General features: G+C 29.2%; 31 protein-coding genes, 4 long non-coding RNA genes, 2 other non-coding genes and 1 pseudogene across 73 annotated transcripts; 19 read left to right on the top strand and 19 right to left on the bottom strand.

Annotated features, from left to right (window-relative positions):
- Positions 1-48,288: 48,288 nt before the first annotated feature.
- On the bottom strand, positions 48,289-60,123 carry LOC107161984 (Lysine demethylase 4A). Its single transcript, XM_015508655.2, has 17 exons — positions 59,481-60,123; positions 58,787-58,917; positions 58,399-58,488; positions 58,122-58,340; positions 57,858-58,042; positions 57,612-57,765; positions 57,214-57,527; positions 56,919-57,151; positions 56,178-56,858; positions 55,950-56,080; positions 55,528-55,773; positions 50,464-50,610; positions 50,177-50,347; positions 49,956-50,114; positions 49,208-49,309; positions 49,016-49,140; positions 48,289-48,871 (listed from the first exon to the last, which is right to left on the bottom strand). The coding sequence occupies exons 2-17, from the start codon at positions 58,910-58,912 to the stop codon at positions 48,805-48,807; spliced, it is 3,150 nt and encodes a 1,049-aa protein (XP_015364141.2). The 5' UTR covers positions 58,913-58,917; positions 59,481-60,123; the 3' UTR covers positions 48,289-48,804.
- A 541-nt stretch (positions 60,124-60,664) lies between these two features.
- Svil (Supervillin) lies at positions 60,665-93,108 on the top strand. Of its 3 annotated transcripts, XM_089225244.1 has the most exons (26): positions 60,752-60,805; positions 61,750-61,837; positions 72,860-72,915; positions 74,857-75,738; positions 75,851-76,083; positions 76,637-76,783; positions 77,335-77,394; positions 77,540-77,924; positions 77,985-78,207; positions 78,263-78,521; positions 78,582-78,864; positions 78,959-79,110; positions 79,192-79,427; positions 79,819-80,032; positions 80,124-80,275; positions 80,352-80,523; positions 80,593-80,783; positions 80,892-81,017; positions 81,097-81,247; positions 81,824-82,072; positions 82,457-82,629; positions 84,827-84,953; positions 85,090-85,284; positions 85,506-85,846; positions 89,264-89,419; positions 91,587-93,108. In XM_089225244.1, the coding sequence occupies exons 3-26, from the start codon at positions 72,911-72,913 to the stop codon at positions 91,671-91,673; spliced, it is 5,199 nt and encodes a 1,732-aa protein (XP_089081370.1). In that variant the 5' UTR covers positions 60,752-60,805; positions 61,750-61,837; positions 72,860-72,910; the 3' UTR covers positions 91,674-93,108. The 3 variants fall into 3 exon arrangements, with proteins under 3 accessions (XP_089081371.1, XP_089081370.1, XP_089081372.1); XM_089225245.1 differs by lacking the exon at positions 61,750-61,837 and having other exon boundaries at positions 60,665-60,805; XM_089225246.1 differs by lacking the exons at positions 60,752-60,805; positions 61,750-61,837 and adding an exon at positions 71,265-71,350.
- LOC107161974 (uncharacterized) lies at positions 60,669-71,725 on the top strand. 5 transcript variants are annotated; one of them, XM_089225248.1, is made up of 4 exons: positions 60,762-60,805; positions 61,750-61,837; positions 65,634-65,685; positions 68,908-71,725. In XM_089225248.1, the coding sequence occupies exon 4, from the start codon at positions 68,921-68,923 to the stop codon at positions 71,462-71,464; it is 2,544 nt and encodes an 847-aa protein (XP_089081374.1). In that variant the 5' UTR covers positions 60,762-60,805; positions 61,750-61,837; positions 65,634-65,685; positions 68,908-68,920; the 3' UTR covers positions 71,465-71,725. The 5 variants fall into 5 exon arrangements, with proteins under 5 accessions (XP_089081376.1, XP_089081375.1, XP_089081374.1 ...); XM_089225249.1 differs by lacking the exon at positions 65,634-65,685 and having other exon boundaries at positions 60,760-60,805; XM_089225250.1 differs by lacking the exons at positions 61,750-61,837; positions 65,634-65,685 and having other exon boundaries at positions 60,669-60,805.
- A 1,608-nt stretch (positions 93,109-94,716) lies between the features above and the next one.
- Positions 94,717-97,063, bottom strand: LOC107161968 (ubiquitin domain-containing protein UBFD1-like). The gene is made up of 5 exons (XM_015508609.2): positions 96,693-97,063; positions 96,189-96,622; positions 96,009-96,131; positions 95,310-95,498; positions 94,717-95,089 (listed from the first exon to the last, which is right to left on the bottom strand). Exons 1-5 carry the CDS (start codon positions 96,703-96,705, stop codon positions 94,991-94,993), a joined length of 858 nt encoding a protein of 285 aa, XP_015364095.2. The 5' UTR covers positions 96,706-97,063; the 3' UTR covers positions 94,717-94,990.
- Positions 97,064-101,045: 3,982 nt separating this feature from the next.
- B9d2 (B9 domain-containing protein 2) lies at positions 101,046-102,780 on the top strand. The gene is made up of 4 exons (XM_015508666.2): positions 101,046-101,178; positions 101,564-101,689; positions 101,833-101,967; positions 102,602-102,780. The coding sequence occupies exons 1-4, from the start codon at positions 101,091-101,093 to the stop codon at positions 102,778-102,780; spliced, it is 528 nt and encodes a 175-aa protein (XP_015364152.1). The 5' UTR covers positions 101,046-101,090.
- On the bottom strand, positions 101,051-108,390 carry LOC149055505 (uncharacterized). The gene is made up of 5 exons (XR_016191319.1): positions 108,309-108,390; positions 108,212-108,237; positions 107,444-108,112; positions 101,550-101,674; positions 101,051-101,185 (listed from the first exon to the last, which is right to left on the bottom strand). It is a non-coding gene; the product is annotated as an uncharacterized LOC149055505 (long non-coding RNA).
- Positions 102,784-108,195, top strand: tctn (tectonic). Its single transcript, XM_015508583.2, has 6 exons — positions 102,784-103,347; positions 103,512-103,700; positions 103,789-104,005; positions 104,091-104,299; positions 105,493-106,128; positions 107,462-108,195. Exons 1-6 carry the CDS (start codon positions 102,784-102,786, stop codon positions 107,975-107,977), a joined length of 2,331 nt encoding a protein of 776 aa, XP_015364069.1. The 3' UTR covers positions 107,978-108,195.
- A 2,106-nt stretch (positions 108,391-110,496) lies between the features above and the next one.
- Positions 110,497-117,869, bottom strand: E(z) (histone-lysine N-methyltransferase E(z)). Of its 6 annotated transcripts, none has more exons than XM_015508578.2 (14): positions 115,198-115,384; positions 114,911-115,020; positions 114,643-114,825; positions 114,363-114,577; positions 114,110-114,292; positions 113,902-114,050; positions 113,663-113,826; positions 113,489-113,592; positions 113,185-113,425; positions 112,649-113,101; positions 112,411-112,581; positions 112,157-112,339; positions 111,906-112,071; positions 110,497-111,823 (listed from the first exon to the last, which is right to left on the bottom strand). In XM_015508578.2, the coding sequence occupies exons 3-14, from the start codon at positions 114,782-114,784 to the stop codon at positions 111,760-111,762; spliced, it is 2,235 nt and encodes a 744-aa protein (XP_015364064.1). In that variant the 5' UTR covers positions 114,785-114,825; positions 114,911-115,020; positions 115,198-115,384; the 3' UTR covers positions 110,497-111,759. The 6 variants fall into 6 exon arrangements, with proteins under 6 accessions (XP_015364064.1, XP_089081368.1, XP_015364068.1 ...); XM_089225242.1 differs by having other exon boundaries at positions 114,643-114,802; XM_015508582.2 differs by lacking the exons at positions 114,911-115,020; positions 115,198-115,384 and adding an exon at positions 117,854-117,869 and having other exon boundaries at positions 114,643-114,802.
- Positions 117,870-124,030: 6,161 nt separating this feature from the next.
- Positions 124,031-128,397, bottom strand: LOC107161952 (uncharacterized). The gene is made up of 2 exons (XM_015508591.2): positions 128,083-128,397; positions 124,031-126,100 (listed from the first exon to the last, which is right to left on the bottom strand). Exon 2 carries the CDS (start codon positions 126,079-126,081, stop codon positions 125,410-125,412), a length of 672 nt encoding a protein of 223 aa, XP_015364077.2. The 5' UTR covers positions 126,082-126,100; positions 128,083-128,397; the 3' UTR covers positions 124,031-125,409.
- Positions 128,398-129,119: 722 nt separating this feature from the next.
- On the bottom strand, positions 129,120-130,977 carry LOC107161965 (nischarin). The gene has a single exon (XM_015508606.2). The coding sequence runs from the start codon at positions 130,733-130,735 to the stop codon at positions 129,374-129,376; it is 1,362 nt and encodes a 453-aa protein (XP_015364092.2). The 5' UTR covers positions 130,736-130,977; the 3' UTR covers positions 129,120-129,373.
- A 175-nt stretch (positions 130,978-131,152) lies between these two features.
- LOC107161949 (acetyl-coenzyme A transporter 1) lies at positions 131,153-136,872 on the top strand. Of its 2 annotated transcripts, none has more exons than XM_015508589.2 (10): positions 131,153-131,406; positions 131,568-131,810; positions 131,870-131,996; positions 132,944-133,103; positions 133,165-133,319; positions 134,226-134,416; positions 135,335-135,519; positions 135,597-135,717; positions 135,794-136,009; positions 136,250-136,872. In XM_015508589.2, the coding sequence occupies exons 2-10, from the start codon at positions 131,577-131,579 to the stop codon at positions 136,427-136,429; spliced, it is 1,569 nt and encodes a 522-aa protein (XP_015364075.1). In that variant the 5' UTR covers positions 131,153-131,406; positions 131,568-131,576; the 3' UTR covers positions 136,430-136,872. The 2 variants fall into 2 exon arrangements, with proteins under 2 accessions (XP_015364075.1, XP_015364074.1); XM_015508588.2 differs by having other exon boundaries at positions 131,542-131,810.
- Positions 136,873-141,725: 4,853 nt separating this feature from the next.
- Positions 141,726-153,524, top strand: LOC107161940 (acetyl-coenzyme A transporter 1-like). 5 transcript variants are annotated; one of them, XM_089225721.1, is made up of 10 exons: positions 141,726-141,938; positions 150,326-150,564; positions 150,639-150,765; positions 150,871-151,030; positions 151,146-151,300; positions 151,448-151,638; positions 151,715-151,899; positions 151,992-152,112; positions 152,445-152,666; positions 152,735-153,524. In XM_089225721.1, exons 2-10 carry the CDS (start codon positions 150,373-150,375, stop codon positions 152,921-152,923), a joined length of 1,542 nt encoding a protein of 513 aa, XP_089081847.1. In that variant the 5' UTR covers positions 141,726-141,938; positions 150,326-150,372; the 3' UTR covers positions 152,924-153,524. The 5 variants fall into 5 exon arrangements, with proteins under 5 accessions (XP_089081847.1, XP_089081849.1, XP_089081846.1 ...); XM_089225723.1 differs by lacking the exon at positions 141,726-141,938 and adding an exon at positions 145,793-146,090 and having other exon boundaries at positions 150,991-151,030; XM_089225720.1 differs by lacking the exon at positions 141,726-141,938 and adding an exon at positions 145,799-146,090.
- A 3,479-nt stretch (positions 153,525-157,003) lies between these two features.
- LOC149055504 (uncharacterized) lies at positions 157,004-158,765 on the top strand. Its single transcript, XM_089225724.1, has 2 exons — positions 157,004-157,955; positions 158,034-158,765. The coding sequence occupies exon 1, from the start codon at positions 157,004-157,006 to the stop codon at positions 157,589-157,591; it is 588 nt and encodes a 195-aa protein (XP_089081850.1). The 3' UTR covers positions 157,592-157,955; positions 158,034-158,765.
- Positions 158,766-160,628: 1,863 nt separating this feature from the next.
- On the top strand, positions 160,629-163,930 carry Spx (Spliceosomal protein on the X). The gene is made up of 5 exons (XM_015508600.2): positions 160,629-160,823; positions 161,217-161,300; positions 161,364-161,509; positions 161,619-161,747; positions 163,063-163,930. The coding sequence occupies exons 1-5, from the start codon at positions 160,790-160,792 to the stop codon at positions 163,780-163,782; spliced, it is 1,113 nt and encodes a 370-aa protein (XP_015364086.1). The 5' UTR covers positions 160,629-160,789; the 3' UTR covers positions 163,783-163,930.
- On the bottom strand, positions 163,888-166,622 carry LOC107161950 (uncharacterized). The gene is made up of 11 exons (XM_015508590.2): positions 166,340-166,622; positions 166,074-166,255; positions 165,831-166,002; positions 165,583-165,764; positions 165,334-165,521; positions 165,113-165,267; positions 164,905-165,044; positions 164,668-164,844; positions 164,420-164,604; positions 164,253-164,353; positions 163,888-164,193 (listed from the first exon to the last, which is right to left on the bottom strand). The coding sequence occupies exons 1-11, from the start codon at positions 166,464-166,466 to the stop codon at positions 164,024-164,026; spliced, it is 1,779 nt and encodes a 592-aa protein (XP_015364076.1). The 5' UTR covers positions 166,467-166,622; the 3' UTR covers positions 163,888-164,023.
- Positions 166,623-167,922: 1,300 nt separating this feature from the next.
- On the top strand, positions 167,923-168,085 carry LOC149055503 (U1 spliceosomal RNA). Its single transcript, XR_016191839.1, has one exon. It is a non-coding gene; the product is annotated as a U1 spliceosomal RNA (small nuclear RNA).
- Positions 168,086-169,293: 1,208 nt separating this feature from the next.
- On the bottom strand, positions 169,294-172,153 carry LOC149055502 (uncharacterized). Its single transcript, XR_016191410.1, has 4 exons — positions 171,475-172,153; positions 169,820-169,999; positions 169,543-169,734; positions 169,294-169,484 (listed from the first exon to the last, which is right to left on the bottom strand). It is a non-coding gene; the product is annotated as an uncharacterized LOC149055502 (long non-coding RNA).
- A 984-nt stretch (positions 172,154-173,137) lies between these two features.
- On the top strand, positions 173,138-183,721 carry LOC107161962 (zinc metalloproteinase nas-13-like). The gene is made up of 6 exons (XM_015508601.2): positions 173,138-173,575; positions 174,663-174,826; positions 174,943-175,084; positions 175,168-175,301; positions 175,638-175,719; positions 183,368-183,721. The coding sequence occupies exons 1-6, from the start codon at positions 173,227-173,229 to the stop codon at positions 183,436-183,438; spliced, it is 942 nt and encodes a 313-aa protein (XP_015364087.1). The 5' UTR covers positions 173,138-173,226; the 3' UTR covers positions 183,439-183,721.
- Positions 183,722-188,326: 4,605 nt separating this feature from the next.
- Positions 188,327-208,902, top strand: LOC107161978 (Brahma associated protein 170kD). 3 transcript variants are annotated; one of them, XM_015508644.2, is made up of 18 exons: positions 188,327-189,226; positions 191,341-191,434; positions 197,891-197,988; positions 198,126-198,277; positions 198,478-198,696; positions 198,769-199,397; positions 199,461-199,625; positions 199,710-200,067; positions 200,129-200,384; positions 200,443-200,725; positions 201,144-201,290; positions 202,160-202,285; positions 202,350-202,476; positions 202,551-203,866; positions 203,934-204,098; positions 204,320-204,373; positions 208,019-208,110; positions 208,186-208,902. In XM_015508644.2, the coding sequence occupies exons 1-18, from the start codon at positions 189,135-189,137 to the stop codon at positions 208,289-208,291; spliced, it is 4,479 nt and encodes a 1,492-aa protein (XP_015364130.2). In that variant the 5' UTR covers positions 188,327-189,134; the 3' UTR covers positions 208,292-208,902. The 3 variants fall into 3 exon arrangements, with proteins under 3 accessions (XP_015364130.2, XP_015364128.2, XP_015364129.1); XM_015508642.2 differs by having other exon boundaries at positions 188,328-189,226; positions 201,144-201,401; XM_015508643.2 differs by lacking the exon at positions 204,320-204,373 and having other exon boundaries at positions 188,329-189,226; positions 201,144-201,401.
- On the bottom strand, positions 208,655-211,397 carry LOC107161957 (beta-1,4-glucuronyltransferase 1-like). Its single transcript, XM_015508598.2, has 5 exons — positions 211,203-211,397; positions 210,765-211,125; positions 210,199-210,703; positions 209,671-209,824; positions 208,655-209,600 (listed from the first exon to the last, which is right to left on the bottom strand). Exons 1-5 carry the CDS (start codon positions 211,221-211,223, stop codon positions 209,412-209,414), a joined length of 1,230 nt encoding a protein of 409 aa, XP_015364084.1. The 5' UTR covers positions 211,224-211,397; the 3' UTR covers positions 208,655-209,411.
- Positions 211,229-211,866, bottom strand: LOC107161958 (Cytochrome c oxidase assembly factor 8). Its single transcript, XM_015508599.2, has 2 exons — positions 211,707-211,866; positions 211,229-211,632 (listed from the first exon to the last, which is right to left on the bottom strand). Exon 2 carries the CDS (start codon positions 211,626-211,628, stop codon positions 211,236-211,238), a length of 393 nt encoding a protein of 130 aa, XP_015364085.1. The 5' UTR covers positions 211,629-211,632; positions 211,707-211,866; the 3' UTR covers positions 211,229-211,235.
- Positions 211,867-215,441: 3,575 nt separating this feature from the next.
- Positions 215,442-227,653, top strand: LOC107161980 (THO complex subunit 2-like protein). Its single transcript, XM_089226286.1, is given in 31 exon segments — positions 215,442-215,647; positions 215,741-215,820; positions 216,003-216,091; positions 216,303-216,431; positions 216,503-216,615; positions 216,694-217,066; positions 217,138-217,278; positions 217,338-217,510; positions 217,588-217,786; positions 217,884-218,047; positions 218,173-218,359; positions 218,444-218,715; positions 218,790-218,883; positions 218,885-218,908; positions 218,970-219,149; positions 221,043-221,207; positions 221,279-221,560; positions 222,984-223,097; positions 223,159-223,350; positions 223,423-223,683; positions 223,760-224,017; positions 224,078-224,225; positions 224,289-224,376; positions 224,456-224,582; positions 224,666-224,822; positions 225,381-225,421; positions 225,926-226,075; positions 226,144-226,201; positions 226,667-226,731; positions 226,808-226,863; positions 227,466-227,653. Coding segments are annotated over 31 exon segments (4,452 nt in total). The 5' UTR covers positions 215,442-215,603; the 3' UTR covers positions 227,494-227,653.
- A 3,288-nt stretch (positions 227,654-230,941) lies between these two features.
- Positions 230,942-238,220, bottom strand: LOC107161964 (uncharacterized). Its single transcript, XM_015508605.2, has 4 exons — positions 237,658-238,220; positions 233,613-233,857; positions 233,272-233,548; positions 230,942-233,159 (listed from the first exon to the last, which is right to left on the bottom strand). The coding sequence occupies exons 1-4, from the start codon at positions 237,722-237,724 to the stop codon at positions 232,705-232,707; spliced, it is 1,044 nt and encodes a 347-aa protein (XP_015364091.1). The 5' UTR covers positions 237,725-238,220; the 3' UTR covers positions 230,942-232,704.
- Positions 238,221-241,015: 2,795 nt separating this feature from the next.
- On the bottom strand, positions 241,016-256,613 carry LOC149055501 (ATP-binding cassette sub-family C member Sur-like). 2 transcript variants are annotated; one of them, XM_089226910.1, is made up of 26 exons: positions 256,388-256,613; positions 254,732-255,116; positions 253,143-253,358; positions 251,797-251,991; positions 249,459-249,614; positions 249,243-249,395; positions 248,161-248,298; positions 247,928-248,090; positions 247,676-247,854; positions 247,495-247,599; positions 247,244-247,436; positions 246,749-247,116; positions 246,544-246,681; positions 246,147-246,353; positions 244,707-245,011; positions 244,517-244,579; positions 244,376-244,461; positions 244,095-244,300; positions 243,783-244,004; positions 243,546-243,703; positions 243,214-243,409; positions 242,265-242,502; positions 242,051-242,175; positions 241,696-241,987; positions 241,267-241,463; positions 241,016-241,182 (listed from the first exon to the last, which is right to left on the bottom strand). In XM_089226910.1, the coding sequence occupies exons 1-26, from the start codon at positions 256,555-256,557 to the stop codon at positions 241,072-241,074; spliced, it is 4,965 nt and encodes a 1,654-aa protein (XP_089083036.1). In that variant the 5' UTR covers positions 256,558-256,613; the 3' UTR covers positions 241,016-241,071. The 2 variants fall into 2 exon arrangements, with proteins under 2 accessions (XP_089083036.1, XP_089083037.1); XM_089226911.1 differs by lacking the exons at positions 254,732-255,116; positions 256,388-256,613 and having other exon boundaries at positions 244,517-244,582; positions 253,143-253,477.
- A 9,300-nt stretch (positions 256,614-265,913) lies between these two features.
- LOC149055500 (protein outspread-like) lies at positions 265,914-358,955 on the top strand. Of its 2 annotated transcripts, XM_089225289.1 has the most exons (23): positions 265,914-266,380; positions 286,932-287,012; positions 303,621-303,686; positions 314,399-314,596; positions 319,837-319,945; positions 348,469-348,630; positions 348,712-348,849; positions 348,916-349,085; positions 349,182-349,322; positions 349,400-349,561; positions 349,622-349,737; positions 349,803-350,121; positions 350,193-350,446; positions 350,519-350,833; positions 350,910-351,144; positions 351,211-352,938; positions 353,076-353,223; positions 353,318-353,441; positions 353,517-353,669; positions 354,330-354,441; positions 355,867-356,002; positions 357,230-357,319; positions 357,757-358,955. In XM_089225289.1, exons 1-23 carry the CDS (start codon positions 266,249-266,251, stop codon positions 357,864-357,866), a joined length of 5,199 nt encoding a protein of 1,732 aa, XP_089081415.1. In that variant the 5' UTR covers positions 265,914-266,248; the 3' UTR covers positions 357,867-358,955. The 2 variants fall into 2 exon arrangements, with proteins under 2 accessions (XP_089081415.1, XP_089081416.1); XM_089225290.1 differs by lacking the exon at positions 355,867-356,002.
- A 1,455-nt stretch (positions 358,956-360,410) lies between these two features.
- Positions 360,411-363,530, bottom strand: LOC107161963 (lymphokine-activated killer T-cell-originated protein kinase-like). 2 transcript variants are annotated; one of them, XM_089225293.1, is made up of 7 exons: positions 363,375-363,504; positions 363,121-363,153; positions 362,961-363,060; positions 362,711-362,901; positions 362,455-362,644; positions 360,751-361,047; positions 360,411-360,659 (listed from the first exon to the last, which is right to left on the bottom strand). In XM_089225293.1, exons 3-7 carry the CDS (start codon positions 363,046-363,048, stop codon positions 360,517-360,519), a joined length of 909 nt encoding a protein of 302 aa, XP_089081419.1. In that variant the 5' UTR covers positions 363,049-363,060; positions 363,121-363,153; positions 363,375-363,504; the 3' UTR covers positions 360,411-360,516. The 2 variants fall into 2 exon arrangements, with proteins under 2 accessions (XP_089081419.1, XP_015364088.1); XM_015508602.2 differs by lacking the exon at positions 363,121-363,153 and having other exon boundaries at positions 363,375-363,530.
- Positions 363,531-363,691: 161 nt separating this feature from the next.
- Positions 363,692-365,603, top strand: LOC107161959 (uncharacterized). Of its 2 annotated transcripts, none has more exons than XR_001505965.2 (4): positions 363,692-364,732; positions 364,937-365,013; positions 365,074-365,166; positions 365,254-365,603. It is a non-coding gene; the product is annotated as an uncharacterized LOC107161959 (long non-coding RNA). The 2 variants fall into 2 exon arrangements; XR_001505966.2 differs by having other exon boundaries at positions 363,693-364,023.
- Positions 365,604-369,928: 4,325 nt separating this feature from the next.
- Positions 369,929-381,419, bottom strand: LOC107161955 (Ammonium transporter). 2 transcript variants are annotated; one of them, XM_015508596.2, is made up of 10 exons: positions 381,143-381,419; positions 376,747-376,836; positions 375,640-375,870; positions 374,643-374,845; positions 373,738-373,971; positions 373,460-373,571; positions 372,986-373,098; positions 372,405-372,531; positions 372,098-372,169; positions 369,929-370,500 (listed from the first exon to the last, which is right to left on the bottom strand). In XM_015508596.2, exons 1-10 carry the CDS (start codon positions 381,264-381,266, stop codon positions 370,433-370,435), a joined length of 1,374 nt encoding a protein of 457 aa, XP_015364082.1. In that variant the 5' UTR covers positions 381,267-381,419; the 3' UTR covers positions 369,929-370,432. The 2 variants fall into 2 exon arrangements, with proteins under 2 accessions (XP_015364082.1, XP_089081417.1); XM_089225291.1 differs by lacking the exon at positions 369,929-370,500 and adding an exon at positions 371,775-372,029.
- Positions 377,113-378,009, bottom strand: LOC149055499 (uncharacterized). Its single transcript, XM_089225300.1, has 3 exons — positions 377,841-378,009; positions 377,392-377,563; positions 377,113-377,330 (listed from the first exon to the last, which is right to left on the bottom strand). The coding sequence occupies exons 2-3, from the start codon at positions 377,554-377,556 to the stop codon at positions 377,181-377,183; spliced, it is 315 nt and encodes a 104-aa protein (XP_089081426.1). The 5' UTR covers positions 377,557-377,563; positions 377,841-378,009; the 3' UTR covers positions 377,113-377,180.
- A 51-nt stretch (positions 381,420-381,470) lies between the features above and the next one.
- Positions 381,471-391,375, top strand: LOC149055496 (vitamin K epoxide reductase complex subunit 1-like protein 1). 6 transcript variants are annotated; one of them, XM_089225296.1, is made up of 6 exons: positions 381,471-381,670; positions 381,788-382,009; positions 383,753-383,855; positions 383,954-384,215; positions 390,691-390,800; positions 391,023-391,375. In XM_089225296.1, exons 4-6 carry the CDS (start codon positions 384,046-384,048, stop codon positions 391,244-391,246), a joined length of 504 nt encoding a protein of 167 aa, XP_089081422.1. In that variant the 5' UTR covers positions 381,471-381,670; positions 381,788-382,009; positions 383,753-383,855; positions 383,954-384,045; the 3' UTR covers positions 391,247-391,375. The 6 variants fall into 6 exon arrangements, with proteins under 6 accessions (XP_089081422.1, XP_089081425.1, XP_089081424.1 ...); XM_089225299.1 differs by having other exon boundaries at positions 381,531-381,670; positions 381,788-381,858; positions 383,981-384,215; XM_089225298.1 differs by having other exon boundaries at positions 381,531-381,670; positions 381,788-381,858.
- On the bottom strand, positions 383,101-391,063 carry LOC149055497 (uncharacterized). Of its 2 annotated transcripts, none has more exons than XR_016191321.1 (3): positions 390,944-391,063; positions 389,119-389,277; positions 383,101-383,559 (listed from the first exon to the last, which is right to left on the bottom strand). It is a non-coding gene; the product is annotated as an uncharacterized LOC149055497 (long non-coding RNA). The 2 variants fall into 2 exon arrangements; XR_016191320.1 differs by lacking the exon at positions 390,944-391,063 and adding an exon at positions 389,371-389,525.
- TRNAI-AAU (transfer RNA isoleucine (anticodon AAU)) lies at positions 390,126-390,199 on the top strand. Its single transcript has one exon. It is a non-coding gene; the product is annotated as a tRNA-Ile (tRNA).
- A 22,535-nt stretch (positions 391,376-413,910) lies between the features above and the next one.
- On the top strand, positions 413,911-473,408 carry LOC107167977 (uncharacterized). 3 transcript variants are annotated; one of them, XM_089225282.1, is made up of 11 exons: positions 413,911-414,189; positions 437,700-437,810; positions 442,014-442,050; positions 447,907-448,076; positions 449,541-449,726; positions 461,620-461,838; positions 462,284-462,625; positions 462,718-463,125; positions 466,473-467,353; positions 470,636-470,786; positions 471,582-473,408. In XM_089225282.1, exons 2-11 carry the CDS (start codon positions 437,700-437,702, stop codon positions 472,440-472,442), a joined length of 3,366 nt encoding a protein of 1,121 aa, XP_089081408.1. In that variant the 5' UTR covers positions 413,911-414,189; the 3' UTR covers positions 472,443-473,408. The 3 variants fall into 3 exon arrangements, with proteins under 3 accessions (XP_089081408.1, XP_089081407.1, XP_089081409.1); XM_089225281.1 differs by lacking the exons at positions 413,911-414,189; positions 437,700-437,810 and having other exon boundaries at positions 441,490-442,050; XM_089225283.1 differs by lacking the exons at positions 413,911-414,189; positions 437,700-437,810; positions 442,014-442,050; positions 447,907-448,076; positions 449,541-449,726 and adding an exon at positions 456,118-456,521.
- A 1,503-nt stretch (positions 473,409-474,911) lies between these two features.
- Positions 474,912-478,180, bottom strand: LOC149055495 (putative cardiolipin synthase (CMP-forming)). 2 transcript variants are annotated; one of them, XM_089225286.1, is made up of 2 exons: positions 477,914-478,180; positions 474,912-477,126 (listed from the first exon to the last, which is right to left on the bottom strand). In XM_089225286.1, the coding sequence occupies exon 2, from the start codon at positions 477,089-477,091 to the stop codon at positions 476,165-476,167; it is 927 nt and encodes a 308-aa protein (XP_089081412.1). In that variant the 5' UTR covers positions 477,092-477,126; positions 477,914-478,180; the 3' UTR covers positions 474,912-476,164. The 2 variants fall into 2 exon arrangements, with proteins under 2 accessions (XP_089081412.1, XP_089081411.1); XM_089225285.1 differs by having other exon boundaries at positions 477,812-478,179.
- A 211-nt stretch (positions 478,181-478,391) lies between these two features.
- On the top strand, positions 478,392-480,687 carry LOC149055494 (DNA replication complex GINS protein PSF2-like). Its single transcript, XM_089225288.1, has 4 exons — positions 478,392-478,755; positions 478,817-478,925; positions 480,115-480,276; positions 480,447-480,687. Exons 1-4 carry the CDS (start codon positions 478,505-478,507, stop codon positions 480,531-480,533), a joined length of 609 nt encoding a protein of 202 aa, XP_089081414.1. The 5' UTR covers positions 478,392-478,504; the 3' UTR covers positions 480,534-480,687.
- Positions 480,688-482,555: 1,868 nt separating this feature from the next.
- Positions 482,556-525,486, bottom strand: LOC107167983 (uncharacterized). 5 transcript variants are annotated; one of them, XM_015517220.2, is made up of 3 exons: positions 524,976-525,486; positions 504,947-505,325; positions 482,556-483,401 (listed from the first exon to the last, which is right to left on the bottom strand). In XM_015517220.2, the coding sequence occupies exons 2-3, from the start codon at positions 505,166-505,168 to the stop codon at positions 482,928-482,930; spliced, it is 696 nt and encodes a 231-aa protein (XP_015372706.1). In that variant the 5' UTR covers positions 505,169-505,325; positions 524,976-525,486; the 3' UTR covers positions 482,556-482,927. The 5 variants fall into 5 exon arrangements, with proteins under 5 accessions (XP_015372706.1, XP_015372707.1, XP_015372709.1 ...); XM_015517221.2 differs by having other exon boundaries at positions 504,947-505,322; XM_015517223.2 differs by lacking the exon at positions 524,976-525,486 and adding an exon at positions 507,293-507,566.
- Positions 500,799-502,044, bottom strand: LOC149055493 (uncharacterized; annotated as a pseudogene).
- Positions 525,487-534,270: 8,784 nt separating the features above from the next.
- LOC107167992 (glucose dehydrogenase [FAD, quinone]-like) lies at positions 534,271-541,740 on the top strand. The gene is made up of 2 exons (XM_015517240.2): positions 534,271-535,950; positions 540,846-541,740. Exons 1-2 carry the CDS (start codon positions 534,436-534,438, stop codon positions 541,191-541,193), a joined length of 1,863 nt encoding a protein of 620 aa, XP_015372726.1. The 5' UTR covers positions 534,271-534,435; the 3' UTR covers positions 541,194-541,740.
- The last annotated feature ends 9,970 nt before the right edge of the window (positions 541,741-551,710 follow it).

Raw genomic sequence — 551,710 nt, 5'->3', positions numbered from 1 at the left:
ATAACCCCTTAGATTAAGTATATAATTATTTTATAACTTGTTTTTTTTAAAATTATTATGATATGAACACATTATTTAACTAATTATTGTCTTATCTGCCATTTTTGTATGTGTTTATAGGAATAATGGCATAGCATATCATAAAAAAATACCTCAAACGTTGCCCTTAGCAAATATGGTAAAATAATGTATAAAAACACACTCGTAAGATTACATTTTGATTTTAATAAAAACTTTATACATGCATTTTTTACTCAACATTTTGCATTTTTTAATGTTCAAAACTTATAAGACAAATAATTATTTGGTTTTCAGTTATATATTAGTTGATATTAACTATTAAGGAAGTTTGTTTCGTTAAAATGTTTGTAGTTTAGTGATTTAAACATATTTTTGAACTTGCAGAAATAATTATTAATAATTATTTTAATTTATTACCCACAAATTCGAAATAATATTTGGTTCAAAACCTTGCAACAGACAGATTTAGGTCAGGGATAGCATTAAGTTTATTTAACTAATTATCGGCTTCTAACCTTATGATAATAATAATTATTAGGAATCACTGAAATAGAAGCAGGAACTTGAAATAAAGATGGTATGTGGTTGAAAAGGACGATTTGTCTAATTAAATATAAAAACTATCATAATTTGCTAAATACAAATTAAATTCTTATGGATATTTTATAAAACAAAACATAATACAATATTATACCTTTTGATATTAGTAAAAAATTTTTACATTATAATATGATAATTTAGTATTCTTGTTTCCTACAGTTATAACTTATAATTCGTGAAATATTTCACGTAAAAATTATATTTATACGTGGGAAAGTATTTAAAATAATCTAAATCTTGATATAATATATTATTTGTGTGAATCATTAAGGAAATTATTGTTAACTTTTACGATGCAAAATGTAAATATACTATTATTACAGGTAACTACATTTATTTTCAAGTAAGTAGGTATACACACTTAAATTCGATAATCTTTTACATAATAACTTTTTATGTATACCCGAAGGTTAAATATATTGTTTAAATGAAAATATTATAGCTTATAATTAATATTTTTAGTGAATTTTTTTAGCTAGGTTCTTAATTATGGGTTATTTGCATTATATATAGATATAATTAAATTATTATATACAAGTTTTAAATAATAATCACTAATCAGTAACGGGATATTAGAAAAATAATGTACTTATTCAAACCTGAAGTTGTTAAAGTAAAATTATATTTTTGTCGTTGTTTAAAATAATTGTACTATATGTTCATAATATATTATAATTATTATGGATGTAATATAATAATATGGAAGTTTAATTTAAATTATTAAAAATATGTATTATTTTGCATTTTGCCAGTTTCAAACTGTTTGGCCACATAAATTGTCAACATTTATGTTCTGTTTATTTTAAATCAAACTTTTATCCTCAATATTATAGAGACATTTCCACATTGGGTAGACACGCCGAAGTAGTATACTGACCAAATATTATACTTATATTAGTTATTGATAAGTGGGCGTGTGAAAAGTAGTAGGTACCTACCGTAAGAACAAATACCTACCTCATTAAACGTTAGGTGCACTATTTTGGAACATCATATTCAAAATGTTTTTACCACCGTTCGATAAATTAAGAACTCAAAAAAAATGGTTAATATATTTATCATTTTTTTTTTTTTGCAGTGAATTTAAGGTATCGCTATCGATGTATTAATGAGTAAAAAATAATCAATCATTATATACATACAATATACGTCTTTGATACAAAACGATAATAATAAATTATAGTGGAGCATATGTATGAAAGTTAATATTATAGGCTCATATGAATAATTTTTCAATAGTTAAGATTGGCCATCTAAATCGCGTGTTGTGAGATAAAGCTAGTACCGTGTTTGCGGGAGGTAGATACATTATACACTGCCGCAGGTCTGCGACCAATATTATATTATATCGGAGCACGATTTATCGAACAATCACGAATTTTGATAACACAGACTTTTTATAACAAGTATAAAAATCAAATTTTTTTCATTAACTCTAGCTATAATGTAAGTGGCAGGGGACGCCTACACATATATATTATCTATACATAATAATATAATATATTTTATGCGTACATATTATCAAACATTCGATCTCGCACACCCGGATGCGTAGATAAAAAAAAATGTTTTACTAAATTTATGGTAAATTTCAGTAACATTTTAGTAAATTTTATTCATGTTGTTTATTTGATGATAAAATATTATGCGGACACCGACCGTATTTACACGCTCTATAGTCTAGCTATATAGAGTAGGCAGGTTATTCTTTCATTTTATGACGGAATCAAATTATAATTAACATGTCGGTAAAAGTGTGAACGACGTGTACTAGAACAATATGCATACTATTGTATAAGTATCTTTGATTTTTCTGTCAAAACTATTTATACTACTCATGCAATCAGTGAGTAAATTATAAACAACAAAGTAAAATATGAGATTCTCATCCCGAGTGTCGAATCCGTCGGTTACAGATTGTCACTCAACTAATTCGGATTCAATCACCAGCTATAAATAATAATATTAGGTAGTCAGCAATTCAAACAGTGCTCTCCACCGAGTCATAGAGCTCTGTAGACGTATTTGAATTAAAGTAGAAACATATTTGGTTTAAAATGTTTATTTTATTACTAACAACCTGCATATTTTGTTTTATTGTCGAAAACGATATTAAATGTGAATTGATCGAAGGCTTTTACCGTTTATGATTATAAAATAAAGAAACAAATAAATAGCATACCATTAATGCATTATTTTTCGCACAGTATGCATATCTGATGAGCATTTCTAACTTTCTTAGAAACATAAGGACCTCACGAAAAAAAATGAGAACCACATAAACGATCGTTTATATAAAAATTCTTTCAGTGTGATGACTCTGTACTTTATAAAAATAATATGTAATGGTTTCCATTTTAATTTATTTTTGTACTTAGGTGCATACACACTTCATTCAAATTTTATTTTTATTCATTTTTTTTAAGTAAACACCAAGTCAAATAACATACGAGTATACCTATACAAAAATATATGCTATATATTATACAGAGAAATCGTATTTTTAACTTAGTTCAATCTGAAGAATATGACAAAGTTAACATATAAAATGTATTCAACATTTTTTGTATCAATAAGCAGCATTTAAATTATATATGAACGAAATGTCACAGAGACATTAACATTTCTACTTTCTCATACTTTTTCTTTTCGTTGTAATGTATAAAAAATTCTGCAATAACACTATGAATCACCTCAATACACCTATAAAGAAGAATGACTTCTATTACTTTCTCGGATAACTTACCTTGAAAATTATTTTAGTCACGTGACTTGCTAAACAATTAAAAACAAAATATATTATGCATACCTATTAGTTAATAAATCTAACATAACAAGCAAAATAGTGCACCATTTTGTCACTGCAGTGGCGTGGTGAAATTCATCAAGTTATATGAAGCACAGTTATATTGTCAGACCAACCACCCACTCCACCGATCACAAAAAACATTAAAAAAATTTTTTAAGATAAAATATATTTATTCATTTAAATAATAATGCTTTTTTAACACATCAGATGATCTTTGAGGACACCCACCACCCCTCAAACTGAGGCACGTGCCTCAAATATAATCCTTCGTCACGCCACTGTGTCACTGTATGCTCAACCCCTTCGATTATGTAATTCAATTTTTCCAAAAACCACACCAATTAACCTACTTATTGTTTTTGACTACACAGATTACAAATGATCATATTTATTAATTTTAATTAAAAAAGAAGAAATACGTATGAGCAAATTAAAATGGAATGATATAAGTAGGTATTCCACGTAAATCGTATTATCAATTTACAGTATTCAAAATTTAAAATGTGTATAGGTACATAAAACTATTATACTACATATATTAACTAATAACTATAATAATAAAATATGATATTTACATGAATAAAGTGGCATGGATGTTGTGTTGAGGAAGAAACCTATTAACTATTTATTCCTCAACTCTATACCTATTATACAATATTGGTACACGAAAACTGTCAAAAACACAATTTCAATATAAGAATCAACATAGGCACTTTTCGAAATAAATTAATGAACTTTCACTGTTAATAATAAAATGTTAAGGCATTTACATAATAATAATATTATATGAGAAATGACGACAGTTAACCACTTGATTTTATTGACATTAGAAGGAAATAATTAACAATCATCGTCCAATATAAGTCCTTACGGCTTACATTATATTGTAGGCATCGTTATTCATAATATTATCGTCTGGCGCCCGAGGGCTAAAACTGGATAGCCAAAAATAGTTAAACTGTGAGCTATAGCGTGTGTACGAATAATAATAATAATATAGGTACAATATAACTATATTATAAGTACATCGTTGCTAGTAGGTTGTTCACCGTGGATTACGCGATCCCGAAGACCGCCGGGGAAACATAATAGTCAATAGACGGTGCAGTCGTACGCACACACACGTTTTATATAATTAAAATATATACTTAATATGAGTATGAGTTGAAAATATTATGATGTGCAGAATATATTTATCATTCGGTGAGAAAATGGCTTATACAGTTATACATAATTTTGACTTGGGAAGAGAACTATTAGTGGGCTACAAAAAAATGTATCCATTATATGTCCAACCATATATAATAATATTAAAGTCGCTTTCAAAATAAGTAGATACCTACTCTCAGACTTACAAACTGCAAAGAAAGTTGCACTGCTGCATAGGAGGTGATGAGTGTTAAAATCCAACGATAAATATTTTTAAATTTAAAAAAGCATTCTGAGCAGAGTCCGTTACGAATCAGCTTATATTTCTAAGGAAATTTTTTGATTATACTTAACTATATTATATTTCCATTATAGTAATTTATTTTTCTATTAATAATACGGTATAGGCTGAACCATAGTTATTAATATTAACTTGTATAATTAACAATAAAAATGCGAACAATGTTAAAAATAACCAATCAATTTTGATAACAAACCTGTCCAATATTAGGTATAGAGAGCACCTATGCTAATCTTGCATCCCAAAAATGTCACCCCCCGATGTTGGGTTATGATCACATCAACAGTGGAGTTTGGCCAATCATGAAGTGTCCGATGGCGGATAAAATTGTATATCTATTTATATACCAATATTTTATATTTTTGGAGGCTATAGTGGCAATTTCAATTTTCGAGATTGAGCATCGACTCTGAATATAACACTATCGTGTATTTTATACCGTCAGTGCAGGCATATATTATTATGTGTAAAAAAATCGAGACTTCTACACTATTAGAATATTTAGGATCAATAAGCAAGCCAAGGGTCATTGTGGCCTGTAGCGTTTACGAGTAGCATGATCAATAAGCTAGGTATCAATACATTTAACTGTATAATTGTACATTTTTTTGTAAAATTAAGTACATCGCTACATAACTAAAGTACTTATACTATTGAGTGCTAGCTGATACGGTTGATTTTCCATTTATCTAATATGACGCAACATCGCATTACAGAAATTTATGTACTGAATTTTCGCACCTATTTCTGAAGTATATACAATATACCTTATAGCGCGTGTACGTCTATTATTATTTATTAATAACTAGTAAATTAGTCCGCTATAACTGTTACAAGCAGACAGCCTCCTACCAGATTTGCACATAAATTTTCTCGGTTGCGAAGATCGCCCGAGGCCGATCCGGTCATTTGTATAAAATATAAATATAGTATCGTGTTAAATTAATCGATCGGAAATCGAGCATAAAAATTATGCTAATAATGTTACATAATATTCATTGTATGAGGAACTAGACTAATGCACACATAGAATGTCGAGTGGACCTTTTATTATGTAGGCTTAAATTTGATAATATTTTGATGATTTCAGGGGGAAATTATGTCGTAAAATATTAAGATATATTATCAGCAATCTTGAAATCGTATTCTGCCACCGATTATTTCATTTTTTTATAAAACTATTATGATTATTTTAACGGCTGTTATTTTATATTAGTAGGTATTATAAATTTATAAATATAATATAGGTAGGTACTCTTTGTTATTCAGCCTATTCACGAAGTATTTTTATAGTATTTAAAAAACATTTGGAACATGTTAATGTATTTATTTTTTTAAATAGATACTTTTGAAATATATAAACTAATTTTGTGATTTTATATTGAAAAATACAAAGTGTTTAAAAGCTCCAGTACTTTCGCAATGTTCTATACATCCATTGTGAATTTTTGGTAAACTTTAAACTTTGTCTCTACTAATTTTTCAAAAAATATTTAAACATAACATACAAATAAACATTTAATAATATTGATTACCTATTGAAAAATATATTTAAGCACCTATATTTGAAAAATATTTCAAAAGTATTTTTAACAAGACTATATAGATGAACGAGATGCCAGGCTAGCGGGTGCAGCGTGCGATACCGGACCGAGAAAATGAAGTATAGACCAATTAGACTAGTTGTATGTTATTTTGCTATGTATTGTGATTATCTAAATTTTTCATCAATAAACGATGGCAGCAGAGGAGTAGTATTGTGCAAACAGATCCTCCTCGGTTCTAACAGGAAATTAAAAAAAGGTATATGGATTGATGCCAGCCATGACTATTTTCCTCAAAAAAACATTTCAATAATTATTGTGACATTGATACTTGGTACACTTAAAAATTTTGATTTTTTCTACATGGAATTATTGTATACTGTAAATGTAATGTTATTAGGTATTTCAGATCAGCATAGACACTTATAATAGGTATATTGTATAATAATTTATTATATTTTAAAAAGCAGAATTAAACATTGAATAATTGAATTTGTGCTTTTAAATTTCCGGTTGAGAAAGGTTAAGTCCCTCATTTTAACCACTATCGTTCCTCATATTACGCTTCGCAATATCTGCACCTGCATGCGTTACTTAAATAATATGTATATCGTTCCGCGTAATATTCAATTCATTTAATAAATAATGATATATTTATAGGCTGTCAGCTGAGAGTGACAACTACGGTAACGATTTATGATTCAAAAAAAAAAATAAATAAACGTGGACAGTCATCTTAATTAACAACTAGTCAGATTTTAGGTACCTACCTATTATAATACCTGTCTGAATACAAAAGTCGCCCCTCTGCGGCGGCGTCTTTGGTTTAAAAAGAAGAAAAAAAAAAGTACCAGCCTATTTGTATAATTATTTCCTAGTTAGCGTCATATCACACAGACGGGCTTGGTGAATATCGAGTGGGTGAGGCAGAGAGGAGAAGGCGAGACCGAGTGAGAGGATGGATGCGAGACTGCAGAGTGTAAGAGGGAAACACGAATGAGAAATACAATTATTATTATGAATACGAATTTGCGCCCGTGTGAACGACCTTTGATGGTGTCGGGGAAACGGGTGGCGACGGCGACGGCGTTTGTAACGTCCAGAAACTGCTCCGGTGGCGGAACCAGGCGTGTCAAGGCCGCCGCCGCGGAATCGTGTTGCATGTGACATTGGACCGTTCACGGACGCCGCCACTGTGGCTACGTATACCGGCAATGCAAGCGCGACCGGGCTGCAACACACCGGCGGCGGCGGACCTAACCGAACGATTGAACTTGGCCCCGTTTCACGTGCGGCACAACGCGGTCTACCACTGTACGCCGCCATTACTCATACGCTGCAGTGTCCGAGCTTTGCAAATGAGACGACGCACGCGCACATCACCCTGCAGGGCTATGCGGGTTTTCGTCCAACAATATTGTTGTAGTCTATATACGAACATAATAATAAACATGGCTACATAACAATATATTACACGCCTTGTTGGATAATATTTTTTTTTTTTTTTTTTTTGTTTTTTTATTTAAATAAGGCTTCAACTCCTGAGGTTATTAGCCTGCAGTAAATACAAAATACAAAATAGTAGTCAAAGAGTATTGATCTTAAAGCTAGGGGACACATTATGTTTGACAATAGAGGGATTTTGTAGAGTATATGTACATTCAATTATTTTTCTAAATTAATTTTTCTAAGCCTATGTTTTTGAAAAAATCGTATATGTTTTTGGAGTTATCTTGGCCAAGTGCTTGTTAATAGTTAATGGGTTCCCGAGGATTTGTCTGGAGTTGGTGAACTTTGGGCATTGGATAATATTATAGTTACCGATTTTCACGGATCATATTATTGTTGTTATTATTATTATTATCGTTAGGCATCGCGTAGCGAAAAGGAAGAGATTTCAAACGAAATTGGTGAATCCAATTTTACTATAGGCATATAATCAACAATATTATCAACTTAAGGAAACGAGTAACGACTTGATGCCAAGGATCTTCACTCATAACTTTAAACCGCGATGGTACCATACTTAATATTTAATATGATGCAGTCCTGCCAGTGCTTCATCGTCACCGTTAACTATCCTGCACAGGAGTTATGTGACCACTTTCTTCATTCAAAACAACTAAAACATTCTTCAGTTGACTTTGAGTATAGTTTTCTACATAGGCGTGTGCAGGACATTTTTGCTGAGGGTGCACAGTAATAAACATTTTAGTGTACCACTAACCACATAACAAGTCAAGCCAATAGTCCGCAAGACTAATATAAATAATTATTAATTTATTATTATTTTATTTATCTTCAAAGTTATAATGTTATAAATTTATAATATTAGTTATGATAATAATAGCACTACTACCTACTACTACTTATTACCTACAGCAGCCTACTTACTATACTATCTATAGCACTACGATAACAGAAAACAATTTTAATCGTGTAACGTTCGTACATACCTCTCATCGTGTGACCGTAGCTTTAAAAAAACTTATAAACTCAAAAAATATTATTTATCTATCTATCTATTTCTAAATTGAACCCGCTGAGGATGCAGTTCCACTGGATGTCGAATCTTTACTCGATTTTTTTGTGACGCAATGAACTTTTTTTCTTAGACCTACCTTTAAATACGGTATTTTGGTATATGCCTTCGTAATAGAACATACTGCCCCGTTCCGTTGTGCCGCAATATAATATTTAAATATAAACTACGCGTTTATCACAAAAATATATAAGAGAAAAATCGAACTAAGTCGTAAAAATGATTGAAATAACGAATAGGGATTTAACGGAAAAATATTTAATGGGTTTTGATTGTGATAAATTATTTAATTATCCATGTTTACATCGTGAAGGAAAAAAATTATTTCAGACGCGACTAAGCGATGCCCAACGTTGCGTATGGAAAAAAGCTGTTACCCCGCTGTGTCTCGTGTCCCTATTTTACCCTGCGGGTTCCCTGCTTAGTGCTTACACCATATAAAAATATAGTGTAAAGAAGCTCACTACAGACGTTACATCGAATATGTGTAATTTTGAGCCATAAATCCAATAGGGAAGTTATAAAGGTCATATTGATCGTATCTGCAGAGATCGTTTCTCATGTCTGAATTTTCGAAAAAAATAAATGTATTCCATTCAGTGAATATTATATTCTCACTGATACGAGTTAGAATAATCTGTACTATTCAATTATCCCTTCCATCACACACTTTGTGTGTCTATATAAGATAAAATAGTATATTAATATTTGGGCCTATGTCTATATATAGAATATTTACACAAATCCATTATATATACGCGAATCTCTGAAGTCTGAACACATCACATTTACTCGTGTCAATGTGTTGGTGTACCTAATGTTCATGCACAAAGCACACAATATATTCCGACGTGCGGCGTTAAAGTCCCCGTATACCACGCGTATAGGACAATGTCCCTGGGTTCTTCCCTGTTGGGGGGCGCTAGAAGGCTGTGGACTTGGACGACGGGGGGCGTCGTAGGTTTATTATTGTTGTTATTATACACTTTTATAATAATAGTATATGTAGTTCCTAGTACCACGCGGTCGAAAAATGTTCAAGGTCGGTAGACCGGAATAGACTGGTATACGGTCTAATGACATTTTGAGCAGTCGACTATAATAGCTGTACCTACGTGCAACACGCCGTGAAAAAACTTCCCGAAAGTCGTCATTAACATATAGGTATTATTACTATTATGTTACATAGCAATCGGTCTGATCCAGCTAGATCTGAGGCAGTCTTTTATTTACTATATACTCTGCTTTTGGGGGCTACGCTGCACGCCACGGCCGTACGCAGCTATGATATGTCCGTCGTTGGAAAAGGGAAGGGGATATCTTAATAATAACAATGATAATTATTACGAAATGCGTGCTGTGGTAATTGCCTGTATCACACGATCGAAAAAAAAATAATACGTTTTCGAGCCGTTACGGAAGGCGTAGAAAGGCATACTACAATACGCTCGCGTAGTGATGTGATAAAATTACAATGTGAAGTACCTATATGGCAATATGGGTGATAGTATGAACCCGGAAAACCCCCCCTGAATACGGCCATGGCGATTAATAATATGTCCGCCAAATGCCAATCTGTCAGTGATGTACGAGAACATTATGATAGAAAATCATCATCATTATCTTGAAAAATGTGTTACCGGGAATATATTATAGATATACTTATAATGTACTTTAGAAAAACAATAAAATATACACTGCAAGTTGTGTATACAAGACAAATCGGAACGGACGAACGGCTATACGACACCGGTTGGGTAGAGTGTTGAATGAAGACAATTTTTCTGGGGAGACTCACATTTTTTTCAATATAGTTTTATACACTGTAGTATTATGAATTACATTATAATATATTACAAATAAGAAAATTTAAATTTAGAAATGAGTACAAAACAAATTTTTTTGAACACGATCAGATAAGTTTTACCCCCTCTAAAACTAGGTAATCAAATAAGTATTGTACATTTAACAATTAATACACTTGACACATACATTTTGTTGACGGTTGTATTTATCGAGGGGAGAATTAAATTTCAGGGAAAACATTTCCCCCCCCCCCTGAGGTATATATGGATTTCATATTTCGATAGGTATGCACTGATTGGGTATTGCAGCTTATTAGTAAAATTTGATGACTATGACATTTTTCTATAATTAATAACTGGCATTATTTTACACAGTGCCCGGTAGTAGTTCAGTTCCCACACCGTATATTTATATTATTATATTATTAGTATCATTGGTTAAATAATCAATAATAATAAACTTTATATAAATATATATCACAATTTATTGAAAGTAATTATTTGATATTATATATAGACATATAGTCGTTAAGTATGATTTATTTTTATTTAGACACAATAAGATATATTTCATGTAATTTTAAATATCAATTCTTTTATTTATATTTTAAAATAAAAGGTATTTCATCTATAGGTAAACATTTTTTTCTAAGCCTCGAAGAAAAGGATTTATTTTATTTTATTAAAAATAAAAATATTAAAATGTATTGATTAGATAAAGTTTAATTTGTTTTTGATATAAATCGCAGTGCCTTTGAGAAATATTGGATGTCAAAATTATTTAACTATGTAATAGGCAAATAAAATATAATATTCCCAATGACCGATGTCGCCGAGGGTTTATTCTCAATAAAAAAAAAAAAAAAAAAAAAAAATATAATATTAATTTGATTATTAAATTCTAAAAACTAAATTAGGTATTAGCGCTTTACAGATCAATAACAGAACACAATATTATAGAACAAATACTTGTATAAATTGGCACTTGATGTCTTGATGGTAACTGCATAATGAAACGTAAATTACAAACTTCTCAAAAAAAAAAAAAATAATAATAATAATCGTAGACTATATTTATTTCAAGGCATTGTGTTACAATACGATTTGAATAAATAAAAAACAAATGTTAGTAATAGATTCATTATAATCGCATAATATTATGATAATATATTTACATATTTATTAATAGAATATTAAATAATTATAACTACCTACCAATAAACAACTTTCATTGTATTTTTTTATTTATTACTAAATTTTGATTTAATATTTTCCTGGCATATCCTATATATTTGCAATAATATCTGACCTAATTAAGTATTAGTAAACCGACTGCTTAAGATATTAAACACTGTTCATTATTTCAGAATATAAACCAGTCAAGATATATTAACAAATAATATGATCTCAAACAAAAAAAAATGATTTACATTAAATTCTAATTTTTCTTCAGTGTGGTTAACCTATGTACTTGTACTGGTGGTTTTTAAATAAAACTAAATGATGACAAATGCTAACAATTAAATACTTATCTATAACTCCATTTGTTGACGCAACGAGCTTTTCAGCAAACAACTTTTTTCTTTAAATATTTGCATACGACAATATAATAATAAAACACCCATCCTATCTAATTTTACCATCACCAATTTGTATGTAGTTCAAACATTTAAAATTTTTCGATTAAAATATAAATTATACTATTTTTACTTGTTAATATATCATCCATATATGCATTTATACATAAATTACAATATTTCAGACCTATATCGAATATTTACTTTACCTAAATTTTAATTATTTAAATGTGTTCAACAATACGCATACGAAAACGTAGATCAGTTTTCACATTAACGTTCTTTAGGTCTATTGGTCTATATAGGTAACCTATACATACCTATATTATATAATAAACATTGTAATATGACGCAGGAAATCACTTTACACTCATAACTCATAAGTTATAACTTATAATATACCTACAACTAATATGTTTTATAAAATAAAAGCAAGAAAGTTTTATTTTGTTAACAGAGTTAGTTAATATTTTAATATCACTATTATTATGATATAAGTACATATACTACATTTTCTATTCAATAGTTTTTGTCGTTAATATTTCTATTATATAATTTATTCATTTTCTTTTGATTTAAATTAGGTTTGTTAAAGATTATAATTTTCTAGGATATTAGTTATTCTGATTATTGTTTTAGATTCTAAGACAAATAAGGAATTAAGGAATAAAGTATTTGATTTGTATATATTAGATAAGTAGTAGATATTGGTAATCATACGAATTATAATAAAAATATCTATAATTTATCGTAACCCGAACCCTATATGACTATAATAATTATATAATTATTGTTAACCTGTTTTTTCTGTTTTATTTAAATACTAGATAGCAGATAATTATTAATTAGTACATTATCGTTGACAGTATTAATATTAATGAATTTAACCAAGATATGTACCTACTTGGCAGAGAGCCCAGGTGGCTCGGTCTTTTACTTTAAAGAGGACTTATTCGAGTTATGCTAGCGTCCCTGTAGGCCGTACCCTGTACGTAGCTGTTCCTACTTAGCTTTAAGATTTTTGGCATTTTTTTGCTGTTATGTTTTTAATTACTAATTTTATTATTGAAGGGCAACTTCAACAGCAGACAAGTTCATATTTTTAAATTGTTCAGGGTGGCCATTTCAAAATTCGTTGTCTCATTTATTTTCCAACGGAAAAAAGTTAGGTACAGAATTTATGAAAGGTACCTTGGGAAATAATTATCGAGTTTGTGAGGTTCGTATACCAATATAAAGTTATTTTTTCCATGGAAAAATTATTTTCGGAAATTTTGTGATTTGCCTAATTGTTACAGGAAGTCCTCTAAATTTCCAATAAGTAATTATTATTTTAAGGAAAAAGAAATAAGAAGCGCTCTAAACGTTTCATAACAAAAAAATATAAGTATATGTGTTGATAATTATTGATTAATATTTTATAGACTTACTGCTATAATGCTTTTCCACATAAATTCAAATTTTCATATTATATTGTTAGTAAGAAATCATTTTACTATTTTGTACAAATTATGAACGGTCTATAAGTGCTTAAAAGTTTAAAATATCTAACGAATAACACTTTATATTAAATTATACATTCTCATTGTGATATTAGTAGATAGAAAATTCACTTTAATGTAAATAACCATATTATATTACTATTATTACTATAATTTTATATAATACAATTCTATCTATTATGATATTTTAATATATCCAACTATACTTTTAGTATCGTAGAAACTATAGAAATTGATTTTAAACGATTATAATTTATTATATACAATGTCGTCAGTCGTCACTATAAATGTGAAATAAATTATCCGACTGATCAGAATATAATATTAGATAGGTATAATGGTATTCACTATATACCTACATTAATACATAATACCTAAAAATGTATAGTATATTAATAAATAATAAGTAATAATTTATTTATTTTTATAAAATTTCATAGTCAAATTAATGACTATTTAAATATTATGAAAATTATTAACCATTTAACGTGATTATGATTTATGTTTATAACATCAAAAAGTAATAACAGCTATTCAAATTCAAATTTGTAGGATAATTAAAAAAAATGTCATTGTTTATAAGTTTTATTAAGTAATTATACTTATTTTATTAACGTAACGCAAGCGTGCTTAAATACTATACTCAATAAGCTTAAATATTGTTTAAATATAATTTATTTTAATCAAAATAATGATCACACCAAAAATAGTATAGTATGTAATATGTATAGTACCTATCTATCTTCCATTATAATATAAAATAATATAATAACTAATAAGTACCTACTGGATACTATAATTGACCAAACAAATCATTTAGAATTTATTACTTATTTATTAATTAGGTGCCTATTTTATGATAACTAAGAATGCTGTAGAGTAGTAATACAAATTGAATAAGTACCAAGTAAATAATTACAAATTACAATATTATTCGTTTATTTTTAACTAAGGAAAGGTATACCTATATAAATTAATAATTATTGATCATTTTTAACCATGGCTAAATTTTAAGATATACCAACAATTTACAATTTTAAAATACTCATAACTCGTTCTATAATTAAAATATAATAAAAAGCCCTTGAGATGCCCAAGATAAAAATGTTACCTTTAATTTTCATACATTTTAAACTAACGGAGCTTAAACGTGATCTGCTGATCGTAATATTTGCTTTAAGCACAGTGTAAGACGGAGACAACACAATATGTGGATGAGGCGTCTTCTTAAGTATGGGTACCTATTACCATTAATTTTACATTTATTCAGTGACGTAGATTGGTCTCAATTACTGGTGGAGCAGAGAAATATTTTAATTTAAAACTCATAAATAATTCAATTTAGGGAATTCCCGACGGAAAATTGTTAACCTATTTTCCTAGTTATAATTAATTATTAGTATAGAAAAAGATGGCCGTTCGACAGCTATAACTTTATAGATACTTGTTTTATAAAAAAATATGGATTTTCAAAAATAGAAATTGTAGGTATAAATATTTTTATGATTTTCTGGTGAGAAAAAAATTTAAATTTGCATCACTACATTTGAAATGTGGTGGTGCGAGCGCTACATTTACACCGACTAATTTACAGAACTGCATATACTTAAACGACTATACACAATACCTATTGTATAATCAATGGTGTTACCTAACTATTGATAATCGACCATCCTCCAACGAAGTGTCATAGAATTGTTTTATTTAAATTATTATCGTTTTGTTTTGTATAGTTATATAATATAATATGCAATTAAATGTGAAAATTAAATATAATATTATCTATGACACAACAAATATATTATACCTAATGTAAAATTTAGTATTTTTTTTTTTTTACACAACATCTTGTAATATAACAAATACAATACCCATATGGTCACTGGTCAGCCATATATCAGCCCCTATTATGTGTGCTGCAAACACGTCATAATACAACAATAGGGTGTTCTGTGGTGTTCAACATTGACAACACGAGGACAGAGGATATACCCTTCATATAAAATGTTTGCAATATTTTTATTTATTTTTAGACATAAATATTACATACAATATCATATATATAATATATGTATAAAAAAAAATAATATGATTTAAAATGAGCCTTCTCCTAACACGTATCGTGACAAAAATTTAGGTACCATCATTAATTATGCTGTACAAAATTACTAATAACTATTGTAAATGGATACGGCCAAAAATATAGAAAAAAATTTTTAAAAGCTTTATATTATTTAATTAATGTCATATAGCGCATTTATTTCAAAAAAAAAAAGTAAATCTTATGTACCTATTACTTTGTTTGGTGAAATAGACATTAAAAAAAAAAAGAAAACTAAAACTAAAACAGAATATAAAAAACTACAAAAATATATTAAAGTAAGAAAAATAAATCTTAGGTATTACTTAATATTTGGTTAAAAAAATTATAAACATACAAACATTAAAGAAAATAAACTAAAACTAAAAAAGAATGTAGGTAAAAATATACCTTTCGTATTCTTTTCGATTAATCGATTTTTTTTTCTACATATTTAATCATCCAATGATATTATATTATAATATGCTTAAATTTAACTCTCTTCCTTTCTTTTTAATAATTAAACAAACTATAAAACACGTATTTACAATATAGATACGTCATACGTATACCGTATACCTACATAACGGATGTGTATTTTGTATTATTAGCTGCATATTAAAGTGTCTAATATTTTAGTAATTATTTTTCGATATAATATCCATATAGAAAATCAATGAACTACATTACGATGTTACTATCATATGGCATACGATATTTTATTATGAAAATATATTGTTTGGAATATAATATTTTAAAAACAATTTTGCTTAGAATGGATAATGCAACTTATTTAGTGAAACAATCTATTCAGTTAATTGAGAAGCTTGTAGGTTAGATCAAAAACAAGTGATTTTATTTTATTGTTTTGAATTATTAGACAATAAAGTCCAATTTTTTTAAAATTCTACATTCCCACCCGCTATATTCAACCTATGACAAACGAGTGTAAGACCGTCATCTTTCACTCATCCGAAGTTAAATAATATTTTGGCCTTGATACCTAGTCTGCTTATTCGGGTCGTCTCGTCTCACAATCTTGGATAAGGACTAGATTCTCTTACACTTACAGGGATTTTTCTAGACGAGAACGATGTTGAAGCCGTAGGGGTATGGCCACAACATTATAATAATTTAAAATCAGCAGACGTGAGATTTCTTTTCATCTCTGTTTTTACTATAGATATTATTATTTATTTATTTATTTATTAAATTACTTTTTAGTAAATATATTATATTGTATACATTGTAGTTAAAATAAAAAAGCGGGTAAGTCGTGGATGTCGCTCTGTTGTTCAGTAGATTACAAGTGGGTTACTTTAATGGATGGAATTGAATTTGAATCCAATGATATTATACCATTGTATACGAAAAACGATTCTAAGAGGATACGGTTTATATGTCTAGGATATATTATAGATTATTAAAAAATTTCAAATCTTAGATTTAAAAAGAAATTTTTTTATGAAATTCTAGCTTAAAATAATTTACGAATTTTCGTGATTTTTACGTATGTTGTCAAAATTAAAATTTTAATGCTTGTTAAAAAAAAATTGTGAATATGCATTTCTTTTATTTTTCAATTGCTATAATAAAAATATGTTAGGAGCCTTGTGTTAAATTTTCAAATCTTAATTAAAGTAGTGTCACTGGGCACCCTCTTTACTCACGTATTTAAGCCTTGTAAAAAAAAAAAAAAACATCAAAATTACTTATTGTATAATATATATTTACAGATTGTATATTTTCTTTTCTAATAAAAAAAAAAGATATATTATAGATTATTAAAAATTTCAAATCTTAGATTTAAAAAGAAAAAGTCGCTCAAATATTTTGAAAATTTTACCCTGTCTAGGTAAAGCTAATGCCTAATATAAGTAAACAACCCAAATTTCAAGTTTTTACGAATGTTTTTAACCAAATTATAACAAAAAACTCCCAAAATTAAAATGTCTATAAATAGCTCAAAAATGACCCGAACTTTAAACAAAATACAACAAAAAAGATCTCTTGTCATTTTTCGTTTGAAGCAATATTTCTGGTAGAAAACGTCATCCGTAATTATTTAATATAATCGTGAAATCGTACGTTTTGCTTCTTTAACCGCTTTTAGTTCGAGTACCGTTTCGAAAGTCGAAAAATGACGTCTCTAAAGTACCAGATCAAGAACATTAACTTTCAGAAAAGATGTTAAACTTGATACTTTTGAGCAAGTTTAGAGGGAGAAAAATTGTTTACTGAATAAGAAAGAAAAATAAATAAATAATATATAAAATAATACATCATTGTAAAACCAATACATTCATCGCTCCGCTCAGAATCTAAAAGTTCTTGTGTAAATAAGTATAATGTAAATTATACATATTATATATAATAGTAAGTACCTACTTTTTTTCAATAACCATATGCATTTGTATCGAATAGGTAATTAATTTTTTTTTCCAGTACATAAATCTACTTTTACAAACATTAATTTAAATTTGATGGATCAAGATATTATATTATATTGTATCATAAAAAAAGGAATAATACCTACATAATATACATTTTACATTTGCGATGCAGTCAACGTCCAGACCCCAAACTCGTGAACACGGAAAATATTTTAGACGGTTGTCATGGGATAATATTTTTGAGGAACGACATTCATTTGGCGTGGGTTTTCACTATAAGTAGGTAGGTAGGTAATAGCTGGTCATTGTATAATGTATTATAAAACTTTTTTTTTCCGTAGAGTAATACTTTGTCGTAATTTGAATGATTTTATGTGGAAACGATTTTAACACGTATAAATATAAATCTGGACTATTTATTGTGCAATAATTCGATTAAAAATATTTATTATTCGACTTATTTGTTACCCAGTAAATAACTGCATAATATTTTTGCTGTTTCCTTAGATTTCCTGAAAATATATTTTTTAGGGATAAATAACCTAAAACTTTTCAACACTTAATGTACCTATTTAATAATTGTGCACAGCTATTTTTAAAACTATAAGTATTTAATTATATAGTTATTTTTTTTTTTTTAATCCTCTTTTAAATTAACCAACAGCTAATTTTAATTTTTAGTTGTGATTACCTCATTATTTTTAATTTATTTTCATTACTTAAATAACCATCTATTTGCTTTTGTGCACCTAAAAATCGGTATATTAAATATTAATTAATCATTATATTTTGTACTACTTAGTAAATACAACAATATTATTACTTAATTTAGTAATTACCTTAAACATTATAAACTATACCTCAGCTATTATGAAACAAGTAGGTATTTAAATAAATATTTATTTTTGTTTTGATTAAAACGAAAATTAAGAAATGATTATGTTTTTTTCCTATCTTCAGAAATATAAATGTCATTAGCTTTGTGTTAAAAATTTTTTTTATTATTGAATAATATGTTTATGTATTAGCTTATTATGTAAACTAAATGTTGGAGTGTGAGTATATGTATTTATAAAATTAATTAATAATTAAATGTTAGACAGAAATGATTCATGATATATTTTTACGTTGTTTATTTTCTTAATATTTATTTAACTTTGGATATTTTCTACTGATTTGACAATTTTTTGTACTTGAAATTATTTTGAAAATGATACACAAACCTGAAAAGTACATATTATTAATGCAATTAGGCTGTTAATATAATTAATTAGGTTGAATTAAAATTATAATTTTAGCTATATAGCTTGGCTGAATTAGTTAATTAATTATATAATTTTTGAACTTGATTTAAATTATATTATACATTTCTCCAACCATCTAATTCAGAATTATACATTTTTTCTATGAACATAATTAAAAAATTTTTCTACTCAACTTATACTTTATGCATAGCTTCTATTTTACTTTAATAAACTCGTAAATATTACGTTGTAGACTTGTAGTACATACCTAATTAAGGTTGTTTCATTAAAAAGTAACAGTTTTATCATTGAACAATAGTGGAACGGGTTTTTATAGTAATTACATCAAATAAATGTCTTTTGTACTTTTATAATATGCATATGCGTATTCACGATTAATTGTTGAAGGACTTAACAATATAATAAATAGAGTCGGAACTTTACACGCACTTAATTGGAATCATTTTAATGTGGTAAAAACATTTTTTTTTTTTTATAAATTATAATTTTAATTCTATTATTATTCTATTATTTATATTCTATATGCTTAATGATTGAAATACTGAACTATTTAGACAAATATGATAATTTAGGCTTTTCCACTAAATATTCAACACGTTAATTCCATTTGCCTAACAGGAATCAATGGTAATTTTTAAATTTAAAAGAAAGTCCAACAGACGAGGTTATAAATTAATATAAATTAAATATTATAATGTAGGAATTCGTTTCCTATATTAATATATATATTTAGGTATATATTAAAACCTTACGGTTCAAATTTTAACTATTTTATATAATTTGAATTAATTACAAACAAAATTTTGAAAACATCATATTTCTTATTGCTATCATATATTTATAACTTTACAATGGTGACATAATTTTTATTTCATATTCTGGCATAAATACGCTTTCTAAGAATACATTTATAAAAATCAAATTTCGGACATGTGGTCAATCAGTTACATACTTACATAACATAATAATAATAACTTTATAGAAATAGCAACTATCAAAAAAACTTTAGAATAAAATGTATGTTTATTATAGTTTATACCTAATTATTAATTTATTTATACCTTTTAGGTACCTATATTTACGTGTTCAAACATTTTAAATTTTGGTTAAAATAAATCAAATTATTAACTACTATAAAATAATTATTTTTAAATTTATATCTATATCAAAACTAAGCATTCAAATCAAAATAACACTGTTTCAAAAGTACCAAATAAGTTTTCATAGGTTAGTGTATTATCTATCGAATTAATTTATTAATTTTTCAATACTATAATAATTGACATAACAACATTGTCAGCCTTGTACATGCCGGTATTAAAATCAAAGTTTGATCGATATTTTAAAATCCAATGTCACATGTATCCAAACATAATATAAAGTCGGTTAATAGATGTTTATTGTATGGATAAATATGGCATTGAAAAGGAATAGCAAGTCGCTTGTCGATAGTTAGAAGAAACAAGTATAATCTAAGAGCAATACAAAAGTATCCTTATGATGTAAAAGTACTTATATTTGAAACATTTTTAAAATCTGGTCTAATATCTTAAAATAATTTGTATTGTGTGTATGCATTATACTAGACAAGTCCGTTCGCTCTTCGCTCTGAACTAATAGGAGATTAAAATTTTTTTTTAATCGTCTATAGTTTTTTTCAGTATGTTAATTTCCCGTTGAGTCCATTACCCCCTCCTACAAACTACCAACATATGATTCTTATTCCCGTCCAATGAAACAAATTACTATAGGTAATTTTTTAACAATGAGCACATCAGCCAACCATTGCCATCATTATATTAACAGTAAATACTCGTCATCTCGAAAAGTTTGAAATTTTTTTCAAAATAGTTTTTATATAATTTTAAAAATAAAATTTTAAACCTTAATTAATTAATTTTAATTTTTTTAAAAGTTTAGACGAGGGCAGAGTAGAATAAATCTAGCGGGAGTAATTGCACACAATTAAGATAGGTACTCCGCAAAGATGGTTCATGAAAAGTATAAGTAATCGCTAGATTAGTATCCACTCATAATAACTAATTAACCAGGAACTCGTTCGAAATCCAACTTTTATATTCTAATATGGTCGGTATTAAAATTATTGGAAACATATTCTGATTCGGTATTCAAAACAGAGAAAATTTTTAAAAATGATAAGGATAAAAACCATTCTATAAATATATTTTTTGGAGATAATGAATGATTAAAAGAAACATCCTGTATACAATAATAATAATATACTGCATTAGCTCATAAAATACACGTATTCAAAAGTTATGCCTCTACAACACAGTGGCGTAACGATAGGGTGGCATGACGGGCAATGGGCCACGGGCCCAGGACTCTAGAGAGCCCTTCAAAAAAAAAAAAAAAGTACATTCAAAAACAAATCACCATTAGTGAAATTTATAAATACGATTCCGTTTAAAAATATATGTATATTCTTGTAAAATAAAATAAATTTAATAACTGATCACGATTATATTTATAGATTATTTTATTTACCAGTCCGTTGACATTGTCGATATTAATATTATTATACATTTAATGATATTGTTATTTGTAGAATGGAAATAAGAATGAATGTCATCGCAATCGCTTGTCTTTGAAACCGAACGTAACATTTTAGCTGTAAGATCAACTCTTAAAAATCAAATAAGTCAACTTAATTCAACTAGAGATCTTGCTCAACTTTTAATCGTGAAAAATCATTCTTTAACAGCCAGTTTCCCAAAAGTATGTACTGCTCTTTTATTATTTTTGACAATTCCTGTTACATCTGCAAGCGCGTTCCGGTAATTTTCGAAACTAAAAATTATTAAAGGATATTTAAGGAGTACAATGATGCAAGATCGTTTAAGTGGCCTGACGTTAATTTCAATCAAACAAGAAACAGCCCGAGAAGTTGAACCTTTGAAAATTTAATCGATATGTTTGCCGAAGCAAAAGCAAGAAAGAAGAAATTTTGTATTGCTTTGTATATATTTTTTAAACCAAAAAAATGTTTAGTAAAATTTTACTATAAAAATAATATTACACTAAACATGTTTTTTATTGTTTGTAACCTTTTATAGAAGGGTAGAATTTTATAGGTGGTTAATTTTTGTAGGCTATTCTTCATATCTCTTTCTTCCAAATTTATAAAACTAAGGGCCCGATTGGATTATTTTGCCACGGGCATTAAAAGTTCTAGTTACGCCACTGCTACAACATATTATAAAAACATATAATAATATAATTTACGCGTATACCTACCACAGCCAAATGAGAATACTTTCATAGTTTTAAACGCATGTTCAGCTATATGTTTACAGGTCATTTACTTTCCAATATTGGCCTAGTCTTACATCATATAATATGTTGTCATTGTTATGTACCTAGATAATTATTATAAATAATGTATATCGTACATAAAATATATATATATTTATAGGTATAAACTAGTGATTCTTTAATAGAAAATATTTTTATACATAATTTTAATTTTTAATGTATTACATAACAAGATTTTCAATAAAAAAAAACATATTTTTTTAAGTATTTTACTTTTTGAGTGACAACATACATTTTTTATTTCAGAATATTTTTCCACACTACTAACATTTAAACATCGAATTTCCAACATTAAATCAGTGTTTCTTTCAGGTACTTCTCCGGGGGGGGGGGGGGGGGGGGGGCAAATTTTGAAGAATAGTAAAAAAAAATCTGACTTTATGTGAAATGTTGTGTATGACGTATCTATTTAATTATAATGTTCACAGTCATAACAGACTACCTATTATAGTATAATAATGTGATATTGTGTAAATAAAATAATACGTATTATAATTGCCGCTCCGATTTTTTCAAATGCCCCTCCAAAGAAAATTGTCTGAAAGAAACCCTGCATGAAATCTAGTTAATCAGTTTGAACTTCAAATTGTACAAACTTATGATTAAGTAGACAATTTGGTTTAGTAGAAAAACGTTTTGCTGGGACCACACTCCATTCCACTTATCTAAGCTAATAAACTTTAAATATATATTGTATAAAGGTTATATTTACGTTAAGACTTAATTCGTTTGAAATTTGATTTTTATTTGTCAAGTCTCATGAAAATACTAATAATATCATAAATAATTTAAATGTTAGCTAGAAGTTGGCTTAGAGCGGTAGGGAAGTGTAATATTATATTATGAATAGCGAGGTAATAAAAACTGGCATTAGGGTGGGCTCATTAAAAATAAATAAAATTAGTAAATATACATAATATACTATATATATATTATGTATAATGCAAAACTATGAACACAAAAATTCAATTTCTATAAAAAATAAATATAAAACAAATGCAAAACGGACAGATTGATTATCTTTTTACGACACGGACAGGACTATTTCATCGTAATATGTGGAAACAATACTTTTCGTGGTAATTTAAAAGATATCTAGTAAAAATAATTCTTTGCTAAATTTTTCAATGACATATTTATTAGGTACCTATATGATAAGAACAAAATATCGAAGTATTAAACATACACTAAAAAGTAGATAATACCTATTTTATATCAAATTTTTAAGTCTTCAAAAATAAAACTACCAATCGTACTTATATACGTACTGTTCAACTAAATGAATAAAAAAAAAAAAATTAAAAATTAACATTCAATGAAAATTGCATCCTCCTGAATCGTATACTAATTATATGTATAAGTACCTAATAACTCTAGAAATATAATTCTCTAAATTATAATGACTAAAATGGGTTTTTTTCTTAAATAGTTTATATAAAATATTCACTGTTCAATTCATTTATTTATAAGAATATATAAAATATTTTTATAAATTTTGTTTATGTTAAAACTTAAAATATCATATTTATACAAAAAGTGCGTACGTGACTATAACATGTGGACACATTATTCTGAACATAATATGTGGTATAATAGATTATAGAAGTAATCGAGGTTATGTTTTCATAACAATTTGCCTATAAAATGTTTGTTAATGAAATTGTATAATACTTTTCGGGGTCAGCTGAAGTCATAAAATGGTATAATTATATGAGTTTAACAAGTATATTATACTTGGTACAACAATGTTGTTTTTCTTTTGAAGGATAAATAATAATTTTTAAAAAGTAATTCGATTAATATTAAATTTGAATAAATATAGCTGTTAATTGTTGTATAATTTTATTGAAATAGGTAAAATTATAATTAAAGCCTTAAGGCATCACCTACATAATAAATATTATTATTATTATTTAACATATTATACATTTAACTAACTTATATTTACTTATCAATTTATAGCCAAAAGGTTATTTATAAACAAATATACAACTATAAAACTATTTCTATAGTAATTTAGTCAACGTTTGGTTACATATATTAAAAACACCATAAAAAGGCGCATATTAAAATTCACTATTAAATAAGTGTTTTATTGTGTCTATAATAATAAATAATAACAGTATTTATAGTATAAACTAAATAGTATACTTATAATTTTAAAACAAAAATCTTAATCGAATTCAAATATACTAATGAATTAGTATCGTACGAAATGGCAACATTAAACATATTAAGAATGAGTAGTATACCTAAATACCTAATCGTTTATAATATGTTAATATCCAAAATTTTTTTAATATACTCATGATTTGGTTCTGATAACATAACTTATGGAAGGCTTTTACCTTTTTTATTCCTGCCCACGTGTTGTAATTAATTTAAAAATACCCATCGTAAAAATAATTACAACTTTTAACAGCAAATCATGGCAAACAAAATATTACAACAATATAACAAAATATTAGCTTGTCATTATAATAAAAATATTATAATATATCGACGATGTTTGTAGTTGTATTTTACATTAATTGTTTCATAATAATATTATGGTCTTAAACAATCAATAAAACAAATAAACAATAAATAGTTCAATTTAACTAATCATCACTTTATAGTTCATACTCGTTTACGAAATGTCAAATGCGTCTAGTATTCTTGGTTTAAAAAAATCGCTACAAGACATCACAATAAAAATGTATAATACTGTATAATAATTAGAAGAATTAAAACTTTTAAAAATAAATAAATTAAGACGAAACCATTGATCGTGATTTCGATGCAATATAGAATACTAAATAAAAATAAAAATAAGATTATAAGCACCTGCCAGAGTTTTTTCTCTGTCTTACACATGTACAATATATTATATAATCATAGTTAAAAGTTTAAAACCTCTGTCATTGCAGTGATTGCATTGTTGAAATTGACATAAAAAGCTAATATATATGTAAGTATATAATATAAACATTGGTTTATGTATATAACCTATATATATATTATAAATGCCTTGCCAGAATATTTTTTTTTTAACAAATACGCCTCAACTACCGGGGTTATTGGCGTTTCAAAATACATATTATCGTTAACTTAATTTTTACAGAATATTAAATTGTAAATAGGTGAACAATTGATACAATAAGTTTTAAGAAAAATATGTTTACGTTATATGTGTTATTCTAAGTTTTTCTAATGTCATTATATTTTATGCAGAAGGTTGGTCTCTTTGAGGAATTCTAAAAGTGATGATGTTCTCTCTTCGTTTGGTGCAAAAGTATTCGCATAGATTGTTGAGGAGCATCAGTTTGTGTCTGGTGTCTTTTGCGAGGAGAATATTTTTTATTGATATTATTTTGTTTTTAAATTTATTTATATTTGTGTTTAAATAATATTATTAAAAAAAAATTTTTTCAATACCTTTTCATTAAAACATTTACATAGTTATTTAAAATAAAGTTTTTTTTTTGTTACAATATTACAATACAATGTATAAATGTGTTTTACTTTTTTCACAACAAGTACAAATTATGTGGGTGTTGGGTTGGAGACTTTATGGAAGAATCTATCCATTGATGGAACTTTTTGACAGTTAAAATGTAATCGTTTAGTTGTTTATTGTCCCGGTACCATTTGCATTTCAAACGCCTAATGGCCAGGCCAATGGGATCACTAGGGATATCGTTATTAAAAAATATTTTTACAAGTACTAATATATAGCTACATTTTTTCCTGTTTGAAACCGACGATGCCGCGGGAACTGCTTTCGCATTGCTTCCGCGAGAATATATACAGCTATATATAGCTACCTACAGTTTGTATATGTATACACCTCAAAGAAAAAGAATATAGCTGAGGGTTTTTTTTTAAATATTTACTAAGACTTCCCTATAACTGTTAACTTTCTATTGACTCAAGTTTAATACAACTTTAATACCTTAAACCTATTAGATCTAATGACAATTTTTACAATTTTTAGCTTAAGTTTATTTTGCGAAAAAATGTAGATGAATATGTTATAGATGAAAATTGTTCGAGTTTCAATATTATGAGGTTTCTGTCAACATGAAATGCAGATAATATAATTAATTATTATATAACTGATGTAGTGCATTTCAAATTGGTAGTAAGCATCATCTCAACGACTATTGTGACATTTTATAATTCCGTGGTATTTATTGTCACTGACCTTGATTGGTAGTATAAGTCTTTGCCTAACTATTTAAAACGTACATAGTAATAAAAAAATGTATGTAAGTTTGACGACATATTTTGATTTTACTGACAAATTAATTATTATCCAATAACCTAAAATATAGTTTATAGATAGTTGTGCAAGCTGTAGCGGATTATGATAAATACGATAAGTGGTACTTGTCAATTGGTACTAATCATAAATTATCATCACAAATCACAATAAACACATTATTAACACTATTGTCGCAATGCTATTGACTTGTAGCTATTAAATGTCTTTTGGCTGAAATTCGTCAGGAAATATTTTTTTTTTTTGTAATAATTAATGATATTTTTTGATGACATTTGTTTTTGTTATTGTTATATACTTATATCACTCATCAGTCATCATCATGGTGAATGTGCAAATATAAATTATGATCATAATTATTTCCTTGAAATTAAAAAAATGATGTTTATATGACCAAATATGTCTTTCCCTGGAATTATGTGGGGTAATTAAAAAGTAAAGGTAATATAAAGGTATGTGGTTTTAAGATTTACATTGATTTTTTTTTTAGTTCAGAATATTCGATTAGATTTGAAAAAGCACGTTTGTTGATTGATTGTTAATAAAAAAATACATTAATTTCGTTTAACTAAATTTGATTTCTTATAAAGATTTGAACTTATCGAATGCCATCACATATTCAGTTTTGTATGTACTTATTAGTTATTAGTTATTACTTATTTAATCTTAAACTTTTCACGTGTCAACTATTGAGGTATTATATTATATTATATTTATATCATATAATATAGATGCTTTAATCAAGGAAGAATTTTTTTTCTTTTCACAAAATCAACTAAATCCCTACGGTGTCTACAGTATTTATATATGATTTATAATTTTATAGAATCATACAAGTTTATCCGAATAAAACTAAATAGGGATCATTATAGTCAAAAATGTACTGCAGGTTAGGTTACTATTTAAGTACTATTCGTGTCATTTACAGCTACTAAAATAAATTTCTGACGTTTTCAAAAGTACATACAGATAAAATAGAGCTATCAGAGATTATTAGATTTAATCTAATTGATTTATATTTACCATCTAACTATCCATAATTATAATATTTAGTATGCTATGGATAGGGAACGGATTTATATGCCCTAAAAACGATGAAATATGCTCTTAAAAATATTGAAGTATTTATTAAAAATGTCATAGATATACACGAAAATATGTACTTTAAAATGATGATGCAAAGAAAAAATTGAATTGTTATTTTTTCAATAACATGACCTAAAAATTCAATGATATGAGTAAAATGACCTATAAAATATCAAAATATTAAAATATGCATTTATTAATAAAAATGCCTAAATATGCAAAATAAAAGTAAGTGCATTTTTGATCTCCAGTATGTGAAATGGATTTCTATCTCATATAGCAATCTTTTGAACTTACCTAAAACTTTGCAAAATGCATATAAATCCATTCCCTACTTATGAATATTAAATAAATGCAATGTGTTATTATAGTGGTTGACGAAAAATAAATATAATTATACATACAATGCACTTATACATAATATATCGCTATTTAATTGTGTATATCTATTTGTATTTGGTTGTGAAAAAACTTTAGAAAATAATGAACTTGTCATAGATATTTAGGTATAATATCGTATTACACTTCATTATGAGGTGTAAAGTGTTGATAGCCTGCAGTAGGTACAATAGGTATAGGTACATAATAGTTAATTATTAGTTATTACAGTTATCATGTCGCCTAATGATATCCTTCGACCTTTTACTTTATTTTAAGTTTTAATTTGTTCATTGTCCAAAACAAAATTTAGTTCAAAGCCATGTTATATAATATCATACGTTTAACTTGAATTCACAATATTATACTGGCAGTTGACATTTAAAACAGCAAAACGTTAATGTATTAATATCATATACTATCGACGTAACTTCTGTGAACAAATGTAAATTTATTAATACCTATATTGTTATAATAGGAAACAAGAGCAAAAATTACTTAATTATCCAACGACTAGATAAAATTAGCCAATATAGGTACTAACCTTCCTTGAATGTGTACCTATTTAGCTGTATAAGGTGTAACAGGACTATTTAACAAATTTCCATTATAAATACTACTATATTTGTCAAATAGTACTGTTACACCCTGTATATTATCTACACCCACCTACTTATTATACATATAGGTATTATGTTTATTATTTGTCTAACTTATACATTGCATATTACTATATAAATGTATAGGTAATAAGTGATTCCAATAGAAAAATTAACACGAATATATACATTATTTTTACATTTATTACATAATGTACCTACGTGTAACACTAAGTCAGTCAAATACGCATATTATACAATGCAGTCAATACATATTATTCAGTATATTTTTAGAACATGACATTATGCAATATAAATAATTATAATCTATCTAAATTTTTGCGCAAACAAACATAAAAGACAAAAATTATTTGCATAATAATATACAAACGAGTGAATTGTACGAGTATATAGTTAATTCATATAAATATTAATAAACAATAATACACAAAGTAGAGGTTAATTTAAATGTGAGTATAATTAGTTAGATACTTTACACATTTTAAATGTTTAACTTAACTAGTATTAATTCATTTTCTTATGATATTATAAATTGACTTTTTTTTAAATTGATTAAATATTTTTCTTGTCTAATCTAGCAATAAAACGATTTTAAATAAACATTTCGGGGAATGGTAAAATCTTACAAATGTAATGTAATCTGTAATCTCCTACAAAAGATAGTGTTAACTACTATACAAAATAGTGTTAACTCCTGCAACATTAATACATAATATTATACAAAAGTACAAACTTAAAACAAAAACAATAGTCATAGGTAATCATTTACGTGTATTTTTGTGGCATACTTTGGAGGTAAATTCTAAACGTAAAATTTCTCCTCGCATATATTTATTTTTTTGTGTATGTATAAATTCATATTTTATTAGAGTTTGTATTTTATATATTTATTATTTTCAAGTTATGATCGATTTGAACTTTTTGAGCTTTTCAACTCCAAAAATGTCCATGTAGGAGATTACAGTATCTTTGATTTTTAGGTAAAAATGTAAAAATGTTTCTTGATGTAGGAGCTTACATTTAATGATGATTCAGGTAAAAAGGTTATTTGTGTAGAAGTTTACATTTGGCCAATATTTCTTCATTGATTGTTTAGAAGACACACGCATACAATTGCTCATACTCTATAGTGTGTTGTAAAAAAGAATATAATTTGATTCATTTTTGATGAATTAATAAATTATAACATGAAATACAATTGTAAGTTGCTCTATGTATAGCCTAAGTATGGAAGTTAAAAATAATTAATTTTATTAAAAAATAAACAGGAAGCATTCTAAAGCCTAAAGAGAATATAGCTTTTTGTTAGAACTCTTAAAACCAAACAGCTCGATAAATAAAAAAGACATGTTTTCGAGGAAGTATCCGCAACGGCTCCCGTTCGTCCGTTTCGGCTCCCTCCTTTAATTTGAAGGTGACCGTATCGGCTCCGACCCGATGTCAGTGGTATGGATGTATCGGCTCCTAATCAATAACATTTTCCTTCCCATTTACAAGCTGAGGACTGGCTACGGCGAGAAGAAATTCTCTGTAGGCATGGTTAAAAATGTTGTTGGCGTTTAAAATAAAAATTGTGATCTTTTAAAAAAGAGTTTAATAGACTTAGAAAAATTGTGTTGTCTTAATTTTTTTTTGTAGTTTCAAAAATAATGTTAACTTAGGTAAGGTTAGGTTAGGTGTACAGATTGTAAATTGTCTTTCTTAATAAAAAAAAAAAAAACTTAGGTAAGGTAAAAAATTAAAAAAATTGTGGTTTGAACTTAGACGCACTACACTTCGCAATAAAACGAGAACTAACATTAAACAATATTTTGTAATTTCATATAACTGTATATATGTGATTAACTAGCTATCAAAAAAATTGTTATCGAAACCGGACGCAATACGGCCATTCAACGGACGGCAAGGAATAATGACCCGGAGCCGATACGGACTCATTAACGTCCGGCGGGAGCCTATACGGTATCATCCGTTTTCGACCCACCAATTTAATCTAAAATTTTGAGAACGTATATTGTGATATTACATGGCACCAACGATAAGGCAATTGGCTGATAGGCTGAAGGATTGGAACTAGATTAAGGAATAGGTATGAATGGTATGATCATTTTCCTTGCATTGACGTCAGGAATCTCTAATTTATAGAAAATAGATTGTAAAAAATAGTCAGTAATTCGATGATAGCGTTTTCTAATGTATTAATTATATGATATAGATTCTAAATGAAAAGAGGACTAATTGAATTTATTAATCCAAGCCTGCATCTCTGCTGGATCCTAAGCCTATGTGTAGAGACGTAGAGTAGAATTAACTTGACTTAACATTAAAACATACAAAATATATCACTTTGGAAAGAAATTCCTTGAATCTGTCGTTATTTCTAGCTGAAATAGTAGAAGAGATTCTTCGTCTAAAATTCGAAGCTTTGGTTGTAGACCACACTCTTGCAATACGAATACTAATACTAGGATGAAGAGTGGTGGTGTATTTTCATTATCTTTAGGAAAAAAAACTTAGCTTGGTTCAAAGCTCTCTAAAGTAGTAAAATTTATTTTTATATAATACAAATAGTCATATATCAATAAATCAAAAAGGCAATTCAGATTTTCTTTGGTATAGTATAGTACAATGCTCCTTTCGTCGAACTGTAAAGGGAACAGAGTTCGGACAGATCTCAAATGCATTTATTACCTACCTTAATTTTTCATGTATATCTTATACATGATTATCTCATAATACCTTAAAATATTGTTAAATAATGTGTAATTCTGTAAAATTTGTGAATATATATATATACAAGATACAAGTACATAATATGCATATAAAAACATATATGTATGAATAGTGCCTGTAGGTTATAGGTTATTGGCAGTATATACATAAAAGTTAAAAAACTTAATAAATGTCATGTATTATTGATGACCTAGCTGTTTATTTAAAACACGCTTAATCGAATAAGAATTGTATATGAACAGGGTTAACCGACAGATGGAGTAATAACAATAACCTAGTATAATGTATTATGAGGTAACGGGTGTCAAATTCTAGTTTACTTTGTTTCTTCTCCTACACCCCCATCCCCTTCTATTGAAAAATTCTGGGCACGCCACTGAGCAGCTGATGGATAATCGAATAAAAAATTATAGATTTGTATTTAATATACCTACTATTATAACTATTCATATTTCGCTCTATCCCGTTTATTTAACATCCGCTAAATTATGGTCATTACACTTGGCATCAACGAACTTGGCCACGTATAAAATGTGATCTTTACACAGTACCTATATATCTATTACAGCTGATAGGTAAGTAATAATTACCTGCATAGTCACATTATTTATATAGATGCATGTCTTAAACGAAAATATTTATTTTGAAACACGACAAAATAGTGATTCGATGATAAATTCTGAACGAAACAGAATTGATTTTACAGTTGTATAAAATAAATTTGTTTGCTGTATTATTATTATTTTTTTTTTTAATCAGTATTTTAAGCTTTAAGCGTTTTTAAGAAGTATTTGAACTGGGCAATTTTATCTATTAAAAAATCACGAGCATTATCTGCAAATTAGGTACTTACTTGCCCATAATTCTCATTTTATATAAATTTTTTTCTCGTTATTATTATTATTAAATTATCTCCGAGATCAATATTTTCGCATTTCACAACACAATACCTAAAGCTATATAGATTATTCTGAAGAAAAAAAAATCACGTTTTTAATTGCATTACTTACGTGATATGATGGTCGTAGAAATAATAGTTTCAAACTATTATCTATATATAGATGATAGTATAGCAATATACACCAATACTTGCTATAGGTACGTTATATCTAACCTAACCTTTAGCTACTATTTTAATAGGTAGGGTACTATGTTTAATAATCGTGATGAAGATTATAATATACTTGCTTAATATACTGAACTCATGAGAAGGTCGGAGTCTTAAGTAAATATCTGTACATATCATTAATATTATTATTATTATACAATTTGAATTTATTAATATAACAGAAAAATGTTTGAAATCTAAATGTATTATAAATAAATCGTGTTAATATTGTATGATAATTTGATACGTATACCTAACTATGATATATATATAGATTATACTGATTATAGGTACCAACTATATATTTTTATACCTACGAAAAAAATTATGTAAATATTTATCATACACTTGATCATTTCATATAAATACATATGTGTTTTAATTATAATTTACTACATGCAGACGATTCGTCCTACTAAAATAGATGGTGAGAAAAAAATAAGATTGCTTTTCAAAATTGTCACATTATTTTTCGTTAGCTGAGTAGTCGAAGACTATACAACCAACAATTATTATAATCGCCAACGCTCTAGCATTGGACTTACACATGAGTGGCCAACATGTTAAACACAGTTTAAATCCAACTTATGCATATAAGTTATATCTTGTATCAAAATGTAACATTAAAATTGATAGATTTACTCCATCCTACGTTATTGCAACGCATAAACAAAATATTCAATATATTTCTGTTGTAGTCTATAGACTAATTATTACAAGATAGTAATATTATCCATTTTTTTATATTCTGTACGATTGTTCATTACGTGTACTGTGTTATAATATTTATTCTGTGGTAGTGTGTTCAGTATAGTTCTAAAGGTTTACAATATGATAATAGCTCTTTGATATATGTGTGCGTAGGTTAGATTATAGTATACCTAATAATAACTAAAACCAACCAGTTAATATATATGATATATCTTGTCTTATATTGGTCGTGTGGCTAATTTAACACGTCTAAGATCACACCTTATTTATCATAGTGTAATATCATATAATACATTTTATTAAAAAAATGTTTCAGTCAAAAAAATATCGTTTATTACCATTATTTTCAAACGCAGTTATTGACAATGTTTGACTTTTTTTGGTATTTTTCATGTAATATGTTGATACGTTTTTTTTTCGTAGATCAAAGAGCTTAAAGGTTGAACACAGCTAGGTTCCTCATGTACAAAATGTTTTTCACAAAAATATTAAAACCTTCAAAAATACATTGCAGGTATGGTCGTATTTTTTCATAGACTTTCAAAGCCCACATATTGAGAAAATTAGATATCGAAAATCAAAGATTTTAAAATTACCTATTTAATTCTAATTCAACATTAGGTATATTGTGTGAAAAGTGCACTTGTCACCAAACTAATATATTTCAATCGAGGACGAGTGCTGCATTTTGCCTAAGATAGAATTATTAATGTCTTCTGACACGGGCAAGTACAAATTGTTTGCGCTTTTGCTACCTCATCAAAAACCCCCTTTATCTATACAGCTATATGGACGTTATGGTAATCCGTAATGATCCATTTTTGTCTTTATCTTGGTATCTATATAATATTCACTAATATAAACTGTTTCGTAGAAGAGTATTGGAGTTGAGATGTAACCCATCTGGTTAACATACATCAACATTTTCGAAAAATCAAACGCTAAATAATTTTCAGGAAAAAAAAGGGTTCTCGTTTGAAAAATAGAAGTTAGTATCGCCACAGGATACAAGATAGGTCAAATAATAACCGCCAGCATTTTTACAATGATTAAAATAAATATCTGAAAATGTGGGATTTGTCTAGAATTTGTTTATACGTCATAATATACGTATAAGTGACGTTCAGTCCATAATTTATTATTAAGAGGACGCCAAACTCGCATGTGTTGTCTCCGTAGTACAAGTACGTAGCATAGCAAATTTTACGCTCAGCAGATCACGTTTATCTCCGTTATTTTAAAATTTAGAGTGAATTGACCTATTATAAAAATTAAAGGCAAGATTATTACCGAGTGCATCTCATAGGCTTTTTATTATATTTTAATTTTAAGCCGAGTTATGAGTATTTATAGATATAAAAATTATTTACAATTTCAAAATACTCATTAGGTACTCGCATTAAAATTAAAATATAATAAAAAGCCTATGAGATGCACTCGGTAATAATCTTGCCTTTAATTTTTTTAATAGATCAATTCACTCTACATTTTAAAATAACGGAGATAAACGTGATCTGCTGAGCGTAAAATTTGCTATGCTACGTACTAGTACGACGAAGACAACACATGCGGGTGTGGCGTCCTCTTAAATAGTAAGCTTAAAAAAAAAATGGGGGTAAAATGTCCGCATCGATGTCCTACTACGCCAAATACAGTCCGAGGGGGGGGGGGATTGTCCACCATTCCAATCAATTACGTATTTAATAATAATATGTGTATGATAAACATTCCGATTGGAAAATTTTGCATAACCCATTCAGTGATTTTTTTTTTATAAGAAATAAGAAATCAAAAATAAATCATCTACGGGATCAATCCTTTGGTATTTAAATGCTATATAAAAAAAAAAAAATATTTATTTTGAATTAACCTAACCTACCAAAAATGTCGCGTACTTACGTGCACGTCACTTTGGGCGATTTTCGGAAATTTAATGTTCGAACATATTAATTACTTTTAATTTTTTTACTCAAATATAATACGTCCTTCTTATAGTTCATCGTGAGTACTCGTGCGAATAACTGCAGTAAAAATAGTCAAATTGAACGAAAAAAATTCAAATTAATATTTACAGGTATGCTGCAGTGAATTGAAAAATTTATTGGAAAATTCCAAACAAATAGGGCTTGCGTGTGACATTAATCGTTCCGCGATGACAGGCGTAAAATAACATACATACGCTGCACATTATTCGCATAATATAATAATACAACGTCATCCATCCGACGTCAATGTAATAATAATATTATCTCATTGTAACGAACGCGTCTTCCACTATATTTTTGAACCGTCTGTGAATTACCGACCTTCGATAATTCTGAGAATTCGTTGTACTACTCATATGTGCGTATGTATAATATTAGATTGAAAATGAATACAATATATTGTGTCGTCGTTACCAATAAAATATGATAATGCACATCTACCAGCTGATTCGTCCGGAGATAAATCGAGTTAATATAATAATACGAAAAAATTATGAAATGTATCATTCTATCACAGCTACTTAGCGGGAGACTCGAGTGTATTAATATTTTCTTGAGTTTATCCAACTGTAAAAAAAAATCATATACCTACTTACGTTTTGCCTTTTGCGTATTTTTTTATTTCGAATTTGGAATTAAAGTAAAATAATACAAAAAGTTTATAAAGATATTTTCCCAAATTCAAAAAATTGCATTATTAATTTCATTCTGGATTTGAAACACTGCAGTTAATATCGAGAATATAATTTAATAATCCTTAAAAATATGGAATAAAAATGATCTTACGGACCGTAAAGTTACTAAAGTTGCAATATTATTTAATGTATATAAATAAATATTTTAATAATTTGTTTCTTTAACTCAAGAAATACTCCTTCTTAAATAAGGAATAATATTTCAACGTAATTAAACGTAATTTTTATTATAGGTATATGAACCAAACGAAAAAAACATTCAGTTAATTTAAAGAGTAAAGAAATCTTTATGTACCTATCTAGTATCTAAGGAAATTTTTCTCATGTAGATCTTGATGTCATCGGTAAGTAAATATAAGGATTTTGGAATTTGCAAACATTTTCCAATCGAGTGTATTAGGTAAGTAAAGAAAATTAAGAGGATAGTGGGCTTAAGTGGCTCCCTTGAGGAATACCTGCAAAAAAAAATAGGGTGATAAGTACTTATAGCATATAGCAACACAATCATAAAACCTTACAAACTGCTTTCATAAAATGAAATATTTCATACGTCTTCGATGAATAGTTTTCTCTCGGATAAAGAGTGCCTCTAATTCTACAAACATAAGGCCACAATCAACTTTGTTGAAAGCTTTCCAAAGTTCGGTAAATATGACAACTATAATAAGTAATAACTATATAACTTCCAATTTTAAATGTTTTAATACGAATATGGCCCTCAACAATTTCAAAGGGAGTCTACTGGTCTAGACCAGGTGAGGATCCAGTGGGGGGGGGGGGGGTAGTAGGGGCGACCCCATCCCCCCGTTGGTAGTATCTCAAAATTTACTATTTAATCTTTACTACAATATTTTGTGTTATCCTATTCAAATGTATTGTTATATTATTCAGACATAAATCGTCGTATTTTATTTTAATAACACACATTTATAAATTCTTGATAACAATATTATGACCGACTGATCTGTATTAATTACTAGCTGAATCCATGCACTTCGTAGCCGGTTAAAAACCCTACCTCTTATATGTATTAAACTGTGTGTTAATTGTTGACCCGACAGACGTTGTACTGTCTTAATTATGAATAATATTGAATTCGAATTGGTATAATTAATGAAAAAAAAATTTTAAAAAAAAGTGTTTATTAATCTAATACATTATGATATAATATACAACATTCTTTGTTTTTTTTCTTGCGCGTATATAAGCGTTTATCAGTACTATAAGTTTATCAGTTTTATCGTTATTTACCTATCTTACAATTATTATTCTAATTAAAATTTTTTAGTATTATATGTCTATAATTTAATATTTTGGAGCCTCGGCCTATATTGTTATAAAAATATATATAATTTTATAAATATTATTATTAATTTAACAAACTTCATAATACATAATATATACAATATATTATATAAGTATACATATTACAATTTTTCGATCCTGTATCTAATCGATTTATCGGAATCCCACGACTCGATTGACATGATCATAGCATAATATATAACTATAGTATAATGTCTGCATAGACTTATAGTCACAATTATAATAACAATTTATTGCAATATTTTAATATTAACGTTTTCAAATATTTGGCACTATGTAGGTACCTGTCAAGGCCAAACAACAAATTTATTTTCAACACATATTTTACTAAAATTTCCCGCTTCGTATTAAAAAAAAGAAGGTCATCTAAGCGCATATGTTTATACGAAAAAGACACGAAAATTGCCCTCGGCTTCGAAAAATTAGATGTGGAAGTTGAACTCGAACCAGTCAAACCCATAAGTTTTGGTGTCAGTAGAAAAAAGCCAGATATAAATTTAAGTTAAGTACCAACCATATAGTTCCACGAATTTCCCTTCCAAATTACATAATTTAGTGTACTAGTGTTTGGAGTTAATAGAGTGATTTAAGTTTTAAAATAAAATGGGTGAGATAAAAAATAAGGGTTTAGTTGCTGTTGATATAATGTCATTCAGTCAAAACATTTTAGAGCTTATAAAACAATACTCCAAGGCGACCCCTGGACCCCCCATTCTACGCCTATGATTACTGACATTGAAATCGTGAAAATTTAATGTGTTGCACATACCAAATTTCTTTATAATGGTGTTGTTTTTCCTAGCTACAACACGAATGCGCAATTTTTCTTTTTTTGACCCGATTAATTATACCACGATTGCGCAAAAAATTTGTAACACGATTGCGCCCTGATCCTTTTTTACCTGTTAAAATCACAACACCATTGAGCACCAAATGATATGTGTATATATTAAATAATATATATAGTATATAATCAATTATAAATTAAAAATAAATAATTAATTCACAATTTTCTTTTTATATAATAAATTATATTTAGGTCAATACCCAATATTATTTGTTTTTCGATTATTATATTACCTATACATTATATCAAATTAAACGAGTTACTCTGCATTGGTTTTTATTTTTAATCTTTTCATATGCACTATAATTCGCAGTTGTATACCTCGCATCCATCTACAACTTTCCAATAGTAATAAACATATTATTAGGTATTCAAACTGAAACCTATTTAAAAATAAATAGTATTAAACGTAATAAACAAAATAAATTACGAAAGAGCAAGAAAACAATATTAAATTTATAATGGATATTTGGGAAAAATTTAAAAACAACAAAATATCAATGAATGACTATTTGCAATCAATGGGACCACGTTTTTATGCTAGTCACCAAATGTAATTTTTTAAATCTTATTATTAAATTTGTAACGAATTATTTTTATATGAACAAAAAAATCGACTATTGACTATGTCTGTATATACATTTAGCACACGTCATGTAATTTAGGAAAAAACAATTTTTAACCAAGCCAACGATGATAATTTGTTGACAGTCCTAAGTCTGCAATAATTGGGAAGAAAAATTGTGAATTAATTATGTATTTTTAACTTAATTGATTAATTATTTTATGTTGTATATAAATTATTATACATAGCATATACTATGGTATATAGTATACATATGGTACTATATTATTTAATATATACACATATCATTTGGTGTGCAACGGTGTTGTGATTTTAACAGGTAAAAAAGGATCGGGGCGCATTTGGGCGGAATCGTGTTACAAATTTTTTGAGCAATCGTGGTGCAATTAGTCGGGTCAAAAAAAGAATAATTGCGCAATCGTGTTACACCATTTTTCCTGGGTCTTCTGGTGTATTTTTTTCTGAGGTTATTTGTTTATTAAAGGAATCGTATTTATGTGTTACGAGACGTCTAAACGCATGACGCATGAGGTATAGGTAACGTAACAATATTATTGCATACTTACAACTTCATACATATAACCTATAGATAATAGATAGAATGTAATTTTTATGTTTGAAATTAGTATTATATATTATATGTATTAAAATATATCTAATCATAAATTTTATTATATTAGGGAAGTTTGTGGACATTCCGTCGTATCATCATTCATCAAAATAAAAACCCAGATAAAAAATCTGAAATTGGTGATCATCGACCGCAATTCATCACAATATTGCGACCGGTTTTTATGATGTATCATCTTAATCATCAATACCTACTGAAATTAGCGTTGTTTGGACTTACCCAGTGGCGCCGAACTCAAAATTTTTCGGTAAAGCGAAATCTAGAATTTTTTGCCTACCCAAATTGTTCAGTCATCTAATATCATTATGATATAAAAATACACTCAATAATGTATATAACACTTGATTTAACTTTTTAACTCGTTACTCCCTTTTAACCGCTACTCCCTAGAACTCACCTATACGGCTATACATATAAATATACCCTCACCCACCCATTTTTAAGAAGTAAAGCGATCGCGTATATGAGTTCGGCGCCACTGGACTGACCTATAATTTAATTACAAAATTAAACTAGTTTATAACATTTGTTTTATATTGATGTTTTATTATTCGATCAAACAAAGTCCGAAATCGAAATAGGAAAAAAGATGTGTTCGCAAAAGCTTGTGCAAACATTTAATGGTAAATAGATCTCTAGCTGAAGACAAAATAATTACAGTTTTGAAATTAAAAAAATTATGTAAATCAATTTGGTAGGTAGGTACCTATAAATTGAACAGAAGACGATAAACTAATATTAAATACCTAATTAATATAATATTACGCAGGGGACCAAACTGATTATGATTAGAATTTTTAGGATCCAAGTATATCAAGTTAATCAAGTAGATCAAGTTAATCAAAATAAATCACATTTTTTTCTTATCGAGAATATATGCTTTATTTTACATGCATGGAATATTATTTCTCTAGAAACTACAAAATTATGGTAATATAAACGTTTAATGGACAATTAATGGAAAATGAAATATTCACAATTTTATTATTATTGATATCAAATAATGAAGAAAGTAATATTTAATGTGAATAATGATCCATTCCAATTTTTTTCATGAAGCGAGATTTTCTTAGCGTACCACATATTGAGAAACGCTGTTGTAATACATTGCTTTTTCTAAGGTGGTAGAGAGAATAAAAATATCCGTTTAAACTAAGCAGTAAAATGGACAGTTGGCAGTTCGAAATTGTACAAAAATACAATATAGGGCATGGATGATATACGTTCCTTATTATATCGATTTCGGGTACTTACTATACTTTCCCGATGTCATGTAATTTTCCGATTTCGTGTGCCTACACAAACGCGGTATTTACCAGGCATGCCGAATACCATTATGGTGTACGTGCGATTTACGGATTCCCGAACCACAATTATTGGGCCAACCGTTGTCGTCACGTGGCAGTCTGTGCTGCAAGAAAAACCGGTCGCAGACCACCTTCGTTTCTACAACGGGTTTACAAATATAATGTATGATATTATTATTATTATTGTAGGTCTGGTATAATTTTTATATTTTTATTTATAGTCGTTAAGTATTACAGGTAGCTGTGACGTCAACGAATAAAAAAACTGGAAAAAAAACCAAGTTTACCACTTGATGATGGGTACGTCGTACATAGGTGTGTGGTAGGAGGTACCGCAGATTATGATACACCTGTCACCTATATATTATATACAGGCTGTAACAAGAAGACTTAACAAAAAAAAAAGAAGATGCTATAGGTACTTAAATTTATGGCAAAAATTGTGAAAATTATATCGTTAAAAATATACTCACGTCAGGAAAATCCCAAAAATAATATTTTGGAAGAAGTTATTACGTTATAAATTAATTTACTCAAAAAATTCTAAAAATTAACTATTTGAATTAGGTAAATGTTTTTACAACCATACATAATAATAACTTTTACGATTAGAGTTGTTCTTATAAGCAAATTTAAAAATTGGCGTTTTTGAATTTTTCCAAAAAATTTAATTCAAAATTCATTTTTTTATTTTCAGTATTAAAAAGTAAAAATACTTTTTTTTATCATACGTGTGGCACAAGTCACTAGTGTGTACAAAGAAAAAATATTAAAAATATTAATTAGAACAAAAGTTATTTCAACTATCAGGTCTATTCCTGTTACATCCTGTATTGCAATATAATGTCGTTCTGCGACACCATTCAAAATTGTATGTATTATTTTCGTCACGGTTGATCAGGTAATATCCCACATATTTTAACTCCATAGATCCTCTATCCAATGATTATTTTTAATAATCCCGCAAACAACTGTGGTTTTATTTTTATAATCGAGTGTTTTTAAATTTTTCATGCATACCTATTAGAAGATACCAATACTGTGTTAAATCTCAAATAATACAATTAATATGTATTTTTTTGTAATTAATAAATACTCGTACCTTTGATTCATGTTTTTTCCATAACATTTTACTATTGTTACTTAACATCCAAGACATTTAGCCATCTAGGTTAGGTGTGGCTAATATGCATTGGTGCAAATATTATTTGAGATTTTGAGGATGGAGGCTAAAACAACCTTCATTGAAAGAGCTCGGATTTCAATGCATTTGCATCTTTTTTTTTTGGATGTCTTACTCGATGCTTTCCAAGCTACGAATATGTTTCAAGTACTCTGTGTACTAACCACAAAAAATTTTTGGGACATTTTAAATGGGACAAATATAAAAATTCAACGAAGAACAATTGATAAAGGCAATAAATAACTATTAAAAACGAAACTGTACACAGAAAACGATAAGTTAAAAAATAATTGTATTAAATATTTAAATATAATCTTTTTTTCGGATTATTCCCTTCTAAAACTAATAATATATTGAAATGTTGCAAAACTGTACTTTTTTCAATGGTGACAACCTAGAAAAACTTCAAAGTTGAACAAAAGTCTATTAAAGTTGGTCATGCCTCGCCTAGGTATACTTATAATTGATTGCTGAACTTTAATAAAACGGAGATTCGTAAAAAAGGTGGTTAAAAACAATTTAAAAAAAGGTCTTGATGACAAGTCTGAAAAATCAAAAAAAAAAAAAATATGCAGGTATATTTACACCATTGATTATAGAATATTCTATAATCAATGATTTACACTAAACAAAGATGGAATACGACAAACAACTAATAATTGTATTCGGGCACTCCCGCATAATATTTTTGGCCCTGGACAGAACTAAATCCGAGCCACTCTTAAACAACAATTAATTTTTAAACATTTTTCTACTATTTATTAAAGTAATTATTTGCATGAGCACCGGGCCACTCGAAAATCTGGGTCTCAGTACCACGGCCGGGTCCTTCTGACTCTCTCATCCCTTGCGAGGGCCCTGACTGTATTTATTATAGTTACTTGAATAGAATTAGAAGTAATGCCTATTGGTTATTATTTTTTAAATATTTCAGCACGTAGGAGCAACTGATGGCACTCTCCCACAAAGATACTTAAATTGAAAATGAAAGTATCATTTCGACTAACTATCATGCACACAAACGCGCAAAAAAGCAACACATCCATCGCTCCTTTCAGAATCTAAAAATAGTCGCGGGTATACCTGCTTGAAGCTTTTTAAGAAGGACTTCTTAACGGACTTAAGTTGTTTCCCTTTTATTTGTATTAAAGTAGTAAACGTAAGTATGTATGTATAATAAAATATATGCACATGGTGACGTATATAGATGGGTATCAGATGGGACTTGGGCCCCAGGCGGTAAATTTTGGAGAGCATTTTGGATATTTTTGGAGTTGGGAAAGTGGTGTCTCCATCACCCAGTGCCCTTAATTGGGTAATGCAATAACCCCAATATGGTCTTAGGTGATCGGAGTGGTCTGGCCCTCCAGGTTGGGGGTTGATCGGTGGGCCAACAACTCACTACCGTAAAAACCCATTCTTCAAAATTTTGCATCGGGACAGAGTAATGGAATCAAGACTAGAAAACTGGAAATCGGCTCTACGTTTTGGAACCTGGAATATACGAACTTTATATCAGCCAGGAGCAGCTTTAACATAAGTTAAGGAATTTAATAAATATAGGTTAGAGATTTTAGGTATACAAGAAATAAGGAGGAGCGGACAAGGCTCTACAGAAATAGGGAACGCGATAATATTTTTCGGTCAATGCGACAATCGCAGACAAGGAGGCACCGGCTTTATCGTTAAAAAGAATGCAGTACCCGTAATTAAGGATTTCAAAGTAGTGAACTCCAGGATAACTATTCTCATAGTGGTGGGAAAATTCTTCAAAATTGCATTTGTCAATGAACATACACCATCTGAAAATAAAAGAAAAGAGGAAAAGGAAAAATTTTATTCACTGTTGGAATCCACGTTTGGAGAAAAACAGGGTCATTGATAAAAATAGTACAAAAGAATGAACTAGAAGGAAAGCGACCACTTGGAAGGCCGAGATTATGCTGGGAAGATAGGATCAAAGAAGACGTAGAGAAAGTGAGGAATAATCCATTCCTAGTAGGAGTTAGCTTTAGATATGGAAACATATAGAGGCAAATTTGTTGGACGACATGGTTTTGAAGGCTGAAGTCACGGAAGAAGAAGAAGAATTTTGGATATAATACGATACCTAAGTCATTTGTGTGATAAAAAAAGTAATACCAATAAACTATTATATTTTAGATTCTGAGCGGAGTGAGGAATGTATTGATTTTACCATGATGTTTTTTTTTTTGTGTTTGTCATCAAGTTTTAGGGCAGAAAAAGTGCTTCGATTTTCGCTCCAGTACCTCGTTCGATCAGAAAGTGAACCTAGTTGGTTCTTTGGGGGATCAAAAGTTGAATCTAAATAATCGGGATAAACAAACTAAAAATTAAGGGGAAAACGGGAAATTTTACGCCCAATCAGTTTTCGACAAAATCGATTTTGATTTTTGATGTAACATTAACAAATGACCATAGATACATGAATTTTTCACCGATTGTTTATTTAAGTATATTCTATCCACCATGCAATGTTCAAAAAATTTCGACTTAGGTTGAACTATTAATAGACATATGCAATTTTCAATAATTATTAGTTTTTTTAAAATTATTATTGATAAAAATTTATTTGTTGTATAGAAAACTAGAAAAGCTTGAAAATTTAATACAAGGCACCTAACATATTGTTACAATAGCAGTTGCAACATTGGATTTTCACTAGATTTCTCATTTAACCTAAACCTTAGCGATTTTCTTATTTTGGTGTAACTCTGAAATAAATGAACGTAGATACTTGAAATTTTCACTGAATGTTTATATAAGCATTTTCTATATTTGATAAAGTTTTCAAAATATTTAATATTATTATTTATATATAATTTATTTGTTGTGAGTTGTTTACTGATATTTTAATTTTTCAACTTTTTTAGTTTTCTTTTCTATAAATATCGATAAAAATGTATTTATTAGGTAGAAAAACTTGAAAATTTAATTCAAGACACCAAACACATTGTTCAATAGCAGTTGAAAAATAATAAAAATACATAGGCATGTTTTTTTTATAAGCATTTAAAGTTTGAATTTTGACAACATACGTAAAAATCACGAAAATTCACAAATTATTTTATGCTAGAAATTCATTAAAAATGTTCCTTTTATGCCTAAAATTTGAAAATTTTTGATAATGTATAATAATATATCCTTGACAAATAAACCGTCTCCGCTCAGAATCGTTTTTCGTATACAATGATATAATATTTTATTTTTAAGAGAGTTATGAGCATTTTTAATTAAAAATTAAATTAATTTACGCTCTATCATATACGTATAACTTGCTAAAAAATTAACTATTGTTGATTATTATCATAATAAATTATTTTTAATTTTTGCGTAATCTAGCTGTGTGATCAAGATAATATTATAATAGTTATATCATTCAAATTTTATATTTTTTTAAATTATTTTATATTATTATAAATTATTATTTTAGAACAGTAAGGTATATCTTTGGGGATTTTTTATCCGGGGGTTTTTATTCCGGAGATTTTTTTTCCGGGGATTTTTTTTCCAAGATTCACAGTAGAACGGTACTTATTTGCCACTTTTGTTAGTGACTTAGAATGATGCAAAAAAAAAATTATCAGTTCAAAAATAATTATTGATCAAGATACTGAATGTTTACTGTTGAAATAATCTCCTTGTAATTCTTAATGAACGATTATAAATAAAAACCAAAATTACCACTCAAAAGTAGAATTTACATAACAATTTACTGGATACCTAACCTTAAATACATAGGAAGCAAAATCCCAAACTGCACGAATAATCTTAGTGAATGGGAAAAATCTTCTGGCTTTTCCTTTTCTCCAGAGAAATCAAAATATATCATATTTTCTAATAGGTAGTAAAAAATTAAAAAAACCTAATAAATAGATAGTCTACACTAAAGCAGTGAAGATATTAGGATTAACCTTTGATGAAAAGCTCACATGGAAAAAACATATAAATAACATAAAAATAAGCACGAAAAATAGACTAAACATAATAAAAATATTAGAAAATATAAACTGGGGAGCGGACACAGAAACACTACTTCTAATCCACAATTCGCTTATCAGATCAGTGATAGATTATGGCTCATTTTTTTACAGTACAGCAAAAAAATCAATACTTAAAATACTAGACATAATACACAATGCAGGCCTAAGATTAAGTTTAGGAGCGTTCAAAAGTAGCCCAATAGAAAGCATATTATATATAATTGCCGGTGAACTGCCTTTAAAATATAGGCGAAACAAATTACTACTCAAATTTGCCGCTTTAAATGCAATGTATAATCAAAAACCTACCTTTCACACAATATTCAACCTCCGTCTCAACAATACCTTTAATAACAACGTTAAACTAACACATCCGATGTACAGAAGAATAAATAAACTCTCAAAAGTCTTCCAGATAAATCTCTAATACATTATTAACTATGAGATACCAAATATTCCGCCATGGTCAAATAAAAAATTATCCCTAAATACATCCTTAGCTAGTTATTAAAAAAAAAACACAACACCATTAACATACAAACAACTATTTTATGAAATTATTGAAGAACTCCCCAGTTATAAACATACCTATACCGACGCATCGAAAACTGAAAAAGGTACCGGAATAGCTATCATCGCTCCCAACTTTCAGCAAAAAAATAAATAAATAAATAATCACTGCAGCATGTTCTCCGCCGAATTGCTAGCGATATACACTGCTATAAAATATATAAAAAAACTCTCAACTACTCTATAATTACGTCATATTTACAGACTCACTAAGCTCCGTAAAATGTTTAAGTAACCATAGAAACAATAATAGTCTAAAATCAAAAATAATAGAAGCGATAAATGACCACCCAAACGAAATAACTATTGTCTGGATAACAGGTCATAGTAACATAGAAGGTAATGAAAAAGTAGATTGTCTAGCACAGGAAGCAGCCAATAATCATAACTTAGAAATAAGCGATAAATACTGTACTTATGAAGACACACTAAGTTGTATCAATGCTGCGATTGAAAAAAAATGGTCAAACAAATGGTGAAAAAAAGAAACCAAACTTAACGAAATAAAACAAACTACAGAACGTTGGAAAAACATAACAAACTTAACAGAAAAGAAGTATTATTAACACGTCTAAGAATAGGACATACTCGCTTCACACACGGTTACCTAATGAGCAAAGAAGAACAACCCAGGTGCACAACATGCGGAGTTCACTTGATTATAAAACATATACTCGTCGAATGCAGACAAACAGAAGATGCAAGAACCAAACACAACATCCCAGAATTTTTATACCAATCATTAGGTCCAAATGTATCAGCCATCAAACAGACACTAAACTTCATAAAAGAAACTGAAATTGAAAATTTATTGTAAATAAATATTATAAAATAATATGTAAAAACCAAAATCACCTATGTAAAAAATTATATAAAATCAATGTAAACAATGTCAGCCAATGGCCACCGCTGCCGAAGCTTATTCTAATAAAAAAAAAAAATTTGGAGCTGAATTTTTATGAGTTTAAAGTTAACTCCATGATATGATAAACATGAAATAGATGCTTTTATAGATGGTAATATTGTAAGAAAAGCACCTAAATCAAAATAAACATTTTTAATAATACTCTAGAGTAAAAAAAAGTTTTGTTTTTTGTTTTTGTTTTTGTTTTTATTTCAAGCGTTGTCTCTGTATTTTTACAATAGTTGAACACAAAAAAAAATTTCAAAATAAAATATACATGAGAAAAACACAACTACACAAGTAGGTGCTTATTAATACAATAAAAATTAAATTAAACAAATTTAAAAATAAAAATCAATAATACATTATTATATCTTATGTCTATGAATAGAATAATTAATGAAATTGATTTTTCAACCATTGTTTTACAGTTCTCGAATAAAGCTTAAGTATTGGTTGATATAAATATATAGAGATAGCTAACAAATTGTAAATATATAATTTACCATCTGAGATAGTGAGATCATATTGAAACTCATCATATTATCAAACAAAAATAAAATTGTTTTACGTTAAAATATACAGAAACATTATTATGCAACATTACACATAGACAGTTAAGAATAATTATTTAAAATTAATACAACTATAACACAAACTTTGATTAAATAATAAAAATATTTTACATAAATAATGATCATATTAAACTATCAAATTTCGTCAAAACTATTAAGTTGATGAAAAAATACATTTTATTGTAATTTTGAACAAAGTATTATTTATACAAATATTGAAATTTAATATGAATGTAAAATAATTACAATTTATGGGACGAAAAAACTGCAGGAACATTACTATCATTATATAATTTAATATATATATATAATATATACATTTAAAGAACTTAACCAGAAAAATTAATGTCAATGATAAAAATATTAATTATAAATTGCTTACAATTTCTAAAATGCTGGATAATTTATTAAATTTCTGTAACCATGTTAGTTTTCTAAAACAAAAAGGAAAATAAATTTATAATTCAGGCAATTATGATAATTTTTTGCCATATCATATGGCAAAGTCCTCATAATGAAATACTTAATAAACTATAATATAAAACAGTTAAAACATTTTAAAAATGTCAATTATTTACTTTTCTTTTAGATATTTAGTTAACCCACGCTTGGCATGCACTTTCAAACGGGCCATTCCTTGATGATCTTCACTGTATATATCCTCAGGATGCAGATAACCAGATGTGCCATCATTATATATAACCTGGTATGTACAATAACATTAATTTTAAGATATAAAAAATTATGTAAAATAGATAAATCATACTTACTGAATAAATAGTCTTATAAATTAACCCCAGGAACAAACCTTTTTCACCAGATTCTAAAAGTACTTCTTCCTTAATAGCCGGAAGATCATCGACTGTATAGTTCTAAAAAAAAATGATTTACGGATATTAGAGGAAATAAACATGTTACTAGAAATATTTCATTTACTTCATGTTTTGTAATTTTTTTGACAGGATTTAATGAAAAAAGGGCTTAGATATTAAAAATAAAAAATATGAAGTCATAAAATGCATGTGTGATAGAATAAAATTCCTTAAGCGCTAGGTTAATATTAGTGGCATTTGATTTTTTTATTTAATTCAATCTTTACTAACAACATAAATCAATAAAGTATATTATCAACTAAATATTTATCGATTACAAATATAAGTATATAAATATATATATAAATATAACAATGGTACAACCAACAATTTTTGTTATAATACTAAATAATCGACTAACATAACAAAAATATAATATTACTATATATAATATTAAATGACTAAAAAACCTTAAAAATTGTATCTGAAAAAAATACTGTCATTCAGTCAATTTAAGATTTAAGTTGATAGGTTAAATGATTTAAATATCCAACCTAGATGTATGTAAAATAAAATGGTGTGCTAATGACAGACAAAAGATAAAATTTTATACTTTAGGCATCTTAATATAAATTTGTGATTTAACATAAGAGGCGTTACCTAAAAATTTAAATAATAATGCAAAAAGTGTAACAGATAAAATTACCTTAATTTCATTTATTGCAATATTGTCTGATATTGAACCATCACTGAATTTTATAACGCAGATAGGACCTTTACTAATGTTTACAATTTTACATTCAATGATTCTTCTATGTTCCAAGTGCCTGACCCATACTTTTTGGTTTATACGAACAACCGGTTGCTAAAGATAGAAACATTCACCATAAAATAATTACCATAACCAACCAGTATGAAATAACTTACTTTATCCATAACATGACAATGATTTATGCAAAAGATTAAAATATGCTTGTTCATTCGGTTAATTTGAAAATCGAATCCAGCAAATATTCCACAAGAAATATGGAACCAAGCATCACAATTGCCTTCAGAGCAACGAAAACAATTACCACAAGTTAAATTGCATATAACACACTGTAAAATATCAAATGCATTTTAAATATTGAATAGCCGAGGCTTATTTCTGATAAAAAAAATATATATATAGGTAAAAATTAAACATAACTCAAGAATGAATATAAATATTATACCTTCTTGTTGGTTGAAAAGTCTGTTGAAAATGTGTTGTAAGTCAATGGACTACTGCCATGCACAAGAAGATTACATTCAGCATGAGACCATACATTGAATTTAAATTCTTTTAAAGCTCCTCCTTTTAATGGACAGTACACACAAGTCTAAAAATAAATTTCAATACTTAATAAGACTATAAGACTTTATTGTAGCTAGTTTTTATGAATTCAATATTTTTCCTCTATATAGAACGATATATAACATATCAATACAGGAAAAAAACTTAAATTGAATAATAATAAAATGTGTAATTTAATAACGTCGTTATTTTTTATTTTATTTTTTTTTGGTCAAATTAATAAATTGGTTTGTTGCACAAATATTCTCTTTTTGAAATAAGTTGAGACAACTGAGACAAGTATTAATCTTACTAGGATAAATGTTTTGTAAACGGTTCACCCCCTCCCCCTCTTCCCATATGACAACACCAAAAGAAAAAAAAAAGCATTAATCTTTCAAGTATTTCAAATTGCCAAAGTACTCAAATTGATAAATTATTTTAGAATTTCCTAAATACTCAAAGATTGCATAGTTTTAACTTTGTGTTGATTGTTTTTTTTTTTTTAATAAAAATAATTAGGATTTCAAGAAATTAACAGTTTTAGATTTTAAAAACATATATTCAGAACACCTCATATAGTTAACCTAATAAACTCCATTAGTTACCACAATATAGTTCCAATTGTTGATACCAACATTTAATAATTTATTCAATATTGTTCGTAACTTCAAATAATTACGATTTTTTGTACTATGTTTTTAATTCCTTATTGTATAGGTATTTAGACCTCAAGGGACAATCAGTGTTACGGGTTTGGTGAACTCAGGGCCCCGAGCTGAGGCGTAGAGATAGTGGCGCTCCCATCGCCCAATACATTGCGAGGCGTATTACAATAGCCCTAAGCTGACCTTAAATGGATGGTGTGGAATGACACCTTCAGGTTAGGGGTTTAGCGTTTGTTCAGGACTCAAACATAAAGCTTCGGGATAGATTATTTGGAAAAAAAACTGGAAACAGGATATCGGATTTATTTTGTAGTACTTAGAATTTACGGACTTTTTATAAATAAGGAGCAACATTGAATTTAGTAAGAGTAGCAGAGAAGTATAAAATCAGATGTATAGCTCTGCAAGAAGATGGAAATATGCAGGATCTAGTATATCATCTCAAACAAACATCATTAACGGAAGTACTTAGCAAACAAGAACATAGATTAGGAACTGGTTTCGCGAATCGCGATACATAAATCAATAATTCACAAGTTGAAGGACTTCAGGGATATTAGCCCAAGAATCTCCACATTAACACTCAGGACCAGAGATTTTCGAATAGTTGTAATTAACGCTCATGCACCAACCGAAGAAAAAGACGATAAAGAGAAGGAAGAATTATACTCTACATTAGAAGACATAATGGCTACAGCAGTTAGTGATGTTAAAATAGTTCTAGGCGATCTTAACACTAAAATCGGCAAGGAAGCGCTGTATAGAGTGGTGATTGGGACACATAGGCTAGACGAAGCTTCGGATGACACCAGTATGAAGTTGATTAATTTTGAAATAGGAAAAGGACACTGGACGTGGTCAGGACGTTAGTGTTTTTTGTAGCACGCTAATGCTACTGCTACTCCTCTCAAAAATGTAGTTCACTATCGCTAAAGCCACTATTTTTGAAAATGTAGTGCGCTATTTCTTACGCTATTGTTTAAATAAAGACCTAAACTTTTTAGCTACATTTTCTAAAAAATTTCTTGATTTATTTAGATATTTATTTGGTCATCATTTGTTAATGCCTACCACTATTTTTTAGATTTTCGAAAGGCGGTTTAATTCTATGTTTCTTAAATATTTTTTTGACAGAAATCAAAACAATAAAGCTAAAAAAAGCACAATAAATGTAATGCAACATCCATGATAAGGTTGACGTGGATAAATTGGAAGACAAGAAGATTCTCAGGGATTATAACAGCACAACCAAGAAGATTTTTGAAGATAAGCAGATAAAACATACCAGTGATGTGAATGAAATATGGAATAAAGTCAAAAATGCTATAGAAGCAGTAGCGACGAGAGTAATAGGAACAAAAAGAAATGTATCGAAAGTTTGGCTCAATAATATACGTGAAAAGCTCTACAGAGAATAAAAGCTGATCGTGAAGAATGGTTTAAGGATACGAACAATGGGATAAACAGAATCGTTCTATCATATGACGAAAAGAAACAAATACAATTTTAAGATGTGAGAAAAGAAAATTTGTACGTAACTTGCTAGAAAGGACAGAACAAGATTTTAAAACAAATAAAACACGTGATGGTTTTAGATCGGGGAAGTCAACGACGGACCAAATATTTATTATTGGACAGTTATATCTAAAAAAAAACAAGGAAATTCGATAAAGAGATAAATACGTTATTCATTCACTTCAAAAAGCATGCGACAGTATTCATAGGGAAAGACTCATAAATATATTAGAAGAGTTCGATTTTCCTCAGAAATTGATCAATTTAGTCTCAATCAGCATCATGGAAAATTTCAAAATAAAAGTCAGATCCAGTTACAGTAAAATCCAGCTTTAGATAGGGTGATTCCATCACCTATTCTCTTCAATCTGACTTTGAAAAAAGTTTTAAAAGAGATGAAAATTGAACCCCACGAAGAAATAAAACTCCGGAATTCGGCTATTCTCTGATTGACATATGTCTATAATACAGTGTTTATGGACAAATCTGAAGATGGAGTAAAACGGCTCTGTGAAAGACTCAATGACGCAGCACAGAAATAGGACTACAAATTAATGAACAAATAATGGAATATATGATTATAAGTAGACAAAATTAGATGGATCACATGTTGAAGATAATTAATTTAAAAGGGTTAATTATTTTAAATATCTTGGCTCAAATTTGAGTGAAAAAAAAAATGATATCACCAAAGAAGTAGCCGCGAGAACCCAAGCGAGAAATAGGGTATATTATGGTTTGGTGAAACTATTAAGTTCTAGATCATTATAAAGAAAGTCGCTCTAGCGAGGCTCATGCCCAACATCAGCGGAGCAGGGCAGTGAAAAAGAAGGTGGAGAGCCAACTCCTCTACGCAGTTCCAGTCTGGACATCCGCCATTAGCGCCACCAATTCGGACGGAATCTCGGGAGGCAACAAAGAATAGCCGCCTTGAGGACCATCAGGGCGTACAGAACTGTTTCCGACGAAGCAGTATTTCTACTAGCTGGCATGCCACCCGCAGATCTCATTGCTGAGGAGAAGACCAGGACTAAAACTAGGCTATCCGAGGACACCTCCATTTCTCGGCTGAAAATTAAAAAACTTGAGAGTAAAGAAACCATTGCGGTGTAGTATAGGAGATGGACTCGCGCGGACAAGACCACCTGGGACCCACCGTCTGATACCAGTGATACCTGATATAATCAGATTGGAAAACAGAACAACCTTATTATAGTGCCTAAGTCATACCGCTTGACACAGGTACTTACCGGTCATGGATTCTTCCAGTTCTACTTACACCGCTTCGCCAGGGCCACCAGCCCATGCTGTATGCGTTGTATACAATGCGGAGCATACAATCTTCTACTGAGAGAACTGGAATTGCCTCCGCACAGAGCTCTGCGAATGCTTGGACCCCCCCCCCCCCCCGGAAGTCAAAGACGAGCAGGAGATACATTGGGGACCGGTTTTCGAGAACCTCGCGGTTGAGTAACAAGAGAAGGCGACCACACTTTATGAAGCTGAAGAGACACTCGGGATCTTCTAGAAAATAGTGGAGAAGATCTTGACCCTCGAAGAGGAAGAGGAGAGAGCTCGACGAACGACGGACGCCTCAGAGGATTAACTGCCAAGAACTGGCTTCAAGAGTAGCGGACTCGGTCCGGATAGAGAAAAGGGGTTACAAGGACAAGAAGTCTAAGAGTGCGGGCTCCACCGGTCTGTGAAGAGGACTCAGGGAACGAGACGTCTAGTGCAGCTGACTTAGGTCAATTCGCAAAAATCCTGACGAGACATAATAAATCAACCTATAATGGATACATTTCATGTTAGGGAGAAAAACGTGTCTCATTTATTCCCTTTCAAATTGCAATTATTGTATGATCCCAGATGGTATGGGATATGCGCATAAATCAGCATCCGCTAAGGAGACTATTCCTGCCATCAGGGATCCGATCAAAGTTGTAAATATTTTTAACAAATAAACGATGCTGCTTGGAAGCTAAGTCATATGAAAAAAATACGGTCTCTATGTGGTGATGAACAAAAAAAAAGGAAAAGATCATTATCAAGAGAGATAAAGAGACGTTTGTATACCAACCTAATACGACCAGTAAGTTCTTAATACTAAAAAGGAAAATATACGATAGATCTTCAATCCAAGAAAAGATGACAGCACAAGAGAGTGGAGAATGAAAAATAGAGAACTACAAGACATTTTTAATGAAAATAACTTAGCAGAGACGATCAAGAAAAGAAGGTTGCGATGGGCGGGACAATATTCTCTACTAAGAATGGGGCTGGAACAGAATTCAGTAGGGAAAGAACCTTGGTTAGACCAAAATTAAGATGGGAAGATATGGTTAATGAGGGATGTAGAAGACTTAAGAGGCGGAAAACTAGAAGGATTTGGCGATGAATAGAGATGTCTGGAGAATTGGTTATGAGACGGGATGGTCCTAGCGGCCGATTAACCCAAATGAAGAATTGTTTAGGTATTTAATATAGATTCAAACTATCCAAAATTTTAGGGTTATAAAATTCTAATTCAATTGTATTTGGAATTAAAGTTTATGGCTTTTTAATAAAATATGTTTAAAAACTGGAAATTTAGCGCACTCGCAGAGTTTCCAAACTATCTTATATTTTTCCAATTAGACAGCTGAGTAATCTACTGAAATCGAATATTTTTATTGACGAGTATAAAAATATAGCAGACGAGTATTTGACTTGGAGAATTATTATTTTTAGTCGAGTACTTGCACAACTTTACATAGTTTATTAATTTATAATATACTTACAGCAAGCATCTTATTTTTCATGCAACGATCACACAACCAATGTCTACTTGTGTCTACATTGATGCCATAACACACTTTGTGAACTGTCAAATAGCATTTTTCACATCTTATAAGATCTGCCTTAAAACCTCTGTCACCCCCAGAAAGTGCATTTTTAAATAACACTTTGCTAGGTTTCTGTAAGTCGGGTAACTTTGGATGCATGAAAGAAGTTGCTCTTGCTTTCCAATCCAAGTTGAAAGTTAACTATTCATTCAAACATAAAATATTTATTACAATTTCAAAATCTAGTTAATTCAAAATAATTTATAATCCTAAAATGTATATTGGCATCAGAAAAATTATTTTTTAATCATAATTAATGATAAATTTAAATCTTTATAATGACAATTGATAAACTTAAGAAATGTATCTTCTATTACCTTATGATGGCGATTGAACATCATACACAATGAACAATATGGATCATCTATACTTCTAAATACATTATATAGTTGCTCAGTCTCAAATGAGCAACAATTTTTAACCATATCACATATATTATTTGGTATACCTATGAATAAAAATTGTACGGTAAAAACATTTTTGAAAATAGTAAATTTAATATTTGCTGATTGTTTTTATGTAAGTAGAAATTAACTGAAACATACCGTCAATTACATATTCTTCTGCATGAGTTTTTTGTATTGATTCAAGAGTTGAATTATTCAAGGAAGCTCTAATATTTATTAGAGTTTGAGTCATATCATCTGGCGTATATTTTTTATTGACATGGGTACTTGAACTGGTAAGAGATGAATTAGGAGGCTTCTCCAAGTTAGTTGGTGGTAATGGTTTTATTATAACTACATTTGAATGAGCCTTTTTATTAACACTGTCACATTTTTTAGATAATAAACAATCATTGTTTGAAGTATTGTTGAAAACTGTTGAATCATTAATACTTTTATTGAGATTTTTATTCACTTGGGTCTCTTCAGTAATACTATTAATATTCATAGAACCAATATTCCCAGCTTTTAACGGTAATATGGTTATTATTTTTTTAACACTATTATCACTTTCGTTGAAGCTAATGACTTTTGAACTCGTCTGGTTTATAGTTTCATCAGTAGGAATAATTTTTTTCTCAGTAGATTTAGAATTTTTCTTTTTCTTAGATTTTGGATTCTTTTTTGATTCTCGTTTCTTAGACTTTCTTTTCTTGACATTTCTTTTTTCTGAACTATCGCAATAATCACTATCACTTGTAAATTCTATATCTTCCAAGATTGACTGATTTTTATTCAAAAGCCTTGATCTTCCATTATTATATGATACTTCAGTGACATCTAAAAAAACCATTTAATTAAAAATAATCAATGAGGCAGCAAGATCAGTATAAATTTTACCCATTTCATCAGCTTTTAGCCATATATCTTCCATTACTTCTCTCTGTTCATCATTGAGTTGTTCTTCTTCATATTCCTTTTCATCTAATTCTTGTAGACTTGTTGATGAAGGTACATCTAAACTTTTATTGTCAAGTGTTGTGTTATTAGACGATTCAGAATCTGAAAGTTTATGTGTTACAGGATGTCGTTTTCTACCAGCTTCAATATAAAGTTTTGGAATACCTGTATTGCTGTAACATTAAAAATCAAATTTAATCATTCTTTAATTTTTGGACAGTTAAAATTGACTTACTTCTTGTTACATAATATGTCACATTTACTAGGTAACGGTGCAGCTAATGTACGAGATGGATCTTCTGGATGGGTACCAATATCATTTCCTTGAAGCCATAACTCATACTTTTCAGGTTGTATACGTTTGACAAATGTATCCATACTGATCTTCACTGAATCCTGACGGCAATGACACTGTGAAGCTCTTTTCCCATACTCCACCCAACGTGGCGATGCAAAATTTGTTGATTCAGCCATATTAAAGCCATGGTTAAAACCAGCATGATAACCAAAGGGAAAAGTTATCATAAATTCACCTCGCTCTTGTGTTATCTGAAACAAATTATAATATTGGTCATAAAAAAAACATAAGTATTGTTAATCTAAATTTAAAATTAATAATTCTTTAGTATTTACTTTATTAAACGGTATGGAATATTGTTTTAACATATGAGGAGATATAACAGTCATTTTATGTCTAAGAAAAGCAGGGCAAGTTGAAGCATCTGTTGGAAAAAAGCCATTAGCTAATCTTTCTAGGCGTCGACCATGTTCTGGAGGTATGGCATACCTTAAGTAAAACAAAATATATACAATTTAAAAATATTGTATAATTACAAATTATTACAAATGTATTGTAATAAATTTTAAAAATAATCTTACCATGTCTTCGGATACCCTTCGTGTATATAGTTTATACTATATAAATCCATGTCTTCAGTATGCCATGCAAATGAGGTTTTCCACATACCAAAATACAGATACGCTGTATTGACACCTTCAATGCTAATACCATAATCTTCATTTACATAATCTAATATAGTGCCCAGTTTGTTAATATTCCAAACCTTAATTAAATAAAAAGAATTATTTACTTAATTTAAATATATATTTGAGATAAAATTAATGTATAAATGTAACACATACAGTAACATCTTTATCAGTAATAGATCCAGATACATCTGCACCATACATTGGGGATTTGTAAATTATATTTTTCCAATATTTTCTTTCTAGATCCCCATAATCAAAATGGTTAGGTGTTTTATACTCATCAGACTCTGCTATTGATTTGTAATCTCCTACTGTCATAGGTTTCTTTTGTATATTAAGTTGTTGATAAAGCCCTTGTTTGCCTTGAACAACCTAAATCAATAAAATAGTTATTAGACATAATTTATTAAAAGCTATAAGTACATTTTACTTGACATATTGGAGCTGGAATTTTCAAATTCATAATATCGTCTTCATAATAACTCTTTTTTCTTGGTATCCATTCAGGTGGTGGAATAACCTACACAATTAATATTACCATTGATTTAATAATATACAGATAGCCATCTTATTGTTAATATTGAAAGCTACTAATAGCTGTCAGCCACTAAATTTTCTGACTCGGTTTACATTGGGCCTTATGCTAACGGATACAGCAAACCTAGAGGCTGACACAATTAGAAGCTTCCAATATTAACAATTAGATGGATTATCTATATATTATAAACAAATTATATAACATATTTATATAAAAATTGGATTATAAAAATAAAATAAAAATTTGTTTAAAAAAACCCTAAATTTTTATTTTAACATACTTTTGCTACACCAGCCTTATGAGCGCCTTGTGACTCCATTAACTCAATATAGCTACTAAAATTTTGAAATTCTTTCCATGTGGGTCTGAATACCATAATTCTAGGTGTATTTTTATTAGAAGACATCTTATCTAAAATTACAAAAACATCATTATTAAAACCAATATTTTAGTACAAATAAATTTGAGTTTATCAACCATATTATAAAAAATACATTTTCACTCCAGAATGGCAAAAAATATATATTGTTGTTTTGGATATCTATAGATTGAGATATATTAACAAAAAATAATTTCAATACTAAAAATAAAGATAACAAACTTTAGAGTGGCAACTTTTTAAATCAATAGAAGATTGAAAAGATATAGTATATAATATTGTTTTAATCAGAGCCGATCTCAGATAACTATGAGCCCTCTGCAATAAAAGTTAATGCACCATCTAGTTCAGGTTAAGTATTTAAATTACAAACACTATTGTTGAAAAACTAATATCTGAACTCTGGAGGCGCCCATGATATAACGGGGCCCTGGGCAATCGCCCAGCTTGCCCATCCCTGGTAATGATAGCTTTAATGAATAATATATTTCATAGTTTATTAAATTTTGAATGGCAAACTTATTTAGAATAAGAATAAACTAATCCAAAATTGTATTTTTTTAAGCTATCCACTATACATTTTTAAAAAACTTACTATTTGAAAGAGTTATAGTATCAATGTAGAAATTAGTACGTTAAGTGTTGTTCCTTAACTTAAGCGTCGTACAGCATTTTTAATCAATTGTTTTTCAATCCGTCCGACGGTATCACCGACGGACTCATCGGTCAAACTCAATACTTGCTGGTGATATCGATCGTTTGGTAACTTGGTAGTAAACGAACGTATCAATCAACAATAGATGGCCATAATACTTCAGACTTGACACGATGGAAATTTTAGTGGATCTATCGAAGTTACAACAATAACTTTTAGCATCGGCAAACGGTAAACAGACTATAGTGACAATGACAACGGAGTCTTCGATGTTTGCATGATAAAGACCGTTGACCGTTGTAGTAATTACATGCTATGATTCCGAATTTAACACCGAACTTCCAAATTTCTAACAGATTACGACAAAACGATAACAGGACACATAATATGTATTAAGTGTTAATACTAGATAGATTAAAGTTTAATACTTAAACAGAATTATGCATAACAAATTCACTAACGAGCAACGTTAATATTATTGTTGTCGCCGAACGCCATTACCAAAACACTGGAAATCTCGTAGACCACAGCCGACGTATTCGTGCCGGTGCGAAACGTTCGCTGTCCGGGTCTCCTCGAGGTAAGCCGCATGCGCTAGTGCAGTAAAGTTGTACAGGCCGTGTCAACCATAGAAAATAGATAAAGATGGTCTGTCCGGCCCACAGATTTATACAATAATTATTGTATGTATCTGTAGTCCGGCCTATAATGTTGTTAGTTGTTACTTGTTACGTTACGCACCGTCTCTTGATCAACCACGGTTCGCACAGGCGCGCTGCGGCAATGGCTTCAGTACGGCAATTCGCAAACGTCACGGACGGGAATCCAAGTCAGCCGTAAATAGCTGGCTACACTGTTTTACCTCGATCACGTAAAGTGTTAAGGACGGGACAACTGATATTGCAAGCTGTAGTAAGTTAATGCCCAAAAAATAAACAATGTTGTTGTTTTTTTTATTTGGTTAATATTTATTATTTTTTATCACAGTATTTACACAGATCAAGGGTCGTAGACCTAGTATGTAGTTTTAGATGTTTTAGTGTAACAAATTCTTAGATGAATCTTTTTATTGCTTTTTATCGTTGTTTTTACCAGATTTAAAAAAAAAAATATCCAAATCCGTACATAGTTTTATTTATTTTTATTATTTTTTCATGCATTTAGTTATTCCTTTAGTGCTGACATATCTACCTATCATTATTATAATCTGTTAAATACTATTATGTAATGGTTCAGTGCAATAACAAATTGATCTGGATACCAAAGTAAGAAAATTATGATCTTTACATTTTAGGTATAATGCTCAATTTGCTTTTTAAAACATTATAAATTAAGTTAAACATTTAATAGAAAACTCATCACTTATAAACTTTTTTTTCATATTAGTTCTAAGACTATTATAAATAATAATAAATAGTCAACATATTATATTTCATTACATTCACATTATAGTTATAGGTATATTCTAACCTTTGATATTTAAACATAAAACTAGATACCTAGGTAGTATTTAAATGTGATCAAAGGTTTATGTTAATTTTAATTTTAATTTCAAATTCATAATGACTTATAAATTAGTTTACTAATTCTCGACTAATAAATTTACCAGCATATTTATTATACCTATATTTTTTAAGAACAGGTAATGCTAAACAATTGTGTAAACACTAAATTGTTCATTTTAATATTGAATAGTTCAATTTATAAATACCTAACATTAATTTACGCCTAGTTGGTGACAGGAAATAGGTGCAGTTAGTATTGCTAAATTAGTTTTGTGTATTTATAATCTTTGTTACAACACTTTATAAATGTGATGTGATAAAATAAATTAACCCGAAATTAACATAAACTATAAAATATCAAATTCCCGTTTGAAATGTATTAAATGACCAAAAAATATCCAAACTAAATAATTTTTTTTTTTTTTTAATTTTATTTTAAAATTTGAAGATAACTTCAGTGTTAAAATTAAGGCAGATGAATGAATGATATTGTCAATTGATGACGCTGATATTAGTATGCTTACACGTCTTTACAGTATTATAGTAAATACATTTAATTACTTTCATAATTTAAACAAAAAACAGTTTTCATTTAAAATGATATTTAATTTGATGAATATAGTTACTCTTAAGCAGTGTGGTGAGTTTAGACAAATGTTATAGAGGTATTTGAAAATACTTATTCAACTCCTCAACTTTTCTAGTAGAAAAATGCTCTGATCATCAACTTTGATGGAGTTTTTTTGAAGAATATCAATGCAAATTACTCTTTTGAAGAAAATGCTCAAAAATGTAAGTAATACTAGGTTCATCATAAGTTTTAATTAAAAATATTTTAAGTTTAAATTTTGACAAATTAAATTATTATTATTAATTTGTAATAAAAAATGTATAAAATTTTCAATTTGTATAGCCAAAGTTTGAATATTTAATACAAAGTATTTCATTCGAGTAGTTCATACTTAAACTAAAAAAATTCTGAGCATTTTATAATTATGTAAATACTCTGTTTTTGAAAAAATAAATTCATTCTACCCATGGCTAAATATGTTATTATTATTATTATTACTAGTTATTAAAAGCAACATTAATTTAGAATAAGTTATAAAATATCCTATGTTGACACACTGTTAAATTCAAAGTTAAAAATTAAACTGTCACCCATTTGGCATCTACAACTGTACAGCAAAACGATACCTACTGTCACGTCTTTTATTTATATGGGCTATAGTTGATCCAGTAAGACGTGAACAAATTTACACCTTGGCTTACTAGTTTACATTAATTGAAACGAAATGCAATATATTTTTTTTAAGTCATAGGTAATAATATGGCATTGGGGGGGCTTCAGTTTATTACCCACCCTTCCCTGCACATAGAACTTTTTTTAATTTTATTTATGTTTCATGATTAATATGTAAACCCATAATTGGTAAATACTTATCTCGGCATATAGCAGCAGTACAACACTGCATTTTCTGAGAACATTATATTTATTGATAACACAATAAAATCTGTTGTACTACTTGTATTCAATCTGAGGTATTTTAAAGATAAACAACCACATCATGGTTTTTAAATAATTTTTTTAACGTTAAAATGTTAAACTTGTTTGTATTGTAATATAAAGGTAATTAATATTAATTTGCTAACTTGGATAGCTAACTAAATTATTTGCAGAATTTTTTCTATTTATTTGAACTTATATTATAGTATATCTAAGTATATTGAAGTAATAAATATTGAGCGTGTATACAAAAATATCTAAATCAGAGCAGTGCCGTTTAAATTGGGAGGGATAAGTCCCTCATTACTTTTTTGATAACCATGAATTATATTTTTAATAATTAAATGATGTATGTTAAAAATAAATATTATCCCCTCTCCCATCATTTGACCACCACTGATTCAGGGGTGTTCTAATCGTTAAAAAAAAAATAGGTAGCCTACGATTTAGAAAGCAGCAGAAACATTGTAGTTGAAAGCCTCCGCTCTAAATTATACGAATTTATCTATAAACCATAAACGAAATACAATTTGTCATATTATCGAGAATGGGAGTTTACCAATTGCGCTTAAAATTACCTTTTTATGTACCAATTGCGCTCAAAATATTTTAGGGTCAATATAACAATTGTGCTCTAAAAATTTTACATTACCTAAGGAAAACTTATTAGTTAGTTACCAACCTATTTTTTGGGAGTAATAGTTTGGTAATCATAATGTTTGTGTTTTGCACGTCTTAGGAATAATAATAATTTTTTAAATATTAATTTGAGTATGGCATTATAATTTATAATAATATAATTTGGTTATTTTACAGAATAATATACTTGTTTGCAACGAGAAAAGGAGAATATAATCATAAGTATAACATGGCAATTACAATAAAATAATTAATTTGATCACTACGAGGAATAATAATAACATGCTGATTCAAAAAAATAAAATTAATATGTATACTAACCGCGATCATAAGTTTGATCGTCAATTAATCAAAAATAAATCATAATTATAAATACAATAAAAATATATATAAACACATAAATGATTCTTTGGAAGTATTAATAGGTACATAATAATATTATAATTCATATTTAAACATTTTTGCAATAATAATAACACACAATCTTAAAAAACTCTTTTCTGCTAATTTTGCCAGATTTGTATTTTTCAATATAAGAATTGATTGTTACTTTTTTTGTTAAATATGCTCTATTTGAAATATATCAAGTAAAATATAAAGAGCGCAATTGGTACACTGACCCTAAAATATATGCAGCGCAATTGGTATATTGATCCTAAAATACAAATTTTGTTTTAGGCGCAATTGGTCCATGTGCCCTCGAGAATAACTAATTTTCTACAAAAAATAATTTTACCATCTCAAAAACTACTCATAAATACTGTTATCCCACTGTTTTCCTACAATATCTTATTAGTAATTACCATAAATCCTTTAAGCTAAAATCTTTAAGTAATTACTCGTTATAACAGATAAGATACATTTCAAAAATAACAAATATTGTAGAAATTTCTAGGGTTTTAAACAATAAATTTGCAACCCTTATATGTTGTGGCAATACTTGTTTGACGCCTTACAACCCACACTTTAGTCTACTTTCACCACCTATGGACCTATGTTAACAATTAGGTAAAATTTTAATATACTTAAATCTTAGTTGCTTTAGCTTTATTTTTAACCAATTATATAAAATTGATTAAATCATATATACATTATCTTAACTTGATATAAATTCATTATTATTCACCAAGTATTTTACTTAAATATTCCAAAAAACTTTCATATTTATACAAATATAAACAATAATAATAAAAAATAGTTAATACCAATGAAATTTGTAGCTATTAGCTATAGTACCCACGAATTAAGTGGTTTTTAGGATAATAATATGATAATTTTACCATCTGTTATAACACATTTCATTTTGTTTGAATGTTTGAAATATGATATTTTAACCCATCAGGCTTATACTGTTTTGAAGTATGTATACCTATTATATAATTCATAATAATAATATGGTGTATAGTGTAACTTACAAGTTAATATTATTGTTGAATTATAAAATATATCTGGTTTTTAAATACTGTTAATTAGATACCTAAATTAAGAATTTTACATTAGATTATCAACACATAAGTATATTATGCATTGTTAGTTATATAACAAGCAATTAGTCACCGACACTAAATATATACTACCTATAAATATGCTTATATACTATTATTGTGCCTAAATAAAAAAAAGAACTAATTAAATCTTAATTACTTCTAATTACTTCTTAATGATGTCTGTCTCAATTTATATACATTGCATATTTTGTAATTTACCAAGTAAATACTGTAAGTACCTAACTTAGCTGTTACTTATATTTGATAGTAATCTTATTTTCACTATGTTAGAAGTAATGTAATAAGTTTTTGAGATTAAAAAAAAATCTATACAGTTTTTTTGTTTATTTTTAAGATAATATGTAGAAACGTCTCTTCTATAGCTCTCCTCAACCATCAAAATTTCCTACTTAATAAGCAAAAAAATGTCGATAAAAAAATTTTGCATTTTTTCCTTCCTAGTTTCTTAGTACAATAATATATTCTATTAGGATATGGGCTGGATTAATTTCATACTGCCTCTAAATTGTGCGTACAGTGGCTATAGTAGCCGATATTATAACTAAAATTAAACTCACCATTATAATCATACCTATTTCAATTTTATTTGAAAAGTATTTACTTAGAGCGATTCCATTACTTATTCAAAAGTCATAACTTATGAGAGTTAAACTTAAACATAAAATTATATTTAAAACTACTTATACTTATAATAAATTATAAACATTTAACATAGTATATTGTGTAGACGTGTAGTCCAATATAAGAAATATTATTTAATTTTTGATAGCATGTCCTATTTGTTTATGAAAATTATTACATTTATTTTTTATTTTTATATTACACTAGTATTAAATACAATATAACTATTATTCAAGTACATTTTTTCAGAATTTGTGCTGTTGTTTTGTTAAATAAATTGTGATATTATATTTTGAAAATATTTAATTAATAGTTTGATTTGGAGTTGAAGATTAACATTTACACTTTACATAAGAATGTATGAGGTAAGTGGTATAAATATTTGCTAACTAATTTATTTTTATTAGTTTTATAAATTTAACTATCTTAATATTTTAGGTATAGGTAAAGACTCAAGTTAAACAATTTAATTTCAATTAATAAATTTTAAAACGGAAGTTATTGAATAATGTATATCAGTATTAAATTATAGTTGATTCTTATATTTCTATTTTTTTCTATTTTAGCTACATTTTGTTTTGATTATAATGCCGTTTTTAAATTTGTATTAATTATACATATATTAGGATATAGTTATATTGTTTCAAAATTTTCATCAAATTTATCTTTTTTAAAAGCAATTGAGTGCTCATTAAACTTTAAAAAAAAAAATTAATTCTCTATTGTAATAGATAGATGGTTCAAAAATTGTTTTAAATGTAAACAATTTAAAATCAGACATGGTTTTTTCATTCATATCCTGAAGTTTTGATTAAGTACTTGTTTTTACCCATATATCTAGGATTTAATAAATTATCTAATTGTTGAAATGTAATCATATTAAATATTTGTGAACTTCCGAAACAAATTTTGGTTTAATTTGTTGCTGTCTTCAAATATTACAAATTCTTATAATTGTTTGATATAAATGTATAACCATAGTAGGTACATAATTTCTGTCATTTTTAGTCGTGTATTTGTTTCTATATCCTAATACGTGTACATATGAGCTCAATGTCAAATATTACTGCCATATAAGTGATGTGATTGTAGAAGGGGTTTGTAACGATATTAGTATGGACAAGACAGAACCATGAATGCCGCAGTGTTGTTTTAGCGGTCGACCTCATTGGGCCGGTATTTTACTACCTTTATTTTATACGTGTGTAGACGTGTAGTAAAGCCTATTAAAATGTATTTCTCCAGAGAAAGTTAAATTAATATACATATTAGCGAGAGTGTTATTTTAGTAAATTACAAGAGTTTTGGTAAGATTTTACATATCTATTGACTAATTTTACTATTTAAATGTGTTATCATATTTCGATACAGGTAACAAACGAATTATGTCATATCTATGATAGCCGATAGGTACCTTATATGCATTATAATATCGGACTTTAGAATTTAACAATTGAGGTCATAATTCGTTTTGTTTTAAGTGTGATATTATAAATTTGTAATTGAACATCGTATTTTGTATGTTTCAATCTAATAACTCAATAATTTTACCCTAGTAGTGGAACCGTGAAGGTAATAGCAGATGCCAATAGTTTACTCAGCTGGTTATATAACTATCCTAAAAACATACGATATGAATTAAAATTATTTTTTCATCGTCCAAATATCAGTGAAGCTTTATAGTAGGTACATAGATCTTACTCACATTGGCTGTTATATAAAGTATAGAATTCTTTGTGTAAAAATAGTTATTACCTATACTTAAATAATGCATTTTTATGTTGAGTAAGTAAAAATAAATTATACATACGATTTGAATAACAAATTAAAATATTTTTTAAAAGTAAATAAAATTAAAGTGAGAAAATAAAATGTATTTTAACATTATTAGTTTTTGTTAGCTCAATATTATTATAAATATTTATACTAGTCTTATGTTATGGGTATCTAAATAATTTAAATTTTTACAATAGATTTGTTTATGATGAAATCATGTATATTAACATTAATAATTTGAAAAATTAATTTTACAATATGCGTATTATAATATTATTTTAATAATTTTATATAAATCTGTATCCTATAAACTAAATTTACTTGTAAATCATAATAGGTTTTCGTGTGTATCGTAAATGACCTTAATGAAAAAAATTCTGCAGCATACGTTGATTAGGGGCACTTCAACGGGTTAAAATTTTATTTTCATTGAACGTGCTTCGCCATTTCTAAATAAACGCCAGTTCATTACTGAGTTTCAATCATATTTAATTATCATCACACTTATGAACATAAAGTTATTGAATTTACTGCAGTTTCATCCGTTTAAAATGACAAATTAATTAATAGTTTCTTCAATCTGACGGTACAATTTGTATACTTTTAAATTATCATAATACTATTCGTATGGGTAATAGGCACCTATATTATACGTAATTTGATAATTTATATTACCTATATATACTACGTTATGTCAAACGTTAGCTTTCGTCGTTTTAAAGCATAATTGGTAATATTTTTTATGAAATAATAAAATGTAAAAAATCTGTATTCAATATTATATGAAAAATTAAAATTGCTCTTGTACTTGCTAAGTATAAACTAAAATTTGAATGTGCCAAAGATCAAACCGTATCGAAAGTAATTTCTTTGTTTTTACTGCAATATCTGTAAGTAAATTACAGCGATAAAATGTATGTTGCGATAATAGGAAAAAGTGATTTGTATGAAGTAAATGGTTGAGTAGATTAATAATCATATGCGATTCATATTAAATAATACTTAATGACTTACGAATTATTATTTACTATTAATTTTGATAACGATTCGCATATAAATTATTGATATTAAAATAAAATGTTATACTTAATTATATTATATATTATAGCTAAAATTATAATCCAATAAATTCTCAACATTTCCTTCAAATTACTTGATTTATAAAATTTTAACATTTTATTGAGTGTAAGCTGTAATTTTTAATTTTATCATTCGATTTTGTTTAATCATTTAACTTAATTAATTAAATAAATAACAAAATACTCCTCATGAATAACTAAAAATACTAGTTTTTTTATCAGATAAAAATTAAAGCCAATAAACTGTTAACCATCTCTCTATGTATTATGTATTCATATAAAAAAATATGAAATATCATTAAGTTTATTATATATTTATTTATATTAAATTTATGACTATAAAGGTAATATATTATTAAAATATGTAAATATTCAACATCCTAAAATAAATTGTAATTCTATTTTAAAATGAATAATTATTTTATTTTAGTTATTTAACCTACATTTTTCTTCTTCAAATATTACTTTGGACATTTTAATTTCTCCTTGAATTTCCTGTTTGTTTTGATTTTCAAGGTGAAAATAGTTAACTTCACCGCTTAATATAGTAATAAGTTATGTCTAGTTACGTATGTGCAAATTAAAAAAAAAAAGGGAGAGATAATAAAATAGGTCTGTGTGATATGTATTCATGTTATATGTAAATTACGTCACTCTCATAATTTAAGTTAATTAAATTCTCATTAACTATATAGAATTTGATGAAATAACAAAATATATTATATTTTTCAGACCATTATAAATTATGCCAGTGCCAAATGAAAAAAACGAAACAATTAGTCATAAAAAACGAAGAAGATGGTCACTAATTGGAATTTTATCAAAAAAAAAGAAATTAAAAAAAAGTCAAGAGAGTGTGGACTTCTGTCCATATGATGGAAAAATAAATCAAAAAGTGGCACAAAACAACCACCTAAAACGTTCTACTGACTGTCTTATCGAGCAATACACTTGTAGTCCCAGGCAAATAAGAAGATGTAATTCATTACAGTATACAAATCACATGTCCACGTATCCAAATATTAACAGCCAATCTACATCAAACGAATGGAAAACATCACAACAATCCGTATATAGCTCTAGTTCAAGTGCTTGCTACAGCGATATCGGTGTGTATAGAAGTTGTGGAAATAGTAGCCAATCGTCACGTTATATTAAAGAAGAGAACGAACAAACGCCTTCAGTTTTAAAAAATGTACCGTTAAGAAGTTCGTCTGATATTGGATATTACCAATATAAAACTAACCATACTAACTATAGTAAAAAACACCCTAAATTATACGTAAATCAGGCCAGATTAATTGGTAAGAAGATTCCACCTCCCCCTCCTCCGAGAGACCCTAATATTACAACGGTTTATTATTTTAGAAATAATAGACTCATGTCTCGAGAATCAAATTCGACATATTTTACACAGGGGTTTAATGATAATATTCCAGATAAAGACGAGACTCATGTAGATAATACTGGATGTCGAAAAGAAAACCATATAAAAGAACCGCCTAGAAGTAGACGACCCATTCAAATCTGTGACGTTGAGACTCTGTCGTCTGAATCTGAAAATTCCGTACCAAAAATGCAAACCGTTGAAGAAGCACTTCAAGAACTGGAAGACATGTATAACAGTTTAGGACTAAGTGACGAGGATTTACTGGACAGAGCTGAACGACGTGACCTTCCTACAGTACATCAAAACATGCGATACCAAAGTTTCGACGAGCTGGACTGTATAACTGTGAAAAGAGCATTGCCCAAGACCCGGCGGTCAGGCGTACCTAATATTATATCTGATGACATGGCTTACAGAAGGCTGAATAAAAAAGAATCTAAACAGCAAAGCTTTATTCCGGGAAGTTTCCTCTTAGTTTTACCGACAGTTTATAATCTCGATAAAATACCTAAACCGTCGTCCGGAGAGCCTGACATTACACTGGATGACGTTGTTTTCAGAAGCCAGCGACAACACCTCAACTTTCTAAAGATTTCTGATCCGCAACCGCCGTTTGGAATACCTTTAGGTCCGATCGTAAGTGCCGCTCCCACTGATTATTTACACGCGGTGCCTGAAGGCCGTTATAAACCTTCGTTCCACCCTAGAAAAATACCGGACACTGTTGAAGATGATTTAGCATTTAGGTCTCTCAGAAAAGACCATAAGTTTAAAACTTGTATTGATTTTTCTTTCGTTCATAGAAATCGATTTAAAATTGATGACCTAATTCCTAAACTGGATAATAATAGAATAAAAAACGATACTCATTGGATTATAAATAAAAGACCATCTGATTACAGTTACAATAAAAAAAATGAAACGAAACTTTTATATGATTCTATCATAGCTGACAACCAACAAAACTTGATGGTAGTCAAAATAGATCATCATAAACCAATTATGCTGACAGGATTCACTTTTAGCGAACCCAATCAATTGAGTAAGTCGCTTTTTTGCACGAACTTATTACAGCATGATCATCATAAATTATGTTTAACGAATGACACTTGTATTGCAAAAGATGCACCACCGTTAAAATTAAAATTTATTCGTCCGTTATCGAACGAACGGAACGTAAATAAAGCATCGCCCGTTGCTCTAAAGTGCTCTAAAAGTTATCACGCTACAAATTATGCAACCGACAATGTAAAATACGCGGCTAGGAAAACACCTAGCGCGTCCACGCAATCCACAAATTTAGGTTTGACGTACAAGAGCGTTAACAATAAAAACCAACCGAATTTCAGAGAGCTCATCAAACGTGAGTACGCCCATAGGTATCTACGATCGGCTGATAACAGATCTAACGATGGTTTCATGGTGGTAGGAAATAAACGCGTACAAGACGAAAATATAAAATACAAAGTTACTAAATATAACGAAGAAAATAAAACCCGTGTCTGTGCCATAGTCAAGCAACCAGACAATACTCTCTCATCCGCCGTCGCCAATCCAAAGACCGATCGCCTACACATTGGCAACGGACCTACACGTGTGGTGTTCAATTCAGCCGTTACTTCTCCTGCAAATGCAGCATCCGAAAACCGAACCGAATTTTCTAATGATAAACAACTTAGTAAAGACTTTTTATCATTATCATCATCATCTTCATCGTCATCATCCCTATCTATCGCTAGTGTGCCGTCGACGGAGTATCCAAACCGTATGCCCGGATATCTGGAGGTGTGCTTGTACATCACAATATATATGTATCAATTATTTAGTGTAAACGCGTTCGGCACTTTTATAGCGTTGATCTTTCTCATAACTTTACATCTGTGTAGACGCTTTTCGTGAAGTTATAATACGCTCTTGTACAATTTTGTTGAATTAATATTTAAGCTTTTTGTCGCTTTTTTTATTTATTTACTACCATAATTATAACTATTATTATTATTACTATTTATTTTTACTCCTGTATATATTATATATACATATGTAGGTGTTAGGATTAAACCAAATATATTTGTGTACGTATGGTACGTTTAGTCAGTTTCGTAATATAATAATGCAATGTACACGCTGGGAGAAAATAAAAACTGCACAACACATATTAAATATTATTATTATTATTATTATTACACAGTTGATTATTTTCCTTATCCCTCCCCCTCCTTAGATATCATATCTCAATCACTCTCCGCCTGAGCAATTTAGTCAGTGCAGGCTGTCGCTGTTGTCATTGTATCGTCTATTATGTATATAAGTATAATACTACCTGTATTGTAATAATATATGTAGTCAGTAGAAAAAAAAAATAAAAACATATTGAGTTTCAAAAATATAATGACAGAAGATTAACACACAAAAGTATGGTTTATGTATAGATGTAGATGTATACTATGGTATGATAATTAAATTTAATCTTGACCCGCCAAATAAAGTAACACGAACAGTTTACAATGAAGACACGCTTCAAAGGTGTGTCATTTTGTCAAATAATAATAATGATTTTGTTTAAAACATAACAATTGTTTTAACTAATTTTTTTCATATACATACAATATTTTATTCATAAATATTAAATTATATCGAATCAATCTACGATATCTATATACCATATTATTAAAGATGTCTCTGTTCACTGAATTAAATTAAATTGTGCTCCTAACATAAATAGTTAACGGTCGAGTTTTAAAAATTAAATCATTATTCTCGTGTTTTTTGCAACTCGTATACATAAAACATTAAATCGTCGGACGAGGAGGTTAACTTTCTTATTTTGTTCACTTTGACAATTATTGATTAGTGACAACTTTCTCTGTATATCGAATTCTCGAATTATTTACTGTGTATATATTTTAGCCCCGAAGATATCTGCGCAACTTGCTTTTCCTCTCTATTATGCCTACCTGCTTATGTACACCGTTTATATGTGTATAGTAGATATTATGCATAAACTAATTTTCGAGATTTGTGGGCCTCAAGGTATAGAGATATGTAGTGGAAAGCCTAAATATTGTTTTTAACAACGCAGTGCACATACCATTATAATACCTACTTACTTATATTAGTCTAAACACAAATCACACATTTTATGTACTGTTAAGCACATGCCTATAAAAAAACTATTCCTGAATTATAAAATAACAACTAGTATTTTGTTACTAATATTTCTAACTATTGTAACCTACTTATATGTACCAATATAATACATTATTAATTTTAAATGAGTACGTGATTGTTTTTCAGGACGACTGGAATGTATCTTAACGTTTAAAACCGGAAAAACTCCAACGTATTATGATGTAAGTAAATTTAAATACATTACCACACAAAATGTACCTATATTTTTAACATCTTGCACACTTAGTATACATGACAATAATAGCTATAGGTATTGTATAGTGTGATTGTTATTCTAAAATTATCATAACACGTAACTACATAAGTAATTCTGCAATCAAATTAAAATATATACAATGTAAGAATTTAATTTGAAAGTTTTAATAAATTGTAATATATTATTTTTAATTAATTTCATAAATATTAAATAGGTGAATAATATTAAACTTGTGGTTTGAAAAGAACGAATAAATTTATTTTGTTGTTTAAAAATTGTCGGTTTAGATAAAAGTTAAAAATCTATGGCGTAGTTATAAAAAATTAGGTAGGTACCTAACAACTTGTCCTACAAAAAAAGTATATTTTTAATAGTGAAAAATTACTCGATAAATACCTTAATGATAACACCATGTAGTAACATGTTATGTTACTGAAATTATAGAATTTATCTTTTTTATTTATACAATATATCTATGGTTGTTATTCAATATTACTATTATCAGTATTAATTACACTACCTATCTACCATTTTTTTTTTTTTTTTAATTGTATATTGGATTTGACTAGATAGGTAGGTACTACCTATAATAATCATGGTAACAGCAACACCAACAATACCGACAAAACCTTTTATTTATTTTCCCGTATGAATCCATGAAAACTTTTACTTAAAACTTAAATAAGTCTCTAAAAGAAAAAAAATAATATTCAAATTTACAATTTACAAAACGCTTACTCATGTTGTAATTTTATTCTGTTTTCCACTAGTAATATTTTAAAACTGATTTTTTCAATTCATAATAAAATTAAAGTAATATTTGTTAATTGCTTAACAAAATACATATTATAATTACTATTAATCATTTAATATTATAAAATTTAGACTTGTAACTTGTAAGTCATTAGTTACTGATCGCGGTTGTCAAATATTATTTTGTATATTAAAACCAAAGACAATACAAACTATATTTACACTAATTAGTCATTCGTTAATATTAATTCTGAACATTTTTCATTTTTTTGCTGATTATATTTAATTATGTTTCAATCGTGAAATATTAATCAGTAAAACTATTTTCTATGAAACATTTTTTTTTTTTTTTAATAATAACCATACAGTTTTTATAGTTTTGTAAAAACGGTAAAAATAATTTGATATATTTTTCAAACCTATACTTTGTAGTTAAATAGTTGATTGTATAGAATAACAACCAACTTAAAAAAAAAGTTTTACTACTCTTTTTTAGAATAATATTTCAAGGATTACCTATATAAATAAATAATTTAAAAATCATGACTGCAGTGAGAAGATTAAATTCATATGTTTTTTAGAATTACAGTATATTATAATACCACAGATTATTCGATTAACCATGTTTATGTGTATTATGTAAATTCAACTTTATCGTGTATAATAGGTGTATATACATGCTGATGATGTCATATATGTCGACAAAATAGTTTATCTTAGAAATATTTTACCGTAATAAGTAATGATAGCAATAATATTTAATATGTTTTGATAAACCATCGTTGTGACGAAATATTGTAGAACCGTGCTAGACTTAACGATATTTTCTTTGTTTTCCATGAACCTAGTCTATATATTGTCAGATTTCACTAAAATCATTGAGCGTGTAATAGACCAAAGCTGGAAAACGCTAAGGTACCTTTCATTAATGTTAAAATGACGGTAAATCATTCGATTGTGAAGGTCTATTAAATACTGGAGGGGATCTGTTACTCTCAAACCATGTAAGGTTGCATTATTGCTGTTAGGAAAGATGTTATTCATTAATTCACGCACTTCGATCCAACTCGGCTAGTTGTTATTACGCGATGTAACAAAAATCATAGTACGTAAATAGTGAATATACTATATTGTAACTATTTTTTTTTTTCAGCTCAAAATGCCCTAATTATTTATCAGAGTCGTATATAAGTAATTGTTATTCGTTCGAACACAATATTATTCCATTGAACTTGCCGAATCAAATTTCACATATCAATAATTTTAATAATCGTCACTGCAGCAGTAGTATGGACCACCACCACCAACCCCACTATCTGCGCCATCAACCAAATAGTTCCAAATCAATTTTGAAACGGAAATCTCTTGAAATAATGCCCGCAGACGAAGACGGTCCGAGTCCGACGTCCGTCACAAAGGCGGATGTCAACGCCGACCCTCGGCTACAGCAATGTTCCTTAAAAACGTCCAACCACAAGTCGTTCTGTAGGCAGGGCATATTAAAAAAGCAGTCGGCCAGTTTTGACGATGAGTCGACACAGAAACCTATTTTGAAAAATCGCTGTCAGTCTTGCGACGATGAGACGTTGCTGGGCAACCACTTCAGCGAACTCCATTCGATTTTGAAACGGAAAACGAGTGAACCTTCACCGGAACCGCCATCACATGGCATACTGAAGAGGCGTGGCGAGCGGGATGTCCATCCGCTTCGGGATCGCTGTCAGACGACAATGGTGGAAGAGTCAAACCGAGATTGTCCCAAGCCAATTTTGAAGAAGATTTTGTCAGCGGCGGCGGACGACAAAAGGCCTATCCTGAAGTCTACGGCAACAGCTGACGGTCTGACCAATAATTGTAGTTCGTCGTCCAAACGACCATCGGTCGCCCAGCGGATATCCGACCTGGAGTCCGGAGTCGTCCGAGATGCTCCCAGCATCATCCGTGACTGCAGACTGCAACACGCGCGTGGCGTCCGCGACCGGACGAGGTTTCGCACGCAGCCTGTGACTCCCAGCGAAATCAATGCCGTTAAAAAGTATGTTTTTCAAGGTGACAATCGCGTAAATATGATAATATTATTATGATGACGCGCGTATTGTGTTGTCATGAGAGTTTATTATATTATTATATTATATTTATCGTTCTAGAAATACTGCTGTTACTACGCACTCGGAAAACAACACTCAGCAGATCATAAGAAACATTTCGACACCCGGCTGCAGCGGTCGCAGTTGGGCTGATAACGAGAATGTTGTCGCAGCGACCTTGAAGCGCGCCAACAGCGTTTCAATGAAAACTCGCGAATTCCAAAGTATTTACGATAAGACCGCTGCAGATACCTGCATCACATCGTCAGATGTCAACAGTAATATCTGCACAGGTATTTAAATTATATTAAGTACGTGTCTTGTTGGCTTATCTTTGAAAACCATTTGTTTTATGATAAATCTATTAAGCTTTATAAATATAAATATGTATATATAATTAATATAACAATAATAGGCAATAACGATAAAAATAATAACCTGTGTAACTTATACCTAGATAAAAAAAATAATAATCTTACTAAAGAATATTTACCGTATTTTTTATGTATTTTATATGATATACGTATATTTTATTGAATTAACGGGTTTTTCTATGGGCGTTTGAACTTTTAATTCTAAAACGCTATAACATAATATAATACCGTCGCATATAGAGATTTTGTTTATATTGTTAACCATTTTATTTGTAAACATGTAACGAACAATCATCAGATAACCTACTAGGTAATTAAAATACTAAAAAACACTGTTGTCAAATTGCTCCCGATTTGACTCGACTATCTATACTTAATTGGTTCCATTACATAAAATTATATTATACACACATGTTAATTGCTGATATAATATTTAATAGTTTTAATGAAAATATGTATTATGTATAAATAGCCAAAAGTAGACCGTCGAAATATAAACAGTGCCAAGAAAAAAAGCTGAATGCTGCCAATCGTTACTCGACGCAGCCAGTGACTAACCACGAATTACAAGAAGCTAAAAATCTGAACAGTGCTAAATGCAAAAACGATGATGATAATGGTATGTCACGTACTTATAGCAAAGTATTATGTAAATATAACAATGATTACAATTAGCTTCAGTAGTATACTAGACTATTAGTACTGTTTCTAAATAATAAACAAATATAATATGTATCTAGAATATTTAATTTACTTCTTATACTATCAGAAATTAACATGCTATATTTATTAAAACTAATTTAGTTTTTTATTATTATTTTATTATAACGTAGTATTTTATTTGCAATTTTAATTTATGCACATTTGGCTTGATTTAAAAATCTATGTAGGTATAGTATTTAACTTCGAATCTAATTTCACAGTTAATACCTGTACAATGTACATAACAATAAATTATTATATTTAGATTTGAAGTCTAGTTGTTGTTCTTTAGTCTCACATATTAATTATGATTGACAGTGATTGTATTTATGAATACTATTGTATGTATTATAATGTATACATTGTATAGAATATTATTTGTAGTAATAAATATTTAACTAGAATTAATTATTTTGCTTTTGCATGCTTTTTGGTGATTGTTTTTGTATTCTGCTTAAAATGTAAAAGGAAGATTACCAAGAAGAAAATTAGGAAGCTTTATATTGGATCGGCTTCGTATATTCAATGGTAACGTTTAGTTGTTTTATTCATTTTTAAATACACTTCTTCTTCACTTCTTTCAGTTATTAATTGTATATGCAAAAACTTACGTATTTCATTGATTAATTTAAATTTTAAATGATAATAAACTTACTATGATTATGAAATGTAGGTAACACTTGTACTATTGACATTGACAAAGTAGAGGAAAAAATATATTTAAGGAACGGGATGGCAGAATCAACAAAAAATCCAATTGAATGTCTTAATAAAGAACAACCAAAAGACAAGATGAACAAAATGACAGATATTATCGTACAACCAAAAGACGAGACAAAAACTGTCCTAAAAAATAAAGTCCCGTCAAAAATCAATCCGAAAAACACTGAAATTAAAGTACAATCTAAAGATAAGACTAAAAAAAATCCAGAAATTAAAGTTCAATCTGTGAAAATAGTAAAAGAATCCGCTGATGGTGAATATATTAAAAATCGTATTTCCCGAAATGTCGCTATAAATCGATCATTCAACAGCAATTCGAAATTGGAATTACTCAGGTATAAAATCAAAATCACAAATAAAATTGTGGGTTTTTCAAATAAGTTTTTAAATTTTAGACAAGAAAAATTTGGAACCATGACCAAAGAAAATGGAGAGTTACCAAAACCTAAAAAGTTAGTAGAACCGTCTAGTGATAATACTGATGGCACTTCAACTGTTAACGGAGGATCTATAAAGGATAGGTTAGTAGCGTTGAAGAAGAGTGGTCAGATGGATTGGCAAAAAAGATTATTAAAAATAAAACCAGAGGATCACGAGGTTTCAAATAATTCAATAAATGTAAGGTTACTATAACTAATATTTATCAGAACAAAACCTAACTGTAATATTTTAGGTAGCTCAAGATTTACTTCGTAAGCAACTTACTAGACAAGTTAAGTCTACCGAAGAACCAGTTGAATGTATGGATAACATTTTAGTTGATCGACTTAATCGACTTGAAACTTCTTCCAAGGATTGGAAAAAACGAGTTGAACAAAAGGACACTACTAACTTTACAGTAGCTGGAAAAATGCAAAATAAACCTTTACCCCCTCTTACGCCTGTTCTTCTGTCAGCTACTCAGCGCTCTTCATTAGAAAAATCGCCTTCAAGTAATTCATCTAGACTTAACAATGTTTATCAACTTTAATTAATTGTGTTTATTTATATAGGTGTAATAAAAAAGAAAATAGGTGATGAGTCTACCAAAAAAATTAATGTCCGTAGAAGTCTTTCAATGTCTGATAGTAAGACAAAATCTTACCTCAATAACAAGTCTGAAAAAATACCTTTAGAAAATGGATTAAATAAGAAAGGAAAAGAAAAAACCGTTAACGTACCAATTATGATTGATGATGATTTTGATAAATTTTTCGGTAGTTCGATTCAGACATCTAATGACACCCAAATAGAGAATGTAGATTTTGATCACTTAAAATCTACAAGATCTAATTTGTAAGTATATTGTAGATATTTTCGTTTTTGATAATTGGATATCATGGAAATAATAGACTTGCATGTAAAGTAAAATTGTATTTTTCATTTTCAGACTTGTGCAGCGGAAAAGTGTTAAATTTCATCAAAGGAAACACGAGGGGTCGAAAAACCCATTAAAAGCATTAGCGACAAATCGTGATCTGGCCCAGCAAAAATATACAGAAAATAAATCTAATTTATTATTACAACGTAGTTTGGAAACATGTAAATATACATTTAACATATAACTTATATTATATTATGTATTCATTCTTGTAACTCTATATTTTTATGGTTTGTATTTAGCAACTATAAACACTCCATTAGCTCGAGAAGCCCTTGCAGCATTGGCCAGTAAAGAAGATTTTGCATCTGTGAGTCTTCGGAAGTCTGGGGATTCAACTCCCACTCTATTACCGCCGTACAAAGATTTAATGTTGTTACACATAAAAGGCCGACGGCGGGTTCAAACTCGTCTTGTATCTCCATCTGCAGATTCTATAAATCAAGGCGATTCCTATGTTTTAGTCACACCTTCACAAGTACGATTTACTTAATATATATGTTATTACTATTACTATTATTATTATTATTAAACGCCTCACAAAGCGAAAAGTAGAGAATTCATTTAATGCAAATAACTACTTAAGTACTAAAATACAATCTAAAAAATAAAAATTATACATGTTATTTAATTATTTATTATACATGATAATATTAACAACAATAATTCTTCCGAAATATTTATAAAATTGATGTTTATCGAAAAGTTGTTTATATTTATGTTGGTATATGTTTTAAGTTAATTTTACAAAAGATTGGATCATACTTTTACAAATCAAGTATATTCTGAATACCTAGTTAATTAAGCTTTATAGCAGTTTCATCGGAGTTCCATTAGTTTTTATACCAAATCGGTTATAATTTGTTTAGATTTTCGTTTGGATCGGAGAATATTCAAACGTTATTGAACGATCACATGCTGCCAAAGTAGCTCAAAGCATATTTGACAAGAAAGATTTAGGCTGCAAATTTGCTAACCAGTTGTACACAATCAATTGTGATTCTTCGTCGCCCAATAGTCAACATGAAAAGAAGTTTTGGACTCTTCTGGGCGTCACATCCAGTGAAACATCTTCCATCAAAGGTAAATAGACTTTATATTTGCAATATATTAGGAAAAATGATATTTGTTGGAAATGGTTTTTAACATTAATCGTAAACGGATATACGCTCAGGCCAAGGAGCCGGACACCCAGACGAAGATGAATTGTATGAAGCAGCCATCGTTTCCACAAACGTAGTGTACGAGGTTATTAACGATGAACTCGTATTGTTGCCAGAAATTTCGGAAACCATGGCCAAAATTGAAATATTAGATGCCTCGAAAGTGTGTAATTATTTATTATCATTATTAGCCGATTTTCGCCCTCTCTCACTGCAACCGTTCTTGTTTTATTTTTTAGACGCTGGTTTTCGACTTTGGTAGTGAAATATATGTGTGGTACGGCAAAAACGTGCACGTCGCAAAACGAAGACCGGCTATCCAATTGGCTCGTCAGCTTTTCGACGACGGTTACGATTATTCGCAATTCGACGTCAGTCCGATCGATGTAGCCACATGTTTAGGTGACAGAAGTGAGTATAACAATAATATTTTCCAATTATCGTTTGTTAAGAGTTTTTACTAATGTTTGTCTTGCATAGATAAAGACACGGTCTACGTCAAGTCGGGAGCAAAGAGGCCTGAATGGACACTATTCGCTAAGATAACGCAACATATGGAGACGGTGTTGTTTCGAGAGAAGTTTGCAGATTGGCCGGATTATAGTCGGGTCATAAGATCGTCAAAGAAGAGCGATGACAAAGAAACTGGAGAACATAATGACACCACATGCGTTAGTCTGATCGTTATAATTTATATCATATAAATATAATAAATACATTTAATATATTAATATAATGTATTATACAATTTCATTAAATATTGAAACTTTTGACTGTAGATTGATTGGTCTACCGAAATAAACGCGTTTGACGCAGGTGAGATGCTAAAAATGTCCGTCAATGAGCCCGATTTGGTACTGGAAGGCAGTCATATCGGTCGTGGGTCTTCGTACTACGATAAAGATGTGAGTGGACTTATATAATGAATAATATTTTGTGTGCTATATATAGTGTTAATTAAATTCTGTATTCTCAACATTGAAGACTTTACGAGAGTTTGTCATAAACACCATGAATGTGACCGTATGGCATGTCCGAGAATTCGATAGCACCGAATTAGAAGCCAAATCTGCTGGTCAGTTTCACAGCGGAGACTCATACATTATACGATGGATGTACAACATTTCTATTCAAGGTGCGTATGTGCAATGCTCGCTCTTTATAATAATTTAAAATACTATAACACTTTGAACTGGACCGATATAAAAATATTCCCACAGTTATATAATAATATTAATTTGTTAAATATTTTGCTATAACATATTTTAACACTCCACAGCTACACTGTTTAATAATATGTTTGTGGTTTAATGTGGTATACAAGTGGTGAAACATGTTTCAAATACTATTTGCACATACTCTTATTATATTCATAGATAACATTTATAAATCTACTATCTGGTATATTTTTATTTATATTAAAACTGTACCTACTCAGTGTTATAAAAAAAATTAATATTTTAATTTAGTGTTAATACCGTCGATTGTCTTGCGTTATAATTGAAAGATTAGAAATATTGCTTATAATTTTTGAAAAGAATATGATTTACACATAATGTTCAAAGTCTGGCCTCCTTAAATGGTGCCTTGATTTAAATTTTAGACTCTTTATCATCGTTATGCTTATGACAATAAGTATTATTGTATAGTTTACTTATTAGATATCTGTATATACTTAACTGTATTTTAACTTCATGTCGATTATCCACAGGTAGAGAACTCAGTGGGTTGCCGTCGCGTCGCATGGTCACTTCTGGCAGAAATCGCTGTGCATACTGGTATTGGCATGGTCGTGACGCTACCCAAAACGATCAGGGTGCAGCCGCTCTGTTAACCGTGCAACTAGACACAGAACAGGGCCCGCAGTTGAGGATTGACCAGGGTCACGAACCGCCGGCATTTTGGAATCTGTTCAAGGGAACAGCGATCGTTTACCGTGGCAAAAGAAATGAGACGCCAGGTAATTATTACTAATTCATTGTAATATATTAAATTGAAAAGGGTTGATTTAATTTTGTTTTATTATAAGTTATAATCGTGGTCATTTTAATTAACAAATTTTACAAAAGAGCAAAACAAATTATGTTTAAAATTATACTTGTTTCTTATCTAGAGCATGGCAAATTGTTTGTTTTTTAGTATTGTTTTTTTTTTGTTGGACGTAATGAGCTGGTACCAATAATAATTATATCACTCTATATTATACTTATATAAGTACCTATAATATTTTTGAAGATAATGCTCTTACAAATTTCGATTTAAAATTTAATTTTAATAGAATGCTCACGAAGTCACGACTTTAATGATATATGAGACAATCGTAATCAAAATTTACCAATTTCAGGCACTTGGCGTCTATTCATGGTCCACGGGGCTAATGAAAGCGAAGCCCATTTAACCGAGGTATTATGTTCTACAACGCAATTACGTAGCCAAACGTCGTTCATTCTTCTCAACTCTGAAAACGGCACAGTTTTCATTTGGCACGGAAGCGGATCTTCAGATGCAATCAGAGAGGTATGTTCGCTCTATAATATTAGGTTTAACATCATTGGTAATTTTCCATCAATTATTTAAATTTCTTTTTTTCTCGTTCACTATTTAGATATTAACGGACAAGTTAATAGTAATAATTTTTATTCTATATAAATATAGAAACTTTTACTGATTGATATAGTCCCAAGTAAAATCTTGATTCTCAAGAACCCAGTTTTTTTTATATTCTTTTCTAAATGAGTTTGGCTTATGTTAAATCTTAAATTATTTGTTTGTTTAATGTATTATAACATTATATTAACAGACAACGGTTTTTTATGCGCGAATAACGGTTTGTAGTCAGTTTTTCAAAACTTGTCATCAACTAGTAAGCTTATCAACAAAGTGTATAATATGAACACTTGTCTGGTTCTAATTTAAATATCAAAAATAAAATTTATAACATTAATTTATTGCTATACACAATACACTTATTTAGGGTTGGAAAAATATAACTTTAAAGGTACAAAAAAAAATATTAGTTGAAAACATCTATATTATACAGCTAATGACAAGATAAAAAAAAATATATATATACAAATTAAGTATTAAGACTTGATTATATATGAATGTGTAATATATTACAATTTAAAAATTCTCGTAATCAGTTTAAATATTTGAATTTTATAAACCGGCGAGGAACCATAAATTCTATCTTATTAAAGTTAAAAGCATTAATCATGGTTAATACCTTCATCTTTAAGTTTTATTATAATAGATCAATTTATTCTAATTTTAAAGCTATAGTTATAACTACTCAAGATTTATTGAGAAAATTTGATAAATATCAATCAAAAGTGTAAAACAAATTGAACATTTTATTTGCATTAGAAATGTACCTAATGGGTGTAATCGCACACATATTATACTCACTACTCTTAACATTATGAGTAGATATCGAAATTTATTAATTCATTAAATTACGTTCTTGCTATAAATCTCATTACAAAGTGAACTCAGCATAATTACAGTAAATTATAGTGAGACAAAATAACGAAACAACTGTGTAGTGCGAGTTGTGGTATTAAATCATCACGTAATCATATAATAATTTCATTATCGTCACGAACGATAATTAATTTTATCACACTCAAATAATAACAAATTAAGTGAATGTTAAATCGACTATTTAATGAGCTTCTTTTGCTGTTTTCGCCGATACATTTAAATATCAAATAATAATTAGTCGACATGAATTTATCTGAAACTTCATGGAAATATAAAATATGCACACTGGATAGGTAGGGAGTGATCTAGCGTCATGAAAGCTATGCAATCCGTGCCAGTTTTGAAATGCAAAATGTACGTGTGTTAAGCTGTAACCGTAATATACTAGGTATATGATATAGTGGTATTTATAGGTTTAGTGGTTGCTTATTGTCTATAGTCTAATAGTCTATAGAAATTATAATAATAAAATGTGATTTGCAATTTGTAGTGTTGTCTTTATATGGTCTATGTATCTATACGAGTATTTAAATATATAACATATACCCGGTATACCTGCTTATTTCTATTTCGTACCTACATATAAATGAAATAAGATTATAATCTATAGGGATAAGAAGTTATAGATAATTCTTCTAAATCAATATTAGCAATGCGCATATGTATATATAATATACTAACTCCCCATGCATTCATTGCCTAATGCCTATAAAAAATACCCACTTTAATAACTTAATAGTCTTTAATAATAGAAATAGTCACACCTTATATATGGTCCAAAATTTGTGTTTAATTCATCGTTTAATACCCGGCTAGTCATGCTGTTCAAAACTTCCCGTGACAAATTTCTGTGGATTTACAAATTTGTAAATTTACAAAAACTCAAGAACGCGGTATGAATAATACGAAAAATAATCCACCTTAGATTTGAAACCAATAGCAACCTACAAATATTTAATATTTAATATTTAGAATATTTTTTGTGGAAATATGGCGACACTCTTGTATTTTTTAGTATGGTCATTCTCTTACCTACGCAATATTATTAGACTAAATTTATGCCAAAAATCTGCTCCAAAGTGTAGTGTTTCGTTTAAAAAAAAAAATCAAGAAGATCTGATAAGTAGTTTCAGCGTTAGCGATGAGGATACAATTTTTAAATTTTTGGGATACCATAAAAATATTTCTTTAAACTTTGTACTTACACTAATATGTACTCGTATTATTTCAGCTATCATTAAAAGTGACTGGAAATCTGTCAAAATTGGATGGAGTGGAATTAGGACTAGCCGATGGCGTCGTTCTGCAAGAACCGATAACTGTTAGTGAAACGAACGAGTCTTTAGATTTCTTCAAAGGTCCGTAAAATTAAAAACAATTGAAGCTTTCTCGGCGTAAAATTCTTGAAAATTTTTTTAAATTATTAAAATTACGACGACAGACAATTGTGCGCATAACATATTTAATTGTGTGTTTGTGTATTCATATACATAGCTCTTGGCTGCAAGAACTCACGGAGACTCTGCAACCAACAATTATCACAGCCAGTTGGACATGGTGCTGGCGACCTAAAATTGTTTCAATTCTCGTCAGTTCTTGGACAATTCAAAGCATCGCTGGTGGCTAGTGCATACGTTCCTTCGCCGTATCCATACTTACAAGATCACCTGTATAATGTCAGTCAACCAGGTAAGTGATTTTTTATAATCTTTTACAAAATTGTATTAATATTTCAAATGTATACATTTTTTTTAAAATATAGAGTTATGTAATGTAATTACAAATATGTTATTGATAAATATTATACTTAATTATAAGGTATTGCATAGTGACTCATGAATGGTTTTAATTTTTTTTTTTAATTGTATTATAAACGATGTCTTACACCGCTGTTTGATTTTCACGTTTAGCGACGTTCATGCTTGACACGGGCGAGGAGTTATGGCTGTGGCAAGGATGGTGGCCTGAGACGGCTGTGATGACGACGGGAGAGGAAGATAACGCTGACGCGGAGTCCGCTACCTTCACAGCAACAGCGTTAAATCATCGCGGATCATCTTCGACCCGACTCCAAGCCGAAAGGCGGGCAGCCATGCAAACAGCATTAGATTACTGGAAACGAAAATACGGCGACGACGATGAAAATGACCCGAAAGCGTTTCTTGTATGGGCCGGACTCGAGCCACTCCGTTTTACGAGCTGTTTCCCGGAATGGCGTGATCGTGACGATATCGCTGAAATTAATATGAAGGTAAAAAATCCCCTACTCTTATCAATTAAGATGGAATGGGGTAAGGTAAATATTGATCTTAAGTCCGTCAGCTATGACTTCATTAACCGTCTGTAGGAGGGAACGATTGGTTTGAAACACGTAATGTAATATGGCAAGGATTTGTTGCTAAAAACCCGTTTTTTTTGGGGGGTGGTTTCCGATGTAAAAGTGAATATCCTTGATGCATTATAGAGGTCAAAAGTAAACATTTTCCAACAGTTTTCAAAAAAATCGAGAAAAACAAAAAAAAAATGACAGAAAAACGGGAATTTTTACACAAAACCAGTTTTCGACCAAATCGATTTTTTTATACGGTTGTAATTCAAAAACTGATCACTGTAAATACTTGAAATTTTCACCAAATGTTTATATTAGTGATATCTATATACAGATTAATTTTCAAAAATTTTGACTTTTTTTGAGTTATTTATAGACCACTGAAATTTTCAATTTTTTTGAGAATTTTTTTTTGAAGTGCCGGTAAAAAAACGTTGGACGACCAAAAAAACTTGAAAATTTAATACACGGTTCCTTATGAGTTGTTCTTATTGTAGCTAAAAAAAATTAAAAATCGTAAGTCACAATTTTTTTTATAAGCGTTTATATTTCAAATTTGTACGAAATCTGTTGAAAACGCAAAAATTTGCAAGTAATTTTGAAGTTGAAAAATCATAAAATTGTTTGTGTTTATAACTAAGAATTAAAAATACAACACTAAGTTTTCCATAAGTTTTCCTTCAAGTAGCTATAGAGAAAACTCGAAGCATCATTATAGAAAAAATTTTAAGTACGTTTGAATTTTAAATTTTTTCGAAATAGCGTAACGATAACGATTTATCCTCAAACGATTTTAAATATTTGTTATTCTTCAAAAAGTATCAGTCGTAGATACTTGAAAATTTTACCAGTTATTTAGATTGGCATTTTCTTTACATCATTTAATTTTCAAAACATTTTGACTTTTTTTGTGATATTTATAGACGACTGAAATTTTCAATTTGTCTGAATATTTTTTTTTGAAGTATCGATAAAATTTTTTTGGCCCTATCATAATACTTGAAAATTTAATACAAAGTTCCTCATAAGTTATTCGTATAGTGAATAAAAAATTATAAGAATACATAGGCACAATTTTTTTTTATTAGCATTTGAAGTTCAAATATTGACAAAAATTCGTCAAAACCATGAATACTTTTTTTTTGTGATTGTCATTACGTTTTGGGGCAGTAAAAATGCTTCGACTTTTAACTTCAGTACCTTGTTAAACCAGAAAGTGGATCTAGTTGATACTTTGGGCGATCAAAAGTAAAAAATTCTTAATATTTTTCTAAATAATCGGGATGAACAAACTAAAAATTAATGGAAAAACAGGAAATTTTACGTACAATCAGTTTTCGACAAAATCGATTTTGATTTTTGATGTAACTTTAAAACAAATGACCATTGATACATGAAATTTTCACCGAATGTTTATATAAGTATATTCTATCCACCATGAAATTTTTAAAAAATGTTGACTTAAGTTGAACTATTCATAGGTAGATGCAATTTTCAATCATTATTAGTTTTTTTTTAAATTAAAATCGATAAAAATTTATTTTTAGATAGAAAATCTTGAAAATTTAATACACGGCTCTTAACATTTTATTACAATAGCAGTTGAAAAATAAAAGAAATTTATAGTTACAATTTTTTTATAAGTATTCAAAATTTGAATTTTGACAAAATACGTAAAAATCACAAAAATTCACAAATTATTTTAAGCTAGAAATTCATAAAAAAATTTCTTTTTTAAACTAAGATTTAAAAATTTAATATAAATTAAAATTTAATTCCTTACAAATTTTCCAATCTTTATCACAAAAAAATTGTCCACCGAAAATTCAAATTAAATTTTTATTAGCATTTGAATTTCAAATATTGACAAAAATTCGTCAAAACCATGAATATTTGCAAATTATTTTGTAGTTCAAAATTCATAATATTGTTTGTATTTATATCTAAGGTTATAAAAACACTAAGTTTTCCATAAGTTTTGCTTCAAATAGCTATAGAGAAAATTTGAAGCGTCATTATAGGAAAAATGTTTTGAGCGTTTGAGTTTTAAATTTTTATGAAATCGCGTAATGATAACAATTTATCCTCAAACCAGGTATATGTATATCTATGATAATATAAGGTATTATGAATTATGATAACTACATGCAATATTTTTGGAAAAATTGATTAACCATGCCTTATGCAAAATGCGTCCTAATTGAAAAATAAAATATTTGTTTCAAAATAGAATATATGACAATATTTAAATGTAATATATCCTAGTCTGACAAATCATCTCCGTTCAAAATCGTTTTTCGTATACAATGATGCCTATTATTGCATTCAAATCTAACCTATCCTAGTCAGAGGTCCACCCCACCACCTAATGTACAGCAGAGCGATACCCACTTTCCCGCTTTTTATTTTTTAATACTGAAAATAAAAAAATTAAAAATTGATAAAAAAATTTTTCGAAATATTCAATATAGCCAATTTGTAAATCTGATTTTTAGAAAAATGTATATGGTAAAAACACTTAATTTAAGTCTAATGACTGATTTTTTACAATTTTTTTAAATATCAATATTTTCGTTAAGTAAATTACGATCTAGTTTATGTTAGAAAACTTGTAATTTCAAATAATAATAAAGTTTTTTAAAAATATTTTATTAGAATATTTTTAAATAAGTGCATGTTAAAATCTAATTATTTTTTTTATTGTATTTATTTTAATTATATGTGATGTATAAATTATAAATTACTATAATTTATCTAACGAAAATATTGATATTTAAAAAAATTGTAAAAAATCAGCCTTTTGATTTAAATAAGTGTTTTTACCATATAAATTTTTCTGAAAATCAAATTTACAAATTGGCTATATTGAATATTTCGAGAAAAAAAATTTATCAATTTTTAAGTTTTTTATTTTCATTATTAAAAAATAAAAATAAAAAATGTATTCTAAAAATGTAGCACAAGTGTCTATGGATTATATTTAAAAGAAATTTTTAAAAAATTTGATTAGAACAAAAGTTATTTCATTTGTCAGAATGTCAGATCTCTGTGGGACACCTGTATTGTACAAAATATGACTATTATAAGTATAACTAAAAGGACATAATACTAACATCTGAATAAATATGTAATTAGATATATTAAAAAAATATACAGATAAATAAATATGTAGATAAGCTTCCTAATGGCTAATCGTTTTAATCTCACTATCTGAGTGGCTCGTCAAGAAAAAACTAATTAAAAAAAAATATTTATCTCGCAAGACGTTATGAAACAAACTATTATTATATTATAATAATTTAGGTGAAGATAAAAAACTCTTTGTATTATGGGTTTCAGCATAACCACAAGCCTGGTGAGACACAGCTTGTCGAAATAGAATTGGCGCGTATCACACAAGAATCCTATCCGGCCTCTCAGTTGCTCCAGAGACCTCTACCCGACGGTGTTGATCCCACCAGACTGGAGCTTTACTTATCACCGGCCTCGTTCAAAGTATACTTTATATAATAATTAGTAATTTATAGATAATAGTTGGTGAATAGTGTATAAGAAGTAACTACAATGATAACCATTCCGTTTCCATTGTTTTAGACTGAAAAGGTTGTATCACTCGTGTAATGCGTAATAAAATACTTGCTACGTTTTCTCAGCATATATTTCATAAGTAGCTATCTTCCTAATAAGTAAATAAGATTTCAAGTTTTACGTACAACATTTTTAAATTTAAGTTTTTATTTTAATTAACATTAACAGAACGACTATCAACAAATTATCAATCTTTTACGTAGATATTAAATTCAGAATTAAAAAATAGTTGTAAAAAGTATTGTTATTGAGACGTTTTAGTAAATATAATATAAATATTTAGAAAAGCAAACAATTTTTTTTAGTCTGAAAGTCTAGTCTTAGCTTACATTCAATGCTAAGATTAAATCTATACGATAATATTGTAGTTTCGTTTCTATTCATATTATTTACACTAATTTATTGAAAGAAAAAAACATGGATATCATTAAATTATCAGTCTATCCAGAATCTATCTGAATCAGATAATCATTTGATAATTTATTTTTCTACGTTTTCACTTCACACAATTATATATTTAACCTACCTAGCCTAACCTGTTAAAATTATATTGTTGAATTTTAGATTCTGAGCAGAGCATTGAATGTATCAGTTGTACAATGATATTCGTTTTTTGTCAAATGTCAAATTTGTACAAATGTAAATTAAATTCGTCAAAATCAAGTCAATTTTTAAATTATTTTAGAATAAAAATTATTGAATATTTTCACTTTGTAGGTATAGCTAAGGACATATAAAAGGTTATTCGACATCGACATATTTGATAAATTATAAGTTGTTTTTACCACTATTAGAATATCTGAAAATACTCTATTTTATTTAATAGACATTATAAGTTCAAAGTTGATGAAATCAAAATACATTTTACATAAAGTATTATTAATTATGATATTTCCCGAGTGATTTTAATTAGACCCATTCTGGACACCAGTATAGCTGTCACACATGACGCATCTTAGTGCTTTATTGTAACGCGAGTACATTACAATCCTAAAAAATCGATACGTCATAATAATATAATTTTTAAATATAATTTTGTGAAGTGGAAAATTTTGATATGACATCAATGTTACCGATCGAGCATTTTCCAATCTAATGACGTCACTATAGGCTGTTTTTAAATTCTTGTAAATATCTCTTAAAATTATTTTTTTTTTTCATTTGATAAATTTTATAAATCTATACAAAATACAATTTAACTTTATATATTAATTTTGAGAAAAAAATTATGTTGAGCGCTTCTTTAAAATATTTTTTTGAAATTGGTCTACTAAAGTTGATTCAATGTGAAGATTCGACGAAGACCCACAATCTACATTATACATAGTACATGGTATTATATTTCAGAACTACAATATTTTAATCCAATTGTAGCCCCTGAACATTTTGCATTTTTTCATTCTCTTGATATATAACACGGCCCATAAGTACATACTTGAATGGACTTGAGAAATTGCAAATTAGATCAATCGTAAAAAAATGAAGTTTTTATTATTATTATATTATCAGGTATATCTCAACAACCTGAAAGTATATCAAACGTATTATTATTACGTACAATTAATTATAAAAGCTCCTAAATGTTTTATTGTTTTATTTTTTTCTCGGACATTCTTACAAAATTTGCGTATATGGCTCTAGAAGAGGCTAATAAATTAAAATCAAAATGTAAAATTGCCGTTTGTCTTATATCATAGGTATAGGCTGAATTGTGAGATTATCCGCTGTACCTAACTTATGCAACTATGTTTGATTTTATCATCGCAATCAATTTATTCTTTATTGCTTGTGACCTAACTGTATTTTAAATGGAGAACACACAACGTAATTATAAAAAAATTGTATTATTCTGTTAGTTACCATAATTAGTATTATACAGTGATGACTAATGCTTTATTATTGTAAAATAATATCCACCGGGGTATTTGAGTATTTTGCTACCAATTTTATATTAACTTCTAACCGCAGCTCAACTGAACATGTCAGGAAAAAAAAATACTCTTGAGAAATTATTTCCAACTTGTGATATATATTTAAAAATCTGATGTACTTATTTGACATTGTTTTTTCGCAGGGTTTATTAGACATGAACAAAAATGAATTCCTACAACTGCCGAAATGGAAGCGTACGAAAATCAAACAGTCTGTTGGTCTGTTTTAATACGATCCAAATTCACCCACTCAAAATATATTGTCGTTGAATTTTTTTTAATTGTATTCGCGTGTGTGTGTGTGTGTGTGTGGATTAAAAAAAATGTATTGTGTATGCAATCTTGTATTTTTCTACTGTGAATTTTTATTTATTACATTTTAGAGATACAATATATTTTTTTTACTTACTATACGATGAGATGTAACAAGTTACTAAAACAAAACATTATTTATATAATATTATATTTATGAATAATATTTTACCTTAATGTTTTGGTTTGCTGACGTTTAATAACTTGTAACACTTTATGTATAACACGTTTTCCAAGACACGAGTTGTGTGCTATTTATTTTTTTACCATAATCTGAATACTCAACATTTTTTTATTTATATAATTACCATATTCGATGTTTATTTGTTTTGTTTTATTTTTAGGCTGTGATTCTTTATAATAACAATATTTTTCAATTAAAGGTCTCAATATTTTCATACTTTTCTATTAATATTTATGTATATTTATTTATATCAAGAACAATTGAAGCTCAACTTAATTATTTTCAAATGTACATGTATTTAATATTACCTTTATATTTTTAGTTGTAATTTAATTGCATGCCCCTCCTGAAATCCGATTTAGTATTTATTTCATAACTTATTTGAAAATTATCATAAATGCCAAATTTGTAATTCAATTAACTGTGTAACGGCTGCACACAACTTTCGTGTTTGAAGTAATGTCTTGCTGCAATAATGTTTTGTTTTTGATTTGGTTACATATACCAAAAATGGTTCCTCTATAATTACATGCGGGGAATTAAATATCTCAATATTGTTAAATTACCAATATCTACTATAATAAGTGATTACTGCAGTTGGACAATACTATATCTACAATTATTGCACTAATGATGTCACAGCCACCTTTAAATTAGTGATAAACATTTGACATTTAAAATAATTCTTTTTTACCATATTTTTCATTGTACACCAATTGATTTATATTATGATGTCTTCAAGTTCCTTGATATTTAACCAACAACAGTGTTCCGCGAATAGACTTATTATAATTTATAAGTAAGTCTATGTTTCAATGTTCCTTTGATATTCTTTCAGTTGTAAAAAAAGTTTCTTTTGTAAATATATATTTTATGTTCTCTCCGATCCATTGATACAGATCCACTTGGTGAATTACTAATATTATTAATACACGTGGGTGTGACTTTAGTTTTAAATATAATTATATTGTTTTTCTTTTTTTTTTTTTTTTTTTTTTTTTTACTACAATATTTTGTTCTAATGTGTTGTTTAACCTACCACAAGCAACTATTTTTATATTATCTTAACTTTTGTGATTCAATAATGTTGTCAATTTCATTTGTCAAATTATTTACATCCATAACTAATAAATTTTTAACATAAATAAATAATATTTTTAATAAACAAACACATTGGTCATTTATGTTTTCATTTTCTATGTTACCAGACATCTACGTTCAATTGATTTGAATATTAATCAAATATGTAGTGTATAAATTTATAAAATTATAAATCATATAATCCTGATACTAAAATAATAGATAAAAAATGCATAGCAATTAATACAAATATAATACGGTCATAGTGTTTGGAAAGACCGTTGCTCGTGACCGAACGTTCACATTCATCTACTTAATGAACATAAGAATGTCACTCGTTTTATTTCAAATAGAATGTGAACAACGTTTTCTAATGAATATCAAAAATATTAAGACGCTCAATTTATTTACTATTTAATAAATATATGTTTATAATGTAGATATTTTGTGTTTTTATTTTTGGGTTGAGTCTTATATGTTTATAGGTTTTTATATTTAGCTATTGGTAAACTATTCATAAAAAAAAATTAAATTAATTACTTATTCAATGCGTTCATTTGAAAAAAATACGAATGTGAACATGTTTCTTTTTTAAGGACTAAACACGAACGAATTAATTTTTTTAGTGAACGTTCTGAACACTGGTTATACACTTACATCCAAGAGCTAAGGTAGATATCAAACTTGATTATGGGCTTATAAATTATATTTTACCCACAGTAAACATTTTCAGAGTTACAACCATGCTGGTAAAGAAACATAAAATAATTTTAAGGGGTTAATTTGAATACATAGATCTGATAATATATATTAATATTATTTTTGAATACTTGAAAGTTTAAAATTGAGCAATGAGCAAGTTGTATATGCAATAAAAACCAGCAACACAAATCGACTCATATCCAATATACCTCAACACGAATTCAAAGGTTTACTACAGTATTGCATTGCCCAAAATAATAGGTACCTATTGATTGTTCTATAAATATTAGTGTGGTTAATTTTTCTTCTATAAATTATCTTATTGTAGGTTGATGAATAATATTGCCTAACACCTGTGTTCATGTTGTTATGCCATTTTAAACAAAACACTAAAAATATTTTATTCTTATACCTATTTAATTAACTAAAAACAACCAATATTCACACAACATAAATACAAAATTAAAATTATTTTAACAGAATCAAATATTCAATTTGAGTTTTGATATCATAGTTTTATAAAAATATAAAGTATCACATATTATTACAAGTAAATCTTCCATAATAATTATTGGTGATAAATTCAGTATCATTTATCATATTTTCAATATCGATGATTATAAATGTTATGTTTAATGTTATTTTTTCTTCATGCAGTTGAGTTCATCTGATCCACGAGCACAGTTGATTGTTAACAATGTTACAAGTAGTGTGTTACTTATTAATCGTTATATTTATGTTAATCTTTTTTATTTGCGATTAATTTGTGCAGTTTTAGTATCATTTCAAGTATATATCAATATCTAACATGATTAAATAATTAATGCACCTCTAAATATTTGATCAAGAAACAAAATTTATCAGAAAATGTATAGTTTATAATATTATACAACTTGTACAAAATACACCATACTTAAAAATTGAGTAAAATAAATGCTCAAATTTTTAAATAATACGCTTGAATGGTTTTAAATTATGTAAATGTAAATACACAATTTATTATTTCAAGGAACTTGATTTTTATTTTATACATATCGAAATATTTATCATTCATTCTGGAAATGTGTATTTGTAGTTAGTATTGGAAAACAAAATATTTTTTATAAATACAATCTGGTATGAAAGTTTTTCAAGAATAATAATAAAAAGTAAAATTTTGAGCTGTTAAAATTAAATTTAACATTCATATATATAATTTGTTTTTAATGAATGTATATAATAATAAGTGTTGAATGGAAAAAAATCGACTAGAATCATAACAACACATGATCAACCACCGAATATAGCTTCTTTTATGGAATCTACATACTGTGCTGGTACCCAATATACCCAGTAACGAGATGCTTCTGTTGTTCCCAACTGGAAACCCTGAAATACAAGAAGACAAAAAAACAATTATATATATAAATAAACTGGTATTTCATTACTACGTATTAATATAATCAATTATTTCTTTAATTTTTGTAAATGTACTACAGTAAATTTGTGTCATCTTATAGAGATTTATTCTGTATACAATTATAAAATTATTACTTATTAAAATTTATTATTTATACATACTCACAGTATAAAATAAACAAAGACTTACCACTATATGATATTCTTCATGTCCTTCGATTGGTTCACTAATCACATGTCTGATTGTATTCATAGCAACCTTTTGAGTTCGTTCTTTAGTACCAATCCAAAGTTGATCCACTTCCAATTTAAATGTCAGTCTTACTTTTCCCCCGTGCTTATTAAGCATTCCACTTAAAGGGTGCGGTGGTAATGGATCCTAAAATCAAAAATATTATGATTTATAATAATCATTATTACAAGTGAAGGCTGGGGCATTAAAAGAAGCATACATTTGATTTCACCACATAGTGGTTAACAATTTAACAACAAATCACAACACTAACATTTATTTAATTTTGTTCAGAATAGAAAAATTTAACTAAAATCTGTCTCAAAAGAGAACAATCACTTTTGCGCATCATGAACAATGCAACTGACGTGTCTATTGTGAACACACTAACACCACACCAGGTCGTTGTTGGAGAAAGCGCAGAACTGATAAAAATCCATCGGTCCTATGATTATTCTCTTTTTAGACAGAGTATGGATAATCTAAATAATTTCACCAGAATATCATTTTTTATTTCTTAAAGTAAATTTTTGAAAATTAAATTATCACCAAAAAAATGTTGAATATAATATTTGAATAAATTGTAAAAATTGTTTAGATATCATAAAATAATACATATTATATCAATTAACTTATAATAAATACAGACAAACAAACCCTGATATTTAAAATCCCAACTAAAGCATCATCGGGTATACCTCGCTCCAACACTTTTAGATGCAATTTTTTCTTGCATAATGGTTCTTTAATTGCTGAACTCGATTTAGAAGAACTGGATTCCTAAAAAAAATATTAGTTTTATAAATCTGAAATAATTTAAAAACGATTCTCACAAACCTCCTCAACATTAGCTACAGATACAGCTACAATATCTTGTAACTTAGCACCGACTACCATTATTTTGGAAGAGGAACTGACATTCAAAGACTCTAAAGTTTGATCATCTTTAGCCAAACCTTTGATCATGATTTTTTGCATCTTGCTTGGTACACCTATCATGTCAACCAGTTTGTCTTTAAGCTGCGCAATTGTCGACAATATCGGCATGGAGACTGTGTATTTGTCTTTGTTGTGTATTATAGTAAATTCAACAGAAGGGGAATCAAGAATCAGATCAGCGGCTTCATCTTTTACAACAGATTCTGTCGTTTGCTCCTCCACAGTACTTTCAGTTGTATTCTTCTTCGGGGTACATTCAGAAATCTCTTCCTTTACAGTATTTTCTGTTACTTTTGTTTCTTCATTGGCTTCACTGTGACCGTTTATTTCTTCTAAAATCAGAACCAATAAATAAATTTAACATGAGTTCAATGTTACTAACCATTAACTACGATTACCCACCAGGCGACTCCATTTAGCTGTCCAACAGCAAATATCTAACAGTGATTAAAATATAATTTATTCTAAATTTCAATCCACCAGTCCAGTAACTACATTGATTAACTCCTGTCAATCGGTTAATAACGAACCTGAGCCTTAATCTGTTGAAGGAAAACAATATTTACGTATTATCGACAAGTTGTGGATGAAATACAATCAAATTTCAACGGATACAATACACCACCGACATCTATTTGACTAGTCAATACGGGTACTTAAATACTTTGTCACGATGATCTAAATTATTAAACAATATTTGAGTAGCTAATACACGAAATATGTCGAATGATACGAAATTTTTTGATTTCCGTGTTATCGTTGCGGCTTAGTGGTAGTAGCTTATCAATGTCGCAAACAGTGCAGCAGCTTTGAGAAAAATTCTCGAAATTTCCATACTTGAGAGTTATTATTATATTTCTGTAGTCTTATAAACCATAGACCATAGAAAAAGGATGTAAATGTATTCATTCGAATAGCATATTTTTAAATTTCTCTCAAGAGGACGTTATATCTGCATATGTGGTCTCCGTCTTACAAGTACGTGACGTAGCAAATTTTATACTTGGCTGATCATGTTTAGCTCCTTTAGTTTAAAATTGGAGTGAATTGACCTCTTATACAATATTTTAAGGTAAGATTATTATTTAAACAGCCTCCTGGGCTTTAATTACCTACATTTAATTTAGAAGTGAATTATAAGATATTTAACATGTACAAACAGCTTACAATTTTAAAATACTTATAACTAAATTCAAAATTAAAATATAATAAAAAGCCCAAGAGGTCGTCTATATAATTAATCTAATCTTACCTTTGAATTGAATAAGAGGTCAACTTTAGTTTTTAAACGAACGGAACTAAACGAGATTTGATGAGCGTAAAAATTGTTACATTACGTACCTACTTGTAAAACGGGGACAACACATGTGGTCTTGTTCTTAATATGAAAAAAAAATATTCTTAAAAATCACAATTATAACATAATCAACATACAATAAATCCAAATAGCAAAACAAATTGATAGAGGTCATATATTTTAATACTTATACAGTAACAGTCACTAGCAGATTATAATAAGTATATACAGGGCCGGCGAAAGCTATGGGCAACCTGGGCGCCAGCATGGAGGGGTGCCAAACTGAAAATTATTTTTATTTATTTATCTTTTAAAACGCATTAACAATCTATACAATTTGAAATATTCATTATCTAATGTCGTTTTAATTGAAGATGCATCTTCAATTGTCTCATATTAGTCATATTTGTAGAATATAAGAATAATATAACAGTGCATCGATACCGCTGGTTTTGATGTAAAAATAATACATGGAATTATGGAAGCATACCGCCGCATTTGTGTGTGTCAATAAATAATAAAAGATATAGATGGTCGTAATAATTATTTTCATATTATAATATTTACCTATTTATAAATAAAATCGTATAACTAGAGACTAGACGATTAAGGCTATATTCGTTAGAAAAACCGTGGCGGTAAAACCCATTCGGACCTTACTGTGAAAATACTGCAGAGTATAGCACAAATCAAAAAGACACAATTGTCTGGCACACATAATTATTTATTCAATTTATTGTTTTCGACGAGCTCTCGCTCCGTACGGTCTGCTGTGTAATGTCAAATACTCAAATGTATAAGGCAAAAAGTAACTGCCAACCATAGGCGCCCGCGGGGGGGGGGGGGGGGGGGGTGTAAGATGGGGCATTTGCCCCCCCTGGCTTTTTCAAAATATTTTTTTTAATTGAATGTTTTAAGATAAATGACTATATACTATACAACAAATTTAAAGTATAAAATAAGTTGTAATATAATAAAATATAATACATTGTATACGAGTATAATAAAAAATGTTATTATTTTAAAACGCCTAGTAAAATTATAATATTTATCCTCAAATCCTAACATTGCCCCCCCCCCCTAGAAAAATATCTGTGGGCGCCAACCACAATCAATATTCATATGATCATATATTTTGTTTAGTAAATTTGTACATAGTATTTTGGTTTCTTTTTTAAAATAAATTCCGTTTTAATTAATAAGTAGTTAGTGAAACCAGAAACACAATATTCACAATATTCGCAACGGTCGATATAACGTGGTGAATCGCACATTCGCATATTTATTATTACGAAAATTAGTATTATTAACTTAACACGTTTTTCGGAGTATCTATAAATATGATATTATAAATTTAATATTATTTTCGTTGTACAATTTTATAAGTTAATAAAATAATATGTCTAACCTTATTACAATATTGTTTTGATACAAAATACATGCTAATTTTATTTAACTTACTAAAAAACTTAATTTTAATACTACTCAAACTAGTCTTGGCGGGGGGGAAGGGGGTGTTAAGGGCGCCAAAACATGGTTTCGCCCAGGGCGCAAAAATTTCTTGCGCCGGCCCTGAGTATATAGGTGCTTAAGTAGGTACCTACATGTTTCAAAGTTCGAAAAAAAATCATTTTATAAAGATACTTGTATTTACATTATTTTATATTTTTGTAGTCAACAAGTCTACCACAATTTTTTTCCTTTTAATTATATATGTTAATTTGTATCTAGTTATAGTGTATTGTATTATTATTTTATTAGGCATGTAGATACATACTCGTATAGCCTATAGGCAGTATAGGTTTTTATATTATAACTATTTTTGTTATAACTGTTTATGGTATAAGAAAAATAGTCATAGAAATCATAATACAAAATTAAAAAATTGGTCACGTCTAATATTCCCTTTGTGATTTTCAAAAATTTTCTTCGATTACCAAGTACCTACGATGTGACCTGTGTGAGAGACTAAGGTAAATTAAGTACAAATAACACAAAGTATATTATGATGTATGAGATGGCCTAAGATTCAGTGTTTGAAAGTGTAAGATAATAGGTAAGAGATGGAAGGTTACAATACGTTAGTGGTTTGGCTAAGAAGTAATTTGTAGGCAACCACCAATAACTTATTGGCCTGGCAATAAGTAAAGCACCAGCACCATCTGAGTTTTTTAAGGGGTGGTGGGTAAATGGGTAATGACAAAATTGGCTAATAATATTTGGAGCAAGTCAGAAAAAAAATTTTGAATCCACTCGAAAACATTTAAGCATTAATATAAAATTTAAATATAATATTTAAAATTATTTAACATTACAATCGCTATGGCAACCAATTGTCAATTGCCGATATTTAAGTAAATCGTTTTTATGTAATCGGAAAGCATTGATTATTTTCTTAACCATTTTGCGTAGGTAGTCTATTTTGCATAACATGTAAGTTCAAAATGTAAATTGCAAATTTGCAACCAAAAATTATTGTTAATAAACAAAAAATAGTTTCAATAACTGATTTTGAATTATGTGACAAACATGTTAGACATTTTAAAACTACCAACATTATAAGTTATTATAGGAATTACTTATTAGTTATTATATTAGAACATAGTGCCCACCAAAAATATATTATTTTATGTTTTTTTGTGTAGCGAAGAATCAGCTATAGTTTTGAAGTTAATTAAAATTGATTTACCTCCGAATATCCCTAACATCCCTTTTTTATTTTTATTTGATGTCTACCGTATATATACAAATTCATTGGTAATTTTGATACCTACTTTTTATTATGTTAATTAATTTTTTTTTTAAATACATTTGACAGCGGGCACCCATGTTCGCATCTCATTTTTTTTATACATATAGGTACTCTTTTAAATTCTTACCATCTATCCCACATGGTGACCTGCATTGAATTATTAAATAATGAACTTAAAACACTTGATATATATTTTTTTTTTTTTTTGCTTAAAAATCAGATTAGACTTCATTCTCCAGCTTATGGGTATTGCTATGTACATTTTATCTCTATAGTTGTGTTAATAATGCATTTCGTATCATGAATATACGAATAAGGGTCGTGACTCGTGGTTAAGTCGTCGCTTGGCAACGAGTATTCGTTCAACAACAACAGTATAAGTCACGAGATATATTATTATTTATAAAAAACTGGTCACCGTGACAAGCGATTTTTACTGGTATGTTTACGAAAAAATATTATACGTAACACAGTACATATATTATAATATATAGTGTTTGAGTGATATAAACGCGGTAGCGCGGAACTGGCAGTGGTATAGTGGGTTAAATAATGGATGTACAACAATTTTCTACTATAGATGGATACACCTATATGTTTTTAAAGTTTATTTAATAAAAACAAGATTACTGTTAGATTTCGATTTTTCTGCAACGGCTTTGCCGAAAACCAGTTAGAGGAAAACACCATGTGCGCATCGTAATGAACTCAGTGGAGTTGGCATCAGGTCGCGGATCGCGTACGCGTCGTTATGGCTGAGCTTTTCATCATTGGACAACTTTGTAACGCCGAGGAATTTCCATCCAAGAGTTTATTTTGCAAGTGGAGCGTCCACGCTGGTGAGATCTTTAATTTTTTATATACATAATAATAATGTATTGAAACTGTTATATTATATAATAATATAACTGTTTTGTCATAATTATTATTTGTAATTGGGTCTCTATTAAATATATTCCAATTGTGGATTTTTTTTTTAAGATCTTAGCTGAAGTAGCGAGGATGATTATTTTGATTATGATATATTTATTAATTCATTATCTGTTTATTAAATTTAAAAAATAATACAATTTTAGAAACTTTTGCAAAGATAAGCGTAGTGTATAACTATAACGTTCAATTTCTATCTTTTAATATTAATTTATCTTACGTTAATATTGTCAATTTAATGTATAATGTCGTTTTCTATATCTAAACATAATATACTCACTCGATACTCTGCAGGTAATAACTGGAAAATTATATCTGGTCACAAAGAAGGACAAACCCAAGTGGACTCGCCTTATTACGATAACCGAACCTGGTGGTGTCACCCGATTGACATTCACTTCGCATCTAAAGGCATACAAGGTAAGTACATAAATTATAATATGCAAGCATATTTTACATTTTTCCTGTAATTGTTATTTTTATTGTAATGAGTTAAAAACAATAGTTATACGATAAGGTTAGTTAATACCTATACGAATTTTAAGGTTATATTCTGTTCCTAGGTTGGCCTAAATTTCACGTTCAAGTATATCACTACGACAGTTACGGACGTAGCGAGATTTACGGGTACGGATTTTGTTACGTACCGACCACACCGGGAACGCATACAGTAGATTGCCACACTTGGCGGCCAATCGGTCAGTTTATGAAAAAGTTATATATTATAATGTACACAGAAACATAGTATTATGAGTTTCAGATAATAATTACATCTTATAACATGAATGGGTTACTACATTCCGGTATTAAGACCTTAAAACAATAACCAACCCTTATGGTCTATGGAAACTTTATACAAGCAATTAGTACTAATTAATTGCTAGCAGACTAATTTTGTGATTTTTACCTGGATCAATTAGATATCTGACTCCGGAATATGTTTTTCCAGATTCTTGAATCTAATAAGTTAATTCTATAGTTTAGGATTCAATCATAATTTAAATTAGGTTTTACTTCGGTATCATATCCATTTTTGAAACTGTATAATGTTTATATGATTTAGAACTTTATTTAAACAAACATTTTAAGAAATATAGTAATATACTTAATATTACTATTTATATTTTAAATTAAAAAAAAGAACTGTTAAGATATTACTGGCTCTTATTTATACCTAAATTAAATCAGCCTATATTATATTATCATTTTTATGTTTTTAAACCTGGTTTATGATTTCCCTGATACACTTCACAGAATAAATTTTTATATATAAATGTTGAGATCAATATTATTCATGGATATTAAATAATAATTCGAAGAACCATTTTTAAGGTAATTTCAGAGACGAGTTTCGCCGGTTCTTTCTCGGCGGTGGCGCCCAACTGAAATCGCCGGATTTTGTATATTGTGGGACGGACCGGTACCGGTTGCACACCGAGTCTCTGGGAAAGGTGCGCTTCCGGTTGAACGTGATCGCCCGGAACTTTCGACGTTACGGAGTGGAACTATAAACAATGATCAGAAGTAAACTTACGGTTTTTATCACGGCCGTGACTTTGTTGTCAGTCAACTGCACGTACGCCGAGACGCCAGCCATCAAAGACTGCGTAGCCAACGAAACGTGCTCGGTGCAGCCAACGGTGGTTACAGCTACGGCAATGACAACGATGACGACGCCAAAAAAGGTGCTCAAAACGACCACTGTCGAAGGTAGTAGCCCACAAACAGTTCGTTACGACGTCTCCGGAAACGATTCCAAAGGATCGACGCTCAAAGACGTGGTAGTACAGGTTAATAACAAAATCATCACTCCACTTGGCGGTGACAAGACAAACGGTTCCAGAAACGCTACTTCTGGAAGTTCGAACGTTACCGTCGTCATTAAACCTCCCTTAGGAAAAGCTAACTTCACGATAATTGAAACGAATTTGCCGGTGACAAACGCCACCAATACCACAACCACCACCATCACCACCACCACGGAATTTACTAGTGCCTCGCCGCCGAAATACTTGCCTGAAAACGAAGTCGAAGTCGTTCGTTTCGTTCCATTTAAATACTGCCACTGTGATCTAATCGTAAGAGCTTAATCGTTTTTTTTATTTATATATCACTGTAAAAAACTAAATAATAGGCGCTTTATCTGTCAAACTATCCGATATATCATCTTCTTGGTGTAATTTTTTTTTAGAATCCATTAAATTTGTGGAAATTATATTATATATATACTTTTTGTTAATAGTACGGCAGTTGTGACATAAACTGTTGTTGCGACACAGATTGCACTAATCACGATTTGAAGACTTTCACATTGTGTCCTGATCAAGCCAAATCTACTTTGATAAAGCAAGAATCAATATTGTTCGATTCGTCATTGTTTTATGTGGTGATCGAAAACGTACCATCGGATTATTTCTATCCGGAACGAGACGTAATTACATATACTTATATTACTTATATAATATAAGTATCTAATAAATATGTCATAAAGCTGTTTGGTTTGGTAACTTGTTTTACAGACAATCGAATCCGAAACGCAAATAGCAACTTCTCTTCGGAAACGGGACATATTTACTTGGCGCAATGAAAAGGCCATCAGCAGACATCATTATCCTCTCACTTCTACGCTTTCAGTGGAATCCTTCACATACAACAACTATGACCTTACTTACAAGTCTTTGCGATGGATGTTTAGTGTCGTTTCTGACGTAAATTCTTCTGAAATCAAAACATTTGGTCAGTTCTTAGCGTATGCGACGAAACTTCCAACTTCACGTCGTATGGTGAACTTATAACGTTAATACGATTTTTCTTTCATCAGGTTTAAAAAACAGTGCTCTTGATTCGCTGTGTAGCATCGAACAACCCGTCGAATACTTGAAGTCGAAGGAAACAAACTGCAAGACGTTTGTGCCTAATCTGACAGACGTTTGCAACAATCACTCATCATTGAGCTTTAAATTCTATTACGGAGAGAGAGGGCTATTCAAAGTAGTGCAACCCATTTACAACAGCGCCCACAAGACTGAGGTGAATATTATACATATTATGTTAATTGCAAGTTAATTTCATAGGAAGTACTCACTATCTAATCGGTTTGTAGAGTATTTAAAAGAATGATCTCAAAGTTTAGGTATTAAAAATTAGTGATGGGCAACAATATCGATAATACGATACGATATCAATATCGTGACCAATTTTTTATATCAATATACGAAATTTTATCATCGTTGCCTATCATTATTAAAAACGTACAAATTATTTTATCGTAGTAGGTATACCATTGCAAATTTTTAATAACTCTGTCAGTTTTATTACTGAGATTAATGCTAAATGCAATGACGTATTTAAAGTGGCCAAGGGGGACTTGGGTCCCAGACAGTAAATTTTTAAGAGCATTTTGATATAATATATGGTATTAAATGTTACATTTTGTTTTAATTGTGTACAGCTGTACAGTGTTTATATGTATACATAAAACATTTTAAATTATATGTTTATTTGCCATATTATAGACTATAGTTATGAGTATTATGCCTTATTAATTAAATTATTAATAAATTATACCCAAATTTGAGAACTATTTTTACAAACTATGCAAATATAAATAATAAACTAGATTTAATACTAACATAGTAAAATGCATTGTTTAATTAAAATTATAATTATTTCTCAATCAGATTACAAAAACATGAAACTTCAACAAAATGGCTCTATATGATTATTTTATTGAATTAACCCCCCCCCCCACCCGGCCCCCCACAATATGTATAATATTTTAGTTTATATTAACTTGATTCTATGATATAAGCATATTTCATATGATATAAGATCATGAAATTTGAAAAATTTTCAAGTCTATATTCAATAATATTTAATGCACACTTAACCTATTATTACACCGTGTTTTTTTTTTCGTATAAATAATAATAAATATAAGTACCTATTATAATTATGTAATATGTGATTCAATAAATGTATGTTTTAAGTATACCTATTACCTAGTATAGTATTGTGACTGTGTAAATCTTTCAGATTATGAGTGTTGCAAAAAATGTATTGTTTTCACTATCATGTTTTTTTTTTTTTTACAGGTTAGGTTACAATACAATTATTGGTAAAGAAATTCAGGTGGGAAGGGCGCGTTTTTTTTCTTACCTGGGGCACAAAATTCCTAAATACGTCTCTGAATAAATGATAAATGTAAGACTTGACATTTTCAGAAAATTGGTTTGGCCACCATCCAATCGACGGCGCACCACCATTGCGTGTCGGTGAACGGATCGTCGTACGATTGTCAGATTGGGAAAGTCGGTGTCGGTACCAGTGGCTACGAAAATCATTCGCATTACGATCCCGTTTACTTGGGTGGTGTTTGTCGTAGAGCCGTCGACAGAATCGAATACTTGGTGACGCACAACGGGTCTAGGGGTGTCCGCCGGGTGGATGTACATTTCTATCACCGTGACGTGCCGGAAGTCGGTCGTCCCTTTTACCTTAGTCAGAGATTCAGTGTTCGGTTTGCCTGGGCCACCGTCAAATCAGCAGTAGAGTCATACGAGCGCAGTGGTAAGCCCGGCTACGTTACCGGGAGTCCGTTGCTGGTAACAATGACCGAAAAAGACGTAAAGAAACTCAGACACCCGATAACAATGCTCCTACCGGAACCAGACGGGTCTGGTGCATGCGTTTACTCTATCAAATCTCGGCAGACCGTTAACTTCCTAGAAAGCGTCGACATCCAGTGTCGCGTCCGGGTTCCACGCCGAAATATGCAGTTGTCCAAGAGAGCTGAAGATCATTTCCCACCCAGTGGTGGCGTCTCATTCGCAGACATTTGTAATGACATTCAAAACGAAGTATGATATAAAATTTTATTTTATTTATTGTTTACTTTATAAATTATCTTGTTATCATTAATATAACTTGTAAACTCGTAGTCTGGTGTATCCCGAGGCCTACTGCAGCAACATCAGCAACTTTATTGGGTGTGTCGGATATGTACTATAGGCTATAGGTAGTGAATTTACAGATTTTCGTGATCGTTATATAGTTTAATATGAACTTTAATAAGATCGAAAACTATAAAATATATAGAATCAAAAAATAATCTTCATCTTTAAAACAAAAATCAAAAATTAGGAACCTAAAGTGTGCAAATGTGCCAGTGTAGTTAGATTACGTCGAAGAAAGTTTAATAAATTCGTCGTTTATCTAAAAATATAGATACACAATGATGTATACCTATGTGCCTATATTATAAATTTATAATTTTAGTAATGCAAGAAGGCCAGATATCTAAAAGTTCGAACTCCTGGTATAGTTGTTTTGTCGTTCACACATGATTTTTGGTAGCTAATTCAACTTAAATTAGGTATCAAGCACCACCATGCATGTATGGTTGATTGAAAGTAAACCAAAACTTACAAATTACAAGTTGCAACGTAGAACAATAATAATTCCTAATTTAATATATAATTTTGGAGAGTACAATATTAATTTAAAATAGCCTCAAAATGAATAGTATAGTATATCTATAGTATATTATATTTTATATATATATATATATACATAGAGAGAGAGAGAGAGAGAATAACATAGTTTTGAAATAGGTAGACCAATTTTCGAATATTTTTAACCGTAGTATTGAAGCATAAAATCCATCTTATTATGAATAGGTATCACATTAAATTGTTAGCGCGTTATTTATTTGTTTTTTCTCTTTGATCCACTTGTCACATTAAAAATTTGCATTCAGCAAAACTAATATGTTGTGTTGTTTAGTACCTATTAGCCATTAGGGTGAATTTATCTATTAAAAGACTTTTATTTAAGAACGTTAACTGTGTTCATACATATGTTGGATTCTTTACAATATGTAGATTTTAAAGCAGAATATGAACATTTTTAAATATTATTATTTTGCATACTCCTTTAAGTGCTCTCATTACTCCTATACACATTGATTTAAGTCCTATGTTAAGATCACATAATATAATATCTTTAAAGTTTGTTAATAGGCTAATTAATTCTAATACTAAAGCTATAACGACGTACAGACGATATTGGCTCTGCTAAACGCAAATTTGCCATGTTGTGATTGAGTTTTTAAACAACAAATGGTGCGCTGGCATCTTCTTATCACACACAAACATATTATTATTTTGTACTCACCGCGATATCATGTTACAGACGATGGCATTGCTCGGAGATTACGAAGGCGCCTTGGTTTCCAGTCTCGGCGACCCGGACGTTACCAGGTGGATACCGTTTGTGGTAGCCAAACCGCCCCCCGCACAGCAGTCACCGCTGCCTGAAGACTCGTGTCCGGCCGTGATTGACAGCCTGCACATACAGGTGTATTACTCGCACGTGGGCCCGTTTGACGATCCGCGGGCCACATTGCTAGGGGTGCTGACCAATTACACAGCCTCGGCCGTCACCGTTAGCGGTAGAGATCGTTCAGTGGCCGTTGAAGTGCCGGTGAGAGTCACCGTGGTGTTCGTGGACCTGACCCGGCCACCCGTCAGGACGTTCGCCGAACCACCCACGTACGAGTTCAGGCTGCCCGAAGATTTTTACTATCCGTTCTGGTCGTCGGGCGCCAACCGAGTCTCGCGTTCCGTCCACAAAGTCCATTTCGTCGTCGGTCTGCACCTGTTATTGTCGTACGTACATTGCTACGGTTCGTCAAGCGTACCAATGTAACGCAGTGTATATGTGGCACGCGTATACGCTTCCTCTGCGGACAGGCTGTCTTGAACATAATAAGTCATGATGAGCGGCTACATTTATTATTATTTGCCGATTGACTTTTTTTACTTCTCTAATTGGTATTAGTACCTATACAAGTTTTAACAAATGAAAATTAACAAACTGATAGAAGTTAAACATAACAAAAATAAATATGAAAATTATATGGATGATTTGATATTTACTTACTTTTATATCTTATAATATTTCCAATACTAACATTTTGAAAAAAGTTAATAAAATTCAAATTAATTAAAAATATGTATGTTAAAAAAAAACTACCTACTTGTCTTAAATAAACGTTTTTAAAATTAAATTTTTTTTAATTTTATTCACAAGTTTTCTATTTTTAATTTAAAAAAAAAAATGGATGAATTGATAATTTTTATTTTCAGAATTCAACTTTAAATTAAAAAAATGTATACCATATATTTTATAAAGCGGATAGCGGATAGACGACCTATCACCTATAAACTCTATACAAAAATCATTATAAATATAGATTAGAACAAAAGTTACTATTTACTCTATTTATCATCGTTTATCAGGTTTCTGTTACACCTTGAATACATATAGATAACCAAGTATTATATGAGTTACAGTATTGAGTATTTATAATCTGTATGTATATGTTCACAGTAAATATTGACTTGAAGAAAAAACATATACTTTACTTTATACCTATATATATATTATATATACCTATTCCTATACCTATTAATATTTAATAATAATTTCAGGCCCTATTTTTATGTGCACTGCGACACGCAATGTGCACCAAGATTGTACAAGCGTGCACTTTCAAGTAAATAATCGAACGACTACCGGAACGTATATTATCTATTATCTAAATACTAACCATAGATTACATATTTCGTTATTTTGTTTTTTTACTAAGTCGTAATGGGGTGGCAAAAAAAAATTTGTCTAGGGGCGGCAATTGTGTAAATCCGTCTCTGATATAGGTACCATATTGTAATAAGTATAATTTATATTGTATAATTAATAATACTAGCCATCGTTGACTGTGCCTATAATTATTTTGGCATTTAATCATTTTTTTAAATACATTTGTAAAAAAATTAAATTCTTATTAAATAAAAATACTGACTAGGTAGCTCACTTCGTTGTCGGGTAAAATATACCCAACTCTGAGATGAATCAAACATTATCAAACTTTATAACATTAACATATACTCAGTGGTGGATTTACGGTGGGGGAGGGGGTCCAGGGGGTCTGGCCCGGAAATTATAATACACTATACATAGGGTTTGGTTAACCTAGGGTAACCTAACCTAACCTAACCCAGTAGGTGTATTTTAATTATACATTTCAAGTATGAGTTGATTGATTATATATATTAAATATTATTATGGTTTAGCATTTGGGACAATTTTTTTAGTTGTTTTCATAAAAATAAAAATAATACCTTTTAAATACTAGTCAATTAGTAAATCTGAATATCAGTACAAATTGAAAATAATATGATAATAAGTAATAATTAACATACCTGCGTATGAGCTGATTCGGTTGAACGCATCAATAATAGATCGTTTTAAAGCCACTGATTTTTTGGTTAGGTAACTTGTACTGTACAAGTTGCTATTTCATATGGTACCATTAAAAAAAACACTACTGTAGCAGTAGTGTCACAAATGCTATAGCAGCACTTTTTTTCGTGGCTGTCAATGTGATATCCTATGAATTAATCAATTGATCGACGTATATAGTATTTTATATTTTAACATTCCTATTCCTATCTCTAACACTTAAATTATCAGCTTAGTTCTAATATTATCAGATAGTAAACAGATAATGTGTATACTAAGTCAGATGGATTTTTCTCATCACCACTATAGGATAGGTTATCATTTAAAAAATGTATATAAAAATCCAATATAAAATATGACACATTTTTTTTAAATTGTTGCATTAACAATATTTTATCATCACCAAGAATAATAAAAGTGCATAAAATTAAATAATATTACAAAAATTAATCTTACGAATAAGATTTATTATTATAATAATTGAAATACAGTATGATATTTCTATTGCAGATAATACTATAACTTATCAAATCACTAGTTTGTAGTTTCTTCCTTACATCAGCATATAAGGTATAATTATCTATACTCGTAACAAACCACAAAAAACAAGCTATAATACATATAATTTTTTATTGATAAATGTAAAAATGTGTTATTAGTAGAGTATTTCAATTAGGTACTATAAAGTTATGACATCTGCGCATAAAAATATAAACCTGCTTTATCTAAACAGTGGACATTTAATTTTCTAGTTTTTTTTTTTTTAATTTGCATGAAAAGAAAAAACTTGCATTTAAAATGTACAATGTTTATAAGTAATATTAACCAAATATAAAGTATCAAATATGTGAAGGTTATTGGAAAGGAAGTGAAATAATATTATATCCTGTGTTATTGTAATGCACAAAAACGACTCCTTGAACTTTAAATGTTAATAAAGTTTTAACTAAGCTTTTATTTAATACTTGTTAAATAACATTTTCAATAATAATTTGTAACCACATTTGATTGTAAAAAGTAAAATTAGTTCCACATTGTCTATAGAAGAAATAAAAATATGAAAAAAAATGTATAATAGCAAATAATTAAAATGTTTTTTTTTTCTCAACTTAATACAATTAATAGATCAGGTTTTGCTACACATTGCAAAAACATAATTAATGAACATATATTTATAACAATAACACTAAATTATTACTACTACTACAACTACTATTACCATTACTTAATCAGTTAAATATATTAAGTGCCAAGTTTTAATTTTTAACAAAAGTAATTGTTAAAGGGACTAGATTGTCAATAGTTTCTAATGTTTCTTTCAGAGACATATTAAAGATTTATAAAGCATTTGCAGATTTATGTTAAGATATAATTAAAGTTAAAATATTTATCTTATTATTATGATAGATTAATACTTTAAGATATAAATATAAATGTATCAATTTAAAAATGTATCTTACTCGCAACCAATAAATATGCCACTGTTTTCTTACTATATTCAAAATTTAAATATAGTATACAGATTATAGGATTTTTTTAACAAACATAAATATAAATGAATCAAATATGTTACACAGATAAAACTTCTTGTTTAAAAGGATATTAAGAAAAATTGCATAGACTTATGTTTGATTATTTCATATTATAATTGACGATGATAGATGATTATAACTTTTTGAAAAATTATACCAAGAACAACTTTTTTAAAACTTATTGAAAAATTAAAACCAACATTAGAACAGTTATATAACTTAAAATTATCATATTATTACAGTGTTATCTAAAAATATTTAACAGCAAGAGAACTTGAAGAATCTACAGTTGAATTAATTTTCACTGATGCAAATATTGCATTTTTTATCTAATTAACTAATACATACATAAATAAAATTAATTTTTAAAACTGATGTTTCAAACAAGCTATTTAAATTTAGCTTACATATGTGTCTGAATAAAGTATTTTAATCTATCTGAATTTATTTTAGTAATTTTTATTTTACCTAAATTGATAAGTAAAGTTTAATCAAATTATAGTAGTATACTTTTAATCATATGCAAGTATTATAAGTAATCCTAAGGTTATCATTTAGGATAGTACTAAAAACTGTAAATAGTTTGTACATTTTTTAACATACATGCCAAGAGATTGTTACAGGTAAATTTAATGAAAATCTTGTCATAGAACACTAAGGTAAAAATTCCATTTCTCTTTCAATTCCAACAAACTTAAGTTGCTCAGTTGGTCCATATCTAAAAACATGATAATAATAATGAGAACATTAATAACTCAATGTATTAGAGATTAATGATAAGTAAAAATAAAAAAAGTAACCTGTAGTCAAAAAATAATTCTTCACCCGGTTGTATAGGACGTTTAGCAAATATACCAATTCGATGGTCACCATTTACCATCATAACCTTAGCATAACAATTTGGATTAATAGAATGATTGGCAAATCTTATTTTATTGCCTTTTCGTGTAGCATCAACAACAAAATCTATCATAAACAATAACAATACTCAATTTATATGATATTAAATTAAATTTAAAAAAAAATTAATGACTTAATGATCAATACAAACCATGGTTTAAATTGAATAAAAAGCTACACATGTATTTATCATAAACTTTCCCACGTCGATCAGCTTCATCTTGAGTAATAATTTCTCCACAATATTCAGATATAAATTCATTTTTTTGTGCAGAATCTTTCAAAAATATACCCCAACCAGCAACATCCGAAGGTGCCATTAATAAGTGTTTACCTAAAATATAACACAAATGATTATTATAAGTTCTAACACTTTCAACACATTTTATTTTTTCCTAAACTTACGAAGGCCTCTTTGAACGCTGACATTTTTACATGTTATATTATCTAAATTAAACTGATCAGCACCACAAGTCAGACATAAATCTGGATCACATTCGCGAACAGCTAAATAACAAGGACATTGTTTTGTGTTGCACTGAGCACGACACCGACAACCAGGAAATCGATTTTGACCTAACATACAAGAAGTACTTACATAAAAAACACAACCTAATAATATAAGAAATCTTAGAACACTCACAATCTGAACTGCACTTGCAGAATTTTTCACAGAAATTCTGTGCCATAACACAAGGACACGTTGCATCACAACCTTGATTTGGTGGATGAGAACATGGTGTATAGTTATATAAATGATTTGACGCAGAATCTCTCTTTAGTTGTACTTTTCGACAATGTGTTTGCCATAAACGTAACTTTTTCTTTTTCTTTCTAGGTGGAGTAAGTTCACTAATAGCTTCTTCAACAGTAACATCATCATTTTCATTTTGTGCAAACTCATAAACCTGCTGACAACTTTTTGTTAACATCATCTGAGCAATGACACAATAGTTATTTAGGAATGTGCGACGAAGTGCACGGAAAATTGATTGGTCTGATCCAGTCCACACTTGCTTATCTTCTGTACTCATACGTGGAAGTAAAGAGAAGGATGTTTTTGTTGTCAATGGATCTTCCATGTCTAGTTCACCATCTGTTTAAAAATAAATGAATTTTCATCAATTATAGCATTTATAATTTAAGATTAATTATTCATTAATAAACTAAACACACTACCTTTGCTACTATCTCTGCTATCCTCAGAACTAGCATCATTGCCCCAGTCCGAGCTATCTTTTTTTGATAACTTAGTAGAACCTACTGGTTTTTCAATATTTTCAATCTGAGGTGACAACTCTTTCGTATTACTAGAAATCGTAGTAGATCCTGATCTATTAGTTTCTTCATCTATATCCGCTTGCTTCTGTTTTTCAGCTTTGATTTCAGCAATAGCGGCTAATTTTTCTTTCATTCCATCCTGAAAAAAAAATGATCTAAAATCCTATTTAAAGTAAACTTAATGTTTAATTAAATATCTTACAAGTAACATATAACAATCTTGACTACAGTGAGACGAAAATGGTTTTAATAAAGGTCCTTTTAAGCCAATTGGCAAATTAGTACCTGAATCATGCTCTTTAAGTTCTATAACATAACAAATAAGATTTTAATGATTAAATATGAGTTATTTATAACAAAAATAATATATGCATACTGTGTAAAAAACAATCATATTTGTAACACCTTCTACAAAACAAATTTAAAAATGAATGTATAGTTTGCTCTTTAGGTACAGACTCAGCCTTTGGTCCATCAATGTTAGGAGTGCATTGAGATGGTTGTGCATTAGGATCAACACAAGATGTTAATTCAATATACCTAAAAACAAAATTAATTATACAGACATAAATATTACATGAAATAATAACGCAAATATTAAAATATGATATTTACTTTTCTTTGAATTCTTCAGGAGATCCTTTATCAGGAAATGCAGCTGACATAGCTTCAAATATAGCCATACTTGGAAATGGCCTATCATCTTTATTGCTTTTTACCATTTTTGGTGTCAATAAAGTTTGTTGTTCCTTATCTTCTTCTTGCTAAACAAGTTCACAAACATTGAATCTCAATAATACAACAGATTTTATTTTTATTTTACCTGAAATGGTATAAGTGCATGGACTAGGTCAACAAACACCTGATCGTCTAAAAAGTTGGCAGCATCATCGTCATGAACTTTATTATCATAATTTTTTAATAATTCCTCGATAAAAGAACCATCTTGATCAAGTACTTCATCTCCCATGTATGGAATATTATGAAGTACAGTTTCATCGTCCACCTATAAAACATTTATATATAAAATTATAATCTGAATATATTTTACTATATATTGTCTATTAAATTGTTACCATAAAATTTTGCTGAATTGGTGCCCAGATGTACATAGTAGGTATAGGTGCTACAGCATTAATAATTTTTATCGGGACGCTCATAGTTTCTTCCCCAATACCATCCACCTTAGATACTTCTGACCGTTTAGATCTTGATACTGTTTCTACAAATGGACGACATTCCCAAATCGCTTTTCTCGACAACAATCGTTTGAGTTCTTCAGCTTTTTTTTCTTTAATAAAAAAATTAAACATGAAGGCATAAATCATAAAACAATAACATTCTATTTAAAAGTACCATAGAGCTTCTTCTGATTATTCATGCACGCTAATACATTGTCATCGTCTTTCTTTGTTTTTTTGGCCTGCAATAATCGGAAATACTCTGCTTTTACACGTTTCTTCCAATCAGCATTATTTTTGGCTTTTTTCTCGGACATGGTGGCGGGTTCAGTTGACTAAATCAAAAGAATACGATAGACTAAAATCGAACGTTAAAACCATTAAAGCCATCGCTATAAGACACATGTCGAATAAATTATGATAATATGCACACACGCAATTACCTCATTCACATAGAATAATTAATATGTTCATCGAACAACCTTGTTCGATCGTCATATCATAAGAAAATTCGAAGAAAAAACGTACGGCCTACGTACTATCGGTTTCAAATCTACAATTGAGTCAATAATTATACATACAAAAAATGAGATCCGAAATTTATATAATTTCATAAAAATAAAAAGTAATGAATAATATACGTCAAACAGTGTAAACAAACTTTTATTTTTCAAAAGTCGTTTTCTTCCGTTTTAATGTTTTATAATGTTTATCAGCTTACAATGCTTACATTTTAAGAGCCGAATACGTTTACAACATCATTAATGTCGCTCGTACATAACCTTCAATCTGAATCCATTGAGGATTAATTAATAGTTTTGGAGAAAATAAATGTACCGAACGTTAATAATGCATAAATCAATTTTAATTTAAAAAATAGAATAGAATTACAGAATGTAAAATTACTAAAAACCAATTATGAATTAATATCTGGAATCTGGATGTTAACGTTTTGAAAACAATGAACACAAAATAGAAAATTTTAATCCTAGGAAATTGAAAGCCTGAAATTATAATCACAGAACGTTGTTTTACAGAAGGTGATAACTTGCTGATAACGTGGACCGTTATTTTTCATAAAATATAATATTATATAGAATATCAGATAAAATGTTAGATATGATAATATTGATAATAATAAACAGTCAAACCTCCTTCAACGGACATCTCTCAATAGCGGACATCTTCTTATAGTCCTAATAACGGACGGAATTTAAATGACCGAGATTGTCCGGTATTTATAAGTTTCACTGTATATATATATATATATATATGTAATGATATTTATCGAACTCGTTAGAAAAGCACAAGGATTTTGATCCTTTCAAAAAAACAAGAAATCTCACTGTTCATCACAATAATTGCTACCCGATCAAGCACGTCGCCAAGAGGGGGGAAATTTTAAAAAGGGGCCCTCACATGAAAAAAGATTTAATAATATATGATATGAAAGGGCCCGATTACTGAAATACGAAGGGGGCCCACCGGGAAATGTCCGGTTGCCCCTTGCCCGGTGGCCTATCCGCCTATGATTATATGGACATATGGTACTCCATAATATACTATATATGTAGTAAAGTTAACGATCGTATAAAAAAAATTAAATTCTGAGATTTTATAAATATTCATCAATAATACAAGATAGACAGTTATACGTCTATTAATAAACTGAAAACTAGGAATTCCAAATACGGGTATCGAACGCACATTTATAAACACAACTATATATATATATATATATATATATATATATATATATATATATATATATATATTATATATACCATTATATATAGTCTATATATAATGGTGAACCAATACGGTAATCGTATAATATAAAAAACATGCCTAACAAAATTATATGTCCCAATATAATATTATTATCTATCGAGTTAGTCTTAGAGACTTAGCACTAAGCAGCGAACCATAGAAATAGACTTGTCCTAGTTGTCCTAATATAGTTTTTAGATGTATATTGTATACCTATATTAATAAATAATAAAAATATAATGCTTAACTCATAATCATATCGTAATATTGGTACGTAAAATAAAATTATAGGTGTTTATTTATAAAAAATAATTTGTAAGTGATACCTAATTATCTTACAGAAAATAGATTGCATATTTTCGTTTAATTATTTTAATAATACAAGTGATTACGTATGATTGTAAGAAATATTAAGTTTATAATTATTAGGTAACATTTATATTTTAGTACCCACTACCCTTCTATATTGACCGGCACTTATTGTTATTTTATATATTAAAAACTGTGCATGTTAGTTATGGCCTTGTGAGTACCAATGTGCTGTACATTTGCTGTCTACTATCTACAACAGCCACTGTAATTGGTGTGCTAAATTTGCAAATTCAGTGGTATAAAATCATTGGATACGAAAAACTATTCTGAGCGAATCCGGCCTATCAGCCAATAATATTATAGTACATTTTTATGGCATTACTGTTAAAACTTTAAAAGTAATTATACATTAGATTTCTACAATTTCAAGGTTTTAATACATTTTATCAAAATTTTAACTTTAAATGCTTGTAAAAAATATCACACCTATGACCTATGTATTTTTAATAATATTAAATTGCTATTGTACAACGTATGAGGAACTTTGTAATACATTTCCAAGTCTTTTGACCTAAAGGAAACAAATTTCTCAACATTTATAGAACAAAAATTATCTACGGGACATCGTATTTAAATTTTACAAGAAAATAAAAAAATTGTTCGATTAGAATTCGATGTTGAAAAAATTTGAACATTAAAACGATCATAAAATATCAATTTGACGTTTTGATGGACAATTTTTTTTTGTTAATGATATAGGGTAGCTTATGATCTGTGAGCATGCAAAATTCTTGGCTTCCAAAAGTATCTTAATACAATACAATAAACTATAATTACAAATACAATTTAAATTGAACTTAATGTCTTTATAACTTTGATAGTAATATATATTTATTGTATATTTTGGCTAGTACCAATTTATTAATTTAGGTATAATTTAATGATTGTATATTAATAAGCAATTATCCTAATATTAACGATTATAACTATATAATAGCATATCATGTACCTATACTGGTAACTAACGGACAGACACAGTTGAGATATAAAATTTCTTAGCTTATTCTTAGAAACTTAAAATTAAGCATGCGTAATGACTATTGAGTATACGTTGAATACTTCATGAAAACAATTAGTGTTACCCGGCGTATAATATAGGCAAAATATGTACATTACTGTAGTATTCAATATTGTCAATTGTATCACATTTTAGCAGCTAAAATTTAACTTTTTGCCACTCAGTTCACCGAGAGAATATGGCTGCGCAAAAATGTAGATTCAAAAATATATGGAAACAAACTTACCTAAGCATCGATTCTCCTGATAAAACATCTAGAGCGCAGACGTACAGTACACCGCTACCGAAGAAACAACAGCTTTCAAATAAATTGTTTAATCTTTCTCAATTTTTCTATATGTTATAAAAACGTCATTATAACAATTGCTGGTACAATAAATTATAATAAATAATAAGTTTAAAATAAAATATGTCTATTCTAATATTATTAATAATTTTATGATAACCAGGTCGGTTGGCACTGTAGCTAAATACTTGCCCATAAATAATTTTATAATTCATAAATAAATACTGTCACTAATCATTATTGACTATTAAATTTACTTACTGTACTAATAACTGTATTGTATAGATTGCAAATTATTTTTATCAAAATAAAAAAATATAGTTTCCAATAAAATATGCAAATAATTTTTACGGCATAATTGCAGTTTAGCTCCTCCTCGCCATTTTGAATTTTTTTTATCGAAACTTATGTAACTCATCGAGTTAAGAACGGTGGTGCAATCAGAATTGATCGCTCTCACTTAGTTTCGAAGTTATGGCCTTCCAAAGTTTTCAATTTTACGTTTATACGTATGTGTGCAACACTACTATAATGCCACGTGGAGGACCACCATTTTTGTTATTTTTTTGTACTACTAGAACTAAACTAACTAGAATAAATGTAATATTTGTTTTAAAATTGTAAAAGGTACAAACACAACAAATATGAAAAAACATTTGATGTTGAAACATCCATCAAAATTAGCAGTGTAAGCACAAGAACAACAGCCTATGGTAACGGTAAGTACTTTTCAGTATATCATAAAGTAAACATTGCACTTAATATTAATTAGTTTCATGTCAGTTCAATAGTCTTATAATTTATTTTATTAAAACCAAAATATTTATTGTAATTTGTAATTAATTGATAATTCTATTGTTATAATATATAACCATGACAATTAAATAAAATTACTCGATGATGCACATACAGCTGTAAACTTAAGTGTACATCTTGAAGAAGTAATTCAACGTTGGGGAATAACAAAGGATAAAATTGTTGCAGTTGTTTCTGATGGTGCAAGTAATATTGTTAAATGCATTAATGATACATTTGGCCATGATAAAGCTTTAGTTTGCTATGCACACAAATTAAATCTCTTAGTACAGTGTGCATTGTCAAGTTCAGAAGAATTTACTAAAATTGTACAGAAAGTTAAATCAATAGTCACATTTTTTAAACATAGTGTTAAAGCTTCTGACATACCAAGACTCATACAATTAAATGGAGGTAAAAGTGAAGGTACATGTTTGAAGCTTAAACAAGAATGTCCAACTCGATGGAATTCCCTATTCTATATGTTACAAAGATTTTTAGAATTGATAGAAGTTGTTAGTACTACTCTGTTAAGAGTTTCAGGTGCACCATTAATGCTATCCGAATATGAAATTAGAGTTCTTACAGAAGGAGTAAAACTTCTTTGTCCATTTGAACTTGCAACTAAAGAATTTTCAACAGAAAAGCATTTATCTGCAAGTAAAGTGATTCCATTAAAAGCTATGTTGAATAAAAAATTATATAATATAACATGCACAACTAAAGAAGCAAAATATTTATTAGATCAACTCCAAATAGAATTTTATAAACGTTTTCATGATGTAGAAAAAATTAGATTACTAGCAGTATCTACAATTTTAGATCCTCGATTCAAACGTATTCATTTTGAAGGACCATTAAATGCAGCTAATGCAGTTGGTTTTATATGTGACGAAATTAAAAGTACAAATAATCATCCTAATAATTCAAATCAACCTGAAGCTGAACTAACTTCCAACATCAGGCCACAAGTTACCCAAGAAAGTTTATGGGATGACCATGATTTGCAAGTTTCCCAGCATGTCTTTCTACTACAGATGACTCAACATATTTATCTTCCATTAAATTATATCTTCAATCTAATATTGAAGATCGTACAAGTTCACCAGTTACATTTTGGGAAAATACCCATTGCAAATGTCTTTCAAATTTGGGACTGAAGTATTCATGTATTCTGGCTTCATCTGTACCATCAGAAAGGTTATTTTCTTCGGCTGGTAATATATTAACTGACTGTCGTTCTCGTTTACTTTCTAAACGATTTGAACAATTAACATTTTTATCATCAATGGATGAAAAATATTGGAACATTTAAATAAATAAATTTTATAATACAGTATAATATTATGTTGTTGTTATAAAAAAGAAAATTGTTTACCTATATATTATGATTTGTTAATATTAATTTTGTTTTTATAAAATGAGACTGTATCAATAAAACATCTTAATTATTACGAGTGGTTATTTAATTAATACTTATTAAGTTTAAATTATGTTTTTGTTACAAATACTAAAAAAAAATTTATAAAAATACGATTTTTTTTTTATCAATTATCAAATATCAAAATATTGATATTAATGTTTAAAAATATCGATATCGTTAAATTGAAATATGATATATCGATATTATTTTTGTACAGAACATGCCTACTGACCGGTGCCGGTAGGCTGAAGGAGGTCCCTTGAGTTTGGTGACCGGAGCCGATAGACGATAGAAGCTATATTATACTTGTGTTACTATATCTAACAAGGTTAAGTTTACTTATTAGGTCATCCGTCTGCCCGCAGGGCAGGTATGCTCTTCCCCCTGCGACCCCGGAGGGGTCGACCACCCCATCCCCTCCCCCCAGTTTTGCTATTTCGGCCCCGGGGGGTTTGGGGGCCGAGCCCTCATCCAACTTGAGGTCCTACGGAGTTTGGCCGGTAGGCGAAGGGAGCTACTATATACACTTATTTATGTAATTGCAAAATAACTTAATATAGCTTATTCTATAATCATAGAGATAATTTAATATGCTATATGCATATTAGTAATAATACCTATACATTGGCTTAATTTGTTTTTAATTAACGTACCCAATACTACGATAAAATAAATATCTCTTATTTTTGTTTCTAAATTAATCGTTAAATGCTTCATTATTTTGGTCTAGTCGTCACTTCGTTTGCACATAGATTTTCGTATAATTTTATTTTAAAATGACTGATATAAATATTATTTCTTTATATGATATGTTCGACCACAAAACGAGTGGCCACGTTTCTTTGAGTGCCATCAACCGTTTACAATTATGGTATTTGATACCCCGAGATGGTTTTTTAATGTGTTCCAATGGGCATGACTTAAAACTATGCGTTGATGCACGTACTATGGATGGTTATACTTGGAGATTAAGTAATTTGAAAAAGAGAGTAATTTGTATGACCCATCAGCAATGCTTGAAACTCAACATAATGACGAAACAACAAAGTCCGATTCAGACACTGATGGCGAAGACAATGTTGAATTGTTGTAATTTTTGAATGTATTACATATTATGTGTTAAATAAATATATTATTATTTAATTGATATTAACTTTATTCTGTAATTATTCTTGATTATTTTTAATTAATTATTATTGCGCCATCGTTTTTAATAGGTTAGAATACGTAAGTACAAAAAAATAACAAAAATGGTCCCCCACACGGCATTATGGTAGTGTTGCGCGCATGCGTATAAACGTAAAATTGAAAACTTTGGAAGGCCATAACTTCGAAACTAAGTGAGAGCGACCAATTCTGATTGCACCATCGTTCTTAACTCGATGAGTTACATAAGTTTCGATAAAAAAAATTCAAAATGGTGAGGGGGAGCTAAACTGCAATTGTTCCTTTTATAGTAAAGCACTAGTTATAAACATTTATAATACTTAACATTGTTACCTTCTTAGTTGTGACTTATAAACTTTACGAATACATTTTACTGTTATGAGTACAAAATCAAATTTTAGAAATCTTGAAACTCTTTACTGTCATTTATTTTATATACATATCATAAAATATTAGTCATAAATGCAGAAATTAAGAAGAAAAAGAGACTAAAATTATAATTTATGTATGGTACAACCAACAAAATTTCAATTTCAAATAAAATATTGTAATTGATTATTATTCCTTATACTTATACAATGATATATTTATAATTATGAAATTCAAAAATACAATGAAAATTGACTAGCTAGAAATAATGTTTTTGATACCTAGAATAATGAGTTGGATATGGCATTGAATTGGATATGGTAGTAATCCAATATTTTGTTAGCTGATAGTAAGATTTTGCAGGATGATAAGGTAGATAAAGCAAAGAAGCAACAACATATCAAAATAAATATTAAATTATAACATTTATTTACAAAAATTAGGTAGCAATAACTGAATAACGAGTTGAGAATATTGTTTTAATAACATTATTAGTTAACTTAAAAAAATTTAAATTCTTGTTTTTGAATTTTCATTTATTCTTATAATATGTTGACTCGTTTTGTCTAAATTATAGACATTTTCAATTTGTTTAGTTTTCTATTCTTTAAATGACGATTAAATTTTATTTGTTGGATCAAAAAGTTTAAAAATTTATACAGGTTTACTTATATGTTATTATAATATCAGTTGATAAGTACCTATTAAATATCCAGAAACATAATGATCCAACAATTTTAAAATCATTTTGTTAAAAAATTAAGTGTTTATTGTTAAGAATTGAAAATTTAAAACAATGTTTCTCATTAATACAAAATCTAAAAACTTATTTTTTTAACAGACATTTTAAGTTTAAATTTGTACAAAATTACATATTAATACCAAGATTAACTATTTTAGTTATTTTGATTTTATTTAAAAATATTATAAATGGGTAAAAACACTAAAAACCAACTTGAGACTTTAAGAGTACCTAGGTATTCAGTATGACAATTGACAGCTAGTATACATACAATAACATTTTCAAATAATAAATAAATAAAATATCACTCAATAATATTAAAAAATTTACTAAGTAATTATATAGACTGATGGACCTTCTTTCCTCAGAATCATTTTTTATGTACAATGATTATTCAATTAAAATTCAATCCATCCATTACAATAACTCTTTAGACACCCCATGTGCAGCAGAGTGTTACCTAGTTACTTGTTTTTTTTTTTTTATAATTTCTTCGATGCATATAATTTTTTTTTGTCAACCAATTTAAATTTAATAAATATTGTACATACCATTATAAAAATAGTATATTATTACAATGCTATCATAGACATACTTGGGATATCAAAAAAGTTCAACCACACTTAACGTACAAAATAATAATACAAAATTAGGTATTTATGTCGTATGTGGTCTATGGAACAATGGTGGCGTCTAAAAAACAAGAATGACAACACATTTGATTGTTTTTTTAGAGAGGTGAAATTATATTGTACTTATACCTAATTTAAATATTGATTAAAACATATTTCTATATGATTTTACATTTTTTATCAGTTAGTTTTTAATACATATTAAATTTACCTACATATTTTTATATATTTTTTTGTATTATTAAATAGGTATTATATTGAAAATTCTACATTAATAAATATATAGTAATTAGTAATTCTACATTTATGTATTCCATCATTCATATTTTTAACCATATGGTAGACGACAAATGCTGTGCGGTAGACCGCATATGACGTGTAGAAACGGGCGGTAGACCACATACGACATGAATACCCAAAATTAAATTAAAACTTGGTAGGTATTATTTTTAAAATGAAATAAAATTTATAAAATTTTATCAATATAACAAAAAGAAAATAATTTTGTATGTGATTTAAGACCTTAAACAAATTACAACTTTTGTATAAACTATAATATAATAATAAAAATCAGTCTAAATCTTCAATCTTTATATACTTCTCCTAGTTCTGGAACTTAATACTTTTTAAGAGGTTTAGTCAGCAACATAGTCGCAAATCCATAGACATTTCTGGGTGGGCTAAATTAACTGAAAAAATAACTATATTCAAATAAAATCACATTTCACATGAAACATGACAACATTTTAGGGGGATAAGCCCCCCCCCCCCATTTCCGTATATGCTCACCAAACTTTTATAAAAATGTGAAATACATCTGGCGCTGCATTCTTTTCATATAGTCAAAGTAGATCCTTTTTCTTTTCAAGTCTTACTGGCAATGGTTTTAAATATAAACAGTTCAGCTTTAAACTACTTATATTGGTTCCAAAACAACCTTTTTTGGTATCATTCTGCTCCTAACATACCTTTTTCTAAAATGTACTACATTTAAATGATAACATTAACAACAGTTTGAAATTAAATAGGTTATAAATTCTTAAACTATATGTATAGTGCGAACGTTTTTACGCCATCTTATAAAAATAGTAATTATTCACAAATATTCACAAAAACAATCACATTTTATCCAATAATGGTGTAAACCAAGAGGGTACAATCTTTTATCTATAGTGCAAACCAAAACCAAACTGAATACTGATATAATTTAAAAACAGAATTGTTATACTAATAATAACAATAATATTCATGTTCTTATTAGTTAATCATAATTAAATTGGGGCTTATAAGTTTTTTACATTATTATTTTTACCTACTGTGAATTTTTTCTCTCTATATTTCATTTATCATTTTTATGCAAAAATTCACAATTAATGACTTTTAACTCTTTATGTATGCTCACATTCTTTTCAATAGCAAAAATAAGAAACTGTAAGTTTATGGTAGGTTAGAATAAGAAATTCACTAAAGAAGTCTCTTGAAAATCTTTAAGAAATAATGTTTAACACACGATAGCGCCATTATATCAAAATAGTGAAATAAATACAATAAAATAAACTAATATCAAAATATATTTACTTTTAAAATATAATATTTTAAAATAATAATTAATATAAAATTAAAAAAAAACAATTTCAAACAATATAATTTATAAGTCAAATAATTTTCTACAAAAATTGCATTGAGTTTATAAATTTTAAGTTTTAAATTTTGTGGTGCGACAATCAAAATTAACTTTTTTTCCTTTTTTAATTTTAGTTACGGAAATTGAATGTTTAATTGTTAGTTAATAGTTTCAGTTATAAACATCAGAATTAACTTTATGTTAATTTTTAAAATAGTTTTTACTTCCTCCTGAAAAATCGTAGAAATTAGAAATGTCTGATTGTGGCACCCAAGACTTCAATTCTTAACATCAATATATTACAATATAGACAACATAGTAGATTCAGTAAATGTTTTCAGTAATTTGTGGCACTTCACAGATTTTAAATTAAACCAATAATAATAAAAAAGACATGGTTATTTTAATGAAGGAGATACTAAACAAAACTAATTGAATAAATGAAACAGAAAACGAAGTAAATAATCGCATACATAGTCTTAATTTATAGATTATCCAAAAAAATTGATTGTAAATTATTATTATTAACATAATATAATGTTTTATGCGGAACACTTTTTTCTAAACATTTATACTAAAACCAATATTATAACTTTCTTAAATTATTTATTAGGTTTAAGATTAACTTTAATCAATAAGAAGCAACTAATTAATGTTTATTGTAAAAAAATGTGCCATTAAGTTCCTCTTCAAAACATTTATTAATTTTTATAATATCTGTGACAATTATTTAGTAAATTTATACTATTCCACTGCTAAACTAAATGATTCTATATCTCCAAAATGTTCATTCATTGATTGGACAAATGCTTCTTCTTGTGGATCATCTTTTTTCTTTGGTTTATGTTTTCTACATTTTTTTTTAATTTGTAAGTCTATTTCTTCTTCTTCTTTCTCTTCAAACAAACTTATATTGTTTCTTTTTCTTCCGGGATATGATCTTCTTGGTGGTTTTTTAAATCTAACTTCTACATCAGCTTCAATTTCAGCTAATAAATCTATAACATTATTACAACTTTTATCTTCTGAAATATCGGAAAATGTGGTCCATTTATCATCAGAATCATTTGTAGTAGTGACAGTTAAATTTTCAGTTTCAGTAGGTTCATCTTCTGGATCACTGTAAAAAAGTTCTGCGACTCGACCATGCTTAACATTTTCTTCTACAACAGGTAGTGTATATTTGTAATTTTGGCAATAATTTTCTTCATTTATTGTTTTGTTTTGGCAATGTTTATTAATGACACTTATGTTTAATGAATTATTATCCTTGAGAATTCTTTTTGAATTTCTTTTAGGTATTTTAGATGGAGTTGACGACTGTATAGGAGGTTCAAAATTTTCTTCATCTCCAATGGATAATTTGCAGCGACGGTTTGATTTTTTCTTTTCCAGAGCCATTGATAGGTTAGCCATGATAATTAAATTAAATAATCTGTTATATAAAAAAATATTTCTTTAATGACTTTGAAGTAGGTACATGTTATTCTTTAATCAAAGACACTCTAACAACTAATGTTTAAAAAAATATTTTTTATTCTTTTTACTTTTTGTTTTCAAATAAAGTACCAACATTCTAGATTCCTTATTCCTAATCAGTATATTAATTGAATATTTCAATACATGAACATTTAATTTTGAGCAAGGGTAGGGTTAAGGTTTTCACAATTTTTATTTTTTTGAATTATCATAATTCTTCACATTAGTACAGATTATTACATATTAAACATAATTATAATGTCAAAGAGAACTTTGACCTAATTAATGACAAAGAAATAAAAATTCATTTCTTTAAATGAGGTAATTGAACATTAATTTTTAGTATTATACACTCGGTTCTCCCTTGTACTTTCACCTAAGTAGGACTCAGTTGATTTTTTTGGTAATTTAACACATTGACTGCCATGCAGCCGCTGGCAGCCTCAATAATATTTATCATTAGTATGCCAAGGACATTTTTCAGTGTTATTACAGATTTGAATTTATATATATATATTATTGAATTTGAAAAAAAAATAAAAATACAAAAAAAAATGTTAAAATTATTTTCATTACATCAAGAGAATTGAAATTATTCCCACTATGCTACAGCTTATTTTCAAGATCAATATTGTAGCGCCACGGAAAAGTTAATAGTATAAATCCAAATTAATTTACGACAGCCCGCGACCGTATGGCCTCCTACAAATGATATGGTACGTCAGTCGGCGCTCTAAAAATAGGGAGTGTATTGAGCACTCATTTACCAAAAATTGTCAGGTAAAAGCAATGTAATAGAACATACTATTATAAGGTATAATTTAGGTATATTATAAGGTATACCTATATTTATACAATATATCAGTGACAGATAAACATCAATAGGTGGAGTATAAATTGATTTCAATGTTAAGACACTTAATTGTAGACTAAAATATACTTAAAGAAAGACACCAATAATACACTTTTCCAAGTCATAAAATATTCTATCAAAAAGAAACAAAAGAGGACTTATACATAAATCCAAGAGGTAAAATATAAAACTGTGGTTTTGGCTCCCTAGATAAGGATGACTTGATAGAAATCAATAAAAATTAATATACTAACAAAAATACAAACTTGAATGTATATAAATATATAAAATTGTGTAATAGAATCTAAACAAGCTCTGGTTAACTCAGCCATAAATCAATTTAAGAAAACACAAAAACTTAATACCTAAAATTTATTATGCGCAGACACTGAGCAAACATATTATATTATACTTTAATGTTAATAAACAATATTGGCCATAGAAACATGAGAACTAATAAGTGTAATATTTTGACGAAACCTAGTATGATTAAAATTAAAACATAAAATGAAATTTCAGAAATATTAATAAAAAGGCAATGTAACTAGTTTAAATAATCTACCCACAGATTCATCGGTTAATTCAGAAATCTTCCAACTAATCAATATTATCAATGTTATAATATTATTGTTCACTTTAAATATTCCTATATGTTAAAATGATTTTTTATTTTAAAATTTAGACATATAAAAATGAACAATTTATTAATCGGACTATAGTATTCTTATAGTGTTAGATAAAACATACATTTCACAATAAGTCTACTAAAATAAAAACATTTTTTCAGAAAACTACAGTAAAAAAATACAAGGTTTATCTAACCTGGAGAGAACACACATGTCTTGAAATAGTTGAAATATATACCTACAATACACATTATTTGTATTGACTATTGTGTTTGTTATAAAACAATATAACTACTGTTAATGTTGGTGCTTAGTGAGATTCTCGCAATATCATTTGATAACATGATTATTTTCTTCGAGAAATAAGTCAAAGATTCACAATTTAAGGATATTAATCGTCAAATATGTCTCCAAAATTATTTATTTTAACAACATCATTATAATTAATAATATACTTACTTTCAAACAATAGGTGTTTAAAATTGAGGGTTAACGGGAAAGTAAAACCCGACAAAAATGTAGTAATAACTAAACTATTAACTGATGGCACTATTAACGTAATCGCGTATGTTAATTGTAAATCGTATTTTGTCAACTTTAGTGAACCGTACTTCCGAGTTCCGACTGCTATAAACGTAAACCATAAGTCTGTATCTCTGAAGGGAAAATACGAAATGACTCACTGCTGAAAGCAAATTGGAAATATGCAATCCCGAATTCCCGAAATCGAGCGAACAACAAAACCGTTATCCGAAATTCATAAAAACAATAACAAAGTCAATGCCATGCCGAACTTGACAACATTAATTCTGTTGCCAACCTGTAAACGGTTAGGTTATACCACTGACTCTATACATGTATAGAGTTCAGTGGGTTATACATATAAATATTATTTTGTTCGTTTAGTGGTCGCACTGTTTAACGCTATCAAATAATAATCTCTGATAACTGATAGTGACGTAATCTCGATTCTTGAAAAATGTTAGCTCTAATAATATAAATTATATTCATAATGTATTTTTATTATTGGAACTATATTAAATATTTACTCTTTGAAATTTAGATAATTACTAATTAGATCACAATGATCTATGATCATTAATCAAAGATCACATTTCCATTGACGATAGACCTATAAAGAAATATTTATTTTATTGATATGTCTATGCACAATTTAACTAACACTTTAGTCTTCAACCTGGTTAAGATCATTTTTAATTATCTTATAAAATTAAATTTTATTATATACCTAATGAAAGTGCCGACCCAAGGGCGTGTTTTATTCCAGGCATCAAGTTTTGTAAATCAGTGTCAATACTCGAAAGCTGAAGTCGTAGTTTGTAATGGCGTTTTATATTTTATATAAAAACAGCACCTATCTTTTTTTCAAAAGAAATAAAGTGGGGAATGGAATTAAAATTTTCAAAACTACTTAATAACACCGCGGATGCACAGTTATGAGTAAAAATAAAATAAAATAAAATAATGCATATTAATTTGTTTTTGTTTTAAATAGTACAAAATCTCATAACAAAGATATTTTATATTTTTTACCTTTACAAAATTTTAACATAATACACAATAAAAAACATAAAAATGATTAACAAAATAAAAATATAATTCAATAGGTATATTATTATTATCACAAAACACAAATCTAATCTTCATTCGTGATTATTATTGATTATATGGATTAACAAATAAAAATAAATAAATATAGGTAGTTATAATAATTTTTGTGTAATCTAAATCATCTATCCAACAATGTTTTTCCTTCTTTGGCAACTTTTATGGCATGCATTATTGCCACAGTATCTAGCTCTTTTTGAGTGGGTCTCTCATTGTCTAAACAAAAATCTGAAGTATTTTTTTTAAGTATACCTAGTACCTTAATTCTATAATCAACTACAGTAGACACAGGGTTTCCAGACAACACTAAATAATTCATATTTTGTAATCCACTCAGATGTTGTAACTGATCTATATCTTCAACCAAGTTTGAGCCCAAATCCAACATTTCCAGTGAAAATAATTTTGAAAATGCTTCCAAATTAGATATTTTATTTGAAGACAAATTTAAACATATAACATTTCCTAGTTTTGTATTAAGATCAGATACTTCAGTAATATTATTACTTGATAGTGATAAGTGACTAAGATAACTTAGAGGAGATAAATCTTCAATAGTATTCAACAAATTTCCATTTAAATTTACTGTTTTAACATTTGGAGTTAAAACTGTGAGACTTTTTAAAGTTAATATTTCATTCCAACTGAAATCAACTACTTTTACTTTATTCCAAATCATACTAGAATCCATGTCAGGGGACCATTCTTTATGAACATTATCACATAGTAAAATATCTTCAGGAGTTCTAAGCTTTGAATTGTATACTGTAATTATACGTACTGTATTCCGTAATGTCATTAAATTGTATATCATATTATATGCAATATTATAACATTCAAATTTATTCACATTCTTAAAAGATGATAACTCAAAACTTAATTTATTGTAAATTATGTTACTTGTACCAACATGATGATTTCCTCCTTTGATTGCTAAGTATTTAAACTTTGAACAAAAATCTAACACATGGCTGAAATTATACTCATTATTTTCACTATCTGGACAAGGTAATTTTAATCTTTCACTAATTGCATATAATAGTAAAACATTAAAATTAAAACCATTATCATTCAAAAGGTAATCATCCCCATTTTTAAAAAATTCTACTGCTAGTTTCTTAACAATTAATATTACATCGTACTTGTGGAATTCTAAAAACTCTAATAGTTCATCAGGCATTGACTTTTGTAAAAATGACAAAACTGTTTGTAAATATAATTCCAAGCCAACTCGACGTCTTTCAATGAAATTCGGATCCTTGTTCCCAATTATTTTTTTTCCAGGTAGTATGTCTTTGGTCACAGTATGTTCATTCACTAATTTTTTGTGCAGTTCCAAAAATTCTTTGTATCGTTTTTGTACACTCCATGTAACGTCACCAATATTCACTTTGATGTGATAATATGTTATCCCATCAGTATTTGTATCAGCCTTACAAATAGCAATGTTACATTCGTTGTAATGTTGGATATAACAAGACATTTTTATACTCTGTTTGATCTTCAATATTATTTATAAAAACAAGTAAATAGGTGTAAAACAGAAAATTATTAAAACTGAATCATTATATTATTAACAGCTAATCACAATGACAGAATAATTAGTATGAACATGAAGAATTACAAACTACGATAAAAATAAGCAACATCGAACATCCACAGAAAACAGTGTATCAAAACGAAAAAAAAACTGAAAAAATAAAAATTTAAGAATTAATGCAAAATTGTTTATCGTTTATCTTCATTCTTCGGTGTAAATGATAACATTGATATCATGTTTCGATTTTTAACAGTGTTGTCTGTGATGTTACCACGAATAGGTACTATCTTTGTTTTTATTTACATTAAGCGCATGCGCTAACCGGTATATTATATATTTTCATGTACGTGGATTTAATTTTTTCCCACTATGTATTTACTATTTAGTATTTACTATTTAGGTAGGTATAAAAGTATTTTTTAATTTACAAGCTGCGGTGAGTGGTGACTATATTGATGAGCGGCGAGTGCTAATTATCAATTTGACAATTTGTAACTGTGTAAATGTAAAATAAAAACAATGTGCAAAATAAAATTTAGATTAATGTCATTTTTAATAAGACTTATTTAGATGACATTATCTATGTACCTATACGGCTAGACCTATCTACTTGAGTTAGTATTAATTTTATAAAAAAAAATCATTTGTTGTGATACTCATCAGTAATGAATTTATTATTGATTTCATTAGTATTCAAAAATGTATTGTAATTCTGTTTTAGTGTAGTTAATTATAGATTTTTCTTATAGTTTTACATTGTTCATCAATTATATAGACGTAAACAATGACTAAAGTCAAACCAAGAAAAGCCATGGTCTTTGAAGATAAACTAGAAAATTCTAGTCCAAAACGAAAGAAACATGGCTTGCATGTATCTAAAGCTGTGCCTTGTACAACTGGTGATATGCTAAACATAGCAATTTTATTATTTTTATACACATTACAAGGTGTACCCCTCGGACTTTCAGCAGCTATACCAATAACAATGCAGAAAAAACATATAACATACAAAGAACAGGTTGAATCATTTATAATGTAATATTTTAATTGTGTTAATTAATTTTATTACAATTTTAGGCTCAGTTTAGCTTTTCTACATGGCCATTTAGTTTAAAATTATTATGGGCACCTATTGTTGATTCTATATTTTGGCCAAAGTTTGGTAGAAGAAAAACCTGGCTTGTTCCTGTACAGTACTTAATTGGTTAGTAAAAAAATTGATTATTTTGTTAACTATAACTTCTTCAACTAAGGTTTTTCAAATAAAGATATATTATACATGTATTCAATGTAAATCAGGAGATAAACCTTTTCATAGGCAAGAGTCATTTTTCAAAAACTTTAAAACAGTTCTGTTTTTTTAATCTTTATCATTCTATTAAGGTTATCTTATAAATATTTTCTTATTTATCGAAAAATAAATGTTTATTTGTCATTCATAATATAATAAATAATTTAAATCCTGAACAAAAGTGATGATTTTGTATTGAAATTAAAAAAAAAAAGTTTTATTAGTGTGTTTGGGTATTAAGGTAGATATTAGGTTAGTGAATACTAGGTGTTAACTTTCTTATCCTTTGTAAATATATAGCAATGTCAATTATTTATTAGTTACTACAATTTTATAACTGAAACATCATAAACAATACAATTAACAATATTCAACTAGAAAAAATGTGTAATTATTTCCTTTTCTTTTTTAATATTTAATTAGGCTTGATTATTATAATATAATATATGTATAGCTTAAAATTGTTTGGTTTTTTAATGCACATCTGCACCTAATATAAAACTAAATAAATCTCATCTAATTATTATTTTTAAACTGTCTAATATATTATTTATATATATATATACAATAAATGAATGTTTCTAAAATATAAATTTATTATTTTAATATCTGTAACTCACTTTAAGTACACTCTATATCAGGAATGGCAAACATAAATACGTTCACGAGCCACATATATAAATACAATGATACCTATCAAGAGTCTAAATGTTTTTGATTAAATTTTATAATTTTTATAATTTTATCATTAATAAACAAATATTGTTTTTTTTTTTTTTAATAAAGTGCTAGGGGCAATTTGGTCACCCCTGCTCTATATAGTATTATAATCTAGGAATTTAATTGGTTTTACATTTCAGGTTTTTTTCTGTTATTTTTGGCAATGAACATCAATGATTGGCTAGTGTTTACCGAAGATCCAAACACTACATTTTTGACATTAATGTTTTTTTGTTTGAACTTCTTAGCAGCAACTCAAGATATTGCTGTTGATGGTTGGGCATTGACAATGTTAAGAAAGTTCGTACTTACATGTTATTTTTTTTTCTAATTTATTATTAATTTTAATCAATATTTACAGAGAAAATGTAGGATATGCTTCAACATGTAATAGTGTTGGTCAGACAATTGGTGCTTTTCTTGGCTATGTTGTATTTATTACATTAGAATCACCTACTTTTTGTAATAAATGGCTAAGATTTACTGAAAGTACAGAGGGTTTAATCACATTACAAGGTAATCTTAATATATATTACATAGGTAGTTTAGTTCATATTAATAATGTTTACTTATTGACAGATGAAATCCAGTTTTTTTTTATATTTAACATAATTAGTATAACAAGTCATTATTTTCCTAATTTTTTTACAATAAAATCTACTCATTAAACCAACTCAAATATAAAACAAATGTATGTAAAAAATTATAAGTGGAAGGTAAAATAATTTAGGGCATTTGATTCCGACTATTTTTAAGGAGTTCTATGCAAATTGTTAAGCAATTTTTTATGTATTCAGATATATTTTCTGAAATTTGATGTAATGGCTACAAAATATGATTAATTTATAAACTATGATAAAAGTTTCCTCATAAAATAAGCGAGGTAGATTTCATCAGCTATCTTTATATTTATTTATTAAACGTTTAAGAGGACATCGCATTTACATATATTTTAAAATGATCAACTTACTTAAAAATTAAAATATCGTAAAAAACAAATTGAAATAACACAGATCATGATAACTTTTTGATAGGTTAGAGTATGTTATATTCAATTTTGAAAGTATATGCACAATTTATTTCCTTAGCTGTTTTACTATGAAACATATTATTTCGATTAGAATTTTGTTAATAACATAAATAAATCATTTTCTGTGTTTAACATCTTCAGGTGGTAGTTTCAAGTTACTAAATAAAAGTTAAAACAATAATGGATAGACATTAAAGACGCCTTTTTCTTTTCTTTTGAAATGGATATTTAAAATATAGTTGGCGCCCTATAAATATATATCCCCAAGCCTCTTAAAAGTAGCCAGTACAGACCTGTAGAGACAACACATGAGGGAGCGGCGTCCTCTTAAAATGCAATTAATTAATAACAACTATATTTTATTTACTAAATTATGAATTTCTATTTTTTAGGTTTTTTATATTTTTGGGGTTATACATTTATGATTGCTACAACACTGGTAGCTATATTTAAACACGAAAAAAATGAATCATTGCAACATGATAGTCATGATTTAAATTTATACCAAACTTATAAGCTTCTTGGAGATATAATGCGATTACCAACTGTTAAAAGCTTATCAATAATATTACTTACTGCTAAGGTAAATTTCAAAATTTAGAAAATTAATTGTATTATATATATATATATATCGTTTATTTTGATTTTGATTTTTAATTGAAAATCTAATATATTTGTTTATGTCATGTACATAATTATAAAAATTTTAATCTAATATATGGTTTTATAATATTTACATATTAATCTATAATTATATTATCAAGCATTACTTGAAATATTACCTAGGGCTATAATCTATGGGTTTTAGAATTAAATTAGAATAAAACAATTTATTATTACATAAAATAAAATACTTCACTCTATAGTAAAAAGTAATATACTAATTCAATATTAAAGTAATATAATTAATATTGTATTATATTATTATTACTCAGTTGTTTTTGCGTCTATTATTCTGCTATAAAATAAAAATATCAAAAAATATGTATGTTCATTGCAATTTTGAAATAAGATATTTTATACAACTTTTTTTTTTAAACCCCGCTGTAATAAAAATAAAAATCTTTATTTTTACATTGCTGATTAAAAATTCATAATTAATAAAATATGTTTATATACCTAGTATCATATTAAGTTAAATATCTAAGTTATTAGTTTTTAGTAGAGCCTGGAACTTAATGCATTTGCATATTTCTTAGAAAGCTCCATACTCAACATTTGTTTTGACACAAATTTGTTTATAATACATACCTAAAACTTAAATCCAAGTATTTGTATTTCATAATTTACCTAATAAAAATATGATAGTAAATTAACAAAAAATAAATGAATAAAAGGTCTTTATTCATTTCCATGATCATATTTTGAATCATAGCTGTTTTATTTTTTTATATTTGGGTATTTAGTTTTGTTATTTAAAGTTAAATTAAAATTACAATTTGATAATAATCAAAAAATATAGTATACATATAGAAATATTTTTTAATAACATATGTTTTAGATAGGATTTAGTGCAATTGATGTTGTTTCTAGTTTAAAAATCATTGATAAAGGCATTCCTAAAGACGATATTGCTTTAATTGGACTATTATCGATACCACTCCAAATTATTATACCGGTATTGATAACCAAGTATACAGCTGGACCTAAACCAATGAATATATATTTAAAATCCATACCTTACAGGTATGTATAATATATATATATATAAACATATGTATGATGAAATATTTTAATAATTTGTTAAAATGTATAAAATTTAGATTATTAATTGGTATTATGATTGCTACTATTGTTTACTTTACACCATATTTTATTGATCAAGATGGTAAAGTTTCGATGTTTTATTACATATTAATATTGAGTTCATTTTTACTACATCAGGTATAAAATAATATTACTGGTAGTGTTTATTGTTGTTATACCTTGCTATTAATATTTTTCTTGTTTTTTTACATAGTTGACTATGTATTCAATGTTTGTGGCTGTAATGGCATTTTTTGCCCGTATAAGTGATCCATTATTTGGCGGCACTAATATGACTTTGTTAAATACATTAACAAATTTAGGAGGCGCTTGGGCTAATACTGCTGCATTATGGATGACTGATTTTTTAACTTACAAACAATGTTCAACCAGTGAAAATAACACATGTTCCACTGAAACAGAAATTAATGTCAGTAAAAAAATTTTTACAGTATTCTATAATATATTTTTAATTATTTAGTTCATATTTTTTCATAAACATAAGTTACCTTAACATAAAAGTATTAAATAATAAAAAAAATATATCAAATAAATATTAAATTTATATTTTATATTCCAAATTTCTTTTTTGTATTGTATTAATGTTAAATTCATTAAAGGTAAATAATTTTTCAACATTAAAAATATTTAATGTATGTTGGTGTTCTAGGATTGTCAAACATCAGATGGAAAGTGTGAAATTACAATTGATGGATTTTATTTGGAAGCTTTCCTTTGTACAATTTTTGGAATAATGTGGTATCAATACTTTTCAAAAATTATACGTAAACTACAATCTAAAGACGTGAAACATTGGCATGTTGATGCTAAAAAGCATTCAAAATTATAATTAAAAAATAAATTGTTGATTGTTATTATTATTATTATTATTATTATTTTTTTTTTTTTTTTGTTACAAAAGAAAACCAAAATAAATATTTTATTAAGTGATCATAATTGGTTTCATAAATCTAAATATTGTGTTAATGTGTCATCTGTTAGGGAGATAATATTATTCATTCATTCTATTATTAGATAATTATAAATATGTTTTTTTTATAACATTGTATTAAATTGATCTGAAACATTTACATATAAAGTTTTATATCTTCCTGATATACTTTGTGTATGTAATTACTGTATATAGTATGATTCAGTATCCTACTCTTTGGAGGGGAAGGGCCTCTGTGCCCCTCCACTAAATGTTATTTTTTATTAGCTGTACTGTTGTAATGTATCTCAGAAATTTCTTATAAGTTATATCATCAATACAATTAATTTGCTTCATTATAATCCACTTTGTTAATAGCTAATTACTCAAGGTCCTGTCAATAATAATAATTAAATAATAAATTAATTGTTATATTTACTTTACTACACAGATTCATTAATTTATACATTGATCTGTGGTTTACAATAATACTAACACGTTTTTATACCATAGTTGCTATCATAAATGTATAGTTATAAGGAAAAATACATAAGTACATGTGTAGTAAACACTTAATGAACAATAATGAAATAAATTACAAAGTAAAAAATGAGAAATAATATGTCTTCTAGCATTGTAAAAACTAGAGAGAGAAATGAATGCTTTAGGTTTTCAAATAATGTTTTCTGACTATGACACTTGGGGTATTCATTCAGCTTGTATTCGTTGTAAATATGCCTATCCACTATTTTATTGGATTTTATACCTTTTCGTAATTTGTCTAGTTGATCGAGTATCGATTACAGAACTCAGTGTCGTAAATTATAAAAATAACTCAAAACCTGAAGTCAAACACGGTGAGTACTAACATGGCAACATTGTACTCGGTTAGTACTCAAAGCGTGTAAAATGAACGATTACGCCTATAGGATTCAAAGTATGTGAGGTCCAAATATGGCTGATACTCCTAACTCCTGAGCCATGGCAGTCAACTAGATGGCTAAGGCCTGAAGAAGATAAGTATATAATAGTATACATAATTCCATGGGCAGAATTTGGAAGTGGGGTCATAGCCTCGCAATAACAGGAAGCTTTTTAGTTGGGGGTGATCGAATCCTCTCCACTCCCATTAATGTTAACAATTTTAACGGATTTCCGACTAAACCTTAAACAGTGAAATATTGACCGGAATATATATATACATTAATTTCTACTAAAGTATGAAGGATGATCCGCTTAATTTTTTGTAACTCTAGAAAATTTTAATTCATGGATGGGTATTTTTAGTTGATGACTTTTTATTGGCGATTATCAAATAACAATGATACCTAATAACTAATAAAAAATGAATTAATACTTAAATGTCAAATTTCGATTTTGATTTTTGAGAAAACAAAAATGGAGTATTAATTTCATCAAACAAACAAAATACTAAATAGGTATTATAATATTTTATAACCGTCATTTTATGGGCAGACGATACACATGTTTCTAGGTGGCTTCTGATTCTGAATACAATTGTCAATTATATCATCATAAATTATTCTAATATTACGTCATATTTGATAAAAAAATAATCATCAAAATAACCAAATTGACGTCCGTAACAATTAAATCATTATCGATGACTGCAGTGCAGTTTGCAATACTACATGGAAAAATGATTAATGGATGACTATTGACTGTATCAGATTCTAATCGGCGAACGTCCCCCCCCTCCACCCATCACCAGTAGAATCAAACCTGTTTACCTGTCTAGTCGATTATATTGAAATTATTATTGAAACAATGCATACATTCACCTTTTGCAACTATATATACTATATATATAAATAAATACATTCTTAAATAATATATATCATGTTATTTCTTATTTACCTGTTTTGTTGAATTATGTACTAGACTCATTCCAGTTCACAGATCTCAACATATTTGGCCGGCCACTGGTCAGTTTATCAAAAACCACGTGTAGGGTGGTGTGCAGTAACTTTAATAAGTTAACCTTTATGCATTTTACGTAGGTATGCTCGATTATGATAAAATAAATTAATTTACCTATAGTGTTCTAGGAAGATTTACATAGGTAGATACCTATTTTTTTTTTTATTATTTACATTCGTTTTGCATTTCTACAAAGTATAGGTAAGTACCTATGTGGCTAAAATATTTGTATATTAAATTTAATATTAAAATCGATTATACATAAATACTTGATCGATGAAATAAGATTTTCTGGATAGATATTATTTAGATACTTAGGTATTTGAAATGTAAAATTATGTTATTTGTTGTTCTGATTAACACTAAGATAAAATAACATTAGATACAAAATGTATATGATGTACACCTAGTACCAATACAATTGTTCGGAAACACATTTACGTTCATATTTTGTGAATGATAGATACAAACGAACATGCCAAAATGGTGACCATTTACTTTAAGAGGCTCAAAAACTATTTGTAAAATTATCACATTCAACTTGTTTATAATTCATTTAAAGGAAATTCATATGGAACCTTGTATTAAATTTTAAAATCTTTAGTGTTTTGAATATTAAAAAATATATGCATTTTTCAATGCAAAATAATTTGCACATTTCCTCGATTTTAACTGAAAAAAAGTTAAAGTAAGTTAGTAGAAAATATCTACCGACTGCACTACTGCAGACTACAATTATTAATTTTTGAATTATAACAATATCACATATTAATTATGTCAAAAACTGTATGCATGATTTTGCGTACCTACATTCAAATTACTGCTTCTATTTATTTCCCTCAATTATTATGAATAACTTATTTAGCATAATTATTGTCGTCACATATAGCGTGACGACTTCAATTTAATTACCTATTATTATTATTATTGTTATTTTTTTAAATTAGAATTAAGCTTCGGCAACTATGGCCATTGGCAACAATGGGTTTAACTCTAAATTATTTACAAGTTATTACCTATTATTTATCACACCTCAAAACTGTATAGTATTTAGGTACTCCATTAATTTTAGCTCACGATTCTAAAGTGTATTTCTAACTTGACCCACTGTAAAAAAAAGATGGACTGGACTGCAGATATCTGCTATAATCAATAAAGCGTTTGGGTTAATATAATAATAATTTGAATTTAGTCTTTAAACAAATATTTACTTAAATTGTTATTACTAATTGCTATTATTACGATTATTGATAACAGTTAGTTAATATACTAACATCATTACATTAATACTATAGTCACTTGACACTTATAATTTATAAATATGTATTACGATTTTCTGTGATAAAAGCGATACCATAGACTTAAGTGACAAATAAAACTTATGTCGACACAAACATTCTGATCAAATATAATTGTAAATATTTGGGATGTCGTCGGTTAAGAAGTATAATTAGTATTTAGTAACTACGAATTCATAAATACGTCTGTTCTTAAGAATAAAAAAGACTGTTCTGAAATAAAATTTTAACCACTAGGTATTGAAATCCTGTTAAACAAAATAATTGAATGTATACGTAAATATTAATTAAAATTAATTTATTATTACATAAATTATTTAAGTTTAGAATACCTTATTATATTATGTGGTTAGCCTAAATAATTTAATTTAGGCTCCCAGGCATATAACCAAAAAAATAAAAATAATTACATATAGGCTAATATAAGCAGCAATTGTACGTTTTTTAATAAATTATTTACCCATTAGAACTCAGTTTTATTAAATACATCGAATGTGGTGGTAACTGATATTATTTTATACTTATACACAGTTACACTTGTTTTGATTGACTTTAAAATTTTGAGTAGAGCTGCAGTGAGTTAACTTTTGACTTTTCACAAAGATATTTTTAATGTGCTGGAAGTTGATAATATATTTGAAAGTCAATATTTATTATCTTGATTTATGAGCAAAGAACGGATCCAGAGCTGATCATTATATTTATATGCGATGCGATTGTATAATACCTATAATGTAAGGTCTGTAAAAATTTGAACATAAATCGTATGTATTAACTATTAATTAACTTAAAGTAACCATTTTTATGAAATAATATCACGGCAACTGCACTTTAAGAACTGATCACTGATTTATAATAAAAATAATGTTAGTACTTAATTCATTCATCATTATGCTAAAAAAGATATCACTGACCGCTCTATTATATTATATATGATCTGTAGCGACTGTAGCTGTAGTTCTGCTAACATTACTTTCAAATTTTTTTGGTTTCCTGGAATATTCTGCATAGTAGGTTTCTCAGAACTGTAGAATCTAGGAATCAAGGGGTCTGGTGTGGGCAATAACAATATCAATAACTATGAACAGGATTTCGTTATTATAATATTAAAAAAAAATTTTTTTTTAATTTAATTATATTAATTATTCCTATTTAGTTACTATGTAGATAAACAATATGTAATATGCATAGGACTATACATATAAGGATTAAATATCGTTTGTAATTTGTAAGTTGTTGTGTGTGGAGAGGAAGGGGGATGAAGCTCTACTGTAATAATATTGAATAAGCTTAAAAAAATGTTCAGAAATGTTCGATATTAGTCCCTAAAGTTCCTCTATTTGTGTCTAATACCCCTATAGCCTATGGTTATATCCATAGGCGTGTCCACGGGGGGTGCAGAGTATGCACCTGCACCCTATGCAATTTCAAGTTGCACCATGAATAGGTGGTTACGCACCAGGTTGCATACTCTGCGTCAAAGGTCTAGACACGCCTATGGACTATGGTTATATCATGTTAATATTTATATAATATTATATAATATACGAATCGGACAGCAATACAGAACAAGACGTATACTGAAAACTACTAAATGACTCAAGGATAATTATTTAGATTTAACTCTATGTACCTACTAGTTGTCTGTTTATTTTCAATAATAAATATAAATATTGCAATAATCAATAATTATTTATGTGACAAGTCAAATTATTTTCTAAGTATTCATGTGTGATATCATCTATTTAAACTGGTCAATTAACCAATGATTTGGGTCTTTTTATGGAGCAACATAATCTCAGTTATAATAACTTATACATAATAGATTATAGTGTACAAGGATAGCAGAGATTATAATTTATATCTATTAATTTTTACTAGAAAATATATAATAAATATTTAATGTGCGTATCAGTTTTTTAATTGGTACATCGTTCATAGTTTATTCGTCGACTTACAGTCGCCATTCTTTCCGTATCGTATTAAAGTGAAATGACTATTGACAAAGTAGATTTCCTATTATTTATATTTTAGCATTTAAAATTGTTGTACTGCGTAAGTTATGTTTGGCAAGAGTGGAATATAAATAATTAAACTGAGTAGTGTTGAATTTCGCTAATGAAATATATAGTTAAGACTATAAAAATATACAAAAAATCGTGCCTATACTGCATATCAAACATCTAAAAGTAAGTAGATACCTACCTATTGTTTTTTTCAAAATAAGAACTGTTATAAATATTTATATGTAATTTAACATTTTTAATAATACCTAATAATCATTTATTTTAATATAACATCATATCAGAAGTTCACTAATTTTGTTACACGTTAAAAACATTTTACGTATAAAAGATATAATTAATTAATTAATAACCTGAGTAAGGTCTATTGTCATATAGGTAATTTACCCCTTTTAGGTGTAATTTTAATATTATAAGAAAATTTAATTTTAGTAGATACATTATACTTATACTATATTCTGTTCCAAATAAGATGAATTTTGCGTAAACCACCAAATTGCGTCCGGTTTATAGTTCAATCTTTAGTAGATTGTCTCCCACCAATTATACATTATATATATAATGTATATACGTATAAGCATATATATAGGTAATAATATTGTAAAATGTAATCGAATAATCATACATGGTCATATTTAAAATATGCAAAACAAAAAGTACAAAATGATTTTTTTTCATGAATATTAGATACCTATGAATATTAGGTACCTATGAATATTAACTATACATACATATATATTCAATTTATAAAAATTCCTTAAAAAAAGTTAGCAAAAAACTGAATTAAAAAAAAAAAAATTAACTGCTTGCCTTAGCAGTTTTACAGTAGTTTGCAACTTTGCATTTACCATACTTATTTAAAAGCCTAGTCACTAAATGCTAAACTGCTAGGTAATTATTATTAAAAAAATGCATTATCAAACAAATGATAGAAGTAAATAATTTAGAAGCTTGTTAAAGTTTGAATACTTAGAATAATGCTAAAAATTTAAATTTGTAATATATTATCTAGCTACAAATTTAAAAAAAAAAATAGTTAAATCTACTCCATGTTTTTTCTCACCTAATTTATACTAAAAGGGTTAATCCTATAAATATACACATTAACAATTTTTTTGATTATTAAGACATTTAAAAATATTAATTTGGTTAGGACTCATCTATATAGTATGTTTTCTCCTGGCACAGAGTATATGTATAGGTATCTTATACATTGTTCATTACTATTGTTGTTTTTGCTACATTGTAATGTACTGCATTTGTACAAACCAACATACTGTTAAATTCATAAAATCATGACTAAGTATGCATACTAGTATGCATTATAATTATTTAATATTACTGCATTATCTGCATTTAGAATAAAATATAATAAATGTATATTTTATTTTATATGCTATTGGTAAAATGGAAATGACTAACTTATATTCCAACGAAGCAGTAAAGATTAGTGAAGTTGGGGAATTTTTTTCTTTGCATTATTGTACGAATATTGTATTTAATAAATTCTATTAATTTATGTTGATGAAATTATTAGAAGTTTTCAATCTTTCGTGATATTTAAACGATTCGTTACGTAAATATTAAGAAATCATTATTGTATAGATTTTCTCAAATAAATTGGATTACATTTATCTAGAATTATGTTATAATATCGTAATTTGAATAAATGTATTATGTAGTATAGTCATAGAATAGATTATGCTATATTATAAAGATAGGTAGGCGAATTGGTAGGTTGGTACTTATTTATGTTCCATAATTAATGCGATACAACCTGCATGGCCACTGGAAATGTAAAATAGGCTGACATCAGCTATACTGGCGCCGCCGTGTTTAAAATTTACTATAATATTGTTTGTCAAGGGGACCCCCATAACCCTCTCTTAAAAAAAAAATCAAACAATAAGTAAATCAAAGCACTTTTATTATAATGCAATATTTAATCATTTAAAATAAGGAAATACATATTAACATATTAAACATATTATTTTTATACATAGCCATTTTAGGTTCAAATTTGGACTACATTAGATGATTTTAAACAAATAATAACAATTTTAAATATTAATTGTTGTCAATTATTTAAGAATACTTTTTATACTGTAACCAACAAATCTAAAAATCTCTTATTCTATACTGCAGTGTTAAATAGCAGTTGCTATTAATCATTCATATACCTAATCATATTTATTTATCTTTGTAGTTAAAATTCTTTGTACGTAAAAATATGGATCCACAGCCGCATCCTTGCAGACTGCTGTATATCCTCACCTACAGTATCCCCTTCCCCCATCTTAAAAATCGACAATGTCATTTTTCATGTATAAATTAGGGGATTGGCGCCGCTGTAGTGACATCTTGTATTTTAAAGGTCTTCATAACATTTTTGAAGTTACCCAACTATGGTTATAGAATAGGTAAACTATAGTGTCGAAATGCTGCAGAGAGGGCCCGTTGAAGGGCTATGGTATAATAATAAGCATGAGTATTGCATGTGAACTCATTGCCCTCCCAAATCAACAATTCAACATGTTCAGTGGAGCTCATTATCTTCTTGAAGAATAAATAAAAAATAAAATAAATATGCTTAACAAGTCTTTAAAACTGTAAATAATTTGAGAGGGTAGTGCATCATGGTCTAATGCATATATAATCATCATAGTGCTATAACAAATGGACAGTATAATTGGACAATTGTTAGCACTTTAGCAGATTAGCAGAAGTTAGGGTGCATTATTAAAAACCAACGCACGTGTGACGTGTGTATGTGTAAGTTGTAATTGATAAGCATAATCTATATTAATAGTAGAATGTATATTGAGGCAACTATACGTCTATACTATATATTATCTTTTATTTACGTCTTACGAGACAAGGGTCGATTTTTTCCCGGGGGGGGGGGGGGGGGGGGGTGTTGCTAGAATTGTATAAGTTACACAGACCCACTAATAGAAAAAATCTGCTTGTCATGGCTTAGTTTTTAATTTATATTTGTACCTATATAACTATTATGTGGAAGCTGGATGAATATTTGGGGGAAGGCTAAACCCCCCCTCTAGTCCCCACCAAATTGCGCCTATGGTGACAACACTCTTATATTTTACAATTCACCCATTATACCGGATTGTCTGGATTACAGTTAACAATGCGTGACTGTGTGAGAACAATGTCGATCAAATGAGTTTGTCATGACGTTATGGGAGGCATTGATGACTGATTATTTAACATGTAATATTTGATCATTAAAACTATAATTTATATTATAACTAGTTGATTCCGTTTACTTCGTTTCCCGTTAAAATAAATGCCAATTTTGTTAAATTCGTTGTTTAATATTCGGTGTAATGGTGTTCAAAACTTAAACATTGTTATCGATTATTTTGAATCTCAATATAAAAAGGCCCCAAAATAAATTAATTAAGCAGTACCTCTTGTAAGCATATTTTTTTTTTTAAATTGATCCATTTGAGTTATGGAATATTTTTAGCGGGAATATCAACTGTTTTCCCCGCGCTTATCAGTAAGTTAAATATCTCTTGGAAGAAACTGAACTTTATAGCTGCTTTTATCATTAAATGCCTTTTTCCCCATAGACCCATAGACCTTATACCATTGATTATAGAATATCTATTCTATAATCAATGCTTATACTCAATAAGTATAATAGTATAATATTATAGTATAAGGTCTATGTTTTTCCCTAACCTTTACCAGATTAGAACATGCTTTTATGTCTATTATACTTTAAATCACGGACATAATATTATAACATCTAACCCGTGTTTGTTTTTGCATGACCGCGTGTTATCATATTATATTATCTACGTAAATGATAAGGATAAATCATAAATAAATGGACAGACCACGAATATGTTAAATATATTTGAAGCCGCGTTCACGGTTCACAGAGGGAATGCAATTGAGGTCTTTTTATCAATACTTTTATATTTATATAGATATACGTCTTATTTGGCATAAATCGTACTCCATAATTTCCGCTGATAAGACCGTTAAGTCTTATCCATATCTTTATTATCTATGGATAAACCGGCATGCGTTACATTATCATTCATTCATTCATCAGTTCATCACGACTCACGAGTACTTAATTTTCATTTTATCACCACGAAAAATGGATTTTCTACTTACTACCTTTACAGGCTGATCAAAAATAATTAATATTTGTCTATTATTATGGAACTAGTTGTGAAATGTAAATATCGCTTTCAAATCGATATAGATAGTATCGTTTCACTTTCGACTTGCGATCATCATGACGTCCAATCAAAAATCTTCATTCATTTTTGAAATTGAGTGAGTTTGTTCTACAATATTTATTATTTATAGCATAATAACGCGGTTTTCATTGGGTAATGGTTTAAACATGTGGACAAATAGTAATATAATTGTATTCAAAAAGCGAAAGACCCGTCTTGATAGCCTATATTATTAAATTTATTTTATGATATACTGCTATTAAAGTAAAAATTTTAAATTCAAACATTACATCTTAATATTAGTTTCCGATAGCTTTTAAAGGTAGAAAAACTTGTTGAGAATTTTCTTTTAGAATTTCATAGGTAACTAAAAATTGTGTTAAAATTTTTAACTTCAGACAATCATTATTACAATTATTCTGGGTTTACACTTAATCTTCTTTTTGATTACATTACTAACAACTTATATGGAACATTTTATTATAATTTCAAGTTCTTTGACTGAGAGAAAAATTATTTATTGATATTGTCAAATATTGATATTGAAAAAAAAACTTAAAAAATCAAAAATTCTCATGGTCATAAATAGTTCAAAAAGTGTCACAATATTTTGAAATGTCAAAATACAGGGTGATTGATTTATCAAACAACACTAATTTTTTCAAAAAGTATCGACTTTTTTCAATTTTTTTTTTCAAAATTGTATATTTTTGCTTTTCTTGAATTGTTTATTTTTTTTAATATTTTTCACCCTTATATTTATTAGATAAACCACTATCAACTTTTGATTTTCAAATGGTAACCTATACTTAAAATTTCATAAATTAATAAAGCTATTTTTTTTATTAATTATTACGTTAAAATTTCGAATTTAGCGCTAGTAGTTTATGAGTTATAGGTATTTAAAGTTTAGATTGGCGGAGTGGAGTGGCACGGGGTTACCCTACAAAATGTTTGTCCACTACTCCGCTTGTCTAAACTTTAAATACTTATAACTCATAAACTACTCGTCATAAATTCGATTTTTATGTATCAAAATTTTTAGAAAAATATTCTGCTTTGGAATATGAAATTAAAAAACTATGTTGCCATTCACAAAAGTAAAAAACTTAAAAAATTATGATGAAAAATATTTAAAAATATAATTTTTTAATAAAAGCGTTGGTTTTTTAACAACTTGAAACTATGTAAAAAAATATTTTGAAAAAAGTCAATACTTTTTTAAATAAAGAGTGTTGTTTGATAAAAGAATCACCCTGTATATGAAAATATTAATATTTAAGGAAAATTAAAAATATTTACAGTAATTTGTTTTTGAATGACACCAAATTCGATGTCGTCAAAATTTTTTCGAATTGTTCTTGTTTTTCGCTTTCAAAAGCTATACTGTAAATTTTAAATTTTAACCGAAACCACCATATCCGCCGAGTGACGAGATTATCAAATGAGAACCGCTCTCTTGCCTTTATACCTTCTATATACGTATAATATGTAATACCATATTATATATATATATATATGTAAACATTGTTTCTTTTCAAAAAACTGACCTTGGGTAGCAACAAGTAATGCATGTAAAAAAAAGTAAAGTAAAATAAAATAAAATATTTTGTGTTCTGTGTAACCCACTGATTACGTATCATCAACGATACTACATACCTTTACGAATATATGTGGCATACAAGGTGATATAAAAGTAAGATCAGACAAATTAAAAATAAAAATTATCACTTAATATCAAGTGTATAAAAAAAATAATGAAAATCGTATGGATAATGAATTTTTAAAATTTACTTATGTCTGAAAGTTCTAAAAAAATATATAATAAGCTACTTGACCTACTTCATAAAAGTTTTTTTTTTTTTTTTAATTGAGCCTCAACAACAAAGGTTATTGGCCTTAAACATTAATATTTTTTTTCACAAGAATGAATCATTAACAAAAATATATACAAAACAATGTTAATAGTATGAACAAAAAAGGATTGTCGTAAACGTTTGTTATTTTGAATTTTTCAAAAACATTTAATGAAATTAAAATAAAATCAATACCTACCTATACTTGTTAAAAATAAAAACAATTATTGACGTCGTACTTATAGCGCAGAGGTCTAAATATATATAACAAATAAAAAAATATTGATTAGAACAAAATATTTTTAATTTGTCAGGTCGTTGTAATATGTTACACCTTGTATGTACATTATACTTATATATAAATTATAATAACAAATGCATGACATTGTTATGATAAGATTAATAGCGAGTTATATATAAGGGAATTTATTTACAAAATATTTTCATAACATTAGTCAAGGCTCATGAGTATTTAGTGTGTGTTGTGCTCGTAATTGTAATAGTTTTGAAGCGTCTCAAAAAAAAAACTTTCCAACTATAAATTATAATAGTATATTTTATTTTTTTAATTTAAATTTATTTTATGAAGAAGCTAAAATTTAAACTGTATAGTTATTTAAAATAATCAATTCGTATAGCTTTTAAAATTAATGTTATTTGGACCTCATGAACGTCTCGCAGCTGTGGCAAGGTGGGGCAATTGTCTCTCGCATAGGTTTTTAATCCTGTTTGTTCAAATATTTATTTTATATTATATTAACATAACAATTTTATCCTATAAAAATGGCCGTACACAATATGATGGACTTATTTTAAAAATTAGAGGAATACATTTAAAAATTATGTGTTATTTACAATATTAAAAACTATCTACAGGTAATTTTTACTATTATAAAAGGTTATACTTAAAATTTAGAAAATTAGGATTTCACTTTATATTAATACAAATTATGTATTTTTTATTTTGCATATTTTTGTAGCTACATAAAGAATAATTTTTTTGTATATTTTAAGTACTACTATAAGTCTATAAACACGAAAAATTCATGTTTTGTGGTATATTAAATGAAAGTAATAATTAGATACTGCGCTATACAGTGGTGAATTTAAGGAGGGGGCGTCTTGGCGATTACCCCCTAGCGTTTTTTTTTACCTGAATATAGCTCCGTATGGTATAATGATTATGAAATTCATATAAGTCATAATTATAACTTCAAACTTAATAAATGATACAAAAAAGCATTTTTCTAATATGAAAATCGGAAATGTTTATTCTGTTACACCACTCCCTTAAATGATCTTCAGATCCGCTTCTGGTGCCATATATAGTATTATAATAATAATTTAAATTTCTTATAGTTAGTGATTTTTTTAATGAAATTAATTTTAAAAAATAATATATTATTTGAGAAGTTGGAAGATGCTTCATTTCCACCATGGTTGAAATACACAACCATACATATAATATTATAAATATACAATAATACATTAAAACCATGATTCCACTACATCAGGGGTCGGGAACCTTTTCGTAGGAAAGAGCCATTTTTTCAAAAAAATACAAAACTATGATATCCAGGAACCACACTGCAGGTTTGAACAACCTTTTTTTAGTAGGCAATAAAAACATAATAATACGTCTTAAATTTAGAAAATATGGAAAACTTTATTTCATTAATTCTTTATTATTTATATTTATATTATTATTATTATTGTTTATACAAATATAATATTATTTAGTATAATATAATTTATATTTTACGGATATCAATATATTGATAATTATCCAAAGAGCTGCAGGTTGCTAGTTAAAGAGCCACATGTGGCTCCGGAGCCGCAGGTTCCCGACCCCTGCACTACATGGTACTTTAGAAATTATTGGTAATTACTAATTATCATTATCTTATTTTTAAACATTCATATGATGAATATCAAAAATGATATATGTATAGATGAGTTCTGTCATTTCTGACATTTCTTAAGTTGATAATTATAAATGACCCGAATATCTATAAATGTTGTGCGGTCGTTTCTAATTTTTTCGTTATGAAAACACAGATTAATCTTATTTTTATATCGTATGTAGCTTAAAAACGAAACTTCAGTGTTTCTGATCATATGCAACATTTCTCTGTTCAATAATTACATATGTATAATACATACATATAATTACACACTCCTCTCTATTCAGCAAGTTACATAATTATTGCTACTGTTTTTAAGTTAAAACTATAAGTACTCACAAAATATTACGTGTGTGGCTAATACTATAAACTAAGTTAAAATATAATATAATGAATAACCTACACTAAAGTTTCAAGTGTTTGACAAATATTTGATTTATTATATATATATTTCATACAGTATTTACTATATATTATTATAACATACATACAAAATATAAAAGTATTAGGTTATTGATAAAAATTACTATTTGACATTTATTCATTAGTTTTTAATTTATTTACTGTTTCAGATATTTATACATACCTAGCAGATGACAATTGTGAAGCTTAGCTGAAGATGATTGAAATTACTCAAATTGAATCTTTAATCGAAAAACATGACACTCCCGTTCGAGCAAATTCGAAAGGAGATAAGCGCAATATTTTTGTATTATTGGTGTTGTATACCTTACAGGGAGTACCGTTAGGTTTGTCCTTAGCAATACCCATTATTATACAAAACATGCATCGATCATCATTTAAAGAACAAGTAAAATAATAAACGAAATATTTAAAAAAATCTTAAAACTTTAAAAATATTTTTTTTTTATATTGTGTATATAGGCTAAATTTAGTTTGGCAGTATGGCCATTCAGTTTGAAGCTTTTGTGGGCACCGTTAGTTGATTCTTTATTTATACGAAAATTGGGCCGACGAAAGTCATGGTTGATTCCAGTCCAATATTTCTTAGGTATAAATAAATGATTTACATTACACATAATTAAAAAAAAGAAACAAAATACAATTGAAAAGGTGCATTAACATTTTTAACTAATCGTTTTTGATTATTTTATAGGTATATTTTTCTTCATTACTGGTTTTTATATAGGCGAATGGCTAGATAATGGTAGTAAAATAAATATTAATGCTTTAACATCTGTATTTTTTATTTTAAATTTCCTTGCTGCCACTCAAGACATTGTTGTAGACGGTTGGGCATTAACCATGTTAAAAAGGTTTGTGTATCATTGTGGAAAGAAATTAATGCATACCATATATACCTATATGATATTAGTAGATAACTGTAACACGTGCCTATTAAATACTAATAGGTAATGTATTTTGTTGCAGACAAAATATTAGTTATGCTTCAATGTGTAATGGTGCCGGACAAGCTTTCGGAATATTTTTGGGGTACATTTTGCCAATTTTATTGTTATCGGAATCGTTTTGGAATAAATGGTGGCGCACTACACCTCTACCAGGCGGTGTTATTACTTTAGAAGGTAATACTTATTTATTTAAGTATATATCTATAATATATAATTAATAATTATATCATATTATATGTAGGTATATTAAATCATTTAATTTGTATTTATTACCTTTATAAAATACAAATATAATTATTTTAATTATGACATTTTGTTTAGGATATTTTTATTTTTGGGGAATTATTTATATAGTCATTACAACATTGGTAGCCATATTTAAGTATGAAAAAGATTGTTTGACAGAACTCAATGCTGTTGATCTTAGCATTGTCAAAACGTATATCTTACTTTTCAGTATAATGAAATTACCCAGTATCAAGATGTTCGCTATAATTTTATTGACTATAAAAGTAAGGGTATTTTTTATTTAAATAATAAACAATATAATATATAAGTAATACATACAATATATTTAAATTAATTTAGATGAGTTTTTGTTCAGTTGATGCTGCGTTAAGATTGAAACTTATAGACAGTGGAATTACCAAAGACGAAGTTGCTGCTATAGATTTGTTGTTTATACCATTAAATATAAGCTTACCGTTTTTGATTACAAAATTTACATCGAAAGAAAAACCGTTGAAAAATTATTTCAATACAATACCCTACCGGTAAGGTAACATCCATAATTTTATCATTCAGTTATTGTTTTTTGATTTATTATTTCTTCCTAAATCAGTATACATTTTAAATTATTCTATAGGTTACTGTTCGGTGTAATTTTAGCAACTGTCGTATACTTTATACCTTATTTTTTGGTTCAGCCCGGGCCATTACGTATCACGTACAAAGTATTTTTAGTTCTGATGTACACTTTACAACAGGTAAATATATTCACTTACCAATTGTTTTGTTGATATACTTAGCGTTGTATCTTCATAGTTTTTTTAAAAGTTTTTACAGATTTCAGTTTTATTAAATTGCTTTAAATTAAAACACGATTAAATAATGAAAAAATGTATTTTTATTAAAACTAATAATACGTCCTGTATGGTTTATAATATTTTTGAGAATTTCTATTTGCAATCTCTGAGTTTGATTTTTTTACAAATTTATATTTTTGTTTCCTTAGAGCTCTTATACCCACCTTAATCGTTTATAAATACAAAAATATTATTTTTGTAAATTAATAAATATGTTTATTTCCATTTACCAGTTAGCTGTGAGTATAATGACACTGACGTCAATGACATTTTATGCAAGTGTAAGTGATCCAAAAATCGGAGGTACAAATATGACTCTGTTGACTACTATATCCAATTTAGGAAACGTGTGGAGCAAAACTGGAGCTTTGTGGCTTATCGAATTCCTGACTTTTAAACGATGTTCTAGCGATCCCAGAATATTTTGTTCAACATCAAATAATCAGAAAGAGAAGGTAAGAAAGAATAATAAATAGTTACACCAAGTAAATCCTTATATTTTTAACTATCCGTCCTACTATAGGAAACGTGCAGTTTGTCTGGTGGAACCTGTGAAGTTTATATCGACGGTTTTTACATAGAAACTATCATATGTACAATTTACGGAATATTATGGTTTTTTATTTTTAGAAAAATCATAAATAATCTTCAATCCAAACATGTAAAAGAATGGCATGTGGAAATTAAAAATAAAAGAAATATTATGATATGATGTACCAACTAAAATAATAATATAATTTAATGAAACTTTTGAAAAAGGTTTTAAATATTCTTTTGTATTTTTTATTTTCAATCTTAAATTTTAGGTACGTATATTCAATTTTTTATATTTCAAAGCAATCAAAATGATTGTTCAATTTTCATAACAAATATTGAAATGTAATATAACCTATTTTGAATATATTATTAATTTATGTTAGAATATGATTGTTGATGGATATTTTTGTTTTTATTATATTATTATTCCTAATTCATATTAGGTTAGGTATATTATTATTATTTTTCACGTCTAAAACTACATGTCTTCCCAGTGGCGAAACGAACCTAAACTAACACATAAGCAAACTTACAATTTACACATCCACCCACCGACTTACGGGCTATAGGTACCTCTTATATATTTAAAATATTTTTTTTTTAATAAACATTTACCTCCAAACCTTAAAAAAAATTGAGAAGCAATCGCTTCTCAAAGACCACGGTCGTTTCGCCACTGTGTCTTCCTTGAAAATATATCAAAGCGCATTAGGGAAACTGTTTTATTATATGTTTTTTTATTTAGTTAAAAATATAGGTACAAAGCTTTATTTTAACTATAAACACTATTAATAGATTATTCTTTCCGAAAACCGAAATAATCTGAAAATAAACAACTAAAATAACTGTAATATTTAGGATTAAGTTACGCCGACATGATTTTCAATAAACAAATTCAACTATGAACTAATTATCATGCAGGATACAACATAAGGAAATAATGTCCCCTTTCAGTAACAGTACCTAATAATTAAGTGAAAAAATTGAATTACTTATTCAAGTTTAATAATTGAGTAATTTTTTTGGTCTCGCACATTTCAATTAATAAATTATACAATTTGGTAATGTCGATAACCATATTGTTTAATCAACTACAGTTACTCATTAGAAAAATCGCTTTTTAATATAATATCACATCATCCTCTATAATGTTATACTCCTATAAAAACGTGATTTTTAGTTGAATTCAGGAATGATGCACATTAAATTTATATTTTTGCTTCATTTCATTTAATGCGAAATATGCAATACTTTATTAATATTTAAAATTCAAATATTTCTACATTTTACCTATCTTGTAAATAATTTAAAATTTTTAAATCATTTTTCTGAAAAATACGTTTCTTTATCAAGTATATTTTAAACTAAATAGGTACAGTTTATTATTTTATATTTACCTTATCAACAAAAAATATTTTTAAAAAAAACAGTAATCTTATATAAAAGTTGTAAAATAGTGCTAACATTATTTATAAATCTTTCGTTCACTTCAGAACATAATACTCATAGTAGAAAGTCGACAATTCAGCATGATGAACAGCGTAAACAGCACTGAAAATCCCAAAAGTACATCGTATCACCCTCGTGGAAATTCTAATTGAATGGCATACGATTAAAATATTATATTTTCAAAATTCAATGATTTGTTCAACTACAGAAAATTATGCAATTAAGGTGCTTTATAAATGTTCAAGATAACTATTTCCTTGATAATAGATTTTATAAGATTAAAATAAAAACACTGAAATTAAGTTGTTGATTTCGTAATAATAATAATTACATATTAGCGGAACACTAATCAAAAGGTATAATCAATCTCGTGAATTTTTTTTTTATGATCTGTCTTATATCTAAATTTTTTTTTACGTTTAAAAATTTTTCTATACTATAGGTACATAAATGTGTAGATGATAATCTGTACATGATGATTACATCGATATGGCAGAATGTTCATCGAATTATTTTACCCGAAATAATGAAAATTATAAGCAAGCTGCAATATGATGTTGAGTGAGACTGGCCAGATCGTCAAAAACTATCATACAATTTTACAGTTACTTCCCAATTTATTGTACTATTTGTAAAAAAAAACATTAAAGTATAAGTTTAAGTAATATAGTAGTCATGACAGTATTTGGTAAAACATTTTTAACTCTTAAAGATCATGTTCTGGTTCTTAAATTAAATTTAAGTTTTGCATACTTAATTAATATATATTTTTTAATAATTATATGATAATTCAGTCAGTCAGTGGTGTATTTTAAATTTTGGGTGATTTTTCGGGGGGTGTCCAACTCCAACATTTAATGAATATACATATAACATAATATACTAAAATAATAATAGTATAAATCATAAAATAAATACCAATATTTAGGGCTTTTTTTTTTAAAGTCGGGGGTGTCCAGGTATTGAAGAAATCCCCCCCCCCCAAAAAAAAAAAAATTCACTACAGTCAGTACAGTATATTTTTATTACTTAGGACAGCAATTTTCCCAAGCCTACAAAAACATGTTAATCCATTATAGATTACTTTATGCATAAATATTTTAAATATTAAATTCTGAACGATGTGATGAATGTATTGATTTTACAATGATGTGTGTTTTTTTTTTGTGTCTGTGTACAGCATAACTAGTCGAAATAATGCTTCGATTTCAAACTTTGTGGTTGGTTTCCGATGTAAAATTGAAGACCCTTGGTGCATTATAGAGGTCAAAAGTAAAAATTTTCCAACAGTTTAGTACAACGGCTATTACATTTTAAGCTTGATTTAAAGCAAGCGCATTTTTTTGTTTCGCATTTTCCCCTATAATTACAACTATGAAAACCTTGTCCTCCTGTTGTTAGAGCCACTATTTATATAAATTACTTTATAACTAAAAATTATAAAATTTTTAACACCAGAATCTTAAAAATGTTATAGGTACCTACACGATTTATTTTTTAAAAAAATGACATTATCTTATATGTATTTTTTTATTGATAATTTACATTATACATTATCTAAAGTTTACTAAAATGACATAGTTATTACCACAGGTTGTTACGAAAGTTGTTTCTATTTATAAAAATCATTCACGTATTAGTTTCGTCATTTGTATGTACAGATTACGGAACAAGTTCTGTATAACTAAAAATCCGTGTTCCTTTTCGTGAAAAGTTATCCACATTGTGTAATTACGCGATCCGTAAAAAAATAAGTTCCGTTTCGCGAACTGGACAAATTTTCTATCCATTTCACGAAACGGGTCAAAACGCGAAATGGATGCGACATATACACTTGCAATCATCCAACCTACAACAATGATTTGACATTTTTATTGAGCTTTGTCGATGTAGAAATATTTAAGATAATTGTTCAAAATATTAAAGAAAAATTAAATATAAAATAAATTATTTGATTCATACCTATGTGCATTGTATATTATACCCACACATGATTAATACTTAAAGTTCAATATTTTAATATTAGAGTATATTTTGACGTACATTTTACGTGAATTATTATATTATGACGTATAGTAAACATTTTAGATTCTGAACGAAGTGATGAATGTTTATGTTAATGTTATCTATTTACGGTTTAATTTTGAAAAATTGTTGACTTTTTGAGTTATTTATAGACCACTGAAATTTTCGATTTTTATGAGAATTTTTTCTAAGTGTCGATAAAAAAATGTTGGATGACCAAAAAAACTTGAAAATTTAGGTCATTCATAAGGTTCATTATGAGTTGTTCTTATTGTAGCTAAAAAAAATTAAAAATCGTAACGTGCAATGCACTACAAAACTACTGAATTGATTTTGATAAGACTAATAAATGTTGTCATTGGGTTCGACCTTCGACATTAAAAATATAAAATACTTGACATTTTGATAAGTAAAAAGATTAATTTTTGATTTTGATTTATTGAACATTTAAGAAATTTTTTTGAAATTTATGATAGAAATGAAAAATATTTGCATTTATAGTTAGGTACTGCTCATAGATTATTGTAATATGATAGTATGAGGTATTTGAATCGGTAATATTTCAGAAAGTTTAGGAAAATAAACGCGCTCGAAATTCTAATGTTGCTGGCCGATAAGAACGATTACCTATCGTACTCGCTGGCTAGTAACAAACGTTTTCGTTTAGGAGATTTTTAAATTTAAAAGTCTCTGTGTTGAAAGAAACGTTTTTAGTTCATTTGCAATTCTCAATTCGACCAGCGACTACATACACTCGTATACACACACGCACAATTAAAAAATGGCTGCTTACCATCGCAAAATACAAGACGTTCAAGTCCAATTACTCCTGATATTGCATGAAATAGTTGCAGGTATCACGGATGGTTATTATGAGAAAAACGACGATATGCACAACTGGATCATAGCTCTTCTGCTTGCTATCGCTCAAGATACCATGTCAAGAAATGTCGATCTGTCTCCAGAATCGGAACCCATGGATGTGGATGAGGTCTCCGAAGACAGAATGTTTGACACAGAAGGTGCAAAAGATACGGACGACCAGTTGTCGTTTTCTGTAGGCAGTAGTGCATGGTCGAGTGGCGACGCGCCGTTCTTCGAGTCGGGGCCCGTCGAAACCACTCCGATTCCGAATGACGGCCCACTCGACGATGCAGAGAAGACGTGTGAAGCTGAAAACGGAATTGAGCCGGCTCAGGGCATTGAAGAGCCAGACAACGGTGAGGTCGTAGGTAGGCTGGACCCGCCAGCAACAACCGGAAAATCCGACCAGCCACGAAGGTACAAGACCTCGTGCTGGAAAGGCGTCAGGCGGATTTTCCGACGTCTGTGTTGCTGGCGAAGAGAAACCGTCCGCGACCCACGTTAGTCTGGCGGTCCCCTAAGGGCCGATGATGTCGTCAGGAAGACGGCGACGAATAGGAGGGGAGGATAGGGGAAAGAGCTCGGAAGGTGCACGGCGGTAAGTCACCCGAACGCGTTTCCCGACCACCCACGTAGCGACGGGTTCACGAGCGCAGCGCACTCGGTCGTCGTTGACGCGCGAGACCCTCTGGCGGCTCGGCGAGCGCCCGGCAGTTACAGTCGCGTGGATCGATGGACGACGATGTCGACGGCACGGTGGTTAGTTGAGGTAACGGCGTGGGCAACGATTCCGCCCCGACCGTACCTACGATGATGACGGCGGCGATGGCGACTCGTTACGATGGCAGTGGCGGACACTTTGGCTCGAGGTAAGTGGTTTAGAGATTTATGTGTTAGGAACACGGATGTCAGCGGCAACGAACCCGAGGAAACTATGAATGTTTCAGGGTCCAGTGGCGTGCGACTTCGTGGTGACGGTCATTGCAGGGCAAAAACGCGGCTGAAGGGTCAACGCCAGGGCGAAAATTACCGATTGTCGGCACGTCGTTCGTGCGGCGGTCCGATGGCTCTCGCCTTTTCGTCCCGCGGTAAACCCACATCGGCCGGGTCGCTTGTCCGTATAGCGATCACCGTCCATTCCGCGGCATGCACCAAATCTCGATTCTCTCGCTTCGTATCCAACGGTATCCGCTGCAAGTCTGTCGCTAGAGTCGTCTCACCGTCAACCATCAAAGCGCTAACATCGCGCACTAGCCGCCGTTGCTTGTCGCCGTCGACCGCATCGATCCCGCGGCCGTCTCGGTCTGGCCTCGCCGGCTGGGCAATAGGTCGTCACGCGTCCGAGCAAACTCGCCCGTGACACTCGTCTACCCGTGGGACCAGTCGTGGAACGTTGTGGAGGTGACCAGTGGCCAAAACTGTTACAAATCCGCACCCAATCGCCATCTCGTATCCTCCCCTCCTTGTTTTTGTGTCTCCTGATTGACGTATTTTTTTTTTTTTTAATTTTATAACTTTTTTTTGTGTATATATTGTTGTTGTTTATCTCCTTTTTCAATGTTGTTTGTCTCCCCCCCCCCTTTATGGCTAAATCTTGTACTGGCAACATTTAAATTATAGTAATTTTGTGCTATTTTTTTAAAAAATGTTTCCTCTTTTTTTATTTAAACCATGTGTTTCCCCCAACCCCTTTTTTGTTTTTGAAAATCTTTTACTTGTAAAAATGTAATAATTTAGCCATTTTGTGCTAATTCATAAAAAATTATACATATTATATCTTCAAAAATGTTTTCCTTATGATAATAGCAACTTTGCTCAATTTTTTGCCAGTTATAAAATATTTTTTCAAAACTGTATGTTCATTTTTTTTTATTTGAAACATGTACCTATATAAATGTATACATTTGTAACTGTTCGTTCAATTGTTATAATATGTGAATTTTCAATTTTGTAATTGATTATAAATTTGTTAAATTAATAAAAGATAATTTTTGTATACACAAGCAATTTTAGTTTCTTCTTTTTTCGTATTGTTAAGTGTGTAAATCAAATGTTATAATGACTAAGAAATCATTAAAAGGTATATTTTCAACAGAAACCTTGTTTGTTATTTATACAGAGTTTAGAGTTTATAAATCCGTCGACATTCAGTACAACTAAGGTTACCATTAGTACTCTTTTAAGAGTACATATACTATCAGTGCCGCAACTTGGTACATATTGGTGGGTGTGCGACCACATATATAGGTTTTATATACAATTTTCGATCATTATTAGTTTTTTTTTAAATTAATATCGATAAAAATTTATTTTTTGGGTAGAAAATATTGAAGATTTAATACAAGGCTCTTAACATATTGTTACAATAGCAGTTGAAAAATAAAATAAATTCATAGTCACCTTTTTTTTTTTATAAGCATTCAAATTTTGAATTTTGACATAATACGTAATAATCACAAAAAATCGCAAATTATTTTAAGCTAGAAATTCATAAAACATTTTCTTTTTAAATCTATGATTTGAAAATTTAATACAAGATTCCTTAAAAATTTGTCAATCTTTATCACAAAAAAAATGTCCACCGGAAATTCAAATTAAATTTTTATTAGCATTTAAATTTCAAATATTGACAAAAATTCGTCAAAACCATGAATATTTGCAAATTATTTTGTAGTTCAAAACTCATAATATTGTTTATATTTATATCTAAGGTTATAAAATTTAACACTAAGTTTTGCTTCAAATAGCTATAGAGAAAATTTGAAGCGTCATCATAGGAAAAATGTTTTGAGCGTTTGAGTTTTAAATTTTTATGAAATCGCGTAATGATAATGATTTATCCTCAAACCAGGTATATGTATATCTATGAATTATGATAACTACATGCAATGTTTTTGGAAAAATTGATTAACTATGCCTTATTCAAAATGCGTCCTAATTGAAAAATAATCAATTTGTTTCAAAATAGAATATATGACAATATTTAAATATAATATATCCTAGACTGACAAATCATCTCCGTTCAGAATCGTTTTTCGTATACAATGATACCTATCATTGCATTCAAATTTAATCCCATCCATTACAGTAACCTATTGTACAGCAGAGCGACATCCACGACTTAACTGCTTTTTTTTTATATAAATCTACCTTGAACTTAAATCAGGATCTAAGTTATAGCCGAGTATCTTAGTCTAATTTAGTCTGCACCTTAAGTATATAGTATATAATAACTGAAATCATAATAAATTCTTAAATCGTGGGTTCAATCATACTAATCATAGTTGAAATATTTTTACCATGTGTTTAATACTTTCATCGTTTAATGTTGTTATGTAATATGTATTGTTTATTATTTACGGAAGGACAGATTCTTCTGAAGTCAGAACACAGCAGGCTGATCCTATGATCAATTATGACAAATTATTCATTAGCCGGGAGGTTATGTTGGCCATGCTGTTCAGTATCACACAAGTGTTATCAATTTATTAGGTGATTAAGACACAAACAATACAGCACGTCGTACTCTGGTGTCTGGTACTACTGTTACTGTACAGTGTACACTCTACAGTCTGCAATCTGCATTATAAAATAAAAATATAAATGCTTGTTTTATCTGTTTTCAGTTTTGTATGTTCGATAACGTTTGAGTTTCATTTTTGTTAATTTTGCCGGTTGTTGAATGCAATTTTGAAGTTTTACGATGGCCGCGGGACCAATAGCTGAAAGAAATCAAGGTAATTTTAACGTCCACGTACTTAGTATTACAAGAACTCGAACAATTTGTAGAAATAGTAGTATAAGCATATTATTATACGGTGTCTCTGAAAATGACTAAATCTTAAATATCTTTCATGTTTTACTACTATTTGATCTGTTCCGAAATACCTTAAAAATTATTATTATTAATTATTAAGTGATTATACTAATCATTAAATATAGATGTAATGATAGATATTTAAACACAGATTATAATATAATAATGCATATTCTATAAATATTTACCTACGTATGTAACCAATCTAATATGTATAGGCCCTTAGTAAAGTATCGTTTTTGTTTGCATGTAATTTAAGCACTAGACATGTTTCATTCAATTAATTTTACTTCATAACTGTTTTATATTACAGATGCAACAATTTATGTTGGTGGTCTTGATGAAAAAGTCTCGGATACTCTCATGTGGGAGTTATTTGTTCAAGCCGGTCCAGTGGGTAAGTAAAGATATTTAAACACATACTCAAAATTTGTAGACATTAATCAATAATTTATTTCAGTTAATGTTCATATGCCAAAAGATCGAGTAACACAGTCACATCAAGGTTATGGTTTTGTTGAATTTCTTGCTGAAGATGATGCTGATTATGCTATTAAAATAATGAATATGATAAAATTGTATGGAAAACCGATACGTGTTAATAAGGTAAAATTAATGCATAAATGTACATACATACTACATTTGTGAATAAAATTAATATTTTTTGTTGTTTATATTTAGTATCTAATAGATATGTATAATTTTTTAATATCAGGCTTCTGCTCATCAAAAGAATCTTGATGTTGGTGCCAATGTATTCATTGGTAATTTGGATTCAGAAGTTGATGAGAAATTGCTGTATGACACTTTCTCTGCTTTTGGTGTAATTCTTCAAACCCCTAAGGTAAAAATAATTGTCATTATAGTTATTCAATTATTAATATACAAATTAATAGTTATTTGTTAACAAAATTTCCACAGTTTATTAATGATATAATTTTTACCTAGTCAATTGTGTCAATTGTACCAAGTAAATGATATATTCAAAAATCTATGTATTAATAATTAATATCAGTTTTCAAATTTTACTTTCTGATAAATTACAACGCTTTGATTCATTTAAAATATATTTATCTTATAGTTGTTATTTGTATTTATTAATATATATATATACTTTACAGAATTTGATTTATTTATTGCTAGGCTACTAGGCTTGTGATTTTTCATACAATTAGCATATTATATTTAGGAGACATTATTTCTTAACATATTAAGAAAAGCGCCACACCCCATGTGTTGTCTCCGTCTAACAAGTGCTTAACATACCAATAATTGTTTCACGCGGAAAAGAACCAATAAAGCTACAGTTATAAGTTTAGCATAGCTAAGAAACAAAATTTTTTCCATATAAAAAAAAGAATTTATTGCAATATCGTTTTTATTTTTTCGATATCAGAACTACAAAAAAAGTTATTCATGCTTAAAAAATACAAAAATAATATATTAAGTAACAAAAAGAACTTTTTTGTATAAATTATATCGAACAAATAAAAACGATATTGCACAGACTAAATTCTTTTTTTCATATGGTAAAAAATGTTGTTGCTTAGTTAGAACTGTAGCTTTCTCGGTTCTTTCCTGCGCGAAATAGTTTTTGCAATGTTATGTACTTGTACGACAGAGACAACATATGCGGATGTGGTGTACTCTTAACATGAAATTGCCCATAAATTAAGTATCTTTTTACTGTGTATATTTAGTATGATATTTTTTGTGTTGTTTACACAATTGGGTAAACATAAACATGGTCTATTGGTTTTATATACTTTAGGAACATGTATAGCAACACTTGTTGTATATTGCTCTATAAAATTAATTAGTTAATCATATTATATTAATAATTTTAACTTGTAGCACCTATTCATTGAATGGCTTTATTCTAAAAAAATATCTCTAAGAGTTACTTAAAAAATAGAATACACCATAATATGAAAAGTAGGTCACAAACTAAATGTATATTCAATTAAAAAGTAGATGATAATTACCTTAAACATTATGAAGAAAAAAAAGTTTGGATATTATTATTGTTATCTACTCAATGAAAAGGCCAATTCATTAAATGGATGAAACTTATTTATTATTTAATAAATATGAATTATGGAGAATAACATTTTATTATAAATTGATTCTTACTTAATATTTAATCTTTTTTAATTTAGATAATGAGAGATCCTGATACAGGCAATTCAAAAGGATTTGCATTCATAAATTATGCCAGTTTTGAAGCATCTGACGCTGCAATAGAAGCTATGAATGGTCAACATTTATGCAACAGAGCTGTATCTATTTCATATGCATTTAAAAAAGATGTTAAAGGTGAACGACATGGTTCAGCAGCTGAGAGACTGTTGGCAGCCCAAAATCCACTTAGCCAAGCTGATCGCCCCCATCAATTGTTTGCTGATGCACCACCAACTCAAATGCCAATGATGCATCAAATGCCAGTACCACCTCCACCTATTATGCAACCTCCTATGCAAGTACCTATGTCCATGATGGCTCAACATCAAATGGCACCTCCACCTCGAATCATGCCTTGGCAAAATCAACAAGCACCACCTCAACCTCCTTCATACCAACCACCACCTCCGCCACCACCAAGTTTCAGCAATTTCGCACCACCAGGATTCCATGGTGGGTTTGTGCCACCACCTCCTCCACCTCCTACACAACCAGGACAAATGCCGCCACCATTACCACCTTCACATCCTGGTTTACCGTCACATATGCAAGGGCACATGATGCCACCGCCGCCACCTCCTATGACCATGGGCGGTGGACCACCAATGCCCCCACCACCACCAATGCAACCGAATAATATGATGCCAATGAACTGGAAACCAAGTATTCCACCCCCACCACCTCCCGCTCCAGCTTAAAATATTTAAGCCCAACCATTTATGTTTAATTATAATCATTGTATGAATAATGTAACTAGCATTTTTAAATGTGTATACAACAAATGAATATATTAATGCAGATAATTTTTATACTTCAAAAAATTAAAGCTATATTTTGTTTCATTGATATTATATAGATCTTATTATAATATAACAAATATTTGAGCCTAAGCTAAAAAAAAACTTAACAAAAACATATGATTGGGAAATTTTCGCACATTTAATTTGAAGCACGTTTTTTGTTTGCTGGTGATGTCAAAAGAAGTGATGCTGGTGTTTGCAATAAACCTTGTAGAGTTTCTAGGAAATCTGATGCAGCAGATTCACTTATAGCACGTGAGTCGTAAGATAATGTGGCCGTCATAATTGTCTGTGGTTTACCATTTAGCGCTACACCAAAATTTTATAATTAATATTAAATAATTTATAATAATTAAATAATTAATTACCAATGACAGGACGTCCACTTCCAATAGCCAATATACCACATTGTGGAGGATTTATAATAGCACTAAATTCAGATATATCAAACATTCCAAGGTTGGATATTCTGTTAAAAAAATTAATTTATCAATTATTAATATGTGTTTAAAGCATTTTTTAATCATTAACTTACGTAAAGCTGCCTCCTTGGAATTCATGAAGTTGCAGTTTACCAATACGTGCACGTCCTGCCAATTCTTTGATTTCGGCTGAAATCTCATCTAATGCTTTGCCATCAGCATTAGTCACAATAGGAGTTATCAAACCTGATTCAGTAGCAACTGCTATAGAAATATCAGATGTTTCTTGTAAGACTACCTGAAAATAATAGTAAAATAACCATTGTAAAATGTAAAGAAAACAAATTTTTTGATTAATTACTTGATCTTTAATATAGTGACAATTGACTAGAGGACACTTTTTAAGAGCAATAGCAACTGCTTTAATGATGAAATCATTCACAGAAACATTAATTCCAGCTGATTTTAATTGCTTGCGAAGTCCTAATAGTGAATCAATATTGCTCTCTGCTGTAGCATAAGCATGAGGAATCGTTGTCTAAAAATATCAAACATTCAATTACCCAATTTAATATGCTTTGTTAAACCATATGTTTACTTTGGATTCAGTTAATCGTTTAGCAATTGTTAATCTCATGCCAGTTAATGGAATGTCAACATAACCAGATCCTTTGGTAGGTCTTGATACAGTTGTCGATGCGACAGATTTAGGTGAGAGTGTTTCTCCCGGTAAAGGTACTAATAAAAAATGTGATATTTGATACATATGGTATATTTAAATATTATATGTTAATTAAATTACTAACCTGTTCTGGGAGGCTTGATAGACAAATGGTTATCAGTGACATACTTTAAAACATCACCCTTTAAGACTTTCCCTTGTTTTCCAGTCCCTACAATTTTTGAACCATCAATAGCATATAATTCTAGAAGTGACCTAACGGCTGGACTATAACCATCACTACAATATAAAATAAAAAGTTAATAGCAAATTTGTGTTAAATTGGTAATAATATTCAATATTTACTATGAATATCTAGTAGTAGGTTCCGATGATGTCTGAGATTCAACCTTAGGTTTCTGAACATCTTCTTTTGCTACTGATGATTTAGTTTTTTTCGTTCCAGGCACTTGAACATCATTCCAGTCCTCCCCTTCAGCAACCATTAAGGCAATCAGATCACCAACCTTCACATCTTTACTGTCGTCACCTTTCTAAAACAAGATATACATTTAACAACAGATTTTCAATGAAATGTTTTTTTATAAAATGTACCAAAATTTTTGCTAATGTTCCTTCTTCTTCGGTTTCAAATGACATAACTGCTTTGTCTGTTTGAATGTCACAAAGGACATCTCCAGCTGAAACTTTATCTCCAGGTTTCTTATGCCATTTAATGATCGTACCTTCAGACATAGTTGGCGATAATGATGGCATATTTAATTCAATTCCTGGAGCTAAACAAAAATAAAGTATTAAGATTTATGTTTAATATATATATTTATATATATATATAACAGTACTATTTCCTCCGGTAGTTTGTTCTGATTCATGAGGTTCATCTTGTTGAGAATTTAAAGTGGCGGGTGCAGCACCTTGGGCATCAGGTGTTTCAACACTTTTCCAATCTTCTCCTTCAGCTACCATGAGTGCTATTAAAGCACCAACTTTAATTTCCTTAGCATCTTCTGGAACCTACAATAAAATAACTATGCTACTTATAAATGCTATATTGTTGTATTAATAATATTTAAATAATGACTTACCAATATTTTAGCTAATATTCCTTCTTCTTCTGTTTCAAAAGCCATAATAGCCTTATCAGTTTGAATTTCACACAGTACGTCACCAGCAGATATTTTGTCTCCTTCCTTCTTTAACCATTTGACTATGTTGCCTTCAGTCATGGTCGGGGACAGGGATGGCATGTTAATTTCTTGACCTTTTACTAAATTAATAACATAATGATGAGTCGTACCAATATTTTACATTATTGGAGGTTGATTAAAAGGTTAAATTTAAGTCTTATTACCATTCAAAAACGACGATGTATGTATACATAATATCCTTTCTAGATTGAATGAAGCACATAATGTTTTTCTAAGATAATTTTTATGTAACCCGCCTTTAAGGGCGGAACGGAACAACGAACTCGCCATTCCAGCTTATATGTAACGTCAGTGATTATGCAGAAATTTAACAAGGAAATAAGAGATAATCTAAATCACACACACGTAACGTATAAAAGAAATTAAAAGTTGTGCTAAGCGTTAACCAAACATTGATTTCGTAAAAGATTTGACATTGAAGAATGAAGAGTTCAAACTCAAAGATATAGTGATAAGAACTGTTTCCAACTACAGATAAGGAATTTTAAATTATACATTGGCCATAGATTATAGTAAACATAAGGTAGCATGAAATAAACTACAGTATAATAAACATAGACCTTGTACTCTGAGTATAAGGTCTATGATAATAAACTACCTAATTCGTATCATATGGTTATTATTATTAATTTGAATTCCCATAAACTTAAACATGACTACCTATGTGCAATTTTTATAACTCATTTTAACACAGATACTTTTTGTGCGTTTTGTATGTATTTTAACTGTGAAATTGACATTGCGACAATATTAAACTATTGATACCGTGTTCTAATACTATGTTTGAATGTATTAAACAGTAAATAGCTACAAATTTTAATCTTAAGTCTAAATAATTTAGTTTGCAACAACAATGTAATGTTGTAATGGACATTTATTTACAAATCAACAATAAAACAATATCATAATATTTAATCAAGTGAAAAGCAGGTGTGGAGGTTGAAGGGACACTACAACACGATATTATAAGGGAATAAGAGTGTTTTTTATATTAAATAAAAAAAAAAGTATTAATAATAAATAAAAATTGTTCACAGGCGTCAAGGTAAGATACATTACATAGGAACTAAGAATCTTTATAGAATAGTCTTTCAAGTAGGAAGATTCATAGAAAAAATCTTATTATGAATGTTTGGCTGTATACAAGAAATTACCCACACGATGTCCAACAACTATCTATTACATAGACATTGAGATTTTATTAACAACTTTTCTAGTAATAATTGTTAATGTTTATGTTCAAAAAAATCACCCGACGTGCATATTCTGACCGCCAAATCGTTGGTACAGACTACCGAACAGGTTACTATTAGAATACTTTTAACTAGATTCTTTTAAATATTATACATCTAGGACTTAGGTGTACTCAAAGGTACTACCGAGTGGCGAGTACCGAACACTGAGGTTTCGCTTGATCAAGCCACCACCAGGCGTTACGGAAAAAAAGAACGAAAATGCATCTGCAGTATTTCGTTCATAGGAAGCGCCACATGACCACTGGTGTTATCGGCTGTCGTTTGCCGTTCGGTTAGCGAACGTCACTTTGTCAGAAAAGCTCCACAAACGTTTCCATTATTTCCAAAAAGTTTCCTGGAACACAGTTGAATCAGTCGTTGATTACCGTCACCGTCTTGTCACTTGAGTAATCGCTGGTATTTTAAGGGTAGGTACCATTTTGGGGAGGCTGGTACACGTTGTATAAGGGCTGTGGAATCGAGTCACAAGCATACTTACCTGGCGTGGAGGTCAACCGTGATCATTTAGGCGGTTCCTCCAGGGCGAGGCCGGTTCATTGCACATGGAATCGGTTGACCCCTGCGAGTATCCCTAATGTGGATACCTCGGGCGCAGAATTTTTGTTAGCTGGGACTGCGTACGCGCCGTCCCTCATATCGCTTAAACTGTCTTACCAATGTTTAATCATGATTTATTATGAGAGATATACCTCGTACTCTCTTAGAGTGACTCTGTTACCGTATGATAATATTGTGATGTCGGTACTTCATAATCAACCCGAGCTGGGTTAAGTTGGTCAAAATTCTATTATATTCTTGGCTCAAGTGTGCGGTTTGGGCACAGCTACTTTTAAATGAGTGTGTGATTAATATATATTTTAGTATAACGGATATGGTCCGGTCCAGTCTTTTTATATTATAATGGAATAAATGGATATGATTGGTTTGAGTTTTAATCGATTTATATACATATTTTGGAAAAATAGTATTATTTGACAGTTTATTTATAAATATAATTGGTTACATATTTCTTAAAATACGGTCATTTCACACGCCATGCCTTATCGGTTATTAAATAATAATAATAATTTATATTCAGGAAATGATGAAAATAAACATTGTTTATTTTCGATAGCGCGATACACTGATAACACTGTGAAATGTGGATGACTAAAATTATTGTTTCATTTAATTGACAATTGTCATTCGTTGAAGGTAAATTACATATTTCTAATAAATTTGTTTTATGTAGACGATTCGGATTTGGTTCTACATGAGCATATTTGTCTTAGTCCTGGTTTAAAAACCAGTTTGTGATCGCGGGTTGGTTTTAAAAAAATATATAAAATCCTATCTGGACTGGTATGGGCTTATAAAACGTTGATTAGCTTGGTTCAAATTGGTCTGTTTTGAAAAATATATTTTATGAATTAGTCTGATCCGGTTAAACAATTTTTTTTTAAATATTTGGTCTGGGCCAATCCAATTTTTATATAGGACCAGACTGCACTCTAGTAGGTACTTAAGATGAACGCGGGTTACATGTAAAAGTAAAACTAACAAACCATTTTTCGAACCATTTCATACAATAAATATGTCTAACACACAATAGAGTTTATTTTCCATTCGTGATTGTTATAGTATTTGTCTAATTTACTCCTTTAGATTAATATAAACGTAATGAACAATACTAAAAAAATTGGGTAAACTGTTATACTATACAATTTCTTATTTTTACTTTTTTTTGATCATAACTTTATAAAAATCGAAAATTAATGGCTCAAAATAGTTAAAATATTTTTTAAATTGTATGTGTATAGAAAACGCTAATATAATATGTAGGTACTTAGCTACAATTTTTTTTTTTTTTTTTTTTGACTTACCTACACCAACAAAATCCTGTTTATTTTAGACGTCTTTGAAAAACAACTGGGAACTTTCAATTTTAACTTCTTGAATACACCAATCAAATTCCCTTTCTCATTAGGAAAGTTGAAACGATATTACGACTATTTAATATGTCTTATGTATTGTGCAAACAGATACCTACACTCTAAAAACAAAAAATAATCATAAAAACATAATATATATTATAGATGTAAAATCAATACATTCATCGCTCCACTCATAATCTAAAGCTGCGTACACACGTTCAGTCTTTAGTTCAAACTTAACTTAAAGCAAATGTGTTCAGGTCGCAGCTCGTGATTCACTACACACGATTCGTATCGTTGATCAGTTAGATGTGGCGACTTCATGATGTCCGACGATTTGTGTTTAATTTCGACTGCTATTGCGTGATGCTATACAAAGTTGAAGTATGAACCAAACAAGTCAAACAAGCGCTCAAAATGGGTAAAAATTTGGTTGCAAAAACGAAGCACTTACTCTCATGTAAATTTATTAAACGCCTAGAACTAGATGACACGCGAAACTCGGGTATGGACGAGGACACATACATCGAACTTTTAAATTTGGTAACACCACTTATAAAAAAACAGGATACTGTAATGAGAACTGCTATCACTCCACACGAGAGGCTGTCAACAACCTTGCGATTTTTGGCGACTGGAAGAAGTATGCAAGATTTAAAGTACTCTGTAAATTAAGTTATAAAGTAGACAACATTTTTTTGTTTTATTAAATAAAAAAATATAGAATTATAATAAAAATCATTACACTTTGATTACGTTATTGTCTCAATTAGCATTTAGCACCTAATCCCCTCGGTGATGAGTGTATGCGTGGTGTCGTTGTGAGTTTGTGACTGTTATAAATTGTTCGTTTTCATCTCTAATTTATGTAATTAATTAAAAAAATTATTCCGTGAAGATTATTTATCTTATTTAAGAAAATTTACAAACTCTTTGGTTGTTCAAAATTTGTAAAACGTTAAACTTTAATAGCTAAGGATTGAAAATTAAAAATAAAGCTCAATGCAAGTAGTTAATTTTGCAGCAAAAAAATCAAAAAACTATACAACACTGTTTTTTATAATTATTTTAAGTTCAAATTAAGGATGAAAATACCTATTAAATAACCAAAAATAAAAATTATTCGTGGATACTTTAAATTGTATATACCTACTATGAATGACTGAGTGAGTCGTGTGCATAATTAATCTGATTGGATTAATTTGGAATTTATTTTATACGTAGGTACCTATATTTTTTTTTAAAAATAATAGCAATATAATTCATATAGTATAAAACTATTAAATATCCTAGAGAGATAAACCGTCTCCGCTCAGAATCGCTTTCCGTGTACAATGATGATATTATTAAATCATTATTGAATTCAAATGTAATACCATCCATTACAGTAACCCACTTGTTTTATGTTTGAATGACGTTGGGGTAATGAGGCCCTTTGAAAATTACTGGGTCAAGGGCCTAATCATGAATCAGATTTACAATGTGAGTTGATATTTTCTATAAGCTTTGGTTATTGTTGTTGTCTACTGATATAATCAAAAATTGATTTATTAGAGCTGTTTCAAATTAATATGAATAATATACTAATCACTTAATATAAAACCTTCTTATACTGTCTCTATTGGATTTATCAATGTTATAATTTGTCATCTTACATATAATATAAAATAGTAAACTATGCATTACTACACTAATATCAATAGTATAGACTTATAATTCACATAGTATTTAATTATGCGTATGTAGTATTCATTTACTTAGACTTGTATAATATTTCACTAATAGAGTAACTATACTAATTATTACTATGGTTAGTTAATTTTTTTTATATAATATTAACGAAGAGTCTAAATAGAGACTCCTTTCCGTGCATGAGAAACGCCGAGAAGAAACAGCATACACGTGAAATAAATAACAATTCGACCAGACCCGATAGCTAGGCTATATATATTATACATTAAGTTTTGTATCTGCGCTCAGACGTCTCACTCGCACGCGTTGGTTGTGTACGGACTGCGAGAGAGACAGAGCTAATAACTGCAGTTTTGTGAGTTTCATTTTTCCTCCGTCAGACCGTGCTTTTTATTATTATAAGGGCAGTATACTTACCTAACCGTCGTCGGTTTCCAGTGTTTCCACTAACGTTGGTGGCTTTCTTGCGCCCACGAACTATTGGTTCACAGTATTTCTCCTATGGAGGTGGAAGTATTTTTGGCCATGGAGGTAGTATTTTTCCTTGGAGGTAATTTTTCTTTGGAGATAGTTTTGAGTGTTTTGACCATGGATATATTATTTTCTTTGACGGTAGTTTTTCCTTTGGGGGTAGTTTTTTACCTTGGATGTAGTTTTCACTATGGAGGTAGTTTTTCACTAGGAATTCCGAATTAGGAGTAGTTTTAGAAAAAAATTAGCACAGAACAGCGGAAATTACAGATTGTCAATAAAAATTCTAGTCAAGCAGATTAACTCGTAAAAATTCGACAACTCTGATTTATGGCCAATTTCTTGAGGTTAGGTCATATACGCCGTTCTGCAGTGATTATTTTTTTTCTCAATGTTTGTACAGTTGAACATCTTGACATTTTTGTGAATTTATATTTTTTCAAGTCCAGGTATCAGAATTGTGGCCTGTGGGATTGAGTTCACTTCCTTATTGACCTCAAAATTCTATATTTTCTTCCTATCACTTTAACTTACTCACAGAAAAGCATTTTTACTTGTCTGAAGTACTTTTTTGTGGATAGTATATCGTAGTCTTGTTAGAGTAGGGTGACCATAAAAAAATTAACGTGACGAACAGTTTTAGGTAGATACTCTAAAAAAAAACCCAACCGTTTTTTATCTTACAATTTAAATAATGTTGAATAAGCTTAATATATTTTATTTTACATATAATAATATGAAGAAAACGGGATTTCAAGAGACCATCTTATAAAAACGGGACAAAAAGCGTCTCGTTTGATGTTTGTCGAGTCGAATGATAATCAAAAAGGGGACAATCGTAACCCTACGCTAGAGACTCCTTTCTGTGCATAAGAAACACCGAGAAGAAACAGCATACTAATAAAATAAATAACAACTTGACCCGACCCGATAATATATACATTATACAGTTACAAAAAAAAAAATTCATTAATTTTTTTATTTTACAACTAACTATAGTGTAATCGAGTAAGTTAATTGTTAGTTCTAATCATACCATAGAGTAATAAGTTTACACATAAAAGTTAAGACTTAAAGGCATTGGCCACTGGCTGGTCGTTGAATTAATTAAAATACTATTGGTATAGGCACCTACATACTTTATGATTCGTGTCGTTGTATTGTGTCACGTAGTCCGTGTAAATAGATATGAGATAGATAGCTCTTTTAAAACACTGTAGTCTATAACGCTATATTCTTAGAATTATTTCCGTTTCTGTTGTATTATATGTAAGTAATTATGCACTTGTGTCGTAAATTTTAACACCGAATAAACACCGAACACAAAAACGTCCTAATTAAACGAAATTTTATCTTAATAAAGGGATCTTTATTATAAACCTCTAAACGGTCTAAACGATTTGCTAAGTGGCGTACGTTTTTTCGAAAAATATCTTGTCGTCTTGTCACGTTATCACCTTAATTTCCGTACGAATTTTAAATATACTAAACAAAAAAAAAATTACAGCACATTGGACACAGTGACTTGTTTTCTTAATCGGCCCAGTGAATATTATCTAAGCTAATTTACTCTGTTCTACATTAGGTATATAAAAACTCGAACACTTCGCATCGACCGTCGTAGTGTTTAAGTCGTTGCGAAACAAGATAAACATTATTTTATTTTTATTTTTTCGTCGATTTGGAAAAAAAAAAGATATGAAAGTGTTTTTGTGGTTCGTAGCGGTTTGTTTGTCAATGGCGTTGGCACAACCAGTGAATTTGCGGGCCGAAGAAGAGGAAGAGAACGAAGTGGACAACAGCAGTGATTCAGACTTGTACAATGGCCTAATGCATTTGGGAGCAGCGATTTTTGGTACTCCGGACGTCAAGTCGGGCCAAGCAGTGTCGACATGGAAAGAGACCAGTCAATTAAATCCCGAAGAGATGGGCGAGTACGCCGAGGGTGACATATTACACCCGATTGGAAATGCCCGGAATGGGTTGAAAGCTGTATCGTCTAGATGGCCTAAAGGCGTCATCCCCTACGAAATCAGTCCAGCTTTCGGTAAAAGCAATATAAACCGTATTGCACTCACATAATTACATAAATAATATGTTTTATAGTGTAAAATCAATATAATGATATTACTTAATTACTATAAATTAAATTGCACTAAAATTAACGTAAAAATGATTTTTTTTCAACTATATACCATTGTTATTTATATTGTAATATAATATGTAATAGCCAATTGGTAGTGTCAATGTGTCCAGTGCATATAGCTGGCTGTAGACATTGATTTTATTTTTTGTTTAAATGAGAGTAATTAATCTTTACTATACAACTAAATAATTTGTGAGGGTATTTTTCTAAAATATTTTAAAATGTTCGAATAAAACACCCATTAATACAGTGAACTTCAATTGTATTGGGTATCATGCAAGTTCAACAAGATGTCTATAGTATTAATTATTTTTATTTAAATTTATTTACTTTACAAATTTGTTCACTTAATTGAAGTTCTTGAATTGTGTGAGGTAAATATAAGTACAACATTTCACTTAATTTCTGACCAGCTATACTAGACATACTGATATATTCGGAATAAAAATAAAAATAATTTAATTCAATTTTTGATGCAACAAGATGCTTATATTTGGATACCTTCATGGTACCTGATAAAGTGATAACTATATAATATTATAATAATATTATATCATGAAGAAAAACTTACTATACCCGAGTGGCCGAGCTTATTACCTATATAGGTATACTTCTATTTATTACCTACCTATTTTTAATTTATTATTTATACTTTAATTTTTGTTTGTCTGTTATTAATTTTAATATATATATTTGAATAGGGTCAACCGGTTCGTATTTCACTAAAATACAATTAAATAAATAAATACTACGTTTTTATTTTCCGAACCTAATCTCAAACTAGCAACCTTTTTTTCGGACAAATTTAAATCTATAACCAGGGAAAAACGGTGTTATTTTACGATTTAATATCCAACATAATAATATGGTATGGGCATGTTTAATGTCTAGTGTATTGTTGTATTATTACTATTATTAGACATTATACAAAAATATGCTATTTCAATAAAGCATCAAAATGTATTTGTGTATTATATGATTAATTTAGGGTCAAGCGATAGACAGTTGATATTGAGCTCAATTGATGAATACAAAAAACTTACATGTCTAAAATTCACACCCAGAACCTCTTCTGACACTGATTACATTTACTTCACTAATGGTAACACGGGATGTTGGTCGTCAGTGGGAAAAATCGGAGGAAGACAAGAAGTATACATAACTTGTTATCTTATAATTAATATATATATATATATTATACTCCATCACACAATATTATGATATTATATGTCACACTATTTCAATTTATCAACATCATAATTGTTTAGGTGAATCTACAAAGTCCGGGATGTCTGACGAAGAAGGGTACAGTAATGCACGAAATGCTTCACGCAGCTGGATTCATGCACGAACAAAACAGACCGGATAGGGATCAGTTCGTCACCGTCAACTACAACAATATCCAATCGGGTTAGAATGCTAAATAATAAAATACGACTTTGAGATTGTCATATTTTAACTATTTTTTTTTTAATATTCCAATGAATTTTCAGGTAGAGAGAATAATTTTGAAAAAGCTCATAGTTCGATGATTGACAGCCAAGGTATAGGCTACGACTACCGTAGCGTAATGCACTATTCGGCCAACGCTTTTTCGAAAAATGGTCAGCCGACTATCGATCCTAAGGTATATTTATTATGCGTATAATACTATAATGTACATACATAGTTATAATACAGTCTTATAGAATATGGATATATCAAACAATTGTATGTCTAAAATACAATATTATTTACTCCTTTTTGAAATATACGATACTTTACATTCTTGTATAATAGGTCTGATTCAATTTTGACTTCTTAAACGTTGAGCCATTGAAAGTATATGGCATGTTAATGTTTGTGTTAGTTTAAACACTTAGGTTATTGATTTTATTGAATTTATTATGATATAATATATTTGTACATTTTATTGTAATTTATAAGTCATTATTTATTAACTGAGTATTTTTATAATATTTAGACACGAGGAGTGACAATGGGTCAGAGAGACGGTTTAAGCAGAAAAGATATTCAAAAGATTCAAAAGATGTACAATTGCAAAAGTAAGAGACAGCAATCTTCTTCATATATCGACTAAAACTATTGTACATTTTACAAGCATTTTCTGTGTTCGAAACAAACGGTGAAGTATTTTTTACCATTAAGTGTATTTTGATTTAATTATTAAGTTATAAATTTGAATTATTTGAAAACAAATAAATAAACTATTTAAGTAATAAAAAATGTTATACAAGTATATTATTAATACATAATATGTAGGTCATCAACAATTAAATATATATATAATATTTATTTGCGAAAAAACGTTCGCTTGTTTTTAGTGTACATTTTTCAATAACTTCTGTATATGCAAAATTAACGAATGTAGATAGATATAATTGAATTATTTAAACCAAAAAACCAATGATATATTCATTATGTTAGTTGACATAATATGATGGTTAATGGTTATAGGAGCTTAATATATTTTTGATATAGAAATGGAACATATCATTAAGTATCATCTATTCATCTCCAATATTATTATTTTCTTTACAAACTATAAAAAAACTTAAATCCAAAAACAAAATGTTATCAATATGTGGGTACTAAAATATATATTGATTAGGGAATTTGAACTATTTTACGTTAATATTAATCAAAATATGCACCATATAGGTAGTTAGTCCAAATATTTCTCTTGTATCGATTTGTTATAAGTTTTGGGTAAACTTATCTAGTGGCGTATTTGGAGATAATTTTTGGAGTGGGCTAACATAGATAGCAACTAGCAAGTGTTCTAGCACCTAGAGACTAAATTATGTTTTATTTATCAGTTCGCCTGTTCTACTTGGCGGTCAGTCGTCGATGTGATTGTATGGTAGTAAGGGGTAAGGAAATGCTATCAACGTAAAAATAAATATCAAATTAAGCATAAACCAATTAACCGACCTTTAAATAGCATTTACAGTAACTGCAAATAAAAAAATATTATTATTGCCAATCTGAGTGTCTGCAGAATATTATTATTCAGTACATAATATTCACAATTTCACAAAATCTGTGCTAAATGAAAAATGATTATATCTCATCTCATACTTGTATTTGTCATTTGTCAACAGGCTACGAAATATCATATGTACCTAATAAAATATGTTGTTATTTAAGTAATGACTGTAATTTTGTTTTAATAAAAGTGCAGCGCACCAGTCCCTCCTCCTTATATGTACGCCACGGGACTTATCATCAACAGTGCTGTAACTACTAACTTAATATACTAAAACAGATATTTTCAACCTGGTTGCCGTGGCTATATGACAGGGGGAACTTGAAATATTTATTTCCTTTAAAATATTTTCGGTTATTTAATTATATTATAACCGACCATATGAATAATCATTGTCGATAAAGTCTTATGTTATATTACTGATATTAAATTATAATCAAATTGTTAAGGGGGATTTTAAAGTTTGACATTAAATTTAGGGGGCTCAGTAACAAAAAAGGTTGATAAGCACTGCACTAAAATACCAGATGATGGTTATAAAATGATTGGTGATTGGTAGATTGTGTACATCTAATATCTACACATTTATGATATTATAATATTATCATTTTACTTTCATGTTACAACCAACATAATATTTGAGAGAACTTACCTAGTTAAGTTATCTTGGGCTATAGTCTTTAAAAATAAACTTGTACCCTGCACCTTCCGCATAATGCATCATAATAACAAAATAACAAGGTAGGTATATAATGACTTGTATGGATGCGTGTGATTTTCGTTTAGCCTTTATAAAAGTTAAAAATATATAAAATTAAATGGGGCTATATAGAAAAACACAGCTAAATATTTTAACTAATCTTCATAAATTCATAAAATTATACAATTTATTTAAATGTTCTAACTGGAACCATAATAAGGTCATAGGTAATTTTTGTCTTTTGCTATTTTTCCTCTCTGACTGGAGTTTATAATTTACCTATATAGTTACATAACTTTATAAATATACTCAATGGAAATTAATAATTCAACTTTTAAAAAATGTACATAATTTAGCACTAAACTACTATTAGGCTATCTCAGAATTTTAAGTAACACGAAAACAAAAAAAAAGTAATTCTATAACATTTACATTAGTGTTGGCACATACGAATGGTAAATGGCCATTTCCCCTCAAAAATTTTACCAAGGATATTTCCTTCCCCTCCACCATGCTTTATTTATATTTATTCATGGAAATATTCGAAAAATTATTTTATTTTATTTTACAACGCAAAAAAATATTTTGTTTTAATACATTTTTGAAAAATATGAGAGGGAATAATGTTCTCATTAAAAAATTTCCCATTATACTGAAAATATACGGTGTGAAAATAAGTACCTACAGTATAAATTTTAATAAACTTGGCTGTTTAATAGGTAATACCTATACTGCTGTAATAATAATCATAAATTTTATTAGAAAATATATATTGACGGTTATAGACACGGTATGTCAGTTTAAGTGTATTCTTAGAATAAATACAATCATAATTATTATGATTTTGGTATCACTCAGAATAATATACATAAATATTAATATTACCTACATAATATATATATATATATAATAATTATAAAATGAAGTGTTAAAATAATAAAATTGTGGAATAAATTGCAAACATAAGAAAAAATTAGGACATAAATAATATCCATTGAAATATTTACTTATAAGACACACACATTGTTTCATTTAAATTTATTAGGTATAGGTTATAACTTTATAAGTGTAATTGACAATATATAAAAATGTTTAATAACTATCACCGTCGATAAAGTCAATTAGTTATAATTAGGCTCATTGACAATTCTCAAGTTCTATTTAGTATTCAATACATAAGGTTAGGTTTAGGTATATAGTTTATTCTAATTTTGTATTTAATTAATTGATATCGTACGTTATTGTCAAAAATTAAATTACAAAAAACAATTTATAAGCAATTAAACATTAATAATTCTGAAAATACAACGTATTTAGTACATGGCCAACATGTGCACACATTATACACAATATGTTTAATGTAATAATAATTTTGTTCATATTACGTGCTATAATTATACAGAGCGTAAAATATATGAAATTTCATACCACTTCTATCTGTTACACCTTGTATATATAGGGTATGATTTAAAACAAAAATTAGCGAGATTCTATGATTTACCTGAAGATTAATGATCAAAATGTTTGAATCTTGTTAGTTGTTATTAGGTATTCGCGATGCTTTTGGCAAGCCCCTGACTTGTGTATAGTATAAGTACTATTGGTACATAGTGGTTTGAAGAGAAGCTATTGTGTGTAAGTGTATTGCATGTCTGTGTTAAAAAATTGTTCACCCTTTTAAAAAATAAAATAAATGAAATATGAATATTTGCTTTGCAGGTAGTTTATTATTTAAGTTGACATTTTTGGATATTAGATAATAGGAGATAACGAAGTCGTCTGATTCTGTGTCATTATTTAGTTGCTTCTTCTTAGTATTTATGTATAACGTGTGTACTGTGTAGCCCGAGCTAGGTATTAGATAAGTTTCATTTTTCACTCCTATAAATAACAACTTGTTGCAGTGATGGTAGTGGTTGGCCATCGGCAGTTTCGATAGTATGATGATCGAGGAATATTCTCTGAATTGAAAATTGAAACAAAAGTACTTATATTAGCTTCAGTTTTAACTATAATTTCCCTTCCATTGTACGACGAAAAAAGGAAGATCCAACTGTGCAGTAATGAGGCCTTGACGTAAGAAAAGTACCCTAATGGAGTGTAGGTCAAACAACAAAGTTTAGGTATTGTTTTTTGATATTTTAATTTTAAAGTAATAAATTATTTAATCGAGTGTTACTGCTGGGTTGCTACTCACCTCACGCACTCATAACCATCATTGTAATTTCAGCTTATATGCTTATTGTAACTATTACTACAGATTGTGTATTTTCTAATAAATGTTGAAAAAAAAAGTAAATTATAAGCAATTTAAAATTGGATTTAAAAAAATAAATATACATTAACATTAAAATTAAATAAGCTGACGTGGGGTTTTAATATTCTTACCTCAATTTTATAATAGGTAAATTCATTATAGTATAAAAATAACAAGAGAAAAACGGATTATTTGAACAGGAAATTTAGGACTAGACAATACGTCATGCAGTTTACTGTTCTTACTATATGGTTCATTTGGTCACAAGTTTGGAATGTCCTCTTAAAATAATATGTATAAAATATAACTAATTTCAGACAATTTTAAATTATTTCAAATTAAAATAATGAACCTATAGACATATAAATAATAATACAATAAATACCGTGGTTTAGCTTAGGCTGTGCAGGCGATCAATATTTTATTAATTGCAATGGTATCAACGATTAGGAATATTAGGATATATTTCGGCTATTAGGACATAGGTAATTGCTGACCAATAATTTATATTATCAGTATTAACATTGATTATAGAATAGATAATTATATTCTATAATCAATGGTATTAATAATATAATAAAAATTGTATGTATATATTATGCAGAATATCAAAATACATAATATAGTTAGTATATACGTGTATATATATAATATGAGATGATTAATAAATATTAAATTGTGAAAATAGTGACTACCTGACTTTTTATTGTATTTCACTTTAATGGACATTATTAAAATTGCTAAATTTAGGTTAATAATTAGAAAAAAACCACTACAAAATTCACTAGAAATATATATGGCGAAACAACATTTGCCGGGTCAGCTAGTGTATAGATAAAAACAAATGTTTTAAGGAGTATATAAAACTATAAAATATGCCAGTAAGAATTGGCTTTTCGACATTAGTACATTACCCATAATATTTAAAAATTTATCTGCAAGCTTGAGTAATTTTATATTTCCACAAAACAATTCATATTTTATTCTTCTACAGGTATGAAAAACATATTCATAATAAAATATGGAATTACCATAACACACATGGTGATTCACAAAGGATGTTCGACCCCATTTTATACTTTTATTGAAATTAAAATTCTGAGTTTTGCAAGTTTTGGGATTTATAAATATCTACTTATAATTAAATATCATCAAATTCGTGAAATATCTTGTTCAACCTAAGGGAAGTCTTGTGATGATAATATATTAAATTCTGGTTTTTAAATAAAAACCCTTCTTTTTTACTGTAAATTATTCAATGGATAATTTATTTTTATTTTGAAAACTTGTAGTTTCCAAGTTATTAAATAAGTTATATACTTAGGTTAATAATTTTTACAAAAATATAAAATAAATTTAATATTGGTTTCTAGTACCTATATTTATCATAGTTAATACATTAAAAAAAATTATAAATATTTATAAATTAATATTAGTTACTAAAACTTTTAAATTGAAATAGCCCCCATGATTATTAAACCCAATTACATATATCATAAACTCATTATTCTTAGCATTAAGTAAAATAAATCAAAACTACAAGTTCAAATTTTGACTTAGATAATTATATAGTCTATTACATAAAAAAAATATCGGCTAAATAATGTACTAATGTACAATGTACAATGTAACTTTTCTATAAAAGGGTGATGGTTCTCGTTTGACAAAACGAAGTTTGTATCTACACGATTACACATAAAACTCCTTAAGTAGTACAAAAATCTTAAGAATTTAAAAAATAATCTATAAGTATATTAAAATATTCTAAAAACCAGATTTTGAATAACTGCAGCAACAAAAATGAAAAAGGGGGTGAGCATGTATGATGGATTATCTTGTATACATGTGTCCTGCATGAATTACATAGTTACATATCCTCATTAAAGGTTGCTTGTTAGTGATTCTGAACGAAACCAAGGAAAATGATAATAGTCCACAGTCCTATAAATACTATATTATGCCAATTATATGTTGAATGGAAATTCGTTAAGAGAGAATTAAATATCAAATTTGTAGAGATGTTACGAACTGTTCGATTTTCGAACCGAACCGAACCGAACTCTGGGTGTTCGGTTCGGTTCGAAAACCGAACTGGAAATTCCAAATAATCGAACCGAACCAAATATCTAATAGTTCCGTTCGATAATCGAACCAGATAAATAAAAATAAAAGTCGATAAAGTAACGGCTAAAATTATAAATTATTATTAAATAATTAATAATTAATATTTATTATTTATAAGTTATTACTATTGTTATTGTTAATTGCGTGTTTCAACCGGCCGCCGCACACCTTTTTTACCATCCATAGTCAATGACCATTCAGCGCATTATCCGAGACTGTCAAGATAGTAGATACTCTGTGCGGCGGAGAAGGGGGACTTCGTTATGAAAACCCTCGATAGTCGATACAAAAATAGATTGTTATTAGTTGTTTAATGTTTGCTGATATTGATGTTTTCGCTTTTTCTTATCAGTTATCATCATATTAATAATTAAAAATCTCATGCATAATTATTAACTATTAAAATATTTAAAGTATTTAAGTAAATAGTAGTAAAATCTTTATTTAATAATTCTGAGGTATGGTGGCTAAACGATAAATAAATAAATATTAAATATTAAATAAAATAATACCCAATTTAACTTTTAATGTTCGGTTCGAGTTCGATAAAATATTTGAAGAGTTCGGTTCGGTTCGGGTTCGATTAAAAGTGTGTAGGTTCGGATCTGTTCGAGTTCGTTAATTTAAAGAAAAGTTCGGTTCGGGTTCGGTTCGACCTTAAATATTATGGTTCGTAACATCTCTACAAATTTGAATAAGACAGTTTTGCTTTGAATATTATAATACATAATATTACACATATTACATACAATGTATATTATGTAAACACGTCATTTTGTGATTAAAAGGCCCTCAGTATTGATTTTATAAAACTTATTTTAAATATTCATAATATAGTTCGCAAAAAGATGCTCATATTAAATATACCTAAATGAAAATAAATATTTTGTGTATGATATAGGTCGTATATATTATAGGATATAGGTATCAACATATTAACCTGATATCTATACAGTGGTCATAATAGTGAAACCATAAAATCACATTTTTATATTTTTTTTATAGTCTTAATCAAAAATAACGTTTTTATTTTTATCAGCTGCAGAGCGCTATTACTTTATTTTAAAGGCCCTAAAGTTTGTTATTTATTTTTCAAATTAGCATAACAAGCGTTATAATAATAGAACTTTGAAACTATGTGACTGATAATGTTTATTCAAACAATGATTTTTACAAAAAAAATGTTTATTAGTAATAACTAATAATTAGTGTATACACTAATCACACTCAATTATATAAATGTTATGTTTTTAAATCGAAATAAAAAAAAGGTAATTGGTTTTTGAATGATAATTAAGAGCAAAAATTATTTTAATTTTTACGGAAAAGTTTTAAAAATGTACACGTATATGTAATTTTATATGTATATGTATTTGTAATTCTTTATAACAAAATTCCATTCAGTCAACTCATAACCCACAAGAATCAATCGGGTTTAATATACCTTATAATATCTATTATTTACAAATTGAATCAGAAGACAAAAATATAAGTTTCTATTGAATAATAATAATGTACTTACTAAAAAATGTTTCTTTGAAGACAACTGTTGTTGGCTTTCAAATATATTATATATTACATTAATGTACGTATTTTAATTTTTTTTTCAAATTTGAAATGTAGGAATGAATTCAGATTCGGGATCTGGAAACAATTTATTTGAAGCTGTGCAAGGCTGGTTGCCGTTTAAATGATTCATTGTCAATTAAAAAAAACAACAATTATCTACGACTTTATATCCATCCACAAGGTTATCAAAATCGTTTAAATTATTAATTAATGATTACTGTATCAATAATGTTGAAATGATATTCATCGTAATATATTTTTAGTTTTCAATACAACTTACAAACATATAGTAGGTACCTAATTTAGTCATTTTTTGTGTGCTTACATATAGTATTTATATTATTTCTAAATAATAACGATTTCACAATATTTAATTCATAGCACGATATTTTTCTAGTTAATTTTTAATATTTTTATAGATTAAGGGCAAGTTATTATTATATAAAATTTAAGATGTATCAATTGTTATAAAATATAATAACTTCAATGATTTAGGTATGATATTGTTTTATTATTTATTCATATTTGTTTACTAAGTGCTCGGAAAAAAAGTACTAACATAGTATGCTAAAAGTAATATTGTAGGTACCATCTTATTATATACTTACAAATATTTACATATTAAATGTAAAAATTTTATATTCATAATTATATAATGAAAAATAATATTATTAAATAGATACATAAAAGTCAGTTAAAGGTCGTAATAATATAGACGTTGCTATTTTACTCACAATAATAATAATTTGCAACTGTGTTTAAAACTTTACTTCGCAGGTCGGTGGCACATTAAAATGTCATTGGATTGTCTATAAGAATGGCTGTTGAAATGTCTATATATATAGTTGACTGGCTTAGATGTAAAGAATAGCTATCTTAAGCCGGTCTGATAAGATGATGACTTACAGAACAAGATGTCTAGGGTGGCGATTAAGGTCAGCCTAGCTGACAAGAGTTGGCGATTGGTCCCAACGGTCTTTCGTTGACTCGAACAATTGTATAATCTGTAAGGGGTTAATGTGAGGTCTACTGTCTATCCCCTTCGAGTTCAGCCAAATGTTCACAAATCGTAGTGCACCCTCACGGAGTCTTGAGTCTATACGAAGACACGCTACTGTAGTACAGTAGTTAAAGAAAGTATAATCTCAGGTTCATTTAGGGTCATCTATAACGATGTGTATGTAATTCGTATTAATAAACAAAGCTATATAGATGTCAGGCAATGCAGGCATAAACACTCGGTCATTCCTCTTGTAATGATATCACAAGAAAAGAAAGTTCGATTCGCACTGTCTTATTACTTATAGTCCTTATAAACGGCTAAAACAGCTGCATATTTGATAAATAAGCATTATTTATGTACTTACAAGTTACAACTGTATACTTTAGTTGTGTCACAAAAATACCTACGAAAAATAGTGTACTTAATCCAAATTGCGACTGAGGTTTTTGTACATAATATAAGTGCTGTAGTCCGAATTAGACGAAAACCAAATTATAAAAAGTTAGGATTTAAAAAAAAAAATTAAAAAAAAGTTTTTATCAGTATACCACAATTTTTTCTAAATTTTAATATTATCTAAGGAAAAATGTATTTGTGATTGTAATACTGACATTAAAATATTGTTTTAAATTTCGTCATATTATTTTTATAATAATAAATAATATAACTAATAAAATTTTAAAATAAAAATAATAAAATTTTGATAAAAAATAAAAAATTCATTTTTATTTAATTTGACTTTATTTTTGTATAAAGTACAGGGTGATTCTTTTATCAAACAACACTCATTATTTCAAAAACTATTGACTTTTTTCAAATTTTTGAACTTGTGTATAGACACAGCTTTTCTAACATTGAAACAGAACACGTTAACTACGGCGCATGAAATATTTATGCAATTATGGCAACCATATACATATATCAACAGATATATTCTTTTTTCGAGAGCTGAAAAAATCGTGTGAGAATTTCTCTTTATCTGCTTACATAGAGGTTGAAAAAAAGTTTAAAGCACTCTCCTGATAAACCAATATAAATTTTTGGCTGTACTACAATTAATTTAAAAAAAAAGAATGTTGTAAAAAATGAAAATTATTAGCTATAGTGCTATAATATATTATAATTATAGGTGTATCTTATGTATGGACGTATGGTGCACCTCATTCATCACGGGCATATCGCACGGCGTTGGTGCATTGTGCATGTACCTTTGCACGGTTCACTTTATGAACTAACTCAACCAATAAAATTGACAATTTGCCTATGGTAGTTTGGAAATAAGCAGATAACACTTGGTTAGGTTAAGTAACGCGTTCAAACTACTCCCTTAATTTTTCTGATCAGCAATCTGAAATTTTCACAAAACCTTTCTACTAGTTTTTGAGTATATTGTATAAAAGCAACAAACATCAATCAACTATGCATATTTCAACTCTAATATTTGTTTAAGATATAATTATTTATTTTCTCATTCTATTGGTCATAAACGCTGTGATTTAATATTTTAATGTATGATTTTACCTTATCTATATCCAAGTAAGTAACCAATGGTAATCATTTATATATTTTATTTAGACAAATAAATACTGATGATTTCTATAATTATATTTCTACTATTTCTATTATAATCAGTAAGATTTAACCAATGACTATAGTGACTACCTACCATTTATAAGCAACACTAAATGTTTAATATTCATCGTAAATTCCCAACCAAATTGATTCATCCGCTCTAAAATAGCTATGCGATTACCAACGGATAATGGATATCATTTCATTTTTATTACGTAGATATAAGTTATAAGTAAAATATTGGTTAGTAAGTATTGTGACGTGTTGGTCAATAATTTAAATGTAATTATTTTTGAAAAGAAGCCCTCTCTTTTAGACGTGATATATAAAACTCGTGTAGACTTCTTTTATCATTGAGGTAAACCTATTGGGTGAAAATTATTTGTATAGTGGAGTATTAGACCTGCACTGTCCACTATATAGTGTGCAACAGATCACCACGAAATATCAATACCAAATATTACGTCGCTTACGTCTTATTAGTTATGACGACTCCGTCGACAAATGTTGCAAGCTAATTTATAGAAAATATCATGTACACCCTTATTTTTCTATTATTATAATAATTTAATAACTCTGTTTAACTTAGTTATTACAGAGTACAGTGACGTAGCCAGGATTTTTCTTCAGAGGGGTATGATCAATTTTTACACAGTGGTGGTTTATATATATATATAGTTCTTCCGTGTTAGAAAATGTAGAAAAAAAATAAGAAAAAAGCAATGAATTTTCTTTTTATATTTAAAAAATACAATTTAAGACTTTTGTAGCGACTTTCATAGACCATTAAAATAAAATAACTTTTTAATTTTCTCAACGTTTGGGGGAGGGGGGGCTGTAGCTAACCTAACCTTCGTATCAATCTAGTCTTGACGTCTACGAAGATACCGAGGAAAAATCGAATATTTCAAAATCGAATATAATATAATATTTTTAATTTTATAATAATTCATAATCGAATAAATAAATAATCATTTTAGGGAAAATTACAAATTCTATTTTTGACTACCTGAGGTTGGTGCAAATTACATACCCTTATTTTGGTGCAAATTACAAACTCCCGTGTCATTAGCTATTAATTTTATTCATGTAAATATTGTTTTTAGAACAACAAAATATAATTTAAGGAATGATTTGTATCGTTTATTTATGTTATATTTTATGGATTTTAAACAGACCTAAAACTGAAAAACTATTATTTTAATAAAAAATCTTATTAAATTAATTATACAACCAAACTGTCCGGCCCTAACCGGCCCCGTAATTCGATTATTCCACCAGCCTATCTGGAATTTCCCGATCTGCCAGTCCGCTTCTGGCTCCCTGCTAAGAAGGTTATAATGTGAATATAAAGGGCGATTCATAACTTAACGTGTCGTGTAGAGTAGAATATTATACGTAAAAACGTGAGTTCATGCAAAAAATTCTTATAATATACTTAAATATAACTGAGCTATATCATTATGATATTGGTGACACGCGCATGTGACTTTGGATATTACACATATTTTTAGATTATTTACCGGTTTTTTCGAGGGCCGGTGAAAACTTGTTCGTGTGTCACATTTGTCCAGTGGGTGATAGTTTGGATACCCGGCCTGTAATTTGGGGAATTGGTAAGATATAGTATAATACTGTATGTGTAGGGTATTAATTGAAGTTAAATGTTAAGTTATATTATAACACTAGTTATAATAATATATTAAAAAGAATATTAGCAGGTTATAATTATATGAGTGGGTGGTTGGGTAGCGTCCTTATGGACAAAATATTCGTAACACGCGCAGTACTTCTCGCACATCAGTAATACGTTAGAAAATAGAAATAGGACCTCGGCCGTAAAATATACTTGTCATAAATCATAATCATAAAACTCAATAATATTAGTATGTTCTATGATACTGCAGAAGAGACTAGAGAGTACCATACTACCATGCTTAGTCCATGCATTGAGTCGTAAAAACGCGCGCTCACACACGCACACACACACACTCCCCGCGCTTTATACCGTTAATTATTCAAAAATGCATTTTCGATCGACGCGTTTTGCCAATCAAAACAAATGACGAGGGAATTCCGGAATTGTCATCAATATAATTCAATAATAATAATAATAATAAATAGCCAATTGGAATTTTGGAAATTATTCGAGTAAGCTTTAGTGAGTGTTACAATTTAGAAAAATGTATCATAATATACGTAATATTATAATATCATTTTGATTTTTGTCTGCGTAGTGCGCATAAACATGATATTGTATATTATACAACACACAAGGTACGTAATAATATTAATATGTCGTCGTACGACGGTTCACAGCGTCGGCGGCTATAAATCGTTGGCACCACTGTAAACGGGTCGGGACGGTGGCGCGCGCACGAGGTGCGTGCGCGCGCGACAAGGTTTTAATGTTTGGACGATGTTCCGTTGGTGGGGTGGTGGGAGCGACCCGACCGACGTGAACACACTGTGTGCTATGACGAACGGTCTGCTCCGCCGGATCGCCTAGAGAATAAAAATTCGACTTTTTCCCCGGTTTTCCGCAGGCCGATCGGTGTGTTTTTTTTGTTTTCTCTCCTTTTCCTTCTTGTCGCTGCCCGTCGCCACCGCGCTCGCCTGCGCCGGGCCGGCCCCGAACGACAACCGCGTACCGGAACGCACGGGCGAAACACGCCGCCGCCGCCGCCGACGTTGCACGTTATTTATTTTGTTTTTATTTCGTTGTTTTATTTTTTTTTTTCACTCTTCCCGACGCGCATACAGCCGCCGATCGTTTGTCGCCATTTTGTGTGTGCGCCGCAGCGTCTATCGCGTGTGCCCTTAAAAACGTACCAATCTCGTGGCCGTTTTTTTTCGCGTTCCGACGACGTCCGCGTAGTGTGCTGGTGGTCTGGCCGCCTGGCGACACGATACGGGACGCGCGCCGATAACTGGACTGTGGTGCTGTTGCCGCCACCGCTGCTCTTGCTTGCGACGCCGCCGCCGCCGCTGAGTACGTGCGAGTAGCAGCGCGGGGTGTGCGCGTCCGTCACAGATCCGCCGCGGCTTAGATAACGGCCGCCGCCGGTGATAACGATGTACGGGCCGCCGATGACAACGACGTGAAAATATGTTCGCGGACGACCAGCGCTGACGAGCTGCTAGCTCGCGCGTTCCCCAGGCCCTATCACCGCGCTCCGTGCGCGCCACGCGTGGCCCGCCGCCCCCTACGTAACTCCGCACACGTTCCCAACACATCCAGCAGGCATGGCCAGCGTCCTGAACAAAGATCCGGCCAACTACGCGAGGGAAAAGGCCAGCTTCCTCAGGGACTTGCAGCACTTCCACGACACCAGAGGGTAAGCGCACCACCGCAGTGGTCACTTGAGTCGCTTGTTGTTTGCCCTTCCCCCCCTTAGAACGTCGCTGAGCCATCACCAAGTCCTCCGTTGGTTTTTGTGGACTCCAGCACTCCGCTAGTTACTATCCTTCCACCTCCGACCCGACCAAGTCGTTTGGCCAAGTCTCGTCTGTGTTTCCCTCCAAAATGCCAAGGCGGACGCATACGATTCCCTGGCGATTGCATCATCTTCCGCGTTAGGTGCTCTAAAGCGCGTTACTTATTTTCTGGTGCACCACCATATCCATAAACCCAACTACGGTTGTCCAGAGTTAGATTTTTGTGACATAATACCGACAATGTTCACTAAAATACATTTTGGAGTTAATTTGGAAATGAACGTGTGCGCGCTATTAGAGTGGGGAGAATGTTCGGATTTTTAATTACCCGTTGGTGGTAGTTATAAATATTAACATTGAACAGTAACATAATTTGCTGCTTTAATGCATTTTGGGATAACGTTGTTGGGAAATTCACTTTTTTCGGTGACCGATTTGTGGGAGGGGGGGGGGTAATTCCTCTAGGGCCCCTATTGAGTTTAATAATGTGCTCGAAAAATTACATACCAATGACGAGAACGATTAGGTTATTTTTATTGATGCAGTACTGTGATGCCAATTTGTCCTCGTTTTGAATTTAACAAATAATTTGTAAAGTTAGTTTGTTATCAACCGTTTTGCGAGAACGAGTTACTAATAGTTATATTCGTATTTTAATGTTAACGCATTGATGAAAATGCTTTTCAAAATCCTTCCATGGTTTCTCAAAATAATCAATAATTCATAGACAATAGTTGTCATTATAGTTGTATATTTATTAAAAATTGTATTATAATTACAATTCTATGAAACGGCCATCAGTGATATCGATTGTGTGTTTCATTTTATTGGTTCGCCATTAGTGTTTTTTTTCTCGTACACAATCAGAATAAAGTCTCACATTTTTTTGTTTACTAGCCGTCAAAATAATCTTACTATCTACTTGTACACAATTTACTGCGTTTCACGGTTGTGTATAATGTATAAAAACTTTCTACAGATCTAACTTTATTGTAATATTGCTCTGAGAAATCCATTACTTTCCCTCTTGTTTAAACATACCTACTTATAATTGATAAATTTTGTACCAATGTCTGTGGACAAACCCTAATTATTTTTAGAGTAATTAAAAATTTCAATATAATTTGTGCTGTTTCTCGTCTATATTTGTGTTGTAAAATGTAATATACCTAGTTTAATGACAAGTGTTAAACCAACATGAGAGTCGATATCATCCCCAAATTGCAATCAAACTATACGGTTGCATACTACCATTTGAATAAATTTAATGTATTTTCCCATGAGTTTCAGATTTCTAAAAGTTATATTTGAAAAAAAAATGTACAACAAACTATATTAAGAACATTTTTTTTAATATTTAAAATTCATGTATCATACACTTTAACTATAAAACAGGAGTTGGAAGACTAAAGGTTAATGCTTATAATTAGAAACTATATGAAAATTAATAAGTTCCTATTACAAATACTCATAATTTAAATAATCTTCGTGTTCTAATTATTGTTATACGAAACCTTAAGTGGGCGAACGTCATATCTATTTAGACACAATTGAAAATGTGTTACATTACGTTATCTTGGTATTGTTTTATTTTCAAAATAACAGTTTAAACCATTAGAATTGATACGTAGAAGGTAGGTTATTTTCCATTCTTAGTATCACGTTAAAAAAAATAGTATTTAATTCATATAGGTACCTATTATCTTTTGTTAATAATATATGTTTTAATGTTACGTTTGCTTTGAGGTTCACATTCAACAGTAGTTTTACAATTCTATCAATCGAGACTAATGAAACTTTCAATGCATTTTGTTGGTATGCTACTTAGATGTTGTGATTGATTGACGAATGTTGAACGTGTTTTATTATCTATACTTCATCATCCAGTTTTGTCAAAATAACATTATGATTGATTCCTTTTGGCCATGTGTCTGTTTTTTTAAGATAAAAATTTAAATATTTTGTCTATTGTGTTTAACTTATAAATTACAAGTAAATGTATTTTGTGTTTCAGAACACCAAGCCGTGTTTCACCAAAAATAGATGGAAAAGATATTGATTTATATCTTCTGTATGTTCTGGTCACCGCACAGGGAGGATGGGTTAAGGTGAGTTACTTCATTTCATGTTAATATTACTGAAATCAACCGTGTTCGATATTTGAATGCGGGCAGTAAATGAACGAAATTATTCTAGGAAGGTAAATAACCGAGTTAACAAGATGTTTTCGAGCAAAAGTAGTCTTTTTAATAATAGTTTAATTGTTTATTCATAAAAAAATTGTTTTATTGATTTCTGAAAACGTCAGTTACACCGTAAATCTTAACCGGGTTTTGTGTACCTGGATTAAAAATCTTGAATCTTAGGGCGGTATGAAACAGATGACTTCTCAAGGAAACGATTTAGTTTGATCTCGTAATAATTATTTTTCCTCGGAACTACGAGTAACGACTACCGATAATAATATAGTCGTCATCGTAAGGGGTATAAGAAAAATATCAGAAAATTGAGAGCCGTGTTGGAGGGATGTTGTTCAGGCGGTTTGGCATGATGTCCGGGGTTTCTCGTGATACCGCGTTAACCGATCGGGCCGCAGAACCGTCTATTTACACGAGTTATTTGTTATGTTTATACCTAGCACTCGTGTTGTATGCACGCGAACACGATCGGTCGGCGCGGTCGATCTCGGGGATCTAAAAGCAGACTCGGCGGAGCGCTTATCACGCGACGCAGCCGCCGCCGCCCTACCACGTACCCACCGTGGTGTTTACTCGTCGCTATCACTGTCGCCGGTGACTTACTACCACACGGGTGCCTCGGCCTGCGTCCTCCCCCCCCCTCCGTCCACCGCGATCCACACTAGTGTCGGCGGCGCACGTGACCACCGTGGCGCGGTCCTGACCTAGTGCACGGGCCGCGGATTGTTTACATCGCCGGCGCCGCCGCCGTGCCAGGGGCCCCACTTCCGGTTCCCAAATGCCGCCCAGCCGCCCACATCGTGGTTTTCGCCGGTCACACTTCCCGTGTCGCGAGCGCGCCTGAGGCTACATGGCTTCCGCATGGGACGATCGGCGAATTCCTCTGGACGGCCACACTACAACCCGTATTCGTATTGAGTCATATGCCCATTATATTCAGGCGGGTCCCGTCAATATCGCGCTCGTAAAGAAAATTATCATCCCAATAGCAATGTTCGACAAATAATAATAATATTATGATATCCCCCGACATAATATTATAACGATTATTGATAATATTGTGTTGTATAAATTGTACACGATAGACTATCAGAATGTCGTGTATTATGTGAATCGGTAATATTATGGCCTATAATGGGTACGGTGGTGTCGAGCATTGTATACAAAAACGGCGGTATGTGCGCGCGCCTTGTTCGTATGTACCACACGGCGAGTATATTATATATGTAGTGTAATATAATGTTATTGCGTTTGTTGTGTTGTGAAGATGTCGGGTGGAGGGAACTGGGGCCCGGTGCCCGCGCTCGCTCGTTTGGTGGCATCGTGGCGCTATTGAACGGATCCGGGGGCGCGCACCATGCGGCAACGTCGCGTGGCTGTCAACGATTGCGCACCGCAACCGCACTCCCCACCAACTACTTCTGCCGCCGCCGTTCACTCTGAAATCCTGCTTTCGACCGCTGTGTCTGTTTAACCCCACCTCGCACACTTACACACACACACCAGTCACCACCGACTGACGCCGCCGCGCTCCATTCGATGCGTCGACGACGATGGTGTTCTCCGCACCTATTTAATAATAATAATATCCAACTAAAATATTATACACCGCCGCCCGTGTCTCCGTCGGTCGTCGAACCGTTTCCGGTCGACCATCGTTTGCACAAACCCACACGCACACACACATACGACATCTATACAATATTCACATCATACGACTAGATCGGCAGCTGATGAATGCCCCCCCCCCACCCCACCAACCCGTAGTAACGACGCACTGAATATTGCACATTCTTTGCGCGCACGACGCGTTGTGTCTATGAAATTGATATTATGGCGTGCACTGTATAGTGTTGTGCCCCCCGAGTATCGGTGGTTAATGCATATTATGAAATAAAATCATTATGACATTTTCTATTTTTTTTTCCGTTTGCCGTTTGTTTATGTATATTTTTATCCGCAAACCGCGTCAACACTGCGTCCCTCGTTACCACTCCACTCCAGTCGGCCATAGCGGCGTGTTAGTCCCGAACTATTCTCCCTACACTAGCATCTCCCGAGAACAATTTTCGTTTATAACGACATCATTATAATCCCTCGTGTACCATTTTACGTAAGTTACACGCAATTTTAAAATTATTCCAACACTGTGGTTTCTTCATTTTCAAATCACCGTGACCCCCTCGTTTTCATCCCACCTACACGAACGATTTTGATTACAAAAATTGATTTTATGAACGAATATAAAATCCCGATTTAGATGTAATTTGAATGTCTGTACAGGGTGTATCATGATGATATGACTCTTTGGAAGTAAAATATTGTAATAACTGCTTGATCGCCTTGTGGCCTGTCCTTGTATGTATACGTTTTAGAATCAGTTGCCTCTTTATAAGTTATAAGCCAACATTGGTACTGTTTAAAGTTTATGAGAATTTAGAAATGTTATGTACAGTTGTATTTCTTTTTTAGTAAAGAAAATAATGGTCATGGTCGTTATATTATAATATGGGTTCTGACCGTTACCGTTTCAATAATATATAATTCTGCATAGAATGCGCGCCATACTGCGCCTCGGTCGAACGTTTAATTATTATTATTGTATACGTAGAATAAATTATTATGATTATTGACGATTCCTGCCTATACAGCACTACATAATATACTGTAAATTGTGATGTATATACCACATACTTACTTATTCAAGCACAACATATTATCTATACTTATAAACAAGAAGGCTTTTGGCTCAATTACGATCTATCCAAACATCAACATCTGGCTTTCCAATGCTATTCAAACTCATGTTTGTGCAGTGAGTGTTATCGAAGTGTTTTATTCATTTTTTTTCTCTTCGGCACCCAGATTTAAAAACTACTGAATCCATTTTCATAAAATCTGTTAGGACCCACATGGTGGTACCATTTTATGATTTGTGGACGGTAGAGATTAATTTTTAAACAAGTTACAACGTAATTTATTGAGCGCTGTGGTATTAGAACGGAGACTAATTTACTTTAGGAACTTCAATTAGAAGCTTTTGAATGCCATAACAAAATGAATGCTTACGCGCGCATTGTCGAAGACAAGTGTATAGACCGCTTGGGATTTCTGTAAAAGAAATCAATAACTCCGTCTGTCGCTCTGCTTCTGGTTAATTTTTAGTTGTCTAAGTAGATGCTTAAAATGACATGTGTGTGTTGTACAAAACAAATAACCTATCGAAAATTGGAAAGAAACCTTTTAGTTGTAGTTCAATTCGTACTCCAACAAATTAATTACTATGTTTATATGATGACGTTAAAATGGTTTTAAATTCTTTAACTACATAGCACGAGCGTTTTAACACCGTCATATAAACTCAGTATATGCGCTTAAATTAAATTATATCGTAGTATAGGTGATCCATAAATTTTATATATTTACGATCAATTAAAACGGTCTGTCAAAATCATATCAAATAGTTTACTGTATCTACAGCGAAACTTCTCGTCAAATATTAATTGCCATTAACATTTATTAGGAAATTCTTAATAAGTTTAACACAATTTTTAATTTAATTATTTATTTACTACTTACTAGTTTTTCTACTCGGTTTAACTTCAGTATTTTTAATCTTTTTAATGACAATAAATATTAAATACTATGCTGATTGAGACTCAATTCATCATTTAAACTCAAATGTTGAGTATTATATACTCCTGTGTATATAAAAAGTATCCAACAATCATCAAATTTTTGCTCCTAGACATATTTAAAATGTTTTGATCATAACTTATATTAAGTCATAAGTGATATCTTCATACTGATGTAGAATTGTTAAATTTGGCATCAATATTCTTATAGATCTATTTAAAAAATTAAAACCTTTTAATATATTCGTATTAAAAAACACGCGCAATGAGCGTAATGCTCATCAACAATTAACTAATTGGTTTGTTTTGTAGCAGTTAAATCTGTAGTTAAATTTATTTTTAAAGAAGTTATTTTAAATATTATCTTCCATGTTATAGTTTCCAATGTAAATGTTAACAATATTAAGAGAACCTATATAGTGTTATATATCGTCCCTGTTACTATTGTTCTCCGACGTAATTACAACGATTCAAACAACTTTTCAATACCGTAAATTGGTAAATTGGATGAGATGTATAAAAAAATTAATGACAATTGAGGCAATTATAAATAAAAGCCATACTTTTTCAAACTAGTGTAATAAATACAGTTTCTGGGTACACATTTCTATGTATAAATGTGATACATAAGGCAATATTTATGTTATTGATGTAGGTTAGCTTATGATGAGTATATGTGTAAATGTACCTATATAGATATTTATCGTTTATGAATAAATTACTTTTATTTATGATTATGTATTGATATTTAAATTAAAACTATACAAAAATGTAATAATTCATAAGTAAAAATCTTCCAAACCATGTATAGAACAGCTAGCATAATCATTCGTTACTTTCAATATTTTCGACGTATGGATCGTCTAAAGTTAGGTTATAATTATTATTTGACTATATTATATTTTAAATTATACTAGTAGGTGATTGAACTAAATTTTTAAATAAAAATACCTGTAAAAAACTAAGTTTAATATTTTATAACTATCCTAAAATTGTATCCATTACCTATTTGTATAATATAAATATCGGTAGTTACACAAAAACCATTATCTTTATATATACATATTCAACTATAGGAAGTATAATATTTTAATGGTACATATTGAATAAACTGATAGTATATTTTTAAATACGATATCTGAATGTGTTATTTGTTATGTACAATTCTAGCATGAAGTTACTACTATAACATTGTAAGCTCATCGACTTTATAAGTACAAATGATTGATATTGATTATATTCATGCTTTCTGTTCTACGGTATGTGCTTAAATAATATTTTATCAATCGTGATTCGAAAAAACGTCAAAAGATAAATAATAATAACAATTAGTCGAATGTCGATAAAAATCATAATGAATGTTTTGTAAACAAAGTATTACGCTATGGATCGATTAGAAATCGGTTCATCCAACGAGAGTCATTGAGTTATCGGCTATCGGCTGTGCGCGTACCGGTTCGGTACTTAACACAGTTACACACTTAACTCATCATACAATAAGGTAGCATGTCATGATATTATTTTATATTATTTTATTACTTATTGTAGTGATACCGGCGCAAGTGGTTCAACAGCACCAAGTCGGCGTTGCGTCGATATCGATGTGTTTGCCACTTGGTGGGAAGGGGGTGGGCTTGTCTAAAACGCACCTCGATGTGCATCGTTAGGACGGTTTCACGGACATGCACTTGATCTTGACGCGCAAGGGGCCATTGATAAAAACACGACTTTGGTGGTGGGGCTGTTGTAGTTGCAGAGTTATGTTGGCCTCTCCACCGCGTGTGTGTGTGAGTGACGTCACCGTTACCCAATCAGCTGGAGGGATACCCCCGGCAGACGCCACGTGGTTCCGTCGTCGCTGTAGTAGTAGTAGTAGTAGTAGTAGTAGTCGTTGGCGTCGCCGTTAAGCATCTCCGCGAATCGCACAACACACACCGATGACATTACTGTACACATCCGGGTACACGCACCCGTCGCATGGAGGGGGGGAACTCCTGACCCGCGTGTACGCCTCTCCACTGCGAACGTTCTCTCTCGTTTTCATTTTTCCCGATTTCCCGGTTTTTTTTTTCTATATTTTCCCGCGCCCGGCCAGAATTCCGGGTTTCCATCGATCGCCGATCAGTGTGACGACGTGGTCCGTCAGGGGTTCGGTGCTGCTACGAGTTGTGTGAAATAAGCAGAAAAACGAATCCCAAAAACTGTTGCGTTCTATTCTATAACATAGTCTTCATACCCGAGTATTTAGATGGTGCCTGTCACGTCGATAAGACTATTTACTGATTATAAACTTAATTTTTATTATTTTATTTATGATATAAAACGTTTAACCTAACCTTTTTGATAGGATAATTTATTTTTCTCTCATTTTTTAACGGTACTTTTGTGTATTTATTTTTATCATTAAGTATAATCAAAGGCATCACATTGATGTATTAGGATTTTATATGTATTGTAGTGCAACAGCATATCTAAATCTAATATATCCATGGGGTTGAGTGATAAAACTAATCTGTATGTTCCTTTAATTGAATTTTTCCAGCATCCTTTCAAATACACCCCTACTAATATTAAGGATAATGGAGTGCACTAAACTAATCCAGTACCTATTACATTTTGTTAATGATACTTTCTTGTTCTTTGAATAATACATTGTTAGTTTAATTATTGGAATAGTCAAATTGGAAGTATTCTTTTGAAAATAATTGATAATTTGTTGTTTTTCTTATAGGTTAACCAGAGAAATGACTGGAAAAATCTTTTGGAAAATTTTGATCTAGTGTCATCATGTATTAATGCTGAAGTTGCATTAAAACAAATATACCTAAGGTAAGGAAGAGTTAAAGTAAAATTATTAATACTATACTTAAATTCTGTGATCTACAGCTACTGTAAATTACCTAAGATAAAGCATGCTTGCAATTCATGCAAAGTGCAAACTATATTTATTTTAATTTTATTATCAGGTACTTAGATCGTTATGAAAAAATTAACTTTTTGGGAGAAACTGGATCAATTGCTGGCGATGATGATGAAGATAGTAGACATAAAAAATGGTCTGCTAGAGCATTGCATTCTGTTCCTTTAGTTTATAATCACCATCAACATGCTGTTAATGGTATGTATGAATTAGTTTTATTATGTTCAGAATAAAAAAGGTACTGGGTGTCGGAAGTGGTTGTCAAATGCTTCTTCCACCAACGCTGGCACACAAGGCAAAGCTTCGTAACTAAGCCATGGCTATGCGTATGAGTCGGCCGTCTGGTACCTTCCATATTCTGAATATAGTTTAGTTAATTAATACAATTTTCTTTGTAGAATCTGTAAGAGCGTTTCATGGTTTATCAACCAATCTCTACAAAGCTAGTGATTATGATAAATTATCTTTATCGTTGTTATCACCTTTACCTAATGAGCAAGACCTGGCAATTAATGTTTGTATCCTCTTATCTAATGAAAACAAACATGCAATTAAGTTATCAAAGTGCCCACAAATTCTTCACCATCTCTTGGCTCACGCTGGTGTATTTACTCATTGTAAGATTATTATACAATAATATAGTTTAACAATTTTACTAAATACTAATTTACATTTTCAATATTTTATAGCTGCTTCGCGTAAGTATTGGGATGATTATTATCGGAAAGTTCGAAAATGGTCAATAAAATCATTTTGGAAAGAAGTTCTTGATGAACAAGAACTAATGTATTTAACAGACGAAAGTCGTTTTTCTGCTCGAACTCCTAAAACTATACCACGAAAAGATGATGAGTCAAGTTCTTGTAGTGATGATGATGATGATTTTAGAAATAATAAAGTGAAATTAAATTTTGATCCATCCGACGATGAATTGTTTGGCCTGAAAAGGCCTCTTGGTACGGATGATCCATATGGGCAACGGGTGTACCAAGTGGCTTTAATACTCAGAAATTTGACATTTTTTGAAGAAAATATGAAAGTAATGGGTCAAGACTTGACATTTCTTAGATTTGTTTTATTGTGCTGTGCAACAAGATGGAACTGTTTGCATCAAATTGGTTTTGAGATGTTGGGTAATATTGGACCTGTAGTACCTCTTGATGTTGGTTCATTGCAGCATGCAACATTAAATATTGTCTGTAAAAATATCACTGAATCTAATGATCGTTCAATCATATTAAGTGCGGTTGAGGCTTTAAATAGAATGGGCTCCAAAGAATCAAATGAAGAATTTTTATTGAAAAATATTAATCAAAAGGTAAAAAAAAAAATGCAAAGCCAATTAAAATTAAAAATATATTAAAAATGTTGTGTTATTTAGGTATACGATAAAATATGTAATATGTTATCCTTGCATGATATTATGTTGTTAATACAAACATTGGAATGTCTTTACTCATTGAGCTCACTTGGTGAGCGTGCTTGTAATGCAATTGTTCATGTACATGGGGTTATTGATACTCTGGTGTCTTTAATTACTGTTGAGGTAACTTTTTTATAAATGATTTTACAATTTAATATACATTTATAAAAAAAACGTATATTGATTTAATATTTGGTCCACACATAGGCACAGACATATGGACCCAAAGCATGTATATTGATGAGAGTTATTGAGACTGTTACAACTCCTTCGACAACTACATTTGCTGCAGAATCAGCACCAAAGACACATTTGATGGCAGCCCCTAGTGTTCCTCCACCTTCTAATGCATCCCAACATCTAATTTCGACTTTCACATCTCAGAATGTACTCCCTCTACCCACACCCGCGGTTGCAAATCCTGTTATATTACCAAATGCTCCAACTGCTGTACCTGTTATGTCTACAACTTTAAATACTTTTACATCTGTAACACCAACTGGACCACCACCACCACCACCACCGCCCGTGCAATCAGTTGCTAGCCCCAAAATCATGGTTCCAGGTACATAATTAAATTATTTTTGATTTTTAAACATTGCGTTTTAACTATTAATTGGTTTTAGTTACTGTGACTGTTACAACCAATTCAGCTATAGTATCTTCAAGCCAAACTTCTCCAAGTGTTCCTCAACCAGCTAATATGATACAACAAGAGAATGAACAATTTGCATTAAACTGGATTCGCGCTGTGCTTGAAGTGTGTCCTACTCCTGGACGAGGAATTGATCAAGCTGAATTATATAAATTATATATGACTGCTTGTGCTAGAGCTGGAAGAAGAGGAGTTATTGCTCCACTTCATTTCCCACGTTGTGTCAAGTAAATTACAAATACTTAAATTTTATAAATATAACAGATTAATTAAAATTGTATTTAGAGCTGTGTTTGGACCCGGCGTTGGACCAAAAACTGTAAAACTTGCACAAAGCCAAGGTGGCATAGCCATGGATCCACCCACTCAAATTATTGCATACGAAGGAATTCAGGTTCGATCAAAACCATTGTCATTCCCGATCAACACACCAGTGGTTGTGACACAATCTACATCTGTAACACCCTCGTCTATTCCTACCTCACCTATCCTTAAAGCACAACTCAGCGCACCAGCTACTAATGTCCAACAAAATTCTCCTTTAATTAAGCGTGAAATCCTAGGAAAGGTAATCATTTTATTTGTTTAATAACTAGAAATAAAATTTTATAATTATGTGTTGGGAATCTTTAATATTTGACAAAAGTTGATAGGTCATTCTTTTGATAATATAAATTTATATCGTTGTAGATCTTAGAAAAAGAAATGTTAACTAGTGAACATTAATAATCAAATGTGCAATTATTAATTGATTATCAAAGTTATATTGTTATAAAATTATTATTATTAAAATTTAGTAGAAGTTATTATTATTTGTGATTCATAATACTTCAAATTATTTAAAATTATTTCATTTTAACTTGGGTGAACTTTGTACACACTGTTAATTATTAATACTAGTATTTATAATCAATGTTTTAATACATTCTCAATGTCTAAAAATGAAATTTATTTTAGTAAATATTATCTTATTGTTATATTTCTAGACCATACAGAATCCTGTATCATCTACAAGTATTGCAAATGAAACATCTGTTATTACTACAGTTGCATCTGCTACTATATCTCAACCTGAAGGAACGTTATTATCTAATAGCAATACATCTTTAATTAAAACATTATTAGCTAGCAAGGTATGCGATCCAAAATTGAATGTGCCTTCTGCGACCATAAAACTTAGTAATAATGAGTCATGCACGTTATATGCTTCTTCTCAAAATTGCAATTCTTCAGTAATTACTGAGGTAAGTTTTATTTAATATTAACAAATAAAAACATGCATTAAACTATTATTTAATTAATTTTTTTTAATCCAAAACTTAAAAAATATGGGAATATTTAAATTTTTCTTAGATTTTTCTTGGGTTTACTTTCTTTTAGTTATTAAAAATTTTGGATATAGACATTTATTCAAATAATTTCATTCTGTGAACTGAAGGTGGAAGTAAGGTTTGTTGGCATGGTTAAACTAACGACATAAATTAATATTTTGTCTTACAGCTAATTGTGTTTTTTAAATTAGATTAATAACCATGTATAATTAATTAACTCAATTTAATTATTATTAACCTTCAGATAAAATTAAGCTTATTTTCTTTGATATACTTATTATTTAACAATAACATTCTTACATTTTGAACAAAATGTTTTTTTAAGTTCTAGTGGTTTGTATGTTATTCTTTTTACTACTAACAAATCTTTCATAATTAGTTAAAAAAATTTGGCCATTTAGCTCTGTTTAATATTTTGATATGTAACATTTCTGATTAAAAATTATCAACAGGTACTTAGTATAATTCTTCATTTTACTGTTTAATATATTTTTTATTCTTATTATCTATTTCAAAATATTTATTCCTTTTTAAAATTCCTATTAAATTTTTAAATTAAATTCTCGTTTCCATTCTAAAACAAGTATGCAATTTAGATGATTGTTTTCTTGATTTTTATTCATTATAATATTAATCTATTCTCATAATTAAATATTTAATTTTGTAAATAGGTGGCTCAGCGTCAGCAACAACAGAAAATATTACAACAACAAAATAGTTCTACTACATTTGCTTCGGCATCATCCTTAGTACCAAAGCAAACTGCCAGAATAAATGGTATCAGAACTTCTTCTGATGTAAGTGATTAGCTACTAATTGGTTTTATAAATTATATTTAATAACAACTCTTAATTATCACAGGAGTTATGTAAAAATGATATGGTTGTAACTGTGTCTAAATCAGAACAGAATCAACAGTCTGTAATTACAACAATTGCTTCCAGTAATAAAACGTTGGCCAATAGCTTGAACAAACTTAGCGATAAAGGTAAATTACTGAATTAATTTCTATTTTTCTATTGCGTTAAACTTATATTTCATGAGCTAAACTTTTTCTGATAGATCAAACCGAAGTGAATTTACTGGAGCCAAAAAAGGAATCTCTTTTAAATGGAACTCCAGAGGTATTAGAAATAAACGACATAGCATCAAAGAGTGTAATGCTATCAGGGCTATTAGATAAAGAGATTGAAAAAAAAGATGCACCATTTTTATATGGATCAATACAAGTTGGAGACAATGGATTGGAATTGAATGGTGCGTGTTTAGAATCAAAAGAAAAATCAACAGCTACTTGTATTAAAATTAAACAGGAAGCAGGAGAAGAAAAGCCTGGACAACAACTAGTTAAAGTAATTATGGGTGGAAAACGGTCAGCTGAAAAAGACATTGCTTGTGACCAAGTGCCTAAGAAACTACATCTCAATGGTAATAGTAGTAGTAATGATGAGGAAAACATGGAGGTTGATGAAAGTAATATGAAAGCTTCTTCAACTGCTGCCAATCTTTATGCTGCTTTAGCAGCTGATGTCTTAGAAGATATTGATGGTTTAGATGATGAACCACCAAAAACAATTCCTACTTCTCAACAACAGATTCAAGTGAATACTCAACCCACAACTCAGCAAATTTTTCAAACTCCTGGGCAAATCATTGTATCATCTTCAAACACTCAATGGCCATCAAATAATCAAAGAGGTATTGTAACAATGGTTCATCAAGGTAATGCTGGTGGGCCACAATATGTTTTGGCTCAACCTCAGTCTGCTTTAGTACAAGGCCAAGCTCAAACTGTTCTTGTAGCTCAGACTACACCTCAAGGTTCAGGAGCTAAAACAATAATAATTCTTCAACAACCAGCTGGAAATAATAATCAATCATCTAACACTATGACTTTAAGTCAGACTAATTTTGTTCAAACCTCTTCACCATCAAACCAATCTAAAGTTATTGTACAGCGAATTCCAACAGCTCCAACTATTAAACAAACCACAACTATGGTGACTAGACCTGTAACACCTGTGACTTCTAATGCTAATAAACAGCAAATTAAGGTCATTAAGACTGTACCTCATATTGTATCTGCCTCTTTGCCTACACCATTGGTTCAAACTAGGATACGCACTACAGCTCCAATTAAGGTTACTGGGGAAGTCAACACTACTACTACCAATCATCAAGGACAATTTTTATGTGAATGGAGAGGATGTATGCGTAATTTTAAATCTGCTAATGAGGTTTATATGCACGCATGTGAATCTCATTGTCCTTCTAATGGTGTACAAGAAATGCAATGTTTATGGGAGCGATGTGATGCTATGAAGCGCAAACGGTTTTCATTAATGACACACTTATTTGATAGACACTGTAATCCTGATGTAAGTGCTGCAATATATTGGGTATAACTTAAAATATTTCACAATTCGTTTTTTCCCCCATTTGTAGGTATTGAGAATGATGGCTGTCCGAAGAAGACAATTGTCTCAAAGTGGTCGTAGCGAAATACCAGCTCCAGCACCACCAACACCTCATCCTGGTTATGCACCTAATGCTGCCTTTAATGCTATTAAAAGGCATGCATTGGAATTTGTTAATCCCAAAGAACTACAGGTTAGACATTTAAACTTTAACTATGTTTTTAAGCGATCTAGTATACTATTATGATTAAGAATTAGTTATGATAAACTAGATTTAAATTAATACTTAAGGTATTACATTTAAGGTTTTTAAGAAACATACGAAATTGAATTTCATATATATTTATGTAAAAACAAAATAGAATTATTTAGGAACCAAAAAATTAATTAATTTTATGTATTCTTGAAACATAGCAAAGACTAGTGAGTGCAGCTGGCAATCAACAATCGGCTGGGAGTGTCGATCAGGTAATTTCTGTTTGAGTGTGTGCCTTTTCAAATTTTGGTTGTATAATATTGATAAATACTAAAATAGTAAATTATTTTACTATTAATTCATATTGCATGTTTCAAGAAAGTTTTTATTTATTGCTAGTATGGTATGTGCTTGTGAAGTTAATTCTTAGAAGTTTATCAATATTTTATTGATTTAGTGATATTTTATCATTTATAATAGATACTTTTTATCTTCAATTAGATTATATTGATTTGTTATTTTTCTTGAGCCAAATATATATTATCAAATTATTTCTGCTTTTTTTATATATTTTGTTTTTATTAAAAAAAAATTGCTTAACTAATAATATATACCGGGTGATTCTTTTATCATTGAACACTCATTATTTCAAAAAGTATCAATGTTTTTGAAAATATTTTTTTACAGAGTTTCATGTTGTTAATAAAACAACATTTTTATTAAACAATTATGTTTTTTAATATTTTTCATCCTTATAATTTTTTAAGTTTTTTACTTTTTTGAATGACAACATAGAGTTTTAATATCATATTCCATAGCAGAATATTTTTCTAATTATTTTGATACGTAAAAATTCGAATTTTGGACGAATAGTTTATGAGTTATAAGTATTTAAAGTTTAGACAAGCGGAGTAGTGGACAAACATTTTGCGGGGTAACCCCGTACCACTCCACTCCACCAATCTAAACTTTAAATACTTATAACTCATAAACTACTCGTCCAAAATTCTTCAGAAAAATATTCTGCTTTGGAATATGATATTAAAACTCTATGTTGTCATTCAAAAAAGTAAAAAACTTAAAAAATGATAAGGATAAAAAATATTTAAAAATATAATTTTTTAATAAAAACGTTGGTTTTTTAACAACTTGAAACTATGTAAAAAAATATTTTGAAAAAAGTAAATACTTTTTTAAATAATGAGTGTTCAATGATAAAAGAATCACCCTGTATAGATATTTCATAGAAGTTATAACTAATTATTGTTTTGTATTTAATGACTGTCAGTTTTATTTTTGATACAAAAATATGTGTTATTAGAAATCATATTGTTTAGTAACAATAACATATTACAATTTAATTTCCAATTTTTAAAAATACTGAAGGTATTATCATATATTCCAGAAAATAAAGAATGCTGTGACTGATTTTAACATTTATATTATTAATAATTTTGCATTAGTTGTTTCCTTCTTAAGAGGATGCCACACCTATATTTGTTGTCTTAGTCATATAAATATGTAACCTAGCAAATTTACACTTAGAAGTTCATGTTTATTCTGTTAGCTTAAAAATCAGAGTAGAAAACCTATTATAAAACTTGATGATAAGAACATAATCTGTGTTTTGTTGAAAGTATTTTATGATAATTCAGTTTTTAAGTGAGTTATGCGCATACAATAAATTGTAAAATAAAAATGTTCTGAACTGATTTACAACTGAATTATCGTAAAAATAACTTCCAACAAAATACCGATTAGGTTCTTACCATCAAGTTTCATATTAGGTCTTTTCACTTTTAAGCTAATGGAATAAAATGTGAACTGCTGAGCATGATTTGCTATGCTCGTGTTTGTAAGACTGAGACAACAAATTAGGGATGTTGTGTGCCCTCTTAAACATTCATTATGGTAGATTTATACTCAGCTAATTCAATGTTGTGGTGTAGCAAGTTTTAATATTAGAAAAAATTTACCTTCCATCAAACTTTAAAATAAAAACATTATTTGTCTTTTTCTACATTTTAATTTTTAGACAAGCTATGAGGATTTTTAAATAATTGTATATAACTATAAATGTACTATAAAATTAAAATACAGTAGAGAGAACAATGAGAAAACATAGATAATACTCCAATTTTAAGTGTCTTGTCTAATATTTGGAGTTAATATTATAGCTTAATATACCAAATTGGAACTGCTGATTACAAATTTGCGATGTTGAATAATGTAAGATGAAACAATATATATCATGCTGGCGTGATATCCAAATAACAACTATATAACCATTGTTAAATTATTTATAATCATTCTTCAATTTTTTTGGTAAATTAATTTTTGATTTATTTTGATTATATATAGTGTGTTCATGATATAGATACCACTTTTTCCTCTGGATGACCTTGGATTGAAATGTGATTTTCGGGAGGTAATAGGGTGTTATCTAAATACACATTGTCAAGAAAAATTCAAATTTATAATTCTCTCGGTACGCGCATGCGCAATACAACTTACTTTTTTTTTTAATGGCAACACCAATTTTTTATATAGATTCAGGTAGAGTATTTTTTTTCAAACAATTTTTGTATAAAAAGTTTTTTTCTAATTATAAAATTGGCAAAGTTACAGAACGGTCAAATTTAATATTTATGTATAAAACTTTTTATACAAAAATTGTTTGAAAAAAAATGCTCTACCTGAATCCGTATAAAAAAGTTGGTGTTGTCATTAAAAAAAAGTAAGTTCTATTGCGCATGCGCATATCGAGAGTGTTACAGATTTGAATTTTGCCTGACAATGTGTATTTAGGTACTCCCTATTACCTCCCGAAAATCCCATTTCAATCCAAGATCATCCAGAGGAAATATTAAGTGGTACCTCATATCGTGAACACACTGTATATATTTTCAATGACTTGATGAAAAATTCATGTTTTCTGTATATATAATATATATATTATCATTTTAATATTATTTAAGTAGGAAAATGAAGCATAGTCCCTTCAATAGATAAATTAATGCTATATATTATTATTTATACAAATATTTTCATTGTGTATGACATATAATTTAAAACTGCTTTGAAAGTATAATATTTTAAGCACATTTATTTTATAAAATTAGCACTTTAGATATGTATGCAAAATAGAAATTCTTACTCATGTAATGCATTACCTATTTTTTTTACATAATTCTGTTGAATAAATATTACAGTTAATGTATCAGTTAAATATGTTAATACATATGTTTTATATTTATAGTTATGTAGTTATATATATGTATATACCAACATTTTCCATAAGTACAATAATTTGAATACATTATAAAATAAAATAAAAACATTTCTACAATTTACAGTATTAACAAACATTTTTTTGTTTGATTTAAATTAATTTATTATCATATTGAAAAAAAAATCATTATTTTACTCTACGAAATTGTCCATATTAACCAAACTTTTTAATTTTTATTGCTGATTTAGTTTGAGATTTAGTTGAAACCTATTTTAGACCTTATTTATTAGTTTAGAATTTCTAATTTATACAAATGAAATAGAATTCGTCTTTCGAAATATAGTTTTAAATGAAAAAAATTATTAAGAAATGCTATGCATAATAAAAAGCATCTACTTATATAATATTATTCACCTATTATATTTTAAAAATATCCAGAAATTGAAATGAACTAAGATGGTGAATTTTTTTAATTCAAGATAATTGTTTCAACAGTGACTATACTTAACTAAAAATAAATTTTTTAGCCTTATATTATAAAGAATTAAAATATTTTTTATCACTGCTAAATGTAGTTAAAAATATTATTAAACATTTGACTTAGCTTTCTTCTACTTTATAATGAATTTTAATGAACTATAATTAATTATTAAGTCTCATTTATAAAATTGTTTATTTTGTGTAGGATGATAATGAAGGTCCAGTAACCAAGAGCATACGTCTAACGTCAGCACTTATTTTGAGAAACCTAGTCATTTATTCTTCGACTGGAAGATGGTTTGTAAAAATTAAATTAAATTAACTTAAATTTATGCCCATGGTATCTCTAATTTTTTGCATTGTTATTTTTAGGCATTTAAAACGATATGAAGCACACTTGTCAAATATAGCACTGAGTAATGTTGAATCATCAAGAACAATTTCACAGCTTTTATTTGATTTGTGTCATTCTAGCTGACCACACTCTGAAGATTAACTTGTTAACTTTGTAATTTTTGTACATATCAATCAAAATTGTGGTTGTACTCAAACATTTAGTTTAATGTCAATAGTGTACATTTTACTTGTACATACAGAATAGTTTTTATTATTTTCATCTACCAATTGACTATCGACATACTGTCTTCCAATATAACAAGAAATCAACAGTACTTAAAGTGACAAGTTTTAAATTGGACTGATAGTGTTCTTCTACAAAAACTTCTGTTACAAAAAAATAATTTTGAAATATTGTTAAAAAAAAAATAATAGTTTTTGAATAAGATTGTCATGTAAATATTGTATAAATAAAAGATGTTTTTAGAGTGAATTTAGTATTAAGTTTGAAAAAAAAACAATAAAAAAAAAAAACAAAAACAATATTTATATTAAATAAGTATATCAGTATGCATTTAATAGTGTTACTTTTAAGCGAACAATTATTGTTTTCCTAGATTTTTTAATTATTATTATTTATAAATTATAAACCATAGTTGCAAACCAGTTGCGTGAATGTTGTACATAAATACTTAGACGTTACCTGAGTTTTATACGATTTTTTCAAATAATAAAAATGCTGTATACATTTTATTAGTTTTTATTTTTAAGTGTACTGTTTTATAAACAATAATGCACACTTAATGAATGCATATTTTTTTTTTATTTAAGGATTAATTTATTTTCAATTTTGTTACGTGTATTAAGTGTTTGTGCAATACCATATAAAATAAATACTAATGGATTTAGTATTGTTATCGGTCTCCAAAAATTCATATTATATTATAATATATAAATCTCATTATTTACGTAAACATTGGTTTTATTTATTTAAAAAAAAATCTAATTGTGCTATAAACAATCTATATTTTTAATATGATTAAAATATAAGATATTTAAGTTTAAATTTTGAAACATGACTTAGATATATTTATATTATAATTTTACAACAGAATCAAAGCAAAAGTTTAAGTATCGTAATTTAAAAAAAATAGTTTGAATTTAAATTATCTTTAAACTAATTAAAATTCTAATGACAAATTCATATAAATTTCAAAAATATTGTGAATAAAATTAGTTATGTTACAAAATAATTTTTTAATTCATAGATAATGGCTTAGTAAATATCGTGCAGCTATTTCTTTTTTAAATTTATTGAATAATGCTAGATTTTCTGCATACTGAATTTCTCGATAATGAGATTTTTCTTTTTGTGAGGCAAAACTATGTTGGAACGTGAAAATATTAGCAAGTACTTCAAACTGATATTTAGCTGCAAACATTTCATACACCTGAAAATATCAAATTTGATGATAATACAATTTTATAAAAAAATTACGTCTTTAAAAGAGGATAGCAAACCTGAGAATTCCTGGTGTAACCATAACCAATGAACCTTTCATCATAACTCGGTACGTTGTTTAATGACACATAAAATGGTTCATAATACAATTGATATTTGGGTACCTTATGACTGATGTGTAAACCGTTATATTTTTTTGAACTTTTTTCAAACCTAAAAATTAAGTATAATTATTACCCAAAGTTATTAATATATATATATTTTTTTACTAAATATTAGTAAGGCATGTATAACACATAGTACATACTGTTCTAATAAATAATACAAGACATAATATTGTTAAAGAAGAGTATGAAAAATTAATGAACTATTTCTTTATTTTATTAATAATTACTAAATCTGAGTATGTTGATTATGATACAATATATAATTGGAGTTTAAAATAGGTCTCTACAGGATTGAGAACTTAATATTATATACAAATAAGTAGTAACTACTTAGGTTAGCTAAATGATAGAATATAATATGAAATTGATTAAATCAATATCATTTATTTAATTTGTAGTCAATCAATATTAGATACATACATAAGAAAATTAGTAGGCATCTGGTTTAATTTAAAGACTTCCATGTGGAAGTATCTTGCAAGCCCAGTAGATTTTAATTTTATTAATTCAGTAACATTTTTTGGTGAGTTTGCCGATCTATGAACTTCATATGTGGGCAAAACATATACACATTTTAAACATTTTGGTCTTTCAGACAAAAATGTATCGAGCAATATTGCTGAATCAGTACTAGGAATAATATCAATATCTGTGACCAATGCGTAATGAGTTTGACAATTTAAACGAGCTAGATTTCTCAGATGATTTTGAGGGTAAGGCATGCGAGTTCTCCATCGTTTAAGATTTTCTGGTAATTGATTCATCAAATTTGATAAAACAATAACTGGATCCTTGTGGCATGGTAACTGATCTGTTGTAAAACCTGATTGAGTGGATTGTGGAAATTGATTTGCAGGTAGCGCAAGATGAAAAGTAACGGTTTGACGAACTGATCGATAACATCGCCGTAGAAATCTTACATAATCTATAATTAAGTAGTTGTTAATGATTTAGTTCAGTCGTCCATCCGTGTAAAATAAACCTACCTTGTAAATAATATAATTCTTCACCAGCTACATAAATTGCAGTCGATATTGATCCATTCCAATTTTTTGCTAGTTCTACAATAGAATGTAATCTATCTACTGAGCATTGTGTGGCTAAACATACCATGCCGCTTGATTTTTGTTCTGCTATTACTACATTGTCAAACGTCTTAACCATACGTCTACTGTCCCATCTGCCGTTAGACAGTTTAAGTTGAAAATATGATGCATTTGATTTCTCATTACCACACTCCGTTTTTGATAAGGAACTTGCTTTAAGTAGTGTAAGTGAGAGGTAAATGTTATATAATAATAACACAAAAAGAATATAATGTATGAAAGTAGAATAGCGATTTATGCCCTATAATAACAAATTAATGAATACAGTTATTGCATAAGTAAAATAATTTATTAAGCAAACTTAAGCACTTGACTTACAAATGATTTTATAAGACGCATTCTAATTTAAAGTTAAAATTTAAATATTTTAATCCACTGAATTGCTTTGAACATATTTTTATTCATCATTAAACGTACAATTGTTATATTTTTTTTATACCATTCAAAGTTATAAGTTACATGTGTTTTCCAATTTCTGTCTAAGAAATCTTTATAAAATTCAGACATTTGATCGGCTGTGGCTGTAGAAATACCCTTGTCGGATAAACATTTTTTGTACGCTTCTCTCTCTTTTAGAAATCTAAGGTTATGGTTAGTCCAAAATTCATGATTCCATTTTGCCACTTCGATTCGCTTAAGCCGCAATTCCCGTTCAACTCGAGACTCGTTTTTTGGTATATGATATTTAATTGGTCTCAAATTTGATACTGGATCTGGAGGACCAACTGAATCGACATTGTTCATTGTCCTAAGCAAACAGTACATAAAATATAAAGCACTTTAGAGTACAAAAATTAAATACAAATGAATTTTGATGGATACCTTGGACTTTGAACACATTTATAAAACAAAAAATGATGGATTTTTATTTTATTTTAAGTGTAACAATCGTCTTAAATTTAAAATTAATCGCAAAAAAAAATGGGTAGAATTCTCCGATTCTACTGAACAGTGAACTCATTGAATTATTGATAAATGTCAAATGATAATACTATAATTATTATAATTATCAGTTATCAACATACATGGATAATAAGATTATCACATTTTGTTATACGACGTCCTATCCTATACCACTGATAAGCTAATGGTTGATACCAGTTACTTGTAAGTTGTATATTACATAATACTCGTAAAGTCGTAAGTTGTAATGTAATTGCAAAGTTGCCAAGCACGCTATTCATCCACCGATAACTACTAGTTACTACTATTTGTCTATTTTAAATAACCATGTTCTGGTGTGAACATATTAATGGGTAAAATATTGAAAAAAATTATGGACCTCTATATAATAAAAGGGAAACAGAACAATTTGAAAAAATTAACGAATTACAAGAACTATACGGAAGACCAAATATTCTTTCATATACAAGAAGCGAAATACTTTAATGGTTACTGGTTAGGACATGACGTATGGAGGGCGGATGGCCGAATCATCAAACAAGCACTGGTGGTTGAAATGAGAGGTAAAAAAAGACCTATGGGCAGGTCCATTGTCCATAACTAGATGTAGGGATTCAGTCGTGAAGGATTTAAGAATAATTCAAGAAAGGGCTCAGATAAACATGGCGTACTATTGGGAAGAATGGAATATGTTTGTAAATTATTGTGATGGCAGCGTTGAACCTCAATGGTTCTTTAAGCTGTTTATTATGATGTGTTCTAGTGTGATCATTCAGAGAAATTGTAAACCTTTGATCATAAGATGATCTAGCTCTAAGCTGTAAACCGTAAACCACACTGTAAACAGTGTAAACTAACCCACGATATTAAAACATGTTCACCTAAACTTTAATTTGCATCAACGCATTTCAGAACCGTTCAATGTCTGGAAATACCGAATATGAACCATAATTTAATTTTAAGTTCAAAAAATTCAACAGAACATGGTTCACACAAGACAGACTACACACCGCGTTTTAAACCGTTGAATTACACGTTTAAAAGAAACCGACGCTAAATGCTAAAAATGCTACTTAGGTAGGATGCTAATTGCTAATACTTAGAAATTGTGCTTTTGTTGTGTTTTTTAACTCGAACACTGAACATTATGACCGATCAAATAAAATATGTTAAGCTGCAGGAACCCTCCATGGCCCATATTGCAGGATTCCATTAGCAAATGCTTTGTAACACTCGATCTAGGTGATTCTTGTCAAACTCTGGAAACCGAGGAATTAACACACAGAGGTGTTCCCATTAATTTTTTTGATAGTATACTTTATCATCAAATATAAACATTTAATACAATAAAAATATTTTTCTTATGGTTTATAGAAGTAAAGAGCGGTAAATTGTATACCAAATAACTTATACATCCTTTTTATATTACGTATATTTCGTAAATCTTTACAAATATTGAAAAAAAATCTTGAAATACCTATACGGCGTATAGTTGTAGTATATAATATATACCCTATGGAAACACCCCTGTTAAAGGTATACATATTAATTCGTCACCGCCATTGATTTTATTTGCACAGACTCGCATAATAACAATAACGTGAATTTTCAAAAAAAAAAAACTTTACAGTTTGCATGGAGATTAAGCTCAAGAATAAATGTTTTAAAACGACTGCGGTTTAGATCATACTATTTAAAGTTTTAAAAAAGTTCCACTTTTATCCACTAGTGAGTGATAAACAAACATGCCTACTGGCTACTGGTATATTTAATTTTATGTCTCTGGACTCTGGAGGATTGTTTGAGATCAAAACTTATCAGCGAATATTAAATAGTCACCTCTGATTGATGAAATTAAAAGAGTATTTTTACTTCGAATAAATATTAATGTAATTATTGTGATTATTATTTCAAATATTTATTAAACATATTTTAAAAGTCAACATTATTTTTATTACTATTATTATTATTTGAATTATGATTATTTAGAGTAAAGGTTTCAACATCTTGGGTTATTACTGTTATTATTTTACAGTTGTTAGTTTGTTACACAGAAAAATAAAGGTTGAGAAAAACAAAATGAAATATTTTAGGATGTTTACAATTCATTGGTAACGGAATCGCGGAAAAAATGGCCACGGAAAAAAAGCCCAAAAAAATATATTATACATAATATATTTACATTTATTTATAGATACATATTTTAAATAATATAAATAGTATTTAATTAGGTATTTTTTTTTTAAATTTTAACCTAAAATTAATTAACCCTTAATAAGTGTTTTGTTGTTAATTCAACACTAGATTTGTACGTGTGATAGTTAACAATACAATCTATATTATTATGTTACCACAAGTCTAGAAACGTGAATATTTTGTTCTTATGTTCTGTTAAAAATGTATTTTCTATCACAGAAATAAAAATATTGTATGATTGTAAATCCATTGTATAATCAACAATCAGCCACATTTTATAAAATATTAAAATTTACAATGATTGCACTTTTATTTTCTTGGGCTTTTTTTCCGTTGGTTTTTTTTTTTTTTTGGGGGGGGGGGGGGGGGTTCCGTGGCCATTTTTTCGGCCTCCTCTGGTAACGATATGATCGATTGAAACATTTGAAAGGTTGCATGCTTGCATAATGGGGCACATTCCCTGAAGCCTGGAGATGACTAACATGAGGATGGAGTGGGCGAGTTGCGTGTAGCTTATTCTGGTTCTAGCTATGACAACAGTTGACAGTTGTAGTTACTATATCTCTTTATTTTTGAACGACGTTAATCTGTATTGTTATTAATATATATATATATATATATAATGTGCTATGCGTCTACAAAAACGGATAGTTTTTTTTCCTGAATACCATGAATATCACAATTTTAGTCTATAGAGCAACAGTGATGTGGTCTTGCAGTCAAATATAATGTATTTGATATTATGTTTATGTATTAATGTATTATCTATAGTATTGTTGTACTTATACTACTTTAGACTTCTATACTAAGTAAATAAGGTACTCTTATATTGTTGACAGTGAAGCTCACATGGGGACGACCGCCATTTTGATGGCCGACAAAACATTAGTTGGCATACACAAAATGTCAAGGAATAAATGAAATTATATATTTTTTTAAAGGTAAAATATAATAATTATGAAAAAATTATGTGCATAAAATAATTATTTTTTGTTACAAACAACAAGTCTAGAAATAAAAAAATACAATACGACATCAATTAATATTTATCATAAATACATAATATAGCATGCTATTAGCCAACCGAGAAGATGGAGGAACCCGGCTTCAACTAAAGGCCCGAGTTACTTATCTATAGTTAGTAATATAAATATAGTTTATATGGTATAGACCATTATAGACACAGAATACATGAAAATATGAAATATATATTCTGTGGACTGACGTGGTACTGTAAGTTCTATGATGGTAGTATGGTACAGAAGTCTCAAGTCTGTGGTTGTACTACTATCTACTCTGTGGTTGTACTACTTGGAATTACAACCTCTTTGACTCTTGAGTTGATTATCAAACCGCGTGTGTTTTCGAATGAAAATCACAGTTATGTTTTTTTCCGCCACGATATTAGCGTCAAGTTTGTTTTCCTTGCACTTCATTGTTTTATCTTTATTCAACTATAAATGATAAAATTGTGATTTGTTTTATTTCCTACACGTTCCGAGTTAAATTATATTTCTTTTTATTTGTTCATATATTATACTTCTAATTAAATAGTGATTATTGAAATGTTTCGGTTCTAGGTACTTCGATTTGTTCAAAATTTAAATTAAGCTCTTAAAGATGGATAAGTATGAAGGTTGGGGAACAACCGAAAAAACGGAATTGTTTGTATTTTTTTCACGTTATTTTAATTTGCTCCTACATACTTCTCCAGTAGTTACAAAATTGGTTTGGTTATAATTTTTGATCTGTTTTAGTTTGTCAAAATGTCATGAATTTGTTAAAAATGCTAAATCAGAATTTTCACTAACAATTACAACTAATGGCAGTCCTACTGGTACGTTAATCAATAAACTATTTAAAGTTTAATTTTATCTTTAAATTTATCTTGTAATAATTATTCAAAATAAATATTTACACCTGGGTAATCTTTGTAATTACCTAATTATGTTCAAAGTATAAATTTATGTAATTAACTCATTAATATCTATTATTAATGTTATAAATTATTGTTTTCAGATTTGGCCAAAGCTATTCTTTCATTTTTGATTGCATGTATTAAAGGAAAAATTAAAACAAGCCTTGGTTTATCTGTTTTAAGTGATTTAGTAAGTATAATGATTATACCAAATTTTGCTTTAAGCCTTTCCCTTTTTCCACCACTAACTTAATTTTTATCAGTTCCAATTAAATGTATGAAATACTCGAATACATGTTTATATTTATAAATTAAAGCTTAATTATATTACGTTTAAGAATATTTTATAAGAATCACATTTTTTATTTATTTATTTATTTATTTATATGTACGTGTTTTAGTGTTTAAATGAAGAAATTGCTTCTGTGGTGATGGATGTCTTCAATTACTTAGATACTGACACAGCCCTTTCAGATAATGGGGGATCAGAAAGAGAATATTTTGGCAATTTTATCAAGGAATCGCAAAAGGTTTATATCTATTTTAAATTAACTCTTCAATAACTAATACAATATAATGTTTGTGTTATTTTTTTTCATAGTTATTTACTGACAAATTACTTAAAGAACGATTAGAAATTGACTCATTAAAGGACATAAAGTTATTAAATAATATTTTTTCTACAAAATTTATTAAAATTAAAACTAAACTTTTGTGAGTTGTTTATTTTTTTTAAATTAAATTCATTAGTATGTATGATCTCAAATATTGATTTAACTTTTTTTTTATTAGTTATAAACAGCGAAAATATAATTTATTTCGCGAAGAATCTGAAGGCTATTCCAAATTAATTACAGAATTAAATTCTGATAATATGGATCCTAAAATCATGGTTGAGATTATTAAATCATTGATTGGTTGTTTCAACTTGGACCCAAATCGTGTGTTAGATATCATTTTAGATTCATTTGAACACCATACAGACAATAAAGCTGAACATTTTTTTATTCCATTACTACATGATTATATGCCTGAATCACAAAGGCTAACTGAAGTATTAGCATTTAAATTACGACAAGTGAATAATTTAACTCGCTCATCTTACAGATTGATTGCTTTATTAATTCAATACAATTTAATTGAGCTGGATAATATTTATCCTTGGGTAAATAAGACTAGGGTTATATTATATTATTATTTATTTTTCAGTTGTTTATTTCATGTTTTATTTTTTAGTTAACTCCAGATGATAAAGATATTAAAACAAATTGGGAAAAAGATATGAAAAATGGACAAGATTATCTGAGAAAATCATCAAATGTGGTCATAACTAAAGCACCAGAATCTGAAACTACTGATGATAATATTCAGCCTATAGTATGTTTTAATTTTTTTTATTACTTTGTTTGTTATATTTTTTTGATTTACAATTTTAGCCTGAAGAAAATCAAAAATTTTGTCTTTGTGAAGCTATGTTAGAAATTGGTGATTGGAATACTGCTCAAGTATTAATTAAAAGATTTCCAGAATACTATGCTGTAGAATATCCTCCTATTGGTGATGCACTATGTTCTCTTATAAATCAAGTCATTAAACCTGTTTATAATCAGTAAGTGTTATTATTATTTTGTATACAATTTCCTTGTTGCTATTGTAAATTATTATTTGATGTCTAACATATTATAGGGTTTTTAATCTTCATTCAAAATCTGTAAAACATTCAATGGGTGTTAAACCAAATTCACGTTCTCTTAAACATGTTTTGACACTAGAAGAGTTTCATGATGTAGTTTTACCTATGTTAATAACATTAGGTCCTGGATTACACCGTGATCCTGTTCTTATGTTTAAAATTGTCCGAATTGTTAGAGAGGCATTAATTAATGTAAGTGTTTTAAATTTTATATTTATAATTTAACTATATTTTTAGTAAATAATAACAAGAATACAAATACATTAATTTTGATTTATCTATAATTTAGGAAGGAATTAAAAATAAAGATTATACTCCATCTGAAACTGGTTTTTATTTTGACACATTATCATTATTAGATCGTGTCTTATTACCTACTCTTTCATTAGCGGAAGGAAGTAGTATTTCAGAACATTTGTGGACTTTATTGCAACTTTATCCTTATCACTGCAGGTACTTGTAATTTGTAAAATAAAATTGTTTTTTTTTTTAGTCTTAATTAGGTATTATTTGTATTATATTGTTCCATGTAATAGAGTTTTTTTATTTATTTTAATTATTTTCTGTATTAAATACAGGTATGCACTTTATAACAGTTGGAAAAATGATACTCACAAATATCATCCAAAATTATTAACAAAAAAAGTTGATGTACAGAAAAAAGCTAGATCTATAATGAAACGTCTTTGCAAAGATAATACCAAACCATCTAGTCGTGTCATTGGAAAAATATCACATTATGCACCTGGCTATTTATTTGATTATGTAAATACTAAATTTAATATATTTATCACTATATTTTATATTATTGAACCAAAGTTGATGTTAAATATTATCATATATTTTTAGATACTGGGACAAATTCAAGTATTTGATAATTTAGCTAGTATTGTGGTTGAATGCTTAAAGTACATGACAAGTTTATCGTTTGATGTTCTTGGATATTGTATTGTTGAAACATTAGGCAAAAGTGGCCAAGATAGAGTGAAACATGATGGTACTTCCATTTCAGTATGGCTTCAAAGTACAGCTTCATTTTGTGGTGCCATATTTAAAAAGCACCCTGTAGAACTTACAGGAATTCTTCAATATGTAGCTAATCAATTAAAAACAGAAAATAGGTATACATTTTATAAATAAAATCTAGTAAATTATTATTTTTAAATTATACACTTATAAATCTGAATTTGTGTAGTTTGGATCTTCTTATACTTAAAGAAATTGTGTTGAGAATGGCTGGTGTTGAGGTTATGGAACAAATAACTCCTGATCAAATTGAAGCCATGTCCGGGTGGTGATTATTTAAAAACTGAGGTAACAAAACATGAACTATTTTATGTATAAATAAAACTTAATCAATATTCTATTATTTTAGGCTGGTTATTACAATCAGATTCGAAATACTAAGAAATCTTCTATAAGACTGAAAGAATCATTATTAGATAATAATTTGGCTGTTGCTTTATGTTTGTTAATTGCTCAACAAAGGCATAGTGTTATTTATAAAGAACATGAATCTATTCATATCAAACTTGCTGGGCAGCTCTACGATCAAGTAAGATGTTTATTTATTAGTTATATAAGATGTTTATTATGAATATTTTTTTTTTTTGTGGTTTGAACGTTATAGTGTAGGCAATTTGTTTTTAAGTTCAGTGCTAGACAACGGTAATATTATGCTTTGAAGAATTCTTACAATGCTTGATTCTCAATACTACAAACCCCAATTCTCACATATATAATAATATCAATTGGAGGGTTTTCGAGAAAAGGGACAAAAGTAAAATTTTTATCTTCAGATTAGGTATCTATTTTGTGGTACATTTTATGCGCTATCATATAGTATCCCTGTTATTTAGAGATGTTTGTTTGTTATTACATAATTTTCAAATGCCGTAGAGCAATAATTAATCACATCTATCAATGGTCACAAGTCACAAAATTAAATATAACTTTCACACACCTAGGTAGTTCTTGTTTTTGTTTCATTGAAATTAAAAATGTCCATGATAATTAATTTAGATACTCATGTTATTAGCAAGAGAAATTATTAATATTCATCAAATATTATGTGAAAAAATCAAATTGTTTGAGATAATTTTATTATAGTTGCAGGTCATTAAACTAAAAAAAAAAATACCCGCTTAAATAATACATTATTTAATGTTTAAATTATTTTACTATTTTTCTATTAAAATATAATTCATAGAAATATTCAAACAAAAGTAAAAATATTTTATTTTATTGAGGTCATAGCTCTTCTCCTAAAAGTATCTTTTTGATTAGTGCTACCATTGATTATAAATACAATTTATAATCAATGGTGCTACTTTTTCCGAAAACCGTCCAATTATTCTGTCAATATCCCAAACTAAAGCCTGAACATGATGGTTGATTACTTTTGATTAAAGTTATGTATAGTTGTGTTCTTAAAGGGGTGGTTGTAAATTCAAGGGGAAGGCAATTATAATTGCATAAAAAATGTTTGTAAGGAGTTTTGAAATTTTCCTTGGGAATTGTTAGGCTTCTTTGTAGGGCATGAGATCAAAACCAAGAGTCTTCTTTTTTGGGCATGTGGTGATTTTATATTAGACTTCGGCATGAGAGAACACTTGATGGCTGCAGTAAGGGTGAAGACAAGAATTTTTAATTTTTGTTGGAGAAAGCTAAGTTGTATACATTTCTATGACGCTTAAATACTATGTTGGTTTTGAAACGTTTACTGTAGTCAGTATAGATTAATATATGAAAGTTTTTCTTTTAGGCCCTTTTTTTTTTTGGCTTTCCAGATTGATCAATCTTTAAAGGAAAATAAGACTTTATGGTTGGACAGTAATCTTTATGAATGTGTAAATAGTAAATTTAGATTATTTTTGTCTGAGGAATGAGGGATATCTGTTATGTTATAGCCGTTATAGGATATATGAGTTTTTGTGCAGCAATTTTCTCTAAGTAGATAATGTATATGAGTATGAAGGTTTAGAAAAAGCAGAGAGAAATAGGCTGTACTGTTTGATTGGAGTTCTACGCAGCTAAATTTAAAATATAAATAATAAATGTATTAGTTTTTTCAAATCTGATCAATAATGTTATCCATAATCTATTATGTATTAAAATTTTAGTTGTATTTTTCTGAAAAAAAGGTTAGCCAACCCCCCATTTTTTGATTTCTAGATTTGTGCTTATTACAGGATCAATACATCTTTTGCCTACACTAGCTATAGTGTTTTTGCAATATCCATGGTTATCATAAGTATCAATGGTTTAAACAATCTCCTTTCCCCCCATATAACTACTACTATCATTTTATCTTCTTAAAGTACACCACACATTTATTTGTCACAAGTATCACATTGTTTACTTTAGTATACTATCCTTTATATATATATATATATGTCTTTAAAGATATGTTATATATTTTATCTATCATAATAAATAACATTTGTAGTGCCAAGACACATTGGTTCAATATGGTACCTTTTTGGGGTCTACATTTTCAATGGAAGAATATATCAACCACTTGCCATCTGTACATGATTTACTAGATCAACATCATGTTCATATGGATGTTGCATTTTTTCTGGCTAGGCCTATGTTTAATCATTCTATTAATGTAAGTATTATATTTACTACTTATTTATAAAAAAAAAAAAAAAATTGTTAAATATTAATAATTTATTATAGACTCGTTTTGATGCTTTGCGTAAAGCTGACCCTAATGCAAAAAAATCATTAGCTGTTCGGCAAACCAAGTATGCAGAAGCTCATAAAGAAGTGATGTCATCTATTGTCAAATCTGTTGTGCCACTCCACCCTGAAAAAGTGTGGGAAGATGTATCGCCTGGATTTTTAGTTACATTTTGGTCATTAACTTTATATGACTTATGTGTTCCAAATGAAGCTTATAAACGAGAAATAAATAAACTCAAAGCTCAGTCTTCAGCAATGGGAGATTCTAAACAAGCTGTAAGTTTCATTTTGATCATATATATTTAATAGATATACATAAAGTGATTCATTTAACATGAGACATTCATTATTTAATAAAATATTAACATTTTTAGTATTTCTTAACATAATCATTTTTACTTTTTTTATGATTACATGCATTTGTAATTTCTTATTCCAAAAGTTTGGTTGATTTTACTAAAAAATGAGTTCTGAAGAATATAGAAAATTAATACAGAGTTACCCCTCAAAATGTTGGGCCATTACTCCACTCATCTAAACTTTAAATACTACTAATATTTATAATAAAACTATTAAGCTACTTTTTATATTTATAAATAAAAAGACTGAATATTATTCAGCTATGGAATATGAGATATAAAATGTATGTTGTCATTCAAAAGAGTAAATATTATGATTTTTTTTTCTCTCAGTAATGTTGTTTTTTAATGACTTAAAATTAGTGTTATCTATGTTGAATGGATTTTCACTTATATTTTAATGGTAACAGTAAAAATATTTCTTTTGGGAACTAGTTATATTTTTTGAGACTCATTTTGTGTTGCGGTTTAATTAATTGTGTTGTATGCCTTTACAAGATGATATTATGTATTAAAATTTTGTCAATATTCACATTAGGGTTAAATAATAATATCATATTATCAATAAATAGGTATTTATTATATACTATTATTTATTGCTTTAAATCTAGGAGTATTTAAAGGTTTAAAGGATTAATTAATTTTTATCATATTATAAAGAGAATTTAAAACTATCTTTTGTACTTAACAATATAATATATATTTATTTTTTATTAAACAGTTTGGTTTCATTAGCTTTATATTAAATATTTTTTCTAACCTCAAAAATAGGACTTTTCCCAAGATGAGAATTTCACCTCATTTTACAATTATACTGATAATTTCAATTCTATAAATCCAGTGAAGTTGAGAATGACATTATATTAAACATAGTTTTAGTTTTTTACTCAATCTATTCTTCTCGATCGTTTTTGTTGGCCAGGCGCTCAGACTATTCATTTTTAATTTCTTTTTATTCATACTCATGGATACCATCTTGATCTTGATATGTGTTTAAATTTGATTGTGTAAACACTATTATTAAAAACAATGTATTTGATGAAAAAACCAGATTTGGTATCTATTTTTAATCCAATATGTTGTGGTGTGTTTTGTTGTTATCGGCTACTTTATCTTTTTTTATCAGTTAGTTGGTGATCACTGATCAGTAAAAAGGATATTGTAGACCAGTTCCACTTGTATTCCTAGTTATAATATTATAACCATTGATTATAGAATATTCTATAATCAATGTTATAACCATAGATTTATATAATCGTATGAATGTAATTATGATGCTAATTGTGTGCAAGTATAATTTTAAATCTTATACTTAGTGGTATTATCATGTATCGTTATAGAGTACTAAAGTGAAAAAAGAACAAGAACGATTAGGAATTACCATTGCTAAATTGAATGATGAAAAAAAAAAACAACAAGAACATGTTGAAAAAATATTCTTTATGTTGAATCAGGTAAAAACAATGTTTATTTATACATATATATTTTCTATAATATGTGTTGATATATTTTCAGGAAAAAGATTCCTGGTTTTTATCTCGTTCAGCTAAAGCAGCAAAAAATGAGACTATTACTCAGTTTTTACAATTGTGTTTATTTCCCCGATGCATTTTCACTCATACAGATGCTATGTATTGTGCTAAATTTGTTCAAACATTACATTCATTGAAAACTGCTAATTTTTCAACTCTTTTATGCTATGATAGAGTATGACGATATTAATCATTCAAAACTTTAAATATAAACTATTTAAGTAGTATATATATTTTTTAATTTTAGTTGTTTTGTGATATAACGTATTCAGTAACACTCTGTACAGAAAATGAAGCACATCGTTATGGCATATTTCTAAATGAAATGTTAAAAAATGTAACTCGTTGGCATTCTACTAAAGATATATTTGAAAAAGAATGTGCTACTTATCCTGGATTTGTGACTAAATGTAAGAATAGTGATCAATTTGTTCAATCTAATAATGATCATGTAGGTTATGAAAACTTCAGACATGTTTGTCATAAATGGCATTACAAGATTACAAAAGTGAGTCGAATCAAGTGGATATATCTAAAAATGTATACTAATTTAAAATATATGAAATATTTATTCTGTTTATTAGGCCATGATGGTTTGTTTAGAGTCCAAGGATTATGTACAAATTCGTAACTCATTGATTATTCTTATCAAAATTGTCAATCATTTTCCTGTTTTGGCAAAATTAGCCACATTAATTGAAAAAAAGGTAGAAAAGGTAAGAGAAGATGAAAAGGATAAACGACAAGATCTGTATACTTTAGCAACATCATATTGTGGGCTACTTAAAGGTAGAGCTAGTCAATTTCTCAAGGACGGTGATTTCCATCTTGTTATTGAAAAGGTATAATTATTTTTTTAACCAAATGAGGCTTGTAATTAACAACATAATTCATTTTTACAGGTAAGTCAAATAAAAAACATAGTTGATAATAAGTCTGATGTTACAAAAAATAATCAATCTATTAAGAAAAAAGATGAAGATACAGTACCTGAAGCCAAAACTCCACCACTTCCTGTCGTTAAAGTTATTAATGGAACATCATCAACAGGTGAATACAATGTTTTAACTTTTTTTTTGTATTTTATTCCTAGTTACCATAATTATATTTTAGAATGGGTTGAAGCTGAAAAGAAGGTTATTGATAGCAAAGTGAAAATAGAAAAACGACCTATTAAAATCATGAATGCCGAAAAAGTCAAGTGAGTCAATAAATCCTAAACTTCATAAATTTTTAAATTTTAATCTTATGATTACCTATGTTTTTGACATTTTTTTTAGTGAAAAAGCGATAGTACAAGAAAATATTACAGAAACTTTGAAGGAAGAAAAATCTGATGAATCAAGTGAAAAGAAAAGAGAAAAACGACAAAGAGATGATAATGTTGACAAAGTAAAAGATTCTTATGTTAGTTTATAATCTTAACTATTTTTTTTTCACCATGAGTGTAATATAATTTATAAATGTTTGATATTGCTTTAATTAATCAGATTGATGTGGCCAAAACACAAGTACTTACTACTGCTTCAGTCAGTCAACCTGCCAATAATCATAATAAAGTTCAGATCCCTAGGGCAAATTTATCACAAATATCAGTTTGTGTCGTAGATGTGGCAAGTAATGGTTCTCACATTGCTGACGAAAAAGGTGAGTGATAAAGTATAATTAAATAGTGTTAAAACAAGACACTTGGTGAAAATGTAATTTTGTCCTCAAAATATATTTTATGGAAATAATGATCCTGTTCTGTTGAATCAACCAAATTTAATATTATTTTTTTAAATTTAATATAGGGTAATATTATCAAAGTAGGCCACATTGTACTCTTTTTTTAAATATTTTTATTTTTAATGTTTTTAAAAATAAGCTTTTTTTATACAAATTATTTCATACCATTATTTGAAATAAAATAAAAAATCATATTTTATTATGACCTGCAAGAAGTCTTCTTCTTTAAGATAAAAATAGTTATCAAAATCAAAAATTTTATATAATAAAAAGCCCCAGAATTTTCCTGTGAAGAAATTTGTTTGAATAAAACATTTATACATTTTTATATCTGATGTAATACAATCCCCTATGAATAATTATTGGGCTCTAGATTAGTTGAAAAATTAAGGCGGCATTTAAGACATAAAATATAAATTTCAAAGTTTATAGAATTGCAGTAAATTTGAAAAAACTTAAATAACTTAATTTTTTCAGATATAAAACGAAAAAAATTAGACACCAGTCCAATTACGAAGGTAAGAACTGAAGTATGGAGCCAACATAATCACAATTCCATTCCTCCTGATATTCACAAAACAAATAATAAGTAGTCTCATCTCTCAAACAATTTCTCAAGCAGCTTAAATTTATGGTGTTTTGATTGTCACCTGAATGATGTTTCCTCAATAATTTGTTGTTACTACAATTATTACTGAAATTTTCGAATATGTATTGAAATTGGTTCGTTCAATCACAATGGAACAATGAATAGCTGTTGTAGCTGAACACCTACTTTCGGCGAAGATTGAAGAGCAACCTTGTTTTTTATTTACACTTATTTATCATCTGCGTTAGTAAATTAAATATTGTTAATCGATCCCTTTAAATAAATAAAATTTTGGTTGATGTTTTCGTGTTTTTGGAGAAAAAAAGAAAAGATATTGTTAACTATAGCTTATATACTTTGGTTATATGGTATCATATATATATACATATTGTTATTTTTGGTTTGCATTTTTGTTATCCTTTTTAAATCACAGCAGCTCATGAAGCATAATCCTGACGTCAAATCTGAGACAAACGGTTCAACTTTGATTGAGAAAAAAGAAAAGAAGATTAAAAAATCGCAATCTACTGATTCAACATCTCTTAAGGAACCTCGTAAAGATCGTAAACTAAGTCGCAAACGAGTATGTTTAGTTTAATTATAAAATTACTAATATAGTTATTTTAAGTAAAACAATTATTTTTGTTTTAGCATGAACGACGTGAAGAAACTACACCTGAATTAAAGAGACGTAAAGAAGATGATAAACGTAAGTTGATATTGAAAAGCTGAATTTATTTTTTATTATGTTATTAAGATTATGTCATTGCAAAATTTTTTCCCTTTTCTAACCCATGTACTACATAGTAAGTTTGCTTTTAGCAAAACCAATTTTGTGTTTTTAGCTTTAATATTAGAGTGACCTGTTATCATACTTAAAGGAAATAATATTATCTACAACAGCCCTAGAGCACTTTCTAGGCTTTGTCGATGTTTTAATTCTAAAACTAATATTTGTTCATAGATATAATTCACTTTAAAATTAAACTATTGATAAAAGCTTATTAGCTGCCCTATATATTATTTTTTACTTTAACCTTTCTTATTGGTCAATTTACTTGAGTATTAATTCTGCCTGAATACAAATTTGCTATGTTGTGTGTGGGATTAGAAAGTGAAAATAAAATAGTTCACTGTTATCTTAAATTTGATTCTATTTTGTTTTTACTACTAGATGTAAAATCATCAGCTGATATTCGTCATGATGAGTTGGTGGGCGATAAGCATCGATCTAGTAGAGTTAGTATTTTCAAATCTGTAGCAAATCAGTTATAATACCAGCAGAATGTATTAATAACAGGATTTTTATTTGCAGGAAAAATCTCCTCATCCAAAAGAATGGTCCGAACGAACTGAATCACGCCATAAAAGATATCCTTTTTAATTATTATTATCTTAAAATAATTTAGACAGTTAAATGAGTTATTTAGATAGGCGTAATAATAATTAAATAGTTGAAATAAAAACAATCCATTATTGTTCAAATTGTTATTTACTAGGGTTTATAGCTATAACTCAGAGTTACAGACTTCTTGCTTCAAAATTTTTCAATAGTTGGAAACCTTAGCAGTGAATATTATTTTTTAACTATTAAGAATAATTTAATATTTTCAATAATACAGTAATTAGGAGAATTAAGAGTTTTATATTTTTAAAGTAAAAATAATGAATGTCTTGTATCTATAATGAAAAAATGTTAAACTCTCTATCTCTCCCAAAATTTGTTTTCAATTATGGCCTTAATGAGAGTGTATGTATAAGAAAATAATAATATTTATATTCAATTATCAATGTTACTATAATCGTTGGCAACTTGAGATTATGTTTTTTGTGTAAATATTAAGGGTAATCAATAGAAATATTAATATTTGTTACTTGTTACTTACTAGGTGTAGTTAAGGTTTATTATTGCAATATTATATTTCCTAATTTATTTTGATTCAAAATTTTTTCTTAACATAGTCATATTATACGCATAGGACGAGCGATAAAAGGAAGTAATCAATTATTTTTTTGTCGACATCAACATAATTATGAATATTGTCATATAAAATTGTGAATAATTATTGTATTTTAATATTATTTCCATTGTATTTTATCACTTTTTTTTAAATTTTTTTTTGTTTATGTGTATTAATAAAACATTTTCTTATGATTGTAATATATTTAAGATTATGTACGCTCATTGAATTGAATTTGAAACAATTCTTTTAACTGAGATTAATATTTGGAATCAGTTATAATGATGAATAACATTATTTAAAAATCTTAAGGTATATTATAATGGTATTGGGTCAGATTAAGAGAAAATTCATACTATATGTAGCTTATTTGTGATTCTATAGATTTGGGGGCTGTATTTTAGAATATTATATTACTTGTTACTTGTGATATCATCTGTTATTATGATCATTGCCACAGTCTTAGACGACTGTGGTAGTGACCAGTTTTCTGAAATAAGGGTACTGCTAAGAAAATGTCACTGACTAGTGATTATTGTCGTAGTTCTAGATTTAGGTTAAATTTTAGACCTTATAGCTTATACCACTGAATTAAATACCAATTTGGTTTTGTGTTTTGTGTGAGTACAAACCTCAAGGCTTACATAAATTTGATGGGCCCAGGGCCCAATCTAGAACAAACACTAAAATTGTCTAAAAACGCCAAACTTAATTACTAACAGTTAATTTATTATTTTTCAGTTGAAACATTAGCGTAGTTGTAGGTATACTAATATTAGAAAAATAAAAATAATATGATAGTAATAGGATGGTAAGTTTTAGTGAAATAGTGAATCTTCAATATTTTTTTATTTCAGAGGATAATACCATTAAGTTGGCTGCAGTCGGTAGTGTTCTAAGGAGGTCAATATAGACGATTTAACATGATAACATTTACTCTTGTGTGTGCAAAGTAAACGCTCAAAAGGTTGGGGTTGCCATTAAAAAAAAAAAAAATTATGCGCATACATGAAAATATGAAATTGCCTGAAAATAGTTTAATTAGCTTAATAAGTTATAAGTTATAAACATAGTTATAACTTATAACTATGTTTGTTAAGCAGCAACAACAAACAGAATTCAAGTATACTTACTTAAATATTTGTAAAGATATTAAGATATAGTGTTTCCGACTTATGAATACACACTGTATTTCGGAAGTTTGCCATCTTGTTTAATAATCAAATATAGACTTGAAAATAGAAACTATACGTGGCTATACCATTCTGGTGGTGTAGAAATATAAACTTGCAAGAATATTTGAAATGTGATTGTACAGAGTGTTACATTCGCACTACCCAATTTATGCCAGTGCTAATTATATATTGACACTAAGAATTCAGGAATTCATGCATTTTCACACTAGTTTAGAAAGTAAAAATAATGAAATATGAAACTGTTTTGATTCGATTTTTGGAATTCGTGTAGCAGGTGATCCACAACCTATTTTTAGGTGTATCCGCGACCGGATTTAGAGGGCGTCAAATTTAATACAAAAATATTTAAAAAAAATAAATATAATAACAATAAACTAACTTAACCTACTATCGTTTCGTATCTTGTGTATCTTAATTTTCGTGTTACTAACGATACAATTAAATTTAAGGTACCTAATGTATATTGAGAGACAATTCGTATTTGTTTTATTTGATCTCCTTAGCAAGGATGAATATTGGCCATTGGGGGGCTTAAGCCACCTCAAAACGTAATCAAACCACACCAGACAGTTGAAGAGTCTAAAAATATATGTTTACATGAAAAATATAGGTTTACATGGATCAGACAAACATGTTAAGCCCCCCAAAATTTGATCAATTATCCTGCCTGTGTTCATTAGTTAATTACCTACAACAATGTTTTTTATAATATTTTATAATTAAACAGGTGAATTGTAGATAATATGTCTATTTAGATAACTGTGCTTCCACAAGTGAAATTAAGTAATGGATCAGTAGGTTAGACGTTAGGTTAGGTTGCGATGCAAAGAAACAAGCCACACGATCGCCAACCGGATGACAGAGTTATCCCAAAGCGCAATTCTAGTCAACAACAGTGACTGGAAGAACACTCCCCACAAAATTACCACAAAATTTCTAAAAATTAATCTGAATTGTTGCAAAGTGGCGCAACAGTTGATGCTACAGACAGCTACTGAAAAAATGGCAAACGTACTAATTATTAGTGAACAAAACAAAACTTGCGAAGACTGGTACGCAGACACGGGGGTTAAGGCCGCATTGAGCTGCTTAAAAAGGGAGCAAATCCAGAACAGAATGGGAAACCTGGAAAAGGATATGCATGGATACGGTTCTGGAGATATTCCTGTTACAATGCTAAAAATGCCGAATGGGGATCAGAAATTAATGACCAAAGAGGTGATGAACTCTCGGCACTTATAGCTACTCTGAACTTATTATTTGTGTGCAATAGAGGCTCTATGCCAACCTTTGAAAGATGACCTATAGTAGCTCAGTCCTCGGCGTTACATTCGCATCACGGTTAACGCCAGCGTAAGTTACCGGATGGAGGGTGATGCTGAATGAAGAATCAATAAGGATCGACCATAAGTACTTGCATTATAATGTAGCAATGCACATGGGAAAGCCGAGAAACTCAAGGGGTGGGCGTGGAGGAAACTTCAACACCCAAAAACTGAAGGAATACCTCAACAATAATAATACGCCCACCAATGGGAGCGACCTCATGGAGGTTCTTACGTCTGCTTGCAACACATCTATGCCGAAGCGAAACTACACACAGAGACACCATAAACCCCAATATTGGTGGATCCAAAAATCGCGAACATGAGAAAAACAGTTTTTGCCGCCAGAAAACGCTATCGAAGAGCAGTAAAACGAGGTCCAGCCGAGGACGAACACCGGAATTTCAAAGAAGTAAAAAAAAAATCTACGCGTTGCAATAGGAAGAAGTCAAGAAAACAGTTGGAAGCAGCTATGTGCAGAAGTTGATTACGATTTGCGGAGGACCCCATATAAAATCGTCATGAGGAATATAGGAAGACGGATGCCTGTCCCGTCAAACCTGGTTCCTAGTATTGTGGCCGGGCTTTTCCCGGCACACCCTTGGCCGGACGAGAGGGCTAGTTGGCCAAACACACCTGTACCTCCAATCACGCCTCGGGAGCTCGAATGTGCCGGGAAGATACTAAGAGTAGGGAAAGCACCTGGGCCAGATGGAATCTCCGATGAAGTACTGAAGAATGCAATTAAGCTACAGCCACAGATGTTCTTAAGAACGTTTAGCAGCTGTCTCGTAGAGGGGACATTTCCAAAGCAATGGAAACAGGCAAGGCTGGTACTATATAATATGGTTAAATATAATTTTGTATCAATTATTTTCATTTTTCATAAATTTCGACAAGCTTCCCATTATTTTAATTTTAAGTGATTTGTGTCCAAGATTGGTAAAAAAAAAAAAATACACTTGAGTTAATGTTCAATAACAAATTTTATATATTGGATATAAATATTATACTTTTTTTTTATCACAGTATCAATTTACAGTATTGAAGTTTAGTAAATAATACTTCAAATATAAATTTATAGGTTATATTGATTGTATACACGAGTCTTATATGTATGAATATTTAAAATGTATATTGACCTATAGTTTATAGATTTATATACATAAAAATGTATTTTTTTTACAAATTCCAAAGTATCTAAAATTATAAAGGGGTACAAGCAATATATTTTGTCTTTGGTACTTAAGTCAATATAAAAATAAATATACAGAATACAATAATATTAAAGTTAATTGTACTTAAAGTTAACCAGTAAGCATATTATAATTAATTTAAAAAAAGTTGTTCTTTAAGAATAATTTGTGACTTTAACTGAGTTCTAATTAATGTCTTAATATGTAAAGTAAAAATCATATAAAATAAATATGTTTCACAATATAAGACATATTTAACTTTTGGTTCAAAATATAAGTAAACAATTATAGCAGTGATGTGGTATTGCACTTACTATTAGTGCTAAGTAAAATGTATATCACATAAATTTATATATATTTTTATATTACAATAAAACGCAAGACCTCATAAAATTAAATTAAAATAATGTTTTAGTATGGTAAAAATAAAGTTATTTCAAAACAGAAACATTATTAAGAAATCTATGTGGTGTGGTCCATAGACATGGGCCAATACAAAAAGACTGAACATTAATGGAAAAGGTAATATTGAACCTTGAACAAAAAATACTAAGGTAATTATAACAGTTGGATACTAAAAGTCTGATGCAAGAGCAACAAATTGTAATCAAAATAATGGTGCATTTTGGATACTCAGTCAATTATAAAAGTTAAACAAAATATTCACAAAAATAGTGTTACGCATAGTTTATTAACTTAAGTTATTTTAAATACTGATTTGGATTTAGTTGATAAAATGAATATAATTTGTATACTACAAAAAACTGAATACTAAACAAATTAACATAATTGTTTAAAGAATAAGTCATTTTTTTTAAATTCGGTTTAATTTCCATAAATTATTAAGGATAAGTAATGATCAGTTTAAAATTTTTCAGATATTCAGTCTTGTGTGTCGACAGTAATTAGTTTTCTTTTGGTTAAAAAGAGTATACTTATTGTAACGTGATACTTCAATAATTCAGTTGGTAAATAGTTATTCAATTTAATACAAAAATACTAAAAAAAAAAACTAAATATAATATACATATTATAATTAATTTGTATAACAAAAAATACTAGTAAAAAGATGATAGTTTTTACCATTAATTGATCGATATACGAGTAGATAAATACATGGTGGGAGTGGGACAGTGTTTTTTTTTTTATTAGCAATTTGAGAAAATAGCAACACTATGTCCCACTCTCTCTAAACTAAAAAAGTAAAAAAAAATAATCTAAATAGGTCAAAATATTAGTACTTTCTGTTCTTTTTTTTATCAGTTATACAGTCTAATTAAGACTAAAACAGTTTTGTTATGAAAACTAAAATTCACTGGTATAATAGAATATAATTGGTGTACTTAGCTTAAAATGTCTTACTTATTTCTCTCCAAAAAAAAAAAAAAAAATATATATATATATAATAATAATAAAAATAATAATAATGATAAATTTGTTCAGATAGAAATGTTAAATAAACGTATAAAATTCACCTAATAAACTACATGAGATGAAGAAATTTTACAGATCCTTATAATATTGGTCGCGGTTACTATTTACTTGGGAACAATGACTCATATGAAGGTGGTAGATCTTTATCGGCAGTTCTTACTTCGGTACCGCTAGCCACCATAGAATCGGGTGGAGCTGAAGCTATAATAGCCATTGTGTCCAATCGTGGTACTGGTTGCATTTCTGAAGAATGTGGATGGCTATTAGGGTTGCTTATACAACAAAATGCAGGTCCGCAATGCCTAAATATCCATAGGAACGCAATGAACACTAAAATCATGGTAACCAAGCAGGCAACTGTTGCAGCCACAATTTTAGTCCCAAAAGTTGTGCTGCTCATATAGTTACTATTGAGTACTGACACTACTGGGCGACAACCACTCTCATCTTTACAACTTTTGTATGGGCAATTAACTTTCCCATCATTGAAAAAATCTTTAAAAATACACGTTTTTCTACCACAACTTCTCCAATGACCATTGTCAAATTTACATTCTATGGAATGAAAAGTAAATTTATTATTATGTTTCAATAAATAGATTTAACAGGGAGTTTTTAAATAGTATAATATATTTAGCACTCTATTAACCTACAAATAATAACATACCTTGGAACGCTGTGAACACAATCTCAAATTTTAGTTCATCACTAGATTCGATAGATTTATTTCCAAGATATATTTTAACTTCGATTATACCCTTATGATCAACAAATGAGTTTTTTATTTCTTTATCATCATTTCCGTCATTTCCTTGATTATATTCATTACCGGCATTGGCTTCAAATGCATTTAATTTTCCACAAATTTTTTCACCCCAGCTGTCTGCCGACTTAATTTTAATATTTAAGTCTAGAACACTTAAGGTTTTTTCAGCATGGCGAAACTATCAAAGTAATTAAATAACAATTAAACATTAAAATAAATAACAATAAAACATAAATACGTACTTGAATGTAATCAATACATTGTCCTTGAGCATTACGTCTAAAAGACATATGCTGTATGACAGCAAAAACACCCAACCCAAGTGAAGAAGTTACTGTAAATTTACAATTAAATTCGTGTTTGCCAGTCCATTTCTGAAAATATTGGTTATCTTTGATTACCATAGCTGATTGATCTTCGCGACCAGTAAGGTCTAAATTATTTGAAAAGAAACTCATCGAACAAACGCTGTCATTTTCCATGATTTCTATAAACAAAAGGGAAAAAACAATTTTATTATTTTATATTAATAAATAAATTATTGTCTTTAAAGTCTTAATTAGTGGCACATTTTAAGAGGATGTTATATCCGCATGTGTTGTCTCCGTCTTACAAGTACGTAACATACCAAATTTTACGCTCAGCAGATCACGTTTAGCTCCGCGAGTTTAAAATTTATAGTGAATTGATCTCTTATAACAATTAAAGGTAACATTATTATTGAGGGCTTCTCATGGGCTTTTAAAATTAAAATATAATAAAAAGCCTATGAGAAGAGCTAGATAATATTTGGGATAATAATGTAACCTTTAATTTTTATAAGAGGTCAATTTACTTTAAATTTAAAAACTCACGAAGCTAAACGTGATCTGCTGAGCGAAAAATTTGCTATGTTACGTACTTGTAACATGGAGACAACACATGCAGTTATAATGTCCTCTTAAAGGGTGAATACTCCAGTGTCAACATTTTAAATGTAAATACTCTCGGTCTGATAGAATTTATTCTCATGACAAGTCACATAAGAAGTATTTTTAATTTATGATTCTAATTAACATATATTTATTTATAAAAATGTCTAAATTCAATTATTTATATTTGACTAACTAATTTTACTATTTAATTATGGTTTTAAAGTATGTAATACACTATATAGAACATTGTTTATACCTAATGAAACAAATATTATAATTTTTTAGTACTTCCTAATTTACGTAATGAATTTAAAGATATGAAAACAACATTTTTACTATATAAGCCCGTTTTTTCACATGGACGCATATCATATGCGATGTATTGTACCCATATGTTTTTAGTTTACATCTATTAAGTTTATAAGCTCTATACTGGCATATAGAGAAACACATCATTGTCAGAATGGCATGTATGAATTTAATGAATGTAACTGAAAACGTGCACTTACTTGCATGCAGATTACAAGCACTAATGCCTAATTGATAAAATAAAGACAAATCAATATACCTAATGATATACATATTTTATTAACTCGAATTATTTGGATGGTTTACCAATCAATTTAATTCCAAAATAGTTTTTTTTAAATACCATTGTTTTCAACTCATAATTTATAGGGCCGGCGCTACCTTTTTGCGAAGCCCTGGGCAAAACTGCCAAAACTTCTTTAACCAATAACCATAGTCACCTATGGCCTAAACAATTTCCACACAAATATTTTTCAAAATCTAAATTTTAAGCACAAGGCCCTGGAAAAAGGTACCACATTACACCCCTTCTCCATCAACACTGGCCCTGATAATTTGTGTCTTATATTGAAAAAATAGTGTAATATAGGTCTAAAAACCTAGGTATAAAAATATTTGTATGTAAACAATCAGCTCCATTGCAAGGTCTATTGTATTACATAAAGTAAGAAAATATAAAATATAAAACATATGATATTGTGACATAGTCACATAGAGACATAGAGTTAACTAAAGTATGATGAGATGGGAGACAGACTTCTAAAAGATCAATAAACTATTAACACATATTTTGATTTTTGTATAAATTCATCAACAGATGAATACAAAATTAGCGTATGTTAACAAGTCTGAATACTTAAAACAGTTTTGAATGAAAACAATTTTGTTCATCATAATTACTAAATTTGATAAAACAATTTCATATTTTTCAAAGTAGGATATGACCAAAAGAAAATTCAAAAATGTGCACAAAATCTGTCTAGATTATTTATAAATTCCGGTAAATTATAATAGATAAAAAAATACTATCTTACATTAAAAACTAGCTGTTTGTAAGTAAAAAATTTAATTAAATGTAATTCAGTGTCTTAATTGTGGTGAGGATATGAGAAATATCCAACCTCCTCTCTAGAGCATTCATTTTTTTAATAATGTTAATTAAAAATTTAATTTTCATAAACACTTAGCTATAAAATATTTTGAGATTCCAAAATAATAATTAATGGACAATGGTTAACTATTGTCAGTATTATCACAGTTAAAGACTGATCAAAAACATACAACTTATGACTTCTGATATCATTTTTAACCCCCTAAAACTTATACCATGGCTCCAACCATGATTTAAATATACAAAGGTATTGTGTATAAGCCTATATTATTGTTATAAAAGGAAATAGAAAGACAGCATAAGGGTACAGTCTATGGCATAATGGGTTATCCCCTAACGCTGCCCTTTTAATTTCTTAATGTGATAGGTACAATGATATAGTGGGGGTAATATTGGAGGTAAATGGACAATTGGTCCCCACATAAAAATGCTGTATGCAGACAATCAGCCCTCGTCATAATTTTAAACAAGGGCAATTGGTCCCTGCCTTAAAAGTTATCTGCAGGGGCGGATCCAGCCAAAAATAACGGGGGGGGGGCAGTAGTATTTCATAGACATAAATATAGAGACTGTTTCCAAAAAATAATAATTAATATACACAATACATTTTATATGTATATGAATTTTTTAGAGAACGGGGGGGGGGGATCACGTCAAAATAACGTTTTTACATAATTCTTCAATATAATACATAAAAATCATTTAAAAATCTTGAAATTTTTTTAACTTGGAGGATATTTAAATGAAACAGACCCATGGGGGCTCTGCCCCCTCACCCTACCACTGTTTATATACCATTTTAAATATCAACATTATATATTTTATTAAAATACATGTATTACCCCGTGTATTACTATATATAAGGGAAAAATGTTTTCACTAAAACAAATAACAACATTTAGGTACTTATATGTAATATATTATGTTATAATTGCAAATGTCGGTTCAACACAACAAATTTGACTTATCCCATTCAATTTAATAACTTCTAAAACTATTATTAAACTTAAATAATATTCTGAGGGTAACCCAATATGGATAACAATATATAACATAAAAAAAATGAATCATAGTTTAAACTTTAGAAAATAATTTCTTCAAATAACAATTATAATTGTATAAACAGTATACTGTTATGTAGATGTAGATTAGATGGTTAATAAAGGATTTAATACTTAAATTAAAATACAAATTTGAGAGGGGCTAAGCTCCTTCAAGTCCCCCCAAATTGCGCCTATGTACAGGACTACTTGAACATTATGCCATCACATAATATTATGATATATGTGCTATGTTCACATTATTACGATTATAAAAACTATGTATTGCATCCTGGAACCAATTACTAATTAGTAATTTTACCGTCACTGATGAAATTCATTAGTTGTAGATATCATCTTTAATATTATCCTTAGAATTACTTTGGATTTACTAAAATGAAAATATTTTTGTTTAATACTTAAATAAAAATTAATAGTTTGAAGAATATCATCACTTTACAATAAATCTGTAATTATAAATTATGAAATAATATCAAATTCTAATACTTGTCAGCCATAAGTCCATAACACTATAATTCCTTGGCTGAGTCATCAGAAATACAGAATATTTTTTATAGTATAAAGATTTAAAAACTTATTTTTGTAATGTCACCAATATGTCCTTTTAATCGACCACAGTATGCGCCAACAACTTTTAAATACTAATTATTCTAGTTTCAATTAATTAGCCTTAAGTAACTACATATTACTCATAATAAATATATAAATATATGAGCAACAATAAATCAACTTAGTCATAAGACAATTAAAATTAACATCTTAAGAGCTAAAGAAAAGAGTTGTTTATGTACAGAGCACCGAAATTAAAATACACAGTTTAGTGACCTCTGCAGTGGCCCCTGGACCCTATAAAATATTTAAAGTGATGTGTTCTAAGTCGCTAATAACTTACTTTCGATGTATGCCGTGGCTTGGCCCAAGTACAACACGACCAGCAACCCGTGTGTCAATGACGACATAATATTTTTTAAGCTTCGGTATACTTGAGATGAAGAGGCTTAGAACTGAAGGCAGAATTTACGAACAACACAAGATCAATTGCGTAGAGGAACACTGGCGGTTCGGACCATGTAGTTGTTCTTTGGCCACTGAATAATTTTATCGCTTTTCGGCACTACAACTGCTGTCGTGCATAAATATATTTGTATTCATAATATTTATTATATTTCAAAATAAAACAGACGCGAACTAAAACACTTAATAACACTATATAGTTACTAACTGAGTCGCAGACGGCACACGCTCAGTGCTTGCTGCAATACTGCATAATGATTAACATTTAATGTTGTTATTCAGTTATTGTCGATTGCACATTTGACATTTTATTATTATTATTATTATGAGGGTTACTAACGCACACACTCACTGCTGCACTCGTATAGATTACCCACACACGCACACCACTCACACAGCTAAAAACACAACCACAGTCGTGTACTAACTACACACACATAATAATACTCACGATTAAAATATTATCACAAGAATCGTACGTCGATTGGGGAGGGGGGTGGAGCGGATACTATCAGACTATCTAACCTAACCAGACACGATATTCCAAAAAATTATTAAGATATATTCCAAGACTTGACATGCCGTGACGATCGTCGTGGCGGTGGCCGCACTGTCGAAACGGACAAAGCGCTGCGATGATACCAGCCGCGCACTAACACAGCAACTTGTTGATCTCTTACAACATTGTGAGCGTTTTAAATTATAATTTATAATAAATTATACGTAACTACGCCAACGGCTAAATTTAATGCTAACGTGCAATATACTTATAGAATTTATACAAATCCACAACATAGTCTATGCTAATTGTTTTATTGTTGTATTTAAAAAAATTGCTATTTACAAATTAGGTACGAGGTACCTACTTATATATCTAGTAAGCACCTATATGTGAATATGTCGTAAACTCGTATAGCCATTGGTATTCATATCCAATAGTATAATGTACAGTGTACACGGACATAATATAGGTACCTACCTCACTGGGTACCCTCTTCACTCACGTCATCAAGCCTTGTAAAAAAAAAAAAGGTAGGCGTATAATTATTGTAAGTAGGTTGGTAGGTATCTATATTACTCTGCCCCTAACGTCCTGCACGATTGCCCGAATGATTTGGATGGCGGCGACTTAAACAATCCAGTGAACGCGATTGGAAACAATATTGATATATTTGAAAAGCTATGAAAGCCATGGAAATGTATAATAATAAAAAAAAATTATTTATCACAATATCGGATGTATTCACGTCCAGCTTACTCCCTGCCCAGGAGCATGTTTAAGGGAGTCCGTGTCTTACTCCTACCCATTCATCGTGTCAATGTGTCATATAATACATTTTTTATTATTTAGAGTATTAGGTACCTAACTAAACATAAACCAGTAGATGAATGTCTATTCACTGCATTGGAAACAATATTTTTACCGCTTTTGAATTATTATCCAAATATTTAAAGGCTTTTAATGCTATTTGCAACTATTCCTGTAACAAAATGCACATCTGAAAGGTCATTCTCTTCACTTATAAGAGATTAAAAAGCTACTTAAGATCAATATTATGGAAGAAATAATAATAAAACCTGAAGAAGTAGTTGATACGTAATATGTAAATAAATACCCCAGACGCTGTTAGTTATCATAACTACAAAAAACCTACTTAAAAATATGTTTAATTATACATTTTTCTAATAAAATGTTATGTTTCTATCAAAAACTTGTATTTTGAATTTTGATTATTTGGTCATGAATGATGACAACTTTTTGAGAAGGAAAATATGATGAAATAAGTTATAATTAAGATTTGGGACTTTTTGCACTTAAAATTATCAAAATATGCAGAAATTTTTAATTTTTAATTTGAATAATGCATAAAGTATATTATTAATTATAATTATAAAAATAAATATCTAAAAATTAGGTAGGTTGGTAGGTATATATAAGTCTGTTGTCTGTAGGAGTCAGGATTCATTAGATTTAACCAGAACTATACAATTGTCGATATTGTCAATAAAAAGGTTGATTAGTAAGTACTTAACAAAGAGATTATCATCGTAAACAGACGTACGTGTTAGATACGACAGGCTACGACCATCCTAATTTTTCCCGACAATTTTACATTTATAAAAATGTTAAATATGCCCAAATATGCTAAAAGTTTCTTAAATACGTGTTTTTCTTAAAATATGATGAAACATCCAAATTATGTAAATTCAAACTTTGTATTTAATTTCATCATTTCATAAAACAAATTTATAACTCACCTAGAATTTGTTCGGTAGAAAAGCTTGAAAATTTAATACAAGGCTTAGAAGCCTGTGTTAGAACACATTGTAACAATAGCAGTTTTAAAATACGTAGGCACGATTTTTTTTTATAAGCATTTAAAGTTCAAATTTTGACTAAATACGTAAAAATTACGGCAATGTTCAAATTATCTTAGATAGAAATTCATAAAAGTTTTTCTTTTTAATTCTAAGATTTGAAAATTTAATACATGGCTCCTATCAATAGCAATTGAAAAATAAAAGAAATGCGTGGTCACAATTTTTTTTTTACAAGCATTCAAAGTTTGAATTTTGACTAAATACGTAAAAATTACGGCAATGTTCAAATTATTGTTTGCTAGAAATTCATAAAAAAATTTTATTTTAAATCTAAGATTTGATTTTTCATAATCTATAATATATCCTAGATAGATAAATCGTCTTCGCTCAGAATCGTTTTTCGTATACAATGATATTATATCATTGGATTCAAATTTAATTCCATCCATTACAGTAACCCACTTGTAACCTACTGTACAGCAGAGCGACATCCACGACTTACCCTCCTTTTTTTATTACATTCCATATATATTAATTTTATATAATCTACTTGTCGAAGATGTTTGTTGGCGAATAATAATAATTGATTGATCACTGGAATAAAGTAAATCATTAAGCATTTATATTTTAGGCAATTTTTTTTTAGATATGCCTATGTACGAGTGGTATATACTAATGTGGTTATTTTTCATTCATTGCTTATAAGGTAATTTAACTTATTTTAACATACAAAAACAACTCATTGTGAGTTTGTACTTCTAATATGTCATAAAATTACAATATATATTAGATAGTTGTATTTTTAATTTTTTTTTAGATGAATTATTAATATCCAATTTCTAGCAGTTATATGTGTTATTAAACTTCTAAAAAATGTAATGTGTTTTTAAATGTCCGATAAAACCAAAATCAAATTTAGTCATTAATTAGAAGTACTCTAAAATTATACCCTATAATAATATTTATTGATTTAAAGACATTCTGGAAAAGATTTGATACACGATGGTGTAGTATCTTCGATAATCTTGCCTTCCTCTAGAATAAGTACTCGATCATAGTCTACTATTGTGGATAATCTATGCTAAATTATAAAAACATAATAATATGTTAATAATATATTGCTACTATAACTCAATATGTGAATACTTAAATAAATTGTAATTACAGCAATTGTAATGACAGTTCGGCCATTGAATGATTTTTTTATTGCTTCTAATAATTTGTTTTCTGTTACATCATCTACAGAACTGGTCGGTTCGTCCATAATAAGACAAACATTATCTTGCAAAATAGCTCTTGCAAGACATAATAATTGTTTTTGTCCACTGCTTAAATTGTCACCAGAATTATTTACTATTCCTTCTGTTAAAATAAATTATAAGTATAATTAAGTATGCAATTTAAATTTTAAATTTTATTACCTATGTCTATACATTTTATTTAATTTAAAATTAACCATAATTTGAATTTAAAAATGTGTTTTTTCTTTTTGTATATTTTACAAAAATACAACATATCCACGCTTAAAATTGTTGTACCTATCTATGATGATATTTAATATATCTACTGAATGATTGTGAGATATTCATCTTACCAAGTCCTCCTAATTGTAACTTGACTGTATCTTCCATTTGAGCCATTCTTAAACTACTCCAAATCTCATTATCTGAGTATTCATTTTTTAAATCTAAATTTTGCCTTATTGTACCACCAAACATTTTGACATCCTGGGGTATTACAGAAATCCGGGATCTTAAGCTTTGTAAGGGAACGTTATTAATATCAACTCCATCAATCATTATTGAACCATCTCTAATTGGAACCATATTTAAAATGCTCATCACTAAAGATGATTTCCCACTGCCGGTTCTACCACAAATTCCAACCTTGAATTTTAAATTTCTACTATTAGATTAAGTACTAACACTTTTTTTTCCATTATGTTTTACTTTTTGTCCAGGTGGAATGTTTAAGCTCACGTTATTGATAACTGGTTCTTGATTTTCATTATACTTTACCGATACCTTATCTAAGACAATGTACCCTTTAGTCGGCCAAGCTCTTGTAATTACTGCTGTAAAAATTAATTTCATTCGAAATAAAGGTGTATAATATATACTAGATACAATTAAGATAGGTCGTGAGTATCAAATATTAGTTTACTTTCGCTTCTATAATTTTCGATTGGGATAGTTGTGAATTCCTCGGTTCTTTCTACAGCGCTCATGTACGTTTCTAGGTCCGCAAAAAACTTGACTACCCAATTTAAGTACACAGGTACTAGCAAAGTATAATTAATAGCTAGTCCAACCATTGCTGATGAAATAGCGGAAGAAAAAAACGTAGTAGTTATTAAAGCCACCATAGTTGCTACAAAGACTATTGCTCCGCCTAAGTAATCCTGGGTACAACATTGATAATGTTACAAAATAAGTTTTCTATATTAGTTCAAATGACTGAATAATAGTACAACAAAAACATGAGATTTAATTTAATTTTATAATTATTATACACTTTATACAGGATGAAATTGGAGTACTGACAAAAAAAAAGATACTACTTACACGTATGACGAAGGTTGTGAAAATTATATGGTTCGCAAATAATTTAAGAAGTACCTAATATATTTCAGGAATTTTCCAAAACTATGAAAAAAGTTATTACGTTTCAAATTAATTTACTCAAAACATTGATATTTAAAAAAAAAATCTAAAAATAAACCATTTGACTCAGATAAATGTTTTTACCATCAAAATTGTTCTCATAATCAGACTTATAAATTGGCTATTTTGTACTTTTGGCTAAATTTCAAAGCTTTTTTTTAATCAAGTGAAAAATTCTAAATCGACAGTAATTAAAAAAAAAAAACTAATAAAATTCTCATTTGTCTATTTCCTATAAGTAACTCAAAAAGAAAATGGTATAATAAAAGATTATATAATAATATACAATGACAATTTTCGGAAATTAAACCCATATTTTGTATGTATAGTTTGTTACAAATGTGTCATATTATGATATATAATTAATCTTGAATATTATCATGATGTATAATGTGTTATGTGTATATTAGATTTCAAGCAAGTTTCTAGATCTGAATATAGGTACTCACCAATGCTATACCCAACCAACGATTTGATGAGCTAATTATCAAAAATACTTTTGTGTGATTATCAATTCTATTTATCATCTCAGACATAAACCAAGTTTGTTTTCCAAAAGCTCTTATTGTATCTAATCCAGATATTGTTTCGTTACAGTGAGTTATCATGGGTGATCTTAAGTTACCTTCCAATTTTTGTAAATCTCTAAAATAATTAATATTTTTAAATATATATATAATTTAAATTAGGAATTATTTACTATAATATTATACATAGTATAGTTATATAATCATATATTCATATATGAGTATTTGGTATACATATTTGAGTAGGTACCTACCTGGATGAACATCGGTAAAATTTTTGAACTGTATAATAAACAAGACAAATAGGTACAACGATTATTAAAAACCAAGGTGTTATGATAGCATTCACGATGATTCCACACAAACACAAGAAAACAAAATGAACTAAGCGTTGCATAGATGTACCAATTTTCTACAAAAAATCGTAAAGATTAATGTAATATAATGTTTTAATCACATGGTGCTTGCCGCTTTTACTTTATAATACAAACCTTGTCAATAATAACCAAGTCATTGGAAAAACAGTTGTCTATCCTTCCAATCGGCGTTGAATCAAAAAACAACAATGGACATAGAATTATATTATTAAGCATGCGATGGTGAACTAGTTTCCTGGCTTTTAATGCTCCATACTGACCTAATGTATTTGATAAGGCTGATAAAACTATAGAAATCATACATAAAAGACTGTAGCCAACTAAGTCCCAATATGCCTGAAATATACTTTATTATCAATAATTTAGTTATATATAATAATATATTACGATAGATGCCTAATTTTTCCTTTAATAAAATGTACTTACTTGTGCTTCTGAACGAAAACCTGTATTAGACCAATAACTTAACCAAAAATCAATGATAACTCTTGATGTTTGCCAAGCAATTGTGAGTATTATATAACAAATATAAGTAGTCCATCCGCTCCATGATATATACTTGAAATACGTTCTCAATGAAACTGATTTATAAACAAATTCATCTTCAAATCTATTACGCTCACATTTTAAGTCTTAAAATCAAATATATGAGTTAAATATAAATACCTACATAATATATCTACAAACACATATTTTATACTCCATACCTGATGTATGCTCGTCGCTAATATCAGATACATCACAAGGAATTGTTTTCAGCATAATTGCTTCCTCAGTTAAGTCATCATCTTGTCTGAAATAATTTTTTATTAAGTATAAATAAAAAATTCTCGATTTTGATTATATACCTTAACTTTCGTTTGATACTATGCTGTGTAATTTTGTTTAATCGATTGGAAGAATAAGGTACCCTGCTTAAATATAGTCAATATATTCAATAAATAAGAATAAAAATAAAATAATATTATTCACCATTACCTATATAGATTTATAGCTTATACATATATGTATTTATAATTCAATGGTTGTCTGTCTTACCTTTCTGATGACAAGACATGACGTCTCAAACTTTTTTGTACTTGTTTTTCTTGTGGATAGTTTCTATATTTAATACTCGAATGAAAACTTATGGCTGGTTGATTCACTAATATTTCATCGACAAATGGTTTACGTCTTGGCAATTGTATATCTGCAATAGTAGCTGATCTTTCTCTTTTTTTATTTGAAGTTTGCCAATGATTTCTTTCAATTATAGAATCTCCATCCCCACACTCATCAGTTGGAAGTAATAGATCATGGGTAAGGTATCTAGAGCCATATAATGCTCCAAAATTCTTTTTTAACTTGAAAAATCAAAAACCTAAATTAAACTTATAACTCATACCTATTAGTTTGCCAGTTTGTGCTATAGATAATGTAATAGTATTACTAAAAGTTAATAAAAAAAACTCATATTAGTTGTTAGTCTTAATCATAGTTTAAATCACATTCAAGCTGATAAAAAGCACTTGTAGTCATATGGTGTTTATTTTTTTAAATTTAATTTTTAGATTCTGAGTTAATACGAAGAATGAATTAGATTTACAATGCTATTTATGATATAATTAATTATATTTTATCCTGATTATCTTCAGTATTAATTTCCTTAAAAATGTGAAAAGTACTCATTGGCACAAATTAAATTTTTGACCTGGAGAGGATATAAATATAATCAAATAAATTAGTGTGAGCTCTATTCCTTACGCGCCTTGTACATAATATATTAATCATTTTTAACTGACTTTTTGTTTTTCCTACATTTAATATATTTATACTTTTGCTGTTAATATGAGAAATTGTCCTATTAAAACATTTATTACAAATTACAACATTTAGGTATCTATTTATAAAATTTATCAAAGATTCGAGATCACAAATTTGTCCAAGATTAATTTGTCAGACAATTCAATAAATAAATTTCTTTCAGTATAATTCTTCCAAATGTTGATAACAGACAGAAAAAAACATCATTGTAAGATCACTAAGATCAGTACATATTCATTCGTTACGCTCATAGTCTAAAATTAGGGGGAATCTCAACTTCCACGATTTACAATTTACATAAAATCTTGTAAAATGAAAGTTGGATTTCTATGTGAAAAACAGTTTCTCACTAGACACATTCATAACTCAATCATCGAATTAAAATTTTACATCATACAATTCATCACAGCCGCCAATATTCTAACCAAAATCCAGTATAATTTAGATATAGATACAATTCATGTCATTTTTTCTTTTTTATATATATTTCTCACTGTAAATCCAATGGCCCATGTTGCCGAGGGTATCATTATTAAAAAAAAAAAAAAATTAACTAATTCATTACACTGACTTTCTATTCCTATATATAGCAAAGCTGTATTTTTTTTATCATTACTATTAAGTACAGTCTTAAAATATGTTATCTATACATTTTAATATTGTTTTAAAGATTACCTTTTTTTGGCTTTCATTTATTGGCCAATTTCGATAAAGTTGATGGCCAATTCTACTAACTAATTTGAATAACTTCCAACGTTCAGAGGCTGTTCGTCGACTATGATCTTGGTTCTCCATTTTAACTATCATATTTTGAACACCTCTTGTTTCAAGATCAGCTAAACTACCAAAAAACTCGATTTTACCCGCCTCCACAAGTACGATCTAAAATAAAGTACTTGTTATCCAATTATATAAGTTAAATATTTTTTATAATAATTAATAATATTAAATACTTAAAATTGTTAAGTATCAAAACTATTCACAGACATTTTTATCTTACTTGAAAGATAATTTGATATACATATTTTAAAAAAAATACCATTTTTATAAATTTCATTACTTAAATTAATACCGTATCAGCGAACGAAAGATCGCTAGCGAAGCTCGTAGTCATGATTACTGTTTTAATTTGATTTAAAGTTGATTTTTTTATTCCATTGAAGAGCACATGCTGACTAACATCGCTATCTAATGCCGATAAAGGATTATCCTATTTAAATTAATAACAACAATTTTAATATTAAAAATAATTATTATAATTTATATTTCTTTCTTACCATTAAAATAATATTGGCCTTTGAGTATAAAGCTCTAGCAATCGCAACTCGCTGTTGTTGACCACCACTCAAAGCTATACCTCGATCACCAATTATAGTCCTTTCTTTATCTGGTAATATGTCAATATCTGGACCCAAAGCACAAGCATCTATTACTCTTTTGAATCTTGACTTGTTATATTTGTCTCCAAAGACAATATTTTCTAAAACCGATGCATTTAACAACCATGTCCGTTGTGACACGTATGCTACTGTTGTTCCTCGTTTGAAATCTATTTCTCCAAATAAACAATTCATTTCTCCGAGTAAAGCAAGTAACATCGATGTCTTTCCGCTTCCAACTTTACCAGTGATTATTGTTAGTTTACCTGAGTACAGTAGTACAATATTATACTCGTTGTTCTAATGACAATAAGTCTATTATATAGTATACGACTTTACGATATTGTATGGTATAATATATCGTTTGTCTTCAATATAACATAGATAATTTACCTTCTTCAATTTTTAAATTGTCAACTGCCAGCACCGGAATTTTTGAATTGGGCCAAGCAAATGTTGCATCTTTTATAGAAACACATACTTCTGTTTCTATATCTTGTTTAGTATTGTCGTTTTCTTCGGAAATATTATTTTCTATTAGATTATTTGAAATATTCATATCAGATTTAGTCCACGACACATTCGTCTACGATTAAAATTAATTTTAAATTAAATCAAATTTTAACTAGAATTTATAAGTATACCGTTTGTTTTAGTTTATTGTTTTTATTTGAGCGTGTTTTTAAATGCTTTATATTGGGTGTGATTTCCGGAAGTGACATAAATTCTTCGATTCTTTTTGTACTCACCTAAACATCAGAATAAATTCCTAATTATTATCTCAAAATAATTTAATAATTATTTTACATGTATTTAGAAACTTACAATGGCTGCAATAATAATCGGTACTGTTATAGGGAAAATAAATAAAGGAACTGTCAACTGATTTGACAATGCAAGACTTGAAAATATTGCACCAGAATCTAATTGCGCTTCATTTTGTAAGCAATATAAACCTAAACAAAATAACGATACTAAAACCGATGATGCATGCGTTAAAAAAGCTGAAAATGTTATAAAAAAATATTTAAACAATAACACTTGAATAATAAACAAAAAAAATAACAATTTATGTACTCATTGATCCCCAATAAATAGAGTCTTTGTCTAAAAGGTCCAACTCATTATTACGAGCGTCAGTAATGCGATCAACAAACTCATTTTCCCATCCACATAATTTTACAAGTCGAATACCTTGTAATACTTCATTTGTTAATTGCAGACGTTTATCTGATAAATTCTGCAACGAAATCATAAAATATTTGAAAATATAAACAAATAAACAATGAATTATATTATAACTTATTCACCGATATTTCTTTTGAATTACTAGACATCTTTTTACCGATGAAAAATTGTAAAGGTATCATAATCACTATACAACAAGCCGATCCAACAATAGCACTCCATCCAAGTTTCAGATACAATAGATATATCAAAATGATTATCTAAAAACATTAAATCCATAAACAATAAATATTTTTTTTACTATTCAAAGGTACATTTTGTTTGTGTTCTACATTATAGGTAGGTAATCAGTGAACCGTGTGATACATACTAATGTTTGAATTAATGTATTAAGAATAATTTTGTGCTGTAAAACGCTTGATAAGTCGGGATGGGCATGCAAATTATAGTAGATGTTTACTTGAGTTTTAATTTTGGAAAATTATCATATATCTATGGACTTGTATGTATATACTTTATTGTGATAGGATTAAAAACTACATTTTTCTTTAATTAGTGTTTAAAATGGGTCATTTTCTGAAAAGGAACATAATTTTTTTTTTTTTGAAAATAGATATACAAGATTTAACTGATCGTTTTCGACAATTTCAACTCTTTTTTGATATCTTGTTTTTGTCGTACTATTCTTATGGAACTCGCCACATACTTTATAGTAGTCTTAACGTTTTAAACAAATTTTCACCTTTAGTGTGTATGTATGTATTTTTATAATACACAACGTTAAAGGTCCGTTTTTAATAAACTATTAAAAATAAAGGTTTGAAACTTTGTATTACAATTCTCTTTTTAGTCAACATGATTCTAATAATACCAAAAATAACAAAATCCATTTTTTAGGAGTAGAAAAATATATTTTTGGAGGCTGAACACGCTGATGCTTTTCTGGATTAAAATCATGATATTGAATCCGTTTCATAGATATCTTAAACTAAAAATAAACTAATTACTTATCTACTTATTATTACAGAGTTACATTTTTAGAATTTTCCTATTTACCTCCAACTCAAAATGTTAAAAATTCAAATTATTTTAAACCCATATTTAGGTATTTTATTAAAAATCTAGAAATTAAAGTTGTTTATAAGTTATAGCCTTTATGCTTATAGTTAAGTTGCCAACTGTATAGCGTTTTAAAGTATTGTACCTTTAAAGGAATTGCCCATATATAGTGTCCAATCCAAAAGCTTGACATAATATTTGTCGTATCTTCGGACAATAAATTTATGATGTGTCCATTTTCTGAGGTTGAGTCTACTTGAGTTTGTTGTAACTTTAACATTTTGCAATAAAGCATAGCCTAAAAAAACATAATTACTAGTTTTTATCTCGTATATTATAAAATGTTATTTTAAAACTAAACTTGAAGTCCAGATTTAAGACGTATGCCTTCAACGTTTAAAATATGAGTACTAGCTTGTGAAAAACTTCCTTGGGCAATACAACTTACTAACATGATAAAAGCCATTACATAACCGTTGTTCAAAAATTCCCAAAACGTAACACAACACGAATTGTCCTATAAATATAATACACTATTAAAAAAATTATTTTCAAATATTTTAGATTCAATGAATTATAATTAATATATATTATAATACATATTATTATATCGATTAAAATACAGTAGAATCCGTTTAAAACGCTCTAGCTTAAAACAATTTTCCGGCTAATAAGCTCATTTTTACGAGTCCCTTGATTTCGATAACATTTAACATGTAATTAGCATTGGATAATACGCTTTATGTTCCCGAATAAGACGCTCGTCTTGTCAATGATGTTAATATAAAAATACATTGTAGGTATAAAGTTTAAAGAAATACCTCACTAATAATGTGTACGTGTACTTGTACTGGTTATCGGACGATAATATAACTATAATATTCGCGATTAGATATGATACACTACACACGGCTATTATTACGACATCGGAATATAAGCGGATATATCACAGTTTAATTTCATGTGAAATAAAGAAAGATAGATGATTTTTTGAAATAGGTAATATAAAATAATATATGTAATATAATTGCAATATTTTAATTTAATGTTATTATTTTTATATGTAATAATTCACTCTGCAAAGTAAAAAAGCAGGTAAGTGGCTGTCCCTCTGCTGTATATTAGGTGGTGGGGTGGACCTCTGACCTACCTCTGGTAGGTTAGATTTGAATGCAATGATAGGTATCATCATATACGAAAAACGATTCTGAACGGAGATGATTTGTCAGTCTAGGATATATTATAGATAATTAAAAATTTTCAAATCTTTGATTTAAAAAGAAAATTTTGTATAAATTTCTAGCTTAAAATAATTTGCGAATTTTCGTAATTTTTACGTATTTAGTCAATATTTGAACTTCAAATGCTAATAAAAAAAGTTGTGCCTACGTATTTTTATAATTTTTTAATCACTATAAGAATAACTTATGAAAAACTCTGGATTAAATTTTCAAGTATTTTGATAGGGCCAAAAAAATTTTAACGACACTTCAAAAAAAAAATTTCTGAAAAATTGAAAATTTCAGTTGTCTATAAATATCTCAAAAAAAAGTCAAAATATTTTGAAAATTAAATCATGTAAAGAAAATGCCAATCTAAATAACTGGTAAAATTTTCATGTGTCTACGACTCATACTTTTTGAATAATAACAAATATTTAAATTCGTTTGAGGATAAATCGTTATCGTTACGCTATTTCGAAAAAATTTAAAATTCAAACGCACTTAAAATTTTCCTATAATGAAGCTTCGAGTTTTATCTATAGCTATTTGAAGGAAAACTTATGGAAAACTTAGTGTTGTATTTTTAGTTCTTAGTTATAAACACAAAAAAATTTATGATTTTTCAACTTCAAAATTACTTGCAAATATTCGCGTTTTCGACAGATTTGGTAAAAATTTGAACTATAAACGCTTATAAAAAAAAATTGTGACTAACGATTTTTAATTTTTTTTAGCTACAATTAGAACAACTCATAAGGAACCTTGTATTAAATTTTTATGTTTTTTTGGTTGTCCAACATTTTTTTATTGACACTTCAAAAAAAATTCTCAAAAAAATCGAAAATTTCAGTGGTCTATAAATAACTCAAAAAAAGTCGAAAACTTTTGAAAATTAAACTGTATATAGATATCACTAACATTAACATTTGGTGAAAATTTCAAGTATTTACAGTGATTAGTTTTTGAATTACAACCATATAAAAATATCGATTTGGTCGAAAACCGGTTTTGCGTAAAAACTCCCGTTTTTCTGTCATTTTTTTTTTGTTTTTCTCGATTTTTTTTAAAACTGTTGGAAAATGTTTACTTTTGACCTCTATAATGGACCAAGGATATTCACTTTTACATCAGAAACCACCCCCAAAGTTTGAAATTGAAGCATTATTTCGACTAGTTATGCTGTACACAGACACACAAAAAAAAAACACACATCATTGTAAAATCAATACATTCATCACTTCGTTCAGAATCTAAAATATAATTTGTATGTTTATATTATAACACGGATGTATTGTAAAATATAATAAAAAATTTTTGTACCCGCATAATACGATTTCCCTCTTAAGACGCTATATTTTTAACTGGTCCTTTTGAGACCAGTCTTAAACGAATTCTACTGTATTAGGTACACCTAATGTAATTTAATGCGATTTTAAATGTATTTATTTTCACTATTATTAATTTACACCAACTTACCGTTTCGGAATTTGTCAAATTAGTAACATTTTGTTCTTTTGCAACAAAATTAACTATTATCGATACTCCTAATGGACCAATATAACCTACAAAGTCACCCATCATTTTTAGAATTCCGCCTATTAGAAACTCTTTCCAGTACGCTTTACAATAACATTTCCACATGGACACTTTTGTAGACGTGCCATATTTTTCCTGCAAATTTAAAACAAATTATATTTTAAACATCAAATAAGTTTATTATATAAATGATTGGTTTGTAGATGAGTTATGTTTTCATTATAAGCAAATTTGTGACGCTTCCTCTTTCATCTAAACAAACAAAAGTATCTAGTTCTTATATTCCTTTTTATTTTCTTCAATTTATAAGTGGGAACACAAAAAAATAATTAAAATGATAAACAGACATTTTGTTAGCAGTTTCAGAATTCTTAATTTTTAATAATATTTTCAATACATTTAGACTTTAGTACATATTATTATATAGTATATACATATATATATTAATGATCTGACTGAAATAACTTTATTAACATTGGGTGTCCTGTAATAATCAGTTGGCAGCTTCGGATGAATGTACATTGTACATATACGAATGCTTATAATTTTGTATTTTTGTATATCATGTCACTTACACAGAAAATAAATGAGACAATTATTACTATTTAATGTTTAAGTTTTTACACAAAACTAAACTTGTAATTTACGTATAGTCCTCTAGGAAATAAACAACAATACGTATAAATTTTATGTTTAGCTCATGATCATTGACCACATCTATTTAAACACTGGTTAGGTATACAATTTATTTTACTTTACATAATATGAGCTAGTACCTATTTTTTTATTTGGGAATCAGAAAACATAATTAATATAAAGAATTTTTTGATTGATGGTAACGAGTAAACTCAGACATTTAGTTATTTGTATATCACTAGTAAAAAAAATATTTTCTAAATTTTAACTACACCATTTAAACCCTAAGTCTGAATGAAGGGGAGAGTAAATTTGTTTTTTGTTATTTAACTTCTGAATTAGTTATGAAATTCATTTACCTATATTATAGGAAATCCTATAAACACATATCTAATATCGACCTATAACTGGGAACTTACGTAATATTCTTTCTAGGTTCGTGTAGGAGCTTACCATTCCCTGTCGTATATATAATTGAGGTAATCGTTAGTTTATATTTAACCACGAGTGTAAAGATTAAAATTTTTTTTTATAATTACTCCTCAACGTAACTACAAAAATAAAAAGGTACTGCAGCTATTATACGCCACTTATGTAAATGGATATAGTATAGTGTGTATTTATATTAATTAGATATAGAAATACCAAACCTTTTGTTGAAGATAGATATCGTAAAGTCTTCCATATTGTGTGGTAGATTTTTCACGATTCGGCAACTGTCCTAAGTCTTCCAATTGAATTAAATGTTTGTAACAGTTTCGTAGAAATCCGGTCAACCAATAAAACGTTATTCTTGAGTACCAGCTGCATAAATCATGTTTGTACGTAAAAAACTGTAGATCTAAATCTGTTTTGTTTATTATCGACTGCTGTTTTTACATTTTATATGAAACAAAATAAAATATGAAAATATATTAGTATTTTTTTTCAACGTGTTTACATCGATTGAGCCACTACATGTCATGCCTATAAGACTTATCACGTATGTACGTAGGTGCAATATTAATTAATAATGCAATCGTGAATTTTTTCAATACCTACCTATATAATTTAACACCTACGGATCACGTGGTCTAGGCAAGTGTATCTACAAAAGATAATTAATTATCGTCAGTTGCGCGGCAAAGTTATTTTTTTGTAATACTTTCATCGATGCAGTCCCGGTGACGATCATCGGCTGATTTTACCTATCTGTTTCGTCGTATATATTTTATTAAGTAATTATTCATTAAAAAAAAACTCTCCAGGCTTTTTAAGCGTATGTTTTATTATGTATATGGAATAAATTATAAACCTATATGAGTCGCGCATTTCTTTTAACTAAATTCTTGCAAAGTGAGGAGATTTTTTCATGAAGATTTCTTCTTTCAGAATTGTCACCACCGTGGTCATGATATCGATATTATATATAATTATTCATTCATATACTATATACCTATTAGGAGTTTTAGAGAATGATTTATTCAATAGAATGTGTGTTGAAGTATTCTATATAGGTAATATACAATCTGCAATCGGAATACTTCTTAAATTCCTGAGTTGGGCCTCTCTATCGATGAAACATTGTGTTATCCTTCGCTTGAATATTCCTACTCCTAAGTAGAAGAAGGCTCAAGAAGAATTCAAGAATGGAAAAGTTAATGCAAAGTATTTCGTTCAAATGATAAATGACAACATTGACAACACTTATGCTTGTCTTATAAACCACAATAATATATTATATTAAAGTTAGTAATAATGTACATAGATATATTTATATTGATACCTATTTGGCTATTTAATTTAAATCATTAAATTTTATTTTTTAGAATCTTCTATAAACTATATAGGTACTATCAACTACATAATAATCATAAGTTCTATTTGTTTCCAATCTTGTCGTATAGCTGCCATGTTTTTGATTCACACAAATATTTTTAAATTTTGTTAATCCTTCTTAATCGTATAACAACAAGAGTATCGTCACATAAACACACTTTGATATATCACGTGCAGTGGTGTGGCGAAGCGGAAAAATTGAGAAAAGCCACCTGTGAGTTTTTAAGAGTTGGTGGGTGCCCAATGAGAAATAATAATTTAGTATTAACAATAGTATTATTGTATATAACAGGTAGGTATAGTTATAAATACGATAGTAAGTGGCATTATCAGGTGTGGAGTGGGTGGAATTAGATTACATAGACTTATATCTGACTGTTGTGTGTAATATTAATGATATTAATATAATTAGGCCACTCACTCGTCCAATCATGGCGTACAGGTGGAGTGCCGCGGTGGCGTAACAGCAGATCGCAGATAGGGCCAGCGCCGGTGGTCGGACGTGCGTGTTCACCGCAAAACCGGCGTCGGCGAGCGACACGAACAACAGGGCCCGACTTAGGCCACACACCAGCCACGCCAGCACTCCGAATGCCATGGGGCCGGGCTGGCCAGCCATCTCGAGCATGTAGCACACCAGGCCGGAGCTGAGTTGGGCCAGAAGGCCGACGGTGGCCAGCACCAGCGAACCACACGTGCTCAGCGCATAGTCGATGGTCAGTGCGAACTCGACTAGACACGCGATCGTATTAACGGTGCATCTGATCGAGTGACCTCTAAACAGCAGTCGTCTTGGTGACGGATTACTATAACATTGAAAAAAAAATAGAATAAAAATAGTATTGAAATTATTAATTAAGCGTTTCAGTAAACGCACCATAAAGTCAACGAATAAAAAATATTTTTAGTGTTGTTAATTTATTATTAGGCGTAGATCATTCGTGACTATTTGACGGTTAGCGGTGAACTTTTAGGTACGATCTAAATCAAAGTAGACAAGCTCCGATTCGGGGACTGGATAATATGGTCAGTGACTACCTAATAGTTTTACATTGTACGTATAAGCCGGTTAAGTCGGTTGGGCGTTCGTATAAAAATTCGAGTTTTCACCTCGGATCTCGTGGCTCTTCAAAATTATTAATTGCTTTTATTGAAGGTCCAGTTAATATAATACACAACTCGTGATGTTCTGAATCATAACCAATAAATTTTTTTAATGTCACCATTATTGTCCGTTTCTAAAATAAAACTATAAATGCACTATAAAATGTACACATACATATTATTATATACACAATAATGGTATATTATACATTTATAAAAAAATATTGTTAAATATCTGCTGTTAATATAAGAAAGTAAAGGTAAAATATATATTTCTGTATTTAATATTAACAGTTATTTAGACTGAGTCAGTGTAAATTATCGTTACATAGATGTATTAAGTGACTTTAAAGGGATATTAAAAAGGTTTAAAATAAAACAAAACTAATCTATAAGAAACTAATAGAAGCACCGAAAAACCTTTAGGTAACTCAAAATATCAGTTTTTTAAATGTCAATATACTATATGAACTTTTTTTATTTTAATTTAAAGAGGTGTTTTAAAAATAAATATAATATTTTACCATCAATTATCATATACTATATTATAATTATTAAAGGTGCTATTATTATTCAAGAAATGGATGATTTATTTGAGTACATAAAAAATGTGTTTTTGGTTAATAATTTTAAGGTACTAAATAAAACTATATGTAGATAATTATATAATTATAATTTATAATAATATCCTGTAAGCTCTCAATATAGAAACTCGTAAAATCTGTAAATATTTGATTTTAATTGTGCATTTCTATAGAAATATTAATACCATATTGTAAATCACCGTAAAATTTCAAATATATATATAATTTCAAAAATAAAATATGATAATTTATTATATTATATGTATATAAACATAAAAAATATTATATACATTTGAATATACGAGTATCAGCTAAATATATTAAACCGTATTGTTGGATATTTGTTTGTTTTCTACTGCTTTTATAGAATAACTGATTGAATGACTTACCTCGTCGAAATGCATTTTATGTATATAAATATTAACATATTTGCATAAAGTGCGAATCCAAAGGTGATCACATTGAAAAGCTCCATATCACACGGCTCGTATACCAGCCATGGTTTTGGCTCTGTATTATTCCACTCTGCCCTATAAGTAGTACACCAAAATCTACCCATGATATAAACAGTTAAGGATACGACTGTTTCGGTCAAGTCAATACGGTTGATTGATGCGATTAAGCTTTGGGTCCCTCTATTTTATTGCACACGAATTTATAAAGTATATAAAATATAATAGCTATTTAAAATCGGGGGAACATAGCGTATACGTTCGCCTACTCGTCGACCTACACCGAGTGATCGCCTAATTGAAACGGATGTGTGTTGGGCTCACAAAATGTTATCGTGTACCTGTTGACACGTTTAGAATTTATCGATTACGTTTTTTAGAGAAAAACCTTGTTTTACACAAGTTTCGTTGGTGAAATAATGACTGAATACTGCAATTTATAGCTTTCAGATTTCCTATTTGCTATATGGCTATATACACATTAGTACATTACACTCTAACAAATTAAAGAATTATATTTTGAAAACTTTTCTTTTCAGTGTTGAATTTTAATTTTAAATTTTGAAATTATATTGTTTATCTTTATTTTAATGCTGTTAACCACATATTTAAAAAAAGTATTGAATTTATAGATTTGTAGTTGATAACATGATGTAAATACTTAAGTAAGTAAATATAATATATATAATATTATTTTTATAATATTAAAATATATGTATACACCAAGCCTGGGCAAGTTAATGATAATTTTTTACTTTAATTAAAAATTATAAAATTTAAAGTAAACAGTTAACCTTTTTTTTTAAATTCAGTTAAGTTAAAAGTTATATGAACATTTTCAATTAACTTATTAACTTAAGTTAAGTTAATATTATTATTATTATTATTATTTTTAAATATATATATATAATATATACCCAGTAATATGGTTTAAAATAATAAAAATCATAAATATTATTGAACATGGTAAATTAGCAAAAGCCAATAGCTTTTCTATACCTACATAGAAATATAAAATTAAGTTATTAGGTACTGATGAATGTAATTGTATAGCAAGTACCAAAAGCATACAAAATGAATATGAGCATTAGGTAGCCAATTAGTTTTAATTTAAAAATAACTTATTTAAGACGAAAACATATTTTTATGATATGTTTTTGAGAATTTTACATTTGTGATTTGCATCTATATCAATATAATAATTTAAGATTTTTAATATCATATTTATTACTTATTAGTTATTAGTATTATTAATTATTATTGTTATTATTATAATATACCCGTACGGCGCAGTTTAAAATAGTATATCTATATACAGGGTGATTTTTTAAGCATGCTCGCCCCATTTTTATGCTTAAATTATGCATATATTCAAATTTTGATTTATGGAATATTTAAGTGTAGTTAAAGGCGATATTTTTGAGTACTTAGATTTTTCACAACTTTTAAGGAGTATCCTGTAGCGATACCAACTTTGGTTTTTCAAATGACAACCTATATGTTTTAAAGCAAAATGTGATTCAGATATTTTTTCTGAAAATTTTGACATATTGCAATCAAAATTCGAACGAAAACTTCCAGAGTTATTCTACTTGAAATACTAAGGAATAAGGATAAAAGTCTAATACTTAAATGCCTACGTTGTAAATGGATACACGTACATATTTCGCATTTGTGCTATTGTACACTATTGTTCGGTATTTTATTATAAGTAGGTATACCTATGCTATACAAATATTAACGTTGCCTATAAGGTATAGGTAACATGGATAAAATAAAAAGGATATTATTTTATTCATATTTTCTTTTCTTTTCTTTTGAAAATTGTCAGATGCAATATTTGGCCATTAAGTAATAAGTAGTGATTATTAACAAATATTTTATTTTTATATTGTATACCGAATTATAATTATCGTATCCATTTACAACGTAGGCATTTAAGTATTAGACTTTTATCCTTATTCCTTAGTATTTCAAGTAGAATAACTCTGGAAGTTTTCGTTCGAATTTTGATTGCAATATGTCAAAATTTTCAGAAAAATTATCTGAATCACATTTTGCTTTAAAACATATAGGTTGTCATTTGAAAAACCAAAGTTGGTATCGCTACAGGATACTCCTTAAAAGTTGTGAAAAATCTAAGTACTCAAAAATATCGCCTTTAACTACACTTAAATATTCCAAAAATCAAAATTTGAATATATGCATAATTTAAGCATAAAAATGGGGCGAGCATGCTTAAAAAATCACCCTGTATATGCTTATATATTATAATATTAAATATAATAATATACATATACTTACTTATGGGCATATGGGTATTGCAGTGGTGTAATTAGGAATTTGTCTTAGGGGAGGATAAACATTTTTTTCCATACAAAATACTTAGATTTTCAAGTACAATATTTCATCAAAAATTCTTAAACTAATATATATGTACACAAAATGTATTAATAAATGTGCTTTAAAATTCTACACAATTTAGCACCTATACAATATTATAATAATTTCTTCAAAATGTAAATTTTGAATATATTAGAATTAAAATTTACTTTTAAATTAAATAATAATTTATAGATTTCTTGATATTAATTTTATTTAATATATTTCATCGTGATGTCAGCACGATAAAACATATTATAATTCCACAAGCTTCAAATTAATATATTATAAATATACACATCATATAGGCTCTGGGGGGGATATATCCCCCCTCATCCCCCCTTAATTACGCCCCTGGGTTATTGCTATATCTAAATGTATTTACCTAGTTCATTTTTCCTGAAGAATTTTACTGATTCTAGAACAAGAAATGAATTTAACTATATTTCTAGTTTCCTATTTTAAGGAATGGTTATGCAATTTGCATTACCAATAATAATTGTATTTTATTTATTATTCAATTATTTATAAATTAACTTAACATAAATTTGATTAAAAGTAATTCGTTATTTATTAAGTTTATTACTAAGCGAACGACCTTCGCTGGTTTGGGTTTGATGAAATAAAATATTATGAGTAGCTATATAAATGCCATTTTAGATGCAGTATATATTTTTCTATAATATTCAAATATTGAACAAAATACAATTATTATGTATAATGTTTTAAAACTGAACATTTGTGCCTTTGAATTGATTTGATAGGAAACTATTCTTTAATTGTTTTGATTTAAGTGGTTTAAAATAATATTGAAAATTATAAATATGGTTGATAGTTTATGATGTCATACATAATTATCTTAATATACATTAAATCCTTTAATTTTATTATATAGTCAAATAAATGAGCACCAATGCCATCCAGTATCCATTGGTATCGTGAAATATTTAAACGGCGAAATTAATTTTTAGTATAAGAATAGCGTTATATTATAGTTATATAGTTTTTTTTTCGATTTAGAACCGACAGCAGAGGAAGGTCTGTTTGCACAATACTACTCCTCTGCTGCCATCGTAAATAACATTGGTTAATAATAGTTACTGTATATTAATTCTAAAATATTTTAAAATACTACAATAAATAATTAAATGATTATTAAATTATGTATATCTCTTAACACATTTATATTTATGATATTATTGCGAATATAAATTAAAACTAAATTAAACTAAAATATGATACATTTGCAGTGGCGGATAGGCCCACCAGGAATTCGGGATTTTCCCGGTAGGCCCTATCCTGTGTTGATGTATTTTGACATTTGTCCTTGGCCACAAGCGAATTTTAATCACCCGTGCTTACATCAGAGAATTAGGTAGCTAATCATATTATATGTATAGTTAAATTGATAAAAAAATATAATATCATATTATGGTTAAAGTCATAATATGTTTTTGAGAGAAATAGTATTTACCATAGAGTAAGAATGCTCGTTTTCTATTTTCAGCTTCACTTAATTTTTAATATTTTGATTCAACCAGAATGACAATATATACACAATAAAGTATACCAAAGTCCTAAGAAATATTAAATAAAATAATAATTATAATTGAAACAAGACAATTTTTATAATACCTATTAATTACCTAGTGATATTATATAAGAATAAAATTAAAAATAGATTTTTTGTAAACTAGTTCATTAATTTCGCTAACTTTTCTTAATTTGAATACAACTAAAAAATTAAGTTAATATTTAAATGGTTTTGAAAATAATATAATAATGAATAATATCAAAAAAAACATAAATGTATATAAATAGCAAAATAACTACTTTTTGCAAATACAGTGTTTATAAATAGCCTGTTGGTTATCTAATCCTAATGCATTATTGCATTCCACAATAATTGTAAAGTAAATATTAAGAAATAGTTAAACTTCCTTAAAAAAAATGATAAAAATAAGTTATAATATATAAAAATAAATTCACAAAATTTAAAACAAGTACACGTCAAGTCGAATTTAAACCTTCAAACAATAGAAAACGAAATTGCAGATTTGCTGAACGAAAAAATCGTCTTTATCAACTAAAGTAGTACTTTAGTATATGCACTTTAAAAGTACATACTGATTACAAAAATATCTACCATGTGCATAGAGTAACTCTATGGCATAAACGATAGACATCACGGTCTTAGAAGATAAGGTCGGACAACTATACATTATCAGCATTTCGCTTAGTGAGGCAAATCCATTTTAAAATTTGGCCGCTGTACAATTGAGCGCTGCCCTGCAGACTTTTTTTGAGGTTATGGCATTATACATTTAAACAGATTTATAGTATTTATAGTATTTATATTTATTATTTTAATTAATTTTATTTTTTATACTAGTCATTCTCATTACTCATTAGACAGTAGACAGTAGTACTGTAGTATGTAGTAGACACTAGTTCAAAAAACTATGACGGTCATATAGTGGTAAAATATTATATTATAATTTATACTTTATAGTCAGATAGTCCAATATTCTACAAAAAATGAAAATTACTCCAAGTGTTATACAATATACAAATATTATAATTCGTAATATATACATTAATAGGTATGTGGTATTTACTGACTACTACCTACTTAATAATTAAACTTTAATTATTAAAGGTTTTATTACATAATACTTTTTGTAAAAGGCTATGACCTAATCACAGCTGAGGTAGCTACACAACTCCCCAAAAAAACCTTACTTCTCTTAACACACATTTTCAACTCCATACTTAGACTGTCATACTTCCCTGTTCTTTGGAAATTCTCAATCATCATTATGATCCCCAAACCTGGCAAACCTCCCGACTCTCCCGAATCATACAGGCCCATTAGTCTTCTTCCACTATTTTCTAAAATTTTTGAACGAATTATCCTAAAACGCATCCTTCCTATCATTGAAGCCAGTATACCTAATACCCAATTTGGATTTCGTCATAACCACTCTACAATACACCAAGTCCATCGTCTTGTGGATAAAATATCGTACACTCTTGAGAAAAAGCTTATTTTTGCACAGCTGCCTTCCTCGACGTATCACAGGCATTCGACAGAGTATGGCATGAAGGCTTACTCTTCAAACTCAAATCTATTCTCCCACCTTACTATTTTCTATTATTTAAATCCTATTTAGAAAACAGACATTTTTCCGTTCGATCTGGCTTCTCCTTATCCGAAGTTTCACCAATCCACGCAGGGGTACCTCAAGGTTCCGTAACAGCACCTCTACTCTTCAATTTATTCACCTCAGATCAACCTACCACCCCCAACACTACAACTGGTGACTTTGCCGACGACAAGGCGCTTCTAGCGATCCATTCCGACCCCGAAATAGCCTCAAACCTCGTACAAAATCATCTCAATCTCTTATCAACCTGGTATAAAGACTGGGGAATAAAAATCAACGAAACAAAATCCATCCATTGTACGTTCACACTAAGGCAAATAGTCTGCCCACCCATCTTCCTCAACAATGTACCTCTCCCAACCGCCCAAAATGTTCGATACCTAGGTCTATATTTAGACCGCAGGTTAACTTGGGCAACTCACACCCACAACATAACTTGGGCAACTCACACCCACAACAAAAGACTTGCCTTAAATAATCGCTCTCGACAACTACGTTATCTCCTCACATCACAACATGTCAACTTAAAAAACAAGCTACAATTATACAAACTCCTACTCAAACCAATCTGGACATACGGTATCCAACTCTGGGGAGCAGCCAAAAAGTCCAACTTAAACAAAATTCAAATCTTCCAATCTAAATGTCTCCGTCAAATAACTAAAGCTCCCTACTATGTATCTAACGACACTCTACATAAAGATCTAGCTATTCCAACAGTCCAAAATGTCGCAAAAACTTTCTACAAACGCACACACTCCAAGTGTCAAAATGTCAAAATGTCAAAATGTCAAAACTATTTACTGTTTACTAAAATGTTTGGTGCTATCACTAAACGACTATTTCAAGTTGTTTAGTGTTTCTGGTACCTTTGATAATGCTTATTATAATGCTTATAATGAACTTATCACTTTTAGACCAAATCGCGTTTTGGCGATGAACAAATTTGATATGCCATATCAGTAAACAATCGGCAAAGTTGAGCAAACTGTTTGCTCTCGGTATCTCCGCGAAAACGCGCTTATAGATAGTCACTGTAATGGATGTGTTAAAATTAAATTCAATGATATAATATCATTGTATACGAAAAACGATTTTGAGTAAAACGGTCTGTTAGCGGTTAGTCTACAAAATTACTATTTACTAAGTACTAAGTAGGCAGGGGCGTAATTAGAAATGTCTTATGGTATCATATTTTCCCTCTCAAAACGTTTTCATCATTCATGGCCAAATAAATCGAAATATAAGTTTTTGATAAAAAGATAACATTTTATTAGAACAATGTATAATGAGACATATTTTTAAATATATTTTTTGTAGTTATAATAACTGAAGGCGTCTGGGGTGTTTATTTGCATATTATATATTAATTACTTCTTCAGGTTTTATATAATTATTTCAAGGTGTACATTGAACAATGCTAATCCATTCAATCGATTTTCTTCCATAATTGATCTTAAGTAGCTTTTTATTCTCTTAAGTGAAGAAAATTACCTTTCAGATGTGCATTTTGTTACAGGAATATTTGCAAATAGCATTAAAAGCCTTTAAATATTTGGATAATAATTCAAGAGTAGTAAAAATATTGTTTCCAATGCAGTGGATGGAAGTTAATGTACTGGTTTATGTTTAGTTAATATTCTCAATAATAAAAAAGTATATAATACGATGAATGGGGTAAGGCAAGGACCCCATGTCCCCCTTAAGGCTTAAATACGTCCATGTAAATAGGTATGATTTATTATTTTATAATATAGTGATTAAGAGGATACTACACCCGTATGTGTTGTCTCTGTCTTACAAAATAATGAACAATACGGAATAAACTATTTTGCACGAGAATACCTACTAATGATCAATAGTAAAATGAATTAATTTAAGAGGACGTTATATTTGCATATTGCAGGGATAAAAAATAATTTGAACGCTATGTGCCAAAAATGACTTTTTTCTACTTTTTTTTTTCAAGCGTGTAATGAAAAATATTATACATTATAACATAGCCAAAATATATAATATGTAATAAAAATATTTTTATTTTTTGCATATTACCTCTGGCACGCATCCCATGGATTTGCCATCCCTGACATATTGTGTTAATCTCTGTCTTAAAAAATGTGTTTAGCAAAGCAAACAATTGTTTTTCGCAGGAAAACTATTTTTCCTTCTATGTTAATAAAAAAAAATTACTAAAATTTCACAATGCATAGGGAAGAATTTTATCTACGTGGTAGCGTTTTTATTTTTTTGATAACACGAACTAATAATTTAATAATTAAATGAAAAAACTAAAGATGATCTTAAACTGATAACTTCAATTGAATTTATTATTATGTTATTTGAAACATGCTACAACAAAATTAAAATTCTTGACTATGTGATGCGGAATTTTGAATTTTATTATAAATGCAAAAGGAGTAATACTCCTGGGGTACTTAAAGTGTCCAGCGCAAAACAATTTTTGCTATGTAGTGCCTATGTTGTAAATTTGTAAGATGGAGATAAGAGACAATACATGTGAGTATAGCGTTCTTTTAAATTAATTTATTTTATTATTAGGCATTACCGCATTAGTATTACAGACTACAGTAGATTAGAAATATTTTTGTTGAAAAAATTAAATTTGAAAATGACATTGTGTCTGTGTGTATATTTAATATTTAATTTGGAACAAATTCACTTTACCTACCCAGCACATTTTTTGAATTTTTTTTCGAAATATACGCATTTCTGGGAGTTAAAACGATGGTGCAAAAAAAAACTGCGCGGACGCCATTATTTTGGAAGTTTTAGCCATCCAAAGTTAAATCCTAACCTAACCTTCGGGGTCGTGGGGGGAGGGGGAGAGCATACCTGCTCTGCGGGCAGACGGATGACCTAACAAGTAATTTTAACCTTGTTAGTTAAAGTAGGTAACATAAATATGGTGGCTCCGGTCGTCAAACTCAAGGGACCTCCCGTCGCCAGACTCGATGGCCGTTAGCGTGGTCATTCGCTCAAAAGTTATGTCAATTAAAAGTTGCAGTGATTACGCGTGTATCGGCATACGCCCTACGCTCCACGGCTCATTATAAAGCAGTGTTGTGCGCATGCGTATTAACGTAAAATCGCAAACTTTGGATGGCTATAACTTCCAAAATAATGGCGTCCCCGCAGTTTTTTTTTTGCACCATCGTTCTTAACTCCCAGAAATGCGTATATTTCGAAAAAAAAATTCAAAAAATATGCTGGGTAGCTAAAGTGAATTTATGCCTTTAATTTACCTACAAATAATATTTTTAAATTAAAACAAACACTTTATTCTTGGTTTTAATGTATAATTTCATCCAAATTTAAACTTAAAATAAGTATGAAAAAACTTTGTTTATATATTATTTAGATTTTTTGGTTACAGAATTACTTACGTGAAATTTTGTTTTCAATTTTCAATCTTTGCAATAAAAATTAAGACTCTTAACCTAAACAAAAAAAATTTAAAAATTGTAATGGAAAATACTGCTATAGATCACTATAGATCATAAGTACAAATATTTTTATGGTAAAGCGAATTCTCCACAAATCTTATTATAAATTCATGTTGTGTTGTGAATAAAGGCATTGCTTCCATTATCCATTTAAATTTATTATTATATTAAATAACTGCATACCTACGGCTTACAATTTTTTTGAATTATTCTTCACTCTTCAGGCTAACAATCTCAACATTATTAATTTTTAGAAGTACCTAAATGGATAATTCTAATTGAGCTTTCCTGTGAACAGCGTTTCTCGAATTGGAATGGCACCGATAGATGGCACTGCTCATGGAATAAACAGCAAGCACGTCTGGTTACCGACTTGGTCTCCCCTCCATTGTGACCGAGGTACTAGGCCACGCACGTTCCTCGCGGTATCAGCAACAGCGGGCGACAGCAGCAGCTATCGACCAACCTTCGGCGTGCGCGGTTGTTGTGTTTATTGTAAGCGTATTTTTTCACCGAAATAACATTCGTAGTTGGTGCGCGCTTTCGATCAGTGTTACAGTGTAGTGTAGTTGTATAGCAATGATTTAATTGAAACCGTTTAGTGTGTGTCGTCGTTCGTAATACTATACAGTGCGCGCGTGTTCGTTATATTCGGGAAAGAATTTTCCGATATTGAGATTCGTAATTCGTTTCGAATGGCTTCGCAAAGTCCAGTGGTGACCAAGTTCGCGGGATTTTCGTCGGTTTTCGTAGTTGTCGTTGGGTCAAAGTGTACGTAATAAACGATGACCGTAGGGCCCATGACACGGAACGGTGAATGTAAGAAGTTCTCGCCCAACATATTCAACAAGTCGAAATGTACCAACTGCTTCAGGCAGAAGGAGGAACACAGCGCCGAAGCTTTGGAGAGCAATCGGGTGAGTGATCAGAGATCGATATTATGATTTTATTATAGCATTATAGGTACAATATTCTTACTCCATATTCCGTAGCGAATCTCTCATCGCTATCTTTTTTGTATCCGATCGTTAGTCGTATATTTGCACGTATTTACACATTTTAATTCTATATACCTTGGTTTATCGTCGCACATATTATTATGACGATGATGTTAGTTGCGGTCCAACACGAACCATCATTTATACTTTATATGAAATTTATCTTTTAATAATATAAATTATACGTATTAGACTTACGCAAGTTTATGTAGATACCTTATGGTGCAAATGTGTAATAACATAGTACGTGGTTGTATATAGGTAGGTAGGCACACAAGTTCGATCGTACGTCGTTGTGAGGTTTCTTTAGAAAATATATTCGTGGAACTAACGTATATATATTCACTATTTGCTTTTTTTTTATTAATGTTGATCATTTTTAAGTTTACAAGTAGTAAGTACGTAATATTTTTTATATATGGAACGTTTTGCAGTATGATAAAAATTAGTTAGATAAGTTAAGCTGTTAAATTTAATTTTTTTGGATAAAACTTAAAAAATATCTTTAAGATTAAGAGTGTACAAATGTATAAGTTCCTACCTATATAATATACAACATAATATGTATATCGGTATTGCAGTCAAATATATGTATGTCTCATTTTGTTGTATATTCGTTAAGTATTTATGTTGTATATTATTCACTACCTGAATACCTATTATAAATAATACAATTTAATTTTAGTTATGGCAATACCTGTATATGTGAATAATTCAAGTTCAACCATCGCGTAATAGGACGTGTTCACGAGTTGTTTTCACCGTATATTTTTCTAATCCGTCAAGACATGTTCTTAGTGTATATGCAATCATTAAATATATAAGTGTAATTTCGTAATGTAAACGAATAAGTTGAACGATATTAGTTGAGTTATGAAATTTATTTCACTGATATATTACTAACTAATGGACGAATTGTTTACCATTTATCGTTGGAGTTTGGTATTGGTATAACGGGTAGATCCGCAAGTTATTAGGCCACCGGCTAGACGTGTTCGCATATTTCTTGGTGAAAAACATGGCAATTTTTTTTTACGCCTGACTAATATCTTCTCAATTCATACGATTATAAATACTGGACTTCGAGATAAGAGAGTAGGTATACTGTATTCATGTTTTGCAGAATATGAAGAAACCGGTTTTTTCAACGTTGGCTTCCTCTATGTGTACTTTAAAACTGTGTTTAGATCCACAGAACCTTGTATACATACCACTGGCGCTATATTCTGTCGGGCCAATCAAAATTGTCCAGATATCATTAGCCTAAACCGACCATCATCAACACTATACCTATAATGATAGTGTGTTTTCCGACAGCTAGTAGTATTTAATCTTATGCTGTAAACTTGTAACTTTTTGTATTAGTCGACAGTTTACTCGATTATAAATGGATTTTATATGAGAACCAATTGGTGAATCCCGTTTAAGTTTATAAAATGCTACAACTGACGTAACCTGAAACGTCTCATTTGTTAAAAAATCTGAGAAGGGTTTCTTTATCGATTTCACCAATTTGAAATTCAATAACGACTGTGATTATGATTTCATTAATTAATATTGAAATGAAAGAGAAAGTCTATTGTTTTCCACATTCGTAACTTATAACTACGATGTCATTTTTTCGGTTTCGCTTGAACATTAAACAATAATTAATCGCGTCGGATTACAACTAGAAAGTCTAGAAATAATACCTTTTCTGAAATTTCGTTTTAGTTTAAAATTGGCATGCGAAACAAATCATTTCTGGTGCCTATGTGTTATACTATTAGTAGGTACTTGAATTAATTAACTTATCGTGTACATGTTTAAAATAGAATTAAGCATTTTGCAATTGTACTTTTTTCTACCTGTCTAAAAAATATACTACGACTTAGAAGTTTTTTATCATTTTTAAAAAACCATATCCTGCTATATGTATAGCTTATAATTGATATAGTTATAACTCTGTATACACGTGAATTTAAATTCATTTAAAACTTTAATATTTATTATTAGTATATATTTATTATATTTATTTTATACTTGTCTTATACATTATTATTTATTTTTTATGCAATACGGTAGACGCGAGATAATCTGGATGATTATAATAGTGAGACTTGGAAATATTTTGGTTGTCGAGATAACCCGGTAGTACCTTTAATATATTTAAATATATACGGATTCGAGTTCAGCTTATTTAGTCCGAAACTAATATTTTAATTAAGATTGTAATGTGTAAATAATTAGAATTGAGAAAGCATTCATGTTGAACGGGTAGGACTAACCGTTTTTTCTTCTTCGTTGTCGGTGGTTGTATTGGGTAACTATTTTTTATTCTTTACCTTACGTGAAAATTGAAATGCACGGATTTATGTAATTTAAATCAAACTAAATGAAAAGGTAGAAGAAAAAACGAAATTGTTGAAACAATAATAACTGTTATTACGTGTTATTATTATACTGATGAAGGCGATTTCGGTTTTATGCAACCCAGATTCTACGGAAATAATACGATTTTACTTTCCACTCGTCTATTGCAATGATATAGATTTTCGTGCAAAATATTAAAGTTATGAATGGCATAGGTATTATTGTTATTTGTTAAATGGAAATACATTTTTCTATCAATGATATCTTTTATTATATCAGAGGTAAAAATATGGTGTTTAAAAAAAAATTGTTTATCGCTATAAGAATATATCTTAATTTAATATTGATTAATCATTTAAAATTATCTATATTAAGATATAATAATTCGATGCTTTAAATTGATGCACGATTAATTGAATCTAGAGTTAATATTTTTAGTTTTTACACTGGCATACAATCATAATGGCCTCGGTACATTACATGTTTATTACATGGTAATATTGATAGTTAAATATTTCATGAGAATATCATCGAGGCTTATTAGTTTCTTACGATGAAAAGATGCAGGACAAATTAAACTATATTTATTTTTTAAACCGTTTATTAGTCAAATATGAGGTAAAATAAATATAAAATCACGCAACTGTCAATTTTAAAAAATAAAAATTTTTATTTAAATCTTGAGGTATAATAATTTGAATTCATATAAAAAGTTACCTCAATACATATAATTTAAAAATTGTTCAAAGTTCTAAAAAAATTTTTTAGTTAATTACTAGGTACATATTTTATTGTAAATAAGGTACTTATAGCTAGATTTTTAAATTATTTGCAATTAAGTTTTGGTAGTATAATATTATTAATTCTATAAGCTTTTGAATCTTAATAAAATATAGTCGTCTATATACCTACATCACAATAATTATTTTATTTACTGTGTTTGGTGGCCGTCAAAATAGAACTTTGATGATAATAAATATTTAAATGACTCAACTGTAAAAATTGGTGATTTGTTAGTCAAAATGTCAAACCATGAAATTAGAATAATTTGGTGAATTGTGACATTGTGAATTTAAACTTTAGAAAATACTAGACTTACTTCAAAAAATAAAAGTGTAGATTACGGCTATTGACCTTTGTATTACGTGAGACCTTGTATGTAAAAAAAAAAAATTTGTAGATTTATGAAGTGTAGTTAATAGATATGAAGTTAAAAATGTTCTATTATTTAGTTTGATGCCTTATGAAGAGAAGAATATTATCAAATTTACCTATATTTGAAGAATTCGGTGTAATTTATAATATATTGTATCTATATAAATATTATATTCTTGTATAATATAAATTCTTATAAATATAATATAAAGACTTTTAGTGTACATATAGGCATTTACCATCTACCAATATTTACATTTGTTAGAGAAAATTACATTTTAATATTAAATTCAGTTTGAATTTTACTAAAGTAATCCGTAACAAAACTAAAAGATGAATTGTTATATTATGATGGTATCTTTCAATTTTCATTACGTATTGTATTCCGCTTTGTTCTTCGAGAATTTATTATCTTAATTTTATTTTTATTTTTTAATATTATCTTAATTTTATTTTTATTTTTAATATTATCTTAATATTATTTTGTGATCATACATAGTAATCTGATATTTCATGTCAATATGAAGAGCTATTTCAACGCATTCTACATATTATTTCGTTATAAAACTTCCGACGTTTCAATGTAAAAGACTGGGTAATTAATAATTATATTGGAGCTTTTACCTTCTTTCGGTATTATATAATGTGCAATAAATCAATATTTGTATCCGTTTGAAAACATTTATATAATCCTTGCGAATAAATTTATTCAAATTGGGACTGGCCACCGTCTACTATTCTACACCTCTACTACTATTGTTTTAAATTTGATTTTCCGTATTCATGTATATATTGTCTACTAATCCTCTAAAAATAAAATAGTTTAGATCAAACTCTTGTTTAGAAAATATCGTTAAAAAAATGCTCAACAACAACGAGGGAAGAACTAGGTACAAATTTAGTAAAGAGAAATCAAACCAGACGTTGAATAGGAAACCCATAACGGGTCAGGACTCGTAGATCTGTCCGTCCGTCTGTCTGTTGCATTGTCGTCATTCAACAGAACAGACCAGCAACAGGCTGTTGTCATCGTAACGCGTACCGGTATCTTAAATCAGTTTTGTGATGTATACCAGAATGTCCCTGAAAAATAGTAATGTAATGTAGTAATTTAGTAATGCAAACTTCAGTAATAGTGTCTTATTTTATTTTTATTCTTCCCAACAGAGGTGATTACAATTATTACATTCTTGTACTTTCATTGTCTCAATATACATTGTGAAGAATACATAATGAAAAAAGGTGGGTAATTCGTGGATGCCGCTCTGCTGTACAGTAGGTTACAAGTTGGTTACTGTAATGGATGGAATTAAATTTGAATCCAATGATATTATATCATTGTATACGAAAAACGATTCTTAGCGGAGACGGTTTATCTGTCTAGGATATATTATAGATTATTAACAATTTTTTATGAATTTCTAGCTTAAAATAATTTGCGAATTTTCAGGATTTTTACATATGTTGTCAAAATTCAAACTTTGAATGCTTATAAAAAAAAAAATTGACTACCTATATATTTCTTTTATTTTTCAACTACTATTGTAAAAATATATTAGGAGCCTCGTATTAAATTTTCAAATCTAAGATTTAAAAAGAAAAACTTTTGTGCGTTTCTATCTAAGATAATTTTAACATTGTCGTAATTTTTTACGCATTTAGTCAAAATTTTAACTTTAAATGCTTATAAAAAAATCGTGCATAGGTATGCATTTTTAATATTTTTCAAGCTTTTCTACCAAATAAATAAATTTTATAGAAAAAAATCTAAAAAAGTTGAAAAATTAAAATGTCAGTAAACAGCTTAAAACAAATCAAAATATTTTGAAAATTTTATTAAATATAGAAAATGCCTATATAAACATTCAGTGAAAATGTCAAGTAGCTATGGTCATTTGTTTTAGAGTTACACCAAAATAAGGAAATCGCTAAATGAGAAATCTAGTGAAAATTCAATGTTGTAAAAATTTAAATTTCAAATGCTCATAAAAATTGAATTTGAATTTCTGGTGGACATTTTTTTTTGTGATAAAGATTGTCAAACTTGTAAGGAATCTTGTACTAAATTTTTGAATCTTAAATTTAAAAAGAACATTTTTTATGAATTTCTTGCTTAAAATAATTTGCGAATTTTTGTGATTTTTACGTATTTTGTCAAAATTCGAACTTTGAATGCTTATAAACAAAATTTTGACTATGAATTTATTTTATTTTTCAACTGCTATTGTAATATTATTTTAGGAGCCTTGTATTAAATTTTCAAACTTTTCTAATCTACAAATAATTTTTGATCGATATTAATTTAAAAAAAGCTAATTATGATCGAAAATTGCATATGCCTATAAATAGTTCAACTTAAATTGAATTTTTTTGAAAATTGCCTGGTGGATAGAATATATACTTATATAGACATTTGGTGAAAGTTTGTTTATCCCGATTATTTAGAAAAATATTGAGAATTTTTTTTTTTGACCTTCAAAGTACCAACTAGATTCACTTTTTAATGAAACGAAGTACTGAAGTCGAAAATCGAAGCACTTTTACTGCCCCAAAACGTAATGATAGACACACAAAAAAATAAAAAACACACATCATAGTAAAATCAATACATTCCCCGCTCCGCTCAGAATCTAAAAATAATTAAAATTAATAACAGTAAATAAGTTATACTTATAACCATATAAATAATTTTGGTACTTTTTGTCATATATTAAGCTTTAAGAAAAAACAAAAACTAAGTTACTAAGTTAATACTTATGGTAAGTACTTTGTGATCTATATTTACCGTTTAAAAATACTTTTAAACATAAATGATTACACACTTAGGAATATTAAATTTTGGAATATAAGGCAATATTTCTCGTGATAATATAACAATAAATGAGGTATTTTTTATTGTTATTTATTTTCATTTGGAATTTAAATAAAAAAGTTCAGTGAGCTATGTCACTAGCTATAATTTCTCCATTATCTATGTTTAAATGTTTTATGTTTTTTTGTTTTTAATTCACATTAAATATTGTGAAATGTAACTCCAAAATTGCTAATCGTAATGCGTTTTGACACTACACTTATATATAGATGAATATCTATATTGTATTTTCAACGTTTCACACTGCATTTTATAACTGATATTTAGTGCTTCGTAAAAAATAACAATATATTGTGTATCATATATATACAAGACTACTATACAAGACTGTGTGTCTGTGTATAAAACTTACTCTGTTATTTTATAAGAATATTTTTTTAGCTATTTATTTTGCACAGTTTATTTTTCACAGGTGACGTGTGAAGAAGTGGGAGGATAAAATATGGTTATTGTGCATGCTGAGCGACTGAGCAAGAGGCCTATTATTCAGATGTGTTTAGAGTTGCGAAACGTACTAGCTGTTTATTAATTAAACTCGTGACACGGTTAAGAATATATTTCAATAACTCAAAAAATTGTTTGATATATTTTAATTTTTTTTTCGTTTTTAAAGTGTAGAATTTCGTTTATGAAATCAACATAAGCCGTGTAGTGCGGTCACTAGGTCTTGTAGGGTCATACACGTGACCTGGTTCACCATGCATGTGTCGTTAATTTGTAATTCATAATTCTAAATAATTAGATGGTGTTTCCTTCGTTTCAGTATATTATAGACTATAATAAAATTCATTTAAATCGTGTTCTTGTAATTTCGAACTAATAGCATTAGGTTGCAACACTTTTCACCACTTCGGCAAATTTAGATTCATCGATATGGTATTATTGCAGCAACAGATAAAAGATATTGGAATATATATACTTTAAAGATAGTTAAAACTAATATCGAATACTCTATAACTATATATAAATTAGGAAAAGGAATTATATTGATTTGTATTTTTAAAGCTTAAAAAGCAAGGCAATTATATACCTTCAAACTTCACTGACGGTACATCTTATTAAATTCATGCATTTCACTTTCACTTTAATAGAACAAATTAATATAGCTATAGTAAAACTATTGAAGTACTTACCAAACCACGTAATATACGAGTACACTCCTATATAATATACGTAATAGGGTGATACAGTTTAAATGAGGTATGTATTGGACCAACATTTTACGGGATACCCCTATGCTCCTCTGCTTAATTTATAAATATATTATAAATGTATTTAAATACTTAAATAAGTTATAAGTTGAGATGTTACGAACCATAATATTTAAGGTCGAACCGAACCCGAACCGAATTTTTCTTTAAATTAATGAACTCGAACAGATCCGAACTTACACACTTTTAATCGAACCCGAACCGAACCGAACTCATCAAATATTTTATCAAACTCGAACCGAACATTAAAAGTTAAATTGGATATTATTTTATTTAATATTTATTTATTTATCATTTAGCCACCATACCTCAGAATTATTGAATAAAGATTTTACAACTATTTACTTAAATACTTTAAATACTTTAATAGTTAATAATTATTATGCATGAGATTTTTAATTTTTAATTATTAATATGATGATAACTGATAAGAATAAGAAAAAGCGAAAAACATCAATATTTAAAACAAGCAAACATTTTTTTTTTTTTTTTTTTTATTAATTCAAATAATATACAGTTTTACATTAATTGTACATTTGAATTATCTATCTTCTGTAAGCTAGGCTTGTGGCGAAGATAGAGAGTTATAAATTGATACATATTATGCTTAAAAACTAAAACACTATTATTGCGTAATTATACAATACAAAAAGAAATAAATAAAATACAATACAATAAGGTTAACCTAAGTTACATTTAAAGATACAAGTAGCCAATAATTAATTAATTTTTTAGCGTTATAATATTTGTAATTAATATTAACATTCTTCTTTATAGAGAAAGGCATAGAATTGTAATATATAGGACCAAGATAATCAACAAATTTTTGACCAACTGATTTTTTACAAAGTGATGTTTTAGCATGAAAAGATCGAAAAGCTCTTTTGTTACTAATTTCATTTTTCTCTACCCATTGATCTAAGTGTTTAACCACCCACATAATAGCCATTTTTTTGAAAACAAAGTCAACTGGTAATACATTGAACTCTTTAAAATTGAGACCAGTTGAACCAACATAGTTTGTTTTTTGTAAACATACACGTACTATCTTGTTTTTGTAAACATTAAACAACTAATATTAATAATCTATTAATTATTAATTATTTAATAATAATTTATAATTTTAGCCGTTACTCCATTGACTTTTATTTTTATTTCTCTGGTTCGATTATTAAACGGAACTATTAGATATTTGGTTCGGTTCGATTATTTAGAATTTCCAGTTCAGTTTTCGAACCGAACCGAACACCCAGAGTTCGGTTCGGTTCGAAAATCGAATAGTTGGTAACATCTCTAGTTATAAGTATTATGAGTTATAAACATTTAGCTAATGAATACAAACAACATGAGAAAAATGCACGAGATTAATTAGTGTTAATTAATAATAATCACTCAATACATCTAAATATATATATTTACTTGAAATATTTCAATAATTTTTTATTATTCAATACAACTAATTACTAATATAGAAAAAACTGTTTAAACCTTATTATATAATATAATGCTATTAATAGTTATGAGTTCTGAATTACTTGTATATTTAGCTTCATATTTATAGTTAAGGTTAAGCTTAAAAAAAAATTGTTTAGTTATAATCCTAGTTATAATCATTTAAACAATAATTTTAATAAACATTTTTTTTCAACTATCGTTATAGTGATAGGAATAGCATGATAGAATCATGGTTTGGTTAATCTGATGTGTAGATTCATCTTAACACCATTATAGACAAGTATTCAAATATTTATTACTTTATTAGTATTTAAACATAAATATAATATTTCGATTCAGCTACAGATAATAATCCTAGTGCTTTATTATAAATCTAGATACTTTTTGAATATACATGCAGGTTAGTTAGTTTATTATATTCGTTTAGCTTTATGTTTATATAATATATTTCTCTTCTTGTGTACTTATATTATATGAATGTTTGCCTTTTTACCCTCAGTTAAAAAACCAGGAACCAGTTCCTGGTGAAGAGGAGAACTCTAAATCTAAATGTATCTAAAAATGGATATTGTTCTGTCCGTCTACTCTGTCTATATTACTATAATAGACTCAAAAACTGCTGGGCCCTTTTTAATACCAAAAAGTATCAATACATTTTTTAAGACTTGAAGGGATGTTTATTGCTAGTTTCTTCAATTATTACCTATATATGCTGCTTAGAATGGGGTGGCTCACACCTGAATTTAGTTTCCAGGTCACGAAAAAGGAATATGTGAATATTTTTTTTTTATTCAAATGATGGTTGCTAAAATACATGTAAATATATTATATTAATATTATAATTAGCAAAAATATGACATAATTTTTTTACAAATATAAAAAAACAAATTTTTGCACCTAGTGACATTAGGTGGTGCAACTAATATTATATAATACATATATTATATATTATATATTATCATTAATTATTGTGCATTAACTGCTGTATTTTTGTTATCGACATTTTAGACTTTATTGGTTTGTTATAAAATTTTTGAATAATAATCGAATTCCTTAACAGCTGAGTTCTGGAATGTGAATCGTTCGAAGGTTTTAATATAAATTAAATATACAGCTAGTTGTGTTATTGGAACACCGATACAGAATTTTTAAAATGTCAAAACACAAAAATCAATAACTTATTATGCTAATGAACGGACAAGATTACGTAACGTCGTAGGGACATCGGTCGTTGACACCCCTTTCTTTTAGGGGTTGACGTGAGTCACATACTCTTGCAAAATCAACCAGGCTCCATCTTTGTTTGTTGGTAATATTATATGACTCATAATATACCATCATCAATTTGGGCTGTTTTCACACACTCACACGATCGTTGGAAAAGTTATGATTTATACTTAGTATTTTGTTTTTCGTATTCCAATATTAATCTATCCAGTTTCTTTTTTTGTATAATTAGGTTTATTCAAATATACCACTATATAGGTACTGCACATTAGCATAGTTTACACCTCCTGATGTAGGTATGTAGTTTAACGATGTGGAAATAGCCGGGTCAAGTAGATGTGTTTAGTTTTGACGAGTTTTTAACTACGAGATTTATATAACTGTTAACATTTTTATGTCGAAAAAGATCTAAAAGTATTGACCGTGAGCACTATTATTACTTCATCTCTCACCCGCTATTTCGATTAATGATGGGTCTATTGATAAAGCTAGCCATGACCAACATTATGCTATATTATCAGCAAAAATAAATCAATAACTTCTCACGCGTTATTGTTTTTAATTTAACACATGCATCTTTAATTGGTACCCGCTTTTTGCTGGTTATGATTTATTTAGATATTATTATTTTTATGTACTCATACATATTGTTTTAGGTATCCAACTTGAAATTAGACTGCATAGTTGAGTATAATACGTCGGGCATAGGTTAAACATCGCGTATCTAATACAGTAATATTTGTTTACACCATATTATATAATACACTATTACAGCTCCTCCCTCGAGTCAACGATAGTCTTAGAGTACATAGTTTATAGTAATAAACCACTGTAATAGGACCACCTCGGCGCACGATCGTTGTCGTCGGACGGACATCATGTGGAAAAACACGCAATATCCGCCGCCACCACTGCTTCCGCCGCTGTAGGTATTCGGAACGTACGCTCGCGATAAGATGTGGCGGCGTGGCGATTGTGCGACAGACGGACGCGTGGAGGAGTATAATATAGAAACTGAATGGGAAAACAAGAAAATCGCGCGGGATCGCGCGTATACCGTTGCGCCGCTCGTCACATATATATATAATATATAAACACCGACCCACATGTGACCACAAACGAGTCACACCCGTTTAACTGTACTTTACATGTGCCCGTCGTAATTATTGGGTCTGTTGTGTTGTCGTTATTCTATTATTTTTTCTTTGCCATTCTTTTCCTTTTTTTTTCGATCGACTTGCATTGTTCTTTTGCAAGTGAATTGCAAGTATGGTTCAAGCTGGGCGGCGAATTCTGCAGTATAATATCTATATATTACTCATATTGATGATTGTAGCCCCCCTCCTATTTCGCAACTAAATGTAATACGGACGATCGCGCTCACGTGAATAATGTTATTTTATACTTATATATTATAATAATGGGCGCATAATATCATTACGAGAAACACAACTACATATTATTATAAAACTACACAATGATCCGAATTCGAAAATCCACAATAAACTTTTATCTCAATATATTTTACAAAATATAATTTGTGACTCTAGTTTAACTTGTTTTAATTTTTTTGTATACTCTTTTGTTTCAAATTTTCAATGCTTTGGTAAACATTAAAACAGTCGAAATATAAACATTCTGTATTACGTATATCTGTGAATAATATATAGTTATGCAAATAGAAACGTAACAAATATTTTCAAATAATTTAATTGTATAAAAAAATTCTGTTCGTGTCACATCCGAATATTTTATTGTCTGAGTATGTTAAAAAACGATGATATAAAAAGTATAAACGTCTACATTTTACTTGATAGTTATATCTCAATCAACAACGCTCTGGAATTTATTTTATTATTATTAAATATTCTGTAAGATAATACATATTAACGTGTTTATAAATGTCTATTCAATATATCAAATTGCAGATATATGATATATGAATTGTCGTCGATGAGTGGCTCCTTTCATCAAAATAATGTTAACCATACCATATTTGATTCGTTTAGCCAATATTCATATAATGTATTAAATTATAGTATAGCATAGTATAAATTGTATGCTTGTAAAAAAAAAAAAGTAAATATAATTTTAAACGAACATCTGCAATTCATTTGTCTGTCAAATTATTGTTTAATAACCAATATAAAATGTTATGCTTATTGTGTAAAATAAAAATCGATTGTAAGTTTTTTTCTACTAAAAAAATATTTAGAGTAAAATAATTGTAGAAATAAGACGAGTAGATTCGTATATAATATGTTTATAAATTCTTATAAGTCATTACAATAATTATACCTATAACGTTCATACTCTAAGAATTTTTAAAATTCAGTCTTATATTAGGTGTTTATATAGTATTCAGTATTAGATTACTATACATATCGGAGAACGCGAACGATGCATTTTTCTCTTTATTTCTTTGGCGTCTTCACCCCACTATAAGTTACCGCACGTGTATGTAATGATATGTACACATACATACCTAGGTATATATTTATACACATATATATATATAATTATTGTTTTTGACGCCAGTAGAGCGGTTTCAGGAGGAGCCACAAAGGTAGAAAAAATAAAATTCCAATTAAACCCGTCGCGCCGCAGAGCTGATTTGATGGTGTGTTGCATGCACAGTGCACCACACACCACATTGACGCCGCCGACGACGAGTTTGAAATATTATATGCAAACCATGTAATTATCATCATCGAAATGCTTAGAATGCCATTACACACACAAACACAAACATACGTATATTGTCGAGCGTTAAATAAACGCACATAAATGTATATCGTTTGAATAGATTGTCGGCTGAGAATAAATTGGTATATATAAATATAATATAAAAAGCAAAATTTGTGCCGCCGTTAGCTATTCGCCTATCTAGGTATAATGATAACAATAATATATATACATAAAATAAAACTTCGAGCAGCTGTTTTCTTTACGTGGGTCAGTTATTATAATCACTACGACGCGCGCGGTGGAATGTATATAATATTATATTATATTATATATTATCATATAATAGCTCCTAAGCTCCAGGTTCGATAGTCTCCCCTCATTGTGGTGATTCGTGATCCTGCTATAGTGTCTACTTATGTGCTATATTGTTATTAGGTATTTGAATTTTAAAACAGTATAGAATAGCCGGTAATAATAATTAATGTATATGCGTTCGGAAGTGTGCGGAGAACGGATATATCCCAATATTTATTATGTTTATGTTATTTTTTTTTAATGTTAGATATTTCTTATGTCCCACCCCGAACACTTCATCATTTTCATATTTTTTTTCCGTCACCATCCTCATAGCCGGTGCTCTTTTATTTGTGTAAAACATAACGGTTCCTCGTTGGTCGGTCGACGGAACGATTGAAATATAAATATATACATGTACGGCATCATCAGATATTACACTCCATTTTTCTCAAAATCGCGTCATATATATTGATGTTTCATTTGAATAATAATAATAGTGTACAAGTAGTATTCGGACTTGCGGCTTATCCTGTCCGTGTACAATAGACACATATGCAAGTGCGTTAATGATAGGCGTGAGCGGTGAGGAGATAATATTAAGAACACGTTTTGTAAGTGTTTGTGTGTGTTTCTTGAAGTAAAATCGAATAATAATAATAATCGTTATACGATCGGAGGTAGTTGGGTTGAAGATATCTCTATGTTATAATACGAGAAAATTACGTTAGATGAAACTCGTAAAACGTATATTTTAGTGCGAGTCCCTCAACCCCACAGTAATATAATATTGTATAAAGGTACAAACGACCACGACTATATACAGGGTGTAACAGTACTATTTGACAAATATAGTAATATTTTTAATGGAAATTTGTTAAATAGTCCTGTTACACCTTATATACTCGTACGTAGTAATAATCTTATCGTTTTTATCGGATTTAATGATTATAGAGATGAAAAGCGTGTTATCACATAATATAATTTTAAGTATGGTACACTGTCTTATATAATCAAGATCAGTAAATATATAATACTATACTTAAATGTTTGTTTTTTTTTATGCTGGCGTAACCCATAGGTATTAATATACCATAATTAAAAGTCAATATTATAATGTAGGTATATATTATGAACATACTTTACTATGCATTATACTTCAATATATGTTCATTTAAAATTAAATTGTAAAGATTTGAACTATTTTAGTATAATATATTATAAGTTGTGATCTAGCCATTTAAATATTTTCAATGGATAAAAACTGTGATATCATAATTATATAGGTACTATTAAACTGTTTTTTTTATTGATTTATCATCATGTTATTGATTTGAATGGTTAAAAATTGTATGGTCATTTTAAACAATGAAACTTTATGTATTTAATGTGCGTCTGTTAAAAATTTTTTAAACAATTTTCATGTACGCATAATATTCGGTAAATGAGAGTCGTAAATATATTTTTAAATAATTATGATGCGCAATCAAAATTGGGTTGTTTTTAATTTCAAAATTTTGTAAAATACTACTAATAGTATATACACCTTGTTACTATTAATTGTGTTGATCTAGATACAATTTAAATTACCTACCTATTGTTATACTTAGATGCATTTATTAAATTAGTTTTTGTCCTCAATTTTATAATAACATAATTTATTTTATAGAAATGAAAATCACCGCTGTGACGATTGTTATTTCGTTATTTTTCCGACCAACAAATAAGTAATCTTTATTTTAAACCACAAAAAATAATTCGTGTTATTTTTTAAATTGTCTTTTTTTGATATAATACCAGATATTTCACTGCTAGGTTTGGAACTGTTCTAAATTGTCCAATATAGTACCTAGTGGTTAGTACTTAACTACTTTCTATAAAATTACACAACTGTTAAATTTAATACACATCATAAATTAAAACATCATGTAAATATAATTGGAAAAATGACTGTATAATGTTGACGTGAGTTGGCTCAGCTAACACTTATCATGACTTCCAAAGCTTAAATTATAAAAATAATTTAAAGTAAACTACATTATAATAAATTATGTTCTCCAGAAATTTCGTTATTTTATTATAATATTATATTGTATATTTTAACGGATATTGTTTGACAAGGTACATTATAAAAGATATAATTTATAGTGGAAGTAGTGTGAATTATGATTAGACGTATTATTATATTCGTCCATTTGTTTTATTCATTGTGCTTTTTATATTTAAACTAAAAACGTTGGGTTGCAGTTTATCGAATATGTATTAAAAATATAATATAATTTATGTAATAATAATTTTATATTTTATTAATATTTATTATCGTAATTGGTAATTATATGAACATTAGAACTAGAACACTTGATATTTACCACTTTTAACAATATTATTTTAATTACTAATTACCTATTGGGTTTAAAAAATGCATATCCGTGATTGAACAATAACATTATATATTTATATTTTATACAGGTATCTGAGGTATCTACCGTAGCTATTTTATATTATGATATACCTACTATATAACGACGACCAATTAGTTTGTCTAATAAAATCGTAATCTGAATTCATGGTACAATATGTCGTGGTGTCACACTATAATGTGTTTTTTACGAGTCTTACTTGTCTTTTAGGATGATAATATTATGAATATCCACAAAATACTCGACAGTCCGCCATAAGAATAATATAAGTAGACAGTAGTGATATTGCCTGTAGTTGCATGCGTAATCCTCAATCTTAGTACATTCGCCGTCGCTATATAAAGGAACTCAGAATGACGTGAGTTAAACATACTTCACACCTCGTTTGACTGACGCGCGTTGCTGTAGGTCAAGGTCGCTAGACATTTTAACACGATGTGTGAGAACCACCGTTGTCACACCAGGTGAATTTAATTTTCCTATTTAATGGTTCATAATATAACCTATACGAGTTGTCGCAAACGATGTTATTAATATTATACACGTTATAAATCGGAAGTAGGCAAAGTACGTATCGTAAAATATTGTTACCTGCAGTTATACAAATATAAAATAATATTTTATTAATAATATAGTTATGATAAAATATTTTATGCATTTATAATAATTTAAACTTGTTGTGTGGCTTGGTGAGGCGCGGTCGTACGCTCAATCTGCGAAAACGCACTGAGCGTACGTACCGGCCGCAGTTGCTAGTTCCCGGATGGGTGACCACCCGGGATTTTTAGCAACATATCCTTAACACATATACACAAACACGTGTTACAACTCTACCCACTTAAAATCCTACAAACAAACATACAAAAATAACCCCTACCGTACCACCCCACACCCAATGGCCTATGTTGCCGCGGGTTCTCCTTACAAAAAAAAAACTTGTTGTTATCGAATGATTTACCTTAATTGGGCACATCAATTAGTCTTGATTGCGTGATTGCGATCGTGTGAAGAATAAGAAAGAGGAGGATTAGGGAAATAGGAATAATGATATTAAAAATAACAACACTTATCGGCTATATAATATACCTACCTCCCCTCCTTGATGGTTGTGGGCGAAGTGTATGTTTTAAATATATATATAGTGAGTAGGCTCGGGGGATTTAAGAAAGTGCTTGAAATAATTGCGTTTAAAATCTCATCGTTTGCCCGCTGCCACAACTAGGTATAAATATATATATATATATATATTATATAATAGTGCGGAATCTATGGGCCGCACACGCCGTACTGTAACCGCCGTGTTTAATGGTCTCTTCCAAAAAGAGACCCGACCGCCAGCCCAGTCTTGTAGTCTGAAGAAGAACATATTTTACGTGGGCATAGTATTCTCTCGGTTCTCACTTTACCTTATATTATATTGTTATTAATATGTGCACACAAATTATTATATTTCTCCGTGTGATTTGTATGCGTTTGACTGGTAAGTATTCAATTTACGCGAGTTATGACGGTATGCAACACACATACGTTAACTACATTTTTGTATCGAAAATAATTTATTAACACTTAAATGATTATATTTGGACGATAAATAGAAGTACGGATTATTTTCGTAAAAAAAGTTATTAGTATTTTTTTTTTATCAATAGAAGTATATTACGGTGTATTGAGTACTAAGTCAACTTTAATCGTATTAATAAAAAAAAGAGTTATACAATTTGCTAAAAATCAAAAGCTTTTGAAACTGATAAAGATTACCTATATTGGTCACGAGAGATATAATGAATAATTTTGATTATGAAAGGTTAGTATGTACGTGTTTTTATGATAAGATTTACTTAAGAATTTATACCTCGATAAAAGTTGGTATATCACTCAAGGACTGTGTAGCCATGTAGGTCGATGAACTTGCAGTGCTCACCGTTCATAACATAATAATATGTATAATGTCATTGAAATCCATATTGTCAATATTGGCTTACTATTTAGACATAGTGCATACGTATAGGTATAATTGTAACTGTAAGTATAGTATATACTTATACATAATATACTATATTACGTAGTCTGAAACTGTTTCCATTGTTCATTGATGTCTACTCATATTATATAGACCTTTGAAACCAAGCGTTTTTATTTTATTATCAATCAATTATATTGATCAAATATATTACGATACATAAAATATATCTCACAGCACCAACCAACAGTGAGTAAATATATAAAATTGTGCATATAATATGATGTATAATATATATCATACAATACGGAGAGCCAAATCCAAATGTGTTGCAATACGAGTAGTTCTGGACGTGTTGTATATAATAATAATATATAATATATAAGGTATATGGTGTTATTATTTTTTTCTCTATATTGTTCAATAAATAATGTTCGGACAGCAACGGGCTTGTACAAAACGAACGAGAAATGAATGTCAACACATGCGCGCGCGTATGAATATTATTATATTATAATTTATAATATACAAGTAACCATGATTTTCTCAATACCTTTTTTGCGACATAACACACTATACTAAATGATTTCGGTTGAAAATAAACATCACAAGAAAGAACTTATTATAATATAACGCTAATATGGTGTACTCGCATATTTGGAACCTACATTTTAGATTATGACAGCTATAATATGACACCTTAGACCATTTTCGACTGTTGATTTTTAAGAATAACTGCTAAATTTGCCGTGGTTTCATTTTCGGATTTACTTACTATAATGTACTAATGTAGATAGGTACTAATCTGTGAATTATAATTTTTCGTAATATACCTACAAATATAATTGGTGCAGCAGAACGTAGAGTACCAGAAACCAGACACACAGATGCGCAATTATTATTATTCCTTCTATTTTTTCGATACAATTCTTTTAATACATATATATATATATATCACTGGTTCTCAACTGGTGAGCCCCTGCAAAATACTGTGCCGAGAGATTGACTATTATAGGTGTGCCGCGAGACGTTTCTGATATTTGTAATTATGCTGGTAAAAATATTAAAAACAGTAATTTATTTCATTACATTTGTGTTGAGTGTGCCGCGAAAACTTGTGATGTATAAAGATGTACCGTGAACCAAAAAAGCTTGAGAACCTCTGATATATATAAACGAACCAACAAAACAAATATATGCATGCACCTACACAAATAAGTAGATTATGAAACTATAGATTTACATTTATTGAATTATATTCACCATAATCCGTATATGATATAGGTATCTATTGGGATCAACTCCTCAATAATAATATTTAAATCAGTATATTTTATATATTCTCATTAATTTAAAAATGGCTGTATTATTTATAAGATAAATTAATATGAACAGTAATAATAAGCTAATAAGCATACATATTTTAATAATATTCAGATATTATTCGTTATAACTACAGTTTTCTTTTAACGTTCGTTGTATGGAGAAATACATATATATTAACACTATGTTATACTTTTACTTTATACTTCAATGTGGATTTTTGAAAAAATCTTTTTTTCTCTTAGTCATATAATGTAATTTTTGTGTTATAATGAATACCTAGAGGTATATAATATATGTATATATACCTATATCTAAGTCTTAAATCTAAAAGCCTTTAAAAAATTTAAAAGTTCGGAATTTAGCAGTTTGTCGTTAATATTCGTATACCGGATATAAAAATAATATATGCGTATTATTCGGACGTGTTGTTTTTTCATACTATTTGTACATATAAAAAATATATTTTTTATGTAAAATATACATTTAAAACTCGCTGTGACGATTTTACTGTTCATGCCAACAATAATTTAACACGTAACGGTGCAACTGAATAGGAGTAATTTAATTTTTTTTCACGACCATATTGAAACATGCTTATTAGTTATTACATTGCGCGTCTGGGCGAATAATAAAACAACTGTTTTTTTAATTACTCTGCTGTTAACAACAACATTTGCTAGTTTGGCTCGAACAAAACAATAGTAGCTGTGTATATTGTATCAGGACAGAAAATTACGTCTAATTTTTAGGTATATATTATTATATGATATTATTTTTTCGTTGGTTATTACTGATTTTGTCTTAATATATATTAAATAAGTACATATTTACCATAAACAATAGGGCATAGACGATAGTGTATTAATTAAATTTTTAAGTTTAATAATATATTGTATTTAACGCCATTAAAATTAGAGCAAAACAAGTGTCGAAATCCTTCCTTGTTAAGCTTTTTCTTTCACTAATCCTGTGTGAAATCTAAGAAGTCGTTAAAAATTCTCAGTAATCCATCACACACGACATGCAGGTAACGAATTAGAAGACCTACGAGTATACACCAACATAGTATACTTATATACTATGCTCTAGTACCAAAACCATGGTGTCATTGACTTGTAGGCAAATTATTACCTTTTGACCTGACTATAATTTGAAGAATCTGTATACGGAAGTTATGTTGGTTTTTATATATTTTTATTTAGTTTTTATACGTCAATGGATTGTTTTTGTCAAAATATTTTATAAAATAATGACTAATGAGTAGTTATAAATGATTTTAAATTATAATTATGAAAACGGCGTAAAAACAAACGTATTATCTCGTTATTAGATATAATATCAAACATTATATATTTATTACGGTCTGATTTGTTAAAAACAATTCCTGAAGTAATATTAATTATTCTATCAACTCTATTTAAATATTACGAAATAATGAAATATGTATATCAAAGCGAATGCGATTGTGTAGTTTCGATAATAATGTATAATGTTAAAATTTCTGTTTCAGGCTACAAGGAAGGCTGTGAAATGCGGATATTTATTCGTTGCACCTGGGCGAGACTTTACAAACCCCATCAATCGAACAAAGGTAAATATTTTAGAAAACATTTTTACTTCTACTGTTGTGTATTTACTCATTACTCGAATATAATGTTTTAATAAATTAAAATTTTTACAAATCATTGTTGACTGGAAGATACTAGGTATTTAATTTTATTTAATTCTAGTGAAAATCATTTTACTACTATAGAATATAAATTTCTAAATGTATGTGTATTATTTACTAGATAAGATGATCGAATTTGTTTATTTAAGTGAATATTGTTTTGCTCCATTAATCCCTCGCGAATCAGGTTTTTTACCTGGTAGACATTTTTTCGAATCGCAAAAACCGGTCAATCGGAAATAGTGAAAGTCGTCAATGGTGTTTTCACCTAAGGGATAGATGATATTATTTTGGTTTCTCTTTTTTTTTTTTTTTATCAGAAAGTTTTTGACCATAATTACGTTTTGAATGGAATAAGAAGAGAACTGTTACAACAGTTGATCGTGGTCAGTGTGTGTATATAATTTTAATGGCCTACCATAATAATGCAGTAATGATCACAATTCACAACTTGTTTTTTTTTTACTTCGAGATAATTTTGTTTATTATCATTTTTTCCCTATATATACAGCAGTGTGCATACATCGTTCATAAATATCGTGTGTGAGCTAGTAAAAATTAATGACTGGTACACAACATTATGAACGCAGTAAGAATCTTAATATCTAAAAACTTTTATCTGAGGTCTAATTTGATGGGTTTTTTCGTGTTATCGTGGTTAGCGAAAATTGCCCATTGTTTTCGTAATGTGTCATGGATACCAGCCTATACGTATAGTATAGTTATATTGATGTCACTGTCACTGACTGACTCTGACTACCTTTTAGGCTATGTTGCAGTATAAAAGAACAAATCGTACATTATATTTATTTTAAATTGTATAAGTGCCTACTTAAAGTATTATAAGGTATTAAGCTAAAAAAAATACTTTTTTTTAAAAGTTAACAAACTTGTCGGGTTTTATAAAATAACAAAAACTTGGGTGCAAAAGTAAATTTATTTGATTGAAGATTTAGTTATTATATTTATACTACTTATATGATGATTAATATTTAGTTAGTTTACACTTAATTCAAAAATATATAATTGCAATTTGCATCGATGTGACGATATTGCATCTACTGTTTAATTTTATAAATCATTAAAACTATTTGTAATTAAATAAATTTTTTTAAATCTAATGGCCTATCCTACGTAGAATATTTTCACCAATAAAAAAAATCATTTAAATGTTGTATTTATAGATATAAATAACTGTAGTATTGGGCTTCGTAAATTGATTATTATTGCACTAGATGTGATGAGAGTTTATAGTATTTTATATTGTTGCCATTCACTATTTAGAATATATTGAAAAATTATATTGTTTGGTAAATATATTGTTTGCTTAAAATATTATTAAAGCTCTAAAGCACTAAAGTGAAAATTTTAAATAACATAGGTAATACTATATTACGTAGGTATATATGATAAGAGTACCTTAAGATTTTTTTGGTTGAAAAATATATTATATCTTTTTATTTTCCATTTAAACTACTGTCGAAACAACATCGATTATATATTTCATACGCATAACAATTTACTTGCTTATATTATTATTGTATACTATATTGGACATTTTTTAGATTTATTCAATTATTTTTTGTTCAAATCAAGAAACCATTTTTAAAATCAACTAGGTATATATCGTTTAATCTATCGAGCACGTACACATCGCCTGATCGTTGTAACGCGTTGTGCGTATTAATATCGTATTTTAGTTCAAGACAGACCTGTGTAAAACATAATATTATATATTTATATGACAAATAGTGAGTAGGTATATATAATATACTAAATGAACTGCAGTGCAGAAGAGACATAAAGGGTAAAAAATATATACATATACTATTATCACGAAATCGTCCGATAGTTGCTGGACGTCTACAGGGAGTTGTCGTTTCAAGAGGAGATTATATTAATGCGTTTTATCGAAAAATTGTAGACACTTATTTTTCATTCTCACATCATATACAACCGTTTTTCCGTTTTCCTGTCTGTCTGAATAAATGTAGAAAATAGCTGGAAAACGCACACGGCCTTCTAAGTTCTCTGCAGTATATTACGTTTATACAAAAAATGTTATAAAAGCTCTGCAATTATTGCTTATTATGTATTTGAAATTCGCTGAGACTTCGTCGTCGTACTGACGTGTAAGTCGTGTGTTAATGGTACTCCTCCGGTGACCGATACACCCGCTGTCATCATGTTTTATATTTATAAACTCTCGCCCAGAACACGCGTTCCAGCCACCACTTAAGACAACGCGCACATCCTGTATAGTATAGTATACATATAATCATATAATATTATTATATGTTAGGTACTCAGTATGATATATATATATATATATTTATATACTCACAATGTTGTACGTATACACGTTTTGTTGTTGTTGTATTCCTATACCAGGAGTATAAGAACAGAAACAGGATGGGTATACGTGTTCGTCACGTAGTATTGTTATTAACGGAAGACGACCGTAGTAGAAAAAATTAACGGTCAAAAAATAAGGAAAATAATATATACGATGAAAAAAAAACTCCAAACACGGGTAGTGGCTGGAGTCAAAGACAACGACAGCGACAACAGCGACGTGACTTCGGCCACCAGTCAAGCCGAACAAGCACGTAATAGATGATCCTTTTTTTATATCTATAATCACACAATATATATTATATTATAGTATATAAATTTCGTTGTTGATGAATTTTTTTTTGTAGAAACAATACAAATTTACTGAATGTTCATGTTTCTATTTATTTTTTGCTACTAGAAATATCAGTAAAAAAAAAAATTATATTATATTATATCTAAATAGGTAGGTATATTTCTTGATATAATACACTTACCTATTATAAATGGTATATTTACTATTTATTAGTATGATTTTCATATCTAAAATTGTATACAATACTTATATTAATTAATATTTCTATAGGTTAGTAGTATTATTATATCACGATTTACATAATCGCATATTAATGATATCTAAATTCTAAGGAACGGATTTAAAAGATCTATAAAACATAGCTTTCCTTAAAAAAGTTTTTTAAATTATTTGGAACATAGAGAAATATATTTTGTCATTATTTAAACTCTTATCTTATTTTCACCCTGAAATTTGTACCGGTAAAAACATAATTTTTTATAGAAATAGAAGTAGGTATGGTAATAATATTTTATTTTTTCTTATGGAATGAATTTTAACTATATTCGTATAAAAAGTTATTCATTCTTGTACAAAAAATACTTAATAACAGAAAAATGTAAAAAAATGCAAAATTTAAGTTATATTTTTTAATTCTTTGATAGGTATATGAAATGAACTTTTATGTTTGGAAAACAATGTTTATGGAAATTCAGAAAAAAAATGTAATTTACATTCAAATCCATTCCCAAGTGATAAGTAAATATTTTAAACAAACAAGTTTTTTTATAACAATTTATTTCTAATAATATTTTGTAATTTACCATCTCTAAAGCATTGTGTCATCAGTCGGTTATGATACTTTAGTAATTAAAATACATTTAAGTATACTGATTGAGTATATACTGATTATGGAAAATAAAAAAAAATTCTGATAATCCATTTATTATATGTGAATATTTTTAATCATTTGAATTTGTTTGCATGAAAAATATGTATTTTCATTTGTAGTAGACGTTTTTAGTGATTCTCTTCTAAACAGAGCCTGCGCTTCGCAACAAATATCACACCGTCGTCGTTGGATTTGGAATATACCCGTTTGTTTTATCTTTTCTAATATGATGTAATATCATATAGCAACAACGCCCTTTATTGTGTGTATGTATGTGTATATGTAAAATTTTTCCTTTTCATCATTAGACATATATAATAAATAATGATAATAGTAACATGAAATACAATAATAATGATCAGTATACGCGGGGACGGTGTATTGTCTTTCCTAGTGGGCGTCGCTGTAAGGACAGTGTGCGGTGCGTGCCTATCCCGACAAAACTTGTATACATAATATTATCATACAACGCCGATTGAACGGTCGTCGTCGTTGTCAAATAATAGTGTATACCTACTATAATATAGTGTATAGGTAAATCGACGTTACCAAATGAGGATGGCTCGCGTGCGCATAGGGCACACACTTTTATATAGACGGGTGGTAAACGTCATCATTGGCGTTACGTGCATTTCGCATTGTTGTGCCGCGTGGGCTTGACTAGGCCAAGTGGCCTAGCCCCCCTTTTTGGCGTACGATGTGTGACGAAGGCCAGATCCACACAGGATAAATATTTATAGATCGATATAAATAATACAATGATGTTGAAATAAAAAGATGTTAACTATTATTATATGTATATTATACGTTAGTTTATATGAGATTTTATTTAAGATGACTTTGAAAGTTTTTTGGTTGAAATATATTGTTAAGTTTTACTTGAGCATAACCTATTAGGTACAGGTAAGAAAATAAAACTGATGGAGTTAGGATTGTTGCACAGGGTAAAAAGTAAACATATAATAAATTATATTCTGTGAAACTTAAAAGATACATGTATCATATCACGCAGCTTACACCGATAATTAATTTAATATTATATATTCGTAGAAAAATAAAGTAGGTGTATAAGTAGATATGTTTATGAAGGAAGTGTATCGTAATAAAACACATTTTTATTACGTGAATGTGTCAAAACTCGAAACTATATAAAATATAATACTTATGTACTTATTGCACTTTTAGTATCTATATATATATTATATATCCATAAGATGACCCATATCACTCGTTAATTTTCTCCGTTATACCCTAAATACAGATCAGCATCGTGTCTAATCAGTGTCGATGGTGCACCATGGTATAAATACGCGTAGATAATGGTGTCTTGTTAATATAATATGTAAAGGATTATGGTTTGATCGGTGCAATGGCTGCATGCATTATTGTATTATGTATTGGTGCGTACTTATACTTTTTTTATATTATAACGCGTTTATGCATTTATGTATGACATGAATATAATGGCTTATCGATTTGACCGTGTGTAGCGGTAGATCAGAGCTGGTGGAAAGGAAACATGTAGGTATACTAGGTATAGTATAGGTAGGTAGTAGTGTAGTTATATATAGGTATATACTTTCACCGTGCGCGTTCGGGATAAGAGACCTTCGGCGGCCGATCGATTTAATCGCGATTTCTGCATAAAACGCGGAAAATGCATGAATTGTCGAAATGGTATGAAAAAAACGCATTGAAATACACATACATATACATATTATGTAAACCAATGGCGTTACGGTATTTTCGTTTTACTGCGGCAACATGCAGAGCGGCGACCACGTCTTGAGCACAATCAGAAAGCCGCGTATAGTGGAACCAATAAATTCGAATCATACGTCATCATTGTTTTATCTTGGTGGCCGGTAGTAATATAAGTGTCAAATGATGGACCTGTTATATTGAGATGAGTTTGTTAATAACGTTTATCGTTTATACGTTATTATGTTATACCCAAGAAAATGCGAAATTCGATTATATATATAGGTATATTACATACGAATTTTAATGTATGTATATATTGTAAATCACTAAATTGGATTTATTATAATATAGTGTAATACTACTGGTAGGTACTTGTATCGTATATTACAAGTGAAGCAAAGATTTTTCACACGCATAAAAACTATCCTTCTACGTATACGTATACATGTGAAGGATAAATACTGCAAAAAACCGTGTGTAGAACATAATATTGTAATCAGGCATTCGAAATATTAACGATGAGTAGACTGCAGTCGTGTCTGTACAGTGTACACTTATCTAGGTAGGTATACGTATTAAATATTAATGCGTATTATATGATATGGTTGCGCAGGTATTGACGGTATCGTCAAACGGATTCGTAATTTTAACGGTTAGATTTTATGTTATAATATACATTACTTCAAGCAATCAAGATTTAGCATTGTTTTTGAATCAGTAATATAAAAAAAGGATATTTCTATAGTATTTAATATCATATGATATATTGATGATTTCTTTCCAAAGTATTTTAAAATTCAGTAATTCCAATTTACTAGGGTAGCACGTAAAATGAATAAGTATCTAGTTTTGTAATTGGATTTAACTATAGACCTGGTGGTGTTGATGTCATTTAGGTGATTTTCTTTCTGTACTTCGTGCGTACATTTACACTATATTACCCGCGATGTTAAGGACAGCCGCTTGAAGTGGATTTACAAATCAAGTAACCTGTCATCAGATCGTACCCATAAACTCGTACATTCATTAAATTTCCTTGGGATTTTTTTTCGCACTTGGAATTTCAAACTTAAACATTTTTCCGAGTCATCACGCCTTACAGCCAAAGTATTTTATATTATATTTCATCGACCTTGATACTAGTTTGGTGTTGTGTTATTATACTAACAATTTGTTAACGATTTTGTAACGCACGATTCGTTCACGTTTTATTGTTGTTGTTATTATTACTTTTTTTCAAACCGGTAATTAAAGTGTAATTTGCCCTGAGCTAACAGGCAGTGGTGTCCATAACATTGTAGTAGTAAAGGTAACATGTATTTAATATGTCCTTGAAAATTCAGATAAACTTTGATGATACACGCGTATCTTTTTTTCTGTGATAGCAGGAGTGTCGGGTTTTTAAATATTTATTTTCACAATAAAGTCGTAAAGTAAACTACACGTTCGTATCAGACTCATAATCTTCTCGTGACCTATAACTATATTTCAAGAAAAAACTATATCAATTTATTGTTTTATTAAAAATTATAATATTACGAATAATAAAAAGAATAAAAAGAAATATCTGATATTTTTTTGTATTATGATTTATGATGATCAATACTTATATTTATAATTCATATTCTATATACTGTACATAATAATGAACAATTGATCATTAAATAGTCGATACATTATAGTTTATATATATACCTATTGGTATACATTTAATTCATCTCAATTGTTATTTGTCAATATAAATACTTATGGAGTATACAAGAGTTTTGAAAGTTAATAAAAATTGATAATTATTATTGCCACTAATTGGTAATATATTATTATTTATTATTATATATCATGAGAAAAAATATTGCCTATACAAGTATAAAAAAAAAAAATTATACCTATTTTATTTTTAATCGATGTTTTTAATTACACTAATGCGTATTACTAATGTATAATATATGCTATAGTATATGAGTTAGACCTAAACAACAAAGTATAAATTTAAATGTTTTCTGGTTCTCACGTTTAATTATACAGCATATTATAGGTACTTTAAATAATTAAAATAATTATTTATTTCTGCTACCTCTGGTAGTAGAAACGAAGCATTTAATTACAGAAGTATGGAATCAAATTAATAAAAAAATATTGTTTTTGTTTTTACGCTTGATTATTAACGTGTATTATATAATAACAACTCAACATATTTTGGTACTTACTAAATTTAGTTAGGCATATGTTGTACCTAAACTTGTAATACCAATTAAGCCATAAACAAATATAATATTATTCATATGCACATATTATAAGGTAATACAAGATGATCCATCTAACTGTTTTTACAATCATTAATTGTTTCGAAAAGTTTTAATTTTTTTTTTTTTTTATTAATTTTGATGCGATTGAAAAACTATGTTTTTGAAAAAATTGTATTTTCTATCATTATCATATTTTAAATTATTTACATAATATATTTTTAATTTTATATTTCTACTATGTTTTTTCGGAGTATTTGGCCAAAATCTGACCATAATGATTATCCTATCAAACAATTTAAAGCATGAGATACTAAAAAGATTCAAATGGTCATTTCGTCTTAAACAATTTATTTAAGTCAAGAATACTTTTAAAGAAGCAAAAAGTTTAGTTATACATTACGCTAATAAGATCTTTAGTATTGTATGGAGCTCAATATTTGACTGGAAGGAAAACCGAGGAGTAAAGACTGAGGGGTTTTTAAGAAAATATTAAGAAGAATATATGAACCCTGTCTTGGCCCAAAAATTGAAAAATTGAGTAAAAGGCATATCGTTATGTTATTTATATAATAGATATTTATATAATAAATTATATAAAAAGAAAAAAAACTGAAATGGGTAGGTCACATGTGGAGGAACCTGAATCTAAGACAGAGTTTTACAAGAGAATCCGTGAGGAAAAAGACCTTTAGGAAAACGCCAAAATCGATGGCAGGATATTGTGTAAAAAGCGATATTGTAGACTTTACCCGCATGAAGATTAACATTTAATGTTGACGAAAAATAGTGAAGGATGGGGACAGTTATGTTTGGATGTGTGACCTAAGTGACCGTAAATGAAAATACATTACCAAAATACTCAAAACTGTATAGCCTTGGAATATAAAATTTAAAATGTTGTCATTCAGAAAATAACAAAATGATAACGATAAAAAAGTCAACACTTTTCAAATTAATCAATGTAGATTCTTAATTGGAACACCCTAACTATGCTGCATTTGTATAGAATTACATTTCATGTACGAGATTAAAATGAAGAAATACTTTTGAGATAATATTAAATTGATTAACGAAACAAATAGTTATAATATTATGGAATATTATGTTAAGTTCAATAAATAAAAATTATGTAATTTACATATTTAATTTGCAATATAGCTGTTCGGAAATATAGATTTTCAATTCCATATTGTTACCATAAATTATTATGCTGACAGCTGTTAATTTCTATGAAATAATTGCTACTACATTTTGTAATTAATACTATGTATCTGTGCTTTACACATTACACTGCATACCATGACCTTCAAATTTATGATCAAACTGATTCTTTATAGATTTCAACTTACTCATTGGACATCGCTTTATTCGTATAATTAAAAAGTATTTATTAAGTTACTGCTTGTTTTTAACATTATGAAAACCACCTCAAATCATTCTTCTTATAATTTTATTGCATCGAAGATGAACACGACGACAATTTATAGGTATACGTGTACGTAATAATTTAATAATATTGTTTTATTATATTTTAATTTCATATGTTTAAATTTGCATTTATAATAATATTGGTATGTAGGCGTGACGAGTTCAAGATGAGAGTGGGAAATAATAGTTATAACTTTTAATAATAAGTAGGTCGGAGGCAGATTGCGTTAAATTTGATTTTCATATTATACATCGAGGAGTGCTTGAAAACGGAAGTTACATAGCTGGAAAAAGGGAGATTAATCGCTGTGAAAGATTAAAACATCAGCTGGTATAAAAGGTGTGCACAATTAGGTCATGTATGCATATGTGCATGTAAAATAATATAGTATATAATACTAAGTAAGCCATATTAAACTGTAGATTTATGACATTTATAATATATTTATACACTTATGATGTAATAAAAATAATTTAAAATTACGAATCACTGTTCTTGTAGACAGATTTTACCCTTTTTTTCTGCATTTTTAATAAAATAAAAAAAGGTGGGTACCGCGCTGTTGTACACTAGGTGTTATCTGAGTCAATGAATAGGTCGTGTTAAGTTTAAATTTAATGATAAAAAATCATTGTGTATGAAAAACGGTTCTGAGCGGCATCCGTAGTCTGTCAGCCTATATGATATATATACCTATATATGATATTTCTAATATATTTTTAGTTAAATTTTTTTGGTAACACTTAAATATTTATGAGATAACTTTATAAGAAACTTTATTTTAAATTTTCAACAATTATTTATAATTTATAAATATGTCAAAATTCATTGAAATCATAAAAAATTGCAAATTAAGTACCTACGTATGAGAACATTTTTTCGTTGACAGTTATATAAAAACTAATGAAAATCAAAAATTTTTCATGCCTATAAAATACTAATAGAATAAAAAAAAGGTCAAAATATTTTTAAAATTATACAACGTATATGGATTTTAATAGCATAAACATTAGGTAAACATTTCAAGTATCTATTTAACTTACATCTATTCGTTAGTTGTTTTTAAGTTACATCTATGCATAAAATCGATTTTGTCCTAAACTGGTTTAGTTTTATAAATATACTGAAAATGTTCTATTTTGACCTTTTGAAAACACCAGCTAGATTCACTTTGCCACCAGAAAAGTTACTGAAGTTGGAAATTGATGCATTATTTTGACTATTTGTTGCTTATGTAACTGTGTAAGTACACATTACACAGACTAAAAAAATACATATCATTGTAAAATTAATAGATTCATCTCTCCGCTCAGAATCTAAAATAAAAGTATGACGTTCGGCATTTAAAGTATTGGCTAAAGAAGCTTCTGCAACCATAATGATAGTTTTTGGTTAACTTCTGAAATTAAAATTAATATACTATTGTAATATTTAATGAATAACGAACAATATTATATATTAATAGACCTGTATCTATAGTTTTCAATATTCAATTCCAATGTTTTAATTTCCATATTTATTTTCTATTGTGAAATTCTATATTTAGACATAATATATATATTATGCTCTCTACGAACCCCCGAGGGTATATTACTGCAGTTATATTATATGAATAGCAAAACCAATCAATGTTAGTGTAATTAAAATTTAAAAAATCTATTAAGTCTTATTTATTTTGTTAGATTAAAAGAACCGCTACTATATTCTACATATCATTATAATATGTAGTACTGTTCGAATTCTATTACCAATGCCACATAGTATGTACATTATACCTATATTTATATATTATGCTTAGGTACAACCGCGGCCACCCGTGGACCTCTGCACTATTTCTCTGGTGTTATCAATCCAATATCATTATCGAAAACCGCATGTGTACATAATAATACGCGTTCACAAAAGAGCGAATATGATGGCCGATTTGTTTTATTATTATTATTTTTCTATTCTTTACATATATACGTTGGAATGGACTTGACCCGCACATACAAGTGTATGAGAATAAACAATCATCTCACCGCCAAATGGGTTCATCGTCCTCGAGTCAATTCACATATCATATCATGTAATAATTTTCGTTGGCCAGTTATTTGAGGTACGCTTCGTATCCCGATCGATCGATATATTTTTTCACTTCCGTTCCAACCTCATAATCTACACACGTTGATAAAACTGCAGCTTGAAAATAATTTAGTTAGGTACTCCAAAACGTTTTTAGATTTTAAACGGAATGGTATTATAGTTTTACAATAATATGTGTTAGTTAAAAAAAAAATTAATTTTGACCGTTGCTGTCATCGCTTTTTGGAGTAGTAATAGTGAATCAATTCTCAGATTTAATAGTGTTTTTTTGGTAGAAAAACTGTAGACATATTAGCATTTTATGGAATTTAGAAATAACGTTATTTTCAAAATATTTCTGTGCTATTTATAGTAATTTTAAATTGTAATTATTTTAAATATTTATGTATAATAATTGATAAATTTGTTATTCGTAAGTAAAAGCTTTTTCCTATTATGTAAATAATATTATTTTTATATAAAATTGCATTTGAAATTTATTTAGACCAATTTTATACTATGACTATTATGAGCATATCATAGTTTTATACTAGTAACTAATAATAATAATAATAATAATAAAAATTTACCATGACCATTTTCACACCATTTCATGGTAAGTACTTGGTATTGGCTTTATAAATTAAGAATAATAATGTATGCTATTATGTTATAATAATTACTAATAGGAAAATAAATTATTCATTATAGTAACCTAACCTATAATATCATATAAAAATAATATGAAATATCCTTAGAAATATGGAGGTTTACTGACGAACTGTCTCCGCTCAGAACCGTAGTTTTTCATTTGTAATGATTCATTATTGAAATTAAATTTAATACACTATTACGATGTTTTTATTCAATTTTGAGTACTTACGTATTTTTATGGTATATATTAATGCATAATGTTAATAAATGGGAATTTCACAAATCAAATTAGTTCAAATAGTTTGAATAGATGGGAATTACATAATATGATTCAGCATTGTAATTTAAAACTTTTTTAATCTAAAAAAAAAATGAAACTAAATGAAACCAATGAGTAGGATGTCGATTATTGAGTGTCTATATTTTAGATTCTATCGAATTATTTATACGATTTTATGTATTATGCAGCTGTGTATGACGCAGTCGTTTTAAAAATTCAATACACATGTAAATATTAGTACTTATATGATATGTATACGTAAAATGAGATCAGGCTGTTAAAAATTTAAATGGTTTTAAATCGTCACCAATCAACAAATTCAATACTTTTAGTAGAGTTGTAATTTTTGTTCATTTACATACTAAGTTTGGTATTAATATTTTATAAGTTGATTTTCAATTCTGTTGTTTCTCGAGATCATTCGAATTTATAGGTACTATTTTAAGTCTATGATTTTTTACACGTGTATATCAAGCAATTACTGTTAAGATTTCCTGTTAGAAATCTTGTTCATAACTTATTATTACGAGTAAAATTTACGGAGCGTAAGATATATGTTAAATCGTAATGACATAAAATCGATTGAGAAACTTTTTTATCACACTGCACTGAGGCTACAAAAAACACGAAACTGGTAAATTGCCAAGAAATATCAGTTAACTTAACTTTGATTACAAAATCGATATATTAAGAAACATGGTGTATTGAATTAAGGATTGAGATGTTAACAATATTGTAATTGCGTTAATTTTGCGCTTCTATATGACATCCCGGTTTTAATTTACCTTCATTTATATGGTGTCCGATGTCAGATTTTGCAGGTAATTATGCTCGTTTACAATATAAATTACTAAAACATTATAACTAAATTAATGTTTTTCAATAAATTTAGTATTTCTAGTAAAAACATTATTTAATTGTATAATGACTGTTGATAGGGTATATATTTTTTAAGATAACTTGAGAAAAACTTTACAACACTGAAAGTTTATTCAGTATGTGTCTAAATCAACTAGTTGACGTGCATCCACTTATTGTGACAAGCATAATATAAATTATAGACACTTGTTTTTTCTAGTATCTTAAAAAAGTGTACTATATTTTGACATGTGTCCACTACACGTTATAATAGTTACCTACTAGTAAGTTTTTTGCGATACTCAGGTTTTAATTAGTCATTACGGCAAAGCGTAAAATGAAGCTTCTCTTTCTTTCCGATACATAATATAGAATATTATTATAGGTATCTGCATGTTTGCCATAGCCTCGAACATCCGTCCATTTGGTTCAAATGCAATATACAATAATATGTGACTGGGATTTCATATTAGGGCTGCTTAAGTGCTTCCATACTAAAATACAATGTATCTATACGGAATATGACTACCTACGAGTTTTTTCTTTGTGTGTATGTGCACCGTGTTTTTTTTAAAGTAAAAATCATGTCTATCGTTGTTGCTGGTTAGTGGTTACCTATTTACTATACTGTCTTCGACATTCCTGCACCACTGCATCAGTGAAATGTAATTGAAAAACGAATCTGAAACACAAATACAAAATAGTACCTAACTCGTTTAACATTGATCGTTTATTTTTATTAGTACTATTCAATACCTATATACACTACACAGCCAAAGCATTTTTATAGTACCTATTAAACTTAGTAGTTTTAATATATACAGTTTAAAGTTAAACCGTGCCAAGAAAAGGCCATTTATATTAATATGTACCTGCAGTTACACTATTACTTTGTATTATTCAATTTTTATTATACTATAGAGAATATCAATATTATATAGTTATATATATAATATATGGCTGCAGTAGTAAATAATAATAATCATAATAATCGTTTTGTAATATGAGTAAGTACATTAAATAAACTCGCCAAATGAATTAGTTGTATGTATATTATGTTTTTACGTTATAATCTTTAAAATCATTAAGTTATATAAACTTTAAAAAGTATACTAGCATGACTATGTTTTATTATTTCAACGACTTGTTTTAAACTTTATAATATATTTTTTACAAGAACTATTTTTATATAATATTTGAATACACGTAAATAATAATATATACATCAATGTTTGATAATACCTATATCGCTATATGTATTATATACATAAACACAATAAATTATTATTATTATACGTTAAATTGCTATTTATTATTCATTTTAAGATTATAGATATTTGACAAACAATTTGTTAAATATAAAAACGGGGATTAATAATAATTGTATAAGAAATCTATGGTAAAAAAAAATTCCATTGAAAATTATAAGTTAAATATATTTTATTTAAAAGCAAGAAACAACCGCGGAATATGAGATGTTACCTATTTACTTAAAAATGTACAATACATAATTTATTATAAAAGTAGATAGACACCTCCAGAGTTATATCATCAATTATTTTAAATTGATTTTTTGCAAACTTTAGTGTGTTTAATATGTTTTTCGCCATTATGTCACTCAACGATAGTAATGACCAGGGCTGTGAATTTAATGCACTTAAAAACTATTAAATATGCATGCATGTATGCACTAAAATCTGACAAAATATGTTCTAAAAATTCTTAAAATATGCTAAAAAAACTACAAAAATTAAATTTTTATTTTTATTTTTTTCATTAGTAAATGTTTTTTTTATTAATTTTAGTTTAAATATTAGTATTTTTACTTCTTGATATGAGTATATGAGTTATTGATCTTAACTAGTCTTGGTCTTCGTCGAGTTGATATCAGCAAATTAATTTAATCTCGACTTCAATAGTACAATAGGTAGTCAATAATATTATACATTAAATACCCGAGTAAAAATAGAATTATTTCGATAAAACTATAAAAGTTATAGTTTATACCTACTATAAGATTGACCGAAAAAATGTAAATATTACGAAAAAAAAAGCATTTAAACAAAAATATTATTAAAACATGCATTTGTATGCCCTAACCCATGAAATATGCGAAAATATGCAAAATAAAATTTAGTATATGAATTACAAATAAGTCAAAACAAATTTTGACCGAATCCATTTTTTTATAAAGTGTAGCAAAAAAAACATGCAAATGCATTAAATTCACAGCCCTGGAATGACAAATCAGTTATGTTATGTATTTTCACTGTAACACTGCTCGGTGTTTCGTTTCCGTAACTTCAGTCACGTCTTATTATGGTCCGTAGAACACTTGACAATATTTTCGACATTGATATAGCCTGCTGCTGCTCATGTGAGCATATAAATAAAAATAATATATACATCACTCATCTTCATTTTTTAAACACGATTATTTTATTTGAACGCAATAAAGTAACTAATCCTTTTACTGTGCTATACAATTACATAGTAAAGGTAATTAGCACGCCGGCGTTCCGCTTCTTAAGTACACGCAATTATCCTCATTTTGTGATACAGTGAAATCAGCGTTTCAGTTTTACCCACGTGTTGCCAAATTATAATTATAGAACAGTGCAAAATATAGGATGTATAAAGTCTCATTATTAGGCACGCAAGTGTTTTCCCATAGAGTTTTACACGATGTTTAAGTACAAAAAATTGGTATTTAATACATTATATTATATATTATATGTATAAAAATAACACTGTGCGTTTGCGGCTTTGTTTGCACTCAAAGAAAATGTAAATAATAACGTCCGGCGTTTTTGGTTGCCACTAAAAATAAAAACGTGCGAACTTTGAGATTTGAAAGCGAAGTGTAGGTGTTTAGTAATTATTAATATTATTTTTATAATATTTTTGTTCATAAATGTAACATACCTATAGGGCAAACGTATTGCCAAAGATTTTTTCAATAGAAAACAATTGTTTCAAAACCGTATTTAAATTTATAGTATAATTGTATAATATACTTGTACCGTTGAATCTAGTCTGTATGGTATTTTTGATTAAGTACACATTATATGGTAGAATACATTGGTCTATATATACAACACCCATTGGATGATATCCTTCAGCACCGAACTGACGATATTCTAATATTATTGTTACCAATTCTGACGTGCCCGCAGAAAAAAGAAAATATAATAATATTCAATGAGCTGGATTGAGATTCAGCGATATTTGACCTGTCTTTCCTTTACAGACACCGGAGTACATAATAGGTATACAGATTTTGCATCGCCTTCGGTTTTGCATTCGTTCGCACTGTATTGTTATAAGAGTATCGAATGATTTGGTGTTTCTTTTCAGCGTTTACCTAGCCTAACGGTACTTAGATAGGCACCTATATAGTTATATGTTCCCTCAGGACCGAATTTGACACCATTATCTCCAGTCTATCAATTTTGCGTATGCATAATTGCACATATTATTGTGATATTGATTCAAAGTTTTAGTATTGTACACGTAGATTTTAAGTTTTTATATTTTGGATTATGATTGAGTTCCGATATAGATTAACTTAAACATTATTCCAATAATTTAACAATAAACGTCTAATATCAAGATTACAATTATTCGACTGAAATTATATGATTCGCTTAATATTTATTTTAAATATTAATAATTTGATTTTTTTTTTTAAATTTAAAACATTAACAAATAAATTGGAGCGAGACTCGAGAATAGTAATCATATAATTATATCTTCTTGTTTTTTTTTTTTCAGAGATGGCAGAGAAGGTGGTTCGTGCTGTTCGATGACGGAGAACTGATTTATTCGCTGGACGAACATGTGAGTGTTTCTATACTTAAACGTATCTCATATAGGCCACAAAACGTGTGAGCTCATTGCAAGTTTTTATTTATAATGGTTTCCATATGGTCTGCGACAGCTGGAGAAATTGTTGGCATTGTCCGGGGCTTTATATATATATATATTATATGCAGTGTATTTATAGACACACTGTCGTTCATGTTATAAGCCCTGGATCAATAAGTACCCACGATCCACTCATATATAGTTCTATATGGTCCAACTTTACGAGGTTTTGTTCACTTTCTTAAATATAGAAAAATCTGATTATTTAATAACTCAACCAATCTGAAAATCTGAAATGAAAAATTATTTACGTAGGTACCTATATACATATACATTCAAACTTATAAAAGCTAAATAATTAATATTTCTAGTAAATCAATCTTACAGAAATGGTTTTCCATTTTCAAAATCTTAATAATACCATCATCAACTCTATGATATTAAATTGTAGTTATACTATAAAATAAATGGGTTTCACATATCTGAAGTCTCATAATATTGTAGTTTAATGGTACTTAACATAGTTCTCATTTTTTCAATGCTACTTGGTATTCACTTAGAATGTATTATAATATACTAAATTAGTCATTGTTTAATTAACTATAAAAAAATAGTCTTTATAATATAGCTTTATATTATCTCCGTTACATTTTTCTAATAACTTGTTTGTACTACACTTGTTATATATAGCGCCTGCTATACTGTTTACTTATTCAAAAGCAATTACATTTTCATTTTAAAGAACAGAAAATAATTAAATTATACTAACTGTAGTATTGCATTAATTTTATTATCTTATCACTAATTAAAAACCATTCTTGTTGACACAGTCGAAATGAACAAAGCAAAAATTGTTCAATATTAATGAAAAATATATTCATAGATATCTACATAAATCATAGTTACAGTAAGTTGTAGGTAGTTAATATTATGAGGTTTAAAACTTGCATATATTATGTTGAAAATTAATCAATCGTGGTTACTGGTTAATGCAGTTGGCCTTGTTGCAGTCTGAATAACGTCCGTCAATATGACATCCGATCTCATATAAGTATATAATGAAAAGTAGGAATATACAGCCACCCATACAGGAAATAAAAAATAAAAATGGCGTAGTTCAAATTTCATACTATTCTAAGTGCAGTATTATTCTGTAATCTCCAAAGTCGCGATCAGAATATTCAGGATATTATTCCTAATTATTAATGATAATGAAATATCGACGAACCATACTTTGTGCAGTAGAGGTGCGAGTTGCCTCTATTCTGGGAAGAGTATAGAAATGTATGTATGTATAATAAAACAAAATAATCGTATTATTGTATTGCGGACATCCGTGCAGCTATCGATTATATACGTATTATTGTGCGGCCGCGGCCACGGCGACGGGGAGGTTAATCGATTTGAAACGCGTTTAATATAATATAATCATTTCTTAAACCTTTGATATATAGATCCCTGCTGTATGTGCGCACTGCATATAAAACGATATAATTTCTTATAATTTCTTATAATCCCTTCTATAATGTTATAGATCTCTCCATGCACTTCGAAAAACGTTCACTATCAAATAATAAAAAACACCCCTATCGATAAAATACAATGTAACCGTCGTCGTGTTGAATACTGATTTTATAATAAGTAAGGGTGAACACCACTGCAGTTGTCGAGGAATGCGCGTCCGTCGATCGTTCGCCAATAATATAATTGTATCGAATCCGCAGGGATGATCGATGGTGCTGCTTGATATGGTCCTCTCGCTCTCTCACGATTAATCTCAATCTCCATCTACATCTCGCATCGTCTACCCCGTCGGCTGTTTGGTCGTCGCCATCATCGTTTACCCGAAAAACGTCGTCGTCGTCAATGCGGTTGGATACATATTATTATTACTATCCGTACACACATCGAATAATATAATAATATTATTATACAAACATTCACCTGGCCCGATGGAGGTCGTATCCCAAGGTCATCTACCTTGTGTGCCGCGCGTCGTCGTATATGTATATACGCGCACTAACTCCTCGTCGTCGTCGGCCCGGGTTCCGACCGCATTCCCTCACACATATGCGTGTCCATGTACACGCGCGTGTGTGTGTGGCGTGTGTATGGGTGATGTGTATATACACATGTGTGTGCGTGTGTGTGATGAGATGTGCCGCCACATACGTCTCTCGTTTGCGCCCGCCGCCGTTGCCGCACCGCGTTGTGCGTAGCCCGAACGTGTTACAGCAGACGAATCTGGGTATAATAATAAACGATATTATATAGTTCGAAGTTCAACGGCTAGACAAACAATATACGAATTATTAAGAATTTATTTTTAAGAGGATGTCACATTATATCATGCATATTGTTCGCCGTTACATACGTACAACATAGGTACCTAAAAAGTTTTAAGTTTGCGTTTAGCAGAACCAAATTTCGTGTTGTTAGCTAATATTATAGAGCGAATTTCCTTGCGTTATCAAACTCAATGGATGAGAATACTATCTGTGCTAGTATGCCACGGTTACTTGTGATGTTTTAATTTTCAAGCGAGTTATGACTTATAATTAGGTATATAAAATATTACAACTTAAAAATGTTTGTATAGATATCATAAAAACCGATGTACAAACAAAGATAATGTTTTTAGGCACTATAAGTTTGATAATAGGTTAATTCACTTTAATATTAAAACTTGTTGTGTCAACATGTAAAATTTATCCTGCTGAACTTAAATTGTCGATGATGTACTTATAATGGTTGAAAGTACGTGCGGGTACGACGATTTTATTCCATAGATGTTTTAAATTTTTTTTTTACCGTTTGTCGATTATAAATAAGTAGGTAAGTAGTCAAAATGTTGGTATTTCTATATATGATGTATTTTTCTATTTTATTTATATAGTTATCCTGTAAAGTTCAAATATGTCTACAATATTTTCGCTTAGGAATATCATAACAAAAATTTTAAAATTAATGTTAATAGATATTACTTCAATAAATTTCCATTTGGTGTATATAGTTGGCTATTATAGCATACGCATCTTCTATTATGCGTATAGAATAATATAAAATCTAGAATAACTTTATTTATTTAAGCCACCTTACTAGAAAATATGCATTTTAAGGCAAAATCTAATATTTCTAGATTTTTAAATTTCAAACTGTCGTCCTTAATATTACTGAGTGCCTTATAAGTATCATCAGCCGTGTCAGTCTGCCACTCCTTATTATATTATATTTATATCGATTTGGAGTACATTTATTTATATTACAATACGTAGGTATTATATACAGACGACCCTTAGTTATCTCATCTGATAAAGTAAGGCGCCAACACCGCCTTATTGTGTGAGAAGAAAAATAAAAACAGTATTAGTCAGACAAAAAAAAATTGATCGCAAAATTACACACATGACTTTATTGAATCCACGTTCATTGCTTACGATTTATATGTATCGAGGGTATTATACCACGCCATATTATTCGTTTTTATATTATTATAATAGACGTGCATCTATCTTTATCGTCTTGACGCGTAATAAATCGTAAAACATGTGTAAACCACCCGCCTCGAGTGAACAATATTCTAATATATATATGTGTGTGTGTGTAGTTGAGGTTTTAGGGTTTGTATTTGTACTCTCCCGTACACAGTTTTTTTGTTCAGACTATTAGTATATACCAGTATAATAATAATAATATTGCTTCTAACACAGTAGTTTATAACTTATATATATATCTTATATAGTTATATACATGGAATATAATTTATTAGAAATCTCTGAATATCTGATTACTTATATACCTAATATTATTATTATGAGTTTATGATTTTTATACAAACTACGTAAATTAGCGCAGTTGTATAGTTAGTAGTTAGAACTATATTTTATACCTCAATAGTAAATACGTATTCTTACGTTCATCAATATTATAGTGACATCTGTTTGTTAAATATTTATATGTCCGAAGTATACGTTCGTTTAAATATAATTTATAGCTTTAAAAGTATAATTAAGAAATGCGTGACGAAAATATTTTTGGTATTCTCAAAAGTTATGGCTAGAAACCAGTAAATAAAGACTTTAAGACTGTTTCAATCACACAATGATCTTGATTTCATTATATACACATTTACAGACAATATGGATGATGTATGCATAAGAAAAATGACTAAGTAATCAACGAAATAAACATGTGGTTATTAATTATTAATTATAGTTATGCATGTGGGAAACTAGAGTTTTATTTTTATTTTTAGGTATACTATAATTCACTAAAATTTCGGTACCTATAACCAATCCGCATTTCATAATAATACCTCATTCACCTCAAACATAGACAATTAAAAAAAAAAAATTTAGGCAAATTAAAATAATGTGTTCTTGCTGAAAATCATAATAATAAATTATGTAAAACTTTTATATAAGCTAATATAAACTATGATATTTATGATTTATCTATTTAATAAAATAATTATACCGTCCTATATCATCATGAGGATCTTCATTTATTATATTTAATATTATCAGGTTGTTAAAAAAAAAAAAATAATAATAATAATAATTGATACTGCTTACTGAGTATACTATTGCCTGATTATGATATTACCTATTCATTGAGTATAGATAGTACTATATATATATATATATATATATATATACTATATATATACTATCTATACTCAATGGTATTATTTATATTTAATTTCAACAAGTACATTATTACAGTCAAACTATATTCTGTAAGTATTTTTCCACGAAGACGTTAAGCAACGATATCGCGATATAGGTATATTGAAAACTATAAAAGTTAAAACAATATTTAGAATTTCAACATACCTAACTGCAGCTGTGGTATACATAATTGAAATCGAAACGAATAACTTTTTCCGAAGTAAGAGCGTTTTCGACACGGTCTATATGTATGTGAAATAGTGGTGACTCTTGCGTTATCCTCATTATCTGATTAAAACCTCAACATTTCAGTTCGTCGACTAATTTTCATCGTTCCGCTGAAATATAAGTACCTAACCGCATTTTCTAGTTAGTTATAACTTATATATATATTTATAATATCAATATTGTAACAACTAACGATGTATGATTATGTGAAATGTGAATATAAAAACAGGTGATACGAGAACGCGGTAGCTGTTGAGTTCAAATTTTCAACTTGAAATTTCACTTTCTCGAAATTTAAAGCAGAACTTGTATACGTATCTATTCAAAGAGAGAGTAATGTGTATTTCACTTAATTATTATTATTTGTGGTTGTAATTTTAGTTTATACTAAAACAAAATAATTGCAAATTGCAATGTATTTCAGCTACATTAAGTGATCATATAAAATTGATATTAGTCTGTCAACATTACACAATAGGTCATTTTTACATTTGAAAATATGTATCTATTGACTATTGGCAATTCAAGACTTATATTTAATCTGAAATAAGGAATTTTACTATTCACTTTTTGACTCATTGACTTTTCTCAAAAACATATTAATAGTTAGAATTTTTTGAGCGTGAATCAAGAGTTTGATGTTTTTAATTTCTTGGAATTTATTGTGCTGTAATATTATTGTTCAAGTAGGGGTTATGTATTATATTATACTTCGATAATTATTATCTTAAATCAATATTATTATGATTGGGTATAATGATGTACGGCTTGTCATCATTTTTTCTATAAATTGATTTTATTTTATATGTTTTTTTTTATGAGCAATTTATTATCATTACATCTTTATGACCTATAATTAAAATAATTATGATATATTATTACATTGTTTGGAGATTATTGATTAATGTTGATATAATAACAATAGTAAAATAATTGTCCATAAAAATTAATGATTGAATATTTTATTAGAAGTTGTACATATTTTATCGTTAGTACCTCGTATAATGAAAAATGAACATGAATATAATGTATGTATAGTTTGTACCAACCTATATGTTATTATTATGAATATTATTATTATTATATTACTATTAAAATCTTTTCCCTTTCATTGATATCAGTTTATACTATATTTTTATTTGTACTTTTCTTAAGTAGAAACACATCTAATAAGTTATTCTATATATTTTATACTAGTACCATCATTTACTGTAAAACGATAGGATTTAATTTAAATAAATCAAAACTGGATATTAATTATTTGATGATCAGGCGATTAATATTAATTGACAAGTTAATTGTTTAAAAAAAGCTCTAAGTGCCTAAATTCTAATTAAAAAAATATTAGAGAAAAGTATAATGCATTAACGGGTAATAATTAGTTATGAGTTATTTAATTTTCATTTTGTTATTCGTATTCAATAAATTCCCTCACAAAACGTGCTTATATATTATTATTATGTTTGCTTCTCTCTAAAAACACGCCTCCTTGCCCGTGCCGGTCGGCTATATAATAATAATAATACGTTAAGTTTAAGTATATATAATATAACCATCGTCTAATCTTCAACGTGTCGTTGTTATTATCACTATTTTATTATTATCGTGATTTTGTATTGATGATGATCAAGGCTAATATTAAATCTGCATGTATTATACACACGACGATGACGGCAAGCGATGGAACACGGAAACCCAACGGGGTCCGTTCACCTCTTATAGGCTACCGTGGAAAATGGTGCTAGTATTTTTTTTACCTGTTTTCACCTCGCCTCTCCTATCGTATAATATATAGAAACACTTGTATGAAAATATCATATTTTATATATTATCATTATTTTATACTTGTATAATACGTTGAAAATATTTCGCCGTCCACCGATTCGGCGCACTTAATTATATTTCCCTCGAAAACACGTACGTGCAGTTTTCTGATATCTTACAAAATACACACAATGCCAATATGCCATAATAAATAATAATATATTAATTTAATATGTATATGCTCAGAGCTCTGCTATAGTATGACAAAAACTACGTGCCTACTCCTAAAGTCATGTCGGTGTAGGTACATAATAAAATACATACCACAAAAAAAAAAATGGTAAAAGGTACGAAAAGTCGGACATAATTATTATTGAATCAATATCGGTGTCCTCCTCCCCCACTGTGCACACACTTCGGTCAATAATAGAACACCAGTGGCGAGGCACGGCACGGCGACGGCTAATTATTAATATCATAAAGGTAACTGCGGGTATCGTACATAATATGTTTTATGTATAGTAATAAAATGAACTGCAAAAAAACCTGTCGATAACTATATTGCGTTCCATCAAATGATATGTTCTCGTTACTATTCGATATCCATATCCATCGTGTCACACGATGATAATTGATGGTGGCTTGTCCGTGGTGTTTGATCTATGGCAATGCCTTTGGGAGAAAATTAGGTGAGATGAAGCTAAAACCTAAAGTTTGGATGTTTAAACAAAAATATATATTTATGGGAATTAGGCGCTGTATCTAGAACCAGTTCCCTATAAACTGCCATTGATCTATGAAACCTTGAAAACTTAACTTTGTCTTTTAAATATATTAAAAATAAAAATATTATAAATACTGTACATGAGTAATATTTTATATTTAAGTATATAGGTACCATTGTACATGTGATATCATCATTGGCGCAAATAGGGTTTGAGATTTTTTGGGGGGGGGGGCTAAAACTCATTTAAATAATATAAAATAAGCTTTAAACAACATTTAGGAAACGTTAAGCCCTTAAAGCCAGTTACACCTAGGTACTAGGTAGTTAGTTATTGTAAAAGGGAGATAAACATTGTCATCGCCCTAAAACTTCGTCCAAACCAAAGAAAAAATTGTTATCGATAATGTTTCTTATTTCTCATCATGAGCGGTAACATAAATATTTGTCGATGACGATGTCAGCAAAGTATATTTCTGACAAATGTTTCTTAGTCTGAGCCAGGCTTAAGACTTAAGAGGGACAAATGGTTCGTCTAATTTGCAATGACGACGTCAATAGGGTGATGCGGTGGACGGTGGTACTATATTGTCGCAGTGTCACGATTCCGTCATCGAGTTATAATATTCTGTAGTAAAAATAATATGTATGTTATATAATATATAGATATAATATATTAATATGTCATGATATTATCACGGAGATCGACTGCTGATGCCAATTGTATTATTACTGTGTGTCTGCAGTGTATACATACGTGCAAATATCGCACGATCAGTGTTCACTACTCAACCTTTTTTTATGATATTAACAATATACTTACTATTATTTATTGATGTTTTACTGATCAGAGCACACAAGAAATTGAAACATTTTCCGTATTTTTAAATTACTGAGTTTTTACGTTTCGGATTTTATTAAATCGGTTTTGATATTATGTGATGTATACTGTTTGATCTATTGTAAATATATAATGCAACTGCAGACGTGTTACTTCTGTATGAGAGTGAATTTGTATACGTTTGGTACCGAATAATATACTCCTCATCATGCATCTATATATGTGTATATGTATATATCAACTTATTCTTCTTCTTTGGCTTTTTACTAGCCTTTCAGGCCCATTGCCGCAACAACATATGTATTGTCTCCAAACTTCCCTGTCTTGTCGTTTCTCCTGCGTTCCTTACTCCCAATATCTTTTTAGGTCTGTGTCCATCTTTGTCTGAGTCGTCCTCTGGATCTCAATGGTCTCATTTTGATCGTTTTCCACGCAGTTATTTATCCAATTAGTCCTTTCGACCTCTATACATGCCTAACTTAGCTTATTCGCACACTTTTCAAGGTTCCAACAACGTTAAGTTTGTCGTGATTCGCATGCATGTATGTAATAATTAATATTTGTCTGTTAAATATTTTATAATCTCACGATGATAGATTTAATTTTTTTAAACGTATTTAGCTATTACTAAATAAGCCGTTACATTCATCGATGACTTTCTATAGGTAGGTATTTTTTTTTTGGTAATTTTTCTGGGTGCATTAAAGGGGAGAGGTCCTACACATACTCCATCTATTTCTCTTTCACTTTATTCTCTCTCTTTATATATATATTCAAACTAAACATGCTGATATATACCTATTATCTAGCTACACATAATATTAAATATTATTCATGTATTGCCGAAATACCGACGCTGCAGTAAACCTGCATCATTATGACTATTATTTATGGCTTTTATGTAAACGCATTAATTCCATCCAATATACATGGTGTTAAGAAAATATTTACAAAAAGCAGGGAATTTCAATGTGTATAGTTAATAACGCGTTTCATAAAAGTATAATATATTATGCACCGTTTTTGGACGTTTTAGGTATGCTTATATTGTGGTGTATGTGGTGTGTGTTATACATATAATATGCTTTCTTTGTACATTTTGTACACTCAATTGTGTGTATAAACGTGCATATGTGTGTATCAGATTGTATTAAAAACATAGATTTTTGTTCCTTGAGAAAAATATCAACAATAAAATTTATTGACAGATACTAATAAACATAGGTACCTATATTAAATGTTATTATGTACACATGCATATATATATATATATATACAAATTTGTTGGTTTTTTAACGGTTCTTATTACATTTGACGTTTATGTCTAAACGATTTATTTTGTTTTTTTTTTACAACGCCCGGTGATTTCATTGCGTCTTATAAATGTATAACTTTATGATGTTCTTATAGTTCCAAAATATACCTCATACTCCTTAGTATGCAACTATACCTACAGGTCAACTATACTTACATATATAGACAGAACAAAATACCGCTGTGGCTGTACAGTGTACATATTATATCTTTAAGTGATATTAGTTGTACTTCAAAAAAAACAACCAATTAAGTTAATAACAAGTTTTAATAGGTCACTTAACTTTTTAATCATCATTTATATGTTTTTCATCTGAATATTATATATATTAATATATTATATTATACCTACTTGATTTCTAGAACACTCTATGTTTTATTATTATAATATTAAAATATTTTTAATTTATTTTAAACCGTATTTGCTAAGTGTAAACGAAAATAATGTAGGCATGTATTATATTACACAGCTCTAAAACTCTAAAAATAAACCTCAGGCAGACAATGACTAAGGTGTATAATATAATAACTAATAATATAATATTTTATTGATGGTTACCTCATTTGTAAAATTAAACGACGATTCACGCGACCGTATAAACAACACCAATTTTAAGAAAACAATTAAAAATAATGTCGATACAATATTTAATTATTTCTATGCAAATATCACAAGCATAATCGTATGTCTATCAATATTATAAATAAGGCTTTCATTCACTCATAGGTTTTCCTTCAACTTCCGTCATCGTTATAGTTTTTTTTTTTTTTTAAAGTCATTATAATATGTACACTCAGGCTTTTGATAATACTCTAATATATACATATAGGCAAGTACGTGATATTCAAATTTAAAACCACAACCTATTGTGATTAGATAAATTGATTCTTCATCATCGTCTATGTCAAAATATAAGCTACGCTACGCAACCTTGTTTCAAAGACTTGCGGCGTCCATCGATAATCCACGTTATATGCTGCGTATATTATGTCCTCGAATGTCCTACGTAGGCGTTTGTTAGAATTGAATGGCTTCCGGACAATGCAGTGCCTCGGTTTCTCACCTTATAACAACGATGTCGCATCAATGATGAATATTTTACAAATTGTCTTATTTATATGTATGTATTTTTTTTCCTTCCAGCCCGACACCGTACCTCAAGCCAGACTAGACATGTTCACAGCCGTCGCTGTGGAAGAAGCTGACGAAGCGACTGGAAACCCACACAGTTTAGCCGTTACATCCTCCGACCGGAGTGTTCACTTCGTCAGAGGAGCGTGCAGGGAAGAAGCTAAGGGTTGGAAGGACGTACTTACCTCATACATGCGTCATACAACTCAGGTATACATCACTTTATGCTTTATACATAAAATATATTATTCACAAGAGACAAACTTTATAGTGTATAGTTACCTACTTATTAATATGGCCAATATTTACGTGTAGCTGTGTAATCTGTGTACAGATGTTATCCAAAATAACACTATAAACTCATACTTTAATAGTTTAATCCAATTTTCAATAATTAATAATTATATGTATACAGTTTATCATTTGAATTCAATTTTTATTATTAACTTTAAATGAAAGAATCATCTGGTGTAAGAGTACACGTAGGAATCCTCTGTTCAAAAACTTAGACTTTGTTACAATATCTGTTATGATTTAATAAAAAAAAATGTATTCAATGATTAGATAAATGTTATCAATGGGCGAATTTTTTTATCATGCCATATTTGTTAGTTAAGCATATATTATTTTTGAATAAAATGATACAGGGTTGTGCGGGGGGAAATAATTAGCAAATCAAGAATATTATTGCTAAGAATATACAAATAATAGTAGCAATATGTTCTGGTCTGTTTTATTACATATTCTTCATGTTCATATAATTTTAAATTAAATTGTACTATACTAAAAATTTAAGTATTTGATTAAATATTTCAATACCTGATAAATAATATTTATTATTTTATCTTACATGACTCTTAGGGCTCGATTATTAAGTGTATAATATAAGAGGTGTGTAAATTATTTGTAAATGAAACGTGAAGATATTTATCTTGCATTATGTTTGTATGTCATTAAGTTTTTTTTAAATAAAAATACATTTTATTACATGTTAAATACAATAAAGTAATAGACGTTAGCTAATGCATTTTAGGTATGCCATTGATTTGAATATTAAAAACGTAAAAAAAATCCCAGAAAATAAAAATTAAAAATTATAAATACTTATTGTAAACGATGTATTTATAATGTAATTTATTTCACAACTTATAACTTAATTATTTAGGCTTAACTGTTATAACTGATAAGATATCGAGTTTATTTAAGTAGGTATTTATTGATACATACAACTTTGTTGAATAAACTGCGCTTATTGCTGAAAACGATGCACTTTAAAAATTATTAACATATACATTTTAAACGTTTTTATTTATTATTCAAAATGATTTGGTCGTGCCTTCGAGGTTATGTTGAAAATAAAAATACTTTCATTGGCCCATGTCTGTCATTATGTCATATTTCTAACGTCACTATTATATATTTATATCGTCCGAAAAGGTACTCGTCGTCTGTTATTTTGTCGGGAACGCCGATCGTGATATGTTTTTTTTCTGTATTTTTGGAGGGCCTATAAAATATATATATAATTATTAACTTTGTTTTGTTTCATATGAATAAAAAAATACACGTGGGGACTGGTACCTAGGTAAACCGGTTTCGAGACTTCCAATTTAACCAGAACCGATACCCCGATCTATATTATTACTGTTATTGCGACTGAATCTATCCTCCCGATGATCGTGATGTCTACTATACATAGCTGCTATATTATATGTATAGTATCGGTCTGTTGTGTTCACATATGTCAGCTGCTTGTCAGCAAAATCCTACGATTCATCTACAGCCTCTCTCTCCGGCTATTCGTTTCGGTCTGCTTTAGATTCGTACACCACATCATACTGTGTGATCTAGTCCACCGTCAGCAATAATACATGACATAATATATAATACACAATTGCGTCTATTGACATCTATACGCGTGTTGTGGAAACCCGAAACAGCCTGTGCCTGCCTGTCAAACCAAACGAAAATCTCGGCTGAGGAGGGAAAATTATTTTTATTACCTAGTTAGCTTTTCAACCGATCCATCCAACTTGCAGCGCCATGTTTTGTCTTCACTCGCAGCTATTGAGATATATAATGATATAATGATATAACATATTATACATAATTGCCAATTTAGATTTACAAATCTACTTCTGACTTACTACAGGGTTACGTTAAGTTTCAAATTTGACTAGTATTTATCATATAAATATAGCGCAGTCACATGTTCAACAAAAAATTCGCCCAGTTACACTTTCCACTTATTATCAATGGTTTAAATATTTTTGTAGGACTTGAGAATTATTTGAGTTAACTATATAAGCGTCCTTCTCCAATCTCTGCCAAAATATTTTACACGATTATGTTTGTTGCTTTTAAATCATCGGATATCATACCTAATGTAATCATATGATTCTTAAACGCATTATAAACAAGGTTAACGCACTCGGTGGCCGATCTATAACATACAAAATACATAAATCCAGAACGGTATAACCATCATGTTATTAAAATATTTTAAATCACTTACTAATATCAGCTGATGAAGATTAGCCTGTTTAAATAGTATTATAAGATTGTGTGCGTATATATTTTTTATTATATATTATAATTTATCGATGCTCATTGTCTTGGAACCAACATCGGCACGTGGGTAATAAACCAGATCGTTTTCCCTTTTTTTCGTCTCAACGGAGATTGTTTTATATATTAATTAAGACCGCGTATATATAGACGGACGTTTTAACGAGCCGTGACCAATGATCAATTCGATCGTATCGGTTCTAGCTAAACGTCATTTAAATACCGGCAGCGACGAGTTGCGTGCACGCATAACAGTCCAACTTTCAAACGCCAAAAAAAAGTGTTATGACACCGGGGTCGACATTTATCGGCGAGACACGTGGCATTTATTACTATTATTTTTTTTTTAAGAAAAATCAATACTTTATATAATAATATACATATACATATTAATATAGTTTTATTTTATGTACAATAAACACTGCACGTCTGCGTCGGCAAATGACGGCATTATAACGTTGCTGATGTGCCGCGGGACCGCGAGGTGCGAGAGGGAATAACTGCCACGGGCGATATTCACTCGCAAACTCGATCACGATTGGCCAATTACGTTTTAGGAATTCGCCTTGGGCTTACAGCATAATAATAATAAGTGCGTTTTAGAAGGTGCGCGGCTGTGGCCATCCTGACAGCGAGAATAGGAAAAAAAATGAGTAATGCCATGCCGCGGTTTATACATATTATATGTATAATATAATACTACCTTCAAGGTCGTCCAAGTATATACAGGGTGATTCACTGAGCATCTACATCCCCGTGTAATCCTTTACACTACCTAGCGTATATTTGTTCTGATTTTTTTTAATCTGAGTGTCCCGTGGTTTTACAAACTTCTTTTTTTTTAATGCAAACTTTCCTTTTATATGGTAATTTTGAATTTTTTTTATTAATCAAATAACAAGCGATGAGGTTTTTAATTTTTTAAATGTTATGTCCCAAAGATAATGGTAAACGATGAAGACATAACACATGGAATTGACTATGACTATTTAACAAATTGTCTAAATATTGCATGTACTTAATAAAATATGTTTCATCTATTGTATGTTTGGGCATATGATAATAATTTCATTCATACATTCATTCTAAAATCTAAAATTTAAATAAATGCATGGTTATAGGATAAAGTTAAGAAGTTGAATCATCCTGTATAATTTATTGCAGTGATCGAGTGGCTCAATCACATATTATTCACATGTTAATTGTAGAACTAAATATGTGGCTGACGTGCAATTGCAGTATACACTATGCCTTACCTGTGTGTCGAGTGTGATTTATTATCGTCGCCACATACGGCAGGGTTGGTATGAAATTATTGCCGTTTTAAATTTACATAGTTTTTGTGCACGGCTAGCAGCAGCATTGACAGTTTGTCATGAACCACCGCGACCGATTATAATATGCTGCTTGTTTAATGGCGCACACCCTTTTTTTTTGTTTTTAATCTCCGACGACGACGACGAAGACGATTACACATCGTTATGCGTATGTCGCTGGTTTAGCGATTATGGAGTGATGTATACTATATAATAATAAAAAATAAAAATATATATCTCGGCTTCGACTATCGAAGAGTACTGCAGACTGCTGCAGCAGTGTTTGAGTGTGTGTGGGTGGGTGGACTGTAAGGGTTTTGCCACGTGTTAGCCCGCACCTACGCGATTCACGTTATATTATTATTGTAATGTGGTATATGCATACACACACACTCAGCATCGAAATTGACGGTTGGTAAGAGACTTCGATGGATTTTTTCTTTTTTGTTCTTTCCGTTTTATAACGACGCTTAGAGTTAAAAGTGTTTCAGATCTCGATCTCAATTATTCAAGTTATATGTGTATATAATACGCTGTTATATATATTATGTAGGTATGTGTAGATTCAGTATATATCCGCAGTGGCTCTCCCCATTCAAATCCGAATGACATTAGTCACTCGATAGTCGATATCATTGTACCTTGAGTAATGAGCATAGTGCATACATAAAGGACACAACTAAAATCGGCATTTCGATGTTTATTATGGTTTCTCTTCGAACGATGATATGTATATAATAGGTGTACATAAGTATGTATTATGTATAGGACAGGTATAGAATATATATATATATATATATAGGCAACCGAGTTATAAACAATAGCTGTGTGCAGGATACATTTTATGTAAATTCGACTGAGAGTCAATACACAACCCGATAACGTTTTCTGACTTTCTGGTGTATATTATATCCCTGGTCATTTCAATAAAATCATTATAATTTGTACAGTTCCAAATGTATTTACTAACAAAATAATTGGTAATGATTAAACACTATCTATACTTGCGGTGATATTCGTAATGTATTATAATAATAGTAAGTGCCTATACTATTATTATAAAATCATCACATGTTAAATGTTAGAATTTATTAATGTTCAAATAAAAAAAAAAAAATTAGATTATATTAAGAAAATCAATAATAATTTCATTGTATAAAACAACTAAATTAGTATAAATAGCAGTGTGAGCCACATAATATCATTGTTGATAATAATATGTCGAAATTGCTTAAACTTCGAAGTGTATGTGGATATATATATATTTATAAAATTAAGTGTTAGTAGTTTTACACGTTTTAATATAATATGATATTCAGTAACAGTTAGGGTCTAGTTGTATTTACCATAATATATATATTAAATACGATTACCTATATAACGTCATCTGTTGGAATGATGTTGTACACGTCTTGTACCTATTAGTCTATTATTACCTAGTACCTACGCATCGTGTGTTCAGACGAATTGTTGGTATAAATATTTATCAAATACCATCCTAATATAATATTATTATATTTTAAACATTAAATTACGTGTTTACATATTTTTAATTCGTTGTTTTAGATAACTCCGACGACGACCAACGGCGGTGTGCCAAAGCACAAGCGGAACTCGACGTTCCCAGGTCCAAATACTACATCCGGCGCTTTAAATGGACCAGTAGTAGTCAGAGGTAAATAATTATTGAATATTAACAATGACTTTATTGTGTACGCAACAACGCGCGTGCGTGTTTATTATCCAAAAGGGAAATAATAGAAAAATAAAATAGAATTTTACTTCCGGCGGATGGGGCATACCAGCGTCCGCGCCGGGGCACTCCAGCTACTGCTGCTGCTGTACAGTACAGTAGTACCTGCGCACGTTATCCTTGGATCTGATATATAATACGCGCGTGTGTAGGCAATTGTGTAACGGGTTCGCGTCGGACGCCGGTTAAACTGGTTGCTATACATAATAATAATGTATACGTACGTGATCGTGGATACCTGCCTATTATATACCTATGTTTAATATAATGTAAATACGTAATTAAACCAATTCGAACATTCTTTTCGGTTTGCGTCAATATAATAATATTCTGAACGTGAAAAAATCGCCGGCCACCGATTCGTATATTACTGCTATATTATACCATGTTGTACATATACCTATAAATTATAATACTGAACTTATAATATGTACATACGTCTCGGAAACTAAATTGTCCGCGCGCTCGACAAATGTCCTTATATATTATTATTATTATTATAATACGTATAAATTAACGCGTTGTCGAGCTTCGACTTTTCACCATAATATTACGGTCTTGTCTTGGTATTCAAATTAACTGTATAGTTTCGTATGTAAACACACATGTGCATACATATATTATACGCGTTTGTACAAATAGGTATAATATTCCACTTCAATTCTTTTGCTGAGCGCGTATACTGCGTAGTACCTATTTTTTTACTGATTTAATTTTTTCTCTCGTAGGTACCTACCTATATTATGTAGCGATGTTTCTATTGTATTTGCATATTATATGCCCCGCGTGTAATGTGTGAAAAAATATATATATTTTTTTATTTTTTTGAATATCGCGCGTGGCGTTTTGTTGTAATAATACAATTTTTTTGGAATCTCATCACATTATTATACACCGCAGATCCTCGCACCCAACATATATATATATATATATATACACACGCATACATACGCCGTCATCTATAATCTATTCTATTTACATCGTCTAAAACCGCAAAATGAGATACTATGACTGTTTAGACATGTTTTCATGCAACCACACACGGCTTCGGTAAATATTATATACATCGTGGATAATATTCTTATAACAATAATACATCGTAAGTGTGAGAAAAATCACAAAATCACTACTACTCGTAAGTATTCGTTTTCAGAAATTCTTGCGTGCAGCCTTATTATGCTATAAAAAAAAAAAATAATAATAAAAAGTACCTATATAGTATATATTATAATTTGGTGTGTTTACACACTATATAGTCAAAATTATTATTTAAGTCGATCGTTTAGCGATCAAACACAAAAGCTGTTTACACAAAAAAATACCTAATGCATATCTTAAAACACTATAATAGTTGTATTCGTTTATTTGTTTATGTTAATGTACGGCTCGTTTTAATATTGGTTCTATTTGGTTCTATGAATATATTCATGTTCTTCTAGCTTTTATTTTTAACAACTGCGCACTACTATACATATAATACAATATATACATATTATAATTTATACCTATAACATTTCTGCAGAGTTCATCATTATCGACCAATATGTCGTCATTTGGTTATACATGGGGGTTACTCTGAACTGTACATTCGTCCTATAATCTACTCTTTATTTAGTATGTCTAGCTCGATTAAACCAACTGATTTTGATAAGTGCAATAACTTATAAAGTTATCATACCACAAAATCAAGACTACCTATACCTATTCGTTGTACGAGTTCAGGTGAGGGACATAATATAGGATTAGATATATATGAAAAGTTCAAAAGTACCTATATATATGACTTGAATTACTTCCACAAAAATATTCCAGTCTGTGCGTTCCGCACACTATTTTTTATTGTTAGTAGGTATATAGTATATACTGTAAATTAAATATATCATAACGTAAAATATAAAATATTTTATAACTAACGAATACTCATAAATCATAATATACGAGTAGTGTCTCATCTATATAAGGTGTACAGGCTGATAGATTTTTTCCTATATAGTCTATTAAAAACTGAAACAACTGATGCTCTCGTTGGAAGTTCGTATATGATATACCGAGGAGCGTATATGCAGAATGTTAGCAATATCATCCACAGCAGTCTGTCCCGTTCCCATTAATCTCGTGGTTATATATTATTAAATATGTTTAGGTACCGTTGTGTACGACCACAATAGAAGACGACACTGTTTCAGTCCACGTGCCTGTAAATAATTACCTATGTGCAGCGTGTATATATTATAATAGGTACCCCAAATCCGTTGTCGCAGTTTTTCGCTATTTTTCTTCTTCGTAGCCTAATCGTTTTCGTATCGCGTTATCATCTTGAATTCTATATGGGTTTCAGTTGCACATGACGAGCGTGTTGAAAAGAGTTAAGCCTCTCGGCCGCGTTCAATATTCAAAACGACGCGTTTATGCGTTATAGTGTTATACACGTCCCGCCGAAAGACTACGATAGTATAATAGTGTATCGTATATACACGGCCGCCGGTCATCGTCCTCTTTTGTGATGGTTTCACGATCTGATTAATAATTATAATGATAAAAAAAAATAGCACATCTATAAAGACAAAACACACATTTAATAAAAATATTAACATTATTAACCCAAATTTTATAGTTCTTATCGTTATCTGATTGTGCGCTCGAATATTAATAATTGCTGTCGATAAAAACAGCGTCAGTGGCAGAGCTTAAGATTGTAGCGGCGTTCTTTGGTTTAATTAGAAGCTCAAAAACAAGTTGCGCTTTGATAAATCTCGCGCTCAGTAATGGAATTTCAGGTTTGGTAAAAAAAAAAAGGAAAATAACCAGTTTTGTCATTTCATATGAAAATCACAGTCGGGTTCGCTCACAATTACCCGCGAAATTTTGCATATGTATGTAATATGATAAATATAAATGTTTTAACATCGATGGCGGCATAAAGGTTAAATCTGCTGTAAAGCCAGTTTGCTATTTTTACTTTATCTTCGGTGTACCACTTCGTGTTGACGGAATGCATATTAAAAGTTAAGACCATATTTGATTAGTTATCGCCCGTAGAGAGTAATCGCCAACACTAAATAATAAATATATTATATATTATCGTATACATCACATATATATGATATTGACAACGTTGCTTCAATAATTCTCAATTTGATCATTATATTATTATAATAATTTTTTTTTAATTACACACATATATAGTAAAACTACAGTTTATTTATATTATTCAGATTTAGTATAATATTTTAACCGTGATTTAGAATCACGATAATGCGTATATTTAGCAAAAAAAAAAAAAAAAATGATTCTAAAAAAATTATCTTATACGGAACTCGTAACACGTATAACCAATTATTCATATTATTATATCATTACAAGCCCGCAATTTTAAATAAGACGCCATTTATATATATTTTTCTTGCGTTTAAATTTAATTAAATGCTTATATATGGAGCGTGTGTGTGAGTTTTTTTTATTTAGGATATGTTAAAATAGTAGCTTTAAACGGGGTTTGCGTGATGAATAATGAAATATAGTTTTATGTTAATTTTTTTCTATAGACAAACGTCAAACGATTACTCTCTTGTCGACTCCCCAAAATGCACATATTTTTGACATTTTCGTAAGATTCTCGATTTTAATTATCTCAAAAACAATACCAAAATGCTCAAAATGCGCGCAGTGCCTATTATTATAATTTATAATAGCATTTTTCACGTTTATGTTTAAACTTAAAATGTAAATCGTGATTTGTGACGTGTTTGAAAGTTTGAATAATATTATTATTACCGGCATATAGAGAAACAAATTTATTTGTCGATCTATATTTTCATATAATAAACGTATATATTTACGGTCCCGAGCGTCATTTTATTATTAAATATATAGGTAATAACTAATAAGCATAATCAGTATATTAATCTGTTATTGCGTAATAATGTAATAATATGCAGGACGCTAGTTATTTTGATTTCTTGGTCGAAACCAATTTATCGGGTTAATGAATGGATGTCAATTAATTAAAAATATAAGATTTGAAATAGGTAATAATATTATTCAACATTAGAGAGTTCGTGTATTGTAGGATGTTTGTGACATGGAACGGGATTAGAAAAGTGTTCTAATGAGTAATGACTTCCTGCGATATATTATTATTATTCGTTCACAATATTATATGCGCGTACGCGTATTGCATTACAAACGTTGCGCACGTCATTTCCTACGTATAGATTTTCGTCAACAAATGAAAAAAACATTACCAAAAATGTGAATAAACAATGCTCTTCGTATTATGTACGACGTGTAACGATTAATAAAGCGTGTGTATAATACCGTTGAGGCGTTGAACCAACTTCCGGTCAAATAAACTGGAAATCGAAAATCTGAACCACGCAATATAATATAATAGGTATACGTAATTTGATTCGTTTTAATTACGATTTGACAAGCCCGAAATATTAAACGCAATTTAATAGATTTTTGGTCGTTTTACAACATACCTATAAAGTCGCATAATAGTGCACTAGCTACGATGATACTATACATATAATACTAAATATGACACAGTTTGTTAATGTCGTTTAAAATAATGCTATGTTAAACTAATATTTATGATCGTATTACATTTTTCTTTGTTTTCAAAACTTTCATTGTATACGTACTTCTAAATAACTGTACCACTTGAATGACAAAACGGTTTGTATTTAAGTTATTATAGATTTTGTTAGTTTATAGTTTTAGAAATAGGAGGTATTAAATGGTAAATCTGATACGTATGTCATTAAAGTATTTTCACTTAATATCTGACCTGCTCTAATTTAACTCAATCATTAAAATTGTTAGTCATTGATCATTGGATTAACTTGAACCTCGTACGGCGTTAACAGTACCTATGTCTAAATCTTTGAATATTTAAATAGCTATTATTAAATTCGGCACTGTTGAATAAATTATTTTTTTATATCCGCTTAGCTGAATCGATAAATTTAACGGTAATGTTGATGAGTTGCTATTTTTAAACAGAAAATATATTTATTTTATTTTTTATTATTTCAAATTCAAGATAATAACTTAATAAAAATATCTCTAGATTTGGTTAGGTATTCCAGAAATAATTATTTAGAACACTATAAATTCAAAACAGACAAATATAATTTGTTCAATATTTTTCTAAAAGTGCATATTTTTTTACCGAAATAAATTATATTTAGTCTAAAAAGTACTAACAGATTTTTTAATATTTTTACTTAATTTTATCGGATGTTTTTTGGGCCAATCATGATTTTTTATTCAGGTGCGTGCATAAAAATTCGAAAAATTCCTTGAACAAATAATATAAGTTTGTAATGTAAAATGTTAGTCAAAACCTAAATTTTAATTTAACGTGATTGTAAATTAATTCTGAATGTAATAATATTTCATAAAACTCTTCAGGTACTGTGTTTTATAAAATATGTGTAATTTAACTAGTCCATAATATAGTTCAATAGATTTATGATAAACTTGTAAAGGTATTTGATAATAGTTTAGGTACATACGCAGGTGCGGTACAGGATTCGCAATTGCCGGGTTTCACCATTGTTTAATCATATAGATATAACAAAACTGAATAATATTAAAATTTAAATGACCATAAGCTTTTAATTAGATGAGTGGCAAGTAGAAATTAAAAAAAGTAATACTAATTTTTATTTTTACTTTGTCTGAGTCTGTTCATATTTCTGCAAACAAGCCTATACTCAATTATTTTTTTCAATCATACATATCGTTATTTGGAGAAAAATCTCTTTATCTTCCCGTATGATGTCCACGAATAAATAATATAATACATCACTTTTGTTCCATATGTCTGTATGTTTGTATGTATGTATATATGTATGTATGTATGTATGTATGTATGTATGTATGTATGTATGTACTCGTATGTATGTATCTATGTATCTACATATGTATATATATATAACCCATATAGTCTATATTATGTTTTATGGTAGTTGTCATCTGCAGGATTCAATGTAAACGACTTCCGAGACTGCGCAGCTTGCGTATTATATTATATGACTCGCGCAGTGGATTACAAAAATAAAATAAAAAACCTTCAAAGACAATACAAAACTCGGATTGTCACTGCAGCATACGCTCAGCGAAACTTGACACCGGTCAGAGAAGTCGTACATTTTTGCCCACCTGGCCTGTCACAATAGCGCAGACTCCCGTGTCTCGAGACGCGTTTGTGTATTTGTTTGTCTCTTTCCTCGGTAGTGAATTTCGGGAGATTAATCGAACCTGAAGAAAAAAATCGTGTTAAAAAATGGATTTTTCGATGTAATAATATACCTATACCTACGTCTAGTGTTGGCTGCGAAAGAAGTAACTTGTGCTTCAGCACTCCACCAGTGGCACGCCGTGTCGTTTCCAGACGCGGATCCAAAGGTGGGGTGGCAAGGGTCGATGCCCCCCTCACCTGTAGACTCTGGCGAATTGTAGAATGTCTTTTTTCGGTGGGCTGATAGGATCATTGCCTTGCCGATTGGCTAATTGTTATCCAAGATGCCCTCCCCCCCTTGTAAATATATTCTGGATCCGCGCCTGGTCGTGTCTTAGGTATACGCGTTTAATGAATGATATGATGTCGCCGTGGCCGCGGTGTAAAGAAATATAGAAAAAATATGAAACGTGTGCGTTTGTAACGGTGTACACCGTTTGATGAAACCGCTTTCCGGATGCACACACACGCGCGATTAGGGCCGGTAAATTACTAATCTTTCTCTGCCGTATGTAATACATATATTTAATATATATATATAATATAATAATAGTTCGTACATGAGCGCGCACGGCCCCGTATTAATTAGTATATATCATATAATATATAATGTATATATGTGTGTGTGTGCGACGATATGTACTATGTACGTTCGCGCATTCCCGCGCGGTGGCCTAGTTTCCTTAATGAAAATAGCGACGACGACGTAGGTACCTATATACATTATACATATATGTTTAATGTTTATATATACAATGTGTTCTGGGGCGAAGTGACCAGCCGCCGTCATACGAAAGTAGACCTGAAATGATGAAAAAATAACCTTTAAAGTGGGGGTCTAACTCTTTTATTTGTTAAGTTATTGGTAAATTTAAGTTTTTTTAAACCAAACCAAACTTACCACGGATTTTTTTATGTTTCTCCAAAATTTTTCAACATTTAAGCATAATTTTTTTTTTTTAAAGCTATTTAATCGTCCTATCAACCAACATACGCAATTAAACCAGAATTATTGTGTAAATTATTATTATTAAATTAAAAAAAGTAAATTTTTTTTTATCAAAAGTTGGATTTTTAAAAATAAATCCCATATTACTCAAAATAATTCAATATTTAGTATGGGTTTTTTTGTATGTACATTATTCTACTGAATAATACCTAGAATACCTCATAAAGTTTGGTTTTCATATCTTTCATATTCGCAGAGTTATACGCAGCTAAACATTACAGGTCTTTTGTGATTTTAATTATTGGCAATTTGTAATTTTACTAAACATCAAGTCTAAATTAGGCATAAACTCGCTAGAGATGATATAAATAATTAAATAAGTCAGTTTTTTTTAAGACAAAATGGAAATAATGTATAACAGGTATAACTAATCACCGAACGCACATGTCTGGGTGGTTGAAAATCCCCACGTTGTATGGCCAACTTCATTTCAACATCAATTTTCAATTAATGTTTGGGCCGGAATGATAGACGATTTAGTTATTGGACAATATGTTTTACCTAATCGGTTAAATCAAGATATTTTTTTGGAATTTTTACTAGAGATATTGCCAGTACTCTTAGAAGATGTACCACTTGCAACTCCCCAAGTAATGTGGTTTCAACTTGATGGCGCTCCTGCACACTTTGCTCGTTCAGTACGTCAATTTTTGAATGCACATTACCCACAATGGATTAGGCGTGGTGGTACAATAGCTTGGCCACCACGATCTCCATGGTCCAATAACTAAATCGTCTATCATTCCGGCCCAACTTTTGATAAAAAAATTTTTAATTTAATAATAATAATTTATGTAATTCTGGTTTAATTGCGTATGTTGGTTGATAGGATAATTAAATAGCTTTAAAATAGCTTTAAAAAAAAAAAAAAAAAATTATGTTAAAATGTTGAAAAGTTTCGGAGAAACATAAAAAAATCTGTGGTATCTAGGTTTGGTTTGGTTTAAAAAAACTTAAATTTACCAATAACTTAACAAATAAAAGAGTTAGACCCCCACTTTAAAGGTTATTTTTTCATCATTTCAGGTCTACTTTCGTATGACGGCGGCTAGTCACTTCACTCCGGAACACATTGTATATATATATATTATTTGAAGAAAAAACGCTATGTACGACTCACGCGCGTGTAATGTTTCTAATGATATTATTCGACACACATGAAATAATAATAATTGCATTTGTTCATATATACAGGGTGATTTTTTTATCATAAACCACTCATTATTTCAAAATGTATCAATATTTTTTAACAACACGAAACTTTGTAAGAACATTGATACTTTTTGAAATAATGAGTGGTTCATGATAAAAAAATCACCCTGTATATATGTCTAATATAGTCGTCGACGTGAAATTCATATACTGTGCAAGTATCTATTTATGCATACGAAAGAGGAAACCCCCCTAAGGGGGTGACTCGGGAGTCGTGTGTATTATACAGGATGATTCTTATATACATCGCTCTTAACACTATATAGTGACTATTTCCTTAATATATAGTATAATAACCTGACATTTTGTAATGCCATACGAAGAACTGAGACATCTAAGAATCAAAGGTGGAACTTTACCTTGAAATCACCCCATCTAGTTCCAGTGCAGTTCACCAATCGATATATTATGTTCATAATTTTTACAAAAGATGTGTGTGGCTCGTATGCGGCTGATGGCCTCTTTTTAACGATTTTCACAGGAAAAAACATTTTGAGTCATTCAATTTTGACTTCGTGCAGGTTAAACAGATTGTCATGTCTTTATTGGCGCCATGTAATATTATGGCCTTTCTAGTTTTCAACCTAACCTAACCTAACCCGTGGAGTAACCATTAGCTAGAAATCATATATATATATATAGAGAACATTTCGAGTGTTCTGACCTTTAGTATAAGAATCGCCCTGTATGTATATTACACATTATTGGGTTAGTATGACTAAATTATACTCGCACAATATATAATATGCGTTGTCAAATCGCGGTCACCACCGCACAAATAGATCGCCGAAACGGTCTGAGGTAAATGGTCGGAGTCCGCGGGACGTCCTAGCCACAGGACCCCAGAGAAAGGGTTATTATAAGGACAAAACGGTATTTTTGTCGTATATGTGTGACAATCGCATATTATTATTATTATAATCGTGTATACCGTATATATATATATATATATATATATAATGTATAGTCGTCAAACCACAGCCTGCACCGCAAGTCCAAGTCGACTTTTTTATGCGGTCCTCGTCTTTTATAATATAATCGTCCCCGGTGTACCTACGACTATATAATATTATTATATCATTATATCCAATAATGCGGCGAACTAGATTTCCAACCGAACGTGACCGAATTCTCCACGAGCATATTATAAGGCCGCGTGTATTACAATATTATATTATGCACGTAGTGTAAATTGACACAGAAATAATAAACAGTTCGATTTGGCCGAGTTCAGGCACACCGCGTCGAATTAATATAATATACTTGCCTGCTATGCACAATCGTCGTCGATATTTTCGGGCTATACGCACGACGCGTATTAATTCCAATTTGTTTTTTATTCCGAACAATTTTCACCTTATTAATACCGCTGACAGGTCTGCAGCCACCGTTAATCATCATCCATCTAGTCGTTAATCGTCATTCCGTTGATTGTTCTAAATATGTTTCTGTGCAGCAGAATAAGATAAGTATTTAAGTGAAATTCGCAAACGATTTCGATACAACACACAAGTATAGTTAGTATACGATACAGCAAGGTTATTTAATATTTTATAATATCGTCTATTTATTATTATTATTATTATTACCTCGCTGCACGTTTTATACATCGATATCATTTTAAGGTTAGCCGCGCCGTCGAGGCGAGTGTCGTTAAAATAAACCTTTACACACGACATTCGTATTTGCTATTTTGTACTGCAACTCGGATCGTTATTGTTGTGTACTTGTGTACGATAATAATTTCATTATCGTGTTACAATTATTGCCATATCATAATATTATTATATGTCTGTAATATTATTTCGTCATTATATTGTTATAAAAGTGTCCTTCGCGCGTAGGGAATAAACTTCTTATTATTGTATCCGTTGAAAGTGTATTAAATATTTGAATGCGGCCAAGCAAAAAAAAAAGTTAAGCCAAGTACGCCTCCTATCTAAGTAATTGCCGTCTGAAAAAGAGTTCGGTGCTAGTCAGGGCCGAATTCCATTTTTTTAAATATTGGTTTAGGACGTTTATTATTATAACACGAAACGTGGACCAAAACTAATAAATAAATACGAAGACGTTTTGTAATTATTTTTTTTTTTTTACTTTTACTTTACAGCATTGCTCATTAAATATCACATATTGTACGCGCTAATGACTATCATTATATACGTACTACACGAGCGTGCGTAAAAACTTAAAAATAAATACCTTATTAGAATATCCTCTACAGGTACACCTCTCCACGAGGAATATAATCGACATGGCCAGTCGTCATGTGAGACAAAACGTAAAAAGAACTACGCAGAAGAATGCAATATAAAGTACCTACTTACATTATGGGTTTTATTTTTCAAACGATGTTAAGTATATAAAATCGGCTGTTCAATACCTGCAGACTACCAAACAGGTGTACACCCGCTCACGGATAGATATATTTAGAGGAGAGAATAATAGAAATAAATTCTTGCCGCGGTGGAGATATTATATCGTTTGGGTATTTTTTTTTTTTTTTTCCACTGACGATATTATATTATTACGTCTGAGGAGAATATTCTACAATGTATGTGTGCGCTTATTATATATATTTTACTGTTAGGGGCCGGCCGGCTGCAGTCCATAAATATACAATTAAATCCCTCGCGGACGAAAGGGATTCGTCGAAGTAAAAAAAAAAAAAAAAAACACTTCGTTTTATCCTGTCGAGTGATTTTTATGTTTGTGAACAACGTAGTTCTTTTGATTTCCATTATAAATCATTGAGAATAAACCCGCTGTGATGAGTACCTATACATAATATAATATTACGCACACATTATAATAATATGTACATCATCTCAGAATGTTTTAGTCACTTGGCATGCCGTGGTGTCTTTGGCACTGTTTATTCTATATATCTTTGTAATATCCAGCAATATATAGCTATAGAATCCTCCACTGCCATTCGTCCGGTTTAAATCTGAAAAGTTTGAATATTTCACAGGAATAAGTGTTGAATTAGGTGCATAACATATGTGGATGCATCGCATGCATATTTCGATCTTGGCGCGTCGCCCGTGAACGATGGCCTGCGACGTAGCTAGAAATCGTATATAAGTGAATCATATTAAAAATAAATCTCGATTTGGAAGCGTGTCGTGACTGTTTTATTTTCTTGTAATCATAATAGGCTGCAGCAGTTACAAGAAAACCTCAGCAGCCCAAAGTCATGCTATAATTATAGTACAGTACGGAATTTGATCAGCATCGCAGTGTTTCATTTGTCCACCGAAAAATAAATGTCTCCACCGATTTTTCACATATTTTTTTTTCTTAGACTTTTGCAGTTGGATTGTGTGCGTATACTTTATTTACCGTAGTTTTTAAATCTTGAAACTAGCATTATTCGCAGTAAACGCGAATTAAATATTTTCAAACTTTAATCGATATAAATTATAAATGTTCATCTAAATTAAAGTGTATTGTATGCCCAAAAAAAATAAAAATATATAATTTTCCACTGGTTTGCGATGAAATAGTGACCCACTAGTTTCGCTATATATATGTATGTATGTGTGTTGTGTGTGTGTAACACATTTAGCGCGTGTCTTTAGAACTTATTATAATTATACGTGTCGACGGTGACGAACTAATAATATAGGGTTAATAGTATATGTGCAATGTATATAATGCATGTAAGTATATAACGCGTGTTCTAAATATTTCATCGTTGGAATTCGCTTCGTGGTGTCGCGTTACGAATATAATATTATTTATTATGTGTGCGTATATATAATATGTTATTAATGTGATACCTACTCGTTTGGACACAGAACTCATTAAATTAGTATTATATAGGACATCGACTGCTACATTGTTTAAATACTGGACGGGTGACGAAAACAACAACTATTTTAAACCAACCTGATTTGAAAACGGCGTCTTATTATCCACATGCAACGTCGCGATTTTTTAATAATTTCGAATAAATGTTTATTCGTTATAAATGTAATATTTTACAATCTATATAAACTAAATTGAATATTGTATACAATTAATATGCCAAAGTATTGTGTTGAATAAATTAGGTAGTTTTATGAGCAGTCTTGAGGGGATACATCATCTATTGATAGAATTTCAGGGGGGGAGTATTTATTTGAATAGCAGGTGACGGCACCGTGGATCATTCAGGGTCATCAAGAGTTATAAGAACAGGTAATTTGGAGATGAGAATTGAGACGATATAGTGAGAATGGTAGAATGGTTGATGAAGTTGGAGAAAAATGGTTTAGAATTTTGTGCAGTTGAAACTGAGAGGTATTTTTGTAAAGCGTGATACATATATATATATATATATATATATAGGTACCTAAAGCGGCTAAAGGATGCTTTATAATAATTATTTGACGAAGATATTTTCTTTGAAAGTTTTGTATTTTGTTAATGTTTGAAGATTTGAATGAACCCCAAATTTGTATTTCATACTAGGTCCATATTAGCTCGAAGAAGAGTTTGTAAAGATAAGTGATATTTTTCAGGTTAATTAGTTTGGATATAAGAAGAGATCATAATCGTCAAAAGTGCTTATTTAAAGGAAGAATTTAGTGTATAGATGTTGGTTGTCCAAAATATTAATTTACACGTTCTATAGATTTAGTCATAAATTACAAGTTAGCAGTAGCTTAGGGAGAAGTCAATTATTCAGTGCGATGGTAATAAAGGTTAGGTTAGTAACATTTTTTTTTTGGTTGTTTCCTAACCCTTACGAAAAATGTACAACGAATAGAGTTTGAATTTATTATAATTTGAACATATTATAATATACCTAATTAGAGGTTGGGTCTGAAATTAGTTTTTTTAATACAATTGTTCTTAATGTATTTAAGAACAATGTTTTTACTATTATTTTATGCCTTATAGCCTTATAAGGTAATGACTGATGACTGATATTAGGTTCCTATATTTAGTCGATGAAAGATTTTATTCCGGAAAATAAAATGATAAATAATCAAAAAAGCGATCAGATCATTACATAATAATATGGTGTAGGTATATTACATGTATATATATTTATAATATACATGGCGTGATGGGAGTCGTGTAATATATTAAGTACATGCATACATGACGTGCGCACACACACACACATCCTTCCGGGTCAAACCTACGGCGCTCCTGCTATAAATCCGCTCATAGCGCAAAAAGAAAAATGTGTATAATAACTAATAAGTAATAACTAACGAGTGGTGCTTGCACGCGTATATCATCATTACATAAGTACACGGGACGGGTGTACGTATGTATATATATACAGTAATAGTGTAATACTACTACTTACTAATACTTACTAATACTACCAATAATAATAATAATAATATTGTCGGGCGCAAAATGCAGCGTTTATAGCGCTCGCTATCGATAGGCCTCCGGTGCAGCGCGAAATCTATAAATTATGTTCGGGTTTTAAAATATAATATATTATAGGTGTACGCTATTATACAATATATATGTATATATATTGCTGCAGAATTTAGTTTCTTTTCTCATTCTCTCTCTCTCTCTCTCTCTCTTTCTCTCTCTCTCAGCTCTTACTATCGTCTCTATACATATAGTTATCATAATATACGTACGGCGAGTATACGACTTTAATAATATATCTGCTGCAGTTACCTTAATGAACAACGTATATATGGCTTACGATGGTTACGACATCATCACTGTCAGGAAGTGTCAGCTCACATATATATATATAAGATTGTACTTGGACAAAGTCCGCCGATATTTGTATATCGTATAAATAGTATGGTATATAATATAATCAATAATATTCAATTTAACAAAATATTTAATACCCAAACCGTTAATAAAATCGAATGCAGATTTCAAAAAAAAAAAGTTACCTTTTATATTGGGTGACATATATCCTATTATGATAACACATTTTCTAAGCATACATGGATCAGTGCGTGAATCACTACACTTTTACGGTTGTACAGGAGACCACTTTGTCATTTCACATTTCGTTCAGAGCTCAAAATGTTTTTAAAACAAATTGTTTAATTCGTATAGTATTTACATTATAGCAAGTCTGAAAAAGTATATAAGATGCTAGCTGTATAGGAGGAAAATTTGATTATTTTTCATGAAAATATATCGCTTATCGGTATATCAGCAGAATACAATATTAAAAAAAAAAGGTATAATAATTGACTTGGGAAATTAGCGTCGTCGGCTAGATCACTTCGTATCGTGGGATATTGACTTGCGTATAAAGCTGTAATAATAATATTATGTGCAATCATATAATTTATATCATATTACCTGCTCAGTCCTAGTTGATGGAATACGACCGCTGCAGTGCGTCTTTAATATTATTTGTCGAAAAGAAAAAATCCGCAAAACATTGATGGACTTAATGTTTAGATATTACGCGGTGAACGGAACGTGAATATTCTTTTTCTTTTTTTTTTAGTTCTAAATTGATTAATGCTTTCACTGTTTTTATTGCGCACTTAACCGCCGTCGTTTTCTTTAAAAATGCATAAAATACGTATACATGAAACGCTATTTCTTAATTTGACAACTTTTTTTTATTGTTGACTAGAATTAGCTTTACAAAAATATAACATTTCAAATTTTATTAATCGAAAATATTTTTTTTCAAGTATTACACAATAATGACACAATCGTTATAATATAGCGAATAATAAAAACCATATAATAATATTATGTTACAATTTACATACATTATTGTAATAATAAATAATGTTAATATGAATCATAGTTTATTGCATTTCGTCACCTGCTATTTATTGTTAATACCTATCCAAAATATTATATAGGTAAATATGGTTGTATAATTTGTATTTTTAATCACCCGATTACAAAAACTTAATATGAACGAATAACTATATATAGGTCTGCAGATTGCGTTTCTATAAAAATTAAATTTTTTTTCTCAATCTACAAATAACATCACGCATTTCTGACGAAATAATCGTTTTGGCCTATATTCGCGTCAATTTCCTCTCATTCTATTGTTGTTGAACTGTAATGCAGCATACACGAGAGTATACCTATTCATATACTCACGTGATGCGAACATTAATGAACTATATTATCATGATACCAATACAATATATATGTATTTGACGGCCTTTTGTCTTATATTATACGGTGTAATATTCTGAATCGTTAAACCGGAAAAATCGAAAGAACCAACTATACGTTAATGGTTATAAAATAAGTATTATATATTATCGTTGGATATCTATATCATAAACCGATCTTTGTTATCGGAGTGCTGCGATATGTCTTTGCACGTCGATCTGAAATTATTAATCGTTATTATTCTTATTTCGACCAGACGAAACTTTTGAAAAGCACGAATCTATTTCATTTTTATTATTATTATTGTTTGGCCTAGATTTTTCTGTGCCTTTTTATATAACCTGTTGCGCCTCTCTCGACGAAAACGATTTTTGTTTTATGCAACGGTGTCGATCAAAAACGAAACGATAATTATTCGGAGGTGTAACTTGCACCGTGAGATCGGTGTCGATTCAAAATTTTGTCTTGTCGGGACGACACGTGATTTGGATATTGTGTGGTCACGACGACATGCTCGAGACTATATTATGATATTATATAAAATTGTGTTCAGTGCTAAAAATTTCGCACGATTGGTAATAATAAAAAAAAAAATGAAATAACGTTATCTCTCGTCGGACAATGAAAGGAGAAACGTACTTTGAAAATGATTACTATGCACAAAACGACAGTATTTTTTCCTACCGATGAGGGTAATAAAACCTCTTAGGCCACCTTACATTCGGCCGCACACACTTCAATTTTTTCCACGGTCTGTGGTGCTCTGTTTGCATGTACGATTTGAGCCAAATAATGATGACCGGAAAACCGCAATAAACATAATACTAATAAGTATTGCAATGTAATAGTATTCAATATGGTTGATTTTATAAAATAATTAATAATATTCGTCGAATGGGTGTTTTTTTTTTATATTTACCAATACGTGGATTAATATTACCTTCGAAGACGTATATGGAAGTACTTAGACTTCGTATCAATGCTAGAGTCTGGTGAAAAATATATTATTATATTTTATAACATTGAGTAGACATATCGCAGTAACTATACAGAGTGATTCTTTTAAGTGGGTACACTAATTATCTCTAAAAGTATTTACTTTTTTCAAAATATTTTTTACATGGTTTCAAGTTGTTAAAAAACCAACGTTTTTATTAAAAAATTATATTTTTTATCCTTATAATTTTTTAAGTTTTTTATTTTTTTGAATGACAACATAGAGTTTTAATTTCATATTCCAAAGCAGAATATTTTTCTAAGTATTTTGATTCATAAAAATCGAATTTAGGACGAGTAGTTTATGAGTTATAAGTATTTAAAGTTTTGATAAGTGGAGTAGTGGACAAACATTTTGCGGGGTAACCCCCTACCACTCCACTCTGCCAATCTAAACTTTAAATACTTATAACTCATAAACTACTCGTCCAAAATTCGATTTTTACGTATTAAAATACTTAGAAAAATATTCTGCTTTGGAATATGAAATTAAAACTCTGTTGTCATTCGAAAAAGTAAAAAACTTAAAAAATTATAAGGATAAAAAATATAATTTTTTAACTCGTTGACCGCCACGGTTTTTTTTGTCTTGTAACTCATAACCGCCATGAGATTTTATTTGAGATCTCAAAACAATTACTAGTACTGAATAATGAGACTCCATATGAGATCTCACCGAAATCGATTTTTGGTGAGATCTCATACGGAGTCTCAATATTCGGTACTTTTTGTCGGATTTGAAAAGTACAGTGTTGCTACTTTCAGATGGTGTAACAAGCTTGCAGATATCATTTTTAGTTTTTTTTTTATCAATATTTGTTTAAATCGTCAATACTGTTGCCAAGTAAAACCCCCTTGGCGGCAGGGAGTAAACTGGTGAGATCTCATACAAGAGCTCATGGCGGTTAGGTTATAAAAATGATAAAAAAACGTTGTTTTTTAACAACTTGTAGCCATGTTAAAAAAATATTTTGAAAAAAGTAAATACTTTTCGAGATAATTAGTGTACCCACTTAAAAGAATCTCCCTGTATATATATTATTCAATAATGCTCTAATATATCATTAAATTATCATTTCTGTACGATATAAGCTCAATGCATGATGATGTAGTTATACTAAATTATAGCGTTAATTTAATATTATTTATACAGCTCATCGGTGGCGCCCATGCATTCCTCTGCGACCACAATATACCTGTATAATAATATTATTGTATCCATTTATTATATATGTATTCACTGTTTCGGATTTATCTTATTATAATCGAATATTTTTAATAATATGTTTCCTATGCTGGTATTGCGTAGGTATCAGTAGTTTATTTGAGAATTTATTATATTAATAAATTAGTTGTTAACATCACCGCTGTTAAAAATCAAATATCTTATAACTATTATCGTCATTGCCGTTGTCTTTTATCCATTACATAGGTGCAACGGTATTTTATTTTCATTTTAGGGGATGTAAAAATTGATTTTGCCCGATTTTGACGACGATCGGTCGTCTACTTATACAATTGTTGTCATACGACTCATACGAGATACGAATATCACCTACGTACATGCGTATATACTTACAGATGTGTCGTTACACCGATTAATGACGGTGATTTGTGCTATAGACGTATTTCGGTTTATTTCTCCAAAAGAAACATTTACAACATAATATATATATATTTTATTTAGGTATGTAACTAACTAAATAATAGTATCTGTAGGTACTATTGTATTGCTCGTTTCTCGGTCGGTTATTTTTGTCCATTTACCCAATAAAAACGCCTGTTACGCGTGTTTCGCGGTCGGTCATATACTTTTGGTAATTCAACGAGTGTACTATACAATACCGCATGTATAGTATACCTATACGGTTCGACGTGGTAGCCAGGACATGATATTATTATGTCAGGTATATGATGTTTACCACGTTATCACAGATACCTCTATTACCAATTACACGCGTGCAGGCGCGAAGAGTTCTGGACAACACGGCCGACGTCCAAAAATGCTGTCCCGCGGCGTCATTGTCATTTCACGGCCAGCAAAATCTATCATCATCGCCGCTCGCATCATGTAACTGTACAGCGAAAATTACCGGTTCGCCAATGCACTTATATATTATATCTACGTAATATTATTATCATATATTTCAATATTTCGGTGCGGCATGTTATTATACACACATTCTGTTTGATCGATTCGTCAGCCGACCGCGGTAATCGCTCGTTTGCTGCGCAGCCAATGATGACGAGGAAGACGCGTATATAATTATTATACGAGTGCATGCGTAATATTATATATATAATAAACATATACGATGACGGAAGACAGTTTTTCGATTTTCTTCGATTTATATACTCGTATTATATGTATACCTCGTAATACCACTCAGTTAAGTTAATTCCGGTCTTATACATTCACACCAACATCATATTATAATAACTTGATAGGTATGAATTGCGAGCAACAAAATATCCGTCCTGCAGCTCTTGTCCTTTAGCTCTACATAGAATACATATTATTATCATGTTATAATATTACGTTGCAAATTTTATCCGATGTATATCGTCATTTACGAGTCATATAATAACCCCAAATCTTGATATCGTGTTATTATATGTAAATTTTATATTTTATTGTTTATCACCACCGATGTACTGTGTAAATCTTAATATAAGCATAAAAATATAACGTGCAGAAATACAGTTATATGCACAGTGAAAGAATTATTGCAGGTGGTTGCGCAGACACCATATAGGTACAATACGTCACAATAATTATATGTCCAATTCCACTGTATTTAATGACCTACTCGGCACCCGCGCACCGTCGCTATCATTTCGTGAAAAAAAAAAAACATTAACTTTTAAACGAAATTCTAATATAATATACTGATAAGTTGTATGATGATGGATTTGCGTATTGCGATGGCGTTTGTCTATTTATATATTATGTTTATGTAGCTACCTAATCCAAAAAGCGACCGGAAACGCCATAGAATGGGAATGTTTTAATTTTTTATTATTATATTACCTTCTGATTCTTCCAGTCATGTGTGTGTGTGTGTGTTGATTGTTGATATACATATGTCATGTGACGCAGTGCGAGCGGCAGACGAAGATGGTTTTTCGATTTGTTCTACGTACTTTGTTGTGCGTTTTTTTCTCCTGCAGCAGACAGTGTATGATATGATTTATTGAGTCCTACAGAGATTTAGCGAATGATGACCTGCACCGGAGCGAAACGCCCTTCAACACGACGAAACAGCTAAACGCGGTTGGCATACATCCGACAATCGTACAACTGTATATTATAATATTTATAATGTTATTATAAACGATATATAGGTAGTTATAAATCCCGTCGCATTATATATTATTGTTTAGTATAATATGATCGACGATTCTACATTTTACGTATTTCTGCAGAGCTGCAGACAGCCGCGGCAACGATGTTAATAACTCGGAAATCTTCACCCACCGCTCAATGACGGCGATCGGCACGCTATTATGTATTTATGAATATAATATAAACAAATATGTATATCGAAAGACTTCAACAAGACGTACGACAATATTATATTAAGTAGTAGTGGCTATATATATATATATATATACCCGAAAAAAATTTGAAAAAAATTGTCATTACCTTATATATTATGTATATTATGTATGCGATATTGTCGAATTAGTGGCCGAGGAAATGACTGCCCGTGGAACACACACACTCGACAGGCGAACAGAAGCAGCAGCAGCATATATGTATCATTGTAATACGCGATGATGTTGACTCAAGCAGGTGAAAAAATGAAATCGCGAGAAGTGCCTTCTCATCCATCAACCGTATGGAAACCGAATATAAACGGCATCGTCGATCTCGTTCGCCGACACGGTAAAAATACATATATGTAACGTATTATGTATGATAACGATGGCGGTTTTGGGCTGCGGGCTGCGTGATATCGATCGATCATATTTACGATGTTATAGCCAAGCCGTATATATTATGCGTTCAATCGAAATTAAAAGCTGAACGCGAAGAACGAGTCAGTTCCGGTTTTCCGGAAGTATGTTACTTCATCGCTTATCATTACTGCTGCCCGCAAGTTCATTTCTTACATTATATAATAATATACAAACTCATATTATATATACTTACGCAGGTACCTTCTACATAAACAACGATATTTATTATTATAACCACTAACCACTGCAATCTAGATTTATTCGCGGGCGTCATGACGATATTTTTTTACGACACAATAAAGGTATGGGTAGGTACAACATAGAAGTCGTTGCAGCGGGTAATGGTGGTGCGCTTTCCATGTTTTGTCGAAACTTGTATTTTAACGATAATACAAAAATAATTACTAGACAAATAATAATTGAAAAGACACGTTAAGTGCTTCATTTTTTATACCTATCATTATATGCATTGAGTAACGGACATAATTATTCTCATTCGATTCGGCTTTAAATATATATCGTCGTTGTTTTGAAATCACTTTATTATGTTCACAACAATAATTACACGCTGGACATTTTTAATCTTATTTATGTATATATAGCTACATAATAGTGTAATACTATATATTATCGACGTGTTTACTCAGTAGGTACCTACGTTAATTTTTCATCTACCTATATACCATATACCTACTATAATATTTTATTGTACCTATACATGTATAGAAAATAATAACAGAATAATAATAATAGATCGTTCGCATATTATAACACTTGAAAACGTATAGGTTTGGTCGTCGAAAAAGCTAAATACTTTGGTGTAACATAATATTATGTACCTATGTATGATATTGCAACAAAATAAAAAAAACTGCTACTCCTGCAGAGCATCATTTGAAAGACTTGTAATCTCCGTTTGAACATGTTTTTGCTCATACCAATATAACAGCTGCTATGCGACGTATGGTGGTCATCGTCTGCGTTTTTATTTTACGGAAAAATTTCTCACACGAACTATAATTCGATAAACGTTCTAAATCCGTCCGTCAATCGCCGCAGTTTCAGAGCCCTTTCACCGTCTCAACTCGGACCGCTGATGGAAAATTAACTCAAACACTAAAGCTGCAGTGTATACATAATAGTTAAACATACCTAATATGCATCTCCAAACAAGAAATTGTTGCAATCTTGCCTGCAATAGTCACACGTGTAAATATTGTAAATTATTTTGCGTACAAGTTGGGCTACCGTAGTGTTTTATCTTCCAGTTTTTACTCGTTATGATGTGTATTATTCCTGTCGCGGAAAAACAGGCGAGTGAACTTGTAGTCTTTGTATTACAGATCGTAATCACTATATATATATATTATATATATATAGTATATACTGTATATATATATATATATATATATAGTATATACTGTAATTTTCTCTGCAAATTCGTGTAAATACAATTATTTGCATTTTTTATGTGATCATACAATTATCCGAATTCGATTGATTTCCTGATGAGAAATTCCGCCGTATACCTGAGTTAATAATGATGAAGTCCTACAGTATAGTTTAGTGTTGACCGGACGTCCGGATAGATCGAGTCTACATATATAGTTATTAGAAAAACGTGAAGAAACCTAATGAATCGATGGAAAATGCGGTGAAAATCTGATGGTAGACTTATCGAAAATCACTGTGATGCGTAATATATCATATCTATTATTTATACTCGTATATAATATATAGGCTGTGAATATTATAATATATCGTATCCGCTATTTAATGGCATGAGCGTTTGTACTTATATCTACTCGGCTAGACATGTGTATAATAGTCCGCGGGGTGCGTTTTTCCCGCGATCGTCGCTTATTCGTTTTCGCTGGCACACGCTATCGACCAAAATGGGACCGTGCGAGAGAGAAAGTATAGGTTATATATATATATGTACCTATATACATCTATACAGCACACGCCTATAGACATAACCCGATGGAGATAAGGACCACTGATGCAGTCTCTGACCCGTTGACACACACACACACACACACACACACACACACTCGCGATGATAATACTTCTATATCGCGTATTATAGATTTACGGGCCCGCCACTTCGTATAGACTTCGTCGGCGGTGCGCTTATATCCGCTGTCTGCAGAGTATATCCGCACACATGCATGCGTGTGTATATATTATAGGCCACGGGTACCTATAGCCATATATCGCCCGTATATTATTATTATCATTATATATACATGTGCTTAGAAAGTTGTTTTACAAATATTGTTTTCTCATGTTCCGCTGCCACTATATATATAATAATATCCCCTTCCGTTCGCCGTCGTCTTCTCCGTTCTTCTTCCTGCCGCAACAGCCCAATAGTTGGACGCGCGGCATGGTTGCACGCCAGAGAAAGTGAATAATATTTGTAAACACAAGCACACACACGCTTTTTGCTATAAGTATATATGCCAATATATGTATTATATTTTACTCGCGCGCTCACATATATACGACGATGAGCTTCTAATCGCAACTGGGCGGCGGACTATTGTATCGCGTATAGGTTATGTTAACGGTAAAATCCAAACGATCAGTCGCCGTCGCGTTCAATACACAATACATATATATATATATTGTACATATTTAGCGTCGTATCGTTTCCCGTAATGATTTTTTTTTATTATATCGTTATCATCGGCTATCATGACTTACGTGTATTTATTATTTGAGGAAACTCAATTCCGGTTTGATATTTATATATTATAATACATAGATAGATAGATATAGGTACATAGAATCATATTATACAGCTGTCGAGATTTTTGTTGGCACGAGAAACACGACGAGTATACCGTGAAATATGCGCTGGCGGACCGTCATCGTCGTATTATTATTATTGTGGCTCGGAGATATTATGCGCGGCAAGCGTTTAAGTCTCTTTTGACAATAATACAATATCATATACTGCACACGTTCACTATAATTATACTGTTCGTCACTACGATGTATTGTTATCGGAAACGTCGTCCGGTTTCTATATAATATATAAAATATATTATTATACTGTTTATAGTGTTCACACGTCCACAAATATACGCACACGTATCATGTGCCGCGTATTTGGTAGTGCGTATGTACAGACACGGTTGAAGGATTATTAACAGTTTAGTTTTTCTCGTTTGTTAAAATACTCGGGCCACAGGTCTTATGAAAGACTACTACTTATATTATATTATTATATTATGAATGTCTCGTTAAGGTACAGCAGCTGCTTATAACGTGAAGGTACTCTATAGCAGTCGTAAAAATGTATTTTGTCATAATTTTGAAACGTTGCTTGAAAACAACAATTAGGCGCGTCCCATTATTATTATGCTACATATATATAATAGATGTGGTAAGCGCGCTCTACGTTCGATCCAGACTCCACACGACGGGAAGGTACGATAATAGGAGTATAATAAATTGAGGTATTTGTGATCTTGCAGCAGAGCAGAAAACAAAAACTAATGTATATAGTATTATGTCGGGATGACTGAATGTAAACCTACTTAATAATATTTTAGACTTTAGTGTATATGCGTAGGGTATATAGATACGATGGGTGTCCGGGAAAATCTTAAAAATATTATTCCGACGTTACACGCACCTATATATATATATATATATATATATATGTTTTGTGGATATCGATACGCGTGACGACTGGTTACAATCATAATATAAATATATAATAGGCATAATATCATCGCCATATCAGCTATATTATATTTTAAGACTGGAAACGGTCGTCGCAGTCCGCCGTGTTGATCATTATATATGTGTCGCCTTGAAATCCGATATTGGTATACGGTGCGCGCCTATATCGTTTTCGTCTTCAGATTTTTATCCGATGAAACAGCATGTTTGTAAACCACCAATTGATGCAATTGATCCTCCATATTGTACCTAATATATGTTATGCTGATAATATATTCTACACGATATTGTGTCAATCGAAGATTTCGATGATATGTATTAATGATTATTATTGTGCATTAATACAACATGTATATTATTATTATTCGATTTGGTTTTTTTATTTCTATCGATGATTGTAATGGTCAATGGCATTTCCTGTGGTCGACACAGTTATCAATATGCGCGCAATGCGTATAATCACTTCTATGATCGCCTAAAAAATAGCTAGGTCCGTTCGGTCGTAAAATATAATATATATTTTTGGACACATGACAGCGGGAACGAACAATATTTTATTCGACGTGCGTAATACGGTACATTTAATGTGAAATAAATTAACGGACTACCGCGTGTGCACATATAATATATATATATATATATATATATATATAAGCACGTATACGGAGCCCCCATTCGCGAAATACAAATCTGTTTATGTATTATTATATACAGAGTGAGAGAGAAAAACGCTCTTCGCCCGCACGCGCCGTCTCTGCTGCTGCTGGATGACCGCGGCGGTCGCCTCGAGTCCTAGCTCGTACTTATATATACATAATATTATACACCCATAGTATTATACACGTACGACGCGATTGCCAAACGGAAAATCGGAATGCGATCTGAATTATAAAAATAAAACAAAAATTACGTATAAAAAAGTAGGTAAGAAAAAAACACGTTTCGCCCAGTTGGCTACTCCAAACCGCCGACTATAATATTATAAGACGACGACGACAACGACGAGTGTGATTACGAAAGATGAAAACCAACGGTTTATTATTATTATTTTCGTGTCCTGTAATAAACCGTGCACGCGTTAAGTATGTATAAAAATAAAAATAAAAATTACGAAAAAATCACATAATATCGCTGATAAAGAATAGCATGACCCGAGGCCGGAGGCAGCTCTATTTGTCTTTTATTACAGGTCGTTGCACATTGTGTACGCATGTACATAGTTTCTTTATGTATGTTGTATTCTCTTCTCAGATTGGACTATCAGATAATGAGAATTGTATTACTATACGGTCGGTATGTGTTTTCATATGTATATAACGGCACAGACCCGATGTCTTACCTGATTTTCCGAGTCGCAATTAATATCGCTAATAAAATACATCATTATATTCTGTGCATGAAAGCGTTTCCAAAACTTTTCCTGTACCGAAATTTCGATAATAAGGTATAAATTAATCATTGCGGGTGACCTCCATATAGTCAAAAAATTAAAAACATTATAAAAGCACATAGGTATATAGGGAAATGTGTAAATAGTTTTACAATCGTAACTAAATCAACACTGCAGCTTTATGAAAATTATTTAAATCTTAAACTTTGGATAAAATATTGTTAAATCTTATATTCTTAAATAATTGTAAGACTAGCTATCATAGCAGTTTATATACTAAAAGCTAATAAAAAAAAAATTGTTAAATACGCACCAAACAAGACACGATGAGGGCCAATACAAGGCACAATACTCGAGGACCTCGGATTAGGAAATCCTGGTCTTCTATATTATATAGGTAAAACTGTAAAAATGTTATGTTTTAAGTTGTTTCTGTATAATGCTGTTTCGATATATTTAATTTTTTTATCAACGTACCATATTCTGTGACATTTAATGAGCTTTCGTGCGGTCCCAACATAAAACATAATTGTAATTCGAAGTTAGAGATTAGTGGCGCGCCAAGCTCTAAAAAAGTATTATTGTCAAATTTATTTTCTAAAGGTACCACCCACTAAAAATATTCAAACCAAGGTTATTATTACACTATAGCTATTATATTACTTTATATGATACTATCTACGTTATAGTCTTAAGGTCCTACGACCATTATTATAGGGGCTAAGCTCCTAGGACCACCCACCGGCCACCCCATCATTTAAGCTATTGTTTTAACAACACTTGTGGGGGGAGGGGGTTCGGCGCCACTGTCAAGGATTCGATAAGTTACGGTGGTCCGCTCTCGCGGGGAGGTGCATTACTGCAGCAGACCTCCACGCTGTTGCAGTGGTCAAAGTTTCGTATTGCGCACGACACGATCATAAAATTAATATTTATCATCGTATAAAATATTATTATTATGTATGTGTATAGGTAAACGATATCGCGTTACGATAATATAATATTATAATAACGATAGCAACGATATCGATCGGATGTCCATATTTAAACAATATTGTTTATATATGTCTATGATTTAAACGAATAATAATCATCCCGTCGCAATAACTCCCGCGTAATATAGATAAAAATGTTCACCGTATGTTTATAATATTTGTAGCGGTTAAAGTAATAAATAATAATATTAAAATCGTCTTGCGCGCACTTATAGGCGTGACAATAAATCACGACAGGTACGCATAGAAAGTTAACGGAGGACATCGAAGAATTTAATATAAAATTAAAGTCCCGTGAATTCGCACGCGCGCTGCAGAACGTCCGAAATCAATTATTATAATATTATTTACGCGCTCGATCTCAAAGCTCAATAATATGATCCTAGCAATTCAATAAGCACATAATGCAGAACATCATGTTATTCCATTATATCGTACCTATACACGACGAAATGTCCGCACGAGCTCCAAAAACACCGCCTCGCCTCGTCTTAATAATAATAACAATAATATTATTGTTTCGCGACTGTTATTCCGTGGACGGTCTTAAAATTATAATATTATAATAATATCTACCAGGGCAAGTAAATCGTGCTCGCTTAGGTCCGAGACGGTTGGTTTTTTATTTTTATTACCCTAGGATAATTGTTGTTGCCGTGTGTTCCCCGGCGCGTGGTTTATTGTCAAACTTTCCATTGTGTCTTGAAACCAGTTTTTCTCGTCCATGTTCACTATTATCACATATGGTTTTATTTCGGAACATCGTCGTTTGTCGTAAAAACCGTTTCACAACGTGCATATAATATGTACACCTACCCATATAATAATGCTCGGCACGCGCAGCAATTGTGCGTTGTGTGTAAAAACTTTTCGCCTTAGGTGCACGCGTACCAAATCGTTAAGCGTCCGATACGGCTGTGCGGTGTTACCCATTTTCAAAAACGCAATAGGTGTACCGAATTCTTATCGTAAGTGCGCGCATGAGTGTGTGCGTGTGTAGATTAAAATATTGTAAAGGTGGTGTTATGTGTTATGAACCTTTAGGTCATAATATAATATGTTATGTGTCTATAGGTATATATATATATACCAGAAAACTCGCACAGGCATTAAATTATGTATAAATATACAAGCATACTGTCGATGCTGTGTGTATATGTATAATTATAATATAGGTAGGCACTATAATATATTTAAATATGAATACGAATTTATTCATAACAGACGGTCCGGCGGTTGCTCTGTATACACAATTCTTAGCATACAAATAGCGTTCGGACCAGCTTCGATGCGTATTATTATAATATGGTAATTTTTAATACGCATTATATTATTATATAGGTATAGGTGGTTCCTATATAATGCGTACACGCGTTATTATATTCTGCCTTCGATTGTATTAGTCAACAATTATTGTCGATTACTTAAAAGTTAATGTAAAGAAAAAAGGAACGGTCTTCAATAACGGCGTACATAAAAGTATAAAACGAATTAATAAACTGCAGGTCGATCCGTTAAACGTTCGTATGTTTTACCTTAGAGATAAAAATTATTACACATACACGCGATAATATTATGTATGCAATCCTGTTATCACGGTAGTGGTAATAATAAAATAAAATGCATTTAGAAATTTACCAACGTAAACAGGCAAACAGCTATATAGTGTCAGTATACTATAATATTTATGTCTAAGTGCCATGTTCGATTATAATAATATAATATAATGTTAAATGTTGTTTAAAAAATCGGTCATTGATCTATAATTCATATTCCTTTCGCGAAGCCGTTATATTATTAGGTACCTTATATTCTTTCATGAACAATATACTGATTTTTCTTATTTTTTATTAGCCACTACCAATTCGACGAGTACAAATTTGACTAGTCATCAGCAACAAACGACGGGATGGACGACTTTGGCACCAAGTGTACCCGATCGAGACCAAAGATCGCGTTCATCAACAGCTCCCGTTATCGTGGCCACAGTCCCTACAAACAAAACAGATCGAAAAAGTAAAAATAATTTTTGATTAACTCTTGCAGAATTATAATATTATATTATATATCATACTAATACTACATTGTTGTTTACAGTTTATTCGAATTCACCACCTACTCGGGAAAAAGTTCGGACGGATGATAATGTACGACTTAGATCCACTGAACAACATCGGTCGAATTCCAGTTTGTCTCAGACATCTTCTTCCGGGTGGGATCAGACCGATTCAACAGGCAAGTGAAATCGAAAATTGGGTTATTAAAATTGAAAAAGTATTTTTAATTTGATCGTAATTTCAGATTGCGTTACCAGAAGATTGCTGATCGAAGAATACGAAAGTGAATGTAAGTTAAAAGAAATCGCTGATTCTATCACTCGGTTACATCCTCGCAATATAAGTAATGGGATATTATCTAAACCTAGAAATGTGGAGCCTACGAGGGATTCAGACGTTACCAATCAAAAACAGGTATATTTTGTAATCCATCTATTCGATCATATTTTAAACTTTTATAATGAAATAATATAAGTATCGAAATATGAAAAAATCAAATGTTGTTTATAGGTACGTGGAGATCCGGACGGGTGTGGGCTGGATTTGTCTTTACGGTACTCGCCTAGTTCAGAACTTAGAGTTGATTTACCGACCGAAGATTTAATGAATATAAAGAAAGGCTGGCTTATGAAACAAGGAAGCACATCAGATGTAAGTTGTAAATATTAATTTTTAAGGAAAAAAACCCAATTTGAATAGGCAATAATTAAAATATAATATGTACCTAGGAATGGAATAAGCATTGGTTTGTACTAAGGGGTTCTGCGTTATTATTTTACCGCGACCCGACGGCTGAAGATCAAGGCATCTTAGACGGTGTAGTCGATTTAAGTTGCGTTACTACTGTTAGTGAAGTACAAGTAAACAGGAATTACGGGTTTCAAACAATCGTAAGTAATCTTATTAATCACTTATAAATTTTAAGTTGCTAAGTGACACTCTGTTTGCAGTCTTGGGATGATAAAAAAGTTATACTATCAGCAATAACGTCTGGAATACGAACTAATTGGGTATCGGCCATAAGGAGATCCGCTGGGCTTACCGAAGAAAATATGACCAAACCTTCGTAAATATATTTTATTTTTCATCTGTTTTGTATTATATTAAGTTATATCATGTTTTTGTTTTTAGTTTGGATGGTACATTGTCTTCTTCGAGGTCGATTGTTTTTTCTTCGGATGACGAGTATAGAACAGCTTCTGAATGTGGAAGACGCGAAAGTAGTGATTGGGGTGATACTTTACCGCCATCACCTCCTCTGAACCGAACACCAATATCTAAAGTTAAAGAACGAGCGAGAGGTGGACCTAGGAGTAGAATATTTACCGGGGGATCTTTAGCAGCTAAACGTTCAAAATCTTCTCCTCCCGTGTCCCCAAGAAGTATATCTGAAAGTTCAAAGTCCGAAGAATTGTTGTTATCATCGTGTGCAGAATCTGATGATACTAAGGTAAATCGGAATTGATTAAAAATAATTTAACACGCTGTATTTTTAATAACTACTTTTGTTCAAATTTTTAGAGTGATCGAAGTTCGTTAGTGGGGCGAGTAGGAAAACAAACAGATGACCTAATAGATGTGAAAAAACAACTAACTAGTGTATTGTGTCAGTTGAGTAATGCTGAGCAAGAGTTGATAAGACTGCGACAACGCAAACATGATGTATTAGCGTTACAAAAGCAAATAGAAACTATGGGGACGTCTTTGAAAATGGCCGAGGAGATGATAAAACAAAAATCTGACCAATTGTTGGAATTCGATTCAATGAAAAAAAGGTAAATCTTCAATTTTGAAATATATGCAATATTTTGAAAACTTTATAATACTAATATTATGTATATTAATAGTTACAGGGATGAAAAGAAAAACTGGGAAACGACTTTATGTTCAGTACAAAATGAGTCGGAAAAACACCTCGACGAATTGGAAAGAACTAGAGAACAAGTTTCTAGACTAAGAGGCACTCTAGCTGATGTATCCGATCGATTAGCCAGAGGCATCGAAGAAAACGAATCTCTTTACAGGAGGGTTCGTGAACTAGAAGGTCGGTCAGTGCCAATAAATGCATCTATTCGGGATAGCCGAGCTAGGAGCTTAGATTCACTAAGTGATTTGACTAATATTGATTTAGACTTGGATACTGAAAACATGGATAAAGAAAGGTTAATATTTTTTTTTTTTAAATAAATAATATCTTTTTCTCTAATTATATGGAGAACTATGTATTTTTTTTATTAGGATTATTGAAGAATATGAAGATCTACGCTGTAGATTTGAAAAAGCTGTTCAAGAAATAAGAGCAATGAAACGGGAACTTAGAGAATCAAACATTCAAACTGATTGTTTAGAGTTGGAGTTGATTAATGCCAGACAAGATTTACAGATTAGGCAGCAAACGTATGAGGCTCAATCGTCTATGATGGCAGCTAGGATTCAAGATCTAACTACAAAACTTACTGCAGCTGATAAACAAGTAAAATAAAAACTATTAATTAATAATATGCGATGAATTAAAACTATTCCTGTCTTGATTTTACAGATTCGTTTGTTAAAACAAAAACTTACAAAGTCGGAGGGGCGAGAGAAACGTCGTTCTTTGTCGCTCAAAGGACGTGAATCGTTTACTATATGCAAAGAGTTAGAAGAGAAACTAGTGGATTTGGAAAAGAAAATCAGTAAACTCGACGTAACTAATGGTAATGCAATAGAAAAATCTGATTCCAAGGATACGGGATGTCGAGCCAGCACAGTTGCGTCTAGACTGCGTCGAAAATCATTAGATAGCGCAACGAGTAGTGAACCTATGAAAGTGCTTATTAGAATGACTTCTTTAGAAAATAGAGTCGCCGAAATGCAAAAGGCTAATCCAGATACCATGAATATTATAGTAGAAGATGGTATCGATACCAAAGAAGTAGAAATCTGTAAGATCGAAAGCGCTTGGCGTGCGAAAATGAGCGAGATCGCGTCCAAAAGAAGAAAACTTCTAAACGAAGGACGTTTGGACGATGAAGCAAAAACAACATTATTAGCTGAAAAAGTTGCGACCGAATCGGTTTTTTTAAATAAATTAAAACAATTGATTAAAAATGACATAGCAGTAGAGACAACAAACCGAATTAAAAACCGACTCGACTCTAATATTGAACTATTCGCGGAGGTTGATAAAATAATTGGGATAAAAAATAACACCGAAAAAAGAGTAAAAGAATTTTTGGACAATCGAATGAGTGTAATACAAAAATACAAATGGGATGTTGATGAAGTAAAAACCATCGCGTATGACTGTTTAGAGAACATTGTTACGGACACCGAGATGCACATGGCATTAGACTACTATTTTAAAACTCAAGATCTATCTGATAAGGGTAGCGTCATGCTCATCCAATGTGTAATGAATAGAGGGAAATTAGAAACGTGGTTGAATGAGGTTCGAAATTCGGTCGAAATAAAAATTGACGAAGTTTTACAGAAATTACCGACCAAGGCAAGACGTTCAGAGGAAAAAAATTGCTTGGAAGAGTATTTCGAAGTGGCAGTGCTTCATTGTATGTTAGAGTCTGGTCTAAACCTAGTGGAGAAAACTCCAAAATGTAAGACAGACATGGATGAAGACGAAGCTCTATCTGAATGCCAATATCTAGCGGCCAAAATGTGCCAATGTTTACCTCCAGTAGACGATAAGCGAATGTTGCACGACAGTCTGGGAGAAGTTGAAACCGAAGTGATGGCTTTACGGTCATGTATGGAAGAGATAATCGATAAGCGGCAGTTGAATGGACCTGTGTCTGACCCACAACCATTACGCAATGAAAACAAGACCACTTCTTGGATAGAAGATGTGTGTAACAAATGTCACGACTTGCGCATGCAAATAGCCTCATTACAAATGTATCTAGCGCAGTGCCAGGAATGCCAGAGATGTGTTTATCTACAAGAAAAAATCAAGGGATACGAACAGGAACGCGATGTCGAACTGGAGGCCGTTAATAAGCAACACCAAATGGATGTAGCTGAGTTAAAGAATCGCTTGGAGGAGGAAAAACAAAAATTATCGGCCGTAAACGACCAAGAACAAAATTTACTCAAAGACCGAATAAGAAAATTAGAAAAACGCCTGAGCGCACTAGACTCTGAATACAGCCAACAAATGGACAATTTAAGATTATCCTATCAAATTTCTTTGGCTTCAAATGATTCATCCAACAGCATTATGACAGAAGAATCAACCAAGCTGAGGTATCAAACGGAAATTGAACATTTAAGGGTAAGAAAAAAATAACAACAAAAAAACTTAGAAAATTAAATATCCGTATTTATTTACGACACGCATAATTTTAAATTGTAAATTAAAATCGTTAAATTTTATTAATTTATTTTAAATCACTCATAACTGTGTCTTAGGCATTATGCGAAAAAGGTTTGTTAGCAATGGAGAATTCACATAGACGTATTATCGTTGAATTGGAGGAAAAACACCGCCAGGAGACCGAATCGTTAAAACTGGAAAAGGAACAAGCGCTTGCTGAGGAAACACACGCGACTCTAGCCGGTGAGTAGCGTTTATTATGCATTTATGCAATGGGCAACCACAGTGGTTATTAGTAAAACTATTATAATATTGCAATGTTATTATTTAATTGTAGCGTTGGATGCGATGAGAAAAGCCCACGAAGCTGAAGTGCAAAAGGAAGTGACCAAGTTCAAGACTGAATTTTTGAAAAAGATCCAATCCAATCACGACATCGGTGCTCTGCATAAAGAACATGAGTGCGTCGTCGGAGAACACAAACACTGGCTGAGGGAAAAATTGTGGTACTAATGACTGGGCTTTTTGAATTTCAGAGCCGAAATGGAAGAAATAAAAAAAGAAATTCTCTCGTTATCCGAAAAATACTCAATCAAGTGCGTCGAATCGGCGAACCTGGAAGAAGAACTAAAATCGGCCAACTCGCAACTGGCACAAGCCCAGCAGCAGATCATACAGTTGGATTCCAGGTAAGTGCCTCTCGTCAAATCCTTTAGAACGTTCCGGCCAAAGTTTTACTTTATTCGAAAACTAATCATTACTTATATACAGGGTGTCTCACAATGATCTGACATATGGAATAACTTTTATTATATTCAATATTTAAAAATTGTTTTTTCTATTTTAATTCATTGCCTCTTGTACTACATTTTTAGTATAATTTCTTAAATTTTTATTTTTTATTAGTAAAAATTAAAAACTTAAAATTTGATAAACAATTTTTGTGATAAATTCAAAATAGTCTATTTTGTGAATATGATTATGAGAAAAATTTGATGGTAAAAAAATTATCAAGTAGTTTATTTGTTAGAATTTTTTTAAAATTCAACATTTTTTTGGTTAAATTAATTTGGAAAGTAATAACTTTTTTAAAAATATGATTTTTGAGAATTTGCTAATATGAGTATACATCTTAAATTATTTACTTATCATATAATATTAAAAAAATTTATCATACGTTTAATTAGCATATTTTTTCGGATCTTTCTGAGACATTGTATATACCTCCCTTGCCTTTTCGCACCGACCAAATCGTTCCCATAAGTTCCTTGCCCAAATTTATCTTAAAATATTACATACCATAATATAGTCTAACGTCGTATTTTTCTCGTTGAACGCTCGTCATTTAGGAACAAGCAACTCCGAGCACATTTAGTATCCGAGGGGACCAACGATAACGTATCATCAGACTTCGAAATCACGACAGACGCTGAACTAGGCCGATTGAAGCAAGACATACTGGTAAGTGGGAATCAAGCATGATCACATTGTTTATAATATTATAGTAGTGCGCTATTGCATGACACCTGTTATTCGCTGATTTTACACCGTAGACAAAGTTCTTGTATAATAGTAGTTGTAGTAGTAATATAGTAAGGTAATGGTAGTTGGAGTTGTATAATAAAGGTGACATTTAAACATTTTTTCATACTTGTCGAAACGAACGGAATGCTAAAAATTGAATGCAAACCGCTTGCAATACACGTATTAAAATTTATAATTCGTTGCAAGTACCTACAATCTACATGCAATATTTTTTTGACATATTTAAATAAAAAATTTAATTAAATATTTCAATATTAGTTTCCAAGTATTATCGCGTCATATCAAAACCATTTCAAGAACATAAAAGTTCGGACTTCCTTCACATAATAAATTACAGCAGTTATAAGTAATACTGTTATGTACGTGGACACCCTGTCGTCGATTCGTTTATTATCCTTATGTAGCATTTCGAAATTACGAAATTTTTAAAGCATTTCAAAACTAATTGTACAACGGTCTTATCATAACACCGTATAATAATCATACAGGTGATTCTTTTATCATGATCCACTCATTATTACAAAAAGTATCAATTTTTTTGAAAATATTTTTCTACAAAGTTTCATGTTGTTAAAAAAACAACGTTTTTATTAAAAAATTATATTTTTAAATATTGTTTATCCTTAACATTTTTTTAAGTTTTTTATTTTTTTTAATGACAACATAGATTTTTAATTTCATATTCCAAAGCAGAATATTTCTCTTAGTATTTTGATTCATAAAAATCGAATTTTGGACGAGTACTTTATGAGTTATAAGAATTTAAAGTTTTGTGAAGTGGAGTAGTGGACAAACATTTTGCGGGGTAACCCCGTACCACTTCATTCTGCCAATCTAAACTTTAAATACTTATAACTTATAAACTACTCGTCCAAATTTCGATTTTTACGTATCAAAATACTTAGAAAAATATTCAGCTTTGGAATATGAAATTAAAACTCTAGGTTGTCATGCAAACAAGTAAAAAGTAAAAAAATTATAAGGATAAAAAATATTAAAAAACATACATTTTTTAATAAAAACGTTGTTTTTAACAACATGAAACTTTGTAAAAAAATATTTTCAAAAACATATATACTTTTTGAAATAATGAGTGGTTCATGATAAAAAAATCACTCTGTATATATATTCCAAATCGTAGTCTGCGTATTATTGTGTATAGGTATAATATTTGTAATAATGCTACACCTACTACGCATCTTTTACCTAAATATTTATATTTATTTCACTTGTAGTTAACAATAATTGTATATTGTACACATACCTATTAATATAATCCCTGTTTGTATAATCAATATTTTTTTTTATATATACCTTTTATTGCTTGACCGCACACAACAGCATGGCGAATCGCTTGACAGCATTTTGAACAGTTTTGAACAGTACGACGCGACGGTGACGCGGGTCGACCGGCCTGTCGTAGTGGCGCTGGTAAATAAGTTGAGGACCGTCGCGGCCTGCAGGAGCCGTACTCGAGGTATACACTATACAGCACACGCGCAACCAAAGTATACCAAAGTAACCGAGGACGCGTACTCGGGCGACGGGCGGCTGTTTTGGGGGGGAGGGGAGGGGTGGACGGGTTTCCGGTGTACGTTCCTTTGGTTGTAGCCTGAAAGCTGAGACAGCTGCTACTTGGTATATAATATATATATGTAATAGAACCGGGACCGTTTTCAACACTCTCTGCTCTGGTTTTGGTGTATTGTTTTCTTGTAGATCTCTGGTTATCGTATTGTTGGTTTTGGTCCGATTCCGGTTCTTTTGGCGGTTAGAAAACTAAAATCCCACAGATTTCCCTGGTTCCGGTCTGCAACGGTTTCTGATCTACGCGCTATGTATTTACCTATACATATAACATTTTAAGTAGGTGCATCACAATTCGAAGACGTTTATCTATTAATCGGTGTAGCTACCTGGTACATTATATTTTAAACTAAACACATTAATAATACTATTGATGTGTGTGGTAAACATATACTTACAACTAATAAAATATGACAGATTTCGGAATCGATCCAGCACGCCCGTCCGCCCGACTGGAACGAAGTCGGTCAATATCCACACATTAAATATTTTTTTTAATGTTCTTAATTATTAATATATTAGAGTCTGGATTTTTTTGTTTTAAAATAGACACGTAAATATAATCGTTTAAAGTTTAGGCTAATATCATGTATTAAGATCATACAGTTTTATTTTTTATTTTACCTACTATCTGACTTCTGAGTACTTTTTATTTTTGTTTCCGTTTTATGCATTCTGCGCCTAATAACAAATACTTTTGTGCGTTGTGCCAGATGTACATATCCATTTCTACTGCTTTATCTATTAACAATTATTTTTTATTATTTTTTCAACGTACAAAATAACACAAAGATTGAACAATATAATATATACTTTCCTACTGTCCTTTTATTTGAAAAAAAATATTTTATCTTAGAGAAGACAACTTTTTGGAAAAAATAATCTACGATCATGCTCTGAAAATATACTTGGTACTTACTGTTTGTTGTAACATGTATGTATGTACCTATATACTTACCATAGATTGCATGTTTGAAGCTTTTTAAAAGGACATAAAAGTCCGGACTCTATAGACTAATACTAAATTTATTGAAGCAGAATACGGTCTTGTTAGTGTAAAAATGTATTATATTATCTGAAAGTTGTATTGAATCAGTTTTTTGTTTTGATTTTATAGAGCCCATTGTCGACGGGTCACTCGTTACACCAGAAACGTGTGACGTGACTCCTCGTCACGCGGAACCCTCGGCTCTAAACCCTTCAGCAGGTAATTTTATAAGCATTTACATGTGTTTTTCCCTATTTTTGTACAAAATAATATAAAATACTTACTAACTCTGATTTTATTATGCGTCTGAACAACTAAACTTTGATTGTTTAGAAATATTATATCATCCGTTTCTGAAATTGTATAATGTATAAATTTCATATTGTTATTTTCTTAAAACTAAGCATTTAAAAGTTTTGTTTAATTAAATAAATATTAATTATCTGTTCGTTCCAAAGTAATCTAGCTACCGTCATAGGTATTTTAAGAATTTAAAATAAAATCTGTCCAGTGTGACTTTTCCGATAGGTGAAATCTGAATAATCCGGTTTAATATTTTCCTGCTGCAGCGCTGCACAGGTGTTGGTCATAATTTAATTTTGCTGGTTTAATAAATAAACACGTTGCACTTATCCATGTTTGTATCGCGTTCGCAGAGCCGAAGAGGTCTCCGAAGAAACTGTCCAGGGTTAACAGCATCTTGCTGAGGACGCCGGCCATGTGCGGCGTGGTGGCCGACCGGAAGAAAATGTTCGAACGGCGGTAAAACGGCACTCGGTCATCCGCCGGAAGTCGTCGCCCGGCATGCATCCCGTGCGCGATCTACACTGCGTATTAATTATTATTTTAGTTATTGTTACGTTATGTTTTAAGATTGATACAGTAATGATGATGATTATTGTAATATAAAATTATAATTACCTCCACGTGCACGCAAAATACCAATATATAATGTATATTGTGACATGTGCGTGTGTGTGTGTGATTCATATTGAATCGTTTTTGTTCGTTTTATCGTTATATAACATCATAATATTCATATAAAATATATTATATATAATATATAAACCTATTATGTATTATTGAATATTATTATGTTTTTTTTTCGTTTTAAAAAATAGGTTTTTTCTTCCCCCTTTTCGTTTGAAAAAACGCATGTGTTCAGCCTATTTAGTTTTGTATACCAATAATATAAAAGCTGTACATAGTTTTACGTGATGTGCATAACAATATATTATTGTATTTCGTAGTCTTATTATTAATATTTTATATAGCTGCAAACAGTACTCTTACCCTCTTGTAATGTGTATAATATATTTGTGTCAGCTAAGAGACCGAAAGCGTTAAACATTTTGAATATTTATTATAATTATACTTACAGTATATTTTGTTTTTCTTCTCGTAGGTATATGATATGAAAATAATAATATATTATGTTCGTCGTCGCGTGTTGTATTGTATTTTTATTATTGCATTTTTTTTTTCGAATATTAGTGTGTGTGTGTTTTTTTTTTTTCGTTAAATAGTGTTACAAAACTAACCAAATACGTCGAGTTCGTAACTCGTACATCCCACCCCCTCCCATCACTATCTGTAAACCCGTTTGAGTCGCGAAATTGTTAATAAAACAAAATCATGATATTATACCAGAACATTAAAATAGGAATGTGTACAAATTTATTCTAATTTGACACTTTCGACTGTTTTGAGTTTAAAAATAATTCAGTTCTATATTGTGCCTCGATAGTTAAATATCCCCTCTTATTATTATTATTATTTTTAGTTTAAGACTTTTTTTTGTTGTTATGCGAAGCTCAATCTAACAAATAAATATTTTTTTTTGCGGTTTGTTTAATTATTATAATTTGTTATTTTTTGCAGTTTTATTTGAAATACAAAATAACTACCTAATATTGATAAGTGCGTTCTAAAACCTAAATAATATTATACTGAGAGCGCCGCAGTACCATTTATGAAAATGTTTTTATAATGTAACAGAAAACAATGACTGCGTAGAAAAAGGCTACCCAGAATGCCGTGTTATCGTTTATTTTTCGAAACAAAAAAAAAAAACAAAATGCAAATACGGTTTATGCGATTTATGGTTAAATCCCCACCATGGCTTTCTATTTTTTTATATACATTCTGAAAGTTAGAAAATATAAATAAAAATATTCTTAAAACTTCTTTTTGGTTGGCATCAAAAAATATTTAATGGTTTTTTTACAGAACTATATGTGCAGTATTGAGTAATATTGTTTTAACGTAACCATGGATGAAAAATTTAGAGAGAGACTAACCCCCTCCCACTAAAAAAAAATAATATAAACTCACTTTTTAATTGTATACATTATATGAAATCGAAGTCAAAGCTCACATTATAATTAATTATGTTAGCTCCTCCTTAATTTTAATAAATTTTTACTTATGAATGTAATCCAAATTTAAAATTACTGGAACTAAGTTAATTTACTAATCTCAAAAATGCAGTAGTCATTTTAATGACAAAAATAAAATAACCTATTTGTATTAGTTTTCAAAGTAATTCTGTCAACATTCAAATAATGTCATATTAAATTTCACATAATATTATCATGGTTAATATAATATTACGAAAGTAAACAAATTTGATACCTGTTAGTCATCTTATAGGCAAATTAAATTAATTATTTTTATTTTAGATTATTTAAGTTCTGCAAAGCCTTATGTTAAATCTAATAAAATTTGTTATTCCTCCGTTTTGAAAAGTACAAGGAATTTATTGCCTTTAGTCCAAGTGCCAACTAGATCCAATTAACTTCCAGAAACCACAATCAAAATAGCAGGTTGAAGCACTAAAGTATGACAAAAAAAAATCAACAGCAAATGTATTGGAAGACCAATAAATAGTCACTCAGCTCAGAATTTATAAATTATTAGAAAGTTCGTCCTAGACCAATATGAAAGTTAACATCCCTTATAATTACTAAAAAAATGAATTTACTTCTGAATATAGAAAAAAAAAATCAAGACAGCTTAAAAAAATAGTTTCGAAAATTGCTTTTTGAACATTTATTGAAAATCAATAACATTATAATTACAAAAAAGTGTGCTTTTCAACTCTATTAAGATTAAGTTTTTATTTAGTTTTAAAATAAAATACATTTTTTTAAGAAAAAAAATAATGCAGTTTTTGAGTTAAAATAAGATTTTAAAGAAATTTGAATTAAATTTATAGATTAAATATTTTTTAACATCAATAGCTTTTGCAAGGAAATTAAAACTTTCATAAGCTTAAAAATTATTCTTATTGGTAACATATCATAAACAATTGAAAAGCATTAATGTGTATACTTTTAAATATAAAACAAATAAGGCACATAAAAATTATTTTAATATAAGTACTAAAATTATAGTTAGAACAAATAATTTAAAGGTTAGTAAATACCCATAAACTGTAATATCTGTTTTGCTGAAGGTCTCATTTTATAATCTTGCATTGTACACATATTAAACAGCTCAATAATTTGTTTGTATCTTGGATCACTTGCCAAACCCTCAGGTATTGGTGGTCTCTCACCTGAATGAAAATAAATATTGATTATAGTTAGTAATATACTAGTTTATTATTGGTTATTATTTGTATATTATTGGTTTTTACAAAAAATCACCTAAATGGGCATCCAAGTCATCACTCATTCCAGTGTAATATGATTCATTAATTGCTGTACTTGAGTTTGGGAATGATAAAGTCATCATCTCCCAAAGTACCAAACCATAACTGAAAATATCAGCTTTACTTGTGATGATAGCTCCCAAACATTCTTCACCTTTTAATACTTCTGGAGCAGACCAACAAGGAGTCCCAATGTATAATGCTCTGCAACCTTTGATTTTATGCAATGTTCCATCAAATTTCAAAGGTAAACTGACACCAAAATCACAAAGTTTTACAATCTCAAAGTTATCTGTGGACATTATATCAATCTTATTAGTCTTAAAAATAGAAAGTTAATAACTAAATATATTGTTGTATGTAAGTCTATTCACAGTACAAGAATTAACAATTTTTCAGGTAACATTACTTTTAGTTCAGTCACTAGAATTTTGTATTAAGAGCATGTTGCATGTCTTCAGTGTCTAAAACATGTACAATTTTGCAAATTTTCATCAGTTTCATATAGTATGCTGTTAGTTTTGATATTAGAGTGAATTGACTGTTTTTAATTGATATATTATACAATTTAAGATTATTATTTAGGGCCCCACATAGGATTTTATTGGTGTTATTGATTTGAAGTTATGATCATTTTAAAATGTAGTTTCAAAAAGGTTATAATTTACTTAAATATAATATCAATAAAAGTCTGCGTAGATGCCTAGATAAAATCTTACCTTTAAATTTTATAATAGGTCAACCCACTCTTATATTATCAAAACTAACAGCACACTACTGAAACTGTTGAATAAAAATTGTCTATGTTGTATTTATGTAAGATGGTGACAAAACATACAGTGCGACATCCTCTTATGTTAATTAAATTTATTATAATCCTGTTAAAAACTTAAATAACATGTAACAATTATTTTCTATTCTAAAATACCTAAATACAATATTAAACAAATCTTAATTTTAATTTTCAATGACTACTAAAAAATAGGCCTGAAGTAGTTGTTCCAACTATTATGAGCTAAATTAACTTATATGAAAATAAAACTTTCAGTTAGGGCCATGGACCACTTTTAAAATATTTAAAATAAAGAAATATGTTGAATTATTTTTGTTAGAGTATTGATACAAAAATCTGTAGACATTTTTATGGCTTAAAATTGAATTTGAATATTTTATTATTTGGCTAGTAAAATATTGAAATTTTAATTGGTTAAAGGACAACAATATTGTGTCTCAGCCAATATGCCGTTATCATTAATTTTTAAGAGATTCACAAAACTTTTTGTTTAATATTAAAGTACTGGACTATGAGGAGTATGATTTAGATCAAATTAAATTATCAAAGTAATTCTTTTGATACCTATATATACCTATATATGATGTACATATCTAGTTACTAGTAGTTACAGCTAGTATTTGAAGTATGAAATATTTCACAAAAAAGTAAAACATTGAAATTTTTTCTAGTACAAATATTGATGATGAATATTTATCAATAACTTAACCAATGAAAACCACCATTAATGAGTAGTCATTGATTGTATTCCCTATTATTATAAAATTCTGGAGGTAAGTTATGACAATTATACGTTTAAATAAAACTTAAATAAAAATAATAAAATTATAATAATACTTAAATGATTCACAATTTTAAATTTCATGAAATTTTCAAACACTAGTTACAACACATAAACAGACTTACTTTTCACCAAAACATTCCCAGATTTTATGTCTCCATGCAATACTAAAGATGAGTGTAAATATTCTAATGCTTTTGCAATGTCCACAGCAACCTTTGTGATATATTCTACAGGGTATGGTCCAAGATTCTCTTCCTTGCGTGTTTCAATCAAATCAATTAAGCTTTGTTCACATTGTTCCATTAACAGTACCTAAAATTAAAAAAACCTTACAGAAAACATTTAAAACTATAGTTATTTTAAATGGTAAAATCATACTTCTCGGCCATCAGGTCTCTTGACAAATGCTCGATAGCCAATTATATTAGGATGGTTGAGTGACGATAACACTTTAGCTTCTAGCTGCAAACGGTTGCTAAACTGTTTGCGATCTCTACCAGCATTACGACTGATAATTTTTGCTGCCCACGGCGACTGATCTTTTCTTTGCAAATTGAACACACCGACACCTAAGTTATTATAAAGGTTATCATGACTGCACATTAACATTACTTGAGAAATAACACACCAGTTCCATATCCAATGCGTTCCAAGGCAGGCGTTTCTGGTAATTTTGCTGTGGAGCGCAGTATTTTTGGAGTGGAATAATTGCTCATCTTATTTTTTTTCTGTAAACAGAATAGATAATAAGTTAAATATCAAAAAAAAAAATAATATTGTATTATTACCTATGTACTAATATTGTTCAAAAGTCCGCACAACTATAAAAAGATAAATGTTAAGCATGGACACAGGGTTATTTTTATGCGTAATGCCAAGTAATAAATCCTAATGAAGTTGGTATCTTAAGATAAATATAATTTCGTCAAAAAATATTAGGTACTCGTCTAACGAAAACTCTGAAAACTGCAAATAGCGTTGTAGCAAAAGTTGTTACCTAGTCAGTTATAAAATATTTTTTAACTATTCATTGGTTCATTACCTGTCAAGTTTGCGTCCTTTTGGTCATTCACGATTTGTAACTGATTATATAGATGTATATTGAATCGGATATAAGGATAAAATACTTCAATTTTGAATTCGTCGGTTAATCAAATGAAAAAGAAAAACTGAAATCATGAATTTCTGAACAGCGAATATGAAAAATTCGTTATACACATTTCACATGGAGGAGACGAAGTTGTCGGGTTATTCGTATGTTCCATGATAAGTACTATCAGAAATTCAAAACTCGTAAGATAAAAATTAAAAATTCGTTTGCTCAACATTGAACGATTGAACCATAGATAATATATACATCATATTATATTATCTATGCATTGAACATGGTTATTATTTTATTAACGAAAACGAATGGATACATTCATGGATAGCATGATAATTTTATCATGTTGGATAGTGGATACGCCATCGTCATGGTTAAATTAATAAAATAGAGTGATGTGTGCATGTAAATATCTTTCATTAATTATTAATATCTATGTTGCGCTCAAACGCCTCAAGCCAGTCAAACACTCAAGTTCATGGTAAAAACTAACTAAAACGTCTAAACCCCCTAGATATTCGACCACGACTTCACATCTTCTGTATCTTCTCTACATCGTGCTTCTACTTACATTGAACAAGAACAAGTAACAACACATATTATTCCATGTATAAATGTTAGAAGTTAACATATTATGTAGGAGCATCATGAAGACACATCATGATATTATCTTAGTTGGTGGTGAGCATAGAACATGCTCTATGATGTATTGGTGTGACTGTGTCGTTTGAGAGCACAGACTCTAAAGATGTTTTTCGTGGAAATTAAAAAAAATCGATTTTCTCCGTGGAAAAAGAATAGTGATAGTTATATCATCATCTACCATTCATCTTTTACCAAAATAATATAGTTCTGGGCTAAGAGAAATAAATGTTATACAATATATATTATTATTGTGTTATACGAGCAAAGAGTTTGTTTTTAGCTTCCTTACTAATTTCAAATTTGATTACACAATTCAAAATCATAATGGTTTAAAAATGTTGTATTAGTGATTCTGCTAAGACAGACTATGTAAAATTTCACAGGTCAACATTTTTTTTTCATAATATACTTAAAATCATTTCAAATATTTTATATACATTTTCTTAAATGTTTTTACAAATTTCCTTCAAACATTAATCTTAGGAAAAAATGGATTAATAAAATAAAAAAGATGTTCTTATTGTGATAACAGAGTATACTAAGCTCTGTAGCAAACATTTTATAAACAATTTGGATGATTTGGAAATAATATATTAAGCCTGATTTTGTACCAGCTAGGTTCTTTTATTCAAGAAAATCATAACTTACAGGTATTTTAAAGTTTTAAAATAATAAATTTTCATTACTTACGTCTTACTTAATGAAATGCTTTTTTTATATTTTTAACATAATTTGAAGTTCGCGCATTAATGTCCATAGCTATTTATATAAAAAAAACTAATAATAAAATAAAATATAGAAAACTACCTAAATTTAATTAGAACAAGGTACTTATAAGAAATTTTATTTTACAGAAAGTTTATCAGATAAACTTATTTCTAAGTTTCTAACAATCTAGAAAATCTTATTTTGGAAGAAGAAACAGTTAATGGTTAGTATATATTACATAATTTAAAACTTCAATATCTTTTGTTTTTTATATTTACTGTAGAAGTGTAGAAGACGATAGAAATTGATTCTGTAGATTCAATAAATGATAAAGATGATACAGAAATTACTACTCTGCCAGCAAATGAAAATACGGGTGAAAATATTAATATCACAAAAAATAATGTTTTTGCTATAAAATTACATTTAATTAATTTTAACTGCTGTGTACTTGACTTTTCAGATCATCTTTATTGTCAAAAAACATAAACTACTGGGACTTTTCTGAGGAAGAATTAAAGATACTTAGAACATGGAAAATGGTTTGGAGAAATCAGCAACAAATACTCAAAAATAAAAATCATTTAATAAGATTCTTACATCAAAATAATTGTAGCCTAATCTAAACTAAATAATCTTAATTCTCAGATTCAGTGGTTCTCAGTGCTCTAACTCTAAGGAGGGTTGAGGATAACTGTGAAGCACAGAACCTAATTTGGGCAGTGATTGTGTTTTGGTCAAAAGACAGGCAGCGAGCATTCACACAAAAACATGTACATGGTGCAATCTAAATATAATATGTCATATACTTAATGATTCATATAATAATTATCAGTCAGTAGTTGGTACTATGTAAAGAAATGCACAATAACTTATTTTTATTTTTTTTGGTGATTGTGAATGCTCATTATATTTTTTAATACTTATTATCTTAACCAACTTTTTAGTACACCATTTGATTCAATCCAAGTGTATTATATTGGTTATTGTTTATGTTGTTATTATTTTCAATTTCATAAAATAATATTCAGTGTTTAAAATGTAAAATTTTCAATAATTTTCTACACCATAAAATATTAAATGTTATCACAGAATATTAAATTCCCCAAGAATAGGTTAGGTGCTTAAAGAAAATCCAACCTAATGTAAAAAAAAACTAGCTAAAAAACATCAAGTTGAACCATCTCACTGTAGTTAATTTTTTTAAATTAAACTAAAATTTATTGTTATTAACAGATAAAGTTATAAGTTTTTTCATAATATGCAGGTATATTTAAATAATTTACTTATGCTATAAATTAAAATTAACTATTGAATTCTAACATACGTGGGCTTTAAAAAATTGATTGCTATTCAGGGGGGTATTAACATAATTTGAGAAACACTGCTCTAATTGATGATTTACTAAAGGAAAGGATTGTAAATCATTCCTGAACTGACGAATAGAAATATAATATTTTGAGGAATCTAAGGAGATACTGAGTTCATTACAATCATTAAAATTTTACCCAAGATTAAAGTATCTACTATCTAGTGAATTATAAATACAAGCACTAGTGTATAAATTATAACAAAAACTATATACAAATAATAATGTACTTATCAGTTTTCGTAAGTCACAACTACCTGTAAAATTTTCATACACAAACAATTTATTGTAATAATGTCAAACACCTCATGCCGAGTGCAAAAAGAAAAATTTTAATTTAGTAGTTTAATTAAAAGTAAAAGTAATGGATCAATCATTGGCTACTAAATTGTGTATTCATACCTCACTATCGATTCATTGATTCATTATGTAAAGTAAAATTGTAATATGACATTAGTTTCTAATGTCTTAATTAAGTTTAAAAAATATATATATAGTATATTAAACAAATAATTTAAATTTGAAAATTAATTTTTTTTTTAAATTCAATACAACATTCTGAAATTAAAAATAATAAATTGGCAATTTTAAATTTCAATATTTTATACACAGATTAGCTATAATACACTTTATAATATAACCTAACCTAACCTACCATACTATATGCATGTATATTTAACAAACATTAAAAAATTACATGGGAACACAATGTCATAATGTTATTAGTTAATAGTTATTAATTTTTATCTTATAGTTTGATAGTTAATAGATTTATTTTTTATCAACAATTGTTATAAAATTTGATTTAAATTATCGTGGTTTGTGTATAGTTAATAGTTTTATACTCTCAATCTTTATCTGATTAATTAAGTTATTATGAAATAAGTTATACTTCTCAAATTTTCAAGTCTGTTTTATTATATTTATAACTTAAATTGAATATGAAATAATTGTTATAATCAGCAATTGCACAATTCATTATTACAATCAGCTTCACCATTAAGATGATTTCAATCAGTATTTTTAATCAAGCAAATCTTCTTTATTTTAGCAGTAAAATTTTTTTAAACTTATTATTTTTTTCCATAATTGGTTTATACTTTTGAACTGATTCTTATAAATTTTTCATCTCATATTTTTTTCCAATTTTATTTTAAAACTAAAGACATTTTATGGGTACAAAATCCTAATAAATAGGTTTACAGTTTGCTATTAATTTATTGTTAAATTATATCCCTTAAAAACTCAATTATAAAAAGATACTATAGTTTAACTATTGGTAAACAATTATATGTTGAAGTATCAATATAAAAACAAAAAATCTGAGCTTTGCATACCTAGTCGGATTAGTTTATTTAGTAGGTACTTAGATGGACTTTATTAATTTAAATATTTAGAAAATTAAATGGATATTGGACTAAATAAAGTATTGCTTTATTTTTATTTATTATTAAAGAAATTAAAGTTTGTCATATTAATAATATAAGAATATAATTATTAGTTGTACACATAATTTTAGTCCCTGGTTACTCTCAACATGGACATGTTATTAACATTTATATATACAAAAATTATAAAAGCATGAAATTCTACACCTTGTTGAAATACTACGTTACAATACAATGTTGCTAAAATATTATTTTACATTTAATATACTGAATGAACTTACATGTTACATGTTAAAAAATATAATATTATAATAGATGTTAAATTATTACATCAAAACATAAATAGGTATAGGTAAAACATTTTTTTTTCGAAATATTCATAATACACTAAAACAGTAAGTACCAACTAGGTCAATAAGATACCTATGATAATTTAGGCGTTTGACTATAGCCTATAGGTAAGACAGTTTATTGTTGTTCATCTTAAATCATAAAATACTTTTAAAAGAAAATTCAGTTTATTATTGTTAAGAAAAAGAAAAAAGTAGATAGTATAAAGTAAACAAACTTAACAAATTCAATGAACGGAAATTATTTTCACAAAAAAACCACTTAAATTTAACGTAAACTCACTCGTTAATCGTTCTCAACAATAGGCAGGTAAGTATGTAAATTGTAATCTTTATAAATTAACTATCTTAAAATTACGAATATAATAAATTATAAATTTATATTGCTTACTAAATTAAAGATTGAATTGAAATTATATGTTCCAAATGGCCCGTCGGCTATCACTAATGTGACCATTACATTTCATTTTATTTAAAATAATTTTTTATTGATAAACAAATCAGACAAACATTAGATACCTTCTACATATTTTAAAATGTTAAAGTTTTTACTTAAACAAATTTTAATTTACAACCACAATTACAGTTTTAATACTTATCCTTAGATACAATTTTTTTTTATTATCAATTCATGATTGCAAGTCTGATACAACGTCCTTTAGAGTGTAGAGTGTGGAATCATGATGCACCACTTCAATTTTCATAAATACGGGACCAAAGTGGGACATTTAGATATGCGGGACGCAACTCTGAAAAACGGGACAATCCCCCCTAATGGGGGACGTCTGGTCACACTAGTTACCATCACCTTTGTTATAATATACTTACGCCTAGATTAAGCCACCGTGTGGTACAATAATTTAAATAAAAACAAAATAAAGTACACTTCCTACGGGGGTGACCCACCCATCGTTATACTCAAGTCTCAAATACACTGCTATAATGCTGCATGAATGCATGATAGATATTTAAATATTAGGTTAGGTAAACCTACCTACCTAAAAAATATACGTTATTAAGTATAATAAATTAAGGTTTTTATATGCAGCAGTATAAATTTATTTAATTTTAATACGCAGTTTGACTCTGCTTCTAATAACTGAAAACTGATTACATTCAAGTTTTCTGATAGGTATACCATCAACGACGCATTTGTATGGGCATATGGCTCTATGTTTATACAATTATACCTATATGGTTAATACTTAATAATACAGAGTGATTCTTTTATCAAACAACAGTACAACTGCACTTATATGGTGTTCGTGTGTAATACCACCTAGCATACACCTATAACACACAAACACCACCTAAAACGGCTAAAACCACCCAACTTTGTGAGGCTATATCTCGAAAACGGATTAACGAAAATTTAAAATTTAAACGTGAAAATTCATTGAAAAAATAGCCTTTTTAGTTTATGACATTTTAAGTAAAGGTTGTCATTTGAAAATCAAAAGTTGATAATGGTTTACCTGATAAGTATAAGGGTGAAAATATTTAAAAAAATACATAGTTCTAGAACAAGATGGATCTAAAATTATGAAGAAAAAAAAAATTGAAAAAAGTCAATAGTTTTTGAAATAATTAGTGTTGTTTGATAAAAGAATCACCCTGTATATAATGTACTTATAGTAGCACGGAACTATTATACAATAGGTATAATAAGTAATAAGAGATCTATGCTAAGTTGGTTGGTTAAAAATAAAAATTACACTGCGGGGGGTATATAATCGAAGCTAATACCTCCCTACCATTGGGTACGCCACTGTGAAGCAGGTGGTTTGAGCGACGCATGTAAGTACCATCATACCACACATTATAGTATTATACCAAGGGGGGTCTAACGGGCTTATTCTCCCCTCAAAATGAGAATTACAATAAGTCAGAATCGACCGAATGGATTAGTTATGCTTCATATTCATCGAGAAATCAATGTTCAAACTTCGGAAGTACTGTCAGTATAAGGAAAAAAGGACCAAGGCGTCTCAACTATTCAAAACGTAATATTTCTATAAAAAAATATCACCATAGGTAGGTACTATTCATAATTTAATAAATTAATATTTATGTTTTACAGCCTTACAGGCATAACAAGTAGGTAATAACATCACCACGACGGCGCAACTTAGAACCGGAATCAAAAAACAAAATTACTAAGTAAAAGATCGTATACACAAGCTTAAAGATTCCTGTACATGTTTTAAAATAAATATTAAATACTTAATAGTATTAATATTTGAAAATGATTTAATTTAGCCCCCCTCCCCACCAAAAAATAATAATCCTGAGTGCATCCCTGCATTAGGTATACAATATAATAAATTAATAAATAATAAATTATACATAATATTTCGTCACTTATGCCACGGCCGTGATAACATATATTTGCTGATAGAACATTCAACATTATTTTATTATTTTATATAATATATAATACACTTATCATGTTTTTGTATAGTATATGAATTATTGTTTTACGATTTATTATATAATATTGACGTCTCTTGTCGTAAAAGATGAGATATCTGCTTATTACTGTTGCAGGGTGTGTTGCATAGCCACATTGTCGTAGGCGTGTCTGATAACTGTGGTTTTGTTGTCTGAAAGCGAATTATCAAGTAAAATTTAAAAATAGGGACCCATGATCGTGAAAATTAACTGAGACATTATAATTTAGTAAATTCTGAACATAATTCGTTTGATTTTTCCTTATGATTAGCCGCTTACATAGCTGTAGAAGATTTTATTCTGCTAAGACGCATTTCCATATTTTTTTTTCAAATTTGTGTTTTTTAATTTTAAACATCGTTATAAAGTAAAAACCAAAATAAATATTCAAGAAGCTATTGAAGTATAATGCATAACAGTATAAAACTGACATAGATTAACACTACAGTTAAGGAAAATAATTAATTGAACTTTTTTTTAAAATACCTGTATTATTTTATTTTAAATTTAAATGTCTTCTCACGTTTTTAATTTTATAATTGCACATTTATATTTTTACTGACGAAGTATCTAAATTTCTCATTGAGAGATTACTTCACTCAATTACTTATCATTATAAAATATGACTTTATTAATTTTGCTTATTATCAATGTATACCTACATGAACCTGATTGCTTAAAATAAAAAAATTTAAGTTAAAAAAATCCAACATTGTTGAGAAAATATTCTGCTCCAAAATATGAAATATTTAAAATCATCCAAAACTAACATTTTTTTACCAATTTTACTTTCTATATATTCCATAGTACTGATTGTATAATGTATATTATTAAATAACAAATTCACAAATACGTTTATCTCGTTGTAAGTATTAAACACTAGTGTCACTACGTCTACCTATGTGTCAACACTATATCTCAATGTTCCTATCTGTTCAATTACTTATCAATCAAATCAACCAATCTTATCGATTTGTATAGGTACGATGATTCCATTTTAAAGTTATTTATATTATATATATATATATAATTGAATAGCATCATCATTCATCATGGAAATGCCCGTCCGCGACTGTCAGCGGGAGTGTACACTATCATACATAAATGAGTAAAAATTTATAAGGGGATTTTTCGTTTGTATCTAACATTGCCTTGCACTGTATCATATATGATACACTTTGTTAAAATGTGATAGGACTAATAAGGCTATAACTGATTTTAAAAATAAACTAATATTGCGTTATTCGTACGTAAAGAGTGTTGCATTTAATTATATTAAATAAATTAAAAAAATATTATGACTTTTGAAATTATTTCAATTACTGTATTTCTTAAAATTAGGTTTGACAAAATATCAAAATATTATATGTATTTATGTATTATTATTATATTTATTAAAACTATGACAAAATATTGTGTATATTAATTATGAATAAGTGATTTTTACTTTATTATTATATTTATTAAAACTATGACAAAATGTTGTGTATATTAATTATGAATAAGTGAATAGCAGGTAAATTGGCGGAAACGGAAATCGAACCTTTTTTTAAATTGGCGGAAACGGGCGATGGCGGAATCGGTCATTTCAAATTTTGGCGGAAACGGGTAATTCCCCTTTTACTATAATATTTATGTATTCTATATATTTGTATAATTTTATATCATATTTTTCTAGGACCTATAGGTACACGAAAAAATAATATATATTTTTTTTTACGGGATCATCAATTATTGACCATCACTTACTTTTATATCCGTTTTCAATACAAATGTTGGTCTCCGGGTATGCTTGTTCCTTGTGAAGACTCATGTCCAAACCTGGAAGAACATTGCAATTAAACATTATACTCACACAAATTACGAAAAATATAATAATATAATAAGTATATCTAATAAAATTACGCTCCATTGATACGTTAAAAAATTAACACAATATATTAATATATGAATATCAATAAAATATGCATGTCTCTAAACTACGTACTATAATAATAATATACTTACCTATATCACACTAAAAATATAATTATATTATAATAAAATATTCATTTACCGATAATCTCTTTTTCTTTGGACACACGGAGCAGGTCAAACACTCTTAGGAACCCGAACAATATTGCACTGTTTACTACTGACCATAAAATAATCGATGCAGCACCAATTAGATTCGATTTCAAAAGCTGTAAAGTGTAAATAAAAACACCTCTTTATTTTTTTAATTAATGAACTGATATGTAGACAAACTGCTAGATTCAATTTTACATATTACATTTTATGTTTTTGTTAAATTATTTTTATGGACTATTATTCTTAATAAATACATACATTTTAAGGACACGGAATTAAAGTACTTATTAAAATTCTCGTTTGCACATGTCTAATTTTTATGAAAAATTATCTATTTAATAATTTATGCTAAAGAATATCAGTTCCTATTTTTAAAAAAATTGGAGAAGTTGGAACTGCCACAGAACACTTCTTAAATTATATGATTATATGATTATAAAATCAGAATTAAAAAAAAATTGTTGTAGAAGGATTAATGGCTGTTAGCATATGTTTGTTAAATCATTTTGACACCTTCATACATAGAGTATATTAAGACACTCGACTTTATATATTACATAAACTTACTGGCATAGAATCGGGATTGTTCCAAAATCCTCCTTTTACAAAAAGCGGTGTAGCTATCACTCCCCACAATCCACCACCAAAATGGACGGCAGTCGTTTCTAGCGGATCGTCCACTAAATAAAATATAATTATATACAACTAAAACGAAAATTATGAAAAACAATTAAAGCTTGACCGTTTGAATTAAATTAATGTTAAACAAAAATCAATTTCGAATTAAGTGTTGTATAATATACGTGCGTTGATTATAAACACTACCAACTTATAATTACATATATGAATTTATAAACAATGATGAGTGTTAATATACAACATATAATGATACAAGTAATTAGGGATGGCTTAAGGCACCGGATGGTATATTTTTGTCCTCAGATATGGATATATTTTAATGTTGCACAGGGCCACAAAATATCTAAAGCCTAAATAATATTATATAATAATTACGTAGGTTATATATTTTAATATTTATACCTTTTAAAAGGGGAACAAACCATTGCAACACTAAGTAAATGATACAACCAATCATTCCAATCAGCACTGCAGAAAAATGTGTGTACTCGTTGACACCTCCGCACACCGAGACCTGAGTAAGTATATAAGTATATAAGTAAATATATATAATTAGGTAAGTACACCTTTATACCATGAACTGCAACCCTAAAAATTTAAGCTATCCACTGAAGTAAGGTTGTATCTATGAAAAGTAAGTGGATATAATATTTAAGATTATTAATATTAGGTATACTCACCATTCCGTTCAAGACGGCGTTGATGGTCATCGCGAATGGCCACCTGGACTCCCCAATCAGACCAACTTTGCCTATAATCAATATGACCACTGCCGCACCACTTCCACTAAAAATGGTGTTGGCCACACTAATTGCCACTATTTCTCCGTCACCGGGTTTGGTAATATGGCCCAGGGACGCGCCATTGAACGACAGGAATCCTGATATAAGCAACAGAGTTCCCGTGGCTACTAGCTATATAAACATAAATATGTTTTTTTAAATGGTCGAATACTATAAACTAATTTATAGGTAAAGTCAATATGATGTAATCACATATGGCTGTACCTACGTAAAAAATGATTAGTAAAAATAATCTAAGAAATTGTTAAGGTATGCTAGATAAAGTATATTATGTATTATGTATTATGTATTATATATTATGTATTTATGTGTGTGCTTTATTTAAATTTATATCATAAATTCATCATGAGCTTCTAAAAGCAAAGCTTTATCGTTGTAGCCATTCATGTCTGCCACATGCCTTCCTCTTAAATTGTTGGTAAGACGTAAAAGTAAAACCCATCCAATAGTGGATTTCTTCAAAGAAGGATTTCCGCGTTTATCCTCAAGAGTTTTTTAACCATTTATTTTCTCTTCCATGATGATGGTTAATAATTTATTGTGTAAATTAACCACAGATATACATATAATATATATCTGTGGTATTAGCAGATGTCCAATTAGCTTTATTTTTTTCTTCATTATTATTTTTAGGTACCTTTGTTTTTCTCTTATTAACGTCGTGTTCGACACTGTTTCATTCGTCTTATGTTCTATCCTTCTATGCAGGTTATTCTTGGCATGTGTAACGTGTTGTTTATTATAATTTATATAAATACAACAGACATAGTCGTGTGGCTTACCGGCATCGAGTGTCCGTTGTATTCGTTCGGAGCGATGGTACTAAAACGTCCGTTCCGGGGCCCGATGAACAAGGCTGCGATGAACGAGCAGCTACCGGCCAGTAAGTGCACTGTCCCAGCGCCGGAAAAATCGGAATAGCCAATTTTCAGCAACCAACCGTCGGGTGACCAAGTCCAGTGCGAGGCGATGGGATACGTCACACCTGAAATGCGGAAGTCATCATAATACTATAATAGTGGTAGGTAAGTATAACATTATTTTTATCTCTAGTTATTTTTAAACTATAAATACATTATAATATAATATGATTTTATACACACGATAAGTTGAATTATTAGGGGTTATCGTAAAGGGTGATCACGTTTACCTAAAATAATTATATACCTAATATGTAATATTATAATACTAATATAGTGATTTATAATTAATATAGATATATATAATAAACAAAATTCACGTGGAACAATGCATAATATATGTATGATGTATCTATAATTATAGCATATAATATCATTATATAAAGTGGATTTTACATTTTATCAGCCGGATTTATACAGCAGTTATTGCAAGACTGCATTGGATTTAGTAATAAGCACACGTATAATAAGCGCACAAATTTCAAATACAAAATTTTATTTTTCATAGTTTTTTTAAATATTTTAAAAATATATATTTATAATAAAAAATTGAATTATTATGCTTATTATATGTATGCAACATTATATAATTGTAGGGAGTTAGAATTGGAAAAATATCCGTCGTATATGGGGAGGTTAAGTTCACAACTAAAAACTTTTTTTGGCAGAGAGAATAAAATTTGTCTTTAGCTCACATCTCACCCCCTCATTACCTCCTATATGTCTGCAGGGACCCCAGAGGACTTAGTCCAGGTATACGAGCCAATTAAGCACTCGAGCACGCACTATAGGTATGTGTACTATGATATAATATGCAGCGCACTGTAAACACTTATATGAATTACAAGTTACGATTTACCTGATATGATAACGCTGTATAATATGTATGCGACGAAATTGCACCTCTCGGCTACAGCACCGGATATGATAGTTGCTGCAGTCGCTGCGAACACGAACTGGAAAAACCACACTCCGTTTTGACTTGACGGCATGCCGACGCCCGCAAAGAATTCCTTACCATAGTATCTGCAACCACCGCCACCGTAGGCCAACCCGTATCCCACCAGCCAGTACGATAGGGCGCAGATGACTATAATAAAGTATTATAAAAATATATTAAAAATTTTAATATATTATATTATTAGGACATGTTAAAACGTGAAAAACGTAACACGAGAGCTTTTTTTAGACCTCTATTTTCTTTTGATATTTTGATGGAAATTAGGTAATCAATTTTTGTGATTTAAATTTAACGATTAAGACATTAATCAAGTTGTGTTCCATGGCCAGGTTAGGTCACTAACGACCAAATTAGTTGTGTATTTTTAAGCATTTATGTCACGTAAAAAGTTAGTTAATTTTCAGACCACAAGAAAATGTATTCTAACAGTAAAAAAAAAATAAATACAAAATTCAAAATAAGAAGTTCACCATCAGTTTTAAAATTTTAAAGCACATATTGGCACTTTCATTTTGTTTCTGGAATGCTAAGAAAGGAGTTTTACAAAAATAATAGGTGCGAATATTCTATTTCATTGCACACAATTCTTCAGAACAATATTGTTTCATTTTCATGGATAATAGTTATGTAGCTAGGTAGCCGGTAGGTAGTTAATAGTTATGCATCAATCCATAATATATATATTTTTTTTTAAATTTTAAGTCATAATATACAATCTATATCAGATGACATAATAAGCATATATGATAACGATAGGTACAGATAACATGAGTATACAAATACAAAAGTGAATAAAGAAGCCACCCAATGATGACACTTTAATTTTGATGTTTTATATGAAAAAGTAAATGAATTATTGTATACAATCCATAATATCATCAATTTATTGTCGTTAATCCTGCGGTTCTTCCCTAGTGTCAATTAAATCACGTTTTTCACTTGTTTTTAAATTGTATTCTTCATGGTGTACAAAGTATGAGGTAAATTCTATACATAGGTACTCACATAAATCCAATATATTTTTCATTAAAATGTTAGTCACATTTTTGGGCTGCACACATCCAGCTTCTAAACATGCGAATCCTACTTGCATAACTGCAGGCAAACATTAAACATTCAATTAATATAATACTACAATAGTAGTATTATATTAATATAATTATATTATATTAATTATATTATATAAATATTATATTTCAGGCCCAATGACTGAAATTCATTAAAATTAAATTTTTTTTTTTTTTAATATTACTAAATAGGACTTAAATAAGAGATAAAAAAATTTGAATTTCCATTTTCATGAAAAACTTAGTTTTTCCAGACCTGATGCCTTATGGCATCATTGGTACTATAAGGATATATATTTTACACTTTAAAATTTAACAAAGTATTTATTTGAAATAAAACATAACATAATTATCAACTTTTAAAAATTATTATTAATATAAAAAACATAACAATAAACATAAAAATAATCGACAAGCCTTTGCATCATATTGTATCACATTTTCATCATCTTGATTAACCTGATCATTTGCATTGAGTGTTGAATTTTCCCCATTGAATGGAATATCACCAAATATTTGTTCCTAAATCAATTATATTTTATAAATAATAGGTAATAATAATACAGATGATTATTAAATTTACTAAATTATTTAATTCAAGATCATTTTGATGCAAAAAGTGGTCCATGTCTCTGAAAGCATCCAGGAAATCAATATTTTCTTCGTCATTATCTGACTCTTCAAATTCATCAATATCTGATAAATCTCCACACAATAAATTTGCAATTTGATCATCATTGAGAGCCATAATAAGACTGAATAACAATAATCATTATTATAAATAAGTTGTTAAATAAAAAAACAATATTCAATAATAAATGTAACCAAGATACACACAGTTTGTAACCATTACAATATAAATATATTATAATCTATACATTCCCAATGATGCCATATGGAATCATCAGATATGTGACATTGTAACGACTAAACTAAATTAAATATTATAAAATGAAATAGATATTTACATGGATGAATGTATCTTGTTTCATAAATAATTTACCAAATAGCAATAATTATAAATTTACTTACCTAAATTAAATAAAATTGAACACGAATGATGCCAATAGTGGAGAGTCGTAATTTACGTAAACATAATCAATGATAACTCGATAAATAATGGATTTGGCGCGAAATTGCATAAATATGATAAGAATAAACACATGTTTTTCAATCAAATGTGATATTAACTGTTAACAATTAACAATAATTACGTAAAATGAAAGAATGATAAAAACTATGATGCCATATGGCATCACGGGGGCTGAAAGGGTTTTAATATTGCTCATATTATCATACTCATATAATGGATACAATGCAAATATAATATTTTTATTTTAAATTCTGAGCAGAGCTCGGAGCAATGAATGTATTATTGGTTTTACAATGAAGAGTTTTTTTAAACTTTTAATTTGTATTTGAATATACTATATAAGTAGTTGAAAAAATAATTCAATTTTTAGTTTCAGTAACTTTTTTGGTAGGAAATTGAATGTAGTTGGTGCATTTTAGTAGTTTTCAAAAGTGTCGGAAAAACAAAAATTAAATTAAAGAAAACCAGAATTTTTACTCAAAATCGGATTTTTGCTAAATCAATTTTTATTTTTAGTGTAACTCTAAAACAAATGGCTATAGATTCATGTAATTTTCAATGAATGTTTATATTAGAATTTTTTTATACACTGTATAATTTTTTAAATATTTTAACTCGTTTTGGGTTTGATATATAACATTACAGAAACAGTTGAACATAAAATATAATATAGTTTCATGTCATTTTAAAATTATCCTAATAAAAATAACCCGCGTTTATAAGAAATTAATCTAGAAAAGATTTATTTTCTACTTACAACAATAACCAGAAAATATTAATTAACGCTATATTTGAATCGCGGCTATAATAAGCCGTAATTTTAATTAACATTTGAGATTCAATTATAACATTCTATAGAAATATTCAAAGTTCGAATACTCCAAATCTCGTGAAAAAAAGTGAAGTCAAATTAACAAGGAACAGGAAAACAATCTCTTTTATTTCTATTTACTAGTATTATTATATTTTAATAATTTTTTGTAATTTTTAATAATGTCTTTTCATTGTCATTGGCCTAGTAGCTACATATATATTTAATATTATGTCATTTTACGAAATGACAGATAATACTCAAATGAGTCAACCATCTAAAATGGTACTAGCGATCGGCGACGTAAATACCCATATCGTATTCACTTGAATACAAAATTTTTATTATAACTAACTATATCTAAATTAGTCATGCAAAGTGATTGTATTTTGTTTAAATTTATCTTAAAAAATAAAAAGCAATGTATATTGCATACATATTACCTTACCATGTTCAAATTTTAAATCGAATTTTACTAGGCCACGTGCGCTTTCGTGTTATCATTAGATATGGAATACCGTAGAAATAATTTCTGAGTACCTACTTGTGAAATTAATATACATATTTTTACTTCATAGTTGCTGTCATAAAACAATTGACTTCAATTATTGCTATCGTTAGTTTTTAGTGCGCTTTACCGTTTACCGATGATACTTATAATAATATGTTTTTTATATACGCATATATGTAACATAGTTATAACTCATGAGTATTTTTATATTTATGTATGTTGGTTCTCGGTCGCGTTTGTTCCCCTAGCTTTTTTTAAATCCATCATGAGAGTTATACCTTATACACATATATATCGTATATAGAAATACGTCCAATATGACAATATATTTCATTTATGGTAAACGCTATGGTTTGTAAAATGTATTATTTAGAATTTTAAATTTTATAGCAAACAAGGTTATTAATGCTTTTGAGTAGTGAACTAGTGACCGATTCCTTATTAAGTCGTTATTGTTTATGTAAAAATGTCATGTGACATAGTCATTAATATCATTATTTATGTCTTTTTTTTTTCTATGGTATCGAGGACCGGAGAAGGAACTATGTTGCCAATACTTCTCCTATCATTATTTATGTCTGAGCAGTGTGCAATATATTTTAAAGACAGCAAAAAGTAGCATTTTTAGTTATTTTAAATTTAAAAATATATACTTAAAAATCTGTTATGATTTAAAATGAACAAATTTCACAGCAAAAGCAATCTGACAAGATAAAATAATGAAAGAGTAAATTGTATTTTATTTATGCTTAGATAATTATATTTACGTAATGACTTTAATGATCATTTTAATTATATATATTGATAAAGTTATTTGGAGGAGCTGGTACTATTACCAATTCTAAATGTTATATTTTCAATTATCTTATTTATAAGTTTGAAGACCTTATATGTCAGAAACACTTAATAATCAAAACAAAAAAAATTATAACTTTATTTTCCAACTTACTTGTTTCCTATACATCGCTTATTTCCAAAGAGTAATTCATACATAAATTTCGTTTTAGCTCATGAAAATCGAATATTTTTTGTTTAGATAATATAGGATTGCCATAAGTTACATATATAAAACATACTAAAATATAATCGATGTTAGTATTACGAAAATGTTCTTAGAGATATCAGGAATATTTTGGAGTTGTTTGAATTACGTTTGAAAATATATAACAAATGCCACAGGTGGATTGCCCATTTCGGTAAAATTAGACATTATAGTTTAAAAAATAAGGTACATTGACGGTAATTAGCCGGTGAACTGATAGGTTTGCTAACTAGCTATTATATATAGCACCGTATTTTATTTTTGTCGATTTTTTCATATATAAAGTCGGGTTATACTGTAGCTAAGATAATATTATATTACGTTAAACTCACATCATTTTACATATGAATATGATTTTAGTTTTTACTGATTTAAAAGTATATTTTATGCATTTTAGGCACGTCCACTATATGTTATAGTCATACAAATTTTTCATCAACCATACTTTTATTGAATCAACGCCAATTTCAAAGTATTTTAATATGACCCTTTGTAGATTACAGTACACTATAATAAACTAAATTAATAGGTATATTTAATATTGAATTGATATGGATGCAGGGTAGTTTTTTAAATTGTATTATCTTAATCTAAGTATTCTATACAATTTTGTTACTAATAACTATATATTTTGAAAAAATGCTTAGAAAATCTATTTACACTTTAAGCGTTTTAAACGATATTTAAAAATAATTGCAGTTCAAAGATATATTACTTTTAATATTTTTTGTACCTACCTATACTTAGAGTGCATACAAATTTAAAAATGATATAGTTAATTTGACAAATAGTTCAAATTAAAACATTTTTATGAATATAGTTCTGAAAATAATGTTTAATATTTATGTAGTATATAAGATCAACTATATGTACTCACAAGATACAATTATTCCGTTGATAACTAAAAACATATTGTCGATGTTGAGTTTTAATTCTTCCAAGTCCAGTTGAATGGTCATTATATTGCTTGATTTAACCGCTGAACTAATATTTACAGCCATTTTACAAGAGGAAATTTACAAAAATACAAAAATTATCAAAAAATGAAGGGAAAATATTATTTTACGTGCAAATAACCGAGATTAGGTTTGATATAGTATAAAAAAATATACCGTAGTTATGAAATTAGAAGAACATTATAATATAATATTACATATTTCACTAGAATAATACCATTAAATTGATGAATATTTTAGTTAAGTGTGGTTTCGGAATGAGCAGAAACCAACTGACAAGTAAAACTAAGTATTACGTGCTAAACCAATGTGCGATTATACCGGTTATAGCAAATAATACTTAAACATAACAACACATACATATAGGAAAGGGCAACGACGGCAATAAAGATGGATCGCAAATAACGATCACTAATTACCCATACATATATCTATTTTTTTGTTTGGTGGTAAGTAACTATTAAACGTATTAAGTTTTTTTATATACCCATCGTCGTTAATTTATATGTGATGACAGAATTTTTCTGCAAATTCTCGGACTAAACAAATTATATTTAATGTTGCAGTGCGTCAGAACTCGTGAGCCACAGGATCAAAAGAATTCACGATGTACACAAAGGCGCCATAAACAAGCCAAGTATGTACAGGTTTACAGTGCTAGATTCAACCCGAGAATAATAGCAGATATATATATTTAAAAAAAGTCATATACAAAAAATGTTCAGATTTTTTCAATTTTGTTCGTATTGGATTACATTGTTTTGGATATATTTAAACTTAAGTGTTAAGTAAGTCGAATAAAGTATTATAATAATAATAATTTGTATATTTAAAATTATGCTCTAATTTATTTAGAGATTAATATAAAATAAAATATATTTTAATTAGTAATTATTTATAGGTAATACGTTGATTTATATAGAAAATACGAGACAATTTTTATCTGTAGTATATAAACTACTCGTATAAGTATTAATAGTATAATATAATTCCGTTAAAAATACATCGTAACAGCTCGTATAACATTATTCTTGAGTGCACATTTCGGTCAAACCTGCCTATATCTTAAATTGTAATGTAGGACGAAACACAAATTTTTTGTCATCACTCATCAGTCATCACAGCAATAACAATATAAGTATACACTGCTCAGTCATTTTCGATTTGAAATTCGTACGCGTCTAGGTGAAATATACTTGCCAATGCCACCGCCCCTTGTTATACCTTTTTATATGCATGTATACGATACACCATACACCTATGTAATTTTATTTGCACGATAATGTTATTAATATGTACGTATTGTATTTGTATACGATCAAATTTGATAAAAATTTAATTTATTTTGTTGGGTTGGTATACCTATCATATAATATTTTAGTTTATGGGCGCCGCAACCCGCAAACCGAATGATAATTATAAAATGTAACCGTAAATAAATCAAAAACGTTTAGCATTACACCAAATCCCATCTGCAGTTAGTTGTGAACTATATGAGGCGTAATTCACAAAACATTTTTATCATATTATGATTCCGTGCCGTAGAAACCGCGGTGCGGGCGGTTCATTGCACCGGGGCCCCGAGTTGCAATTTCTAATATGAGGCCCATACTTAAATAAAATAATATAAGAATTAAGAATCTATGCTGATAACAATTTTTTTCATAAGATCATAATATAATGATAATGCCGTTAGCACTTTGTTATTTTAGTATAATATATAGCACAGCCAGGCTTCAAATTAGCACCCCCTGCAGTCCCCATATAATAACATGTAATAATATAATTATTTTTAAATGTTTTGAATACATAATATATTATGTACAGCGTATAGTTGCTTAATAGCTTAAATAAATAAAGAGTAGCGATTACATTAACATTTATACAATTTCAACTTTATTATTAGTTATTAATTTCAAATTTGTCTATACAAAGTATTAAAGAAAAATTAATTCAAATATTAATTAATTATATTTGTATTATAATTAAAAAGTAAGAATATAAATAAGTAAACATTTAAAATTATTGCAATGCAGTTTATTATATTATTAGTGGGGTTGTGGACTGTGGAGGGCTATAAGCCTCCCACGAATCTGTGTACCATCAATTATATCAGCACCTCCTACATTCACACCCAATGTGCGCCTTAAAAAGGGCCACAAATTTAATTTGCACTGGGGCCCATCTATTTCTATCTACGGCACTAATGATTCCTCAAAAGAAATTTTCTTGATTGATGGAAACTGCCACCGTCATATTATAGAATATATACTTTTAATGCTATCTATTTTGAAATAATTGATGGATTTATATTTTCCAGACATTTTATCTTCGTAGCCTATAACAAAAAAATAAGAACATAATTGTTAAATTATATTAAAATATTATGTTATACTACCACACTGTTTACTATTATTGAATTTCGATTACAAAATATTTTAGAAAATTGAAGAAATTATGCATATTAATATTACATTGTTTTAAATAAAATAGATAGTTATTATTGAGTTTTTGTATAATTTAATTTTTAGAAACTGGGAAAATGAAAAATACACAGAAGTTTGTCCACATCTCGGAAATATGTAAATACATAATAGGATACGACATACGATACATTCGCACTGGCCACGCCTGGTAAAGTATAAAATAATTGATGCAATACAGTGTAAGTAACGCACTGTATACTGCATTTGCATAAAACCAATTTCACGTATGACCGAACTCAATAACAGGTAATAGTTTAATTGTGAGAATGCTAGTGCTAGTGTGACAGTATGCTGACGTATATACGAAGGGACGACTACCGTGACGCACTTGTCAAATCATGGTCCAACTCGGCACGGTCAACAGGATCATCAAGGCGTACGCGTTGATCGGATTTTGTGTGTCCGCGTATGCTCTGTACGTGGAAATCTCACTGGAAAATGATCCGGATTTCAAACCACTGTGTGACCTCAGGGAATACGTCAAATGTTCTTCAGCATTTATTTCGCCGTAAGTGTATGATTATTGTGTTGTAAATTATAATACAATAATATTATAACATATTATTGAAATAGATATTCGAATTTAATAATAAATAAATAAAAGTAAATATGTTCACTATCAATCTGTATCTAGAAATAAAAACTAAACGCATTAGGTGTAATAAAATATCAAAGGTATCTATTAAAATTTTTATTTCATCATTTAGTTCCTAAATAATATACCATTATTGGCATTATTGGACTATCGTAACTGTTTGCTGTTATGTTTCAAAATCGAAATTTGTCACTATAGAATTAATCATTAATTCGAAATCTAAAAATCCATTTATTGCTCTCATGAAATTAAATGATATAATAAAATAATTAACTTTTAAAAAGTAAATACTATAAATAAATATTAGTTTTAACAATAAGAATGCTATTTATCTATTTAGCTTGTTAAAATATTAAAATGTTTAAATTATAAACGTTATAAAAACTAAATGTAAATATGTAGTAGTAAAATAATTTAGAAAAATATAGGTACAATAAATGATAATACTGGACACAATATTATTAACGAATGCTATCCATGCGAATCTCCAATACGTTAAATGTATATACAGCTTATTTTACAACAGGTACAAGGTATGTGGATTGTCGATATGGTAATCGATTTATCCAAAAAGTAATTTTTTTTTCTTTCTATAATTACTATTGTTAAGCGTTTATATGAGCTATATAAAAATTGTTAATTACTAATTACTTATTATATCTTATATAAATATAAGTTATATTTACTTTATGAAAACATTTTTAAGCCTAGGATTGGCATACCAAGGAATTCCCGAGAATACTAAATAGTAAACACTGTCAAAAATAAAAAAATTTTTTTCCTTTAGTGATGTTTATTAATACTGACAGCGATCACTTGATTTATGTAATTTATGTATTTTTCACATACCCAAGTATTACTTATTTTATATATTTGAAAAATTATTTTAAAATGTTTTAAGAAACCATACTACAATACCTACCAACTAGTAAATTATTTAATATTTTTTATCCAAAAAATAAAACGCACAACAATCGCCTTGTAACGGGCAAAACGCAGTACACATATGTTGACTAATTTGACAACACTGGTTTACTTTAGGTGTTTATTAATATTATTATTTAGATTCATGTATTATTGTAATATCGTGTCAATTGTCAATATATGAAATAATAATAATTTATGTATAATTTGAAGACTTTTTGAGAACTCATAGTTTTTAAATTTGATTTTCAACGTACTTTAGATAAAAACATAAGGTACCGTTTATCACTTTAATATTTCAATCAATTTAATACAATATCGTCAATTGTATTAAGAAAGTAGGTACCTTAGGTGTTGGTGTCGTATTATTAATGAATAACATAGGTTGCAAATTGTACGTTTATAGAAGAATCAATTTCACAGAAAATGTTAAATTGACTGTTAAATTAATGTAATTTGCTTCAAAATTAAAATATCAACAAATTCTATGTGGTGCCTACTGGATAATATTCTTAACTTTAAATTTTATAATAGGTAAACTTACTATAACATTATTTTGTATTATTTATAATTTATTGGGTACAGAATAAAATGCTTTTTTTTAAATGTATAATTTTCTTTGACATTCAATCATATATATTTATTTTTTTAAATGTTTTAATATTAATTTTTACAATCCGTATTTACATACATGGTTATACAATGAGTAAATTGAAGAGGGGTTGCCCATTAACGACACCTGTGAGATAGTTTTTTGGAAGAATGTTAAGAGATCGAAGGGTAAAAGTAATTTAAGAGGATTTAAATGGATTGACTTGGATTTTCCAGTCATGAAACCATATGTTTAGCACATTTAGATGGCTTTGGATTATTTGTGTTGCTTGGTTGGATCTTTGTCGATTGTAAGAATAATTGTAGTGTCATTCGCAAATATAAAAATGAGATTTTTTTCGTTTTGATGGTAGATTGGTAGGTCACTGGTAAATCATTGAACAGGAAGGAGATATGTTATTGCCTTGGGGAACAGCAAGTATTATTTGTGTATATTTCTAGTTAGATAAAAGATAACATAAACAAAAAGGGGGTATAGAGTTGAATATAAACGATGATAATATAATAGTTCTAAGTAATAGTTGTATTAACGTTTTAAAAATGGTGCGGATATAATAAGGTTAGGTTAGGTTAATATTGACCAGGTTATTTAACATTTTTTAAATGTTTATATTAAATAAAATTTAATTCGGATAAATGAGTTTGGTAGGTATACAGGGTGATTTTTTAAGCATGCTCGCCCCATTTTTATGCTTAAATTATGCATATATTCAAATTTTGATTTTTGGAATATTTAAGTGTAGTTAAAGGCGATATTTTTGAGTACTTAGATTTTTCACAACTTTTAAGGAGTATCCTGTAGCGATACCAACTTTGGTTTTTCAAATGAAAACCTATATGTTTTAAAGCAAAATGTGATTCAGATAATTTTTCTGAAAATTTTGACATATTGCAATCAAAATTCGAACGAAAACTTCCAGAGTTATTCTACTTGAAATACTAAGGAATAAGGATAAAAATCTAAGTCATACTTAAATGCCTACGTTGTAAATGGATACACGTACATATTTCGCATTTGTGCTATTATACACTATTGTTCGGTATTTTATTATAAGTAGGTATACCTATGCTATACAAATATTAACGTTGCCTATATAAGGTATAGGTAACATGGATAAAGTAAAAAGGATATTATTTTATTCATATTTTCTTTTCTTTTGAAAATTGTCAGATGCAATATTTGGCCATTTAGTAATAAGAAGTGATTATTAACAAATATTTTATTTTTATATTGTATACCGAATTATAATTATCGTATCCATTTACAACGTAAGCATTTAAGTATTAGACTTTTATCCTTATTCCTTAGTATTTCAAGTAGAATAACTCTGGAAGTTTTCGTTCGAATTTTGATTGCAATATGTCAAAATTTTCAGAAAAATTATCTGAATCACATTTTGTTTTAAAACATATAGGTTGTCATTTGAAAAACCAAAGTTGGTATCGCTACAGGATACTCCTTAAAAGTTGTGAAAAATCTAAGTACTCAAAAATATCGCCTTTAACTACACTTAAATATTCCAAAAATCAAAATTTGAATATATGCATAATTTAAGCATAAAAATGGGGCGAGCATGCTTAAAAAATCACCCTGTATATAGACTGGAAGTAGATTGTCTAGGAACTCAAATACTAAAAGAATACTGGGGGTTCGTTTGGCTTAAATGCTGTGTATAAATGTGTTCAGCAAAGACATTAGCCTTCTCAACATCGTTACTCGTCAGTGTTTTTTAAGATACCAGTGCGGTGGAGTGAAGGGTGGGGCTTAATGTGATTAAGGATTTTTTCTGGTAACTTTCTAGAGTGAGCCATTCGTTAAAGTTAAGTTAGAAATTTAACCATCACAGATTTGATTTTCGTGGTTTTGAAGTTGCCTTATAAATCTATTGGTTAGGTTATTAATTATTAAAGATCCACCTGCCATTGAGGTAACCTGTACGTTTCTATTTGGCAAGAGCCTTTTTTGCTGTATACTTATTAGTATACCTTAGGTTGTTACTTGTTAAGTAAGACGGAGACTAGTGGTACCGAATCCTATGTTAAGGTCGGGCCATAACCAGACATATTTATAAAAATTTAGAATAGAGCCATTAGGGCTGATTCATATTGACTACTTTCCTTTCTACGGTACGCCATTTTTGCCGATTTAAAGATATTAGGCCTCTTGAAATATTTTTAGCCCAACTAGATTTTAGTTTTTGGGAATTCGGAGCTTGTCATGTGGTGGAATGTCTTCTTAAATAATTAATACGAATAAAAAATAAAGATAAAGTATTTTTACTTTATACGTCTTACATCCGATTTCATGTTATCTAATATTCATTAATGTTTGAATATAAAAGCGTTATATTTTGTTATTTTTGTGACTACACCATAGGCGCAATTTGGGTTAAATGCATGGGGGTGCTAGGTTTGAGTTGACCAAAGTGACCCGTGGGGGGCTTTGCCCCCCACACCCCCTTATGACCATACCACGACACCATTTAAATAAAATAAAACACAAATTTAAGGTATATAAAAACAGGTAAATATGTTTATTTAAATATTATATTAAAGGTATACGTCTTTGGGACAAACCAAACTTCATCAATAAGTTCATCAGCAAACATTCTACATACATAGCAAAATGCTGCATTGCTTTTTATACTATACTCCAACCAATTATATTGTTTATACCATTCGCTACTAAACGATCTGTTTTTGCGAACCAAATCTAGTTAGCTTATAAACCTACAAGATAGAACGATTACAATACAATATATACAAATAAAAGTATTTTAAATAGGTATTAAAATATTTAATGAATAATTTTAATACCAATGTTGTTTAAAATACTTTTCAAAAGAATTCGTATAGGTATTTAAATACTTCAGTTAAAAAGTATTAAAATATTTATTCAAATATCTTTGCTAATAAGTATTTAAATATATTCAAAAAGTATTTCAAATACTTTTAAATACATTTTTTTAGCTTTGTTGTTTTCAGGTTCTTAATTCTTAAAACCAATTAATTTAATTATGTTCAAGTGATAATTTATAACTTATTATTATTAAGCAATTTCTTCATAGTCGAAAAACAAAACTAAAAATCTTGTTCGGAAGGATTTTGTATTTAATATATTTGAAATACAGAAAAAGTATTTAAATATTAAACAAGTATGATTAATACATACTTGCTACTGCCTACTATGAATAATTAATGTAATCTCAATTACTTATAATTACCTAATAATGTTAGTATTATTGTTATTGTTATTAAATTTAACAAAATGTTAACTTACATTTAAAACAGGACGATATGGCCCAGTTGTAAGATTTCCCAAATCAGAATGTTGGAGTTCATTTGCTAATGTTTCAACACAATTAGCATCAGATTGATTAACTATAACATCTTTTTCTACAATTTCCAATTCAGGTTCATCAACAACCTCAGAATTCAACTAAAATATGTAAAAATTTAATAATAATCAATATTAACATTAAGATGATTATAAAGATGGGTTTTTCTTTATTTATTAAATATCATGATTTACTTCTTGGGGTTTTTCATTTTTTGGCTTTTTTACAATATTGAAAATACTAAACATCTTTTGAGTATTTGCAATGATAAACTTTAAAAGCAATCACAACTCGAGTAATAACTAATAATAATATTATTCAATTTAATTAATAAGAATAAACTATAAACATTAAACACTAAAACACGTTACACGTATAGGATTCGTAACTAATTCAGACAATTGAGTACAGACACTATAGACTAATGGTGCACATAAGCACAATCTGTGTGTTTTCGCAGAAAAAATGAAATGATCAAATTAATGGTCGCTCGGAGTTTGGATCGACAATAAATTGATCACGCGCGTTCTATTTATAGATGTTTTTTTCTATTTACCGGATTCACGAAAGAAATTGATAAAGCTGTTACGGCAACGGCATACGCGAATAGTCGATAAACGTTTCGGCGTAATCGTTATCGACTAAAATAAATGTCTAAATCGACTATCCTTCTATAAAATATTCTTACGTTAATAGTACATAATAATTTATTAATCATAATAGAAATAATAAATTACCTATTGGCATTTGGAAAAACAAATTAACACTGGGACTACATAATATCATAAGTTATAAGCAATAAACATTCGAATATTCGATAATGCTGTTAAAAATTTGGGGGTGCTAAGCACCCCCAAGCACCCCCCAAATTGCGCCTATGGACTACACTATAATAGAATATAGATGCAATGTGTATTGAAATTGCCAAAAATCGGCCTTTCGTAACATCGGCCCATTAGCTCAGTTGGTTAGAGCGTCGTGCTAATAACGCGAAGGTCGTGGGTTCGATCCCCCCATGGGCCAGAGATTTTTTGCATTTTTTTATATTACATATTTATTACATATTTCAAGTTCACAAATTTTGTTTGAAGTAATGAATTGCGAATTGTTTTTTGTTTGAAATTCAAAGCTACACTATTTTATTTTTTATAAATCTCAAAACATTTGAAAATGGTTATTTTTCCATCGCATTTATAGTACCTACAATAATAATAATACATACATACAATACAATGCACAATATGATAATTAACTTTAATAAAACTGTTGACTTATTAAAATTCATGAAAATATACACATTATTGGTAAAAATCGAAACGTTTATCCCCGAACACCATTTTACAATATCGCGTATAATATGTATTGTAAGTTATAAAAGGTATCGAATATATCCGCACCGTTAAACGGTACATAATAAAATTAAAAATTTACATATTTCACACAATAACAATAATGTCGGGTATAATTTAAAAAAATATTAACGATAATGTATCACTATAAAATTATGTTTACAGATACGCCAAAGGTTTTGGGATTGTTAGATACATATTTGGAGAAGATTCCACTTTCAACGTACCCAACGGACTCACTGGAATGTTATTTTACACCCTGTCATTCGCGTTGAGTACGTTTATTGTTATAGTTTATAAACAATGCATAATAAATAATAATTATTACATTGAATAAGACATTCGTGACGGGCATATTATACGTATTTAGTATAATATAGTCAGAGGTTACCTCTGTCTTTATCTATATAATACTTACGACTTGTTTATACATTTTAATATTTATAGTTATTTGCAACCAATCTATCATGTAATTTTTGTTCAATTTTGAATTCCAGGTTGTTCGGACAGGGATAAAATCGTAAACATCCACTACTATTTGGCGATTGCGTCCAACGTGTCTACAATTTACTTGGCTTCCGTGTTGGTGTTCGTCGTTCAAGAACTGTGTTTGGTTTGCTTGATCACATATTTCATAAATGCTATAAGCCTGTTATGTGTATCGTCCAAACGGCGGCAATTGTTGTTATCTACGCACCTCAAACCCTGCAAAGACGATTAAAACATAATACATATACCTATTTATAAAATAATGAATAGCGATACGCCGATACGTCTACCATAAGATGTAATGTCGCAGCGTATATAATATTAAAGTATATATAATAAATAAAAGTAATACATTTCCAAATTACGTTCCTTTCATAGTATTATGTAATAATTTATTATACATAATAATATTTTATAACATTAAGCAGCTGCAGGTATCGCGATCACACAGGGTGTCTTACGGTTTTAGTCTTCGTGTAAGCCCGACTACAACATTCAGCGATTTTCATACAGCCATATTTGATGAATGACCATGAAAATAATTAGTAACCGAAACAAAAAATTATAAATATTTAATTTGAGTTTAAGGTAAATCGAAAAATGTTATACTTTTGAAACATATATTACATAATTTAATAGCTGTGAATCTCTTTTACGATGATGCAATAGATTTTTCAAAAACATACTAGCAGTGGTAAGAATGTGAGGCAAACTTTGCATTCATTGTCATAATATAGTGTTCAGCAACAAGCCAACAAATAATAATTTACAATAATAATATAAGTCGTATTTTACAACGCGTATTCCGCGTGGGACCCGTGGGCGCGCGCCTCATATAATATAAATACCTACGGAGCTGCATCATCTGCTATCTATATATACTATATTTAATATTATATACATATTACACATATATATATATAATATACACTATACATAGTGTCATATACATAATAATATATAACATCAGCATATATTATATGCATATATATTATGTAGATTGTAGGTACATATTATATTTTATAATGTATATTATAATATATTGTACAATAATATCTCAATCGTATCTCCCGCGGCGGCGTCGCAAACATCCAATCGAGTGGGTCAGATACGGAATGTCGGCGGAATAGGTTTTATTTTTTTATTTTTTTTGGGAGTGTCCCGCAATAAGCCACAACAGATCCAAAAACATCACAATGTATAGCTCTACATATTCGTTTGTAATATATTTTTTTATAATTTATAATATTATTGGAGGTCATCTCAACGAAAACCACACGTGCGCGCATGACATTGAATAGGAAAATATAATATATATTATAGGATATAGTTTATATTTATAATCATTAATCGGCTTTGTGTATAAACTTGCACTTGACACGAAACACACCTCGACTAAGAGGCGAGGCGAATGCCATATACATATAGGTACGTTGTTCCCTTGTTTTATAGAAAAAATAAAATAAATTTATTATTACAATATATGGATAGCATATAATAATATGTATATTGTATAAACCGTTATAGTACTCATACCAGGGTACGCCAGGGTGACCTGGGAATTGGGACGACTATTTTATATAACAATATCAGCATTAAATAGTGTTTATAATAGATATAGAAATTGATTGCATAGAAGCTTAAAACTTTCAAAACTGTACTCTATAGTCGGGCATAGCCTCAGTTTATAGTTTTATACGATGTAATGTTACAATTTCTAAAATTAATACTGTACATTAAAAAAAAATAAATGTACAATTATAACTAACAGTATATTGCTTGCCAATATTACCAAAAAATCATGATATATATTTTAACTATGATTATTATTATTATATATTTCAGTATTCTGACACAGTGACACCTAGGTACTATTATAATAAAGTAATGCATGATTACACTTATTCTGCAGTATGACCAACAGACATACGTTGAAGAAAAAATACGTATATAAAGATTATTATATGAACTAAGGGTAAGTACGCCGCGTAGCTAACCTATATACCTAATCCACTTTAATTGCTATTATAATATGTTCTAAAAATCAAACAAAAATTAGGTATTTATATTATAATTCGTTAAATTCGGTAAATGTTCGATAATTGCAATTTGTCTCGTGCCCTGTTATCAGAGTATTAGTGATTATACCCACCTCTCTGACCTCACGTGTATTTTTACGATTTATATGATATAATATTATTAAAATGTACATTGCAGCACTACCTATAATAAGACTCACTACGGTTTCAATCCGCAGTATTCTCACATATATTTTTTAATTTCAATACTTTCACGATGATATAATTAATTGCCGCACATCTTTGACACCTGGTGATGCCATATAGCTAATATATTATAATTAATAGACAAGTACTTGTTTGAGTATAAAATTATTTGCATTACATTGTTGCAGTGAGAGTGTCAGAACGTATCGTTACAAATATTATTATTTTAATAATATTTATTATAGTTTATGTAGACGACTTTCACGCGCTGTATTCGCTGAGTTCGCGGACTCGCCGCGTTGAACATCACAATGAGTTAATCTCAAAGAGCTTATAAATAATTGGCTATATAATTGATATCAATAGGTAAAAAATAAATACTTTTAGGTATACGCATGTCGCATTTTATCATAACCACGTGTCAAAAATATACATGCGCGACGCGCCAGCAGAAAAAATTACTAAATCCTGTGCGTATAGTAAAATATAATGATATATTCGCACCTTTACCTCGGCATTGGCGGTCATTGATTTATCGCATTTATCTACCTACATATTATTATGGATGATTGATATACCAATTTATTTTTCGTCAATTTCGTTTTAATTGGCGTCCCTATAAGTTAATTAATTTATCATTTCATTCGTTTCACAAAAGAACGAAAAAACACTACCAAACTTTGTTTGTGTTATAAAAATATTTTATGTGACATTTCGTACTATAATTATCACATATTATAATATTATATGTAATGGACTAATATATAAAAAAATTCTTATCTAGATATATTATTATTATTATTTATTACATAAATACGACTTTTTATGATTGAGGTAATTTAACACACCACTATATCACCCAAAAAAATGTATATCAACTTTGATGTTTGATCTTCCTCATATTATTCCAATACTGCTATCTTATAACCAAAAATTCCCTGATAAATAATAATACTTATAGGTTGGTATGTGAATATATTATTGTACGCACAAAAAGTGTACAAATCATTTAGTATAAGGATTTATAATAGTTGAATAAAAATTTTTTTTTGTAAATATCTTTATCAGTACCTAACCTATGCCTGTTTAAATGCCAATATAACTAATCTCTTCAATGTATAGGTTTATTAGGTTTAAATGAGATTTATGCCTTGCACCAGAATTTCTCTTCTATAATATTATAATAATATAATAATACAATCATTATACCACTACGGTTCGCCGTCCACAAATACGCAATACTATATCTATATGTATATGTATACATAATTATAATTTATATTATAATGTAGTATAAAATTACGTATTGTAATAATGTAATTATAGAATATATGTTATAGGTACAGTAATAAAGTTAGCTATTAGTTTGAATTTTCCAGAAAAAATATTCAAAAATTAACTAAAAGTATTGCTACTATATATTATGCCCGAAGATTTTAAATCCCTTAAAATAATATGAGGTAAGAACACTGTGTTCTGAACACAAAGAACAGAATACATTGCATTTAAAATTACGTTTGCGACTGCAGGTGTGCTATTAATGTATAACCTTATATTGTTATGATTTATGACGATTAGGAAGGCAATAATATCTATTCTACATAGTGATGATATGATAGTTGATAATAGTGTTTACTATTAAACGATGAGTTCAACTATATAAATTGACAGGCCTATAGGCTATATTTGATTATATATATATTATAGTAATATGTTATCAAAACATTATAAAAAATTCAATGTTTTTATTCTTGAACGTGTTGAATAGACAAGAAAATTTTTTTTCAATATGCTAATTATTATTATTAGTTTATTATACATTATTTTATACCGATACCACTGGGACATGATGAGTACATGACCTACCACGGCTTGTCGAACAGCGCATGCAAACAACACTATATACGATGCAAATTGCCATGATCATTTTATGCATATAAATATATAATACATAATAAATATTACATTAAGAACATCAAACATGCTTACATATGTCGTATTACAATAACACAAAATCACGATATTGAACATGCTTTATAAACAGTAGGTACACTTTCCTAGTTTATACTCTAAACCCATATGATGGATAAACATATACATATTATAGTAAATAATAATAAAATATTTTACATCGCTTTATTTTTTTTACACATTATATATTACGCATCACGTTGTGCATTCGTAAATAATTTACAAAATGATTATTATTTGTTTCTTTTCAGTTTACTGCAGCTAATATAATAAATCAATATTCCGTTGATATACCTAATGTACCTATATATGGATACACTTCTCAGTACACTGCATGATAGAATACTTACAGGACTGCAGGTACCTATGTGCTTATTGTAGTTATTGATGCAGTGTATGCATATTTGTGTTATTATATAATATTATACTAATTATGTAATAATTTCATATTATGTGTAAACGTCATAAACGTAGTACGCATTATATTTTCTTCACTGGGTTATTTTATGTATATGCCATAATATGGGGTTTTATTGGAGATCTGTCGTACACAATAATTTAATCATTATTACGTACATCTCAACAATTATTTGATATTTATATTATTGCTCAATGCACAGTGCACGATCATAAGATTCAGAGAGACGGATATTAAATAAGTGATGAATATACTTATGTTTTCTCTGTTGAACTCTGCAGTTCAGCATAATAATAATATATCATATATTATTATAAATGTTATACTAGTAGAGATAGCGATTCACAAGTCATTCGTGTGATCTACGCGCTTAATTTATATGAATAAAAAAAAAACTGCAACGGAATGCATATGCTATATCTATATATATCATTAAAATACGATATTGTAAAATCATGATGAGTGTTTTTAGCTCGTTGACCTACTGAACCTGTACAAAACGGGAAACACGTATAAGTATAATTACCGATTATCATAATATATTCTGCATTTCTGCTTATATATTTATTATTATTATAACTACCTAAATTATGAAATTTACTAGCTACGAAGAAAACTATCATGTGTATAAGTGACACGCGGTGCAACAGGTTCTTTACATTTCTTATATGAATATATAAAAAAACTATTCTCCGTTCGTGCTGCTATACATAGATTTTTTTAAACTTTTAATGAACTTTTATCATTTGGTGGTTCGGCGATACAGTCTTCACAATATAAGAAATATAAAATATAAATAATTACTCAATATTTAGATAATATTATATATATTTCTAACAAGGTATTTTATTTTGTAGGCTTAAAATATCGGTTGTTATGGAAAATGTTTATTTTTTTTTAATACGTTTTCTACATAAATATGTCTATGGGATTTTTATGTTTGTAAATAATTTTTCTGTTCTTGCTATATAATTTTAGGAAGCTTCTATTGAACTCGACGTCGACATGTTCGTGCCGTGGAGAACGACAGTGTAAGTAATTTACCAATGTTTTAAACTTTTAAGTATCCAGCGACACGGTAGTGTCGCGAGCTAAGTAAAAAAAAAAGGAAGGCGAAGCACTCGACCGTGTATATATACAGAAACCTAAACATTCCCATTTAATACGTGTTAATATTTTGGTATTCTTTATTAAAGGCTGTAGGTCTAATAAATTAACCAAATAGTTAGAATGAGATATCAATCGATCGAGAAAATCATAGGCTACGTGCTTTTATAATTTTAAATAGAATCGGTTGAATAGTATTTTAGTTATGATAAAAAAACTGTGGATATTTAAGTGATCATTTTATATTACTTTCACCGCCGGCTGCCGTATTAAACGCGTCATGTTGACGGGACGAGTGAGAGGATTCTTGCGACGGCGGCGTGTGTCTCCCACTACTATTGCTTCCCCCCACCGCTAGACACATACAACATACTAACACGCGAACATGGTCCACAATCGCTTATCAGTTATCGGTATCGGTGCATTCTGTTTTCGTAATTTGAAATTTCGTTCTTTCGTCTCGCGTCCTGCGTACGAGCTTGTTGTCGGCGTTATTGTCTCGTGTCCATAATATTATTATTCAATGCACGTGGTATCACCAAACCTAACCGTATCGACTATCTATCATTTTCCATTGAGCATTTTATTGTTAAATAATATATAGTCGTTATAATAATAATTATTATTATAACAGTCTTTATTATAATTTATAATACTTTATTGTGACTGTCTTCATATTTGTGTCGAATTGTGTCTACATTAAAAATGGTAACTTAACTCCAAAAGGCGCGAGATATGAGGAAAAAAATATCAGGAGTCTACTCAATCTAAAATCGTAGTTGAAAGTTATAATAGTACTACTATTAAACAGTGCAGTATTAACACGGTACATGAAGTACCACTAAAAAGAAAGAATCCAAAATCCAAACAGTTATTTCCATTTTATTAAATATTGAAAAATGTACCAATAGATCAATTGGTAAATTAAAAATGCCTCTGGTTCAAGGTAGGTATACTGCAGATAGATTAAAATGGGTGCTGAAGTATAGGAAACAAAATGTACTTTTGTACAGAACGATATGTTTAAATATCTTAAAAAAATTATAAATAAGACATTACATCATAATAATGGAAAAAAAAATAAAAAATATCTTGACCCTAATAAAAACTAATGATATCTCAACAAAAACACTACGTCAACTCCGTGTAAAAAAACGCTAAGTAAAAAAAAAAAATATAGAAATGCAATAAAATGTGTGATATAAGGTGGAATCTAAGTAAATAGTTTAATGAATAAAATGTATGTATAAATAATTAATTCAAATTTAATAAAAATTGGTTATTTATATTAATTTATAATATGAATTATTTTAACACAAATTGATCCAATTTTGGTTTACTTGGCCGGAAGATTCAGTCTAAAAAATGTATAGCCAAGTACTAATAGTTTATGAAATAAATAATGAAAGCACCATTACAATAAATAAATTGTTTCCGGCTAAGTAAACCAAAATTGGATCAATTTGAGTTAAAATAATTCATATTATAAATTAATATAAATAACCAATTTTTATTAAATTTGAATTAATTATTTATACATACATTTTATTCATTAAACTATTTACTTAGATTCCACCTTATATCACACATTTTATTGCATTTCTATATTTTTTTTTTTTACTTAGCGTTTTTTTACACGGAGTTGACGTAGTGTTTTTGTTGAGATTATTATGTACTATAATTTTTTGTCATATATATAATACAGAGTACGTTGTTCTGGAATGGTAAATGGTAAATTGACTTGTAAGTTACGTGGCATGAAGCGGTACCGGAATATATTTGATCCGATTCAGATATGTGAAATATGCAACGAAAAACGATATTGGCCGTTATCTATTAGGGAATGTGATAGTATATACTTATATAATCTACGTATATGGTGGCATAGCATTCTGAATTAGAGAGTTCACCAGATAACCAAATATGAAATCGTGTTTTATCGCTTTGCAGTGTGTTCGTTCAAGGCACATAAAAGATGTGTCGAAGAAGCGGCATTGGAGGCGTCGATGGTGTACAGAAAACCGTACGATTTCGGTCCAGAATTATTGATTTCGTCGGCGGTGGTTAGAGTATCACGCGAATCCGGTGCAATAAAGGCGGTAGATAATACCACAAACCTTCCCAGCACTAGTGATGCGGTGACGGCGGTGGATGGTGTCACGGACCAGTATAGTACCAGTACCGTGGTATCTGCAGTAAAAGATGCCACTGCTGCAAGCTTACCCAACACTGATGAAATGACGATGAACGATATCAAAAGTCCTCCCTGTTCAGATGCTGTAGTAGAAACGAAGCAGACTCATATAAGCCCTGCACCTGACGAGGTCGATTCTATGGGTCAGCTTGATTCCGATGTCAGGACAGTAGAAATTAACCGTTTTGGTTCTAAGCACAAGTGGCTTAAATTTTTTAAAATTTGGTCTCGCAGATTTATTTTTTGTTTTTTCATCTTCATGTGCTAAAAAAAAATAACTGTACTTTTGGACTTTGTGTCGTTGGAAGTTTCCGGTCGTAAATATAAAATAAGCCTTCCAGGTCACCGCAAAATCGTCAAGTAAGTACCTACTTTTTTTTCAAATGATTAATCTTTTAAAACAAGTTAAGAAACCAAGATCATTAAGTGAGCTTTCCTAACATGTTTTAAGGGCATTTTAAGTCAACATTTGGAAGAAATTAGAAATTTAAACAAAGAATTAGTTTTAGTTTTAGTTTTAGTTTCTTTGTTGTAAATTATTTAAAAATATTGTGTCATACTTTAACCAACACATCTAAACAAATTTAATAGTATTCATAACATAACATTGTTAATGCTAAGGAGAATCAAAAAAAATCAGTATGACGCAACAAACCGCGGGCAATATGAATCTATTCAAATTTCAAATGTCCCGCCGTCGTGCTGTTTCGATCTATCACAAAATAACGAGTCGACGTTTCAACCGACTCGCCATCTGTCGGTGATCGTTTTGTTCGTCGTCCGCCACGGTCAACGTCTACGGTGATCGCCGCTGTCGACCGACCTGATTGCGGTTCGTCAAAAAATCGGTCGCGACCGGCCAGTGATCGGTCGGACCGACTCGCGCATCACTTAAATGGACGTGTCGGTATTCCGGACATCTGCTGGTATCTGGCCTGGAGACTTGGGTGACCCACAGGTCGCGGGATTGACGGTAGGCCAAAATCTTCTCGCTTGTAACGAACGCACTGCGAATTCTATGTATATATACCGGCGAAAACATGATCATCAATGGGAGTGGTGTGTCCAGTGATGGCATGCTGAACATCGATCCCTGAGTGAAGTTTAGGCCGATCTGCTCATGCGTGTTCCATCACATGTTCCGGTGTCGCGGTTGGAGGACACTCCCGATGCCGCCGCCCGTGCCGCCCGGTCGAAGTGTCCCGACACAATCCTACGACGCGCAATGGGTTTCTTCCGCACAGAGAGGCACTTGTTGTACCCGTATGCAATCCGAACCGCGCGAGTCCCACACATCCCAGAAACGGCCCTGCTGTTCGCAGGTTGCCATTTTTTTGAGTTTTTTTTTGCGAAATATTTATTTATCAATTAATTACATTTTCGAGAGGATTTTTTTTTTTATTTCATGTCGCGAACACTACGGTAATGTTGTTTTTATTTGACTGTGTTCATTTACTCGTTGACCGTTGCCATATTTTCACGATTGATGTATTTGTATATTTATACATTTATTGTACTGTTGAGATTATTTATTTATTTATAAGTGGCTGTTATTGAGTTTACCGCGGTGGCACATTTTAAATAGTGGGCGAATATAATAATGAGTTTAATATATATGTATTATGTGATTAATATAATCACAATATATATATATATATATATATACACAGTCTTAAGTAAATGAATAATAATTACATTACCGCATATTTTGTTATTCTATCGGTGTTATTTGTTATTATGTTTTCTCGTAAGTCCTTTTACGCAATTCACCACGCTCAATACGCCCGTAAGGGCAGAGCCGGATATGATAAGTATCGGCCCACAAGTTTTACAACTTTTACCAACTCATGTCCGTTAAGACGAATTAGAACAATTTGTATTGAATACCTTATCCACTAAAAAATTTGGTCACATCCATCGAGGTATGTACTATCCTGTTTCCAGAAGCGTATCCCCCCACCGAAATGTTAAGTACTCGGACACTATTAGTATAGATTAAATTATTTTATTTCATTTTTATTATACCTATAATACTAGGATAGTAGGATGGCTATTATAAATTATATGTCTATTATATTTTAATAAAAAGCCAGTATTATAAGACCTACTTTTTTTTTTAATATTATTTTTTGAGTTTTTTTTTTAATGAAACACGATATGATATGTTCGTTTAAAAAATATATACATTTAATTTTTTCATAAAATGTTTACTGGTCTGTAGAAACTACAGTATACGACGACAATTAAATAAAAAATAAGGCGTAGTTTACCGCCCACTAACTTTATATATAATCACTTCATAGGGTTGCATTATTATTTATTTTACCAATTTGCATTATTAGCCTAACAATTAGTTCGTAGATTCCATGTCGGTGTAAGGCGATTTTCAGCGCCTCTGATAATAATTCAGTTATCAACGTAAAAATATTCGCAACAATACAAATAAATTAATATTTTCACGGTAGAAAGAAATTTTCAAAAACAATTTGTACCAACCGCGTGCCGAACATAATCGAATCGACGGGGAAACATCGTGAAACGGGTGGGCGAGGACTTCGGCGGTCAGAGTAGTGGGTTGAGGTGTTCAAAATGGGACTGGAGTGGTCGAAATTTAGGTCGGGTCGCGGCTAGCCACCGATGTCTGGGCCGCGAGCACTAGGATACCATAATGCTTGAATCGGCGCCGCCGAAACTGACGGAATATTGTTCCGTGAACGTTCGCCGCTACCGCCGCCGAGATCGGGCGGCAGCGATGGTTGCTAGGACCCTGGTGATCGTGGAGGATGTGTAATACTTGGATTACACAATCTTGTCCGCGAGCAACCCTTTTTCGTAGTTTGCGCTTACTACGTAGTAAAATATTTATTGTATATGACGTTACGCATTGTTGTTGTTGTTGTGCGGCGGCGGCGGTGGTCGACCTTGTGCGCAAAATTTTATTGCATTTATTATTGCCATCGTAAAATGTTTTGTTGTGTTATATAATATTATTGTAATATTATATTGGGCACTGTTACTGCCGGCAAACGATCAATGCGGTGGCGGTTTGGGGCGTTTGACCTGAAAATAAAAACACCAATGATTCCGTCCGAAAATACAAGTGCAACAGTAAAACGACAATATTCCGTATGCAGATATTACGCTGTACTAGTGTACTATCAGAATTAATCATATAATTATTTACTACAATGCAACTCGTTAATTTGTTTCTGATTTACAATTCTATTATTATATCACCGATATTATAGTACTTTTTTTCAGGGTTGAACCGACGACGCCACAAGAATTGCTTTCGCAATACTTCCGCGAACCAATATTAGTACTACTACAACTAATAATAATATATTTCATTATTTTTTTTATTTTCCACCTTTTATTTCATATGATGAAAAATTTATTTATATTGTACAAAATCGAGTTTTGATAATTAAAGAAAAAATTAGGTAAATCGGAGAAACTGTATGGACGACTATAATATTATACAATTAATAATTTCCTTTATCCTTTGTATAATTTCTGAGTCTGTGATGGCGCTAAATTCTTGGCTTCCAAGATTTTTTTTATATTTTTTCAAAACGATGACCCTACTCTTCGGAAAATCCGATTTATCTAAAAGATAATAAATTAATAAATTGTTACCTATTTAAAGTTTGTTTTTTAAACAATAGTTTATTAAAACAACTTTATTTAAACAACAATAAGTTAAAAATTTCAAACGAAAAAAGCGTAAAAAATGCATTTTATTTACTTTACGAACACACGATATTCTGTATTATTTAAACGTTAGGCAATTGCATCAATTGCCGCGGATGCATCTAATTGCTCGTGTCGCACCTTTCTCATCGCGTATTGCAAGATTGCAACATAGCTATAATCATTGATATCATTAAAATATGTTTTTACATCGTACACATTTCAAGATTATATCTACTATTGTGCACGTAAACATATTTTATAGGACACGTGCGTGTTATCATAATTATTATAACTAAATACTAATAATAATTTATTGCCACGAATGTTGTGTTTACCTAATATTACCAACAGATGAACGAACTGAACGAAGTTAATATTTAACCACTGGCTTTTCCCAAATTTTTTAAAACATAATATAATATAATTTTATCAGTTCATAATTCGCGAATGTAATATTTATAACATTTTCATAATAATATTAATTCGTCGTGAAGTTCATCTATAATAATATCAGAACACGACTGCAGGTTACAATTTATGAGTTATCGTTGGGAAGTATTATTCACGCAAATGGTAGCGATACCATTATAGAAAATAAAAAAAATATCGTTTAATGTGTACTAACCACGAAGTCACATTAGAACAATTTTTTTCTACATCTTTCATACATGTAAGATAAATAAAAATAATCTCAAATAAAACAATATCACAACAGTGATCATTCTAGTCAATGAACAATGAAAAAAGTAAAAAATGAAATTAATAACTTATGAATATTTTATAATAAACATTTTAACCTCGTAATTACTTATATCATATAGGTAAATAAAACGTGGGTATCTATATAGTATATAATATATAATGCTAAATAGTAAATATCAATCATCGGCTCGTTCTAGCTACTTCTCAAAAACTACAAAATGTAAGAATTTTAAATTCGGAATATTGCAGGTTCCTCTAATGATATAGATATGCATTAAGAAAGAATTTCTGAAATTCATATTTTAAGTTTGTGCTCAAATAGCGATTTTGAGGTACACAATTCTTATATATTTTCATTTGTATAAATGGTTGCCATTGGTTACAAATAATTATAAAAATAATAAAATAAATTGTAGGTATGAATTATTGGCATTACCAATTTACTAGTGTTATCTTTCTGTCGCCTAAACCACCTGATATTTGCCATTTATACATTAAATATATATTTTTTTTTTAAATTTAATCCTAATCATAAAATGCTTGCATACAGATACAGCTGGTTTAAATCCACTTAAATTCCTAAATGAATGTATAACTGATGGTTGACGACCGAATACATGGTGTTCTATACTTAAAAACACATCAAAAACCACCGGATAAACCACGGCACATTGTACCAATCCGCCGTAGCTGGTTGTATGAAGGAAAAATGACACACTTGGTATAATGTTAAATTAGAAATTACATATTTAAGCACGTACATGATAATATAATATACGCAAAATCACAAAACCACAATCCTTATTATTGTTGAGTCTCAGTGGCCACCTACACTTGACATAGCAACGCCGAGGCGCATTCCGGTTATTATCTGTATATAATAATTATAATACATAATATTATAGTTTATAAATAAATTATAATAGTTAATTATTGTAAATAGCTATTATATAACCACTGACCAATAAATTTGGTTGTACAATTGTACGTTGTAAACTTGGTTACGGATGAGCCTACGTTTTCGATGTAAATCTGAAAATAATATTTCATTTAAATGTTTGAAACATCCATTCGTATCATAAACACAATTATGAGAAAACAATAAAAAACATATGTATGGAAAAAATTTAAGAGGCGTCGTACCGTTTATTTGAAAATTATGCTAGATTGTTTCATAAGATCATAACAGTATAAAATTTAAATATAAATCGCGTACAATGCAGTCCATGAATAATTATAGAATAGGAACTAAAACAACAAAAAAGTAACATTCTTCTTATTTTGAGTGTTATGAATGAGTCGCATATTTTATGAACACATATATGGATAATGTATATTATTATGCTGCGTTCATGAATCGTGAAAATAAATTCTTAATGGTACATTTCGATGTAAACAAACACACTCGTGATTGAATTCTATGAAATTCCCTGCGCTGTGTAAATTTATATTAATAATTATTCATTTTCGATAAAAATAAAAACATGATAAAATTTAAATTTCGTACAGTCATCTGCATTATGTATAAACAAGTATTGATACATCTACACCAACTATAAAAACGATTAAATATGTAGGTACTCATTAATATAATATTATATTACACACTTATATCATGTTTTATTGTTTTATCGGTCGGAAGTTACGAGTAGATTATCGAAAAAAAATTAAACAAACACCCGAAAGTAGGTATGACATTATGTACAGACAGTAGATACTTGGTAGTTGGTCTGTAAAAAATAAAATTTTATCGAGTACATTTTAACTACAACTAAGTCATATTACAGTCGAGTCTCATGCGCACAAGTCCACATTTAAACCTAATTCGGCCAAAATATAACCTATAGGCAATAAGTTTGAAAAAGAGCTTTATTGAATTCGAAAGAAATATGTTCCTTTCCATTTACACTATTTACAGGTTTAAGAATGTATGTTAGAACACAATATGTCAAAAAATTATGTATTTTATTACAATATATCGCTTGCTACTGTGTACTGCAAGACGATCGACTATACCACTAATTTATATCTATATTAAAATAGCCATCTCATTTTACACTATAATTTTTTTAATACAATATCTAATATTTTTATAGTAATAAATGGCGTAAATGAGATAAAAATATGAATATCCGATATCAACTGGCTGTTAAATCGGACCCAACTATACTTATTATATCTAATAGTGCCAATAATGCCATGAATGTATTTTCGAATCTGGCACTAAACTACATAACTCTTAAATATTTGTTGTTGTTTTATAAAGGCGTCAATTAATAAATGTAAGTGGATGCAACACGATTTAAATTATAAAATGTTCAAAATTTCAAGTTAGACATTAATATATTATTATAAAACTGCGTGTACATTTGGTTGCCTACTTACCAGTCCGTGTTCCTTGGTTTGTCAATTGAAAATTAATATATATATAATAGGGCTGAATGGACATAGATATGGGTACATATTTATAAAGACTGTGTAGGCTATATTACTAAAGCAACTATAATGTTACGCACCAACTAATTATAAAGAAAAATATTTTGAAGTTATATTATATTATTATATTTGATTCCTATATAGTTTATGAACACGTTTGCTCTTCGTAATAATTGTCGTTGTTAAAAATTTTGAATAACACCGAGAACGGAGAGAACGTTATCAGTATTTTTATGAACATAAAATGGATGTTTGGATATAAATGTAGCGCATAGATACGCACTCAAAAGAACTAAAAAAACCCTAAATGACTTCACAGTTCATAACACACTGCATCAAATAGGCTATTTATCAACAATTAATAAATAATAAAATAATTGTATTTAGGGTATATTATAAATTATAATAATATGTAGATACTATATAAAAATAGTAAAATAGTAAAATTACTAACCTATATTTTTAATATAATATGTTTACATAACAAAAAATATACAACTAATATTATTAATAAATATTAAAAAGCGGAAAGTGGATGTCGCTCTGCTGTAAAATAGGTTTCAAGTGGGTCACTGTAATGAATGGTATTAAATATGAATACGAAAAACGATGCTGAGCGAAGACAATTTGTCAGTTTATGATATTTTAACTAAATAATTCGTAAATATTCAATTTAATACATTTTGTCAAAATTTGAATTTATTTAAACAGTTATAAAAAAAACTTGTATATTTTCAATGTTTCTCAACTGCTGTTATATTAACTTACGGATACCTAACCTTATATTACATTTTCAAGCTATTAGACTCAACGAATACAATTTAATTGACATTATAGAATAAAAAACTAAAAAATGAAGATTTCAAATGTCTATAAATAATTTAAACATTTTGGAAATGTATGATGAATCTTGTATTGAATTTTCAAATCGTTGGTTTAAATAGATACATTTTTATGAATTTCGCGATTTATAAGTTCTATTATAATGAGGGAAATGTCAGTTGGATGAACTCACTAATATTTCGGAACTTAACTATTACTAATACTATTTAGTATTTAGTGTGAATCAGGGTATAAATCGATCCCCAAAGTTGGCCAAAATACATATTGTACTTTTTTTTTTTAGCCATGTCATTATTGGAGAAAGTACATATAATTTTTTTATTCTAAAAATAGAAATCAATTAAACAATAAATAACTAGATTATTAATAAATTTACCTATTTAATATATATTGTTTACACTTTTAAAGTTTTAACCATAAAATTGGATTTTAAGATAATGAAACAGTTTATTTATTAAACATATATTGAGTTCTATATGACTATATGAGTATAAATTATATTGAGCACTTTAAGTATTTTTTTTTCATTATTCTGAATTTTAACCTTAAAGCTTAATTTCACAATATGTTAACCTGTGGGCTGTGACTATGATATTATAACTTATATTTTTCATGTTTATCTAATACCATGTATTATACCGATATCATATGATGGTAAATAATAGAAAGAAAAAAATGTATAGACGCTGAAATAATTGCAAATATTGAGATTTACATAACATCTGTTGGATAACCTAATAAAATTAATAAAGCACGGAATATACATATTATTATATATACAGCATATATAGCTAATAGCTAAAATATAGATTTATAATCCATCAATATTCAAATCAATGACATTATAAGTATAGCGTGAAGGATAACTGAATCTCATAATTTCCTCTCTAAAAAAATTTCCAACATAACCATTATAGACTAAGAAGGTTATATATAGTTTATCCAATTAAGGAATATACCTTCTTACAATAATATAATACATAATATTATATGATATAGGTAATAGTGAGACTGCGTGAATGTAACATAACAAATATTTTATTATTATTTTTATTTTTTATGAAGAATGTTAGAAAATATTAATTTTCTAGAATTAAATGTATCATTGACTTATGGTTCTAATAAATGCTTAAGAGGACGCTACACTCGCATGTGTCGTCTCCGTCTTACACGCGTACTACATAGCAAATTTTCATTCGCTATATTTAATATTGCGTACTGTTAGTTTTGATATTAGAGTGAATTGACTCATTATCAAACTTTTTGGTAGGAACATTATGTGTGTTCTCATGTTGGGTTTTTACGATATTTTAATTTTTAAATGAGTTATATTGATTTTCAAATATTCACACTTAACATGTTCATAATTCATTTAAAAATTAAAATATGGTAAAAAATAAAAAAACCAATATGAGAACACAGATAATGTTCCTACCTAAAAGTAAAAAAGTGTGATAATGGGTCAATTCACTCTAATATCAAAACTAACAGCACACTATTGATATTGAATCTAGCGAACGAAAATTTGGTATGTAGTACGCGTGTAAGACGGAGACAACACCATGCGGGTGTAGCGTCCTCTTAATTAGTTTAATTTATAATCAATGACATCAAATAAATTATAAGTTAAAAAATATTTTTGTATGTAATTGGGTAAATCTATATGTGAATTGATATAGAATGTAGATAGAACATTAACATTTTTAACAGGCAATCTTGATGTTGAACTATTTTTTACTTTATAAGTATACTGACATACTGCAGTATAGTGTATACCCCAGCGGTTCCCTAACTTTTAGGGTCACGGAACCCTTAGGAAATAGTTTGTGTTTTGCGGAACCCTAATGTTTTTACTTCCAACTCAACCCCATTTTTTCTAAAAAAAACCAGAACTACAAAAATTGTTTCAGACATCACATACATCTGACGGAACCCTTGAGATAGTCCCGCGGAATACACTTTGGGAAACGCTGGTATACCCTATATTATAACTGTGATTAAAATTTGATCGTTTCGAATTTAATTAAAACATTAACAAATACAAAATGAATTAAGTACCCATTATGATTGTATTTAATTTTAGACTCATAAAACCGGAAAATTGATATGATTACAAATTGTATTTTTCTTACATGATTTTATTTTTCAAACTACATCAACATAAATTAATTTTAGCTTATATCTAAGTTATTATCTAATTATTTATTATAATGAATAGGAATTACATACAATATCAATACGTCCATAAATCATAAATGTATAATATACGTATCTATAGGTTAGGTATGACTGAATATGAATAAATTACATACTAAGTATTGACTTTTTGAATACCTAGGTATCGATAGTTGAATATCAATCAAACTAGTTATACCATATAATTCATTTTTAATTCTATAGTTCTATCTACATAATATCAAAAAATATGTATGTTTAATGTTCACCATAATAGTATTTATGATGTGTACTATTTTTTTTAGTAAAATATTATAGATTAACTATTTCAATGCGTTTTTTTCCCGTAAAAATTGATCAAGGCTATAATACCTGAATAAAGTAATGTATATTGTTTCACATAAAATCGCATATATATTATAACCATTTTGTATTAACCAAAATAAAAATGAGCTCATTATTCGTTGTATAAATCAATTCATTAGAATACGCTTGGCATGGCACTCTTCGTACCTGGCCAAAATAAGAAAAAATTACTTTAAATAACGAGTAATATCGATCTATAATAATATGTATAATGCATTCTGTGATGCTCAACCATTTGTTCTATCATTAGAGTTTAAACGATGTTACTCATCTGGTATCGATTTAAAAGTTAAATTGTTCCTATAAAATTCGAGAGGTTAAAATAATACCAATTATCATTTATCATTAATTAATGAGTAACTGAGACTTTTCAACTAAATATTTTGTACTTATTAAGTTAGTGACGTAATTTTATATTAATCCGTGGATGATAAATAATAGCGATATTAAATAAACAACAAACAATAAAGCATTAATCGTATTAAAGGTGTTCACGCTTGTATAATCAATAGGTATACTAAAACCAATCTGATTATTATAATATTATAAAATTTATTACGGTTTATTACAATGAATAGAGAAAAAATTAGATACAGTATTATTAATAATAATCATAGGTACTCGCATCGCACAAAATACGTCACTTAAAATATATTAAATATAATATTATGTTGACATAAAAATAATATTAATTAATCACTCAATAATTAATAGTTTATGATTCAAATGATTATTTTGTATTTTTTTTAAACATATATGTAATATAAAGTATGCGTATTTTCTGGATTTAATGATAAAATATTTTTACGATCAAAACCACGGACTAAGATTAATTTTAGTCCGTGATCAAAACTAAAAGAAGGAAATTAATTATACAACGACATGGATAGGCGTTGTGTCATGTACATATTGCAAGCTAGTAAACTATGTAGATAATAAATAGGTATACAATATACATAATATATTTTATTAATTTATAATAAATAATAATTATCTAGATTCTGTGTGGATTGAAACGTTATTTCAATTCACAATCACAAGCAAGTTGTATTTAAAACTACAGAAAATATTATTAACGTCCTTACTTGGTGATTCATTAAGCATTCTTACTCCTTTTTTTTCTCCATTTATGCAGTTTTTCAAAATTTCATTTTTGTAATTTGTAATTCCTTACTACTTCCTTATACTAAGGACCATTTTTAAATTCTACTACAGATTGACTACGGTGATCTGATGGATGATTCATCTAATGAAAGAAATAATGATCTATTAACTGACACCACGGATTTTTTCTTAAGGTTTATTGTTTTGGCAATTAAAACTTAAATAATTGTTTAAAAAAATAAAAACTTAAAAATATAATAATGATATTTGCAAGCTAGTAAAACCTACTGAATTTGGTAACACTGTACATTTCAAATCCGACGAGGAAATACTGATTATTGAGACCTAAAACGAACTAAATCGTATTCAGTGAGATCTCAGAAATTGTCTCAATAATAATTTTCAGTAACAAAATTGAGACCTTTAAAATAGAGTCTCAAATCAGACTTTAGTGTGTAACTTAAAAAAAACCCATGGTGGCCAACCTGTTAAAGAAAATGTTCTGTAGAGAAACAAACTTATGTTTTTCTTATGAGAACCTCCTTGATCCGTGAACCGTGATTTCCAAAAATGAAAATTAAGCGCTGTGATTGGCTGAATCAATAAGTGGTTACTAATTGTTATACTACAACATTACCATACACCAGAGAGAAGAATCCAATCCTACTCATGGTTTATTTTACATCAATCATAACTAACCATTTATTTGTATATACGAACACTTGATTCATTTCATCACATTAAAAACTATGTTAAATCAAAAAATAATTTTTCTCCAGAAATCATGGTTTACATTATCATGGTGCAGTATACTGTAAATTAATTAGCAAATGATTTTTATGAAAACGTTGACGTTTCAAAATCAAAATTCGAATTCACAGTTTTCAAGTTATTTCACTTCGTGTAAGTATCTGTAGTTTAGATTCTATACTATTAATATTAAATCTATAACGATAGTAGGGTTGTAAAATATGGAGGTTATGATGGTTTTAAAATTAAAGTAATCTGTAATCTATTAACATTCATCATTTCTAAATATGGTCTAAGTTTAATTTAGTAAATCTAATAATTTACATCTATTATATATTTTTGTAAAAACTGTCTTAAGAACATTATCTAATGTCCTTTTTTAAACATTTTAAATTATAATAACTGAAAGATCTATTCGTTCGATTTTTTAAAATTATGTAGGTACCTACCTAATCATATTTTTCTTGAAAATTATCCACTAAATAATTTAATATTTATAGTGAAAAATTGGTATTTCTCATTTGAAAAACAAGAGTTTACATTGCTTCAGGATACTCTTTAAAAATTAAATAGCACAAAATCCTTAAGAATTTGAAAATATGTTTTTCAAGTATATTTAAATATTCCAAGAAACAGAATTTTTATAAATTCATTATCAAAGGAATATATAGTGCTGAGCATGCTTAGTCACTCACTCTACTAAAGTAGTAATTTATAATGTTTTAATTATACAGTTTTCAGTATTCTATATGTATTAAAGTTTTTACAAGAATTTGTGATATTAAAGCCAATTAAAAATGTAGTTTATGTTATGAAAACGTTATTTAATTCAAATTATGTTGAGGTCACGATTGGTACCATCGATTTTTTAGTATAGAATGCGACAGTTATCAATTTAGCAGAATGCCATTAAAACCAAATGTGTACTTAAAATATTTTAACACAACGTGAAACGTTTAAGTCTTCTAAAATGTTGTAATTAAATTGTTAGAGGCCAAAAGCACTACTCTAAATTCTAATAGCGTGGTGCTGTAGTGCGTACTGCGTAATACTGGTACTGACACATTCTATAATATGTATAGCTGCCAGCTGGTATAATATACTTTATCGCGGAAATCTTAGGCATACTTTATTACCTTATCTATAATATTATGTCTAAAATAACTAGTTTCGACCTAAATACAGTTTATTTACAAGCTAGTTAGTATTTGAACTGCATTGCAACTTCCAAGCAATAACAACGATTTTGACGGAATGACAATATTATCTCGTCATTAATCGAGCGCAAAAAACCCCCAAAATATTTAGTATTAACATCATTATGTAAAACGAGTTTTTGGAACTCAACGATGTGGTCGGGAGATAACTCGGGATGATGGTGAAACGTTTACAGCCAGTGGCGGAGTTTAGTCAGTTAACAGTTTAGACAGGGTTGCACTATATAACTGTCAATTTCATGGTCGTTCGAGAAAAAAAACATCGTCGATCATTAATAATAATGCATGAATGCGAGTGATATTCGGAATTATTTTAGCTGCACTTTATTATAGCATAAGCAAAATACTTTTCACTCATCGAACCTTTAAAAATCCGATTTTATTTAATATCCATGACCCATATTATATTATTTTTGTTGTTTTGATTGATTTTGTTCTAAATTTCACTCCAAAAGTTTTTAAGTATGATAATTATTTTGTTTTCTTCCAGATGATCTTATTACAAATATATTAATCTCTAATTAAATATTTTGTCAATTTCTGTTTATTTCGACCGTACGATTTTTGTTTGTTGTTATTGCTAATTATATATTTATATATAAATACATAAAATAATACATAAGTAGGTACTATGCATTTGTGCATAACATTTTACTCGGTATATTATTTAAGTCGAAAGTCCTATAATAGTAGATGATAATATTATAATTTATAATAATTAATGTTACACTTCGCTGTAATAGGTGTTGGAACTCTAGAAACACGTCCCCCTGAAGACTTTTACTTTATGAATAATAAGTTTAGATTTTGTTTTCATTTATTTCTAGCAAAGTAATGATTGATTTGTCCCAGGAAACGGTTATCGTCATTCGTCATGCATTGGTAAATGGTAGGTACCTTTAATATTATAATATTAGACACATAGTTATTGACTTATCAAACATATTATATTTTCATAGTTATTATAAGAAAAATATATTAATACTATTTACTTGGAAAATGGGTTATTGTCAATGACGATATAAAATATACCTATAACACGATAAAATTTTATTTTCTTAATTTTATTATGCGACGTAATTGCGGAACCAATTTTGCGTGGATTCACGGGCTACGCACATCCCATGTCATATGCTACGAGTTGATAGACAATAAAATAAGTGTCTAAACATTACAATTATTATTGTTGTGTTAATTGTTTAATTTACTATATTATTATGTATTTATGTGTAGAGGATGCTAGGAACAAAGTCCCCCGCGGGTTACTGTAAAAATTATCCGCTATGGAACGATATATTCTGAATTAAAATCAACGTCCATTCTCAATAGCTATTTTTTCCAATTTTAGCACTGTCTATAATTTACCTAAATGTTTTTGGCCGTTAGTATTATTGTTTTTAATTCTATTCTTAACCACACGCTGCGTTTTATTAATTCATTCCAATAAACGTAAAATATTATACTCGTTTATTCATTAATGCTGTCATTAATTTTTCCATTCCCTACAGAGTTCGGTTAAAAGACAAGTGTGATGAACGCCGCACAGTGCTTCAACGCCACGGTAGCGCGTAGGCTGCGAACAGACCGGTTTGCCTACGAACACCGCTAGATGTCTCCGCCTCGTCGACCCGTCACTTTTTACCCCGGACCCACGACCACCACGACCGGTCACCGGTACGAAGTTGTTCGGAGTGTCAGTCACGCGTTCCCTCCAAAAACTATCGCACGCGTCGGTCACGCCGATTTTCCGAATTTTATCATTTCGCCATCGACAAGACCATACGTGTTACTGTATAATTGCTGCTTTAAAGTTTTCGTCGTCGTGAAAAAGGACTCACGGGGTTAACTTAATGCCGTAAACGGTCTAGTTACTGGTCGCGTTGTTCTCAACTGCAGTAGCAGCACTTGCAGCTCTGCGGTCCTCGATAGCGTACTGCACGTCCAGAAGATAGAAACGACCAAAAACACAAGGTAAGAAATCCAAAAATTTTATTTTAAAATGGCAGTATTGGCCAACCGTACGTGCACATATTATTATGTACGAGTCGAAGTTAAGCAAATGTTGTAATTTATATTCAATAATATAATATTATGGAGGCGTGGTAGTAATATTAATTAACGAACGCGTGTCATAATAAAAATAAGACTTGCTGCTGCCCAATAAGCATCTACAAAGTATAAATTATAATAAATCCTATAGTTATATAATTTAATAATTAATTATAATATAGAATCACACCTCGTTGACATTGGAATTCACAATTCATAATTTATTTTTGTTTCTGTCCACGAATACCTACCTATTGTTTTGGGATAGGTCCACCATCCACGGGTTACATATCCACAAACACGGGTCGTGTGTTTGTAGTCAAAGGTCGTACATGGCATTCGCATTTTATTAAGGCGAAATTGAATAAAAATCAACAAGTTTTATAATAATTTTAGTGAAAAAATTGTAGCTTATCTAAAAACAAAATGTTATAGTTTAAATTATAATTGCTACCTACTGAGATTTTTAATTTTAATTTATATTTCTTAATATTCGTGGTAGTGAAAATACTAACAAAATAATAATAACATGGTTGGAATTTTCATAAATTTTATTCTTATGTGCTTTTTCATATTTACACTACATATTTAAAATAAATAATTATAATTTATAATATAGTAGAATATAAATTGGTATATTTTATATTTAAAATCCATCAAGCAAATTATGGTAAAATCTGGTTCGGAAATATTTTATGCTTGAGTTTCTCTACAATTTTCGTTGTTCTTAAAAATTATTTTAAGTTCCATCGTGATAAATTTTATTATATTACCTACCTATTGTTTTACTAATCTTCATTTTTCTTTGTGAATAAATTTAAAGTTAGAAAACAAATCGTTTTCTTAACACTTAACTTCGGGTATTTTCTTAAACAATAAAAATAATACAAAAACTAGTATCTAAAACATTATATTGTGGTCACTTTTACACTTTTAAATTAAATCAGAATATAGAAATATTCCATTAAAGTTGATATTGAAATACATTGTATTATAATTAGATCAGTATAATACAAAAATTTTCATAGGCTTTTTTTTGTGATTTTTATCATGTAATATGTAATCTGTACAATTTAGCACAATAAGCATATGCGAGAAAAGTAACACAACAGGCGAGAAAAACGAGATTAAAGAAGCCATCCATTAGTGACACTTTAGACATAGGCGTTTTAAGAGAGGTTTTAAGTTTCACCGCTTATTAATTTGAGAAATGCTGGATTGTTCGATTATCGTGTTTTGGCTTTATAATTTAATTTAGTTTGATTTATTATGTTAATTTCGAAAGAATAGTTCGCGTGCTAATATGTATGTACCACTACCAAGCTAAATAGCACTTATAAAATAGTAATAATTTGCCGGTTTTTTTTAAATTTAACAATAACACGTCGTAGTTACGTCTTACGTATATGGTACCTAAACATACACACATGTTTCGGCAAAGCACTCTTACCTCCGGTCAAAGATAAATAGTAATTTTCTGGTTTACAATAACACACGATACGGTGCGGTGGTTGTATTTGGGTGTAAGGTGTCGGCATACGTACGTGGGGGTTATGAAAATAACATATAAACACAGCGCGCATATACAAGATCTGAGAGTCAATAATTTTTTCGCATGTAGGTAGTAGGTACCGAATTAATGTTGCACACGAGACTATATTATGACCGCTCGCGCGCAAAAAAAAAAACATAAATACTTTCGAAATAGAAATCTGCGACGTCTGCGTCTGTTGCAGAAAATAAGCAAATTCATATTCTCCGGTTTTATATACCATCGAGTATAAACTACCTTTGTATAGTGTATATTGTATATATATATATATGGGATAGGTGTGCACCTATATATACATATAATTTGTATTTATTTATACTTCATCACAATATTATGTTGTGATAATAATTCTCGACTCTACTTTCGTGTAAATTGAATTAGACGTCAAATCGCATGTATGCCTACGTCACAAATCCAGAATTTTTTAGCATTTTAATTTTTAGTCTTGACGTATACCTATGCCATGCCTCCGCATATTAAAGTACTAAACCGCGAGTTCCTGGAACTGGAGAATTTGAAGTATGACGGATGTAACGATGACTAAGTCGGATGTTCGTCATCTGATTACGGTGTGACATCATAATATTATAATGACGTGATGGAGACGCGGTGCGGACAGAACCAATATGATATTATTATGAACAGGTGCAGCAGTACGTTTCCACTGTTCGCGGCGGCATAAAAATAATGGTTTAACAGTGACGGCGGTGGTTGTTTTTTAACGTGTCAAAATGCATCATCATTGTCTGCATGCGTTGCTGTCGGCGTTAAACATATTATAATCCGAACTGTTGTGAAAACTCGTTGAAAATGCCTAATGTAGTTTTCAGTCTTTCGGTTATTTTAAAATGAGCTTTGGTATGGCGATCAACACTATATATACGTATTATAGCATATACTATATTATATACATACGCGTGTAAAAACTAATATAATAAAAGGCGGCTGTCATTCGTATACATATATTGTTGGTGCAATTTTATAGCACGTCGTCAAACTCGTCAAAGTGTTTTCAAATGATTAAATCGTTCGCTCGCTACCAGTGAAAACATTATTTATATAAACATAAAAACGCTGTCTATACTCGCGAGTACGCTCCTATATAATGATAATATATCATCACATATTGTATTGTTTAATCGATCGCATACGAGACGACGAGCGTCACTGCCGAATGGCTTACGCGTGCAGACTTTTAATCAAGTCCAAGTAGGTAGTCACGCGGAATATGTAAGAAACATTTACTGTAGGCAGAGTGGAATGAGAGTAAAACGAACGCGCATATAATTTTTAAATATACTAATTCCATGAAGCTATTGTCGTTTTCATGGATGTTAAACGTGAGGACGGAGACAAAACTGTGAACATTTATGCGTGTACGAAACGTATAAGATAGTATGATATATTATATTATATGTATGCGTTATATGTGAATGCTAAAAAATACCGATCTCGACCGACCGTCGTCAGCTGTAGCATTTTTCAAACAACAAATATAAAGAAATATAAAGAAATATCTCATCACGACAAGATCCTTGAAGTGTATGTACCTATATAATTCACTATGCATATACTGATGTTTAATATTAATAGTAATAATAATACACAAAAACGTGTACACACTCTATGATGACGACGACCTGCAAAGATTACATTTATCGTACATAATATTAAAATAATATTCAATATACCGATGGCGCGTTTGTGGTGGGGAGGGGGTGTTGTACTGTGCAATAAAAACAATAATGTTAAGGTTTGTCAGCTAGTCTGTTCATCGCGATTCTGATTTGAACGAAGTGTATTTGACGACACTTCGAATTATGTTGAATGTAAATAGCACGTTGTGTATATATTATGCATATCGTAATGGTATATTACAACTTACAATAAAACGTATTACCTATGTATATTGTATATATGTTTACATATTACATAGACAGTTTCACGATAGTAAGATTATTCGCTCCAATAATTTGTGTGAACTAAGTCGATGGCAGCGCGCGGCGATGGACATCGGTGTGGCGATAAAAATATAAAATAATATACTTTGTTGTTGGTTTTGAATTGTCTCAATTTTTATGCGGAAAACGATTACTTACTGAAATGTCAAATTTGTATAAATTACAGAAAATTAAAATTTTTTAGATACTGCATATTTTATTTTATTTGTGTACCTACATAAATAAAATTAAATATAATTTGTAACATATACGTTTATCTAGGCGAATTTATCACATAAAATATAATATCTTGCATATCTTTTCATATTATGCAATATTCATACAGAATACAGAAAGTCAAAAGTTTTTGAATTTATTTTAAATTTTAAGAATAGTAAAAAACTTTTTAAAATATATCATAGCACACTGTTTATTATGATATTATGATTATGATAGATACTTGGAATATCATTTGAATGTTTTAATTTGTTAATCATTTATATCCAAAAAAATTTATATTATGTATAGCCCAAATAAAATGTATCGCAATATGGCTTACTACTAACTGCTAACGCTAAGTTAGCTAAATATACTTATCTTAATTAGCGATGCATAGTGCAGAATTATTACGTATATATTATGTGTATCAATTTTATATATGTATGTTGGATATGATACTTTAAATCCAAGATAGTGGGTGGACTCGTAAACTGCACTAGTAAGTTATAAATGTATAAACAAACTAAACAGAATATTATACTTATAATATGTTATAAGTTTCGGAGAAAATCGATTAAACGTGAAAAAATAATAAACATTGATTATTGTCCAAACAGCTTATAACTGATTTTATAATCAATTTAAAAATATTATAAACAGTTCACGTGCTGGAGCTACTGGATCTAAAATTATAGACGTATGCGTGCGGTAGATGTATATCACACAATATCCGTGACAGAAAAAAATGCTTGCTTTATAGTTTCCATATACTTTCATATTATGGGTATTGGGTCTAGTTTATCTATTTGTATACTATTTGTACAAGTCTAGAAATAATAAATAAACGTAAAAATTGCAATTGTTGTTAAATCCGTTAAGCGAGGAATTTATGTATATTACTAATTATCAGGCATACCTCTGTGTATCAGCTTTACAGTGGCGGTCGTTGAGTGGTGACACTTATTCAATGTTGTATTTGACCCCGGTATAACGCATTGCTGCAGCTGGACACAATCGAGTTGATTTAATTAGATATCGATACCATATAATATAATAATAAATTCAATTATCTTTTAACAAAGGTGGTAATAATATTCGTGATCATACAATAATGTAAACAATAACACGTGCACGGTCACCTGATACACCGCGCATATAGGTGCCTATCACGTGTCCTTGACACATATTGATTTCAGGTGATAATGTTACAAAACATCAAACATAAAGTGCCCATCCCCGGAGGCTCGGCAATGCTTGTGGAATTTTGTTCGACTAGGAATCCTTTTTCAGACAAGTCCATTAAATTAAATTAAATTTGATTTAAAATATAATCATGTTATTATTATACGGCGGTGACAATAATAATGTGTTCGGGTATTTTATGATACGTTCAATCGCAATTATAATATTGGCCGCAAATCTGGGTGAGACATGCTAGTAAAATAGTAAACTGCTGAAAAGGTATCAGCTTAGCGCAAAGCGTAGGCTGTGTTCAGCAAATTATTTTATTTTTTTTTAATATTGAAGTCTCTCACCGTGCGTCCTTGTTGACGGTGCGTACGGCGGCGACTTCTGCCTATAATATTATACATTTGTACATTTATACATTATACACCATCGTTTCCGGCTGTATCCGCAAAGCTTCCTACCTGCTTTTAACAAACGAGTTATATAATATACATAAATATTTTAACTGGGTTATTACAATGCCACGGCCGTTCGTTCCTAGACTGATTTGTAAAGTCGAGCTGAGTTTGGCGTTAACCTTGAAAATCCCAAAAAAGTTAACAGGGCTGAATAGAGTAATTTATTACGTAGCAAATAGGTCTACACTCTATGTTGACTGTTATACAGATATAGTGGACATTCCATATGACTTAAATCGTATATAATCAAAATCATTTGTAGAATGTAGGTTTATACGTCAACTAATAAAATAGTGCCTTTATTTCCTATATATTATTATTATTAATCGATGTATATATAATTTAAAATTTCGTCGAGCATCACGGGTGTTATACGCAAATTCCATAAATCCCAAATTCAAAATTGTGTAAAAGCATAATTTTTGTGAAGAAAATAATATAGGTACGTAAATATATCGTTTTAGTTTTTACTATTGATAAAATATTAAAAGCATATAACAGTTAAGTGGCATGAATACTACTTTTTCTATTGCTAAAGTAAGAATACACAATATTCAGTCATGGAAAATAGAGCGTAAGTTTTTCAACTGTTGACCTCAGTCTTATTGTTTTTGATATAGAAACAGCGTTCGATGTACGTGTCTACAAGGCAGCATGGGACGTGGGTATTGCTTTTATTTGAGAATCCTTGAAACGAAGAGGTTATGAAATAATTCTAGGGAACTATATAAAATATTTTTAAAAAAAAATTACAAATGTTTCCTAAGGCTGCAATATTCATTAAAAGCCGCATATGAAGTATTATGAATTTATAAGAAATTAATTATATTGAGAACAATAAATCCATAACATTTGAAAATTGTGTACGTGTCTACAATTCAATTATAATTACTAAATAATATTATGTTCGGCATAAGTCAATGATTTTTTTATGTTTCGAAGAACAATAATATGTAATTTTAATTTTCACTGATCATAATTCATAATTTCGTACCTATACTTACAAATTAGTTTTTTAAATGAAAATAAGCCCGTGGATTCGCATATTATATATAGTGTATACTCTGTATACACACACACACACACACACACAAACACATATATATCGAATGAGTGTTATGAAATCGGATAAGCAGCTAAGTACATTACGTGCATGATAAAAACAAAAATATAACTATAATATGAAAAGGCGTATTCAGCGTGAACCACTGCGATGAGCGAATGAGTCATTCGATACTGTCCACCAGGCACCAGCAGATTTTACCTTGTTTGTCCGTATATGGACGAACGACTCTCGTGCCGGGGGACACTTCTATACATGGCCGTAACCTTAAAAACCGCTAGCGTTAATAATACGCGAGTATTAGCTAGATATTTCACAAACGGACAAACGAAAGATTCACCCCCGAAATTCGGAAATTCTAATAATATAATATCGTACGTGACACGTATTAATATTCTGGATGTCTGGAGGATATGTACACATCAGTACTGCTGAAAACATACGATTAATCCGAACGACACAATATTGTCCACGAATGGATGTGCAACACAGCATCATATAATACATATATTAATTTATTATATACAACAGCCGAGTGCATCCGATGTGTAATACGCGGTGCATTGACGGGGAAGTGTCGTGGTCCAATGCAGACGACTACTATTATGTTATTTTACACACGACCGCGTGCCCTTGAAATCTACACTAGTTTTTGGTCATGACACTGACGTCGTGACTCGCCGGGTACCGTGAATTAATAAGGGTGGGAATTATATAATATTATTGTATACCGAAAAACTAAAATGTAGATTACAATGTGAGCTGTATCATTTTAAACAACTTTTTTATGTCAATATTATTGTAGTTTTTGACAGTAAACTACAAAGATTTCAATTTAATGACATACCTTCCTAGTAGATTGCTGTTGAAAAAATCGTATTTATTGATTTTGGGGCACATAACTACATATTCCATGCGCGTGTCTATTACAACACCTTTTACTATGCAATTCTACCTATTATTATTGATGATAAAAAACGTTACAAATTCGTAGCGCAAGTTTTAAGCTATAACAAATTTAAAAAAAGAGTTAATTTTAATCATAATATACTAATTAGTATTATGCGTTTTAGTGCGATATCTTCTTATCACCACAATTTCAAGGTTATCCTTAAATAAAATATTATCTTTTTAAACATTACTCCAAAGCTACTACTTAATAGTTACCAAACAAATTATATAACTTAAAAATTAGTAGGTATGCCAGTAATATAAATTCTTATATTTGTTGAATACAACACTGTACGTAGTGTAGGTACGTCATAATATTGCATAATAATAAAATATTAATATAATGCAACTTAGGAAAAATTTTTTGATCTGTAATAATCGCGTAATAGCTTGCAACAACGTGGTACTGCCAATCCCTTTATCGTTTACCGAGAATAATCTAGTTAATTATTTGTACACACTGACTACACAGGTATACGTATACGGCACATGCACTATAAAAATAGTTTTTAGAGAAAACGTTTTGCCCAATATAATATTGCACATGCAAATTTATCCCGGTAACTTCGACGATAACAATAATCATATAAAGCTGTAATTAATAAAGAATAATAAGGGTATTTATTGATTTATAATTAAAACAGAACTTTTATAAGGGATATGTCTATATAAAATAGATAAAATAGGAGACTAGATAAAAATATGCACTAGAAATAATCGTACACCTAGTTAAATTATACGGTTATAAAGGCTAAAAGATATAATTTTTTTTTTAATCAACTATAATAAAGGAATGATTGTTTTTAAATATTATCTAAGGGTGCAGAGTTTCAGCCCACTCGGCGACTCAATCACCTCCTTATTGTTTTGTATTATCTTGTATCCCACCACATGGACTAAGAATCGTGACTCAGTAATAAAAACAATAACGCAGTTCTAATGTCAGTGGTTAAAACAAATAAATAAAAACCATCTAATATTCAGGTGCGCGAGTTGAGCTTATATTACATGGCGTATTTTATATTCACTGTACGATAAAAGTGCTATCATTAATTAATTTTCCGTAGGATGAGGTGGTGGGTAAATTATAATTTAGGGTGAAAGTACGGTCGTGTCAAAGCACATGTGTTGTAACTGGTAGTTCTTGTTATGTTTTTTTATTTTTTTTTTTTACCACTGTCTTCGATAAATACGATAAACAACGACATATTATTTTATAAAATCCCATATCTTTGAGATTTCTCGTTGCAAACAAGCAATAGCAATATTATTAATATTATTATTATTAAAAACTTTTATAGACAGTGCACACACATAAAATATAATTTAATCGCAATCACGGATTAACCTCGTTGAGCTTACACTCGAACGGATCACAAAGAGGGAAAGTCAGCGACGGCGCGGTGGTTGCTGCAGCGCTGACCTTGGCAATCAATCGAGGGATTTATATTCGTTATATAGACTTAAACTGCAACGGTAGGAGTGTGCTTGCTTTCCTTATCTTCGATAAAAAAAATGTCCCTAAAATGTTTACTTAATTTTCCATGCATCAGTTTGCTCATAATTACCAGGCACCCAGTTTACATACTTTGCAAATAAATAATAAACCTGAGACTATTTCTCAAGTCTCGTTTCTCGTGACACCACAAGCGACACTCTTCTCTCACGATTTATACGCATAATCCGTACCAAGTTAATGATAGTCACACATAAATTCATAAAATTATATAGTTATAATATAGATGCAGATCGTCATTGCGTCCATGAAAAGACCCAAAACCTCTCGTCAGTCGTTTCTATGTAACTCCTGTGTATAAATTCCATCTCTTATTTTCTTAACTGGTCATCATCTCATGCAACGAAATTCCCAGCGCCTTTACAGCAAACGTGTATTTTCTGTAACCAAATTCATTCTTTGAAATAATCATTATTTAAAATATTATATTAATTTCCTAACCTGTAACTCTAAAAAATCTTATAGGCTACAATAACATAATAACCATCGCATAGGGATTTCTCGTCGTGAATGAACACAATAACAATATTGTTATTATTATCCGGAGATATAAATCGCTATCACGGATTAACCCCGTTGAACTTATATACTCGGACCGTAGGGGGAAAGTTGACTATAGTAAGTTGACCTTGACAATCGTATGTACCTTACTCGTTTTATATCACTCGTAAAACGGCAGCTGCGGTGACGAGGAATTCGCTAAACACTATATATAATTGTAATATATCGGTGTATATGCTTGTACCTATACATATGTACTCGACGTGGATATAATATGACTACGTCTCTGTCGTCGATGTTGTGTGAAAGTGGTCCTGGTGTGGAATTTGCTGGCGTCCAGTAAAAAATCTTCGACAGACGAGCTTAGGAGAAAAAAACGAATTAAATTTTTTTCTAATGTAGTTATCCGCGACTGGTTTTCACTTTTAACGCGCGCGGAGAAATCATTATTATTCCGTTCTCGATCTGGGTCAACAACAAAAATATATTATATGTATGTGCGCACATATGACTTTAGTACGTAGGTACCTGATATATGCATAATTTTGTATACGATTCCCGGAGGGGGATAGGGAACAGATATATAAAAATATTATTATGATGTATTTATCTATATTACGAATACACGCAGGGCGAGCGAACGGTATCAACTTTTTAAAACCCGCGCGCAATCGTTAGCCCCGTGGCCACAGATCGTAATAGCTATTCGTTTATCATAATAATTGTTATTACGCGAACAGTGGCCTGAGCACCGTTTGGAATAAAAACGCACATAATTATTACTTATTATATGACTTGAAATATCGAATATTATATTATATCAACGGTTGATAATATAATCTGCACAGAAAGTATATATTAATATTATTATTATAATATACGCGTAGGTACCTATAAATTTGGCTACCGGTTTTTACAGTAGCACCGCGTAGCTATATATATTATTTGATTATTCCTTGAAAGCGCTCGTTTAATTTCATTTTTCGATTCGTCTATGATGGTAGCCTTTATGTGTCCAATGTCCATCTATCCTAGTAAAACGTATAAAATATGAAATATAAGTAATCGACTGTTTGCTATAATAATTCCGTCACGTAATATCGACCATTTACTATACATTTATACATTTAGACGATCAAAAAATGTTCAGTTGTCCAGAGACACCTTACTTAACCCAACCTGATAACATGAAAAAACCAGATAGTGTGATGTCAACCAGGATTCGACAAAAAAAAAATCCTTATCCGGTTATAACGAGTATCTGACTTATTCCTCGCAGACATGTAGGTGATTTTTTCCACCAGTTATTCCTCGTTTATATTACGTACAAATTGTTATACTATAATACATTCGCATATCGCATACATAATAATAATGTATAAAATGAGATACATCTTGCAGACACCAGCCAATAATTGAGTTAAAGACTACATTCGTCTTAGGTATTGTATCGTATAATATATTATTATATGATGAGTGTAATTCTTGATGTACACTACAAGCGGCAAGCTGTTGTATAATAATTTACCAACGTAATGTTTTACTGCATAATATGAAAAAAATTTAGATTTATATTACTTATATATAGTATATATTTTATATATACTTTATTGTACGAATATCATTATATATACTTTATTGTACGAATATCATATCATAGGATATTCGAATTTTCATTATGACATTATTAATCAATATCTTAGGATTATTTGTAAACGTTCGATTGTTATAATTAATAGTAACACATTATTTTATCAGACCAATTTTGATTGATGTGTCATTAACTCATTCGGTTTAGATTTGAATCGTATCGTAATTTGAATACCTTTGGAGGCCACACCTTCACGTCGGGCGTTAATATGCTAAAAAATCGGATTACATTACTGTGCATCAAACATAATTAGAGGATTAATTTGTTCGCACCCAATGTTGAACTCTTACAAAAAATGTGATCTCTGTTATTGTAATGTAATCGTGTATCAACTATTGACGTTTATTTAAATTTTAGAAGCATAAAATTAACTTCGACGTTATAATAAGATAAAATATATTTTTAAGTGTAAATAATTGTTACTTAAAACAATTATAAATGCTTGTAAAATTATTTTGTGTTAAACATTATTAATTTAATTTTTAAATTTATATAATCTTTTTAACATGATAGGAGTCTTTAAAAAAATATATTTATATTTTATTTTTGTATGCAATAGATATACAAATTAAATATTATGCCAATATGGTACAAGTATTAGGAACAAAATACTTAAGCGCAAGCAGCTTACCTAATACTTTAAGATTTAAATTTAAATTTAATAACCGTAATATAATTACTGAAATAAGAAAATTATTAACATATATTTAATTATAGATATCTGTAAAATATGGAAATGATATATTGAAAGAATTCTAGTGAAACAATTATCAATTCAGTAATATTTTAAACATACTAAAGCGATAGTGAATTTATTTAAATTTAAAAGTACTATAAATAAGAATCATAAAAATTTTTCCACAACAAAATTTAACCTTTAAATAACCATAAAGAAAAGGCCAAGGTTAGACAATTTATTGAATAATAATTTAGAGTCAAATAAGTTAAATAAAAGTAATTGACTTAAGATGGTTAATTCACCGTGTAATATTTTTAAATACCTAATTTAATCAAATTAAAAAAAATATATGTAATATGTCAACTCAAGTTAACTTTTTGACTCCCGGGTGAAAATATGTATTCGGAATATCACACACGTGTAAAAGTGATAATATATTAAATCGAACTAAGATCCAATTTAAAATTAACTCGTTATTTTAGGAAGTTAAATTACTATTTTATAGTTAGATAACTTAACTTAAAATAATTAAATCTGTAAATATGTATACTCTGTGCTTTAGAAATATCCACACTTTATTTATCAGAAGTAACCGACGTGTAATGAATGTATTCTTATAAATGAAATTTAAAAAGAACTGTTAAGCACACGTGTAAAGAGTAGGCATGTGTGAAAAATCCATAAAGATGTTTGAGAGGAGAAACAAAATCTAAACGATGCAATTAATTATTGTATTGTACTTACATCAATACATCATAACTATGTTTTTGAAAACTTTGTTCAGCCACTCTAGTGTAATTGTACCTTATATTTGTTAAACCTATCTGCTCGTCGTTATTTTGTTATTATTGACTTAAACTCGAATCTGTAAACGTACGCACACAAAAGCGGTACCTACGCCATGCACTTTAAACGATGCGTTCAGATCGTAAGAATGAGTACCACGTGGGAAGAGACCTCCAAAACGCCCAACGGTGCTATCAAATTTTCGTCGACTTTATAATATTATATAGTATATAATATATATTATTATTATTAACGACACCCAATCCGGTGCGCCGACACAAATTTCGAGGCCTCAAAGCAATTAACGATACCGTTTCGGGAACACCGTACACATGCCAATATATATGTACATAATATCTTATATTATAGACACGGTGTACCAATTAATCATCGACGGATAGTTATTTTGTCGGAGACACCCTCCGATGAGCCGTCCGCGGAATGCCGCGAGTAAAATATTAAAATACTAATTAACACTTATTAGTATCATATATACCAATATCGTTGGCCGCTGTGTAAATAAATTACGAATAATTACATTATAATATTATAGAAAAACGGTTCCCATCATAAAGAGCTGAGAAGACGACTGCAGTTATCAGGATCTAATCAAATTGTAACCATAACAAGAGGAAAACTTAGACAATTTAGTATAAAGTTTTAAATATCATGCAAAAGTTATTAAAGTTAAAAAAAAAAGCAATAGTGTGGAGTTCTTAAAATACCTAGGTATAGGTTAAGAAATCTAAAAAATAAAAGTAACATTACAAAATTCGCAGATAGTTCTCTTCGTATTACAGTGAAAATGTTTATTACTAGCCTACGATTTATAGGATTAAATCCCGTGTGGTTCTTTTTCATAAGAAACCGTTTTATCCAAATATTTTATGAAAATGTGCTCTTAAACATTATATATAGGTAGATGGGGTACTAGTTGAATATAAATTATAAAAGTGTATTACTCAGTGGCATAGTAAAAATGTATAAAAAGAGAAGCAATACAAAATATTAATAAATAAAATTTCTATAGTGATGCTATATTGTATATTATCGATATTATCACATAGGATAAAATTATATTATTCTACTGTACAACTGTTGGATTCGCACATTCAATTATACGGATAAGTGTCGGTGAACTAGCGTTCCACATAAATATATTGTTGTATCAAAGTGTATAGAATATGTATATAAATTATAGGCACACCTTGTCAGTTTGATATCCAAGAACAGTTATTTCATTATTGATTATTGTATCTCGATTAGAATAATGTACAATATTATAACTCTACCTATTATATATTATACCTGCTGTGTTATAAGCAGATATGATAAGTATAATCATTTGTATGGAAATTCAATTGTTCGTGCATATAAAGCACTTGTCAAACACATACGCTACTGATTTTTCAATTATTAGTTACAATTGGATGGTTTATGTAGAATAGTAATAGACAATAGATTTACATATGTTATTTGCATCGCAGTTCTGATTTGTGTTCACGCTATCATGCAATTACCTAAAAGTTTAAAAAATGCACCAGTATCAATTACATTTTTAAAAGCATTTTATTATTCACTTAAACATTTGTGTAACATACATAACTTGTATAAGTTTGAGTAAGACTATGTAGAAGGTAGAGTTGCAGAAGAACATAATATACAATTTTTCATTCAAATTTATAGCACGTTACATAATTTAAAAAAATTATTTTATAAAATACGAATGGTGAAATATCTGATATACATATTGTAATAGCGATATCATTATTAAATATCCAAGGTCGTTTTGTGGATGTCATATAAAGCTTAACATGAGAGACTTCCATTTTGGATGATTTTATCTAACTATGTTATCGACAAAACAACATAACAAGCATTACGATTTTTTTTCACTCGTCATGCAATAACACAATGAATAATATTAAGATTAAATTACTGAATTTCGAGTTAGTTAATTCAAGCTTCTAAAGCTAAACTGAATCTTGGCACATGATTGAATGAATAATATAGACAAAACTATAAACGTTATTTGGCACACTGTGGATAGTAATTACTAAAAAATTTAATTAAGTTTTATTGTTGTTCACTATATAGATTACAACAAGATAGAAAGTAGAAGGTATGTAGATAATAATATGCCTAACGAAAATTATGCGTTTAGTTTACAGTTCACTAGAGTTTTTAAATTACGTATTCAGATTCATATCTCATAAAATTATATCAAATCTCAAACTAGGTAGTTTATAAAGTGTATCTTTTTATAAGTATGTGTATTATGTACCTATTCATTGCGGTCATAAGATAATGCCGCGGAGAGTTATACTCACGCGTTATACACTTATACGTGTTTATAAATACCTTGGCCTATTGGCAATTTTTTAACATTGACCGATTTTTATCGAGGAAAATAATCTTTTCAAGATATTTATATTACTATTATTATGAACCATCATCATTCATCATTTATATTATGATAAATCAACATACCTCCTTAGGCGTTTTTACATGTCAATATTTAAGACAATGCGTTTAACAAAATTACAATATATATATATTATAACAAGTAACGGCTATAACAAGAACAAACTTAATGTTGTATAAATCAATATTTTTAATTTCAGATTTTCGCTAAACACTATGCATAATATATTAAATTTTTAAGCCAGAAAATAAATTTGTAAAAATAGTTAATTTTATATTATGAAATTTTGGTTTTTATTTCATATGCAGATATAACGGTTATAATATATGGTATTTATATTAAAATAAAACATATCTTAGGTAACCTAGCTAAAGCTTAAATTTTAGCTGAAGAGTATTATCATCTCTGCGTTTAATATAATTACAATAATTTTCGAGATTATAAGGTATTAAACAAAACAATGTTATTGACTATTATAGTAGTTTAATCAATAGTTTGTGTATTGTGTATACAAAACTTAAATTTTGGTTGATGATTATTATCTCCATATCTACTTAATGCGTGTCTTTAATAATTTTGAGATTATTGCTAGATGAGTATAGATATATACAATATTAAATAGAACAATATTAATAGAAGTCAATTCACCTGCGAATAAATTGAACGAGGGGCGCATAGCACGTGTTTCGAATGGAAAATATAATCCTAAATATATTTTGTAACTAAAATAATAAAAAGTATACCTAAGTTTGTTTTTTTGTATAAAACCCAGGATAAAATCAATTTAAATCTGCCAGTTTCCGGTTGTCAATGAACGCCTTCGCAAGATATAGTACGCAAGCAGCTATACATATTAAAATAGCTGACAATAGTAGAATCGTCCAAAACCTGTTTGGTTGCGCTTTAAACAATATTAAATTTGTGCATATGATATTATTTCCTTCGGTCCTCGGGCCACACGTGTCAACGTGTAACATCATAAAGTAAAAATTTTTGATTAGTATATAATACTATGCTAAATATGAGTAAAAGTAGTTGTTCGTGTCTATAATATATATATTACATAAATACATAAATATAGATAAAAATATGTATGTAAGTAAATTTAACTAATACTGCACACATTGCTTTCGTTTATGTACGATTATCGCCAAATTTTGCGCTACTTTAACAACCGTATTCATGTAAACCATCGCTATAACTTTAACACCATAACTTTTTTACTGCAGCCGTCGTGACGAGAAAAATATTACACAATACCCACAGAAATATTAACTAACTATTGACGTTACACTCATAGACAATCATTTTTCAATCGCATTTTAAAGGTTACAGCAGAATGGAGTTTATACCCATCGTCAAATTTGAATTTCAAATTCACCTGTAACGTATTCAACTAACAGTGTCAAAATTGATTTCAATGTGTGCAGTATTTTACACAGCACACGAATATAGCATAGTATTGTCCCATATCATATTATAGTTGTGAAAGTCATATATAGTCACAGATATACTTATTTCGTTTTACGGTGCTTAAATGTTACAATCACAAATCAATTATATTCAGTTTTGGACGGTTTGCGTTTACCAATATTTAATATTCCTAAGTTATTTAAATAGATAATACCGGTATGCAGTAATTTTTGTGTATTTAAAAATCAAACTTGAAAATCCAGTGTAGCTTGGTTTTGTCTATCGTATATCTTAAAGAATTGCAATATAGTTTTGTATGGTCTCACACTCGAGCAATTTTTTGCGACTGTTAAACATTTATTTATATATCAAAAAAAAAAAATCAACAATCGATTGCAAAAAATCACCGTAGACCTTATAAATTATAACATATAATATAATAACATAATGATTTCGCAATAATACACGAACTGGTGCTGCTGTTGCATAATGCGAGAACGTTGTGATTTATACGGAAGCGATCGAGAGGTATAATAATAATTATAACATATTATAAAACCAATTTGAATCGGCAAAGAAGTATAATGCATGGTATAACTCTTTTTGGCAGCAATCTAGACGTTTCGAGTTTTCGACCGATATGTATAATAATATTATGTATCATGCGGAGACGCGTGTCTTACAATTATTTATCTTTAATCTATCATATGCGTACTATTATCTCTATATATACATAATAGTATGTGTCTTTATTAATGAATAGTACGCGTGCGCATATACCCATACCGTAATTTTCAATCGTGAAAGTCTTATTCCTGCACTAATAGGGTGGTGTTCGACGAACAAGGCTGACACACGCGATATTATAATACATATTATAAGTAGACGATATAGTTTTCCAACCAGAGATCAGCGTCGTCGTCGGTAGCTGCAGCGGACACCCGTCAATTCGTATTAGGACCTATATAATTGATAACCGGTCCGTTGTAGATTTAGACGCATTCATTAAAATATTATACCTACATGTGGTATAATATGTGGTTATTATATGCCCAATACACAATGGGGAACGTCCTGTTTTATTTAGACCTAGCGTGTTGCCGTCGCCTTAATAAGTATGCGAGGAATTTTTACATATCATACGACCAGAGCGGCTGTTTTTTTAGGTCATGTCCGTAGAAAGACCACTATAATAATGTCATCATCGTCATTCTTTTACATCTCTGTACAAAATCAATGTTTTTGATGACGTGAAAAATGTACGTATGTACCTATCTCCTAATTTTATTCTCGTTCTCGTTTTGTATTTTTATGGCATTTCAACTTTTTGTGATCCTCGTAAATTTCTGTGGATATATTTGATGAAGATGTATATATTATGTAAGAAGTGAGCAGTGAAGTTGAACACCAAAGATTACTTTCCAAATTTGAATAAACTGTTCGCAGAAATTCAGTGTCAATAAACATATATAAGTTTTTTTGTTTTTGTGTATTATTGTGTTTAATTAAATAATGATAGCATAATGCGTAATAATAATGAATAAATGAAACAAAGTTTTTCTACATTTTAGACGTATTATTATGTTTTTAATGACTATCAACTCCTAATAAAATTGTTTAATTACCTATATACTATCAATTTTTGTACTATGATATGATTTTTTTGTCTTAGCCACTGATGCGGCTCTTTGAAAATAATGATTTTGGAATTTTTTTAAAAATGGCTCATCTACTCGAAAAATTTAACGACCCTTATAGTGTCGTGCAAGTTATACTTTTTAAAATTAGTTTTGTTACCTACTCACTAACTGAACGCCGTCCCAAAGAGGATAATATAATATAATGGTACCTATATTATCGCTTTGTGTGTTGCTCTCGTCGTATACAATAATGATCACAGCCAGAAGAAATATGATTGTTGGAAACTATAGTTGACTCGGCATGGGGTTAATCCTCTACGACAATAAAAGTCTGTCGGTATGTCAAAAGTATCGTTCTAATATTGTATAGGCACATGAGACGCAAACAAATTAATGATAAAAAAACGTGCGTAAATCTTATATAATTTATATATTCATATATTTTATTACACAGATTAAAAACCTATGTAAATACTAAATTGTTATTTTTCCCTGAATTATTCTCTGAGTTATCTTATACTATTATTTACGACTTCCGATTATTTAATCTCTCTCAAAAAAAAAAAAATGTTTTACATTACGTTGGCATAATAATAAATTAGAATTACGCGTTTATATAGCTTGCAAGACAAATTATATTATTGTACCTATATTACAGTTGTTTTGAAAATATATAGGTTCAATATCTTAAGTTTATGGTCAACAGTTTTTATTTTTTATACTCGCATTATAATATTATATTACACGAAACGCGATTGTATTTTATAGCTTGATAATTTATTATACATTTTTGTATTCATCCGAACATTTTTGATGGCGAAAATTGTCGTAGGTTGTATTTTTCAATATTTCAAAATTTTTACGGTAGTCGTTGTTCATAGTCTTCAACCATAGATCGTTTAGTTAGTGAGAAAATTTTCAACCAATTAGATACTACCAAACTACTATTTAACAAAAAAAAAATAATTACATTTTGAAGAATAAATATCTATCTTTTTACATAATAAATCTTAAATCTACCTTGTAAATATTAAATTACAAGAGTTGTTGATAAGACTAGGTAAATAATAGATATTGACTAGCAAGTAAATGGCGAATGGCATAAAATGATAATGTTGGTTAGCCATTTAGTTATCTATTTGTCTTGTCTATGTTATCAATTTATCTAAATGCCTGCAATAATTTATAATTTATAATACAAACTAATTAATCACGTTGTACAGTTTTGTTTGTTTCACATCATAATTAATGTGTAGACTGTTGTAGACTACTTTAGTATATAAAATATTCTTTAAAATGTCTTCAGAATTTCTATAACAAGCAATTTAAATGATTTGTATTGGTACATAATTATAAGATATTATTATGCGTACTATAACAGGCGTAAAATGTTTAAAAATAAGAAGTTACTTTTGTTTGATGTAATAGTATAATACGTTTAATCGAAGTTATATAATTTGTATATCATATAGTAAAATAATTTTAAAAATATATTTTTTCAGAGGTTTTTAAAATCATAATAGATGGATGTACTTATTTATTAAAGTTTTCAAAACAATTGTTTTATTCTCACGTTGTTCCTAATCAAGAAAATTGATACAAAGCTATACATAGTAATTATTATATTTTACTTGACTAATACGAAAACCTAACATCATTTTCAAACAGTTTATTAAGTACTTATTAATCATCGAAGAACAAAGAAAACATTTCACTCTTTAATAATCTTAACATTCGGGTATTACATAAATTGTACCCACAAGCCTCAATTACTGTTACTGCACAGTTCAGCTTCTATACTCGTAAATCGTAATACCAGGGTATTAAGTAATTTCTGTGTTTTATTTTTCTATAAACAATAAAATGGCAATTATCATTGTTAAAATGTCATCCGTACAAATTCTATTAGAATTTAATTACAGAATAGAAAAAAAAAGTATTCTACTATTTTGCAATAAAATCGAAGACGTGATTTAATACTTGTGTGGTCGATGATGACCCCAAGAGGTCATGTTGCTTATGTTTCTGTATACTATGATTTGATTTTAATATCATTCCTTATTAAAAATATAGAAAAAAGTCATCGGAATAAAAAATATAAGAAATTGCACCCGCTCCCCAAAATTAATACCTCATTTGTCTCACAGAAAATACAAATATCCTTTGTCTTGTGCCGCTGACCTCAAACGTGTAACAATACATCTGTCATCGAATGTGTGTCCTTCGTATATGATTTATGTGTTATGGCACAGTAATCCAAAAATGCAATAAGTAAAACTATTGTGATAATAACTTTTCATAACAATTTTCACACACGACACATTCGTAAGATTGCATTATTACAATGTAGGAAATTAAATATTGCTACCTATTCAAGAATATTATAAATACAAATTATGTGACAACAATAGTCGCAAATGTTAAATATTATTATTTTACGGTTTTACGATCTTATATTTTAAGTACTTACAAATAATGACGTAAAAATTAAAAGTGTCTCAACAAACATTTCACAAACTTACTGAACTGAAAAAGTTAGATTATTATACTATAGGTACCTAATGATCTATGAAGTCAAATCTGGGCTAAACTTATAGAATCATTTATTTTTATATTGTTTCGAGTGATCTTTTATATTTCAACAGAAAAGTACAAATCGGAAAAACAACAAGTTTTAAAAAATGTTCTTTTTTAAAGTGTCATTAATTTATAAAACAAAATGTTTATTTTAATTCAAATTATTTTATATTTATTAATAAATTAAAATTTTTGTGAGCCCTTTTTATTTTAGCTTATGACTAAAAACAAACATTCATAGTTTTATAGTTTTATAGTTTTATATAATGCATTTATCTTCATAAGTCATAACTATATTATAGAAATTAGAAATCTGAGGTTGTTAGTTAGAATAATAAGATAAATTAAACATAGACAGTCATAAATACTTAGTTAACTTTTAAATGCAAAAATTAAAGTGTTTAAAATATATTATGTTTTATATACTTTTATTTGGTTATTCATGTTTTACTAAATAATAAATTCATTATGGTACTGGGATTTTAACGTATCATTGTACAGATGTACATATATTGCCTATTTATTACGCCGTCGCTATTAGATTCGAGAATTTTATAATAGGTAATTATATTAGATATAATATAAATTATGTACTTCATACCTACCTATACCTAATTTATCGTAGAGCTTAAGGAATTTTTTATCAGAATCAAATAAAAAAAAAAAATCCGTTAGTTATATTATAATAAGTAGCATGTATTATGCTAGGTATTTTTCGTCTGCAAGGAACACTGAGAATTCATAGACATGTTTTTGGGTATAGTGCATTGAAAAAATATCTAGTAGTGTGCTACGTATTTTGCAAAGAATTTAATTTTTTAATTTTTTATTTAAATTTCTATTACAATAAAACAATGCGTTACAAAAATCGGTTGGGAAAAAAGTTGTGCCCCGTCCAAAAACATAATCTATACTCGTATTAAATATATATTTATTTATATATTATATAAATTATCAAGACCGTATATGGGGGGGGGGGGGTCAACCGGTAAGGGCTAAGTTAGGTTAGGGGTTCAACCCTAACTGAAATATTTTGCAACTAATAAATTTAATTTATAATATTGTATATTGTATATTTAACCCCCCCCCCCAGCTACGGCCCTGTAAATTATATTTTGCTAAAACCACTGAAATCTATAATAGCTTATGATTGAATATGGGTAATCAAGAAAACAATTTAAAATTTTCAAGCTTTCCCAAAGCACAATTAATTTAATAACTTATTTTTATCCGATGTACTGGGAATTTCTTGTAAACAAAAAGGATCAAGACCGAGAATCAAATAATAATTATTTATTTTGAATAATTTACAGGCATTATTACACTTCGAACTATAATTTCTATACCATGTACGACGGTACGTGTATATTTAATGAGCCTTCATATTACCGAGTTATTCTTATTTGAATCGCCGCTCAAAAGTGATTTCATAATAAATTAAGAAAATTTAGAATCGTATTCATATACTATTATGTACTAACTTTTAAAATACACTTCCTTAATACGCGTTGAAGAAATGCGTTTAAAAGAAAAGAAATTACGTGCCATAGGACATAGGTAGGTATATATATAATTATTATTATACGCATCGTAATAATAATTACACGTTTAATCTCATTGTGTCGAAGAAAAAAAACTTGTGTAAAGAAAAAAAAACACAACCTATTCGTTCGCACGTGAACAGAGCATCAACTGTAATTATTATTGCCCCTTGACTACCATTTGATAATTACCTTTTAAGCGAACGTATTACGGTTGCTCACTGTCAATTGCTGAACATCGTTCGCTAAACGTTACAATGTCGCACATATATCTATGCCTACCTACACTTAAAAACGATTTTATATCGTCGTAATTTGCCATCATTATTTTTATTAAGAAAAATTGTTCTGCTCACAGTAGACAGTGTGATGCGATTACTTCATTAACGTCCTCGTCGGGTTTTGATTTGCTTTTATCGCGATTATATATTATGATTTATGATACAATAGGCAATATTATCAACTTCAAAACACAATAAGAACAATTGAAAACCTACATCAGTCGTTTAAACCATAGACATATTGTTTTATATGTCTATGGTTTAACACGTAATTTAACGAAACACAGTGTTAATCGTCATTCGTAGCAATACACCAATAAATATTTTCAATATTTGGAAATTCTCTATCAATGCAAACTAATTTTGGTGTCCACTATTATCTACCAATAGGTGATTATTGAAGTACCCGGCTCTTTCTATATGTATATCAGGAACTGGTGACATTTTTTTTGCCGGACATAGATTTAGAATCCCATTTAACTCTAAAGACCACTGGGACACCACACAGGTCTATTAAGCGAAATCAACATTATCAGATTTCTATAAAGGTATTTAGGTATATACCTAATATAAATGTACAATTATTGTTTAAAGACATAAAAAGGATATTATTATGATTACCCAACACATATTATGCAGTCGGTTTATTGTTTGTTTTCGCGTAATTATTATGAGTGCCTATTATATACCTACTATAATTCACTCTTTTCACCCAAAATTTAATACAACGGATCCACATGTCCGTTGTATGATCTCATGTGCCTCTGTTAAGAAGAGTTACTATTTTTTTTGTTCGTATTTACACGAGGACAAACACCGTTCCGGCATTAACGGCCCGGAACATTTCTTATATATTATATACTTACCACTCGCCGTGTATGGTTCACTACTCGTCTACTCATATAATATATATATATATATATATATATATATATATATATATATATATATATATATATATATATATATATATATATATTTAAATATAATACAAATATATGTATATATTATGTAGTGACACTGGGCTAAATTAAACCGTCGAATGTTTCAGATGACTGAAGTGACAAGCAGGACCGTTGGTTTCAGAACATCTGCCGACGGTGACAGGAAAGCCTTGTCCGTGAGAAGATACGAAGCAAAACCTCCGGAAAACTTAGAACTGGTAATTTACACGTATAATCAGACTAGACTATGACGACAATAATAGATATCGACCGTCTTCTAATTTAATCTATTAACTGCATGGTAAGGTTGGGTTAGGTTAGGTCAGCCTAACCTAACTCAATCTTGTGTTTAAACCTAATCATATAAAACGGATGAAGTATACTGTTCAAGTTAAGCAGCAGTAACTTGAACGCAGGCACAAGATATGACTATACTTTTCGAAAGAACATAACTCTCATAAAATAGATAAATTAGAATGTTTAATTACTTCTAAATATTTACAACTTTTAACTTTTTATTGATAATTAATTACGCCGCATTTATGAAATAAATGGTAAAATAACATTATATTATATTGAGAAAGGAGGTAATAAAATAAATTATGATTACTGACGATTGAGCTACTAAGTGTCTGTGCTCCCTAATTTTTATTTTCCATAAAAAATATAGTACCTATATAACAATAAATAACATTTATTTAACATAATTATTATAGCTTTTTCTATATATATTTATCGTTATCGTAATTATTTATCATCGACGTCATTGATTTCAATTGAATTTATGAATTTGTCCAATTATTAATGTAGAATTATGACGAATATTCAGAATGTTTAAATGATGATTTAGGTATTCTTAACGGTTACAAAAATGCTTAAACCAAATGTTGTATAATTTCTTAAGGGAAATTTCAGATGATATGACATCTATGACCTGAGGGCTACTAAGACAAGAAATATAATCCCTATAAAATATTAATTATTAGGTCATAATTTGAATAATGTGTCGTTTTCATTATATATATATAAATTATAAATACATGCGGTTTGTAAAGTGTCATAACATTCTCCAAGATAACATGTCCAAATGCTTAACCCGTATAAACACATCGGCTTATTGTTTGTACACTTTCTAGTTGTTCAAAATATTATTCACGTTTATAACATGGCAAATATTTTATTGTTTAGCCCATATTTTTATTTTTTATTACAATCCGCTCGTACCTAATATCATATACCTAGCCTGTGGAGTATTTTATAATATTAGTTTAGCATAATATGTCTATATTTCTATATTGTTTTAAGTACTTACCCAGTTTCTACCTATTATACCAAAGTTCTATGACTCTGTTATGCGTACGTTAATGTATTTTATTGGATAGTATTAAACAGCATTGTGCATATTATTATGTTGTATAGGTACTAAATCAACATAATTTACCGTATCATACGTATAGTAATAAAAACCCGTATGATGGTATGTCACGTAAATTCTTACGAAAAATAACTGGGTACCTCTATAACCATATTTTAATGACAATTATTATAGCCGTACAAGTTAATTGAAAAAAAAAATATGAACATACTGCTTAAAGCGTTGGGCAGTCCACCGTGGTTCGGGTGAGCCACTGGGACGGGCATGTAAACGATGGATTTTTTTCTCGAAAACGCCCTGGGTGCAGTTTTTTTGATTGTTAATTTTTTTTTGTTTTAATTTGTAAATTGTTAAAGTCAACAACGCGGAAACACATGGACAATCAACATAATTAAAATTCTTAGTTAATCGTAACTAAATATTTTAGTAGCTAATACTTCTATTACTATGTAATTAATAGTTACCTGCTGTTGCCTATAATATTATATTTCATAACCTGGCAAACAATATGAAAATTAAAAACTGAGGATTATTTAGGTAAATTGTGTCAGTATTGATCATATTAGATCTTAGAATTTCAGTGTATAAATAACTACTGAGAATGATTTCATCAATATAATATTATACCACATGCTTTCTGCAATAGTTCTGAATAATATCATAAGGGCTCGGTAGTTTCGTGCACTAATAATATTGTGCAAGTTTAAATTAACATCATTACAACAACTGTCCAAAAAAATATAAAAATAAAATAAATATTTTCAAATTACAATTAAATGTGAGATAATTTTTTTTTTTTATGAATATGAATGAATCGCAATTAATTTTCCAAACATATAATTGAGTTAAAGCTCCGGCATCGCAAACCACAGTTTATGCTGCAGTTATTCGAAATTAAGATCGTAAACGTATAGGCTCTGAATATATTATTTTACTTATATTATATTATTGTGTTGTGTTGTGTATGTGTTTTCGAAAATCCATCGGCAAACTAGGGTGAATGTAATGGCATGCATGCAGTTAATATTGGGATTTCGTTTAGTCTTCCATTTCCATATGTGACACATAAAATGATTATTATAGGTAGGGTAGGCATTAAAATCTAAAACCTCGTAGACGCTTCGAAGTTGGGACCCGCGTCGACCTTTATACTTGCGGTGACTCGTTTCTCGATCAACAGGTCAGATACCGCCATGGACTTCTAATAATACGAGTATATTATAAACTACAGACACCGCGTGGCGTTTAGTATACCGGAATTCTGAGTTTCCGGTTGTGCATGAAAAAGTGGTAGCGGCCAGTATAAAATTATAATACTTATAATATGCGCGTATAATATATTATAATAAATAGTGTCGATATTGTGGCGTGTAAGTGATATTTTACAGGGCTATTCTCCAAACATGTTTACACCGGGATAAATGCATTTAGCTATCTCTTGAATAGTTTATTTATTGAAATACTGATTTTTGAATTTTTAAATATAGGTAATCGAGGGCCATATTTTTAAATTCTTAGAATTTTTACACAATTTAATAGGGGTGTTCTGTGGGGATAAAGACTACTTTTTTAATACGAATTATAATTTTTCCGTACAAAATATTAATTATTAATTATGATTTTTTTATAAATCAGGATGTACCGCCTATCCGAATTGAAATTCGAACTTTTAATTTTTGAGTTATATATAAGTTTGTGTATCTACTAAGCTAGGGTAATATTATAAGTTCATGATAATAGGTTTAAAACGTGTGGGGGCTAAAATGATTTAAAAATTTTAACTATCAATATTAATAATTAATCTACGTTTCATATTTTTAGGAAAACCATATTTAAAGACTATTATACTTTTATTAACTCAAAAACTACTTGTTCGAATTTTTATCTAGATATGTAAGTAATAGTACATCAACATTTCAAAAAAAGAAGGTGACACACAGTGGATTCTTTAAATTGTATTAAAATTTAAATTATCGAAATCAACCTACAGAATTTGAAAAAATAATGTGGGTATTATTAAAAAAAAATGGGTATGAACATGCTCGTCACTTGGTGAATCACCCTGTATAGTCAAGTCTTGATACGTATGATTGTATAAATTAACGAAACGATTAAAAAAAATCGATCTGACCTCGAAACTGCAGCGGCTCGTCGAAAATACGGAAAAACAGAATTACGTGAATTAGGTATCCATATTATTATTATTATGCGTCGCGTAATAACTTGCGAGTGATGTGAATAGAGTGCATTGATTGTGTCGTACCGGCGCCCATTTTTTTCTCACCGACACGCGTTTCCGTAAAACGGAAACAAAAACTGTGATAATAGAAAAATAAAAACCCTACGAAATCGTAGTTCATCCTCGACCGGCAAAAAGTGAATGAGCGTGTGGTGTCGTACTCCGCGTACTCGTGTATAGGTAGAAAGTGGAAGTGCGCGAGCGCTCGTGTCGGATGGAACGCGCGCGCGGTAGAGGAGGATACCGCCTCGGCCACGGTACTCTGCGCAGTCTGTCCGTCCGTCGGCTAACCCGTCGCTCGCGCGTTGGCGGCAAAATAATCGCGTCCGACCCCTCTGGGCCCTCTATCGTCGTTGTAGTCGCCGTCGGTGTGTGTGTGTGTGTGTGTGTGGTGTCACGCGGTGGTCAAATCGTCGTCGTCGTACTTTCTTATGTGTTTATTTTGTAATACCGTCTCAAAACCGTTTTTTACTACGTTGTATAATAATAATATAATACCTAATCGTTTAATATGCATACCTCCCACGCGATGTGCTGTTATTACGACCGTTACGTTATGGAATATCGTCGGTAAATCGCTGGTCCGACCTGCAAATCAAACGCATAGCCCATAATATATAGGTATTTTGTTTATACGTCTTTCGAATGGTAGTCATACTCATCGTGCCTGCACCTGCTTCGCCCGATAATGGGGCTGGGAAGTCCGGCAAAGTTGTCGACCCGGCCAAGAGCCCCGGTGACAGGTCCACATCGACCACATCCATATCGTTCGTGTCGTCTGATAACTCGTCGTATTATTGTTCGCAGGTCGATCCGGATAATCTGATTGCCACCACCAAAGAAGGTAAGACCGATATTATGATTGTATTATAATCATTTTAGTTCATTTATGATTTATTATACACCGTACCTGATAATAGCTAGATAGATATAATATTGTGTATTTATATTTTAAGATCAAAAACTTAGATATAAACATATAATGTATTATGTACACCTCTATAGTATATGTATAGAGACGCATGTCGGTAGAGTTAACTTATAATAAGCATAACTGTTCGTGTGGGTTCTGCAAAAATCTTGGCTTACACCCTAAAACTTTGAATTATTATCATATCAGTATTTTACCGAGTCCCACAAATGGTGAGTAAAACACAATAATTGTAGGTACTTAACGAGTACTTCAAATACATTTCAAAAAAATTCGATCAAAATAAATATTTCCTATAAAATAAGAATTTAAAATTAAAACGTATGATTAAAAATGTATGATATTGTATTTTGCATTCAACCAAAAAAATAAGCCTACTCTTTTCTTAAAATATGTGATTCATGAAGTGTTTAAAATATTTTTAATTTTCTTTATTCTCTATGCATAATAAAACTAAAAACCAATCCCACGCTAGATTTAATGCAAAGTATACGGCATAATATAATATAATATATTAAACTAAAACTTGTACACTTACGGATTTTATTACACTTTATACGATTTCAAACTAATATTGGTCTCAAAGTGTTTACTTCGATGGGTATCTCAGATGGCAAGATCATTATAACACATAATACTTATTATTGAGAGTAATGATGTTCACATTTTCTACTAATTTTTATTTTTTTCTTAAAAATTCAATTAAGATATGTACCAGGAACATCTGCGTCTAACCGTGAACATAATTAACGTTGAACTCGTTAGTGTAAGTGCGTTTTTCATATAGTAGGTACCTATTCACGACTACACAGACCTATAAATAATATAGGTACAGAACTGGCCACGATTGACCATTACAAATCGCAATAAATAGAACGTCAATAAATCTAAATGCTGTGGTCAATTATTCAAGTTTTTGCCCCATGTGGAATGTTAGTGTCATTAGTGCAAAAATGTTTATTTTTAAATTTGCATACCCGTCAAAAAAGCAGACTCAACCACATGTTTTGATCGATTGTGATGGCATAGATTTACTGATCACAATTTACAGGTGAATACACCACCAACGTGCCTTAAATCAAATAAAAATATTTTCAACCAGTTCGATATTGCGTGTCTGACGCAAATCCATTGGACTTTAGAAATCGTTTCACGTACACGAATTCATTATGCTGGCGTCAGTACATCATATCGATAAACAATTTTCGAAATAATAATAATGTTCTTTGCACATCCGTGACACGAGATGAATATTAAACATTTTGAAAACAAGAGAAAACGCGAAATACGATCCCAAATCTATACGATTATGCTACTATGAATATGGTAATTTTTAACCATATATATTTATGATACCTTCACATCAAAGTTTCGTTGAACTCGCAAAAAAGACTGTAATAAAAATTAAAATGAACTCATAAAATTATACAGCGTCCAGAATGACGTACAATTGTTACCGAATAAGATAAAATAGTGAAATAGATTCGGAATAAATGTTGACAGTAAAATAAAATAATATGTTTTATCAATTTATATTAGTGCTCGAATAGCTGGTGCTTTTAAATATATGTGTGATTAAATAAAATAAAACACGTACAATACAATATTACACCGGTCACCGAGTAGGTATACATTTTCTTGTTCTGAGGTTTAAATATAACACACATGATTAATATTTATTATTTTATTGCTAAAAAATAAAATCTTTAATAATAATAAAATATACGAGCGTACGTAACTGTAAAAGCTATACATATTTTAACTTCATCATACTTATAATAGTTAGGTCTTAGGTACCTATATAGGATCAAGACCTGCCGTTTTTTTTCCAACATTTCAAATTTACTAGAAATTAAGAAATTATAATTAAAAGCAAATACAATTCATTCATACAAGTAGAAAAGTCACCGGAAACGCATATTGAATTTAAATAAATAGTTATAGCTGGTATATTTGATTTAGCTGTTAATTCCAATCTGTTAACCCTCGTGAAATATTTTAAACTATAATTAATATTATTAATTACTCATATAGTCATATAATATCATATATTATGTAGTTGAATGTTTACCGCTACTCTAGCTATTATCTCTCTATCTCTTATGTATAATATGTTTATCTTAGATATTAGTAATACAACTATAAATATATTTTTATTATTATGAAATTGTTTGTTTACTTATATTAAGCAAGAATAATGTTTTGCACCAAATAAAGTAGGTTAAATAATAACATTTGTACGAATTGTCAACTTGTATACATAAGTATAATAATTAATATTGAAAGACACAACGTTTTGTTAAAAAGTATGCATTTATAATTTATGAAATAATACATTGATATAAAACACGCGTATCTATCACATTCCTGTTTTTTGCAGTTTTTCAGATATGTTCTTTGAACATTTTGTATTTTAACTTTATATTTGTAATTTGTAATAATTGCATCACACAAAGTAAACAACTTTAAAAATGTAAGCTATTTTCAAACTCATAATAGTGAGAATACTTAGGTACAATAGTATTACGAATAAATTATATTACTTCGAACTTGACATCGATGACATTATATATTTGATTAATACTTAATATATTAAAAAATGTAGAGTTCCGATTTTTAAATTTTTTATAATATAATATTTAATACATTTTTGATGTATTTGACCTTAAGTCACCAATTTATATTATTAAATAGCAAACGCCTATAACCTACTCGTCGATAATAACTAAATTGTTGAAATCGTTAGATCTGAAAAGAAACTAAAAATTATAGGTACTTAAGTGAAATTACTGAAACTCAAATAAATTCAATATTTCCCCGGACGAATAAGCACGCCATTATAGTTGAATAAAATATTATTAGCCAATAATTGATTTAAAAAATATGGGTGTCAAATCTCACTGACCTAATGCCAGTTATACTAAACTGGGTGTTGGTGGTTTTATGGAGATTAAACGTCTGTGGCTTAGAATCAGTAAAGATCAGCGTACCATGACAATTATTATTATAAATTGTATAAAAAGTAAGATAAACTACATGGATCTATGTATATTTATTGATTTTGTATGTATTATATATTTTACAATGTATTGTAGTGTGCTAGTGTGCAAGTTTTACATATTATTACATGGGATTAAAAATTAATTAAAGATAAAAAATGTTCGAATAAACATTATTCACGGGTCATCGATTAGTACTAAACAGCTTAAGAATGAAAGAGAAAATATCATATTAGGAATTATGTATCAGAGTAACGAGAATAAAAGCAAAAATCACCAATGTGCTATTTCTTGCACGTTAGCTTATTAATATTCGTGACGTACCTAGATGGATAAAAATCTGTTTTTATTTGTGTTTCGCAATCATTGCATGGTGTGCAATTAACTCTTTTGTTAAATATGGTTTATATACATTTACATTATTACAAACAGTAACCACCGTCCACCAGCTAACTATCAGTGGCTATAAATAACATGAAATAAACGTTATACACACACATATCTTAACATTCTTTAGTACTAAAGGGTCTAAGTTTTGTGTCTTAAAAAATCAGGAACAGTCAGATATTTATAATTTAAATTGTTTTTAAGAATAGTGAATATATAGTTTAGGTAGTAATATTTGTGTCAGACAAAACTAAATTAAAAGTTTAAAATACATGTTTGAAATTATTTCAGAATTATTATTACTTTATTTAAATCGATAATTAATTACCGTTTCATGCTTACGATTACATTTCATCGACGTAACTACGATCTATAAACATTAAACATAAAACATATTATAAAAAACAAGGATCATACTGATTGTAACCGGTTACATACAAATATACGATTAACTAACATAGATTATCGAATTATTTTAAAGAGTAATTCGATACAGCAAACGATCTAATTTAACTAGATTTTTATTTTATTTTGTTTCTGGTTTATTCTCTAATAATAATAATAATAATAATAATAATAAAATACATTGTTTAAATCAAAAAAAATTATATAACTAACTCGAAAAACTAATAGGTCTTATGAAATAATTTTATGTTACACTACATACGTATTATTATAAATTTTATAGTTTTTACTTTGACCAGTTTTCGAAAAGGAAAAAAAATCACACGCTATTTTATATATATGATGCTTAGTCAACAAAAATTTACCCAACCCAGTAAATAGGTACCTAACACAAAGTTTGTTTATAGAAAATAAGGATAACAGTTGTTTATTATTATCGCTTAAATATACTGTTGTGACATTACATACACTATTATAGTTTAAAATTAGCATACTTGCTAGCATATTACCACAATGTATCTCATGCGGAAGCATCTCGAACATCGGTTCGTCTGAAGCGTTTTTTGAACAGCATTGTGTACTTTCTCCGTGGTATTGTTAAATTGTTATGTTTTTAAGGCCTCTATATGAAGTCAAAACGTTTGTTATCCAATGAGTACGAAAAAAAAAACAATAACGATAATAATAATTATTATTATATTACTTACGTGGCTAGTGGCTACGTGTGAATGTTTTATTCATCGCAGAAAATTATAATAAAATATACATTATCCCTACTAAACATGGATACACGACACCCTTCTAATGCTATCGATGAGAAAAAATCGTCATTCCTACGTCTGAAGGAAATTGTTAGTTATATAGGTAGACAGTTTTGTATATTATGCATGTACCTATAACATATTATATGATATAGGTACGCTTGACTTATTACTCTATGATGTGATAAAAACATTTTCTCACTTTAAACAATAATTATTAATAGTGTTTAGACAATAGAAAACGTGCTTAAGATGTCGCTGTTGAAGGTCAGAAATCATATAAAATAATAAAAAATAAAAAACAAATTTAAACAAATGTATTAGACAAAATACCAGACATGATTACACTCTTTTACCCTTATATAATTATAGTTGCTTATTTAACAAACACACGCAATCGTTCACAACTCAACTGCAGTATACTGTTTATAAATTAAAACAATCATCTGTTGGAGTATGAAATTGTGTATATAAATATAGGCGTATACGGTAAATGTATATACAGTCTTACATATATAGATATAACGTATTTATAAAGTAGTTTTTAGCCAAATGTTTTTGACTACGACGGTATGTCGACATAATTTCATCAACAGAATAAATTGTGACAATTTTACGCGTACGAAAAATCAGGTGGTAGATCAAATCTTTTAATAATATGTCTTTCAATTTTGATTTATAGTCATTCGAAGTGTACAAAATGGTGTGCACAAAAGAAGGAAAAAAAACGTTTGCCCCTAATATATTTTCGCTTGTGCCGAAGCAGTATATATACTCATTAATAAAATTTCATAACTATACCGGTTGACAGATTAATAGGGTCCTAGTCTAGCCTATATTATAGTTCGTATATATATGTACACTACACCATTATTACGTATAGTATATTATAATATATTTATGTATGTGTGTGTGTGTGTATGGACTTGTGGACACAATGTTTCCAAACCGAGAATACACGGCAATATGTAATTTGTCAAAGAAAGTGCAATTTGCCCGTTTATGTATTATATACGTATTATTATACAAATGTGTGGGCAATTGTAAATATCTCCGTTTCCGCGTCTACTGCTGCTGCACTACTCGACCTATATAATTATATATACTATTATATTATATGTACATATAGCTCTGTGTGCTCTGCAGTTTTTTCAGCCCATTGATCATTGTACTTGTTTATATTCGTTATTCATTTTGTGTTTTTTTCACGATTTCAGAAGAGTGGGTGACTAAGAAAAAAGTTGAATTGACTACAAAAAAACAAATCGAAACGAGAGTTAAAAGACAAGTTGTTTTGGAAGACGGTAAAATCGTCGAGGACTCTGGACCAATCGTTACGACCAACACGACCGAAGATACCGAAAAACAGGAACATCAACAAACCGAAGTAATTCCAATTAACACGCTAACTCAAACACTTTAACTGCACCGATTATAATAAATTTAAACACCATCATCATTGATTTAGAATATTGTTTTCTACATTCTCCACAAGATTGAAATTAACTTCATACAATCACAAAACAAATTAAAAAAACATTTTAAAGTAGGTATTTAAATTTCTCGCAACGTATTCACGTTATTCAGCATTCTCATATTATAATAAAGCTTGTCGACTTTATCGGTGATCTCCACACACGACTTACACGACCATACAGCTAGACTTACTCTGTTCGAGTGGATTGGCTACGATATATATATATATATCGATTCTTATTAAAAATTGCTTACAATAATATATATTATTATACTATAATGTGTATAGAACTGAAAAGACATTTTAAACCAGTCTCGGTAAAACGCAAATTCGTTCGTATTAGCCTATTATTGTACAGGTACATACTACATACATAATATATGTATCTTCAGGCTCCTCGCGAGGTAATATAATTACGATTTCTTAGCGTATAATAACATAATGAGAATTATGATTAGTCTTTTTCACGCGGATATCACATCAGAGCATCACACAAAACAAGTTAAATTAGATCAGAATAATTATATTCGTTCTCGGTATGTACAGTGAAAGGTAGATATTATCAAAAATAATATATAATAAATATAACATGTGCCAAGTGCATTCAACACACTATTACATGTGTATAGGCTGTATAGTTATCGTGTACGAAATTAATAATTATTATTTACGTATGAGTACACGGTAACAGTATACAGTGGTAGGCAGGTAGATACCAGGTTGGTATACAAACATATCAGAGTAAAAAAAAAATCAATTTATACACAACATAAAGTATAGGGTTCAGCGAACGGTCCTATTGTTTTTGGCCGCTGTCTTGAGCCGGCTTTTACCTATTCATTATTACATTATAATTATTAATCCGTCCATTCACTCTGTCACGTTCGGAATCACTGTAACACCATTGCATTCCTTAAGAGCGATGATCCTGCAAGAAATCGAGCTAGTATGAAGGTGAATGTCATATGGTGACTATTTCGGAATTTACAATCGAGACGTGATCGGAATAATATAATTTATTATTAACAACGTATTTCGTTTTCGGTTTTAACGCACACCTTTAAATTATAATAATATAATATACAAATTATTATTTATTACACCAACACCGCTTTCAGTAGTGTCTTTCGTAGTTTTTCGAATTATTTTTTTTCTTAAATACTATTGCTGATCGTTTTAGAAGATATTTTGCTGACCGCGATGTCTTGGCATAAATGATATCATATAAATGAACAAAAAGGTTTTAACCATTATAGATTAATTAAACAATAGCGTTTGAAAAAAGTACTGAAATTAAATCATGTGAAATAATTAAATAACAATATTATAAAGATCGATATTAATCTAATTATAATATTTTACTATTTTATTTAGCATCGTCAATTGGGTGACGAAGGCGACGGAGAAAATACTAAAGAAGTGGTCGTGAGAATATCCTCATTAGAGGGTAACCCATCATTATTGAAAGAAGTTCGAGAGAAAAAAATCAAAAGTCGAGAAGAAAAAGAAGAGCTTGTTGAAACAGAGGATGTGGTCCACCTAGGAAATATTAGCGATAAGGTTCGTAAACATTAATATAATAATATATTATTATACAATTTCATCATTGATATATTCGCTCACGATACAAAATCTGCAATTTAAAACCGCAATATTAAATATATACCATTGTAGTTATAACTTATAAGTATACAAAAGTATGATTTGCATATAAAACATCAGAAACTATTGTGATTTATTGTTCATTCAAAATCAAATCTGTTTGACGTACATGAGTCCGTCGTACGTGTGAACAGATATTATGTGTTTTTAAATTGATATGTCGTGAATTAATTAAAATATAAAGTATAGTGTTCGACAATTTTATTACCGGAAACCATTAAAACCAAACAGATTTATTGTCTAAAAATCGTTTAAATTGTTCAACATGTCTAATAGTATATATTCCGCTATATATTTAATTCGTTATTAATATTATAAAATATTTAATAATATAATTATAATGAAGAATCGTATACAAATATTATTATTTATTATTATGACGCGCAAGACGTATAATAATAATAATATTATATATTATCATAATAGGTGTTCAATTTCTTTCAAGTTCTTTCGAAACCGTCCATTATGCGTTGTATCGTGCATTGACATCGCGTCGCATATCCTGTGAACGTCCTGCAATGATTGCCTACATAATATGCTGTGCGATGTTATAAGTTTTGTCAGTTTTGATCTATAACACGTACGTGACTGGCGCTATAATACGCAAGTATTATATTCGTTACGCTCTATATACTTCGATGATCGTATTTATTCAAATGTCGCAGTGATATCGTATGTATATATATGTATAATGTATTAAGTGCTGTGGATATAATATGTATGAACGTTGCATAATATTCGTCATCAAACATACATTATTCGTACGGCAATGTCATTGTACAAAACACGATATAGGCACTACCTATACCGGCTATACCTGACTAACTATTATATACAGAGTGATTCACCAAGCATGATCCTCCTATGTTTTCCCTTTATTAATGAATTATTCAAATTTTAATTTTTGGAATTTTTAAGTAGATTTATTACTATTAAGAACTATATTTTCATAATATTAGATTTAATAGCCATATTGCCATTTAAGCATTGTTCTGTGGTGAACCATTATTTCCAACGTAAATCCTATCTTTTTCTAACAAATAGTTACTCGGATGACTTTTTTGAAATGTTGATGCACCTACTTATAAATTCTAAATCAAAACCCGAAAAAGTATAGTTTTTGATTCATTTAACTTTTCGTACTAAGGACAATAGGCCCGTGATAATGAATTTAGAACAAATGGGGTTATAATGATATGAAAGTTAATTTAGTACCTAACTATTATGATATTAATTTATCAATATTTTAAAATTTGTAAACTAATTACTTTTGATTAAAATAAATAAGTATAGGTCAATATAATTATATCATTTTATATTTTTGTGAAACCTTTTTTAAAGATTATATTATCCTACATTTATGTACTTAAATTATATTATATTGGAAACCACTTGTTCAAATTTTGATCTTAATATATCGTGATGTTCAATAAATTCATCTCATTAGGTAACAATATTAACTGGAAAAAAAACGTTGGTTCTCTTTGAAAAATGAAGTTTGTATCGCTAGTTGCCATGGCAAATTTATTAAATGGTATTACAAATCTAAATAATTGAAAATATGCTTCTAAGTATGTTTAAATATTTAATAATACTCCAACAATCAGAATTTCATTATCAAAGTAAAATATAGGGTTGAGCATGCTTGGTGAATGGTGAATCATCCTGTATACTCTAAATATAACGTCATAGTGACGACTATCACAACAAAGTTATATTACAATATATGATCATAATATCAGATTTATAGATATTATGGTGTTGGTGTAGGTTATACACGTAATGAAAAGGATAATATTTGCTCGGTATCGCGGAAAGATAAACATCTTTAACAGTTTTATTTTGTACACGATTACATTTATTTTGACGAACTGTTTAGGTTAGGTTAAATACGATATTCTGGGTTCAAAAAACTAACAAATATTATACAATATTGAAATGATTTTTCTCTCTTTCACTGTAATATATTATATTGTATATTATGTAGTTCAATTATTATTCTTAATATTGTTCGATTATTAACGAACGGTCAAATGGGACACCCGTCTATAGCTATAGCTGCCAATAGCAACGAATGCTCAACTGTAGCCGTACAACAATAACAATCATAATAATAACTATGGTCCTATAGACCGCGTATTACAGCTATACAATGTTCACCATACGCCGTCGTTACGTAACGTATCCATTATTTGTGATTTTTTCTCTCCATGCAAGACCATAATATTATTATCTACGCGCGTGTCTACATAATATGCTATGGTTACAACTTTACAAGAGATACTTCTGCTTCGATCGTATCTCTGTTTTATAGGTATATGTATAATATAGTATAAGTACGTATTTAAATGCACGGACCTGCAGTGCTTGTACCTACCAACATTTTTTCATTTTGGATTTATAAGTCCGCAACAGCCATATAATATATACGCCCCGAGGAGTGTGCGGTGCAATTTAGTTTCGTCCGGCGCACATGCATAAAGTGCGGCTCGTTAAGAGCTCAAAATGAAACCGGTTTTCGAAACAATTTCTTTAACCACTACCCCTTGTGTGCGCTGCTTGCGATAGGCTACTTACGTGAGATTGCGAAAATATTTATATTTTTTAATCATTTCTTCGAGATCTATTTAATGGCGGTTTTTCTTCTTACATGTCGCGCGCACTTCCTTAACACGTGTACGATCATGCGCGCATAACATTATCTGAAGCTCGTGGTTTACCTATGTATAATATCAGCGAGTACATATGTTTACTTTTTTATAATACTTTTACGCGCCAAGTATCAGATTTTCGTGACTATTGCTACTATAATTGTGCACATATCAAGAAGACAAGAGGTATATAGCTGTTATATATATATATCATCATAACTTGTCAAACTCATTAAGAAACTATATAGGTATAAATACAACTATACGATATACAAATTAATAGCCACCCCACACTTTTTGTACCATTTATTTTGAATATTTATTCAGAATTCAGACTAATATTAATTCAAAATATCTGATTATTCTTGTATAATGCTTGTATCCCCGGTGGGTTGGTATTCAAATTCTGTAATCGGATTCAATATGTCAATTCGAGACGACGCATTTTTAATTTTTTAATAATATGGTTATTATCGGTTGAATATATTAAATTATTTTATATGTTTGAAACGTGCAATTACAGCATGTTTAATATATTACAAATTGATTGATATCTGCAAGTATATTATAACAAATTTTATAAGGTAACGTAATTTGTGTAGTGGAATAAAATCGTTTTAATATCGTATGCGCAGACAAAATGCACTTAATTATCATTTCATAATATTATTCTCTTTACGTGCATTCGGTGTATATTTCTTCCATAATATGAAACATAATATAGTATATAGGAACTGCATTTTATACGTAGTCATAAATCGACTAACCTAATAATTTTCTTGTTGCTCCTACATACCTTAATTGCACCTACTGTAGGAATTTCACTACACACAAGAGTCGAGTCGATTTACGACTTTTGCTAATGTAGTAATATGTAAACCGTTTGTCTTTTGACTCGTGCGTTCTGTATTTTTTTTAATGCTGTCTGTATTTCTCATATATTGGTGTCGTGAAAACCGGGTTTTTTTGTGCTTATAACCATTTGATTTCTACCAGCGGCGTTCACGACCCGAACAGTCGACGCAAAATTGGAATTTCGTGTTTACTCGGCAAATTAACTGATTCACGGGCTTTTATATTTGAACAGTTATGTACATAATGTAAAGTACGGAAAACCTGTTTATAATATTTTTTTTATTGTTGTTAAAAACAACTATGCTCGGTCGAAATATATGTATTTAGCTAATTTTCTAAATAACAGCGGTGGTATAATTCCCGTCACCCGGAGACACCACACCCATTGCAGGCATTATATCTATATAATGTATTTTTCTTACCACTTTTATATTCTGCGCTTCCCAAGGTGAGCCACTGCACTTGGTCTGTGGTTTATTATTCGTCGGACAGCACTCAAAACGGGGAAATAATATATACGATTGCGGGTACATAATGTAGTACGGATCTGCCCTCGTGTTTTATCACTTGCACGAACGCATACCTACGTGCAATTTCACCAAAAGTTCGGTTTCATATACATTGTGCATGTGTAGCCTTGAAAAAAATAAACATATATTTATTTTAGTGTGTATAAATTATTTAATACTAATTTACTAAATAAAATAAATATTACTGTATATTTTGTTTAAAAATTGTGTATAATATTGTAGAATTGTGTGTTTTTGGAAAATTAATAGGCAGTGAATTTTTTTATTATTAGGTATACCATAATAATATTATATCAGTATAACATCTATAAATGAAGTATCTACTACCATTCGTTATGAATAGCTTATTTGTCTTGTTTTTAAATATAATAACCAGATCAATAATGTTTATATTAAATGCTACTATTTTACTAAAATCACTGGTACCTATATTTAATTTGTTTAATGTAATTTATTGTTTAGTATTTATTAAACAATAAACTATGATGAGCTAATAGATTCTATAATTTGTAATATATTATTTTTTTATGTAAATTATTACATTTTTGAAACAAATAATAGTTTTTGACTATGCGCATCTGCCTTTAAAACCCAAATGATTACTAAACGTTACTTATCAGATGATTTTGCTATCATTATATTATCCAATAATTCAGTCTTTGTCAATAAATTCTTTAACATAACTTTTTAAGTAATATATTTGTGAGTATAATTTTTAATTTAATTATTAAGAGTTTTAAATTCTATACAACATCTTAAGACGGGACGCTTATATCACATTATAAATTGTATTAATACCCCCATGTATGGCTTGTATAAATAACGATAAAGCCAATTAAGGTTTAAGCAACATTATAGACGCATGTACGCAAATTAGGTAGGTAGTTATTTTCAAAATATTGTAAATAATCATTAGCTCTAAATATGGATAAGATATATTTAGGATTTAAAAAAAAACTCATTAAAACAGAAGTTGTCTATATATTGTTGATTTTTCTCTTTTGATAGTTTCTTGGGAGCTATGAAATAAGTTCATTAAACATAATGATAAGTATAAATACAATTTTCAGCAATAATTAAATTATCTTACTAATTATGGTAATCATTGTTCATCAATTCATCATACATTTTGGTTGTATCTAAAATACATCAACACTTAAAGAACAATTCAGAAAAATGTTTTTCATGTTAACTTGTGTACTAAGCGAATAATTGTCATAACCTGTAATTAAACATTAAATAACACATATTTTGTATGCATATAATATATCGTTTTGTAATATACTTTAAACTATAAAAAACTGTTACCATAAACGATTTTGTTGGATAAATTATTTGTACTGAATTTTAATTGAAAATTAATAGAAAATATTAACTGATGACACAGAATATGTTATTTTAAAAACCCTTACATTAATTGTACAAAAATAGCTGAGTATAATTATTAATTATTAGATACCTACTTATCGAATAATAGAGTAATATTATTAGTATTCATAAACTATGATATGTCTCCAAAAAATAATTAAGTATATATAATACCCTAATATAAAAAATCGTCTTTCGAGCGAATCGACCTGTGTAACGCGTTCGATTTCTAAACGATTTGGCGATTTTCCCATTGTACGCGTATCCGTATATATTGCATTATAATTTCATTGATGTTGGCTTAAAAAAATATAACATATAATTACTAGACAAAAAGTTTTAAAAAAATCGATCACAATGCATAATATTCATATAGGTACTATATTTGTGTATTATGCAATATGCATTATTATACTTACACCGTCGGTGGTATCTATAGGTATATATATAAAGTATATAGGCATATAATATAATATAATAATAACATTGGCGCGTGTAATCACGTCTCGGTCTTATTGTCCGCCTGCAGTCTATACGGAATTCTTGGAGACGCGAAGGAGGGAGTGAACGGCAGAGAAAACTGAAATATTAGAAAACCCGACGGACGCGGCGGCGGTGACAGCGACAGCGGCGAGCACACCACTGCTGTAGCATCAACGACGACGATGGTTGGATGGAAGGAATATAATAATAATGCACTTATATTATTATATTTACGTGTACACATACGTGCGACGAAGGAGTAAAAAAAAAAAACCGAGAGTCGGCGGCCGATCGATCGGGTCGTATATAATAATAACCGGTGTTCTACTACCACACGGGCGAGCGTGCGCGCGCCAGACAGCGTATATGTTGTGTTATATACATTGTAACGCGTCTAGTCCAGTCCGTGTAATTCCGGTGAACCGGATGGGTGTCCGTCGGTGTGATACAGTCGTGTGTTTTCGTAAAATATCGTTGTGATATTTAATCGAATCGTATGTAAACCTACAATTATTAGTGTCGAAATCAGTATACCTACGACGACGACCGCACGGTTTATTGGTGTATAATTTCGTTTTATAAAATAATAGTATACCGTGGTTCAGTCCCGGGCGACACCGTAGAGACGTGCTAGATTCTGCAGACAGGCATAATATATAATATTGTATAGGACTATTATACGTCGCGATCGCCGTAGTCTGTACCACCATATAGTCCGCGCAAGACAATCGGCGCGTGGGCCGTAATATACCTACACCGCGGCGGGATGTGTACATTATATGGTATATTTAACAACAGCTATAACGGTAAGTGTGGCATTTCCGAACTTGTTCTTGATATGATAAATATCATATTATGAATTATCACGCGTTTAATGTTATTTATCCGATGATAGGCGAAAACGAAAATATATAAATGCGACCTAAAGTTTCATGACGCGCCCGTTACTTGCAAGTACTATATTATATTGTATACCTAGGTACTCATATGTATATATATATACCGTGTATTCACCAATTTAGGGAACACTGAATTTCTCGGCCGTATTATTACGGTTAGGTTAGGTATTATTATTAGAGGTATATATTATAGCTGAGGTAGCGCAGCCAACGTGAAATCAATTTTTGAGGGGGAGGAGCTTGATGTCGACATTTTGACGACAATATTATACGAGGCGCTCGCCTGCAGTTCGTGTATTGTAAGCATTTGTATTTGGCGAATGATCTAATCGAATATTGATATTGGCATAATTAGTCATATTAATTGTTAATATATTATACGAGTATAAATTATTATACATAGTATACCTACATGCCTACGGTGGTAAATAAATGCATTGTGATCCCGTCGTTTTTGTGAACAAAAAGAAATGCTTTTAATTATCGATTCAATTAACATACTTTTTTAAACACTGATTGCAGTGCTTACACAATACGAATTGTTTTGGTACTAGGTATGTATAAATGTATAATATATTATGTTTATTTTACTGTTGTTCCCATCACTTGTAACCGGGTATTTAGGCTGATGATAAATTATCGTCCAAACAAACGTGCATATATTTATAATTATTTAATAACCCTCCAAATTATACACACTTAAAAATAGCCAAATGTCTTCAGATGAAACGCTATTAACAACAAAAACAAGGACAACAATAAAACGTCAAAAATAACCTTCTTTGGTTTTTTTAAAAAATATGTAATAGAAATAGAAAAATAATGGATACTCACGTTGTACTCTTGTACTATTAATATACAGTATTAATTGTATAGGTACGCGTGTGTACGATCTAAGAGAGTATTTTCTCGTGAAAAATTCAGCTAATCCTATCGTGGACCGTCGTGGTATAGCCATTATTTCTCACGTATACAATATCGCCTCCGCGTAGGCGTGCGTTCAAGTCTCTGCAGCATCGACACGGGTCCAACGACTTCTAGTTGTCTGGGATTTGTAAATAATGGATTCTGACCACCGTGTATAACATTATGTCGATGTAGGTTCTTTTTTAACATCACTGTGTATTCATCAATTAAAATATTATATTATTATTATCTCGTACTAAATATAATATTGTAGAAGCAATTATAAAATGACATTCATACATCAACAAAAATTTATAATATGATGATATACAGAGACATTAAAAAATATAAGAAGAAAATAGTTTTTATTTTAGTCCAAAATTATATTTAAATAACCAAAAATGAATTACTATATTTTCTAATACAAATATATACATACTTATATTTAAACCGTTTAAATTTCTAATTTAATAATGTGTATGTATAATATGATACAGATTGTATATTACTTGTAAAAAAAAATAATATGTTTAAATTGTTTGAATTAATGACGACTCGATAAAAAAAACCATATTTATATATGTGATTATAATGACTATATAGTATAATATAATATAATATAATATATTATGTAAAGACAATCAATGATTTTGTTTACTACGAATTTCATTTTTTATAGCTCTTCTGCCGGTGTTAACCGAAACGGAACCTGCACAACCTATACAATCACTGTTGATATTATATAAAGCCCAATGTCAGTTAATACTGTTTATAATATACTAATTTAGTATACGCTACTATGTATATAAAATACTTAATATGTTCACAAAATCATAAAATACCTGTATCTGATCATTCGATATCTATATTCTGTATAGTTACTCGTATTTTGTATAGTGCCTAGATAATATAATATACCATCACACGGTAATTTCAGATGTTTCGGTGGGTTACGGGTGTCGGTATACAAAGTTTTTATGAAAGTACCGAGGAGAATTCTGTAAACGCCTCTCGAAGGTATACAACAGCATACCTACACGAATAAAATTGTATATAATACAATTTTTTTTTCGAAGTGTATACTGTATAATGATAAATATCCTTTGATATCGGTTATACTAGCTATGACCAAAGATAAACCACGAACAGAATATCCATATTCCGTGACCAGACTTAAGAAGGAATTCGGACCCCTAGGACACGAATATACACGCGATATGAAAAACGTTACCAAGGTTGCCTGTTTTTTGATATCATATGAAATATTGTAGGTATCTATAATATATAAATAACGTATTTAGTTGTCCACAGTATGCCAGTCTTTCCAGGCAAACATTGCAGTCATTAGGTTTTGAAAGTATAGAAACACTAAGTGAAACTAAATAATTTTCAACTGATATAATAATAATTATATTGATATCAGTTTTTGTAAAAGATGTTACATCCTGTACAAAAATGTTCAGAGTTATTATAACTACACACTGACTGAAAGTAGGTGCTGAGCGCTGACCACAGCACGTATTCCGAAAACGATTAACGTTTGGTCGTATGCACACAAACCATTGTTATTTGTTAGAGGTCCCTTTGCCAAACAGCTAGTTTTCGCTGATTTCTTAATGTTAGATACCCATAACTACCTATATATGCTGCAGTACAATATATACATACATAATTAAGTTGAAAGTGACTATTATCATATGTAGTTTTGGACACACATAACATTTGCAATATCTGTATAGCACGCCTATATATAAATACAACATTTCACTACACGATATCATCGTCTCCAATAAAATTTAACAAAATATATTGGTACCTAATAGTATATACTTACATAAAAAAAAGAAAAATATAAACAAATATATTTTCTAATTTATCAATTCACGTATATATTGTTTATTGTATATATTTGATTGTAAGTAGGTATATAGCCGTATAGGTTATCAATTTGAATGCCAAAATATACCTATCTGATGTTAGAAGAAACAATAAATACTCGAGGAGAAGATAATATAGCTCATAATAATATATTAATATGTATTATGATAAAATAAAAAAGCGTGTACTAAGGAAAATATATTACATAAATAAATCCATCACATGCATTTAAGCTCGACGGGAAAAATTCATATTATTTTTTATTAATGATAAATCAACACAGTTAGCTGTAGTATAATATAAATAAAATGAAACCATATTATAACTAAATTTCTGTGTTAAGTGCCTTTCAAAAACACATAGGTACTTTATAATAGCGCGTGTCCTAATAGGATGACACCTTAACGGTGATGTGTTCTAGTCGTCTGTCATTATTGCATTGTATGTGTCCCCGTCTCCATAAAATATTATATGATGCATTGACGCCTATGGCTGTCGTGACAATGGAAAATACTCCGTTAAAGATAACATTTTGCACCGTTTTTCATATATACAGGCTGGTACACGATACATTTCAGTCGCCGTGGCATTCGACACGGACACATTTTACTATCGCAATAATACATTGGTATAATACCATCGAGTTGAGGCAACAATATATAAGCAACCGATAAACGCATTTGTATGATATATATAACAATAATATAATATTTATAATATGTTGTTTTGTATTGGACTTTGTGATCACGTTTTGGTCGTAAACGACGCTGCATTAAACTATTTTACCATTTTACCAAACTGTGTAAAGCCGAAAAGGTCAATCACATGGCCATGATTGATTCGTAGGAATCCGCCTGCAGAGTGAAAGTGTCGGGGCTTCAACGATAATATTCCAACCGCACAGACATATTATTCGATGTTATTTACGTAGATCAACGAACTAGAATATAATAATAATAATAATAATAATAATATAGTATATTATACCAATCGACTGCTAAATTGGTATATGCCATCTATATATGTTACTTATATACATAATGGTAGATTATTATTAGTCGCACGCGCTCTTTGACATAAGCCCCACGTGAATTTATCCAGACTATCAATTGAATAACAATAAAACGGAAAATTATAATCGTATTAAAGATTGGCTTTATGTATATATTATGATGTACAGCCATCATCACATACTGAATCGTAATAATATTTTTAAACACCGCTGCATACTTTATTAATATACAATATTACCCATTATATGTTGGCTAGCTGTTATACCTACAATACCGTCAATTTACCCCCGAGCCGCCAATAGATTTTATTTACATCATTAATTTATATCTTCTGTCCATTGTACACTGCAACTAAAAAATATGTTTGGCATTGATTAATACAAGTAGAATTGCTTCCAACGTCCATCACACATGCCTATCCAAAGCGCAATCCAACCTCAATAGTATCATTATTATTGTAATGGGGTTTATCGGAATTCCATATTATGTTCTTTATTGTTCATTTAAACGTCCTTCATATGACGTGGCAGTGACCTTCATAGTCATAAATATTCCAGTCATAAACAAACAGTTAACAAGGGAATAGTTGTACATGTCTACACACTTACGATATAAGCAGATACATGTGTATAACTATTACCTACCAAATAATATATATATATATATATATATATATTCTGTAGAATAAACCACGCTTGTTTACATAATTAGACTATATAGTTGAGCTGAGTAACCTAGTTGGTCAAAAGATCGTCAATTATATTGTTGATACAACGCTATATTTAAAATTAATATATTTATTATTATGTGTATTTTTGTATATGATTAATGATTATACTGAAAAGTTATTCTAATAAATTGATTAATATTTATATAATTCCAAAGACTGGACTGGGCAAATAAATTGAATTGCAGTGTTTTTACGTACCTATTCAGTATTCACGTATATTATGAACATGATAATGAAATTAATAGAAACTATTATTAAAATATTTTACACGGAAAATAACGAGTTGATCACTTAAAAATTACTTTTAAGTATCAAGAGGTAAAAAATATGAAATATTATGTACTAAAAACGTTTTCAATTTTGGTTTGATAATTAATAACTGCCATTTTTCATAAACTATGTTATTAAACATTTGGAAAAAATAATTGTATGATTTAAAAATATACTTACATCAGCTTTCTTTTATTTGTTGATATAGGCCTACCAAGAAGCAATACAGAGCAAGCGAGACATCCGTGAGGCTCTTGAAGAAGCCAATCACAAGTTGGTCCATGTAAATAGCACTGGGCCTAGGGTAGTGCATCAGAGTACCAAAAATAAAAAAGTGACAGACACAGAAGATACCAGACACACAAGAGAAGTTCAAAAAGATGGTAAAATCGTTACCGAAACATCAAAAACCACCGAGCATGAAGAGGTAACGTATTTCTAAATTAAATGATTTAATACATTTTATCCATTCAAAAGTGTAGGTAATAGTAAATTAAAAGTTCTAACTAAAATTGATTACTTTAAATATGTAAATATAATTATACTTTTATTATTTAATATACTTAAATATATATAAATATAAATATTTTATTCGTTTATTAATCAACAGATAATTTTTACACAGTACAATATGCATTTTACTTTCGCAAATTAATATTACAAATAATTAAATTTATTAGAGCCTATTTCTAGTTTCTATATTCACTATTGGCACATGTTTCTTTTAGAAAACAGTTCTATCGTTTGGACTAAGTGACTATATTATTAGAATTGTATTTGACTGCAGATTTATGAATTTCAATAATTAATAATACGACTGTTTAACGTTATAACTGCAATTGATATTATAATAATGAATTGTGTTTTCATAGGTAAATGGAGTTGATGAACCAGACAGTGTTCCGTTGCCACCTTCAGCACTACAAGAGTCGTTGCGTGAAAGTTCGCATCGATACGCCAAGACCAAGGATCAAGAGTTGGTTGAGTATTTAGCGGACGGTGAGAAAATTGGAGAGCAAATGCGTTACGAAGCGACCAACGAAGAAGGAGATCGACTTGGTGATATCAATCAACTGCAGATGATGACAAATGCGGGTGAATTGGTAGGTTGGGAGAGCTTATCGGAAAGAATACGCAAGATGCGTGATAGACAACAGCATCCGGTTGCCGGGAAAACTCTAGCTGACTTCGATGAAGAAGAACGTACAAGAAAAGTTAGTATAGTAAACTATTATAACTATACATATTAATAAATTACTTCTAAATTATAATTATTATAATTTTTTAATAACTTTTTTTTTTATAGGTGGAAACAGCTAAATGGCTAGAGCATCATTTTGGCAGCGAATCAACTAGGTCGTCTACCGGAAACTTATCAGAAGAAGAAGAAGAGGATAATCGAGGTCATCAAAAGACTACGTCAAATAGTTTCATAAATGTTACTATGAAATCAACAGAAACGCCAGCCAATGGATACTTCAAAGGAGTGTCTGAATGGAAAAATAATGATTCGCCACCTATCAGGCCCCCGATCAGAAAAAAAAGAGAACAAAAAACCGAAATTATTAAAAACTCTGTTAATGAATTAGAGTCATCTCCATTGTTCAATTCAGTACAACAAAGGGTCCAGGGATACGAAATGACAAAAGATAAATTGTCTGGACGGAATGCGATAAATGGTTTTAACCAATCGCATCACAATGGATATGTTCAGGTGAGATATCCGTTAACCATTCGCAATAATTTTGTTGATAATTTTGAATATACCTAAATTGAATAATATTTTTTTTTTATATAAATACAAATAATACATAGTGTAAAAAATATGTTATAATATGTAAAAAAGGTGACTTGCGCCTCAGCTAGATATGTAGTAGGCAATACACACAAACACAAAATCATTAGTACTTAAGTAACATTAAATATTGTTAGATGAAATCTAAAGCCCCATTGTAGTTGATAAATAAGAATACCTCGACATTGGAAGAATATCAAATACTCAATTAAATTTATTGTTAACAACTTATCTTGGTCAACCCCCAAATTTAAGATACAAATATTTCAAGAATGCACTCTTCGATTGAAATTCGATATGGAAGCCAATAACAAGCGTGAAGATGTTTTAGATAAACATCTGAAGTAAAAAAAAAAAAATAACTGAAACGTAAACCACACCCTAAAATATCAAATATACCTACCTATAGTAACAGTAGTACCTACAGATAATAAACTGATACACTAAAGCTAAATTTATACCTGCTATCATTGATAGACCACTATACAATATCAATAAACTTTATGTTGATTATGATAATTTCAAATTTATGATATAAAATCATTTTCAAGTATTATATTAATCATATTAATAGCTGTAAAACATAACATTAATTATTTTGTTTAATATAGATTATAGATACGAATTTTATAATAAAAAGTGATGTCAATATTATCAATATGTACTATACAAATATACGTGTCATCTACATAAATTTTAACACAATACATTTTTTCTTTTAATAAAAAAAACAATTAAATTCAGATTTTTTAAGTGGTAAATTATTCATATTTTATAACTATATAGCCATATAGGTACTTATTACATTAATAATTTTTTATTTATTTGAATGTTTCTCTGTAATATTATGATAAAATCAATTAGTTTTCACAAAACCACAAAATTTAGTTATAATTCCTCATTTAAAATAGGTAGTCTAAATTATTGTAGTTCATTGTAATCTTATTTAAAAAGTGATATAATATTTCTGTGATGTTAAAAATATTTGTATCATTAAATATTAATTTTTATTGTAATTTCTAAGACAAATTGTCATAAAAGTTAATTTTTAAGCATTAAGATATACCTAAAATTTAATTTCATACACTTTTTATAACAAATTAATAATTTTGGTGTTAAATAAGTATAAAACATTTTAAAGCGTCATTACTTATTACCATATTCGATACAAATTTCGATAATGTACGATATTTGATACTTTAAGTGATAAATCATATCTTTGTTTCTTATAATTCTTATAAGTATTTTAAATGATGGTGATAATCCATATTACATCACTGTAATTAAATTTATCTATTGACTATTTTGTACATTTTTGTCAACTATTTTGACTGCCAGTGTAATTAATTGAATATAATATTTAGTTAAAATATTTTATCTAGGTACGTTTGAAACAGGCAATAAAATAAAAGGATAATTCATTTAAAAATATCAGTTTTGTTGCACATGTATGTTATGTATATAGGTAGTAAAATATTATGGATTATAATATGTATATTGTATAATGTATAATTTGTAATAGCTATGATAATTTAAAGTAATAAATAAACAGGTTTATAAGATGTATTGTAATACCATTCTTCGAATAATTGTTTTATAAGATATAGATAAATATTTTACATTTTCATGTAGGTATATCAAAAATAATAAAATCCACGTTAACATAGTATATTTGTTTTCTTATAAGTTATAATTTATTTTAAATCTATAGTTAATCGTATTAAGAAATTGTTGAATATACATTATACTTCCTAATTAAAATTGTTGATGAAGTACTTTATGTGAATTAGATTCTATGTATAATATTATCACCATGGGCACCTTTAGTCCATAAGTAACTTTTCAAGAGGGTCAAAACAACAGAATTCTTAAATGTTTTATTTTATGCTATCAACATAATTCTAATATTTATTACATTTTAAATTCATATAATTTTTTTCCAGAGGGGGGAAATTGCCCCGTCATGACCCCTCCCCCCTTCCAAATGGGCGCCTATGACTATTATCACTAAGGCTCTCAATTGTATGCATTTGGATATTTTTATTTATTAAATTAAAAAATAGCTAGGTAAGATACAAATTTGAATCTTAATCTAATGTGTTGGAGTGTTGGTATGCAAAATTAAATGTTGCATATTTGGAAAATTTTTAATTTGTATGCATATTTCAGTATTTTTCTAAAATATAATGCATATTATTTATGAAAAAATAGTACCTATTTTATTAAGTTATTAATACTAATACTTATAACGCTAAGTCATACGTACAACTCGCGGATGTGAAAAAAAACTTAGCTGAAAATCGACATGCATTTTTATTTGAAAATATAACCAAGTCTTTAATAGTTAACTGTAACTCTCCATGTAATTTTGAAATTTTATAAAAATATATTAAATTTGTTTCGATTGATTTTTGTTCGTGAATTTTTATTTAGATACAATATACAATATTGAATACATCATACAAAATACAATTAAGTTATATCAAATTTAATTCGTTTTTTTATTCCATATTAATTATTTAATGAATTACATTCATTTTTAAACTAAATAAATTTAATTAAAATGCATTTTTGTTTACATATTTTCACATATTTTTACATATTTGAATGAAAATCAGTGCACATATGCATGCATATTTCGTACATTTTTAGTGCATATAATTCCGGGCCCTAATTATCACTAATAATTGATTCAATATAGGTAAATTGTCTAAACGTGCTGTAACTATATATGTATAGGTTATGCAGTGTGAATAATAAAATAGTTAATACAACACTCGTATCAATCTTCTGTGAAGATTATAATATGTTTTAAATACGTTAACGGAAGCAAACCGTTTTTTACCAGTTTATACTTACATTATAAGCGTGCATTTTGCTTAAAAATATTCCATATGTAGTCACGTTATTTTCATAAAAATAGTAACTTTACGCCTCTTACCATGGTTATGGTTATTTAATTGCACATCACCTGAAGCAGCAGTAATACTGTTATAATGCGACACGACGATTATTCTGCTGCAATGGGTCTAACCGGGAAGGGAGGGAGTTAGGAGGAGAAGGAGGTCTTAAACTTTATGGATAAAAAAAAATCTTCTTGTTCTTAATACAATATATAATTATAACAATAAAAATGATGTAATAATGACAATAATAATAATAATAATAATGACTATGACGATTATTGCGTTGAACGACGAGTTAATTTTTTAATTTTTTTTTCATTATTATTTATTATTATAACCATGTTTTTCCTATTCCCGCAGACTACAGCTGCCGACCGACGTCACGACGAAACCGATTCGCCGGCGCCGTCGGACCCGTACCGGTCGTGGGACCACCGCCGGCGGCGATCGGCGGACGGCCATCGCAATAACAAACCGACGGCCGCGGTGGCGCCAGAACCGAAACCAGACTATTCGCCGGAACCCGAACGGCGGGCCAGCAACGGGTCGTCGACGGCGGGCGGACGTTCGAAAAAGGTGTACCAAAAGACGAGGTTTGCGGCGGATGCGCGACCGGCGCCCGACAACGGCGGCAACGGTAAACAGGAGCGGAAGAAATCGTTCGGCGAATCGTTCCGGCGGCTGGTGGGCAAGTTCACGGGCGGGCACGGCAACAAGTCGGACGCCGATCGGAAGAAAAACCGGAAGAAACCGGAATCGTCCGAGCGACGGCACGCCGACAGCGGCGACGACGGCGACTACGGTTACGACGGCGACGACGGCGAGAACACCTACAGGAGTTACGACGGCGGCGTCAGGCCAGCCGCTGACCGCCATCAACGGTTGTTCGGCAGCACGCAGACGTTGGACAGACACCGAGCTGGACGGACGGCCGACAACAAACGTAGCAATAAGGCGCGCGACGACGACTACGACTACGACGAAGACGACAACGACGACGACATTGACGGGTACAACGGGCACCGCGGTCAGCACGTCAGAGGACAATCGCCGGTGATGAACGGCGGTGGCAGGACCGGCAACGGAGTGCACAGATACTATTTGGGCGAAGATCCGTTCGGAGGTAGCATTTACGGCCGCGAGAGGGAATACGACGGTGGAAAGCGCAGATCGCACAAGAAGAACGGCGGCGGCACTTACGACTCACCGCAACACCATCACCAAACTCATTACGTCCAGAGGTAATATCAAAATCCCTGCCACGTTATTATCCTTAAGTTTTTACCTGCGTCGCTCCAGGTTAGGGCAGATCCTGAAATGTATAGGTTTTTGCCTTTCCACCACGACAGTCTTATTTGTTTTTTCATCGTTACCGCACACTAACTCGATAACGTATAGTTTTAAACTTTTCGGCGAATTTTTTTTTTACCATCATATAATTATTACGATAATTCAACCTCAAGTCACAAGACTAAAGTTTATATTAATTATTGGAAATTTAATTCTGGCGATTATTTAAAAAAAATTTATTTTAATACAGCCTATTATAGTCGAGTACGGAGTAACTAATACCAGTGTACTGCTATCATGCATAATATCAAAGTAATCGTATTTTTACTTTTCGTTTTAGTTATTTAGTTCGTAGAATACTAATTATTTGATCTCACACTATTAAGAAAATATAATATAATAACTGTTATAAACTTATAACTGTTGTAAGACAAATAATTGAACAAAGGATCCGAGTACCTAACCTTCCTATTTATTGTGATGTATTTTAAACTTTATTTTTTTTATAATACTTCATCAAACATTTTATAATATTTAACTCTGATAAGTGATAACAGATAAATATATAAGCTATATTTCTTACTTTGCCATTTTGATCTAGTTATCGAATAGATTATGTTGTATTACTATATTTACTAATTATATAAATGTAAAATATACATACCTAATCAGTTATTATCATAGAGTATAAAATATAAAAATTATTTTACTAAAACAGCGTCCTAATGATATTTTTAATATAATATCCTAATGTATTATTGGACTTAGCGACAATTAATTATTTGTATTATGTAAAAATAGTATTAGGTGGCTCAATTTTTGTTTTTTTTATCTTAATTCATAATAAAATAAATTAATATTACTTCGCGTTTATCTAAATATATTTATGCATAACCCATATAATATATCTTTTAACCTACGAATCATATACTCCGTCACCACTCATGTTAACTATTGATACTTATCGATTTACAATTTTCGGTCGATATTATTTCGTTACAATGACAATGATTATAAATAATAAAAATCCGAGATCATTTCCATTGTTATTGTGTATACGATTCAGCATCACAATATGGCAACAAAAAAACGATGGCCCTACGCTTTACAAGTCGTATCGTAACAATCAACCGTGTATAACATTATTAGCATAGAATAGAACACTCCTTTAAATATTAAAACGCCAACATGATTATTAGCCTGTTTTTTTTTTTTTTGTATCTACAAGGAGGCTGGCGAAAATTGATAAACGCACACGGACTTGATTGTCAGTGCCGTGTGCTAATATCTTAAAAAGGCGAAACCTGTTTTTATTTTTTTAAATAAAGTATTTACATTAATTGCTACAAGCTGATTTCGCACGAGGCGTGTCTCGTGTCTGCTGTCGTTGTGTTGTTATTATTATTTGCGTGTGCGAATGAAAGTGAACTGCGGGCTACAATTTCCCCGTGCGAGGGAGACATGCCACAGAATATACTTATAGATTTGCGTAGGCCACAGACGATTTCTCTGAGATTTGCGGAAGCTTTGAAATAGACGCACACATACACACTCAATCGCAGTGATTTTTGTCAGTTTATGACACACCTAATTACATTGTGCGCAATACGTCGAACTAGATTATATTGGACGAAATCCACTCAATTAGGAATAATATTTTTTTAGATTTAAAGTTTATTTTATCAATATTGTGTCTATTCTTTTGAGATAAAATATTATATTCAGGCGTTATCTAAACAAATACTTAATACATAATATATTTTTAGTTAACATTCATATTAACGGTTTAAGTCTGCACTTGTTTTTTCGAGTGCAAAATGCACTACGATTACGTTTTGTGTAATCCCATGTACAATTAGGTGTCATTTGAAAATTTTGTTAAATTAGTTAACAAATAATATTGTTTTGATTTTAATTATTTATATATAATTCCCTACGTTGTATTTCCGTACAATGTACAAATAATATAAAAAGTATAGCTATTATATTAATTTAAAAAGTTTCAATAGGATTTTTATAGTTCAAACTAGTTAAGCTCTAATAATGTTTCTAATTTGTAATTAAATTTTGATTTAGTTAATTTATAATATCATCCAAAATCTAATTATAGAACACTTAATCAAAAATAATATTAATGCTTTACGCACATAGGTAATTTAAATTTCCAAGTGTAAGTTTCTAGTTTGACATTTTCTATGTCAATGATTGACTTCTCCTGTATTCGTAGGTAGGTTTCATTATAAAGTTTTAACAATTAACAAATTATAATAAAATATTAGTCATGATTATAGAATTACGCGTATTAGACAATCTAATGATTAGACGAATATCCTCAGGCTATATTATTAAAATAATAGAGTAAAGAATAGATTTAAAAAACCGACCTTGGATTTGGATACCACTTAAAATATAATCATTCGAAATTGGCAATGGCCAAGTCTTTTAATTGTTTTAATATATTATATAGACACATTTCCCTGGTATAGTGACCACCATAATACTATTATAGTTGGTAGTAACACACGCAGTTTAGATAATTTCGAAATATACATTGTGTGACACTATTACGCACTGTGGCTAGTCGATACTCCGTTTTCGGTGCTTTCAAGGTCGAGGCACGGCACTTCATTTACGTAGGGACCAATTATTCACGAGAAAATAATGTAATTAATTTGAAACGTTGCGTTGTAACACACCTACGTCCTGTTTCAAACCTAAACCTACCTGATGACATACATCGTCTAGTTTTGACTTGTTTACGTTTGTTTTCCACGACATATTTCCACGGACCGACAACAGCACGTAGAAAACGCCCACGTTAAAAATCCAAATCAGGAAATATACGGCTACTTCTTATTTCCTACGATATAATGTCACCATAACTTGACTAGATAGCGCAATTAAAACATTTTTTTACTAGAATATTAGATTTAAAAAAAAATCAATTGTAGATAGGTACTACCTATTTGTACATAATATTAAATGAATTACCGCAAGTACCTACCTATTAAGTAAACTATATGTAATACATACCCATAATGTCATGTCTCATGTAGGTACCTATACCTACTACATTTCATCAACACATTTTAGTCACTGGTGATTAATCAGGTTAATATAATAATATATTGAAAATTGAAATATAAAACGCGAATCAAAAAGTAAATGTTGATATTAATATTTTTAGTGAATAGTGTTATTCAGTTATATAGACTAAAAAATAAATGTTGCAGGACTATACCAGTGAACACGACCAGTACTACATTGGGTCGATTTAGTAAGTCCACGGGACGTCTGTTAGCTGACGATAACAACAGTAACGTGTCGGATAGAGCACAAACGTTGCCGAGAAAACTCCGAACGGAGAGCAAAATAAAAAAGCAGGTAAACTAATTTAATTAAAATCATTCGTATAGACCGTACAGTTGACCTGCACCCTAATCTAACCTGCAAAGTTGTCGTGTATCAAGATTATTGTCCGCATCTATCTAATAGTGATCTGAGTAAGAAAGTCGAATTTGAGCTAATTTTCAGTTCAATATTATAAAACATAGATATCCCTAGTACTGGCTATTACCATGGCGGATTAAATAGTACCTATATTTAATCTATGCTATTACTAACATTTGCCATGCCACAGACCATAGATCTATCATCTATATAACTATTATAGATTTTGATATAATTTATCTAGTTTTTACGATTTAAAAATAACGATTTCCATCGTGACTTTTATAAACCGAATTGTATCCAAGTCTTTGCATTCGTAAACGGTCAATATTATTTTAATAATTATTACGTACTTATATGCTTATTACTTACCAGCTATAAATACTTATAATTTAAAATTAAGTAGACCTATCGTAAAAATGTCACAAACGTAGACTCAGTATATTAATAAACACCGTGGCTCTTTGCTCGTCCCACTCCGTGTCTGCCGTCAAACTTTTAAATATTTTCGGTAATTATTCGTCCAAAATTCGACTTTTACGTATCGATAATATTCCACTTTGTCCTGTAACTATATATATAAAATTATAAACTGATTAATAATTATTTAAATAAAAAATAATAATAATAAGTGAACTTTGATAAAATAATTCGCCGGGCAGTCGCATAATACGCTATAATAATATTTAAACGGCACATTACAATAATTCGGTTTCGTTACCATCACAGGTGCACGCGTCCCGGGAGAACGAATACGGCGGCGTTACTAACCGGTCGGCGGCCAACTCAGGAAGCATGATCAACGTGTCATTCGCCAACGGGCCGACGAAACCGCAACGGACGTTCTCGAAACCGTCGTTGCTCCGGAGCCAGAGCTTCAACGTGCAACCGGATCAGGGACACCTGCAGACGCGCCGGTCGGTGAGCACGTTGCACCGGCTAGAAGAGTCACCGCCGCCGCTCAAGAGCCCGAACATCGTGAGCATGTTGAGCAGGAGCACCAAGGACCTGTCGGTGGGCGCGGACGACGGGTACAGATCGCTGTCCGGCAGTTGGGCCAGCCCGGGAGAGTTGAGCAACGGCGGCGGCACTGGCACTGCGTACCGGCGGGACGATCCGAAGAAAAAGATCTTCATGAAGGGCCTGCTGGACCACGCGCCCGAGCTGTACAAGACGCTCAGCTACCAGGAGGACGCGACCACCGCCGGCCGGCGTTATTCTCCCGTCAAAATGGACAGGCCGTATTCGAGCAGCGGCCACTCGTCGTCGCCGACCATCAGGCACCGCGGAGGCGGCGAGGTGACCAACCGGAGCGTGACGCGCCGTGGCAGCAAGGACGATTACACCGAGACGGTGCGGATCACATCCAAGTCTGACGATCCTTACCGGCCAAGCGTCACCAACACGGTGCAGAACTTCACCAAGAAAAAGGTGCCCAGGGACGGCCGGGTGGAGACCATCGAGTCGACCGAGACAAAGACCGTGACCAAGAGCCGGTACAACGGAGGCGACACCATCAACGGGTACAATAACGGTGTCGGCGGCGGCGGCGGCGGAGTGGTGATCGAGGTTAGGAACGGCAGGAACTGATTGTAATATCAATACGGCGAAACCTCTAAATACCGGACACCATCGGTCGCTGACAATTTATGAGCAGTTCGGAGTTGTTCGCAATTCAGAGGGCTCACTTTGGTCATGTCTATTCCCAAAAAAAAACTTCCACCACAATGTTAGGAGAGGTTTCACTGATGTAATGATGATTATACAATATATGAGGTCAGCCGTTTTTTATTAAATATTGTCACCATCGACACACCTTCGATCGTTATTATAATAATATAATATTTCATACACTTATATTACTATCAATAACCAAAAATATTAAAATAATTTATGTGCGAGAAAATGATATATTATATGTTGTTGTTTCTACTGGTAAAAATACCGAATATAATATTTTGTTATTAGCTCTATAATACACCTAGTACCTAGGTATACCTATATATAAATAATATATGTATTTATGTCATAATCGTATATATATATATATGTATAATGTATCAAGATCGTAGCTTTAAAGTTTATGATCATAATCGATAATATAGTTATTAATTATACGTATATTTTTTTGTACCTATCTAATTGTTTTTAACATAATAATATTATCGTTGTATTTTTATTATACAGAGTTAATAATTATTACATTGAGGAACCGATAACAAGAACCCATGCCATTAATACATTTTATATTTTACTTTATTATTATTGCTACTAATGAAAAAAAATATAAAACTACTGTCCAGCGACTAATTTATTTTTAACAGACATTTATATTTAAATTTAGTTAATTGTGTCGCACACGACGTGTAAGTACTAAACATTTGTAAATAGGTAATTATTGTTTTATTATAATATCGCTCAATAACGTTGTGATTTTTTTTTTTTTAATGTACTATGAGTGATTTAAATTAGTGTATGAGAGGTGTTAATAAAAATTAACGCTACTCGTGTATGTTTGTACTGCGTTTAAAATAAAATATAATCTTAAAACAAAAATATGATTGGTATTACCAAATGACTGTCTGAAAAAAAATACTAGATAGCCACTATGGGTCACCTTTTTTTCTGTTTTAACCACTATGGGTAACTTACGGTAGTATATGCAGCATTTAGTTCGATTAGTTTTACACAATGAGTAAATAATTTAAATAATTTGCTTAACAGTTTTTATATAATTAGTTGTTTTATTTTTTATATGATTAATAATTGAATTTATATCTATTAAAAATTACCAACAATTGATCAACTATGTGTATTGAAATGGTAGTAAATAAGATTTATTTTGTAAAACAAAAACATTTCAGGGGAGGGGGCAGAACCCTACACCAGGGTACGCCACTGATTACCTAAATATACTCGAGAGTAAATATAAATATAAAAATAAAAATCATTATCTTATACACTTCTCGTTTTCATTTAGTAGCTAAAAAAATCCATTAGTCATTTTCATTTCAAATTTTTGTATTTGAATGAATTTTACTTGTACAATAATATAAGTTAAACTATGTTCCTGTATATCAGGGGTCTCCAACCTACGGCCAAGCTAATTAATGTTCTGAAAATAATATTATATTAGTTTTCTTGTTTTTAATTTATTTTTCTTTTGGCGTTATTCATAAAAACTTATAATAGTCATACATAATATATAATACTAACACTAACTATTAATAGAAAAAGTATGTTACATTGAACTGAAGAAACAGTAACTCAGATGTTACATTTTATTTTATTGTCAAGTTGAATTTCCACAAGGTGGATATGAATTTTATGTATAATATGTCATCAGTGTATTTAATGGAGTATTAAAAAATATTAAAATTATAAATTGTATATAAACTTGCAATAACATGTAATATGTTGACACATTTTAAATATAATGAATGAAAAAAAAATAAAAAAAATATTAGAAGCATTATAAAATATTTTTTTAAGGCCAATTTTTAAAACTGTAATATAAACTGTACAACATAAAAAGTATTAGTATTCTGGAATAAAATACAAAGAAAAAGTATTTGTATACTTAACAAGACTGGTAATCAGTAACTGAAAGAAAGAAAGAGTCAAGCTTTAAAAATATTCTGAAAAAAAACATGATTGTTATTACATAAAACCAGCTTCTACAAAATTGATTTTTTTTTTTTAGTTGAAATTAAAAATTAATGACCAAAATTTGAAATTTTCGCCTAATATTCACATTAGTGATACAATGTTCAAAATATTTTTTGTCATTTTGTATTATTTATTAAAAGGCATTTATTGATTTTCAAGTCAATAGTTTCTTATCAACTTATGAATGAAACAAATTATTGTTTGTTAGTAAAAATAAACCTTAAAAAATGTAATACAATATTCTTGGGTTCATAAATTGTTCTTACAGCAATCTAAAAATATTAAAAAACACAAGTACATTATTTTTTTTATACATGTTTGAATGTTTCAGTATAAAAAGTAATAACTAATAACAGTTTAAATTATTTGATTAAGTAATAACAGTTGATATAACTTTGTTTGTAAAAAACAATTTTTAATTATTACATAGACATGAAGTTTACAATTTTTATTACCCAACTAATAATTGGTATGGACAAATCATTTTTTTTTTTTTAGTTGGAGAACTTGGTCCTTTTAGTTACCATCTACTGCCACCGTTGGTCATTAAATTTTTGAATATATATATATATATATATAAAGTGCAGGCAATCGTATTAGTTGAATAAAAAAAAAAACAATTTTAGTGAAACAATAAAATAATTTATACAAAAATAATTTGGAGCTAATAAAAATAATATAATAATATGGTATTAATGATTTTGTCTTTGACAAGAATATTTTATAGTATAATTTGTGTGATATTAAATTCCTGATAACAAAACACTTAATACTAATTAATATTAAAAAACTAAAATGTGATAAATTTACAGTAGGTAGAACTCTTGTATTAAACTAAAACAGATAACTTTAATAATTCATTATTTAAGTATTGGTATTTTGAGGACTGAGATGTTACATTTAAATTTTTTTTTAAACATGAATTTCACAGACTAAAGCTTGTTTCATTTGTTACGATTCAAAATAATTAGTTCTCCAATATTTTAAATTATTTTGCCTTACATTTTGATCACATTGTACACTATATTTTTGATATAGTATGTAATATGCATAAAAAATATTAATAATTTAGCAATAACAATTACCTATATATAACATAAATTAAATATTTCTTTTAAGATAAAAATTTATGTTGTTCTAATAGTATTAAAATTCTATAAGAATAATGATCATAAAAGTAATACTAAATCAGTCTTAAAGTATACTACTAAAAATACAATATATTTATCAAAACGACAAAATATGTTAAATTGGTACAGATATACATCATAAATGGAAAAAAATAGAAATATACCTACAACAAAAATAATTATTTAAACTTAGTAAGTTTGATTAATTAAATAAATAATGTTTCAAACAGAAATTAAAGTTAGATAAGTGATTTAACAGTAGAAGAGTTTCACTTAAAATAATTTTTATTTATATGGAGGATATTGAACTTAATAATATGTTAAAATTAATTAATTTGAACAAAAATATATATTTTTGGAGTCTTTTTTACAAATTATATTTTATAAATTATATTCAATGTTTACACATCATAAATACATACATTTATAATATTTTGTTTAATTCATTAGAATAAAAAAATAAAATCTTGTTAAAAATACATTGTTTATGTATGTAGGATGAGTAAAAAAAAATTATCTTTTTAGGTTATTAAATATTTTATAAGTCTTTTTTCTATGCACTATATAACTTATTGCCGATGACACTGTAGTAGCAGTTGTTAGCCACCACAACGCTTTGAGTGCAGGGTGATCAACAAAGTCGAAAACTGGAGCAGCTAAAGTAGCACAAACCATTGCTAATTGAACTGTAGTATTCACCTTGCTTATGAACATGGGTGCTAGTTGAACATTGGTATTGGTGACATCAAATAATTTACTTAAAGTCCTGGGTTTAGGTATTGACATATAATGAATTTGAAAGGCAGCACCAATTAAAACCAGATCCCTTAATATAATTATACCAGTAAGGTATATTGGGATTAAATCTATATAAGTCAATGTTAAAAACATAGTACCCACAAGTACTTTGTCAGCCATTGGGTCCAAGAAACTACCTAATTTCGACTTCTGTCCTTGGAAATTCCTAGCAATCCACCCATCAATTAAGTCTGTTACACTTGCTATTGCCACAAAACTGAGAGCATACTCAAAGTTTCCATTGACAATAAGATAACCCAGAAAAGGACTTAGGACTATTCTAGTCATACATAGCATGTTAGGTATTGTCCAAACATTCTCCTTTATAGTATCCCGTACCTTTGATTTAGTTTCCTTGATGTCATCCAGAATGAATTTACCTTTGGTTTGAAATTTTTGTTTAGTTTTTTGTAAAATAATCTGTTTATCTCGAATAGCATTTTTAAATTTATTGTGACGCTTTGAAAATCGATCATCCGCAAAATAAACATTTGCCATAATCCTGTGATTTTTATACGATCGGACTGACAAAAATGATTTATTATTTGGGAGTACAGTTGGAAAACACATTCTGTACTGAGGTAAATACATTTTACAGCAACATTGGCTCGAAGCAAATATATATTTCAATAGGTGATGCATTTTTCACTCAGCTTTATAGTTCTTTCTTCTTATCACTGTGAAAATAAAATATTTTAACATTAAGAACTAATATAATGTTTTATAATTGCATAAACAAAACATTAAATACAATAGTTATTTATTAATTCATTCTCATGATTTTAATGTTAATAAGTAAAAGCCTAACCAAATAAAATATACATAAACATAACCATCATTCATAATATTAAAGTTGCATCAATCTTTAATTGTATTGTATTTTACTTTTTTTCACTTAGAGACTCTTCTCATTTAATTTAATTTATTATTACTACAAACAAAAAGGGTAGAATCCAATCATAACAATCATCATAGGCCTTATAAGAATCAGGTCATGTTTTTCAGATGACAACAAATATTTTCGTTACTAAAAATGAGTGCTCAAATGTTTTATACAAACCAATCAATAAATTGGAAATTTCATTGTGTCAGGTTTTAATTTCAATACAACTCAGATTGTTGATTCTGTGTTATTTTTAATTTGTTTGTTGTAAAAATATTTTGTAAGTAATAAAAGAGATAAGTATTGCTTTGCTAGTTTTTTCAAGTGCTTAGAATTAAATTACAGACATTTTATTTAATATGGTAATGTAATTACTACAATATATAACAATGGTCTTATTGTAGTGTAGAGTAATACTTTAGACATTTAAATCTTAATAAAACATAATATGACATTACATGGTATTCTATTATACTCACTTAATATGATACAAAAATGCGTTATTCAACAGCAAAGAGTTATCTTGTTTTGAATCGTTAATGAAATTATAGATAAGTAATATAATTTAGTAACTTACTTACTTTAAAAGATTTAAATTTACTTCAATATTAAAGTATTTTCATTACTTTAGTACCTATTGTCGTGTCATAGTTAATAGGTGGGAACTTAATTACTTAATAATTTGGTAAGCTCGAGTAGTCAAATGTTAATGTCTGATATTGCCATATTGGTGCCCGATAGGGTCAGATCTCCCGAAAAGTGATAAGCGTACTAAGCGTGATAAACACTGAGCAATGACATAGATAATATAATATGTAAATACAAAACATTATTTTAATTTTAAAAATATTCATTAATTTATCTAAATTATCAGAACGAAAGGACATAAACGTCATAAACCTACAAAAATTTCGATTAGTGCATCGAAAAAATGCGTTCTTTGTTGTTCCTTCGTTCTTCCAAAAACGAACGGCAAACAGCTGCTGTAACTCTGAGGTTAGGTCCATTTAAAATCCCTCCAATTTATCAAAAATCCGCTATCACAAAATAATAATTCTATTGTTTTGAACAGTTTCGACTTTCGACCATTCCATTGCATATTCCAACTGAAAAATTGTAATTAGTACTTTTAAGTTTTAATATTTTCAACAGTTTTAAGGACATTTTCCAACATGATGCACCCTGCCGAAATTGAGTTCATGGCCGAAAATGAGATCATTCAGATTGTGCCAACATTCAATCACGCCGGCCACGTACACCTTATTTGTGGTTCTTATGGTCCGTTCCGAGCAGGTCTGCCGTTGAACGTTCCCATTTGGGTGGCATTGAATCTGCGACAAAAAAAGACGTGTCGTATCCTAGCTCCCGATTGGATGGCCGTCGATAAGTTGCAAGAAAGACTTGAAGAAGAAAAAGCGTCTAAGTACAGTAAACACATTGACCATATTATTGTACCATTCTCTTTACTTTTGATTTTTTTTCAGATTTTTTACACAGCTACCAAGCAATTTCTACCTGGAAATTACACAGATGTTATTGACTGTAGCCAGTGAAGATATTCCGCAAGGGAACGATATAAAAACGGCAGTTAAAGTCAGTTGATATTCCTTGTTTTACAAATTATAATAATGATATAAAATTCACCTATATTTCATCCAAAACTTAGAATTCAATTAATTTTAGTTATATTTTTATGCATATCAGGCAGTATTATGTTCAGATTCTTATTTTTATTTGTGATATTTTGATGGGAAATACATAATTTAAATATCTAATGTTCCTTTTTATTTTTCATGTAGTATAACAAACTAGTTTGAAATAACAATAGAATTACACATTCACCTATACCTAACGACTAATGCACCTAACTGACCTAACCAGTAATATATCAATAGTTGATTGACTATATAAATTATCTATTTCTTAAACATTATTAACGAATACAGTTCCATGTATAATTGCACTCTAACCACCTACCACTCTTTTTCTTTTTTTAAATCTAGGCAATATCTTTAGTTTTAGACTACATAGTCAAAATTGAGCTCAAACTCTGAATTTTGGCGGTTTTAAGTTTCCTCAACTATGCTACTGTATTATTGTATTTATATTTGGAAGTATTAAGAATACTCCCACTTTTAGGTAGACTATTTCCACTCCTAGGAGTTATGAAGTTCAGTCTCAATCTCATGTTTTACTACTGAGGCCGGCAAGTGTAGCGAGTGTTTGAACTAACTCTAACTAGCAAAATTAAATAATGATTTCAGATTCTTGTTAATTGTTTTTGACTTCAGTTTTCAAAATTTTTATTTGCCTAGTTTTTGCTTGATAACCAAATTGTCATAGTTCCAATAATTACCATCTCATTACATTTAAACATTTTTTTTTAAATATGTAAAATTTGTTTAATATTTTTTGCAGAGCGAATAGTATTGTCATTAACTAATACATTTGGATAACAGTATTTAGCTTTATATTATCATCATTTAACAACTTACTGATAATTTTTAAAGACTATTGAACTAATTACTTAATCACTTAAAAACTTAATACTCACACAACTTAGAAGATAATTGACTTTCTATGAAATACTTTTTTTAGAATATTTGATATGTTAATTTAAATATTCAATATAGATAATATTATTAAAAATATATTTTCTAAAACAACCAGTTTCACAATATTAGTCCATCCTAATATTTAAGTTTAATAATAATATATTTAAATATACAATCATTAGATTTTTTATTACAAAATATTAATTTCATTGATTTGTCTTTTAAAGGATCTATGGGATTTGAGAATAGCAAAATTAAGATCTTCTGTTGATTTATTCATTAAAGAAGGTCGTGTTCAAGCTTCTTTAAACCATTTGACACCAATGGAGATTAATTCTGTGAGGCCCGTATTCCCAGATACATTGGATGCTTTAATGACGCTCCATGAAGTAAGATATAATAAAATCTTTTAATGTATAATACACATATTTTTACAATTTTTTGAAAAAATAATACTTTTTAAATAATAGTATAATATCTATATAATATTATCACTATAATATCATAAACTTAAGTGAAAATAATCAATTTACTAAGTTAAATTTATTTTTCTATTCAGCACATTAACTCGAGTGACGACAGGGAAGACAGCAGTCAGTCTTCTGTAGCAACTCCTAGTTCAGCATCTTTTTCATCATCTTTGTGAAATAATGTATTTATACCTAGAATAGTCAAACTATTTGAAGTGTAAATAAACCTCATGGTACTGATCCTTTTCTGTGGAATCGGGTTAAATTATTTGTAATTCAAATTATGTAACATAATGAGTGTAATATATTTTATCTTAAAAGTCTGCAATATTTAAATTGTTTTTATTAAAACATTGATTTTCTTTAGTCAAGATCAAACACATTGTTGTATGTTTATTATGGTGATTGTATGTTAATGATAAGTATTATATTTATTATTTTTATCTCTAACAATAACATGTTATATGACTTATTAACTGCAGAGGCATAGAGTTTAAAAAACGTAAAATCTCTTATATTTAAAAGTTTCATAAAAATTTTATGTAAAATGTAAAAATGTAATAAGTCTATAAGTTTAGCTACAAACAACAATGATAACTAATATATATATATATGTTGTCGGGCATATAGATCATTGTGATTGCAGTATAATATTATTTTAAATGTCAAGATCAAACTACACTTACTATATATAGGATATAGCCAAAGCCCAAGGTTAGGTGAAAATGTTTATATTTTAAGTGTATAGACGTTTATAAATAATACATTCATAATCTAAACAGATGATTGTATTCTCGTATTAAATGTTTTTTTTTAAACAAAAATAGGTTTTTTTATTTTAATTTAAAATATATAGTCAATTGGTCACCAATAACTATTTACACTACACTTTACTGTAAAGTTGTCATTATCAGATTATTAAACATAAACTTATTATTTTTATGATGTATTATTCAATTATCTAATATAATGAAAAAATGTTATTAAATAATAAAAATGTATATTCTTTGTTTCTTACAAAATTATGCAATTGTTTTTATTGGAAGTATAACATTGTAAATATTTATTACTTTAGTATGTTATTTGCCCTCGACGTTATCTAATGAGTATAGAATTTGCAAAACCACTTTATTTTGTGCGATAAACATTGTTTTATAATTTTATTACTCTTTTAATCATTTAAAGTGTATCATAGTATTCAGGGACCTAAATATCTGGTGATCAAAATGGTTGTAACAACTGCCTATACCTGGTTATGATTATATTGTTAACAATACAAAATAATGGTTTTTTTTTTTTTTAATCTAAATTTCATGTAAAAATAATATAATATTATAATTTTTTTTTTTTTCATTTATTAATTATAATTGTTTCAACAAAATGTTTGTTTTTACAATTTTTTTTTTATACATTTCATATATAGAGTAATACAATTTGTACATTATTTTATTTTTTAGTAAAATGAATTTAAATTTGAGTTGTTTAGTTAGGTCATTGATCTGATGATACCGATGATGAAGATGATGAGGATGATTCTGGAGGTAGCAAGATGTCTTGAGGTAGCCGTGGCTTTAGTCTGCGGTTTTTAGTTATTTTCCCAATTTTGAAGTGAAGGGCGCCTTCTATTGTTTTTAGTTTCGTGTGAAATTTTTTAAATTGTTCAATTATCCATGTGTTTATGTAAGGTATACCAGTGTCATTATGGAGTTGTGTGTTTCGCATGAACCATGGGGCTTTAAGAGCTATTCTGAGAAATTTATTTTGAATCGTTTGTAATTTTTTAATTTTTGTTTGGGATGCGGCTGCCCATATTGGGATATTATAATTTAAAATCATTAAAAATATTTCAGACACAAATAATGCTTGTGCAGTATATTATTTTAAACTCTGTGACACAGTCTGACCTTTGAAGTTCTAACGAATAGGTATACTGTAGCGTAACATTATTGTTACAAAATATGTACAAAAGGAAAGAAGGTGAAATTAAACATGGTTTATGTACCATCTCAACACATTTTATGTGACGTGAGTGTTAAACATTTTTATTTTTATATAATATGTTATATTATATTAAGTATTAACAATTAAATATATTTTGAACTTGTCGATGAGAACAATATTATTTTTTTATAATTATACAGGAGTCGACGATTTCATAGGGTTTCTCGACTTACCAATATTAAAAATTTAAAACTTACTAGGTGACAATGGTTGATATGTTTACTTTAATAACAATGACAATAATAATATTTTCACAATAAATGTTGGGTAAATCGCAGCGCTTTCGGGTAACAGCAGCACTGGCAGTACGTATCGAAAAACACGAAGCGCATGCAATCCAACTGACAAAATGTAAACCTTATATCTAATAATAATCTTTTAGTAGGTTTAAATGTATAATATTAAATCGTACCTAATAATCGTTATAATAATATATTAAGTTTTGTGATTTCAGTCTTGTGAATGAAAACGCGTTCGCGCGTGGACCGTAACAATATGACATCATTAGCGATGTATTGCAATAAAATAAATAATATCAATACATCGATAACAACTGCAGTATTGCACCTCTAGTCGTTGGCCGTTGCCGCGTTGGTGGCCACGGTTTGGGCGTCGGACTTGCGGGAAGCGGCCGACGCGACGTCGCTGCCGTGCACCGCGGAACCACTCTGTTGCTGTTGCTCCACTTCCGCCGCCCCGTCGCTCACCGTGTTCGTCAGTTGCTTCCGTATGTCGCGTATGCTCTTCCGGATGGCCTGCGCCAGCTTGGTCGTCGGCTGCGATACCGCGGTGTCCGGAAGAACCGGCGCCGCGACCTCGTTGGCGGACGACGTCTTGTCGCATTCGTCGGGCGGCACCACCGTTATGGCGCAAGTGTCCCTCGCCGACCGGTGGCCACTGTCCATCAGTCGTTGCGGGTCCAACTTGATCGCGTCGTCGTAACTGGGCGGCGGCACGTCCACCACTGACGCGTAATCCGGCGGCTTCTCGTTCAGCCGCACCGGTGGGTCTAGTGATATCACGTGGATGTGGTCGATCGACTCCTGCGGACAGTTGACAAAAAAAAAAAAAAACCGTCACTTTTATTATAGGCACTTATACCGACTTACATCTTAGAGTATTATATAATTATTATGTATAGATGACTCATTCGTTAATAATCATTCCCAAACAAGGATATTCATGCAGGCAGTTTTATTGACTTTTTGACTATGATAAATCTCATAACTTATGATTATAGCGTACCTACTTAAATTTATTATTGGAAATTAATGAATTCCAAAAATTTTATGATGAAGAATATACCTAACAAGTTGCAGGTACCTATATACAGCTAGGTATCTACGGCCATACCTACAAGTTATCGTGTCTACCTTTAGATAGGTACTCATAATTAAAAATTCTATCATTCTCCATGATTAATTTTGTTTAGTTATAAAATACATTCTAAATTTAAATTATTTATTAATTAAAAAAATACAGACCGGTATCTCAATGGATAGGTTAGGTTAATCAATTACTACAATAGTATGGCATTATAAATTATTCCAAAAATATATATCCTAGTTTAAGATATCAATAATGTAATTATAAAATTCATGATATAACAATAATATCTCATTCAGAATATTTATTTATAGTTATTATATCGATCAATTAAATTAACGTATATGAATTTATTGAGATAATTGTAGACATAAACTAAAATCATCGTTGGTTAGGTAATCAAAGTTATTATTTCCCAACACGGATTTGTGGTTACAGGCTTACAGCTGCTGAGCGATGGCATGGTATATGGCCATGAATTCCCGCGATAGATATTTTTTTTTTTTTAGATAAACCAAATATTTATAATATAGTATATTTATTAATTATCATTATGATATTTATTATTTTATACTATATGATTATAATAATATGATACATTAAGATGGGATTGAGAGATGGCAGTAATTGATAAGCTAACCTAGATCCTAATCGAATTAAGAAGTCGGCATTTACAAGAGGATATTACTAGCAAGGTAAAAACTAAAAACAATAGCAAACACTGCAAATTACAATTTACAATAAGAACAGAGTGACGGGATTGAAAAATCCGGTAAATCAAATAGAAATATTTAAATATATATAAAATATATGAAGTAAATTGTAAGATTACAAAGGTTTTCAGTACCTAACACGTTTCCTTAATAATTTGATATACTACCTAATTATTTATACAAATTATATACAAAATAATGGAACAGCGGGGTGCTATTATCATAGATATTCTTAGTCCAGAAGTTTTGATAGCTTAGAAGGTTAGAAACTATTTATTCAATTTTTGATTAGGTTAGATCCATCAACATTTAAAAACAAATTTTCTATTTTACAGTTTGCATAAAAAGGTTGGTTCTCATATGAAAAAAATATTTTATTTACTATACGACTTAAAATTAAAAACGGTACACGAAGAAGCGAAAATACATTACCAACGTTTTCAAAATCGACTATTATCAAACCAAAACCCACTAATAAAAATCTTGCTACACCCTCCATTCCCTGGTCCCCCCACCCCCACAGACGCTTAAAACGCAAATGGTGTCGGGATCTGCAATCCCTCACAAATTAAACCTATTATAAAAATCGAAAAAAAAATAGAGAGAAATAAATAAAAGCAAGCTATGAGTGTCATTAATGGATGATTTCTCTATACATGTTAATACATTACTGTAATTTAAAATTGTACTCAGAACACATTATTATGCCAACAGGTATAGATTGTATATTTTCAAATAAAGAAAAAAATATCACCTTACGATAATTCTTTACAAGTATGAAATTCGAAAAATCAAAGTTTGATTGGCCAAATTCATTAACAAAAAACAAAATGAATGAGAGTAAACAGCTTGACGAATCGTTTTGTTTACTTAACTTGTAAAACTATTTATTTGTAATTTAGAGTAGATATTGTATAATATGTAGGTTCGTATGTATAAAAACCTTCGTATCTTTACTATTTACTTCACGAGGCGTCGCCACTCAAAAGTATGCACCGTTTCAAAATATTAGTATTAATTAGTATTATTAAACACCGTGAAATAACTCAAAACCTACTAATTTGAATTTCCATTTAGATTTGTAGGTACAACAGAATGCAGAATTTTCTGAAAAATTATCGACCTAAAAATGTACAGTAAAACTGGTGATTTTCATTTGAAAAAAAAAATGAAGCTTGTATAACTATAAGAAACTCCTTAAATAGTTTGAACATTTAATTATTTAAAAATATTCTACCGATATGAAAATTCAAAAAAAAAAAAAAAATCAAATGGAAATAAACAAATATTACTAAATGAAAATAATGCACATGATTATGATTGATGAATCACTCTGCATATCATATAGGTACATATAATAATATTCATAGGCACAGTAAAAAATTAGGCACAGTTAAAAATTCTATAAAAAGGCCACAACATCTGAATCAATACGATATACGAGAATTGAGAGGTACCCGCGGTATCATAAATGAGCTGTGTATGAGTGGAAAACAGACAAATTATTACTACACTCATCAATTATTATAGTAGGTATTAAATACAAAACATTTATTGGATTACATGATTAAGAATTTAAATGAAATTGATTTCTTAAAATTTAAAGCATGCGCCGTCATATTAAAGCGTTTACAACTTGAGCGCAAAGCAGAGAATTACAATTCTAAGTCTAATACGCATTTTTTTTTTTTTTATTACTATTTTGGGTATCTAAATTATTCTACATAGGTAGTGTTTATTTTTAAAAACATTCCGATGAGTTTGGTATAGTTGTCTTTAGAAGAGGTTGTCTCCTTTATATACTTTATATAGTTACTTATAAATTATAATAATATATTATATAAAGAAAGTACTTAGAAGGATATTTTAGAAAATAGAAGAATAGAGAAATACAAAAAATTTACCGAAACCCCGGTTTAAATGCTTACCTCGTGAGTAAACGAATTGAGTTGGCAGGGCATGTATGGAGGTCAAAGGGAACTTAAAGAAAGCTCTGGAAGGAAAGATAAATGGGAAAAGACCTAGAGGTCGCCTTAAGCATCGCTGGACAGACAGGGTCAACGATGATTTCAACAGCAAGTGCACCCATGGAGTGACAATAGCAGACAGCGTTGACAGAGATGGGTGGAGAACGTATTAGAGGCATCGAAAATCCTTCAATGACCGTAAAAGCTCGAGAAGAAGAAGATGTTATATAAAGCCGCATACCTACGTAAGATTAGGTTAGGTTGACGATGAGCGATAATTTATTCAAATTTTGTTGGTATTTACCTACATATATTTATACGAACTAATTGCATCATAAGTTAATTCTTTAATCAAACTCATTTACTCATTTATATTAGACTTTATCGTATACCTAAATATTTAATACCATAACACATTATGTATTTATCTGGTCTACCTGTGTGTTTGAATATTTGAAAAAGTAAATTTAAATGTGTAAAGAATTAACTAATACATATTATATTGGACAGGAATTAAAATCAGTACATGATTGACATTAATACAGTATTATAGACGTATCACGTATGACGTATCTATCATAATTTGAAATTATTTTCGTATGTGATAGTGCAAAATGTAATTTGATTTTGATTTTTGAGCTTATAATCTGCTTTTTCTCTATTTTAAAACTTTTTTAATAAAAAAATATACAATAATAATATATAATTACAATTTTAATTCATATTTATTTTTAATTATCATATTCGTATACGTAAAACAAATGTTATTCTTTAAACTATTTGATATTTTTCTTGACTGAAATAAAATAATCTTATTTTCATTGTTTTTATTTTATGTATAATTATGTATTTTTCCGTAAAATTTTTAAAGTGTATAAAAATATTTAAAATAGTGATAATGCTGTAATTTACATTGTAAAATATAAATTACAAATTATATATTATATTATCTCAGTCCGTGATTGAACCGAAAAGCGTTTATCGTTTTATTTTATTTTTTTTTTATATATCTAGAAAGCCATAATTATAAACATAGCAAACTTATGAAAAGATGATGCATTGAACATAACTTTACATAGGTACATATTAATTATTATACTAAATTATTGACGTCACTATATATGCCTAGCTGTAAGAAATTTAACTTAGCAATTATTGCAACTTTCGTTTATAATAATTTTAATTATTATTAATGCTGACTGTTTTTCAAAAGAAATATCAAATCTGAAGCGATTCTGAGCAGTATACCACTACAAGGTTTATCTAAATATATTGTTTTAATAACGCAATGATAATTTATTTCTCATTGTTTTATCATCATTATATTATTATTATTAATAATACGTAATGGAACAGGCAACAGCACGTCAATACGCGTCATACAAAAAATTAAAGCTGTTTTTGCTACAGCCACACTATACACGTTTAAGTAGACACAAACACAATGATATTTATACTCATGAGTAAAAAATTTATTTTATGACATAACATTGCTATGATAGGTTAGATATGTACAAACTACTGTTTTCAAGATCATTTCGATGAACTTGAAAGATGCAAAAATATACAATAATAATGAAGATATTTAGTTATCGTGTCGTGTATTAGTGTTCAGAATTGTTTTTTTTTTTGATAAAATATCGTCTGCAAAGCACTAATGTCATTAAACATTTATGGCAGTCAATTATTATTAGATAAATCGTTACGTTACATACATTTGTCGCGACGAAAAATCGTAGTTTAATGTGCTCTATTTTTATATTTGTTAAAAATTTACGTAATTTTTCGAACTGCCACATATTTTATGAGTGGGAGTACCTAGTACCCACACCGGCTACACCATGCCAATAATTTACGTTTATGAGTTTATAACAATAATATAATAGGTAGGTAACATAGGTACCTATTTGATATTTCAATTCACGAGTGTAAAATATAATTGACTCGTTGGCGAACCTAACCTTTAATTTATATTTGTAAGTTTCAGAACACTTTGACGTGTTGATCTCTACGGAAGTCGAAAATAGTAATTGAACGAGCCTTGCCTTGAACTATATCGTGTCAAAATTAGTTGAATTTCGTGAGAATAATAATATTATTATATATATGTATACGAAATACGCCGTTCACTTGCGTTACTGCAACAGTCGGCGCTGCGCACGTCACCGCATATATATGCGGTAATATCGTCGACAATCTTACGAAAATGCCTATGATTTAAGATTAATGTTCCTAATTTTTTAATTTATAAGATAAAAAACTAAGTCTTGAACATTTTACTTGCATAAAATACTCGTTAAGATGTATTTATGTATGATACATCACGTACCTGTACATCAAATTTCAATCATTATATTTTTAAACGCGTGTTGTTGTAGGTATATATCCTGATACTGATTCATTTTTACTATAATTAAAAATTAAAATAAAATAAGTGTTTTTTTGTAAATATCTAATATTATATATTTTACATATCCATTTTGCATTAGGATCATTGCTAGTATTGCTACATGATTAAAAAAAACAGAAATGTATTCGCATTTGAAATCCAATGGTACGAGTATATCTACTATATTTTTAATAACCTAAGAAATATATTTGACGCAATTTTCGGGGCCCGTTACCCAACATACGCCCAACAAAGTTATCCTAAACCATGACAAATGTGTGTACATTTAACAAAAACTTATTGACTGATGATTTTTTTAACTCAAATTTAGTAGTTATACGCAGTATAAATGCACATTACATACAAACTATAATATTAACGGCTATTGTAGATAACAATGTTCAAGTTTATTTTTTTTTCAGGCTATTTTAGCTGTCTTATATTATAATATATCATTGTAATATTCAAACCGACTAGAATTAATTCAATGTACTTATGTATATTTTGGAAAAAGTTGATTCCGTTATGAGCAAGTAACATATGCATTTCTAATAATAAATGTGTCATATACTAGTGAATAGCTATCATATTAATTTGATGCTTCATGATATATTATATAGTGTATTAATATAATTAATTATTCTACCTACTACGCAATATGTAGCTTAATGTTTATGACTGCGTATTTACACAGTAACACGGTCGAGAGATGGTATTGCTACATTTTGTGTAATTTAAACTATTTTTTTTCGATTGTAGATCCTTAAGAGGATATTGCACCAAGGTTCGTTATCTTAAGGTTATGCGTTTAATCGCGTAGGTAGTAGAAAAAACATGTTCACGCGCAGACTGATCGATAAAAACAAATAGGAAATGATTGTGAAGCTAATACAATAGTATATAAAACGCTTGTACATAATAAACGTTCATAGACTCCTGATACATAAAAATGAAAATAAATCCATGTATAAAGTAGGTATAAAACTATAACGTATTAACAATGCGTATGTATCCAACATTATATCTCACACTAGTAACACAGATTTTCATATCATGAATTCAAAATTTATAATTTGATTTTTTTTTTAAACAATTTGCTAACTGGAGTTAATTAATATTCAAAGATGTACGCGCGAGATGTACTCGAAAATGTTTAATTTGTTTTTGTATGTTGTATGCCTATATGTTATGTTATGTACCTACCTATATATATATTATGTATAGTATACAATCGCGATTGATTAAAACTGATCACGATAAATTAATATTTTTTTGCGATAATTATGTAAAAATAATATTAAGTATTATTAATAGCCCACACAAAAAATCTATAAATAGTACCTTAACCCTAATTGTATATAGATATGTATAGGTAATGTATGCATGAATTACATAAAAAAAAGCTTCCATGTCATAAATGTCAAAATGTGTCAGTAAAAACTAAAATTATCGGTTGTTATTTTAATGACGGTTATTTTTTTTATAAGATATTATATTAACGTTAAAACAGTAGGTACGTGTGTTTGTTGTACGGCCGTTTTTTATTATTTATTATTGTATATCGAGTTAATGTACTCTAGGGCACAATTTCAATTTATTTAAAAAGTGTATTAATTTTACGTATTGCCAATTTCATGAGTAACTTCAAAAATGTACATTGCCTAACAAAAAGTTTGATAAGTTCCACCTATAATAGCGTATATAATATTATTCTAACAAAGGTTTCAGACTTCATGAATACTGTATTTATATTCTATGATCATATTGTGAATTATATTTAAACAATAATCGTTCAGAAAATTGACATTTCAGATACTAACGAACCAAATGATTAACAATTAAACACACGCGGTGATTATTTTACCAACACTCGTTATCTCACATTTTGGCTGCATACGAGTTGATTCCCGGGTACCTGTTTACCTGCACCAATACCGTTTAGTTGATTCCCGGGTCATTAAGAGGTACGTACGAGTTGATTCCCGGATCATTATGTGTTTTATTTAATATTTAGTAAAATATTTTTAAATAAAAATTTAGTTTTTTCATATTTTTAAAATCATTCAATTTTTATTTATTAATTGTATTATATTTATTATTTATTATAAAAATTATTATTAAAAACATTAAGTAATTATAGGTAAAAAAATAATAGTCAAGTCTAATAGAATCTGGTCTCGGTGGACAAGAGCGAGTTGTGTGTGACGGTCGAACTCTTTACTGTTATAAACTCTTTACTTGTGCAATCTATTGATAATTAATATACAACAATAGGGAATCAACTTGTACGTCCCTCTTAATGACCCGCGGGAATCAACTCGTACATACCTAATAATGACCCGGGAATCAACTAATACATAAAATAGGTCTCAGGAATCAACTCACCTACACCGCACATTTTAATCTCATATTCCAAATTTCCCGAAAACTTAGGTAGTTAATCAGTTATAACTTATAAGTATTTTTAATGCTCAGATGAACTTATCGTGGAGTAAATAAAAGAATATCTAGAAAAATGTTAGTTCTGTACCCCATTAATACAACTTTCAAAGAATATTATAAGTTATAAGCTTAACGCCTGAGTTGATTTAACTAATTAATACATGCTCGAAATTAGATTTTTTAAGATCAAAATTCTTAGACAAATAACCTGCTTTACAATAGAAAATTAAATAGGAATGTTGTTATTCAATAACTTTTCACTTTTATAGAAACAGCAGTGGCGTAGTTATGGTGGGGGGGGGGGGTAAGGGGTTTCCCCCCCAACCACCCAAAAAAAACTTTTTATATTGGTATTTTATCTTCTGTGATACTAATTATTTTTAAAGTAATCTTTTTTTTTTTGTGCATTTTTCGATGATGATACCAATTTGAAACAAAATAAAAATGACGTTTAGTTTAACTAATAACTTGTAACTTTTTTCAAAAAATGTTCGATAAATTAATATAAACTGTTGAAAGAATTTCTCTGTAGTAAAACAACACAAAATATAAGGCTAAGAATCAATTTTGTTTCAAATCACCAAATAAGTTCCAAAAACTAAAATCATCCCCGTGAGCCATGGGTTGTACTATATATCGGTCACTGAATGAGACTACAAAAAAAATGTGATCCGGTACAGAAATATAAAATTGGTTTTTTAGTAAATTATACTACCTACCTACGCAGTACGCTTATACAGCTTGCGTATAGAGTTTCCAACCCCGCACAATGTGTTCGACACGAGTTTTCAAATAATGTCTGATACTCTGATCAATGTCTATATAGTAGTGAGTAGTGACGCTATTAATTTATTTTTAACGTGTATCATGGTTGAATAATGGGTGACCATTCCGAGATTGAATTCACTTAATATAGGTATACTCTAAACACGTAATATATGTTATATGTATTTTTATCTTTTTAATATATAACAAAAAATATAGAAAACCTCTTCGTTGTGTCGAACTTAAGAGGATGCCACACCCGCATGTATTGTCTTTGTCGTACAAGTGCGTAACATAGCAAATTTTACGCTCAGCAAATCTCGTTTATCTCCTTCAATTTAAAATTTAGAGAGAATTGACCTATAATAAAAATTAAAGGCAAGATTATTACCGAAGGCATCTCATGGGTTTTTTTATTATATTTTAATTTTAAACCAAGTTATGTGTATTTTATGATATAAAAATAATTTTAAATTTTAAAATACTCATAACTCGCTTTAAAATTAAAATATAATAAAAAGCCCATGAGATGCCCTCGGTAATAATCTTGCCTTTAATTTTTATAATAGGCCAATTCACTCTAAATTTTAAATTAACGGAGATAAACGTGATCTGCTGAGCGTAAAATTTGTAAAACAGTAATAAACTCATCATACTCGTTAAAACTTATATAGATATACAAGCAATACGCATCACACAAGTCCGCTGTTATAATATATATAGACAAACACGTTTTGTACAATCATTTATCTGATCACCCTATAATTGTATATAAATTCTATGATTATAGTTTTTGAGCAAAAAATTAAGTTAAATACTACATTTGTATAGATATTTACTTTAATCATCATTCGTCTTTTATCATATTATTTCAATTACTTTAAATTATTAACAAATTTACCTTTTGTATTAAATAGGTACTTTATACATTATTAATACTTTTAAGCTGTTTTAATATAATAAAGTAAGTCCAATGGCCTATGTTGCTAAGGGTATATGTACAATTAAATAATAATAAAGTAAATTCTGTACATTTTATTTAGGTAATTTTGTAATGTTGAAACTTGAAAATGACATTAATCAGTTTAAAATGTCTCTATTTTTTCTCTCTTTTATCTTATAATGTAGTTCTTGTGCCTCGAGGTAAAGATTATATATTATCTAAATACAATTATTCATTTATATCCTAAACCTTAGGTACTTATACTTTTTAATTTCATATTCTCAAGTAGGTATCTATATGATAATATTATCATTTTAAAAAAAAGATTTAGATATTGTGCAACGTGTATTTATTAATTTTGTGCTTATTCAAATATTTAATACTTAATCAATATTATACTATCTATAATCGTTCAAACTTAAAAGCATACAAGTTATAACTTATAAGATTAGATAGAATTTTCGTGCTTTCTTTCGCACATAACTTTCTCTGTATTTTCACTACACGTCATGGTTCTTATGTTTTAAGCTTTGACGTTTAATATAAGTCAAAAACTAAAAAAAATACTACCCAATACATGCATATATAATATTATACGCAACAGAAAAATGCGATCTGTATTTATTTTAATATAATTAAATTATTTAAATTGTATATATATATATACATATATACACTATACAGGTTCTGGTATATCGATACAGAAAAACTGCGTGGACGACAAAGATCCCAGCAAGTACAAGACTTGCCAGCGGTATCCTCTCGGGGTACTCAGTCCTATATTAGCGAAATATCGTTGAACAAAAAAGCAAAAAAATACTTTATAGTTTAAAATGACTTCACACTCGGCGATGTGGTAATATAACAAGTTTTTGTCACACCCAGTAACAGTTGCCAAATTACCTTGAACGAAGGTCTTTCTGGAGAAAGACTTTTCGGAGCCCGTTGTTGGTGTGTGTATGTATGTGTGTACATTCGTTCATTCGTATAATAATATGCAGTATGAACAGCACACACACACACTCAACATTCGCGATATTACAGGTCTGCGAGTTCATTAGCCTTATTCGCGTCGTCAATCGGGTGATTTTCGATTAAACGGTTTAAAGCGTTATTTTTCTATAGGTATATCCAATATCCATAAAGGTACGTAACCCGATGATCTAATTATTCACTAAAAAATACGTATAGGTACATGATCTAGAACTCCGATTTCCTTAGTTTCCTGTTCTAAAAACTAAGGTTAATATGATAATGTAAAGTAACTATTACGTGGTTCGTTTCTTTTTTAGTCCGATTTACATAATTGTATGAGAATTCGTATATATCTACACTATTATAATTTTACTTCATTGTCTTTAAAAATATGAGCGCAACATGGGAATGGAGATTTCAATCTTTCAACTTGTATAATATCACTTCAAAATAAATAAATAACAAACTTCAATTTATCCAAAAAACAAATGATTTTTTTATTAGTTACAATGTAAATTATAATATGATTACAGACCCTATTCGCTCAAAATGTAAAGTATTAAATATTATAATATTATAATACTATATATACCTTTCTAAAAACTTGGTAATAATGACAGTGCGCCTTACTTTAAATGTGTTAAGGAAAATTTATCTCAAGATTTTAGGACTATAGTTGCGCAACTATAGTTACAACCTTTTCTGGGCCGTGCTTAAACGATATAATGCGCTTAATTGTTTATACAATAAGCATAATTGTAGGTAAATAATATGACTAACAACGACGACGACGATATTTATTTGTCTTTCACGAAAATACTTTATCTACGTCTATATGAAATTGATTAGAAATTTTCGGTAATAGCTACACTATTGTGTTTGTATTAGCTCACTAGTAATCAGTACCTATTATTGTTACCTAATGACATTTTCCTTGCATATTATCGATTTATCGAATAGCTACTAGTGAACGGATCTAAAAAAAAGTAGCACGCCGCGCCCCCGTAATTTATTTCTTATTCTTTTAAACCGTCCAGAAGCATTCGTGTGATATATTATACTCAATAAATCTAAGCCTATGCATATATTAAACATCGCCACGCCACACAGTCACCGATACCGGCACCGTGCATTGACACGTGTGTATCACTCACCCGAGATAATAATGTAAATTATATATATATTTTCAAAAAGGACGACAACTGTCACACCGTTGTGTGTCCGCGCGAGGCACGCAATGACAGGTGTAATATTGTTAAGGCGTTCACTATTGATGTACGCTATAAACTGTCGTAAAAATGTAAAATGTATAACATAGATTGAACAATACCACACGGTCCACACACCACATATAAATATTTACAGGTATATAGAGACATTCGATCCTCGTCTGTAAATTACATTTCAAACACACACGGGGCGTGACACAAGTGTACAAATTAGTTTTGTGGCGATTTACAACAACGTTGGAAATGTGCCAAGAATAATACTGTATCGTATTACAATAAAATTTATCATCCTCGTAATCCGTGGATCCTTAAGCCGTGGATCAAGGATTACAATGTATAATACATAATATTTGTAATATTATTACATGTAGAGTAATGAATGATGAGTATTAGAGTATTATTTGTTTCGCCCATTTGCAGAGATTTGTGGATTCGGTAGAAATTCATTTTATTTGCACACCAGCCACCAGGAAACATTATTTTGAAATTAACTCAAAACATGTTTCGACTAATTTTATGTTTTAATTATTTTTATTGTAGCACACTATAGTTACAGCTATAACCTCTATAATAGTAGCTAGGATAACTATAAACGGCTGGACGCATCGATCAAATCAAATAAGATTGCAACGTTCTATACATATTAGTTATTACTTGCTACTGCTGTAATCGTTGGTAATTATTGAATTTTAATAAACTAATCATGTATTATACTATAGGAATAACCTAAGACGTGTATGCGTGCTGCAGATGTTGCACATTATAAAGCACGTCATATCATCTCATCAAGTATCAGTTATAATATGTATTATGCTAACATAATTATTATAATAACAAATAGTTAAATATATTTTACTATTGCACGTACGGGCGCAGTCACTCTATCGTAGCTATAATTTAATTATATTTTATAAAAATGGGATGTACCATTTTATGTAATGAATCCACGAAGATGATAGGTACTCGTAAATTAATTGTTTTTGTCATAAGTGCATATTGTTATAGATATTAAGCTGAAACGAAGAGCATAAATTCCATCTTAAACCTTTATAAGTAATAATGTAACGTAAGTTATACGGCAAAAAAAATCAGAAAAAAAAAATTCACAACATATACAAAATACACCTGTCTATACGACTATACTTATAAGTTATAACTAGTTAGTTAGTACTTTAGTAGTTATAAATGTTATATACTTGATAATAAGTCATAAATCAAGGAAGAGAAACGTATTTTAGGTCAGTAAAAGAAAAGTCTATACAATTTATATTGTTATCGTTACTATTTGTTCCAAATGTTCCAATATTCCATTGTGCGCCAACTATTCAGTGTACTACCGACAGTGTGCTCCTAACGTAATGAAGCAATATATATATATAGAAAACAATTTAAATTCAGATGTTGTGGGAGAACTTGATCTGTAAGGAATAGAAAATAAAATAGCGTAACGAAACTTGATCAGTTTTATACATAACATATTATTATACCTTGGTAATAATATAAACCAATGAGTATACAAGGTGCGTAGATGTAAACTTTATATTGAATTGATACCCAGTGGCGTAAATTGGGCTAAATTGTTAGGGTTGCAATCAGTTTCCCGATTATACAGACTTTTGGGAGACTAAGCCCATCATACCCCCCTAAAAAGTTTTATATTGTTCTAAATATAATATTATAAGTAAACAGTACACAATCTCAACAAAATTATTTTAACCTTAAACATATATAATATCTATTGGTGACTGGTATGTATTATGAATATACAATATAAATAGGGATTCAATATAACTAATTACCGTCAATAGAACATGTATAATTTTCTTAAACAATATATGAATACATAAAATACAACAGTTCTTTTAATCTAGACTCTAATAAATAATTGTATCAAACTTGTTCAATAATAATATTATATTACCTGATAAATTAATTTACAGATCAAATATAAATTGTTTTATTTGTCAAAATTGTAGTTTTAATATAATGTAAATCAGTAATATACTGACTAACCTAACCTAACCACTACTTTAAACTTAGTTCATACAAATCAAAAGTTATATATGAATTTAGAGTAAAAATAGATGCTTATTTTCGACTTCGATATTTTTACAAGAAAATTGTCTATTTTTGCAAGCTGTTGAAACACTTTTAATTTTAATCTATAAACATAAAATAGTGAAATATGTTTTCACTATAAATATTCAGCTACCATTGAGATTCGACTCTGCCGATCACAATAAATACATATTGGTAGGTATATTAATAGAAAATGGTCAAAAACAAAACTATAAGAAAATGTGCGACCCCCAGTTTACGCCACTGTTGATACCTACCTGGCTGGTGCTAATACTAATTTTTCACTTATTAAACGAAATGAATTTTATCCAAAATCAAGAATACAAATATTTTAATATAAAAATATCTTGTGTTATTAATATAATAATAATATCATTATTTCCAAGTATAGATTATTGCTAAGAATAGATAATAATATATCAGATTTTACAATAACACTTTAGGTAGTAGGTACAGTTGTCGTATTCGAATATAGACAATAGTATAGAAGATATATACAAGTATACAAAATCAACTGCTCTGAACGTGTTTTGCATATAAATCAAATACTTCACTATATTTTGTTTGGTTGCGGGATTTTATACATCAAAATATTATCGTATTCATAGGTCATGACTATCAATAAATTTGAGCGAAGTGGTCATTACGTGTTAAAAATAAAATAATTTTTTGAAATATATTGAAAAAAATAATAACGTATAACTTATTATATGTTATACGAATGATATTCAAATTTCAAAGTCAATAGCATTATCAAAGTGTCAATAAAAAATTATTATGCCAAACGAACAATTGATGATTAAAGATAAGATATTTAAATTTACAAATACTTTTAGATTTATGTGGTATAATATCGGTAATAATAACTGTTGTTTGATTGTTTCTTATTAGAGTAAAACTAGTACGAATTATTAGCATATCATAGATATTTTTCTCCAAGTGTCTACAAGGTACTACTATCGCGTTGACCTACGGGCTACAGTAGTAAATTATTATGAACTATGAATACATAACTGTTTTTCTATAATTTTTGTCGCGAATGTGTGATCAAAAATATTTTCGTTTAATAATATTCACATTCAATTACAAGAAATCCTATCAACGCGTATTTATTGTATCTGCTCGATAACTTTTACCACGTCGGGAGCTTCAGTATGCTACCAAAATTATTTGCAAATAATAATATTGCTTTAATTATAAAGGTGTACCCAGACAATTTCGAAGTTTTGTTAGTACGCTTAAAATTATCACGACGCTTGTAGATATATATATTTTTAATTTATTATTATTTAAGATTTAACTTGAGCTTTATTCAGAGAAAGGTAGTTAGTGAATTCGTCTTTTATTCAAAGTTTCAGACAGTAAAAACTAAAAATTCGTTTTTAATTAAAACATACCCTTAAGTCAATTTAATATTTCGGAAAAGGTATTAAAAAGCTGAATTAGGAAAAAAATGAGAATACTTTAATTTCAGAGATGTAATAACATTTTAAAACAAAATTATATTATGTACCTATTATACAATGTTTTATACAATTATGAAAGTAGATGGATAGCCTGGATAGGTAAATGATATTGAATAAAATCTAACGTTGAACGATTATCTATAGAAGCGATGAATTTTGAATTTTCAAGTGTCAAAAATATTTTAAAAATTTGGTAAAGACAAAGATATTATAAGTGTAAATTAACTCTATATTAGATAATCTTGGATGTTTATTATAATGTTCATAACTCGTGGAGGACAATAGACATGTCTACTTGTGTGAGTAGTACAATGCGGGCACGTCTATGCAAATATTTGATTCTTAATAATATTATAAGCATAGGTCATCGAACTAATTTACCGGAGTACTGAACATTATGACAATAAATATTATAAAGAGATTCACGTTTAGGTAAGTATCTTCTTATGGTAATTGTGTAAATATAATAGTTCCTGATTAAAAAATTGTTTTGCTAGAACCTTTGAAATGTGTTCGTATAATTACCTACCTACATAATATTATAGTATAAACTACCTAATAATAAATATTAAATACACCAAGCTATTTCTTACATGAGGTCACCGGCACCGCCTAATTAAAAATTTAAGCTCAAACCCGGGGCATTCGTTTGTGCTCTATTTGTGCAGCAAATCACTCCGTTTGTGCTCGATCCCTTTCAGGGTTATTTGAGATTTATCCTGGGTAGTGCCGGGGACATGATAATTTAGTTAATCACAGCTTAACGTTAACATTAGACCGAGCTAAGGTAAGTAATAGAAATGCAACTTTTGTATTAGCAGCTGTTGTTCAATCGATGGAACAAGATTTAAATAATATTGCTCTAAATAGAGAATTGATACGAAGAGCTCGTCGTCAGCATAGAGAAAACATTGCATCACGTATAAAAAGTAAATTTGCTCCATCCATTCATCTAGTTATTCATTGGGATGGAAAAATGTTATCAGCATTAACAAAAATGGAACATGTAGATTGTCTTGCAGTTTTAGTTTCTAGAAATGGTATTTTCAAGATTTTAGATGTTCCTCCATTATTAAAAGGTACAGGCAAAATATTAACTGAGGCTGTTTATAATCTTATTAATAACTGGAATTTATCAAATCGTAGATAATTTATGTGTTTTAACACAACTGCTAGGTTAGGTTAGGTTACTGGATTTCTAAGTGGTGCTTGTGTATCACTAAAGGAAAAATTTGGTCGACATTTAATAAAATTGGCGTATCAGCATCATATTTTTGAAATTGTTATAGGTAAAGTATTTGAGCATTTAATAGGTCAAGTATTTGTTAATCTAATATTCTAATATAACATAATAAATGCGCAATGTTTAGAAGCAAATTTTTTTAAATTTATTTTATTTTATAAGTCATTCCTAGCCATCAGTAGGCTATCTAGATATATCTAGAGATGAAGCAAATTGAAACATCCAATAATTAGTTATTAAATTAATCACTTATCAACTACCAATAGTATTTGCGAAATACATACTTTTTGTCTTTTGTCATGGTATTTGTTTCAATATTTTTTTAATTAAACAGTTAGACTTTTCAATATTTGTGTTATTGTATAGAGGTATATAAATTATCAGAATTTAACAAGCTTAAAATAACTTTCAGGGCACGCCAGTGGCAGTCTTTTGCATACCCTGAAAAAGAGGCCTATGCACGCCTATGTTAATGCTGGTAACATTTTCCCATCCCAATGAATAACTATATGAATGGACGGATCAAATTCACTTTTTATTTGTGATGCAATGTTTTCTCTATGTTGACGACGAGCTCTTCGTATCAATTCTCTATTTAAAGCAATATTATTTCAATCTTGTCCCATTGATTGAACAACAGCTGCTACTACAAAAGTTACATTTCTATTACTTACATTAGCTCGGTCTAATTTTTATTTTATTTTTTTATTTTTATTATTTTAAACTCCATACAGCTTTTACAATATATTACTTATTAATGAATATACATTATAACATATTTTTTTATATACATTTCCAAACATAACACATTGAATATCAATAAATTAAAATTATACAGTAGTATATAGTAGGCTCCTGAAAATTAAATTTAACGGAACAAAAACCTAAATTAGAAAAAAATGTTTAACTAGTTTGACTATTAACTAAAGACATAGTTCTCCTTAAAGGATCATCATCCAAATAATTTTTTGACACTGAAGCAAGGTAGTAGGGGTCACGAGAACGGGTTGTACCTACCTGGAATGCGAAAACCTATTCTAGATAACAAGTCTGGCGAGTCAATTACATCAGAGACTAAACCATGTTTAAGAAACGATGCTGAACACGTCCAATTCGAATAATATCACATTTGGTCCTTGGAGACCATACCACAGATCCATACTCTACAATTGATCTAACTATAGTATATAATATTAACAAACATTTTACAGACATTACCGACCCTGCATGTCGCCTTATAAACCCTAATGATCGCAATGCTTTGGCTACTATTCAGTCAATAAGAGGTGCAAACGATTACGTTGGAGTAAAAATAAAACCTAAATCTTCAACTTGGTTTATTCGCTGTAATATTATCACGTTATCAATAGAGTAATCATATTGAATAATTGAGTGACGTCTCGAAAAATACATAACTTTACATTTATGAATTGCCAGCTCTAACCCAACAGTATTACACCAATCGACTAACTTATTCAACGATTCTTGTAACGAAATAGCATCACTATCAGATTGAACGAAATTAAATAATTATACATCATCCGCAAATGATAGCATTTTGCTGTCAACAGATTCGCATAATGTATTTATTAGAGTATTAAATAAAAGTGGAGACAAGTGCCCACCTTGTGGGACTTCGGAAGTGACTAAATATTCCGCGGATTTTCGATTAAATAAGGATACAAACTGTCGTCGACCGGTTATATAGGATTTGAACCAGGATAGCAGAGGTTCACCTACCCCCAATCTATCCAGAATATCAATTAACACAATATGGTTTATGGAGTCGAAAGCTTTAGAAATATTAGTGAATATCACATCAACTTGAATCATATTTTTGAAGCTATCCCTGATAAACGCAGAGAATTCTAAGGCACTAGTTGTTGTGGAACGACCGCCATAAAACCCATGTTAATTTGTTGATAAAACTAGTTTAAATCTACGTTCAATACATTTATTAACAAACTTTTCGAAAAGTTTACCAATTAGAGGTAAACCAGAAATTGGACGATAATTAGATACTGACCCTGGGTCTCCTGATTTATAAATAGGTGTTACCTGCCTCGTTTTCCATATTGATGGAAATATACCTTCGGCTAATGAGAGGTTAAATAAGTACAATAGAGGATATTTTAACTGTGCCCTAATACTAAATAAAAATTGAGCTGATATACCATCAGGCCCACGACTCTTAGTTGTTCTCAGGGATAATAAATTTTCTTCTACCTCATCAAGTTCAATAGTAAGTCTAGAAGGTAGAAACGTAAATGGTTTAATGCCAATACTTTCAGCATTCCAATGTGGGGAGGGCGGGGGGGGGGGGGGGTTAACGGTGATTTATAAATGGAATTGATTTAATTTTAAAATGGAACGGTGATTAACTAAATTATCATGTCCCCGGCACCACCCAGTGTAAATCACAAATAACTCTAGAAGGGATTGAGCACAAACGAATGCCCTGGGTTTGAGTTCAAAATTTCAATTGGGTGGTGCTAATATATCCCTGGCACCTCCCAGGATAAATCTCAAATAACCCTGGAAGAGATTGAGCACAAACGAAGTGATTTGCTGCACAACCCAGCACAAATGGAGCACAAACGATGAATTCCTCGGGTTTGAGGTTAAATTTTTGATTGGGTGGTGCCGGAGACATGGACCTACTTACAACTTACAGTACCATTGGACCATTTGGACCAGTAGTTATGCTTAAGTGTAGTCACTTATTATTAGTAATAATGTATGATCACTTCCATAATATATGAAATATCGTTTTACCTATCGTGAGTTTAAAACTCAATAAACGATAATAATGTAATGTATTTTTGCAAACCACGACGATAAATTATAATATAACATGTAATAACCACGCGCTGGTAAAGGAATTTAAACTGTCTCGTAAACCATTTAGATTATTATTAATTTGAAGGTTACTTGTATGATAATATTCATTACTGGTCATTACTTTCATTATTCATTGCATACACGATATACTGCCCGCGGTACCTATACCTATACAATAAGTACCTAATATTATATTTGTGAATTAGAATACCGATGGTTGATGGTGATATCCTGAAGCCCTCCTCCTCCACTACTGACCAACTGCTAAAAGTTTTCCAACATAAATGCCATTAGACGTTTAACTAACAATAACACAATGTCGGATGCCGCTAGCAGCAACGCGTTACAAAATATTATTATGATGATCAAAAATCGAATTTCGCTAACAGAACCGCTAGGGTCCGGGAACTAGGCGCGGCGAATCTTATGAGTTATGACATTATAAAGTGATCGCCGTCTGCCTACAAAAAAACAGAGACACTTTAATTGAATATTTCATATTAATTTTATATTTTCTGATTAAAACAAAACGATACTCTATTAATGACAATGGAAATTTTATATCCTGATTTTATTTTTTCCCTGGGTGATAAAGGTAATAAAGGTATTTTTTATTAATGTGAGAAATGTGTCACATAGTGAATTAAATTTACTAGAAACTATGTGTGTATAAACATAATATAAATATAAATGTGTGTGTATAAAAATAATATAATATAAAAATATAGACGAATTGAAAATTGGATACTAATTAGGATTATGTTTTTATGCATTTGTGAATGTAATATTGGCGTTTTATTCAAAAATATCATAACAAAAATAAACTGTCAAAAATCGGAAGCTAAATTCAGAGACTCAAATATCACGATATGTTTATACACATATAGTTTATTGGCGTACTTATAATTTTTTTGTCGTTGTAGCAACTAGTAGTGATTGTAAATATAGACGTAACGGTAACGAACAACTTGATTAAATTCTATTAACACTTAAGGCTACGATCAGACTTTTAGGACTTAGCTATATGATTATTATGTGTTCAAATGTTATGAAAACCTGCACATAGAATTTAATTTATCATGAAGATAAATAATATTATACATAATACATATACACCAATTGATGTGTTTTACCTATATATATAATAAAAATCACCATTTTCAAATTTAAAACGTAGATACCAAAAACCCGTTTAAAACAATTCAAAACGAAATTGCTTATTAGTTATTATGAGGTCAGAAAAATTACCAAAAAAACTACAATAAGCATTAAAATTTAAAAATCAAGTTTTTTTACTTATCTGGACATTAAATAAATGTGTATTTTAAAAAATATACACCTACTATTATAGACTATAGTATTATTATATAACAGCTCTACGATTAATTACTTCATCTAGTAACACAATATAAGGTTAAAAATTTTAAATCAAACAACTAAGAGATTGTTATTTGTCGTTTAAACACAATTCTTCAACGCGATTTAAATCTAAATTAAGATACGTAAAAGGTTAAAACTATTGATTTATAAAAGAAAAAAATCGTTGATTTTACAGCTAGGTAGGTATGATAGTCATTAAATTTTATAAGAGCCAAAACTGCATCGTTTAAGCGTTCTTGTAGTTATTAAGTTTGATTTCAGAATACTTACGTGGTTACGTCAAAAATTATTATTATTATATTAGTTTTTCTTGTAACCTATTTTTTTATGCAATGTAAAGTTACCGCAAACGTTCCGTTTTATAGACGTATGGTCTGAAACCTATTTAAAGCCTTTGATAATGTGACTAAATTATATACATACTTATTAATGGTATAATAGAATTATTGAATGCTCAGAACAAAAAGGTACTACAGTAAAACTTACTTTTTACGGACCTCCTATAAGACGGAAATACTTTTACTACTTAAAATAACAACAATTGGAGAGTCCCGTATATTTTAATTTCCCTACTATAGAAATGTACATGACTACATTTGTATATTGATTAGTCATTTTATCACCTTTTAGTTTTAGACAATAAAATTCTTTAAATAATGAGTCCATAATGCGGTTGTTCGGGAGAATTGTAAACTAAACATAATATAATTACGTATATCTATGATCTATAAGAAGGCGGATTAAAAAAAAAAAATCGATTTATCACTTTTTTGTCTCTAGTCCATACGTTTTAACTATATGTCAATATTAAATAGTTATACTCTACTCACGTCGTCTTCATCGTCGCGCACACTGTTCATCCAGAAGCACATGGCCATGCATATGAGCACTGCGCCCGAAGCCACCAGACCGACGCCGATGTACCGAACGGCTGGCACGGGTTTCGTGTGGTGGTCAGCCAGCCCAAGCCAGTTGAACAGGGCGCCAATGCACACTAGTGTCATGCCAAACCGGTACGGCCGCTGTGATTCTTCCGGGACGATCAGCGCCATTTCCTGGTTTGTGATCTCGGTGATGTTTTTATCGTCAGCCACCGCCAGTTGTTGCCTGTTGTCGCTGTGCTAGTTGTTTCCAGTAAATTATAATATTTTAATAATTTTATTCTGTTGGCTATCGCGCCGGCGGCAGTTGTTGCTGTGTCTGTGGCTGCTGAAACAATAATACGAGAACGCGGATGCAATGAGTCTGACTACTAAACGTTAAATTGATTTGCACATTTTCAAAAACAAAATATCGTAATTTAATAATTCCCACGCATATATTATTATGCAATAATATATTGTAGGTATAGGTATACAATTTTTGGTCGACAGATTGCGTGTTTTACGTAGTTTATTTGTCCGAAACCTATGAATTAATCATTATATTTGTTGTTTTCTATAGGTACAACATCAAAATATGTGTAAAAACATGGGAAAGATATAATGTGTAAAGTCGATATCTGTTTAATGTGCTTAAACGTAAATATATAACATTGTATAAGATTAATTAAATATGTGTTATATGTTATATTAGTATATAGTTTTTATAAAAATTACTAAAAATTCATAATTAATATTACAATGGTGGCTCAGTACATTTACTTAAATTTTAGATCAGTTTATTAATTATTTTATCTGATTTGCCAATTGTTTTAATTTAAAAATAGATTTGAAGAGTATATTAAAAGGCGATTTTTGTATTATTAAAATAAATTATAATAATATCGACGTAATTTATTTGCAAACATATTATTAAGTTATCCACTATTCGCCATTGAAAAGAACTGTGCATAGTACGAGTATTTTGCATGTAAATATTACAATGATAGGCATTGTGTTAGTTTCATTATTTCAGTGTTCATTAAAAAAAAAAAATCAGTTTTAATAGAAGTTGAACGGTTCACGAAAACAGTAAGTGCCTATGCAAAAACCTAAGGTGAATGAACCATTTTTTTTATAAAAAAAGTAATTTCTTATTTTTTGATTTGCTTTCCTTTTGTCAGTCATCACTGACTGATATATATATATAGCAGCAGCCGTTTGCTGTAGCCTGTAGACTCCTATACAACTCCACGGTTCACTAAACGCGTATAGCGCTTTACGCACTGTTAGTATCACTTCCTAACAATATACACACAATAAAACCAAAGTGAATGGACTGCCTATTATTTAAAATTCATTTCACGAATATATTATAGTGATATTCAGTGATATTTTTCTCTGACGAAAACTAACGACTACTATCAGTTTATATAATATTTAAATAATTAATTAATTAGTGTTATAAATGGAAATTTCACGTTTTATAATATAACAAATTAAATTAAAACAATAATTTAGTAATTAACTAGTTATATAATATTGAGTATCTACCAATACAAAATAGATATGCGTTATATCTATCCGTACATTAATTGTTTTAAATACTATACCTTTCCATATAAGCAACTACCTACATAAAATAGGTACAAGGCGAATCGCTTAACAATTTATATGGTTAATGTTTTATGGCGGATTATTGCTATAGTACTACGAAATAATGAACTGCAAACGTATAAAATGAAACACTTTTTATACAAAGCAAGGCGATAGTACCTATTTAAAAATGTATGTACAAATGCACAAATGCACAATAATACAATAAAATAATACTGATATTAAGAAAAATTTATATTAATTTGAATGTAATAACATTGTACTTGTCATAATAGGATATATTACATAAACGTACTCAAAAACACATTTTGAACCAACATCGATTTACCCAAAATTAGTTGAGATTTAAATAAAAATTTAAAAATATGGATATGTACCACGAAATGAAAGTTGATAAGCTTTTTAGTGTTAGGAATTTAGTAGTAACAAATTAAACATCTTTATAAATAAATATATCATAAAGATAATTCATAATACCTAATACATAATAATATATATGACACTTAATATTGTTCACATTTCACAATACACAGCGTTTTTAATTTTTATTGATATTATATAGAATTCGTTAAAAATATAAACATGTAATTACTATGAGGTAAATTTATGTAGCAATTATGTCTTAACCGACCTAACCTAACCAAGAAAAATAAAGATAAAAAAAAAATAGGTATAATAAATTATGATGTAGGTACCTACACAAATTAGAAACTAAAATAATGAATTTGCTTAATGAGTTGACACGTACTTGAGATACCATTGTATTGTTATTAACTATATTGAAAATAATATTAGGTAGATAATGTAAAAAAAACTGTGTAATATTCCAAATTCATTGTAGAAAGTCTTACAATAAACGATTGATATAAAATATAATTAATTGAGCTGTTTAGAAAATAACGTTATAATTGAGTTGAGACTTTTAACACATTTATTTTATAATAAACACTATTAAGTATAAATAGGCTTTACAAAAAATGAATAATAATGCATTAGATACAATTACATTTACTTTAACATACAAATATATATAATATACATATTATGCGATTTAAATAAAATTGGTTCCTTCTTCTCATTCGTATAAAACGTTTTAATCTAACCCGTCTACAATTATGACTGATACCAAGTTTTAATCATGGGTTATAAGTGGGATATTTCTTAATCTCATACATTATTATCAGGTGTTTTCTTCTTATAAAGGTTAATTATTTTTACCGACACCTTGACTTTGTTTAAACGTCAACTATACCTATCTAGTTCATTTACATGTAAGTACTACACACGAATAATATTTTGATGATACACCCATTAACAAACAATTTGTACGTAAACAAGATGTATTAACACAATGTAATAACAATAACAGTACGTAAAAAGTAATCAAATACGTCGCTCATGAATAAATTACATAAGTTTACATTTTACTGTAGGTATATGTAAATAAAAGAATTTATACGTCATTGTGGTATAATTATTCAAACTTTAATTGTTAATTTGTTATAATTACTATGCGTGTAAACTGATATGTATACACGTCATATAAACTAATGTATAAGAAAAATAAATAAGGATGTGTAATTTATTATTATTATCTATTAATAAATGATCTACTCATTTAAAACATTCTAATTATAACTTAAAATCCTCAAAACCCTTAAAATCATATTTTAATACGATATTAGAATAATATAATCGCTTTGATTTAAATTTAACATTTGTCATTTACATAGTATTTAGGATGTTATAAATTTTTGATATTCTAATTTTGAAATACATTTTACAGTTAGTATTATGCTATTAGTACCTATAGTCAACTTCAACTATAAACTTTTGTTAAAAATTCGATTTTAATACATCAGAAAATCGAAAATTGTTGTATCTGTTTTAGAATAGAACACGGAAAATGTATATGTATTTTAAACTAAATAAAATTAAAATTATTACGTTTAAAAAGACATTTTATTTGAAAAAAAAAAAAAAATGTTTTTTGTAGACTGAATTATATATGGAAAATATATTTAAAAGTTATTAGTTTTCGAAATAATGAGTGTCTTACATTGAAAAAATCACTTTGGACTTTTGGAGTAACTTAATTGTAATACAATTTATAAAATTTACATTTATAATTAGTGGTAAATAAACTAGATTCAATATTCTTCACAACTCAAAAAGTTTACGCACTGACACACAGTACATTAGTACATATTAAAAGTTATTTTATAATTTATAGTTACATAAAATATATTGAAATGCACTAAGTTAATTAATTGATGACTATATAAGCAATCGCCTATTGTAATTTATATGCCATAAACTTTAAAAAAAAATACCATAAGATATTTTTGCTCTGATTTTTAAATGTTATCTATATATTTGTAAAAAAACACAGTTACAAAAGAATTTTTGCAGTATTATTATTATTCTGTATACATTATAGGTATACCGTATACGGTATACATAAATACATAATACTTGGAAATCATCAATTTATTATATAATTCAAAATTTAAATTACCTTCTATGTTATAATTAACAATTAATTTATAATAATCAAAATAATTTGTTTATCTATTTGTATGTATTAGGTAGTGAACACAGAAAACGATAAGTTTTCACATAGGTAAGTATGTTAAATTGTTAAATATTATCTATGATATTATTTTTAAAAAAATTTGTAAGTAATTTCATCATTTATATAATACTATTGAGAATAAATTGTGAATAATATCAGTGGCGTGGTGAACGACGTTTACCTAATGGGGGGGGGGGGGGGGGTCCGTACACACTGCAGTGGGAGCTAGCTATGGAGTACCTACTGTGGTAGTATGTACAGTATGGTGCCATGGTAGTAGCGGCATTCGCCGACTTATTATGGTCATTCTCATTGTAGCAGTATCTATCGATTTTTGACGACTATTGGCATTTAGCGATAAAAAGCGATAAGCTGTAACGTAGCCGCTGTGTATCATGTGTTATTCCCATTGACATAATATTAATAATTATGTATTATATATGTATGTATAATATTTATGTGATACTGTAAATAAATAATGATATTACTCAGTGGCGTAACGATAGGGTGGCATAAAATCTATTTTCTAATAATAGTTTTACATATCAGCAAAGTTTATGTTTACTGCATAAAAGACTGCTTCAAAAGTCATCCGGGTTGATAAGTATTTTTAATTATATTATTACTATTTAATGTATAATTAATTATTATAGTATTATTTATACCAAATTATTGATGACTTATAAAGTTATAACAAAAATTCAAAATTTGTATACAGAAAATTATACCTTTATGGTAAGGGGGGGGGGGGTCATTTTATAAATAATTTGCTTAGGGTTTGAAAGATGTTGGCCACGCCACTAAATAATATATATAAATTTCAATATATACCTTACTCAATGATAATATTTTTTACATCTATACATTAAGTATATCGACTTTTTGAATTTTGAATAACTAATTTATTATTAGTATGTTGTATTTAAATTTTATTTCATGCATTAGGTGCATTAGGTACATATAGGTACATTAGGTACAAGGTAATCCTAAAACAATATAAATGTTTCATGTTTGACATTCAGTGAAAATCCGGCACTCTTAAAGTGATCCGGAAATATGGATTTACTACATACTACTATTAGTTATTAGTTATTATTAAACAACTCTAGCTACCACCTATATGGTTCAATTTATAACATTTGTTTTATAGAATAAAGTAATTATTCAATAGTATTTAAGAAACATTTAATATGTTCTTATGATTTGATACTAATAAGACAGTTATATGAATACAGGCTTAAAGTAGAAGTGACATTCAATAATTGATAAATATGTATATTGTATATAGCAGAGTTTCCCATACTTTGTTTGACAAATTTTTCAAATTTTCCAAATTTTGACGATCCACAACCTTCTTATGACATTTTTAACATTTTTTTATTGATTATAATTATTTTGCGGTGGCTTTTAGCTCAGCAGCGTAATGACATTATGTCACTGGTACACTTGAAATCGTCGTGGATAGTAATAAATATGACAAAACTAAATTCAAAAATCAATGTAAGTACACGTTCTATAAGATTTAGATACATGCAAAATCTGTATCATAACTATTTTAATTTATCTATATTGTAAATTGTAATATAATATCTTTTATATTTATATTTATATATTCTCAAATAATCAATATTAAATATTTAACATTTTTGAAATATATAAATATTCTAAAATATTATCTGAAATGTTATATGACCAACCAAAAATATAAACGCGATCCACCGTTGGGAACCTCTGATCTATATAGCAATATTAATAGACATTATTGTGTATTTTGCATTATCAACTAAAGATCTATCGTGTCAAATATAACACAGATAAATATAATCATAAATTACGAAATTATGACACTTAAATTTTTTGTCAAGAAAATTATTACACTCAAAAAATTTGGTACAAATAGGATAGAGCTAGGAGTGGGCATTCATCTCGCATCGCTATAACCAGACGCAAGGAAGTATCGTATTATTATTTACTATTTATTTTTAATTAAATACGTCATATTGTGCATATTTACTATGTAGTATGCATATCCTAATATTGTCGTTTTAATATATAGGTATTGGCATCTATTTATAAATTGATGTTAGCCTTCACTAACTTTTAAAAATTATTCGTAAACAACTCAAATTTGCATGTTTGTATCTTAACAAAACATAAGTCTGTAATATAAATATTAAAATATGCACAATATATACATTAAAATTAAAAAAAGAACCTATACTCTCAATGAAATTTAATGAAAATTAAAGTCATTTTTATTCCTGCTTGGTAGTCTTCTTTTCTAATTTACAAAAATATTCATATAGTGTACAAACTATATTATGATTCGTAAAATAATCACACGAGTATATTTATTTTGAGATTTTTTTACTTTTCCATTCTTTAGAAATTCTATATAAAAATGAATAATATTATTGGTAGATAGGTACTATAATATGGTAAATATAATATTAATTATTAAAATTTGTAAAAATAACTATCCAAATGCGAAATATGTTATGTGTATATATTTTTATCAATTGTAAACATTAAAACAACATAAATAATTTAATTTATTAGTTGTAAAATACTTATTAGTTATTATTGTTAATAATATGCATTTGGTTTGTGTACATATTATAATATATTATGATGATTTGATAAATTTAACGAAATACGTTTAAATTTATTTTACTATATTGTGTATAAATCTTTATATATATATAAAGATGTGTATATTCTTTACTCTATGGTATAAATGTATAATTAGAAAGGTATATTTAATGTTAATTGTGTCCTGCGTATCATTAAGTATAAAAATAGAAGTTAGATAATATGGCAAATAAATTATTCTTATAAATTCTTGTATATTCTACTTACAAGTAGAAATCATAAAATACAATTACAAAAAAAAAGATCTATATATAACAAGGAAGGTGGGATTTTTTAAGAAATTCATAATACCTACCTTGACCTTGTCAAGGCATAGGTATTAGGTACTATTATATAAAGTCTAAATGACAATGAAGGCTAATAAACTTTTTTATATAAAAATAATGCATGTGGGTTACCTAGGTTTCTTATGAAAAAAATCAGTAGTAAAACAATGTAAAATTATATTGAACTCCATAATGCATAAGTAGCTTAAGGTAAATAATTACATTTTAAACAGATATTTGTATTAACTTTTAGTGTTCTAATATGAAATTTAGTCTTTAATGTATCAATCATTAATACTCGCAGTATAATTATAGTGAATAGTGAATTCAAGAAAATAAAATTATGGGGATTCAAATTAACCTATTCTTATTATCTACACTTTACAGGCCTTATTAGTTATTACAATATAAGTGTTTAATATTGTAATGGTTTGTTTATTTTATACGCAATACTCGCACTATCGACCGGGTAAGATAATTTATTTTTAAGCATTACCAATAATATGTTATCAAAATAATATGGTATTTTATGGAAACCAGAACTTCATGAACGTATTATAAATAATATGCATAAATTAAACTAAAAAATATAATTTTAATATTATTCCCTTAGTACATTTTGATATTATTTTTATTATTAAGTATTATTTATTTTACGAAATACTAGTGTCTCGTACCTATATTATAACGTAATGCCATTATAAGAAAATGATTTATCTAACCAATCAAACCTAAAAAAATAAAACAAGGCAGTTTTAGTCTTATGGATGTTTTACTATTCATATATAGTCTAACACAGTGGCGCCGAACCCTATGTAAAGGTCAGGCCATGGCACATATTTTGAAAATTTAAGATAGGGTCTCTTCATATTGACCATTTTCCACTCCACAGTATGCCATTTTTTCCGATGTTAAGATGTTGGGCTTCTTGAAATATTTTTCGCCCTACTAGATTTCTAGGACTTCGGCGCCACTGGTCTAACAAAACAATACTAAAAAGTTAAAATTCAGTTATTTAAATATTTTTTAAACATAATAATTATCTTATTAGGTTTTTTCTTTCTAAAGCATTTTTACAGTTTTAGAAAATATTTTCAAAAAGTTCAAAGAAATTGCATTTAACTAGCTTTAAAAAAAATATATATATTCAGTTTTAAATTATATTCAAACTGGTTGATAAGAAAAATTTGTTTTTTCTCTGATCAATATTTTATGGTTAAAAGTTATAACTATTTAGAACAATAGAAATATATTTACTGCTATATTGTTTTTAATTTTTAATACTATAATTATTATCTATCCTCTATATCACATAAAATTTAATAACACAAAAACTACCAGTTTGTCATTAAATTTAGAAGAATCAACATTTAAAAAAATGATGCATTTGACAATCTACAATAAAAAAGACTGTCCTCAATGAAAAATATATATTTTAGTATCACCAAAGAGAACTTCTGAAATGTAATAATAAATCTAAGTTTTTAAAAATATGGTCTTGACATAAGTAAACCTACTTAAACATTTTAAAAATCAAAATTTGAACAGGTAGATACAATATTACAGGGAAAAAAAATACATATTGAGCAATGAGCATGCTAGGTAAATTACCAAGTACCTGTATTAAATGTTTATACAATCATATTTATGCTCTAGCATCATCTGAATTACATTATTAAACTATTGACAAATCAATATTTAGCTTACGATAACCTTTAAAACGGTTATTGATGATAGTTAATAAATATTGACACTAAATTTGGCTCATTGTCCAATTTGGAGATTCGCAGAAAAAATATATCATAAAAACTAAACATTGACCTTGCAACAACATAGAACAGTCATTAGCCTCATAATTTATACATTTACTTTCATTTTATAACTCTGTGTTAGATAGGTATATTAAATTAACAGTTACTTTGACATCCGGATGGGATCAAGTTTAATCCTAATGCAACCATTATACTTATTTTGTATTACATACAGGAACTAACCTTATACATGGTGATATGACTGAGTGATTCATAAACCGTTATGCGTCATAATATTAAGACTAAGAATTTATAATCTGAGGTTTATCAGAATTCGTCATTATCTTATGACTACTGAATTACTGAAAATTATATTCTTAAACATGTTGTGTAAAAGTTTTACCGGTTTAAGCAAAAATAAATTTAAAAAAATTGTCTAAATATGTATAATATAATAAAATATATAAATAAAACATTTAAGAAATTTAAAAATGTAACGCCGGCTAATAACCTCGATGTTGATGCCGTAAACCAGGGATGGGCAACTCAAAGTTACTTGAGGGCCAATTTTTAGAAAATTAAAATCTATAGCGGGCCAGAGCATAGAAAACAAAAAAAAAGGTCATTCAAAATATACATTTGAATTAGCATTTATTTTGTTTATAATGTAATAGGTAATACAAAAAGCGTTATTAAAAATAATTTAATTAAATATTGTTTAGTGTGAGTTTTGAGCATGTACGGCTTCTAATGACATCGCGGCAAAATCGACTTCTGTTTCGGACGAAGAAACACGAAGTAGGTGACTTAATGCTTCATCTGTAAGTCGATATCTATGTTTTGATTTAATATGTTTCATGTTTGAAAATGTACATTCACATGGATAACATTTTTAATGCGAACTCTCGTAAAAGTGGATATTTTAGAATAGGTAATTTTTTCCAAAAGTTTATGTCAATCTCTTTTGTAGATAATAATAATGGAATTATGATGCAATTTGTAAATGAAGCGCGGGCCAAATAAAAAAGGCTCGCGGCCCGCGGGCGCCTCCAGTTACCCACCCCTACCGTAAACAATTAATAAAATACATTTAGGTAAATTAAAATCTTTAAAAAAATATTGGTGGCACTGGCCAAGTGCCTGTTCATAAACGCTACCTCCTGTTATAAACTTAAATAAACATTGTATCGAATTTACTTACTATACTGATTGTATTGTTTAGATTGTAAATAAAATGTTTAATAAAATTAAAAAATTAAAATTAAAATACTAAATACTAAATACTATACAGTAAGTATTTTTAAATGGAAAATGCCAAATCAAAAGTTTATATGTTTAATTAATTAAATTTGTACAAGTACCTAATCGATATATATCAGGCTTAATAAATTACCACAAATATATAAAATATAAATTACCTTTGGATTAATTTATAATGTGTTACGTCTTACACTTTATAGTGCATTGAATAATACACATTTTTATGATTTATTAATCAAATATATATATATTATATATATAATTATATACTAGGGGTGACAAACCCACGGCACGCGTGCCAGAATTGGCACGTTTGTCAAATTTCAATGGCATGCGAAAAATTAAAATTGAGAAAAATTAATATTATTCTTAAAATGTTGCTTGTAAAAAATTCAAATAAATAAATTTTAAAAATTTTAAAAGTTATTCCTATGTAAAAATGTAAAATTGATTAGGTATGTTACTATATTATCACTATATTTATTATGTTCTATGATGTAATGTTTACAAACTTTGGACACGTGAAAAATAATCAAACCATTGATTGAAAAAATTGGGACTAGACCCAAAAAAATTGATTTATAAAATTATATATTTTTTTTAAATCATCTGCTTAACAATAATTTACAGCTGAAAAATGCGTAATTCTCGTTTGAAAAACAGAAATTTGTAGTTTGTATCACAACTAGACACTCCTTAAGTATCATAAAATATGTAAGAACCTATTTGAAAATATATTTTACATGTAAACTTACAATTTCCAAATATCAGAATGTGAATAAACTCATTAATTGATGAGCATGCCTGTCGAATCAGTCAGAATCACTCTGTACAAAAAGATTTCTTTCTACTATTACACAAAAATGCGTATGAGTTTTTCTATTCTGATGTATTTAGATGAACTTATTATTTATATCAATGTTGACATGTGGTACTAGGCCGCGGACGCTAGTCGAGAGTTTATGCTAAGAGTCAGAAAATTTTAACCTAACGTTGAGATTTTTATATGATTTTTACACGTCCATATTTTTTCTAACGTCTTATTGTCGTGTGTGTGTTTATATTTTATACCTATACAGTGTGTTTACCGATTTAGGGAACACTGAATTTCTCGGCCGGATTTGTTTGGAATAAATCGTTTTTTTTTTTTTACAAGCTGGTGATATATGAATTCATATTTTTCGATTCATTTCAAAATTATTTTAAATAGCAATACCTATTTTTAACACCATATTCGGATAGGCCTATTTTTTACGTAATTTTCATGTATCAACTATGGCTCTAAGTTCAATATTGACTGAATAAGAGCCAATTTTATTAAATAATACATTTTTAAACATTTATAAAATCATTTATAATTAATTCTTATTGGTTAGTTTTTGAATATTTGTACGTATTTCTTTTTTAGAAATGTTATAAACAAGACTAACATAATATGGATACATAATTATTTATTAAAAATCGACTATAGGTGCAACTGGTACAAGTGAACAATAGTTATTTTATAATTACACAATAAATTAGATAAATTGTTCAAAGTTTGCTCTCTATTTTCAGCACGACGTAGTCCTGCTCATAATGCTCATATTGTTAGAGATCATTTAAATCGGGTATATGAGGGAAAATGGTTTGCACTTGTGGCCCCATTGAATGACCAGAAAGATCTCCAGATACTACTACACTTGATTTTTTTTATCTAAAAACAATAATCTATGCAGATCCGCCAGTAAATCAAGCAGATTTAAAAAATAAAATCGTGGTTGCGTGTAATAATCTTATCGAAAACCGAATAATGTCAGTAACCAATAGAGGATGTCTACAGAATTTTCAATAACTATGTTTTGACAATCACGGAGCAAACTTTGAACAATTTATTTAATTTATTGTGTAATTATAAAATAACTATTGTTCACTTGTACCAGTTGTACCTAGTCAATTTTTAATAAATAATTTTGTAAAAGGTGTTGCTATTTAAAAAAAAAATTTACTTCGCATGCGCAGACCAAATTTACAAAAAATTTTTAAATGAATCGGAAAATGTCTATTCATATACCACCAGTTTGTAAAAATAAATCGATTTATTCCAAACAAATCCGGCCGAGAAATTCAGTGTTCCCTAAATCGGTGAACACACTGTATATGGCCTATATGGGCCTCAGTGTTTTTTTTTACATTATTGGTGCTTCACACAACTAAATAGGTCGGGAACCGCTGATTTATATAGGGCATTAGAAGATATTAATTGAATCTATTACGACCCTCATAAAACATTTGAAATAGATTAACCTTGTTTCAAATTTACCTGGTACCTACGCATATGACAAGTAACAATAAATAAAAGGTTGTAAAAAAGGCATAATCGGTATCCAACGGCGACGGCACAGTATACATTAAAGTGACCTTGGCGTTAGTTATCAAAATTGGTGAAAAAAAGTATGCAAGTTAATGAATGAACGTGCATACTACTACACACATATGACAATTCAAATGAATATACAGACATTTTGACATATTTTACACTGCAGTAAAATATAAGTGTATAATATTATTATTTTATGTCGTATTAAATTATAATACAGATCATGTAAAACGTGTTTACTAATAAAGTAAAAACTAACTTTACGTTTTTATATTATTACATTAAAAATAAAATAAAAATTATGCTCATATAAATGTAGGTTGTACCCACAAGTTAATAATAATCCATACACTGTTACCATAAATAATTATATTATAATAAAATATATTAAATTCATTTTTTAATTAATCAAAATAATGATAAATGATATTATTAGTTATTACATATTTTCACGGATATGAGTATTTAAATTGCACTTCAAATTTGTAAACAATTCAAAGCAAACGTCAAACAAATTTATACTTAGATTTATTTTATTTTAAGTAAAAAAAAAAATCAAAAGTTTATGGTTATTAAATACTAATAACTAGGTATAAACTATATTTTAATATATGCCTGTATATTTAGTGGGAAATCTTAATGGTGCTGTTAGGTTAGGTTAGAATTGTACCATAAAATAATGAATACATATTTGCAATTTTTTATTTATTGATTTAATTTATTTGATATCTTCCCAAAAGATTCGATTAAAAAATACTTCTTTGTTTCTATCATCAATAAAAGATCGTAATATTAATAGTCCGTTGCTTTTTCTAGTTTATTTTGATTTGGACTCTGAGTAGAGTGTAGAATATATTTTCATTTGAATTTTTTTTTAATATGAAAATCTTTTTTTTTTTTTTTTTTTTTTTTATTCAAAAACAATCTGTACAACAAGCACATTTAGTAATTTTGATATAGAATATATACATAGTTTATTTAAAAAAAAAAACAACAACTTTTAAGGAAGTCACCCATTGGTAACACCTAAGAACTTATAGTCGGATTTAGATCACTTAAGGAGATCTCGATTCCAATTTCGTTTGAGCCTGCGAGGGGGGTTACCTGGGATATGCAGTGAAGCCATTAAATATGAAAATCTAAAATATTTTATTAGTTGTACGCATAAAAATATTGAATCATTATATTACAGATTGTAAAATACCAAATATAATCATCAATTAAGATATTATTTTTATATATCTATGACGTTATTAATAATAATAGAATTAATAAAAAAATTTCTTTTTTAAATTTAAATCTATAGATATTCTTTACGTAGATTTAAAAAATGTGTATAATCTCAACAATTTCATAGTTTTATACTAATAACTAATAAAAAAAAAAAAAAAAACAAATCTCAACAATTTATTTTGTTTTGTATAATTAAAAATTACGGGAAATTATTGAAGGTTTCATAAGTATTTTTTTTCAAACTAGTTACTTCAGAGTTATTTTGAAATTGAAATACTAAAATTAATTAAATATAGAACATAAAAGTTTTATTATTAAACTCATACAATACAATTAAAATGGTTAGTCTACGCAGCACTCATTAGTTACGTTCTCCAAACATAATACCTGATTAGGTATCTACGAGGGTATCTATAATGGCATTCCAAGGTTAACACATTCAGATCTATAAAAATAAAACCCATGTACAGTACCTACATTTAAGATTATTTCTGGGATTATTAAACTTCCTGTAAGTTTTTTAAGTGTAATTTAAGGTTGGATAATATTATGAATTTCGATATTTTTATTTTTATATTATAGTTATTAATTATTATTAAAGAAAAACTGATTAAAATTAATGTTGTCTTGAACCACTTTAACAATTATTTAAAAATGATATATTAAAGTTCCCCAGAATAATATAAAAATGTATGTTTTGTCTTTAATAAAGGCGTTACTTCTATGTCTGAGCTTATGGAAAAGAGTCACTAATTATGCGCACATGGCACATGTGCACATTTTCTGCAACTAGGAAACATAGAAATCCTAGGGGTTGAGAATTTGGGCTGTATAAAATACCAAAGTATCTATAATGGTCAGTAAACATTTTAAAGGTATGAAACAGTGAAACATTAATTCTTAATTTAACCAATATTGAGTTCCAATATATAAAATGTATTTAAACAGCATCAAACTATAATTTTGACCAATATCGTTTACTGAGGTGGCAACTGATTATTATTTGTTTATTTATAATGAATAAAAATAATTTTAGGGTCTGTTATTATGAAATTGTGATACAAAATTAAAAAATGTATGGTAAATTTTATGTTCAGCTTTACGTGGAATTATTTATCCTAACTAAACTGATGCACGAATAATTAGATATTCAGAATTTCAGAAGGTTGGTATAATATAGTGTAAAAAATGGGAAAACCGTTTCCAAAATCAAAACCTAACCTAATTGTATTGATAATGTGCGTATTGTGTTATTCGACTGGATAATGTCAATATGATTCTTATTTTATTAAAAAAATATTGTTTAAACATGTTTTTAGTGTATTATTTTAGATTATAGAGAATATTCTATAGCTAATTTTTTTATGTACGATTATAATACATGTATCATTATCTAGATATATTGTTTTATTATTATTTTTTTATTTTTTTTTGTTGCTTATTTAATTTTTATTGTGTCAATACTTCTGTTAGGTACAATATACGATTAATATGATTACAATATTATGTTTACGATAATATTTTCATTATTACAATGATTCTTTAATTTTGGATACCTTATAGTCTAGGTCAGAATCTGAGGTTGACGTGTCTTCTTTAAGTTCAAGTAAGATATCCTGTGGTAGCTAAGGTTTAAGTCTTAGATTGATGGATCTTCTGGTGATTTTGAAATAGAATGCTCGTGGAAATTTTTAAATTGTTGTGTTATCCAGGTGTATGTGGTATATGTGTGGTAGGCCCGTATCATTGTGTAGTTGTTTATTCCTCATGAACCACGGGGCTTTTAGGACTATTCTTAAAAATGTATTTGAAATGTTTTTAATTTTGTTTTTGAGTCAGCTTTCCAGATAGGGCACGCGTAGGTTACTAACGGCCGGTCTTATTATTGTTGTGTATAGGAGTAGAGAGCATTTAATTTGTATGGTGAGGTATGGTTTAATAAAGGGTACAGTATGCAGCCTAGTTTAAATTTTTGTTAATGTATATTGTTTTGTAACATAATACATTATTTTATTTAGACTTTGATTTAATGTCATTTTTAATATACTAAATTTAATTGGGTTATTTAACATTAATTATTTGTTTGAACTGATTTTATACTTATAATTTATAAACTATGTAGCAACGTTCGCATAGAGAATATAAATTATGGGCGGTTTGCGTTTGGGCGAATTGCCTTTTTACCCGTATAATAAAAGTAATGTGTTTGGGCGAGTTAACCGAGTTTCTTATAATGTGTTTGGGTGAGAAAATATATTTTTTTTATTCCTGAATTTTGTGATCGGGATTATCATTTTTCGTATTTTGTTTATCATTTATCTTTAGATTGGACATAATTAGTGAGCGAAGGTTCAACGTAGTACTGATGAGGATTCAATATTATTAAACAAGTGATTGACGTGCAGTTCGGACGGTGCGACACAATATAAAAGAAAAAATTGTAATGATTATAAGATAAAACAAAAAACAAATATATTTTTTCAATTTTAATTATATTTTAACTTCATTTTTAAAAAATCTAAATAATTTCAATTTTTAATTACACACGCACACACATAAATAAACAATCCATTTTTAATCATACCCGTGGAATTCACGGACAGTTCCAAGTCTGTCAAAGTAAGAGGGAAAATGGATTGATAAAATACAGGATCCCAGGGTATTCAAAATAAATAATAAAAAAATGGTCGCCCAAACGCATTACAATGTTTTAAAATCACTCGCCCAAACGCATTATGCTGAATTCCCCAAACACAATGCAATTTTTAAAAATTCGCCCAAACGCGTGACGCCCATAAATTATTATATATACATTCACTTTCTGTTTGTATAATACCGCAATTGTGTGAAGTATAAAACACGGTTTATACAAACATACTACCTATTTAAAGTCATGTGAATAGCTTAATATTATGGACATGTTAAATCTTATGTTTAGTAATTTTAAACTTTACAGAAGCAGAAGGTAGTTACTAGTACCTATTATACTGTATAGTGCATACATAATAACAAAATATTTAGAACCAAACATGTCAAAAAAAAAAAAACACCTAAGTTAATTACTTTTTTACCGTTTCTTTCGTTAGTTTATTGTTCAAATTACAATTTAATGTTAACTTATCTTAGAATTAGATATTCAACTGTTATTTGTAATGTATACACATTAATAACGGCATTATAATATTTATTTTCAAAGTTAAGCGTTTACAACATTTCTGTTCTCTAAAATAGTTTAAAAAAATATATTTATATAAAATGTATCTAATCTGTAGAAATGGATATCATCATTAAATGCTATTTAAAGAAGACATTTAATAAATTATAAAATATCACCATTTATTATAATCAAGTTTGATTTTTAGTTTAAAAATTATATGAATTTATTGAATTACCTAGTAATATATACCTAGTAAGTATTTTACGCTTTTTTAATTGTTAAAGATAACAATACACAATAGATCATTCGGAATTTAAAAATTAAACAAACATAACCTGCACGCTAGAAACTATATAATGTGACTGCCAGTTGCAAGAGTATAGTGTACCTAATAGTATTTAGTACTTTAGTAGTAGGTATTATATAGAACAGAATAACAGATAAAACAAATTAAATAATATATTTTCTCTATTAATTATAGGATAGTACCCATAATATGGGCGTAGACACGGGGGGGATATGGGGGATGGATCCCCCCCATGGACTTTTAAAATATTATTTTATATATGTATATGGGTCCCATATATGTTATGTTTATTGTAAATTATTGTATATATATATTATATATATATACATATTGTATACATTATCATATCAATAGCATAATAAATAAGTATTATTATAAGCATACTCACAATTTCAACAAACACATAAGTGCATAACATGAACTACTCATTGAATACTAAATAATCAAATATATTCCCAAACAATATACTGCAGAGTGATTTAACAAGCATACTCACCTACATTTATTTCTTTAATAATGAATTTATTCAAATTCTGATTTTTGAAATTTTTAAATAATATAGGTACCACATACCATAATTTCAATTTTTTTTTATTTTTTCTTACTACTTAAAAAGTTTTTCTTAGTGATACAAACTTCTATTTTTCAAATAAGAACACCTTTTTCTTATAAATAACTTAATGGATATTTTTTATTTTATTTTTTTTTGAAAATTTTAATATAGGTACCTAATTCATAATTCGAATGAGTAGTTTCTCAGTTATTAAAATTTTTGTACTTATTCAGCATAATAGTCTTTAAAAGTGATTTTGCAAAAATATAAAATTGACATACAATTGTATCTATTATTTATCAAACTTAAGAACTAAAAATATTTAAACATTAAAATGCTTTATACTTAAACTTATTTAAATATCATATTTTTATTCGGTACTTTCTTGTTATACGAGAAGAAAATTTTGGTCGCCACCCAGTATAGCGTTATCTGGGTGGCTGGAATATAATACCTACATCTGCATAGGTAAAATAAATCTTTACAAATTAAACTTCGATAAATTGATGACCCACATAAAAACAATTTTTAATTCATTGAGTTTTTAGCTTTTATTTTTTATATTAACTTTTTATCATGTACTAAAAAACTTTTTTAAAATATTATGTTCATTGATGTAAAATATTGATAATATTTGAAAAAAATAATTTTAACGATAAAGTTAAATTAAATGATTTATTTTATACAATAAATTCATTTAGATTGCAATTATTATAAGTATTAACGATTATTATAATAAGGTACCATGAATTATTACACAATAGTCTTCTAGTTTTTCTTAAAAATTAAGTAGGAATTAAAATAAAATATGTTTGGTCGTGATATTTTTAAAAATAAAATTTCAAATGCTAGTAGAACTTAAAATAAGAAAAGGAAAATCATTACCCAAAATAATTGTTTAAAAGTAGGATAATGATCTTCCGTCTAACCCGGGGGGTGTTATATGCCCACACTATAGACTATAGAGACGTTTGTTTTACAGAATATAATAACGCCTGTATGTAGTAGGCGTCTTATCTTAGTTATTTTGCTTTTGCGCGACAAGACGATAGTATCAGTCCTGTCGGCAGTTTAGTCTGAAACTCGACTCATTCGAGCTAAGTAGTGTGCTTGCTTATAGTATAAATTACATGTCAATTTAAAAACTAATAAAGTATATAATATCAATCATCATTTAAATCTAAAACGTGTGTTATTTTATTAATAAATTATTTAATAACATCTGATTATCACCCACTACACAGAGAACGGTTTCAACAAATTGTCGTCTTCGGATACAACCGGAGACACAATATAAAATATAACGGGACATCACAGGCGTACGCGGTGGCGTTCATAACATGCTCATAAAAATTTAACTTGACTTTTCGGTAGAAATTTTTTATTTGATAAAAGTTATCAAACTCACGAAAAATGTTGTATTGAATTTTCAAATCTTGGATATAAAACTATACATTTTTATGAATTTCGAAATCAAAATAAATTGCGAATTTTCGTGATTCTTTCGAATTTTGTCAAAATTCGAATTTTCAATACTAATATTTAAAAAAAACTGTAGGTAACTATGCATTTTTAATATTTTTTAACTACCATTGTTACAATAGTAGCATTGTATTAAATTTGGAAAATAACTTAAAAAGATTTGAAATATTTTGGAAATTTGATCAAGTATAGAATATGTCCGTATAAACATTCAGTGAAAATTTCATATGTCTACGGTAATTTTTTTTAGAATTGCATCAACATCTAAAATCGATTTTCTCGAAAATTGATTTTGCGTAAAAATTCCCATTTTTCCTTAATTTTTTTTTTGTTTTTTCAGGTGCTTTTGAAAACTTTTGAATTTCAAAATTGGAAAATCTACTGAAGTTGAAAATCGAAGCATTATTCGACAAATAATCGTGTACACACTCACAAAAAAAAACACAACTCACAACATTGCAAAATCAATACATTCATCGCTCCGCTCAGAATCTAAAATAATTAATTTTCCCCTAAAATAATTTAATTTAATTTAAGCCAATGGTTATACTATTTTTTTTAACAACAACCTCAGTTTAAAAAAAATCTTAATGAAAATAAATTATAATATTCAATGACATATTGTCATATTTATTATTTTATAATGGATGATGGAGATTCGGCGAATTTGTATTGAATACTTCGGTTACTCAATAGTACGTAACTACCAGAAACAATGCGTCACAAGACTATTGCACGTTCCTATATAGAACGCAACAGTAAAATCGAACAGCGAAAAATTCCTTACCTCGGCTAGACTCGAACCGTTGTCGCGTGAGTGTAGTCGTAGTCGTTTACAGACGAAGATGTGTGTGGTTATTTTGAAAAACCGAAACACCTTCGATTGTTGTTTTGTTGGCGTTATCACAACCCTGACAGACATCCGACCGGTAGATGCAAAGACGAACTACGCGTACCGACGAACAACATGGATATGATTATTATTACTATTCATGCACTCACTTTCAGAGGTTTATGTGATTGGAAATTCGTTAACTCGATTGTAAGTTACATCCGACGCGCTATATGTAATATTATTATTTGCTAAATCCAGAAATAGCGCAAAAATATGGTATGAAAAAAAAAATTTGATAAACCGGCATGGGTGGAAAAACACAAAAAATCCACTACCGCGTTCAGCGAATTATACTATTCTCGTGAAAATTATAATCTCGCAAATTCGCGAGACCGACGTCGGTCTAACCGTCACTGAAACAAACCTGACACCGGTGAGTTTGACGCCGGACTACCAACGTGGTCGTGAATCGTGACTCGCGGTATACGCGCTGCGCAGACTCCCCGCTGCCACCGTTCTGCCGCCGCTAACAGAGCCATAGAGGTGCCGTGGTTGACGACAACCTGATAACGCGTTAATGGTATGTTATTAGGATCTGCAGTATAATCATAGATCGCGGCGTCGATTTGTCACGAAAATAATAATAATAATAATTACTATAAAATCTATTGACGACAGCGTTATTATCATCGTTATTTCGTATTGCATGTAATTATTATACTCATAATAATATTATTAAAGTACCCTCTGCTCCGTTTGTCGAGACGGTCGCGGTATAGCATAATGATGAAAACCAATTTTTTGTAAAGTTATCAGATTAATGTTTTTCTACAAGCACCTGTAACATATTGAATTAAAAAAAAAACACTTGAATCAGTTTTATTACGTAAATAACATTCATAATAAAACAATAAATGAATACCAACTAAGTAGTTATTATAGTTAAATAATCAAGTAGTAAATATATTAGTCTTCTAACCATCCACCACTTATTTTGATAAAAATTCATTAAAAATCGTAAAACCATGATATTAGCTTGAAACAGTTGAAACTTTCAATGTTGATTGCAAATGTTGTGATCTATAAACAGTATAAGCTATGGTAGTTTCATGTATAAGGCTCAAAGGTCATATTATAATCACTGAGCGGACGGGTGGAGTTTTACAGATTACCTACATGATGGAATCGCTTGGCAGTTATGCGAATTTCAGTTTTATAAATTATTTAAAAATCATAGAAAAAGTTATCGACTTGATAACTTTACAGTTTGATTAGGCACGTTGTCAGCTACCAGCCCTGCAACTTTTATTTAATGTTTAACACTTCAGAAGCCTTTAGTACAATTGAAGACGGCTGGAGTTTGATAAAATATGAGAAATCATCCAGCATTTATTGCAAATTGTATGCTTAAAAATTAATTTAAAATGTGAAAATTGTGGGATCGTTTTGAAACTTGTACCATTTAGATTACACATGTTCTTGGCTACCATATCTGTTAGTTTAATGTATAAGAATAAAAAAAATCCTGTCATCAAACGTAAATATACTATAGTATGAAAAAATATTACATTATAGTGCATCCTACATAATGTAAACAAAATAAAAAATGCCAATAGCAGGGGATCTGACCCCCCCACTTCCCTCCTTGTATGCACCTCTGTGATCCCTATATCTATTTGTATATGCCAATGGACTATTGTTATAGCCTTTGGAAGTAACATACATACAATACCACACTACCACAGCAATATATTTAGGTATTATCTCTGAGACGCTCGTGATCTGTGTAAGTGTGTTACGACGTGGGATGATCAGTGGCGTGGTGAACGACGTTTACCTAATGCAATTGCTTAGCCCTAGAAATTGTTCTGGGGGGGGGGGTATCCCTTGGCTCCCTGAAACTTTACCTGCATTCAGGTCCGTACACACTGCAGTGGGAGTTAGCTATGGAGTACCTAGCTACTATGGTAGTATGATGCCATGGTGGTAGCGGCATTAGCCGACTCACTATAGTCATTCTCATTGTAGCAGTATCTATCGATTTTTGATGACTATTGGCATTTAGCGATAAAAAGCGATAAGCTGTAACGTGGCCGCTGTGTATCATGTCTTATTCCCATTGACATAATATTAATAATTATGTATTATATATGTATGTATAATATTTATGTGATAGGTACTGTAAATAAATAATGATATTACTATATACTTAGAATATTTTTTATGTATTGAATTTTATTAATAATTAATGCATTATAAAATCTATTTTCTAATAATAGTTTTACATATCAGCAAAGTTTATGTTTACTGCATAAAAGACTGCTTCAAAAGTCATCCGGGTTGATAAGTATTTTTAATTATATTATTACTATTTAATGTATAATTAATTATTATAGTATTATTTATACGAAATTATTGATGACTTATAAAGTTATAACAAAAATTCAAAATTTCTATACAGAAAATTATACCTTTATGGGGGGGGGGTCATTATATAAATAATTTGCTTAGGGTTTGAAAGATGTGGGGTTGATACAATGGGGATACATTGATCATTCCAACATGGAATGTTGGAATGTTTGATACATTGGGGATGATAATGATGTGACGGTCATGTAGTACGTCTGCGGTCTTTGACTAGATTTCGAAGGATTGAAGACCGATTGCTGTAATATGTGAAACATTAAAAACTGGGAATCACTCGTTAGTCGTTAAAGTATAGTCATATTTGGAATACCCGTAAATGCTCAAATATTGTTATACATAATAATTGCATCCTTCATACTTTAATATATTTTCTTAACCACTTTGGTACTTAAGCATAAAAATAATATATAAGTAATAATAATATAAATACTTATTTAGTCTGTCAGTTCTAGGTAGATTTTATTCGTAATTCTATTTAGTATTTATACACTTTTATTATCATGTTATTACACAGTTTAAATGGCAACTTAAACCAAAATATTTAATAAAAGGTTCGGGCGTTTTTCCTATTTTTGACAAAAACGTCAAAAACAGAGTCGTTTGTGCAGTGGAAACATTCAGTAAGTATATAATACGTACATATAGTTAGTATAGAGTTATATTGTATATTTGTATAATATCTATTATAGGTATTTATATATCATATGATATAGCCATATAGGTAATATTATATAAAGGTACTAATACTTCGGTAATATAAATATCATTATCAATCAGGTATAACGTTAGTGCTATTATGTAGGCATAAGTGATTAACAATCGTTATTTTTATAGTTGAAGACTGGAGTCTAATGTCTTATAGCTATTATTTTTATTTAAACTGCCATTGTTAAATTAGTATAATAAAAGTATTTGTACAAAACGCGTTATCGGCAATAAACGACAGACAAGCCAACAAATATATGTATATATATAATTATTATAATATATTTTTACCTATCTCCTGCCAATAAATTTAACAAAAACTGTTTGAAATGTTTGAATACCTAGTTAAAATGAATTTGTGATTCATCTTAAATAATTTTAAATCTATAAATTAGCAATTTCAGATTCTTAAGAAATTGGAAAGCAATAATGCTTAAATTTCTATTTTCAATTTAACTAGAATTTTACTATAATAAATGTTACACTATAATATTTTTATGGCAATAAACAGTATAGGTTGAAGAACGTGGTACCTTTTGATTGAAATTTTTGCAACTATATTAATCCCGAGCTAAGAGCAAACTAATTTATATTATTGTTGTAATCTCCTTTGCCCCATACCTTAATTGTTCTACGTGTATTTATATAGACTTGACTGTATATATTCTTTTAAAATTAATAAAAAATATGTAGGTTACCAGAGCCGTGTTTGACGGGGGACAAAGGGAACGATTGCCCCGGGGTGACAAATTGTATGGTGTTTGATGGGGTCGTGAATTTTTAAGGATCAACAAAAAATAAAAATATATGATTATAATTATCTTAAGGGTGGTATATTTTAATTTGCCATGAGGCGGCAAACATAGCTTAACGCGACACTGTGTGTAGCGCTTAGTAACATAATTTGTAAATTTGTACTTAAATTCACTCATATTAGTCTTACGTCTAAATAATTATTAACAATTTTAAATTTAAAAAAAAATCTGCTCAACATTTGACGAATGACGAATGAGGTTGTAATAGTATATATTATTAACCCGTAAAAAATCTCTATATATGTATAGTAACTTGAATAAAATAAATGTCATTTTGTCCTCGCTCATCACGATAACCGACCTCGAAGTTCAATCTTATACTTTTAAATTGACTTATATTAGTGAATAATATTATCAGTACTCGATGTAGAACCTTGTCTACATTATCCACGAACTTGATTAGTTTTTTATTGTAATATTAGAGAAAATAATAATTATTATAAAAACAAATAATGGAATAATAATATGATATAATTAAAATTATGGAAATCCATAACAATAATACTTACCTATTTTTTTCTTTTTGATACAAAGCTTATTAATTTAAATTTATCTTAACAATTTATGAATTTTATACGACTATTGGTTGGTTGGTTTTTGAATAAAATTTCTACAAATGTTTAGGTAAAATTGGTAGGTACCACTTTTAGTGGTTTAGTACCTACACTAATAAAATCGTTTTATAGTTTTATACATTTTTTTTTGTATTATTTACATTAATACAACACTAAGACTGAATTTCTACTGTAAATGTTATTTATAAATTTCTTCCAAAAACAAGAATATTTTAATATTCACGAAAACTACTCGAAAAGTAAATTCTGGGGCTAATTACGTTTAATATTTATTAGTTTCAACAAAATAGACAATAGTATATTTCTTCTATTACTTAGGTACATATTTTTTGACATGTATATTAGAATAAAAAATATATCAATTATTATCAAACAAATTATTTAAGTACCTATACATAAACCTAATTATACCCGAAACGAATATAATTATCTGATATTCAGCATTATTAAAATTAAAAATATACCATATTCATGCGTTGACCCTGCGACAACAAATTAAAAAAAAATTAATTAAATATTAAATGCAATCAATTGTTTAAAATTTAAAATAATATTTAATGACCCATATTAAAAAATAAATCTTGTTATAATCTTATGTTTTATGAATTATATACAAATAAATTAACATCAGAATATTTTATATTATGAAATATTGAATGTTGATAGTTATAGTGCAGATGTAGGTATTGTATATCTACTTCTTCTTCAACAACTTAACGGTCCATTGAGTACTTGTGCTATACCACTAGTAAGCTTTTCATTTTTCGCAATCCAAATCCAGTCTAACGCTGCATGCTCATTTATCAGTCTCATATCCTTTTCTATGGTGTCTTTCTATCTTGTTCTTGGTCTTCCAAGTGGAGTTTTTTTATTTATTTTTCGTATCAGAACATTCTTAAATACATCTCCATCAGCTCTCCATACATCTCCCAGCCTCTCTAGACGTTTACACCTTATATATGTGAGTATACTTGGTTTTTCATACAGGTTATACAGTTCTTCCTTGTGTCTCTTTTCATAAATTCCAAGGTTGTCATTATACACCAGTCTATATAAATTTCTTAATATTTTTCTTTCCCATATAATAAGTTTTCTATTGTCATCTTTTGTCGTGGACGAAGTCTCACATCCGTAGATTACTATTGGCCTAAGATAGCTTGTGTACAGTGTAATTTTTTACTTTCTCGATACCGGTTTTGATCTCAATAGCTTTTTCCTTACCTCTACTACCTCGTACTTTTCTCTACTTTAAAATATTTATAAAACGGTTTGAGAAATCCAATGATTAGTATTGATTAGTGAATACTTTGAGTCAACCATGTTGATGGTGATAGAAAAACAATTTTTTATTGTTTAGATAATGAGTTTAAAGTTGGTATAAAGTTCAAATTGTCTTCTATACCACTCTTATAAATTATAGATTGTTAAATATTAAATTAAATTAAACAATAATTAAAATAAACTGAATGATATTTGTATGTATATTTTTTTTTGTCCATATAAATATTAAAACAAAAAATGCGTTTTATTTTTTTATTTTATAAGTTATGTGATAGATCAAATTATACATTTGTTTTCAAGTTTATGTCAGTGGGATAGTCCCTGAAACAGTCAACGAGTCAATGAGCTTATTGTGTCAAGTAAATATGTTTTACATGCTTGAAATTAGGTCTCACCCACATCTGGTTGTATTATTGCTTTATCAATAGTTATAAAATGTATATAATTTTAGCTTCAACTTTAAAATGCATAGAAGACGTTTTTAAAATGTAAATATTATAACCAATTAGGTCTGGGAATTAATTCAATAAATATAAAAAAAACTCCTAAGATGAATATTGCTATTGGCAAATATTTTTTCCTTGATGTACGTATAGTAGTATAATATTATGATCCTTAAATTAGTGTTACAAACATTAATATTCTACATTACTATTATAATAGATTAATATTTTGGATACAGGGTTGATTTTATGGCTATATTTTTAATTTTTAAATACTATTCCTCTACAAATTATAGATAAAATATTAATTTCTAAATAAAGAAATAATAATATTAAATGTCGTAAATTTTTTTGAAATAACGTTGATATAAATAATACTACAAGTTTTTGTTTTTTAATAAATTATTCAAATTTAATTATTTTTGATAAATTACAATATAGTTACATCAAATATATTTAATATTATGATGAGGATGAAAGTGCAATATAGCGTTTAAAGAAAAAGTTCACCATAATTAAATTAATAAAGATTTCGTACTTATTAGTTATGATTTATGAATATAATTAAGTTAAATATTTGATTTAAATTTTATAACTCCGTCGCATTATGCTACGTAAATCCTTTTACAATAGTACCTACCTTAATACTATAAAAACATCGTAAAAATACATATAATTTATATGATGAAAATTAAGTATAAGTTTTGCATTTATTATAGTAGTTTGAATTATTAAAAAAATGTGTTAAAAAAGGTAATTTTAGTAATTTTATTGTTCTACTGTACTGTAGAATTCGAGTGAACATCGTCAATCATCGTTGAGTAGACTACAAGTAATGGATGTGTTAAATTTAAATTCAATTAATAAATCATTGAGGTTTCTTGCAAAGACCAGTTCATCTTTTTCAACGATAAACCTCAATAAAAGTTGATGATCAGAGCATTTTTTCTACTGCGAAAAGTCTTTTCTGACACTAAAAAAAACGCACACATCCTTATATAATATCAATATATCCAGGGCCGGTTATAGGCGTAGGCGACGTAGGCATAAGCCTACGGCGGCAAAATTAATATTTATAATATAGAGGCGGCATATAAGAAAAGTTATAATAAAACAAAAGGCAGCAATTTTGATCTTTGTCTACATTTAAAAATTTGCTTGCACCGGCCCTGAATATATCCATCACTACGCTCAGAATTTAAAATTCAATAAAATATTTAAATTTGTAGTTTTTTTTAACTACTACAATAATATTCCAGTAAAATGATACTCCCAGTAGTTTTTTCAACGTTATTTTTCAATACAGTAATGTACCTATATTGCCTATCTGCTATGCCGTTTAAAAGAAAATTCGGACATAATCAACTGCAGTATTTATTTACTCGTATCCATACAGAACAGTGCAGGTGTATTAGAATTATAAATCTAAAATAAATACAATTCTATGAAATATAAAAATTAACAATTGTGATTCTTTTATAGTTTTGCAGTAATAATTTCCAAAAAACATAAAATGTCAGCAATATTAGGCATTTAGTAATTTTATTTGTTATTTATTATATTAATACTTTTAATATAATAAGATCTTCTATGTTGTAATGTAACGATTTATATGGTAACATAAATATATAATAACAATTATAAAATATAATATTCTTGTTAAAGGCTGTTGTAATAATTTTATATGTAAAATAAAATGAAAGAATAACAATTGTATATTGTTGCTTATAGTTTTTAAAATATTTATGAAGTACCTTTTTAATATTTGGTTACTTATGTAAATGTATAACATGTGAATTTACAAACTTATGTATCCCCCTACTGTTATTATATCTTATATTTCATAACATTGTACAAGTGTTCATTATTTGTTCACAGTTTTTAACAAAATGTTGGTATTATAATATTTAATAATTGATGTGTAGAAGGAACAATAATAATACTTTGCATTATGAATCCACTATAAACTTTGAAGTACGAATTTAAAAATTTTAATAGTTCTTGAAAGTTAAAATTTTTACTTTATAATAGGTCAAGGTAAAAAGGTAAGATACATTTCGAATAAAAAAAAAGCATTTGGAAGTATCTATAAATACTTTTTAAAAGTATCTTTTACAAAACTGCAGTTGTACCTATAGATGTAATGAGCTATTAAGTTTAATAAGAAAATATTTTTAAACAAAAAGACTCTTATGTCAACAAGTACTATGAATTTACATGTAACGTAAAAAGTCTAAAGCAGAGTATTTATGTGAATGAGGTCATTGGAAAATACTTAGAACGAACCAGGACATAAAATGTGTGAAAAGATCTTTTAGGTCTTTAATATACTGAATACTGAAATAAACATCGCATTTTTGTATTTTTTAACTCTAAATTAATTACAAATAATGCGTATAATATATGTTATTAGAGTCTAACAACCAAATGGCTAAAATACATTTTATAATGTTTTATTCTTGTAATAATTATTTCCAATAAATATCATGTTTATTTTTAATTTTTGGATTTTGTGACAAAATTACTCTTGAGTCTTGACCGATTTGTCCTGATTCTCGGAGTATACTGTATTTAGCAATATATATATAAAGTATATGATATTTCAATTAAACTAAAATTTTATTTTAGTGCTTCAACTATACTAAAAATTCAATTTGATTAAAAACGAAAAATACTCTTCACTGTAGGTATGGACCATTTCTTTTTTTTTCACTGACCTTGGTATAACAAAAACATGCTCACATAAAAATAAAACAAGAATTTAATAATACTATAATACATAATATTATATCATATATAATATAACAACATGACATGCATACATACAATATATTATATATTATATATTGTATTATCATTATAACGTTAACCACTGTATTAGAGAAGGTGATGCTGGCGAAAGGTGCGTGAAATTCGTTTAACGGAGGGGCGGAGGAGAAATGCAATATAGTACATAAGTAGAGGAGCAACAGCAGTTTGATATACAGAAATGGTGCTTGTAGTGGTAGTGGTATATAATATGGTCATTGGTCGTAAAAGACTTAGAAGGAAATTAATCGGACGCACTGTATCACGCTCACGCTCAAAGCGAGCATCAACGATTGTAGATCTCGACGGTTTGGATCATATTATTTAGTTTTTTTTTTTTTTGCATTTACACTTTACGATGAACTACGCAAGTATGGTATTTGCGGTAATCGTGACGACGCTCTCACTGGCCGGGTCAGGCCATGGAATGGCGTACACCGTGTTCCAGGCGGTGGTCGAGTACTACCGAATGTTGGGACCGGAACCCAAAAATGCCGTGCCGGACGCGGGTTTCGTGAGGCGGCAGTACGACTTCGTGGTGGTGGGCGCTGGTTCCGGTGGGTCGGTGGTGGCCAACCGGTTGACTGAAGTGGCTGGTTGGACGGTGCTGCTGATCGAAGCCGGTGGAGAGGAGAATGCCATGACAGACGTTCCACTGCTAGTCAGCTACCTGATCGGTACCGGATACGACTGGGGCTACCGAACCGAACCACAGGAGGGCATATGTGGGGCGATGATAGACCGGAAATGTATGTGGCCTAGGGGAAAGGTGATGGGTGGTACCAGCGTTATCAACTACATGGTGTACACACGTGGCATGCCGGATGATTACGACAACTGGGCCAGACTGGGAAACGATGGCTGGAGTTATGCGGACGTGCTACCGTACTTCAAGAAATCGGAGGACGTCAGACAAAGTCCACTGACAAAGTCACCGTACCACGGCCGCGGTGGGTACCTCAAAGTGGAGGAACCTACGTGGAAGACAAAATTAGGCCCAGTATTCCTGCGTGCCGGTCAGGAGTTGGGCTACGAAGTGCCGGCCGACCACAATGGGCCGCGGCCGTCGGGTTTCTCGTATATATTGGCAACGACGGACCACGGCACTCGGTGCAGTGCGGCCAAGGCGTTCCTACGTCCAGTCCGGAATAGGCCAAACTTGACAGTTACAAAACGTTCTCTGGTAACCAAGGTACTAATAGACCCACACACTAAACGTGCCACTGGCGTAAAATTCGTGAAAAATGGACAGACCCTAGTGGTGCACGCGCGCAAGGAGGTAATACTGAGCGCGGGTGCACTCAACACGCCGCAGTTACTGATGTTGTCGGGTATAGGGCCAGCCGATCATCTGGCTGAGGTCGGCGTGCCCGTCGTCAAGGATCTCAAAGTTGGTTATAATCTACAGGACCATGTATCCATGGCCGGGCTAGTGTTCCTGGTCAACCAGTCGGTGACCATTGTCGAGAGCCGGTACTGGAACCCCAAATACCTAGTCCATTACGCAGTTACCAGCCAGGGTCCGTTCACCATACCGGGGGGTGCAGAGGCGGTGGCTTTCACGGCAACGCGGCATGCTACCAACGGATCTGTGGCGCCCGACATGGAACTGGTGTTCGGTCCAGGAGCCTTGACCGGTGACACGGGTGGGTCGTTGCGCCGTTTGCTAGGCATGAACGACACTTTTTACGATCAGGTATACGGCAAGTTCCGAGAACACGACGCTTGGGGTTTGGTGCCGATTCTGCTTCGGCCTTTGAGTCGAGGACGCGTCAAGCTGAGGTCCGCCAATCCTTTCCATGCACCACTGTTTTACGCTGGCTACCTGACGGACAAGCGAGATAGAGAAACTCTTATCGAAGGCATAAAGCAGGTAATTATTGTAATCATTATTATTATTGAGGTGAGTAAATTTATTATGACCATTATAACTTAAACAAAATAAATAAGTAGTGGACGAGAATAATAATATATTATGTGAATATAGGTACCTAATATAACAAAAGTCCAACAAAACTGATAGTGATAAATGTGTTTGTTTTAAATACTATCTAAATTAAAATCCTGATTCAATTCGTATGTTTATAAATGGTCTACCTTGAATCTAACAGGGATAGAAAAATATGTATTTTAGTAGTACATGTGATTGGCGACGTTTATCTATTCGTTTATTTAGTTAATGTCATAGTTTATTACGAATGTATGTAAATACTAAATGTATAATAATATTTGCATATCATCGAATTTTATTTGTATCATAATGTTATGTGTGTTCTAACCAAACCTAAACTATAAGACCCAAGGCTAGTTTATATTTTTTAGTATTTCTGTCGTAACAAAAATGTATTCGAAATGTTCCAGTTGCGAAGTAAAAAATAAAAATATTATTTATTATTCGTTGTTTTTGTATGCTGAATATTATAGTATAATATATTTGTTATTTATATTATTTATTAAACTATAGTTTTTGGTCGTATATTTGAATACCAACAAGTATATTATACAGGACATGTGTAAATGTGTAATAATACCTACTATTACGCACTACGTAGTCGTTCTTTCGATCAATTTGAACTGTTTATAATATTCATTATTCGAGAGTATAGGTATATTGAACGCATATGTAAAATAATTTCAACAATCAAGGTCAATAGCATCAATACGAACATGCATTAAATTTATATAGGGCGTTTATGTAATATTTTCAAATACCGAGGCTTGTTTTATTATCAATACATACATATTAAATATATACGAGTTACTTAGTCACATGTAATAAAATAACGATTTTGATTCTCGATACCAGTATACTCAATACTGGCTTTTTTCTTTCAAAAGCATAGTAATTTTTCATGAATGAATAATGTATTTACCAGAAAACGAACGAATTTTAAGTTTGGATTGCCAGATCTCGATTTTCACCGCGTTGTCTGGTAGACTATTGGACGTCTAACACTAAATCCGTTTGTGTTTAATAACGTGTAACAATATAACACAACTTCATGTTTTTCTTCGTTTGGACAAATATTATTTTCTGGAATCCGTGACATCAAATAAATAAACGAAGCGATTGCACTGATATCGGATTCGTAAGTACCACGCACGTACTTTGTGGATGTGATGCACATGATAAGACTTTTTTTATTCGCTTCGCTGCGTGAGTCGCGTTTGCGGCGTAATATTAGTGTAGTGTTATTGCATTTGCGACCGTTTTCTCTATTTTTGAAAACACGCGTACTCATACGTCAAATCATCCGCCCGATAATCGCAATCGAGCAAGCCACCAATGCACTGCAATAAAAATAACAACAACAGCAACAGTAACTTGTTCTCCACGGGTAATAATAATATTAATATAATGTTTACACCGCGTGGCGTTACGAAACGTTTTCGCGCCGCGGTAACCGGTTATTATGTATTACCAAAATTATTATTATTATAACCGGCTGTCGACGAACTACCGCAGTGTTATTATTATATTTCATTTGTTTAAGATCTGATATCACTTATCGAGACACTGTAACAGAAAAACAAACGATAACCGCGATATTATTTATCATCCCGTCCACTACACCTGCGGTATACACCTGGCTTTTGGTCGGACCTTGACGCGCCCACAGCTGATATGCGCGCGAAACTCTCGCGACCTGGTGGCCTTGTACTAGTTTTTTGCTCATCTGGTCAGCATGATGCATGAAGATCGTCATAGAAGATAGAAATAGCTGCTGCAGAAACATCGATCGACCGGCACGTCGTCGCGCAGTGGTTTATGCCGTCCGTTGTTTTTCAATTCTTCGTTGTGCGAATTTTCTTATACTATTTTACTAGTCTGTATTCGATACACGTTGCACACCCTCGGAAAGGTTCTCCTCGGTGACAGACACTAGAGTTTTTTTGTTTAATACAATATTATATATTTATTTGCGATCAAATTATATTCATCTAAATAGTCACAATTCTTGGGGTGTCTAAAAACACTGATCAATATTTTCGGACACAGCTTTTCGCATATCCAAATTTTGAACCCTATTATTAATTTAACATTGTTTAAGTCCAATAACATCAAATTTAAAAAAAGTAGGTAATCTATTTCCGGACATGAAACTAAGAATATAGACATAGCTAAATGATGCTGTGAAACATCATGTCTCACATGGTTTAAATGTGAATCTAACATAATCATAATATCATCGATGAACTAATATTATCAGGGTCAGTATTGAACGAAAAATAGCGTCAAACATGACTTAATCTTTTAATTTTATTTGATAATGATTTAATTAATGTATAACACTAAAAATTATGTATATAATAAAGTCTTTTGTATTTACGACTTGTTCAAACAAAACTCTGCTAATTACAATCGAATCGCAGTATTTTAGTTAGCATTCATTCGTTCGTTAATCATTAATTTAGCTCTAGTTCATTGATGGTTTTTTTTAGATTCTACAAGTTATATTTTTTTAATGTTTAGTAATATTTTCTATTCAATATCTAATATTTTTTATTTATTTAAAACATTATATAGTGAAAACATCTATAACTTTTAAGAAACATATTTTTTGCAATATTTATGTACTAAAAAGTGTATATTATATATTCATTTTGTTATAAAAACATTCTTGTGGATTACGAATTCCATCTTAAGCATTGCATCACTTTTACTTTAGTTCAGTGTAACACATTCGTTATGGCCACGTGTTCAGTAATATTATACATAAATACACCATAACCTGATAACCATCATTTACCGTCTCAGCCTATATTATATGATAAAAAGTTAATAGGTATATTTAATATTCATAATTTACTTTAGAACTAGGAGGAAATTACTTGGGTAGTTATATAAATACATAATGACATGTATTACAACGCTTGAACAACATATTTTATACTTACAAAATAGCAAATAGGCGTTAATAATTTAATATAATATAGGTAAACTATAAATTATATAGGCACCAACAAATAAAAAATTTAAAATATGAATATTATAAAAACATTATAAATTTATAATTTTAGTATTAAAAGTTATAATAATACAATTGGATATTATACAGGATGTAACAGAAAAAACTGACCAAAACAGATTATGCTAATTAAACGTATGATAAAAATTGTTCATATTATATGATAAGTAAATAATTTAAGCAATATAATAATGTCAACAAATTCTCAAAAATTATATTTTTTTCAAAGTTATTACGTTCCAAGTTCCAAAATAATTAAGCCAAAAAAATATTGAATTTTAAAAAAATTCTAAAATATAAACTACATGACTTAGATAAATCTTTTTATAATAAAAAATTTTCTTGAATTTATCCAGAAATTTGTTTATTAAATTAAAATTTTTTTACTTTCAATACTAAAAATTAAACATAAAAAAAAATATTATACATATTTTAGCGCTAGGATCACTTAATGAACAATAAATAATTAAATAAAAATATTAATTTGAACAAAAGTTATTCCAAAAGTCAGTTCTATCTGTTGCAAATTGTATATATATCATGTTTATTTTTCTATTTCTTTTTTAATAATGTGTCAGTATTATTTAAAGTTTGTTAATATATAAGTATATATAGTATAAAATAATATTCCACATTGGTATAAATTCCACAGACATTTTTCTAGATGATTATAATATTAAATATTATGCATATTATCAAAAAAAGCAAATAGTGATAAACCAAATGACCTATAAGATTAAACAAACATTTAACAAACTTACAAATTTGAATTCGTTTACAAGTTCATGGAATTAGACGATAACAAATATATTAGCGCAGTTATACAGAGACATAATGCATTAGAGCAGCGTTTCCCAAACTTTTTCTCTGCCGGACCCCTTAGAAAACATAAAAATGATCACGAACTAATCTTAAAAAAATGATTAATCTTAATTGCATTTCAACGATAACTATTAACTATTGTACTAATGTAACAATGTATTAATTATCCAGTATTTTCTATGTAATACGAATATAACATCAGTATTTTCGTTTTATAGATAGGTACTTTGTGTATTTTTAATTTACATTCGCGGACCCCCTCCGGCATACGTACGGACCCCCAGGGGTCCGCGGACCATAGTTTGAGAAACAATGCAATAGAATATATTATATTTACTAGTTTACCTGCACAAATGCTAGCAATAACACTGTAGTATATAGACCTTATTACAAGTATAAGACAGTAGACTTAACTACCTATTATATTTTGTAATTTGTATTAATTGTTTAGTTTTCTGTAATGTGTATTTATATACTGCTGTCAAATTGTATATTGATCTGTTTAATCGTAGATAGTTCTATAATAACAGCTAGGCCCTATTCGTTAAAAATTTAAAGCATCTGCTATATTAATACTATATGTTATATATATACCTTTTTAAAAACTTAGTAAATGACAATGCAACTCACTTTAAATGTACCTATTAAGTAAAATTTATCTCAAAATTTCACGACTAAAGTTACGCTTCTATTTATAACCTTTTCTGGGCCATGTTTAAACAATATTGTCGATTGACACTTTTCAGGGTTAAAGTGTAACTCTGATTTGAATATAGTTTTTGTTTGATTGCATTTGACCATTCCTAAATGTTCAATAAGTGATTATTTAAATTAAGTGGTTTTAAATAATATTACGTATGTAGGTGTGAAATTAATATGGGTGAACAAATATAAGAATAAAAAGTACTGCCTTCAGCTGCAGAGCTGTCATTTTGTGAATAAGTTGCTTTAATTGACATGGTTACTCTTTTCACAGGCCATCGCAGTGAGCGAGACTCCAGCATTCCAAAAATATGGGTCCAGACTGCTGCCGATTCCGTTCCCCGGCTGCGAACATGAGACGTTTAAGTCGGATGCATATTGGATGTGCGCCACCGGATTGGTGTCCACCAACTTGCATCACCAGTCGGGCACCTGCAAGATGGGACCAGATACGGATCCGGATGCGGTAGTGGACGCAAAGCTCAGAGTGCGTGGCGTCAAAGGCCTCCGAGTGGTCGACACTTCCATTATGCCCGTCATACCGGCCGGGCACACCAACGCGATGGCTTTTATGATAGGCGAGAAAGCGTCCGACATGATCAAAGAAAACTGGCTGAAATAGTGAAATAACAGTATAATACACGTTAACGAATAACGATATAAATGCAACACGTCTATATAAAACCATCCATCCATACAATAATATAATAATTCAAAGAGTAGTCCGACCCAGAGACCGGAGTACCTAAGCACATTATTATTGGATTGTGGTGGCCATCGTCATAAAAAATCGTTGAGAGCGAGGAATTTAATTTTTTTGACTAGAATTCAGAATTTTAATAAGCAACGAGGAAGCGATTTCAAATCATGAATGCGTACGCGAACATCCTATATAGGCACCTAAAAAGTTGAAAGGTATAAAAAGTAGTGATTATATAATATGAAAAATTAACAAAATATTGTTTTTACATTATAATCTGATATACCTAATTTTTTAAATATTATGATCTCATACTATCAGCATTATTATTATTATTATTATTATTATTATTATTATTATTATTATTGTCTCTCGACTCTCAATCAATATGATGTCTATTACTGCTGTTTAAATTTCTTAAATTAATAATTCAATTAAAGAAACGCTAAATCGATCAATTACTCGTAAATAGTTGTCAAATTATTCATGTTGTATCACATAATATGTGAAATTGCATGTTTACAAAATGTAATATGTTTAAATATAATATTATTTAATATTAAAAATATTAAATTATAATATCGTATAATGCAATTTAACCGAAATTGTAATTACAATAATAGAATAATATTATAGTTGCTGGGCGTGGCGCGGTTGCTGCAATAATTATTCACACAACGTGATTGAGTGTACGCTCCGCCATGCAGCTAATACCAGCTCCCGGATGGGTAACTACCCGGGGTTCTTAGTGGCAAAAATCTTACACATATACACGTGTTTAAAACCGACCTAATTAGAATAACCACCCAAGGGCCTATGTTTCCGTGGGTCAATTAATAAATAGAATATATAAAAAAATAAAAAAATAAATATTATAATAATAAAACTTCGTCAACCAAACTATTGTCTATTGGTTTGATTATTTAATATAGTTAATAGAATATTTAATTATAATATTATAATTTTATTTATTTAGATAAACACCATAGATTGCTTTGGTACAGCATACTACCTATGTATATAATAATATATGACATACGTTATATACTTATATAATATTAACTTATAATAAGATTTGTTAAATTACAATTAAGAAGTTATAATATATAAGAATTTATATAACCGTTAACTCATAAATATACGGTGGATATTTACAAATTAAAGAGATCAATTCCCGATAAATTGCCCATTCTTAAAATTCTTTCAAAGAGATTATTATATACATAATTAGTATGGTGGGCACTGGATTTTAATGTAGAATTTAGAGCAATTTTGAGAGTATAAAATTGAGGAACATTTAAATAAATACGTTTTAAGAGAGAACAACATGTAATTTTATCATTAATATATTTAGAAAGAAAGAAAATATCAGCTTTTTTACGACGAATAGATAATGGACTGAGATTAAGGATATTTTAAATATCATTTATATCATTGTCATTTTCATTGTTTAATATTTTTTTTAAACAAATTAGTCTCAAAAATCTGCTTTGGATCCTTTTGATTTTTTCAATATAGCATGTCGAAAATGGGCACCATACAATAAATCCATACTACAATATTGATCGGACCAGGGAACAGAAAAGGGTGTTAAGACAATAAATATCAGTAAAAAATTAAATAAATATAAATAAAAATCCAAGATTTTTTAGAGCTTTTAAACAAATTTGGTCAATGTGAGTGGGTAATAATAAATCAGATTGCAAATAAATACCAAGATCACGAATAGTACGTAGTAACATAAGGTAGTATAACATCATTAATTGAATAATTAAAGTTGATTTTATTTTTTGTGCGATAAAACGTAATTTTTGAACATTTAGAGACATTGAGCTTTAATTTATTTACAATACACCAATCAAGAAGTCTATTTAGGTCTTCTTGTAGAGTCAAACAATCATTTATACAGGCTATATTATGATAAAGTTTCAAGTCATCAGTAAAGAGTTTAAATTGACAAGATTTGTAACATGTATCGATATCGAATAAAAATATTAAAAATAGCCAAGAGGTAAATGTCCACCTTGAGGGACACCAAAACTTACATTTCATTCAGATGATATATAACTATTTACTTTAACTTGTTGATGACGATTAACTAGATATAGATCAGATAGATAGATTCAAACCATTTTAATAAGTTGCCAAAATATAAAACCTAATCTCAATACATTATGTTTTTGTTGATATGTTCATGGATATAACATTTAACTTGGTAATTATAAAATTTGGTAAATATTACTTGGTAAATAAATAATGTAAATAATAATTAGCTTAAAATGTGTATAATGATTTTTATATATCTATATGTGAATTAATTATTACTTAGCACTTTCTAAAAAAGTTATGACTGTTTAAATTAAAAAATTAAAAAGTAAAACAAAAATCTGAAACGATAAAATACTCGTAGGTATATTTATATATTCTTATCCTACTTTTTTTAGATTCCAATTCCTCTAAAACTTTATTGATTCGTCGTAAATATTAAAATAGAATACATACATATGTAAATACCTATCTAGTATATGATATATTCATTGATATGAGCATTATGAGCATATTACAATATATATAGCCAAGGGGTCTACGAACTTTTTATTGAAGGTCCGAGGGCCACATAAAATATCAAAAGCTCTTATTGGGTCAAAAGTGTATAAACAAGTCATATAGTTTTATTTTTATTTTATAGAGATAAATATGTTTATAGATATTTAAAAAAATAGTTCTATAGTAATATACTTAAATATAATTTGTAATATAATAATAATACAGGTGATAATATTGACACGTATACGCGATAACGATTTTGGATATTACTACACACATTTTTAGATTATTTCATAGACTTGATATTAATGGACGTAACCAGGACCGCATGAGCGTATTTTTAATGTTAAATTTTGGTTTGACATAAGGTGGTAATTTGGTCTTGAGTGCCACCTAAGTCAAAATTAATACCCTAACAAATTGCTTTAAAATTTAGATTCCATTAAGTCATAAAAAACCTCGGAGTTAAAATGTTTAGTTGCACCGATGGTTATATCATATTATATTATATCAGTGTACATAACTCAAATAAATGTTATTGTTTGTGTAAAAATGATTACTGATTAGTGTTTATTAGAAATCAATACTATCTTAGTAAGTAATGTATAGCTAGCTTAGGGAAGTCTGGTTTTTATGTATTATTACCATAAAATATATGATTATAGCTATTATTAACTTACCTATAAGTAATTAATGTCGTTTACCACCTAGTTGCACTATTGCACTAAGGGCGCACTGAGTGCCATTTGCGTGTTCCATCTACCACTTCGTGTTTGCACAATTACAGTGTAATGTGTTTCATATTGAAAATCTGCACGAGTGTTTTACACTCGGTGCGGAACTGGCGCACGAGCTTTTTGAGACGGTTTTTGTTAACAGTTGTCATCACTACTGATGAAATATAAAAATTAAAAACTTGAAATCGTTAATTTATTGTACATTATACAATTCTACTAGTCATTGTTTTATAGGGGTAGGTGGTATACTGTATAGCACCTACTTTTTTTTATAGAATTTAGAGCAAAGAAAACTGAAAAGCGAAAAAAATAGCCAACATAATTGAAAAACGAAAATATGTTTTGCAATTTGCATAAAATATAATTGTTATCATTAATTATGAGTGTACCAAGATAATAATTTTTCGTGCTCCATATCTAGTAGTAAAATGTTGGTGCTTGTGATAACACCGAAAAACTCGCACAGTGACAGTGGAAACTGACACAGTGTGAGTTCGACAAGGTGGAAAACACTATTAATTTATAAGTAATTGAATCATCACTTAAATATGGTTGGTCAGTTTAAAAAAAAAAAAATAGTCATGGAGTAATATGACATACAAATCCACCGTAATTATCACGAACTAATAGCGTTTTCCACCATACCGCACTATTGACTGGTGCAAGTGTAGATGAAACATAAAATCTATACTTATCACTGATATATATATAAAGGTAATAAAATATTGAATGGGTATTGTAGTACTTATCATTGCACTGGGTGCAAAAAACTGGCGTAGTGCATTGAGGTGAAACATAAAAAACTCCACTCAGTGCACATTAACCTTGCCGATTAAAACATACAAATATGCACTGGCGCAGTCAGTGCAGTGTAGTGGAAAACGCTATAAGTTCGTAGTCATTATGCTACTGTAATGATAACAGTAATGGTACATTATACAACTTGACAACGTTATGTATCAGTGGTTTATTCAAGCCCGAAGTCAAGGAATTCCACTTTCTGGTCCTATTATTACGACCAAGGCAGGTGAAATGAATAAAAAACTAGATGGCGATCCAAACTTTAAAGCAAGCACGGGATGGCTTGATAAGTTTAAAAGAAAATTTCCGTTAACCGTCTATTCGATTAACCGTCATAGCCCCGGTCCCGACAGTGACGGTTAATCGAAGTTCTACTGTACATAGATACGTATATAGCTAATGCGCATGTGCGATGTAATCTGTATTTGGTGCTTCTTGGGATCATATCGTCAACATGACATGTAAGTATGTAACTACCACGGTTTAAGATATCTTAAACCGTGGTAACTACTACTATGTGTTATGCCATTATTTTAATATCTATAGATTATTTACTATCTTTTGGAACAAATGATAACTTTCTCGTGGTTTGCATTTTACCCGTGGTCTGTAGTTTGAAGACGCCTGTTATTAAAATCTACCCAACATTTGGAGTTTCAGACACTCTCAAAACACTGTAGGTATAGTATTCATGTAATATGATTATATGGAAAATGTTGTTGTTTTAAAATAATATGATGTAAAACTCAGATATTTTTCTATATTTTTTTATATCTTTCTATTGTTTAATTGTTTGATATATTGATGCACAATGAGCGATGATCTAAATATCATGTCCCTTAAATTAACCGTGTCCAAGTTCCCAATATTATAGTCAACTATTTCAAATATATGCAAATATATAAATTCAGCATTATACTTGTGTTGACTGGAGACAGTAGCACTACCTACATCACAAAAATATCTTCAAAATGTTGGTACTTCACTCCCGGTATTTGTCTTATAACGACTTTGCTAACCTAAAAATATGTACGTTGAAAATTATTTTCCTCGCATTACACATTTATATATTAACTATTTATAATATAGTAAATTTTATATCATATTATTTTACAACTTAATATAAATGATGCATGTGCAATATTAATTTGTAGTTGTTTGAGATTTGAGTAAAAACCATACAATTTTAAAAAATGCATACAATAATAAGTTTTAATTTTCCTGCAGATAAATATATCCCAAATGCATAAAAACATAAAAACACTATAATTTAATAAGTAATGAATATAAATCAAATATATAATCATTGAAAATTGGAGTTGTATTAATTACTATCTAATAATTGGTATTTGTAAATAACCTTTACAACTTAAGTTAATTAAATAATCTGATTTTTCAAAAAACTCACCTCATATTTTTGTTAATTGGTGATATTTTATGTTTATCCAAACATTACATTGTTTTCCCAACCCAACCTACACATCACTACATCAGTCATTACTAGACTGTTATAGAACAGACTCGTGTTATCCAGATTTACATTATAGTGAACCATAAAATATTACACAAGACCTGCAGGACCGGATTTTGGAGGAACCCCTTGGGTAACAGAGCCTTCAAAAAATATTTATACACTTCGGCCACCGCTTTTGCTTTCAAAAAATGGAATGCCTAAATTTAAAAAGTTAATCCATAAAAAAATTCAAAAAATAATAAAGTTTTTTGAACATAGTGTAAGGGTTTTCTACAAAAAGATTAAAAAAATAAGTCACCAGAAACTTCAATGTACTATACGATTGTCTATTATCTATAATATATTATTGTTAAGCAACTATACATTAAGTTCTATAAGAAAAAAAAATTTAAAAAATAATCGAAGAATACACCTAGTTCTCCGTATTACAAAATCGTACCCTGCAGTATATAGTAAAACTATATTAAACATGTAGTATAGAGTTTAAACGGTAAATTTATTAGTCCAATAATAAATATGTATAGTTAGGTTAGGTTAGGTTAGGTTATATGAAATTTCACATTAACTATTAGAGTCATAATTATATAATTGTACATCGAGAAAAGCCTTTAGTAATTAATTATTTGGCCCCATTCAAAAATATGAATAAAAACCTCAAATCTAATGAAAGTTAGAAATAATTTTAATTTATGAAGCAAGTTAAGCGTTTAGAGGAAAACGGTGGTACAAGTTTTAACTGTTTATAGTTAAATTTTTTCTATTCTTTAAATATGAAATTCCTAGCCTACTATAATAATAGTTAAAAGTTAAATATATTAATATAATGATATATCAATATATTATAATAAAAGTAATAAATAATAATTTAATATGTAAGGTTTATTAAACAATATAAATAATACCTATATGATAGTGTAAAATATATTATCTAATTCAGACATAAATATAATAACTTAATCTAGGGGTGGAGTGGCCGAGCGGTCTAAGGTTGCGACGCACGCTGTCGCCGGTTCGAATCTCGGTCACGGGCGGCATCGCTCTTTGGGCATTTCGCGATGTCTGGAGAGAGAGAGAGGCCGCCGGCCCCCCAACCGGGCATGGCAGAAACCTACGGGTGCCCATTCAAAATTCTGCCAAAAAAAAACCCACGAGTACCTTCCCCTACAGTTCCCCAGGCTAATGACCTCAGTTGTCGAAACCCTAACCATAAAAAAAAAAACTTAATCGTATTCTTTGTTACAAACTTAAGCGTAATTATAGTTATTATAATTAAGGTTTTTATGAGTAAAACGTAAAATAAATATATGAAGACTGGGTAAAAAATATATAATTCAAATTGAATAATTTCTTCGCCGTTGCTATATAGCGATTAGCGAATTAGCCACCCTTTTCCTATAAGTTATAAGTTATAAGCCATAGGTCCATATGGGCTCTTTATCATTTTATCACCCACCTTTAATCATAACGGTTTTTTGGTGTCATTTATTTTTATTTTTATGAATCTTTTCTTTGATCTTCATTCTAAGTATAAAGATTGCCTGTAGTCATTTGTAATATACAAAGATAATAGAGTTCATAAGCATCGAATAATAAATTTAAAATAATTTCTTGCATTTTATTATTATGTTTTATGTATCTACTTTAGATATATAATATAAATACTGATACGTTATTATTTTCACGTTTACAATTAATTCAGTTTTTTTTTGTATGTAAAAAAAGTTATTAACAAAATCATTTATCATGAAAATGAATAAATTCTAGTTTTATCGTATTTAAATGCAACTCAAAACGCAGGTCGACAAAATATTATAATACATTTTAATTAAGTCATAAATCATAACTCAGTTGCAATATTGTAAGGATGTTAGCATAAATATTATACGCATTGCAAATGTTTATATAGGTCCATTATAATTGTTTCACATCATTGGGTTAATAAATAGGTAATAGCAAGTGGTTAAGGTTATAGGCGCCACTCTTTACATGGATTTGTTATTATATAATATTATTGGCGTTGTGTACTCTTCAAGTCTTGACCTAACTATTGGTAAATATTAAGACCACATAAGACAAACGAAACCGATGTTTCGTAAGATGTAATATAACGTATAAATATTGTATTATTAATTACAGAAGTATTCCATCAGGTCAGAACTTGATTCCTTTTATACTTTTATTTATGGTTCCAGGTTGTAATATATATACATACAATATAATTTGTCAATTGCAGTATTCGTATAGTGTGTATTATGTTAAAGGCATGAAGTGAAACTAGATTAATTAATTAAAACCACTCGACAACAGTTTTTACGATAAATAATACCATCACTAATACTGATTATATAATTTAGAACAATAAATTATAATAAATTTTTAATCACGCGTGATTTTTTTTTTTTTTTAATTTAAACTTTGTATGATAACTATAATAACAATATAAGTTTCAACTAAAACCTATAAATTAATAGCAAGGTTCTTAATGATGTTTGTGTTCATCTTTAATTATTAAGTGTATGATATAAACTCATGTTTTATACAGTTCTTAGATTTACGTTTATCAAACTAAATAAAACCTAAATAATATTAATTAATTAATATCATTAATATGTATGCTCACTAAATAGGTATGCCGACAGAATTTATCATTTGACTCATTATTAATATTCTCTTATTAATAAATAATAATATAATTATTGCTATATTTCTATAATATGTATAACTATTAAATATTAGTTTTTTATTAATACAAGTATACCATGTACATTGATCATAAAAAAGTAAATAGTTTTTGAGTACATATTGTTTCTCAATAAAAATTCTGATACATAAAATGTTCTTCAAATTATTTTATATGAATAATAAATAATACATAAAATACATAATATATGACACTTAAAAAAAAAATAGAGTTATATTATGTAAAAATTAAATTGATATATTAAGCAATAAGTTTACATTTAATGAATGACGTATTCTATAGTCTATACATAGGGCAGTAATTTAGTATTATAATATTATTTAAAAAAAAATTTAAATCTTATATACGTAAGTAGTAATAACTCAGTATAAAAGCCATGTAAGCTATTTATTGATTATTAATTCAAATTTATTTTGTATACAATAGTTTATTTTTGAAAATTTACGTTTAATTATAACTTATAATAACTAATATTAGTAATAATCATACCTAATTATTATTTTTTATCACCATTTTTATAATTCACGATTTATAATTTGTATGACTTATTTAAAAAACCATCGCACAAAGAGTAAAAACTTATATGGATATACTTAGGTATATTAGGTATATAGATTAAATTCTTAAAAGTAGCAATTGATAAATAAGTCAACTATAGTAGTATTGTTGTCATCGTGACTTAAATTCCATAATTAATGGAATGGATCAAGCTCTATCACATAGGTACCATACAACATAATACAATAATATACTTTGGCACTTTGCTCGTTTAATTCGTTTGAAATGTATGTTATTAATAAATTAATAACTTACTATCAATTACATAATATTATGTTGTATAAATAATTGCATAAACGTAGATATTTTTGTGTAAAAATATTATTGATTACATTTCATTTGGGTTCGAGATGATGTAAGACAGCATAACAATAACCGTGTGCATATTGAGTGCTCTCAGCATGTGTCCTTAAAAATGCACAATGCTATAGGTAATGTATTATATGGTACCTACTACGATTCATAAGAAACCAAATAACAAAATAAAAAGATTATTAGATATTGTTTTGATTTAAACAATGACATGGTTTAAGATAGGGATATCCGACATATCAAATAGATGGTTCTAGCAGGTATATAGATATAAAATGAACACATGTGAATTTCAAAGAAAGCGTTATTTTATACAGATAATTATAATTTTATATTTTAATATACAACGGTAACATATTATATAAAAACATATTAATATTATAGTAATCAATAATACTGATTAACACTTAGTACTTAATGACTTGGTGAAATAATAATATACTATCATCTATTATACACTATAAATTGTTCTCCTTGTTTTGAAAACAAGAGACCGGAATGACTATGTTTTGCTTACATAACGTCATATATAAGTATAAGTAACTATATGGCATATGTACAATTTTAGAAATTTGAACATTGAACGTGCACATAATGTTTAATATAGCTATAGTTTAGTATATTTTTTTTGTTTTATCTGAACAATAATTATATTAAAAATCAAGCCTAATACTTATTATTATTATATTTATTCATTTGATATCAATGAAAAATACAGCATATGTATAGCCGTATAGGTACTGATGTACTACATGTTACCAAGTTACCATATTACTATTATTCAAAACCTTACTATACTGTAATCTGTTCCTGAGTAATCTTAAAAATCAGTGGTTGGTAACTAACCTCGATTTGGAAGAAAAGGTAACAATTTCTCTTCTACCAACTATTTATTTATTTATCCGTGTGGGCGCGTGTGGCAAGTTATAGGCTTATTCAAATATTAAATACATCTAACTAATAAACAACTATACCTACTCGTTCATAAGTCATTTAATACTTTTATACATTGAAATACTCCAAAGAACATTCTATTTCAATATATGTAATCAAAAAGTCCATTGTCATATAAAATAGGAAAAAAATACAACCATAAAATAGTTTAAGCAATATAATACATTTTTTGAAATTCTATTTTATAACAACTATAAAAAAGATCCTTAGAAACGTTGATAATTTTGAAATAATTAGCGTCATTCGTTAAGCAAAACCCGTTTATACAGTATAAAATTTGTAAATTTTAGTATTCAAATTATGAGTTCTTCGTAAATCAAAAATGTATGCATCGTAAATTTATACTTAAACAAAA

The sequence above is a fragment of the Diuraphis noxia genome, unplaced genomic scaffold (genome assembly GCF_037042655.1).
Source record: "Diuraphis noxia isolate RWA-SAM2 unplaced genomic scaffold, SU_Dnox_SAM2 contig0004, whole genome shotgun sequence".
NCBI classification, from domain to species: domain Eukaryota; kingdom Metazoa; phylum Arthropoda; class Insecta; order Hemiptera; family Aphididae; genus Diuraphis; species Diuraphis noxia.
The sequence above is the reverse complement of the archived record's forward strand: the minus strand, read 5'-3'. Positions and strand labels throughout refer to the sequence as shown.

Coding starts and splice junctions, on each gene's coding strand:
- LOC107167983 (XM_015517220.2), bottom strand. CDS start 505,168: ATGGCGCTGATCGTCCCGGAAGAATCACAGCGGCCGTACCGGTTTGGC. Junction 483,402..504,946: donor TGCGCGACGATGAAGACGAC/GTGAGTAGAGTA, acceptor AACTGTCCGCAG/GAGTCGATCGACCACATCCA.
- LOC107161958 (XM_015508599.2), bottom strand. CDS start 211,628: ATGAACAATGTCGATTCAGTTGGTCCTCCAGATCCAGTATCAAATTTG.
- LOC149055495 (XM_089225286.1), bottom strand. CDS start 477,091: ATGCATCACCTATTGAAATATATATTTGCTTCGAGCCAATGTTGCTGT.
- LOC107161978 (XM_015508642.2), top strand. CDS start 189,135: ATGGCCAGCGTCCTGAACAAAGATCCGGCCAACTACGCGAGGGAAAAG. Junction 200,385..200,442: donor CATTTCCCACGTTGTGTCAA/GTAAATTACAAA, acceptor AATTGTATTTAG/AGCTGTGTTTGGACCCGGCG. Junction 202,286..202,349: donor GTATCAGAACTTCTTCTGAT/GTAAGTGATTAG, acceptor TAATTATCACAG/GAGTTATGTAAAAATGATAT.
- B9d2 (XM_015508666.2), top strand. CDS start 101,091: ATGGCTGAGCTTTTCATCATTGGACAACTTTGTAACGCCGAGGAATTT. Junction 101,179..101,563: donor CAAGTGGAGCGTCCACGCTG/GTGAGATCTTTA, acceptor GATACTCTGCAG/GTAATAACTGGAAAATTATA. Junction 101,968..102,601: donor CCACACTTGGCGGCCAATCG/GTCAGTTTATGA, acceptor ACCATTTTTAAG/GTAATTTCAGAGACGAGTTT.
- LOC149055494 (XM_089225288.1), top strand. CDS start 478,505: ATGATGCACCCTGCCGAAATTGAGTTCATGGCCGAAAATGAGATCATT. Junction 478,926..480,114: donor ATATAAAAACGGCAGTTAAA/GTCAGTTGATAT, acceptor TGTCTTTTAAAG/GATCTATGGGATTTGAGAAT. Junction 480,277..480,446: donor CTTTAATGACGCTCCATGAA/GTAAGATATAAT, acceptor TTTTCTATTCAG/CACATTAACTCGAGTGACGA.
- LOC107167992 (XM_015517240.2), top strand. CDS start 534,436: ATGAACTACGCAAGTATGGTATTTGCGGTAATCGTGACGACGCTCTCA. Junction 535,951..540,845: donor TTATCGAAGGCATAAAGCAG/GTAATTATTGTA, acceptor CTCTTTTCACAG/GCCATCGCAGTGAGCGAGAC.
- LOC107161963 (XM_015508602.2), bottom strand. CDS start 363,048: ATGAGCAATTATTCCACTCCAAAAATACTGCGCTCCACAGCAAAATTA. Junction 362,645..362,710: donor AGAGACCTGATGGCCGAGAA/GTATGATTTTAC, acceptor TTTTAATTTTAG/GTACTGTTAATGGAACAATG. Junction 360,660..360,750: donor TGACTTGGATGCCCATTTAG/GTGATTTTTTGT, acceptor ATTTTCATTCAG/GTGAGAGACCACCAATACCT.
- LOC149055499 (XM_089225300.1), bottom strand. CDS start 377,556: ATGGCTCTCAATGATGATCAAATTGCAAATTTATTGTGTGGAGATTTA. Junction 377,331..377,391: donor ATCTTGAATTAAATAATTTA/GTAAATTTAATA, acceptor TAATTGATTTAG/GAACAAATATTTGGTGATAT.
- LOC107161965 (XM_015508606.2), bottom strand. CDS start 130,735: ATGTCTTGTTATATCCAACATTACAACGAATGTAACATTGCTATTTGT.
- LOC149055496 (XM_089225296.1), top strand. CDS start 384,046: ATGGTCCAACTCGGCACGGTCAACAGGATCATCAAGGCGTACGCGTTG. Junction 384,216..390,690: donor TCTTCAGCATTTATTTCGCC/GTAAGTGTATGA, acceptor TTATGTTTACAG/ATACGCCAAAGGTTTTGGGA. Junction 390,801..391,022: donor CACCCTGTCATTCGCGTTGA/GTACGTTTATTG, acceptor TTTGAATTCCAG/GTTGTTCGGACAGGGATAAA.
- LOC107161957 (XM_015508598.2), bottom strand. CDS start 211,223: ATGCGTCTTATAAAATCATTT. Junction 211,126..211,202: donor TGCGTCTTATAAAATCATTT/GTAAGTCAAGTG, acceptor TTGTTATTATAG/GGCATAAATCGCTATTCTAC. Junction 209,601..209,670: donor GTTACACCAGGAATTCTCAG/GTTTGCTATCCT, acceptor TGATATTTTCAG/GTGTATGAAATGTTTGCAGC.
- LOC149055501 (XM_089226910.1), bottom strand. CDS start 256,557: ATGGGTAGATTTTGGTGTACTACTTATAGGGCAGAGTGGAATAATACA. Junction 251,992..253,142: donor ATATCTATCTTCAACAAAAG/GTTTGGTATTTC, acceptor TTAAATTTGCAG/GAAAAATATGGCACGTCTAC. Junction 244,462..244,516: donor AGTATCAAACGAAAGTTAAG/GTATATAATCAA, acceptor AAATTATTTCAG/ACAAGATGATGACTTAACTG.
- LOC107161962 (XM_015508601.2), top strand. CDS start 173,227: ATGAAAGTGTTTTTGTGGTTCGTAGCGGTTTGTTTGTCAATGGCGTTG. Junction 174,827..174,942: donor AAATCGGAGGAAGACAAGAA/GTATACATAACT, acceptor ATAATTGTTTAG/GTGAATCTACAAAGTCCGGG. Junction 175,302..175,637: donor AGCCGACTATCGATCCTAAG/GTATATTTATTA, acceptor TATAATATTTAG/ACACGAGGAGTGACAATGGG.
- LOC107161955 (XM_015508596.2), bottom strand. CDS start 381,266: ATGGCTGTAAATATTAGTTCAGCGGTTAAATCAAGCAATATAATGACC. Junction 373,972..374,642: donor ACAACGGACACTCGATGCCG/GTAAGCCACACG, acceptor ATGTTTATATAG/CTAGTAGCCACGGGAACTCT. Junction 373,099..373,459: donor GTTTGTTCCCCTTTTAAAAG/GTATAAATATTA, acceptor TATTTTATTTAG/TGGACGATCCGCTAGAAACG.
- LOC107161950 (XM_015508590.2), bottom strand. CDS start 166,466: ATGGCGAGTTCGTTGTTCCGTTCCGCCCTTAAAGGCGGGTTACATAAA. Junction 166,003..166,073: donor GAATATTAGCTAAAATATTG/GTAAGTCATTAT, acceptor ATTTTATTGTAG/GTTCCAGAAGATGCTAAGGA. Junction 165,522..165,582: donor GAACATTAGCAAAAATTTTG/GTACATTTTATA, acceptor ATCTTGTTTTAG/AAAGGTGACGACAGTAAAGA.
- LOC107161974 (XM_089225250.1), top strand. CDS start 68,921: ATGCCAGTGCCAAATGAAAAAAACGAAACAATTAGTCATAAAAAACGA.
- LOC149055504 (XM_089225724.1), top strand. CDS start 157,004: ATGGCTGCTTACCATCGCAAAATACAAGACGTTCAAGTCCAATTACTC.
- LOC107161968 (XM_015508609.2), bottom strand. Junction 96,132..96,188: donor CTGTAGCTAATGTTGAGGAG/GTTTGTGAGAAT, acceptor TATTTTTTTTAG/GAATCCAGTTCTTCTAAATC. Junction 95,090..95,309: donor ATGAAGAATATCATATAGTG/GTAAGTCTTTGT, acceptor CTTGTATTTCAG/GGTTTCCAGTTGGGAACAAC.
- Spx (XM_015508600.2), top strand. CDS start 160,790: ATGGCCGCGGGACCAATAGCTGAAAGAAATCAAG. Junction 160,824..161,216: donor AATAGCTGAAAGAAATCAAG/GTAATTTTAACG, acceptor TTTATATTACAG/ATGCAACAATTTATGTTGGT. Junction 161,301..161,363: donor TGTTCAAGCCGGTCCAGTGG/GTAAGTAAAGAT, acceptor AATTTATTTCAG/TTAATGTTCATATGCCAAAA.
- LOC149055500 (XM_089225289.1), top strand. CDS start 266,249: ATGACCGTAGGGCCCATGACACGGAACGGTGAATGTAAGAAGTTCTCG. Junction 349,738..349,802: donor GAAAATATGACCAAACCTTC/GTAAATATATTT, acceptor TTTTGTTTTTAG/TTTGGATGGTACATTGTCTT. Junction 351,145..351,210: donor TTACTGCAGCTGATAAACAA/GTAAAATAAAAA, acceptor TTGATTTTACAG/ATTCGTTTGTTAAAACAAAA.
- Svil (XM_089225245.1), top strand. Junction 79,111..79,191: donor ACAACGTAGTTTGGAAACAT/GTAAATATACAT, acceptor GTTTGTATTTAG/CAACTATAAACACTCCATTA. Junction 85,847..89,263: donor TCGCTGAAATTAATATGAAG/GTAAAAAATCCC, acceptor TATGGGTTTCAG/CATAACCACAAGCCTGGTGA.
- LOC107161952 (XM_015508591.2), bottom strand. CDS start 126,081: ATGGCTAACCTATCAATGGCTCTGGAAAAGAAAAAATCAAACCGTCGC.
- LOC107161940 (XM_089225721.1), top strand. CDS start 150,373: ATGATTGAAATTACTCAAATTGAATCTTTAATCGAAAAACATGACACT. Junction 151,301..151,447: donor CGGTGTTATTACTTTAGAAG/GTAATACTTATT, acceptor CATTTTGTTTAG/GATATTTTTATTTTTGGGGA. Junction 151,900..151,991: donor TTCAATACAATACCCTACCG/GTAAGGTAACAT, acceptor ATTATTCTATAG/GTTACTGTTCGGTGTAATTT.
- LOC107161949 (XM_015508589.2), top strand. CDS start 131,577: ATGACTAAAGTCAAACCAAGAAAAGCCATGGTCTTTGAAGATAAACTA. Junction 131,811..131,869: donor ATATAACATACAAAGAACAG/GTTGAATCATTT, acceptor TTACAATTTTAG/GCTCAGTTTAGCTTTTCTAC. Junction 133,320..134,225: donor GGGTTTAATCACATTACAAG/GTAATCTTAATA, acceptor TCTATTTTTTAG/GTTTTTTATATTTTTGGGGT.
- LOC107161964 (XM_015508605.2), bottom strand. CDS start 237,724: ATGTCGTCATTGACACACGGGTTGCTGGTCGTGTTGTACTTGGGCCAA. Junction 233,858..237,657: donor AGCCACGGCATACATCGAAA/GTAAGTTATTAG, acceptor TTTTGTTTATAG/AAATCATGGAAAATGACAGC. Junction 233,549..233,612: donor AATGTATTGATTACATTCAA/GTACGTATTTAT, acceptor TTACTTTGATAG/TTTCGCCATGCTGAAAAAAC.
- LOC107167977 (XM_089225281.1), top strand. CDS start 441,852: ATGGTAGTCATACTCATCGTGCCTGCACCTGCTTCGCCCGATAATGGG. Junction 462,626..462,717: donor AAGAAGAACGTACAAGAAAA/GTTAGTATAGTA, acceptor TTTTTTTTATAG/GTGGAAACAGCTAAATGGCT. Junction 463,126..466,472: donor ATCACAATGGATATGTTCAG/GTGAGATATCCG, acceptor CTATTCCCGCAG/ACTACAGCTGCCGACCGACG.
- LOC107161984 (XM_015508655.2), bottom strand. CDS start 58,912: ATGTCTTCTAATAAAAATACACCTAGAATTATGGTATTCAGACCCACA. Junction 58,489..58,786: donor ATAAGGCTGGTGTAGCAAAA/GTATGTTAAAAT, acceptor TTAATTGTGTAG/GTTATTCCACCACCTGAATG. Junction 50,115..50,176: donor ATTGTCATGTTATGGATAAA/GTAAGTTATTTC, acceptor TTCTATCTTTAG/CAACCGGTTGTTCGTATAAA.
- tctn (XM_015508583.2), top strand. CDS start 102,784: ATGATCAGAAGTAAACTTACGGTTTTTATCACGGCCGTGACTTTGTTG. Junction 104,300..105,492: donor ACAGCGCCCACAAGACTGAG/GTGAATATTATA, acceptor TGACATTTTCAG/AAAATTGGTTTGGCCACCAT. Junction 106,129..107,461: donor GTAATGACATTCAAAACGAA/GTATGATATAAA, acceptor ATCATGTTACAG/ACGATGGCATTGCTCGGAGA.